This window comes from Lutra lutra, chromosome 14 (assembly GCF_902655055.1).
Source record: "Lutra lutra chromosome 14, mLutLut1.2, whole genome shotgun sequence".
NCBI classification, from domain to species: domain Eukaryota; kingdom Metazoa; phylum Chordata; class Mammalia; order Carnivora; family Mustelidae; genus Lutra; species Lutra lutra.
Genome location: NC_062291.1, coordinates 47,529,818 through 48,106,533, shown reverse-complemented (window position 1 = coordinate 48,106,533; position 576,716 = coordinate 47,529,818). Strand labels below are relative to the sequence as shown.

Here is a 576,716-nt window from a genome sequence, read left to right as displayed (position 1 = left end):
TTCCCATCTTCTCATATCCAGATCTTTTCCAGACTCTTGTGGGAGTAAGGAAAGAATGGGTGCAGGTATGGGTCAGTGCAGTCAATAAATAAATACGTTACCAGGCACTGTGCTAGATACAGGGACTGAGTCAGCCCGGGAAAGCTTGCCTTGTCCTGCGCAGACCAGTTGAAAGAAGACAGGACCGAATGTTATTGTCCGAGAAAGTTAGGCAATCAGGGCCAAGTGGTATGCAGGTCTGGCCTGGCCTAGAGAAAAGCCAAAGATTCTGGAGCTGGACAGATCCAGGTCCAGGACAGCTCTGGTTTTTTCATTTCCCTGGACACCTTACTTAGGGTTGGTTCGCTCATCTGTAAAGTGGGAACAGCATCAGCCCCGACTGGAAGGGCTGTTGCATATCTATAGCAAATAGCACACAGAGGAAGTACTCAGTAGAAGTCAGTTCTCTGCATGAACTAAAGCTTGGTGCATCTCAAAGCTGAAATACTACTTTGGATGGTGTCCCTAGTCACAGTCAGTCTGGTAGAATTGACAGTGGTGGAGAGAACCTTCTCTCACTCATACTCACTCACACTCACAGTCACACCCACTCATCCCTTCACACCGCCTAAATAAGGAGAGGATCAAGGAAGATATGTTTAGGAAAACTTTTTTTTTTTTTTTCCTAATCAAGGCTTTCTTATGTTGGTTGCAAGTTTTGTAGTGGTCCGTGGAAAAGCAGGGAGGTCTGTTAATTCAGTGGGACTAGCTTGTTTCTTTTTCACACGATAAAGCACAGCAGACAGCAAATTTCATTTCTTCACTCCTTGCTGCTTACTTTCCTTTGGAATGCTTAGCTGTGGCAACTCTTTCTCCAAAATCTCCGAAAGTACGACTAAAAATTCCCTTTTCAACTTTTCCCTTCATTAAATGTCTTCCATTATGAAAATAACTAAACCATAGCATAGTTTTAAATATAACATCTTAAAGTATCCACAGCCCTACAGTGTGAGCCAGCGATCATGGTGACAGATTTCCTTACTAGTTGTGGTTCTGTATATATTTTTATATGCAGTTAAAATGACAACATTTACCTCATTTTCATCCTGCTTTGAAATCCATGTTGTTACATGGTCTTAATAACCATAATTTAAAACATCTGCGAGCCAGTTGAACAAACATAAGTTACTATTGGGTATTCAAGTTGTTTCCAGTATTTCACTCCTAGAAATAATTTTGTGAGGCAAGTCTCTACCATGAAGACTTTATAAATTATTCCGCATTGTTTTCTTGCTATAGCTTCATTATTGCAAATATGTTAAGCATCATTTTTAAAATAATTTTTGATACCTGCTATCAAATAGTTTACAATAGGATTATACATTTATGTATCTAAGAGTAGAATATTAGAGAATCTGTCTCACTGCCTCGTGGTCAGCTTTGAAAGCACCCTCCTTTACATTTCCCCTGGAAGTGATTTCCCAGAAGCCCTTCCCAAGACGAACAGAGCAGCCTCATCGTGAAGTGTGTGATGAGGTGTCCTGCCTTAGGCTCAGGAGACACTGCTAGCATGTGGGGCCTTGAACATGTCCTTGAGGTAGCCATTCTATTTTAGCAACTTCATCTCTCACCAAGAAGTACAGAATCCATGCAGGACACATGATCCAAACACAGAGTGGTGCCCAGTTATTTGGATCCTACCCATTATCATTCCTAACCCCTGGAGACATTTTTTTCTTTAGCATTAATGTTCCCCTCTTAGTCACTCGAAGGAACTGGCAGAGAACAGGAAGGAAGCAAAAAAGTCTCCCTGTGCCCCCAGGCAGATCTTGTTCTAGACCACGCATTTGCCCCTTACTCTCTCTCCTGCTCTCCCACACCATACTTCTTCCACAGCCCTTGGTCCTCAACAACCCCCAGGCACTGGTTCCGGATTCACTGCCAGATGAGTGGCTGGTATGCAAGATGACATTTATTTGCCATCATTGGTCTGGGTGCTTGATAATGCTTTCATTCTCACAGCCATATCTTAGGAGAGCATTGTAAATGTGTTTACCTTCATCAGGACTGATAAATAAATGGGCAGGTTTTGATTTGCCACAAGAGATGTTCATGGTAGATACCTTGTTAGCCAGGAAACCCTGGCAGCAGAATGAAGCAGAGAGTGGAGATAAGTCAGGAGTCATCTTGCACATTTTCTTTCTTTTTTTTTTTCTCATCAAGGAAAAGGCTTGATGTTGATGTTCCTTCATGCTCTAAAATACACAGTCACTTTTCTTTCCTGAATATTGTATTAAGCCTAAAAACACTTGCTAGGAAAACCATGGGGTTTTGCTTTCCTCAAACAGAACAAAAACCCCATTTAGGCTAACCTAGTCCCTGCCCTCTCTGAAAGCCAGGCATGACCTAGATGACCCCTGTGTGACCTCTTGCTGTGTTTTGCCTCCATGATCTGGAGTAAAATCGCCTCAGTCTCTGTGTCTCCATCCCCAGGATCCGTTCAACAACTCCCTAGAGTAGTTTATGGCAAAAACTTGAAGACTAATCAGCCAACAAGGATAAACGACTTTGAAGAAGAAAAGCCCTCGGTTAGGAGAAGAAAGAGAGTGGTAAGGGGAACATTCTGAAAGCCAGGCCTTGTGGTGCTGGCCAAGATACTGACTTGCTTCTTAAATTCACTTTGTCTCTCTTTGCTTTAGACCATTTATGTGTGAAAATGACTTTGAGAAATATTTGGTGAATTTTTTTTTACATATATAGAGGAAATGTTTAAGAAAATGATAAACATAAGTCACAGAAAATTAAAGTTTTATAAAAATACTTTAAGACTTAAAAGACTTATGGTCTTTATACTCAAACTGGTATGGTCTCTATGCCAGTCACCTGTGGTAAGTTATGTATGTATAATGCAATCCCTCAAGCAACTAAAATTTATACAAAATATTCACACAAAGAAATATACTCAAAAGTACTATAGATAAATCAAAGTAGAATTTTAACAAATCTTTCAGTAATGCATGGGGAGGCAAAAAAAAAAAAAGAAAACAGAAATGAACAACAGGAAAAAACATAAACAGGGAAACAAAAAATAAAATGGCAGACTTATATCCTAACATTTCAGTAATTACATTAAATGTAAGTAGTCTTATTTGTAATGGCCCTAAACTAGAAACAGTCAAGTTTCTCTCAATGGGCGAATGGTTAAACTCTAGTGTATCCATATCGTGGAATACTATTCAGCAATAAAATGGGACAAACTATTGATACAGGCAATCATTTGGATGGATTTCAGTAGCATTATTCTGAGTAAAAAAGGCCAACCTCCATGGGTTACACACTCTATGACTCCATTTTTAGACCATTCGCTAAAGAACAAAATGATTGTGATGAAAAACAGATCAGGGGTTTCCAGGCTTTAGCACTGTTGAGAGGTGGTGGAAGGTGGGCAGGACCATAAAATGGTAGCACAAGAGATCTCTCTCTGTGGTGCTATAAACAACTCATTCTGTTATGGTGGTGGTGGTTATAAACTCTACACATAAGATAAAATGATACAGAACTATGTATACATAGTATACCAATGTCAATTTCCTGGTTTTGAAATTGTACCAGAGTTAACATAAGATGTAACAACCATATATGGAAATTAAGAGAAGGCTGTATGGGGACTCTATGTATTATTTTTGCAACTTACTGTGAATCTATAGTTATTTTAAAATAAAAAAAAAATTTTAAACAATCTTGCAGCCTAGATGCAGCAATAAACAGATCCTTGTACATCTGCCAAGTACTAATTTATGAGTAAATATGACAAGCTGCAACCATCCCGAAGAGCTAAGGCATTTCAGGAGAAAAAGCACCTTGACCTCAGTTCACCAGACTAATCTAAAATTATCCATTGTTGATCTTGACACTGAAGATGCTATAATAATAAAAAGTAAATGTATGGCTTCTCTACCCATGTTTCAGGTTTTCTGATGGTGAGTGGGCACAAGGAGCAAGTTGGGTGGGGGACCTTGAACCAGTGGGCCACTCTTCATTTTTCTGGGTTTTCACCCGAACCCCTCCTGGCCCCATGGAACAATGTGACTAAGCTGGAAGGATAAAGGGGCCGGCTTGGTGTAGACAGAGAGGCTTAATTTCAGCTGTTACCTAGAAATGGGTCTGAGGTCCTGGCTAAGGGTATAGCAAAGAAGAGATGTGAGCAAGAGAGATAGGAGTCACATGAACGGGGCCTAAAACCAAGGTCTACACATGATCCACATAGGGCTCACTGCAGGTCACTGGACTCAGCTGTTCATGGCCTGCTGAGCCAATGATGTGAACAGTTCCTAGGGGCACCTGAGTGGCTCGGTCGTTAAGCATCTGCCTTCTGCTCAGGTCATAATGCCAGGGTCCTGAGATAAAGCCCCGCATCGGGCTCCCTGCTGGGTTGGAAGCCTGCTTCTCCCTCTCTCACTCCTCTGCTTGTCTTCCCTCCCTCTCTGTGTCTCTGTCAAAAAAAAGAATAAATAAGTTTCTTTTAAAAGGAAAGTTCCTAAATGCTGGGGCAATGGTTATACCACCAGTTGTTTAGTTCACCTCAGATTCCAGCAACTCAGCTCTAGACACTGGGGTGTGAGCTCTGTTGTGTCTACAATTGCTCCTCCCTGACCCCCTGCTTTCCCAAGAAGCACAAGAAGCATGTTTCTGCACTCAGTGATGAGGCTGAAGCTATCATTATCAGAGTGATCATGTACATGATAGATTCCTAGCCTCCCAGCTGGTCAACAGCATTGATCTCTGCAGAGCAGGACTGAAGGAGCAGTCATGGGGAGGAGACGCACTTGAATTTCAGCCTCCACACTGTGGATGCTTCTGAGGGTGTGACTCATCGTCCTGCAAGATCATCATCTAACGGGAATTTATAGCTTCTTATGGTTGGTTTTCTGAGCTCTTTGTCTTTCATTATTTTTCAAAGAGAATCTGTAAAGGAAACTCTGACAACACTCAACTGTAGAACTTTGTGCCAGAAAAGAAAATGCATTTCTTTTTAAATGTTACATTTAAGTAAGCTATAAAATTGAGAGAACATTTCAGAAACTACAAATACCCAGATACAATCAGGTCCCACATATAAGCTCTGCCTCACACCTAACAGTCTACTCTACTCTAGCCCAGGGCCACTTAGCTTTGATGATACAGCAAGGGAGCATTTCAGAGACCAGGGCTATGGAAGGATGGAAGGATGCCTCTGACCCCTTTGAAGGTGTGTGTGTGTGTGCGTGTGTGTGTGTTACCAAGTATTTATCCAAAGGATACAAACATAGTGATTCAAAGAGGCACATGCTCCTCAATGTTTATAGCATCAAGGTCCACAATAGCCAAAATATGGAGAGAGTCCAGATGTCCGCCAACAGATGAATGGATAAAAAAGATATTTTATATCTGACTATATGACTATTACTCAGCCATAGCAGAGAATGAAATCTTGCCATTTGCAATGAGGTGGATGGGACCAGAGGATATTATGCTAAGTGAAATAAGTCAGTCAGAGAAAGACAAATACCATATGATTTCACTCATATGTGGAATTTAAGAAATAAAACAAACATAGGGAAGGGAAGGAAAAATAAAATAAGATAAAAATTGAGAGGGAGACAAACTAGAAGAGAATCAACTCTAGGAAACAAACTGAGGGTTGCTGGAGGGGAGGTGCGGGGGGAATGGGATAACTGGGTGATGGACATTAAGGAGGGCACATGATATAATGAGCACTGGGTGTTATATGCAACTGATGAATTACTAAACTGAAATTTAATAATACACTAAATGTTAACTAAATTGAATTTAAATAAAAAATTTAAAAACAGATAAAACGTGCGTGCTGTGTATAACAGGGATATTGAGAAGAACAAGATAGGCATCCCAGCTTTGTATTTCTCTGAGTTTTCTAAACTCCGGGCTCAGTATGAATTGAGACCACTGGCCAGCCGATATAAACTGCTGGCGTCCCAAAGAAATGTCTGCACAGAAGTAAGTCCAAATGGTAGGGCCCTACTTTTTCAGAACATCAGTACAGAAGATTATATTCAGCAGCATTCTTTTTTCACATCTTGTAAAAAGGGAACTGCCTTCTTTGGTACCCACTACCCTTTAGACAAGGACAAATTTGATATTCAGTGCCAAGAGAAAGTATTTTCCAGGAAAAAGAAAAGTTCACAAAACCCCCTATTTCCTGTTTTCTGCCACTGGAAAATGATATAACCCAGAACAATTTTATCTTTTTTTTTTCTTAGTTTCAGGACAATTAGGTAACTAGATCACTCGGGTACCTGATCACATCTATTTTCTTCTCCTTTAAAGGAATTTTGGGGGGCACCTGGGTGGCTCAGTGGTTAAAGCCTCTGCCTTTGGCTCAGGTCATGATCTCAGGGTCCTGGGATTGAGCCCCGCTTTCCCCCCACTCTGCCTGCCTCTTTGCCTACTTGTGATCTTTGTCTGTCAAATAAATAAATAAAATCTTAAAAAAAAAAGAATTTGGGGGTTATTTAAAAATGATCGTTGTACCCTGCATTTAAGTTCATAGCTGTTTGCAACCCTCTGTGGAGGATACAGAGAACTGTGAGTATAAGGATGCGTTCTCAACAAGCTGACCTTCCCCGTCACTTCAATTGTACTTTCTCTTCCTCCAGCCAGTCCTCCTCAGATATCAGCAGAGCCTGCCTGTGGGGCTTTCTGGCTACCAGGCACTTAGCTAGTGAAGTGTCTAGCTGGCCTTCTATGAGAAACCCCTGGAGGCTTGCAGAATCTTGCCCCCTATGAATATCTGGTCAAGCCACCGTGCGTTCATCAGAATGCTCTAGTCTTGTTCTATGGGAAGACACAGATGGATTACAGAACCCAGGTTCATCCAGGCTTTGCAAGTATTTCCCACTTTGGATTCAGCCCCACAGGACTTTCCTGGAATTCAGTTATGGAGACAGCCATTGTCTCCATGGGAATTCTAGGCAAAACTCTCATACCCCCTTATAGGAGGGGATCATCTGCAGAGGGACCAAATCGGTTCTCAAAAGCTGGAAGTTGAAGATATAAAAACCTATAGCACAGGCCAAGACTTTTGGGCTAGTTGAAAACTCTCAGAATGAAACTGCACACTTCTATCAAAGAAGAGAAACTCCTGTTTCCTAGAATGTCCTAAAAGAAGATGGGTATTTTTCAAGACCCACCGTGTGGATTGGGCCTTGCCCTTAGTAATACAAATGGAAAATAATCAAGTTTGCTCTACGCATGGGGTAATGGCCAGCCAAGCCCTCTGAAGGCTGGGGGCCACTGTTGCCTTCCCTCTCTGAAACTCCTGAAGGTCCAGTGTGGACCTGGTGGGAGAAGAGCTGGAGAAGAAAGATGTACAAGGTCTGAGAGCATAGAAGGCCACCTGCTTTTAATCAATTGGTCCATATACACCCTACAAATACAGCAGGTGATGCTAAAGCTAAGCAAAGAAATTGCAGTATTTATTGAGCACCTACTATGAGCCCAAATTGGTTTGATTTCAAAGTCCACTGCTAGTTGTTGCAACAGTTTCACCATGTCCCCAGCTGCTTGGGTAGTCCCAGAGCCTAGGACCAGTGCTCCCACTGGGACTTCCTCATTTTGTCAAAGCTCATCTTACATGAGCTTTGATAAGCCTTTCTCTGGTGTACTATGTGTTGTTCCCAATTGACTCCAGAAATTTCCCATTTTATATTTTCCAAGGGCCTCCATGGTTGGAGCTGTGCTAGGGCTGTGCCAGGCAGGCACAGAATGGCCCCAGAAGATCCTGCACCAATGGGCCCAGATAGCCATCATGGAAAAAATAAACAAAATGTAAATAAGATCAGCACAATGCCCAGGTGTCTCACAGGGACAAGGTGGTACACAGGCTGGTGTCTAGAGTCATCCCTATGAATGAGTGAGGAGTAATTTCTACATCTTTGACTTATCCCCGGGTCAAGAATTCTCCTGACACTTTGTGGTCATTTTTGTTAGCTCGTCTTATGTATTCTTCCCTCTGAAGCTCCCTTGTCTTCTCCCCCTCCATCTGGGACAGAAATTCAAAAGCTTACTTGTGCAGACATAAGTGTGCATTGTCAGGGCAAGGCATCTTGAAGACTCTGAGAGCAACAGTATAGGAATGTACAGAGTGAGGCTCATAGCTGGGGGACAGATGGGTGCCCACTGAGTGACAGCACAGGCATCATAAGAAAGAAGGGATCTGCAGAGACAAATGGGGTTCAGCAAAGTGGCATGTCAAAGTTGATGCAAAGAGAGAAAAATTCCAGGGAGAGAGGAAATAAGTGTCCAGCTCATGAGTTCGGTGGTGCCTGGGAGAGCTCTCCTCATGGGAGTAGTGGCTGGCTATCTGCTTTTGTTGACCCCTCAGTATTCAGCCCTCTTATGATAACAGAGCCTTGATGATCTTAGGGAACCATGACCCTGTCAGTATGGTCTATGTTGTTGGGTGGGACTGATCCCACTTCTAGAAGGTGGGTGGGTGCATGACACTGATCTGGCCTATGAAAACTCCTGATAAGTTCTGGGATAGGCACTAACCTAACTTTGACAGATGAAAATCATTTTGGGGATTTTTCTGAAATTACTGGGATAGAGCATTCCTCCTGTGGTAGAATTCCCAAGTCATTGACTAGAGCTACTGGGGACATTGATGCCATTATGCTTGGACAGCCTGCCAAGAATGGAGTCAACTCAAAGGAAACCCTCGCTGTGAGGAGTACACCTACAGTGTGCTGGGATTTATTGGGCCCAGAGATCCTAAAATGCCTGGAGCTAGACCTTTGCTGGTCTTCAGGTATGTGAGGTGATGAATCTGCTTTTTGGCTTCATTTAGTATGAAGTGGCTTTACATACTTGAACTGAAATGCTGCAGAGAAATCCAAGTGTGGACATTAAAGTTTACATGAAACATAAATGACATGAGGTCACCAGGGCTGGTATGCACAATTGGGACTGTACTTCTGTTGAACTACTGAAATACGTCCATTCCCACCTGTAAATGGTTACCCCTCTTCTAGCAGCCCAGTGCTGCCTCGGCCTCCTGGACCATCCCCTGGTATGCCCTGGACTTCCCACGATCTACCAACTAAAGGGTCATCTTCTGGCACAACAGGAAGCTTCTGCTGACAGCTACTCCAGCTGATCTTTGAAGGTCACTAATAACCCCCCTGTTGAGAAATTTAATGGTCATTTCTTAGTTCCTCTCTTGTTTGGCCTACCAATAATATTTGATCACCATCAAGGTTGACCACTCCCTCCTTGAACACTTAACTTGGCTTAAAGGACGTCTCCCACACCTGCAGTCCCTCCTATCTCCCTGGCTATAACATCTCCATTTCTCCAGCTGGCTCCTCTCCATGTCCTTAACTTCTAAAGGTTGGCATGTCCCAAGGCGCAATCCTTAGACCTCTTTTCCATGTGGACTCTTCCTCTTGGTGATCTTAGCCAGGTTCAAGGCTTTAAATACTCTTCCAAGTTTCTATTTCACCTGGGCCTCTCCCTTAAACTCTAGGTTTATATACCCCCTAGTTTACATGATACCTCCACCTTGATGTCGGGCATCTCAAAATTACCATGTCCCAGACTGAGCTCCTGCTATCCACCACACCCTGAAGTAGTTCTTCCTGCAGTCTTTCCATCCTATTTTCCACTTGTTCAAGCCTAAATCCTTGGTCTTATCTTTAAGTGCTCTCTCTCTCTCTCTCTCTCTCTCTCTCTCTCTCTCACACACACACACACACACACACCCCACACTTAATTTCTCAACAAATCCCAGCAGACATGGCTTCAAAATGTGTCCATAAACAGAGCACATCATGCCATCTTTGTGCCTCCCAACCTCGATCCAAGCCATCACCATCTCTCAGCTGCATTATTGCCAAAGCCTCCTAAGTGGATTCCCACTTCTGCCTTTGACCTACTATACTTATTCTTTTTTTTTTTTTTAATTTTATTTATTTATTTGAGAGAGAGACAGTGAGAGAGAGCTTGAGCAAGGAGAAGGTCAGAGGGAGAAGAAGACTCCCCATAGAGCCGGGAGCCCAATGTGGGACTCGATCCCGGAACCCCGGGATCATGACCTGAGCCGAAGACAGTTGTCCAACCAACTGAGCCACCCAGGCGTCCCGTATATCTTGACACAGAAGCCAGAGTGATTCTTTTATAAGTTGGGTCCCAGCATTCCTTCAATACTGCCCACTTATTCAGAGTAAAACCCAATGGTATCACCAGGAGCCCCGCGGCTTGCATGAACCAGCCCCTGCTCCCTCTCTCCCGTCTCTTCCCTGCACCTCAAGCACGCTGGCCTCAGCTGAGCCCACTGTGCTCCCCACCCCCACCCATGGCCCTTCCTTTGCTCTTCCCTCAGCCTGAAATGCTCTTTCCCCGGTGATCTGCAAGCTTGCTTCCCCACTTTGTTCACAGCTGAATCCAAATATTGCTTTCTGGGTGAGGGTTTCCCTTAGCACCCTAAGATTTCAATCCATGCCTCTACCTACTTTGTTTTTTATACTGATTATCTAATATGCTTTGTATTTCACTCATTGACATTGCCTCCTTCTACCTTCCTCGAGGAAATGCACACACAGTGAGGACAGGGAAGATGCTGGCCGCTTGCTGCTCTGTCAAACAGCAACCGCCTCAAACAAAATGTTATTGATAAATTGCCATGAATGACTTGGCGGTAACTGTTCCACAGTCATTATAAAGTATGTATTTTTTTATTATAAATACTTCGAATCTCCTGGGGATACCCCTCTCAACTTAAACTCCCAGAGAAAAACCAGCCACCATCTCTTCTTCTCATTTCATTGCTAATTGAAATAAAAGCACTACCAATCCCAAATGAGCCATCCAGAGAACTGGGTACTTGTTAAAGGAGGCCGTGGGAGGAAGCTAGAAGCATGTCACTCCCTGGCAAGGTGCTCCATATCACAAGTTAATATCTGACGCCCATTCCACCCTCTGCTAACTGAGCTTCTAAGCTTTCAGAGAGTCTCACAAAGGAAGGACAGAGCTGGGACCCCTCACAGTCCCTGCCCAGGGGCCTGACACCAAGGCTGGGCCTGCGTGAACACCACACCAAGCAACCTGCCCCGCCCACCAAGGGCAGAGGGCTGCTTCTTGCATTTTGGTCTGAAAAAGTCACAGAGTCCATGGAATTTCAAGCTCCCTTTGTAGAGGTTTAATTGACAGAAGCAGCTCCAGGAAGAGGGTGAGAGGATGAGGATGGGAGACAGCAAAATGAAGGGGAAGGTAGATAGATGTGCTCTTTGCATGACTTCTTCACCGTAGGATCAGACAAATGAAAGCAATCAAAGCAAGGCCAGTGCCATGTCCAGAGAGCATGGCTTGACACCTGCCTGTGTGCCCTTACCTTAGATTGAGGGGGTCCTCTGTGATGCCTTTCCCCTTCAAGGTGGGCTGGAAAGAGCAGAAGCTAAACAAAAAGGAAAGGATCATTCCAGCAGCAGTCAAGAGTCTTCTACCACCAGGAGACATTTCTGGTGCGAGTCCAGAGCGAGGGTACATACTTGCCCCCCCACGCCTCAACTTGTCTCCAAGATAATGAACCCCAGACCCGGGTGTACCTCTGAGAGATGCTGTCATTATACACTCCAGCCTTAATAAAGATGGTAACAATAAAACAATCTGCATGTTGGCAGGCTGGGCCAGGCACTCGACAATTCTGTGGCCAATTTCAGCAACCAATGAAAATGCCATCTAATTTAAGGCTCCTTGAGGCAGGGTTGGGTATGGTTTGGCCAACATTCACTGCCTGAGTCAAGGATTTATAAAACTTCTAGGGGCGCCTGGGTGGCTCAGTGGTTTAAGCCTCTGCTTATGGCTCAGGTCATGATCTCAGGGTCCCGGGATTGAGCCCCGCATCAGGCTCTCTGCTCAGCAGGGAGCCTGCTTCCCCTTCTCTCTCCGCCTGCCTCTCTGCCTACTCGTGATCTCTTTCTCCTTGTCAAATAAATAAATAAAATCTTTAAAAAAATAAAACTTCTAGATTAACTGTGAAAAACTGTGTTTAACACACAGAAATCACAGGGGGAAATGGACGTGAGGTTCCACATTGCCTGTGTACTTCTTCAGTTTGGTCTAAAATAGAACTTGAAGAAAGCTTTAGGAGGCCATGTAACAGCCCTCCTTGGAAGCACCTCAGAGGAAGGCCCACAGGCAATGGAGATGTGCCCAGAGCTGGGGCAACAGCCTCTCTGCGGGAGTCATCTTCACACTGGCCCTGCCCTTTAGTCCCAGAAGCTGGTCCTGGTGCCAGCTACTGGCCAGGGCCAACAGGAAGGCAAGGCCAGAACCTCTGAGCTCAAAATGAAGGATGTCACAAATCACCTCAGAACTTCCAGCCCCAAGTGAAGCTGAACCACCCCTTCTGTCCATCTGCCTTCTGTGTTTTCTGTCTATGGCTAGGAACCTCCTTTTCTTTCTGGCCCTTCTAGATGCTCCACAAATAAGTCTGTCTATAACTTTAATAGTGCCGAAAAAAATAACCATAGTCTCAAAACGTTTAAACCCCAGCTTAAACTTCTTAGATTGATTCATCTATTTGGAGAAAGAAGTTCAACTAAAACAGCAGGCTTCTCTCTTTAAGAAAAAAAGATGTTCCATGAAAAAGTGGGAAATCAGTTGTTTGGAATTCTTTCCAGTGAAATACGAAATTGGAGCAGCTAAAATTGGCAACTGGGATCAAAAAGAAAAATTAAGCCAAAAAAATTATTTGGAAAATTAAAAAAACAAAGCCAGAAGATTCTGGAAGGCCCATTAAACAGCCAGCTTCTTAAATGTGTTGTTTACACATGTTTTTCCCTCTTTAGTCATTACTGTCCTAAACTTTAGTCCGTGAAATGGAGCCTGTTTCCCAGGATTTGGGGAAGGCACTTCTGCTGCTTTTTCTGTACTTGGTTCCATGGTTTAATAGCTCTGTAGGTCAGTAAGTCCTCCCTGTGTCTGACCTAAACCCTGCTTGCTGTGGGTTGCAAACAGTGCTCCTGAGAACAGAACAGAGCCATGTCTGTTCTGCAATCAGTTCGTGATCAGTTTTCTTAGAGGAGGATTTTTAAACCCTTACCTTTTGAAGACCTTATTCCGATCGTTGTTGTGAAAGACAAGAAACTTGGAATATCCATTTTGGAAAAAGAGCTCCAGAGCGATGTCCTATAAAGAGAAACCCCTTTCACTGCTGCTGAACTTGCCTGGAACAGAGGGACACCAGGCCACAGAGTCTCTAGCCAGGGGTCATTTGGTTCTCTGTGTCAGACAACCCTTCCTGGTTGGTTCTTAGAACCTCCTGGGTGACAGTGACGAGGGGAGTCCCCTCAGAATGAGTAGGAGGGCAGGGGCCTCAGACTTCCTTCAACTGAGCAGAAAGCAAGAGTCCCACTCCCAGGATAAGCCAGGGACAGAGGGAGGAAAGGGACCAGCAATACCTTCAGACACTTTTACTTCCAGGTCACAAGTTTGGTTTCCTGAACCAGAGAGTCACCCTATCAGAAACATTAGGGGAACTGGCTGGGGGGCATGTGCAGCTCACAAGCTGGGCAGCAGACCCACAAACCTGCAGGCACAGGGTGCTTTGCCCAGCTCATTTTGCGAGCCAATCTGTTGTGGTCTTGTTGACCTAGCAAGGGTATTTGGTTAATGTCGAAATGAACTCTACATACTCTCTTTTTCCTTTCTCTCCTCCCTCCCTGTCTCCCTTCCTTCTATTCCAAGCTGTGTAAATAGCATATTTGGAACAGCCACAGAGAGAGCCTGCATGGAGGATGAGGCTCGGAGATGGGATGGGGTCCGGGAGAGAATTCCCAGGGCTGGAGGCAGGGGTGAGGCTCGGGCACAGAGGCACAGGGGGGTTGCTGCATCAGAGTCACCCGCTTCCTCCTGGCTGGAAGGGAGCTCTCAAAGTCCAGTTCACTAGGCTCCTGACCAGAGGCAAAGTGTCTGTGATGATAATGCAACCCCCTCCGGCTGGGGGTGCACATAGGAGCTTCGGGTATTTTCTGCGACTAGAAATCTAAGCACTGTGCAAAACAGATGATCAAGGCAGACGTAATGGCTTCTGTTGGCAACCTTGAGTAGCCAAGATCTGACTTTCTCCTGGGAGAACCTAAGAGAAATGGGGTTCTTGCTCACAAAGCTCTTCCTGCCCCCAAATCCCACACCCAATGCTCACATGCCCTCCCATTTCTCCCTTCCACTACCGTCAGGCCAATAACCAAATATCTGGAAACCATTACTGTTTACTGAGGGGCACTAGGGGGAAGAAACTCAATTGCTGATACCTATGTATTACTATATATAACCTATAAGGTAGGCATAGTCATAAAATAATAATTTTGAGTACTTAGAAGCACCCAAACATGTGCTGAGCGCTATCCATGTAATACTGGAAGACTCAAGACGTCGCTGCTGCACTCCGGACGAGGCCCATGCTGGCCACACTGCCCAGAACCCTCAGGGCAGAGCTTCCTCCAGCGGTCCCCTTCTCACTCACTGTCCTTACAAAAAAGCTCACTAAGGTCAGGCAAGATGAGAACCAACACTCTGTGAACAAAATCAGTGGAGAGGGAGGAAGAGGGCTGGTTGGACTCCAGCAGCTTGTGGATCCTTTCTAGAATGAGCCTGCCTAAAAGGCCTTCTTGAGCTTCACTGTCAGAGAATTGTAAGGAGGCCCCCCAGGAGGAGGAGGATTCCATGATGAATTATAGATCCAAAGACATTTACCAACAAAACACTCTTATGGCTAGGTTGATAAGGGCCAAACCCTGTCCCCCTGTTGGCCTTAGCAGAGCAGAACCTTACAGAAAGGGTAGAGGAGAGCTTGGGGCTCCTCCCCACTCCAAGAGTGGTCTCTCATCTTTTCCTCTGCCTGCGCCTGGGAGGCCTCTGGACACACACGCAGCTTCGTTACAGTCAGGCTGGGCTGGGGGAGGCCAGGGGTGTCTGAGGCCAGCAGGGGCTCCTCCCCCTTGCAACTCAAGTGGGAAGCCTCAGGTTGTGCCTAGCTGGTGGCAGATCCTTGCCTCTGAAGGGAACGGGCTCCTCTAGCCCCTGGTGAGCCCTTGAAGGCACTGGGTAAAGCCCTGGAAGCCTGGTTGGAGGGGACAGTCGGGAGATCTCTAAACCACTTGGCCCAAGAAATGCCCAGGTGTTTGGAGTTTGGGTTTGGCCGTGGCGAGGGCAAAGGGCAGGGGCGGAGGTCAGTGGAGGGGGTTCACACCCTCAGACAGGTAGGCTGACCCTGGACTCTCTAGTTATCCGCTCTGCCATGAGGCAGTGGAGGTGCCCTGTCCTGTATTCTAGAATCTCCAAGGTCACTCTGGAGCACATCAAGGGGAAAATAAAGCAAAGAGGCTGGGTTCTAAATGATGCAGCAAGGGAGAGAAGGTTCCAGCAGCCAAATAGCAGGGAGCTGTGAAGCAGGGACGAGTGCAGCAGACATCAAACCCGCCAACCAGGACACCAGGCCACATTCGCAGATGTGTCCCAAAGGGTACTGGGCTCTGCACAGGTGTGAAAGGGGTCACAGAGTTTGTCCCTCACAGTCCAATGGGGCCCCACCGACACCTGGACCACCCATACCATGAGAAGCTGGTGTCCCTCCTGACCCCTCCCCGGGGTGTACCTGCAGCAGGAAGCGAGCCTGCCGGAGCTCCCGGAGATCCCCGTAGCTGTGACTCTGGCACGAGTAGTGGTCGGAGGACCTGTCTTTGCTGCACATGTTGAAGATGAATGGATCGCTGATGCTGGAAAGGAAACAGGATAAGCAGTGAGAGGGCGTGTGGAGGCTTGTTCCCCTCCTGCCCCACAGCCCCACCATAGTTCTGGAGACACCGTGGGTGGAGAGCTGTCATCACTGCCAGCTAGGGGAGCCAGCCCCGCTGACCCCTTGCCTCTGTCAGCCTGCCCTGGAGCAGGGTGAGGCATAGTATCATCAGACGAGGGGAAAGCCTCCAGGGCAGACAGTGGCACAAGGTGGGGCATGAGTGTAAGAAGTTTCTCTGGGCACATAGGTCAAACATGGGTCAAAGAGGGGGAAGAATAAAAGACCCCATTACATATGGAGAAACGTCAGGCCAGAAGGCAAGGGCAGGAAGATGAAGAGCCTCCCTAAAAAGCCTGCGTTCAGTGTGGCTTCAACAGTGTGGGGCCTGGGGTGGCCCAGCCACCCTTGAGCCCCAGAGACATGTACGGCGGGCTGAAAGACACTGGCCACAGCATCGGCTGTGGCCCCCACAGCACTGGCCCCAAGCCAGGAGCCCTCTCAGAGGGCAGAATGACTCCCCTCGGGGAGAAAGGGAGAGGGGAGAAAGGGAGCATCATGAATTGGGCTCAGATTCACCCCAAAGAGGACAGTTCGTGCACTGGGAATAACGGAAACGCCTTTAGGGAACCAGATCAAGCTTTTCACCACCCATGAGCGGGGACTTAACAACACTGATTTCAGTTACAGACTTGCTTCTGAGTGATGTAGCAAATTTAAATTGTACATGGCTGCAAAAGCTCTGATCAAATGCCCTTTCAGGACTTGAGAACTGGAGGCCCTCCCCCACCGCCACGCCAGGTCACCTCAGCCCTCAAGAAGCCTGCATATCAACCACAGATCCAAGGAGCCAAGAGCCGGGAGAGCCCCTGTACCCGCACAAGGTAGCAGGAACGGGCAAGAAGCTGGCATCCTGTCTCCTCCCCACCCCAGTTCCAAGGGGGACCTCCTCACCCGGCCTGCAGAGCTGGCCACTAGGCCTCCATGCCATGCTGCCCGGCAGTGGCAGAGACATGGGTCTGTCACCCAGGTCAGCGAAGAGAAGAAATGACTTTTCCAAGGTAATGTGGAACTGGATTCAAACCAGGGTCCTCAGACTCTAAAATCCAAGCTCATTCACTAACACCTTTTCTCCTCTGAGGCAGAAAGGCCTGCTGGCTTTTACAGAGCTCTCCCCATGAGCTCTCTCCTGTCAGCAGACTCTCTGCTGACTGATCCCACGACCCAACATTCAGAGACACTGGTGAATGAGGAAGAATTTTCTGGAAAATGCTTTTAGGCAGGAGCTTTCAGGAGGAAATGCACTCATTTTTCTCCTACTTGCAGGGATGGAATAACCATATTGGGCAGGAATGCTCAGACAGACTCAAATGCTCAGGAAGATTAAACTGTAAAAAACATTATTAAGTTCACTGATGTAAGTCCAAAGTGGAGTTCTGTCTTATGTAGCATTAGTCGGACACAGCTGTGACTGGGTCTCTTGGTCAACGCTGTATTCAATGTGTTCTGCACATTAAGTCAGAATTCAAGCACCTAAGGTCAATGAACGGAAAGGAGAAACTGATTTATATTCTTCTTTAGGTAGAGCTGTGGCTATAGGACGGTGCTCACAGCTCTTTTGCTTGACAGCTCTCATGACATATGCAAGTCTTCCAGAGTGGGCATAGTATAATTTTTAATATTCTTAGCTAGGGAAACCACACTAAACTAAGTAATATTCATATTGGTTGACCTGGTCTTTGAGAGTCAAAGTGGGGATTTCAGACTAAAATATTTGAAATTATTTCTGGGGTTATCCAATTGTTGTCAGAATTTATACCTGTAATTTTAATCCAGAATCAGCCACTAGATCATAAACTTTTTACCAGACTCAGCCCACACCTGATTTACCTCTTTGTGTCTATGGAGTCTACCACAGTGCCTGGCACAGTACAGATGTCCAGTCAGGATTTGTTGAATCAAATTAAATGGAGAAATGATGCTTCAGAACTGCTGACTGATGTGGAGAAAATATCTGATTATAAGCACCCTATCACAAAATACCAGCTAGATGGCTTGGATTCCCACAAAATGAATTCCAATGTTGTATCTTGTGAGCTTGCCTGACACTATTTTGGATAGAGTAGTGTCCTCCAAGAAGGATATGTTGAAGTCCTAAACCCCCAGTACATCAGAATGTGACTTTTTTTTTTTTTTAAAGAAATAGGGTACTTGGTCCTAATGCAACAAGACTGGCATCCTTAAATAAAGGGGAAATTTAGACATAGACATACCGCCAGGGGGAAGATCTTGTGAAGACACACAGAGAGAAGGTGGCCATGACTGGAGTGATGTATCTGCAAGGCACGAAAGGCTGAGGGCTACAGGGACACACCAGAAGTTAGAAGGAGCCGGGAAGGATCTTCCCCTAGAGCTGTGGAGAGACCACGGCCCTGCCAACACCTTGATTTTGGACTTCTAGTCTCCCGAACTGGGAGAAAATAAATTTGTTTTTTTCAGCCACCCAGGTTTTGGTTCTTTGTTATCCAGCCTTAGGAAACAAGTATAGTCATTCTATTCAAGCAACAGGTGATCTCACTGAAGGCAAAATAAACCATCTGGAAAAGTTCTTACTTTCCGAGAAAAGTTCCAAAGCACACAAGTGCAATCAATGCTGGAGGATTTGCACTGTTCCTGAGTTCTATTTGGGATATTTTTATGGTGCATCAGAGAGCCTCTTTCAAGGTCTAGTGCTCAACTCTACTCAATTTGATGGCAGTCTTTTAGAGAGACATTTCAGGGTTGCGTTAGCTTTATTTTTAACTGGCTTATTTATGTATCTTCCTTAGTCTCCGTGGTCAAAATAAGACTTAATCCTCATTGATCTGACATGATCTAATAGCCAGTCTCTGAGAACCACATCTCCATGAGAGCTGGCAGTTTCTTAGGGCAGCAGACAAGACCTCAGCTAGAAAGCACTGTCTGATTAACAAATACTTCTCTGAGGGCCGGTGACTAAAATCACCTAAGCAATTCCCAAATGACACTCCAGGGTAGTCATTTGTTCTCACTCCACTCCTACTCACTTTCCAGAGAAGTACATTTCCACACACGGGAGGTCTCCTTTGTCACTGCAAATCAAGTGCGTCCATACAGCCTGACAAAAGGACTTCTAGTAAAAGTGCAGAGATAGTCAGTTTGATCAGGATTAGATGCTCCTCATAAACACAATTTACCTGATCAATAAGATCTTATCTAACACTAACTCGATTTAAACCAGAGGTGGAGAGTGAAGCAATGGATTCTATAAGTCATTACACGGGCATTCCATGCATAGAAGTAAGAGTAGAAAGCTTTCATCGGCTCTCAGAAAGGCAAGTCTGCAGACCCATCATCCATATTGATCAGTATCAATAAAACATGAGCAATAAGATGGGATGCACATGCCAAGTATTAATTAGGCTCCTCCTGCCTTGGAAGAGCACAGAAGACTCACAGCAATGGGTGAATATTTGGTATGAATAAAAGATGGAAATTAGCAGGGAAAAAAAAAAAAAAGGCCAAGCATTTTAGAGCAAATCTTAATCAAGGGAGAGTGAGCTGACATACTCTTCTTCCGCACTCCTTAAACTCTTGCTTCCTGCCATAGGCTGGAAGTGATATGACAACCAGGCATTGAAATTCTTAGTTATTGACAGGTTAGGAGCTATAGTGGTTCTCAAAATGTGGTCCCCAAAATGTGGTCCCAGACCAGTAGCATCAGCGTCAGCTGAGAACTTGTTAAAATTTCTGGCCCTACCATAAACCTACTAAACTAGCAATGGAGATGAAGGTGGGTCCCAGAAGTCTCTTTTAACTAGCCCTAAAGGTGACTTGATACTAGTTTGAGGGCCACTGGGTTAAGAGGTTCTCTTATCATCATGTGAACCTTTGCTAGTCAGAAAAATCAAGATATCTTCATCCAGATGTATTCACATATGATGATCCAGGAAGCATATGACCTGACCACTGAAGTCCTAGCAAAGGTGTGAACACAGTCACTTGGATTTTGGGTGGTTGTATTTTATAAACACAAGAAGATTAATCAGTGAGAGCTACCTGAACCCAATAGAACAAATATACTTGGTATTGGGGAGGGCACGTATTGCATGGAGCACTGGGTGTGGTGCAAAAACGATGAATACTGTTATGCTGAAAAGAAATTAAAAAAAATATATATATATACTTGATTATAAAGAAGAACCTCTGGGGGGGGGGGGAAGAAGAAGAAGAACCTCTGAATTTCCTGCCAAAGACTTCTGGTACTAGTCGGTATAAAAAAATGACTCTTCAAATTTCTACCCAAATCTCATCCATCCTTCCAAACCCAGATCTCAGCCCATGTCTTCCAGGGGCTCTCGCTCAGCACACTAGCCACATTTCCTCAACTGTGAGCCCAGAAGAGTCCTCCCATGACCTATATTCTGTCCCATGAAAACAGTGCGCTCCAAAGTCTTTCCAAAAGCACCTGCTTGTGCTGTCATGTGCCCTCGTGTGCCTCACTCAGCATGAGGGGAAGAGTGTGGTGCTTCCCGCAGCATGGCCAGTCAACAAGCCGCTGAATGAATGAGCTGGTGGGACTGGCTCCAGTTACCCAAACAACCTAAGAACAGAGCCCCGTTGTCTTGTATCCCCCTCATGCATTCCGTGTCTCATGAAGCATGAGGAGCTGCCTTCTTGTTACCCACACCGGATTTTAGCTTTGGGAAACCACGGTCAGGGATGCCCATGTCTTAAGGTTCTTCTGCTTTTTCTCATGGTTCAGTTTCAGGCCCAAAGCGAAGCCCACAATAACACCAAGGTGGGAGGGGTAGGAGTAGCGGTGGCTGCGAAGGAAGTCGAGGCTCTGCAAAGAGTCTGCGGGAGAAGTCGGGAACTCACTTGGATAAGCAGTGGCGCGTACAGTAGACATCACCCACGGGAGAGAGCGTGAAGTTCTCGCAGATGTAGAAGTGCTGATGGCCGAAGAGTAGGACCCCTTCGGAGACCAGATGGCCCTGCACGATCACCAGGGAGTACTTCTGTGTCACCTAGAGGGAGACAGTGCCAGAGTCAGTCTGTGTGTGTGTGAAGCATGCCCATCATTCCTACAGAGGGCATGAGGGTAGCGAGCAGGTGCCCACTGAGGGTCTGGAGGTGAGAGCAGCTCCTTGTTCGAGGGACAGAGCCACTGCCTGAGAGCTGCCCAGCTCATCGCAGTCTCAGCGGCCCTTCTCCACCAAAACCACTGTCTTCTTATTTGAATTACCCACGGCCACCCCCACCCCTACCAAGACATGTGGGTGAGTATTTATGGCTGTACTGAGCACACTGACCATTGTCCTCTCACTTTAAACCCCTCCACAACCAAGTAAAACTTCTGTAGTTAACAGCAGGGAGGGTTTTCAGGGTACCAGGCATCCCTCCGTGACACAGGTGATGGGGCTTGTTGGGGGGCTAGCTAAGTGGCTGCACCAGGACTGGAACATGCCTGTCCAGAACCACAAGTGTAAGACTGGCCCTGCTGCCTCTGCAAGGCCAAGGCTAGTCCAGATGTACACAAAGGAGGCACGTGCTCCCCCAGATCCCTCCTTTCAGACTCAAGTTCATTCTCTCAGTGGCTGGAAATTCTGGCAGCTTTCCACAATCACTGGTGCTAACGAGAAAGCCCGGCTGCAGGGCACGCGCCCTTCCTAGTGGCAGTCTCTACCCAACAACTGGTCCCTGCAGGGTAAGAAGAGTCACCATGTGCCCCAGTCCCACCCCACACCTCCCGCTCTCATGGCATCACCTGAGGCATCAGAGTTGCACTTCTCCCTCTGCATGACCCTGTGACTGTCACTCCCAGGGAATGTCCCTCATGCACATCTCTGGCCCATAGCTGGCTTCCCAGGGAGTCTGACCTGTGTCTTGGTATGACCTGGATTTCCGCATGAAGTAAGGACTCAGTGGTTGTTTACATGGAATAAATCCCTGAACAAGTGAGGGAATCAATGAATTCTAGATGACAGGACCCCAAACGGACTAAGAGTAAGGCCAAGGCCAACATTTTCTCAGAGTAATTCTGTGCTAATTCCAGTTACACAAAAGAGGAACTGATTTTTTTTTAAAAGATTTTTATTTATTTATTTGACAGACAGAGATCACAAATAGGCAGAGAGACAGGCAGAGAGAGAGGAGGAAGCAGGCTCCCCGCTGAGGAGAGAGCCCGATGCGGGACTCGATCCCAGAACTCTGGGATCATGACCTGAGCCAAAGGCAGAGGCTTTAACCCACTGAGCCACCTAGGCGCCCGAGGAACTGATTTTTTTGTTTGTTTGTTTACTATCTAACATACAACCACTGTAAACATTTTACACATGCTAACCAATATAATTCTTACAATCAGGGATGGGAGGTTTTACTATTGGGGAGGGGAAAAAAAAGTCCCAGAGATAAGAGTCTTACCAAAGATAAGTCACCTAGTAAGTGGCAGAGCCTATAATTAAAGCTAAGCCCCCTGATCACTGTTGGGAACAATACTGGGACTACACTGATGGAATCTGGAAAGCAGGTTTTCCAACTGGTGCATCTAATGGAATCGGTTGTCAGGGCCAAGGCCGGAAAGTGAAGATGTGCCAAGGATTTTTTGTTCCAAGATAAGCATTGCCCACAGTCATCTCTGAACTATTTTTCCTAAGCGGGGACTAGCCAAGAGCCGTGGTACCTAAAACCCAAGCCTCCTGAAGGCAGCTGGTTCCCCTGGCCTCTCCTACACCCACTTTGTCAGAGAAGCTAGCCCTCATGCCCCCTGTAGAGCCGGAGTTCCCCGTGGACTCATTTCCAAATTTGTTCATTCATCCAGACAGTCATCTTTTCAAAAGTTTGCACTCAGCTCCTACTACCTGCTGGGCCCTGAGCTGGGCTTCAGAGATAGAGGGATGGACAAGATAAACAAGAACCTTACCCTCATGGGGCTTAAAATCCAGGGGGGAAGACAGATAGTAAGGATGCATGTCAGCCAATAAACTATAGCAAACTGTGATATATGCTGAGAGAGGAAAACTAGGGTGATCACAGCAAGGAAGAGAAAAGCTTAGAAGGGACAATATTTTAGACAAACTCTAAGACCTGATGGATGGAAATGGGGCAGCCATGGAAAACTCAGAGAGCATTTGAGGAGAAAAGAGCATTCAATACAGAGCTTAGAGGCAGGAAAGGCAGATCTGGGGAGCAGAAAATAGGTCACAGTAGCAGAGATGGAGTTGAGAAGTAAGCATGCTTAGATCCTGGGGTGGGGATGCTTGGGATGTCTTGGTGAGGCCAGCGGGCTCTATGCTCATTGCAACAGGAAGCCGTGGGAGGGGTCATTTCTGAAAGGGGACCCTGGCTCTTGGGTGCAGAGTAGATCAGAAAGAGCCAAGAGTGGAGGGAACGTGATCAGTCATGTGGCTATTTCTGTGGTCCACTGTAAGAAAGATGGCTTGGGGGACGCCTGGGTGGCTCAGTTGGTTAAGCAGCTGCCTTCGGCTCGGGTCATGATCCCAGCGTCCTGGGATCGAGTCCCACATCAGGCTCCTTGCTTGGCGGGGAGCCTGCTTCTCCCTCTGTCTCTGCCTGCCATTCTGTCTGCCTGTGCTTGCTGTCTCTCCCTCTCTCTGACAAATAAATAAAAAATCTTAAAAAAAAAAAAAAGAAAGATGGCTTGGGGTGTGGAGGCACTCTGCGACAAGTGGGAGGAAGGAGAGAAGTGGGGGATCTAAGCAAGAAGGGATGGAATGAACAAGAACTGTACCAGACAACTGCAAAACCGGTAATACCAATAATAATAGGAACGACTGAGGAGCAGGTCTACTTTGGGAGTTAGGCATTTGAGTGGAGCCCTCCTGCTTCCCCGAAAGCCTTCTCCAAAGACAAGCACCATCACCACTTTATTGTATTGAAGGAGAGCAGATGAGCCTGCCCCCCCAAATATGCCACTTTGCTATGACTATTTTGAGTCAAAGACACTCAAAAAACAGCAGGTACAGGAAGGGCACTCTGGTTTACCACCCCCCTTTATTTTATTTTATTTTTTGGGGAGGTGGAAGCAGGAGATAAAACTCCCAGGTGAAAAATGTCTTCCTTCTATTAGGAGGAAAAGAACATTCTCAGCACCCGAGACAGAGAGGTCAGACCTAGAGAAAATTGTACAAATAAACCCAGTTGGGCAAACCTCCCTTCAGCCTCCCTGTATACTTTGGGTACTTTTTCACAATGACTACACTTTGTTCAACTTAAGCCCTTAGGCCCAACCCCTTTGGGTTCTTCATTTTCCTGTGAAGAAAGACTCTCACATACCTATAAGTAAAATCTGTATGATCCTGTCGGTCTCTCTTCTGTCAACTTAATTCTCCAGCCTAGCTGGAGAGTCTAAGGGTTGGGAAAAGTTGGACGCCTCCTACAATGTATCCACTATCCACACAAAGAGATTCAGAGAATACATTAGATGTTTATATGCCCTTTCTGTTTTATACATACAGCATATCCATATGCTCACTGTTCTGCATCTCATTTTTTCCTTCAAATGGCCCACCTTGGAGGTCCTTCCAAATCCCTTTTTTTTTCCCCAAATCCCTTTTTAGAGAGTGGCCTCACACTTATTAATAGGTACAGAGTATTTCTTTGCAAAGATGTACCAGACTTATTTGTCCAATTCCCTTATGGATTCAGGCTGTTTTCAAATGTCTGGACATTACAGGTGATGCTGCGGTGGGCATCCCTGGACATAGGTCACTTGGAACATGCAGGATGGTGGGTTGAAGGATGTATTCCTAGAAGTGGGACTGCAGATCAAGGGTGTGGGTATCTTAAATTTTCCTCTGTTGCTGGACTGCTTCTCTATAAGGTGGCACCAACTTACAATCCCACCAGCACCATCAGGAGGCAGTGACACCAGCCTGTTAAAACTTTTCCTCTTATCCCTTTGTACGGAGGAGACCTCATCCTCAAGGTCACACAGTGGGGCATGGACAGCCCCGGCACCAGCCCAGCCTGTATACCTCCAAGCCCCCCCTTCCCTGTGAAGCTCCACCCTCACCCACCTTCTGTGGTGCCCACAGCGGGGGCTGGAGCACATTCCTACAAGCTCCTGGTGTTTTCCTTTGGGGAGAATTAAGTAACAACCAGAATAAACCAAACCACGAGAAAAATGTCTGGTGAGAGCTGGGTTAATAGCTTAAGAATTGATTCTGCTGGAAAAGAATGGCATTTTAAAAACTAAAAAATGAACCTAAGTGAACTCTTACCTGCTCTTCCATTTAAATTAGCCCTGGGAGGGCTGCCTCCTAAGTTTACTCATGGTTAAGAATTCCCTCATGCCGTGATTCTATTGATCACTTTAAAAAGAGAGGATCTTCTGCTTCAGAAGTAGAATTGTTTTGAGGTCAGCTAGATGATGTATCATCACTTCTGGCAGGTGGATCACGGAGTACGTGGCCACACCTGGCCCCGTGCATGTTAAGGAACAGGTTGGCTGGGAATCCCGAAATCCCAGAGCTGAAGCTACAGGGGCAACAATTGGCTGGGACATCCCATGGCAGCCCCTTGCCAGCATGTTCTCCTACAGTCAGGCTTTAGTGTGCACATCTGCAAAAGGGGAAGGTCGGCTGGAGGCCCTCTGAAGTTCTTCCAGCATTATTAGTCTGCAAGTTAGTGCAATGCCCTAATTCAATGAGCAGAAAAAGTGAGATGCAGAGCCATCCAATGAGATACCCAGAACAGAGCTGCTGCGTACACTATATTCTTCTGCTTGCCTACACCCTGCTATTGATGCATTCTGTTCTACTGGCATATGGAATAAGTATTTTAACTTTTCAAAAATGTACCAATTGCCATGAAAAAGTTAAGTATAATAAGGAGAGAGACTATATAAATTCCATTTATGTTGGCTACGTGTGAACTCTGGCATCTCGATCACTTTTAAATGGAGCATTTGGTCATGTTAGTGATCAGAAAATGTATCAAGAAACAATAACGAGATACTATTTTTATATAAATTAGGCAAATCTGAGAAGAAATAGAATGCATGGGTCTGTTACAGCAGCTCCTTTTCAGGCAGAGACAAGGAGCGGGGACGCCCCCTGCCTGTCTGTACGTGCCACTTCCGCAGACAAGCCTGCGAACGGCTGAGCCTCTCAGCCTCTCACTGCCAGTTCAGACCAGAGCAGATGGAAAGGACAGAAATTGCACCAATGTAAGGGAAACCTACTGAGGACTGTTCAAAACACAGAGTCCAGGGAAGCTGCCTTTACTAAGGATTGCTCATTGTTGGTTGACTGAAACCAGAGCACATTTCTAGCTAGAGTAGCTCTGGAAATTGTAAAACCTGGACTTGGGGATCTTGGGCACTTATTCAAAGAGAATGAACGAGAATCACCTGGGCAGCTTGCTAATGTTCATATTCCCAGGCCACATTCCCAGATGTTCTGGGGCAGCAGGTACAGAATGGGACCTGGAATCTGAATTTTAATAAGCAGCCTGGATGATTCCGATGAGGGTCTCAAGGACCATATTTCGAGAAACTGACTCTGGACACCAGCGAGGCTATGAAAGATGAGATCTCGTCTCCCATCCGCATATTGCTCATAACTCATTCATTCGTTCGTGCATTCCTTGACCAGATCCGCACTGAATATTCGGTGTGTGTCCCATGCACTGTTAGGCACAGAGGCAGACAAGACACCTTGACCATGCTCATGGTCTAACAAGAGAGAGAGTATCAACTGTCGCAGCATGGTGTGGTTGGGGGGCGGGGTACAGGCACTCAGGACACAGAGGGGGCTCTCTGGCCCATACAGGGGTGAGAGAGGGGGCAGCACTGACATCATAGAAGTGGTCCCCAAGGAGGCGTCCCCAAGGTTGGAATTAGGAGTAAAGAGGATAAAACCTGGGAGAAGCATTCCAAGATACAAAGTCTTAAACTGGCTGGACATGTCTGTACATGTTTGTAAGTAGTTGTATACAAATAGAGTCAGAAGTCAGGTGTGAGAGTGTGTGTGTGTGTGTGTTTGTGTGTGTGTGTGCACATAAGGGTCAGGGAGACAAGCCCAGGGAAGTGCAGGGTCAGCTTGGGAGTGGCCTGGAGCACAAAGGAAGCCAAATAGAGTCATTGAAGGTGTTAAGTAGGGACATACACAGTCTGCATCTTCGAAAGTCAGTCCTGGCCATTCACCTACACCAGAAGGTACCACCTACACAGGTTAACACACTTCTTCACTTTCCAGAAATGGCCTCATCTTAAAATACCTGGGAAGAGCTTGATGCTGCTCTCTGCTGTCCAGAGCAAAAATAACTCCCTTTGACCTGATTCCTTGCAAGCAACCTCAAGTTAATATGATACACTGAGTTTGTATAAAAAATAATTTTAGTTTTTCATGTACTTAAAGAGAACAGCAACAGTGAAATCAACTGTCACTTGAGTTCTGACTCTGGACTGGACTCTGGAAACCCATTTTGCCAAGGGGAGACTCGGCTCTAAGAGCAGCTTAGGTGGCGGGGTACAGAGGATCGCCCCCAACAGCACAGGGGTTGACTCAGGCCCACAATTAACATGCACTGAATATACTGCTTCTCATGTCAGATGGAGCTATTTGCAGAGAAATGTGTTTGGGGTTCTGGGGATCATTAATCAATGACGCAAAGATAGCGCAGAGTAATTACTGTCCCAGTTATTGCTGGGGGGCGATCAGCGCTCCCACACTGCATGAAGACATGAGTTAAGTGGCTGTCACTCAGGAGCCTCAGGCTTTCCCGCTTCTCCCTGGGGCCTCTGGTGGGGACAGACCCCTCCCCCAGAAGCCTGGAAAGAGGTTACAACCTGGAGAGACTCCTAGCCTGTTCTGGCAAAGCGCTTGTAGTGGCGGTGGGGGAGGAGGAACCAGGGGCCTGTCGCGGGCTGTCTAGCTTACATGATGGCTAGTCAGCAGCAGGTTCTTGGAGAATGGCTGCACACCCGCCCCACACTCCTGTCATGGCTGGGCTTCTCTGAGAAATTCAGAAAAAGCACAGACCCTGAAAGTCTAATGGAGATGTATGAATTAGGGGAATCCCCAGCTTACAACCAGTGCTGGCTACAAATGTCTCCATGCAGGCAGAATGTGCCAGCCTGAGAAAGACAGAAAATACCACCACCACCACCATCCCCCAACTTTCCAAATATACACACCCACCTGCCATGGGCAAACTTCCTCTGTTTTTGCTGGAACATGTTCATGGGTCAAGGGTCAATACAACAATCCCTCCTTCCCAAACATCCAATTCCTGTCCTTGACAATCAGGAAAGTACACGGGAGATGAAGGCCACAGTGGACCAGGGGCGAGGGCATGAGCAGTTGGGTGGGCTGGTGCACACTTGGCACACTGTGTCCTGGGCAGAGGTGCTGTGTGCAGTGAGGGACCAGGAGGCCTGCCTGTTTGGGCCACTGCTCACCAGAAGATTTACCAGAAAAAGCACAATAGGGCCTGCAGCCAACATCTCTGAGCGCCAGTATGGGAATGGGGCAGTGGGGAGTTAGTGTAACTTGCTCAACACGGTGAGCTGGGAGACAGTGGAAATCCACATGGCTTTCCAGGAACACAGATCTGAGATCAGATCCAGGCAAGGGATCCTAGACCCAACAATCACCACCTGGGAAAGGGAAGTGACACAGCCACCTTCATAAGTGTGAGACTAGATGAAGGGCTGCAGGACACCCGCAGAGCAACAGCTCCAGACATGCAGCTAGTGACATGTTTGCCAAAAATAGCGACAAAGAGAAAAGGAGGCTGTGAGGCTAGTGTGAGCGCTTGTCCTGTGCCCAGCTGCCCTCCAGCACAGACTGCTGGCCTTGGCCTCCCTGGCGCTGCTGGTGGATCGCTGCGGGAGCCAGCCCCTGCTCAGCTGTGCCCCTCCGTGCTTCCCCACTAGCCGGGGCCCCAGGGACTGGAGAGCAGGCCCAGGTGGTGGCTGCAGGCCGCCTGCCTCCTCCCTGAGCTTTGCACCCCTGGCTGGGTTCCTGCAGGCGCCTCTCAACACAGCTGCGTTCTCTAGTTCAGCAGACTTTTCCGAGCACAAATGCTTCATGTCAGGAAGGAAAAGGACAAGGACAAACTCAAGCCTCTCCTTGCTTGTCACAAAACCACAGGAACTGGGCTGCAGTTACAGCCACGTGTCACGTGGTGTTGGCAGCCAAGTGGGCAGAGTGCTTGGTAGGCACTTGGTGGGCAGGGAGGGGGGCAGGTCAGGGTGGGTCCACCCTCTCCCCCAACCCCCATTAGCCAGGGCCTGCTCCACGGGCAGCTCTTAGACTGGACCTGCTCCACGGCCCCAGGATGTTCTGGGCTCCTGCGGCCTGCTTCCTCATGCTCTCTCTGGCCGCGTGCTTTAAATTCAGGGTCTCCCTCTGTTTCACCACATACCAATCCAGGCCCCAAACCCGGCAACTTCCCTCTTTCTCACAAAATATTACACTCAGTGGTGGGTGCAGGAACTTCCACAGGGGTCCCATCCCAGCAGGCAGGTCTCTCGTGGGCACCTCTCTGACTCTCAGCGTCATTCTCCATTCTCCACCGTATCCACTAGACAACGGCCCCACTCAGGCCGCTTGAGTCTCACATCTCGCCCAGGCACTCACATGGGCAGCGCACCTTGCCTCGCAGGAGCACCCCAGGCTGCAACCACACTGTCCCCCCACCCCCCACCATCAGGAGCCTGCCCCTGTGTGGCCCTGGCTGCTGAGACCTCCCACACCTCCTTCTCCAGGGAGCAAGCACGCCCAGTGGTTTGGTCCCACCGATCCTGGGAGATACAGGCTTAATCAGAAACAACCTCTCCTGTAACTGACTCTGAAACCAGAGGCAACCAGCAACAACGGAGGGAATCAAAACAATTTGTGCAAAGACCCAATGTCTTTGCACAATGGCAGGATCACCTTGACCTTACAGCTGTTCAGCCTCTCTTTCCAGGGAGCTGACATTCTTCTGGACTCCCTGCCCCCCCGGCTGTCCCCTCCAGGCAGGCAACAGGATACACCAAGTGCTAAGTGCCAACGGGACTGCTCTTGCTCTCAGCCCCTGCTGGGTTCAGCTGGCTCCTGTCTGCACAGCCTGGAGATCCCTGCTACCACAACAAGCCACATGTGGTGCTTCTGACAGCTTCCTGCTGTGTGACATGGAGACCAAGAAAGACTGAAGTTTAAGTATAAGGCAGGGGAGGCTGGGAGAGCAGTCTCTTCCTGGTCCTGTTCTGCCTCTTGGAGGCTGGCAAAATCAGTCCCCTGTGGGTTTCAGGATCATGGCTCCCAGCACTTTGATAGGACCCTTGAGGGAAATGCCACCAGGCAGGACAACCAGCAAAAATAAAGCTCTCCGAGACCAGGACAGTCACCGAGGTCAACCAGCTGTTATAAATACTGGGGCTAAGACTAGCTCTTGGCTGTGATGGTAAATTCCAGATGTTGCCCTCTGCCCAGCCCAGTTAGGGCTGGAAGCCCCAGGCTGGCCTTGGGAAGTACATGGAAACGAGGTCACCCACAGAAGCTCCCCTTGGAAGGGGAGGACATGGATTAGGTAGGATATGGACCCTGAGTGATACTAACTGGGAGGCAGTATTCCAAAGACGTCTCCCAAGAACCTCGTCCCTGATGTTCCCATCAGACACTGACCTAGGTGCTGCTGAAAGAACCTACAGAAGAAATTAGGTACAGATCAGCAGACTTTAAAATAGGGAGATTTTCCTGGATGATCTGGTGGGTCCGAGGTACTGCCATGAGCCCTTAGCAGCAGAAGAGGGCAGAAGAGCTGGCTGGTGGGAGAGATGTGATGGGAAAGGCAGGCGGAAAGGGACCAGCAAGGTCTGAGGGGGAAGAGGACTTGACCCACAGCAGCCGACTTTGAGAACAGAGGAGGGGACCACGAGGCAAGGGATGTGGGTGACCTTTAGAAGCCGAGAATGATCCCTGTCTGACATGCAGCAAAGGAACAGGGATCTCAGTCCTATAGAAGCATTGGACCAAATTCTGCCGACACCTGGATGAGCTTGAAAATTGATCTACCTCCAGAACCTCTTGAAAGGAACATGGCTTTGCCAACACCTTGCCTTCATCCCTGTGTGACTCAAAGCAGAGGACTGGTAGAGCCATGTTGTGCGGGGACTTCTGCATTTAATAAACATGTGCTGTTTTAAGTCGCTAAGTTCGTGGTAGTTCGTTATGGCAGCAACAGAAAATCAATATGCCAAGCAAAAGCAAAGCATTGCCATTGACATATTCTTACCAAAATGATGAAAATAACCAATATGGACACATAAAATCCAATATATCCTTACCCTATCAGGAAAGTAGGATGGGATAGCTGAACGTGATAGCTGCTTAACAAGCATCCGTCCTATCATGGTTTCCCACCTTACACTTCCCACCACTTTTGGACTGAATAACTATTTTCTGGTGGGGGGTGGGACTGCCCTGAGCTTTGTAGGATCGTTAGTAGCATCCCTGGTCTCTGCCTATCAGAGGTCAATAGCATCCCTTCCCCGCCAACTCATGAACCTGAAAAAGTCTCCAGACATTGGCAAATGTGCCCTGGGGGCCAAGCTGCCCCCTGCTAAGAATCACCACTTTATACAAGCTTTTAAGGGTATGAGGAAAGTTTTTATAGAAAGAAAACATTAATCTCCGAGCTGTTTTTCAACTGATTACGCATGTACTAGATAAGCATTTCTCAAATGAACACAATACTCTATTGATAATCCAAACCATTACCAGCTGTTAGTCCTCAGCAGCTGGTATCATGAATAGCACACAGTATATAAATACATATGTGTATGTGTATATGTCATATATATGTATACATGTACATGCTTTGATTTCGATCTGTAAATATTTTACGAAGCAGACACACTTCACTTCCATAATCAAAATAAAATGAACATGAATTTCACAGCCCTTCATTCATCAGTGTTTACTGAATGTCTCCTCCATGCATGCCTGAGGTTAGGTACCCAGCAGCCCCTCTGTTAAGGAGCATAAGTGCAGGGAGAGAGGCAGACAGGTGAAGTGGGGAAAGTCAGTCTGTGTGCCTGGAGCAAGGGAGTGATGCAGGGGCAGTGGAAACTTTAAGTACTCTACATCCCAGAGTGGGAAAGTAGCCAAGATTGGCTTCAGAGAGTTGGCTAGCCAGGGCACGTTAGATGCACCAGCAGGAGCGAAGTCATGAGTGAGGTGTGATAGGGACTGACATGTGCTCTGTGCCTGAAAGCTTTGGGGTAAGCAGGTGTAGAGAAGATGATGTTGTTACAAGACCGCATTGGTTAAACAGGGACCCCAGTCTGAAAGCAGCTAAGAAACTTGATAAAAGTGCTGGGGACCATTTGGCAATGTACTTCAAGCTGGCCCCCTTCTATCCAGCCCCTACAAGGAGCAAACCCAGCTTAACTCCCCCTCCCCCAGGAGTCTCTGCAAGGAACCTGGCCTTGGAAAGGACGTCCTTCATTTCTGCACCTGCTGATGCCCCTCACAAGCTCGCTAAGCTGGGAACCTTCTCCTGGAAACCCAGTCTGCTTCCTTGGTGAGTCTTAGTTCGGATCTGCTCTCATCCACCCAACTAGCCCTCTGCTTTCACACATTCATCTCTGTGTAGTCCCTGCATGGCCTCTGGGTCCCACCCTGCCCACCTCAGAACACCTCTGCTCTGCTGGCCAAGCTCCTTCGATTACGTTGTGAACAGAGGGTTGATGGGTGATACTCAGAGGCCCTTAACCCACCTAGGCTTTAGCAAGGGAAGAGAGTTGGTCTTTAATGGGCTACTTCACATGTGCCCAGTTCTGAGCAAGTCTCTTTGCTTCCATTATTTCATTCTACCCCTCCAAGAATTTTGTGCAATGGTTGTTCTACACTTCTCATTAAAGATAAGAAAGATTGAGGCTCAAAATGTTCAGTAACATACAATTTAGTATATTGCCAAGTTGGGATTTGAGCTCAGGTCTGGTTTACTCTAAGACATAAGCTTCGTCTTTCATACCCTTCTTTGATTTGGGTAAGAGTAATTCTCTGCTGGAGCCATACTTTAGGGATCCCTCTGGCCCTTGTCCAGTCATAGCAGGGGGCCATGCTATAGGTCCTCCAACCCCAATCCAGGCAACCTAGACTGCAGATTTCCCTGCTAACTGCCCAACCTGCCCCCTGGCCCAGGCACTCATCTTCTCCAGGTCCACCCTGCTGAGGGGTGCCAGGGCTACAAGGGTGCTCATCCCAAGGCCTGAATGGTGGCCCAGGAAGGCTGGTGGCAGGGTGAGCAGTCTAGGCACAGCCTGCAGGGGGCCAAACCAAACAAGATCAAGAATTCTAAATCTGAAACTGGTCTTCCAGGTATTATAAAGGTTAGTGTGGAAGTTAGAGGATATTTTATAACAGTGCATTAGCTTGATTTATATCTTTTTTTAAAAGATGTTATTTCTTTATTTGACACAGAGAGAAAGAGGAGAGAGAGAGAGAGAGCAAGCACAAGCAGGGGGAGAGGCAGGCAAAGGGACAAGTAGGTTCCTTGCGGAGCAAGGAGCCTGATATGGGGCTGGATCCCAGGACCCCAGGATCGTGACCTGAGCCAAAGGCAGCCACTTAACCAACTGAGCCACCGAGGTGCCCCTTGATTTATATCTTTTAAACATCTTGATGCAAGGTCTGTCAGCTTCCATTTGTCCCCTTGCTCTGGGCCCACCAATTTAGAAGCAGGCTTGCTCTTTTTGCTCATATTTTTTTAACTGAAGAGAAGCATCACCTCCCATGTGAATGAGGAAAGCTTGATCTCATGCCTGATAACCTTTAAAGAAGAATCATGGTGCACTACATTACCTTTTCGTGATCAAGGAGCTCTTGTAAAATAACTTGTCTTTCCCGACACAATTCCAAGAAGTCTTCAGAGTGCAGACTTTCATGTAAGGCAGGGAAGAAGGTCAGCTGGGTGCAGTCCACCACCACCTCCTCTCTCCCGCTCTCGGCTTCCTTTGGTGTCAGCTCATCTGCAGCAGCATAAAGGGACACACGGTTTTGGCACAAGCCACCTGACCTCATGAGGGGTGGTGCACAGCCTGGGCACGAGTTATGGAGTGAAACCGTGAGGTTTCAGGGTGGAGGTGAGTGGTGTGGCTCTCAGCGTGCCCCTCACTGTGTCTGAAAGTGGATATCACCCCCTGACCCCATGGTACAGTCAACGCACTGTTGGGTTAATTCACTCTGGAAGGTGTCCCAGGTCTGGCACGCTGCAGCTTCAGAGCGACTGTGGGGCACCACCTCAAAATCCACCCTCATTAATCAGTAGAGAAATTCCATTTAGGGTCACTTAGAATCTGTTTTTTTTTTTCTTTTTTCTGAACTTTACCTTATTCTTTTAAAACAGTGTTGTTGTTTTTTTTCCCCCTAACTATGGACACACTATGATCTAAGTGTTAAAAAAAAAAAAAAAAACTTGGAAAACCATGAAATTGTGAGAATAAACTTAAAATATTTGAGAAATAAAACAAGTATCACTCAGGCACCCAGAGCTAGTGCTAATAACCACAGCTCTGACAAAGTAAGCTCTTTTTCTGGGCTAGATGCTTTTGATGACATTTTTTTCATTTACTTCTATTGGATTGTAGATTCTATTTCAAATTCCCTTCACAATTGAGGAAAAGAGGAAGAGGCTAATTACTTGTCTCAGGGTCACATGGTCACAAAGAGCTAGAGGCTGAATCTGAACCAAGTCTCTTTCTCCTCCCTGTTTACAATTTGGGTTCTTTACTTCTAATATCTTTTCTGGATGCATATGTATATATGCATGGACATACACATAAACACACATATGTGATTTTTTGACATGATAGGAATTATGCTGCATCTACAATTTTTCTTTTCTAGAATTTTTAAAAAGATTTTATTTATTTTGAGATAGTGTGATAGTGAGATAGTGTGATAGTGAGATAGTGAAAAAGAGAGCAAGGAGAGGGGAGGGGGCAGAGGGAGAGGGAGAAGCAGATTCCCCACTGAGCAGACAGCCCAATGTGTGACTTGATCCCAGGACCCTGGGATTATGACCTGAGCCGAAGGCAGACTGAGCCACCCATGCACCCCATCTTCTCTAGAATTTTTTTGAGATTATATTATGAGCACTTTCTCATTTCTTTTTTTTTCATTTACTTAAAAAATGTAATTATTTTAAAACTTGGAACACAGAAAAACAAAACTGCTAGCCACAACTAATAACAGAATTTAAATGTTTAGATTTATTGGCTAATTTATTGGCTAATTTATTTTGCTAATTCACTCTCAGAAGAATGAGTTTTCATCAAATCTAAGGTAGCTCATTCTTTATCATCGTACTAGAAGTACATGGGCCATTCTAATTTCCTTATAATCTTATATAAGGAGGAACAAAATAGTTCCCGATTAAATAATGTTCACATAAGAAACACACTTGGAGTTTCCAATTTCAAAACACCCTTTTAAAACACATCTCCTTTTATCACTTTCTCTAAGTCCTTGCAATTCTTTTGCTGACTTCCATAAACATGAAAAGGAGATTTATTCACAAATATTACAAATATTTGGTAAGCTTTCTTGCTTTACCTACAGGATTATTTAATTTATTTTTAGTGGTCCCTAAGTTAATTATCATCTATATTAATATAATCAAAGGTTGTACATCATAGATTATACCAAGAACTTTGCATGATTTCTATACTATTACACATTTTAGAGTACATTTATTTATTTATCTTATTTTATTTTTTTTAATCTCCAAAGGCAAAGGAAACAAAAGCGAAAATAAACTTTTGGTACTTCATCAAAATCAAAAGCTTCTGCACAGCAAAGGCAACAGTCAACAAAACAAAGAGGCAACCCATGGAATGGGAGAAGATATTTGCAAATGACAGTACAGACAAAAGGTTGATATCCAGGATCTATAAAGAACTCCTCAAACTCAACACACACAAAACAGATAATCATATCAAAAAATGGGCAGAAGATATGAACAGACACTTCTCCAATGAAGACATACAAATGGCTATCAGACACATGAAAAAATGTTCATCATCACTAGCCATCGGGGAGATTCAAATTAAAACCACATTGAGATATATCACCTTACACCAGTTAGAATGGCCAAAATTAGCAAGACAGGAAACAACATGTCTTGGAGAGGATGTGGAGAAAGGGAACCCTCTTACACTGTTGGTGGGAATGCAAGTTGGTGCAGCCACTTTGGAGAACAGTGTGGAGATTCCTCAAGAAATTAAAAATAGAGCTTCCCTATGACCCTGCAATTGCACTACTGGGTATTTACCCCAAAGCACTTTCTCATTTCATTAAAAGTTCTTTGAACTCACCTAAAATGGCTGTATAATATTCTGTTGTGTGGCTCTTTCATAATCACCTAATCCATATCCAATTTTTTGGAGGCACAGATAGTTTCTATTTCTACCATAAATGCACTGTGCTGCAATCATGCCTGTGCACGCCTAGATTTATTTCCCAAGCATGCACTTCTGGACATAGACATTTGGGTACCAGGTCAGCACAGAGCTGCATGATTTCTGGATCATGCTCTCCCCCTCCCCTGTGCTAGATGTCTACTTGCCTAAAGCAGGCAGGTGCATGCCACATGACTGCAAAGCTGAGGGGCCATTTTCTTTGTACTAAGTTGCTCACCTCTTTGAGCTCCTCCCCACCTGGGAGTCTCCCAACTGGATGAATGAAAGTGTCTGCTGCTTACAGCAACAGCCACCACAGGCTTTTCCCCATGTATAGAGAACACGGAGATACAGGCTCCCAAGAAAGCACAGGGGAGAACCGTAACATAAGCCATTTCTTCTTCTTCCCTGGCTGAACTCCCTACTCAGGGCAGGGGTCTTTGTATGGGGATGAGAGGACTCAGCAGACCACGACCGTAGTCTACATCAGTGCATGCTTTCTACCAACACAATCTCTGCAGATTCCCCCTCTGATCTTGGAGTTGTGTGGCTTAGGGTAAAGAGAAGAGAAGCAAATGGCATTATGACATTATCCCAAGTCCTGTGCCACAGTGGGACCCCCAAATCAACATGGGATCAAGCAGAGAAAGTCAATCATCATATGGTTTCACTTATTTGTGGAGCATAAGGAATAGCATGGAGGACATTAGTAGAAGGAAGGGAAAAATGCAGGAAGGGAAATCACAGGGGGAGATGAACCATGAGAGATTATGGACCCTGGGAAAGTTTAGAGGGGAGGGAATTGGGAGTATGGGTGAGCGCAATGATGGGTATCAAGGAGGGCATTGATTGCCTGGAATACTGGGTGTTATATGCAAACAGTGAATCAGGGAACAGTACATCGAAAACAAATGATGTACTGCATAGTGACTAACATAACATAATAATAATAAAAAAAACAAACATGGGATCAGGGCCCAGCACCCTCACTACTGGGCGCTGTTACTACAGACTGGCAAGACAGAAGGCTTGATGCAGAATTCAGTACTTAGGCACTAAACGAGACAAGTTTGATCAGTGCTCGGAAGTTGTCATTTGGTTAAAGATACGGCACTAGCTGCACCTCAGGAGACAATGAAACTCACAGACAGGCAGTGTTTGAAGCAAAAGGCAGGGTCTGGTAGAAACATGCAATCTGGACTAGAGTGCATACATCTGTGTGTGTCTGCCTGTTGTATTTGTGTGTGTGCATGTGTGTTCGGATGTGTTCGTGCCAAATGACCTCTGAAAATAAACCGTGGATTTCCAGCAAGTCAACTCAACCAAATTCCTCCACGAAAACTACACAAATAAAGGGTAAGTGTAAACATCAAAAATGATTCAAAGTATTTTTTTTTAGACTGGGAAATAATGACTATTGTAGCTGTCATTTTTATAAACAGAATTCAGTGTACAAAGTACTAAATATCTCTTCTACCCATTTTTACTTTAAAACATTTTATTTTCTTTCTACGTACTTTGGGTCCCATACTGAGCATGTATTTGTATTACTTGGGGACACTTTTAAGGTCTCTCTGATACAGTAAATGGACAAGATAAAATTCTTACTGTTGCACACTTAACATAAAAATTTTCACCTAACAGGAAGTCAAGGTCTGGAATAGGTTCCTCCTCACTCTGGAGAGCACAGTAAGGAAAAGAGTGTAAGCACCATCTACTTTAGACTGGCAGCATTTCCTTTTCCAAAATATTAATTTCATATTAAATAAAACCAAAATGTGATTTAATTACAAATGAAAAACAGGTAAACTGATAAATGGAATACCTTGCTTTTCAACATTTGTTTCGGAAACACTGCCATTTCTGTCTTGGTTTTCCTGAAATAAAACCAGGGAAAAGACAAATGAAATCCTGAAGACTACTGCCCACCACCCTATCACACAGACCCACAAACACACACACGTACACGTGACCCCCTGGAATTACTCATTTACTGGAGTCTTAGAAGCAAGAAGGGAGGGATCCTAAATCCTAAAGGACCACAATAAAATGCAAGTATGGATGGTCCCGAGTCAAAGGGGCAAAAACCCACAATCTTCCATTAAGTGGGACTTACAGTAATTACCAAAGATGATGCCAAAATGGGATTCAATAGCATCCCGGATGTCTGTGGTATGGGCCACCCCGGAGAGGGGACTAGGCACAGGATCAGGGGCTGGGCAGCCTGAGAAACCAGAGACCAGGTTTTCTAGCCAGGTTTTGACTTTGTCACTAGCACAGAAGGCAGGCTACTTATTTTTCCTGCCTCCACTTCCTAAGGAATGCATTGAGAGAAAAATACTACATAGAGGTTTATTGACAGTACATTAAAAATTCAAGTGTCTACTGAATAAATGAATATAATTTTTTTCATTACATTTTATAAAGGATTTAAAGTGTAAAAGATTCTGAGGTTACAGAGCAGAGAATAAGCTCAACATTGTATCTCAGGATGGATGTGGAAGGAAACGTCTTGCATTCCAGTGTTTGGAAGGCTGCCCTCTATAATATCTTGAATCAGAATTGTCCAACGAGGACATGAAAGAACTATTAACAGATTTTTCCATCTCCACTCCTAATCCAACTGGTTCCACATTCTTGAAAATGCAACACTGTCAGTTTGACAACACAGAGTTCAAACTTCATCGCAGCAAACTCCCAGGGCCCACCTAGATTCTGATGGTTGGGAATCCGATATGGCCTCAATATTGTTTGGATTACATGGGTCATGGGCTCAAGCTTGCAGAAAAAGCTGAGTTCAAGATTATTTCCATTGTAAAACTTGTTAAAGAGGCTTGATTATGCAATAATGCCCATAACAGCACTAGTTATGACTGTTCCGCAGCAAATAATTGGTGTAAACAGACAATGGCCATCACTTGGCTCTTTGCAAACACTGATGTCCAGATGAGTGCATCGGATGCAATATTTGTGGATGTCAGTGTGGTTACTAGGTTAGTGGTGTCAGTATGAACTACTCTAGCATTCATTCACTGGCTCATTTACTTATTTACTTAGGCCATAGTTAGAGCATCCTTTCAATGCACCAGGGAGAAAGAGTTTCTTTTCTTCTGTTAAATGGCATCAAGAATAAATTACAGCACTCCTACATTTCCTGTGCACATGATCTCTCCTGCCTACCCATGCTAAAGCATTCCCAAAGCACCCCTGATGAAAAGAGAAAGAAAAGCAAAATGAGAAAGCAAAGCAAAGAAGACACTTCTCTACATCTTTCCTGCCTGGAAGCATCATTGTTTTGCTGTGTCCAACACTTACCTTGAGCCTTTCTGGACTCAGGGTCTCCAGCGTAGACAAGCGTCTGATGCGTTTCCTCATGCGAGCCGGTCCTTCCCTCCAATCCAGTTCCCATCTGGAGCAAAGTGTGGCTTCTGCTGTTTGGCCCCACAAGCCCAGCTCCCCAAAAAGCTGCTCCTGAATCCTGGCCCAGGTGTTGGCTGCCTTGACGTTGTCACATCTCTGCCTCTGGGAAGCAGAAATGCAGGGTCATTCCTGGACAAATTTTCTCATGGGCTTGGCCCCAAACTTCTGGGGGTGAACATATCAAGGCCTCTGAATTATTCAGAAGAAAAAAATCACCCTTCTAGGAAGCTCTGCACACCTTCAGGGTGTGTAATGTACTCCAGAGCTAGGACCAGTCTGGGAGAAGAGAACAGTTTCTCAGCTTGGAAACCATTTAATCCAGGTTGGAAGAGGAGGAGAAAACCATCTGCCCTTTGGCCTTCACAGGAACATGACTGCTGGGTGCTGTGCAGGACACAACTGGTCCCAAAGGTCCTGACACTATTCATCAGAGTACGCTGGACAGCTATCTTATAAGTGGAACACAGAATCTCATCACAGTCCCTACTCTTCAAAATGGACAGGGTGTTTTACCACAGACCCTGCCCTTCAAACATGATGCTGAGGATACTCCTGTCAGTGTCTGGACTGGACATGTGGGGGATCAGCACATCTGCCAACAATTGGAAGATTTGAACAAGTCACTCCTGTCTCTGGAGCTCTAGATTCTCCAACGGATAAATGAGAGGCTTGGCCTGGATATTGTCTAAGGGTCTTTCAAATCCTGATACCACAGGGTTCTAGAATATTGCCTTCTAGAATGTTCATAGAAGCTAAAACCTTTGATATTACTGAAAGTTATCCCTTACCTATGAAATCTTCATTGTTTGCATACTTGAAATCTGGCTGTCACACCTTCTGCTACAGTATAACTCAAACCTTCTATAAAGTACATCCCTGAACTGCCTTTGTATGCCACACTGAAGTTGTCATCATCACCTGCCAAGGGAACTTTGATACCTGTCAGTTTCAACAGTAGAATCAGCTTTGTCTGCGGGGTGAACTTTGGCAATTATTCAAATACTTGATGGTATTTGCCCTAAATTTTTATTTGGAGTTTTCAGAAAACTGGAAGGTGAAAGTGTTAATGACAAGAAGCACAGATCTCATAAACTTAACATAAAGAGAAAAAAAATCATTATCGTGCATTAGGGCTGAGCCCCTCACCTGCTCTATCTCATTTCCTCTACCCAGTAGCACCATAAGTAAAACTTGAAACTTGCAAAGAATTTCTATTATATTCATAAATATTTATATTCATAAATAAATCAAGTCTGGGAGAGGAGTAGTGATTTCTCCAAAGACCACCGGGTGATGGAGCGGAGATGCAAACCCAGTCCTTCTGATTCTAAAGCCTCCGCTTAAGCCTGCCCACTAGTGCCTTTCCTGAGGGTCTGACATCGTTTTATTAACTCATGATTTCTGATGCTATTACTTCAAAGACTGACATGGCAGACTTAGAGTTAGGCCCTGTAAATCCAGGCCATATGGAACAGGTAAATCATTTTTGGAACTAGAAAATTCCCATGAAAATGTAACAGGGCATCTGGGTGGCTCAGTCAGTCAAGCAGCTGCCTGCAGTCAGCTCATTGTGATCTTGGGGTCCTGGGATCAAGCCCCACATTAGGCTCCCCGCTCAGCAGGGAGTCTGCTTCTCCCTTTCCCTCTGCTCCTCCCTCTGCGCTTGCTCTCTCTCTCTTAAATAAATAAATAAATAAATAATGTCTTCAAAAAAAAAAATAACAGACAACACAGTGCTTAGTCTATGGTCTTTGGCATCAGATGAACCCGAGTTGTCATGATGTTTCTGCTACTTCCTAGTAGTCTAGTGTAAAGGGAGTTCAGCTTCCTCATCAAATGTGGTTAATAATATTACAATAATAATAAAACCATGGGTTTATGTAAGGATTAAATGAGACAATATTTTCAAGAGTTTTATGTGGTGACTTGCTTGGCATAAACAGTATTATTACTGTGAATAAAGCAAATCCTATTTCAAAGCAAGATTATTTTGTTTCTCCACAGTTCTTAAATTCATATCCAAAAGAGTTACAGCATTTTATATAATACTCCAATTGGTTAATAAGGAACTCCGGAAAAATAATGCCTGTCCAAAGCCTTTTACAGGGATTAGATTATATGAAATGAATACCCGTTTAGGGAAAATATCTAAGTTCCCTGGAGATTGCTGATGGGTTTGGAATAACATATAGAGCTTCATAGAGGATGAACAATCCCAAATTATGGGTTGTCTACCCTGGCTTTAAAATTAGTCTTTTAAGAGTAGTCTCTTGGGGCACCTGGGTGGCTCATTTGGTTGGGTGACTGCCTTCGGCTCAGCTCATGGTCCTGGAGTCCCAGGATCAAGTCCCTCATTGGGCTCCCTGCTTGACAGGGAGTCTGCTTCTCCCACTGACCTTTCTCCACTTATGTTCTCTCTCTCTCTCTCTCTCATTCTCTCTCTCTCAAATAAATAAATAAAATCTGAAAAAAAAAAAAGAGTAGTGTCTTCACCCCCAAAGATCTACCTATGCAGCCTGGGGGCTCACGGCTACCCAAGTCTTCATCACAGAGCAAATAAGTTGTCTGGAATACCTGTGGCCAGACAGACATGTGTCAGTGGTGAGACCCCTCAGAGATGAGTGATTATTTAATCCATGATAGAAAGCTACAAGTGGTCCCAGGACAGAGAACATGAGATGACTGAAGAGCAAGAGCCCTGAGGTCCCTCACCTGTAAGGTGCTCTGTGATGCCCATGTTTCTGCACCAGGTAAGGTGCATTTTTTAGTATGACATAATAGTTCATTTGCTGCCTAAGCCAGGTGGAGCTGAGTTTCTGATATTTGCATTTGAAAGAGCTTTGACATTGTTTTTATGAACATTGTTGTGTACTTGCCCTTCGGATCACTACATTTGTATCTTTGGGGTAAATACCTAGTAGTGCAATTTCTGGGTCATAATGTAGCTCTATTTTTTAACTTCTTGAGGAACCCCCATACTGTTTTCCAGAGTGGTTGCACCAGCTTGGATTCCCACCAACAGTAGTAGGAGGGTTTCTCCTTCTCCACATCCTCCCTAACATCTGTCATTTCCTGACTTGTTAATTTTAGCCATTCTGACTGGTGTGAGGGGTATTTCATTGGTTTTGATTTCTATTTCCCTGGTGCCAAGTGATGTTGAGCATTTTTTCAGTAGCCAAACTATGGAAAGAGCAGAGACAGATGGATGGATAAAGAAGATGTGGTATTATCATATGGTTTCACTTACTTGTGGAGCATAAGGAATAACATGACGGACATTGGGAGATGGAGAGGAGAAGTGAGTTGGGGAAAATCAGAGGGGGAGGAGGGAGGGGGTTGGGTGAGCCCAGTGGTGGGTATTAAGAAGGGCACATATTGCGTGGAGCATTGGGTGTGGTGCATAAACAATGAATTATGGATCACTGAAAAAAATTAAATTAAATTTTAAAAATACCACTATTTTTGTTCTTAAAAAAAAAAAGCGGTATGTATGTATGTATATGTGTGTGCATATGTGTCTACAATGGAATATTACTCATCCATCAAAAAGGATGAGATCTTACCATTTACATCAGTGTGGATGGAACTGGAGGGTATCTTGCTATATGAAATAAGTCAATCAGAGAAAGACAATTATCACAGAGTTCCACTCATATGTGGAATGTAAGAAACAGTGCAGAGGATCATAGAAGAAGGAAAGAAAAACTGAATGGGAAGAAATCAAAGAGGGAGACAAATCATAAGAGACTCTTGACTCTGGGAAACAAATTGAGGGGTGCTAGAGAGGAGGTCAGTGGGGAGAATGGGGTAACTGGGAGATGGCCATTAAGGAGGGCACGTGATATGATGACACTGGGTGTTACATGCAACTGATGAATTACTGAACTCCACATCTGAATCTAATGATGTACTATATGTTGGTTAATTGAATTTAAATTTAAAAAAGAGAGAGCTGTGACAAACACTTAATGAATATACAGAAACTGAGCAAGAAATGGCAACAGTTGTTTGGACCCTAGGGAACCCAAGAACAGTGCCTCTCATACCCTAAAAAAAAAAAAAAAAAAAAAAAAAAAGTCTACTTTTGGTATGACAGGCACCTTGCAAAGAACTTTAACCAGAAAAGCCTGGAATGTTTTAAAAACATCACAAGAATATGAGGCATTTCTGCACATTATGGTAAGGACTCCCCATAAGAAGAGGACAATCTGGGCATCCAACAGAGCAGAACCAAAGCAGCTGGACCATCAGGAACAGAACAAATATAATGTGGAAAAGGCAAAGGGGAATTTGGGCAGGGCTAGAGGACAGGAAATGGTTTTTGCCAGTACTTCCAGAATGACAAGAAACTGGAGAGACTGAATACTAGAATTGCCAGATTTACTGGTAATATAATGATGGGATATAATGATGCTTAGTTTAACTTCCAGGGCATTGGGTAATATGACCTTGTCATGCTGTGGGCTCCTGCCATCTCCAGAGACCTCTCAGTTGTGGGTAAAATACCAAGTTAGAGAAGTCTTATACCACCTATTCTTGAAAGTCCTGTGGGGCCAGAATCCCTGAATCTCACTAGTACCACCCTCCTGGGGAGATCTCATTGAGTACACTTGGGAGAAGCTGTCCTTGAAGAACATGGCAGGTTTCACAAGTCTGATCTCTTTATAGAATCTGGACATGGTTTTTCTGGAAGTGGAGAGGGGTCTGCACTGGCAAAATGTTTTGCCCCTTAAAAAAGTAGGGTGGGCACTCGAGATCCCATTATCTCTGGCAGACGGTGATTACCTCTGCTTTCCTTTAAATGTTCAAACAATCTGTCTTAAATATTTAAACACTTGGAAGGTATCCTTGTGGATTAGCCTCAAAATGCTGATTTTCTCAAAAATACCTCAAGCAGTAGAACTCTACACAGCTTTCTCAAGTATTCTCTGAACCCCATGCAGGCCTGTTGCTGAAAATGAGCCAGGCTAATGCTCTAGAAGGCTGGATACTTTCCTTCTGGACTCGGAGTGTCTGTTGAGGTTCTGTCCTTTCCCCTATGAACTTTCAATCTCACAAATTGCAGGAGAAACTTACAAAATGCCACACAGCACATCTCTCCTAGCCATAAGCAAATCACCCCAGGTCTTCCAACTGTGAGAAGAGAGATCTCACACTCTTGACTGGATGCTGATCTGGACATTTAGACAAACAAATCCTCCATCTTGAAATGGAACAAGTATGATAAGGATGTTCATAAATAAAGAATGCAATCTTAAACAATTCATCTTATTTCCCCCCTGGTAACAATTGAATTTATTGGCCATATTGCTAGTCCTGAGAGAAGTCAGTAAATACAAATGGTGGGACACTGATGGGCAAGGGTCTGTCTGAGGGACACAGGTAACATGCAAATAAGCCAGCAGGGCACCCATCCTGCTGTGCAATGCAGTCAGCAATGTTGGGGTGGGGGAGATGTCCCTGATAAGGCCCTTCTCCAATGGAGAGTCTGTTTAGGACCAGCGCTGCTAGAGAAATCAGAATGCCTCCTGATCGCTTTGACAGCAGCATGTCCTGTAGACCCCCAGATTTCTCCTCCACCCTTGTGAAGTCTGATGAACTGCCCCCCCTTATAGAATAGCCAGGGAGGCTGTGTTGTTAACCTGCATGTTTCTGAGGTACAGGGTGCACAGCTCATGAATCCATAGTCCCAGGGCCATGTGTGGGCTCCTAAATGAGCTCATATGGAAATAATTAGACCAAATTACTTGCCTTAAGTTGATCAGAGCCTATTTTGTTTCCCTGACATTTGGGCACTGTTGTTCCACCCTTCCTTGGCTCCTCACCTCACCCCAGGCACAACCCATGGTCCCTTACACCCTACTGCTCTTCTCTTTATAGTAGAACATCCTAGAATTGGCCTCATCACACTGTTTGTGGTTATTTATTTACTCTTGGTGCTCTACTGATTTTTAAGAACCCTCCAGGCACAGCAGTAGTGTTATAATCTCTGCCTTTCATATACCTAACATAGGCTTTGGAACAGAGAAATCATAAATAAAATAATATATTTAGTAAGGTTTTAGTAAGGTTGTGCTCTATTATTGACCACCATTTTTTTCCTTTTTTTAAATTAACATATAATGTATTATTTGCCCCAGGGGTACAGGTCTACGAATCATCAGGCTTACACACTTCACAGCACTCACCATAGCACATACCCTCCCCAATGCCCATAACCCAACCACCCTCTCCCTACCCCCCTCCTGGAAATCCTCAGTTTCTTTCCTGAGATTAAGAGTCTCTTATGGTTTGTCTCCCTCCCGATCCCATCTTGTTTCATTTTTTTCCTTCCCTCCCCCTCAAGCCTCCCATTCTGCCTCTCAGATTCCTCATATCAGGAAGATCATATAATAGTTGTCTTTCTCTGATTGACTTATTTCGCTCAGCATAATACTCTCTAGTTCCATCCAGGTCATTGCAAATGGCAACATTTCATTTCTTTTGGTGGCTGCATAGTATTCTATTATATATATATTCCACATCTTTATCCATTCATCTGTTGATGGACATCTAGGTTCTTTCCATAGTTTGGCTACTGTGGACATTGCTGCTATAAACATTAGGGTGCATGTGCCCTTTCAGATCACTACATTTGTACCTTTAGGGTACATACCCAGTAGTGTGATTGCTGGGTCATAGGGTAGCTCTATTTTCAACTTTTTGAGGGCCCACCATGCTGTTTTCCAGAGTGGGTGCACTAGCTTGCATTCCCACCAACAGTGTAGGAGGGTTCCCCTTTCTCCACATCCTCGCCAGTGTCTCTCATTTCTTGACTTGTTAATTTTGCCCATTCTGACTGGTGTGAGGTGGTATCTCATTGTGGTTTTGATTTGTATTTTCCTGATATTGGCAACCATTTTTAACCACATTTTGTGAACAACACTGACTAAAGATGAACTTCTTGGCCCATTCCATAACCACACATGGGCCATGTATTCCCTAGCAGCCACTTCTAGATCCTCTACACTTGTTCTTTAATGTTCACAGTTAGGCAGTATGATCCCATCTTCAAGATGGGGACCCCGAGGCTCAGATTCCACACCCGGGAAGAGGCAGACCTGAGACCCAACCAGTGATCTCACTGGAATGAAAGACAATACACTTTACTCTCACTGTCCAGAAATCACACCTAGAGAAGTGTTTTAATTATCTAAATCTTCTCTGATGAGTGGCAACCCCTTGCATTTCAGATAAAACACAAAAGCCCTAAGTTGGCAGTAGACTCTGTGTGCTCTGGTCCTGCCTCATCATCACCCTTGTTCGTTCCCAGCTCAGGTCACCTAGTCACTTCTTCCAGTTAATTGGTCACATCCAGCTCTTTCCTGACCAGGATCTCCCCACATGTCCTCCCTTAGGCAGAAACACAACCTCAAAATACTTCCGTGCACCTTTCTCCTTCAGATCTCAACACAATGGCCACTTTCTTGGAGGGGGCCTCTGATCTGCCCAAGGTAAATTCTCCCCACATCATAATCTCTCATTGTACCTATATTTTCCATGTCTCTTGCTTGTCATAAGTAATAATGATCTATTTAGTTGTGCTGTTATTTAATACACAGAGGTAGAGTGAAGCTACCAGAGAGTCAGGCCCATGTCTGCTCTGTGTACAATTGTGCCCCAAGCTCACAGCACAGTGTCTGAGGCACTCTGGGCTCTTGACATCTGTTTACTAGTGGATGAATGAGTAGATGAGAGGATAAACATGCTACCTCTCTCCTCAGTTGCTGACAGCACACGTGTTGCTCACCTATGGTTGACTTAGCCAAATAGAATTTAAACCAAAGGCCCTTCTGATTCTTCATTTCAGAATCAAGGGAGCATCCAGTCTTCTGTGCAGGGAAAAGAGCTTGTTTCTTACCTGTACATGATCTTTGTATAAAGATGCATACAGTTCCTGTCCTCTTCTTCTGTAGTTCTCAATACATGACACAAAGTCCTGGGAAAGAGAGGATACAAGTGACAGCTTAATGACAGTTGTGATTTGAGATGAGAACTTGTCTCCTCTGACCAATTATCAGGGGAAATAACAGTTACAAGTTTTGTTGGTCAAATCAATCATAACCTCATAAATAAAGACTTCACCTATGTTGATACCACACACACACACACACACTCACATGCATGTCTATGGCATACTTCTACTTCTAGCTATCTCACACCATATGTGAAATCCCATTATAATATGTGCAAAGACATGAATAGACATTTCACTACAGAATATACAGATGGCAACTAGACATATGAAAATATGTTCTACATCATTTCCACTAGGAAAATGAAAATTAAAACTACAGTGAGGGGGTGTGGGAGTACAGGGTAACAGGGCAAGTGATGTACTGATCACTGAGTTTTACATAAAGCTGATGAATCACTGCACTCTACCTCCAAAACTAATAATATACTGCATGTTAATCAATTGAATTTAAATTAAAAACAAAAACAAGCAAAAAAAAACTACAGTGAGATATTAATACACACCTATCCAAACTGCTAAAATTAAAAGGTAATAACACCAAATGCTGGTGAAGGTACAGAGAAGTTAGAACCTCATGTAGAGCTGGTAAGAAGGGATGGTACAGCCACTCTGGAAAACAGGTCAGTAGTGTTTTTAAAAATCTATATACCTAACATTGGGGAGGGTATGTGCTATGGTAAGTGCTGTGAAGTGTGTAAACCTGGCGATTCACAGACCTGTACCCCTGGGGATAAAAATACATTATATGTTTATTTAAATAAATAAATAAATAAATAATTTTTTTTGAAAAACTAAAAAAAATAAAATACATAAATAAATAAATAAAATAAATTTTTAAAAATCTATATAACTACCATATGACCCAGCAGTTTGACCCCTGGGGATGTATCCCAGTGAAATGAAAACTTACACTCGCACAAAAACTAAAAACCCATACATACATATTTATAGCAGCTTTATTCATTAACAGACAAAAACTGGAAACAACCCAGATGTCCTTCAACAGGCAAATGGTTAAACATATTGTAATGCATCCATACCATGGACCACTTATAAATAAAAAGAATAAACTGTTGGTTGTTGATACATGCAACAACAACCTGGATGAATTTGCAAAGAATTATGCTGAATGTGAAAAGACAAACCCGAAAGGTCACATATTGTATGGTTCCATTTAAACAGTATTTTGAAATGGCACAATTATAGAAATGGAAAACGTACAAGTGATTATGAGAGTTTATGGGAATAAGGGGAAAGGCAGTGGGAATGGCCATCACAGGGCACCATGAGGGATTCTTGTGGTGATTGAGATGTTTTTGGTTATGATATTTACTGCAATTTTACAAGATGGCACCACTGGGGGAGCTGGGTAAATGGTACATGGTATCTCTCTCTCTCTCTTGCTCTCTTTCCTTCTTCCTCTTCTTTCTTCCTCTCTTTCTGTTTCTCTCTTTCTTTTTTCCCTTCCTTCCTTCCTTTTGAGAGAGAGAGAGAGCATGCACAAGCCAGGTAGGGGCAAAGGGAGAGGGAGAGAGAGAGAGAGAGAATCTTAAGCAGACTCCAAGTTCAGTGTGAATCCTGACACTGGGCTTGACCTCACAATCCTGAGATCATAATCTAAGCCAAAATCAAGAGTCAGATGCCTAACCAACTGAGCCACCCAGGCACCCCTACATTATCTCTTATAACTGCATATAAATCTACAATTCTTTAAGATAAAAAGTTTAGTTTAAAAAAAGTCACTGAGGGCTTTATCTTTACCATTCTAAAAAAAAAATACTCATGTCTAGAATATATTTTAGAACTATTAATCAATGAGGAAAGAAAACCAGAAAAAAACTCAATAGAAACTTTTAAAAAGAAAAAATTGAACAGGCATTTAATTTTAAAAGATGTCCTAGGGATTCAAGGGTGGCTCAGTCGGTTAAGCATCTGCCTTTGGCTCAGGTCATGATCCCAGACTCTTGGGATCGAGTTCTGCACTGGGCATCTTCTCAGCAGGAAGTCTGCTTCTCCCTCTGCCTGCTGCTCCCTGTGCTTGGACGATCTCTCTCTCTCTGACAAATAAATAAAACAAATCTTTAAAAAAAAATAAAAATAAATAAAAGATGTCCTACTAGCCAATAGACATACAAGAATGTGGTCAACTCATTTGTCATTTGGGGAACATAAATTAAAAACACAATGAGAATATTCAGAAATTCAAATAGGCTAATTATATCATATTTTGATTATGATATGGAACAAATGAACTCTCTTACACTGCTATATTGGCACAACCATTTTGGAACATTGTTTGGCAATATCTTAAAAAGTGAATATATTCATACTCAATGACTCAGAGATTTCATTTTTGGATATATAGCTAATAGAAATTCATATATATGTGTTCCTAAAGGCATGTAAAACAATGTTCATAACAGCAGTGTTTAAAATAGGCCCTATTCAGTACTAGTCAGTACTACTCAGTATTTGAATAGTCTGAGAACAATGCAAATGTCTATCAGGAACAGACTGGGTACATCAAGTTTGATATATTTATATATTGAATATTCTACAGTAATGGTTATTAAAGTGGTCCATAAATCCTGGAGGTTCCTGTAACCCTTTCAGGAGTCTGTGAAGTAAAAGCTACTTTTAAAACATTGGGACATCTTTGCCTTTTTTTCACTATGTTCACATTTCTACTGATGGCCCAAAAGCAATGGGGAGTAGAATTAGTGTCATAATCTAAACCAAGGAGTTGGCACCAACTGTATAATCATCATTTTATATATTCCTCACCACTAGGAAATCATAGCAGGAAAAAAACCTCACATAAGAATGTCACCAATAGGGACGCCTGGGTGGCTCAGTTGGTTAAGCAGCTGCCTTCGGCTCAGGTCATGATTCCAGCGTCCTGGAATCGAGTCCCGCATTGGGCTCCTTGCTCATCAGGAGCCTGCTTCTCCCTCTGCCTCTGCCTGCCATTCTGTCTGCCTGTGCTTGCTCTCTCTCCCTCTCTCTCTGACAAATAAATAAAATCTTTAAAAAAAAAAAGAATGTCACCAATAAAACAGTAGAAAATATTAATTTTATTAAATCTCAAGTTTTGAATATACTTTTTTTAAATAATCTGTGTGAAAATGGAAGTATGCATAAAGCACTTCTTCTGAATACCCAAAAAGATGATGGTTGTTTCAAGAAAAAGCACTATGCAATTGTTAGAGTTATGAGCTAAACTGGCAGCTTTTGTCATAGAACATCATTTTTTTTCCTTTTTTTAAATTATTATTATTTTTTTAATTATAGAACATCATTTTTATTTGAAAGAATGACTCAAGGACAAAATTATAGTTATTAAGACCTAAGTGTTTGGCAGATATTTTCTTAAAAATAAACAAAATAAACCCATCAACTCAAATAAAGCAATCTGACACTATTTGCTGTGAAAGATAAAATTGAGCTTTTAAATTTAAATATTAGAATGTTAGAAAACGTGTATCTGCCTCTGAGCTTAACAGTTTCCCAGCAGCTAAAAGTTTTTCTTATAAGACTAATGGTGACATGAACATGATAAAAATCATGTTGTGCAAGGAAGCATGTCAACATTAGGGAGATCTATGTAACTCAGGGAACCAATATTCTGAAAGAATGCTAAGATGCATGTTACAAAATCAAGTAGGAGTTAAACATATCCATTCAAAGTGTAAAATCGATCAATAGATTTTAATGTAATTGAAGACAAAAATTTCACTGATAAAGGTTTCAACTAAACTTTAAGAAACTACTACTTGTTGAGTTTTGGTGTAGTATCAAAGAATGTCTAGAATTTTCTGAAAAGACTATTAAAAATGCTCCCTTCTTCTCTCCTACATATCTTCAGGGGCTAGATTTTCTTCATATATTTCAACAACAACAAAAAAAAAATAGTACAACTGATTGAGTAAAGAAGCAGATCCAGGAAACCAGATATCTTCTTACTATGTCAAATAGATATTAAAGAGACCTGCAAAATTACAAAACAATACTACTCTCTTTTAACAATTTTTTGTTTTGAAAAATAAAGCTATTCATTAAAAGTATTATGTTTAAATATAATGGGTTTATTACTGTTACATTTAAATGAATTAATAAAGGCATTGCTTTTAAAATTTTGTTTTAATTTCTAATGCAGTAAATATCAATAGATACAGTCTACATAATCAAAAGCTTTTTGGAGTCCTCAATCATTTTTAAGAGGATAAACAGGTCCTGAGAATTATTGTGTCAACACTATGAAAATGAATGAATTACTACTTCATGCAATGACATGAATAAATTGCACAAATGTAGTTTGGAGTGAGATAAATCAGAGAAAAGTATATATACTGTGTCATTTCATTTACAAAAAAGTAGCGATGTGAAAAATGAATGTATGGTATTAGAGGTCAGAATTGTTGCTACTTTGGAGGAAGAGGGGACTAGTGACTAGGATGGGACATGGAGCTTGGGAGTGCTTCTGGGTTGCCATTACTGCTGCATTTTCTTATCTGGGTACTGGTCACTTGCTTATTCTCAAAATTCTTAAATCTGTTTATTTGTGATTTGAACACTTTTTCTATGTTATGTTATATTTTGATAAGATTAAAAAAGTGTTTATAAGCAAAGACTCAAAAAATATGAAAACAATACAATTTTAAAACCCCAGTTACAGTTTTGGAGTAGTGGGAATAGGAATATTCCTTTATTTTCTTTTATTTCCTTTTTTTTTTTTTGCAAAATTTTCTTTAATACTGCTGGTTACACGTGTTTATACACATTTATAAGTAAAGCAATCCTTATGAGCATCGCAAGTGACATAAAATGCTGACAAATTTGACTAATTTTACATCTAAGGCAAAAGCCCAGACTTTTTCCTAATATGATGCCTTAGAGACATGCAGCAGGAAAAGAGAACTCTTGGGGAACACTTGGACACAAAGTAGCTCCCATCAAAATAGCACATGTGCCATCTTGCCAAAAAGGGACGGGTCTTGTGTGAATGGTCTCAGTGAATTAACTCAGGCTAGGGTAGGGAGTTCCAGGCAGACAGACTTCAGCTAGGCATATGAAAAGATACCCAGATTCCCATGTTCCTCAGTGTTGCTGAATGAGAGAATGGCAGGTAGAAAGAGTAGAAGACCAAGGACCTTGGTACTTGGCCCTTACTAGCCACAGTACATGGGAAACCATTTAACGTTAGAATTCTGATCTACCGTCTACAAGATGAGGTTCATGTGACCTCCTTTGACCATTCTGAAGAGATGTCATGAAGAGAGGATAAGACCATAGGCTGAAAGTACTTTGTAAACTGAAAAGGTCACCCAAAGAGACGATTTTTGTGTAGGTCCTGGGTAAGATCAGTTGAAAACATTAAAAAATTAAATAAATTTCCTCTCTACAATAGCTTTAGCCCATGATTGTTCATATCCTTGCTTAGATACTTCATTTCTAATTTCAAATTCACTCTCTATTGTTAAGGTCAGAAAATATTAATTGTTCACCCACTATTTTCCAGGTACTGGAGTACAAATGTGAACCCCATATCTGGTTTTCTGGAGTCTAATGGGAGAGATGGATGGTTATGAGCTGCCATGGCCAATGTTGAGCCAGAGGTCAGCACAGGACATGGGAACACAGGACCTCGTATGCACACAGAATAGGAGACCTTGTCCCGAATCACATTCAGACAAGGCTCTGTGGCTGAGATGTTCCTTTAGTTATATCTTAAAAGAGAGGTTTTCAATAGAAGTCTGATGTAGTCCATTAGCATTTTTGATAACTTACTCTTACAGGAATTTGATAGATGGATTTAATGAAAGCAAGACTGGTAGTAGGGAGCCCCCTTAGGACACTACAATGACAGTACAAGTGAGACATCACATAATGGAATGAGTGATGTGGAATTATCAAATTCAAGAATTTTACGAAACATGAAATTGGTAGGAATTGGTGACTGTGTGAGATGGTAAGAATTTCACCAATATTTCCAGTTTGCCTAATGAATTAAATTAGATCAACTAAATGAAGAAAAATTAAGAGCGATCACAAGAATAAGGGAAAGAGCAAGTGTAAGTGATATGAGGACATGATGAATGTCAAGTGTCGCAGGTACAGCTGCGCCTCCCTAGAATAAAGCCGAGGTGAGACATCCAAGGTTGATGGATTTGTGAGTCATGAGCAACCAGATGCTAGTTAAACCCTGAGAGATGATAACATCCTGCATGGAGAGTAAGTACAGAGATGAGACCAATAAGACAATGTACGAGACCTGGAGAACACCAGTGAGGTTCAGGCCAGGAGGAGAAAGGTTAGAGAGGTTTAAGGAAAACAACAAAGGGATGTCATGGAAGCCAACAGCCATGTGACCATAGTGAATGCACCAGAGAAGTCCTGTGAGACAAAGCCTGAAAATGTCCATGGGATATGTCTGCTGAAACTGGTCACTGGTAACTTCTGTGAGTATTTCAGAGGAATGATTAGACAGCAATGAGTCAGCTAGAAATGTGGAGATAAGACAGTGGACACAAGGAGTGTAAAGCAACTCACTGAAGAAACTTGACTCATGAAGAAGAGAAACAGAGGTGGGAGCAAAGTCACATGATAAAAGAGAAAGAACATGACTCAAGCATATTACCAGGCTGCGGGGAGCTTGGCAGTGGGTGGGAGAAGCTTGAAAAGCAAAGGAAAAGTACCTGATGGTGCAGGTTCTACCAGATAAGCAAGAAAGGATGGGATTGGCAGCCCAGCAGAGGTCCACCTGAACAGTGGCGAAGGGAGAGGCTCCTCATGCCGCAAGGTGAAGGGAAGGACCTAGCACCGCACACTGACAAAGAAGTTTCCATATGCATTATCATGTTTAATGCTTTTCTCCTGACAAATCTGTATTGGGACTATTCCCATTTTACAGAAGAGGAAATGGGACAAGAGAGGATGAGGGACTCCAACAACACTCCACGGAAGTGTGATGCTAGATGATGACTCCCTGGATGCTGGCATCCTGTGTGTCTCCCCGGCTTGCATTTCCACTCCACAGTGCTAGGTGAATGTTACTTTCCCACTGGGCTTTGAGACCTTTCATGCTCTGGAAAGCTGTCGTGCTCAGGATGTGGAGATAGGAGGTGGACCATTTGGGTCGGTTCAAGGGCAGAGGCCCATCTGCCTGGGCAGTGGTGGATGTGGTACGTCGATCAGGGACAAATTCAGAGCAGAGCTCTGCATCGCTTATTGGAACTAAATAGCCTTTGCTTAGCAACTGCCTGTGTGTTAAAGAGTTTGAGAACCTCTGAAGTAGAAGGAAGGGCCTCAGAAGGCCGTTTGGAGACTTGAGAGGGATTCAGATCTGGTTTAGAGCCTGTGCCCTGCTCTCCCGTGCCTCCTTAGGGAAGGGTTTGGCTACAGCATCCAGACCAGATCTTGGAATGGGGAGTGGGGCACATCCTACTGGAGGGTCACCTGTAAGTGAGCTGCCCTCAACTTGGTGGGGTCCACCTTTGCCAGGGCACCCCTGGGGCTGGCCAACTGCTGGTGACCCTCCTGCCCATAGGGCCTCTGAGGAAGCTCCCACTGTCCACTGATGATGGTCATTACACTTTTGTTTAAAGCATCATTAGCCCTGTAATCACAGCTGTGCAGCCTCGCAAACACAAGGAAGGCCAATATCTGAACACAGCCCCTCAGACCCTGCTCAGAAACTTGGGGCTGAGATTACAGTCAGAGGTCTGGGTTCTCCAGCCAAGCAGCACACATGCTGGGTGTGGGACTAAACTTTTCACCTGGACTGTATTGACTGCTTGCTGACATGCCGCACATCTCTTTTGAAACCTCACCATTTTTACTGCTAGTAATTTCTTGCAAGGAAACTATTAGATATTCACTGACAAGATTTTCCACCATCCTATTTATAGTAGCACAAAATGACACACCATAAATATCAACATATGGAAGAATGGCTTATCCTTTTGAGAGAATATTAAGCAGTCATCACAAGTCATGCTCTTCCAAAGGACCACCACTAGCCCACATGGTGCTTTTGTGTCCCCTTTGGGCAGACACTGTTCTAGGCCTGGATGGATGACTTGAATAGTGGAACAAAGGCTGGATTTCAGCTTCCTTTTGCCACTCTGGCCAGATGTCTTTACATGTAACTGCTACAATCACTCACTGCGGCCCTGGTGTCAAATAAGATTTAAGGATATGGAACCGAGTTTTTGATATATTCATATTTTTTAAAGATTTGATTTATTTATTTGACAGAGAGAGTGAGAGAGATCACAAGTAGGCAGAGAGGCAGGCAGAGAGAAAGGAAGGGAAGCAGGCTCCCTTCTGAGCAGAGAGCCTAATGTGGGGCTTGATCCCAGGACCCTGAGATCATGACCTGAACCGAAGGCAGAGGCTTAACCTACTGAGCCACCCAGGTGCCCCAATATATTCATATTCCTAAAAGGAGGTTAGAAAACCATATGCTAACAATAACAAAAACAATTAAATGTATATGAATTTGCATAGAAAAGAAAACCTAATAGAAAATAGTATTGCGTGCCAAATAGTTCCAGTTCTCTCCTCCTGTAGGTACATGGCATGATTACCCTTCCTGCTACCTTTGAGCTATGTGATGCTGGGGAGAAGTGTGCAGAAGCTTGAAGGGCTCACGAGCAATTCGCTAAGTTCTTTTTTAATTGCCACAGCAGCATTCGATGTTCTAGACTCAATGTTCTGCTCCATGAGCCAGTGTCTCTGAGTGAGGACAAGGTACAGCAGACTCCTGGCCAACTCACACAGTACTTGTAGCACAAGGGAGAAACATGACCTTGCAATTTTAGGACAATTAGATGTGGGGGTGTTTGTTACTGCAACATAACTTATCCTGAGTGATACACATTCCAAAAATGTTAGAATGTTTGCAGTGGGATGCATTAAAACCCGTAAAATTCATACGGATTCATTTTTGTGATCAGTGAAAAAAAAGATCGAGAGAGTGCCAGTGAAAGCAAGTGTGAGATCAATGAAATACTCTCAGCAAAAAGCTGGAGCAATTTTGAGCACAAGATACATAACAGGCTTAATGGACGACAGCCCAAATTATAAAATAAATATGCGTGAGTCCCTCTTGATACAAATAAAAGATTGAATAAATAATGGGGCAGAAGAGATAAACCTTTCCTTACAGAGAATTTCAAACAATAGATGTAGATGTTTCTCTCACCAGGAGGCCCCCCGTAAGGGTGGGCTGGACTTAAGGACTTGCTTCCAAAGAATCAAGTATGGGAGGGGAACAAGAGGAACTCTGCGGCGGAACAATCTGGCAGACACCATCACGACCATGTGATGATGCTACATGCGTGTCACGTGCCCCGGACCGGACACAGTGTGACGAGAAGCCCACTTCTCCTCTGTGATCTTCCTTCCAAAGCTCCATGACCCAAACTAATTAGGAGAAAATACTGAGCAAACCAAAACTGAGGTACATTCTACAAAATACCTGACCAGTAGTCCTCAAAACTGTCAAGGTCATGAAAAACAAGGGAAAGTCTGAGAATTTGTCACAAATCAGAGGAGCCTAAAGAGACATGGTAACTCAGTGTAATGTGGGGCCCAGGTCTGGATCCTGGATTCATGGGAAAACTAGTGAAACTCAAAATAGCGTCTGGAGTTTAGTTACTAGTAATGCATCAATGACAGTTCTTCACTTTGAAAAGGGCACCATGGTAATTTAAGATGTTAACAACAGGGGAAACTGGGTGAGTTGTATATAACAGTACTGAATGAACATGAAAAGGACATGAAAGGTATTCCTAAATAAAAAGCGTATTAGAAAATACAATGAAATTCTCACAAGTTTTCTACCTAAACTCCATCATGAAACTGAGATGGAAGATATGAGTCACCGTTCCCCCAGTCGGACAGAGTCCCACATTTCCCTTGGATATAAACAACTCATTGTACTGAGTGTAATTCTCATGTTTAAAGACAAATAATTTTTGGTTAATCTTGCTCCCCCTAATTGCATAAGCCAACCCCTTCATCAGACATTTGACAAAGAAATAGTAACTTATCCCCCCAAAATGGTAGAAAATCTGCCTGGTGGATATAGAGAAGTTTGGTGCCAAATTCAAAAAGTCACCATGGTATCGTTCTTGGTGAATAATGTAAGGGAATTTTAAGAGTATTGTTAACAACTTGATTTTCATTTCATGAATGTATTTTCACACTTACTCCTATATAACATGATTCTACTGTCGGCAGTCTTTACGATTTTTTTGAAGTTTCTAAATATTCATTAATAATTCCATAAAGTAAAAATAATAACCATGCTGTTTGAGTTTAGTGTCAAATCTAGATTCCTTTAACCTCTGACTTTCTCTGGCCAAAGAAAAAAGAGACGGGTTCAAGTAAAACTCAGGTAAATTCCCATTTACCAAGGCAGACGTGAAACAAGATGTGGAAGAAACTCCCATCCCCAAGGATCTCAGTTCTCATTGGTCACTCTCACTGTCACTCACCAGTCCCCTCTTCTCCACTGGTGGGGGCTGAGAGAATGAGAGATTTAACAGTGCAATGTCACTGAGTCTGTGTGTGCACTTTGTAGTTAACATGAAACCATCATTAATACTCTGCTCTTTCCTGGAATACATCCTCGGGGCTCCCAGGGCAGAGCAGAAACCCTGTGAGAGCAGTACTCTGAATTACAGTGGCTCGTCTCCCACCAGCCCTGTCCCCCGATTAGAATAAGCTCCTTGGGGACACTGTCCATCTCTGTCCCCAGTGGCCAGGCAAACAGAGGCAATGACCAAAGTTTGAAAGACTGAAATGAAACTCATAGACTGCTGTCACTCTGCTAAGCCGAATTCTCTGTCGCTGTTTATTCCCTGCCTGGAGTGAGACACTCCAGGGGATCAGGATTAAGGAGAACCTTAGGGTCAGTGGCAACACTTTCAGGTCTGGTCCTCACACCCTTTGCACTTTCAACCCATCTTAAATTCAGTATTTCCCGGGTTGTAAAACATTCAATTAAGTTTTTCTGTTATGCCTTCTCTGTATAAGGCTGACGCATCTACCTTTAAATATAAGTCCTTGGTGGAGACCAGGTTTGGGTTCCCTGACAAAAGAAATTAAACACTTTCCTTTTTTGTGGTTAGTCACATATAATGTCTACATGTGCACCCACCAAATGCTAGCAGACTGATAGAAAGAAGGGGCATATGTCCAGTGAGCAAGACGTGGTCATGGTCAAAGGGTCTTTGCAGGGTATCTATTGGATGACTCCAGCCAGGAAACGCTCTTTTCTCCAAGTGCCCAGATAATTGTGCTTCTCTCTGCTATGGAGACACAGCCCCAGATTTGTAATAAGTGTCAAGCAATACCAGAATAAAAATCATATTTCCAGCAGTAATGACAAATAACCGGTGCTCGGAGTGGCTGAGGAGGGACATGATCACCACAGCTCAATTCATCTCGTGTTAAATTCACTCATGTATTAATTTCTAAGATGAACGGTGGTTTCTAATTTGTCTTTTTTCAACTGTGATGTTTTTATTAAATTTGATCATCATGAGTACATGGAGCATGACTTAAACAAACAAAAATACCCTCCGGGGTAGCAAAGGACGAAAGCTCTGGAACTGCAGGTGCTGGGACTTCTCAAGGAAGCCACCCTCCCTCCTCTTGGCCTCCTGCTCAGGTGTCAGGACCTCCATGAGGCTCAGACGGATGGGGAGTGGGAGGAAAGAGATGTCTGCTGCTGAAGCCCCCGGACTGTGCTGCTTTGTTACGGCAGCACCGGTAAACCCACATGGCTTCTTTCACTCCAAATGCTGCCTAGCAAAGGAGCGGCCTGCACATGGCAATGAACATTTCAGACAAACAAATGGGAGTTGCGGTTCATAGGGAGGCTTCCTTCTTTAGTCTTTAAGAAGAACGGGGGTGGCCACAGCCAGAGTTCCCTGAGGACAGCGCTAACCTTATTCCTGTCTTCCTGGATGCCGTGCACACCTGCTCACCTCTGCTGTCTCAGTGGTTACAGGTCTCGGGGGACTCTGAGGGGCAGGGGGGCCTGCATGTAGCTCGCAGGTAACAAAATCAACCCCAACCCTTCCCTCTCCCTTAGGCTGGTCCTCACAGCTGCGGCCACTGTGAGGACAAATAGAGCTGTGGTTACACAGGGGCCCAGCCAGGCTGGAGAGGGCAGGCAGGCTTTCAGAAGGGTCATGGTTTTAAAGTCCAGGAGAAGCAGTTGGTCCTATGGAAGGGGGAGGCTCTTCCTGGCAGACAGGCCCACATTTGCCAGAAAATATGGATGGGAGAGGACAGAGTGCGTTGTTACAAAATACGGAATTGGGTCTGATTTGAAGACAGTGCAGGACGGGGGCAAGGGGTGGGCTTGGAAAAGCATTGAGGTCGGGCTTCTTGCAGTGGGGGTGTGGGTCTGTGTCCTCTAGCCCAGACAGGGTGGCAGTACATGCTTGTTTTTGATCAGGGACATGAGAGGTTCAGATCAAGTCTTTAAAAACTCACAGTGGGGGTGGCCAGGAGATGCTGGGCAGAGGGTACCACTTAGTTCTCCCTATGTCCCTGTGCTCAAGCACTTCCGCCTCTTGGCAGAAGCGTACCTGGTGGGCAGGGAATAAACATATGAACTATTCTGCCTCTGGCTCCACAATGGCAGCCAGAAAGCGAGAGCACCATGTAGGTACGGGACGGGAGCTCTTTATAGATGGTGTGTTTATGATCTTCATTCCCCAGGAATTGGCTTTCTTCTTCCATGATTATTTTTCCTGATCTCATTATTTTATTACATGCATCCTCATCTAAAGGTTCCATAAATCCTCTGAGGGGTGAATCAGGATATAAATACATACATGAAATTAAGTAAGGATAAACTGGATATGCTATGCCGCTAATGCCAGACTACCAGCTGAGCCACAAGGCAGATGGTCACAACTGTCCCTCCGCACCTGGAGGGGCCCCTTCCTCCCTACCGATCTCCCCTCACATCCTTCCTCCTCACCCTCCTCCTCCTCCTTATCTAGTACAAACTCCTCCAGAAAGCCCAAGTGAGGTTCCCTCTCCTCTGGGCACCTCCTGAGCCTTAACCTCTCATTACAATGTCATTATTTCATCCTCCTACAAAGCGGGATCCCCAGGTCAGGGACTGTGTCCGTATCCACTGGGCTTACACCAAAAGCCTGGGATAGAAGAGAAAATTGATGAATGTGCGTAGAACATTGAAAGAGGGAATGTCTGGAGAAGAGATGTGTGCTTAGAGATGAGAAAGGCATGGAAATGTAGATGCAGATGGAGGCATGGACGCCGATGTATTTTCTGACCCTCCAGAGAAGCTGGAAGGGCACTTGACCGCTGGTTCCTGCACTCTTCTCCGGGACCACTCTCCCGTTTGAGCTCCCTGCTCCATTAATACGGACCTTTCTCTCTGTCTCTGTTCGCCAATATACAAACTCACTCCCACTGTCGAGCCTTGGCACTAGCTGGGTCTGTTTCAGGAGTCCACATTCCCCAGATGCTGGAGGGCTCTGCTTCCCTCTCAACTTCATGATCGCTTCCAACCCACAGTGATCGTGAGGCAGTCTCCAGCCCATCATCTATTTCCTTCAGATTACGTTGTACTATCTAATATTTTCTCATCTGTTCCCTTTTGCTTATAGTCTGTTTTCCCAGAACCAAGAGCAGACACTTCGCCTGGTTCCCCAGCCTGTACAGCAGCTCCTAGACATAGAAATCCATGAGCTGGGAACCGTCTGTAAGAACCGATCAGACGCGCGCTCATTCAACTGCCCTTTAGTTTCACGCGATAACCCCAGCTACTTCCTTTGTCACCCCTAATAATAACAACAGTAGATCAACCAGCCCCTGAGGACCTCACAACCTTTCCCCCAGGCTCCCCAGGACTGGGCGGCCACACTTCCTTCTGCTGTTCCCACTCTCCCTCCTGTGCCTGGCTGTGGAGCCAAGTTGACACCAACCCCCATCGGCAACAGCAAAGAGAAGAAAATTTCACAACTTCCTGTTCTGAGACTTTGAAACACTTTTTTAATTAACCAAAATGGTTTCTCATAATAGATGGGTCCCAGGGCGAGAAGGCGGCTGTAACTCACATGGCAGGCGCCTGGCGGCCACACTGGAAGCAGGCCCTAGCGGGTTGTGAATGGCAGCAGTGCCTCTGGAGGGCCCTGCACTCCTTCTCCACTCCACGACCATCTGCCTGCTTCTCATTTATAGAGTTGGGGCCACTTCTGTCTTGCAAACTCAAAAATGCTTTTGCATTGATGAGTATACATACATAAGTTTTAAAAACTCAGATTTAGAGAAGTAAACAAAAATGGGTTCCATCCCCCATCCTTTGGTCATAATTTTTCAAAATTGAAAGCATTTCTTAGGATGACAATACCTTCCCCCAAATACCACATTAGTTTTTGGAATGCAGGTGTGTCTCACATTAGGAAATCTAATATACAAAAATCTGAATAGATTCCTGGGTATAAATCGCCTTTAAAGAAAATGACTATAGGGGTGCCTGGGTGGCTCAGTGGGTTAAGCCGCTGCCTTCGGCTCAGGTCATGATCTCGGAGTCCTGGGATCGAGCCCCGCATCGGGCTCTCTGCTCAGCAGGGAGCCTGCTTCCTCCTCTCTCTCTGCCTGCCTCTCTGCCTGCTTGTGATCTCTCTGTCAAATAAATAAATAAAATCTTAAAAAAAAAAAAGAAAGAAAATGACTATATTCAGTTTTCAAAAGATTCAACCCATGATTCCTTTAAATTGCCAGGTTCCCAAATTAATTTCAAATCTGTTTCAACTTACAAAATATTGACCTATAGACGTTTTTTTCAGAAACCCATCTACTATGATTCTTCTTAGATGCCCTCTAAGTAGGGAGATCAATAAATAGCACCAGGATTCTTTAAATATGGGGTTCATGAGTTATTCATCTCTATATTTTTAGTGAGGAACACTATGTCTGTTCAATAAATTCATGTGTTGTTGAGTTTCATTGGATGAGCTATTTATGTATATTAAAATACTGTGGATTGAGCTGAAGAGTTGGGACTTCAAGTTACTTTGAAACAGTCCTCCAGGACAACCCTCACAAATGGTGTACAAACATAGCCTGATTTTATAATAAAAATACTACAAAAGAACGGTGCCTGTGTGGCTCAGTCCATTAAGCATCTTCCTTTGACTTAGGTCATGAACTTGGGGTCCTGGGATAGAGCCCAGTGTGGGGCTCCCTGCTCAGAGGAGACTCTGCTTCTCCCTCTGCCCTTCCCCTCACTTGCTCTCTCTCTCTCTCTCCCTCTCAAATAAATAAAATCTTTAAAAAAAATACTACAGAAGAGAAAGAAAGAAAATCAGAAAATAGCAGAAGGAGGTAAGAAGATCTAATTATCTTTTTCAGATTAGATGTTTCTGCTTGGATAGACCACTTTGGAGAAAGAAATGCACATTTGTCCCTAAAGACTTTTCAAACATAATTTAGATTCAATGCACCTTTCAACAGGCAGTGGTCAGGACCTGCTGTTGGGCATACACCATTGATTTGTGGAACCTGCCTAACCTCAGTGCCTGCTCTCTTGGCGAGGGTTCAAGTTATCATCTTGCTGCCAAAAGAAAAGCAACTTTAGCCCCATTTCTTGTGAGGCTGAATAACCAGAAAAACACAGAGGTGGCTCTGTGCCACTCTAGGTGGGAGAGCCCTTGGTGCCATGGTGTCATGGTGCATTTGTGGAGCACAGCAATTCTGCCGTCGCTGTGTGCTGCTCACAGATGAGGAAATGTGTGATTAGCCGGAGGCAGGACCACAAGCTAGCCTTAGGATGAAGTGAGTTACTGTTGGTATTAATTATTCATTTGTTGTGTGGACTTTGCATTCTTGGGAAGTCATGATATGGTAGACCACATTTCAAGATAAGGTTTAGGAATAAACAGTTGAGAGAAAAGTTCTGGTAGAGAAAATTCCATTTGTTCGCTACTTGCTGCCTATTTGAAGAAGGTCAGCATCATCTGATTTTAGCAGTGGGATCTCTTGGTCAGACCAAGGTCTCTGCTAGCTTACACTATCCTTTACATGAGTGGGAAAAAGAAGCCCCTTTTGGACTGACAAATGAGAGCAAAGATGCAGACCACACCGCAGCTCACAGCTTGACAGCTGGGACAGAAGTCAGGCCCCACCCCCAAACTGCCTATCTCAATGGACAGCCCTGTGTGGGTTTCCTCTGGCATGATGTCACTGTTTGTCATAGTCCAGCCAGCCTCAGGTACCCCCACCAGTCCCTATACCATGCTAACTGTCCCCCACTTGCCCCAGGAGACCAGCCTCTCTCTGCCCGGACTATAGGGATGTCCACATCCACAATGATGAGCAGCTAGTGATTCAGCAGGCTCTACTCATGGCCAAACCCTGATACCCATCCTTTCAAGAGAACGAGGGACAGCCTCTCATATGCCACTGTATTCTCTCCGCATTTATCTGAAATCTCGTTCACACAAAACCAAGGGGCCTAGCAACACCTAAATCCATCTGTGGAAACATCATCCAAAAAGGGACTGGGGATGTTCAATGGCATCAGCAGAGACTTTTCCTTCTCACTAAACAAATGACATCAGGTCAATGCTCAAAGGGCCCAGTATCTCCATGCTAAAAGATGGGGGAGGTGGGCATCCCACCCACTGAGCTGTGACAACAAACCATGAGCTTTACTAAAACATGGGCATTCCAGGATTCAGTTGGTGTTGTTTAAAAAAATGCAAACTTTGGGGATTTGGGCATGGTGGCTTCTGTCTTGGGCCCCTCTTTTCCAGCAAATGTCTGGGGACTCTGTGATGTTTCAGGAAGGGTCCTCATCTGATGAGGTTGCTGTATTTAGCATAACAGTTGTAATATCTCATTATAATAAATTATTATATTTCATCAGAAACCAAGGGGCCGCCCTAAAAAGCAGAGAAATGTGAACTTGCAATCAAGGATGGCTGGACCACAAGTTTGCTCTGTGCACCTTCCCTCTTTCCTGTGTATAGAAGGGCGTGTGTGCGACCTGCACTTAACAAGCCACTGATTACATTCCCTGAATCTAACCGGATGGAAGGAATACATTAAAATACTTGATCTAAAATACCTCGAAAGGGCAAAGTCAGCTAGAGATTTAAGTTACAGAAGGTTTTCAGAAAAAAAGAATCACTTGTGATTTTTTTAAACACAAAAGACACAAACAAACCAATGTGTCGAATAAAATGATCAAAGAAGAACAAAAGCACAAAGCACAGTAGCAAATGTATCAACTAACTGCTGTGTGTCATGTAAGTACTCTAACCTGGCAATGATTCAAACACCGAACAACAGAATGGCAACTTTAATATATACCATTAATAGCAAAATGTCAGCTTTTATTGAAGAAAAAAACAAAAACTATGTTGCTCAAAGCAGTTTTGAAATGAATATCTAATTCAAAACTTCCCTTGTGCATATAATTGCATGCTAATTTACATTTTAATTACTTCCTAAGAAATCAAAAGCATTTGTTGACAGTAGAACATAATGTCAACTTCACGGTGCCCTGTTGGTGGATGCTTAATGAACTTAATTAGATAATTAGTGATGTTAATTATCCTTCTATTATGAAGATAAGGATGTCTCACAAATGATGCACTTGGTAAAGAAACATCATTAAAGGTATCAGTGTTTGCTTTGTTCATTTACTTCTATTTTTCAAACTCCTGGAACAAGGACTTTTGATGGACTAGTAACATTTAATATCTCCTTAAGATGGAAAGAGAAAAGCCACCATCTCTATCTGCCCACGACCGTCCTTCCGTCTTGTTCTGGAGAGTACTGCTCTGTGGGTGACACTGCTGCTTTTTCAAATCCTCTGCTGTCGGGACCTGTCGTCCACATTCCCTTCTATATGGAGTTTCCTGTTCCAGCCGACTCCTTCCTGGCCACCTCTTGATGACGATGTGATGAGTGGGTTCTTACCTCGACTGTTTGAAGAATGATGTGTGTGTGTGTGTGCGCGCGCGCACCGTGTGAGTATGTCAAGGAATAGTGGAAATAAAAGTGAGCACCCTGGTTAGGCATCCAGACCACTTGAAAAACAACTAAAAGGCAACGCAGGCGCACATAAGCACATGCGCACACACCCGCATGCACAGGCGTTGCCACAGCCTGGCTGCCTTCCCATGAGCCTATGGCGCTGTGTTCCCACCTCCACCACCTGGATGGTCCATTCTGGGTGTGGTGTCAGAACACCACTTCCTGCAAGACCGGGGCCACGGTTCATGCTACGTAACTTCAGCTTCAGTGAAAAAGGAAACTTCAGGGTTTGAGAAATAAGATGGTGGACCTCATCGTTTTTCTCTTTCTTGCTCCCTAACACGTCTACAACCAGAGTGTAATGGGAGTCCTTTCTGGAAATAATTCTAGTCCAGATGTACCATGAAGAGCTCTAAGCCAGGCTGGGGAGAGTGACACTATTTTGGGGGCCAGTTATCTCTGGAAAAGCATCAGGAGAAAGTAAGTCACTGGCAGCCTTGCCCACGGCAATTATAAAAACCAAGATTCCATTTAGCAGAAGGCCTTAGTCACCGTGCTCACATCCATAGAGGGTTTTATACTTTCCAATGTCTCTTTTTAAATCATACTTCCATTTGTGTCCGAGTGGTTTTATTCCTCTAACACATAGTCTCATTTAATTACTTGTTCACAAGCCTTTTCCCACCACCAAACACAATGGGGTTTTCCAACCACACAGCATTGTGATTTCTTACCAAGTGCTTGATTTTAGGTTTTCTGAATCACTCTTCTCTTTCCTATGATTTCCAGTGACTTTGTCCCTCCAGCTCCTCTCTTGATTTGCTGACAGAGGATGTCTCCCTGCCCTTTTGCCATGCCAGTGAGAACATACTATGAGGATCACTCCTCTGGCCTAATTTTAGAATTCCTCATGTGTCTTAATTTCCCCCCATATTTAGGCCACCTGCCTCCATGCATCTCTCTTAAAGGCACATTCATCTCCTGGGAAAATCCTTTCTCTCTTGCCCACAAATACCATGTTGAATTTACAACAAGTTTAAGTAAAAATAGTCCACATGAAACCTTCTGAATTTCAGATTTTTAAAATTTCTTACAGATTTCTGACTGAAACTCTTACGGTAGCCAGGCTCTGGGAACTCTGTCTTCTGTTTTCACAGCTGCATTTTTATTTCCTCAGATGTTACCTGCTACTCCACCACTGACTTCCCTTTGTGTCAAAGCCCACATGCTTGTTCAGTCTTTGTTCATGTGGACACTTCTCCAAAGACATACAAATGACCAATAGGCACATGAAAAAATGTTCATCATCATTAGCCATCAGGGAGATTCAAATCAAAACCACATTGAGATACCACCTTACACCAGTTAGAATGGCCAAAATTGATAAGAAATAAATAACATGTGTTGGAGAGGATGTGGAGAAAGGGGAATGGTAGGAATGCAAGTTGGTGAAGCCACTTTGGAAAACGGTGTGAAGATTCCTTAAGAAATTAAAAATAGAGCTTCCTTATGACCCTACAATTACACTACTGGGTATTTACCCCAAAGATACATATGTAGTGAAAAGAAGGGTCATCTGTACCCCAATGTTCATAACAGCAACAGCCACAACCGCCAAACTGTAGAAACAGCCAAGATGCCCTTCAACAGATGAATAGATAAAGAAGATATGGTCCATATGTACAATGGAGTATTATGCCTCCATCAGAAAGGATGAATACCCAATTTTTGTATCAACATGGAGGGGACTGGAGGAGATTATGCTGAGTGAAATAAGTCAAGCAGAGAGAGTCAATTATCTCTTAGGTTCACTTACTTGTGGAGCATAAGGAATAGCATGAAGGACATTAGAAGGAAAGGATAAATGAATCAGGGGAAATCAGAGGGGAAGATGAAGCTTGAGAGACTGTGGACTCTGAGAAACAAACTGAGGGTTTTGGAGGGGAGAGCGGTATGGGGTTAAGTGAGCCTGGTGGTGAGTATTAAGGAGGGCACGTATTGCATGGAGCACTGGGTGTGGTACATAAACAATGAGTCTTGGAACACTGAAAAATTAAAAAAAATTTTTAAAGCCCATTTGTTTCTATTTTCAAAAATCTCTTCTTAGCCCTGGGGCTCTTCTGCCCCATGAACCTTTTACCCAGGTGAATGACAGCTAAGGCTTCCACGGTAAATCCCATGTATCCCCCAAACTCAGAAGCACTGAAGCACCAAACTCAAAAGTGTTGTGTCCTCATCAGTCCCACCCCTCCTTCCGGAAACAGGGGCACTGAGTTCTCTGAGGCTCATTGTGCCTTCAGCCTCAGCAAGACCAAAATCACAGAGCAGCGAGAGATGAATACAAACACGCCAGAAAGAAAGCCCAGGAACTGCTTGATCACTCCCCCAGTGACGGCTAAAGCCTTCCCATTCTGCACACTTGCTTCCCTTTCTGCAATTTTTATTTGGGTTTTGTGATTTCTTTAAAGAGAAAATAAGTGTACAGGAACAGTTATGCATGAGATGATATGATGTCTGGGATGTTGCTTCAAAATTATTCCATGCAGCAGGGGAAAGTGGGTAGTGATAGAGATAGAGACAAGATTGGCCATGAGATGAACATTGTGGACGGGAAGTGATGGATAGATACATGGGGATTCATCTTATTATTTTCTCTGTTGCGGTATATGTTTGAGATTTTTCACAATGATTTTTAAAAGAGATAATGGGTAAAGTGCTCAGAGTCAGAGGGTCAAAAATGTCATTTCCCTTGCCAGGGACCCAAGCCAGGGCTGCCCTTTGTTCAGCTGTCTCTCAGTTGCTGGCCTCAACCAGCATCTCCTCCTCTACCAGGGGCAGGCTGCTCTGGAGCTGGAGCTGGGACGGTGAGCCTGGGCACACATTCAGAGAGGCAGCCAATGGCATGTCTGTGGTCACCCTGACCACGCAGGTGTCTGGTCTCTGAGATCAAAGTTCCCACGTGTGGGCACAGATGGTCTTACTGGAGGCCCTAGTGTACCTGGTGGGTACAGAGGGCTCACCCATAGGGCAGCTATGAGAGACCAGGGATCTTGGAGCAAATGTGTCTCACTTTGGTGTCCTCTGACTGTGGTGCTGTCTCAATTCTAATTAATTCTATTAATTCTCTTCCCTACTTGAGCCATTCCCACTTTGAAGCCAGCAACTGGAAGCTTGCTCAGCTAACTCCAAAAGCCACAGAAACATGGACAGTGGGGCTGGCCCTGCTCAAGAAGGTCTGACTCTTCTATAAGACTCTCAGCTTTGTTTGGAGGCAGCAGTGTGTGTCTCCCTCCTCAGGTGGGGTCCACCTGGACCCCGTATGGAACAGCTGTGCACACATGTACCACTGATCCCAGGAGGAAAGTGGGGCGAAATCCAGCTCATGTTTGCTGAACCAGACACAGGTCAGGCAGCTGTGCTCTCCCAGACTAGAAGTGGCCCTGAACTTTTATAGGCTTTTCCAGGCTAGAAGTGACCCTGAACTTTCAACCCTCTTCCTCAAGGAACCCTTGCTCTTCCCATGCTCTGCAGATCCAACAGAACCATGTGAATCACGCACCTGCCACACCTGCCACAGCCAGTGTCCTTTCTCCTCACTGCCTGATTACAATGAGGTCAGGGCCTCTGCCTGTGGCAGCCACCTTCTTTTGCTCATCCCAGCCTTGGTTCAACAGAATTCTCTTGTGCATCTTCTTTGATTTCCACTGCTCTAACTCCTGCCCCTGCAGCCTCCATTATCTCCCATCTAAATGATGTCACAGCCACCAGCCTGGCCCCTCCCTCAGGGGCTCTAACCTCCAATCCTATGCCTAGAAACAGACACGCACCCCTCCCCCACTGCTTAAGCCCTCACTTCGGCCACATCCAGCATGAGCCACGGCGTCCTCCCTGCGTCCTGCCATGACCTTGATCACCCCCCTGCTCATATGCCTTGCACAGACTCATCCTCGCGGCCCCTTCCCACCCAGCCTCTCATGTCCTATCTATTTCCTGTTTGCTAATGCTATTTCTTTAAAAAAGAAAAAAAAAAGAGCTAATGCTCTTAAAAAAGAAAAAGATTTTAGAATAATTCTGCATTTACGGAAAAGTTACAACGATAGTCCAGAGGGTTCTGTCAACCCCTTACCTGCTTCCCCATAATGTTAACAACATACACGGTGCGTCTGTCAATGAGCAAAGAAACCCTCACGAGTTGTTGACGTTTTTTCAACTTATTGTTAAACAAGAAAGTCTAAAACTGAGTTGGCAAGTGGCATGTAGTGCTGGGAGGAGGAACGGCCACCTGGGGTGCACACTCTGGATTGCTCTAAGGTGGACATGAGGAAGAAGCTTCCAGGACACCATCTTTGGCCTGTGGTGGCCTCAGGGGAGCCCAAGGTCCCCAGCTCTGCCCAACAGGCTGACCCCCACAGCCTTCATTCACCCCAGGAGAGGCCACAGCCTCACCATTTGATCCCAGAGGGGCCTGTGATGGGGTCAGGAGAAGAAAAGGAAGAAATAACCTCCATCATACCAGCCTCGCCCCCAAGTTCAGCTCACCTGCCAAGAGGAAAACATTTTCTACTGAAAACAAAGATAGGTAAGGGGCATTAGAAATGGTACATTGTATGTCTCACTCCAAGGAACAATTTATCAGTGCTGCAGAGCTGTCAGCCGCTGACATGATAAGGAATAACACCAAATGAATAATGTTTCCTCCAAAACCAACTCCTTTAATTACAAGCCTCTTCTTTCCAGAAGAGAGACAGAAGATGCAGAAACACCAATTTCATGCACTTGTGCCTGAATAATGTCTCCATGCTGCTTTTTCCAGATGGCGACCTTCTCACTGGAGGGACTAATGATGTGGGCATATTTAGGCAAAAACCAATAACGGAGTCTTTAACCTTCAACAACAAAAAGCGTGTTGTACAAAATGTTCCTTGGGATACATTAGAAAATATCAATTACATTGCTCACTGAGGTGTAATCAGCTGTAATAATCAAAATTAATTTTTAAAAATAATTAAACAGACCCCAGGGCAAATAGTTGATGCTCTTCTCCTATGACATCACAGTCTACATATGTACCTGAGAAGTTGTGCCTTCTGCTAGCAACAAAGGCATCTCGCGGGGATGAGTGATGGGTGCGGGATGGGAAGGCTGCTGAGTTTCATCCCAGCCAAAAGAGGGAAAGCATTTTATTCCCTCGCTCCGTATAGTGCCACACACTTATTTTAAGAGCCTCCTCTGTACCAGGCACTGTGCCCGGCACAGACTGAGTTACTGGTATAGGATTCTCCAAAGCAAAGGCACAGTTCATTTTTTAAAAATTAAAACATAAGTCTACTTTGTCTCAAAAGAAATTTATCTTTAAAGAGTCCACAAGATAATACAAACTGAAGACAGGATGACTAAATCAGATCAAAGACAGACGAGGTTCCAACAGAAAGGCAGAAGCAGGGAGAGGGGTGTGTGCATGTACGTATGTGCATGTGTTCATGTGTTTTGCAGAATTTTATGGGGCTAGGTGTGTATAGTTATATAACAACCTGGCCACAGTCACCTCTCTGAGCTTCTGAGTGCCCAGACGACCATGCCGAGAAATGTAACTGCAACAGAAGTTCTGGTGTTTGCCAGTCGCTCTGGAAAAGCACAGGCCTTCCTGCTGGTGACAGCTGGGGGAGAATTCCCCGGGGATTGCCCTCTCCCCACTTCAGTCCAACCACACTGTTGTTTGCTGCCTTAGAACACCCCAGCTCATGCCTGTCTCAGTGCCTTTGTCTGATGGTCCTCCCTGCCTAACCACTCTTTCCAGAGTCTCTGCCTTATTTTTCTGCTCCTATGCCCCCCTTCCAGAGAGGGCTTCATGTAAGCAGTTACCTTCTCCCAGCTACCCTGTCCCATTTTTCCTCATTGCAATTAGCACCCTCCATATTTACAAATTATTTATCTATTTATTGTCTATCTTCACCCCCCTAAAATGCATCTCCAAGAAAGCAGAGAATATGTCAGATTTTCTCTCTTCTATAACCTCAGGGCTTACAGAAGGGTACAGAGTAAACACTTAATAAGTATTTCTTGAGTGAATGAGTGAAAGAATGAACGGAGACCCCAACTGACATAGAAGACCGTATCTTCAGCAGCCTGCCTCCACCAAAGACAGAGCCAATTTAAAATTTTTTTGCCTCCAGATCTCTCAGTGTGAGCCCAGAGCAAACTGTTGTAAGCCATTTGTGGACCTACAGGGGCTTCAAACACTGTAATCTATTCCAGTGTCTTTCACATAAACCGTTTCTCAACCAATCTCCCCAGAACTCAGAGACAACCGAGTCATGCCAATGACAGTAACCTGGGAGTGGGTGGAAAACTGGCAAGAGGCACGTCAATAGCATGCAAGGGTCCCCATGCAAGGCACGCCCATGCCCAGCATCCTTGCTATCCCTTCCCTGGCTGCTAGCCAGACTGAACTGACTCCCTGGGGTCAGAGCTGACTTGGTCAAAGAACAGAAGTTCCAGAGTGAAGCCAGAGAAAGAGGGCTGGACCCCTCCTACTCAGGAGCAAGTGCTGGGGCACAGGTGGGCATGCTCCAGCTTCTGGGGCTCAGCGCAGCCATACCACCCATGAGATGGTCTTCATTTTGCTGAGCCCACCCACACAGCTCCTACTAAACTGCAAGCTAGGGCTCTCTGAACACACCTGACTCTAAAGGAGTGTGGGAACAAGACCTGGTTTGGGTTTTAACATTATAAGGAACACCCACCTGCTCTTGGAGCTCAAGGGGAGCCCATATGCACTTCAAGTTAAAGCCAGCCTAAAACCTGGCTCCCCTAGATCTCATTTCAACTGGAAAGTCACATGCATAATCTTATATGCTCAGATGAATATGGAATTGGATCATGTCCACAAGCAAAAGAAAGCGAAGACATCCCTCATGGGGTTTGGAACAAATGTGTGCTGCTTCTCTAAGGCAAGGTGTCTGAGCTCACCTCTGTCTTGCACTCAGGTTCCTTGGCCTGCCTCCCCGGCACCAGCCTCATGGCTGAAGATAAGCTGCCACTCCATGAAGACACTTTGCTGTGGTGTCCCACGCTCAAGCGACTGGCCAGCAACTTCTTCTCAGATGCTAGGAACAGAGAAGCAAAAAGTGTCAGAAGTAAAGTTGAGGGAAGAGCACACACAATTTCTACAACTGGCTTGGCTTTTAAAGGGCCAGCCAGAGACACAAGCCCAGTGAGCCACCTCCAATAAGGACAGCAGCCCAGGCTACAAGCACACATTGCCATCTTCTAAGCCATATAGTGTGGGTTTCAGGGTCAGCAGACCCAGATTAGACTCCTAGTTCCACTGACTCAAAGTGAGATGTGGATAATTAAGCAGAAGTTCCTGTGTTCTCATCCTGTAAACTGGCAATAGGAGCATCTAACCTCATTTTGGTGTCATGAAGAGTAAATAAGATTATGCATTTAAAACATAGATGGTCAGGGCACCTGGGTGGCTCAGTGGGTTAAAGCCTCTGCCTTTGGCTCGGGTCATGGTCCCAGTGTCATGGGATCGAGCCCCGCATCAGGCTCTCTGCTCAGTGGGGAGTCTGCTTCCTCCTCTCTCTCTCTCTCCTTTCTCTCTGCCTGCCTCTCTGCCTACTTGTGATCTCTGTCTGTCAAATAAATAAATAAAATCTTTAGAAAAAAAACATAGATGGTCAAATGTACAGAATTTTCAATGCATGATTGTTGGCAAAAAAGAGAGCCATTTGTAAGCAAGCACTGAGGTCCATCTCACCACTTAATTCACTGCATGTGTATCGGGACAGATGTCCTTTTCCTTTAAACTTTTCTCTGAAATGGAATCTGACATTTTGACCTCAAATTATACACAGGCATGTATATACATATATATTTTCCAGTGCTAGTTTGGAAAGCCAATGAAATAAAAGTTCTATATCGCTGGGCAGTGTGGGATGATATACATGGAAATAACTAATTCTTGAATCACTGTGAATTTTGTGATGCTGGAAGACTTAAAACAAGTACATGAGCTATAATTTAAGAGTGATGACCACTTTAAAAACAAAATTCCGGGTGGGTGGGCTGGCTGGCTCAGCCAGTAGGGTGTGTAACTCTTGATCTCAGGGTTGTAAGTTCTAATGCACACTGGGTGTAGAGATTATTTAAAAATAAAATTTTTTTAGGGGCGCCTGGGTGGCTCAGTGGGTTAAAGCCTCTGCCTTTGGCTCAGGTCATGATCCCAGGGCCCTGGGATCGAGCCCCGCGTCGGGCTCTCTGCTCAGCGGGGATCCTGCTTCCTCCTCTCTCTCTGCCTGCCTCTCTGCCTACTTGTGATCTCTGCCTGTCAAAAAAAAAAAAAACAAAAAACAAAAAAAATTTTTTTTTAAATTAAAAAATTAAAACAACATTCCTATAGCTGTATTAACTCATATGAAGGAGAAAGTATTGAGTCACTGAAAGAATTCAAGGATCATTAATATTTTCGGGATGAAAACTTTCACTTGGAACATGAGGAACCTGAGGCTCCAGGTCACTCCATGACTTAGTACAAGGTTTCAAAGCTGGTAGGTGAATATCAGGGCAAGACCTAGAACCCTAGGCTCTAGGGTTCTAGGGTTCTGGGGTTCTAGGCTAGAGCTCTGACAGGGCATTCACTTTCTCTAAGAGATTACTAGAACCTGCTTGCATCTCTGGCCTTCCTTTCACCCAGGGTGCAAAGCAGCATTCATTCTTTGTGAGCAAAGTTTCAGGAGGTCTCAGTAATGTCCATCCCACCCACCAAAGGGATGACAGAGATGATGTGGTTGGAAAAGGCTCTGGGCCCTGAGTGGAACTCGGGGAAGTCTGCATCTGTGAGACCCAGCAGTTCTGTTCCCTGGAGCCAAATGGACAGAGACCTAAGTAATGCTGCCAGGCCTTGAGCATCATCTCCTCCCAGAGTGGGGTAATCTCTTCAATCTTCACTTCACTCTCTCCAGGTTTCACAGAGAGATCAATCTTGCAGGTGTCCTCCAGCTCCTGCCGCCTCTGTGCCACAAGCTGCTGCCATAGGGTTCGCACAATCTTTTGGATGTTGTGCTGGACTAACAGAGAGAACACATCACATAGTCAGGATGGCCTTGGTGCCTCTCCCAGCAAGGGTCAGGGGATGGTGTATCATGGCTGCTTTTATTGCATCTTTCTTGAATATTACTCAAGCTTGCAAAGCTCCAGCTAGTCAGTTTGTAGCCAGTGCTGCCAATATCCAAGTGAGCTGGCCTTTCCCCCACCCCTAACTGCCCACCACCAAGTCCTGCCTGCTTCAGATGTTCAGAGCTGGGAAACATGATTGATGGGCACAAGGAGTCTCTTTCTCCTACCCTCAATTCCATTAGATACCAAATAGAAAACTACCTGAGTAAGCTCTAGCTAACCAAATGCCACCTCCCCAACAGCTGTGTCTAACCTACCTTTTATGTTGGCACCTCAGAGGAATGGGCACCAAGCCCAGAATCATGGCTAGGGACCCAGGACCCAAGCCAGTCCTCTTTCCTGACACTGAATCATGCTTCCTACCACATACCAATCTCAGTGCCCTGGATTTGCCCAGATATAGACCAATCCATCAGGCCAGTTCTACCTGATGTGCCCCATAATTTTAGGACCCTAAATGCCATTGGATCTTGGACCACAGAGTCACTCCTCTATAGACCATTTTGCTCACTCTAGGAGGATGAACATTGCTCCATCAACTTTGCCAGCCAAACTGCAAATATGAGTGTTCATGTTGTAATTAACACTGTGTCACAGTACACTTTAAACTTAACAGTTTTAAGCCTGGCTTTGGGCACCTATGTGACCAAAAGAGAGCAATTCCTAAACACATGGACCTGACTTCAATTTTTTTAAAAAATTTCCAATCCCTTTAACTTGATTTGATATCAGCAAATCTAAAAATAAACTCCATCAAGCCAAAAATCTCATAGAAATAAGGAATTTATTTACTCCATTCCCATTTTCTAGAGAAGAAAGTTGAGAAAGAGCTAGTTTCAACGAGGTAAGATGACATTCCAGTTCCCCTATTGAGCAGTCCGAAGGAAAATTCAAGGGACCTCCTGAGAAGTGAAATCACCTTATGGTAAAGCCCCCTGGAATTTTATAGTAAGTCCCAAGTTCTTAGCCTGACCAAGTCCCACAGAGTTGAAGAATGTAACCCAGAATTTACCACCACCCAACCACTCTCCCAAAAATAAACATCAAATATAAGGTACCATTGCTCAAACTTGGTAAGTCTTCCTCTCCTTTTTCTCTCCCTTCTTCATTTGGAGAAAGAAACACTTGATGATAAGGAGTCATTCTAGGCTTGGGTTCCAATCCAAATCCTTCTGGATAACTAGGAGACAAGAGATTTTTCACTATAAACTCCAGTTTCCTTGGGATCATTCCATTGTTCTCTATTACAAATAATCATCCTTCAAACTTAGTACATATCAACTGGAAAAACTTGTCTATTTGAGTTTAAGTAAACACCTCACAACAACTCCCGTGACAGATATACAATTAACAACAGAAAAAATTCTTTTCTTAAAATTCCAGTCTTATTAAATCTAATCCATACTCCCAGCAGATTCCCTGAACCTTCTCCTGGTTTCCCAATGATCAGAACTGGTCATTTGTTTTTGTAGACTCCCAAAATATTGAACTCTGCCTTTGCTTGGCACTGATCTCATCCCACCTGAGAGGGGCCAGGCTAGCTCCATGGGCCTGTGACCTGTACAGTTTCACAAGGTCCACACTTAAAAAGGTTCTGTGCTTGGGCTCTGCTGCCACTGTCTTGAAATCTTAGTAATTTTTTTAAAGATTTTATTTATTTATTTGACAGACAGAGATGACAAGTAGGCAGAGAGGCAGGCAGAGAGAGTGGGGTGGGGAAGCAGGCTCCATTCTGAGCAGAGAACCGGATGCGGGGCTCGATCCCAGAACTCTGAGATCATGACCGGAGCCAACTTAAGGCAGAGGCTTAAGCCACTGAGCCACGCAGGTGCCCAGAAATCTTAGTAATTTTTGAACAAGGCCCCACATCTCCATTTTTCCTGCACATCATGAAGTTGGTTCTAAGTGGAGGCACAGTGGTTTGCATCCTAAGTTCCTCATGAACCATGTGTTCTGGGGCTCCTAATCCATGTGCCTTCTTCTCTAGGTCCCTTCAGTCAACTAAGCAGAACATCCACTCAGTACAAGTTTGTGGATTGAACCAAAAATGACAAACAAGGAGATGAAAATATACCACTATATGACATTGTCCATTCTTGAAATTCCTAGAATAAAGTCCTTTTGGATTTGGAGGCCATTTAGCTGAACAGAGGGATCTGAGGAAGCTGGAAATTCAAGCATACACACATGCTGGCACTCCTCTGTTCTCACCTATGCTTCCAACATGGGTAGGCTTACTTCTGAAAACACAGCCAAGAGAGCAGAACCTCCCACTTTAACCCAGCAAAAAGGAATTCTTTTATATCAAACAAATAACATGGCAAGGGCCTCCTCTGGGCTAGAAGTGTTTTCTGGTGATTGCCAGAGAGTTTTAAGACAAATCAAGTTGAGTTTCCTAACGTTCAATAGTCAGTTTGACCAGATTTTTGGAATTTTTTTTTAAATAATAAAACAGAATGTGTACTGGGAATAAACAACAACAATAGCAACAACAAGAAGACAAGAGCAAAGTATAATATCGCATAGGCCTCCTTTCCTTATGCTCAACATGGTTCTATTAATAAGAGATTGCATTTGTAAGCAGTATGGTGCCAAGCCACTGGTGATAGAGAATACTTACAGAGAAAAAGAAGAAAGTACATATACACAGAGAAATCTAACATATTCTTAGAATTTTGGATTTAAGAAAATGATTTAAATAAACTTAATTCAGGGAGTGCCTGCGTGGCTTAGTCGGGTAAGCATCCAACTCTTGGTTTCAGCTCAGGTCGTGATCTCAGGGTGGTAGATCGAGCCCTGTGTCGGGCTCCATGCTCAGTGCAGAGTCTGTTTATCTCTCTCTCCTTCTGCTCCTCCCTCACAGCACATGCTCTCTCCCTCTCATACAAATAAATAAAATCTTTTAAAAATTAAACTTAATTCAGTTTCTTTTTATTAGTGTTTCTTTTTTTTAATATATCTTTTAAGATTTTTATTTATTTATTTGACAGAGAGCGATCACAAGTAGGCAGAGAGGCAGGCAGAGAGAGAGAGGAGGAAGCAGGCTCCCTGCCGAGCAGAGAGCCCAATGCGGGACTCGATCCCAGGACCCTAAGATCATGACCTGAGCCGAAGGCAGAGGCTTATTAACCCACTGAGCCACCCAGGCGCCCTTTATTAGTATTTCTTATACAAATTTGCTTATGGATATCATTTTATATCATAAATAGTGTGCATGTAGAAAATCATGTCTGGCTTGCATGATACAATTTATTACATATTTTCCCAGTGTAAGACTACATTTATCAAATTTTAATATTTCTGAAATCGGGCTGCATCATAAAATCAATTATATATTCAGTGTTGGAGCTTTCTGCCCCTAAAATGAAATCAATAAGCTATCTTACAACCCGAGAATTATGGAAATGGAGTAAATTATTATTCCTGATGATGCTAGTGGCTCCGTTACATGGACAGATTTGAGGACCATCTACTGTATTGTCAAACACTGCACATAATTTGGACGACCAGATAAACAAAGAATATATATATATCATTCGTACTGACCCCAATCAAGTGTCCCTCTGAAGCTTGCTTTTCTGCATGGACCACTAGCAAGCAACGAAACAAGCTGGCAGCTCTTACCTTCTCTCACTGAGCAGCAAAAAGCAATGCATGAGACACAGGAGGAAGCTGACGTTGGAGTTATAGGTAGCAAGGATAATGTCCCAGTGTTCCTGTAGGAAGCCCAAGATGCTGAGAAGACTGAGGCACTCGGAGAGGGATTGCTGGGGCTTGGACAGGCAGTACAGAATGACTTTATTTAAACTGCTGTATAAAGCACTGATGACAGCTTCCCTTTGAGAAGAGGCATTCTCGATGACCTGTGTCATAAAATAAACACATACACACACACACACATATGCTTGTGAACACTTGGCGAGTCTTAGATACGGACCCAGTTAACTATGAAGATGACACAATCTTAGGTTCTGTTCTGTATTTCAAAAAGTGATGTGATCTAAAATTCAAACAGAACTAATTTCCTCTACCTTTGAGCTTCTATTTAAGTGAATGATCACTAAAGTAAATTCGAACAGCTGGATTTATCAAATACTTGGGCGGAAGAGGATTTTTTTAAAAAATTAAAATTAAAAATTAAAATAAAAAAAGAAAAGAAATTAAAAGTTGACCACCCTCATATTATAAAAATAGACATGAACCAGAAATTTCTAAAATGCTGATAATGTGGTTGATACTCAAAATATAAGATCATGCTATTAACAATGTCTAATTTTTTAATATATTATTAACTATTAATAATAGTTATGTCTAGAGTGTTTACAATATTCCAGTTATCCTATTAAGTATTTTTGCATTGATTTACATGCATTGCCGCATTTAAACATCATAACATCATGAAGTAAGCACTAAGATTATCCCACTTAAGGGATAAGGAGACTGAGGGTCAGAGAGGTTCAGTGGTCAGCAAAGGTCAAACCCACACCAGACACTCGAGTCATGCTCTTAGCCACCATATCATCTAAAGTACATGGGAGGCCAACAAATTTCTGTACATGAGAAACTTAGAGGGGGAGGCAGATGGTCCTGATTGGTAGCCTTAACACTGGTGTGTCCACCCATCTATTTGGCTTCATTGTATCTAATAGACAACAAAAGTCCTGGAGATCTAATGCACAGCATAGCGATTATAGACAATAATACCATCCTATAAACTTTAAAGGTACTAAGAAAAATAAATAAGTAAACAGAAATAAATAAATGAATGTGCTAAGAGACTAGGTCTTAATTGTTCCCACCATGAAAAAGAAATGATAATTATGTGATTTGATAGAGGTATTAACAAACACCGTGATGGTTATCCTGTTGCAATCTATAAATTAATATAAATCTATAAAGTATCAACTTAAACTTATACAATGTTACAGGTCAATTATAGCTCAATAAAAATATATTTACAATTTTTTTAAAAGAATCCATAGCCAAAAATTATGTGCAAAATGTTTCTCTATTCGGAAGATCATCAGTTAGTCATAGATTGCTCTTTTAGAATTGCATAGGTAATGAATGTGTTTATGCCTATGAATTTAAGTTTTATTTAAATATGCCGGAAATTGGGATTCGTGTTTTTAATCATCATCCTGTCTTGCTGCTCAGATAGATCACAACTATCGACCTGAAGTTAAGATCCGTGAGAGTCAAAGGCAGTAAGAAGGAGAGAAGGATGGCAGATATGTGCAGAGCAGAGTCTGGCCTGGTGTCCCCATGAAGGCACATCAGCCCCAGGGGGTACCCCTTCTTTGATGTTAGCTCTGAGTGTTTGCTTTGACCACTGGAGAGCTGATATGGGCTGAATGTCCCCCCTCCCCCCCGAAACACCTATGTTGAAAACCTAGCTTCCCACGGTGATGGCACTTGGAGACAGGGTCTCTGGGAGGTAAGTAGTCATGAGGATGGAGCCCTCATGGTGGGATGAGTGGCCTTATGGGAAGAGACAATAAAGAGCTTGTGTCCCCTCTCTCTCCATCACATGAGGACGTAGTAAGGAGATGGCCATCTGCAAACCAGGAAGAGAGCCCTCCCCAGACACCAGATCTGTGGGCATCTTGACCTTGGACTCCTCAGCTTCTACAACCGTAAGAAAGAATGTTTGTTGGCTAATCACCCAGTCCGTGGTGCTGTCATTATGGCCCAAACTAAGACGGAGGTTCTGTGGCTACTTTCATTTCTCAACACAACTATGCAAGAATCTGATTCTAATTCCCTCAGAGCCAACAAGGCATATTTTTCCCATCTTGGGGCTATTCTAGAGGGAGCATCTGAATACATTCTGACTATCACCCTAGGAACTATGTCAAGGCCCTGTCCTGGGGTCTGCAGGTGACTCCACAGACAGAAATATTCTGGGGACACTCATGCTACCCACTCTAAGAGGTGTGAAGAGGAAGGAGAGGGGTTCCCCTGGGTTCTGCTGCAGAAGGCGAGCCGAGAACCACTGGTGGGAGTTTCTGGAGGCAGATTTCAGCTTTCCAGCAATCACAGGTGCCCCACTGGCTGGGACCGTCTCACACCAGCATGAGCTCCTCAGACAGGGAGGGTTCAAGGAAAGAGCGAATGGCCACTTGTCAGGAAAAGTCTCTAGAATGGAAGATGAGGAAAAAGTAAAGGGTTCCCCTCCAGAATTCGGAGATTGTATGATTCTGTGTGTGTATGTACACATGTACAATAAAAAATGTGCACACATGTACACACAAACTTACATCTGAAGGTGTATCTACAGGCACACATTTGTTTGTGTGGGTGTGTATGTAGACTGATCTGGGGAGAAATGGAGAGCATACGCAGGAATAATAGGGCTGGGAAAAAATACTCATGAAAACTCCAGGAAGGCCCAAATATGACCCATAGGTGCATATGAAGAATGAAATGAAATAGGCCTATTGGAAATAAGGAACTTTTTGACCCTTTGTTGATGGGGAATAACAATAACAAAGATTAAACCAATAATCACAATAAAAACCTGACGTGGGGGTGTAGAGTCTAGGAGGGGACAGAGCTCAGCTGCCAGCATGGGGGGGTGCTGCTCCCACTTCCCGAGACGGCTCTCAAGGAGCCTGAGGTAAGAGCCCTGAAGGGCATGCAATATCCACCAGGTACTATCTGGGCTACATAGGTCCTCCTCCTTCCGCCCACCCCTCTCAGAATCGATTTCCGGGAAGGACAGCCAACAGTCATACAGACACTTGGTGGGTCAGCAGGAGATCCCCTCCGCCGCCACCACCACCACCATGGCCAGCCCAAGGTTCTTACCACCACGATGCGGTCTGTGATGAAGAGAAGAATGTGTCTGGGGTCTGCTGAGAACATCCCACTGTACAATTTCTCCACCAGCTTCTGGGTGAAGTGGGAGATGTTTGCAAGTGAAGGAGCAGCAGCAGCTTCTGCATTTGGCTGAGGCTCTTTACTGCCTGGGGGTGGGGGAGGGCATGGTGAGGACATAGACCACGTCTGAGAAATCATCCGAGTCCGAATAGCCTTCTCTCCACAACAGTCTCCAAGTCCCTCATGGCAACCAACCACAGCTTACTCACTTCTGTATACCTGAGTGTAACCTTCTGTATACTCTGTTGCTGGAAAATGGGGTCTTATACACAGGAAGTGCCCAGTGAATACACATGCTTTTCAAAGTTAAGTTAGTCTTGAACAATTTTGTCAGTGACATAAACCAAGTGGGGAGAAGGCAAACCGGGGGCAGCATTTCTTCCACCATGCATCTAGAAGGTGGGTGGAGGAGAACTTAAGGCCTAAGGTAAATGAGGAGGCTGTCATGGTGACCCAAGACCCTGTGGCTACAGGGAACAGAGGATAAAGCTATAAAGCTGATCGGTCTGCGCTCACCACCATGGCAGGCACTGTGTGCAGAGGGGATGTGATGATCTCAGCTAATCCTTGTGAGAGCCCTCTGAGTTAGCCACAGTCGCCATCCTCACTCACAACTTCAGGCACCTGCTCCAAGTCACACGGCTGTCTAGTGATAGAGCCCAGAGCAGAAATGGGACCACCAGCTTAATGCTTTTCACTGCGCTACCTTCCTGCCCTGCAGATGCTCTCCAAGAAAAACCAAAAGTCAGGGTTGCCACGCTGTGGGGCAAGGAAGAGTCTGGAAGATGAGCCATGTCACTAAGGATTCCATGGCTCAGAAACCACAGAGAGGATGTTAGTGTAGTTCTGTGGGGGAGGTACGGCTCCCCAGACCTAAGCATTCTGAAGACATCTTCAATCTCAACTTCTTAGGGGCAGTGGCATCATCTTCATCCAGGGTCGTCTGTTGAAGAAACCCTTGCTGTGCCCAGTCTTGGGGGCAGAGAACAAGATGCTGAGCAGAAGAATGGTAAATTCTAGCTGCCATCTTGACTTCCCTCAAGGGAAGAGGCCAATCTTACTGAAACCAGAGGAGAGTGGATTTGGGTTCAGAGGCTTTCTGTCTCTGAGTGGTTCAGTAATAGCAGGGGTGTCATGGAGAGGGTCACCATGCCTTCCTTAGAGCCTCTAGGCAGCGTTGGTGAGCTCTCTTTGTGGATTTGTGGAAGGACTGACTTGCAGGTAGAGGGTAGCTTCCGTGGCTCCCAAGGGGCCCTGCAGCCCTGTGAGCCAGGGACTGGTTTTCCTGTTCAGTTACCAGAAGCGCTGTGTCATAAAGGAGGAGAAGGTCACCCCTACTCACCTCTGAGCATGGGCACATTGCCCCCATTCAGCATGTGAAATATTTCCATGGTGGAAAGCAGGACCTCAGACTGGAAGTCTCGCTTCTGTTGGCTGGTGGCATTGTGTGGAGAAGCCTGGAAACACATTGGGGACTAAGAGAGTGGCCACACAGCCATCACATCAACCTCATGCCATCAAGCCTTCCTGTGTGCCCCATATGCTAATACCACAGCTGCCGGGAGTGTGGGCGGCCCGCAGCTCACAACTGCCCCTTCCCCAGGGCATTGCCCTCGGCTGATGAAATCCCCTCATCAGAGAGGTGAAGCCCACTTCCTGGGTGGAGGAGGCATGCTGTGGAGGACCCACAGGGGACCATTTCTTAGCTTGCTTTCCCCTGTCCCCCTCTGCCACTCTTTCCTGCTTCCTCTGAGAGTACAGCCCCCAGATAATTTCCATAAAATCCCTGCTGTAGGCTCTGCTTCTTTAGGACCTGGCTAAGCTCTGCCCTTGCCCATCTATCCAAATGCTGCTTGGTGAGCTCCCTGCTATGCAAGGGTCTGCCATTCCTGCCATATCATGGCAGTCCCAGGAGACGTTCTCAACCCCCCAGCTGGCTGACATCTGCAGGCCGAGGTGAGCTCTCCAGAGAGAACAGCTCCCAGGTCTCCCTGGGAATCCCCCAGCCTTGTGGTGCCCATGTCCTCCCAGGCCTTCTCCCACAACACACGACCCCAAAACACCCTTTCCAGCTCACCTCCAGGAGCACTTCCAGAAGCAGCCACTGCTTGGGGTTGGAGGCCGCCAGCAAGGAGTCCCTCAGCAGTCGCTGCACGAACTCCCTCAGCTGCTTCCGTGTGGGATGTGACTTGGCAGGAGCCTGTGGACCCTCTGCAATGTCGTCACCTTCGGCTTCCACCCCGGGGCTGCTAGCATTCTGGACAGGCTGAGTCATGGGCTCCTCCAAGACGAGAGAACGCCAACATGAGTGGCCCACCTGCCTCAGGGCACTCTCGTGTCCACCTCTGAGACGTGCACAGGTGGAATTCTTATCAAACCCACTAACATGGAAGGCAATCGAGGCTCTGAGGAAGAAGGCCACTTGCCCAGAGTCTCACTGCTCATCGGGGGGCCCAATGTGGTCTCCGAACATGAGGTAGGCAGGAGCCATGGAAAGAGGCTGAGCACAGAGCAAGAGAGGCCTGCAGTGGTCAGTGACGAGCAGTGCATAAGGTGATGCCTGGCCTCATGGGCTGTGTGCAAGACAGCCTGTCCTCACCTCCTGGGGGAGCCCTCACCTTTACTGCCTGCCAGGGCCTGTTGACATTGACAGACAGGACCGCCTGCTGAGACAAGGCGGACTTCCTCAAGGCCTAGCATCCAAGTCCCAGAAGCACCTTGGCCTTCACTTTCTCATTTTTATGTTTATAAAAATATGAGATCCGTGAGGCAGGGGTTGTCAGCCCAGATACATCCAGGAGGACATGGGGATGCTGGGAGACCAAATGACACACCCAAGGACACGCGGCCAGGGGCTCCTGACTCCCGGCCCATGAACTTTCCATGCACATTCATCTGTCAGCACCTCCCTTTGCTCATTCATAAAATTAATGCAGCCGTTCTTAATTAAGCCATAAAATGAATTTAATGGCACCTAGGGAGGTGGTGACTGCATTAATTAGCTCCGTGTGGACTTGACTGGAAAGATGCCATATATATTTACAGCAAATCGAAGGCTTTTGGCCACCAGCCTTCTGCATCAAGAGGGCTTGTCGCATTTTCTTTGCAACAAAGGCCTTTTGAAGCTGACTTGGAGCTGGGACAAGGCTAGGAAGTGTGGGGATAAGCGTTTTGAAACCGGAGCCAGGAGTCTCAAGACAGGGTCTGGCTCCTCTGCAGTCACTGAGGAGGTGACTTTGGGCCAGGCCTGCCCCCAGCAGGAACCATGGAGTGTGAGGAGGAAGAGCCCTGGGTCAGAGTGTGGGCTGCGGGCAGGCAGCCGGCTGGAACCCCGGCTCAGCAGATGGCAAGCCGGGCCTGCAGGTGTAGGAGTTAAGGTGGGGCTCTGGACTAAGGATGTCAGACCACAGACTTCATGGTCCTGGTCCCCTCCAGAGGCCCTAGTGTGGGGGATGATGAGGGACAGCCTGTAGGACTGTCCTTCCTCCCTGACTGGCCCAGGGACGCCTGGACTCTGTCCCACCCACCACCCCTCCAGTGCAGCCCACAGTGATTTCCTTTGCTCTTTACTGCATCTTTTTTTTTTTTAACGCCTACTTTTCCAGTATGTTCCTTTAGTTCATACTAACCCAACAAACCATTTTATCTTTTTGCAAATCTTCTAGTCTTTATGTTTAGTTTTTTCATGAAAACCAATTACTTGAATTTTATTTGGCCATTTAATTTTATTTTAAACTGACTGATGGAAAGGAACTGGGCCTTGGGGTGATAGAGTGAGGTTTCAATCTTGGCTCTGTCACTCATGCATCACATAAACTCTGGCCTATTTCCTTCTCTCAAACATTTTGTGAGATGGGTCTTATGGCCCCAAGACATGCAGCAGAAATTGCTCGGACTTGGCCTCTCTGGATCTCACCGTCCCCCTTTCAGAAACCACCTGCCTAGGGTGCTGCTAGGGTCAGGTAAAGCACCAGGCTCAGGACCCTCCAGGTGTTCAGCAGACGGGAGCTATCACCATGAACACACTTCTAGAAAAGAGGAGCTGAATGAAGACATTGGTTATATCCATTTGGTTGTTGAGCTGAAAATTACGGAACAAATACCACATGCCCACACTGTGCACAGCACGGCTTCTGAACCTTCCACATAGCACTGCGTGCCTTCCAACATGTTCCTTTAGCCGTGGTTATGGATTTGCAGACACGTGTCCCAGGTTCACCCTCCCTGTTGGGGTCTCAGCTTCCTACTGCACTGTGGTAGGGGTGATGAGGGGATGTCTGCCCTTCCTCTCCTTCACCTGCCCTTTCCACTGTCCTCACCTGTTCTTCTCACTGGCCACATGCTCCCACCCCACCAAGCCTGCTTGGCCCGCTGGGCCTCCCTTCCTGTGGCCCACACTCACATCACGTCCTCAGGACCCAGTTGGCCCTCTGCCCTCCCAACCTTGGCTTGTTTGGCTCTAAGCTGGGCCTCAGCAAACCCTCTGACTGCAAAGAGTCCCGAATCAGGGCCTGCAAACAGGATGAGAGGCGTGATCCCCAAAGATGGGACACTTCCTATTCCGTGTCCCCTGTCAGGGGTGTGGGCCACTGGTTTCCTGGGATGGAATTTGTTGGTTCATATTAGCAGCGTGAATATTCCATACAGAACTGGACTTGGTCCGCCATCAAATTTCTCATTACTGAGATTCCTGACCACTCAAAAAATTACTGAATCTCAGAGCTGAAAGAGAACTCAAGCTGCATCTCAGCCAAGAAAAGGAAAATTACCCAAGTTGTTTACTTAATGTTTCAGCCAAGTTGCCTTAAAATGCATTTTAATTTGGGGTGGGGTTAGGGAGGACTGTTACCCTTTGGTCTTGAAGCATGGTAACGCTCACCCCTGCTCTCACTGGGCAGGGCAGTGACATGTCCTACCTTGTGGGTCCCCAGAGGGAAGGTGACTGCAGCCAACGTCTGGAGGAACTCCGGGGCTCGCCAGGCGGGATCCTGGGGGTAGGTGCTGTGCACACAGCCAAGGAAATGCAGCACACTGGCAGGGAACGTCCGTTCCCAGGCGTCATCTCCAGAGCCTCCTGGGGGCTGAAGGCATACTTCATGAGAGGCCGAGCATGGGAATGTGGCTGGTGACAGCAGGGGAGCCAGAGAATCTGAAATCAAAGGCTTTCTGAGATAGTCAGCAGGACACCTAAATTGTAGACACCTAAGTCTGTGGGTTAGCCCAGGATACTGGTCACCAGTTGGGGGAGGGGTTAATATGTGCAGGCATTGTTACGGGGTTTCACACACATTCTTCTTCTCCCCTCACGACCACTCTCTACATTTACACCTATTTTACAGATGGGAAGACAGAGGCACAGAGAGGTCGGGTAGCTTGCCAAAGGTTACCCGACAGATAAGCAACAAAGCCAGGAATTGAACCCAGGCAATCTGGCTGTAATGTGTGTGTGTGTGTGTGTGTGTGTGTGTGTGTGTGTGTGTGTGTGAGAGAGAGAGAGAGAGAGAGAGAGAGAGAGATTATGCTAAGAAAGTACAGATCACAATTTTTTCTCCTTTTAAAAACAAGAATGTATTTAATTTTTATGATATACTCTTTTAACATGTAATTAGGTGATTTTTTTTCTTTTAGCCACTTACCTATGATGAATTGCACCAATAGATCTTTTGCATTTTTGCAAAGAGCTCACTGAGTCACTCTGTTAATCTCTCAGGGCATTTCCTTATTCTGTTTGTAAATATTTTACTTATGATTTTGAGTGCATATTTATAAATGATAGTGGGCTGCAGTTTTCTTTTTGTTTTATGTTTGTCAGGTTTTGTTATCAGTATTATGCTAGCTTTACTGATAAAAAAAACCTCTTCTTTCTTTTTATTCAAGAAGATGTTAAATCCATAATTCTTATATTATTTAAGTTGCTCTTATGAAACTCTTGGGCTCCATTTTTTTTTTCATTATTGCCTTATTTAGGCTCTTAAATGTCTCTTTGATCTTGTTTAGGTAATATTTTATTCAGTTTGCACAAATGGTCTTTTTTTTTTAATTTTTTTTATTTTTTCAGCATAACAGTATTCATTATTTTTGCCTTTCATTTTTTTTTAATTTTTTAATTTTTTTCAGCATAACAGTATTCATTATTTTTGCTCCACACCCAGTGCTCCATGCAATCCGTGCCCTCTACAATACCCACCACCTGGTGCCCCCAACCTCCCACCCCCCACCCCTTCAAAATTCTCAGATCGTTTTTCAGAGTCCATAGTCTCTCATGGTTCACCTCCCCTTCCAATTGCCCTCAACTCCCTTCTCCTCTCCATCTCCCCTTGTCCTCCATGCTACAAATGGTCTTTTTTAATTCATTTAATTTTCTATATGATTATTTCTTCCTTCTCTTCTGTTATGTGTAACTCATGCTCTCTTTACCCCACAACCTCTGACTACGTAAGGAGCTGATGACTTGTGGGTTGATTTAAACAACCAACTTCAGATATATCTCCCGATTTTTTTCCTGTCTAGTTCTAAGATTCTGATATTTGACATCTTCATTTCTTTGTTGCTGTTGCTTTCTAGAATTAATGTGATTGCAGTTTTAAAGATCTCTTGACTCATATTTTGTTAATGTGGCTAGACTTTTTGTTTTTTATTATTGTTATCCACTTCATTTTGTTATGTCCTAGTCAGAGCATGTGAACTGTATACTTTCCTTCTTTGGAAAGCTTACTCATGGTTCCATTACAGACCTAATGTTCAATTAATTTTGGAGTCGGGTGCCTGAAAAAATACGTATTTCCAGTTTGCAGCATAAAGAGTTTGCTACCTTTCTAACCAGTTAAGGTTATTTTGAAAAGGCAAAAAAAATTGAATAACATGAAAGCAGGTAAAACAAAGAAAACATATAGTCTGCTGAGAGGAGTAAAAAAATAATAATTATAATTATAATAAGACCAAGCATTTACATTACAACGTCAAACATAAAATGGTTATCTGGGGAATTACAGATGTGACTCTTAAACTGGGTCAAAAGCGAAGACCCCATAGCTGGGGCTGTGAGGACTGTGCTGGGGACTCCCATACAGGATGGTGGGACGTACATTAGATGTAGGGACATGTATGTATAATGTCTAATGCAACCTTCCTGAGAAGTGCGTCCAAAAGAAAACACATGAAGGTCACTGACTGACCCACTATCCAAACTCCAGAATTCACACTAAGGAGAATATCAAACTACAGAGAAAGGATATCTGCTCAAGAAAGTTCTTTACAGAGTTTTTATAACAGTGAACATTCTGAAAAACAACATAAATTTCCATGTACAAATATAGATAATTTCCAACAACATGTTGAGAGAAAAAGGCAGGAGGGGTCTATGTGGCCCAACCCTCTGTAAGGCTACGGTATAATCCTAGGTGTCTGGAAGAACATTCCCCTGAGGTTCACAGCGGTTATCTCTGCATGGGTGTGTTTCAAGTGATTTTTACTTTCTATCTTCCTCTTTGGTTAAAGTTGTAAAGGTAAACATGCATTGTCTTATAGAAGCGATAAGGTTTCCCCACACAGAATCAAGCCTCCAGTCACCATTGGGGTCTACAGAATGAAGTCAGAAGTTTTCAGCCTCCCATGCAAATTCTTGTTGATCTGGCTCACAGTTACTCCTATTCACAGGGGGATTTCACCCCTCACACTTGCCTCCATGTCAAAAATAACCTCTCCACCTGCCTCTCGAGGACCTGAAGTCCTGAGTTAACGGCTCTCCATGTCACGTATGTGGTTGGTGGCATCTGTCTTCTCTAACAGGTTTCTACCTCACAGCTTACCCATGTGTGAGGCCCACTTGTCACGGCGGAGACGAGCTTCTTGAGGAAAGAGGCCCCTTTCCACCTCCTACCAGTCCCCTGAAGCTCCTGACCTAAGCAGTTGCTCAGAAATGTTCCCCTGACTGAAGGCATTAAATCTCCCAGTGAAGAAACTCAAATATGTAAACAAATGGAAAATAGATGTTCTCTGGCAAGAGTGTGTAAACTCTACTGAGGACATTTAGACTGGGGAACCCACCTAGCCTCTTCTACCAAGCATTCTGAATAACACTTGTTAATTATCAGCAAGGGAAACTGCTGGAAAAAGTCAAGGTGACTCTTTCAGATTTGTCTTCCCATCAGAACCTCCTCATGAGATGTGGGGGAGATGGGTCTCACCTGGCTCATGGTGGCTTTCAGCATTTCCAGGAGCAGCAGGACACCTTCAGTGCACAGCCCAGCCCGGAGGACTTCTTCATTGTGGTGCTTCTGCAGGAGCCATTGGAGCATGGCATCCAGGCTATCCTGAAAGAGGGGACAGGGGCTATAGAGAGACGAATGGAGACACACCAAGGGGACCGGCTTTCCAGCCAGCACACCGTGTTTCCCAGAGGGCCTGAGTAGGGAAAGGCAAACAGCACAGTAGCTGTGCAGACAACCTAGGTGGGTGGTCCGTGTGGAGAACGTCAGCCCACTCGGTGGTGCATAAGGGAAGTACACGGCTTCGAGAAGATGCTGAAGACCCACCAGTGATTCACCTTGACTTCAGCTCTTCCATTTGGTTTGCTATCCCAATCTAGTGTCATGAATTTTTGTAAGTGAGACTACAGAGGACATATGAGGAGTTCAAAGGCTTTGGGGAAGGTGCCGAGTGTAGCAGAGGGAACACGGGACTTGGCCAGCAGGGCAATCTGACTTTGCCTCTTTAAAGCTGGGCTTATGCAAGCTATGAAGCCTCTTGGCAACTCACTTCCCTCCTCTGTAAAATGAAAATTACATTCTCTTCCCCATGGGATGGTTATAAATATCAAGCAAAATAAAATATGTAAAACATCTATCACGGGTCCTGACATTGAGGAGATGTTTGTTCCCTATGATACATTCCTGAAGAAACAGAAATACACGGTTTTGGTGAACTTAGCACAGCATATTAAGAATTTTATTTTGAAGTGTGATCTCTAATACTATTAGCATATATCAAGATTTAGATAGGTCAAATATAAGGATATCAAGAGAGGTGGATTTTCTAGCCTTCAGTTACAGAGCCAAGCCCCTCCCCCACTTTCAATTCAGGGCAGTTTAACTCAACTCAGTTGAGACTGAGAAACAATTTTCTGAATCTGCTATTTGTCAGGCACCCAGGAAGGTGAGTAAGAAGTAGGGTCTGTACAAATGCATAGTATGAGATCCTTCTTTAGACAATAAATTTATGTTTGCATAAACTAAAAAAAAAAAAAAAAAGAAGTAGTGTCTGCACATCAGGAGCTCAGTGGCTAAAGACAGAGGAAATCACATAACTGTACCAGTGCCATTAAGGGGAAGGTGCTAAGGCACATGGGAGCGAATGAGTCCCCTTGCCTAGGGATCGAAGCAGGAGGTGAAATCTGAGCTGAGTGCTGAGTCCATCCACCCCCTCACCAGGCAGGTGACATGGGAGTAAGAGCTCGTTAAAGGCACAGTGGAGGCAAGCACACAGCAGCTGGTCTTATTGGAGAGATGACTAAGGAGGTTCACAGCACAAAGGGTGGGCAAGCGAACAAAGTGTGTTAGAGAGACAAGTGAGGCCCCCAGTCACAGAGGGTCTTGATGCCGGCTGTGGAGTCAGAACCCCATCTGTCAGGGGAGCTCATGAAGCCTTGGATGTGGTGCAAATGAATGAGTGAGGGGCTGTTTGGTGAGAAGCTATACCTAGTGAGTGTAGGCTCCTCTCTGGAGAAATTTGGCTAAAGAAGGACAGGAGAAGGATAAGTAAGACAGCAGTTAGTCAAGAGTGGGTGTCAAAGGGGCAGCTTCTGCATTTAGGTGGAGACACAGTTCACGTATTTATGGTCTATGAGGAAAGAGTCCATAGAAAGTGAGGTGCTGAAAATACAGGAGAAAGGGTCAACCCAAGTGAGGTCACTCAGGAAAGGGGTGGAAGGAATCCATCAGCCTTTGCCAGCGACAATAGAGAGAAGGTGATGAAGAGGGTCATGGCATAAATAGGTGGTAGAAGGTGGGGTGTCAAGGCAATGCCCCTCCAGGATCCTCTACTCCCACTGTGAGGTAAGTCATCTGAGCACAGGGCAGCTTTGGGGCAGAAGACTTGAGAGCATATAGGGCTGACACTAAAATGCAGGGGAATTGAGGGGTGTGGCTAAGGTAAAGAGACATGCTTTTTCAGAAGGCATAACCCGAGGCTCTAATTCTGTGGTGGCAGCATTCGCCTCCCCATGTCACCCCCATCATCATGTGACTTCTCTAGCCATGCCCAGAAGGAGAAAGGCTTAAAACCCAGACCTGCTGGCAGGAAGGATGGGAGGCAGAGGCCCAGGAGCTCAGGGCATCTGAAGAACTAGCCTAGGGGGTAGCAGTGTGAGGCAAGGAAGTGGGTCAAATGCAACACGACCTGGAGGACGTGGATGGAGGCAGGGGTAGAGAATCTTAGGGAAGTGCCTTGGTCACATGGGATCATAAAAGCAGGTGGGTCACTCCATCCCAGGGGCACTCCAAGAACCTACTTTGGGCCCATCCGTCAGCTCTGTAAGTGGCGTCTGCAGGAAGAAGGTGGACACAATGAGGTAGACTTCCAGAATATGCACATGGTGGCCCAGAAAGTCCTTCAGGACGCGGAACCCAGGAAGCAGGCTGGGGCTCTGGTCAGGTGTGGGGGCCTGGCTCTTCAGGTTATCTGTTGATCAGGTGGAAGGGGCACAAAATCTAATTGAGAACAACTGCTATTGCTTCTGGTCAAGGTGGGGATTGGGCTAAGGAATTCCCTGCCATCTACCCATCCCTCTGAAATGCCAGATAGAAATATATGTCATACATACATGGGCATAAGAAAGTATTCAAAAGAGTTCCTTTTCCTATTCCTGACATTCCTATTCCTATTCATTCCTTCATTCGTTTATTCCAAAACAGATATTTATTTGGTGCCTACTACCTTTGAGGCAGTAGCGCAACTTTATATTAAACAATAGGGACATAGCATTTCAACAAAATATACAGAACCCCAGACCCTCACCAAGTACTTAGAATGCAGCGAGAGGGGGGGACATTAAGGAATTAAATACCCAAACAAATAGACGCTTGTGAATTGTGACAAGAACCATTAAAAAAAAAAAAAAAAAAAAAGCAATAGGGACAAAGAGAGTATAACAGAAGTGCCCTAACTCAGGTGGAACCCTCCTCTCCTGGAGGAAGCGACATTTGAACTGAGACCGGAAGATGGACCCCCACCAGCCAGGAGAGCCTTCCCGGTGTTGTGGGCTGGGGGAAACATCTCAGGAAGAGGAAAAGGGCTAAGGAACTTTTGAGAAATGGAAGGAAGCCCCCAGCATCTGGAAAGCAGTGAGGACAAAAGAGGATCCTGACCAGGAAGTAGGAGGCGACTGGGGCTTATGGGAGTCAGGGGTCAAGGTGATCCTACTGCAAGAGCTGTGAAGGCCCCAAGCAGGAAGGAGCCTGGCAAGTCCTCACTCGCAGGCCAGGATGATGTGGTGTCCCACCTCCTGGAGAAGGCCACACACTTACCTATCACAATGTCCACACCCTCCGAGCTACGCTCCACCCAGGATCCCGCACACAGGCCATCTTTAAATCGCCCGCGGAGGACGGGGCTTGCCAAAAAGTGCAGCAACAGTTTCAACCCCAGCACAGTGGTGCTGGGATGCACGTGGCTCTGCAGGAGGAGCAGGAACCAGTCAGGCCCCAGGCTCAGAAACGTCTCTTCCTTTGTCCTGCAGGGTTCAAGAAATGCAGTAAATTATCTCTTAGTTTGTGAGCAAAGATCACGTCCAGAAGATACAAATAATGTCCAGCCTCACTTGTCACCAAGGAGAGGCAAATTAAGGTTAACCTGTATATTACTTAGTGAAGTACATGTTATATTTTTAAAGGATGGTAAAATAAAATGCTGGCAAGGTTGCTGTAAAAGCCCTACTCCACTAGTACTCATACTTACCGGGTCTGACTAGCCACTCATCTAATTACATTAATACAGTCACATAAAACACATAATGGTTGGTTAACTCCCTTTTCAAATACACAGGTCAAAATTAATCTCAATGGAATAGTCCAATATTTATGCATACTTATCAATTTAAGAAAAATACATGTTTAAGTGTATTCATTCAAAATGAATTTTCATTTTCATTTCATTCATTTTGAATTCATTCAAAAATGAATTTTAAAATGATGAGTTTAAGGGGCACCTGGGTGGCTTAGAAGGTTAAGCGTCTGCCTTCGGCTCAGGTCATGATCCCAGGGTTCTGGGATCGAGTCCACATCAGGCTCCCAGCTCAGCAGGGAGTCTGCTGCTCACTACCTCTCTGTTCCCCCCGCTTGTGCTCACTTTCTCTCTCTCCCCCTCTCTCTCTCTGTCAAATGAATAAGTAAAAATAAAAATCTTAAAATGATGAGTTTAGAGAATGCAAACTTGCTAGAAGGGACTGGAGGGTAGGGAGGTAGGCAACCAAATCTCAAGGGTAACAGCTCAGCAAAGGACTCTCTGCCTCCAGGGAACCAGAGTAGGATCAATCTTTACTGGGCAATGTTGTCAGTGCCAGCTGCCAGAATAGGGAGCAAGGCTGTGGCCACCAGACCAGGAGTCAAGAAACTGTCCTCTCTTCTATCCCTGCCTCTTTTGACTAACTGGATGACTTTGGCAGGGCTCTTGATGAGCTATGGTCATTTTTCTTGATGTTGATGATGGTGGTGATGATGATGGTGGTAATGATGATAATGATGGTGTTGGTGATGATGGTGGGAAAGATAATAATAACGAGGGTGATGGTGGTGATGATGATGATGGTGGTGATGATAATGATGGTAATGATGATGATGATGGTGATGATGGTGGTAGTGGTGATAATAGTGGTAATGATAATGATAATGATGGTGATGGTGATGATGGTGATGATAATGATAATGATAATGATGGCAGTGATGATGATGGTGGTGATGATGATAATGATGGTAGTGATGGTGGTGATGATGATGGTGAGGATAATGATGTTGAGATTATGATGGTCATTGCAGGTAGCTTATGTAATATTTAGAGTATCCCAGATACTGTGCTTAGGGCTAGCCACATATTAACTTCCCTCTTTAGCAGGCACTAATTTTATCCTCAGATATATGAGCAAAAGAGGGCATAGAAGGTTTAACTAACCTCCCCAGGGTCTGTGAAGGCAGAGCTGGGCTTTGAACCCAGGAGGTCTAGAGATCAGAGTCCCAGTGCTTAAGCACTACACTACATTCTCATTCAAAAAGATGAAAAAGGAAAGAGTTGGACTAGCTCACCTCCAGGGCAACTTCTAGTTCTACCATGCTTAGATTCTAGGAATGCAGACCTTTTAAGCACTACCTGCAAGGCTATTTTACTGAAGGGTGATTCCCTACCCCATTCCTACATCCCCCAAATACATACACATGAAAATGTCAACTCAGTGGCAGCAAGGATCTGGAGTGACTTCCTCAGCACTACATTCTCAGAGTGAGGAACAGTGTCTGGCACGCAGTAGGTACTCAACAAATAGTTGTTGAACGAATGACTCCAGAGTTAGACATAAAGCAGGCAGTCGGGGGAGAGAGTTAATGGGATTTTATGGTTACACATTGTTTTGAAAGTTAATTGAAGGCAGATACTTCTTTTTCCAACTTGGAAAAATAACTAAAAAACTGACAGTAAATAGCAGAAGAATTTGGCAAGCCTTTTCCTTGATAGATGTTATTTAGGCTAACCATTTCTCCATTCTATTGTCTGCCAAGTACAGGACATCAAAATCAGTACTTGTCACAACTGCCAAAACAATAACAATTACACTATAGCAATGGTGACAAAAAGAGCTTATTGTCATTATACCAAATCTGTTCTGAGTTACTCATGCCCATTGCACATTTGCATCAGAATATCTCAGGGCAAGGTCTGCTTTATTGAGTGGAGAGAATATAATTTTCTTTCTGACTGGTGCAGGAAACACACTGCAGAAAAACGACTTGGAGATGCTAAACTTTTCATTAAGAAAAGGTTTTAATACTGCACCCTGTATGAGGCAAGCTCAGGCCAAATAGCTCCTCGTGGAGCTACTTACTCAGAGGACAGATGAAGTTGGGAGGAAGATATTACACTGAACAGCATCTCCAGCAACTGGTTTCTGAGCCAGATTGTCTTTCCAGATGTTTGGCTTCCAGCTACAAAAAAAGGAAATTCATATTTGAGAGACAACGGATGGAAAGAGATACAATATTTGCCACAGTAAGCAATCGTATTCACCAAACACTTAGTTCACTTAGGAATTTAGTCATAGATGAGACTCAAAATTTTAGCATTTGAGTCTAGAGTTCTATGCGATGCTTAAAAAGAATTTCAGGAAAGGTTCCTAAAGTTCCCTTTAGCGGAAGATGGTTTTGATGCTTCCCATCACCACCCCCCAAAAATCCTAAAAATTAGGTCAAATTTATCTTCTAGTAGAAAAATGGTTTTTTCCCATTATCATAGGCTGCAACATTTCTTGACCACCTACTACATGCTGGGCAGTATGGGAGGCACTGGGAACAGAGTGGTGGAGATTTTTAGTACTCTATCTCAATTCCTCTTCTCGATGCTTTTCCAAGCTAGGCCTTCAGCATGCCGATGTCACACTAAAGTCAAAGCTTGAATTGCAGAGTCCAGAATGAAGTCCATGTAAGAAGGAGGGGCGACTAAATAAGCTTACTTTTGTCCCATTATCCATCATTCATTCACTCCTTTGGTTAGCCAGTTATTTTACAAACCAATTCAGGCACACAAACCATGCTGCAGAAATAGGACTGATGAGGCAGCTTGGAGAAGTAGGGTCTGATTTCTCTCTACTTGGATTCTGTCCCCAAAGGTCTTAATCTCCCTGAACCTCCATTTCCTCATCTAGAAAATGGGAATAGTAATTCCTACTATTCGGGTTTGACCTAAGGAAAAGAGATTTTTCTAGATCGAGTAACACTTTCCAATAGAATCTTTTGGGAAAAAAAAAAAAAGAATGTTTTATATCTCCCCTGTCTGATACAGTAACCACTAGCCTCATGTGATTAGCGAGTACTTGGAATGTCACTACTGTGACCGAGGAACTGAACTTTTAATTGTATTTAACTTCTACAAATTAAAATAAATTTAAGTGGCCACATGTGGCTAGAGGCTTCCATGTTGGACAGCATAGATCTGGAGGGCCCAGGACAAAGTGGTCAGTGACTATTCCCTTCACACCTCCTCTAGCAGAAGGAGCATGACATAGCTCTTGTTCTGTGCCTGGTTGGGAGGAGAGAGCCTTAAAGAAATCACAAATGTGTGCATTAGAGTAAGCCCAACAGTTTTATAAGCAAAGGAGGTGACTTAACTGGCTTGATGGGACCAGGGAGGCATTTCTGCCTCCAGTGGGTGAAGGAGGGACTGGGGTGAACAGGGGGGGCATTTCTGCCAAGGAAATAGCACAGACAAAGCATGGCTGGAGGGCAGATCATCATACACTAGGATGTGTAGGGCCTTCAGAGCGCTGAAGTTGCGGCTCATCAGGGGAGCAAGGGTAGGAGAGATTCAACCAAGAAGGTAGGCAGGAACTGGATCATGAAGGATTCCACCTGTTGGCCTATAGCGAACCGAGTTTTATCCTAGAGGTCTTGGAAGCCATTCCAGGTTGTGAAGGAAGAATATGCAATTTGATGTGATTGCAACCCTAGTCATAAAAACTATGACCTCACAAGCCCGTACTTGGGAACAACTGCTCAGTTGTGGGTATCTTCCCCTTCCTGTGACTCAACCCTTCCCTCTACAAAATGGCCCCATGAGAGGTGGCTCTCAAGGGGTGCCATAAGGCTCATTCTCTGCCTTCAGACTGGTATCTGAGAAAGGTCTTCTCACCAGGCACCGAGGAGTCCAGGCCCCCATCCACACAGATCTGCCTCTCGTTCACCGAAGAAGGCTTGAGGGTGTACACAACAAACAGTCCGATTCTTAATGCAGAGAGAGAAGGATACTTTGAATGGTGAGCTCAACCCATGCTTGCTCAACACATATACAAGTTTTGTATACAGATCCACCCAAATCAGTTTCAAGGGAGGGTATGAGGGGAATCATGTTATTCTGTGATCAATGCAGTGTTTCCATAGACCTCTAAAATCTGCCTGGATTCATCAGAGCAGTTAGCTCTGGCTCTGCCAGATCAACAGAACAGATAGTGATGAGGATGGGAAGGGCTAAATACCAGGTCAGCTGGGACTGTCCTTTGGGAAATCTGCAAAAAGCAGACCTGTTGGGTCGATGGCTGATGAGGGTGACTGTGCTCATGGAAATTCTCGAATCATTGGTGTAGTAAGTGTGTCTCAGCACCAGGGAGCAGTGAGCGCATAGCCATGCTGGGAGTCTAGCAGACCCGCCCCTTTCCTCAACTCTCTGCCCTGAACAGAACTTCTAGAAGGTTCTAAGGAAATGGAATCTGCCACTACACTGAAGGGTAATGTTGCTGGGTTGAGTGCGGTCAGGAAAGAACTGGGGCCTATATTCCCTTGTGGAATAGTCCCAAACCCCTGCCCGTCCCCCTGGGAAGCCTGGCACAGTACCTGAGCAAGTCCTGGATGCTGAAGTGGCCCTTCAGCTGACAGCCCAAGATGGCAATAATGGTGGGGATCTTGGAGAAGGTGAGGCCCGGCTCATTGAAGAGGAAGACGAGCTTGGGTATAAGCTGGGCCTGGTGAGCAACCTCAGCATTCCGGGGTCCTTCCCTGTGAGCCCAGGAGTAGAGGCAGTAAAAGCTTTTACTGGAATGAACCAAATTTGCTGTGTTTCTGCTGAAAAGGTTTCCTAGGCTGGGCCTGCTCTGTGGCCCTCTGACTCCAGTGCTCTCTTGGCAACTCATCAAAATGCTGTCAGACACCCATTGAATATGTGTCTGCCAAGTGCCAGAGCTGCTCAGGGATGAGCCTCCCGTGCCCTTCCACCCCCGGAAACTGCCTTCAAAGACAACCCCAGTTATTGACTTTTAAGTTCTAAGCCTCGGGGGAAACTAATGCCGGTCTCAGAAAACTCAGAAGGAAGACAGCAGACTTGCGTGTGACCGCGGAGCACTTCCCAACAGTGCGGAGCCCTGGGCAAGTCTGTCTGGGTGTGTGCTCTTCCTGCTCGCCCCAAACCACAAAGTGGATGAATGCCACTGGGAGTCAAAGGGGAGAAAGAAAGAATTCAAGCATCTGCGCCCTCCTTCTTAGAATAATCACAAATTCAATTTCCAGTAAATTCGACTCCCCCCAAAGAAAACAGCTCCCGGGATAAACGTCCATCTTGTAGAAACCAGTAGAGAAAGAAAGTGGGAAAGGGAAAAAGAAAGATGAAGAAGGGGGAAGTGGGGTGGGTGACTCCTTCTTGAGCTGTCTTTTCAGGACTGATAGCATGAACTCTGCCAGGCTCCACATCCCCGATACACACAGGGGCAGCACCAGACCCGTTCTGTGTGTGGTCTGTATGCATCCACTTGCCAGGGAGAATGTGCACTCCTCCTGCAGGCTCCCGCTGTGTTTGGTACTTTCTTATCACAGCATTGAGCAGCCTGTTTGTCTGTATTCCTTCTCCACAAGACTGTCCTGTGGTTCTGGAACTTCCAGCACTAAGAACTGGGTATGAAATGGAATGGGTTTGCAGCAGATACCCAGTGAGTGGATGAATGAAAAGAGGGTCACAAATCTATTCAAAACATTGAAGGCACTACTGAAACAGCCCTCTGTGAGGAGGCAGGTGGCCGTGGGGGTGACCGGCCTGACAGGTAAGGAAGGAGTTGGGTTGTGAGGGTGGATTTCCTGCCTCCCTTCTCCTTTATTCTGATCCCAGTCCCCGGTTTTCTTTGGGGACCTACCATTTTCTAACTCCTCTCCATCCTTTCCAGAGGTGAAGTCATGCTCCGGCCAGGCCACGGGACCCAAGATGGCCCACTGAGACCCCATCCTATTGCTGAGACCAAGAAGGAAAAAAGAAGCCCTCTGTGCTACCTCTGTGGGCCGAGGATATGCTCTGAGGAGCTGCCCGGAGGCCATCATGCCATCTGCCCACATGATGCCAGCACGGAAGATAAGCGTGGACAAGACGGGTGACAGGTCTCAGATGAACCAGCGTGAACGCCACTCAGACACGTGTGAAGATCTGCCCCCTCCCAACCTATGAGCCAATAAAATCCCCTTTCTCAACCTTCCTTTTGCCCTCCCTCCTCCCTTCCTTTTTTCTTCCCTTCCTTCCCTCCATAAGTTGGTTTGAGTCGTATTTCTACCACTTGCAACCAAAAGAGCCCTGAACAATCTGAAAAGTGACTCAGAAGAGTCCATTAGAGGGAAAATAGGTTGGGAGGTAAATGTGACACAGAGAAGTGTTTCTGTTTGTTGAGCCCCTGAGAGTGTGCTAGTTAGAGCTGGAGAGTCCCCTCCTGGGGCCCAAATCCACGCCTTACATCCATGAGCCAGTGGGAAGGACACTGCCACAGACTGAATGTCTGCATCCCCCCAAAATTCATACGTTGAAACCAAACTGTAGATGTGATAGTATTTGGAGGCATGGTCTTGGGGAGGTAAACAGGTCATGATAGTGGGGCCCTTGTGATGGGATTAGTGCCTTTATAAAAGAGATCCCGGGGAACTCCCTCGCCCCTCCCACCAGGTGACATTATAGTGAGAAGACTGCTCTTAACCAGGAAGCGGGACCCTCACCAGACACAAAAATCTGCTAGGGCCTTGATGTTAGATTTCCAGTCCCTGGAACTTAGAGAAATCATTCTCTGTCGTTTATACACCATCCTGCCTATCGTATTCTGTTACAGCAGCCCACATGGACTGAGACAGACGTGCTGCCCGCCAGGAACCCAGTGCTCTGGAAATGGGAGAAGGCCGTGGCTGCTGAGCCCCTAGCCTGTCCTGCCCCCTCAGTTCCCTGTCTCAGCATGAAGCCATTGGTTCTAGCCCCCACCCTGCCAAAACCGGGCCTACCTTGGTGATCGAAGGATTTCTGCAAGGTGGGAAAAGAGGGAGAGCTCCAGGCTGTCCGCGGTGTTTGTCCAGAGCTGGAGACAACAAGCACACAGTGAAACCAAGACGCATGTGGGAAGGGACTCCGGCCAGGGTACGCATGCACGGCCCTGCACCTGGTCTCCTTAGGCTTGAAACCACTAACACCATTTAGCAGCTCAGGAATCAGTGCAGCTCTCCCAACACCTACAACTTAGAGGCTGCCTTTCCCAGGGGAAAGCTCAGACATGGTTCCTCTTGTCCCTATCTCTGCTGTTGCCCAGTGCTTCAGTGCAAGTCTGAATGGGAACAAAGGACACCTGCTATACCCTGTGCCTAGCCCTCAGCCCTGCAGCCACTCTCACCAGGTACAGCTCACCCTCACTGAAGCCTGGAAGGCAAGTGTCAGTCTTCCCAAGTTAGAGATGAGGAAACAGAGGCTGAGACAGACCCACTGAGGGACAGGTCCCTCTCACCACCAGCAAGTGCTAGGACTGGAATCAGAAGCTGAGTCTTGCCTGTCTGGTTTGATGCTTCCAGACAGATGCTACCAGATGCTACCAGAATGGTTTGTGACCACCCACCCAAGTGGTACACGTATCACCTTCTTCAGCTCCCACCTCCATGAAACCCTCACGACCCACTGCGAGCTGCACACCAAAGGGAATGCACTCAGATTCCTAGAGTGAACTTTCTCGCTCAGGTTGTTTCCATTTACAGTGAACAAAATGCAGCTGCTGACCGTCTGGCCGGGGCAGAGTGGATGGCATGCCTTTGTGTCTCCTGTCTGCTCCCCTTGAGGCAGCACTACTCTTTCTTATTTCCAAATAGAAATAGACACTTCCTAGGGCCAAGAATGGAGAAGGTTCTGACGTGGGATTGTAAGCGTGCACTCACAGGGCAGCTCAAAGAGCTCACACTTATAAAAGAGACCGTTTCTTGGAGGCCAGAAGTGCCCTGCGAAGTCCTAAAACGCTATCATTGTCCGCATGTAGTAGCTATAAAGAGTGAGGCTCAGAGAGACTCAGAAACTTGCTGGGCGCCCCACAGTTTCTAACTCGCAGAGCCTGGCTTCAAAGTCTGGTCTGTCTGGCCATCAAGCCCACCCTCTTGCCACCTCTCTGCGCTCTCCCTAGACATCTATCTCCTCTAGAGGAAGAACCGCAGGGTTAATAATCGACCTCACTTGAATCAAGCAGGTGACCGGGGCTCCATCCTCTTACGTGAGAGTGAGAGCAAAAGAACCTCAAAGGACCCAAGTTTCTGAGGAGGTCTGTGAAGGCAGGGACCACCCCTCTCTAGTCCCCACACATGCCACACAAAGGGCACTTAATAAGGACCCACAAAATTTTTTAAAAGAGTGAATATAAAGTAAATCAAAGTAAAATAAGTGGTTTGCTCTTAAGCCAGAAGCACACTAACAGATTCCCAGCTCCTGTGTGCTCAGCCACTGCCTGGCACAAACAGAGGAGGGCAGCGGCCATTTGGGAGAGCTGGTGTGGGCTGATGAGGCCCCAGTAGGGATGGGGGTAGGCACTCATGGTACCCCAACATGCAAGTCTGTAGGAGTCTGAGAGCCTGCACACTTGGAATGTTTATTCATGAAGTCAGTCATAGAGCAAATGCTTTGTCTGACTCGGTACCGGGAGATCTGAGACAGTGAGATCGGACTAACCAATCTTGTGTGGCCCTGAGCCCTTTACCTTTCCCACAGAATTGTATTACTGTTTCCTTTCCAGAGCATTAGAACAATAGCTGCCACACCACATTGGAGGCTGCCTAGCTCTTTAGAAATTACATAATACCAAGTATCTGGAATATGGAAAACATGGATAATTGAATCTTCTGGTTATTGTCCTGTGTCACATAACCTCTGTACTGAGAACTGCATCGAGATGTCTGGATCAGATTTCTTTAAATATCTAATGGATAATGCCTCAGATTTTACCCTCTCCCCACCCCTGGAACCACCTCACTCAGAATGGGCTGGTCTATCTCTTCTTTAAGGAACCTGAAGCCTCGACCTCCTGCCCCCCTACCCCTGCTTCTCACTTCCTGTCTCTCCTCTGCTTCTCACCTTCTTGTCTCTCCTTGCTTCTCAACCTCCTGGCCCTCCCTTGCTTCCCAACTTCCTGTCTCTCCCTGATTCTCAGTTTCCTGTCTCCCTCCTCCCTCTCAATTGTCTGTCCCAATCATCAAGCTTGGAACCCACCCTTTCTTTTGTAACCCACTCTTTTATCTCTAAACTTTTTCTCTCCTTGAAGAACCTGTCCCATCAATAGTGATTCTCCCACTGGCATTTTTAACCATACTTTTCTGCTGCTTCCTCCTCCTCAGCCTACAACCAGACTCAGGACCCTTAAGTCTTGAAACTTTCTCCTTTCTATTTTCTTCTCTTTTTTTCTTCTTCAACAGTCCACTAAATGTCTCAACTCCATCCTCCTCCCTTCACCTCACTTCTGACCCCAATACTTATATTTTTCTAGGCCTGTGAGTGACCTTCAGTTGACCTCCAAGTGACTTCCAAATTTTATACAATCCTACAAATTGCAAAACCTACAACTTACACATCCTTGCCCTTGCTTCACTTGATAGAGGCAGACATTTGGAAAAGTTCTCTTGTTTTTGAAATTTTGTCCTCCTAATCCTTTAATTTTATTTCATTTCATTTTGTTTTACCCTGTTTTTTTAGCTTCTGGTCTTTATGGGTGGCTTGTTTGCTTAACTCCAGCATTAAAAGCACCAGCTTACCTAAAAGTTTATTCAGGGAGGGGTAGGGTGGTACCCATGGTAATTCCAGGAGAAAGCTGTGGTTATGGGTAATTTCTAGGCCAGGCTGCTGGTGGACATGCTTCAGAGCCAAGCTGCTGAACTCAGCCACAGCATTCTGGAAGGTACAGGGGTGCGGCCAAGGCCTGCTACTTCTTATTTATCAGAGTGGTGAAGTCATTTATGCCTATCTCCTTTCCTCTTATGCTCTGGGAGCCTATATTCCATACCTGGCTGGCTTCCTGCATAACCTTCTCATCCATCTTCAGACCCAGATCCAGGACCTGGTTCGATTAGCTAATATTTTATTTAGGATTTTTGCAGCTATATTTATGAGTAAGATTGGCCTGTATGTTTTCATTTCCCATCCTGTCCTTTTTTGGTTCTGCAATCAAGATTGGCTCACAAAATAAGCTGGGAGTGCTCTCTTTCTAGTTTCCTGGAGGAGTTGATAAGGCTGGAATGGCTCATTTCTTGACTGGCAGAACTTCCCTACAGACAGCCTGGGCCTGGACTTGCCTTATGGACATTGTTTGTTCGTAAGATTTTAAACCTGTGATTCTGTTATTTGATGGTTATGGGACCATTTGGGTTTTTACTTCTTCCTGAGTGAATTTTGGAAACAAATTTTCTTGGAGATCGTTCAAATGAGCTAAGTGTTCCCATTTATTGGCACCTAATTGTTGGTCCTATTTTCTTGTTGCCTTTCTAATCGCTCATTCCTCTGTGGCTATGCTTCCCTTTCCTTCCTAACATTATTTAGCTGTGCCACCTGTTTGTTTTTTTCCTCCCTCAGCCAATCTCAACAGCTCTGTCTGCATTATGAGAACTAGTTATGGGCCTTGGTGATCCTTTCTATGTTTGTTTCTTTTCTACTTAAGTAATGTTCTCATCTTTTTTTCCTTCTTTCTTTCTTTCTCTGAATTTTGTTTTGTTTGTTTTCTTGTTGGGGGTTTTTGTGTTTCCATTTCTGTTTATTTATTCTAACTTCATCTAAAATTCTGTTCATTAATTTTAAATGTTCTATTTTCTTTTTTTTTTAAGATTTTATTTATTCATTTGACAGACAGAGATCACAGGTAGGCAGAGAGGCAGGCAGAAAGAGGAAGGGAAGCAGGCTTCCTGCCGAGCAGAGAGCCCAACACAGGGCTCGATCCCAGGACCCTGGGATCATGACCTGAGCTGAAGGCAGAGGCTTTAACCCACTGAGCCACCCAGGCGCCCCTGTTCTATTTTCTAATACATATACACTGATGACAATACATTTTCCTCTAAGTCTATCTTTCAGCAGCAGCCCCCAACAGTGCTCTGTAATACACAGTGTTATACAGTGAGTTCCTTTCACTCAGTTCTTAATCACTTCTCGTCTGAATGAACTTCATTAATCTTCTCTATCCCACCGTCTTTGCTAAAATTCAGGTTTCAAAATCTTCCACCTAGATTTCTGTAGCAATCTCATGACCCACTCTCCCTTGCCTTGGACTCCTGCCACCAAAGTAATAGGCTTAAAATAAAATTCTAACTTGTCATTCTTTAGTTAGCATCCTTGGGTATCAGGAATTTAGCAAGACTTAGTAATAATCTAAAAATTATCTAGAAAGCCTTTATCCTAACAATTTAACTTTGATCATTTGTTCAAAGGAAACAGTTTTTAAAGCGGGGGAAATATATGCACAAAACAACAAAATAACATTTATTCAAAACAACAATATAGGGGGAAAATCTAAGACTTTGACAATAGAGGAACAGAGAAGAAACCACAAACTTGCTATAAGACAGATATTATTCTGATTCAGAACAAATCTCATAAAAGTCCATAACAAATGTTTTTAAGTGTGATGTTCTTATCATTAACAAGCATTATTGGTGAGGGTCATTGAAGGAGTAATGATGGGAGAGTCGAAGAGCGTGGCTAAAGCATTGGGCTTGCTGGGAGCCTATGAGATTAAGAAAGGGTATGATGTAATGGAGGGAACCTTGAATTCTTGATTGGACAGGTCTCACAAATGCTCTTTTGGACTTTTAGTGACTTGTGTGCAGTGGGACAGCACAGGTCACAAGGGATTTCCTAGCTCTCGTGTGTTTCTGGTTTTTGATACCTCCCTCCTTTATTTCCTGGTTCCTTGTACGTTTCTCATCTTCCTTTCTCAAGCCCTATTTCCTCCCCATTTTGCCTGTCCATGGACTGGTGCTAAGTCTTTGTCACTGTCTGGTTCTTAGAGTCCCAGACTTTGGAAGATGAGCTCTAGGGGGATGTTCTCCCTGTCTCTCCATCTCATAATGAGATGTAGTATGTATTCTTAACAGAGGAGCATTTGGAACTGGAGTCTGAGTACGAGAGAGTAAGGGTTGTGCAAGTGACTGGCTTGGCTGATGGTTTCTCCTCCAAAGGTGTGGACTCAACAGCTTCCTAAAGTGGTCAGATGTGAGGCAGACAAGCAGAATATTAGTGTCTTTTCCTTTTTGTTAAAAGTGTTTTGGGGCACCAGGGTGGCTCAGTGGGTTAAGCCTCTGCCTTTGGCTTGGGTCATGATCTCAGGGTGCTGGGATCAAGCCCCACATCTGGCTCTCTGCTCAGCAGGGAGCCTGCTTCCTCCTCTCTCACTCTGCCTGCCTCTCTGCCTACTTGTGATCTCTGTCTGTCAAATAAATAAATACAATCTTTAAAAAAAGTGTTTAGAAGAAAAAAGAAGAGTCCATAACAAATATCTTTCATGTCTGTTATGTGAGAAAAGGCAGGACTTAAAATATGTCTATGCTATGATCATGACTATGATATAAAAATATATGTGGGGGCACCTGGGTGGCTCAGTGGGTTAAAGCCTCTGCCTTCAGCTCAGGTCGTGATCCCAGGGTCCTGGGATCGAGCCCCGTGTCGGGCTCTCTGCTCGGTGGGGAGCCTGCTTCCTCCTCTCTCTCTCTCTCTGCCTGCCTCTCCACCTACTTGTGATCTCTCTCTCTGTCAAATGAATAAAATCTTTAAAAAATATATATATGTGTGTGTGTATTATGCATAGAAAGTACAAAAACGCCATGCCTTAAAAAGTTGACAACAGTCATCTGGATCTCAGAAATCAAAGCTTCCACCCCCATTTTTCTGTACTTTTAAATATTCTATAATGAACATATATCATTTTTAAATTTTAAAAAAATCCATTTTTAAAATCCTTCCATGGACTGCAGCAGGGACTGGCTAATGTGCACGTCCCATCCCACAGCCGAGCATCTCTCACCTGTCATGTCTCCTTCCCCCTCCAACCTCCCCTCTGCCTGCAACACACAGCCTGGCAGGCACCCTCCAAGCCACTTGCTCTGAAATCCCCAAGGCTGTTCCCATCCTTCCTGTCTGCCAATAGCATACACTCCACCCCCTCTGAACACATTCCACCCCACCCAGCCCTGGAGTCCCTGATCTACAAATCTGACCCAACTGTGCTTTCACCCCAGCATGTCTCCAGGACGTGGTCAGTGCCTGACCCCAGAGGCACTCAGTAAATGGTGTTTTGTGACTACAGCAATTCAGCTGAAGCTCTGTGCAGTCCCCCTCACCTAGCCTCAGTCCTGCCCTCAGGGTCTCTCAGTCAGCACTTTTAAGGAATATTTGTCAACAGCAAAGCACCATCCAAAGGAAGCAGAGTATATATATTTTAAGCCTATCTATATCTATATCTACATCTACATCTACATCTATATCTATGTCTCTATATATGGTATCCTCCAGTTTTAGAATCCATTCCCAGATCCTATCTGGTTTCACCCCCATGCCAGCCTGTGTGAGGGACATGATGCTTCCCATCTCATACACGAGAAGACTAGAACTCAGAGAAATTAAGACACTTGCCCAAGGCCACACAGTCCATTGATGGGCTCATATAAATTATAAACCCAGACCTCCCCGGGTCCAAAGCTTTTGAGGTTTTCCTTCTCTCCGCTCCCATGGTTACTGAGGAAGCTGGCCTGAGTTTAGAGGAAGCTCCAGAAGTTCTTTACCATCACACACACCCACTCCTTCAGGGCTAATGGCCAGTCTCCAGTTTACCTCAAAATTGCAGAGGATGTGTTGAAAGACGCCAACGTTGGTGACAGCAGATGACCCGAAGCCTAGCTCTGCAGTGCCAGCAATCGAGAGGATGAGCTGAAAAATTCGATGGTTTAGGAGAGAGGTCTTTTTCCTCAGGAGAAAAGCCATTATCTGAAAAAGTTAAAACACAAAGCAATTTCCTCATGAATGCATCACTAGAACTCTTTCTTCTTTGCCTGCTTGTTCCTACCAGTACCTGTCATCTGCTCAGCCAGCAAGTCCTCTGCTCTCTGCTGTTACCTCCTTCATTCCCATGTTCTCAGAGGAAAAACACACCCCAACTTCTGTGTCTGCTTCTGACCAGGGTCCACTTTTCTGTACTTGTGTACGTGTGTGACTTGACCTCTCACTAGGGACCCCCTGCTTCTTCCTGAAACTCCCCCACTGTGTTTCCAGAATGCCATTCTCTCTTGGTTTCCCTCTACATTTCTTATTTATTTATTTATTTGTTTGTTTCAGAGGTAGAGTGATTCATCAGTTGCATATAACACTCGGTGCTCATTACATCATGTGCCCTCCCTAATGCCCATCACCCAGTTACCCCAACCCCTACCCATCTCCCCTCCAGCAGCCCTCAGTTTGCTTCCTAGAGTTAAGAGCCTCTTATGGCTTGCCCCCTTCTCAATTTTCATTTCATTTTTTTTCCTTCCCTTCCCTTATGTTCAATCATTTCTTAAATTCCACAGATGAGTTAAATCATGGGATATTTGTCTTCCTCTTACTGACTTATTTTGCTTAGCAAAATACTCTAACTCCATCCATGTCATTGCAAATGACAAGATTCCACTCTTTTTGATGACTGAGTAATATCCCATTTTAAACACACACACACACACACACACACGCTTTCTCCATCCATCTGCTGATGGACATCTTGGTTCTTTCCGTATTGTGGTTATTGTGAACACTGCTGCTATAAACATTGGGGTGCATGTGCCCCTTTGGATCGCTATGTTTGTCAATCTGTTTGCAGTGTGTCAAGGCTGTCATCATCAAGACAGTGTGGTACTGGTACAAAAACAGACACATAGATCAGTGGAATGGAATAGAGAACCCAGAAATGGACCCTCAACTCTATGGTCAACTAAACTTTGACAAAAACAGAAGGATATCCAATGGAAAAAAGACAGTCTCTTCAAGAAATGTTGGGAAAATTGCATAGCCACATGCAGAAGAATGAAAACAGACCATTTTCTTACACCATACACAAAAATAGACTTAAAACAGATGAAAGACCTAAATGTGAAACAGGAAACCATCAAAATCCTAGAGGGGAACACAGGCAGCAACCTCTTTGACTCAGCCACAGCAACTTCTTGCTAGACATATTTCCAAAGACAAGGGAAACAAAGGCAAAAATGAACTATTGGAACTTCATCAAGATAAAAAGCTTTTGCACAGCAAAGGAAACAGTTGGCAAATCTAAAAGACAACCTACAAAATGGGGGAAAATATTTGCCAATTATTATCAGATAAAGGGCTAGTGTCCAAAATCTATAAAGAACTTATCAAACTCAACACACCCCCAAAAAACAAAAAATCCAGTCAAGAAATGGGTAGAAAACATGAACATTTCTCCAAAGAAGACATCCACATGGCCAACACATACATGAAAAAATGTTCCATATCACTCAGCATCTTGAAAATACAAGTCAAAACCACAGTGAGATACCACCTCACACTGGTCAGAATGGCTTAAATTAACAAGTCAGGAAGTGACAGATGCTGGTGAGGATGCGGAGAAAGGGGAACCCTCCTACACTGGTGGTGAGGAATGCAAGCTGGTGCAACCACTCTGGAAAACAGTATGGAGGTTCCTCAAAAAGTTGAAGAAAGAGCTACCCTATGACTAAGCAACTGTACTACCAGGTATTTATCCTCCTGCATTTCTTTGTGCTCTTTCTCATTTCCCTTTACCAAATCCTGCATTCATAACCATCCCATAAATGTTGCTGTGTCACCAGGAAGCCACCACATCCCCATGAGCCCAGCTGCACCAGCATCTTACTTTAGACTGCAACCACCCAGTGTGCCTTTCTGCTGTGCTGGGCCCAGGGAAGCAACAACATATCAGGATGGAGCCACTGGGATCCCAGGGGTCCAGACCCAACTCAGAGACTAATGAGAGGGATCCCACTTAGTCTTATATCTCTGTTGACCTCAGTCACACAAAATTCAGGTTGCCTACCCATCTACTGGTACCTGGCTTCTCACCCGTCTCATCCACCACTCAATTCCCTAAGCCTGGATCTGACACCATCCAGCCATTCACCCTGTCCTCCCAGATATCCTCTCCAATGTGCTATTGGGAAGTCTTGCTTGCTGGTATAAACTGCATGTTTGTGTCCTCCCCAAATTCATGGGTTGAAATCCTATCCCCCCAGTGCAGTGTTATTTGGAAATGAGTCCTGTGGGAGGTAGTTAGAGTTAGAGGGAGTCATGAGGGTGGAGCTTTATGGTGGGATTAATGCCCTTGTAAGAGTCACAAGAGAGCTTGATCCCTCCCTCTGTCATGTGAGAATACAATGAGAAATTGGCCATCTGCAATCCAGAAGAGGGCCCTCATCCAACCTGGCCATGGTGGCACTCTGATCTTAGACTTCCCAGCCTCCAGAACTGTGAGAAATAACTTTCTGTTGTTTACAAGTCACCCAGTCTGTGGTATTCTGTTAAAGCAGCCCAACTGCCTAAGATGACCCGTGATCAGTGAATACTCATTATCTTTCCAGACTGCTCCAGTCACTTCTTAGCTATATCTGAAATCTGACCATTCCCCACTCCCTGATCCAGACATAATTAGGATGGCTGAAAGTTGCTTGAGAAAAATTGCACATGCAGGCTGACTGGTTTCACTTTGTAGTAATAGTGTCAAATGCCAAAGTAGTCCCCATTTGGCCTGGGAGTCCAACACCATTTTTCTAGTAAGTCTGTTTTCTTCATCTTAAAGATGAGGTTTTCATCTCTTCTCCTCTCTCCCCAACCTCCCTTTGCCTCCACCACCCCACTTCACACTCCGCCGAGAAGACAGAACCCATCAGACATGAACGCTCTCATCTTCCCATACCAGATCCACTGATGCCTGCTTGCACTCCTTCCTGTCTTAAACAGGGTCTCCATCCACGTGGCCCCTGGAACACACCCCTCACCTTCTCGAGGACATGGCCCAGTGGGAGAGCTTTTCTCTCTTTCTCCTGTTACTTCTTCCCACTGACAAAAATGCTCTAATATTTCTCATCTTTAGAACCCTCCCAACCACCCTGAGTGGCTCAGTCAGTTAAGCATCTGCCTTCAGCTCAGGTCATGATTCCAGAGTCCTGGGATCAAGTTCCATATCAGGACTCATCCATATCCCTGCTGCCTAGCTCTTAAGAGATATTCGGTCAACATGAACTGAGTACATGGATTCCATGCATGGGCCACTCCTTGTCTCTACCATCTCTTTCTTCCTGAAAAACTCAAGCAACATAGCCCCACATGTGATGTTGGCCAACTTTGTAGCCATTATCTGTAACCACATTTTCTGTAGCCACCTCTATAGCACATTATCTTTCTCAAGGCACTCTGCTTAGGCCAAGAAAACATTCACTGAGAATTCACAGTGCCCCAGGCCCTACACTTAGTGGTGGGGAGGCCACAGTGAGCATGAGTGAGAGTTCCAGATCTCCATGAACCTGGAGTTTCTGGGAGGATGGCTAGAGAACACCCAAGTCACAGAGAGCCTGGTAGTTCTGGAAGATAACCTTAGACACTTACTACATTCAATGTATCTTAAAATTATCTTGATACTAAAAAAAATTTTTTTTAATTTTTAAAAAATTTAAAATTATCTTGGTATTTGTCTTATTTTATCCTTCCAGGTAAACCCCCAAGAACAGGAAGTGCTATGTACCTTTTTGGAAATGCTCACAATAATAGCCCAAATGCCTAGTCACAGCAGATCTGCATGTGCTGAAGTAGAACACATGCCACTACAGCTGCTTTTAACAACATGATTCAGAGAAAATTTTAATATCCTCAAAGCCCCAATTCTTGAGTTTTAACATAAACCAGACACACCCATTCACTAATTACCAAAATATTTACTGAATATCTGTTTGGTGTCAGTAATATATTGGCAAAGAATAAGGAAACTCCCATGCCTTTAGACAATTACAGTCCTGTAGAGATGAGCAGAGGCATAATTACAGCACTGGGTAAGAGCCTGAGACTGGGCACATGCGCAGTACCAAGGACAGCTAGGATATGACTGCACACTCAGCTCAGGGCTTAGAAGAGAGATCCCCTTTGCCATTGGAGCTTGACCTGGGGAAGAGAGGGAGGCAGTGCTCCAAGCCGAGGATACAGGTACACAAAGTAATATGAGGTGGTTAGCAATCCATGACCATGCAGGATTCAGGGAGGAAGTTTCACTGGCTGGGCAGGAAATGGGGCTAAATGGGGCTGGCAGAACAGGTTGGCGGCCAGTTTTTAAAGGCCTTTGAATCCAGTATAAGGAGTCTGGAATATTCTACCAGTGACTAGGTACCTTTGAAGGGTGTGCACAGGAAAGAAGGATCATCAAGTCTGTAATGTAGAACTATGGCTGGTATCAATGCGATTGAAGGAAGAAGCAGAGGGAATAGGCCACTGTCCAGCTGGGGCAGCAGTCTAGGCAAGAGGGTGTGTGCCTGAGAAGCTTTCTTCTTCTCAGACCCTGACTTGGGGGCCAAAGAGACAGGAAGGCTTTCTCTTAGCTCCTGCTGTACCCAGGAGGAACCATCATGGCCTTTGCCCCCTAGTGACATTGTCTAGACTTTGACACTAGTCCTCCCTTCATGATTTCCTTCCAGCCATGCAGGAAGGTCTCAAGGGCAGTGAACGTGTCTCGGTTCACCTTACAAATAGTAAACAGCATTAACAATCACAGTTACTCTGAGTGGGTACTCTTCTGAACACTCGGCATATATGAACTCACCTAATCATCTTAGCCCTACAAAACAAGTGCTGTTATTATTCCCATTTTACACATAGGGGAACTGAGGCTCAAAGAGAGTAAGAACTCGAGATGGCTGGCACTTACAGAGCCCTTATTCTGCACAGCCATAATATGCAGCCATCCATTTGAATTAAATGATCTAGTGCTCACAACAATTCCAGGACACAGGACAGGAGATTGTCCGTATCATATTATCAAGGAAACTGAGGCAGTGAGGGTAAGTAACTCATGTAAGGTTAGTAACTCATGTGAGGTTACATAGCAAGTTTGAGGAAGAGGCAAGGTTCAAACCCAGCACCCTGGTTCCTGCACCCAGGCTGCTAGCCATCATATCAGGTGCAAAGCAGGTGACAAATGATTCCTGAATTCGGTGAAAGTGAAATTCCTGAAATTCCTGAATTCGCCCTCTGCTGTGGCGACACTGGCTTCAAGACCCTTCCCTTGGTTTCCCTTCTCCAGAAGTTACCCTGGAGGGAAAGTCCCCTAGGGCCAGTGAAGCTCTTCCCTGCTCCTCCGGGAGTTACAGGCTCAGAGGGGAGGGTGGGATTACCTGGTACCCACAGATGTGCTGCATTAGGAGATCGCACATGACATTGTTGGTCAGGACAGAGTGCAGGACTTTCACGGCTGCGTACATGGTATGGTCATCTGTCGCTAAGGAAATGAGGCCCAGGAGGATGCTGGGCCCGCCAATGAAGTCCAGGCTGCTGGCTGCCGGAATGGAGTGGAACACCCTTACGCCTGTATGAGACAAAGGGGCATTCCATCAATACATCACAGCTTCAGGGCGATGGCAAGTCCCCTGGAATCCTGCAAGGACACAAGAGGTGCCAGTGCCACCGTCCACCCAGAGTAGAGGCACCTGGGCACCTAGGACAGGCTGGGAGCGGGAGGAAGGATGGAGGTTCGAAAGCCTTAGCACCCTGAAAAATCCTGCACTGAGCTCTTCCTGGCTCTCCAAAAGGCTGAAACAGCCCAAAGGATTTCAGATCACTGCCTTTGTCTCCATCCAGACTTCTGGGAGAGCCACAAGCTCTCTGGGCCTTGGGGTGTTGGTTGCGACAACCCCAAGCTCTTGTCTGTGCTCTAGATCCTGTAAGATTGGACTTTGTACCAACACCCTGCTCTGCTCTTGCCCAGCTGCATGACAAGCAGCAGTCAGTGGCTATTTTTACCCAAATAACCACAACCATTGCCTCTGTCAAAGGGGCCCCCCACCGCCCCATGCACATTCGACAGGCCCCACTGTGCATAGATGCCAGCCTGGTTAGTAGCTGAGTTCATGGGCAACTGGCAAATGCGGCAAGGTGAACTGATCTCCATGCAGCATGGCAGGCTAACTCGCCAACCCTCACCCTCGCTAGGAAGCTGCTTAGAGGTCCAGGCTGCACAAGCAATGACAGCCACGTGCCCATCTTCCCAAACAGTAGCAAAAGGGCAAGACCTCACCTACCTAAATGGCCCACAGCCACAGCGCCAATGGTTCGGAGAGAACCCGAGAGGTGGCCAGCACAATTTCTTAGCAAGAACACAGGTGTGGCATTGTCACGGGATGAAATGTTCATCTAGAGAAATGAGCAACAATCAGTCCTAAGAAATCTTCTGGAATGGAAGAGCTTTTATTCGCAAGGTCCTAGAGGGCAGGCACCCCAAGGCCTGGTCCAGTTTTGGCACTCAGTAAGAGAAAGTCAGTGAATAAATAATAAGTGAACCAATGTCAGGGAGACTGACATCAAAATTTGGGTTCCTATGCCCCACCTCCCAGTCTGTGGCTGAGTCACATGGGAACAGCTCCTGGTGCAGTAGTGCCACAGATGTCCCACAGGTCACAGTGAAGAGCTAATGAGGGAGAGGTGGACCCAAGAACATGTGGAGATGGGACGGTGCCACGAAAACCAGGCTGCCTCCTTCCCGGTCCAGGCTGTCCAGCCTCTGCAAGGCCCAGCCTCACTGGTCTCGAAGGGCTAGGCAGATGAGAGTCTGGGGTACTCTGTGGGTAAAGGCACAGCTGAGGTGCTCAACAAGACCTCATCCCTTATATACTGAGCCTCTTCAGTAAAGGGAGGTGGCCCTCTGTCTGTGAGGATGGAGAGAATATAAACAAATCAGCCCAAATTCATCAGCATTAAGCAAAAGACCGCACTCTGCAGGGATTAGGAAATACTTCATCTACTGGAAGCTTCCTCTACAAACATGTCTGCTTGCTGTTTGCAAGTTGGCTGTTTGAAATAAGCATGGCAACTCACAGAACATTTTGCAGGGCTGGGGAGTCAGTAGCATCCAGAAAAGAGAAGCTCAATCGTGTTTTCAGGTCACAAATGTTTTTCAAGTTCCATTTGTTCCTGTTCTCCAGTGAAGAATACAGAGCATCCGCTCTCTCTTCTGAGCATTCCAAATAAAAGCTTTAGTCCCAGGAGACCCGAATGGGTGAAGAGGCATGTGTTATTTTAACAAATGAAATGGGCAGCACGCCTGTGTGAATCTGTCAGCGTGTGCATGTTTATGAGGTTGTGTCCACTTAAGCACCGAAAGCTGAACCAAGCTATGAGGTCATGATTCCAAAAGGAGGCAACAAGTGAAGGCAGAAGTCGTACCTCTTTGGCAATCAGGCGGCTGTCCACTTCACTGTAAGTGTTTCTGATGTCCGTAACACTGGTGGTGGAGGAGCTGGCTAAGTGAAGGCCAAAGGAAACCTTTTCCTCAGCAACAAGGGGCGTTGCTTCTATATCAGGGTCCACTCCTAGAACAACACAGCTTTGATCATTTCTACTGTCTCTACAGAAGAGAAAGTATGAGCTCAGTAAAATAAATAGCTATGGCTATATGGTGAAGCTACCACTGAGAGGCTGTCTTATGTTGTTTGAGTGTATGTTTATGTCACATGTTTGCCCCTGTGGTTCTCTGACACTTACAGGAAACTGGATAAATCTCACAGGATTAACCCTACTATAAAATAAGAGCACCTGGGGTGTGAAATTACTAAAGCTTGAAGCATCTACCAAAGAGATGATATAACCTCATCCTCCAAAACCAAAATGCTAAGTGATAAGAAAGCTGACGTTAAAAAAAAAAAAAGAGAGAGAGAGAGACAGAGAGAGACTGGGCTGAAAGCCCTAATATTTTCAATGAGCTATATGCCATGGTGCACATTACACTTGGAATGAGTACCCTGGTCCCTGGGTCAAAGAAAGCCACGTGTGCTAGTGGAACTGCATGGCCTGAATAGGCAGTGAGCAAAATTTTGGCTCTAGACTTGACCTCATCACATGGCTCTGGCCAGTGCCATCTGCCAGAGGAAATGGAAGCCTGAAGAAGACATGGGGCCTGGAGACAGAAAAACTCTACAGTGCTCAATTGCCCTTCACTATGCACAAGGCTTCTTCTGTACATAAATTCATTCATCATTCTTCCCAGATGGGAGCTGACCCCCTTGACTTGATAGAGCACAGAGAACAGTACTCCCTACTTGAACAGCCAGCAATCAATAATGGAAATGTGGATGTTTGTCTGCCTGTTTAATAATTGAATACAACAGTATACTTTAGTTAAAAAGCTTCTTCATTAAAAGGAATGTAACTTATTTATCGCATTCTCCTCTCTCTTTCTTTGCTGATGGTATTACCCACCCATTCTCCTCCATTATGGGCTTTGGAGTTGAACTCTAAAGGATATTGTCATTTCCTTTTCTGTGACATTTTCTTTTGGGTTGTAAATTTATAATGATCCAATTACAGAGGTCTTCCCTAATGACTGACCTATACTGAGTTTATTCTTTATAAATATGCTATAAATAACTAGATGTCCATTTAAAAAAATAATATCAGTGAGATCATTATAAATCAAAACACTCTATACCTTGAGCATGCACAGCTTGGAAGTTACCACAGTATCTTGGGCCAAGTTTGTTAATAACTTCCAGAGTGTCCACTGAGATGGCTTCTTCAAAGAGGTATGTAGGCCCAAGACGCCATATTAATGATGACTTTTGTTTCCAAAGTCGAGGGGTAGAAATATATCCATAAACATCTACAAATGAAGATGGATCCATTGAAAGGAAAGGCCCTGGTAAGGCCTGAATATACAACATCTGTTAAAATTAAAAGGATGGGGGTAGGGGGAAAGAGAGAGATTTAACCTCAGAATTAATCAAATAAACACTCATGGATATAAAATGATATACCTTACACTCTAAAAGTAAAAGCTTATTTCATCTACAAACATTAAAAAGCTCACTCTCAAAGCTGAGAAACAATGCAGGAAAGCAGTTTACAAAATGTTGGTGAGAGTAAAAAACTGACACTGTGTCTTTGGAAACAAATTTGACAAGTAATATTAAGAGCCACTGAAATGTTTATCTTTTCTGTTCCAGTCATTCCATTGAGAATCTAAATGTCCAGTATTTGCACACCCATTAAGTTTTATGTACTAAATAATTACAGACATATCCAAATAGAAAGGAAGAAATAAAATCATTTCTATTTGCAAATAATATGTCCATGTGGAAAATTCCAAAAAATCTACCAAAAAAAAAAAAATGCCTAGGAATAATAAGTGAGAGGGAGGAGTCAAGATGGCGGAGAAGTAGCAGGCTGAGACTACTTCGGGTAGCAGAAGATCAGCTAAATAGCTTATCTAAAGATTGCAAACACCTACAAATCCAACGGGAGATTGAAGAGAAGAAGAACAGCAATTCCAGAAACAGAAAATCAACCACTTTCTGCAAGGTAGGACTGGCGGAGAAGTGAATCCAAAGCGACGGGAAGATAGACCGCGGGGGGAGGGGCCGGCTCCTGGCGAGCGGCAGAGCAACGGAGCAAAATCAGGACTTTGAAAAGTCTGTTCCGCTCGGTCAGCTCGGAGCGCGGCCGGAGGCCAGGGTGACGGGAGTCATTTGGCGCTGTTCTCTGAGGGCGCACTGAGGAGTGGGGCCCCGGGCTCTCGGCTCCTCCGGGCCGGAGACCGGGAGGCCGCCATCTTTATTCCCGTCCTCCGGACTCTACGGAAAGCGCTCAGGGAACAAAAGCTCCCGAAAGCGAACCCGAGCGGATGACTCAGCGCGGCCCCGGGTAAGGGCGGTGCAACTCCACCTGGGGCAAAGACGCTTGAGAATCACTACAACGGGCCCCTCCCCCAGAAGATCTACGGGAAACCCAGCCAGGACCAAGTTCACCTACCAAGGAGAACGGCGGAATTCCAGAGGAGAAGAAAGCAAAGCACGGAACTCATGGCTTTCTCCCCATGATTTTTTAGCCTTGCAGTTAATTTAATTTTTTTTTTCTTTTTCAATTTTTTTTTCTTTTTCTCTTCTTCTGCTAAATTTTTTTAACTTTTACCGTTTTCTTTTTTTAACGTTTTTTAAATAGTTTATCTAATATATATATATTTTTTCCTCTTTTTATATTTTTTCTTTATCGGCTTTCTTTTTTTTAATAGTTTTTTTTTTCTTTCTTTCTGAACCCCTTTTTATCCCCTTTCTCCCCCCTCACAATTCGGGATCTCTTCTGATTTGGCTAAAGCATATTTTCCTGGGGTTGTTGCCACCCTTTTAGTATTTTACTTGCTCCTTCATAAACTCTTATCTGGACAAAATGACAAGGCGGAAAAATTCACAACCAAAAAAAGAACAAGAGGCAGTACCAAAGGCTAGGGACCTAATCAATACAGACATTGGTAATATGTCAGATATAGAGTTCAGAATGATGATTCTCAAGGTTCTAGCCGGGCTCGAAAAAGGCATGGAAGATATTAAAGCAACCCTCTCGGGAGATATAAAAGCCCTTTCTGGAGAAATAAAAGAACTAAAATCTAACCAAGTTGAAATAAAAAAAGCTATTAATGAGGTGCAATCAAAAATGGAGGCTCTCACTGCTAGGATAAATGAGGCAGAAGAAAGAATTAGCGATATAGAAGACCAAATGACAGAGAATAAAGAAGCTGAGCAAAAGAGGGACAAACAGCTACTGGACCACGGGGGGAGAATTCGAGAGATAAGTGACACCATAAGACGAAACAACATTAGAATAATTGGGATTCCAGAAGAAGAGGAAACAGAGAGGGGAGCAGAAGGTATATTGGAGAGAATTATTGGAGAGAATTTCCCCAATATGGCAAAGGGAACAAGCATCAAAATCCAGGAGGTTCAGAGAACCCCCCTCAAAATCAGTAAGAATAGGTCTACACCCCGTCACCTAATAGTAAAATTGACAAGTCTTAGTGACAAAGAAAAGATCCTGAAAGCAGCCCGGGAAAAGAAGTCTGTAACGTACAATGGTAAAAATATTAGATTGGCAGCAGACTTATCCACAGAGACCTGGCAGGCCAGAAAGAGCTGGCATGATATATTCAGAGTACTAAATGAGAAAAACATGCAGCCAAGAATACTATATCCAGCTAAGCTATCATTGAAAATAGACAGAGAGATTAAAAGCTTCCAGGACAAACAAAAACTGAAAGAATTTGCAAATACCAAACCAGCTCTACAGGAAATATTGAAAGGGGTCCTCTAAGCAAAGAGAGACCCTAAAAGTAGTAGATCAGAAAGAAACAGAGACAATATACAGTAACAGTCACCTTACAGGCAATACAATGGCACTAAATTCATATCTCTCAACACTTACCCTGAATGTTAATGGGCTAAATGCCCCAATCAAAAGACACAGGGTATCAGAATGGATAAAAAAACAAAAACCATCTATATGTTGCCTACAAGAAACTCATCTTACACCCGAAGACACCTCCAGGTTTAAAGTGAGGGGGTGGAAAAGAATTTACCATGCTAATGGACATCAGAAGAAAGCAGGAGTGGCAATCCTTATATCAGATCAATTAGATTTTAAGCCAAAGATTATAATAAGAGATGAGGAAGGACACTATATCATACTCAAAGGAACTGTCCAACAAGAAGATCTAACAATTTTAAATATCTATGCCCCTAACGTGGGAGCAGCCAACTATATAAACCAATTAATAACAAAATCAAAGAAACACATCGACAAGAATACAATAATAGTAGGGGACTTTAACACTCCCCTCACTGAAATGGACAGATCATCCAAGCAAAAGATCAACAAGGAAATCAAGGCCTTAAATGACACACTAGACCAGATGGACATCACAGGTATATTCAGAACATTTCATCCCAAAGCAACAGAATACACATTCTTCTCTAGTGCACATGGAACATTCTCCAGAATAGATCACATTCTTGGTCCTAAATCAAGTCTCAACCAGTATCAAAAGATTGGGATCATTCCCTGCATATTTTCAGACCACAATGCTCTAAAGCTAGAACTCAATAACAAGAGGAAATTTGGAAAGAACCCAAATACATGGAGACTAAACAGTATCCTTCTAAAGAATGAATGGGTCAACCAGGAAATCAAAGAAGAATTGAAAAAATTTATGGAAACAAATGATAATGAAAACACAACAGTTCAGAATCTGTGGGACACAACGAAGGCAGTCCTGAGAGGAAAATATATAGCGGTACAAGCCTTTCTCAAGAAACAAGAAAGGTCTCAGGTACACAACCTAACCCTACACCTAAAGGAGCTGGAGAAAGAACAAGAAAGAAACCCTAAACCCAGCAGGAGAAGAGAAATCATAAAGATCAGAGCAGAAATCAATGAAATAGAAACCAAAAAAACAATAGAACAAATCAACGAAACTAGGAGCTGGTTCTTTGAAAGAATTAATAAGATTGATAAACCCCTGGCCAGACTTATCAAAAAGAAAAGAGAGAGGACCCAAATAAATAAAATCATGAATGAAAGAGGAGAGATCACAACGAACACCAAAGAAATACAGACAATTATAAGAACATACTATGAGCAACTCTACGCCAACAAATTTGACAATCTGGAAGAAATGGATGCATTCCTAGAGACATATAAACTACCACAACTGAACCAGGAAGAAATAGAAAGCCTGAACAGACCCATAACCAGTAAGGAGATTGAAACAGTCATCAAAAATCTCCAAACAAACAAAAGCCCAGGGCCAGACGGCTTCCCGGGGGAATTCTACCAAACATTTAAAGAAGAACTAATTCCTATTCTCCTGAAACTGTTCCAAAAAATAGAAATAGAAGGAAAACTTCCAAACTCATTTTATGAGGCCAGCATCACCTTGATCCCAAAACCAGACAAGGATCCCATCAAAAAAGAGAACTACAGACCAATATCCTTGATGAACACAGATGCAAAAATTCTCGCCAAAATACTAGCCAATAGGATTCAACAGTACGTTAAAAGGATTATTCACCACGACCAAGTGGGATTTATTCCAGGGCTGCAAGGCTGGTTCAACATCCGCAAATCAATCAATGTGATACAACACATTAATAAAAGAAAGAACAAGAACCATATGATACTCTCCATAGATGCTGAAAAAGCATTTGACAAAGTACAGCATCCCTTCCTGATCAAAACTCTTCAAAGTGTAGGGATAGACGGCACATACCTCAATATTATCAAAGCCATCTATGAAAAACCCACCGCAAATATCATTCTCAATGGAGAAAAACTGAAAGCTTTTCCGCTAAGGTCAGGAACACGGCAGGGATGTCCATTATCACCACTGCTATTCAACATAGTACTAGAAGTCCTAGCCTCAGCAATCAGACAACAAAAGGAAATTAAAGGCATCCAAATCGGCAAAGAAGAAGTCAAACTATCACTCTTCGCAGATGATATGATACTCTATGTGGAAAACCCAAAAGACTCCACTCCAAAACTGCTAGAACTTGTACAGGAATTCAGTAAAGTGTCAGGATATAAAATCAATGCACAGAAATCAGTTGCATTTCTCTACACCAACAACAAGACAGAAGAAAGAGAAATTAAGGAGTCCATCCCATTTACAATTGCACCCAAAACTATAAGATACCTAGGAATAAACCTAACCAAAGAGACTAAGAATCTATACTCAGAAAACTATAAAGTACTCATGAAAGAAATGGAGGAAGACACAAAGAAATGGAAAAATGTTCCATGCTCCTGGATTGGAAGAATAAATATTGTGAAAATGTCTATGCTACCTAAAGCAATCTACACATTTAATGCAATTCCTATCAAAGTACCATCCATTTTTTTCAAAGAGATGGAACAAAGAATCCTAAAATTTATATGGAACCAGAAAAGACCTCGAATAGCCAAAGGAATATTGAAAAAGAAAGCCAAAGTTGGTGGCATCACAATTCCGGACTTCAAGCTCTATTACAAAGCTGTCATCATCAAGACAGCATGGTACTGGCACAAAAACAGACACATAGATCAATGGAACAGAATAGAGAGCCCAGAAATGGACCCTCAACTCTATGGTCAACTCATCTTCGACAAAGCAGGAAAGAATGTCCAATGGAACAAAGACAGCCTCTTCAATAAATGGTGTTGGGAAAATTGGACAGCCACATGCAGAAAAATGAAATTGGATCATTTCCTTACACCACACACGAAAATAGACTCAAAATGGATGAAGGATCTCAATGTGAGAAAGGAATCCATCAAAATCCTTGAGGAGAACACAGGCAGCAACCTCGTCGACCTCAGCCGCAGCAACATCTTCCTAGGAACATCACCAAAGGCAAGGGAAGCAAGGGCAAAAATGAACTTTTGGGATTTTATCAAGATCAAAAGCTTTTGCACAGCAAAGGAAACCGTTAAAAAAACCAAAAGACAACTGACAGAATAGGAGAAGATATTTGCAAATGACATATCAGATAAAGGGCTAGTGTCCAAAATCTATAAAGAACTTAGCAAACTCAACACCCAAAGAACAAATAATCCAATCAAGAAATGGGCAGAGGACATGAACAGACATTTCTGCAAAGAAGACATCCAGATGGCCAACAGACACATGAAAAAGTGCTCCATATCACTCGGCATCAGGGAAATACAAATCAAAACCACCATGAGATAGCACCTCACACCAGTCAGAATGGCTAAAATTAACAAGTCAGGAAATGACAGATGCTGGCGAGGATGCGGAGAAAGGGGAACCCTCCTACACTGTTGGTGGGAATGCAAGCTGGTGCAACCACTCTGGAAAACAGCATGGAGGTTCCTCAAAATGTTGAAAATAGAACTACCCTATGACCCTGCAATTGCACTGCTGGGTATTTACCCTAAAGATACAAACATAGTGATCCGAAGGGGCACATGCACCCGAATGTTTATAGCAGCAATGTCTACAATAGCCAAACTATGGAAAGAACCTAGATGTCCATCTACAGACGAATGGATAAAGAAGATGTGGTATATATACACAATGGAATACTATGCAGCCATCAAAAGAAATGAAATCTTGCCATTTGCGACGATGTGGATGGAACTAGAGGGTATCATGCTTAGCGAAATAAGTCAATCGGAGAAAGACAACTATCATATGATCTCCCTGATATGAGGGAGAGGAGATGCAACATGGGGGGTCGAGGGGGTAGGAGAATAGTAAATGAAACAAGATGGGATTGGGAGGGAGACAAACCATAAGTGACTCTTAATCTCACAAAACAAACTGAGGGTTGATGGGGGGAGGGGGTTGGGAGAGGGGGTGGGGTTATGGATATCGGGGAGGGTATGTGCTATGGTGAGTGTTGTGAAGTGTGTAAACCTGGCGATTCGCAGACCTGTACCCCTGGGGATAAAAATATATGTTTATAAAGCTGTAAAAAAAAAAAAAAAAAAAGAAAGAAAGAAAGAAAGGATGAATCCCCAAGTTTTGTAGCAACATGGACGGGACTGGAAGAGATTATGCTGAATGAAATAAGTCAAGCAGAGAGAGTGAATTATCATATGGTTTCACTTATTTGTGGAGCATAACAAATAGCATGGAGGACAAGGGGAGATGGAGAGGAGAAGGGAGTTGAGGGAAATTGGAAGGGGAGGTGAACCATGAGAGACTATGGACTCTGAAAAACGATCTGAGAATTTTGAAAGGGTGGGGGGTGGGAGGTTGGGGGCACCAGGTGGTGGGTATTGTAGAGGGCACGGATTGCATGGAGCACTGGGTGTGGTGCAAAAATAATGAATACTGTTATGCTGAAAAAAATAAAAAAATTAAAAAAAAAAAAAAAGGAATAATAAGTGAGTTCAGCAAGGTCACAGGATACATTATCAAGATACAAAAATCAATCACATTCTACAGGATAACAATGAACATGCAGAAACCAAGATTAAAAACACTATGATTTACAATCACTCAAAAGAAAATGAAATATTTAAATGAAAAGTGTATGAAATCTATATACTAAAAATTCAAAAATGTCAATAAAAGAAATGAAAGAAGACCTGTATAAATGGAGAGGCAAACCATGTTCATGTATAGGAAAACTCAACATAGTAAAAATATTATTTCTCCCTAAAATGATTAGGTTAATGCAGTTCTTATCAAAATATCAGAAGGCTTTTATAGACACACACAAGCTAATTCTAACATTTATATTTGAAGGTACAAGCCCTAGAATAACTTAAACAAATAGATTAATTTTTCTTTTTCAAAAAATAAGTGATTTTGATTATCTTTTTTTTTGAAAGAGAAGAATTAAGTGGGAGGCACCATTTTAATCAATATTATTACATAGTTTATTACATAGCTACAATAATTAAGATAGTGTGGTATTGGTCGGGGTATAGTCACATATATCAGTAGAACAGAATATAGAATCTGGAAATAAATCCATACAACTGTCCCCAACTGATTTTTGATGGAGGTTCAAAAGGAATTCAGTGTAGGAATGATAGCCTTTTTAACCAATGTTGTGGGAACAGCTGGACATCCCACGGGCAAAGAAATGAACTTCAACTTAAACTTCATACCTCCTATAAAAGTTAACTCATAAGAGATAACAAATTTAAATATAAATCTAGAAAATTTTTAGAAGAAATCACAGAAGAAAATCTTTAGGAGCTAGGGTTAGGCAAAGAGTTCTTAGAGTCAACACCAAAACTTAAGTCATAAGAGGGAAATCTGATGAATTATACTTCATCAAAATAAAAACTTTTGCCCTCCAAACTCTTATGGGAAAGAAGATGGAACACAAGCAACTGACTATGAGAAATTCTTTGGCAAATCACTCAACAGAGGACTAGTATATAGAATATATAGAAAACCCCTTAAAACTCAAGAAGAAAAACAATCCAATTAGAAAATAGCCACAAGATATGAACAGACATAACTTAAGAGGATATACAGATGTCAAATAAGCACTTAAGAAGATTTTTTAATCTCATTTTCCATTAAAGAAATGCAAATGAAAAACACAACGAGCTATCACTACACACCTATCAGAATGGCTAATACGAAAAATAGTGACCACACCAAATAACAGAGAAATGGGATCACTCATCTGTTGCTGATGGGAAGTGTAAAATGGCACAATCTGGGAAAATGATTTGCTGTTTCTTATAAAACTAAATATACAATCACCATATGACCCAGCAATTGAACTCTTAGGCATATATCCCAGAGAAATATGGACTTAAGTTCACAATAAAATTGTACACAAACGTTCATAGCAAAACAAAGAAAAAACAAAAAAGGAAAAAAATGTTAAAATCCGCTTTATCTGTAATATCCCAAAACTGAAAACAGCCCAAATGTCCTTCAATCAGTGAATGGTTAACATATACATCCATATCATGGAATACTACTCAGTGATAAAAAGGAATTAAATATTGATGCACAGCAACAATTTGGATGAATTTTCAGAGAATTATGTTGATTGAAAATCCAATCCTAAAAGATCATATACTGTAGAGTTTCATATATACCACATCCTTGAAATGACAACATTCTAGATTCTTGGTTGCCAAGGTTAGGGACAGGGATAAGGGAGGCAGGTGTGAGTGAGTGGGAGTGGCTGTATTTTAATTTTTATAAAAGGGCAACACAAGGGACACAAGGGAACATTGTAGTGACATAAACATTCTGAATCTTGACAGAAGTCATGGACATAGGAACCTACACATGTGATAAAATTATGTGGAACACATACACATATATACAAGTACAAGTAAAACTGGGAAATCTGAACAAATCAGCAGATTGTATCAATATCAATATTTTGGTTATGAAATTTTTCTATGGTTTTTAAGATGTCACCATTGGGGAGAAACTGGGTAAAAGGTACACAGGATTTCTTGCTATTATTTCTTATAACTACATGGTAGCCTATAATTATCTCAATAAAAATTTCAATAAAGTAAAAGAAAACTAGTTAATAGAGTATCACAAATTTTAAAATGATAATTTCAAAGTTTACACAGATAAAAATATTTTAACTACTAGTAAAAATTAAGTAATATATAATATTTTCTATGCAATAAAGTCACAGCTATTTTTTTTTAAAGATTTTATTTATTTATTTGACAGACAGAGATCACAAGTAGGCAGAGAGGCAGGCAGAGAGAGAGGGGGAAGCAGGCTCCCCGCGGAGCAGAGAGCCCGATGCGGGGCTCGATCCCAGGACCCTGGGACCATGACCTGAGCTGAAGGCAGAGGCTTTAACCCACTGAGCCACCCAGGTGCCCCGTCACAGCTATTTTTCTAAAGGGAAAAAACTAAAAGAAACTACAAAGTATGGTAAGATAGAAGGAATATAGGCATTCTTTCTTCTTTTCGATATTTTTCAGGTATTTCAAAATGTGTTTATATAATTTTATAATGACTACGAAATCACTATATACACATTTATGTATATAAATACATATTTTTCAAATGAGGGGTCATACAATTTCAGAAATAGTCTTTTTCTCTCTACCAATTAAATGAGATTTTCAAACAAGAACAAACCAAGTTTTCAGTCACCAGACCTGCCTAGAGTGGGTCCACTGTGCTCTCTCCTCCTCTCCCCTCGTGACAAGCAGGGACTTCTCTCTCTCCCACACTAAAGCTCTGCCCCACCCCTGCAATCCAGCTTGTCTTTTTTCCCAAATTCCTACTGCCTTTACTCACTGCGCCATCTGCATTGATTTACAAACATAAGATGTCTCAAATTTCTTCCACATCATTTTGCTCAATTCAGGCTGTTGAACTATTCCCCACCTTTCAAAATTTAATGTATCTTCCCTTGGAAATTAAAATAAAGGCTCTAACATTAGAGAACCATTGTTAAGCTGGGTCATCCATAACCTAAGCTCTCCCATCTTGTTCTTGCTCAGCAGATGTCTGCCTCTAAACACAGGCCTTCACATTTATTCCAATTAAATTTCACTTGCTGATCCTGAACCAACTTGAGATCATCTTGGAAAAGTCAACTCTGTCTGACTCCACTCTTGGTCATTCCCCACAGCATATTTTGGCATATTCCTGTGGCCCCACACCACTGCCAACCTCCTGCTGACTAACTCTGGCTTAGCTGGTCCCATGAGGTCAGTTCTTCATCCATGGACCAATTCACTCAACTATGCTATCATCCAGTTTGTCTTACTCCTTGTGGCTGTAAATTCAATGCAATTCACTGAATACTTATTGCATGCTTACTGGGTACCAGCCCCTGTGCTAGGTGCGAGCAAGGTCCAAACATCAAAAGGACTTGTTTATTAGCCTCAAAGTCCATGAACCATTTCACAGAATACCAACCTATTTTGGAAGACAAAACAAGAATACTAAAATGTTTTGCAAAAGAAGAAAAAAAACAAGCCCACTCTGTAATCATGCCTAAACAGATAATAACAAAGACACTGTTCAACCACAAAACTAACCAGAGTTCCATCCTGGCTAACATGAGTGATACTGCTTTTTTCTCCAATGACAACTCTAACCTGCTCCATTCCTCCCACTTCCTGGATAAAAGTTGTGAACATACACAGACATCAAAGTCCCTCTTTCTGATAGCACACAATTGAGAATAGACCAACCTCCACTTCTTTGAACCCTTCCCCAAATCACCTAAAATGAGCTCTAATCCTATCTAAATTCCTCCCAAGTCTTTGTTACCCCCATGAAATAGAGTGTCCTTCTACAACAAGCTTAATAAATCTAATTCTTGTTTTGTACTATATGCACACTCGCGGAGGTATTTGGCTGGTGGGCATGGACAATTCCTAGCATCTGAAACAGTACCTGACAAAGAAGGGTGCTCCAAAATACTTAATGAGGGAAGGAAGGAAAGAAGGAAGGAAGGGAAGGAGGGAAGGAAGGGAGGGGAAGGGAGGAAGGGAAGAATGGCTAATATCATCAATGATTTGAGAAAAGAATTAACTTCATGCTTTGAAAGGCCTATTTTTGTTATGCTCCTGCTGAATCTTCCTCATTACCATTGCCCTTTTTTTGATAAGATAATTATACTAGAAGATAGCACCGAATTCATCTTTAAGTGTTATATCAAACTTAGGTTGTTCTAACCTAATGATTCTCAACATGGGGTGATTTTGTCCCATAGTGAGCATTTGGAAATATCTGGAGATATTTTTGGTAGTCACAACTGGAGAGAGAGAGAGAGAGTGATGCTTTGGCATCTAGGGAAGCCACAGATTCTGCTAAGTATCCTACTACACAGAGAATGGACCCCTACAACAAAGAATTATCAAGCCTCAAATGTCAAACTAAAAAAACGAGAAACCCTATTAATCTAAGGTTCTCCATTCTGGCTAAATATTAGAACCAGCTGAGAAACTCTGAAAAGATTACCAAATTACGCTGCACACAGAGACCCTATTAAGACTGCCCTTAGGAGCAGCCTGCCCGGTAGAACTTTAAAAATACTTTCCGAGTGATTCTAGAATGTAGCCTAGGTTGAACTGCTCTCTCAGAAACCTGGGTGAAATTCTGGTTTCACCCACCTTCTGGTGTCTTCTGGGCCCTTCTCACTCTGGCTTCCCTGGGGAGCTCTCCCAGTGCCTGCCAGGACACACCTGCCATGTCCCTCATCTCCCAGCTTCCTCTCCCCTATGTGTCAGGGCAGCAGGTGACTCTAAAAGGCAGTGATGAGACACTTCTCCAGCTACGTGTTCACATTCCATTGCCTTCTCTAAGCAGGGAACCATCTTTTCCTTGTCATTTTTGCTGTAAATCTGGTAAGAGGTGTTGGTGTCCTTGCAAGCCCTAGGGCCTGGCTTCTAAGCATAGCATGCAGACAGTCATAATAGATTCACCAGGAAGCTTCTTCGAAAAGTAAAACCTCGGACCCTGCACAGACCTTCCCGGGGAATCCACAACTCAAACTGTGAAAAGCCTCGTTTGCTCTGGGACTTTATAGTCTCTTATGACTACTCTTATTTCCATGTTTCATCTTCTGCTCTGTTTGTGTGGCCTTCATTCCAGTTTCTGAAGGATTTTTGCTTTCTTGGGTTTGGGGTTTTCCTCATGTTTGAGCTCAGCCAAGCATTCTGGGCAGCAAGGGGGAGTTTCGTTAGACACCAAATCCGCTGCCAAACGAGACCGAGGAGCAGAAGGGAGACCGCTCCAGGTGGCGCAGCCAGAAGGCATCGCGGTGGGGCAAGCGGAGCTCCGGGCAACTAGCTCACCTTGGCCGAGCCGGTGATCTGTCCATCCAGATAGGTGGAAACGGAGCAATTCCTTTTCATTTCCTTGGTGATAACTACAGCCAGGTGGTGCCACTGACCGCAGGCCAGCAGCTGGCCACACCTGACCCGCAGCTGGCGGCCGGCGGAAGGCTCGGGATCATCCTCAGGCTCCATGATGTCTGCAAGAGAACACGGGCATTACACCTGGCACACAGCTTCCTGCCTCGGCACCCCGGGAGAACAGGCCTCGTGCCGAGGAGCCACAGCCCAAACAAGCGCAACCGCGGCCATCGTTGCTTGAGGTCTTGCTCTGTGCCAGACGCTGGTTTAAGAACGGTTACAAATGTCACTTCATTTCGTTTTCACAGCCCCTCTGTGAGGTAGGTGCTATCACAATCACCACTTAGCTTCCTGAGGCACAAACGGGATCTGAAACTTGCCCGGGGTCATGCAACAGGACTCAAACCCCAGAGTCGGGCTTCGGGGTCGACCCCACATGGACCATCTCTGCAGCAGTGGACATCTGCCCTCGAGTCCTCAGGAGAGGGAGGGGGACAGGTAGTTGTGCTCTGTGACAATGATGCCAAGCCACGCTTGGGGCCTTCTGGGTATCTCTCTATGAAACAGTGACTCTCGGGCACCTGGGTGGCTCAGTGGTTAAAGCCTCTGCCTTCAGCTCAGGTCATGATCCCAGAGTCCTGGGATCGAGTCCCACATTGGGCTCTCTGCTCAGCAGGGAGCCTGCTTCCTCCTCTCTCTCTCTCTCTCTCTGCCTGCCTCTCTGCCTACTTGTGATCTTTCTGTGAAATAAACAAATAAAATAAAAATCTAAAAAAAAAAAAAAAAGAAACAGTGACTCTCTCAGGGGACACAAAAAGAACAGGCCATTTCTGGCCATCACAGGGGGATGAGCTTCGAGAGTCAGGCAGAATTTGAAATGGCGGCACCTGGGCCAGCCACCCCCGACTGAAGGAGAGTTGGTCTCCCAGGCTCTCGAGCAGAGAGTTGCTGACTTAGTTCCACTTCTCCCAAGTGTGGGTAAAAATAGCTCCAGCTCCCAAAACCTTACCCAGGGGCTGAAACGCTTTCTCTTCTGTAGACACAACCAAGGAGAGGTCGTCCGGACACAGGCTGACAGAGAGGCAGACGAAAGGCTGCTCGGTCCTGGCCAGGTGACGCACCAGGGTTAGGAAGCGCAGCGGGTGGCCCTCAAGGACTGTGCTGTGCCTACTGATCAGGAACCAGCAGGAGAAGGTCAGGCCCCCAGATGGAGGGAACGACCTGGCAGCACCTGGAGTCAGAACACAAGCATCTCCCTTAGCCTTTCTCCTGCTTTGGAATCTTGTCTAGAGTCATCATGGCTCTGATTCGGCCCAGGTGTGGCCCTATTGTGTACCTGTCCTGTGCCTGATCCGACTCATGCTCACTTTATGTCAACCCTACACCACAGAAGCTTGTCCCCTTATTCATACTCACAAGAGTAAGTCATATTCCCACCAGAACTTGAGTCTAGATCTCCAGAACCTCTCTCCAATTCTATCCCACCTATTATGCCATGCCATTTTGCCAAGGGTGTCAGGGGCACAACCCTGCAGACGGTCACTATTGACTGATCTAAAGCTGGGCAGTATGCTACGTGAGGTGTACCTCAGCTGAAACTCATATGGGGAAGTCTCCACTATAGGGAAATCCATGTCCTCCTGCCCCATAACAGGGTTGGTGGTACAGAGTGGGCCCACCATCCTCCATGAATTAGCTGAATCAGACGTGGTATCCCATGTGGATGGGCTGTGAATGCAATGGGTCCTCAGCACCCACCACCCCAGAGAAATTCTGGTTCTCCTAACCAAGGGTGCTTAGCTAAGACAGCACTGGGCGCTTGTCCTGTCCTGCCCACCCAGATTTTAGCTGAGCACAGCACTGAGCAAAGCCTGCCAGGGCCCAAGTAGACCAGATGGCCATCCACACATAGAACATATATTCTTCTCTAGAAAGAGGCCTAAGGTGGGGTGAGGTGTTTGTTTCAACTTCTGTCAATCACTGACAAAATGAATCCAGTCCAGACTCTGCCATCAAATCACCACTGAATCCCCACTGTATGCAGAGTCATGGCTGGGCCCTTGGGATCCTCCTGCCCTAACACAAGCATGACAAACCACAAGGATGACTCATTTACAGATCCAATAAGGAAGACTCCAGTCTCTTGAAAGGCCAGGTGGATGTCTGACATCAAGGCTCCCTCAGCACTTGCTCTGGAGACAGGGTGACTTCATTCAGCTCAGCAAGCTGAGACCCCCAAGAATCACCTACCTGTCCCAATCCCTCCAGAGACCAGATACTCTGTGCTGCTTCCCATAACTGTAGACAGGGTCGGAATAAACAAACAGCTGGAAACACAAAAGTGTCTCAGATCAGTGAACCACAAACCAGCTTTGGCTGTGACATCTCCCCTCTGTCCCTCCGCAGGGGCCTCCCTCCCTCTTACAGCACGAGGACAGAAAACATCTGATGCTGTTATGAGGACCCCAAGGGATGGAATTCACACTGGACCCTAAAGGGGAGGGCATTCCAGAAAGCAGGCCCACAGGGGGAAGGAGAGGGTCATAGCACTCCGTGGCTGATGATATTGACCCTGAGAAACCACTGAGAAGACAGGGTTGTCCCTGACCCAGACATTTTCCGCTCCTGAGTGGTGAGAGCTGATGAGAACTACAGTTTTGTCATCAATATTATAATTCATCAGAGGCACTGGGAAATTAATAAAGTGCATTCCAAATATAAGAAAGTCTGTCATACCCATAACCTTCCATGGACATGTCAAATTCCACAAACGATGGAGCCAGGACTGCCCTCTGAGGCTGCAGGTGGCGTGGGGAGGTCATGGAGATGAGGCTCAGCGAGGTCTGAAGGGCAGTAGTTGAGCCGTGGGACGTCCCCGAGGCCCTGAGGGTATGTGTGACTGCTGGGCCGGGGCCGGCATCCATGGCGGCTCCCGCGGGACCCTCACCAGTCCCTGCTGCTGCAGCCTGGGACCCTAAAGCAACAAGCCAGAGAAGAGATGAGGAGCCACGTCCCCATTCAAGCATTTCTACTGCCCTTCTGACAACAGCCCCAGGGCTTCTGCCGCAGCCCAGGAGGAGCGCTAGCATAACCACTGTGATGTGGCTCTCTGCTGACTCAGGAACGCCCCTGCAGCAACCATGCTCCTCCTGGAAACTTTTTCTGCCTTCAGTCCACCATTCCCCACAAACATCACCCCCCCCCCCCCCCCCAGTTTCCAGCTTGCCCCACTGGTAGTCACTCACTGACACTGCATCCTGGCTCCCTGATCTCCCCACTCACATCAGCCTGTCTCTTTGAAAGCTCTGCTCCCCGCCGCTGGCTGCCAGCACAAGCTGGCTCTCCGTCCACGCTTTTCAGCTGTGCCTCCTTGCCTTCATGCCCTCATGTGATCTCACATGCGGTATGCTCACAGCTTTCTTTTCTTTAAGCTGCTCCCTGGAGTCAGCAGCCTCCCAGGGACCATGCTTGATACCAGGGATCTACACAGGGCTTTGGCCTCTTGACCTCCTCGCTGACCCCTGAGCTGTGAGCTGTGCATAAAGCCATCACTGGCACCTCTGTCCAGGCGCAGCGCCATGTCATGAAGGAAACTCTATCACTGTTTCCATGATCTGCACCTCAAGGGGTCAAGTACAATCTTATCATCACCTATCTTATATGAGGGTGGGGGACATCCTTTTCCTTCCAGATGTGGTCTTTCTCTGGGACCACCAATCCTGCTTTTCCTCATTCGGTCCTTTGAACAGCAGGTATTTTATGTCTGTCTGCTTCTCATCTATTGTAGACTCCCTTATAAGGAATGCATATTCTCTTTCATTCCTGTTAACCTTCCCTGTTCTTTCCTTTGTCCTCACCTGAGCCTCCAGGGTCCCCTCTGTGCAGACAAGATGAATGGAGGATTTTCGTTGCAGCCAAAGGAGGTGGGGGAATTCCAAGACCGAGAAACTGTCTAGGAATCGTAACAGAGGAGAGAAAGAAATGAAGACCTTTTATGGATAGAAGTGTTCTCCAGCTTTGTTTGAGCACTTTCCTAAATCTTGGTGCTCCCTGATCCCCTCCTCCATGCTTTCCTCTCTCTGCCTGGAATGGTTCCTCAAACCATGCAGAAGCAGGGTGTTCCTGGCCAGGCACCCAGACTGCAGAGCTAGTGCATGTAGGTGGCTTTGACTTAGTCAGTGACCAGCTGGAAGCCTTGCACTGGACCTTGAAGGGGAAAGGAGTTTGCACTACTTTGTTCTGCTTCTGCTCTGTCTGCTCTGCCACGTGCCTCTCCGTCCTGCTCAGCTTTCCAGGAAACAGGTGCCTTCCTGGAGGGGCTGCCAGCGGGAAGTGTCCCCAAGGATACAAGGTCCCTGTCCTTGTCAGGAGTCCCGCCCTGGCTCCTTACAGCAGCCCAGCTCCCTGCAGTCTGGCCCCTTGGGGTGTCAAGTCCTCACAGCCCCCATCCTTCTCAGCAGGGCATCCTCAATGCCCTCTTCCCTCCTCTCCAGTCCCGTGAACATTGGCACAGGCCTCAGGCCTAAGCCACCCACTACCTGGAAGCCCTGCCCGTTTCCACCCATTCTCCCAACTGTGGCCCTCCCAGTTCATGCAGCACTGGCACTGTCCACTGAGCACCCCCCACAGCGCATTCTGTGTTGTCTGCAGAACCCTCTCCCCCAAGACTATCAACTCCATGGGAGGGGCCATGTCTGTTCTGTGGGCCTGTCCACTGCCTGTATGATCTCCTCCCTAGACTCACAGTGTCCTGTGCTGGGAAGGGCCACACCCCACAGAGTGGAGAGGCAGGAGAGGGAGGGGGACACCTGTCCCTGTGCACTCCTCCACTCTATCTGAGCACAGCTGCCAGCGGCTCAGCCGAATTTAATGCACGGCACACAGTACCTTAACACATCTGGTTCTATGGCTTGGGAGGCAAGCTTTTCAAAAATCCTGATGAGGCCCGAGTGCAAGGGGCTGGAGCTGGTGGTCAGGGCCTGGCGGCAGGAGGCCATGAGGGTCCTAAGCATCCCCGCCTCGCACATGACCTGACGGTTCTTCTCTGACTTCACCAGGGACTGGATGTGACTGGCCATGGAGCACTGGATCTCCTGGGAAAGCTAAGAGGTAGAGAAAGCAAATGGTGAGCCCTTGAGTTCAGAATACTTTGTGGGCAACTTGGATCGACCCCCAATCAGGCCTCAAATAGGTTAGGGGGCCAGGCAACTGCAGTCCCGTGTTTGAGTCCATACCCTTGGCACAGAAGGTGTAGCGTGGCCAGGAGGCAGGCCCGCAGGCAATGTCCATGCCGACCGGCTGTGGCCCAACCAAACCACACTCAGTGCCCAGGCCAGCACCAGGTGTGGCTCCAGTGCCCAGTGCCTTCAGTCCCTGCTGTCATCCACCCAACACCCTCCAACTGTCCTTGTCCTCCTCTCATACACAGGCAGCTGTGGTGTCATCTCACCCTGACTAGTTTTCCAGTCATTTCAGGAACTTTATGTCCTTGAAGTCCACAGAAGAGAACGCAGAGAGTCAGCTCAGTAAATATTTGAGCCAAATACGTCGCTTTTGCAATCTTCCTTTCTTTTTTTTTTTAAGATTTTATTTCTTAATTTGACAGAGAGAGAGAGAGAGGGAGAGAGAACACAAGTAGGCAGAGCAGCAGGCAAAGGGAGAGAGAGAAACAGGCTCTCCGCTGCGCAGGGAGCCCGACATGGGGCTCAGTCCCAGGACCCTGGGATCATGACCTGGGCTGAAGGCAGCTGCTTAACCAACTGAGTCCCCCAGGTGCCCTAGCAATCTTCCTTCCTTCATAAAAATATCAACCCCTGGAATTCCCAGGCCTCTGTAGATAACAGTTTGGAGCAGGGGTGGAGGTGTTAGGGGTGGGGAGTCCTCATAGGACTGCCCACATTCTCTTTCACTATTATATGTGATAGGGTCTGAAGTGAGAGGGATACCAGTTAGAACTTAATGGCACTTTCCTGCCGTGGATGCTATGGGACCCTCCCCCAGATCTCCTCCTCTAGATGAATGTACCCATCACCACTCCCCCTTCTCTGGAAGACAGCAGTCCTCCAAGGGGGAGCTGCCCTGCCCCACCTATCCCCTGCTAAGTGGCCCCCCATGTATATTCATGCATGCACACACAAATGCATATGTACACATGTACTCTGCATACATATACACACGTGTGTACACATACGTGCACATGTGTGCACGTATGTGTGCATACGTATATACATACCCACAGAACTATACATATCCTTGTGTGCATGCATTCATGCACGTACACATGCATGCAAATATACACACACCCACCTGCCATGTGTACATACACACACACCACACACAGGACCGTAGCCCATGAAGTCGCACCCTTCAGTCTTTGTGGTGCAATTCATGCCCTGAGGGCCCCGCCCTGGTGGCTCAGGCTGAGGCTGGACTTCAGCTGATGGCACATCCCCGTTGAGCTTCTTCTCCTACACCATCTCCTTCCTCCACTCCCCTCCTGAGTCCCTCCCTTGAAGAATCTGATGTACCTGTACCCCAGTCTTGGGCTCTACCTCCCAGGAACCCAACCTGGGGCCTTGGTATGCTTTTCATTCTGCACAACTTTGCCCTAGTTTTTGGTTTCAAGAAAAGAGATCTCGGACAATGTAGATCATATCTAGGTTAGTCCCAGTGGAAAGCCAAGACTAACCACAAAGGCACTAATTTGAATCATCTCCTTCTAAGGGTGACTGGCTTCTCGTCCCCTTGAGTCACAGACCATCTGATATGCACACCTCCCATGAAAGCTTTCTTGGGGTCCTTTCTTGCTTCCCCCTCTTCCCTCTCTCCCTTAAACAAGTTATTAACTGTCTCTTCAATGTCAGGCTCTGGGTAAATCTCTAGGCATTTCAAGATTAACACAACACTGTCCCTGCTCTCAAGGGAATCATGGACTACAGGCAAGACAGGAGAGGGAACAGTCTCAGCACAGTGAGAAACAGGCTCTAGCAGCTGATTTACAGTGTCTGGGAAGGAGGGGTTCCCTGCAGCCCCTCACACATTGCACAGAGCTCCTGGATTTAGAAGGGAATCCAGGCCTGGCATCTCCTACAGCAGCCAAATTTTACCGTGAGATGAGAATATTTCCTGGGTATTCAGGATGTGCCAGACCTCAGTCTAAGCATTTTGATATGTATAGATTATAGAGTCCCTTTGAGGAACCCTATGAGGGATGTAATTTTACTCTGCCCATTTCACAGATGAGGAAACTGAGCCCAGAGAAGTACATTGTTCAGGCCATGTGGGAAGGTCAGAGCCTGGCTTTGACCCCAGACTCCATGCTGAAGATCACCTCACTTCCCATCTCGACCTCACACATGCAGAGATTTTGGAACACCCTGACACATAGTCGAGAGTATATCTGTATCACTAAGGGACAGAAATTAAGAAGGCGGTGGCATTCATCCTTAGGTCATAAACACCACTTGGTAGTATATATGTTTTAAGGATTAAAATGTATTGGGACACATATTTACACTATTTATCATGAATTTTTAGATTTAAAAAAAAATGAATGGGTCATACAGCTCACCCTTCACCCTCCCTTCCTCCTTCCAGGAGCACATCAACCAGAGCTCCTGTCTCAAACTGATGGCATTCAGTGAAATTTCCATACTTACAATATCTTCAGTAACACTTTCAACTTAAAATCTTAGACCATCTTAATTTTAGTTTAAAATTTAAACCTCATTAGAATGGTTTTAAGGGCAATTGTTCTGAGACAGGATTTTGTCCTTCTGAAACGTCACCATTTTGCCACCATCCCTGATGCCAAGGGAAGATCTCATAATTGGGATAATATGACCCCTGTAATGCACTGGATGTCTTTGTCCCCCGGAATTCATATGTTGAAACTTAATTTCCAACAGGATATGTATGGAGTTGGGGGCCTTTGTGGGGTAATTGGGACCTAAGGGTGGATCCTTCATGAATGCGATTAGTGCCCTTATAAAAGGGACCCCAGAGAGCCTTCTCTTGCCTGGTACCATGTATGAACACAGTAAGAATGGGGCCATCAATGGGGCAGTGGGCCCCCAGCAGACACTGAATCTGCCAGCACCATGCTCTGGGACTTCCAGCTGCTGGAATTATGAGAAATAAGTTTTGGTTCTTTAGAAGCCACCAAGTCTATGGTGTTTTCTTATAGCTGCCTAAATGGACTGAGATCAGCCCTTCCCTGTCACTGCAGTATTGGCGTGGCCAGTATAAACTGTTAGAGGCAATGTACAGCCCAATGGGAACCAGAGATAGAAGGAAGAAATGCCAAAACTCATCTGCACTGAACAATTCCACCACTTTTGCTTTGAGGAGTTCCTCCACGTGGAAATCTACCCAGCCTCCTTGCCTCCCTTCCCCCAGATCTTTCTTCTACTGCTCTCAGCATCCTTCCCTACACCCCACGGAGTCCACACCTCTGCCTTTCCTACTGTCTCCTCCTCTCAGAACACAAAGGGAGCCTCTGCCTTCTTCATTTGAATTTCCCCTTCCAGAACCTAGATTATCTGGTAACGGCAGTCTTTTAATTTGGGATGAAAGTTGGGGAGACAGTCTGTAGAAGCAAGATGCAAAAATAACACCACAATGTATTATTAATAAGAATTAGAAAGAAATGTCTACAATCTCCAGTTTTATTATCAGCACTTCACTTACTACTTTGAGGGCTTTTGGCTTTCTTTTTTCGTTGTTGTTTGCTTTTTTTCTTTTTCATGCACCAGAGAAGAGCTACTTAAAATCTAAATATGCAAAAGAGAAAAAAAGAAAAAAAAAAGCAAAGAAAAAAAAGGCAAAAGTTTTCAAAAGGGAGAAATGCTGATCTTGTCTAATGATGCCACAAGTTTACTCCAAAATTGCTCAATACCCCATAATGGAGGAGGGAAAATTGATCGTCCTCATTATCACTGCAGCTCTGTCAATACCAATATTGCCTTGTTTTGAATAAAATGTGCTGTTTTTTTCAATGTTGGTTCCAGTAAAATGGGGTTTTAGTGAAAATATGAGCAGTGGCAGGAAACCAGTCTGGTTTCTCCCCCTACAAATGGATTGATTTTCCTAACGCATATTACTTCCAATGCAGGCTAGGGGATGGTGGTTCAATTAGGGCTCCATGGTGAGTGCGTGGGGTCACCAGGCTGGCCGGTGGGCAGGACCCACAAGGCAACTTATCACAGAGCGATTTGTGGGTCAGCCTTCAGGAGTTTTTTACTTTGTCCACTTAACAGTCGTGGCTTCAAGTCTATCCTTGCCCCCCTGTGGATGTTTGTTGTTCTTTCTCTCTCTCTCTCCCCCGCTTTCTCTTCTGGTCCAGATTCATACAATCCCAGACTCCAGTGAGGGCTGGGTCTTGGTGGGGTGCATCCCTCCCAGCAGGCATGGGCTTTGGACACATAAGTCTACAGTGTGTCCTGACACAGATGTAAAAACCTTAGGATGACCATGTCTGTTTCCTCCAGACACTTAGAAAGAACCAGGGAGTTCTATGGAGCTACCCAAATTTGGATTAGTTGCTTATTCCAATTTGGTTGAAATGGTCTTCGATGATTTTGGAAAAGAGATAGTACAAGTTAAGTGACCTCAGCTCTTCAGAAATAGCACAAGTAAATAGGACTCGTGAATGAGTGTCATTTGACAAGTTCTTATGGTTATCTTTGCTTACTTAGAATTAGTTCTTTCTATATATGGGTGCACATTTTCCTTTTTGCCACAGTCCCCATCAGCCTGGTAGACTCATTTGTGCTGTCCACATGGCCTTGTAGGTGTGGGAGTTTGTGATCTTGGTTTATGAGTAAGAGGTCCGAGTCCCACTGAATGAGCAGAACCTACATCTAAAGGCATGGTTTCCTTGATGTCACTGAATAGATTTGCAACTAAGACCGAGCTGCATGTGGATGCTTCCTTCACAAACTACACGCATATGATGCCTGATGCTGCCTGATAACAGAAGCCTAGGATCTTGTATTTATAAAGTATTTGTCTCTTTCCAACTTCACTTTATCTTTCCCTTTGGTCCACCCCACGCTCCAGCCCTAGTAACATTCTCTCCCTTTGCTGAATATCCTATGCCCTTTTTGACTGATGCCCAAAGCTGTGAATGTCCTTTCCATCCCCATCCCTTCACTGAGCTCCTACTTATTATTCAAGAGACAATTCACATGTTCTCTCACCTGAGAAATCTTTCCTGATTTCCCCAAATAGCACCGTCCCTACCTCAATCATAAATACCATACTCTGATGGTTCTCTCGGTAGATAGATGATAGACAGACCTCTTCCCACCACCCCCTGTCCCCAGCACACTGTGAACCGCTGCCTGAGACAATGACTCTTCACCCTTGTTGCCCAGCACCTGTCTCTGCCTCAAATGCAATAGTTGCCTACTAAGTGCAAGCACAAGGGGCGAAAGTGTTCTAGAACATAGGAGGTACCCCTACCCCAGAGGGCCGAGAGTGCCCAGAAAAGGTGTTAGAGGACAATGAGGAAAGAACCTGGCCAGCAGGGAAAATGGTCTTCCCAGGGGTGTGGACAGCAGGTGCAAAGATGAAGGGGTGAAAGTGGGCATGGCCTTTCAGGGAAAGGCTGGAGAGCTCGAGTAGTTATCAGCTGGGTTTCCTCACCCCCAGTACCCAACAACCTCCCCTGCAACGAGTCTGTGGTCAGCCCTGAGAACACCACCAGGGAAACCAGCCTGCAGACATCCATCCAGGAGGATGCCTGCCTAGCCTGGAACCTGTAACATCAGTGGAGAGTTTCCAACACCTTGGAGACTGCATGAGAGCTGGGTCAGGTGAGCAATGGAGCCCAGCGGATGGCTGTGTGGGGCCCAACACCACTCTCCAGCCCAAATCCTTCCCTCCTAGGGCCAAGGTTTCCTCCCCCTCCTACCCACCCAGGAAAAGGTGGTTTAAATGTCCCTGAGTGTCTCTGGTACTTTAGCCAAAGTACGCTGTTGGCACAACTTTTGCTAAGAGATATTTTTAAAGCAGATTTTTGTTGTGGCTAACAGAGAGCCATCCACGAGTGTCTGGAGAAGTTTCCTGGAAGAAGACTGCAGAGGACACCATCTCTTCTAGAGATGAAGGATCTATTCACACGCCAACTGTGGCTTAAGCCCTGGTGTGTTGGTTCTGAGCTTTCAGACAGACATTCATCCTCTCTTCTCCCTCTAGGCAGAGGGCACCAAAATCTCCCCACAGCTAGGTTCTCAGGCTGCTTTAACACTAACTAATGGGTGAACCTGGACTAGTTCCTTATTTTCTCAAGGCCTCAGTTCCTTAGGTTTAAAACAGGAATAATGGAAAATACTGACATCCCTGGTATGTTGTTTGGGGGAGTCAGTAGAAACAGTTTCTGTGAAAGTGCTTTTTCTTATAGGATGCAAGTGTTTTCAGGATATTAACTCTTCTTAGTCATGGTCTTCTCTTTTAATACCAGTAAGACTCCTTCCAACCAAGCACCTGCTTTGCATGGCCACTGTGCATCACACCAGCTCAGTGCAAGAGCAGGAGGACACACCTACCATGTTCACAGGCCCCATGGCTGCGATGGGAGCTAACGCCACTGCCCACTCACTATTTGAAGGCTGACTCTTCTAAGTGCTTTCACATACTGGCTCATTTAATCCTGGAACACCATCAGCTGGATGCTATTATTACTCCATTTTACAGGTGAGGGAACTGAGGCCCAAAGAGATTACAGCTTACTGAGATTGCACAGTTCGTGGAGGGACAGGAATTCAAACCAGAAATTCAATTCCACTTTGCCGCTGGGATTGCTGCTTCATAGGACCCCAGGTGCTGAAGCTTGCAGAGCACTGGCCAGCTCTGGGTTTTCAAGGCAAAGTCAGTTGAAACTGATGACTCTGTGGGGTGGGGAGGGGGTACCTATCCTATCCTGTCCTAGGCCAATGTCTCAAAACTTACAGGAAAAACTAAGTGTTCATGGCTTTGGCCCACACTGGGATCATCTGAATTTAGTAACTGGTACACAGTATTTGCCGTGTGCAAGACCTAAATGGGTTTGACCATTTCTACCATCTTGAGAGGCTAGGTGGAGTCTCATATATATGTAACTTGCCAGTGGCCACATTTCCGAGCCCCTTGGAACCACCTCTTCAGCTGTCCATCTAGTCTGGACAAGTATATCCTTACATTGAGCCCAAACCATCTGCTATTTAACTAACTGGTCTTTGTGTGCACTGTTCTACCACCAGCTGACTAACAAGTACCTGCTCAGCTCTTATGTCCCCAATGTCTTCTCTCTCTAAGCTTCCAACCCTCAGATCTCTTCACTATTCCTTCCATGACTAAGGAGGTTTTTCAGATCCCTCGCCATCCTGGCTTCTCACCTCTGGACAAACACAGATGTAGTGTTAAGGGGTCATGGGACTACCACTTCCCTTTAGCTGGGCACTATACTTCTATAAATATAGAGGGAAGTAGAACTCACCATAGCAGTGTCCTCACCCAACTTGGGACAATTACTGGCCATGCACTAAACCCTCTAGGACTCTTCCACATACTCTATTCCATCCTTCCCAGCCCAGTGTATATGTGCTTTTAGACATGAGCATAGGCCTGATCATCTCTGCTGAATTTCGACCCAAAGGGATTCTGATACATTCCTCAGGCTGGTAGAGACCCTTCACATCCCCATTTTATCAGCCAGTGGGTAACTCCTCCTCCCAGATCTATGTCATCTGCCATTTGAGTTCACTCAGGTCATGGATCAAATGCAAAACAGGCAGAAGAGAGGACTCAGGCTTTTGATTCACAAGCAGACTATAATATATAGCTCAATATCAATTCTCTGTTAATAATTTAATAATAGTAAAACTCCAGTTGGAAATATACTTAAAATGTATTATCTTCCATTTCTATTTCCGAATTTCTATATGCCATGACCCAAAGTGCTAGGAATACAGACTGCCAAGCTAGAAGCAAAGGGTGCTGGGGGGATGGTATATAATGGAGCCAATGTATGATGAGCAGATACTGTGTGCCAGGTACTACTGTGATAAGTACATTACAACTATATTTTCCACTATTTTTCCCAATGGGAAAATATAATAAGGGAACACTAAGACTTGGAGATACATCAATTTCCTAAGGTCACACAGCTAATGAGTATCAGAACTGACATTCAACCCAGTCCTACTCCAAAGCCCATGATTTTAACACAGTGTGATGCACTCATTATAAGGGAGGGAACCCTGATCACACAAGGGTTCTAAATTGATGGTGTCTAGAAGTGTTTTATTTGGTGGGCATAGTCTGGCTTTCCTTCTGTTTTACTGCCCCCTATTTAAGTAAAAGTGCCTTTAGGCAGAACAAGTACCCTTCCCAACAGCCACAGACCTCACCATTCCCTATTATTTCCACTGATACATTTCTTTCACCTTCCTGGCCCCAAGACATTGAGTTTGCAACCCCTGTGATCTAGGCCAAATCTGTGTAGCTGAAACCAAGGTGTGGGAACTGGAAGTAGCCTACATCAGTCACAGAACTAATGATGGGAAAAGGGGCTAAAAGCAAGGTCCCCTGATAATTGGGCCAGAAGTCTTCCCATACAGCTTTAACTTCTACACCATCGTTCTACATCCATTGTGTTTTTCCTTTGATCCTTTTGGTCATCATGTGAGATTATGTGTATTTGCTCTACTTTAAAGACTACCCTAAAAAGTAAACTGAATCTTGACCAGGCTTGACATTTTTCCAGGAACAACAGAAATTTGGGGGATGGGGTTTTAGTATGAAAGAAGACAGGATATCTAAAATTCAACATATTTGGAATTTCTAAGGTGTCATACTTTAACAAAATGAGACTCCTACTTTACCCATTTCCTTGTTGGAGAAAATAGCTCTTTTCAAATAGCATGCCCTTACACAATGCTACCCAGAGCTATTAATGCTGTCAATATTTCAGTTATTTGAAACCCATACAATTATTTCAATGTGTTTGAAATGCAGGCTAATTCCAGAAAATGGCACCCTTTTCTAAATTAAGACATGAGTGAGTTGATAGATGAACGCAGCCCTGAGCCCGATCTTTTCTCTGTCCCATCAGACTGCGCAGGACATTTCCGTGGCAGTAGAATCTGGAACACACACAACAGTGACTCAGTGCTGGCTGACTGTAGATCAGAGTCTCTGTAATACTCAGTTCTGATCGTGTTATTGCTTTCCAAAGCCCTCCCATGGCTACCACGTCCATACAGGAAAAGCCACTTAGCACAGGGGCAGGAGGTCCAGGAGCCTGGCAACACGTACATCCACCACCTAGCAACTTCTACAAGTTTCAAGTCCTCATCAGCAAAGTGGGGATACTGATATTCACCCTGCAGGGTTATTATAAAGATTAAGGGATAAAGCATTTGTAGAGTTTCTGGCAACTAGTAGCAATAATTCCACCATTTAGTAAGAGTTTCCCATGATGCAGTGTATGTTCTGCTCACCATGCTAAGGACTCATTGCATTTAATCCTCACAATAATGCCACAGGATAATATTATTACCCCCATATGACAGCAAAGAAAGTGAAGGATCGTGGAAGCTGAATCATTTCCTGTGTCTGTGTGACTGTGAAGTGGCAGAGGTGAGATCTGATGACATTCTGCTGTCTTTGGAGCCTGAACTCTGCCCTCATATAGCAGGTGCTCAGTAAAGACTGTAGTGCTTGTGGTAATACTGATGATGGTGATGATGATGATGATGGATGGTACCCCATGAAAATTCAATTCTCTTAGCATGGTACTCAGCGTCCTTCATGGTGTGGCTTTGACAGCACATCGCAGCCCCACACACTGCCCCTCTACCCACACGGTCTATCCTAGCCCAGCTGAACTACTCAGAGTCCCCAAATGAACATCTTCACATGTACCTCTCTCTGTGGATGATCTTCTTCTCTCCCCTCCCTCCTCCAGCTGATCTGCCATGGGCACGTCTTTTCCTTAAAGCCTGGTTCCAGTTTCCCCAACTCTCTGTGGCTTTCCTTCCCCTCTGTCCCAAGGCCCAGTGGGCAAACCTCTGTTCTAGGCAACAGAGTGTGGTCTTACTGTCTTCTACGCTCCTCTCCCTAGCCATCCTCAACTCCAACTGTGAGCTCCTGTGACATTCATGTCTGAATCCCCAGTGGCATCTGGAAGGTGCTGAGTAAAATTATTCACAGGTACATATCGATCACACTAGTTGTTCTAAAGCACTGTGTGCTCCACCTCTGTTAACCTGGTTCTGGCTTCCCACCCTCTGAGTTAACAGTCCTCATGCACACAAGCAAATACCCCTCTGCCAGGAACTGAATAAAGGCCACAGTCCTGATGAAAACACAGTGATGCTGGGGACCAGAGAGCCCTCACAGAGCAAGACCCTTGTGGCTGCTAAGCATGCCAAAAAGGGAAAATGTCTTCTTTCTAATCAGTTGTTTAGTTCTGAGGCCAACTCAGCTCCCAGAGAACTGAGCTGGATGCCATTTCTGCCTCATTCACAGCGATTCCCACAGTCCAATTTTAATATTGATGATGACACAGCTGGGTTATTTTTCTAAGAGCAGCTCGTGGTGCTAGCATTTTGGAGAGGGGGAAGACACCTTTTGGTTGTAAGCAAAACAAATTTCATGTGGCCATAATTAGAAATAAATCAGACCACCCATATATGTAGTTATTTAAGTTGTCACTCTTGAAATGACATCTGTACCTTGGAAAGCCATCAATTTCTCATCTGTCAGATAGGAAGGTGGCTAAGAGTGCAATGCTGGGAGCCGGCAGGCCAACAGACAGGGAGATGAGGGGAACTCATATTCCATCTTCTTCATAACACTGCCATCTACTGAAATTTCCTGCCCTGAAGATGCAGTCCTGCAGTCCTTTTCATTCCAGCATTTTCCTGTGTGGTCTCCTTTCTCATTTGATTTACTATTCTATTGATTGTTATGAGGTTTCCCACCCTCCCCTTTCAGAAATTAATTACTGTAATTATTCAACTTTTAATAGCTGCTGATTTGGCATCTGCAGAAAATATTCGAGAAAACGCACGACTACATTTCATTTGCATTTTGAGAGACAGTGAGGGAGAATTAGACTTTGACTAAATTACTTATTGTGACCTGAATAGAGAAAAAGAATCCTACCAGATGGAATTCTCATTTGCATACTTAATGCATCTGATGGCCATCGAGTTCCACTCCATACACTAACATGACAAGGCACAGAGTTTATCTGAAACTCAGATTCAGCCACAGTTCCCATGCACGAGCTGCAGAGAGACAGGCCACTCTCTGCTCTGCATCATTTCATCGGTCATCACCGCCATGGAGTTGGGCACGACACACCCATCAGCAACCATTTGGCTGCTAAGGCCGCCCAAACCACTGGCTTGGTTGTTCTCATTCCAGGTACACTATATGGCTGGAAATACAGCTAAGAAAGCCAGACATCCTTACTGTAAAGCTATTGCACCTGCAAAATTGGGCAATGCCAAGAGAGCATGTCCTTACATTCTGCAAAAGCTGCAAAGATGAGAGAGCATTCATCAAACACATCTTGATCTGGGGCCGGGGAGTGAGTTCCAGACCTCCCGTCACCAGTTCCATGACTGCAGGAAGTCACCCACCTTTCTTGAGCCTCAAGTCCCTACCATGTGGGAAGATTCTAGTGTGCTGGGATGAGCTGTTATGAATACTGATGAATACTGGTACAGAGGTAGCCCTGAGTGTGATTAGTGTCCAAAATGGTCCAGGCAGACCCTGTCTTGAACATCAAGGTAAAGAAAGTAAAGTCCCAGATTTGAGACAACTAAATGACTAGAAGACATGTAAAGAACTAGAAGATGCTTTATTTCAGGGTCAAATATTTTTATCTACTAGTTGATGCTTAAGGCAAGTAGGTGCTGGTCTTAAAAGATGACCCCCAACAATCCCCTCTGTCCTTTACACACATGTAACCCCTCACATCAGTAGAGGAGGCATATGGCCCTTCCCACTGAGTCTAAGCTGAACCTGTGACTCACTTTGACCAACAAATGCTGTGGAAGCAAGGTCAGCTCGTTCAAGCCCTAAGCCTTCGGAGGACCTGGAAGTTTCTGCTTTTGTGCCTTTGGGAGCCCTGAGCTATTATGTGGCCCGATGGAGAATTCACTTGAAGGAGCATGGATAGAGGCTGGACGGAGAGCACTACATGGAGAAGAACCCAGAATGCTATTACAACAGCTTCAATCAAGGCCCCAGGCATCTGGCCCAGCCCAAGAGACTCCTGTCATTGGAGACAGCCCAGTGAGGTGCCATCTGTGTGAGTAAGGAAGACATCTTAAATGGTCCAGCCCACCCATCACCTTGGGTTGCAAAGACGGGCTGTTCCTGCTGAGGCTGTCGGAATTCCTACCCCACAGGCACCGTGAGAAAAAATGACATAGTTTGCTAACTGGGTGGCACTTTTTCACACAGCAACAGGTAATAGGAGAAGCGATCAAGCCCATTTTACTCCAGCCTACTTATTTTCTGCAAGTGTAGAAAAATATAAGTGCATTCTATTTTACTATGAGATGAGTCTCTCTTCATTGGTTTGATCATCACTTCATGGTCACTTTCCAGCAAAGGAGCAGGAACCAGAAAAAAGATTCCAGTTATAAAGGGACATAGAGACATGGAACCAAGTCAGCCCTTTTTTGCAAGCCTGTATGAAATACTACAGAATTTCCTTGGTGAAAACAGTTCCCTTCCCTACACATCAAGGCTTTTGCTCCCCGCTCCACTTTTCTCACTGATTTTGGCAGGTTTGCAACATTTTACTAGGTCATTGTCATTTTCAGGCTGTGATTAATGACACCATTAGTGTTCATTTCTTCCTAGAACATATCACTTCATTTTTAGGTCCTGGACAAAGCCCAGCTGAGCCCGCAACCCCGGTCCCTCATTCCTCCTGCAGAAGCCACAACTGCGCAAAGGGAAGACCAGGAGACCTGCCACCAGGTAGGACCACATTTAATACCAGGTCCGCCAACTGAGAATCCTTCCAAGTCATTTAAATTATCTAAGCCTCTGTTTCCCCACTGGTAAAAACAGAGACAAATAATACTCCCAAGAAAACGGCAATGAGGACAAACCATGAAAAGGTCCAGCACCATACCTGGTTGCTCAGTCCAGTTCGTACCCTCTCCTCTGCACTCTTTAGAGCATGGATTCTCCAGGTTTTCCTCAACAAGAACTGCCTTGTTCTGTTACTCAATCCTTTCATCCTGCTGTGGAGCCCCTCATTCTGTGAGGACAGGAACTTGGGTGGTTTTGTTTTGGGGGTTTCTTTTCTCTCCCTCTTCCCACCCCCTGGACCTCATCTCGGGGTCCCGTGAGTTTGTCTCTCCTCTCTCTTCACACTTGCCCAGACACCACCCTAGCTGAGCCACCATCGATGTGGTCCTGCAGACATGGATTTCGAACTTTTGTCCCCATTCCTAGGCCATTCCCCATGCAATAAACAGAGAGAGTTTTTGATATAAAAACCTGATAGAGTCATCCTCTCCTCCTTTGCAAGGCTTCTTGCTACCCTAGGGATAAAACTCCATCCATAAGCAGGGCTCCAGCCATCCTGCGCCTGCCCCATCTGGCACATTTCCCACTCTCCCCCTCTGCTCCCACCCCAGCCGCCTGCAGCAGGCTCCTTCCTGGCTGGTTAATTGCTACTCATCTTTCAGGGCCCTGGTTGAATGTCACCATCTAGGAGATGGCTTCCCTGACCTCCACCCCTTCCTCTAAATTAGATTTAATCAGGTCTTCCCCCACCTCCATTCCCATTATTCTTTCTCAGCATCTTATTTTTCCCTATTATTATCACTTGTCACAATCTGTCATTGCATATTCATTTGTGGGCTTATTTATTCAGTCTGTCTGCACTGGCACCATCTCTTGGTCCCTGTGAGAGACACAGGATCCAGGGACAGTGTCCATCTTGTTAGCCCGGCATGTCCTATACAGAGTACCGAGCCATGATCACAGCCAGCACCCACAGGATGGATGACTACCAGGGGCGGTGGGGAGGACTTCCAGCCCCACCAATGCCCAGTGCTGTCCTCTGTACCCAGGGCTGGCCTCATGAAGGCAGAATCATTTCAGCTAGTTTGTGTTTGGCTGTGGATTTTAGTAGGGTCACTTCACCAGCAGAAATGACCTGTTTCGAATGGCCTTGGAGGGAAGGGCAGCAGAACTCAATCAAGGGTCATGGACACACTGACTCTACCCTGCAGGAGGAGCTTCACGTTGGGGGAGGGAGGGGGCTCCGCTAATGCAAGGTACTGAGGGCAAAGGCAAAGAAGAAGAAATCTGGCCAGAAGGAGCTTAAATGAGTCATCATGTGAGAAAGACAAATACGTGTGTTCATCCACAAGTACCTGGGGGTGGTCTGCGTGGTACAACCGAGGCAGCAGTCTCACCATGATGCACAGGACCCCAGGGTGCATGATCACAGCGTCCCCTTCATCCACCCTGCAGAGAGAGGGCAAGCAGGATATCAGCTTTGAGTTTTCTAGTCTCTTCTGTTTTTCACAAACCTTTCTGAATCTTTCTCTGACAGGCCACAAGACACATCCTTATTCTACCACGTATGATCTATATAACTTTGAACTAATTAATCTGAGCCTAATTTTCCCCAGCTGTATGTGGAACCCATAATACCATACTTCTCTCAGAGAGACATAGAATAATGCTTTTGGGCCCCAGGACACAGTGGCTGGCTCATAGTCGATATTCAATGGAAGTAAGTCGCCTGGTCCTCTCCCCTTCCCTCCAGGCATAAAGGAGATAGACAGGCTCTCCGTTTATGTTAAACACGTACACACAAGCATTTCTGAGTCCCTTCAAGGTGTGTAGGCATACTCAACTCTGCCCTACCCCCTGAATGCAACTCAAAACTCACATAGAACAAATAAGCAGTTCTCTGATGACTCTGAAAAGTAAATGGTAGCAGAGAAGGAAACCAAACCCACAGCACCATTCAACTGCATTGAATTTCCTGGGGTGTCCCCCTCCAGAATTCCTGGGTATGGGCTCAGAGGGCATCTGAAAACAGAAATGTGCACATGTACAGACAAGGACAGAGTGACAAGAAAACATCTCTGTTTCTGGGCTGAGGAACAGAAAAGTAGGCTCCTACAGGTCACAGAGCATGGAGGACAGGCCCTGAGATTTTCTTTGTTAAGTTCCTTCGTTCTTTCTCAGTCAGACTCCAGACAACCTCATAGCAGTAGCAGCAGCCAGACAGGTGTCTGAGTATCTAGGAAAGACAAATCCTTCTCTCTAACTAGAAGAACTATGGTTCTAAGAGTGTAGGCAAAATCTCCATCGCTCTTGTCTCTCTATTTCCTTCCCCTGCTTGGCACCAGAAACAGATGCAGTGGTAGGAGGTACATGGTAAAGCAGGAAAACTAAAGCCTCAGCTTCCTAGACAGAGGAGAAGGAAGAGACTCCTGGTAGACATGAAGTGTTGGGGAGACATGAAGAGGAGGAGGCTTAAGAAAGTCAGACTTTGTATCAACCTCTGGCCTCAATTCTGAGTTGCACGTGTGAATGTGACCCTTAACCACATTCCTAAGGCTTTGAGAACTGAACTCAAGGGTAAAGACCACCCATGACTGGCTACTGCACGGGGCAAATATAGGGTAGATCAAACCTCAACTGCCAAGTCTGTGAAGCCAAACTAATAAAGAAACATGGTCCACAGAAAGGTGCGTAAGAACTTTTCAGGCTAAACCTAACCTGGTTGCTTGCCTGGTGAAGCAAAACAATCAGCATTCTCCAGATGTCAACAAAAGCCAGAGTTCATAACATTCAAAATATCCAGGACACAATTTTATATTACTTAGAATAGAACAAAGCAGGGAAATATCAATACCTCACACAGAAAAAGATAATCAACAGATGACAAGCCTGAGATGACCCAGATGTTGAAACTATCAGAGAAAAATTTTATTTTTTTTAATCAGGCAAAGACTTTAAATCCACTGTTTATATACCACACTCTAAGGAATAAGGGTGAATATTATTGAAATGGATGAAAAACAAAGAAGTCTCAGTAAAGAAATGGGAGCAATAAAAAAGAACCAAATGGAAATTTAAGAACTGAAAATACAATAACAAATTTTAAAAGCTCACTAAGTGCAAACAATAAGAAAATGAGATGAGAGAGAGTCCATGAATTTAAGGACAGATCAATAGAAATTGCCCAGTCTGAACAACAAACAGGAAAAAGATTTTTTAAAGTGTAAGAAATCCTCTAGGAGAACACAGGCAGTAACCTCTTCGACATCGGCCACAGCAACCTCCTTCACAACATGTCCCCAGAGGCAAAGGAAACAAATGCTAAGATTCTCAACAAGATCCTAGCTAACAGGATCCAACAGTATATTAAAAAGATTTATCCACCATGACCAGGTGGGATTTGTCCATGGGATGCAAAGGTGGTTCAACATTCGCAAATTAATGTAATAGAACAAATCAAAAAGAGAAGAGAGAAGAACCACATGGTTCCCCCTAATGGATGCAGAAAAAGCATTTGACAAGATACAGCAACCATTCCTGATTAAAACAATTCAAAGTATAGGGATAGAGGGAACATTCCTCAACTTCATAAAATCTATCTATGAAAAACCCACAGTGAATGTCATCCTCAATGGGGAAAAGCTGACAGCCTTCCCTTTGACATCAGGAACACGACAAGGATGCCCACTCTCGCCACTCTTGTTCAACATAGTATTAGAAGTCCTAGCAACAGCAATCACACAACAAAGAGAAATAAAAGGTATTCGAATTGGCAATGAAGAAGTCAAACTCTCTCTCTTCACAGATGACATGATACTTTATATGGAAAATCCAAAACACTCCACCCCCAAACTACTAGAACACATACAGCAATTCAGTAATGTTGCAGGATATAAAATAAATGTACAGAAATCAGTTGCTTTCTTATACACTAACAATGAAACTATAGAAAGGAAAATGAGAGAATTGATTCCGTTTACTATAGCACCAAGAACCATAAGATACCTGGAAAGAGGTAAAGGATCTGTACTGGAGGAACTACAGAACACTCATAAAAGAAAATGAAGAAGACCCCCCAAAATGGAAAACCATTCCATGCTCGTGGATCAGAAGAATAAACATTGTTAAAATGTCTATACTGCCTAGAGCAATCTATACTTCCAATGGCATCCCAATCAAAATTCCACCAGCATTTTTCAAATAGCTGGAACAAACAATCTTAAAGTTTGTACAGAACCAGAAGAGACCCTAAATTGCTAAGGAAATGTTGAAAAAGAAAAACAAAAAAAAAAACAAAAAACTGGGGGCATCACATTGCCTGATTTCAAGCTTTACTACAAAGCTGTGATCACCAAGACAGCATGGTACTGGCATAAAAACAGACACATAGACCAGTGGAACAGAGTAGAGAGCCCAGATATGGACCCTCAACTCTATGGTCAAATAATATTCAACAAAACAGGAAAAAATATACAGTGGAAAAAAGAGAGTCTCTTCAACAAACAGTGCTAGGAAAATTGGACAGCTATGTGTAGAAGAACGAAACTCGACCATTCTCTTATACCATACACAAAGATAAACTTGAAATGAATAAATGACCTCAAAGTGAGGCAGGAATCTATCAAAATCCTAGAGGAGAACATAGGCAGTAACCTCTTCTTCGGCCACAGCAACTTCTTTCAAGATATATCTCCAAAGGCAAAGGAAACAAAAGTGAAAATGAACTTTTGGGTCTTCATCAAGCTCAAAAGCTTCTGCACAGCAAAGGAAACAGTCAACAAAACAAGGAGGAAACCCACAGAATGGGAGAAGATATTCGCAAATGACACTACAGACAAAGGGTTGGTATACAAGATCTATAAAGAAGTCCTCAAACTCAACACACACAAAAGAGATAATCATGTCAAAAATGGGCAGAAGACATGAACAGACACTTCTCTAAAGAAGACATACAAATGGCTAACAAACACATGAAAAAATGTTCATCATCATTAGCCATCTGGGAGATTCAAATCAAAACCACACTGAGATACCACATTACACCAGTTAGAATGGCCAAAATTAACAATACAGTAAACAACATGTGTTGGAAAGGATGTGGAGAAAGGGGAGGGGAACCCTCTTACACTGTTGGTAGGAATGCAAGTTGCTGCAGCCACTTTGGAAAACAGTGTGGAGATTCCTTAAGAAATTAAAAATAGGGGGCACCTGGGTGGCTCAGTGGGTTAAGCCTCTGCCTTCAGCTTAGGTCATGATCTCGGGGTCCTGGGATCGAGTCCCACATCGGGCTCTCTGCTCTGCAGGGAGCCTGCTTCCTCCTCTCTCTCTCTCTCTCTGCTTGCCTCTCTGCCCACTTGTGATCTCTCTCTGTCAAATAAATAAAATCTTGAAAAAAAAATTAAAAATAGAGCTTCCCTATGACCCTGCAATTGCACTATTGGGTTTTACCCCAAAGATACAGATGTGATGAAAAGAAGGGCTATCTGTACCCCCAATGTTCATAGCAGCAACGGCCCCCCAGGCGCCCCTCTTATTATGGCTTTTGAGATCGCTGACTGTGCAGCGGCCATGCAGCCTAGTGCAGACCTAGTCCCCGCTCTGCTGCAGGATGGCCACCCTAGCGTGTCCCTAACATGTCTCCCAGACAGTAGTGGCATGGCTCTTCCTTCATTTATTTATTTGACAGAGAGAGATCACAAGTAGGCAGAGAGGCAGGCAGAGAGAGAGGAAGGGAAGCAGGCTTCCCGCTGAGCAGCGAGCCCGATGCGGGACTCGATCCTAGGACTCCGGGACCATGACCCGAGCTGAAGGCAGCGGCTTAACCCACTGAGCCACCCAGGTGCCCCACGGCTCTTCCTTCAGAAGGCTGCTCCTACCTGTGCCTCTCTGGCTCACCCCTGGGCTCAGTTGGTTAAGCGGCTGCCTTCAGCTCAGATCAGGTCGAGTTTCGTTCTTCTACACATAGCTGTCCAATTTTCCTAGCACTGTTTGTTGAAGAGACTCTCTTTTTTCCACTGTATATTTTTTCCTGTTTTGTTGAATATTATTTGACCATAGAGTTGAGGGTCCATATCTGGGCTCTCTACTCTGTTCCACTGGTCTATGTGTCTGTTTTTATGCCAGTACCATGCTGTCTTGGTGATCACAGCTTTGTAGTAAAGCTTGAAATCAGGCAATGTGATGCCCCCAGTTTTTTGGTTTTTTTTTTGTTTTTCTTTTTCAACATTTCCTTAGCAATTTAGGGTCTCTTCTGGTTCTGTACAAACTTTAAGATTGTTTGTTCCAGCTCTTTGAAAAATGCTAGTGGAATTTTGATTGGGATGCCATTGGAAGTATAGATTGCTCTAGGCAGTATAGACATTTTAACAATGTTTATTCTTCTGATCCACGAGCATGGAATGGTTTTCCATTTTGGGGGGTCTTCTTCATTTTCTTTTATGGTAGGAATGCAAGTTGCTGCAGCCACTTTGGAAAACAGTGTGGAGATTCCTTAAGAAATTAAAAATAGGGGGCACCTGGGTGGCTCAGTGGGTTAAGCCTCTGCCTTCAGCTTAGGTCATGATCTCGGGGTCCTGGGATCGAGTCCCACATCGGGCTCTCTGCTCTGCAGGGAGCCTGCTTCCTCCTCTCTCTCTCTCTCTCTGCTTGCCTCTCTGCCCACTTGTGATCTCTGTCAAATAAATAAAATCTTGAAAAAAAAATTAAAAATAGAGCTTCCCTATGACCCTGCAATTGCACTATTGGGTTTTACCCCAAAGATACAGATGTGATGAAAAGAAGGGCTATCTGTACCCCCAATGTTCATAGCAGCAACGGCCCTTCAATAGACAAATGGATAAAGAAGATATGGTCCATGTATACAATAGAGCATTATGCCTCCATCAGAAAGGATAAATACCCAACTTTTGTATCAACATGGACGGGACTGGAAAAGATTATGCAGAGTGAAATAAGTCAAGCAGAGAGAGTCAATTATCATATGGTGTCACTTACTTGTGGAGCATAAGGAATAATACGGAGGACATGGGGAGACAGAGAGGAGAAGTGAGTTGGGGGAAATCAGAAGGGGAGATGAACCATGAGAGACTGTGGACTCTGAGAAACAAACTAAGGGTTTTGGAGGGGAGGGGGTGGGGGGTTGGGTGAGTCTGGTGGTGGGAATTATGGAGGGCACGTATTGCATGGAGCACTGGATGTGGTGCATAAACAATGAATTCTGGAGCACTGAAAAGAAATTTAAAATCAAAATGAAAAAAAAAAAAAGATGCCCAGCACCTGGGGCCAGGTTGTTTAAGTTTAATGTGCTTAAAAATACAAGAGAAGCTTTAAAAAATAAATAAATAAATAAAGAAAGAAAGAAAGAAAGAAAGAAAGAAAGAAAGAAAGAAAAGGAACCTAAACTCCAACCCCAGTGACTATGATTCAGGAAATCTGGTTTATGAGATTGTATTTTAGCACTTTCACAACTGATTCTGATGCGGGCAGGTAGGCTATAGGCCATACTGGGAGAAGCGTTGCTTTGAGGTGTGGATCCCAAGAGCAGGAATGAGGGTAGGGGTTCTGAATGCCAAGGAGGGTGGACAGATAGTGGTAACCCACATGACCTAGTGATCCTGAACGGCTCAATCTATCTTGCAAAAGACCTGTGCATGTAACTGAAAGTTATAATCCAAAAGTTATAATCCAAGATTATATACATGATTATCTATATCTCTCAAGGCCTAGAGCTGAGGACAGGGGAAGAGGAGTGCTTGGTTGAGTTTTACAATGTAAGAGTGATGTCATTTCATTCAAAGAATCCAGAGGCCTGTGGGGATATCGGAACCAGTGGGACCACATCACATCACACAGAGCCTGAGTTTAGCTATCCCCATCTCCCCACCCTGTGACCACGGAAGCGGCACATGGTAAGGCATGGTGCTCGGATCCATCCCTGTATTTGTCCTGCTTAGCTGTGGAAGTCAGACTATCCCTCATCCAGACGATAGCCAAATTCTCTGGGCAGGCTCAAGCTACTCTATCTCTTCTTACAAAGGTCAGTGGATTCCTGAGTGATTCACTGGAAAATTAAAAGGAATACAATCTCATTTTGGCAGTCTGCATGGGCTACCCAAGACAACCACCACCTTCTCCCAAACCAGATCTTCCACCAGGGCTTCCCTATCAGGGCCTGCACCAGCCCCTCCTCCCCCACACTCATCCCATTGGCTACCAAGGCCAGACAGTATGTCCTAAATAGGTCTCAAAAGGTTCTCCCGTTGGGGCACCTGGGTGGCTCAGTAGGTTAAAGCCTCTGCCTTCAGCTCGGGTCATGATCCCAGAGTCCTGGGATCGAGCCCCATAACGGCCTCTCTGCTCAGTGGGGAGTCTGCTTCCCTCCCACCCCCCTGCCTGCCTCTTTGCCTACTTGTAATCTCTGTCTCTGTCAAATAAATAGAATCTTTAAAAAAAAAAAAAAAAAAAAAAAAAAAAGGTTCTCCCGTGAGCAACCTGTTGTCTGGATGCCAGTCATCGCCATCACTCCGGGGGAGAGACCCCCAGTTCCTGCCTTCCTCCCCCTCCTCATTCTCATTTCTATCCATCTTTCTCCCTCCACACACACACACACACTCTCTCTCTCTCTCTCTCTCACACACACACACACTCATACACAAAACCACAATCACACATTCACACACATACACACACATCAGAGTGGCCTCTGCAACTTGTCTGCCTGCTCCCCCACGAAATACCATCCCCCACCCTGCCAGCCTGTGGGTCATTCATGTCTGGACCCCCTTCCAGGCTCACATCTCAGCACTGCCTTCAGGTGTGCGGCTCTAAATCCATCATCCCCGCCAAGGCCTTGGGCTTTCCTCACTCAGTGTGACTGCTGTGGGGTCTGTATTTCAGGCTTGGGAATGCCTTTTCCAAACCCTCCCATTCCAGGCACCTGTCTCTCTCATCCTGGCTTAGCTCAGGGATCGTCTCACCCAGGAAGGCCCCACGGAACCCCTCTCCCAGGCTGTGTCAGGTGCGCTGCTCCATTCCCCCTTATTTTCTGGGGCTGCCCTGGGTGGCATCCACCAGTGGTATAATGATCCGCTCACACTTCTGATTCTCCCACACCCAGCTGTAGGGCTAGGGCAGGGGGTCATTTGTCCCTTCCCCCAAGTACTCACCAGTGCCTGGCTCCAAGCTCTTGGCACCAGTCGGGCATTCCCTGAGTGCTTACTGAAATTCTGGACTCGCATTCTCCAAGATGGGCTTCGAGACCAGCTTCCTGCTCAGCAAGCAGCCTGCTGCTCCCTCTGCCCCACCCCTCAATACGCGTGCGCATGTGCTCTCTCACACTCTCTCGCTCTGTCACTCTCTCTCTCAAATAAAGAAATAAAATCTTAGGGGGCACCTGGGTGGCTCGGTGGGTTAAAGCCTCTGCCTTCGGCTCAGGTCATGATCCCAGGGTCCTGGGATCGAGCCCCGCATCAGGCTCTCTGCTCAGTGGGGAGCCTGCTTCCTCCTCTCTCTCTCTCTCTCCCTGCCTCTCTGCCTACTTGTGATCTCTGTCAAGTGGATGAACAAAATCTTTAAAAAAAAAAAAAAAGAAAGAAAAAAAAAATAAAATCTTAAAAAAAAAAAAAAAAAAGAGCCACAAGAAACCATAGTCCTCGCTATGGCACCAAATCCTGTATATCCTGTTTTTTTTCCCCCAAACATACATACCTATGATAAAGTTTAATTTATAAATTGGGCACAGTAAGAGATCAATAGCAACTAATAATAGAAAAATTCTAATAATACGCGGTAATAAAAGTTATGTCCAAATATCTTCTTGTGCCTTACACACCCCTCCTGTGGCGACGGAAGTGATAAAATACCTAGAGACAGAGTCACGTGGATGACACAGGCATGGGACTCCGCATCAGGCTACTCTTGGCCTGCCTACGATTCCTCAGAAGGAGGATCACCTGCTTCCAGACCGTGGCTGGCTGCCAGAAGTGAAACTGCCGAAAATGAAACATCAGCTGCGGGTCAAGGCTGACTAGTGCATGGCGGTTTAAGAGAAAGCTCCCTGCAAAGCCACAGTTCCACAGGAGGGACGACAGGCTTTGGGCAGATGCTTCCTGCTCAGCTGGGTTCTCACACCTGAGATGCAGAGCCAACGCCTAATGTACTCACATGTGCACAAGCACAAGTTCCCCCATAATGTCTGCATGGGCACACGCCACTCATTCAATTCCTGGTCATCCAGAGAAGCATGGAAAAGCAAGCCTGGTTTGAATGGCAGGTGTGACAGAGCAAGACCCCTTTGGGAGGGGACAGCTCAGGGGAGTTACCAGGGAAAAAGCCAGGCCACCCTCCAAGGCCACCTAAGATCCAGATCCAACACTGCCCCAGGCATTGAATCTTGGAGAATGGGGTGCTGATGTCAAGGAGGACTGAGTGAGGGCTAGCATCAGAGGGACACCCTCCAAATGCTTCCATCCCAGGGCCCCAGGCCTCAGAGAGAGCTGCAAAAAGTCAGGCCCTCATGCAGCCTGGTCTGCAGAGCTTCTGACTCCAGCAAACCCCTAGACTATCCTAGAAGCATGGGTATATAGAAATATTTGGGCCACAACTACTGTGAAAAAGGCAAAAGGTTCACATACTTCAACTTCACAGTTTGCCAAGTATTCTCGCTGGGTCTTTTGAATTGAGAGCATATATTATATACATCAGAAAGTAAAATCTTACTGGGTTTTCGATGTCATGATATTTACTGAGTGACTATTAATTCCAGATGAATAGCAGCAGAGGAGGACAAAGGACTGGTTAGGGCTCTGGTCATCCCCTGCCACCTTGTCTTTGCCTGGTGCACACTGCCTTCTTGGGCAGCATGTCCCCTTACAGATGTGCATTATAGCCACAACTTGGGTTCAAAGTCTAAGTCATTGATAGTGTCCCTTTTGTTGATATAATGAGCGGAAGTCCGCCCATGAGGCTCAGCAGAGGCCAGGAGAGGTCGAAGCCTAGGCAGGAACCAAGTCCTCTGACAGCCAACAGAGTCTTGCACATTACACATGTATTTGGGCAATTCCATAATATATAACTTCCATTTTGTAAGCAATGTTACTTAAATCATCGTTGTTACATGAATTAAACCAACTAATGCTTGTGAAAAGCTGAGCACAGCATCTGGCACACAAGTACCTGGGAGACAGCAGCTATGGTCATGATGACCAGCACCGTTATCATCTCCAACCCCCACCTCGTGGCAGCCCTCAAAGTGGATACTTTTATTACCACTGCCTTCAACTCAGGAAATTGAAGCTCACAGAGATAAAGCAATAGGCCCAAGGAACATGGCCATGAAGGCATAGAGCATTTGGTCTGAGTCCAAGGCCCACAGCCTCTGCCCCTCCTCCCTGGAGAGCAAGGCCCACTTTGCACAGACCGTGCTGAGCCAAGGCACTTGTCCAAGAAGATGCCAAGAGTTCATGGTGGGCAGGGATGAGCAACCTGTCCCCCATTCTCAGCCCACTGCCCTGCCTTTATCCCCCAGATTCTCTCATGAGAGGCTAGGGTTTCACTTATTCTCTAACCATTAGGAAAGGTCAAGGGTGATGTATCTTTTTTAATGAGGAAAAAATTGCTCTATTTATGAAATCTGACTCTTATACATTTAAAAATTACTCATCATAAAACTAAGGTGACATCTAACACAGGATTAGTCGGTAAAGAATGTGGGTTGATGCCATCCATAGGTTAGAGACCAACTTTAAACTGTAAGCTATTGTGTCAGAACATTTGGAAAATCATTGCCATTATTGTGGGAGTTTCCAGAAGAAGCAGGAAGAACACATACCCACAGAAACACACACACACACACACACACAGGTTTTGGAAATAGACCTGGGATTATAATCTGATTCTATTGCTTAATTACTAAATGTGTGACTTTGGCCATTTATCCTTTCTTAGCTTTGGTTTCTTTATTAGTAAAGTTCTAAGATTGGAAGGGAACTAAATGAATAGAAGTGTTTAGAGCTTAGCCCCCAGAGACATTTGAAAAATGACTATGGCTTCTCATCACTCAAAACCACTTACTAATGCCTTCTGGTGCCGACAACTATTTCCCTGCTCTCTAACAGTTGGTAAAATAAGGTTCAATGCTGAGATACCAAATTGACCTCCATGCTCTCCAGGTGGCCAGGGTAGAGGCCTCCTCAAGGACACCCTTCCCCAGAACAGAGAGATCAGGGAGCCTCAGAAAGGGAATTCTCCCCAAGACAAAGCAAGAAGAGAAGGACCTGGAATCTGGTCAAGGCCATCTCATAAGGTGCCGCTGTGGTACCACTGCAGTGAGAGATGTCATGACCTTGAGAAACAAGAACAAAGCAGGAGGCATCATGCTCCCTGATTTCAAGAGATATTACAAAGAGTAATCAAAATAGTATGGCATTGGCATAAGTTACATAGATTAATGGAACAGAATAGAGAGATCAGATCAACCCACATACATGTTGTCAATTAATTTACGACAAAGGAGCCAAGACGATGCAGTGAGGAAAGGACAGTCTTTTCAATGAATGCTGTTGAGAAAAAACTAGACAGCCACATACAAAAGGATGAAACTGGACCATTGCCTTACACATACACAGAAATTAACCCAAAATGGATTAAAGACTTGCTGTGAACATAAAACCTGAAACCATAAAGCTGCTAAAAGAAAACAGATGGTAAGTTCCTTGATATTGGTCTTGGCAATGATTTTATGGATTTGACACAAAAAGCAAAAACAACAAAAGCAAAAATGAGCCAGTAGAACTAATATTAAATTTAAAAACTTCTGTACAGCAAAACAAACCATCAGTGAAACAAAAAGGGAACTTACAGAATGAGAGAAAATGTTTTTCAAATTGTATATATGATAAAGGGTCAATACCCAAAATATATAGAGTTCATACAACTCAATACTAAAAAAAAAAAAAAAAAATCCAATCAAAAATGGGCAGAACGGGTTGCCTGGATGGCTCAGTTGCTTAAGCAACTGCCTTTGGCTCAGATCATGATCCCAGGGTCCTGGGATCAAGCCCCGCATTGGGCTCCTTGCTCAGCTAGAAGCCTGCTTCTCCTTCTCCCTCTGCCTTCTGCTCTCCCTGCTTGTGTTCTCTCTCTCTGTATGTCAAATAAATCAATAAAATCTTTTTTAAAAAATGGGCAGAACATCCAAAGAGATGTTTCAAAGAAGATATATAGGTGATGAAAAAGTGCTTTACATCACTAATCATTAAAGACATGCAAATCAATACCACAATGAGACACCACCTCAACACCTGTTAGGATGGTTATCATCAAAAAGACAAGAAATAACAAGTGTTGGTGAGGAACACTCATGTGCTACTGGTGGGAATGTAAATGGGTGCAGCCATTATGGAAAACAATATGAAGATATATCAAAAAATTAAAAATAGAGCTACCATATGATCCAGCAATTCTACTTCTGGATATTTACCCGAAGAAAGTGAAAACACCAACTTAAAAAGATACATGTACCCCTATGTTTATTGCAGCATTCTTTACCATAGCCAGGGTACAGAAACAACCTAAGTGACTGTTAATGAATGAATGGATGAAGATGTGGTACAAATACATAGTGGAATATTACTCAGCCATAAAAAAGAAGGAAATCTTGTCATTTGTGACAACGTGGATGGACCTTGAGGGCATTATGCTAAGTGAAATACTTAGAGAAAGACAAATACCATATGATCTCACTTACATGTAAAATCTAAAAACAAAAAAAGAGTTTATAGATACAGAGAATACACAGAGGGTTGCCAGAAGCAAGGCTTAGAGGGTTGGCAAAATAAGTGAAGGCAGTCAAAAGGTACAAATTTCCAGTTTTAAAATAAATAAGTCATGGGAACATAAGGTACAACTACAGTTGTGACTACAGTTAGTATTACTATATTGCATATTTGACTATAGTTGGTGGTGACCACCAGTTAATGGTGGTGACTACAGTTAATATTACTATATTGTATATTTGAAAGTTGCAAGGAGAATAAAACTTAAAAGCACTTATCACAAGAAAAAAAATTGTAACTAGTGTGGTGATGGATGCTAATTACTAGACTTACTGTGGTGGTCATTTCCCAATATATACAATACTGAGGGGTGCCTGGGTGACTTAGTTGGTTGAGCATTCTCCAAGTCTTGGTTTCTGCTCAGGTCATGACCTCAAGGCTTGTGAGCTCAAGCCCCACATCGAGCTCTACACTCAGTGAGAAGTCTGCTTGAGATTCTCCCCCTCTGCCCCTCAGCCCACTCAAGCATTCTCTCTCTATCTCTCATATAGTCTTTAAAATATTTATATACACAAATATTGAATAACTATGTTTTATACCTGAAAGTAATATAATATTATATGTCAATTATACCTCAACAAAAAATATGTGAATATGAATACATGCCTTATTTGTTGGATTAGCTAAAATTAGATTTAGATTAGATTGATCATGGCCCAAAATTAATATTAGGCAACAGTAATATATACATTGGAAATGTAAGTGTACATTTAAGAGTTGAATTAAATTTACATATTACACATGGAACACATATATATTGGAAAGAGGATGAAGATAAATAGCAATGGTAAACAGAGTAAAGGATTAAACATTATGAGGAGGACTGTTAAATTATTTTAGTGCAATCACTAAAAGACTAATAGAGAGTATAAGATCCAAGTTAGTCAATGGGAAAAATTAAATTAAAAAATTAAAATTCCAATAATTCAAAAGAAGACAAGGAAAAAAATCAAAAGAAAAAGGGGGACCATGACAAATACAAAATAGTGAAGTAAAAATCGTTCCAAACATATTAGTAATTATAAAAATGTAAACAAAGCACATGCTTCCATAACCAAAAAATACCACACTGGGTTAAATTACAAAATAAAGCAAAAACAAAACCAACTCTTTAGCATTGACAAAAGAAACACCTAAAACATTAGGACCCAGAAAGCTTGAAACAATAGAATTTTTTTTTTTTTTAATTCCAGGCACATTCTAACCAAAAGAAGGCTGGCATAGCCTTTTTATGGATACACAAAACTGTTTTTATGGCAAAATATATTACTGGGGATAAAGAGGGTCACCATAGAAGGTGAAAATTTCTGATTCCATGAGATGATGTAAAAATTGTCAAGATGTGTGATTCCAATATCCTCAGATGTAAGGCAAAAATGACCAGAAATTGGCAAATCTATCACTACGATGAAAAATATCTAACACCTCTTTGGTTAGGTTTATTCCCAGGTGTCTTATGGTTCTTGGTGCTATAGTAAATGGAATCAATTCTCTAATTTCCCTTTCTATATTTTCATTGTTAGTGTATAAGAAGGCCACTGATTTCTGTACATTGACTTCGTATCCTGCCACATTGCTGAATTGTTGTATGAGTTCTAGTAGTTTGGGGGTGGAGTCTTTTGGGTTTTCCATATAAAGAATCATGTCATCTGCAAAGAGAGAGAGTTTGACTTCTTCATTGCCAATATTGGATGCCTTTTATTTCTCTTTGTTGTCTGATTGCTGTTGCTAGGACTTCTAATACTATGTTGAACAAGAGTGGTGAGAGTGGGCATCCTTGTCGTGTTCCTGATCTCAACGGGAAGGCTGCAAGCTTTTTCCCATTGAGGATGATACTTGCTGTGGGTCTTTCATGGATAGATTTGATGAAGTTCAGGAATATTCCCTCTATCCCTATACTTTGAAGCGTTTTAATCAGGAATGGATGCTGGATTTTGTCAAATGCTTTTTCTGCATCAATGGAGAGGACCATGTGGTTCTTCTCTCTTTTCTTATTGATTTGTTCTATCACACTGAATGATTTGCGAATGTTGAACCATCCTTGTAGCCCAGGAATGAATCCCACCTGGTCATGGTGGATAATCTTTTTAATGTGCTGCTGGATCCTGTTTGCTAGGATCTTCTTAAGAATCTTAGCATCCATATTCATCAGTGATATTGGTCTGAAATTCTCCTTTTGGTAGGGTCTTTGTCTGGTTTGGGGATCAAGGTAATGCTGGCTTCATAGAAAGAGTCTGGAAGTTTTCCTTCTGCTTCAATTTTTTGAAACAGCTTCAGGAGAATAGGTGTTATTTCTTCTTTGAAAGTTTGGTAGAATTCCCCAGGGAATCCATCAGGTCCTGGGCTCTTGTTTTTTGGGAGGTTTTGATCACTGCTTCAATCTCATTACTAGATATCAGTCTATTCAGGTTGTCAATTTCTTCCTGGTTCAATTTTGGGAGTTTATAGTTTTCCAGGAATGCATCCATTTCATCTAGGTTGCTTAGCTTATTGGCATATAACTGTTGATAATAACTTCTGATGATTGTTTCTACTTCCTTGGTGTTAGTTGTGATCTCTCCCTTTTCATTCATAATTTTATGAATTTGGGCTTTCTCTCTTTTCTTTTGGATTAGTGTGGCCAATGGTTTATTGATCTTATTGATTCTTTCAGAAAACCAGCTTCTAGTTTCATTGATATGTTCTACTGTATCTCTGGTTTCTACCTCATTGATCTCTGCTCTAATCTTGATGTACAGAAATCAGTGGCTTTCTTATACACTAACAATGAAAATACAGAAAGGGAAATTAGAGAATCGATTCCATTTACTATAGCACCAAGAACCATAAGATACCTGGGAATAAACCTAACCAAAGAGGTAAAGGATCTGTACTCAAGGAACTATAGAACGCTCATGAAAGAAATTGAAGAAGACACAAAAAGATGGAAGACCATTCCATGCTCTTGGATCAGAAGAATAAACATTGTTAAAATGTCTATACTGCCTAGAGCAATCTATACTTTTAATGCCATTCTGATCAAAATTCCACCAGTATTTTTCAAAGAGCTGGAGCAAATAATCCAGAAATTTGTATGGAACCAGAAGAGACCCCGTATCACTAAGGAAATGTTGAAAAACAAAAATAAAACTGGAGGCATCACGTTACCTGATTTCAAGCTTTACTACAAAGCTGTGATCACTAAGATAGCATGGTACTGACATAAAAACAGACACATAGACCAGTGGAACAGAGTAGAGAGCCCAGATATGGACCCTCAACTCTATGGTCAAATAATCTTTGACAAAACAGGAAAAAATATACAGTGGAAAAAAGAGAGTCTCTTCAATAAATGGTGCTGGGAAAACTGGACAGCTATATGTAGAAGAATGAAACTCAACCATTCTCTTATACCGTACATAAAGATAAACTCGAAATGAATAAATGACCTCAAAGTGAGGCAGGAATCTATCAAAATCCTAGAGGAGAACATAGGCAGTAACCTCTTCTTCGGCCACAGCAACTTCTTTCAAGATATATCTCCAAAGGCAAAGGAAACAAAAGCCAAAATAAACTTTTGTGACTTCATCAAAATCAAAAGCTTCTGCACAGCAAAGGAAACAGTCAAGAATACAAAGAGGCAACCCACGGAATGGGAGAAGATATTTGCAAATGACAGTACAGATAAAAGGTTGATATCCAGGATCTATAAAGAAGTCCTCAAACTCAACACACACAAAACAGATAATCATATCAAAAAATGGGCAGAAGATATGAACAGACACTTCTCCAATGAAGACATACAAATGGCTATCAGATACATGAAAAAATGTTCATCATCACTAGCCATCAGGGAGATTCAAATTAAAACCACATTGAGATATCACCTTACACCAGTTAGAATGGCCAAAATTAGCAAGATAGGAAACAACATGTGTTGGGGGGGATGTGGAGAAAGGGGAACCCTCTTACACTGTTGGTGGGAATGCAAGTTGGTGCAGCCACTTTGGAGAACACCGTGGAGATTCCTCAAGAAATTAAAAATAGAGCTTCCCTATGACCCTGCAATTGCACTACTGGATATTTACCCCAAAGATACAGATGTAGTGAAAAGAAGGGCCATCTGTACCCCAATGTTCATAGCAGCAATGGCCACGGTCGCCAAACTGTGGAAAGAACCAAGATGCCCTTCAACGGACGAATGGATAAGGAAGATGTGGTCCATATACACTATGGAGTATTATGCCTCCATCAGAAAGGATGAATCCCCAACTTTTGTATCAACATGGACGGGACTGGAAGAGATTATGCTGAGTGAAATAAGTCAAGCAGAGAGAGTCAATTATCATATGGTTTCACTTATTTGTGGAGCATAACAAATAGCATGGAGGACAAGGGGAGATGGAGAGGAGAAGGGAGTTGAGGGAAATTGGAAGGGGAGGTGAACCATGAGAGACTATGAACTCTGAAAAACAATCTGAGGGTTTTGAAGGGGCGGGGGGTGGGAGGTTGGGGGATCCAGGTGGTGAGTATTGGAGAGGGCACGGATTGCATGGAGCACTGGGTGCGGTGCTAAAACAATGAATACTGTTACGCTGAAAATAAAAATTAAAATTAAAAAAAATTTTTAAAAATATATCTAACACAGTTTAGTAACTGATGTATCAAGCAGATTAAATAATCTGAAAATTTGAAGAAGACAATAGATGAATTTGATGTAAACAACAGAAATAGAACACTGAGTGTTACAACTGGAAAATATGCATTCTTTTCAAGCACCCATGGAACACTTATGAAGATTAGTCACATGGAAGGCCACAAGGTCAAGTTCAACTAATTTCAGAGCACTGCCATCATACAGCCCACCTTCTCTCATGATGATAAAATTAGAACTCAACAACAATGAAAGATGACCAAAAATACTCTGTAACTTTGGAAATTCATAATTCAAATAAGACTCAAGAATCAAACTACAAGTCAGAAAGGAAATTAAAATATTTAGGACTAAATAATATCGAAAGTGCAACATAATGAAAGTTGCATGATACAGCTCGAGTAAAGTGACAGAAATTTGCATTTAAAAAGTCTCCTAATCGGGGCGCCTGGGTGGCTCAGTGGGTTAAGCTGCTGCCTTCGGCTCAGGTCATGATCTCAGAGTCCTGGGATCGAGCCCCACATCGGGCTCTCTGCTCAGCAGGGAGCCTGCTTCCTCCTCTCTCTCTGCCTGCCTCTCTGCCTGCTTGTGATCTCTCTGTCGAATAAATAAATAAAATCTTTAAAAAAAAAAAAAAAGTCTCCTAATCAATTAAATTAAAGAGAAGAATACCAGAATGAACCCAAAGAAAGTAGAGGACATAATAAGAACAACCAAATGAAAACAGAAATAGAAAGTGTACGTATGAGAGATAGGAAAAGCTGGAAGTTGGCCCCTGAGACACACTGATAAATAAAAATCTGTCAAAAATGCTGGGGTGTTGGGGTGCAGGGGAGAGAAAAGCAGCAAATGATGTCAGGAGCAAAAAGTTAAAAGGATATTGGGAACAGCCTTATTTATGCCAGCCAGGAAATTGGAACTCAGAATGGGAAAATGAACTTGAAAAATTACTGAGAATGATTCAAGAAGAAATATAAGTTTATTCTCACAAAAATAAATCTTCTTACAAGGAAACATGGGGCTTATGAGGTTTTTACTGGCAAATTCTGTCACAAAGCTAAGGAATAGGAACAGTGATCTTTATTTACATAACTCTTCCAGAGAATAGAAGAGACAACACTGCCCGACTGGCTTTAGGCGGCTACCATAAACTCGATAGTGAAAATAGTCAAGAAAAGAGTGTGAAAGGCCAATCTTTCTCATGAACAAAAGTCCTTTTCAAAAAAATCAGCAAATCAAAGGCAGCAATAAATACTTCATGAGCAAGTTGGTGTCTGTGCAAATGCAAGGTTAGAAAACCAATTAATTTAGCAGATTAGCTGGAGAAACAAGAACAATGATATGATTATCTAAGTGGTTGGAGATTTGGCATTCGTCCCCCTCACCAACAACCCCCAGCACTGCTGTATGGCCAATCCAACATCTTTGGATAAATGGGTACAACGTCTCTCAGAAGGGAGTCCCATGGCAGCAAACGTCAGACAGTATGGAGAGGTAGAAAGCAAGATAGTTTATTGCAATATTAATTTGTGTTTTGTCATTGCTATCTAAGGAGAATAAAAAAGATAACCCACCCTTTGGGGCACCTGGGTGGCTCAGCGGGTTAAAGCCCCTGCCATCGGCTCAGTTCATGATCCCAGAGTCCTGGGATCAAGCCCCACATTGGGCTCTCTGCTCAGCAGGGAGCCTGCTTCCTCCTCTCTCTTTGCCTGCTTCTCTGCCTACTTGTGATCTCTTTTAAATAAATAAATAAATAAAATCTTAAAAAGAAAAAAAAAAACGATAACCCACTATTGCTGTTATGTTCTTTCATTTTCTTCCCCTGCAATTCCAAAGGAAGGAGCAGTGTTCTTTGTGCTCAATCGCTTTAATGGAAGTCTGTTTTGCAGGAATGAAAGTAAAGCGTTGTCTACAAAAGTTTGGGCTCATGGAGGAGATGGGCCTGAGAGGTAAGCAGAGATGACTGTCTTTGTTACGAGAAGTGGAAGCAGCCAGAAAGAACAGGAGAAAAGGTTACTGTGGTTATCCTGCAAGTCAAATGACCTCATCTCTGGCAGAGCAGAGTCACGGGTGGGGCAAAGGCTGCCCAGGACAGCAGGGTGGCTGGGCACAGGCACCAAGCCTCCCCAGAGCAGCAGCAAAGATGGTGATGGAGAAAGTGAGCTTATCGGCAGAGTTCTGCCCTTGGCTTCCAAGATCTGAGAAGCCCCCCAGTTCTTGTAGAACTCAAAAGCATCCTCTAACCACATATTGACTCAGATTGGTTCTCTGCCAGCTCCCACAGTAGAGGAGATTAGAGTCAAAGTTAACTTGATTGAAAGGGAAGAAAGACACGTGACATTTGTGCACCCTCCCACACACCCCCCACCACCGCCCCAGTTTGTAGGTCTAGGCTTCCGGCCTACTACACATGCACAGGGTATTGGGGAGAAAACGGGAGAGAGAAAGGCACTCGTGACACAATTACAGAAGCAGGCGGCAAAGCTCTACCTCTCCTCCATGTCTGGCCACTGCTTGAAGTTGCCTTGGGCATCCCTGCCAGCTTCTTCCTTCTGGGCATTCACAGCTGGGTCCTGCCCAGCCCTTGGGGACTCCTTCAGGTCTCTGCACAGGTGAAGGGTGCCACTGGCCATGCTGTCCAGAAAGCTGAGGATCTGGAGGCAGCTCTGTATCTTGGGTGGGAATGGGCTCCTAGAGGTAAAGGCCGCACTCAGCAAATCAGCAAATGGCCTGGCTTTTGTGTCCGCCCCGGAGTGCCGAGGGGCTCCCTCTTCCTCCTGGGCTCCGAAACAGCCCAGCAAACAGAGGTCTTCAGCCAACTTCTCAAAAAGCCCATTCCTCTTGAAGAAGTCACCATTGACGGGGTCCAGGTGCAATGCCGCGGACAAGACACAAAGGGTGTGCAGGACCAGGTCCAGGGTCTGGCTGGGGGACACCATCGCCCACGTCTGCAGCGGGGGCTCCTGGAGCGACCCCTCCAGGTCAGAGAGCAGCGACAAGAGTCCATTGAAGCCACTGGACACTCTGAAAGCAGCACGGCCTTTGGGGGTCTCCAGGATCCTGAGGAGAGACTGAAACACCAACAGGATAAAAATGAGGAAAGCCCAGGAGGCAGCTTGTTAAGGCCGAGCTCCCTTACACCACTGCCAAGGCCTTGCGTGTGCTCTTCCCTGGTCAAGTTGTGGGAGCAGCGGGCTACCTGAGAGTGATTCTGAAATCATGTGTACCTTGTTCCTCTTCCTTTTAGTTAGGTTTCCCCTCAGTGCCTCCTTTCAAATGAATGCTGCCAAGGCCTATGCTCAGGGTTTGCACTGGTTTCCTGTCCTGGGTCTTAACTTCGATGCATCTCCCTCCAGGAAGTGTCCTTTGACCGCTGAATTGTACTGCCCCCAGGTCAAGGGCTCACACAGCCCCCTGTCCGTTGTTGAACCAGACTCTCTTCACACTGCCATGAAGTGACTTGGAAATTGTCTCAGCCCTCCACTAGACTGAAGCTCCATGAAATCAGGCAACTCCGTGCCATGGAATGTAGCACACACTTCATAAATGTTTGCTGAATGAGTGGGATGAGCCATCCCTTTTACTGCAAAGACTCGCAGTGAAATCGCCATAAGGTAGCTTATCATTATTTGTCTCCCTTTCTATGCAAACATGAGTGCCTCTGTTAAAGGAAGAAAGATGGGAAAGTGAATCTGCTTGATATCTAGTGTGAAAATATGAAGGAATCAAGGTAGAGGAGAGAAACATTTAATGGAAGGAAGCATAACTCTTTATGCTTAGAGCACGTGTGAATTTTAGGCTATCATGACATTCATGGCAGAATCTGCCTTCTCCAGATCACTGAGCTATTCCTAGACAAACTTTTGTTTCCTTCTAAAATCAAACATTTATTGAGCACTTACAATGTGCCATTCATTGAGGACAGTGTGTGGTGTACATTAGGTATTCGACAAATGTTTTGGAGGGAGGGAAGGGGGCAGGAGATAAGGAAGGAAGGAAGGAAGGAAAGGAGAGAAGGAAGGAAGGAAGGAAGGAAGGAAGGAAGGAAGGAAGAAAAGAAGGAAGGAAGGAAGGAAGGAAAGAAGGAAAATATATGGCCTAACTACTTCTGAATCTGGCTCAAAACCCAGGGAAATTTGATTTTATAGGCAGGTCCTCAAAAGAAGCATGTAGACTGTTAAAGCAGGTTCTCCAGAAGGGTGATGCTTAGTGAGTATGAAGTTCAACCCCGCATCTCCCCACTAGCCACTGGAGCAACACTAAGCCTTCAAGACAAGCAAGGCCTTTCTCCATGTTGACAGCACCATAGCAGCAGCAGCCTGTCCCTACACACCACCATGCAACTTGGGGCCAGGACAAGCCACACACAGATCTGCTACATCTGTGCCTGCCTTATATGAGCAACTCACTCCCAACAGAATATTATTTCTTCCACCAAGTTGGAAACCCACTCTGACCTTGAAGTGTGTTGATGGTGGTGGTCTCTTCCCACCAACTGACATTCCATGTAAAAGGATGAGCACTGGTATATGGTAGAGCATGGCCTTTTGCCTGGTCACCAATCACCAAGACATTGGGAAATTTTAAGTTCTAGGATGTTAAACCCTCTAAACTGATAGGAGTGCTTTCTGTGTCTCCTAGAACTAGTAGGAGGTTGTTGAAGGTAAATGAATTGAATGAAACTATGCCATTTATCACAAGGACACATGACAAAACAAGTATGAAAAAGGGAAAATGATCAAAAAACAAACAAATCAAATTACAGGCACTGGGTGACCACCAAACTCCCCTCTTATGCAAGAAGCCACCTTCCAATCATCTAACTTGACTCCGGATATCGTTCAAAAGGACTCTATACTTCAAAGAGTGTTGAGAGCAGATACTTTTAAAACAGAGCAACCCAATGGAAGTCCTTCTTAAGACCCATGTCTCGTAGAGGGTCTGTGCCCTGTAATTCCTAGATGGCTCCTTTCTCCTCCTGTTGGGAGGGGGGAGGAGAAAGAAATGGCTGTCCTTAATTGTTGCTTTGTTTGATTTATTAAATTCAAAATCATTATCTAAAATGGGGGTAATCTCATTAGAACTTAGACGGCTCTATTATTTCTTGGGATGGGGTTAATTTCATATTTGCAGAGTCATAAAGTAAAGAGTCCAAAATCCAATTACAAAGGCTTAATTTCATAGCAACTAAAGAGAAACATTTCTATCATAAAGGAAAATAAATACTGTGCTACTTCGGGAAACGATTTGTCAGGAACTGGGGGCCTAGGAGGAGGGTCTCCATTACTGTCATTCAACTTTGCGTGGCAATGCATCACCGGGGCTTGCAAGCCTGCAGAAGGGAGTAAATTTAATCAGCTGAAGTCAAAGTAATCAGGCTAGGGTTGACACATTTCAAGAAAGGTCAACGTTAAGCACATTTTCTCCTCCTTAACTCAGTTACCATGTCATCGTCTCAGAGTTAGTATCCCTCCAGCTTGAATCTATAAAATGGATGTCTGCTGCAAAGCGTTAACAACATTAGGACTAACCAGATTTATTTCACATTCTATTATGTGTTATTCCTCATAATTTTCCATGTGTCATGCTGGAAGACTCGTGAGGTAATGTGATTAAGCCCAGAGTTGAACAGCTAAATGTATATTAGCAGATCAATCTGAATTTGTGCATAACCCAATCACAGTCCCACTGGCAGTGGGGAGGAAATTCATTTGCTTACATTATTCTTTAACTCAATTATCATTTGCCAGGATTAGGTGGTGAAGTCACATGTGCTTGTGTGTTGGTATGAAAGTGCCACCTGGATTTTGGAAACTGCCCGAAGGTGGGTGTTTCTGGAGGAATTCTCTCCTCCAGAGCTGCTGCCCAACTGCCTCAGGGAAAGGAAGTGAAGGAAGTGAAGGTCACACCTGGATAGAAATGCATGTCAGAGATGGCAAACCTTGGAGGGGGAGGTCTACCTTTGAGTCCACCCCACTCCTATCATTTCTCCCTCATCCTACATCTGACTCACTTTGCAGGCCCAGTGCTTTGGGCAGAGTCCACGCTCAGCTTCTAAAGAGGGAGATCCAGCCAGAAAGAGCTAATTTGCCATCTTTGTTTCTAAAGTTCCAGTGGATTCCCAAGATGTTTAGAAAAAAATACAGGTTTTATATCAGACTCCAGCAAACATTGGAGAGTCACTCACATGACTCAGTGGTGGGCCAGGCGGGAGCAGCCCCATGCCTCCGCACCACCCACCGGAGCAACAGTGTGTCTACGGCCCTGGTCCTGGGAGAGCCCTAGGCAGCTCCAGGCGCCACCCTGCAACCGCGCAGCAGTGACCTGGCACCCACGGAGAAGATGGCACATTGAACAACAGGGTATGACTTTGTTAAATAAGCTTACACAGTGTTAATCCCTTGATAGCATGATTCTGAAACTATATTGAATCTGTAAAACACCAGAAAGACTTTACATTACTAATTCTAGAAATGCAGTCCTATTACCCAAGGGTAACAGGACTCCAATAAGGTGCCTCTGGGCTACACAGCAAAGAAGATGAACTTTTCATGAGCAAAGCAGAGTACTCTGGAACGGACATAGAAACACTTATTCTCGCCAAGCAAAGGAAAGTCAAAACTTTCCCCTCTGTGGATCTATCGGACTTGCAATATGAAAATGCCAGAAACAGATGGGGATTTCAATGATTCATCCTGCAGGAAACCCAAGTCCTCACGACTTTGGTCATATGCCTTCTTTGTTGCTTATCAGCGTAAGGCTCATGTGAATCAGGCTGAAGACAGACATGTGAGAAAAAAATGTAATAATAGCATCCTAAAGAGGAAAGATCCCCAGATTTTAAGTCATTAGTCTTAGACTCAAGCTCAACTCATAATTTGTATTAGATGCTTTCTGGCCATGTCTATGCTGGAACATTAAGACTGGATCACAGAAAGCTAAAGTCTTCCCAAGCTGTAAATTGCCTTTAGTTCTTGATATCTCTCTCCCCCTTACTCTCTCTCACACAGCCCTCTCTGTCCCTTTACCTCACATGATCATGGGACTCTAGTATCTTTATCTTTCAAAAGACAGTTAACTTTTTGTTTCACGTAAGTCTGGTTTTATTTCATTTAAAGCTGATTTCTTTGGCTCTACAACTGAATCACTGCTTTGGTTCTGGTCATCTGTGAAATGTGTGGTAATTATGGTCATTCTGTCCCTTTGGGATTGGCTTCTTGTGATGCCTTGGCCATGCCAAGCACGCCAGCTCAGGCCATGTGGCGATGGGACCACACAGCTCTGGCGGTCACGTGACAGTGACTGGCTCTGTGGCGTAGCAAGTAGGTAAAAGAAACCAAGCACCATTCTCTAAATGTTAAAAGGGTTTTGTACAGAAATAGTCATGGCTGAGTAAGTCTGCTGGTTTAATTTTGGAAGTCAGAGCAATTCTGTATTTTTTTTTAAATTCGCCGGTGATCAAAAGCAGTACGTCACGGAGACACGAGCGTGTGTTGTGCACGGAGTTGTGCTGCCCATGTATGTGAGAGGTCCCTGGGGGATACTCGCATTTTCCTCTGCTCTTCTCTTCAACAGCATACAACAAAAGAAAGGGAATCTTTAAAAATGTGTAAGGCCCCAAAGACAAAAGGAATGGAAGAGCGACAACAACAGAATTGTTGAAGGGATGGTGGTGAGGACAGGTGTTACCACTTTAACTGTGTTACGATTGTTTGATGATCCTTAACAGTATTTCAGAAACAAAAACCTACACTCATCTTGATTACCCACAAGTGACACCCTGGTTTTACTCCTCCCCTTGTGTCCTCCGTGGCCAGGTCTCTGCCCGCCCCTTACATCCTCGTCCTAGCTCCAGTAACCCCTGTGCAAGCCTTCCTCAACACGCGGGGCGGGACTGGGCTCTCCTAGTCCTCTGCTCCCATGGCTAAGCCTGTGCCCAGTACTTCCCAGGGCATCACCACACAGCACTGCAATGATGGCTCACTTCCTATGAGCCCCAGTCTGGGAGCTCGCGGATGGCCGTGTGTCCCAGGCCCTCTGCTGCCGGGAGGTAGACACTCACTGAATGCTGGTCAAGTAAACAAGGCAGCTGCTTGGCCACCACTGACTCAGACTCCACTTCCCCAGCTGACTGTGTCGCTGCGAAGTCGCCACCCAGCCTGACTACCTTTCCTGGCTCCCCTCATATACAAATGAGTTGTGCGCAAAGAAAGTTGAACAGAAGTGAGCCCGTTGCGGGGCTGCAGGCCTGCAGAACACCTCATGCACCTCTCCGTGCTCCTTTGTCTCCTGGCTAGATGAGATGCACAGGTGACAGTGGTCCCTGCATGGCACCCCACTCCACCTCTGGATGGACTAAACAGAGAAAGGGAACGCCCGACAGGGCTACCAAGGATGTGGGATTCCTTGGCAATAGCAGCTAGCAATACAGTGACCCAGGGAATGCCCCGTGCGAACGCCCGTCACTGGCCACCTGTTCGCGGGCAAGCCCATCGCAAAGGGAGACCTGACATCACCTGCAGAAGATCCAGCTTCAGCTGCAGCTCGCCTTGAGTGGACGAACAGAGAGCACCCACAATGATGCTCATGTACTCCTCAGCATTGATGATGGACAGCTGCTCCAGGATGCTGAGCGAGGCTCCCCGGTACCAGTCATCATCCAGGAAGATCTTGATGAAGGGCACCATGCCATGGTCTTTGAGGACAACTGAGGACCAGACAGACAGTATGGGGCTAGAGCCATGGGGCCTCAGCACCTTCATTTTAATGACAAGAAGGCTATTTCTTACAACATCCAAGTGTGTTTTGTGCCCTTTATATGTGTGTCCTCTGCCCAATAGGGAATTTTTTTTTATTTTCAAAATCTATACCCACTGTTACAATGAGAAGAGGAAAAGAGAAGCTGAAGCTGTGGAGAAATTAAACAAAAAGAAACAAAATACCTTTTTTTTTTATTCAATGAAAATTCTGCTTTTGAAATTTCTTTTTAAAAATTTTTTAGTGATGGACTCTGAGAAACAATCTGAAGGGTTTGAAGAGGTGGAGGGGTGGGAGGTTGGGGGAACCAGGTGGTGGGTATTAGGGAGGGCACGGACTGCATGGAGGACTGGGTGTGGTACAAAAACAATGAATACTGTTATACTGAAAATAAATTTAAAAAATGATTAAAAAGTTTTTTTCAGTGAATTTTTCTTAGAAACCTACCTAATATAAACGCTAACTAGATCATACTTCTATCCTTTATTGCCAGTTCATACCCTAATCCAGGGCCAAGGGCAATTCTCTCTCTTCTCTGCCAAAATTCGTATTGAAAACAAACCAGAATTAACGTTATGAACATATATAATTCTGAGCTAGTTTCCTGGAGTGGGGGGATGGATGAAAGAAGTTTGACTAGTGGCATACATTTGTTTAAAAGTAATCCTAAGAATTTCCTCTGCAGGATTGATATGTGGTGTGATCATATGTGGAATAAGAACTAGGAAGTAACCGGATCATTCAAGTGGCATGATGTAGACTTGAGCTGGTTGGCTCAATGAGACAGGAATTCACCACTTATGGGCCACGCATCCCTATATGGAAATCATCTTGGAAGACTGTTTTTAACGTAGTTCCCTGGGTTGCCTGGGTAGCTCGTTCAGTTAAGCATCTGACTCTTGATCTTATGAACTTGAGTTCAAGCCCCATACTGGGCTCCATGTGGGGCATGAAGCCTACTTTAAAAAAAGATTCTGAGCTCTACCTTGACTGGCTGCTAATTAAATCTCTGGGAGTGAGCCTAGGAATATGCATTTTAACCAGTACCATCAGGGAATCTTTGATAGTCTAACATTACAGAGTTTCTGGATATGAAATAATTATTCACATTTGGTATCATTGATCTATGAGGGGCTCAGATAAAAACACCCCAAATCACCAAACCAATGATGTCACTTTGTTGATACATCTGCTTCATAACATAACGTATACACATGCATAGTTAATGCACCAAATTAAAAAAACATGGAAGTCACAGGATCATAAGCTAAAAATGTATTGCATGGATGGAGCTACTGAGCTCATCAGGGACTGGAAGCCTCTTAAAAATGGTTAGTTTTCTTTACCTACGTTTTACAATTCTGATTTTTTTTGAAAAGCAACTTAGTCCATGCAGCAGGATATTCATAGATTTTACTTGAAAGAGGGTAATTTATGTGGTCTCATAACTTTAGGATATCTCTATCCCAACCCTATTCAATGATCTTAAAAGTAAAATTTGTCAACCAAGATGTCTACCAAGTTACTGATGATCACTGGACATCAACCAGCAAAAGGACATTAGCCACAGCTTTCATGTTGGTTATTCCTTGGCTAAACCTGGCAACACGGACATAAATCATGGGAGACAGTTAATGTTTTGCCCAGCAGTGACAAAATGAGTTTGGTGCCCCCGCCCCGCTTACCTGCATTCCGTACTGAGCCTCTCAGAAGTGTGACCACAGTTCTCAGCATCACACAAGTCAGTTCTCTTTCTGTATCCTGAACACCAAGCATGGACTCTTTGTTTCCTGCCATATTTAAGAAGCAATACATAAAATCTTAAGTATACCTGGTATGACCCCAAATCTCTGATTCCATTAGTTTCCTATACTCTCGAGGAAATGAGAACATAATGCTTCTATTTTAAGAGAGTGTGCATCCTAATTCAGAAGAAGTCACCCTATTACTCCTTATAACCATTGGAGCTCCAACTTAAGCACAACAAAATCCCCTGGAGGGCATGCTAAAATTGGAAGCTGGAATTCCTCCCCAGAATTTCTAGCTAAGGAGGTCTTAGGTGGGATGCTCTAATTGCATTTTTTATAAGTTCCCAGATGATGTTAATGGAGCTGGTCTAAGGACCACTCTTTGAGAACCACTACTTTACACAATGTCCAAAGCCCACCTCTTTGAATTTCCTCTGGACAGTTTTGTATTTTGCCATTCATGCTTGGGAGGGAGGACTGCCAGCTCCCACCTGAGGTGTGGAGCAGCTTGCCAGATTCTGGAATGGATGGGTGTTTCCATTAGATTCATGAGGGCAAACCAGGCCTGTGTGTCCACTGTTGAATCCTCAGTGCCAGAAAAGTGCCTGAAACAAGAGGGAAACCCAACACCTATCTGGGGAATGACTGAGTGAGTGGATAAAGGTAGAGTTTATTAACCAAGAGACAAAGTATCCAAGAAAAATAAGAAACAACAGAAACACTAGACATGAGACACTATAACAATGACATACAACTAGCGTTATAACACTATGACAATAGAAAGCACAAAGTAAGACCGGATACATCAGCTCACAAAAAAGTTCAAATTCTGCTGGGAGTGGTCATAGGTCTGGAGATGGGATTTAAAAGCAAATTCAACAGTAGGCTGCTGGGAAGCGTTACACAGTAGGGTACCACAGAAACATTAAACAAAAACACTATGTGAAGGGCAGTGGAAAAAAGCACGTGGTGGGATGGCCTCCAAGGCCCAGCCCAGAGGCCCAGATATGTAAAGCAGGGAGCTCCTCATCCACCATCTTGACCCGATTTACAAACACTCCCAGGGAGATGCGAGTCCTTCCAGGCATCCCAGAGTTGCCTGTCTGTCTCAGTCCTCCGTGCATTGCCACAGAAGCTGCAGGGGAGAAGACAACTAACATTTCTTGAGCACCTGTGATGCTCCAGGCACAGCAAGGGGATGTCAGTACTTCCTCATTTAATGCTGACCACATCCTTATGATGTAGACATTCTTGTACCCATTTAACAGGAGGAAAGTGGCTCAGAGAGGTTAAGGAACTTGCTCAGGATCACTCAGCTCCTAAGTAACATAACCAGGATTTCCATCCAGGGTTGTCTGGCCCCAGTGCCCACACTCTCTCCCTCAGATTCCTCCCCTCAGACAGGCCCAGGGAACAGACAGACGGATGACATCAGCTTGAGTCTGAAGCCCAACTCCAAAAGCAGCCAATGGCTAGAGAGCCCTCAGTCCCTCTCACCCAGTGCAGTAGGAGAAAAGGCCAAATGTTGGGGAGAGGTAAGTGGCTGGATTAAGTGTCCTGGTGTGACTTCTCCAGGCTGAAAGCCCAGAGGGGCAGATGTGGGAAAGCCAAGAAGAACTGGGAAAGGCGTTCTCAAACCTTGGCTCCAATCTGCAGGTTGGTGGAGGTGGGGGTCGTGGACAAACCACATCAGGGTGTGTGCCTGGGGCTGTGGTCAGGCAGTGAGAGGGCCCATCGAGCACTCCTGCCTGGACAGAAGGGAGCCTGGAGTCCCCAGGGGAAGCAGAAGCTGCTGAGGTTAAGAGCACAGGGCCAAGGGAGGGGTGAAGGGATGTTGCCAAGGAGCCACAGGTGCAGAGCCCAAAAGGACACAAAACACAAGAAGTGGGACAAGACTTGGAGGGGGAAACTGGATAGAAGTGATCACTGCTCCAGGTGGGAGAACACTGGGCTGATAGCACCTAAAGGAGGCTGTGTACCAGCTGACCCCCTAACACACACATGCCATACCCTCTGCCCTGCCAGAACCCCAGGACTCTGGAAGCACCCTTGCCTCCCTGACATCTCTCCATCTACATACTCAGACACCATTCAGTGAAGGAAATATCTGCAAGCTGAAAATTCACCAGGCCTGAGTTAGCCCCATGAGTCTGTTTAAAGGTACACCCATCTCTTTGGCCTCTTCATGGGGAAGATCAATCTGGTTACAGCAAATAGAGGACTGTCCACTCTGCAAAGCCATGTGCCCCAAGATACCTTCTCCAACCACCACCCCCATTCCAGGTGACATGGGCACACTCACTTTTTCTGTTATGTTGCTGGGCGGCAGAATGGCACACAGACCCCTCCCCTCCCCCCACCAACCCGCTCCCCTACCCTTCCCAACACTCCTGGGAGGCACCTGACTTCCTCAGGATCTTGGCCCGCTTCCGCAGCTGGGCCAGCAGCAAGCCAAGGAGACCAGAGTCCCGGAAGATGTCAGTGAAGAGAAGGTCCCTGCCAACTATCTTGAGGACACTCTGCAAGGCCACCAGGGAGCACGGTGACTCAGGGCTCTCCTTGATCAGGCACTGCACCTTCCCCAGGATCTCGTGGGGCACATAATGCAGCTCAAAGACCAGGGCCTCCAGCAGCTGGAAGAATTGCTTCTGCACTGGGGCTGCCTTCAGGGGCACGATCTCCACAAACTGCGAGATGGGCTGCAAGGTCCACTCCAGCAGGAAGAAGTTACGGGCGTTCCAGGCCCACATGATCCTGATGGCTGCTAGGACTTTGGTGCAGAGGATGGGGTTGCTGGCTTTGTGGAAAACGTTCTGTAGGACTTGGAAGGCCTGAAGATTCTTCACAGTTACCCCTGAAGATGAAAGAGGGAATAATCCTGCAGGTCATTTCTCCCGCCCATGCCTAGAAACACATGCTTGCATTACTGTTGGGAAATACCATTTATAGTTTCTATTTTCCAGCTCCTGTAGGTGAATGTCTATGAGAAGTCCAGAAAAGCCAGCTGTGCTGAGTGTGAGTAAGGCCAGAACTGCACTGGTCCAAGACATAGTGACTCACGGAGCCCTAGAAATATAGCCACCCAACTGGTGTGTTCTATGAGTATAAGAATAGACAGCGGATTTCTAAGCTGCAGCATAAAGAATGCCACTAACAATTATTTATATTGACCACACGCTGAAATGGTAATATTTTGGATATATTAGGTTAAATAAAATATACTATGAAAAATAACTTGACCTGTTTCTTATTTTTTTTTAAATATGGCTACAGGGCATTTAAAATTATATGGTATGTCTCGCATTATAGTTCCTTTGGGGAGCGCTGGGCTGAAGGGTTGGTTTTAATCAATTAAAATTCAATGATGTTAAAGATTACTAAGCAAAGTCAGTTTCATTTCTAGCCAAGCGACTAAACAGAGACACCTTCAGAAACCATCCCCACCTTTCTCTCCAGCTCGAGGGTAAAGCCTCATCTTTTCTGGCCCAGGAGACTCTCCATCAGAGAACTCCCTGTCTCCAGCCCTCCCTGCCTCAGACTCCAGAGATGTTCCTGAAACCACGCTCTGGTCTGTGCCCGTCTCTGTGCCCATTTCCCCAGACTCACCCAGATGTGTGCGGTCCCATGTCTTTCCTCAGGCTGTACTTTCTGCCTTTGAACTTTATCCTCTTCCTTTCTATCTGGGCGATCCACTCTGAGCCTTGAAACCCCACTTGAATGGCTCCTTCTGGGCAGAGTTTTCTGAGGAACCCAGACAGACCTGACCCACCTGCCTGGTGTCACCACTGTCCCCAATGCATTTATCAGCCAGTTACAGAGGAGATCATGATTCCATATATGTGGGACTGTCTCTACAGTGATGTTTTAGGGAGCAGATACCTGCCTTGTCCCACTGGTGCCTCTGCTGCCAGAGTTCATCAATCAAATAACCAATCAATCTCAAAGAATGGAGGTGGCCCTATCTCTGAGCCTGGGTGGCTGTCTTGGGGACATCAGTCCTTGTATAGGAACACATGTTGCAGAGTATGTCATAGCAGAGGTAGAGGTGGAGGTCAGAGGCTCCCTCCATTACCTGAGAGGGTCTTTGTCTTTATTAAGCGAACATTTCCTTTAAAACCCACCAAGACATTAAAAAAAAAAAATCTAAAAGGGGGAGATTTTAAATCCATAGATAATATCCACAGAGGCACAACAAAATCCCTGACAGGAGCCAAGTATTCATTTCTCCACAAAGAGGCAGTAATAGACCAGTGTAACATTTGCAGGGCACAGTGTCAGTCACTGCCAGGCCCCCAGAGACATAAGATGACCCACCAGAAGCCTCATGATGGAACTTGAAGCCTTCCAGCTGAGGGTACGTGACACTGTCAAACACCTTCAGCTCTGACCTCCCACAGGTCGTCAGCCACACCACCAGGTCAAGGAGCTCCTCCAGGTGGGGGTCCACTTCGCTCTGCGTTGGCCCATCATACCTGTGGGAACAGACGAGGCCAGCTCCATGGGCTTCTTGGACGGGGCAGCCATGTTGGCTCATGGCACTCATCCCAGGGATGCCGAGGAAATGCCAGTCCCCCAGAGGTCTCCACCAGCCCAGCACCAAAAGGCAAGGGGAGCACCCTGGATAAAAGTTACTCGGCAAATGGCAGCCTTGGGTATAAGGACATGCACTCAGAATCCATGTGAAGAGCTACAGCAATTGCTCATGGGAAGGGCGCTTCTCGTGGCTGAACCCATCCCAAAAGACCTAGGCTTTGGCAATTTCTTCCCCACCAAGGACAATAACTTACCGAAGTAACACTTTAAGGAGCAGAGGGTAGCCGTCTCCATTCTCAAACTCTAGGAACAGAGCTGAGGAGACAGGGTAGGAGTCCTTCACAAAGCCCAAGATGAGGTTCACTGCCTCGCTCACCTCAGGAGCGGGGAGGCTGTCCGCAAGCTTGGAGAGGTTCTGAAGGGAGAGCTTGATGCAATCCATGGCTGCAGGAAGAAAACCTTATTGAGTTTGGAGGCCGTAGCTTTTCTGCCACAGCTGTCTGCTCCCTGCCCTCCTTTAAACTGTACATATCAAGATGTAAATGCGAATTAATTCAAAACACTTTTCTACTGGGTCTTGAGTCAAGAAGTTTCCCCTGTGGGAAGTGCCGTCCCAAGAGCCCCATTCTGTAGACCCAGATGGAAAGTAGGTGAAACAGGAAGAGGAAGGAAGTGTCTTGGCCGGCTGCTCCTAATTCCCAGCATGCAGCAGGGGTGGGACGGGCGGGTCTGTCAGGTCGTGAGCAACACAGTACCAGAGCTGGGCACTGAGAAAGACCTTCTTAAGGAAGCAGCACAGAAGATGCACAGAGATCAGCCTGATTAAAAGTTCAGGGAAGGATACGGGAGTCTGAAGAAAGTGAGGGACGAAAAGGTAGTGCGTTTCCGCTACTGAAGTACCCAGGGGGGTTGGCCCCCAGAAGTGTGGGCTGCAAGGGAAGGGAGGAAGGCAGGACCAGGGCCCAGAAATGTGGGCCCTAGCCATGGAACTTGTCAGTTACCCAGAGCTGTGAGAAACCACACGAAGATTTGAATCATAAGAGAGAGGTCACTGGATTTGCAATTTGAGGGATCAATACTTTTAGAGCTCTTTCACTGGTGGAAGACTCTTCTGAGTGCCAGGAAAGACACACCAGTGGATCAGGAAAATTGTCTACAAGATCACACATGCTCTGTTCCCCAGCAGCAAGGCTTCAGATGCCCCCCAAAGTCTGCATGCTGGGCAGGTCAGCCCCAAGAGCTGCGGGCTTTACAGGGAACCACCAGGCAAGCCCTTTCTTCCAGAACTTCTCTTCAGCCTCTGAAGAGAAGTTCTGGAAGTTCCATGGGAACTACTCATTCCGAACCTAAGGGAGTCCTGGGCTCAGTGCTCCAGGCAGCAGCTTCCCCCACCGAGGTCCAAATTTTCTTTTGTTAATAATGGTACAGTGAGAGATACCTGCCACCAACACACGCAGCTCTTTCTCAGGGGTCTCTGACTCTAGCCTGTGGGGGTTACCTGGGCTGCTGATCATCTCAGGCCCAGCTCAGCTAAGGGACATTACTGCTGGGCCCTGGCCTTACCTTGAATCCCTAACCTGGGGCTGACATTTGGTCCCAGGCTCAGTTACAATAGTGGATTTGTTGAACTCTCTCAGCTGTCCCCAGCTGACGCCCCGCTGTTACAAGAGGCCCCAGAGAGAAGACCGATCACAGGGCAAGGGTTTACTACCCCCATTTTACAGATAAAAGAACTGAGGCACACAGGCACTTGAGTGCTCGAGGTCATTGAGCTATGAGGACAGGAGGACAGACCTGGAGTCCACAGCCCAGCTGTCTGGTTCCAGAATCTATGGCATCAGCACTACATATGCTGCCAGAGCAGAGCCGGAAGCTCTGGATTGGACATCTCTGGGTTTAGAATGTGATTCTCGGGGTTGTGAGCTGGGAGCTGGGCAAGTTTTCCCACCCTTGGTCCCCATTTTCCACTTTACGAAATGGCATTAATATCCATCTCAAAGACACAGATGAGATAACACACAAATGGGTCCAGCACAGCCTGTGTTTGACAGCATGTGCGTAGTAAATGAGTTCCCCTTTCCTTTCCTCCTCCGAGGCAGCACCAAAATAAATAATAAACACACTCTTATGAAGGAAACCAAGCAAAGGGTCATCTACTAGGCCAAGATGGGCATCCGTGAAGATGCTGTTTGTCCATGCCTTTCTTGGTTCCAGGGTCTCATTGTAGAAAGTGGGCCCACATCCCAGCCCCAGTCTCCCGGGATCATACCCTGCAAGTACTGGATGATGCCAAGGTTCTGGGCTTTGGAGATTGCCCTCAGCACACAGAAGGTGGGTTCCTTCCAAAAACAGCAGCTGTGTTCCCGAAGACAGGTAGTGGCAATCACTAGAGACTGAAGCTCATTTCCTGATAGAAGTTTCTCCAGCCCCTGAGACTCACAGCAAATGTTCAGCAACATCTGGAGGAAAAAAATAAAAATGCCTAGTTAGGAAGCCTCCTTCCTGTAACAGATTCCTTCCCTCCTTTTCCAGAGCTCCCAGAGGTATGTCTCAGGGCAAAGGATGGGTTGTATGGGTCACCCTCTGCCTCAGAGCCTCAGGGTCAGGAGCATCATCTAGAAAAGATGACAGGGGGCAGGCTAAGGTCTGCACTCCTAATCTTATGCAAGCAGTTTTTACCCTTTCCAATTCAGAATGACAAAGAAGGGTTTGACTCAGAGAGTTGTTCTTTTACACAGAAGTTATCCTAGAACTTCCTCTCTGGGCCCCATGCCTCCTCTCCCACCACCTCCCAGTGGCTACCAGAGGGACTTCTGATATGGTCCTGCCACTTGGGGTAAATCATGGCTCACAGACTTCTGTGCAGACCAGCCCCACCTCCTCTCTCAAGTGACTGTGTGCAGTCCTCCCTTTGGCTCTGGGTGGTCTGACTAGATCTCCTTCTTCAGCAGATATGGACAGCTCCTTCCATCTGAATCTATTAGCCCCTTCTGACTGCAGTAACAGAGTCCAAGCTGGACAGCCACAGAACTGGGCTCCAGACCCCATCTGCTGGCCATGGGACCCTTCGACACCATTTCTGCTCCTGTCCCCTCTCCTTCCCCTTCACACCTCCGCTACAACCTTCCACTCCAGTTCAGTGTCATTTCCTCTGGACAGCCTTCCTTCATCCTCTACTCTAAATCAGGTCCCCGTGTCCTCATTTCCCAGGACACCTTCCATTTTTTCCTTCAGAGCACTTAAAAAATCGGGGCACTGCTCTTTAATCACATGATTATTTCCGCTGTTTGGCTTCCCCATCTTTCTGTCACCTCTACGAGAGAGGGTACTATGCTTGCTGCTGGAAACACCGGTCTGGTGTAGAGCAGCACATGGGAGGAGCTCCATATAATTTTGCAGAATGAAATAAGGAAAGCCCCGAGGAACGCAGCCATGGCCTATCACTTGGCTCGTGTTCTACCCATGCATGGATTGAACCATGAAGGCAGGGTTGCACTAGTTCTCTGCAGGACACGGGAAAGCCACATGGTAAGGGCTTGTCAAAGTGCCCAGGACTGCATCCTGCCACCACTGAGAATGTGATTTATATACAGATAAATGATGCCCAAGCTTCCAACAAATGCAGCTTGAGGGGTGACCTACCATAAGTGAACTTGTGAGATAACCTCGGATAACGATGATTCTGGCTTGAGAATGACTCTCACACGGATGCTAGCATGAATGCGCGTGTGCAATGCATAAATGCACTCGGAAATTTGCAAAAGCTCTTAAGCACCTGCTCTGTGAGACGGCGCCCTGAGGCCCTGGCTGCAGAAAGATGAGCAGGACACAGGGCCCTCCTTTCCCTCCCACCCCCCGCCCCTGCCAAGGTCTTCTCTAGAGAGGCAGGAGGAGTCTTCTGGAGACGGCAGCATCTGGGAGCCTGAGAAAGCAGAACTGGCCAGTAAGGGGGCAGGGAAAAAGGTGAAAAGTTCTGCTAAAAAAAAGCTACTGTTGGTAGTTAGAGAGGATAGGGAAAATGGGGAAGGACACCAGGAAATTACACTAATGTTGAGCAGCCTGAGATAGCTTCTGGGAGGGGGAAGGAGGTGACCTCACAAAGTGTTCTTGGGAGCCAGATCCCCAGGGTCCCAATGCCAGCCCTTCACCCACTACCACTTTCACTGACCATGCTTTAGCTGACATGGAATCAGAACTGTAGTACTACACTCCTCCTGGAATGGAAGAGAGGGCTCAGGGAAGGGACAGATGCAAGGCCATGGCAAGGTGTGGGGGAGGGGAGCGACAGGGAAATACTTGGGAAATGTTGGTTACCCTTATGCAAGTGCAGTTAGCCTGCTTGTCTTCAGAGGACGCAGGGGCCAGGGACGGGGACCCCACATGCTGGGGAGGGCAGGCAGGGCCTGGGAACGCACCCTAAAGGAAAGGGAGCTGCGGGGGCCAAGTGCAGGAGGAAGAGGAGCTGCGTGCTTTTCTGGGGGAGAACAAGGGGCTATCAATAGAGGGAGGAATGAGATAGAAAGAGAAGAACATCCGTTTTCCAAATGCATAGGAATTTGGAAATGGTAGGAATGTGGTAGGAAATGCTGGCATTGGCTGAGCCTGGGGACCAACAGATGAGCTGGCCGTCCAGGAGGACAGAGTTACTTTGGGGCTATGACTGAGTAAGGTGAAAACATCTCTAAGAAGCAGAGCAAGGTCTTGGCCAAGGGCTAGGGAGCCCTCCTCTCACTCACCTGCACAAACATCCTCTGAACTTGAACATCACTTTCCAAAAGCTCGTCCTTTTCCAGAGGAAAGACAAAGAAGAGGTAAAGGCACTGCAGGAGCAGGGCTGGAAGGCCAGACTCAGCAACTCTGCCCAGCGTCTCCTGCAAGGGAAGCGCAGACCTGACCCACGGCTGCAGAGCCGGCGGAGCACCCCTCTGGCCCAGACCAGCATGGTCCAGCCAGTCCCTGCGACCATTTTAGCTGGGAACATGGGTAAATCCTATCTTCTCTCCAGGCAACACATTCTTAAGTAAGACCAAAGACAATCATCCGACCCACCTAGGGCAGCTGTGAAGATTACATTTATACAGTGTATGCTATGTGCTCAATAAACATTCCATCTTTTATAGGATAGGTAATAGGAAGGAAGGAAAGGAGGAAAGAAGGGAGGGAACGAGGGAGGGAGGGACAGGTATAGAGCAGAACACAAGGGCTTTCCTACACGATTACACTACTGATTTGGGTAGGTTGCCTCCTGATTAGGGAATTGGACAATCGGGAGGACATGGTTCAGAACAAGTGAAAACCCGGAATGAAGGACCTGATCAAGGACCTCCCCATCCCCTTGTTCAGATCTGAGACTTCCCCAAGACTGAAACAGTCCTGTAAGTTAGCACTGATAACCAGAGCGGCCAGCCAGAGGGGAGAAGACAGGAAGTCGGCAGAGAGGGGACCAGGCTCGGTATGGAACTTTCTGGAGCCTTTCTTCCACTTGCTCAGCCAGGAGCTTCCCCGGGGTTATGGCAGCAGCAAGGTCTGTGTGTGTGTGTGTGTGCGTGTATACACACATATGGCATTAATCTAAAGCATACTGTCCACCCAACTTTCCACCCAGCTGACTAAGGTGACACACACGGTGGCAAAATGAGAAAAAGAAAGGAAGAATGCACAGTCTGGGCCAGAACCAGGAACATAAAGCAGGATGCTGGTCCTATCCTTCCGCCTTGAAGCTTCCAGGGCATGGTAGTGGTAGGACACCCGTATTGGACACCTGGCTCTCCTGCAGCCTGGCTCAGGGGGGCTCCTCTGTCCTCCACGCTGCATGGACTCCACTAAAATACGCCTACTTACTTGTCGCACTGCTTTGCAGGCTGGTGGCCCACAGTGGAAGACAAGATCTTAGGTTAATTTTTACTACCAGAGTGTGAGCAGTCCTGCTCCAGGGGCAGAAAAGCTCCCTCTCTGTGCTTCAGGCTGCCACGTGGGTAGTGTTCCAGGAGGTATATAGAGCAAAGACCAGGGACCCTCCCCCAGTGAGGGACTGCACGCCAACCTCCTCCCCCAGCTCCAACCACTATTTCAGATGCCCGGCTGAGGTCTCCTCCACCTTTAGCCTCAGGGCAGTCGTGTCCCCATCTGGTTCCCTGCTGCTCCTGGCGCTGAGCGCCAGACTGGCGTGCAGTGGGCACTCTCACTAGATACACTCTCACTAGATACAGAGGCCCTGTCCAGGGCCTCTGGCCTTTCCTGCTGATAGACACAGCTCCCGGGCACTGCTTCTGCCTAAGAGGACACAGTCATCTGCAGTCACAGGAAGGACATGTCTGCCACCAGGACGGTTGTACCGTAGGAAGGGAAGGGATGGAAGAGAAGTCAGACTCATTCAGGCACTGTCTCCGGGCATGCATGGGACAGGTGCCTAAGGTGCCTAAGGTGGGCTCCTTCGGTCTGAGTTTAGCAGGAGGCATTAAAGAGCAGTGGCTCAGAGCACAGGCTCCGGAGTCAGACAGACAGCAAGTACACAGGTTGGTAACTAAAGTGGCTTCACAGTCTTACTCAGAGGGCATGGAGGGTTTAACTGACCTGCACAGGACACACCTGTCTTGCCCCGACACAGGAAACCATCCGTACACATCAGCAATTGTTAATCCTTGCACTAACCCTAGAACTAAGGCATTATCCCCTATTCTAAAATTAGCCACACAATTGGGTCCCAGAAAGGTGACAATCTGCCCAAGGTTACAGACAGCTGGTCAATTGAAAAAAAGCAGGATTCCAAAATGAATTTCAGCTGCTCAAGTCCATGTTCTAGATCAGAAGGGACATAGGGCAAGAGAAATGATAAATCAGTATCACAGGAAAAAAGACACACTTGAGACATGCCACTGCCCTTTGCTGGGACTTCCTGCTGCACATAGATACAGAGCTCCCGAGTGGGGCCCACGGGGTCCGAAACTTACCGAGTTTGTCCCTGTGAGCACAAATACTGACTTCAGGAGCAGGTAGCCATCCTGATCCACATCCCCCTTCCACCGCAGCAACTGCCCAGCTGCCTCCCTGGCTTGCTCTGGCAACAGCACACGAAGGGGATAAAGGGTTACCAGCAAGGCGGGGCAATGACCTGCCCACACTCCTTTCCTTCCCCTTGGCCTCCTTTCCCGTGAGATGTGCTTTCACATCTTTAGGGCACTTCTGTCTCCTCTCCTCTCCACAATGCCATCTGAAACCATACCAAACATCTCACACTCTGCCAGATTAATCTCCTGGGGGGACCTTCTTTATCATGTCAACATGCCTGTTCAACAACCATCAATGGCTCTCCATTACCAAATAATAAGAAGCTCCCCAGCTATTGGTCTTCTCCCAATCCAGAGTCCTCACCGCTCTTTCTGTATCCTTCAGCCCCTTACTTTGCAGAGATGCCTGCAATCTGCACCATTCTCAAGATACTCCTTCCCCCTAGAATCCCTTCCTGCCCCTCAGCCCTGTGTCACCATGAAACTCTGCCCAGCCTCCAGGGTCCAGCTGTAGGAGCAGACAAACTCAAGTTAGGAGCCCCAAAACTGAAAACATGTTGCGCTTTGGCTTCTACGTCTTTTCTGGATTGAGCTATTCACTGAACACACAGGTGTGCCTTATATCCTAGTACACCCCCTCCCAGAGACCCTGGTTGTGTGTGCGTGTGCGTGTGTGTGTGTGTCCCTCCCAGGAGCAGCAGAATTCTGCAAATCCCTCTCCTCTCCTCTGCCAACCTTTCCCTTCATTCCCAACACCCTCGACAGCAGAAGTGAGCCTGTGGCACTCTCAGGAAGGCACCAGTCTGACTCCCCTGGAAAGCAGAGAAGAGCTTCATAGGGGTCCTGGGAGGAACATGCAAGATGGTTTTGCTCTCCATCGAGTGTTCTCTTACCTGCAGGCTTTCCCACAAGTGCCTTCTGTATCTCTTGGGCAAGCTGGTTTGAAGTATCTTCTGCCAGCCTTTGGAGACTGGGAAAGCAGATGATCCCCACGGAGTTTTCCCAGGCCTGAAGGGCAATAAACAGGATTCCAGCAAAGATGTCAAAGTGACAAAGCAAGGCATGAGAATCGCCTTGCCGCTTTCCCTTTTCCCTGCCAGCCCAAACCCATGGGTCACCTTACTGTCCCAGGTGTACCCCAAAGGCCCCCGAAACACCTGCCCTAACATCTACCCTAACACACCTTCCACTGTATTCCTACCCTAGTGCCTATAAATTCTTCAGCTTCTGCTGAGCTCTAAACCCACATCCAACTGGGCGCTGAGCATCGGCCCCTGAACTCATGCTCCTGAAGTGTCAAATACACATAATTCAAACCACTGCCTTCCTCCCAGATCCGTGTATCTTGTCTCTGTGAATGGTTCTACCAAGCACCCAGGTGCCCTAGTGAGAAATTCCAAGGGTGATTCTGTGGGTTCCCCTCTCCCTCAACTTCCTCACCCCATTAACCGTTACCTCTCTGATTCTACCCTTGCATGCTTCCTGCTTCTCGAACCCTGCGCAGGTATCTAAGTTTTAATCATAAAATTATTTCCTTTGATAAATTCCTAAGGATGGGATTGCAAGTTACAAGAACATGGTATTTATTTATTCATTTATTTATTCATTTATTTATTTATTTTACTGCGTTGATGCAGATTACTAACTCATTCCCCAGAAAAAGTTTACCTGATTAGCCTCTCCAGGGGCTCCATGGGAGGGGACTAGTTTCTCTAAGTGCATGGGGCACTGTCATGCTTTTTCATCTTAAATGAGAAAGCTTATAGAAGAAAAAAAAATCTCCTCTCAATCGCAGTCTTTTGATTACCAAAATAGATGAACATTTTTTATGCTTCTTGAAGTGCCTGTTTTTACCCTCAGGCTATTATTCTATCAGGGTTTTCACTATTTTCTTATTTGTTTTAAAAAGCTCTTTACATACCAAAAAATGTTAACACTTGGTCCATAATACTATCATGATTTTTTCAAATTTGTCATTTTTTCCTTTTAATTTGGTATTATTTGATTTCACTGTACAGAAACCTGAAATTCACACGAAATGAAATTTCTCCATCTAGTCCTTGGTTTTCTAGCTTAGGTCCAGGCTCGGGAAATTCTTTTGAGTACAAGTGGTTGTGGTCCCTTTTAATCTCCTATTTCTTTTCTTTTTTTTTTTTTTTTTAATAATTTAAGATTCTTTCTTCTCTGTTTCTTCTCTAGTTCTATCCTATCTGGTCCTCTTTTCACCTTGGACTTTTTCTTTCATTGTTTAGGATACTATTTAATAGAAGTCATTAATTTTAAAATTCCACTTAGGATGCCCTAAGAATTCAGAATTTCAGAATTCCCTCCCAATCTGCTTTTCATTAGAATCTTCTCCCTTTGTTCTCCTGTGTCATCATAGGCAAAGTTCACTAGTCCCAGGATGAGGAGAGCTCTCTCCAGACCAACAGTCAGAGTGGAGTGACTCTTCTTGGCACCGGACTTGAGTTTCTGGCAACTCCCTCTTTCCAGTTTCCTGGCAATTAGTGGCCTCCACAAAATAGAGTTTTGCTAGACTGCTGTCCACTGCTCCTACTCACCAGCCATATTAAATTATATTCCTGCCCAAAGATGTGACTGAGTTCTTTAAACCTGAGATCCTCCTTCTAGAAAAAGTGAGAAAAGCATCAAAATTCCAGAGGGAAATGTGTTTCCTTGCTGTAAATACCATATTTCTTAAAGAGTAAAAACCTTTTAGAAATGTTCTCTGTGGAGCATAACAAATAACCTGGAGGACATAGGGAGATGGAGAGGAGAAGCGAGTTGAGGGAAATTGGAGGGGGACATGAACCATGAGAGACTATGGACTCTGAAAAACAATCTGAGGGTTTTGAAGGGGTGGGGGGTGGGAGGTTGGGGGAGCCAAGTGGTGGGTATTAAGGAGGGCACGTATTGGATGGAGCACTGGGAGTGGTGCATAAACAATGAATTCTGTTATACTGAAAATAAATAAATAAAAAGAAATGTTCTCTGTATTAAAAGATACTATGTACAAAGGAAACAAGCCATGGATTGGTAAAAAATATTTGGAATGCATATAACAGACAAAGGAATAGCATCCAGATTCCCACAAATTAATTTAAAAAAAAACTCTGATTTTCTTAAAACAGACAAATGAAACAAGTAACTTATAAAAGATACAATAAATAACAAATTAGGAAAATAATCAGGAAATAATAGTAAGTAAAATGCAAATTAAAAGCACAATGAGACAGTCACATATTTCCAGCTGGAAAAAATGTGAAGCCTGACAATACTAAATGTGGGAAAGGACCAGTAAACCCCCATGATCTACTGACGGAGCACAACATGCATAAAATCCCTTTAAGAGTATTTCATCCAATCCAATAAAGTTATAGGGGGACACATCCTATGACCCAACAATTCCTTTCTAGGCATATTCCCTGTAGAAATGCCAGCACGTGTACACAAGGAGACAGGAACACAAACTACTATGCACCGTATCTGTGACTGTGACATTTTGGAAGAACTCAGTGTTCATCAACAGAACAATGAATGAATAATCTGTGGCATACTTATGTAAGGATACAATATAGAACTGAAAAAGAAATAGAGTGACATGAATCAATATGGGTAAATGCAGAAATAGAACGTTGGGTCCAAAAAGTAAGTTGTATAATTATAGTACAGTCTTGAGTCTAGAAAAACCTGTGAGTCTACCTGTAAAATTCATAATAATATCACTTATGATTATTAAAACGTATCCATATTATTGTATAACATGGTTATATATTGGATATATATATTTGGATATACATAATACACGTTATATCCATATAATATGTTCAGGGAACATATATATACATATATATTCCCCCACAGGGAATGATAACTCAGCAGGATGGGGGTTTGCACCAGAGGAGGGCAGAAGGGGACTGAGCTCTAGCAGGCATGCACAGGAGGCTTCAGTTTATCTGAAATATTTTATTTTTTTTATATGGGTGGTGAGTACAGGAATATTTATTTTGTTTTGAACAAAACTTTGTACCTGAAATACTTCTTTTATTGTCTGCCCTATAAATGGACAGAGTTGTCCCTCTCCTTTGTAAATAAGAAAGCAGTTCATCAGAACTTTGCTGAAATTACAGACATGCTAGGGGCGTCTGGGTGGCTCAGTCAGTTGGGTGTCTGCCTTAGGCTCAGGTCATGATCCCGGGATCCTGGGATCGAGCCCCAACATTGGGCTCTCTGCTCCACCAGGAGCCTGGTTCTCCCTCCCCCTCTCCCTCCTCCTCCACTTGTGCTCTCATGCTCACTCGCTCTCAATCTCTCAAATAAATAAATAATTTTTTAAAAAGCCACTACAGACATGCTAGGTGAGTGTTAGATGCTGTAGTAGACCTTCAACGAATACTCGATAAGTGAACACATGATGATGAAATCCACAACACGCAGATTGATGGCTGAACATATTGCATGTTGGGTCTGTGCCAATCACGGACCAAGCACTTACGTGCATTCCTTCCATTAATCCTACGACAACCCTTTGAGATCAATATTGTTACGATTATTCCCACTTTACAGAAACAAAGGCTGAGGCAGGAGAGTAAGCCCAGAGAAGCAGGTAAGCAGCAGAATGAAGAGCTGAGTTATCTCACTCATAGTCATGTAGCATGTGCATAGCTAAGAAATTTATGGCTGCCTTCTGGAAAGTGGCTATCACCTGGAAAGAAAGCATCAGTCCTTTCGGCTGGGAATTTCTGGTAAGATTATTTCCTCCCCAGGACTAAGAACTCTGCTATGATATCTTCCTAACAAATTCCTGTGCCTCCTCCCTGCACTGGCAAACCCCTCAAAGACCAATTTGCAGGCAGTTGACTCAGAAGCATCTAGATCGTCTTCAACCAGTGGGACTCCTGCAGGCACTCTACAATAAAGTAAATTGGGCCACTGTGAGCTGAACAGTAATTGTATGCTCAGCCAGATTCTCCCAAGGCTCACACTCCTTCCTGGGACCACGATGGGCACTTCTGGAGGCCACGTTAACTCTTTCAGGCCACTGGGGTGCTGTTTGATGTGCAGAGGCAATCATTTACTGAATGGTACTGTGGAGACCCCCGAAGAGTTAAGGCAGCTTCCAAAAGGACCAATTTTTTCCCCAAACTGGGACTTGCATGCTGGGAGAATATTGCTCAATATTTTTTTTAAATTTTATTTACTCGCATTATCTCAGCTGTGTCTCATGGCTGTCTCTCCCATGGAAGAAAGAGAAAGAAAATGATACTGTGGCCTCCAAAGGACAATGAGGAAAGACAAAAGCTCTTGAGGGGTTGGGAGAAAACCCCAGCTTTTGAATGACAGAACCCGGCTGGTTTTCAAGGCTGACTGCAATGTTATTATTTCTTCATTACCACTGAGTTTGGTGATTTGGTCTTTAAGTGAGCTCAACACATTTCAGAGACTTTATGCAAATTTTCCCCGCTAGTGTGACACAGCTGACCCTCTCCATTGTAAATTTAAAAAGTGATACATCAAAACTTTGGTGGCAGAAAAAAAAAATGTTTCTCCGAGATGGGAAGAAGCCGCATTGCAGGTCCCACTCTGAGGCTGGGTAGATCAGGGATGGACAAAGAAGGGTATTTACCTTCATTGCCCCCTTGGGACACTTCACTTGGGAATAATTATTGCTCATCCTTATTATTATATCTAACGTTACTTCTCTCTCCTCCACTGTCAGTTGGGTCCACGCATGGTTTCCATGAGAATGATTGTCCACACTGGGTGGCATGAACTCTACACCACTGGAAGGGCTATTAGACTCAGAGGACCTGTGCTCCCCTGTGTGTCTGCACACATGCACACAGACACACGCACAAACACATTCACTGCCCAGGTGCGATCAAGTTAAATCCAATCCCTCCACACTAGGAAATGGATGATTCCCCCGCCATGTTACCCACTGTTCTGGCTATAGATCGTTCTACAACAAACCACCCCCAAATTGAGGGGCTTATTTTTCTCATGGGTCTGCAATTTGAGCAGGGCTCAGCAGGGACAACTATTCTCTGCGTCACTCAGCTGGGGCAACTGATAGGGCTAGAGATCCACCTGCTAGATGCCACACCCGCGTGGCTAGTAAGTCAGTACTGGCCATCAGCAGCAAGGCTAAGGGCTTCGGTTCCCTTACATGTAGGCTTTTACTCAGGGCTGCTGAGACTCCCTCACAGCATGGCAGCAGAGTTCTAAGAGTGACAGGAAGTGACAAGTGATGGGGAGAAAAACCTGCGAGTCTCCTGAAGCCTAGACCTGCAAGTCTCACTTCTGCCCTATTCCATTGGCCAAGTCATCACAAATCCATCCAGATCCCAGAGAAGGGGATGTGGATGCCACCTCTTGAAGGGAGCAGTGTGGACCCATTCTCAGCTTCTATAATCTACCACATCCACAGACCTCCCCTTGTCCCCACTGGTCCCACCCCCTCAGGTCATCTGTCCCAGACAGTGAGGAATTTTACACTCACTGACAGGGGTTCCCTGTCTCTCTGCCTGTTTTCTCTCCAAGTACACATTCCAAGAACACATTCCAACAACTACATCTACAGCTCTAGCTTTCCCCGTGCCTATTATAACCAAATATCTCTAAGCAATGTGAGGTCCCACAGCACTTCCTTTCCCCCTCAAAACAAACTCAACCAAGGGCCAGCGGGATCTGCCCAGGCTTGCTAGAGGAAGGCCTACTTCTCTTGATGTGAGAGACTATGATAGGAAGGGTTCTAGAAAGACCGAAGCCCAAGGCTTGTGGCATGGACACAATAGTCACTTGAGTCCTTCCTGGAAACACTGTTCTGCACACTGAGAAGTCAACAACTCCATACTGCTTCCTGTGTAAGGCTCTAAAACCTCATTTTCATCTGCAACATCCTGGAGCTATCCAAACATCACATGTAGAGGGCATGACATTCTTTTTGTACCCATTCGGTACTAGCCAGGCAAAGCCATATGTCCAGGAAGTCATGGGACAGGGAAGGAAGCCAAATGTGCTCCGTTGTATGAACCCCAGCGCTGCCCGAGTGAGGGAGCCCAGGGGCTAATGACACAGGTCTGGGCATACTGTCCCTGTTGAGTTCTGCTCCTCAAGAACAACGAAGTGACCCCAGCCAAGTTACGCAACGTCTCTAAACCTCTCTTCCCTCATTTGCAAGGCTGGGATAAAAATGACCCCCACTTCACGGGGTTATTATGAAGGCTTATCAACATTAAACAAAATGCCTGGTTTAGGTAGTTAGAGCTTGGTGAATATTATTAGCTATTCTCAGTGAAAGTGCCCACCTCTCTTGGCTAAGAACTCCTCCTTGATCTCTGGAGAGGATCGATGGAGCCTCGTGGGGGAGGAGAGCCTGTAGCTCTGGATGAGAACTTCCTTTCTGACTCATCCTCCCAGAGCAGTTCCTCATTGGTGTTCCAATGCCCCAAATTCCATCAGGCTCTTCCTTACTACCAAGAGAATCACCCAAATTTTGCATGGGTTCACTTGTCAACAGCCCTGTAGATGTTTCTCCACTCAGGAGGCAATGGGGCTGGGATTTGCTACAGAACCAACCAAACCCATTCTTGTGCTTGCCTAGCAGTTAATGCAGAGTTAGGGAAAACACGATCCTCTGTTGTGGATTTGGAGGAATCAAGTTGGAGAGAAAGCCGAAGAGGCCAGAGGGAAGTTTTTTTGGGGAAGAAGATGGGAAAGAAGCAGTTCTGAGGGAGTCTGGCACACCAAACAGTCCCTGTTCCAAATCTCAAGACTCACTAGGTGGAGGCAGGTGGCAGCCACTGAGATGGGGCACTCACTGCTGTCAACCCTCCCCCGAGCCCCGGGCTGCCCCTTCCAGACCACCCCTGACTGACACAGGGCCTGGGCAAGGCAGACACAAAAGCCTCCAATCCAGGGACACAGCCTTTTCCAAGCGGGGGCGGGGGGGGGGGGGGTGATGATTCAAAAATCCTTTGTGTGCATTATCTTAAAACAAAGAATATTCCAGATCATCCTAATTTTCCTTGGCCCTAAAGTGAAAAGAGTCAGGTAGAGAGAATTGAGCTCCATCAACCAAAGCAGTCCAAGACTCCTTTAGAGCCCTCAGTTGTCTCAGAGCCCAGTAGGGGCATGGCTGCCAGGATAACCAGTGCATGACTAAGGCTTCGGCGTAACTTTTTATTTTGATTTTTTTAAAGATTTTATTTATTTATTTATTTGAGAGAGAGAGAGCAAGAGCATGCACAAGTGTGAGGGGCAAAGAGAAAAGGAGAGAGATCCTCAAGCATACTCCATGCTGAATGTAGAGCCAGACAGGGGCCTCAATCTCATGACCCCGAGAGATCATGACCTGAGCCAAACCCAAGAGTCAGACCCTTAACCAACTGAGCCACCCAGGCACCTTTTTGGCATGACTTTTTAAATCCTTGTATTTCCAAGGGGGTTCTTTATAGATGATCTTGAAGAACATTGTTCTGTGGTTATAAAATTCAGAACAGGGTAGTTTCAAGCTTGACTTCTTATGCAAGGACCTGTATTCCAGTGAGCATTCTCAGTCTTCATCTACACTTCAGCTTTTATCTACGCTATACTCAAAAAATAATAATAACAATAACCCTCTAACCTTCTCCATGTTCCCCTTCCATTATACCAACCCTTAATTAAGAAGCCTAAGTGCTGTCACTCTGGTGGGGTTTTCTTAGTTAGAACTTAACAGAAACAACAACAGGTTTGTAGACATGTAGGACTTAATAAAAAAAAATAGAGATTTTAAGCAATGATAAAAAGCCTGGAATATTCTACTCCTGCAGGGTTCATCAGAGGTGAGCTCCAGGGACCCAAAACATATAGATTGTGTCAGCAGTTTGGACACTACTGGAAATGGGATCTCAAACTACACACACACAGTTAGTATCCTGGTGGCTGGTGGAAAGGTAATGAGAACTACGTCTGCTCTCCATGTGCTGTGAACTTTATAATCATTATCTCCTCTCACCCTCACAGACTCCCAGCAATCTGTTACTGATGCCACTTTACAGACAAGGAGACTGAGGTTCATTAATATTTAATAATTTGTTCAAGGATGCACAGCTAATTAGCAATAGAGCCAGGACTTGACACCAGCTCTATTTGACACGAAAACCCATGTGTTCAACAATAGGGTCATTATGCCTCTAGTGACAAGAGCAGAGCTTGGGAAACATGGGCCACTACCAAAGTTCAGTAATAAAAACTGCTTGTGCGTGTGAGGTCACAAGCTCAAATCCCTTCAGGTCAGGCAACAGAGATGAGTAATGTGGGTTGGGTGAAAGATATTAGGGAATGGTGGACTGGGGCAAGCTGAGAAACAGAGACCATCTTCGGTCTAAAAGGGGTGCCCCTAACCATCTCCATCCAATTGTCAGTATTACATCTACCAAAATTTTCAAGAGAAACTGGAAATCTGATTTTCATGTGAAAACTTTCCATTTTGAAAAAAAATGGCCACAAAGTCCTTTGTTAACCCCTTCAAGCAAACAAGACACATTTTGGGTGCTACTTAGTATCCTCTACTCTGGACTAAACTCTCCATGGTGTAAAACCTCTGTCCGTCTTCTCAACTATCATAGCCCAGCTCAGGGTATAAGAGTTTATGTGTGCAACACATGAATGAATTCTTAAATCAACAGTCTAGACAGAGGTGAAGAAGGACCAAGCTCTGTCTCATCATGAATGAGAGCCCTTTCAACAGAGCCATGGCTGCCCAGATTGGTGGCAAAGAGACCATGCAATGGCCGAGCCCACACACATAGAGGGCAGCAAATTTTGGTGGAGAACAGGAGGTTGCTCACATTTTTCCTTCCAAAAGGCAAAGGTGACCTGAGAACTGGAGGAGACTAAACCACCCTCCAGAAGCTAGGGTTGTTGGGGCAAGGAGGGCTAGGAATGAGAAACCTTAGCTCTCTCTTAACGTAGTTTTACTTTTCCTGTACATTCTTTATGTGCCAGTTATCCAATCTGAGAAATGGAATGGATGGGGTATACAAGTCCAAAAGATGGAGGAAAATAATGAATTCATGGGCAGTAAGTTACTTGGCAAAATTCTTTACAGAAGGACATGCCTAAGTACTCAATGCATCCTAGAAATATGATCCCAAGAAGATTCCAATTCATCTTTAGAAATCCTTAAATATTTCTGGTTAATAAGTTAGATGAAACAAATCGACAAGGGAGTTTCCCAATGAAAATCTGGCAAGGTCTCCATCTGTCTTAGCCTAGTTTCAAATGTGAAAAGTATCTCATATTCTCTGTGCTTTGAATGTAGCTCTATATTTTTTAAATAATAACCCAAAATCAATAGTCAAGCAAAAACTAAGCCCTCATAAAAAGATGTGTCTCCAACTCTGCCACTAAACTTCAATATATTCAACTATAAAGCAGACCTCATTGGCAGGACCTTTGTTCTGAGACAACAAAAGGAATCCTTTGTCCCCAAACCATCACCAGCTGCCGCTGGCCAGAATGGCAGCTCTGTGGACAGGCTGCACTTCTCTCCCATGCCAGTGGCTGGGTTCTCCCTGTCCTCATTGCTGGTGTTTGAGGTCACCTGCCATCCTGGCGACCCAGAACACACCTTTCTTCCCTAGCTCCAGAGGGGCTGGTCTTTCTCTGGCTCCACATTAGGATGGTGGTTGAACAATATAATTTTTTTTTTAACTAAAGAGACAATATTACTCAAGAGCCAACTGTCCTTTCCAACTCTTCCTCATCCTGGAGATGAGCCTTGCTTGCCATCTTTATTAAATAGCACAACATTCCCCTCTAAGAAACCCAACAGGGACCACTTGTGATGATATTAAAACCACCAACTCCAGCTTCCAATCATCCCAGAAGTGTCCCCAGAGCACTGTATCATCTACTTACAGTTTCAAAAATAAGAATACCGACCTTCAGGAACAGCGGAAGGAGATCCAACAGGCTCTGCTGATGTTCAGCCGGGCTCCCATGAGCCAACTTCTGGTATTCTAGAAATTTCCTTTCTAGCATCTCCCAGAGAGCAGTGGGACCAGGAGATTGCCCTCCATGTGGGAAGTCAGGCTGAGCAACATCAGGCTGGCCTTCATTTTTAGAACCTGGATACTCAGCTCCGTCTTCAGCCCTTGAAACTTCTTCTGCCTCCATGCCTTTGCAAAGCAGATCTGAATTCGGAACAAAAAACAAAAATGTCAAGTCCTGTCACAGCACTTCCTAATGAAGCTGCGTGTGGGACAAGGTACTGTACTCACTCAGTTCAGTTCCTATTGAAGATGGTTCCGCTAAGAATCTGAAACTGAACTGACGAAAATAGGAAGACTTTTTTTTTAAAGAGATTCTGACTTAGATGTGACTTACAGTGGCAATCTGACATGTGCCTGGCACTGTGCTGGGCTCTTTACACAGACTCAGGAGACAAGTGGGTATTTTTATTTTCACTATATAAAAAAGGAAAGTGGCTGGGCCGAAGGCATATCAGCAGCTAGACATCCAGTTGAAGGGCAAACCTTTAACACCAAAGCTTGTTTTTTGTTGTTGTTTGGTTTTGTTTTGTTTATTACCTGCTGCTGTTCCTCCTCTAAAAGGCCGAGTAAGTAGAAGGGATATGTGCAACTGTCACCAACATTTGTACAGGCCTGTAATTTTATATCTTCAGTGGTAACTTCCTTCTACCGCATGAGTCTGAAAGGATATAGGTTCTTTACTCTCAGCATTATTTGGTTCACATTCCATATTGTTAGAGAACTTTGTCCTCAAAAGGACTCTTCAATTACCCCCCCACCCCATGCTAACTTAAAAGAGTTCCTTTTTTAACACACACAGGGATGATATGCACAAGCCGCAGATCTTGGGTCAGTAGGCATGCGGACAAGAATTTATGTGGTAAAAATAGCCAAAGACCAATTTGCCAAAAGGGTGACCTCAAGAAGATGCCTTTATTTGTGTCCTTGACTCTTCAACTGCCCTTGTCTTTAGTTGAGTCATGACTGAGTCACAGCACAACAAAGATTTGTTCGTTGCATGTCAGGAGTATTGGAAACTCCACATGGTGCCCAGAACATTCAGGCTTCCTGCAAAAAGTCCTTCCTGACCACAGTGTCACCCTGTAGGAGTCCTTTCTGGAATCTGGCCAGTGACCAACAACCACCAATCATGGGGTAGGAACCAGAGGGATGGGCACAAAAAGATGGATCCACCAGTGTTCTGCTCTGGGCTACAGCAGCTCGGGGTGTATGTCATGCTTTATCTTTTAGCCCAGCACACACCCCCTGCAGGCTAGAATGGGAGTGGATGAAAGGTCATAGGGCCAGATGCACCACCCCTCTTTGAAACATTCTCACCCTTTACGTACACAACTCCATGAGTCCCTAGCACTTCTTCCAACACACATGCTTATTACCTCAAACTTCATTTTCTTATTACAAAAGCCATGTAAGTTCAGTGTCAAAACAGGAAAGGAACCAAGTATCAGGAAGACAATCAAGTAGTAAAGAAAAAAACAAACCAGCCTGGAAAATTCCCTGAGCAGACATAACCAGTTTAGTCATACCAGCAAAGCTTAATTTAACTTATTTTGCAAAACTAACTTGACCTCAGTTGTGTCTTGCTTACATATCTGGAAATTAGAAGCAAAACTTAAACTGTTTTCCAAGATTGATAGGAGGCAACCACTGACCAACTGCCAGTCGTTGAAGAAAATTCTAACATTATAGCCTCTCGCTGTGAAGAATAAAATCACCACTTTCTCACTATATAAGCTGCTTTATAACAATATACCCCTGAGCCTCATTCCATGTCGTGGGTTGAGTGTTCCCACTTCACAAACTGTCTTTTTTGGTGTGTACACGATCAATTTTCACTAATTACTATTTCAGTGATGTATTGGTTTTATTTTGGCTGTTTCTGAGCCTTTGACACTATTTGCCTGTACCCAGAAAAAGGACTGTTGGTATTCTAGCTTTTATCTATGTACATGTTGTTTAATTAAAAAAAAAATCCTCCTCATATTGTTGAAGCAAACTTTGTATTTATACTTTTGCTTTTGATTGGCTGGGGCTTGGTGGGAGTTCGGTTTCCTTTGTTGGGTTGACCCTCAGGAGCAGGTGGTGGGATGCCTCACATCCTGGCAGTCTTCCCTGACATGGACCAGGCTCCTGTCTGGCTTTGTTGGTTTATTTACTTATTCCTTGGCCCTCCATTCCCCACTTGCATTTCCTTCTTCGCCACCCTGCCCTGCCAGCTCCACCTGCTTCACAACATGGGTTCTTATAAAACACGGCACAGGTTGACATGATTTCTGAAGACAGGCATTATGAGTTCCCCGAATGACCTTCTGCATCTTTTCTGCAGCTCACTTTTTCATCAGCATATGCCTTCAGACCGACCCTTGTGGGGCTCTGTGCTTGTCAACTTCAGTCCTTCTAACTGCTGCCCCATGTTACAAAGTGGGTATCACATGCCTATTTGACTTGTTCCCTCCGCAGCCATGGCCACATTGTCCGCGACTTCCTATGCTGCGTTCAATTTTGTTCTGGACATTCCATGCAGGTCCCTTCATGGGGCTGCATGTGACTGGCTCTGGGTATGGACTTGGGAGCAGGAGTGCTGAGTCAAGGTTATATGCCTGCTTACATCAACAAAGTACCACCAACTAAGATGTTTCCAGAAAGCTGGCACCAGACCACACTTTGCCCACAGGCTCCTCTACCACCTCACCAATTACCCAGCTCTCTAATGCCTGCCGATCTGATTGAAGTAAAGTGATCCCTCATTGTCATTTTAATTTGCATTTCTCTAATGAGCCTGAGCATCACAGATGCCTCTTAGCTATTGGCACTTCTTTTTCTGGGAACTGACTATTCATAACCTTAGCTGATTTTTCCTCGCCTGTCTTTTGCTTATTGCTTTGAGGAAGTATGTTCTAGAAACTTGTCCCTCGTTGGTTTTAAAAATCAAAAATACCTTCTCTCAACACATTTTCTAACAAATTAGTTCATAACATTTTTTTGTCACAAAAACAGATCATGAATATTTTCCATGTTGTAGATCCTCTACATCTTCATTTTGAATGACTGATGGTGACCATAGGGCCATGTTGATCATCATTCATTTAATTAATCTCCTACACGTAGGCACTTAAGTAGTTTCAAATTACTCACTACTATAAATAATACTTCAATGATAGGCCTTATGTCTAAGTCTTTGCATATATCCATGATTAAATAATAGATTGTAATACATTCTTAAATCCCTACAAGGGAAATAGCTGAATCTTGACACATATTTCCAAACTGCTTCTCCTTAAACACTGCATCAATGCATAGTACTCTGACCAAGAATGCACAAGAGTTCACACTTTCTTACTTATTGTTTTTTAATTCTTGCTCACTTGGTAGGTTAAAAAGCAATGGCATCTCTGTTGGCATCCCACCATGTATCTTGCTATACCATGTTTCTGTCTGTCTGCTGCTCAGTCTCCTTCAGGGATCCCTGCAGTGGTTTTCTGGAGTCAGATGGCAAGTGTTCTCATTTCATGAGCTCCCTGTAGGAGATCTCCTACTCCCCTGAGAGCTACATATCCACTGAATGTTAGCTCTGTGAAGGAAGGCACTGCATCTGTGTCAGTGGTTGGCACTACACAGACATTCAACAAAATGTTACTGTATAAATGGATGAATGAATGAATGAACTCATACACTGATGGCACCCAAACCTCTCTCTGCAGTCCAGACTCCTCCTCTAAACATGTTCTCTTTCCTCACTTCAAGATCTCTACTTGGATTTCCCCTAGACTCTGACAATCCCTATATCCCAATCAAACCACCATCTCCATCACCAACAGAACCAGTCCCGAGTCCAGCACACACAACCCAATCCGCAGAATGACTATTAAAGCCAAGCCAAGTGTTGCCTCCAGCACATAAAAGTCATTTTGTAACCACCCCTACAGGTACAACTAAGAGTTCCATTCAATAACACCCCTCTGGGGGCTTGCCACCATGCCACATTTTAAGATCAAGCCGGTAAGACCATAAGGTGAAAATGTGGTCCTGGGGAAAGTGGCTGGATATTCAGTGGAGATATCAGAAACCACTTCAGATTTCCTCTGAAATTAAGAAGCTGTATTTACTGAAGTGAAACATTTGAATCACATTCTCTTGAAGAGAGATGTTTTCAAAACAAGAATTTCTAACAAATGGGGATCCATGAAATCCCAGGGAGAAGTTGTCTGACTCAATTGTCAGACTGTGCCCATCCCCCACCCTGGTTCTGCCCATCACCCTAGACCTACTTTATTTGTAAGAGGAAGGTAAGAGGGAGCAACTAACCTCTCAGGGCTATGTGACAAATGGCAAGAAGAAATCATTCTAATCCACTTCATTATCAAAAATGCCTTCTTACCTCTGCGAGATGGTGCTAACACTTTCGTATTCTGGGAAAAATGGAGTAAGTCGGGAGTAGGGTCACTGGGATAGGGCTGGGTTTGGGGTGAGGCAAGTTAAGACACTCACCTCAGGCACAAGACGTAAGGGGACCCCCAAAAAAAAAATCTCAGTAGCCAAGATAAATAATGTTTTAATGCAGTGTCCATGAAAATCAAAATTAATGCCAAAAAATCCATGATGAGCGATCATCAAAGTTTCAAAAAGAGACAGAGTCTCACCCAAAAGATGCCTGACCCAGCCCACTGGCCTCCCCTGATGAGAATGGGGAATGAGGGCATTTTGTCACAAAAATCAACAAGTTGGGGCACCTGGGTGGCTCAGTGGGTTAAGCCTCTGCCTTTGGCTTGGATCATGATCCCGGGGTCCTGGGATTGAGCCCCGCATCGGGCTCTCTGCTTGGCAGGGAGCCTGCTTCTCCTTCTCTCTCTGCCTGCTGCTTTGTCTACTTGTGATCTCTCTCTCTCTCAATAAATAAAAAAATAAATAATAAATAAAAAAATAAAATAAATAAATAAAAATAAATAAAAAAATAAAATAAATAAATAAAAAAATAAACTCTTTAAAAAAAAATCAACAGGTTGACCAAACACCACTGCAAGGCCCAAACTTCCATAGACTCGACCCTAATACACACACCATAGCAGTCACGAGCAAAGACTCCAGAACGAGGCTTCTCCAGCTGGAATCAACGGGCTTAGAACAAGTAGATGAAACATCTCGTGCCTGTGTCCTCATTTATAAAATGAGATTATAACAGGACCCCTCACAGGGGTCTGGGATTAAGCCAGTGTTTGGCACATGTCACCATTAAGACGGAGGGGATGGATGATCATTTGGCACCTCTCTAAATGCCTGCGCACTTCACGTCATCTTCCTACCCTCCAGCAATGTCAAAGGGATCAGCCTCCGTCTGCAGCTGGTACTGAGGCTCAGAGCAGGGAAGTGACCAACCCAGGGTCCCACTGTCAGTCAGCAGACAAGGCAGAGTCCATCCTGGGTCTGCAGACAGCAAAGCACACCGGAGGCTAAGCTCAAACAAGGGCTGGTGTGGGACCCTAGGTAGATGGTAGGGCTTGGATTCCTGCTTGGCGGGTAGCCTGGGTTGAGGGAAGGCATGCCTCCCTACAAACATTTCTTGGAGAGGTAGAGGTTTGCTAGGCGGAGCAGGGCTGAGGTACGGTTGGGGTGAAAGGGAAAGACGGCTTTGGCAGACCCAGAGGACTGGAAGCTGTGGGGGGTGTCCCAGGGGTCTCCAGGCCCCCTCTCTGCCAGTGAGCTGTCTCCCAGTCAGGCTCAGGACATGTCACACACAGCACAGTTTAGTCATGGCTCCTCACACAGCCAACCAGGCAGGCCAGAGGCCTTGCTTTCCTGCAGCCTGCATGAGGTAGCAAGAGAGAGGCATGGGGCAGGAAGCTGCCCATTCCTGTTGCCTTCAAATGGAGGGAAGCCTTGGGCTAGGACAGGAATCACAGGGCAGGGGTTCAGTCCCAGCTGGGCTGCTGCGATGCCTTCACCAAGTTATTCCCCCTCTCCGACGCTAGCTTTCTCCTCATTGAAATGGTCTTGGTGATCTCAGTTCTCCTCTCTGGCCTTTATGCACTGACCACAGAAGAGATGTGGGACATGAGTCCATGTGGACGCACTGGAGAGGTGCCTGAGTGGGCTGAGAGCCTGGGGCTGTGCATGGTGGGCCGGTGCAGAGGAGGAGTTCCCTGTCCGTGCCTGTGTGCAGGGAACCAGAGGCGGATCTACAGTGACAGCACAGGAGGGGGTTCCCAGGGAGTGCCCATCCGTGCTCCCACCCCACCTACCCTGTATAAATCCATAGCATCATTAGAACTCTGCTTTGGGATGTATCAGAAGCACAGGGCCCAGGGCATCCGGCTCGCAGCTGCGCGCTGAAGAGTCAGCTGGGTTGCTGATGTTTGGGCAGCTAAACCAACATTGACCGTTTCCTCCCTGACTTTCTGTGGAGTGATTTGCCAACAGGTGAAACCTCAGGATATAAGATAGGATTTAGCAGCCCTCGGAGCTAAGGCGCCGGGAAGCCATTCGAGGGAAAACGGAGCAGGAAGGTGCATGGAGCTGCTCTCTAACAGGTAGGTCACAGGGAAGACTCATTGTCTTCCATGGAGAAGCCCAGACTTGGTGACAAAGAGCTGTGATGGTGCCATTCAAGGTGGAATTCCTCCCCATTTCTCCTCAGCCTATGTGACTCTTCCTGCCTCCGCGCTGTGCACTCTGGGTAGAGGCAAACCTGTTTCCCTTCTACATCACAGGCAATGGCCCCCCAGGCCCTGGAGCTGGGGGCACCTCTAAATCAGACGATACAGAGCAGAACAGCAGCTTTCCACGCATGGCTATACGTGATCTGTTTTTCTTTCCACTCGAAAGTCAGTTCCTCGCCACACGTCAGCAGATCCATACTCTCTTGCTCCTGTGTCAGCAAGGACCTGGCCTTAACCTAGAGCCCTCAGAAAGAAAAAAACAAAGGCATTCTTGTTCCAAACACATAGGCAAGGTGGGGCGAGGCCTCACTTCCTCTTCCCTGCCATTTCCTGCTAACAGGAGAGCTTACAAGTTAAAAGTAAATTGAAAAGAAGAAGCTGTTGTAGAAGTTCTAGTAATATAGAAGCTCTGCTCCCTCCACAGCCTAGCGTAGCTAACCAGAAGAACTGAGCCAGACAGTTGGATTGCAGAGGAAGACCGCACTGACATACCAGGATACACCTGTTAGAATGTCTTTAAAAAAACAAGCAAACACAGATTGTTAATTGTTGGCAAGGATGCATCCTGGCTGATGGGAATACAAGTGGTCCAGCCACTTTGGAAAGCATCTTGGCAGTTTTTTTTAGAAAGTTGAACATATACTCACCCAGCAGTTAGGCTCCTGGGTGTTTACCCTAGGAAAATAAAAACTTACCTTCATACAAAACCTACCCCTGAATGTCTGTAACAGGTGTATTCATAGCCGCCCAGACCTGGAAACAACCGAAATGGTCCTGAGCGGGTGAAAGAACAAACTCAGGTATGTCCGGACAATGGGATGTTTCTCCCCAGTAAAAAGGAACACACTACAGACCCACACCGCAACCTGATGGACCTCAAAGTCTTATAGCAAGTGACAGAAGCCAGTCTCAAAAGGCTACATACTGTGTTAACCCATTTCCGTGACACTCTGGAACAGAAACTACATCAGGGGCATGAGCACCTGTGTGGTGTGACGTGGACAGGAGACAGCGATGTTACAGTCCCTTTGCTTCTTCCAACGCAGGCCCCCAAAACAGAGACCTCTGAACATGGAATGCATGACCTCGTTCCCTGCCTGCCCTGCCCAGGGGCCACAGAGCTGAGGCACTCAGGATGGCCACAACCGCAACCCACCCTAGCTTCTCCACGGTCTCCCAGAGAGCCCTGTCCATACACACTCCCTCCAGCTCCCACTTCCCTCTCCTCATACCACCACATCTCACACCTCATCTGGATGCCAGGGCGAGTACCAGCTGTCCATGATGGAGCAAGATGAGAAGGGACAGAGCTTGGTCACTACGGCTGCAGGGTCTCCTCAGGGGCTCCTCAGGGCATGAGACTTCCCACGGGGTCTGCCTCGAGCTCCTGAGAGCCAGTGTTCCCGAGAGAGCTCTGATATCCCTCTGAGCTCAGCAGCACAGCAGAACCCTCTGTGGGACAGCCCTTCCCGAGGCCCTCAGTGTTTGCTGAGCAGACACCATGTGGCAGCTGCAACATTGGGCTGTACCTTCTTAGGGGCAGGGAGGAGCCAGATCTGTGGTGGTGGGTAAGAGAAGCACCCCCCACCTCTCTGCAGCTGACAACTGACCAAAAGAGGACAAGACATGCAACTGTGGACAATGGGTCCCCAAGAGAAAGAGGTCATGGGTAGCATGTAGAAAGGGATGTTCCTCCTGCCTCTCCCCATCCTGCTGTGGCTGCTACTCCAAAGGGCTTCACGAACGTCACGGCCCCCTCTGCACAGGTCAGGGCCAGCCAAAGAGCTGGAACAGGGCGGTGAACAGGAAACAAGGTCAGTGCAAGCAGGCAGGCTCTCTGGAGAGGAGAAGGGAGCCCAGGAAATCATGGTGCAGCTAAGTCAAGAAGGACCAGGAGAGTAGGCTGGCATGGACATGGTGTTCTAGATAATGAGAAGATCTTGAAGGTGTGGGAGAAGAGATAAAACAGATTCTAGAAATAAATAGATTCTATATAAACAAATTCTAGAAAAGGTATTCCTGGCTGGCACTAAGCCAGGCCTGGAGCCGGGAGAAACGGGAAGCAAGAAGAGCCAGGGCCTCAAGTACACCCCAGGTATAGGCAAGGAACACTCTGGCCACGAGGGTCATGGAAACACAGAGGCAAAGGGACATCTAAGAGAAGCTGACGGCATTAAGAATGGCTCAGTGCATCTAGAAATAGAGCAATCTGCACCAGCCCAGGCCACACACCAGAACCCCCCAGTGGGGCCTTGCTCCTTGAAGAGGACCACTCCATTGGTCTGGGTGGGGCCCTGGCAAGCGTGTTTTCTACAAGGTCTCAGGTGTTTTCGATGCATCCCCAGCAGAGGCAAGCGGCCTGGGAAGAAGTCGAAAGGCCCTGGAGGAGTGCCTCGCTTAAGAATCCCTGAGCAAGGGGGTGCCTGGGTGGCTCAGGGGGTTAAAGCCTCTGCCTTGGGCTCAGGTCACGATCTCAGGGTCCTGGGATCGAGCCCCACATCAGGCTCTCTGTTCCACAGAGAGCCTGCTTCCTCCTCTCTCTCTCTCTGCCTGCCTCTCTGCCTACTTGTGATCTCTGTCAAATAAATAAATAAAATCTTTAAAAAAAAAAAAAAAGAATCCCTGAGCAAGGTGATCCCAGAGCTGTGAGTGGAGGCCAGATGAGCTCCTGGGCCGACTGTGAGCTGGCAGGGGCCAAGGGTGCCAGGCCCACCAGCAGGCCAGCTCAGGATGCGTGGGAATGGGACCTCTGAGTCTGCCTCTGTGGCAGCCTTAATTCCCTAATAAGACACCATCACCACCCTGAGCTTGGAGTTTTGGGCTGGACCTGACTCACTGCATCCCCACCCAGCTCCAGGGGCAGACCCAGAGCAGCCTCAGACAGATCTGATTCAAATCCTAGCTCTACCTCTCCCTAGCCTTCTGGCTTTGTGACTTACAGTCTCTGAGCCTCCATGCATACACCTGTAAAATGGGAGGAATATCTTCTCACCAGACTGTGGAAAGAATTAAGCATATGAATATATGTGAGAGGCCATCCAGCACAGGCTAGATGTCTGCAGAATGCCCACACCTCTTGCCTTGTGGCTCACAGCACCCCGACCCTGACTCCACACATGTCCCACCCTAACCCACTCCCTTTGTGTGTGTTGTTGCCTCCGGGCTCCTGAAATCTGCCTGCCCTTCCTGGAGGAGCCTAAGGCCAGATAGCTCTGTGTGTGTGTGCTCTGGAGCCTTGGTCACTTTTTAGGGTCTAGCCCCAAAGCCAAGGCAAGCTGGACCCCACCCTAGACCTGGCTTCTCTTCTGTATCAGCCCACCCCTGGCCTGTCTGCCGACAGTGTCCTATCTCAGATTTTCTCACAACAAGGCACTGGTTTGAAAGGAGAGCAGGATACTTGGTGGATTAAATCGAGGCTTCAGAAGTATGTCCTGGGATTCGCAGAGACAAAGCTAGAAGTGGTGAGCTGGCCATCTTAAAGATAAAAAGTGGGAAACAGGAGCAGGAGTGCATTCCCCAACAGCCAGCTCCAGGGCGAGTACAAGAGCATGGGTAGTGGCAAGCGTCCCTGCAGACAGTGGCTGATGGGACAGTAGAACAAGTAGTGTTAGAGGTTCCCTGAGAGCCTTGACACTCAGTTCCAGCGCAAGGACCAGCAGCCGCCTGGGTGCTGCCCCAAGTCCTCTTCAGTTAGCAAGTGTCCGCACCTCCTCCATCAGCCGAGGGCAGAGAGCTCCCACTGGCAAAGAACAGCAGAGCCCACCCACAAGCCTACATCCTGTCTCAAATGACTGGGTTATTTCCAGAAGTTGAGGAACACCCCCATGAAGACTAAGATGGGGACTCTGATTGACAGGAACTGGGCGGTTTGCACCTGCCCCGACCATTGTAACTTCCTTTTTCTGATTCCAGGCCAAGCACTCTCATTTAGCACACACCTCTGTGGTTTGTGCAACAGTAACAGAATGTAGGAACTCGCCAGGTCCTGCAGGAGGGTCCCTGGTTTTGTATTTCGGTATGTGCACTGACTTCCACATTGCCCGAAATAGCCAGGGAGCAGTTCCCCTGGCCAGACCCTCCAAGCTTAGCTGCAACCAAGCTGTCACCGTCTGCACAAAGACATGGGCTAGAGACAGCAAAAGGAACAAGAGACCCAGCCCCCGTCATCGGGGAGCCGCTCTGCTGCTAGTCTGTGGCTTGCTCTCCAACCTAAGAAGGGCAGGTCAAGTGTACATGGCCATCCCTGGATGAGCATCTGCTGGCAGAGCTGTCCGTGATCTCTAATCTTAGAAAAATTGTAAGGTAGATATCATTATCCCCGTGACATAGAGGCAGAAAGCAAGCCACAGAGAAACTGACATGCAGAGAAAACTGGGAACTTGTCTGAACTCAAACTGCTAATAAGCATCAGAATCAAAGACAAACCCGGACTTTTCTGACTTTGAAGCCCTTCACCCTCCTCCACCAGTCCAGGCTGGCCCGACACAGTCAGCAACAGCGGGGAGAATATATGTAGCTGGAAGCTCTTACTGACAACAGCCCCGAAGGGGTCCCCCAGCTGGATCTGCGAAGATGCTGCTGGTCCCTGGCCGGAGGTCTGTGCCCAGTCTTCTGTGTGGCCTGGCCAGGACAGGGTGATCTCACCATCCCCAGAGGCAAGAGCTGACCTCTGGGAACCACAGAGGCTGACAGTTCACGAGCCTGGGCACAAGGTGGCCACCCACTGACCGGCCCTCTGGGGCTGCCACCTGCAGCCCACCCAGCATCAACACTCAGCCTCCAGAACGAGCTGCCGGAACTGGGGCTCCTTACGGCTTTCTCTGTGTGGCTGGTTGTCGGATTAGTAAACAGGGAAGGAGCGAACCGCCCTTGGGCCACACCCTGGCCTTGAAAGCTGACACTCAGGGGTGCAACAGGCGTGGGCTCCCCCGGGCCTGCCTCCCCGCCAAGGGCAGGCAACCCATCTCATCCATTTGGGTACTTTTTTGAGGTTCCTTGCCTCCTTCTGATCCTCCTCAGTGCCATTCTCGCATTTCCTGTGCATGTAGAACTAGGTTTGGGTAAGAAAATATTTCTGACACAACCAGAAACTCACTAGGCTGTAGGATGCTCATTCTGGTAAAACACTTATCCAGGGGTGAGAAGAGAAATGTGAATCCTCTGAACATGAAGCTGATTTGAAAAGTAAAACTTCATTGGCAGACACCCTTCTGGAGCCTTATTCCGGGTGCTTCGTGTTACAGGTGGGGAAGTGAGTCGCCTGCACCCCTGAGTGTCCGCTTTCTCCCACTCTGTTCATCTGTCTCCCACTCACCCCACAGCGGCAGACCGGGGAGCACAGCTCCATCACGGCACTCCCTTGCTCCAGTCTTCAATGGTCCCTGTGTTCTCAAGGAGCACTCCCAAGCTCTTGGCCCTCAGTGACATGGCCCAACCTCCTACCTTGCTTCACTTCTCGCTGCACCTCCAATGTAGTCTGGACAAATGAACTGTCCACTCATAATCTGATCCTTCACCTTTACTCAGGATTCTCTCCTTGGGATGCCCCTCCTTCAGCTCCACATAACCCTTCCAAACACATCTCCTGGCTGCCTCCGTGGCCAGGCATCCCCGATGCCACAACTGAGAAATAACCCTCTTCTCTCCAACTTCCAAACTCCTCCCACCACTGAGCCACCTTATGATTAGAAAGTAGTCACTACCAGCCCATAATGAAGAGGGAGAGCGAGGCTCTTGCTCACAGAGTCCAAGAACGAATCTTGCGGATGAAGGAGAGTGAGCAAAGTGATAGAATTGTTTTGAGCAAGGAAAGAGCAAAAGATCTCAGGAGTGAGAGGGTCGCAAACAAGCAAGTTGCCACTGAGGGCTTTTGTGGTTGGTCTTTTATTGAAAAGTGACCAAGGAACTTAAATCTTGTTAAAGTCTCTACCACTGATAGGACCATTGAGTAAGGACTGCGGTAACATCTTTAATGGCTTACTTCTTCTTTACTGCTTGGTCATTCTTTGTGGTCACAATGTGACCCACCTACCACTGACTCCCAGGGCAGGGTGGTCTGGTTTGTTCTCTTAACTCTGGTTGTGTTAGGCTTCAGCATTTCTGGGATTTGGGGTGAGCTTGATCATGTGGTCCCCTACATGAGCCTAGTCACTAGCCCCCTACCTATCCCTTCCTCCCTAGCTCCCCTTCCCCCCCTTACTCAATGACAGCACTTGCCAGTCTCCAATCCTACACGCACACTACAGATCTCACTTAGTAATTACACTAGGTGCTCAGGATTATGATCACCTCCAGGTCCAGGTGAAAGGGGGAGCCTGGTAGCCAAAGCCACTTGTGCCGGGACACTATGTGTGGAGTCAAGCAGAATAAAAGTGAGCACTTCAGGGGCGCCTGGGTGGCTCAGTGGGTTAAGCCACTGCCTTTGGCTCAGGTCATGATCCCAGGTCCTGGGTTCGAGCCCCACATCGGGCTTTCTGCTCAGCAGGGAGCCTGCTTCCTCCTCTCTCTCTGCCTGCCTCTCTGCTTACTTGTCATTTCTCTCTGTCAAATAAATAAATAAAATCTTTAAAAAAAAAAAGTGAGCACTTCATAATTCCCAAATTTATCAATACCTTCTGCCTGTAACAACTGGGGTGCCCATCACTTTCTTCCCTGTGTGATCATTAGTCATGAATACACTTTATCTTCCTCTTCCCTGTATTTCCTCCACTCCAGGTTTCTATCAATTATAAAATGACACAATTATTTAATTACATGGGGGGAGGGGATCCTCACATTAAAGACACATGTCAAAATTGAGACTATCCAGACACCTTAAATTGTGCCGGGGGAAGAAGTATTTCCTGGAACCAAGGTGATGTTTTCGAGGGGAGAGTCTGCGAGAGATCCCGTCTGCAAGGGGAAGCAGTGGAATCACTGGGGGGGGACTTGCCCCCCATTAATTTACATAATTAAATGTTTTCTGGAGGCAGGTATGTGAAAAGGAAAACTAAAAGTTACCAGGCTCTGTGTACTGATTGCAAAGTATTGCCCTGCTTTGTTTGGTTGGTTTTCTTCCCCTTTTTGGTTATATGGACTTCTGCCCATCCCCACTGGATTCCCCTGGTTCTTTACTCACCCTTCGTTCCCTACAAGGATGACGGCAGTCCCTCCTTCCCACCGCACTCCCACACCCACCCCTGCAGCTGTTGCACATACGCTGGATGCAGGGACGCAGGTGAGAGCCTCACACACTCACGCACCGGTGGAGGAGGTGGACAACGCCACCCAACCCAGTAAAGGGGTGGTCTGCATGCTCTGGCAGAAACACAGAAGGAGGGATCATTGGGCCCTGCCTTTAGTACGTCCATCTCCCAGCCTGCTGCCCCTCGCGCCTCCATCTGGTCCACACCCAAAGAGTGGGAGGAGGAAGCCCATGGGTTCACTGCAGCACGCTTCCACCTTACTAACTCTTGATATGTTCTGCCCAACCTCCCTAACGGTTTCTTCACGTATGCATCTTTATCTCTTTGTATCCTTTAAAAAGCCATATCCAAGTGCTACTTGGGTGATACTATTATTACTATTGTTATTGTTATTATTATCATGTTAAAAACACAAAGATCAACAGATAAGTCCCTTTTCTTCTGCATGTTACTTTTCATGTTGAAGCATATTTGACTTATAACTGATGTATAAACCGTTTCATTGTATCAATCGCCTATCATCATATCATAAACATAGTCTATGTTGCCTTTTCCCTTAAGTTATCAGGTTTAATGACTAAGAAGCGTGCTCTTGCTCTATTGCCTGTAATTCACTCTCTCGCTCCCTAATCACGGGGTGCTTGGGGTGTCCCGGTTGCTATTATGGGCGATGCTGGGATAAAAAGGATCCCCACGCAATCTTTTTGTTTCCTGTGAATCATCGGGGAAGATGAATTTTCAAAAATAGGATTAACTATTTGCTAAAGGGAAAGAGCAGTTTCCAAACTTCTGCCAAACCTTGACTATTTCTCTCCAGAAGTGTTTCCTCAACTCATGGTGGTGGTAGCAGCTAATTCAAACGGCACAGGCTTTAAGTTCAAATCCCAGCTGAGTCATTTACTGTCTGAGGATGAAGGACCTTACTTCTCTGAGCCTCCATTTCCTCATCTCTAAAATGGGAGTAATGAAACTGAGCTCATTGTGGGGATTAAAAAAGATGGCAAATACCAGGACCCTGCCCAGTGTCCGGTTTATTTTAAGTACTAAATCCTTTCCTCTTACCCTTCATACTTTCTTTCTCCCTGGAATTATTTGGGACAAGTGGCTTTTCACCTCCCTGGTTTCCCATCCTTCTTGAACTATATTTCCCACAAAAGCCTCTGGCCATGGAACATGAAATACCTCTGAACGGTACTGCCCAGAAGAAATACCAAGCCAGCCACGAATTCAGACCACGCGCATAACTTAAAATTGTTCTGGTAGCCACATTTAAAAAGTAGAAGTAAAGAGCTGGAATTAATTAAGCCATTTACTCAAATATATTTTTATTTAACCCAGTATCTCCAAAATATTATCATTTCAATATGCAATCAATATTTTTAAGTATCAATTAGATATTTCACTTCACATTTCTTTTTCTTGTTGTTTGAAACATCTTCGATATCTGATGTGCATTTTACACTACAGCACATCTCAGTTTAGGCTGGCCATATTTCAGGTGTTGTTAGAGGCTTCTGTGTTAGATAGCACAGGTGCAGACTTGGAGACCTAAGCTTCCTACAGGTGTGCAAATGCTTCGGGCCATCGGCCAAAGGCTTAAGAGTGTTGCCTGGAAAATCATTTCAGGTGCAAAATGCACATGTATTTTGATAGTTTGCATAACAAATGGAAATAGATGCATATCCTCACTTGGAAATAAATAAATAAATGTAAATAAATAAATTTTAAAAAGCTCTATAGTGTGACTCAAGAACTCTAAGGAGCTCACCTTTTTTCTCTCCCTCCTGCACAGGATATCCGCCCCTTGCCCCCCAGACGACCAAGCTGGCTTGCTTTCCTACTGTGAAGGTCACATGGGGACAGGGGGTGCCGAGACTTCATTTCTACACTTGGTGTCTAATATACATCTCTACCTTTGTCTGTTCAAACCTTTATCCTGGAATAACCATCACTTTGCAGATATGTTCTTTCTGCCCATGACCTAGCTCAAAATAGGACGATTCCATTCTCCCTGTTGCTCTGGAGTCATCAACTTCCCTCTCCCACACACTACACTTAAAACATCATCAAATCTCATACTCAGAAAGTATCTAGAATCTCAGCACTCTGATCACTTCTCATTATCTCTACTATCACTTTGGGAAGAGCCAACAATACATCTAGCCTGAATTAGTACAACATCCTTTTAACTGATAGTCTTGCTTCTTCCTTTGCTACCCATAGAACAGCTTAAATGATTCTTCTTTAAAATGCAAGCATGCATCAGCGAGTGCAAAACACATATTTTTAGTGACAATTAAAATGATATAAAAATACACACCACTAAAAAAAAAAAATACACACCACTTAGGAATAACTCTAAACAAAATATGCACTATTTTATAAGGAAAATTATAAAACTTATTTAAATATTTAAAAGAACATCTAAATAAATGATACTAACCATGTTCATGAATTGGAGAAGTCATTTTCATAAAGATGGTATAGCTCTCCAAATTGCATTTTCAGTCAAACTTAAACATAGCTTTTTTGTAGAGTCTGATAAACTGTTTCTAAAATTCATATGAAGGAAGAACATACCAAGAATGACAAGACAGAATGAAAGAAGAAGAAAAAAAAAATAGATTCTTTTCAGATATCAAAATCTGTTATAAGCCTAGAATTAATCATATCATATAGTACTGTCAAAGAGATAAACAGACAGACAGTACTGAGAGCCCAGAAACAGAACTTCATATACATGACAAGGTGATTCACAACAGAGTGGGTGTAGATAAGTGGCTGAAGAATGGCCTTTTTATTTTTTAATTTTTTTTAAATTTTTATTTTTGAGAGAGCGAGAGAGTGACCACAAGCAGAGAGAGAGGGGCAGAGGGAGAAGCAGACTCCCCATCGAGCAGGGAACACGATGCGGGACTCAATCCCAGGACCCTGGGATCATGACCTGAGCCTAAGGCAGACGCTCAACCAACTGAGCCACCCAGGTGCCTAAGAATGGCCTTTTTAAGTAATACAGCTAACACTTTTGGTTATCCATATGGGAAAAACAAAATAAAATAAAACGTTACCCTTTATCTCACATCATACAGAAAAATCATTTTTAGATGAGGGATTTCTACATGTAAAAGGCAAAATTATAAAAGAAAATAATAATGTAAGAGAATAATTTTATGACTTCATAGTGGAGAAGAATTTCTTAGATAATACACGTATATCATAAAAGAACATATGGATAAATGAAGCTCATTTGAGATTAAGAAATCTGATCGTTAGCAGAAATTGCCAAGAATGTAATGAGACAAGGCACAAACAAGAGTAAAATATAATATATATATCTGACAAAGGATTAATATCCAAATATGTATTAAATTATAGAAAATCAGTTGGGTAAGAAGACAGATGATGCCAACAAGAAACGGACAAAAGATTTGAACAGGAAAAGGGATCCACAATGGCCAATAAGCATATAAAGAGATGCCCAACCTTAGTAATTCAGGAAATGCAAATTAAAAGCCTAGGTAGATTTTCATTTTCACTAGATCGGCAAAAATTAAAACTTCAGCATATCAAATGTTGGTGAAGATATAGAGCCACAGAAACTTTTACGGATTGCTGATGGGTGGGTAAAATGGTGCAGCTGGTTCAGAAAAGCAATCTGGTATCATCCAGTGAGGGTGAAGATTGTAAACCTACCAGTTCCACTTTCGGGGCTTATACCTTACGGAATTCTTGCGCACTTACCCTGGGATATATGTGCAAGGGGCGTCCTAGCAATACCTAACAAGTGCTAGAGCTCCTAACAGCTTATAATAGAAAAACAAGAACAAAAACCTAAAAAAATCCCGGTGTCCACCAGAATTAACTTGGGGACATATACTGAGGTATATGTATATATCACAGAGTATTATACAGCAAGCAATAAGCATGAATGAATCAGAAGCACATGCAACAGTACAAAGGCATTCCGGAACCATACTGTGGAGCAAATGAAGCACGTCTTAAAAGACTTAAAAAATTCCTACTTACAAAGTCCAAAAAACATGCAAAACTAAGTAACAAGTATTTAGCAATTCAAACATATGAGGTAAAATTAGAAAGAAAAGCAAGGGACCAATAATCCCCAAATTCTGGACAACCATGTTCTCTGACAGGAGAGGGAGAGGCGAAGCCTATGAAGGACCTCAAAGACGCCGATGATTAAAAAAAAAACAAAAACATGGGCGCCTGGGTGGCTCAGTGGGTTAAAGCCTCTGCCTTCAGCTCAGGTCATGATCTCAGGGTCCTGGGATCGAGCCCTGCATCAGGTTCTCTGCTCAGCGGGGAGCCTGCTTCCCCCCTCTCTCTCTCTGCCTGCCTCTCTGCCTACTTGTGATCTCTGTCAAATAAATAAAATTAAATTAAAATTAAAAAATAAACAAAAACAAAAACACTTAGGTGATATTTCTTATACCCTATACACTGTTTCTAAATTTTCTTTTCTACCTACTCACCATTTAGAAGCACCCTGTCTGGGGAGAACAGCCCAGATCCTCACACTGAACAGGAAGGCCCTCCCTCACCTGACCCCGTGGCATCCCTCTCTGGCCAGGTCACTGGCCTGCCCTCACCACTCTCTACTCCACTGTTCTCCCCCCAGGCCCCCACCAGGCCTCCTGCAAGGCACCTTGACATTCTCTATTCCCCTGCCCCAGAATGCTTCTCAAAAATCACAGGGCTCAGACCCTCCCTTCCTTCATGGCTCCACCCAGAAGGTACACAGGTTTCCAGCCTCCGGACCCCCCACTCCCAACCCCCTGCTCCCCATCCCAATGCAGCCCACGGCACCAAGCACCACTGGCCCCATCTGCTGCCCCAGATGCCTTTAACAGTGCTGGGAGGAAATGGCTTTCGATAAATATTTCTCAAATAATTAAATGGAAAATTTTGCAGGATATCATGTCAACATCAAAATACCCCTGAAAAGAGTAATACATAAAATCCCGAGTTGCTGGATTAGCTCCTTGTCACTTGAGAGAAGCGGGGACAAAGGATGAGTTCAGTGTTCTATAAGGTACGATTTCAGGAGAGAAAAGCAAATTCTCTGTGAGACAGGCGGGTCCTGCTTATTCAGAAAATATTGGCATTTCTAAGGTTTGTTGTGATGATTCACATGAAGAAAGGGAGGCCTAAAGAGGCCCTTACTTACCAGACCCCCAGGAATGACCACCAGACCAGGACAAAGCTAGCTCTCTTGGTCCCTGGGAAGCGGCCCTCACAGCTCAGCACCCTTCAGAGGCCTGTGGGGTTCTGGGCAGAGGAGCCTTACAGTCAGCCTCCTCTCTTCAACCCTGGGATTTAGCACAGACAGGCCCACGTCCAGCCTCTCCCACATGTAGCATGTCACCTTCCTTAGCAGAACCTTGAGAAAGGACTTGACCTGAGGTAGGAGGATGTGAAGGGAGCTGGAGCCCAGCCCAGCTCGGCAAACTCCAACAGTGACAGACACCCCAGCAGACCCATGCTTTCGAGTGGCCCCTGCCACCTGTACCACCCACCCAGCACACGCTTTCTGCTCATCAGCCCACCTCCTGTCCTACATCCACAAGCCCAGACCAGGCACTGGTGGCCGCATGGACTCCCATGCCAGCTCTCCAGGAGGCAGCCAGTAGGCCCCTCCCTGACAGACAGGACCTCCATGCCCACCTCAGGCCCAGCATGGCCTGGCCACGAACAAGATGACCTACCCAGAGGTGTGGTGGTCAGGGCCTGCCGACATCAGGTGACATGGGTGCCCCCAGATTCAGCCCAAGCCCCTCAGGCCTGGGGGAAGAGGATCTGGCCAGCATTGTTAGTCTTCAACAATGTTTCAATATGAATCACTTGAGCTGGTTTCTGCTCATTTCCTGGAGAAAGCAGAAGTGGAGAGTCAGCAGATGACCCAGACAGTAACACAACTGCCTGAGCTCTGGTGGATGACTCGGGCCCTGTGGGACGGCCCCTTAGGGCAGGGTGCTCAGTGGTCAAGCAGTGCTGTCTTGAGTCAAAGACAAAGGAAAAGCTAGTGAAGAGTGGACACAGAATTTAGCCCTGTGCTGTCCGGCTGGACTTCCCCCTTGAACCTCTGGTAAAATACGGACAATAGTGGTGCTTGGGTGAGTTTAGTCAGAGATGTGTCTAACGGGCCTCCATGACATTGCATGGGGTCATCTGCCTCTTCTCACTTGGGTCCAGAGAGAGCTCTCCACTTGGAGTCCTTTCTCCTCCATCCTCAGACCTAAGTTGTACTACGAACCAACGGAGTCCTCCAAGGCTAGATGGCCAGCTGTGGGTAACACTGAAGTCATGATGAAGGAAGACTTTAAATAATAGGATGAACTTCTTTGAAACTCAGCAACATGGTGCTCTTTCCCTCGGGTTTATTAGCTTGAGTCATTTCCTATCAGCCCTCCACAACACTGTCCATGTAACATCAGCCAGCATGTCCACCCAAGCACACAACCTCTCCATGCCCCATAAGCAGAAGCGGTGGGTAGCATGAATGTCTGACTGGTACAAGCTAGCACATCGCCCATTCCTAGCTCATAACCAACTGGCCATTCATAAGCAACTATAAGTGAGGGGCACATCCTTTATTACAGGAGGCAGCAAGGCTCTGATATTAGTTCAAAAATGAAAACACAGTTATAACAAAACTCAACTCTTGCCAGGGCAAATTTGCCAGGAGACAGCAGCCAAAATGGGAGACCCTGTCCAACAGAAGACGAAGGCAACATGCCCCCACTGATCCCAGGCCCAGTCACCAGCATCCTTACGTAAGCTTTCATTTCTCATCCACTGTCCATGGGTACAAAGGAAGCCACACTGGAAGCTGGAAACCCAGAAGCACAGGAGGGGTATCTGGGGTCACCCAGAGACAGGCCACAGTGCCTACACCAGCACCAGAATCATCTTGTCAGGCCAAAACGGACTCCAATATTTTTTAAAGCAACTAATTAACATACTCCTTACACTATATCCAAGGCCCATAATGCTATATACTGTGTACCACTGTGGGAAGAGAAATGTTAATTTTCTTGGTGGCTGGGACAAGACTCTTTCCCAGAGAGAGACCTACTTTTGTCGACTGAAGAGAATATGTTAGAGGCTTAGCTCCTGGTTTGAAAATATTGATTGAAATTTCCACTACTGTATTAACACAGTCAACATCTTTACATTGTTTCTTATTTGTGGGGAGAAATGACTATGATGTCTTAGGGACAAATCAAGTAATATTTGCCAGTGGGTTTTTAAACACTAGAAAGAGCTGTACAAATATGAGTTATTATTGAGACACTTGGTCATGCTCAGACACTGAAGCAGTCAGGAACTATGAACTGCTCATGTACGTGTATATTTTTATTGAGGGGAAATGTGAGACTCTCTGATTTTTTCTAAAATGTTCAAAAATAGCTATTATACTTCTGCTTCCATTTATAACAATGTAACTGTTACAGAACATACCCTCCCACTGAAAGTAACTCTAAATATGTAAGACAACAGTTTCCCTGCACTGAAGAGCAGGCAGCAGAACACTATAGTCCTTAAGATAAGAATAACACAATAGGCGAGGCCCACAGTTGTCCTGACTTCTTCCTATGGCTACTTCCTGGCAAGGTGCAGGTGAGCAGAGGCCCAGGGGCAATAATCTTGAAATAAAAATGCAGAAGACAGAAGGGCAGAGTCCTGAGAGGAGTGTGTTTTGTGGGAACTCATCATGTGTGTCCTCGGCCATGGGTCACCTGTGCATGCATAAGGGTAAGACTCCAAAAGACCTAGATAACCTGCTCCAAGGCTGAGAACCGAACAGAAGTAGCAGAGATTGGGCAGTGTTACGAAGGTTTGAGTTACATCCCATTCAGATTGGAAAGACCTCTTTGAGTATATGGAGAATTCATCTTACACTCCAGAAAGGCCACACAGAGGAGAAAGAACCAGACACTAAAGTAGAAGCCACAAACTAGGAACAAGTTCAAAAATGGAAATAGAGGGCACCTGGGTGGCTCAGTGAGTTAAAGCCTCTGCCTTCAGCTCAGGTCATGATCTCAGGGTCCTGGGATAGAGCCCCGCATTGGGCTCTCTGCTCAGTGGAGCACCTGCTTCCCTTCTTCTCTCTCTGCCTGCCTCTCTGCCTACTTGTGATCTCTGTCTGTCAAATAAATAAATAAAAATCTTTAAAACAAATTTTTTTTAATGGAAATAGATAAGTCCTAACAAATAATAAAAGCAAACTCGGCAGAACCAAAAGGAGATTCCAGTAGTCAAACTGCCAACCAGAACAAAACTCATCATCCTTTAATGGAAGAAAACATAATGCAGCATCCCTTCAATGTAACATTATACTCTGCAGCATATGACTGAAATTAGTAGAAATCTGGGGAAATAGAACAATGTGACCTATAACAAGAAAAATAACTGTCAATAGAAATAGACCCCAAGATGAACCTAAAGTTAGAAGTATCACCAAAGGACTTTAAAGCAGCTATTAGAAAGATATTCAGGGACTTAAAAGGAAAAGATAGTCATAATAACTGCAAGGTAGGAAATTTCAGCAAATAAATGGAAAATATAAAGAGACTGGAATATAGAATATCCGGTGGGGAAAAGACAGTCTCTTCCACAAATGGTGCTAGGAAAACTGGTCAGCTACATGCAAAGAATCAAACTGGACTACTTCTTACACCACACACAAAAATAAATTCAAAGTGGATGAAAGACCTAAATGTGAGACATAAAACCATAAAAATCCTTGAAGAGAGCACAAGCAGTAGGTCTCCGAGACCAGCCATACCAATATTTTTCTAGATATGTCTCTTGAGGCAAAGGAAATAAAAATAAAAAGAAACTATTGGATTGCATAAAAATAAGAAGCTTCTACACGGCAAAGGAAAACAATCAACAATACTAAGAAGCAACCTACTGAGTGTAAGGAGATACTTACAATGACATATCCAATAAAGGCTTACTACACAAAATCCATAACAAGCTTACACAAATCAACACCCCCCCAAAAAAATAATCCAGTTAAAAAATAGAAGAAATGGGGTGCCTGGGTGGCTCAGTGGGTTAAGGCCTCTGCTTTCAGCTCGGGTCGTGATCCCAGGGTCCTGGGATCGAGCCCCACATTGGGCTCTCTGCTCAGTGGGGAGCCTGCTTCCTCTTCTCTCTCTGCCTGCCTCTCTGCCTGCTTGTGATCTCTGTCTGTCAAATAAATAAATAAAATATTTTTTAAAAAAATAGAAGAAATGAACAGACATTTCTCCAAAGAAGACATCCAGATAGCCAACAGACACATGAAAAGATGCTCAACATCGTCCCTCATAAGGGAAATGCAAATCAGAACTACAATGAGATGCCACTCACACCTGTCAAAATAGCTAAAATAAAAAACACAAGAAACAATAAGTGTTGGCAAGGATGCAGAAAAAAGGAGTCCTCTGGCACTACTGGTGGGAATGCAAACTGGTACAGCCACTGTAGAAAACAACATGGAGATTCCTCAAGAAGTTAAAAACAGAACTACCCTGGATCCAGTAATCACGCTACTGAGTTTTTACCCCCAAATACAAAAACACTAATCAAAGAGATACATGCACCCCTATTTTTATAGCAGCATTATTTATAATAGCCAACTTATGGAAGTAGCCCAAGTGTTCATTGGTAGATGAACAGATAAACAAGATGTGGTATAAGGAGGCAATAGAATATTATTTGGCCATAACAAAGAATGAAATCTTGCCATTTGCAATGACATGGATGGCGCTGGAGGGTATAATGCTAAGTCAGTCAGAGAAAGACAAATACCATATGATTTCACTCATATGTGAAATTGAAGAAAGAAAACAAACAAGCAAAGGGAAAAAAGAGAGGAGAGAAGCAAACCAAGAAACAGACTCTTAACTATAGAGAACAAACTGATGGTTACCAGAGGAGTGAGGGTGGGGGATGGGTTGAATTGGTGGTGGAGATTAAGGAGTACACTTGTTGTGTTGAGCACTGGGAGATGTATGGAAGTGTTGAATCACTATATTGTACACCTGAAATAAACATAACACTGTTATGTGTTAAATAGTAAAACAAGAGAAGGACAAAACAATGTAAATTTTAGAACCAGAAAGTATATTTAATATGAAAATTTTACTGATGGCCAATGGCAGAGTGGTGACTGCAAAAGGAAAAAAAATAATGAACTTAAAGACCACTAAATAGAAATTATTCAATCTGAAAGACAGAGAAGAAAAGATTGAAGAAAAATAAACATGCATTCAGTTGCATTTGGGACAATACCAAATGGCATAATAAATGTGTAACTGAAGCCCCAGAGGGAAAGAAGAAAAAGAAGAGAGTAGAGAAAAATATCAGAAGAAATAATGTTTGAAATTTGCAAAGTTTGTTGAAAAGTAGCAAATTGTGGATGCAATAAGCTTAGTAAGTCCCAAGCAAAACAGGAAGAAACCTACACTTACAGACATCAGAGTCAAACTCCTAACAGTGAAAAACAAAATGTTATCTTAAAAACAGAGAAAACCAGTATTACAAACAGGGGAACAAAAACACAACCTCAGACAGATGTTTTGTCAGGAAACAAATGGAAGTCATAAGACAATGGAAAAATATCTCTAGCATGTTAAAAGAAAAAACCAGAAATTGGTAACACATAACTTTTTAGTCAATGAAATCCTTGAAAAAATGGGAATGAAATTAAGTTATTTGCAGATTAATGACAGCTGAAATCATTCATATCCAGAAGAACTGTACTACAAGAAATTCTAAGAAGGGGTGCCTGGGTGGCTCAGTAGGTTAAGCATTTGCCTTCTACTCTGGGCATGATCCCAGGGTCCTGGAATCAAGTCACAAGTCGGGCTCCCTACTCCGCAGGGAATCTGCTTTTCCCTCTCCCTCTGCCACTTCCCTTGCCTGTGCTTGTTTTCTCTCTCTCTCTCTCTGTCAAACAAATAAATAAAATATTGAAGGAAGGAAGGAAGGAAGGAAGGAAATCTAAATGAAATTTTTGAGCCTGAAGGGAAAAGACACCAGATGGAAATGTGGATCTACAGAAAGAAAGGAAGAGCCCTAGTAATGGCAAATATAATTAAACTATTTACTGTTTCTTGCCTTAATTTCTTTAAAACACTAGGATTGTTTAAAACAAAAATTGTGACACTGTGAATTGGAGTTTATACCATACTTACAAGAAATATATGACAGCAGTCCCACAAAAGATGAGGGAGTAAGTGGAAACATACTGTTACAAGCTTCTCACATTTTACATGAAATAGCATTTTATTAACTTTGTGTAATAAAATTGAGATAAATTAAGGATATGTATTTTATTTGTAACTTTGTGACAAAGATACCAGGAAAGTCAACATTCAGTTCTAATAAAAAAGAAAATGCACTGAGCATCTATTCTATGCCAGATCCCAGCTGGACTCTGGAGAAAGAGATGAGTAAACAAAGTTTCTGTTAAGGTTATTTCCCATAACACTTACTCAAGTGGGCCGGTGGTTGTCCCTCAGACAGTGATTCAGGAACACAAAGCTACTTTGTCCTTTAAGTCTTGGTATCTGCAACCCTCAGCAACTGGGAAAGCAAATGGACAAAGCCCATCTTTACTCACAAAAGCCCAACCTGTGAGTGGCATTCAATACATTGGCTCATATCCCATTGGGATTTCATGGCCATATTCAATGGCAAGGAAGGCTGGGAAGTGTAGTTCAGCCATATGCCAGCCTTATTCCTATTATTAAAGAGAATGCATTTCATAGTGTCCATCATACTCTCTTTCAGAGAGCTAATGATCTACACTTAGGACAAAAAAAAAGTTGATAAAATTTTCCTGACTTTTTTTTTTTTTTTTAGATTTTATTATTTATTTGACAGACAGAGATCACAAGTAGACAGAGAGGCAGGCAGAGAGAGATGAGAGGGAAGCAGGCTCCCTGCTGAGCAGAGAGCCCAATGCGGGACTTGATCCCAGACCCTGAGATCATGACCTGAGCCGAAGGCAGCAGCTTAACCCACTGAGCCACCAGGTGCCCCAATTTTCCTGACTTTTAAAATAAATCATGTTGGGGCTCCTAGGTGGCTCAGTAGATTAAGTGTCTGCCTTCTGATCAGGTCATGATCTCGGGGTCCTGGGATTGAGCCCCATGTCAGGCTCCCTGTTTCCATGTTTCCATGGGAGCCTGTTTTTCCCTCTCCCTTTGCTTCTCCCCCTGCTTGTGCTCTCTCTCACTATCTCTGTCCCTGTCTTTCTCTCTCTCAAATAAATAAATAAAATCTTTAAAAAAGAATAAAAATAAATAAATTGTTAATTTTATACATTGTACAAAAAGTATAAAGAATTACAGCAAAAAATTAAAATCATTAATATCTAATACCTCAAACCGCTAAGCAATAACCCATGTGAGAATAACATTTCATTTTTTTTCTGTTGTTTACCGAGATATTTCTTTGGTCTTCATTTTTTTTTTCTTAACAAAATTTAAAATCATGCCATAAATTCTGCTTTATAACATGTTGGGGTTTTTTTTCTCACTTAATTCATCATAAACACTCTCCCATTTCATTAATACAATGTATTTCTTTTTTTTTAAAGATTTTATTTATTTATTTGACAGAGAGAAATCACAAGTAGGCAGAGAGGCAGGCAGAGAGAGAGGAGGAAGCAGGCTCCCTGCTGAGCAGAAAGCCCGATGTGGGGGCTCGAACCCAGGACCTGGGATCATGACCTGAGCCAAAGCAGCGGCCCCAACCCACTGAGCCACCCAGGCGCCCCATTACAATGTATTTCTTACACCAAGTTGGAATCAAGACGAAAGAAGCCTGTTTCCATAGCAGTGGGACGTTTTTTTTAAATCTGAAGAGAAAGCAATTTCCTTGAATTTCATTGATCCCTGTGAGGATTATGATAAACTCCAGAAAAAGAGAGGAAATCCAACCAGCAGATTGCACTTTCTTGGGGATGGAGGACATGAATACTAGTGTGACTAGTAACCCTACAAGACACCTGGAGCCTGAAGGGGTAGTGATAGAAGCTGCTGGTGACAGGAGGAGACATAGAGAATGACAGAGCATCAGAAGACTACAAGTGGTCAAATACTTCTTTTAATTTTCAAAGGTAGCTGGAAGGTAGAATTTACAACTCCATATTGGTAGCACTGACATTACACCCAAAAAGGAGCCCACTGAAAAAAGAAAGAAGAATCATAAGCTATTACTCAAACTTAAGCCATTCAACCCCCTACAACCAGCATAATGATTTATCAGGGCCAGGTATTAAGTTGGGTTTTGCAGACACAAATAAGAGAGAAGAATGCCTTCCTCCAGGACCTTTAAACCTAAGAACAAGTCCTTTAAGCTAAGCTCATTTATCTTTGGTGGTTGAGAAGGTACAGACATCACTAAGGATGAGAGCTTCAGTAAGGCACTGGGAAAAAAACCTCTCTTGATCGATACTTCCATTTATCCCACTGCCATTTCCTTGATATAGCCATATGCCTGTCACTGTGCTTGACACCCGGGGTGATAAGATCTGGTCTGTCTGTGGGAAATTCATAGACATCACCCACATCATACACAGCCACACACCTGCCATGCCAAAACAGTTTTATTTTAGGGAAGTAGGAAGAAACAGCTGAAACTTCTGTTTAGCTCTGAGTGCCTTTATGCCCTCCCACCACTGAAGCAGCACTGATGGATATGAGGTCCTCCCTAAAGAGGCTCCACTTTGCAGGGAGATCTCATGAGACCAGAGGGAGGATATCAGTGAGGAGCAGGCTTAGAAGGGGAATGGAATGCAGCTTCTGGCAATAAGGAATGTAAGGGTATGTTTTGAGAAAAGATTCATGAGAAACAAAGCCATTTCAAGAAACAGTACTGGACTGCTGTTGCTCAACATAGTACTAGAAGTCCCAGCCTCAGCAATCAGACAGCAAAAAGAAATAAAGAGCATTCAAATAAGCAAAGAAGTCGAACTCTCACTCTTTGCATATGACATGATACTTTATATGGAAAACCTGAAAGACTCCACCCCAAAATTGCTGGAACTCATACAACAATTCAGCAACATGGCAGGATATAAAATCAAGGCACAGAAATCAGTTGCATTTCTACACACTAGCAATGAGACAGAGAAATTAAAAAAGAAAGAAAGAGAAATTAAGGAATTGGCCCCATTTACAACTGCACCAAAAACCATGAGATACCTAGGAATAAACCTAACCAAAGAAGCAAAGGATCTGGGGTGTCTGGGTGGCTCAGTGGTTTAAAGCCTCTGCCTTCGGCTCGGGTCATGATCCCAGGGTCCTGGGATTGAGCCCCGCATCGGGCTCTCTGCTCAGCGGGGAGCCTGCTTCCTCCTCTCTCTCTCTCTGCCTGCTTCTCTGTCTACTTGTGATCTCCGTCTGTCAAATAAATAAATAAAATCTTAAAAAAAAAAAGAAGAAGAAGAAGAAGCAAAGGCTCTGTAATCTGAAAACTATAGAACACTCAGGAAAGAAATTGAAGAAGACATAAAGAAATGGAAAAATATTCCATGTTCATGGATTGGAAGAACAAATATTATTAAAATGTCTATGCTACCCAGAGCAATCTATACATTCAATGCAATCCCTATCAAAATACCATCAACTTTTTTCACAGAGCTAGAACAAATAATCTTAAAATTTGTATGGAACCAGAAAAGACACTGCATAGTCAAAGGAATGTTGAATAAGGAAACCAAAGTTAGGGGCATCAATTCTGGACTTTAAGCCTCTATTACAAAGCTGTCGTCATCAAGAAAGCATGGTCCTGGCATAAAAACAGACACCTAGATCAATGGAACAGAATAAAGAATCCGGAAATGGTCCCTCAACTCTGTGGTCAACTAATCTTTGACAAAGCAGGAAAGAATGTTCAATGGAAAAAAGACAGTCTCTTCAACAAATGGTGTTAGTAAAATCAGACAGCCAACATGCAGAAAAATGAAACTGGACCACTTTCTTACACCACACACAAAAATAAGCTCAAAATGGATGAAAGACCTAAATTTGAGATAAGAAACCATCAAAATCCTAGAGGAGAACACAGGCAGCAACCTCTGTGACCTCGGCCACAGGAACTTCTTGCTAGACACATCTCCAAGGCAGGATAAAAAGCTTCTGCACAGCAAAGGAAACAGTCAACAAACCCAAAAGACAACACACAGAATGGGAGAAGAGATTTGTAAATGTTTTATCAGATAAAGGGCTAGTATCCAAAATCTATAAAGAATTTATCATACTTAACACCCCAAAAAACAAAAAATTCCAGTTAAGAAATGGGCAGAAGACATGAGCAGATACTTCTTCAAAGAAGACATCCAAAGACCAACAGACACGTGAAAAAATGCTCAACATCATTTGGCATTATGGAAATACAAATCAAAACTACAGTGAGGTAACACCTCACACCAATCAGAATAGCTAAAATTAACAAATTAGGAAACAACAAATAAATGTTGGCAAGGATGCAGAGAAAGGGGAACCCTCTTACACTGCTGATGGGAATGCAAGCTGATGTAGCCATTCTGGGAAGCAGTATGGATATTCCTCAAAAAGTTAAAAATATAGTGACCATATGACCCAGTAATTGCACTACTAGGTTTTTACCGCAAAGATACAAATTTAGTGATCTGAAGGGGCACGTGCACCTCGATGTTTATAGCAGCAATGTCCACAATAGCCAAACTATGGAAAGAACCCAGATGTCCATTGACAGATGAATGGATAAAGAAGATGTAGTATATATATATATATATATATATATATATATATATATACCAACCATCAAAAAAATTGAAATCTTTCCAATGGCAATGATGTGGATGGAACTAGAGGGTATTATGCTAAGTGAAATAAGTCAATCAGAGAAAGACAATTATCATACAATCTCAGGCATATGTGGAATTTAAGAAACAAAACAAAGCATAGGGGAAAGGAGAGAAAAAGAAAACAAGACTAAATCATAGAGGGAGACAAACCATAAGAGACTCTTAACCATAGGAAAGAAACTCAGGTTTGCTGGAGGGGAGGGGAGTCAGGGGATGGGGTAACTGGGTAACAGGCATTAAGAAGGGTACATGGTATAATGAGTACTGGGTGTTACATACAGCTGATGAATCACTGACCTCTACCTCTGAAACTAATAATAATCACTACATGTTAATTAATTGAATTTAAAGAAAATTTAAAAAAAGAAATTGTGCTGGAATAACATGGATACTCCTGATGAAAATAAATCAATCTTGACTCTTACCTCACACCATATACAAAAAAGAAAAAAGAAAAAAGACCCTAAAAGAAAACAAATAAACAACAAAACATAAGGGGTTTCTTAGGACTGAAAGAGTTAAAGCTATAATGCTCCTATGAGAAAACATTAAAAAATATCTACGGATTCCTGAGAAGAGGAAAAGGCTTCCTGGACAGAGATTGTTAGCAATGAAAAGGCAAGTCACACACTGGAATATATTTCCAAAGCATATATCTGATCAAGAAAGTAACCAGAACATATAAGGAACTCCATCAAATCAATAACTAAAAGATTCACAACCTTTTATGTACAAAAGACTTAGATACCAAAAAAATTTTAATATATAAAATATATACATATATGCATATGTGTACATGGATATTTATGTACAACAATATACTAGTGACCAAAAGGCTCATGGAAAGTTGCTTGACATTATCACTTACTGGATAAGTGGAAAATCACACCGAGATGCCTCAGCACCCCAGTATGATGGCTAAAAACGATTATTAACACCAAATAGTGAGGACCTAGAGCAACTGGAATGCTCCTACATTGTTGGTAGGAATGTACAATGATAAAACTACTTTCATAAACAGTTTAGCAGTTTTTTATAATATGAAACATACACTTAAGTGACTCAGGAATGCATTCTTACCAACTGACCCAAGATAAAATAAAAATACATGTCTACATAAAGATCATGCATGGATATTCATAATAGTTTTACTGATGATAGCTAAAAACCAGAAACAACCCAAATGTCCACCAACTGGATAATGAATAAACAAACCATGGTATATTTATATAATAGAAGTCTACTCAGAAATAAAAAGAGCCTACTATCCCTACACCCTTCAACACAGACGAATCTCACAGGCTTTGCAGACTAATAAAGATGCACACAAAAAGCACGCTCTGTGATCCCATTTTTATGAAAAATAACCAACGGTAACAACAACAACAAATCAGAGCAATGGTTGCCTCTGGGAAGGAAGTATGGAATGGAAGGAGGCCCAAAGGGACTTTCTGAAGCAATGGAAATATTTAATGCTCTGATAGAGGTATGGGTTACATACACAAATGGAGCAATTTTTTTTTAAATCGTGCATTTCAATATACATAAATTTTACATTAAAAAATGATTAAAATAATTAAGTAGCAAATGAGATATAAATGAACCAAAAATGGCAAAATGCTGATCAAGTTGAAGTTGAACCATGAGTACATGGGTTCATTATAGTATTACATTTACTTTACATATATTAACATATTTTCCATAATAAAACTTTTTTTAGGAGAGAAAGAGAGCAAGAAGGGAAGGCTAGGTATACCACAAATCAAAACATACTCTAAATCTATCATGTGAACAGTGTTCTCTGGGATAAATCAAGGGAACAATGGAATAGAGATCCCGAAATAGGCTCAATTAGATGTGCAAATTTAGTGTACTCAAAGGTGACATCTCACATCCGCGGGGAAACATGAACTATTAGTAAGCGGTATTAGGACAACTGGATAGAAATGTATGAAAAAATAAAATTAGATCATTTCTCCACCACTCACTAAAAAGCAAGTGAATCCACTGTTTACATGCAAAAAAATGCTAAAGAAAAAAATGAACAGCATTCATGAAGCACCTGGTAGGTGCGGCGCGCGGAGGAGAACATAGCTCCAGAGAGGTAACCATGAGGCAGGTCAGTCCCAAAGAGAAGGCAGGCTCAAGGCCAGGGACCCAGATCTCCCGTGAGAGCTCAAGGAGGGGGCATCGTGAAAAGCTAGGGTTTCCAGGAGCAGGCGCAGCTGAGCCAGTGCGGCGGGGGAATCCCAGAGGCTGCCTGCAGGCCTGGGGGAACCAGGAGAAACCAAAGTAAAACATACATTTGTTTCACAAGTGCCCGGGGCTACGCCGTGGAAGGGATGAAGTGCCTTCGGGTCATTGCACCAGGTCAACCACCGCAGCAGCAGCTGTCCTGGGGGAGGAAAGAAGGAAGGAAGGGGAGGGGGCAGAGGAGGAAGGGAGCATTCTGCGTTGGTGCGGCGTCCAGAAGAACCATGGCAAGCCCCGACTGAATCTTGGAAACAGCCGGCAGCAGAAGGCTGGCGTGGCAAGGATTAGACCTCTAGGTGATGGCCCTCCCAAAATTCTACCCAATCCAGGAGGGACTGCTTTTCCATCTCCAAAAGCCCCATTCAACACTTCCGGGCTACAGAGAACACGCCAGCGGGGGTTGGAGGGCGGCGTGAGAAGGATTTACCTTGGAGCCTGAGTCTCCTTGAAGACAGTCTGCATTGGGAGAGGCTGGGAGTGCTGGGAGCCGGCTGGGAGAGGGCCAGAAGCAGCGGGTAGGAAGGCAGGGGCATTGGGAGACCCGCTGGGAATGTGGGGGAAGCGACGTTTCAGCGCGGGCCGCGCAGGCGTGACCAGGACGTCCGGGCGGAGCTGCGCGCAGCTTTCCCCGGCTGTCACCAGGACCGCGAAGGGGGGAACGTGTCCTCAAGAACCTGCTCTGGGCCTCCAAGGCCTGGTTGTGAAGTAAAACTGACCCCCAGGGCAAAGCCCAAATGAAGACAGCCACACCGTGGAGTGGCCGTGGCAACCACGCCTTTGACAGCTCGGAGGAGGCTGGGGCAGAGAACAGAGACATGGTTTCTGGAGGCAAGACTTGTCTCCCTTGTCTTTAGAGAAGCCTGGGGTAGGGTCTGGATGGAAGGTGTGTCCTCAGTCCCCACAGGCAGGAGCCTGGGTGCTCCTTCCATCTGCCTCACTGGGGACACTCTCCGTTGGAGGTACAGAAAGCCAGTGACTGCCTTTCGTGAGCAGGAGATGCTGTCCCTCTGGTCACTGCCTCCAGCTGTATCATTCCACCTGCTCCCTTCCCTGGTCCATAGCAACAATGGTGGAACACGGCCATTCGTGGCTCCTAAGTGTCTGTCTCATGTGAGCTCAGCTTCCCAGAGAGAGCTGTTCCCTCCACTCGCATCTTCATTTGGATCTGTAAACTCCTGGGCCAACCAAATGTGGCCTGGGTGGGACCTGGGAAGTGACTGTGATTAGGTCTCTTTGGGGTCACCATCGTGGTCCAATCCCCCGATCAGAACAGTCGCTGGTGGCTGGCCCTGAGGGTGGCTGGCCCTGAGCACGGTTCGCCGTCCTGGCTGAGACCACATGAGGGCCTGGGCGCAGGAGAGGTGCAGGGAAGGCTGTCTCCTCCTGCATCCAGCCAGATGCTTATGTCCCAGAAAGGTCACTGCAAGGCAACGAAGCCTGTCCTCTCCTAGAGCAGGAGACAAAAAGGAATGCAGCCACTTTGAATGAGAGGCTGCCATGTTTGGCCCAGGAGGAGGGGAACCAAAGGCCTGGGACGCTGGGGTTGGTGGGTCCAGAGTTGCTGATGAGGTCAGGAGCACTCCCTGGGGACTGCGGAGAGGCAGCGTGGGTCAGAAAGAGCAGACTGACCTAGCTTCCCTTCTTGGATGTGTGAGCTTAGTCAAGGTCAGATGCATATGGAGGAGCCTCCCCTCCCAACTCCAGCCTGCGCTGAGATGATGTAAAGGAAAGGAAGCACCTTTCTCCACGTCCCAGGGCTGTTCTTCAGGTCCCGCACCCCTAGTTACAGGGCACAGAGCCCAGCTCCTCCACAGCCATCCTGAGGGCCTCTGTGCTGTGGCAGCACCCTCTCCTCCCCCCAGACAGTGGCCTTTGGTGACAGGGGAAGCAGCGGAGGCACAGCAGGTGCTGGCCCCATGCTTCCGTAACCACTTTGCCAGCTGGCCTGTGGCCCCTGTGGGTCTCCACTCAGGCATGGCTCCCGGACACGCCCTGCAGAGAAAGGCAGAGCGGGAGGGGATTAGCTTGAGCTCTGAATGTTGAACATCAACGGAAGAAGCAGGCCTGCCTCAGAGGCACTGAGCCCTTGTGCTCAGAGAGGGAGCTGCAGGACCCTGCCGTCCTCCCTCCTGGAGCACCATTCCCAGCAGCCATCGGACTTATCAGAGGAAGGGACTGACCACATATTCCTGTAGGCAGGTGGCTGGGGGCTGAGGGGGAGCAGGCAGGGAAAGGTGATCTCAGGCCCATTCTTTAGCTGCACTGAGACTGTCCTCTCATCTGAAAATGAAGAAATTACAGTTTCATCCAGATTTTGCTTCCATGAGAATCAAATAGAATACATGTGCAAACTGGCAGGTCAGGGCACCCTCTACTTCTCAACAGTTCTGCCTGGGGGATTTCCTGGGTGGGATGCCCATGCTGATATTGGTTTAATTATCCGAATCCTTTGGTGTAAAGAAGAGGAATGTGTTAATTTTAGCCATTAAACTGTGGGACTGGGAGTAAGGTGTCTAAGCCCGCTGAGCCTCCCTTTCCAATACACACATTTAGCGTGATGGGATTTAAAGAATTTAAAGATTTAAAGAATTTTTAAGAATGTACCTATGGCAAAGTGCAGTGTTCAGCATATTGTGAATATCTGTAGCATGGACAAGTACAAAATGTGGCCATTCCCCAGTATAAGGAGAGAATTCCCCTGGTCGGCAGGGGGAAAGGGGAGAGCCAAGGGAAGTGGAAATAGGGATGAAATGTGAATGCAGGATATTTGCATATGTGGTCGAAAGCAAAATATACTGTAAAAAGATTACTGCAAAGTAAATGGGGTCCAGGATGAGGAAGCAGAAGTTGCTTTTTGAATACTGATCGGTTTTTTTCACTTATAAAACTGTACCTGCACATGGAAGAAAATTCAGCTTATAAAAACACAAAAACTAGCTTCTCTTTTGCCTGTGGACATTTTCACCTTTGCCCAAATAATCACTAAGAGTGATTTCTTGTAGACCTTCTCATGGTTACCATGACAACTTTAACTAATACTTTTATTTTAGGGTTAATTTTAGACAGTACCTTTAGAACTTTAGAAAGGAGAAACAAGAAAATTACCTTCCTTCCCTTAATTTCTTCTTCCTCTCTCATACACCTTCATGATTCATAATCATATTTTTACTTTATTCTTCTACATGTTGCCTTTCCAGCTTTGTTCATCCTATTATATTTCTTTCTGGCAGTTGCTTTCATGACTTTCATAGTACGTTCAAGTCTTCACTAAATCAAGACAGTATTGGCTACTATGAAAGCTAAAAATACTAGCCCAGTTATTCTTCTTCTCCCATCCCCTTATTTATGTTTCTTATGCTATTGTTTTCATGTTATCGTGGTTTAAAACCTTTGTGTTAGCTAACTACAAGTCTCTTACTTGCTTTGTCCATAGGTTGGCCGTAGAAACTCAAAAACTAATAAACGACATTGACAATAGTGTGGTTTCCCACAATATTCATTATAGAATCAAGAAACATGATTGACCCAGAGAGTCGGGAGACCAGGGAAACAAACTGAGGGTTTTAGAAGCAGGGGGTGGGTAATGGACTGGTCCGGTGATGGGTATTAAAGAGGACATGGATTGCGTGGAACACTGGGTGTTATACACAATGAATCTGGTACACTACATCAAAAACTAATGATGTACTGTGTGGTGACTGACATAACACAGTAAAAAAAAAACTTAAAATATAAATAAATAAATAAATAAAACCTCATTAAGTATATTAAAACAAAGATAGTAAGTACGTACAATCTACTCATTTCATTACAATTTGCTCTTGTGCTGTTGAGGTTATTGTGTCTGTGGGGGAAACTGTACAATGATGTACAACCACACACCTTCCAGCTCATGGCGGTATTTTAAAATTGACCCGGGTGGGAGAATGTACATCTTGGAAACTAGAAACTATTTTTCCAACAAGGGCTTGACTTGTTATTTTGTGGATTAGTCTTAAGAAAGTGGTGGGGAAATTATTACTAACGCAGATTAAATTTAAATTGGGTCGTGTCTATAGCCATCACATTGTGAAGAGCGTACAACATTGAGGAAATATTTTTCCGTTGTTCGAAAACAATTATTCAGCTCAACAAAGTCACTCGTGCCGTTGTCAACGGAGGAAAGTTCTAACCCATGCAGCACGAAAGCTGCAAGTGATTTCAGTTAATGCACATTGCCTGAGAAAGAGTTTAGTGGTAGATTACACATCCGACGTAATGACTGTAAATTACTGGGGAAAGCACGGTGGATCAGGGTACGAGTCCATTTGTCAAATTGTGGTTAAACTGACACTCTAATTTGGCTACAGATTCAAAAATTTGGCAAAAAGTAGTAACGGCATTCCATTAGAATTAATTGACTAAATGGAATTTGCAATCAAGAATGGTATGCTTTACTATTATTTGTAACTTATGTGCGACACATATTTTATATCAGTAAAATTTACAATAAACTGAAATAGATGGATGGATAGATAGAGGCATAGATAGAAAGACAGACAGACATATTTTTGAGAGCTAGTTGTTAAGGGTTTATCAGCACACCTCTGTTTCACAGGCTTGCTAACCTCCCCATCATGTCCACATAAGAAATTAGGATAATATGGAAAGGCCTCCTGCTCCCAGGCTCCAGGGCCAGTGTGGTCCCCGGGAGACTAGGAGACCCGCCACAAGGATAACTAGGACTTGACCCTGAGGATGAGGAAGCGGACTCTGGGAAACAGCAGGTTAATAGGGCAGATCACTCCTCTGCGCTTTCACCCACATTTCTAAAAAGAGGCTGCTGATCCCTCCCAGCCCCACCCCTGCCCCGGGTTCATGGGGCAGTTGTAAGACTCTCTAAATGACAAAGCTATGCAGTGAGCAGGCCCAGGGGCAATACTTGCCCTTTCAGAGAGGAGCTCCCCACCCCCCATCCCCCACCGCACAAGGCCACCCGCTGCCGGCCTGGCTTGCCTGGAGACCCCGGGAGGCTGCCAGCCCCCGGGGCTGTTGCGGGAGCAGGCTTGCTTCTGATGCAAGGGGAAGAAGCAGGGAGGCGAGGCCACTTCTGCTTTCTGCTCACACCCACCGAGGTAACTGCCCAGAGAGCACATTTGAATTCTCAAACCTCAGCCACAGGTTCACTTCACGTTTTAAGGGAAAATTTATGGGTGGTTCCATTATGAGTCATTATAGCTAGGTCCTCTGCAGAAGTACCTCTCTGTCTTTCCGGAGAACTATGAAATGTGGGAATGATCGCTCTAAGTATGGATGGGTGTGACGATCACTCACGGAGATCGACGGTCTTTTCCTTTGAGAGATTTCTTGCAGAAAATCCTAAACTTAAAATATTTTATTTACCCTCTGTGAATCTATCCAAAAGAAATGACCCAATATTCAGAAAAAGCTTTTTTTTTTTTTTTTTGGATCATGTAATGATGTTGGAACATAAATAAAGGCAGGAGCAGAGCAAACTTTTATGCTGAAAGGTGCTCCCTGCATCGTGGAAATAATCTGAAGTGTTCTGTTTTAGAGGAGTTTAAAACAACATATGGTCATTAATATGCCATTTCGGATATGATTTTTAATGCCATGAGGAAATGTTTGATGAAAAATGTTGTTAGAAGCCAGTGAACAGCATCATGGCCATAAACCTCTGCTCCTGGTCCAAGAGCCTCAGTTGGCTCCTGCCTCTGTCCCTCGTTAGCTGCCTGACCCCAGGCAAGTCATTGCAATTCCTCAGGTCTCAGCTTTCTCATCAGTACAATGGGACCATAGCAATACGCTTTTTCATAGGTGGGTGTGAGGAAAACAGTGGGAGGATCCACAGCACCTGGCCCATAGCATGTCACTGACATCATCTGTAAGTAGCATCATTATTACATCTCTGGCAAAATCCATACATATAAAATACCGCAGGAGACTATCCCCAACCACCCCCTAGTCCTTACTGCTGTGTGGAGCAACCAGGCCAGATGCCTTGTTCTTGTTCCTGCCTTTTTGCGATAGGATTCTCTGTCCTCCCTTGCCCTCAGGCACCCTACACTTTCCCTACTGCTCATCCATTCTGCACATCACTCTGGTATCATTGCCCCATTGCTTTTCTTGAGTCAGGGACTCTCTCGTTCACGTGTGTGGCCCCAGTCTCCAACTCCAGTCTCTACTGGCAAATAGTAGGTGCTCAAACATTTGACCATCAGATTTTTCCCAGTTTTACTGGAGAGTGTTTCAGGTACTCACTGCTGTATAATAAAACATAATGGGGGGGGCGCCTGGGTGGCTCAGTGGGTTAAAGCCTCTGCCTTTGGCTCAGGTCATGATCCCAGGGTCCTAGGATCGAGCCCCACATCGGGCTCTCTGCTCAGCAGGGAACCTGCTTCCTCCTCTCTCTCTCTGCCTGTCTCGCTGCCTACCTGTGATCTCTATTTGTCAAATAAGTAAATAAAATAAAAAAAAAAAACATAATGGCTTAACATCACAGCCAGTTGTTGCTTCTCATGACTCTGCAGGACCGAAGGCAGACAGGGCTCAGGTGGGCGGTTCTTCTGCTTCATAAAGTGTGGGCTGAGGGCCGCCAGCTGCATTCATCTGGGGTCTAGAGGGGCTGGAAGGTCCAAGGGGTCCAACTCCCATGGCTGGTGCCTCAGAGCTCCTGTAGCTTCTCTTCCCCAGATGGCTTCTTATCACTTGCTAGACTGGCACAAGGCATGAACAACATGGTGGCTAACTCTGTGAGAGAGAAAGTGATGCTCACAGGCTTCTTAGAGGCTATGTGCAGATCTGTCTCAGCATCATGTCCACCTCTTGATAGGAGAAGAGATGCACACAGCAGGAGGGGGAACTTGGAAGGCCATCTTTGGGGCATCTGCTACCTGATGAATAGAAAGAAAGGAGGGGAACATGGGGGAAAAGTAACTCTAGCTTCAGGTGGTCTGGAACAGCATTAGTTGAAACCTTACGCTTTCTGTTCAGAGTGGCATCAAGTCCAGGGAAGAAGGGCCATGGCAGTTGTCTCCCCAGGAGCAGCCAGCCAGGGTCTCTCTCTGCAGGAAGGCGGGGCTCTACTTGACAGTGAGTGACCATAGCCCTTGGCACCTTTGGCCCCTCAGAGAAGCCTGCCCAACCCAGTATCCCCAAATTCCCTGAACCCCGGTACCTATGAGTTCTGTCCTGTGGGGGAGGCCAAAGTGAGGGCAGCCTCCATGTCCTCTGAGAGCCAGTCTCTCCCAGAGGGGAAGCCCATTGCCATGGAAACCCAGGCACCCATGTGCCCATATGAGCACTGACAGTGCCACGTGCCCAGGAAGGAGAGGAGTCCCTGCCTGGGCCACCATGCTTTGAGGGACCACAATAACCCAGATATACACAGCATACATCTGTTAAAGCATACATGGGCACCTCTGTCCCTTGAGATTTACACAAAGTGCTGGCCCAGCATGATCCATGGCCTTGACCTTAAATATCTGTGCATTAGACTAGCACTGTCCAGAAGCCACATCTCTTGCCCTACATCCTCAAGAGAAAAACCAGATGTCATGGATTTTGTGGGTAGGCTCAGGTTTGTCTTTACAGGTTGTGCCGTGACAAGCATGGACCAGCATGGACACTGCTTCAGTGTATGGTGAGAGGCTGAAGATGGAAACGATAGAAAAAAATATAATTAGCTTTTCAAACCCTGCCACTCAGAGCACTTGAAAGTGATAGATTCTCCACAACAAAATCTCATTTCCCAATACTGCCAAGCATCCATTTTCTTGTTTCTCTTAGAGCTCAACTTCATAGTCCCATAGGCACAGCACATGAGTGCAATATTCACAGGGCTTCTACGTAGCAGTTTGGAAATGGTCTGTAATATTAAACAACTCACTTACTCCTAAACGCATGGTTGTAGTCTTAGACATAATCTATACAAGATGTGAAACTGATCCTTCCCAATGGCCCCCAGACGGACAAGCAACACCAGGGTTGACAAATGTTTAATTTGTATACTTATATTATTTTTAAAACACAATAAAAATTTAGTCTTGTCCAAGGAGATTTTATTTCAATTTACAGCCATTAATTATCATATACATTTTGCCTTTTGATCTTTTAGAGAAATCTTTAAAATTGATTATATCAGCAAAGTTTTAACTTCCTAAGAAGACCTTTTTATGTGGATACATAATAGATTAGGAATGTATACAGTTGCTAATAAAAAAACTTTGTATTTTGAAATGATTATAGATTCACAGGAAGTTGCCAAAATGTTACAGAGAGGTCCCACATACCCTTTACCCTGTTTTCCCCACTGGCTACATCTCACAACCAGGAAACTGACATTGGTACAACGTGTATCATGTTATGACATTTTATCACATGGGTAGATTTCTGTAACTGCCAAGAGATGGAATTATTCCATCACCACAAAGTTCTCCTTGGTGCTACCCCCTTTGTCATCACACCCACCTCCTGCCCCCTCCATCCCTAACCCAAGCAAACACTAAATCTGATTTTCATGTATACAATCTTGTCATTTTGAGAATGTCATGTAAATAGAATCATACAGTGTATGACTGTTTGAGATGGGCTTTTTTCTCTTGGCGTAATACCCTTGTGATCCACCTACCTTGTCATGTGTATCAAAAGCTCATCCCTTTTCATTGCTGAGTTCCTACTGGGGGTCATGGCACAGTTTAATGACTCACCTGCTTTCTCTTTGGGGCTGTGACAAACATAGCTGCTTCAGGGAAACTCCCTTCACGTATCCTCTCTCCATGGGGATTGGTGGGAGTTGATCCCACCCCTCAGCAGGGGGATGGACACACGACCAGGGGCCATCAGGTGACATTATTCTGTGCCCAGGGCAGTCAGAAAAGGAAGCCTGTAACTTAGGGGTGCTATCCGTCAAAACCAATTTGGGGATCATCAGATGATCTTTTAAAACTTGGTAGAAGTGACTAAGATGACTGGGAGAGTGTACAAGAAAGAAAGGGCTGAGTCTAGGTCCTGGAGATAGAAATTGTACACCCCACGGACAACCCATTTCTTCAACCCCTGCAGAGTGAAACTTGGATGGACAAAACAACAGCAACAACAGCTATCATCACATTTTACCTTTGTTTCAGGTCTTTAACTCATGCTCAGTTTTCAAATTTTGTTCTCTAACCATACACATGTAACGCCATACATTTCCGTTAAGAAACCATGTTGGCTAGCTACCTATAATAAGTCCTAAAACGGGCTGTTTGTGTTGCACGAGGTTCTAATTATTTTCGAATTTCCATTCCAATATCTGCTTGTTATAAACAATGAGGTTTTTTTTTTTTTTAAGCGTTTCAATGTATTTCCTTTATTTTCAGCTCTTTTTTTGTTACGGATACTTGATTTTATTGCACTGAGATCAGAGAACTGTGAATAATACCAATCCTTCAGTGTTGATCTATTTTGCCTTCCTTTGTGATGAGCTAATGCACTCAGTTTCCACCAACATTCCACGGGGAGGGCTTCTGTGAATACCTGTTACTTCGAGCTTGCTCCTTGTGTTGCACAAAATCTCTACTTCTCAGGCGCTTGGGTGGCTCAGTACATTAAGCATCTGCCTTTGGCTCAGGTCATGATCCCAGGGTTCTGGGATCAGGTCCCACATTGGGGTCCCTGTTCCATGTTGAAGCAGGGAGCCTGTTTCTTCAGCTCCCCCTGCTTGTGCTCTCTCACTCTCTCTCTCACGCTGTCCAATAAATAAATAAAATAAAATCTTTCCTTCTCTACTGATTTTTTTTTTTAGTTCTGCTTATTCTATGGGTTTCTGAGAGTGTTGTCATAAATTGTCCACTAAGATTGTAAACTGGCCAGATTCTTCTTATTAGGTCACAGGTTTGTGTTTTCTTGTTTTCTTCCTTTCAAGTTTTTTTTAGGTGTTTAGAGGTTCAAGACAGTTTCAGTTCATTTATTCTCAATATTTCGGTGTCCTTATGTTTTAGGTATGTCCCTTGGAAAACAGCTATAATTTGATTTTTTAAAAATTCAACCTTAGTAACCTCTATTTTTTACTATATGAGGCTAATCTGTTCACATTTACTATGACTACTGATATATTCATACCTATTTTTTACCTTCTTTTGTGTTTCTATTTACCATGATTTTTCTTTTAAGTCTTTCTCTTTTTTCCTTCTGTTGAATTTATTAAGTATTTCTTGGTTCATTTTTTAGTTTTGTTTTTGTTTTGGTCTTTATCTCCCTCTACTGGTTTTGAAGTTATACATTCTATTTCTATCCTTTACTTGTTATTCTTAAATGTTAACACAGATACTTGACCTTCAAAAGTCTAGAGCTAGTTGATTGTGGATGGGAGGTGGGTCGGGTGATGGGCTGGATGGGTGATAGATATTAAAAGCAGGCATTTGTGATGAACACAGTGTGTTGTATGTAAGTGACAAATCACTGAATTCTAAATTCTATTCCTGAAACCAATATTGCACTATATGTAACTAACAAACTTTAAATGTAATTAACTAATTAATTAAATTAAAAGTCTAGAACTGAACTGTGCATTAAAGCTGAGCTACAAGTCACCTCTGGCTATTGAAAATTTGAAATAGGATCAACGGACAATTAAATCTTTTATCCTAATTAATTTCATTTTAATTTAAAAATTGATATACAATCCAGTTGCTGGAAATCTTTTACACATGGTGGGAACCATTTGGGCAGGTGAATTGTCTTTTTTGACTCTGAATCTTATGAAATCTAAATATAGATGAAATATTTCTAATGGACATTTAGCACACAAATGAGATGTGGTATAAATGTTAAAATACACAGCAGATTTGGAAGGCTAAGTATAAAGAACAATATAAAATTTTTCAATGACCGTATTTATACTGATTTCATGTTGAAATGGTGGTTGAACTTTGAACAACATGGGTTTCTTAATAAATACAGTAGTACAGTATTATAAATGTATTTTCTCTTGCTTAAGATTTTCTTTTCTTTTAAAGATTTATTTATTTATTTATTTATTTGACAGACATCACAAGTAGGCAGAGAGACAGGCAGAGAGAGAGGAGGAGGCAGGCTCCTTGCTGAGCAGAGAGCCCGATGTGGGGCTTTATCCCAGGACCCTGGGATCATGATCTGAGCTGAAGGCAGAGGCTTTAACCCACTGAGCCACCCAGGCACCCTGCTTAAGATTTTCTTAATAAAATTTTCCTTTCTCTAGCTTCCTTTATTATATGAATATGGTACATGATACAGCATACAAAATATGTGCTGATCGACTGTTATGAGTAAGGCTTTCAATCAACAATAGGCTGTTAGTAGTTAAGTTCTGTGGGAGTCAAAAGCAGAGTGGGTCAGCAACCTGAGCCCCCACATCGTTCAAAGACCAACTGTGTAATATCTCGTATATATTGTATTAAATAAAATATATTATTAAACTATTTCCTCTGCCCTTTTTCAATGTGACTACTAGAAAAATATTAGTTGCAGAACATCTGGGTGGCTCAGTTGGTTAGGTATCTGTCTTCAGCTCAGGTCATGGTCCCAGGGTCCTGGGATAGAGCCCTGCATGGGGCTCCTTGCTCAGCAGGGAACCAGCCTCTCCCTCTGTCTGCCACTCCCCTGCTTAAGCTCTCTCTCTCTCTCATTCTCTCTCTCCCTGACAAATTAATTAATTTATTTATTTATCTTTTAAAAAAACTACTAATTGCATGTGTGGCTCACATTATAACTCTATGAGATGCCTTCCTCTGGAGTTCAAGCCCCAAGGAAGGACCCAGCAGTCTGGGGGTTCTAATTCTCCCCCATTCTTCTCGTCCATGTTCTTGTATTCAGTATTAGTCATTGTCATGTGCAATATCCTCTCCACCTTGTTCTTCACGCCTCTGTCTGAATTCATTACTCTCATTTCTTTTATAGACAATGATGGCTTAGATTGACACAATGTCTGCTGACTTCTTTGTCTACCTGTACACCTGGCACCCCAGGCCTTCTTGGCAGGTCAGCTCTTGCCATCGGCTTCCAGAGGCCACACTGCAGCCCTCACTGACCCTCTCGGTGTCACTAATGACACCGAGGACCTGGGGCTGGTCAGAGACCCACCTGCCACAGGGGCCAGGACCTCCACAACTCTGTTGGAGAACTGCCTGTGCACTGGGGCTTCTTCTACAACAGAGGGAGCTGCTGTGGGCAGGAGCCGCCGAAGGCTGGGGCAAGCCTGAGCTGCGGACAGGCCAGCAGCCTCCAGGGGGACGCTCTGCTCAGCTTCCACATCGCGCTGGCCTCTCTGTGGCTGGCCGCCCTGCTCACACTCGCCTCTGACTCAGAGCAGGACTTCCGATGAGCAGCACCTTGCCCAGTCCTCTCCATCTTCTCCCAGAATGTGCATCTGATTATCTTGTCCACATTCTCTGGGCTCTACGTGACCAGGGTCATGGTCAAATCATCTTCCCCTCTCCTGAGGACTTAGGGGGCCATTCCCCAGTGCCTGTGCCTTTCATCTCAGCCCAGTAGACCAGGTCCTGGACTGCTAGCAAGCAAGTGAGGCATACGTTGCCTCCTCCAAATTTGCACCTGGCTTGCCTCCTTTGACTCACCCTTGCCCCAGCCTTGAACTGCCCAGAAGTATTCGTTTCCCACAGGTGCTGCACAAGTCACTCCTCTGAGCCGCCTCAGGCCTACAGAGCCTCTCCTCAGAAGGGCTTCCTTAGAAATGACCCTGTGCTGCTGAACACAAGCACACACACACACACACACACACACACACACACACACACACCCATAAGTAGTGTGCTGACAGCACCATCGTGTGGCCACAATTGCCAATTACAGTCAAGATTGCTATCTATCTTTTTTTTTTTTTTTTTTTTTGAGAGTGAAAGAGTGTGTACGTGCGGTGGGGTGGGGGGAGGCGGGAGGGGGTGAATAGCGGGAGAGGGAGAAAGAATCTTGAGCAGTTTCCACTACCAGTGCAGAGCCCGAGGCAGGGCTCCATTCCTTGACCCCAAAATCATGACCTGAGCCGAAATCAAGAGCCAGATACTTAACTGACTGAACCAACCAGGCGCCCCTTGCTCTACCTATATTAATTAGTTCAGTGCTGGATTCAGTAACGGAAAGCCCTCTTCAAAAGAAGGGGGAAACAATCCCCTGACCCCAGCATCAAATTAAATATTTATATCTATAAAATAATATATATCCTTCCAATGTTTATAACTTCTAACAACTAGGTAAAACAAAACTTAGCTATGTAAAAACAAACAAAAAGTCTCCTAAGAATTCTTAATGCAGTATGATCTACAGTGCGGTTCTGGCTGAATTTGTGACTGCTGGGGTTGAGCAGCTGATGGGTAAGAAACTTCTAGAGGATCATTGTGACTATCATGATTTCTGGGGGCTTCCCTTACCCAGGACCCTAGCTTCACAGAAGCCAGTCAGCCCACTGATGGTGACAGGTTTCTGGCTAGAACTGAGGGTTCCACTCTGTCCCCTGGAAGTTCCCAGAAAAAGACCCAAGAGGCAGCTGGCTCCTGAGACCCAGGGCACCAAAGCCCGAAAGAAACATTAAAGACAGGTACATTCTCTGCCATTTGCTGCCAATCACATTTTAAGTGCAAATAAAAACTCGGGCCCTGACATCACCTAAGAGTGCTTGATTATAACGCAGACATCCCACCTTATAAAAATGGCTTATTCCTTAATGTGTAATGTAAATTCAAATGCAAGACCCAGGAGACCCAGTTTGAGAACCAAGCACTGCCCTAGCTCATGCTGCAGCTAACAGTGGAGGGAACACTTCCCGGGTGCCTGTTAAGTACAGCTGCATCATGGTCATTAGGACAGGTCCGGAGCACTCAGCCATGTTCTTTGAGCAGCTTACCTCACTCAATCCGCACTGCCGTGATGGGCAACGGGACTCGGAGAGGCAGCGTAACTTACCAGTGACCCAGCTAAAAGGGGCCCAGGCAGGAGTCAAAACCACTCTTGCTCCACTCCATTACAGCTCCCACTCCACCCCCAGCAAGCCTGGAGCAAGGTAGTAACCCTCCACAGTGCATGCCCAAAGGAGGCCTAGCGTGCTGCTTTGCAATTATGCCCATGGTAGCCGTGGGCATGGAAGGGTCCAGGAGCAATACACTACACCTTGCTCTCACAAGCCCTGAGCTCTGGCCTTGTATCAAGCTGTGCGCCTCCTTGCCTCTGCCAGCAGCTGCTCTACCACAGCCCACCCCACCCTGCTCCCAGAGGCCTTCAAGGGCAGTGCTTAGGGTAGATGACGGGCCTCCCTCTGCCATGATCACCGCCCTGAGACTGGAAAAACCACGACTCCATCCCAGCCCCAGCTCTGCCCAGATGTCAAATCAGCCTTCCTGAGGTCTCCAGTCCATGGCCAGCCACCCTGATTTGGTCAGGGAAGGCAAGAGCAAAGGGCCACACTGAGTCCAGGGGAGGGGGAGGTCGGTGCACCCTCAGAGAAGGGCCTGCCCACTAGAGCCACTGGGAGGCCAGGTCAATAAAGGCTACCTTCCTGTCTCTGTCCTTGGCATTGGCTTTCAAAGGATTTTTAATCTGCTGGCCTTGGTTTCAAGTCTCAGCAATACCACTTGCAATCTGTCCCCTTGGGAAATTCACCGGACCTTTCTGACCTCAGTTTCCCAAGTGGGGAGATTTAAGTGATGCTGGTTCTTTGGGAAGTGGTTCAGATCCCCACCCCAACCCCCAACCTGAGGGCTCCTGTCCTGCCCAAGGTGGAAATCCTCAGGAATCCTACACACCCTCCCAGCCACCTGTGGCCCCAGGGAAGGTGAGGCTACAGGTGAGGGTGGGGAAGATAGGTGCGGCCTTGACTGGATGGCTGGGAGCAGCTGAGCTGAGGCTGGGAGGAAGGTCACGGTCCCAAGGCGTGCGAGGCCGTGCCTGCAGCTGCCCGCCAGGGGGCGCTCTGCACCAAGTCGAACTCCAGGCGGGCTTCCGCCAGCAGGCCTGCCACAGCCCCTCCTGGCAGAGGTTAACCTGGCAGGGCACGGCTTCCTCAGGCGGGGCAGCCGCAGGCTCTTAGCAGGCCAAGGACGGCCATCAGCACATCGTCCCCAGAGGCACCGAGGAGCCAGGGAGCCTGCATCTGACTGATGATGTTGCGCCGGGGCAGCTTCCTCCTGGTCCTGCCCGCCTCCCCTGCCCACTCGTCACATGGGGAACCGGGGGCAGGGCCAAGGCCCCCGCCACAGGGTTAGCAAAGGGGGCAGGGAGCCCTAGCGCTCCCTCCAGGCTGTGTCGGAGGAAGGATCCCAGGCCGGCCTCTGGGCGGCGGAGACGGCGGTGTCCTCCCCGGGTCCCAGGTGAGCTAGACTCCCCAGCGGGCAGCACCTAGGCAGCTTGCCTGGATGTCCACCTTCTCTGGGCGGATGCCACCGGGTGGTGGGCGCTCATTGGCACAGCCCCCACGTGGGGACATGCCCGGGGCCAGTGCAGGACAACATGGCCACTTGGCCATGCTAGAGGGATGGGGTGGCCAGTGAGCCCCAAGCACCGTGGGTCTGAATGTTCCCCCTCGTTAAACTGTGATGGGGTGACCCACAAGTCCACTGTAATATTACCTCGGTGTACTGTCAGGTGAGTGTGTCTGCTCCACTGCTGGGCCTGCTGAGTGCTGCTTGTCATTATTAATAACGCCTGTGGGTCTCGGGATGATGCCTGGTGCAGGGCGCACTGCCTGAGTGCCTGACGGCCTGGGGCTCCCAGCACTCTCTCCCACAGGGAGCCCGTTGGCTGTGTGGCCGCACCAGTCGAGCTGCTCATGGCTGAGTCATCCCTGGGTTCCCCATGACTGCCTTGCTGGGTGCTGCTGGGTGCTGGGAGCGGTGCCCCAACTCTGCCGAGCTTACTTGGGCTGTGGCCTGTCCTTGAATGCTGCTGCCAAGAAAGATGGGTGAGGGTACAGGGATGGCTGGGCTGGATGCTTGGAGAACAGTTCTGTCTTCTCTGCCTCTGAGATTGCTTCCCCTCTCCCTGGGGCTGAAAAGCAAGGCCCGCCATGTCTGCCCTTCCACCCCTGTTTTCCCCAAAACAGAAGCCCATGCGCCCGAGCCTTGTCATCCTCACCGCAGGCTGAGGGCTGAGGTCACGCTTCTAACCAGAGCCCTCCTGGTACAGTCACATACCCGACACCCCTACACACATGCTCTCCCCCCATGATGTAAATGGGGGCCCTTCAGGGGCAGAGACCAGCCCAGGGCACATGGCACAGCCAGGACAGAGGCCCAGCACACTGGTTCCCTGGGAGGCCTCTTGGCTCTGTGCTAGCAGAGCTGAGATGGGTCATACATCTGGCCAGGAGAAAGGTACGGGCTGAGAAAAAAAGTAAGAGCGATCATGTCCAAGGGGAAGAATTAACATTTTACACACACACACACACACACACACACACACACACACACACTCCTGAGGTCAGTTTCATCTATCTTATCCTTACAGCAGTCTGCAGTGGGCAGTGTATTTGGAGCTGGCTCCCCACATTGGTCACAGGGCTCTGGCACCTATTCCAGTATCTATCTCTTTCCTATACCAGCCCAGTCCACTCAGCTCCTTGGATGATACCAGGTTGGTTTAGTCAACACATACATCTCTCCCCAACCATCAGGACTGCTTCAAGGCTGGATTTGGTTGTCCAATCAAAGCCACCAGGCAAGAGATATTTGGGGAGATAGGGAAAGGAAGCTTCCCAGCACTTGTGAGAGAAACACCAAAAGATATATTCTCTTCCTATTAGACATGAAGGAGAAAATATTAGCTCCTGAAGCTGGCATCCAGCCTTTTTAAAAATAATTAAGAAACCTTGGTGTGGATGACACAGACACCCAGGAAGCAAACAAGGGAACTTGAGGGTGGGAGGGAACCAGACTTGGTGGACATTATGATCTGCTGGATCGAGCCATGCCTGAAGTCCATATTATGAGTACTTTCCCACTAAAGGAGCCAGTAAATCCCCCTTTGTGTTTTAAGCCAATTTTAATTGTCTTTTTTGTTTCCAGCAACTGAAAGTTTCTTACCTGATTATCTTCTTTTAACCAAAGATAAAATGGATACTCAGAAGGTATAAACACTAGATTGCCAGATAAAATACAGGACAACAATGAATACCTTTATAGTAGATACTATGTGCCAGGCAATATTTGGAACACACTTACACTAAAAACGTAACTGGGCATTCTGCAGTTTTGTTTGCTAAATTGGGTAGCCCTATTTCAGTAGCATGTCCAGATTCACACCACTAGAAAAAGAAAAACCTGGAGACAGACCCTGAGTTTTTAATTCTAAAGCCCCTATTACACTAGGTCATAGGAAGGGCTTCTTCCTGTCACTCTTCATTCCCCTCGGCCATTCTCCTAGTCCTGTGTGTTTGGAAAATACAGAGAGATGTCACTCTGGGTCCCTAAGGGTCTCTGAGTCTGTCTCAGCTCTAGAGTTCTCTGCTTACCACTCTGCTCTCCAGCTCCTGGGCTGGGGTCCACCCCAGCCTCTGGTCTGGGGCTCTGCTGTGGCTTCTTTCGCTGTTAGCTGTCCCAGGTCACCCCTTAGAGGCACCACCGTGGCGATTCCTCTGCTCTGGTACCGTGCTCCCCTTAGAGATGCCAGCAGCTGTAACTGTCCACAGATGGCCCAGGCTGGCGCACGATGACACTGCCCCACTGCAGCCTACGACAGTGCTATCCAGCCCAGCAGCCCACAGCCCCGCTGCCACTTCCTATGGCTATGACAGCCTGAGTCCCTGCATCCCCACAGCTTGTGGGGGGGAAGGGATCTGCCCACACTGAGTGCTGGCCATGCTTGTCTTATCTGTGTGGTGGGGATTGGTTCTGTGATCACAAACACACTATTCAAGCAATACGGCAGAGACAGGAGAGCAGAGATGAGAAGGGGAGTAGGAAGAACATTCTGGGGGCTGTCGTCCCAGAGTTTGCTCCTGGCATCTGTAAACTCCATCTGTATTTTAATGGACAGCACCACCCCCTGGGAACTGCCTTTCCTCAAGATTGCCAAGACCACGATGTCAATGACATTGATGGCTGCCTGAAACTCACTTGGCTGTTTCCTAATTGGGATTTTCTTTTTGATTTCCCACACCTGGAAATGATGCGTGGATGATGCTGACTTTTCCAGCAATGGAACAAAAAGTCACACTATTAGCAGCCGGAGTACAAGGCTGAGGGTCTGCTGCTGGTGCTGTGGGGACTTCGTCTCTCCGTGCAGGTATGGGGACCATGTCCTTGGTCTCCCCATGGGCAGGACTGTGGCACACACCAGATGGGAGTCACAGACAGCATCCTGGCAATCTCTGTGTGCTTGCCAGTCATTGTCTGTAGCCACTTTCTAGGCTGTGTGGGAAACACAGCTCCTTCTGAATCCAGGTCAGCTGATGGAAAGGATCAAACAGAGTGTCTGATGTGTGAAGGGCTTTGCTGTTTCACTGCTTTCCTCATCTTGTTGATCCTCTGCTCACCGGGAGGGGCAGTTGTCATTATTTTTCCCATTTTACAGATGAGAAACTGATACCCAGTGGTCCCATGACTTGCCCAAAGCCATTCCAAGATCCCTGGGCACACTTGTATTTAAGGGACTCATTCCTCACAGCAAGGTTTCTTGTTTGAAATCCAAGAAAACACCAGATAAAGGGCATTCTAAATATATTTCTTTTCTATAGATGCTGATCTCCTGTTACTGGAAAACAGGAATTAGCTTGTCTGCTTGAGGATGTGGTTGGTTCTTTATAAAAAGGATACACAAGAAATTTGCACATAGTCTGCCAGCTTCATTATGCTGCCGACAGCTTCCAACAAAAGAAGAACATTTGCAGCCAGATATTTCGGTAAGAATTTTATTTTATTCTATGTGGAATATGATTACCTTTGCTCTTGGCTTCTGGATTGAGAGATGGGGTCATTTGAGGCTGGGAGACGGGGTCACTCGAGGAGCTGTCTTGGTCCTGTTGGCTGGAAGCATCAAGGGGCATCATCTGTGGTCAAGGCCTGGGCATGGGCTGATGGTGCCCACAGCCCTTACCCTTGAACTTGGGAGATGTTCTGTGTCTGCCTGAAACACAGAGCCTTCAACATGACCATGATTGTTGGAGGGATTTGAGTCCAGTGACTCAGGGCTCTGATGACATTCAGAGTCTGGAAGGATCACCCTGTCCAGAGACTGGGGGGGTGGGGTGAGAGGCAGGTCCTGCATGGGGAGGGGAGTACATCCTGCTTGGAAGCGACCCAGCCAGGCAGTTGGTTCAGTAGCCCCCAGTAAAGTGCCGGCAGGGAACTGAGGCACAGAGGAAGCCCCCCGCGGGTTGGGGCAGGGAACTGAGGCACAGAGGAAGCCCCCCGCGGGTTGGGTCACGTGCAGGGGCTGTGGGGGTGGTCGTGCAGCTGCTCGTTGTGGGGGGGGTCACACAGATGCTGGCTGGGTGGTTGTGACGTGGTGTGTCATGTTCTTTGTACCTGGACACTTTCCGAGGATGATTGAAATCCCAGATACCAGAGGAGGAAACGCAGGCAGTAGTCTTTAACCTAGCTCTATGTTAGAATCACAAAGGAGCTTTTAACAATCCCCAGGTATTTTTAAATACTTGGAGATTGGTCTGGAGTGAGTTCCAGACATCCGCATATTTTTCAGTTCCCAGGTGAACCTCCTGTGTGGCCAGGACCCGGAACCCCCGGACCGAGGCTGGGGAGGCCTCAGACGGCACACAGCAGCCCTTGCTGGGGTCTGAGTGGGTGTGTGCAGGGACGAGCCCTCGAGCTCTATGTTCACGCAGCCAAGTCGCCTGGATCTGACGCTGGGCTGGACAGGCTACGGGACACTACTCAAAGTGTCCCTTTCTATAGTGGGGGTGGGGAGCAGCTGAAATTAGCCTTTAATTCTGTTCACTTCTAATGCCTTAGGGGTCTGTAGAATCTACAGATTATTTCCCCTCAGTTAGGTTTATGGTACCAACTGATTTGAAAGGAAAAGTCACTCTCTTTTGGGGACGCTTCTGGCTTCCAGATTTTCACAGTAGAGCAGACCCCACCCACCTACACCCCCCCCCCCCCCCCCCGCCAGCTTCAGAGTGCAGATGCTAATTCTTTAAGGGAAAGACAAATGAGAAAAAGCACAGGATACCTGAATTTAAAGAAGAAGGTGGAGTTAAATTTTCAAGGGCGGTGAAATTAACATAACCCAATTAACCGTTTTAAAGTGACCCGTTAATTGAGTGGTGATTTGTACTTCCATGGTGTGCGACCATCACCTCTTTGCAGTCCCAAAGCATGTTCACCACCCTGAAAGAAAACCACTGAGCAGTGGTTCCCCACCTCCCCCAGCCCTGGCACCCACGGATCTGCCTTTCTGTCTCTAGGACTCACCTACTCTGGATATTTCCTATAAATGCAGCTACATAGCAGGTGTCCTTCCGTGTCCGGCATCTCTGGCGTAGAGTGATGTGTTGGGGATTGATCACGTGGTAGCAGGCATCAGCACTTCATTCCCTTAGACTTAATTAATTTTAAAAATCATTATCTGACCACAAACAGCTTGGCAGCTTTATAAAGAGGGACTGGCCATGCTGTTCTACAGAAGGCTTCGGAAAATAGGAAAGTCGGCCAACACAGGGGAAGCAGTTTCTCCTCCTCATCCTCGGTCTCTCTGGGTCAGCCGTTCTGTCTCTCTCCCTTACTCAATTTCTCTCTTTCTGTCTCTCTGTCTGTCTCCCTCTGGCTCTTTCTCTTCTCTCCGTCTTGCACCATAGATTCTGGAGGAGAGCAATTGGGAACTTGTGCTTGCTTTTGTCAGGTATTTCCAGGGAATTGGGGCAAACGGGAGATTTTTGGGGGGTTAAAATGTTGTGCCGTACCTCATTTCTTCACTCTGCCCGGAGTTTTGTCGAGTCGAGGAACTGCCCGATAGCAGGAGGCCGGAGGCCAGCCAGCACTCTGGTCTTTCATTTGGGGAGACCTGGCTAAAACTCTCACCCAGCCATAAGCCCCACCACTCGTAAGATTTTCCTGCGGCACAGTCCTCCCCATTCGGACCAGCTACAGCCTCTGTGCTCACCAGCTTCCCACACTGCTGCCCCCTGGCCTGTGCAGTTCTCTGCCAAGGACTAGAGGCTTCTCCCAGTTAGCTGACCCTCCTGGGTCCTTCCCACCATGAGTAGCCGCTGAAGGTCTGAATCATGGTGGGCAGAAATAGGGTAATCTCTGTGCATACTGGGCCAGAGAGTCCAGAAGGAAGAGAAGGCAGCTCTGAGTCCAGTCATTCATTCAGGATCCCAGCTCCTTGGCCCACAAGCTAACCTCCAGGAGCAAGGCCAGAGGGCAGCTTGGACTGAACCTCCTCCATCACAGCCCACCCCAGTGCCCTCCCAACTCTGGCTTTGCTCACTTGATCTTTCTCCAGAACAGCTCTTCCCTCCCTGCTGTGGATGCAGGGACGTGAGGAAACCACATGGACCCAGGTGAGGAGGCGAGAGTGGGGGAGAATGGGAGACTCAGAGACAGGAGAACTGAAATCATAGGAAAGGAAGGGGTGGGTGGTACAGGAGAGGTAGGTTGATGCCATGTTGAGAAACTTGGACTCTTTTTCATGGGCAGTAGGGAGCTACTGAAAGTTGTAAATGTAGGACTGATTGGATCAGATTTATAGGACACCTGAAACTTATAATGTTATATGTCAACTATACTTCCAATTTTAAAAAAAGAAGATAGATCAAATCTGTGGTTACTGGAAGTGGGGCAGGGTGAGGGAGAATTGGAGGAAAGTGGTCAAAATGTACAAATGTCTAGTTATAAACAAGTCCCATGGAGGAGTGGAGTGTATGACACAGTGTATTATACTGCTGTATGATATATTTAGAAGTTGAGAGGAGATCCTAAGAATTATCATCACAAGGAAGAAAAGCATTTTTTTTTCTCCTTTTTTTTGTACCTACTTGAGATGGCAGATATTAACTAAATTGATTATCGTTATCATTTCACAATAGATGTAATTCAAGTTATATGCTGTATACCTTCAACTTATAGAGTGCTGGGTGTGAACTGTATCCTAATAAAGCTGGGCGGTGGGTGGGAAGAGTTGTTTATAGGAAGAATGCTGTGGCTTCAGGGTGTGAAGTCAGCTCTCACCTAAATTCTTTTTACAAAGACCTTCTTACTGGTCTTCCTGATTCTGCCTCTGGCCTATCCATCTCCTTTCAATATTGCAGCTGGAACAAGGCTCTTAAAGCCTAAACCCTATGAGAAGTGGCACTTGCTCAGCCCATCCCAGCAGATTCCCATGTCAGTCCTCCAGCTGACTCACCATCACTGTCACATCATCTCTTGTGTTCCCCGCTTGCCAAGTGCCGGCAACACTGGCTTCCTTGCTCCTCCTCGGATGAGCCGGGTCTTTGCACATGCTTTGCCTTTTCTTCAGAGTACCCTTCCCCCCAGACATCTGCATGGCTCACAAACTGACCTCCACAGGACTTTTACCATCTTCTTTTGAGGCTCTCCCTGAGCACCTGTCTGTGTCTCAGTAGCACAGGTCATGCAGTAACTGAGTCAAAAGTCACCTGTCCATCATAGTGAGTTAAATACCCAGGCTGATGAAATAATCATGTCACGTGGTGCTGGCAACCAGGCCAGGGGGTCAAAGGAGAGATCGAGCTCCAGAAAGGTCTCAGATGAACAGAAAATCCTCAGTCTGGAAGTCCCACACGTCACACTCATTGCCAACTTATTGTCCACCTACCCTTAAGGAGTCCAGGAAGTGCCATCCTACCATGTGATTAGAAGAGGGGATTGGAAGTATTTGGCAAACACCATGAATGACCGCACTATTCGCAGCCCACTCTGACATTCCTACCCTTCTTCCCTGCCTTATTTTTCTTTACTTCATTTACTATCATCTCATATATGTATGTACGAGTTTATTTGTTTTTTAAAGATTTATTTATTTATTTAGAGAGAGAAAGAGAGTACAGGGGGAGGGGCAGAGGGACAAGGAGAGAGAAACTTAAGCAGACTCTGTGCTGAGGGGAGAGCCTGACCTGGGGCTTGTTCTCACAACCCCGAGATCACGACCTGAGCCGAAACCAAGTGATGGATGCTTAACCGACTGTGCTATCCCCGAGCCCCTCATATGTGTATGTATTTAACAGCTTTATTGAGATGTAGGTTACGTATGATGAAATTCACCCATTCAAAGTGTACAATTCCATGATTTTTAGTATATCTGTAGAATTGTACAACCATCACCCTAATCCAATTTTAAGACATTTCTCTCACCCAAAAAAGTTCCCTGGTACACATGTGCAATTAATCCATACTCCCACTCCAGCCCGAGGAAACCGTTGATCTGCCTTTTGTCTGTATAAATCTGCCTTTTCTAGATGTTTTATGGAAATGGAATCATGTATTATGTAGTCTTTTGCATCAGGATTTCTTCACTTAGCATAGTATTGGAGGCTCATTCATGGTCTTATGTGTATCCATGGTTTGTTCCTTTTTCAGTTGTATGGATGTACACTTTGTTTCCCCACTCACCCGTTGGCTTATTGTTTTACGGCCTAGCATATGACCTATCCTGAAGAACGTTCCATAGGTACTTGAAAATAATGTATATTCTGGACCCGTTATAAGGAGTGTCCTATATATAACAGTTGGATCAGATTTGTTGATCATGTTGCTCGGGCTTTCTATGTCATTGCTGATTGTCTGTCTAGTTGTTTTAACAATTCTTGGTACGGATATGAAATCTCCAGTTCTTATTATTCAATTGTCTGCTGTCCATTTCTGCCTCATGTACTTTGAGGCTCTCTCTCTCTCTCGTGTGTGTGTGTGTGTGTGTGTGTATCTTTATAATCGTTACCACTGCCTCCTGGCCTTGAGTGGGCAACCAATCCATCCCTGCCCCTGTGTCTCATTGCCCCTCACCCCTCACACTGACTCACAGTGAGAAGGACAGGCAGGTATGTTTGCTCTAGCTGTCTTAACAAGTGCCACAGGCTGAGTGGCTTAAACGACAGAAATTTATTTTCTCCTAGTTCTGTAGGCTACAAGTCTGAGATCAAGGTATCAGCAAGATTGGTTTCTTCAGAGCCCCCCCCCACAACTGCCTTAGCTTGCAGATGGCATCTTCTCCCTGTGTCTTCCTCTGTGTGTTTCTGGGTCCCAATTTCTTCTTCTAACCAGTTATGTTGGACTAGGACCTACTCACTTCATTTTAACTTAATTACCTCTTTAAAGACCCTAACTCTGAATACAGTCACATTGTGAGGTGCTGGGCATTAGGACTTTAGTATATGAATTTTAGGGGCAGATACAGCCCACAAAAATGGGAGGGATCCCTCTTGTTTTCCTGGGCTCCCTGCTGGCAGCCATGAGCCATCCGTGCCCCAGGAACAAGGAGCCTGGAGAGAGGCTGGGCAGAGCCCCTAGTGAACGTCTAGACAGAAGCCCTGCCAGACACAGTGCCCACTGGGGAGCCAAGAGGAAGCCCACACTTACCCACCCCCAGTGACTGAACCAAGTGTGGGCTGAGTCAGAGGATTTCCTTAGGGAGCCATTTTTTTACTATGATTTCTGTTCCTGTGCATCTGGGAGAAGTGATTTGACTCTGAGAATGATTGCAAAATAGGAAACCACAGAGAGGGCTCACAGCCCTTACGTACCTCGCAGCTTCCCCTCCCCTGCAGTCTCAATATAATGCTGCCCCAGCTTCGTGAGGACAGAGCAGCTCCCCCTGTCAGCTAGATAAGGAAGCTGAGACTAGGGAAGTACTTTGACTCCTGAGGGCACACAGCCAATGAATGGCAGACAGGACTCAACCCAGATCTGAGCTGACCCATCTCTAGTGCTCATTCACTGCTACACCTCTGCCTTTAGGGACATCGACTGCACCTTTTTTTTTTTTTTTAATTTTATTTATTTATTCGACAGAGAGAGAGAGAGAGAGAGATCACAAGTAGGCAGAGAGGCAGGCAGAGAGAGAAGGAAGCAGGCTCACTGCTGAGCAGAGAGCCCGATGCGGGGCTCGATCCCAGGACCCTGAGATCATGACCTGAGCCGAAGGCAGAGGCTTAACCCACTGAGCCACCCAGGTGCCCCCATCGACTGCACCTTTAGCCATAGCCATCAAATCCCCCACCTGAATTTGGAACATGCCCCTCGTAGTAGGACTGGGTTAGTGGTTCTGCTGCTGACACCATTATCCCAATTCTGAAAAAATAAGGCTAGTCTTTAGAGAAAGCCAGGTCCGGATAGAGCTCCTAGGTCCACCGCTTAATCTGTGAGCTTATTCAAGTTATATAATCTCTCCATTTGGGCTCCTCACTATAAAGGGGAGATCCTGAGAGGTCATATCATAGAACCTATATAAGGATTACGCATCTAATAAAAAACAGAGAGTTCGAGGAAGGGCACAGGTTAATTCCTGAATGAATAAGAATTCCTGTCCAGGTAAACCATTGGATTCTACTATTAATCTCTGGCTCTGAGCTGTTGCCTTTGGCATTTTTTTTTTTAAAGAAAGTGGAATGATCAATTTGTGCCTGATGGAAACTCTGTGTAGGGTTACAAGGACCATCTACTTAGAACCAGGCATCCTGTCTTGTTTCTTCAGTGTTCAGGGAGTGCTAACCCAATACCAGTCAACTGAGGGTCCCAGAGAAAGTCAGACTGTCATAGAGATGAAAGCTACTGAGGCCACCAAAGGTGGCCATGCCTGGGAAGTTCACTCAAGGGTTCTCTAACACAGAGTTGATAGTTCATTTAGTCACTCAGCACACAGGGGCTGTGCCAAGCACTTGTTCCAGGCACTGGGGATGCAGCAGGTAACAAAACTGATAAAAACACCCACTTCTTGGAGCTTATTCATCACCTGTTAAAATCTAATGGAGGGGGACGCCTGGGTGGCTCAGTTGGTTAAGTGGCTGCCTTCGGCTCAGGTCATGATCCCAGCGTCCTGGGATCGAGTCCCACATCGGGCTCCTTGCTCAGCAGGGAGCCTGCTTCTCCCTCTGCCTCTGCCTACCACTCTGTCTGCCTGTGCTCATGCTCTCTCTCTCTCTCTAACAAATAAATAAATAAAATCTTTAAAAAAAAAAATCTAATGGAGGGATCTATAGGAAACCGTTCTTTAAAGTCTTCCGTGTAGATCTTGGGCCTCTGGGAGGTGAAGCAGGATCTTTCAGTGACAGGAAGGTGGGAGGCACAGTAGGAGTTGTTTGAAAAAGAATAGTCATTCTGTAGCAGCTATAAAATCTGACATGGAAAAAGCTGGGAAATTGTCATTTCTACCCATACAACAGGGGAAAATGTAAATGAACTTAAAATCAGTGACTCTTCTTAGAATCATCAGAAAATTGAGGTTCCAGGGCAAACCACCGCCTCAAATCTGGAGCCATAGGGGAATTCAGAAAATAGTAGCCCAGGTGAGTTTACCTGAAGCAGAAGCCACTGGAATCATGATCTGGTACGAACACTGAAATGCTAAATTTGACTACCTGCTGGAGGCAGGCTGTGGATTAGCTTGACGGTGAGAAACTCCTGGGGGCCCCAGAATCAGCCAGTGGGAGGGGCACACTTTCGTGGGTTTTTCTTCCAGGAACTTCACCAGATTCTCAAGATGAAGAATCAAGAAAAACCCCTGTGTATGTCAGACGGGGGAAAGGAAGAGCAACCACTGGAAAAGATGACCAAAATGTTCTCCACAGCAAAGGCCCATCCTCCAAGTAGAGCTCCTTACCAGAGCCAAAGTGACCTGGTGGGAGGGTAGTTGGCCAGCTCCAGATCAGCTAGACTTCCTCTCACCTCAGGAGGGAAGGAAAAAAAGGGGGTGGCCTATTTAGTACTTCTGCGGGTCATAGCCCAGGGACTCAGGCCCACAAAAAGCCTGAGTATTAATCATAAGATTATAATAGTCTTTCCCTCCTCGCACCTCACCAATGTATCAGCTGGGTTCGAGTGTCACAGCGCATCACAGCTGAGGAAGCTGCCCACAGAGGCTCTATTTCGGAAGGAGTTCTTAGTGAAACCCAAAGACCATAGAGAAAGGAAAAAGCAAAAACAAAAACAAGGAAGCCAGAAAGCCTGGAGGCCTCTGGCACCTACAGTTACCATCAACGTTAATCACAGCATGGAGCCCAGCCAGATTAACATAAAACTTCAGACGAAGAGCTACGCACTTCAATTTCTGTTACCCAGTACGTTATGGATGGCTTCCAAGCAACAATTACAAAACACATTAACCAGCAAGACAAAAAACACAGCCTGAAGAGGAAAACTGAGTACACGGAAGGTGCCTGGAAGTCACCACTCCTTCCTAAGAACAGGTACAAGCTGAACAGATTGAAAAATCAACCACCCTTCTGGGAGCCCTAACAGAAGGGAGGACATGGGGAAAACCACTGCCTCTGGGACTGGAGACAGACAAGCAAGCCCCAGGGGTCACCGACACAGCAGAGACTCACATGTGGATGCCACCGTGGGAGCCAGTGCCCACAGAGGGAAACATGCGTGTGGCTGATGGATTACTGGGGGCTTAGTATGGGCCGCTCTGAGAGTTAAGGGCTCTGGGGAACCCAGTCCTAGGGGAGCCCCACCATACTGTGTGATTTACCTCCAGGAGCTTGGCCAGGTTCCTACTGTAAACATCAGCAGGAGGAGAGGAAAAGGAACCATTTTTGACCAGTGTGCTTGGTTCTTTTTTTTTTTTTTTTTAAAGATTTTATTTATTTATTTGATAGAGAGAGAGCACAAGCAGGCAGAGAGGCAGGCAGAGGCAGAGAGAGAAGCAGGCTCCCCACTGAGCAAGGAGCCCGATGCGGGGCTTGATCCCAGGACCCTGAGATCGTGACCTGAGCCGAAGGCAGCAGCCTAACCCACTGAGCCACCCAGGCGCCCCGTGTGCTTCGTTCTTAACAAGGCCCGACGTCAAGGGAAATTGGCTTGCCAGAGCCCCACATGACAGAGTCTGATCAGAGCCTGACTGACCAAAAGAACGTAGACACGTAGATGCCCAACTCTAGGCAGCTCTAGCCGAGCATCAGAACCAGACCCAGACGTGGCAGAGATTTTCAAATTGTAAGGTGGAGAATTTAAAATAACTATGAGGGGTGTGTTTTGGACTTTCTGGCGATACCGTGAGTTACTTCACAATAGCTATGAGAGATGAGCATAGGGGAAGTTGATGGGGACCAGTACCTGTGAGGAGTCATCGAGCAGGGCTGAGCAGCGGGAAAAGCTGGGCTGTAATGGAAGTAGCGCCTCAGTGCCCTGCACACTCAGCCGAGGCTGGGGTGGGTGCTGGAAGCTGTGCTGAGTTGGGGGGAGAAGACCAGGCCTGTATACCCCCACAGTGACCAGCCAGGACTGTGGGGGCCGCCCCGAGGAAGAGAGTGTACCTTAGGTGAGGACATCTCCAGCTGAGGAGGAGGCGGGGGGGTACACGTGAGGCCTCGGTGTCATCCGGGTTACACAGCAGAGCCCACAACAGGCCATCTCTAGATTTTCACTGTTCCAAACAAAGCTGTAAACACGCTTCTGTCTGCAAGATAATGCGTCTGCAGGATACAGCCTGGGGGGCCCACCTGCAGGGTCAGGGGGGAGCACTGTGTTCCTCCCGGAGTCAGCGGCCTGTGAAGGGTGGCGGTCCTCTCTTCACTTGGACTCCTGGGGTAGAGGGACGGCAAGGCAAGCTCTGGCCCTTCCCAGCGGGACACGTGACTGTGGCCCCCATGTCTTACCTGGAGCAAAGAAAGGAGCTCCCGGGGGCTGCATGGAGAATGAGGAGGGGTTTAGGCCCATTTTATGACGAAATCCTGTTGGTTATAAATATGCTTTTGCAAATATTACTGAATCTGTGACTGGATGACTTTCAAAAGTCTTTATCTGTTTGTTTTTTTTTGTAATTTTCAAAAGTCTTTACCCTTTAAATTTGCTAACAAGGTCACCAAGGAGAATCAAATGCCTCGAAAGCAGATTTCTGGGCCTATCAGTGGCTTGGGGGCCTCCAAGGTGGGCGAGTGAAGCCCACGGAACCAGCAGTCAGCTCCGCCACACACGTACCATCTGGCGGACACCCGTGCCCAGTCCTCGCTACTGAAGTAGACGGAACCACCTGGTGTCAGACACCCCGGCAGGCTGGGCTTGAGGTGTTGGCTTAGCCCCTGCTCACAGGTGATCTGGCACATGTCGCTTATCACCTGTGGGCCTTACTTTCCTCTTAGAACAGGAACGAACAAGATATCTTTGGGGGGTGGTGTGTATGAACCTTGGTATCGGGGCTTGGCTCGTGATATGCACTCAGCAAATGGTAACTGCTGACATGGGATTACCCTAATCTGCCCTGAGGGGCGGTACTCCCACCAGGGCCAGATGTGCTCCTTTCTGGTGGGACTGGCTCGGAGACTGCGTGAGAGCACGGCTACAAAGACAGCCTGAACAGAGTCCTGAACAGAGAGGGCAGGCTAGATTCACATGGCTGCTGCAAGTAGGAAAAACAGGCCTGATGGCAGTCCCCTGCTGTCACCTCTGGGTATTGTCCCTTTCTTTGTGTTCAAGTCTTTGTCTTGGGACTGATTCTCCAGGCAACTCACAGTATGGGACCAGGGCCCTGAGGCTAGACAGCACCTTTCTGCAAATGACAGAGGTGTCCCTCTTCCAGGCTGAGCCAGCCCCAGGCCCAGATCACAGAGCACAGCCTGAACAAAGACCCCTGCGTCTCTTCAGCTAGTCATGCTGGCAGCAGGGCCCAAATGCCCAGCCCCACACAAGGGTTCTTACAGAGTGTGCCCCAAATTATAGGTTTGTGATCATCTGTGAATCCTTTGGGATACTGGCAGAGACTGATACTCAAAATAGCAAATTTGGAGAGAGGAGAAGGAAGCCATGGCCACAGGCCCAAGCTGTCCCCCATGGCCCTGCCCCGGGAGAGACCAGAGCCCCTGCATGGTCCCTGGTTCTCTTTCTTTTCTTTTCTTTTTTTTTTTAAGATTTTATTTATTTATTTCTCAGAGAAAGAGATAGACAGAGAGCACAAGCAGGAGAAGCGGCAGGCAGAGGGAGATGCTGATTCCCCACCGAGCAAGGAGCCCAATGCGGGACTCGATCCCAGGACCCTGGGATCATGACCTGAGCTGAAGGCAGACACTTAACTGACTGAGCCACCCAGGTGTCCCCAGTACCTGGTTCTTTGCTCTCTCCCAAACCCTGCCCTGGGCATAGCCCCAGGAGGGAGTGTGACAGGCCCTGGCCGTGAGGGTTCACATCCAGAGGGAAGATGACAGCCTTGGACAACAACAGTTGTAAGACAACAGTCTTACCCTCTCTGATTCTGATACCAGCTGGGTATCCAACAATTCAATTCCATTCGCTTCTGGCACCAGCTATTCAAAGTTAGTGCCGACCCTACAGGTTAGGGGCCCAGTCCCACAAAACTGCTCCCGCTTCAGACACTAGCTACAAATGGGTTGCCCAGCACTTCTGTCCAACTTGACTACAAATTCAGGGATTCTTGGGATTCCTGTTTCAGTTTTGATAATTGCTCGAATGGCTCACAGAACTCATAAAAATGCTTCGCTTACTGTTACTGATTTATGTTAAAGGATATAGTTCGGGGACAGTCAAATGGGAAGAGCTGTGTAGTTGAGGTATGGGATGAAGGTAGAATCCCATACCTCCCTGGGTGTGCCACCATCCCAACGCCTCCAAGCCGGAAGCTCTGTGAACTCTGTCATCTGGGGGGTTTTGTGGGGAGGTCTTCTGACATAGGTGTGATTGATCAAATCATTGGTTCTTGTGACTGAAGTCAACTTCGAGTCCCTTCCCTCTCCCCAGAGGTGGGGGTGGGAGTGAGAAGTGGGGCTAAGCACTCCAGTCCACTAATCATGTCTTGGTCTTTCTGGAGGCCAGCTGCCATCTTGAAGGTCTCTGGGGGCCTGTCAGTAGCACAGACACAGATGTGGCTGAGAGGAGCTTGATGTGAGCAACCAAGACCTCTGCATTGCTCAGGATATTCCAAGTGTTTTTAGAGTTCTGTGCTAAGAACCAGGGACAAAGACCACATATAAATTTCCTATTACACACACCCTCCCTGTGCGTGTCCTAGAGATGAGGACTGTGTTCTCCCAAGCTGGATCCTTCCACAGTGTTTGGCACTGGGCTTTGCAGCATTGGTTGTTAACAAATACATGTGGAGAGGAAGGGATCAAAGGTCTTCCACCTTCCCTGAAGCCCCAACTGTGTTGTCATGGGTTTGAGACAGGCTAGTTTTGAAGACAACAAGTTAACAAGTGTCGATGTAGCACTTTCCAGAAACTACCATTTACTGAAAACCGACTCAGTGTTAAGCTTCATCTGTGTTTTCATGGGTCATCACGATGGCCCTGAGGGCTGGATATCATTAGTCCCAAGGAGGATCTGAGAGGCTAAGATGTGGGGGGCGTTAGGATTCAAACCCAGCCTGTTTCTTGCCAACCCCCTGTCAAGTCTCCTGGCTGGAATCAGGACAAGAGAAATTCAGAACCAAGGAAGTCTGGCTGGGTGAATCCATGTTATAACAGTACAATCTGGGGGTGTGTGAGATTAGCTATTGCAGTATAACAAACCACAAAACTCAGCAGCTTCAAAGTGTGAACAATTATTCTTGCTGATGGGTCAAGCTCTCCTGGGCTCACATGGTCTTCTGGGCTCTCTGGCGTGTCCACAGTGGGGATGCTGGTAATGATGGCCTCCCTCATTTTGCGATGGTTGCTGGCTGTCTGGTAGGCCAAACACTGGGGTGATGGGGCCATGTGTCTCTCATGGATGCAGAGAAGGCTGAGGGATTTGGGAGATTTTTGTAATCACTCTACCACAGGAGGGACATGGCTGCTTTTAAGAATTGGATGCTTGTTCTCCTGGATCTCTCATGGGGCTAGATTTCCTGGAGGTGAGCTAAGCGTTTGGAGAAAAAGTTTCTGTTCTAGGTGACATGTTGTGTGTGTATAAACCCACTCCTTTGCTAGGACCCTGAGGGGGCTGAATGTGGATAGGTGGTGGAGCAGAGCCTCCCTCCTGGGAGCCTTGAGGCTGAGACACCAGCCTGAGCCAAGCCTCGGCCAGAAGACAGGCCCAGCAAAGCAGGTGTGTGAGTGTGCATGCTGGGAGAAAGCCCTCCTTTGCAAGAAAGGGCAATGTAAGCACCATCTGGTCTAATTCCTGCTAGACTCAGCCATCTTTAAGCTGAAGGAGAGTTAGAAAAAACTTCAGGGAGAAGATACAAAATAACAGTACGACCCTTACAAGGAACCACCCTTAACTTGGGTGTATTGCAAATACCAAGAATGTGTTTTGAAATCCTTTAATGCATTGTCACGTGCCCTGGTGGCAGTGTTGCATTATGATTCAGATGTTGATCCTAGAGACAGGTGGATCTGGATTTAAATCCTAGCCCCACCCTGACTCCTGCATGATTTCCATTAGGCCACCCCAGTCCTCAGCTCCACGGGAGGCCACGATGGCAGCTAACTCAGAGCAGTTTGAGCTCAAATACTTACAAGAGTATTTGAGTATTCACTGTCCCACAGTGTGTGCTCATGAATGCAATTTGATCATAACATATTCATCCCACTGTGAAGGGATGAATCATGGGAGAGGAACTCATTCGTGAGACTTCCTCTTTGACCTCTAACTTCCCTGTGGCCCCGTTATCCCTGTTTTACATATGGGGGAGCAGCAGCTCAGAGAACACAAGCCACTGGCCCAAGTTCTCAGAGTTACCCACAGGCGGGAGAAGGATTTGAACTCGTGTCTCGTGGGACGTAAAGTCTAGGTAATCTTCTTGACTCCCCAGGCCTCCCTTGACTGACTCCTTCCAAAAGACCTCTGGTGACCAGATCCCAGAAGAGCACAATGGTCATAAGACATCAAGTGTTTTGCGTAGATATTTTACCTACTCTTCACTCAACATGATGGCTTAGGTGTGCATGGCTAAGAAGCAACATATTTTCAGGTGACAAATGACAAATGACAATTGCTAATAGGAGCAGGGCCTCCCATTAGGGTTCGAATATGGTAGAATCCTTTCACCCTGACCACACTGTTCAAATGCTTCTCTCTCAGTGACATGAGAACTTACCTTTCTCAGAGTTGGTTCAAAATGGCTATCTTTCTCTTGACCCAGTCATGTTTTCTCAGATTTGGAAGATGCCATCGAAATTATCCAGTCCAATTCCTGCATTTTCCAGAAGAGGGAATAGATCTGGACTGGATGGGACTCAGAACACTGGGATAGGTTCTCAAGTCCAGAGACCAGGTGCTTAACATCTGTTTTTTTCCTGGGTTGTCCAAAGAGATGTGTGTAGGTCCCCTTATTTAATCCTCTGAACGGTGCTGGCCAGATGGTATTCATGTCCCCATTTTATTTTTATTTTTTTTTTCAAGATTTTATTTATTTATTTGACAGAGAGAGATCACAAGTAGACAGAGAGGCAGGCAGAGAGAGAGACAGAGGGAAGCAGGCTCCCCGCTGAGCAGAGAGCCCGATGCGGGACTCGATCCCAGGACCCTGAGATCATGACCTGAGCCGAAGGCAGCGGCTTAACCCACTGAGCCACCCAGGCGCCCCTCATGTCCCCATTTTAAAGAAGAGGGAACAACGGCACAGAAAGATTAACTGATCTGTCCAGGGTCCAACCTCTTGTCAATGGCCAGCCTGACATTGGAAATGAAGTGTGACTACAGAGGCTGATTCAAGAAAAGCAACTGAGAAATATACAAGCCTCCTCAAAATTAGGGAGTCATATTTCACAAGGAAAAAACACTCATCATTTCAGGAAGTGGTATTTTGTGATTGATTTGACTTCCTCTTGAGAAATACCAGAGCAAATGAGTCACAGTGACCCTCCAGGCCAAGTTCCTCTTTTTGGGATGTGCCCCAAAACATTCTTGTTGTGGCAGTTTCTGTGTCAGCCCAGGGCCCCCCTTGGAGATTGGATCTCTGAACCCAGAACTTGGTGATGAGTCCACATTTCTTTAGCAGCAACGTCACTCCTTTGCTCTGAGTATTCTGCAGGGATACAGGTGTCCCCTGACCTGGACAACAAGGAGCCTGCTAGGCTCCCCTCTGTCATTCAGTCTCTTTTAGAGTGTTTGGGGCAGAAGTGATATACCCTCTCTCCACATCAGAAACCAGTCCCAACCTTCCACCAAGGCACCATGGCAAATTTGCCCTAGATGATCCAGTCACTCATTCAGTGAATAGTTATTAAGTTCCCTGGAGACGCAAAGCTGTGCAAGGGAGGATGTGGCTTCTGGAAGAATTCCTAGGAGAGTTAAGACATACTCACAGAACTAGATCAAAACTGCCACCACACAGCCTTCCTTCACCTTGCTACACAGGGGATACCAGGCTGCTTTGGCCTGCACTGGTTGACCAGTTGGGGGTGATCAAGAGCAGCATGCGCTCCTAAGGCCCCTGAGCTCAGAGGTGGCAGGGACTGTCCCCTGGAGGCTGGTTAAAGGCAGGAGGGGAAGGCAGAACTCATAATAGGAGGACCAGACAGAACCAGGAAGTTCCCCAAGGTGGCCAGGCTGGGTCAGCATGCCGACGGTCCCTGCTGGATCCTACAGAAACACATTCTGCACATAGTTACCTCTAGACCAGAGTCTTTTGCTTTTAGAAAGGGGGCTAAGAAGCTATGGATCAGAGTCACTATTTTCTGAGAATAAACACTGAGCATGGGGAAGAGTGGGGAGACATGCCAACCCCTGGAGAGGAGGAGCCCACCCCCCAGTCAGCACAGATCCCCACACTGGGCAGGGGCAGGTGGTGACAGAGGAGTGGGCCTCACCAGCAGGGCCAGAGTGTTCTCCAGGGCTGTCATAACATGTGACCTCATGCCAGGAGCACACCTGTGTGAGGGGGAGCCTGTGGGTATATGTCAGTCTGTACACATACCTACATGTGTGAGTGGTGAAGCCAAGTTCAAGGGGAAGTGTGTGACTGTGTCTGAACCTGAGCCTGATCATGTGCCTGGGACAGAATGTGCGTGTATGATTGTGAGCACAAGGGTGTATATGTAAGACTGTGAAGAAGGCATGTGTGTGTGAGTGTGCATGCACACACATATATGAGTATTTGCACGTGCATGTGTGTGGGGCTGTGTGCACATGTGAGTGCATGTGTGAGGGTTAGTAGTTTCATATGTCTGCCTCCCCCTCACAAGATTTTAGTGTCAGGTTACCTGTTTCATAACTGGCGTAAAGGAAGCCACACACCTCCGTTTTGTGGAGGGTCAAATATGTTCCAAGCATATGCTTCCTGCTTCAAATCCTGGTCTCATTTCATCTCCGTCGCCACCGTGGGAGGTGACAATTGTTGCCCCTATTTTGCAGCTGAGGTGACTAAGATACTGGAAGATGCCACTCAGCCAGTATACGGTGGGGCCAGATTTCGATCCCAAAGCCCAGGCTCTATCCGTGGTATCACCCCACCTTCCATAACCTGGCAAATGAAACCAAGAACAGAAAAATCTAATCAGATGACAGAAACTCATCAGAATGCTGGGTCTGCAGAGGGTCGACCGGGGCTGTGAGCCCTAGGCACTGGCTTTTGGTGTGTGCCAAACTGTAGCAGTTGCACGCCTGAGCGGTGGGCATGGCGAGTGTCCCCACCAGCTCACTTCCTCTGAAGTCACCTCCCTCTTCTGCTCCCGGTTGTATTTACATCAAGAGACTGCCTACTGAGTTACGTGGAGCTGTAAACAGAGAAGCCACATTTGGGGAGGCTTGAAATTATTGACCAAAACACAAGACTCCCACGCCAAAGACGTCAAAGCAAACCGCAAGCTAGTGAGCAAACTGTTTTAATGTGCGGGGCAAATAAATGTGTTATCTTTATCTGTAAGAAGATAGATTAACAGGCGGGGCTGTTCCGGAGGATATGTCATATTGTGGGACTATCCGTTACCTATTGGTATGAGAAGCTAGCTCTTGGGGCCAAAATCTTAGGAAGGAATGACCCCGTAGTGATTCTTTGCAGAGTTTACTGGGTTGTCAGTGCACAGCTGGTTCTTGCTTATCGTGAGCCCCAGAGTCATTGCTTATACACACTCTTGTACATGTCCTTATATAGTGTTCAGTTTGCAAAGAGCTTCCACATACTCAGCCTTCCTACCTTAGTATGGCCCATTTGGGATGGGCAGGAAAGCAATTATCATCTCTGTTTGATGGATGAAAGAACTGGCACAGAAAAGTTAAGGGAACTGCTCAGAGTTAACTCAGATCAAGGTCGGTGGGGCCAAGAATCAGACTCAGTACTCTCGCTCTTCATCCCCTTGGCGCCCCACTTTGAGAGCTATTTTCAGCTGACCACAGCAATCATTTCCAGTTTCCTTTAGTTGGAGCCCTAGTCATCCGTTGCCTAGATCATCCCAATCCTCCTGTACAATTCTCAGCCTCTGGTACTACCAAAGAGCCACCTTGCACCCCTTGGGAGCCATCCTGTAGGATGAGCCGTCTTTTGGGTGGGAAGATGAATGAGCCCAGAAGCTGTGGGTAGAGAGGAGTGTTGCTTCCTTCATAGAGCTAAGGAACAAAGTGGGTGGGGTACAGAGTAGGGAGCCACCCCTTTACCCATAGACAAAGACATTCAGGACCAACTTTCATGTTGAAGTCAGCAACCATGACAAGCTCATTTCCCTGTGCTGTGGCCAAAATCTCCACTGCACTGGGGCTTGACGTCCAGGCCACATGTTTGGGCTATTCTGGGTGCCATGCAATTCCATATAAATTTTAGAACAAGCTTGTCAATCTCTACAAGAAGTCATCTGGGATTGTGTTAAATCTGTAGATCATTTGAGGCGGCACAGGTATTGCCATCTTAATGTTAAATCTTCCAATCATTGAACATAGAATGTTTTTCCATTTATTTAGCTCTTTTCAGCTAAGTTCCTTTCAACAGTGTTTTCTAGTTTTCTGAGAACAAGTTTTGTACTTGTCTTATTCAATTTATCCTTGTATATTTTATCCTATTCGATGCTATTGTGAATGGAATCATTTTCTTTTCTGAGTTCATTCTCAGATTATTCACGGCAAGTGTGTAAAAATACAATTGATTTTTGTATATTGATCTTATTACCCTTCACTCTAGCTGTTCTCATCTGTTAATTCTAATAGTTTTTCAGTAGATTCCTTAAAATTTTCTATATACTGGGGCGCCTGGATGGCTCAGTGGGTTAAAGCCTCTGCCTTCTGCTCAGGTCATGATCTCAGGGTCCTGTGATCAAGCCCCGCATTGGGCTTTCTGCTCAGCAGTGAGTCTGCTTCTCCCTCTCTCTTTGCCTGCCTCTCTGCCTACTTGTGATCTCTATCAAATAAATAAATAAAATCTTAAAAAAAAATTTTTCTATATACAAGGTCATGTCATCTGTGAACAGAGATAGTTTTACTTCTTTCCTAATCAGGATACTTTTATTTCTTTTTCTTTCCTAACCGCCTTAGCTAGAACCTCCAGTACAATGTGTCTAGAAGTGGTGAGAGCAGACATCCTTTTAAATCTATTGAGACTTGTTATGTGGTCTAGCATTTGGTCCATTCTGGAATGTGTTCCATGTGCATTTGAGAAGAATATGTATTCTGCTGTTCTTGGGCAAAGTATTCTATAAATGTTTGTTAGGTCTAGGTGGTTTGTAGTGTTCTTCAAGTCCTCTATTTCCTCATTGATGTTCTATCCATTATTGGATATTGCAAGTGGGATATTAAAGTTTCCAATTACTATTGTTGCACTGTTTCTCTCTTGAGTCTATTTTTGCTTCCTGGATTTTGGTGCTTTATTGTTGGGTGAATATTGTTACATATTCTTGGTGCACTGACTCTTTTATTAATATACATTGTCCTTCTTTCTCCCTTGTAATAATTCTTGTCTTAAAGTATATTTTGTCTGAATTTAGTACTCCCCCCACCCCCTGCCCAGCTCTCCTTTGGTTACTCTTGGTATGGGGTATCTTTTTCAATCCTTTTACTTTCAACCTATTTGTGTCTTTGAATCTGAAGGACAGTAGTTCCTCCTTACCTGTGGTTTCAACTTCCCCAGGGTGAGTTACCTGTGGTCGAACATGTTCTGGAAGTAGAAAATCCTCCTTCTGATGAGTCATCAGAATGGCAATACTAGCTTACTCTATTCACATTGCCTATGTCATTCACCTCATTTCGTCTCATTATATAGGTATTTTGTCATCTCATAGCACAAGAAGAAAGGTAAATACAGTATAATAGGATATTTTGAGAGAGACCACATTCATATACCTTTCATTATATACAGGATGTTGTTATAATTGTTCTCTTTATTTATGAATTGTTGTCACTCTCCCACTATGCCTAATTTATATTATAATTTTAATTATAATATTTTAAATTAAATTAAATTAAAAAATAATTTAAATATAAATATAATTTTAATTATAATGCCTAATTTTATCATAGGTATACAGGTATAGGAAAAAACATAATATATATAAGGTTTGGTACTATCTGTAGTTCAGGCATCAACTGGGGGTCTTGGAGCATATCCCCCATGGATAAAGGGGGCTACTGTAAGTCTCATTAGACAGCATATTGTTGGTATCTTTTTAATCCATTCTTCTACTTCAGCCTTTTATTTTTTAATTTTTTTAAGATTTTATTTATTTATTTGAGAAAGAAAGATCACAAGTAGGCAGAGAGGCAGGCAGAGAGAGCGGAGGAAGCAGGCTCCCCGCTGAGCAGGGAGCCAGATGTGGGGCTTGATCCCAGGACCCTGAGATCATGACCTGAGCCAAAGGCAGAGGCTGAACCCACTGAGCCACCCAGGCGCCCCTACTTCAGCCTTTTAATTGGACGTTTATATTTATATTTATATTTATATTTAGTGTATTTACTGATATTTAATGTAATTACTGAGAAGGAAGGATTTACATTTGCTGCTTTGCTACTTTTTTCTGTGTCACATATCATGTTGTGTTCCTCAGATCTCTAATTACTGACTTCTTTTGTGTTGAGTAGATATTTTCTGACATAGCCTTTTAATTCCCTTGTTTTTCCTTCTTTTACTATATATGTTTGGGTTGTTTTCTTAGCAGTTGCCTTGGGGATTACATCTTAATTTATAGCAATCTACTTTGGATTAATACTAACTATACAAAACCTTTTCCTAGATATCTCTATCCTCACAGACATACTGTGTATGTTACATTTTCACACACTGTGGGCTTTATACACTGGGTGCTCCTCACCATAAACTTACCATTACTGTTTTATGTAGTTATCTTTTAAATAAGAAAAAAAGAGAAGTTACAAAGAAAAATACATTAATCCTGTCTTACGTATTTACCTATATAGTTTACTGCTATTCTTTATTTCCTCATGTGGATTTGAGTTACTATTTAGTGTCCTTTCATTTCAGCCTGAAGGGCTCCCTTTAATATTTCTTCATGGGCAGGTCCGCTTGTGGTTAGCTGTCTCAAGTTTTGTTTATTTGGGAATGTGTTAATCACTCTTTCATTTTGGAAGAATAATTTCATCAGATATCGAACTATTGGTTGACAGGATTTTTTTTCAGCCCTGAAAGCTAAATGTGTCACCCACTGCAGGTTAAAGGAAGGTAGTGTGTGTGTACCAGATACTCAACAAAGGGCGCCCAGACAGGAGCTGGGTTTCGAACAGATGAGGATGAAAGAGTCTGGAAGGAAAGAAGCGTCTGTCGGAGTGGGAAGACCCCATCCAGCTGCCCCTTCTGGGTGAGCTGAGATGACTGTCAGTCATAACCCACAAGAGCCTCTGCCCGGGAACCATGACAACAGGCTGTGGAAGACTGTAGCCATAGCTAGGAAGGAGAGTCTGTGGCTTCCAGTCTGAGATGAGCGACGGTTAGCTTGGTGGCATAATTGGGGAAATAAGGAAGGAAATAACCATCTGTGAGAGAACAGACACATGGGAGATGGGCCATCTGTGCTGAGTCAGGAGGATCAGGAAGTGAGAGAGAGGAGGAATATGGAAGCATAGGCTGAGAAGCATGATGTGGGCTCCAGCTAGAAGTCTGTGAGCTGCCAGTCACTGGAAGGCAACCCAAACCGCTGCAGCCAGAAAGGGGAATTTATCAGAGGTATACTGGAGGTTTACAACATCTTTTGAGACCTGAAGATCTAGGCTTGTAAGATGGACAAGAGTGATGGTGGCTCTAGAGGGCCAAAAAGCAAGAAGCACAAGGATTTTTTTCTTATGGGACAGCATGGCCGAGACACCCTTGCTAGATACCTCCCCCATACTGGAAGGGACCCCTGTCACAGCAGACATTGTCACTGCGGCCAGTGCTAGGAAGTCCATTCAAACCCTCTCTCAGACTTTTCATGATGTTCAAGATTAGAATAAAAACCAGGCAGGGGCATCTGGTGGGCTGAGCCTCTGTCACCTGACCTCATCTGACTGCCTGCAGGGACAAAGCAGATCTATTCCTTAGGGTTTCCAAAGAGGGAGATGGCAGGAGATTGCCCCACATTAGGAAGGGGCTACATATTGTGTAGCGCCCGAATAAGTTCCCTTCTACCATAACAAATGAAGGAAAGAAAAGGTATCATTTTAAAAGCAGAGGCCTCTCGAGTGGTTTTATCAACTTGGAGAGAGGAGCCAGTGAGGGAGGGAGGGATTAAAGATGCAAAAGGAGGAGAAATGTCTAGAAGAGCAGAGGGAGGTTATGTGCCAGGGGGAGGGGGCGGTCAGCCCAGGGGAAACGCACAAAGGGCGGGGCTGGTTGTGCAAGGGAGGAATCCTGACTTTGGGGAGAGGTGTGAGTTGAGAGAGAAGGCATCTGGGAAACTTCCGTTCTTTCCATCTGTCCTAAACCCTGGCTTTCCACAACAAGCAGGTGTTTTCACGAGGGAGAAGACTTGTTTTCCAATAATGCAAAACTGACCAAATTGGTGAGTCATCACTTTCTAAAATCTGACTCTTTAGGGAGTGGAAAACATTTCAGACCTGCTTCCTCGAGGCATCCAAGTGAGGACAGGTTTTGCCATTTGAGCTTGGGCAGGCAATAGCCTCACCACTGGGTCCCCCGCCCCTGCTTCAGGGAAATGGGGACAGCTCCTTGGAACCTCAGTACATTGTATTTCCAAGACTCAGAACCCCATTAGTGAAGGCGCATTTCCCTCTTTCCCCTCAGGCTCTGCCAAAAGCAGGAGCTCAACAGGCAATCCCACCTGGCCCAGGGTGTCAGACCTGTGGGCTGGGGTCCTTTTTATCCCTCCCCTAGTGCCTCAGGGGACCCCACCTGCTCACAGCAAGGCTGTCCCACTGTCAGTTCCACACACTCCCTAATAGAAGTTTTCCCTTCTTGGAAGGGAAAACTCACAGTAAGAACTTGCAGCTCGATAAAATCTTTATTTGAAAGCTGCCTGATTAAATGGGGAGCTCAGACACTTGGCCAAGTAGATTTTTAAGTGAGTAGTTTTTGTCTGAGCCCAACATTTACAGAGACTTAAAAATGAGGCCTTTGAGTTCCATAAACCCCTGTGTGGTAACTGCCAAAGCCCCCTTCGGGAAAGGACTCACTGGTCAGCTGCAGGGAGTGGGATCAATCAACAGCCCCTGGCTATTAGCTCTTTTAGGGTCAACCTCAACTTTCAAGCCAACTCCATGCTGTTCTGGGGGGGGTGGGGCACAATGATGGTCAAGGTCATGGTCTTCTTGAGGAGGCCCCCAGCCAATGACTGCAAAAGGCAACGGTATACAGGCCTGACCCCCTCCACCCACCCAAGTCAGACCCTCTACTAGGCCCTCTGCTTTTTTTTTTTTAAGATTTTATTTATTTGACAGAGATCACAAGTAGGTAGAGAGACAGGCGGGGTGGGGAGTGGGGGAACAGGCTCCCCACTGAGCAGGGAGCCCAATGTGAGGCTCGATCCCAGGACCCTGAGACCATGACCTGAGCCAAAGGCAGAGGCTTAACCCACTGAGCCACCCAGGCACCCTGGTTCTCTGCTTTGGAACTCCCCAGAATGTTGGCGGAGATGCCCTCTGGTTTGCTTGTGCTCCCATGCTCCTCTCCCACCCCACTCCTGAACAGGTTTTAATTCCCAGTAAAACTCTCATCTCAGCATCCCCCCTAGAGAATCCAGGCAGCACACCTGTCATTCATCCATTACACACAGCACGCACCCCTGCCTCAGACATCAGCTGCCTGGACATTAGCCTGTCCTAAGTTGAAGACAAGGTGTGACAAGTGTGACAGTGGAAGTTGGAACAGAGGCTGTGTTTTCTGAACCCACTTGGTAACCCAGGCCCCCTCTGCCCTGACGTCAGGGCTGCAGAACTCTAGAAACCATTCCCAGAGGCTTCAAGTCACAACCGAGGGGCTTTCCAACCAAAGTCTACTCTGGGCTGTGTACGTGAGGCTGTACCCTACACTGAAGCGTGTGCACGAGACTGAAATGAGAAGCCAGGTGAAGCATCTGAAGGAGGCATTGAGCCAACGGCAGAGGCAGACATTAGACCTAAGGCCACAGGACTGTGGGAGCGCGGGCAGGGAGAGAGGCCCCCCTCTCTGGGGCAGAGTAGCTTGCAGCACCCAAGAACCCTCAGGCAAAACCAAGGATATACTCAGAGCACTAGCAAGGCCAGGCCACCAAAGCGGCAGAAAAGTTCACCTTTGATGAATCCCACACAATCGTGCAATTAAAAACTCTAGAAAGAATACTTTAAATTCAGCATACTCTTAAGTTTTGTTTATAGTTTATATTTAAATTATGGGTTATCATATTTAAATTATGGGTTAATTTTTAAATTATGGGTTGATTATGGGTAATAATTATGGGTAGTTTAAATTTTATATATTTAAATTATGGGTCAGGTCTTCATCAGCCCTAGCAAGAGGCCTTTTAGAAGGTTCCTGTGGCTTCAGGCATGAGGGATGAGGAGATAGTAAAGGTGCTGGACCCTGACTGTGGTCACTGAGCGGGGAGGGGACACTGAAACAGGGTCCAAAGGGAAGCATCGACGTCTGGTAGGCAAAGATGAGCAGGTGGAGGATATATGTGGTGGAAGGTCAGCTGGAGTCATGAAGAGGACCAGCTGGGTCATGGCTCTCCTTCTTCTGGCCACCTGAGATATTTCTAGGTTGATAGTGAGGCTTGGCCTCACTCAGTCATTCAGGGTTTCAGACCACAGGACCTCTGCCTCCTCCTGCATGGGCCTTCCAGGTAGCCCCAGAAAAGGGAGACAAGCCTGGAGGAGTGTTGGAGGGAGGAGTCCTGTAGGCCAGGCCTAGAAGCAGCCACATCGTGTCTGCTCAGAAACAATGTCTAGGATAGTCACACGGAACTGCAAGGAGCCTGAGAAAGACAGGGCATCTGGGCATGTCCAGGAGGGAGACAAGGACAGAGCTGGTGCAGAGCTTGCCTCCTCTGTCCTCAGCAAGGAGTCAACCGTTGGGGGGCATACAGGGTCGACAGGGTAGGGCATGGACAGGGCGGGCTGGCAAACACCTCACGACTGGCCCTCTGGAAGGCAAAAAAATTTAAGTCTGAATTGATAACGTGTTTCCTTGATGTAAATACTCCCACCACCATCCATTTTGAACTACCAGCTTGATCCCTGAACGAGGAGCTGCGATTGGAACCCAACAAACAGATGAATTAGGGTTCTGGAGAGAAACAGGACAGAGCTATAGATCTCTCAAGAGTATAATAAGAACATACACATATTTATGCATACGTAGGTACCGTATGTTATTGAAGCTGAAAAGTCCCAAGATCTACAATTGATAAGCTGGACACTAACGAAGGTTATGTAGTTCTAGTTCAAAGGCCAGCAGGCTAAAGGCCCAGGAAGAGCCAATTTTCAGTTCTAGCCCAAAGACAGGGAAAAAAAAAAAAAACCCAATGTCCTGGCTGAAGGCAGTCAGGCAGGAGCATTCCCTGCTATGCATGGGAAGGTGAGGTTTTTCGTTCTTTCAGGCCCTCGACTGATTGGGTACGACCCACCCACACCAGGAAGGGCAACATGCTTTATTCAGTCTACTAATTCAAATGCCAATTTCATCCAGAAACACCTTCACATTGACACTGAGAATAATGCTTGACCAAATGTCTGGCTGGGTGCCTCATGATCCAGTTAGGATGACATACAAAGTCAACCCTCACAATAGTATTTTCACCACGCGATACAATAGGTGTAAATGACCTTAAGAATGTAGAAAATACTAAAATGTAGTAAAATAATTAGTAAGTGATGTGAGTTGGGCAGGCATTCCCTTTGTTTTTAATCTGATTCAGTTCACTGTAAGTTTATGTAATGTAATCTCCAATGATGCCTGCGTTAAAATCACAAAATTCCTGAAAACTTAGCAATCAGCTCTCTTTGGCTTTTGTTCTGGCCAGCTGTTCCAGCACACCACAGGGATGGGCAGGAGTGACACACCAGAGAAATGGAACCTCAGCCTTCTGGCAACAGGGACAGAAAGCAGTCGAAGCAGGAAGTCAGGGGACACTGGTGCTGGTGAGCACTGCGCAGGCATCTCAGACCCAGGGGAGCACTATTTTCTTCCTCTGCCTCAGGAAGAGCACCCCCTGTCCTCTCTGCGGGTTCTGGAATAGGGAAGTTGGGTCCTGCTATCTAGATGACATCTTGGTAAAAAACAGAGGAAGGCTTGCCCTCCTGGCGGCAGCAAATCCCTCTAACAGTGCTAGAACACACAGCTTTGTCAGCGTTAGGGTCCCAGCCCTACTCCCCCCTCTACTGGACATCTTTGTACAGTGAACAGGCTGTACAACCATACCTGTGGCTCCATGTGAATGGAGCAGTCTCCCGTTGAGACTTGGGACGGGAGGGAACCTTTTCCACTTTCTGACTGGGAGACTGGCAACATATGCCCCTGTCTAGGAAGAAGACTCCCTTGGGGTGACAGCAGGCAGTGACTGCCTCTGATGTCCCCGGGCTCAAGGATATGCAATTATCTTCTAAAGTAGTAGTTCTCAACCCTGGCCACATGCTGGATCACCCGAGGAGCTTTTACAACTCCCAGTGACCAGCTTACATGCCAGACTAAACAGGACCCAATGGCCAGCACACATGCCAGACTAAACAGGACCCGATGGCAGATGGGACACAGAAATTAGTTGTCAAAACTCCCCAATGTGCAGCCAAGGTTGAGAACCACTGACCTGAAGCAGAGCTGGAGGTGGCCAGTGATATTGGTGGGTGACCACCCGTCCAAGAGGTGTGCCTTCCAGCATCCGCCTTTGGAGAGTTCTGCCCTTCCAACACTCCTACTCACCCTTCAGCGCCTGGCCAAGTCTGGCCCACAGTGGCATCGGAAAATGCCAGGCTGGAAACTGGGGGAGACCCAGGACCACTGCTGGGGAGGCAGTGCCATGTGGGCAGAGGCAAGGCCATGGGGAGAGGGCTGCCTTTCTGCCTCTACTTCTGTGTGAGGCCTGTATTTTCCCTTTGTAAACTTCAGGAAGGAGGGGGCGCTAATGTCCCTTCCAGCTGGACCCATCGTTCTCAGGTGCAGGGTCCAGACTAGCTCTTGCTCTGTTCCCAGCTTTACTTCTGGGTTTGAGCCCAGAGCCTCCGAGGTTTTTTCCGAGTCCAACACTGATCCCAGGAAAAGCAGGTGGGTGAGTGCAGCGACTTAATGTCATTGGGGGAAACAGCTGCACAGGAAAAGCACCCGGGGGTGGTTTCTTAACCAAAACAAGTGTGAGTGGACCCAAACTAAGTCTTCAGGGCATTTTCCTGCCTCTGGTTTGGAGGACGTGGTCCAGGCTGCATTACTCACAGGGCTTCATGATTGCTCAAGACATTGTCACTGGCCACGGGACCTCACCCTGTGACCCTGATGTCAACATGAGATTTTCCAGATCTGTAGCCTCCCCAGTCCTCCCTAGTGGCCTGTGTCCCAGCCTGACCCGGCCTCTACCTGGCCTGAAAGGAAAATGAGGGGAATTTGGTCATTCAGTAGTGTTTCTTGGAGCTGTCCCTCAAGCCAGTATTCCTCACAGGGCTCATGGCCTCAGTCCAGCCTGAGACTCAGGACTGGGAGTGCAGGAGGGGTGAGACACAGCTAAGAGCCCTGGGGAAGTGCTTAATGTCTCCTTCTGGTTGTAGAATCAGGAGAGTTTCACAGGGACTTGCCCAGAATGATCAGGCTTATGCAACTGAAACTGTGGGAAAGGACACTCCTAGAAGAGGGAACCACTGCTGCAAAGGCACGGGGGCACACAGGAGCTGCACGATCACGTAGCATCAGTAGGAGATAGGTCACGGAGGAAGGCAGGGACTGTACCATGAAAGATCTTGAATATTATCTCAAAATACTGATTCCTCTCTTCTGAGGGGTGGCTGAGGGCTGGAGAAAGGGACTGGATGCTGAGTAAAACAACTTTGTCTCCATGGACTCTGCTTTCTCCGGGCCACCTGGCCATTGGATCCCCACATCCCGGTGAGTCCTTGACATCTCCAATTCTCCCCTCCTCTCTATATGCCAGACTCTGTCCTCTCTAACATGGATTGCTGCAGAGGCTAGACCGCTAGCCTCCAGAGCTTCTGGACATCCAGCTACGGGATTTGATCCCACATTAATGCTTCATCTGGGGATCAGTGGGCATGGGGGCACTCTAGGGATCAGGGAGGGAGCAAGGCCATTCAAACAGAGCGGTCATCTTTCATGCCCCTCGTCTTCAACGGAGAGGACCAGACAGCACTCAGACTCGAAACAATTCAGCCCCAGACACAAATGCCTAACACAGCACGTGGGGTCATTTCAGGGGTACAAAGACGATCCTCACCATCCAGCAAGTTCGCTGAGGACTCTCAAGCCAAAAACTGCTCCCAGGAGGTGGTTGGAATTTGGGGATTTAGAGAGACTGGCATCACAGAAAATCATCAGCTGTAGACACTGCCCGGGGTTCCGATTCCTGTCCTGACAGTATTGTGTGACTTTGGGCAAGTTATTTAACATTTCTGTGCCTTATTTTCTTTATCTGAAAAGCCATGACATTAGCACCTGCCTCAGAGAATTGGAGAATTAAGTGAGATAGGGAATATGAAGTACTAGCCTTAATGCCAGACACATAGCAGGCACCTAATAAATGATAGCTATTACCGCGATTGCATTTCTTAGGCAATTTTTAAAAGTTTTTTTTTTTTTAAAGATTCCACCCATTTATTTGTCAGAGAGAGAGAGGGAGAGAGAGCGAGCACAGGCAGACAGAATGGCAGGCAGAGGCAGAGGGAGAAGCAGGCTCCCTGACGAGCAAGGAGCCCGACGCAGGACTCGATCCCAGGACGCTGGGATCATGACCTGAGCCGAAGGCAGCTGCTTAACCAACTGAGCCACCCAGGTGTCCCTCTTAGGCAATTTTTAGGCCTTGAGGCTGAACCCCCCCAAAGCCCTACTATGCACTCTTAGAGTTATGCTAGTATAAATGGAAACATGACAATTTGCAGATTCACTACTCGGTGAACAGTTTCTGAGACCCTACTGTATGTGGGCCCCAAACTAAGTGCTTCACATGCATTCTGATTGCTGTCACCGCGTTAAGGCAGCAGGAACATCCCTCAGGGGCATCCCTCTGCTTGCTGGTTGCTGGGCCCATCCCTGGAGGATGGGAACACCACCCAGGCCACCAGCTCGCCAGCTCCTTGTAAGACACACCTCTCTTTCACAGTTGAACAGTGAGCTCAGAAACCGCCTCCTAGCCAGCCCCCACCCCCACCCCCGCTGCCCCTGGCTGGGGACATCAGGCAGAGCAGGTCGCATTGGACGGGCGGGGTCTCTCCTCTCTCCCAAGAGCGCTGGACGGGAAAGGGTTTGCTTGGCAGGACGGAAGGACAGGGCAGCTGCGTGGATTTCCAGCGGCTTTCCTTTGCCTGCAGCTCGCCGGACGGCCCTCCCCGCGCAGTGGGCGGATCCGCTCGGGAGCCCAGAGCCTTCCAACCGCCGGCGCGGCTGGGAACCCTCCTCGCGGACCCGCCCGTCCGCCCGCCACCGCCCGCCCCGCAGGGAGCAGAGCCCCACTCGCGGGGCTCCCGGATGAGTAGTGAGGCAGGCACCCCGGGGCAGAGGGGCAGCCAGTCTGCCCCGCCCTGGCCCAGTGATTGATCAGCAGCCCTTACCGAGCCTTTTACTGGTTCGCTGGAATGGGAATTAATTCTGGGACGGATAAATAATGCATTGAGATTTGTGTAGTCCAAGGAAAGCCATTGGTCAGCAGCAAGGAGAGGGAGACTCTCCTGTAAAGCCAGCAACCATGGGGGCTGGAGTGGGGCAGCAGGAGGGGCAGTTGGGCCAGAGGAAGAGAAAAGGGAAGTGGATGACAGCATGATCGGCACAAGGACTCCAGCCTGGTGGCTTCTGGAATATGCTGAGCCCAAAGATCAGGCAAGCCAGGAGGGGTAAGTCCAACTTCCTGGGGCGGATCTGGGCATAGTGTGTGTCTCTTGGCTAACACGTGCAGACACTGAGACGCTGCCACACTGGGGGTGAGATGAGGCAGGCATTCCAGAGGCATCCTCCTCATTGCCTGCCCAGTGAGGCTCCCAGGGTCTGTGGGCGTCAGACCAGAGCTGCTGATGCCCAATGGCCATTTTAATGCTCTGGTCTGTGTGCAACCCTCACCCCATGGTCTGTGTTTCACCGAGTTCCAGAGTTGCTCAAAGTGACCGGGTGACAACTTCGGGAGAACTGTTCCTTTACTAAAAAGGAAATGCTCAATGCTCGTGATTTGCCTCAGCAGCCAAGCAGAAGTGGCCCTCACTAGGGAGGGCCATGCCCTGGCTTCTGGAGACAGCCAGGTCCAAGGGGGAGTCCTCGCTCCTGTGGCCTGGGAGGGTGCTGGGTAGAGCCTTCGGGAGCTGCCCAGGTCTGGGCTGCAGAAAACAATTCCTCGGCTGGCCAGAGGCAGGCGGGCGCCCCCATGGGGAGAACTCCCAGGAGGCTGCGCCGCCTGGAGATGAGAGTGCCGAGGGCATGCATCTAGAAATAAATCAGAGGTGGGAGTCTGGAGAACCTTGCTGGATGATCTTGTGGGACTAGGCTAGTACCCACCAGCCAGCCTGTGTCCCTGTAGAGTGGCCTGGAGACCCAGGACAAGTCCCTGGCCTAGGGACAGCATCACCCTAGGGACAGCAACTTCTTGGCCAGTGTCATTTTAGATAAGAACATCTGTCCTTTAAGAAAATAAAATGCGTCTTTGCAGGTGGCCAGTGTTTACGGAGGGCTGAGCTTCCCTTTGGAGCAATGAGTATGAGGACAGGTGGTTTGGAGGTGGATGGAACATCTGCCTGGGGGGCTTGGAAACGGCTTGTCTCACCTGGTATGTGTGTGACAGGAGCCCTCCAGCCTCCTGCGGATCACAGGCAACACACCCATGGCATTAGCTATTCACAGGTGACTACGGGGTGGGCTGGCCCTCTAGAGCATGGTCACCACTGCCGGGATCCCTCTGTGAGTTGCTCCAAATGGATCATAGCCTGTGGACCCCTGTGGGCAAAAGAGGGCTATGCATGGCTCTGCTGAGGGGTAGGAGTGCAATTTAGTGACCACCTAAAGGGGTGGACAGGCCCTACATGCCTTTTGAGAAAACTGAAGTCCACCGTCCCAGCCCTGTCAAATGTATTAGCCACTGGCCAGATGTGGCTGTTGAGCCCTTGATATATGGCTAGTCCAAACTGAGAAACATACACACTAGATTTTGATGACTCGGCAGAAAAAAAGAATGTAAAATATCTTACTGATAATTATATTGCGTATAGGCTGAAATGACAATATATGGATATGTTGAGTTAAATAAAATATGTTATTAAATTTAATTTCACCTATTTTTAAAGCAGCTACTGGAACTGTTGTATTATAAACTGTATTGTATTTATAAACTATTGACAAATAGTTACACATGTGACTCATATTATATGCCTGTTATGTAGTGCTTGCCTAGAAAGAGGCTTCAGCAAAAGGACTCTCAGGACGCCAGCCTTTGAAATCCCAAACTTCTTACAAGCAGTTGTCCTAGGTCAGTGGTTCTCAGCCAGGTGTGATCTTGCCCCCTCCCCAGGGGACCTTTGGCATTGTCTGGAGACATTTTTGGTAGTTCCAACTGAAGGGCTACTGGCTTCTAGTGGGTAGAGAACAGGGACAACAACTAAACATCCTACAAAGCAGAGGACAAGCCTGATAATAGAATTATCTGGCCCCAAATGTCTATGGCCCTAAGGTTGAGGAACGTTCTACTTGATGATTTTATCTGGTAAGATACAGTAAAAGATGACGTTTACGGTGCCATGAGTCAGCTCACCACTTACCCACAAAAATGTATGATCATAAACTATGATAAGAAGCATTCTAGGAGCATCTACTACAAATGTAGCATCCAGAGGAAGTGTGAGGTCTTTGGGCTGTGAGCTTGGAAGTGATAGGGAGCTAACTAGGCAAAGAATGGTGGAAGAACGAGGCCACGTTGCAGGCAGGGCGTGGCATGTGTGGGTGCCTTGGGAGGGGTGGGTACATGGGAGTAGGAGGTGGGAGCTGGGGGCGGGGAGGGGCAGCAGGCACAGCATGGGGCTGGGACCAGGTCTGGAATTGGCTCATGCAAGGTCAGGCTTGCAGCTTGTTAAGGAATAGTTCTCCCTGGGGACATTTCTGGAGTAATACAGACCAAGTTTGTGTGTGTGTGTGTGTGTGTGTGTGTGTGTGTGTGTGTGTGTGACCATTAAGTAATTGGACTGTGGTAGAAGTGGTAGAAAGAAGAGCTCACCTCAAAATTCATCCCCCTCTCATTGAACATTTTAGGAGCAGGGCAGGATACATGTCATAAACACAGTGAGGCAGAGTACGCAGATCTGGTATCCAGACACCACCTTGTCCCGACCTTCCATATTCCGGATAGACCTCCAGGCAATATCGCGACGTGGATACACTGGGTTGCACAAAAAAGACTGGGGTGGCTTTCTGAGATAGTTCATAAAATCAGCCTCAGCCAGCTCAAAAGCCTCTGGGGTCTGGCCCAAATGCTGCTTGGCAGATAGGGGCTTCCCAGGGACCCTTCTTCATAGGCATGTTGGATGTTAAATTCCTGGCAGGCCCCCATCAGGCCAGCCCTGAATGAGCACGCAGAGGCCTGCTAACACCCTGACAGCTGTCCTCAGTTCTCCTTTCTAAGGAGGGGGAGGTGTCAAGATCAAGACCATCCCAAGGAAAACCCTATTGTTCTTTACCAGTACATAGAACTAAGTTTGTTCAATTGTCATGCCCCAACCAAGCTCAGTTTCTAAGAAGTTAGAGGCTAAAGAGGCAGGTGTCAGTATATGGACACACACACGGAGAAGGCAATTCAAAAAAACAGACAGGCACCCAAACTAGCTGGAAGTGGCTCAGAACAGACGGGTGAATTCAAATAGTGTGCTTGCATTTAAGTGCAGCATGAAATTCAGCCTGATGTCAGGAAGGTGGTCCAGATTCCCTCAAATCAGCGTGCACCGGCCATTAATACAATAAGTGATTTTAATTCACCACTGTTTGCTTAGGACCAGTTCACACTCATCCTAGCTAGTCATGGCCTATCGGGTCCAGGCTGTTAGGAGCCAGATGTTTCCCTGCTTTACCCCTGGGTCTAGAGGTCCCTTCCAGAGACACTTTCCTATTGCTTTGCCCCAGCAAGCTCCTCCTCTACTGAGTCCCATTTTCATATTCCCAGAGTAGAACTAGAAGAGACAGTTTACCCCTGCCTTTACCAGTTTTCCCAGAAGAAAAATAAGATAAATTCACTAAAACTCTTTGAATGTATTACATATACAATGGAGCAAGTCACAAGTCTGTGTGCTTTATGACATGGTGAAACTTGCAATTTCTTTTTCAAGATAGAAAATAAAAATGTAGAGCAGGTACCTTCTCTTCTGGGAATAAGAGAGGAAGAGCATCAGAGCCTCATGTCATTCCCTCAGGCCCACTACCATGTTCTGCACATCCTAGGCCTTCCCCCTCCCTCCTCTGCTCACAGAGTCCCTGGGAGCACCTGGTTAGAACCAGACCTGATTCCCCATCTTTCCAGCCATAGTCAGAACAGAGTCCCAAAATACTTGACCCTGATGCAGCCCCAGCTGGCCGGGTTGGTTCCCCTTTCTGAAATTCCACTGTAATCGGACTTAGGTCTTCAGAGACTGGTATGTTCCGTCAGTCTTGAGTGAAGCTTATTCCTCTGGCCTTGCCCTAGTCCACAAGGATGAGGAATGTGGGGCAGCCCTGTTGCTTTATCCAAAGAGCTCTTGACTCTGTCTGTCTCACTTATCCTCATGCCATCACCCACCCTCAACCATCATCATCTCTCACCTGGACTTTGGCAGTAAGACTGCCTCACTCCTACCCACCCTCATCCATTCTCCACTCCAAAGCCAGGGCTATGTTTTCATGTGTAAATCTAGGCATACATTCACCTCCAGCCTCTTCCCCAATGTTGAATCCTTCAGTGGCTTCCCCATTGCTCCTTGGGGTAAAGTCCAAACCCTTACCATGGCCCACAAGACCTCTCTTACAGTCTACCCAGTGGCCACCTCTCCAGCCTCCTCTCACTCTCCAGGCTCCAGCCACATGGGCCTTCTTCCTCTTCTTCAACTATTCCACGGGCCTCCTACCACAGGGCCTTAGCACACCATTTTCCCTGCCTGGAATGCCTCTCCCTTCTCTCTGTCTCTCTCTCTCTCTGTCTCTCCCTCTTTCTTTCCTTCTCCTCCCTTACCCTACATACAGGCATTCCTTGACTCCAACTCACCTTCCAGTTCTCAGTTCAAGTGTTGCCATCCAGGGAAGTCCTCCCATTACCGCAATCTAAGCTAGGTCCTCTGCTGCAAGCTCTCCTTTTTTTACAGCATTTACCTTGGATTAGAGTTGTACACTCCCAAATGGAATGATCTGATGGATATTTGTCACCCCACTGGACTGAGTTCCACAAGGGCAAGAACCATTTCTGGTTTTGAATATCATTATACTTCAATATCAGACACCTGAAGGAACTCAGTACATATATTTTGAATGGAGGATGGATGGATGGATGGTAGGGAAAGCATTAGCCTGGGAGGCGGAAGCACTGTCTGTCCTAACTGATCCAGGTCCTTAGGAAAGTCAGCCCCCTCCCCCAACTGACTTATATATTGCAAATATTTTCCCTATGTGTTGCGTGCCTTTTACTTTTTTATCAGAGTTTTTTTCCCCACAGATATACATCAGTTTTTAATTTTTATGTCACTATCCTATCAATATTTTCTGTCAGGGTTTCTGCCTTTGTTTAGAATATTTCAAAATAAAATTGATGTTGCTATGAAGGAGGCTCCTTCTTTTAGCAGAAATCACAGAACTAATGGGCCATGTTACAGCAGCTTTAGCCATCTTTCCTAGCAGGATTATCGGTTTCTTGGAAACCTTGATGAATGGGCAGAGCCTGGTCAGTCCTTTGACGATGGACAAAGAAAGCTCTAGAAGACAAAGTACTTTGAGTGGACTCATTGTTCTTGATTTTCCCCATAGGAAAGTAAACCATCATTTACTATGTGTCCTCCATGCTCAAGGAATATCTACTATATTTCATGAATTCTCATAACTACACTATGAAGGGGCATCAGTGCTCCCATGTTAGCAGATATGGAAAGAGCATCATAGGGGCCCTGCCAACAAGTGGTGGCATTTGTACTCATGTCTGTCCGATGCCAAGGCTTCTGACCTCTCTCCCTGACCCAATGCAGGGATCCACACCAGCCAAAGACCATGGTCGGTAGCCCTGCATGTCCCAGGGTGGGATGGGGCGGGGGGAAGTATAGATCCTTCAAGTCATAAGATGCAGTCATTTGTTTTTATTTTTATTTAATTTTTAATTTTTAAAGTGTGTTAAACTAACATATAGTATTATACTAGTTTTAGGTATATAATATAGTGATTCAACAATTCTATACATTACTCAGTGCTCATCGCTCTAAGTGTCCTCTTAATCCCCTTCACCTATTTCAGTCGTCTTCCTTCCCACCTCCCCTCTGGCAACCACCAGTTTGCTCTCTCTACTTAAGAGTCTGTTTTTTTTTTTATCTTTTTTCTTTGTTCACTTGTTTTGTTTCTTAAGTTCCACATATGATTGAAATGATGTTATTTGTTCTTCTCTGACTGACTTATTTCACTTAGCATTATACCTTCTAGATGCATCAATGTTGTTGCAAATGATAACATTTCATTCTTTTTTATGGCTGAATAATATTGCCGTGTGTGTGTGTGTGTATCTGTATGTGTGTACCTGTGTATATATATGTATACACATCTTCTTTATCCATTCGTCTATTCATGGACACTTGGGTTGCTTGCATATCTTGGCAATTGTGAATAATGTTGCAATAAGCATGGGGGGCACATATCTTTTCAAATTAGTATTTTTACTTTCTTTGGAGAAATATCTAGTAGTAAAATTACTGGATCATATGGTAACTCTATTTTTAATTTTTTGAGGAAACTCTAGACTGTTTTCCACTGTGGCTACACAAGTTTGCATTCCTAGCAACAGTACATGAGGGTTCCTTTTTCTCCACATCCTTACCAACACTTGTTTCTTGTGTTTTTGATTTTATCCCTTCTGACAGGTGTGAGGGGATAGCCCATTGAGGTTTTGATTTGCATTTCCCTGGTGATCAGTGATGTTGAGCATCTTTTCATGTGTTTGTTGGCCATCTGGATGTCTTTGAAAAAATATTCATGCCTTCTGCCATTTTTAATTAGGTTATTTGCTTTTTTGGTGCTGTGGTGATATTTTTGAGAAGATGCTCACTGCATATGAACACATGGAGATTAAATTTAGACAACTATTGGAATATTTAAGGTTGAATTATTAATATGTAGTAGAAAACTCTGCAAATGAAAAGAAGCAAGATATTATGAACTCCAGGGAAAGCCAGCGATGCATAAAAGGAAAAATTACTACAATATACTACATAGCTCAACTGGGAATAGCAGTTACATAGTGAAAATTAATAATGCAAATTTGGCATGTTGAGCAAACCAAAATTACAATATAACTATGGTGGGAGGATGGAGTGGGTACTTGTGTGTGATGGGGCCAGGGAAGTCAAAGAAATAAAATCCTCGGGGCGCCTGGGTGGCTCAGTGGGTTAAAGCCTCTGCCTTCGGCTCAGGTCATGATCCCAGGGTTCTGGGATCAAGCCCCGCATCCGGCTCTCTGCTCAGCAGGGAGCCTGCTTACCTCTCTGCCTACTGTGATCTTTTTCTGTCAAATAAATAAATAAAATCTTTTAAAAAAAAAAGAAATAAAATCCTCACTTTCCATCATGATAGGTCAACAAATAATACTTAAAAAAGAAAAATCAAGAAGTGAGTTGGCATAAAAACAAACACTTAAGTCAATGCAACAGGATAGAGAGCCCAGAAATACACCCAAGCATGTATGGCCTATTAATTTATGACAAAGAAGCCAAGAATATAGGATGGGGATAGGAAAGTCTCTTCAGTAAATGGTGTTGGGAAAACTGGATGGTCACATGCAAAAGAACAAAACTAGACCATTATCTTATACCATATAGAAAAATCATCTTGAAATGGATCAAAGACGAAGACCTGGAGCCATAAAACTCCTAGACAAAAACATAGGTGGTGAGCTCCTTGATGTTGGTTTTGGTGATGATTTTTTTTTTTAATTTGACACCAAAAGCAGAGGTAACAAAAAACAAAACCAAAAATAAATGCGGGACCACATCAAACTTAAAAGCTTCTGCACAGCAAAAGAAACCATCAACAAAATGAAAATGGGAGACACTATTTGCAAATCATGTATCTAATAAGGGCTTAGTATCCAGTATATATAAAGAGCTCACACAATTTAATAGCAAAAAAATAAAATCCAATCAATTCTACTTAAAAATGGGCAGAGGAACTAAATACAGACATTTTTAAGACATACAATCACCAATTGTATGTCTGATCGCCAATTGACAGAACTAATGTCAGGGAAACGTAGATCGAAACCACAAGAGATACTGCCTCAGACCTGTTAGAATGGCTATGGTAAAATAAACAAACAGAACCCAGGAGATAGCGAGGATATGTTGTCTTCAGGGAAGGTGTGGGGAAAAGGGAACCGTGGCACACTGTTGTTGGGAATGTAAGTTAGTATAGCCAGTATGGGAAACAGCATGGAGGATCCTCCAAAAATTAAATAGAGAACTACCATAGGATCCAGCAACCCCACTTCTGGGCCTATATGGAAAGGAAATGAAAATGGGATATCAGAGGCATCTCTGCCCTCCTGTGTTCACTGCAGCGTTAGTCACAACAGCCAAGATATGGAAGCAACCTAAGTGTCCACCAAAGGATTAATGGACAAAGAAGATGTGGTGTGCAGAAAGATACAGTGGATTATTACTCAGCCATGAGAAAGAAATCCTGCCTTTTGTGACAACATGGACTGACCTTGAGAGCATTGTGCTAAGTGAGGTCAGAGAAAGGCAGATACGACATGGTGTCACTTATATGTGGAAACTAAAACAGGCAAACTTATAGAAACAGAGAGTAGATAAGTGGTTGCCAGGGATTGGGGGGGAGGGGACATGGTGGAGGGGTGAGTAGGGAGAGTTTAGTAAAAGGGTGCAAACTTTCTGCTATAAGACAAAGGAGGTCTGAGGATCTGATGTAAAACACATTGTCATTGTTGGTGACACTATATGGTGTAATTGAAATTGGCTAGCAGAGTAGAACTGGCGTGTACTCCCCCACACAAAAGAAAGAAATATATGATGTGATGGTTGGGTTCATCAACTAGATGGGTGAGTCAAGGGGAAAAAATGGCAATGAATGAATACTGCTAGAAATGTAGAGGTAAATACCAAAAGGGCCAAACTAAAAAAGATGAAAGTAACTGCCTCCTGGGGTTGGGGAATGGAAGGTGGTAGAATAACAGGAGACTGCCAGGTTTCATACCAAGGCTTGTAGGACCACTTGAGATGGTTGGTTGAGGAGTGATAGCCCAGAGATCACATAACCTCATATCAATTCAGGCTAGAGGATTGCTCTGAAGGGATGACCATGAGGTTCCCAGACCTCCTCTGATTGCTTGGTTCTGAATAGTGTGGCCTTCCAGGATATGCCCATGGTGACTCCATCCTGCTCCCCTGCCCAAGCTTGTCCACTGATGGCTCCCTAAGACAGAGCACTTCCATGGCCCTAAGAGTTGGATGGCAAAGGGACAGTAGCCTACTTAAGTCACATAGTATCTGGCTTTTCCTGAGACTCAGAGAGAGGATCTAGGGCTGGGAGGGGGGTCAGGGATGTGGTCTAGGAGAACAGTTTCTAGATAATAGAACTGGGGTCTGGGCCAGAGGCCAGGTAGGGACTAAGGATGCAGACAGCAGCTTTTGCTGCAGAAGGAAGGCCACAACAGACTCACACAGTAGTCTCCTTATTCTAGGCCAGGCTCCAGGACCCCACTACTCAAGGCTATCACCATCCCCAGTGGTTCAAGTGCCCAAGCCTACATTTTCTCTACCACTGGCTGGGCCTTCTACCCCCACCAGGAAGACTGACCTCTCTCCTATCTCTCCTCCCAGAAGTTTGCTCAGAAATAAAATGAAGGGGGTACCTGGGTGGCTCCATCAGTTAAGCATCTGCCTTCAGCTCAGGTCATGATCCCAAGCTTGGGAGTCCCTTTTCAGGATCCCTGCTCAGCGGGGACCCTGCTTCCATTGCCTGCCCCTCCCCCTGTTTGTGTTCTCTCTCTCTCTCTGCTTATCTCTCTCTTTCTCTCTCAAATAAATAAATAAAATCTTTTAAAGAATGAAATGAAATGAAGCTACAAAGGCCCCCAGATGGACCAAAAGTCTAGGACCAGGCTCAAGGACCTGATCGGAGGAAATAAAATTCCCAATTTGAGAATCTTTAGACAATAGTGGCCTCAAAGTACATTGCAGCCTGATTTTGTGAATACTGCTTATTGTAGGATTTTCATGATTTGTTTCTAATATTTTCCCAATTTTTTTTAAATCGAAGCATAATTCACATATAATAAAATGTCCAGATCTGTAGTGTATAGCTCTGACCACCACCCAGGTCAAGACACAGCCTTTCCTTTAACCCCAGAAAGTTCCCTCCTCTTTCCCCATCCCTCCTCACTCTCCTCACAGCCAGCCAGCCAGACACTCTTCTGATTTCCATTACCATGGGTAGAAATCATGGTATAGTGGTTTTGCCTATCCTTAAATTTCATATAAATGGAATCATAGGATATGACTCTCTCATTACTAACACATCAAAGGCCCCAGAGAGCCTTTGCACTTTCTTCTCCAGGGGAGGAAGGCAGGAAAGTCAGAAAACGTCTGCCGAGCATTCAGCATGTGCCTTACACCAGCCCTGTGAGTCAAGGGAGAAAACGGAAGCAAGATAATTTAAGTAAAATGCTCAAAATCACCCCACTAATAAAATCAAAATCAGCTTAACCACAGAACTCTGAGACTCAAGAAGCTTCCTTCCCGCCATATTGGCCTGTCCAAAGGTGGGGACTGGGTGATGTCACCGAGTTGCGTGGACCCCAGAGATGATAGTCTGTGTGATCCCTGGGAAGCACCTGTTTCCATGGTATTCACAGTGCCATCGCCAGGTGTGGGGACAAAAACAGGAGACGGGGTCATGCCATCCACTTGGTCCTGGTATGCCTCAGATTTGTTCAGCTGGAAAGCACCCTGGCTGAGCAGCAGGCTGGTAGAAAAGGGGAAGGACTCTGGATTCGGGAAGAAGAGAGTGGATATCCTGTGGAAATGCCTTCATGAGTGGAAGCAGCAGGGCAGGCTGTGGGTGCAAAGGTGTGTGGTGGGTCCCGGTGGGCCTGGCCCCCTCCATGCCTGCTGGTGCTGAGGAATCCCAGCCTTGGCTGCTATTTTATTTCAGCTCTCCATGTTTCTGACCAATTAGCCAGCTGGAATACCGCAGACTCAGATGCCTTCACCTCCCTACTTGCACAAGGAGTCACACATAGATTCAACTTTGTGTGCTGGCCAGTATTTAATAATAGCAATAACCATCACTCGTGTCTATTGACCTCATGTAACCATGCTTTACAACAAGCACAACTCATGAAGCGACCTTCTTTGTGCCCGCCACCATCCTGGGGTGGGGGGTGGGGGGCAGGCCTGCCCCTGTCCCTGCCCCGTGACAATTCTGGCCACTCTTGGGTGATGACTTGCCCTAGAGTCACTTTCATTTGCAAAATGCAAGACCACTTCAATATTTCCACATCCTTCCCAGGGCTACAGAGCTGATTTTTGCCGACCTCTTTGAAAGTGTGCCTCTTGGTCTGGTCCTCGTTTAGGAAATCATATCTCTCAAGTCTCGTTGCCTGGCTGGAGTTTCCATCTCTATGTCCTGTGACAACTACCATGTATGAAATCCCCTTTCATCTTCAAAAGACCCCTAGTCTTTTGAAGAGAGACCACCATTGCCCCATTTGTCAGATGAGGAAACTGAGTTCCAGAGAGCTAAAAGAACTTGCAGCCAGGAGTGGCAGTGCTGGGAATCAAAACCCAAAGGCTCTTGAATGCCATTGTACACTTCCTTATTTATGTCACAGGGCCCTCTCCAGGCAGCAGGAAAGGAAAGCCTTCTGAGGCAGAGAAAGCCTCATGTGTCAAGACCAAGGGCGCATGTGCTGGGCAAGCTGTGAGCCCCCGGCTATGATGGCAGTGCAAGAGGGCAGGGTGAAAATGGTGATACATCCCAAGGAAGAGACCCATCCCATATCCTTGTAGGGCTTAAATAAGGGAGTGACGTGGCTGGATGGAGCATTAGGCACTGATACTCACTGCAGTGCGGGCAGTGTGTCTATGGGGAGAGGCTGAGGGCAGGGAGGGAGCCAGTATACAATACAGGCTCAGGGAGCAATGGCATCTCCTACCTGCCAGTTGCAGAGGAGGTAAGGGGACAGAGCATGTCTACTCAGAGTACCCAGCTGTTCCCAGCTCGGTTCCCCTGCTTCCGGACGCTGTTCCAGCCCCCAGAATGTGTCCTGGAGAGATGCATTGCAGATCCAGGCCTCCTTTCTCCTGCCTCTCCTCCCAGGTCCCAGCTGATAGGAAAACTCAGGTCTTTACCTTTAGAAGATGCGCAAAGTTCATAATACCAGCACTCTTAGGACACAGGACTCTACCAGATGTCCGGGGCTGGAGTTGCTCCAAGTTGGACTTCTGGCCCCAGAGAACTAGAGAGCTGGCCAAGTCCTTACAGTTTGAAGGTGGGAATGAAGGATTTATTTGCAAGACGGGCCTGCATTGGGTTAGGTAGGCCTGGGCCAGAAGACCACCCCACCCCCCACTACAACAGGCAGGGACATGCCCTGACTCTGCTGAAATCATCAACAGCCTCAATGATTACTTAACCAAGGGTATAGAATATATTGATCTAAGCTAATGGCTTGTAGGCAGACAGAAATGAAATTTATAATCGATACTGAATTACATTGACTCCACCAATCTCAGGCTCCTGGTGAATGGCCTGCTGATCTTAACAGAACTGGAGGTAGCGAGGCTGGGGCAAGCTGCTCTGTCTGGGACAAGGTGCGGAGAGAGAAAAGAAGCTTCAAGGCGCTCAGCCAGTGGGAATAAAAAACAGTACTAACCACCAGTCCCTCCGTGTCCTCCCTTTTCTAAAGCACTTTCAAAATACCCTTCATTTCATCCTCACCAAAGTCTAAGAGGTGGATAGGATTTGTCGTTTGCTCCCATTTCATATGGAAATCTGTGACTCCAAGAGGCCAGCGGGCCTCAGGTCTCCAAATTCTATGCCCCTTCTGTGACCTCATGCAGCCACTCTGGACCAAATGCCAAACTAGGAAAAGTAGGAAAATGCTGATTTGGCTCTGAGCTTTATCTCCTTGCTTGTCACTTCTCTGTTTACGGGAATGGAATCAATGATCTCGTGCCCTTGACCTTTTTAATTGGTTGAAAACAGGCTGAGGGTAAGAGAAACCCTGTTGGTAGATCTCTTCCAAACCAAGAAGATTGTCTAGGGAGGTACCAGTTCTCTTGGACTTGATCTTTCCCATGTTCTTTGAACTTGAGGATTCCTGTCTCATGATCGTTCATTCACTCAGCAAGCATTTTATTGAGAGGTTCTGTGCTACGGTGTGGGGATCCAGGCGTGGGGAGGACACCTTCCCTGGCCATAAGGAGCTCACAAATCAATATGGTACAGAGATGTGTGGCCAGATGTATGTGCCAGTCATGGCGGTGGCATAATGGATGGAAGTTGACCCCTCTGCTTTGAGAAGCTCCTGGGCGAGTCTTCACATGGTAGGAAACAGTTACACTGATGCCTCAAGAGTGAGTCAGGACTCATCAGGCTGGCAAGCACAGAAATACAGAGATGTGGCATCAAACGGCCCATGTGGGGGCCAGACATTGGTGTGGAAAGAGTGACGTATGTGGTGTGAGTGGGAGGTGAAGCTGCAGATCTCACAGAGCACTGGCTCAGCTCACAGAGGCCTTCTTCTCATCTCTACTTCATACCCATGTCAGTGATGGTCAGGCACAGGAAGCCCAGCAAGAGGGACGTCACTGTGTGATGATGTTGGAGGTCCAGCTTGTAGAAAGAAAGGGATGGAGGTCCATCAAGCTCGTCTTTCTCAGAGGAAGAGTTTTTTCATTAGTCTTGAGCAGGAGGGGTTAGGGTATAATCTGTTCGAAGGGAGAGATATGGGTCCTGTGAGAGTTGGTGTTAAGAGCTGGGGAGCCAGAATTCCCAGGTCTGACTTCACGTTCTCTCATCCTGCCACCTGTGCTGCCTGCTGGCCGCACCCCTGCTTCCCCAGCCTTCTGTAGTGTAGCGGATGCAAAAGTTTTCCTCTATCCTCTTAGGTTCTGAACCTGGGACCTGTTAATTAAACTGGCAGAAGACAGAGTAACAGGAGGAAAGGCAGTTAAACCCCAGGGGCAGTACTATGGGAGGGTGATTAGGAAGTGTATGGTAGATAAGGCTGTTTAGTAAGGTTTGTCATTCAGACTATACTCAGAGTCTCACTCTCCTCTTCCTTGCATGGGAGTAGGAAAGGCACCTATACAGGAAATTCATACCCTTCTTTTAGGCAGAAAGAGGGGAGAGAGAGAGCTCCTTCAGCACTTGCTATTTCTCAATTGCCTACAACTCAAAATAATCAATGTGCCACATAGCTGTGTTGCCATCAACAGTGGTATTTTGCAGGGGTGGACATGACCTGATCCCCTCCAGTATTCATGCCATTCTTTCACCCAGCTTCAGCCTCCCCACTGGCCTTCCAGCCTCCCAGCCTTCCTCCTGCTGTCTTCATGTTCCCATTTCCCCTTACATGTGCCATGATGACCGTGAGACCTTGCGTTTGGATGTCTCTTCTCCCCCTTTACCTCTGTAAGGGCACATGCCTTTCATCTCCAGAGATTAGCACAGAGTGGATGCCCAGGAGGACTGCATGAATGGATCAATGAATGCCAGATCCAGCTGAATCTTCGGGGGTGTGCTGTAGGGAAGCACAGACCAAGCTGTTCGGTGTCTCTCTGCCTTCAGCTCCCCCTTGCCAGAGACCAGCACCAGCAGAGCTGAGAGGCAGACCCAGGAAGAGCCAACAAGTATAACTTTTAAGAATGTGATCTTTTAGGGACTCCTGGGAGGCTCAGTTGGTTAAGTGGCTGACTTTTTCGCTCAGGTCATGATCCCAGGGTCCTGGGATCGAGTCCCACATCACACTCCTTGCTTGGCAGGGAGCCTGCTTCTCCCTCTGCCTGCCGCTTCCCCTGCTTGTGCGCTCACTCGCGCTCTCTCTCTCTCTGACAAATTAAAAAAAAAAAAAAAGTGATCTTTTATATCGATTTTTTTAAATAATTAGAGTAACCATTATGAAAAAATCCCAACTTTCTAGACAACTTCAGCACTATCTTAGAATGTGTACTTCTCATGTGTGGGGGAGTAGCATGTGCCCCTTGCTGTCTTTCATCCTCCAGGCCCTCAAGTGAGATCCGTTAGGAGAGCATGGCTGCTTCTCTAGGCCCTTTAGTTGGAGGACCTAACAGAGAACAGATGACCAAATGGAGTCCAGAAAGAATGCTAGGTAACAAGTGGGGAAAAAAAAAAAAAGGAAAAGTCAGGGGGACACTCAGGAACCCTGGTGTAATAAATCACCTGGGGCTCAAGCCCTCTGTATCCCCAGGACAGTCTGGGCACCTGACGAGGCCCCCTCACCGTCAGCTGCAGATTGCATTAACGTTATGAAACCGACTTCTCCGGCCCTCCAGATTACCCCTTCCATTACCTCACCTCTCTGTTCAATCAATCTTTCAGCCTCAATACTTACCCTTTAAATCAATTCCACTCGGAGAGCCATCTTGCTGGTTTTCCAGCCTGGCTTTAAAATCCCATCGACTAGCATAAATCAATTATGTTTTAGTTCCTGGGCAGCCACGCCTCCACGCTCCTGGGGTTGCATTTACAGAGCTGCAGATGGAAAGTCATCCCTGGCCAGGCTGCAGGGCGCCCAACCCTATGGGGGTGAGCACTGCTCTGGCCAGATACTCGAGCAGCCGCCTGAGGCTGATGCTGCTGCCACAGGCCTATTTGGAAGGCCTGGAAAGCCACTGGCTGTGTTAGGTGGGGTTCTCCTAAGCAGACCCTGAGATGAGGATTGTCATGAAATCATTTATCAGAGAGGTGCTGCCAGGAAACCCCAGTGAGAGGGTGGGCAGCAGGACAAGGAAGAGAGCCAAGCTTGGCAGAAGCTCAATCCAGGGAGGTGTCAGCCTGAACCTTCTGGAACTTTGAATGACACCTGAACTGTGAATGACACCGCTTTACCCCTCTGAGTGGCTTCCAGCCAGAAACCAGGCTGCAGAAGTTTTCAAGCTCCTATACTCACGAGGCTCAGGCCAAGGGCTGGGGGCTGGGGAATGTAAATTCCCAGGCACTTCCGGTTCTCCTAGCACCTGGGCAAAAGCGTCTCCATGAGCCTCTGGTCAGCCTTCCAACACAGGCCTGCAGCCCTGAAACCCACCCCAGGGTAAGCTGCTGGAAGTAAAGCAGTAGATGGGGGTGGGGCGGGGGCGCTGGTGGGCACATAAAACAGAGAAAGGGATCCAAGGGAATTTGGGCAAAGCATCAACATGATCCATAAGCTAAGATATCTTTGATGTGTTCTCAGCAAGTCGTAAGCTTCAGCACCCTGGGAAGCCTGGGTAGCTGCACCACTGGGTGGGTGAGTAACCCGCAAACCCTCACTGAGCCCCTCCTTCCATGGAGGGGGAGCAGATAGGTTGGGTTGGAGCCAGGCCCACCAGAGGGACTCTCAGAGAGGGACCCCTGACCTGGTCCCCTGGAAGGGCCACAGATGGGCCTGCGTCCGCCTTTCAGGAAGCATCTGTTTGGCCCGGGAGCTCCTCTCTCATCTATCTGTGTTGAGGTCCACAGCCTCATGTGATGCTTGTCACAGATAAATATTTGTAGACATTTGTCACACTAGTGATATTTTACTTGTTATCTTAGATCCCCTAAGGAGATCCCCTTCCATTCCAAAAGAGCTCTTTCATTTTGCAGTTCTTATTTTCATTTACTTTCAGTAATGCAATGCATGCCTTCCTTCCCTGTGCAAAATGCACACCCCCACAGCTGTCTTCTCTCCACAGTCACTGTTAGATCTGTGGCGTATTTTCTATGCAAATGCACGTAGCCACCACAAATATAATGTGATGTCTTTTGTTTGGAGGTTGTGGTTTTTCTTCCCTTTTTATAGAGGTTTACATTTTGTATGCTGTGCTATAACTTGCTTTCCTCCTTCACTATAAGAGAATTTAAGTAAATGTTAAAATAAAGCAGGAAAGGGGAGTTGTGAGGCTGGGAAGCTGTGACAAATGAGTGGGTCTCTGCACAGGTGCCTTGTGCCCACGCATGAGACAGGAGCACATCCCTGAGACAGTGATTGTGCATAGAAATGGAGTCCAGGAACCCCAGGGTGGCTCAGTCATTAAGCGTCTATCTTCGGCTCAGGTCATGATCCCAGGTTCCTGGGATTGAGCCCCGCATCAGGCTCCCTGCTCTGTGGGAAGCCTGCTTCTCCCTCTCCCACTCCCCCTGCTTCTATTCCCTCTCTTGCTGTGTCTCTGTTTGTCAAATAAATAAATAAAATTTTAAAAAAGAAAGAAAAGAAAAAAAAGAAATGGGAGTCTAAGGGCAAGCCCTGGGCTCTAGACTTAGAGGTGGGAAGATGAAACAGTGTGGTGGCCAGTGAAGGAGGGGAGGGACAAGGAGAATGGTCTTGGAGCCCCAGGATAGAAGTGGCCCTGCAGGAAGGAGGTCACCAACTGGATCCAGTACCACCAGGGGTCAAGGAAAGGGAGGACTGACTTGACCCTCCGAATGAGCCACATGAAGGTCACTGCAGTCTTGAGAAGAGCCATCTGAGTGGGGCGGAGTAGGGGAAAGCAGACTGAATAGGGTCCAAGAAGAACAGGGAGCAGTTAGGATGATGAGGAAGTTCTAGAGCTGGACGGTGGTGACGATTACACAGCAATGTGAACGGAATGAATGCCCTTGAAACGTACGCTTCAAAATGGCTAACACAGTAAATTCCATGTTGTATGTATTTTCCTAAAAAAGAAAAGGGACTAAAGACATCTCTTCTGATAAAAAGGGGGAGCTAAACACGTTAGCTCACATACATTCACCTCGTTCTGCTTAACTTGTGCAAAGCGTCTTACAACATGAATACAGCAGTCTAAGTTTGGCCATCTTCCAGTTGTTGGCTGTTTGGGTTTTCCCCATTTTTAGGGATCACACAGAGAGCTCCAAGGACATCCCTGTGGGTGACTGCCTGGGCACTCACAGTTCCTTTTTGGAGGACGTGGATGACAGAGAGGATTGCTGGGTTGTAGACTGTGCATGTTTTTAACTTTAACAAAGACAGCCCAATTACCCTCTGTGTACTGGCTTACAATTATTGACCACCCAGCCAACACATGACATTACCAGACTTTGTAAATTTACCTGCCTAAAGGTACACTGTGCTATGTTATCTTCTGGCCCAGTTTGCACTTCGCTGATTTACTCCTGAAACTCAGCATCTCTGCACATCTTGATTGGCCATTGGTATTTCCTCTTCTGTACACCACCTGTTCATGTCTTTGATTTCTCCAGCTCTGAGGAATGAAAGCCCCTCGCTTCCTTGGTAGGCACGGGCATGAATTAAGGGCCTGGTGGGCTGGCCCTGCCTCTCATTTTGTCCTAGCAATGCCTTGTTGCTAAGCTTGCTTTGCCCTTCTCTAATAACGAATGAACCTAGGGGCACTTGATTTCCATTTCCTCCACCCAGAGTTCTGACATCTCCCCGGGAATAAGGACTGTGAAGACGTAGGAGACACTGCTCCCTCCTGGGGAGCTCTGTGTGCATGAGTCTGTGGGTATTTGGCAGTGGGTGTGTATGTGTAACAGTGTGTGCATGCATGAGTGTGTGAGAGTGTTAGTGTGCTCATGCATGAGTGTGTTTTTAAGTGCATAAGGGGCTCCCGGGAAACGCCAAAAACTCACGGTACTGTGTTGTACCTGGAGGAGTTCTGTAGATTTGGAAGGCATGAATGAATGAATGAATGAACGAATGAATCAGTGAATGGTTGTGATGTGAACAGAAGAACCCTGCCTGGAGGAGGGTGGAGGCCTCCCTCCTCCCCACCCCCAGTCACGAGCTTGCTCTGGGCCCACTCCTGGGCCCTCCCAGGAAACTCGCCTCTGCTCTTGAGCCTCAGAATGTCCAGGCTGCTTGACTTGAAAGCTTCACCTAAGTATTTAAAGTGCTGAATGAGTTGACTCAAGGAAATGCTGAGGACAGGAACAGTGGTTATTAATAAATCATAACAATGATTATTTTCCTTTCAAGACACTCAATCGGCCTTCTAAGAGGTAGTATCCCTGTGATTGATCAGCTGGGGAAAAGCCTGGGCGGGTCAGGCAGCTAAGTACCATCTGCCAACAGTGGCTCCCTGGTGAACGAGGCTGCGGGAGCTGGTTCTTCTGAGCAAGGCTGGGGTGGGCGGGCAGGGATGCCTGCAACCGCTCAGAGACCAGTGCAGGGCAGACCCAGCCCCATTGCCCCAGGAAACAAGCCCCCCGGCCCCCTGCCTGCCTCCTCTATGCATGCAGCCCTCGGGAGGGTAGTGCCCAGGGCCTGGGGATCAGGGCTGAAAACACGAAGGGAACAGCAGATCACTCACATGGCAGTCATTTATTTCTTGCTGGGCACCTGCTATCTTATCCACCAGGCTCAGTGTCCAGCCTTCTGTGCTCTGAGAGCTCAGCCTTCCTGGGCAGACATGCCTGCATAGAAAGTGTCTCTGGAGACATGGCCCAGCGCCCGGCCGGGGGCTCCCCCGCATTCCTCAGTGTTGGGGTGCGCTGATGAGTCACTGAATTTTTATTGAGTTCCTACTGTGTAAAGGCCCTGCTCAAGATGTTTTAGGGGATATGGAAGGAGGGCAGGTGTATTCTGGGTCCCATTAGGGCTATGCTCTTGTCAAATGAGACCATTTCAGGCACTGTTGTGATAGAAGACAATAGAACCAGAGATGTGGCACTAGAACATTCTATAAAGCCAGAGCCATCATTAAAGGCCCCAGAGGATCTTCAGAAGGGTGGAAGGTCCTACACAGCCCTTACAGATTCCCTAAGAAGAAGAGGAGGAGAATATGCAAACAGACAAAGGAGCCCTGAGCCAAGCCACCCCCTCTAGAAATTCTTCACCCACAGGGGCCCAGCTTCCATCAAGGCTCATGTTAGAAAGCTCAAGTCATTCCAGCACAAAAGCCTAGGCACGGCTGACTTCATTTTACCACTGACTCTCCACCCATGAAAGGCATTTTAGAGATGAAAAAACTGAGACCCGGGTAAGAGAACTCAGTAGCCAGGGGACACACCTGTCCCCTCTCCCACCTCAGTCCTCTGTCAGACTCCACCAGAATATTGGGGTTGTAGTAACTCTAGTGCCCAAGCCCCAGGGCCCCATATAGCCTTGCACCCTGTAAGAGAATCGGTCAGCATCCGATGAACCCAGCCCTGCTCCAGGCCCTGCACAACTTGAGACGGGAGAGGAGATGGAGGGGCAGGTAACCGTCCTGGGAGCAGAGAGGTCCTTCCTGATGCTATTGGGTCCTGTTGGGCACAACACCCCCCCACCTGCCAGCAGCTCAGCCCAAGTGCTTCTTCCTGCAAAACAGTTAAAGTGCAGAGCAGAGCTGGGATACAGCACAGACCCCGGGCATGGTGTTGTGGGCACCTGGAAATGGAAGGGCAGCTTTTCTAGCGCTACAGGGACACTTCTAGAGAATTACTAAGGCTCATTCAAGAGGGGAAGTGGGTCAAAGTGACTAGGAGACCTACAAGGACTCCAGCTGCTCCCCCACCCCCAGCCAGCTCTTCCCTCCAGGGGAAGTCAGTTGAGTGGGCAAAGGGAGTGGGCAGAAGCTTTATTCTGGGAGTAGGAGTCCATGCAAAGATGTCCCCCAAGGAGGGTATGTGCTATGGTGAGTGCTATGAAGTGTGTAAACCTGGCAATTCACAGACCCGTACCTCTGGGGCTAATAATACATTATATATTTATAAAAAATTCTAAAAATTAAAAAAAAAGATGTCCCCTGATAAGTAACCCAACAACAGGGTGAGCTAAGACAGTAACTGTCATTTTATACTTATTAAATTATGGGGTAAGAATATTCAAATTATATTTCATATCGATGGCTGTGAAGCAAGTAGTACAGGAGTATAATTTTGTGTGTTGTAATATATCTGGACGCCATTCTTAGAAGGAAGGGTGTAATGGCACCTAACCAGCTAAAAGTTGTAGGAAATTCCATGCCTTCTGCCCCATGATTCTGCCTGGGAACCCATCTCCAGAAAACAGTTCCGCATGGAGACATCTGCTCACCATTTCCATGAATGGGATCCTCACTGCCATGGTAACCCATGAAGGGGCACCATGTCCATGCCAAGTTCTCTGATAGACATGGCCATCTCTCCTCCCCCAGCTCGCTCTGCAGGGTCAGGTCTCCCCATCCCCCATGCACCCTGCTTGCTCATCAGCAGACTGAGGTGCAGAAAATTCACAGAGCTGGCCACGACCCTGTGTTTCTTCAACTGGACCCCATTGTCTCTTTAATTAAATCACTACCATTGGAAGGACTCCAAATACCCAGGGATGAGGGAAGGTTTAGATAACTTACAAGGATAATAAACAGCCACAGAAATAAAGGAGGAAAGTCGACTTCAGTCTAGTACGCCTCTGTACGTATGGGCACCGGGACCCACAGAAAGGTGGGGAGCAAAGGCAGGGAGCAACCCGTGAGAGCAAGTGGAGCTCAACCCTTGCCGCAGGGCTTCAGAGGTGGGCTGCTGTCCTGGAATGAGGAGCCTCCTGATTCCTCCTCAGTCTCTGAGAAAGACCCTCTGTCCTCAGGGATTGACAGTCCCCCTTCTGTGCATTGGGCTGAGCCTGGAGACAGGCTGCTTGCTCTCTGGGCCAAAGCACAGCCAAGACAAGTCTGGAATGTTCAGCACTGGCCTGACCGCAGCTAAGGGCATGGCAACAGAGACACAAGGTGGAGAAGGCAGGGACGGACGTCGTCTGAGCTATCATAGCTGCGCAGGGTGGCAGAGAAGATGATGTGCCCCCTGGATCCCCCAGCTGTCAGGGAGCTGACCCCGTCTAGAGCAGGGGCTGCAGGATGACCTCCTTATTTTTCACTCCTGTAAAAGGGGTCGATTCAGGATTGTGTCTTAGGCCATATGTCACTGGAGGCAAAGCTGGGGACAACCAAACTATATGATCTCCTCAGAGAGCAGCCGACTGTCCCATCACATTTAATGGCATGATAAGACACAGACATACCTGCTGATCAGGCGGGCCTACATAGCCAGTCGTGTTTGACAAGCATGACTTACATCACTCCCTGAGCAGCACGTGGTGAGGGCCACACACATAGAACTGGGTAAGACATCCTGTCCTTCTCTCCTGCATCCCAGTCTGCTGGGGCAGAAAGGCAGCCCCAGATCATGACCAGCCATGGGTCACGTGTCCTGGTAGGGGAGGGGAGGGCTATCCGAGAAGATTCAGAAGGAAGGTTCTGCAGAAGAAGTGTCTGAGCTGGAGCTTGAAGGATGTGTAGGAGCTCATTAAGCATCCAAAGCTAGGAGTTGAGCGAGAAAGCATGGAAGAAAAGTTCAGGTTAGTGGGAGAGCACAGGCAGGTTAGTGGGACAGCACGGGCAGTAGGCCAGCCTTAAGGAGCTGTGGCCACTAGTGTGATGGGAGGACTTTACGCACATGCACATACACACAGAATCACAGGTACAATGCCAGAACTGTGGGTCTCAGGGAACGTGCATTCTAGCCAGAAGTTAGGATCCGTGGTCTAAGAACAAGTGAAATTACATTTAGAACTGTCCTTCGTAAGTGCAGGATGGCCTCTCCTGGAGACCGCTGCCACAATACGCTTGATACTGGGTGGAGAGGGGAGAGGAGCCATTCCTGAGACAGAGGAGAGAGGAGAAGGTGATGGGGTAGAGGAGGGTCAGTAGGGGCCCAGTCATTACCGCGAAGGGCAGTACCAGTCTCAGCAGAGTGCCGGTCAGTGGTGTCAAGCTGGGAGCAGAAGAAGCTTGCCGGGCCGGAGGGCTCTTGGGCACTCTGAGATGCTGAGGTCAGAGACACACCCCTCTGCCCGGCCAGGGAGCCACTAACACGTTACAACCAGCCACTGAATCAGAGGCCTTGCTGTCTAGGCCCAGTCTGCCGAGATGATCCCAGCGAAACAACAGGGTAGCTTTGGGGGTTCTGGGCAATGGTGTTCAAATCCGATGCCTCCAGAGAAGGGGTGCCATGCAGAAACCAGGGAGGGGGACTGATGGGGCCAGCGTCTGAGTGACAGAAGCCCTGGCGGAATGTGAGCTCCAGGAGGACCCAGATTTTCATCTGTTCCTTATTTTACTGCTTTATCCCTCGCACCTAGGACGGTGCTAACACATACACGTACTCAGTAAATTGCTGCTAAATGATTACACGGATGAACCATTGAACGCACGGGAAGAGGATGGCTGGATGGATGGGTGGAGTCATGGATAGATGCGTGCATTAGAGAGTGAGGGGATAGAGGTGGGCGCACGTGCACGGTGCATGGATGGATGAACAAACCTGGGTGGTGAAGAACCTAGGAAGCTAGAGACACAGCAGAAGCCACCTAGGCAGGCAGGCTGTGCCCCTCGCCCCGGTGGATAAGCCTAGGCTGTGCTGCTGTGAGCTGTTCCAGCCCGTGCCCCTTTGAACCGACGGGGGCCGGGTATGCCAAGCACGTTCCTGTCCTGCCGGCCTAGGCTCCCATGCCCTGGTCATAGGGGAGCAGGGATGCCAGGACAGGGGCAGGCACTGGCCACAGGCACGTGTCCTTCACGCTCACTCTGTGTGTTTTGGCTTCCAGCCCGCTCCAAAAGCCTGGTGATGGGGGAACAGAGCCGCAGCCCAGGGCGGCTGCCCTGCCCCCGCAGACTGGGCCCCGTGCTCAAGGAGGGCTGGCTGAAGAGGCAGAGGAGCATCATGAAGAACTGGCAGCAGCGCTGGTTCGTGCTACGTGGGGATCAGCTTTTCTACTACAAGGACAAAGACGAGACCAAGCCCCAGGTGAGAAGCCCACACCTCGTGTCCCGGCGCATCGTGGCAGGGCCCAGGTTAACCATGCCCAGGAGAGGGCGGAAGGCAGAGAGACCCTCCTGTCTGAACCTCCACTCCTCAAGCCCCCAACCCACTGACTTCACAAAGGGTGGCCCCTCCCCCGGGTTTCCAACGTGGTTTTGATTCCCAGTCCCCATGTTCTGGGTTTCCTGGCTCGTTTTACTAAAACAAAGGCACAGCTTGAGTAATGAACACATCTCCTTAGAATGCTGATAGCCCGCATCTCTGCACAGCTGAGGGAAACTAGTCCTCCCTGGGTTCTTTTCAGCCTCTTGGTAACATTCCTGCTACTCCCACTGTCCAAGGACATGGGTACCCAAGACAAATCCAACCTCCAGCTGAAATCTGGCTCACAGTGGAACCCCTGTTCCCCATGCCTCTGCCCCTCCATGGCTGCTTCTGTGTTCTGCCCACTACTGGGAGGTTCACCTGGTCTGGGGTCAGGTGGGTGGGAATCTGTGCACTTCTTGGCAGGCCTCGCAGTGTGGAGCTGGGGTCTGGGGGCCAGAGAGGGTGCTCAGTGATGGGCAAGTGGGAGGAGGGACCTGGCACAGCCTGGAATCACGTGGCCATCACAGTAGGAAGATAGATGACCTTCCCACCCCTCTTTCAGTTTCTCTGAGTATATCAAGGGGAAGCATCATTTGGGTGCTAGGATCTGTTTAACTGTCTCTGGCATTTGGGATCCTCCCTTAAAAACTGGAGACACAGGTGGGAAGGAACGGGCCTTGCTTCCAAACCTTCAAGGGCAATAGTGCATAATGTTCTGTCTTCACTATTATTCTAACGGTTAACTTCTGTTTGTGGAAAGTGCTACTGGTCCATGACAGTGATATCATGTTTTCCCTTATGAAATATATCTAAGCTAAAATCAAAAAGCGTTGGGGTACCTGGGTAGCTCAGCCGGGTAAGTGTCTGGCTCTTGATCTCAGGTCAGGTCATGATCTCAAGGCCATGGGATCAAGCCCCATGTCAGGCTTCACGTTCAGCAGGGAATCTGCTTCAAGATTCTTTCTCTCCTTCTGCCCCCCGCCATGCTTGCAAGCTCTCTGCCTCTTGCTCTCTAAAATTAATTAATTAATTAATTTTAAAAAGTCAAAAAGTTTTGCACAGCAATGTGATGATACTTAGTGCCCCTGGATTATACACTTAAAAACGGCTAAAACAGTAAGTTCTATGTTATGTAGATTTTAACCACAATCAAAAATAAATAAATAACAAGTGTGATCTTGGTAAAGGGAAACTTTTCCATGAACACTAGTACAGAGGAGAAGTGGGTAGGACACAAATCATGAAGCTGGATCTGAACTAAATCTTAGGAATCCCTGATCTTGTTCAGTCTCCCCGGTTTCCTAAAAAAGGTCAATGACCCCAGAGAGGTCAAGTAGAAGAAATAGAAACTTTGGAGTCAGGCAGGTCTGCATTTGATCTGAATTAGGTCTGGCACGATAGCTTTATGACTTCTGACAAGTTGCTTACTTTTGTTTTATTTTTGGTTTTATCCCTGCTAAATGGAGACATTATTCCCACATTATTCCCTATGTCACAGAAATGTGCTAAGGGTCAGATTGTAGAACATATACATATCTGATTGCAAGTCCTAGTACATGAGTATGTGCCCTCATGCTTCCTCAGCCCTGCCTTTGTCTTTCTCCCCACCTCCCCAGCCCTACCGCTGAGCCCACTCCCCAGATTGGGCACCATACTTCTGGCTTGCCCACCACCATTTTCCTTCTGGCCTTTAATTCTTATGTTGAAGACCAGCCTTGGCCCTTCAATGATCTCCTAGCTTTTCTGGCTGACCTGTTAGTGACATGTTACTCTGATGACTGGGAGAGTTGCCAGGATCCCCAACTCTCTTGGGGCCCTATTTGTGGCCCCTACTGTCATCCTGTCCTGGCCCAGCCCATGGCACCATCTCCTGGGAGAACTGTGTGTTGACGCCGGGCAAGCCCAGTGGACAAAAGAAACACACGGAATTGGCCCAGGCCACGTGTGGACCCCTGCCACAGGCTTCCCTGCACATTCCGCATGGCGAGCCTGAGGTGGCCCTCACCCATCAGCTACAGCTCCACAAGGAAGCTGTGTCTCCTGGATTTCCTAAGTTGGACACTCCTCTCCCTCACCTGCCATCTTTTCTAGACTTCAGTGGCTTCTGGTGGAGACAGCTAACAAAATGGTGGCGTCCACATCCCCAGTCATCAGCCTGGGCACAGAGGGAGCATGGGGCCCAATCCAAACTAAACCAGGGCATTCATTGCCAAGGAGCTCTTCATTTCCAAAAGGACGCAGTGTCTCCCAACAGATGCCAGTGTCACGCCCAGCGCCCCTGTTTTAGTCTCTCTGGGCCTGGCTGACACTCCCAAATCCTCCTGGGACATGAGTCCTTCCCATAATTCCCCCTCCCCCACAAAGCCTGATGGCAGCCCTGTTGCACAATTCCCCATCTCAAGGAGACCATTGGTTAAATTGGACTCATTTAGCTTCTACAGTATGATCTGAAACCCACATGGCTGCTGGCAAAATAGCCCACACATTTCCCCTTAATTGCATGAACGACATGTAATGGACTAATTCTCAATATCTGGTTCCTGGAAAAATGTGCCCTGCTCACTGTTTACAGTGACAGAAAGGCCCAGGCAGTAAGCGCCCTCCTGACAGACAGCCTGTCATCTGTCTAGCAGACGGAATTATGGAGAGCAGGGGCATCCAGCTCCCCTTGATGCTGCCCAGAGCACGTAACACCTGAGGATAACTCTTGGATATTCTTATTCTCTATCAAAGCCCTATCACCTCCCCTCTCCCCTTCTCACTAGCAGGAGGGCCAGCCAAGGACATACAAGTGTGGAGATGGGAAAATTAGAGATGGAAGCAAAGCAGCCATACAAAGTCAGACATTTTGGAACAGAACCTAGAAGTGTGCCCCTGTCCCTACTGCTTCTCCCAGTGCCCGTCAGCAGACAGACCTGTGGTTTCCCTAAGAGAAGATTCCAGGTTTTTGCATCTTCGTGGTTTTCGCTTCGGCTGGAAATGTTTCTTAAGCCATGGAACCTCGGCCACACTCTTTGTTGAGCAGCCTGGTGCATTTCTGCAGTTTGAGGACTCCCTTTTAGTCTAGCGATCTGACATCTGGGTCCTGCACTTGTGGGTCTCTTGGTTTAGAACAGAAATGGAATAGATAGAAATGAAAAGTATACCATCAAAACATAAGATGGGAAAAGAATGCAACAAATTAAATGTGGCCAGTTCAACAAGTGGACAGAAAATGGGAGGAAGAAAAAAAAACAAGAAGGAAAGGTAAGTAGAAAAGAGAAAAATAAGCAAATGTGATAGCAGGGAATATGTACTCCCATTGCTGTCATCATAACACTTGGGACTTAGTCATATGCACCTTAAATATGCATCTTAAAATGCATATTTAAATAAATATGCATCTTAAAATGCATATTTAAATAAATATGCATCTTAAATATGCATCTTAAAAGACAGTGGAAGATTGGCTTTAAAAAAGAACAAAAAACAGAAAGGTTAAAAAACAAAACAATGGGGGCGCCTGGGCGGCTCAGTGGGTTAAAGCCTCTGCCTTCGGCTCAGGTCATGATCCCAGGGTCCTGGGATCGAGCCCCGCATCGGGCTCTCTGCTCAGCGGGGAGCCTGCTTCCTCCTCTCTCTCTCTCTGCCTGCCTCTCCACCTACTGTGATCTCTGTCTGTCAAATAAATAAATAAAATCTTAAAAAAAAAAAACCAATGGAGAAAGGATAAGGCAGCAAATGCAAGCAAGAAGAGAACAGATTTAGCAACATCAATATCAGAAATAACAGAATTCAAGGTGATAAGAACAAAAGGGAACAAAGAGAAATATTTCATAATAACACAATAACATAATAACACAATAACAAGAAAATAGAGCAGCTGCAAACATTCATGCTCTTAGCCTTGAAGGATATATAAACAAAGAAAAAATACTCATTGTTTTCCATTTTTTTCAAAAAGTGAAATTATAGAGACATATTCACTGACTATAGTGCGAAAGAAAGATTTCTAAATTAAAAGCAAAATGATAGTGATGAGGGTGTGTGTGTGAGAGAGAGAAGTTCTAGACATGTGGAAATAAAATATATACTTCATGGGGTGCCTGGGTGGCTCAGATAGTTAAGCATCCAACTCTTGATTTTGACTCAAGTCATGATCTCAGGGTCATGAGATCGAGCCCTGCTTTGGGCTCTGTGCTCAGAGGGGAGTCTGCTTGAGATCCTCTCTCCCTCTCTCTGCCCTCCCATGTGTGCGCATGTTTTCTCTCCCTCTCTGAAATAAATTTTTAAAAACACACACTTCATAATACCTCCAAAATTAATTAAGAAATCAAAAGTTGAATGCAAACTTCTAGTTAAAGAGACTTTTTAAAATCCCACAACTCTAGTAAAGAGCGCTGGCAGGTGTGAACAGGGCTAGGTGGAAGGGACAAGAGACAGCCACCGCCCCAGCATTCTGGAGGCTAGAAAACAGATGGGCAAGAGGTAGCTGACTCAGCAGACCCCAGAGAGCTCAATTCCAAGCCAGCACTAGGAGAGCACAAAAATCTGTCTGGTTCGCAAAGCAGCACCCCTCACTTCCCACCGCAGGCTCAGGAATTGGCAAGACCCGTTATCTCCGGAAATGAGGGCAAAACAGGAGCCCAAAACAGGAGAAGTGGTGGAAGTTTGGCTTAAAAAGCAACAAGATCAGTGATCTCCTGAACAGCCTCGTGTCAAGCCTGTCCGCCCTTCCTCTCTGTGGCTGAGATCCAGACCCTGTAGAAGGGGAAAGAGTTACTGTCATCCACCCTGCCTTGTGGCGCTGTGTGATTGCTCAGTTGTGTTGAGATATGACCTTAACTGGAAAAGTGAGTGAAATAAAACTGAAATAATTTATTTGGGGAGTTTTCAGAATACGAGCTACAGGGAGGGCATGGAGAGTGAGGTGGTGACCTAGACACCTGAGACTTATCTGTATTCTTTTCATTTCTTACAGTGAGACTATATTCATTTAAATGCATATCTTAGGGGCACCTGGGTGGCTCAGCCGTTAAGTGTCTGCATTCGGCTCAGGTCATGATCCCAGGATCCTGGGATGGAGCCCCCTATGGGGCTCCCAGCTCGGCAGGAAGTCTGCTTCTCCCTCTCCCACTCTGCCTGCTTGTGTTCCTTCTCTCGCTGTGTCTCTCTCTGTTAAAGAAACAAACAAGTAAGATCTTTAAAAAAATAAATAAATAAGATAAATCCGTATCTTAAGATATTTTTAATTTAAACAAGAAAAGAAAAAATCGAAAAACCCAAGCCAGAGAGGGAATGTGGCAAGGACACAGCCCCAGAAGGGGGATAAGCCAAGGGACCAAAGGGCTCCCTCTTTTAGACAGAGCTGCCGAGCCCACCTGGCCTCACAGAGCTGGCCCTGGCACATTGGAGGTGCTCAGAAAATGCATTTAAAGTGAACCTGGGGGGCCTCTGTGTCTGGCAGCTCATGCCCAAGGAGGGAGCCCAGAGTCTGTGAAGACCAAGTGTGAGGCTCATTATATTGACAGGAACACAAGCCATGGACAGGATACCAGAAGCTGGATGTGGAGGGGCTTGAGTGCCACGTCCAGGAGCCTGGGTCCTTATTCTGCCAATGGCGTTAGGGGGCTCTGAAGGTTTGGGGGCTCAGATTTGGCCCTCAGAGCTCTGAGAGGGAAGTCATCCAACCCTGCACAGGCAAGGTTGGGAGGGGACCAAGCTAGAGGCAGAAAGACCATTTAGAGGCAGCACTCATCCTGACCTCCAGCGTGGTGCAGAAAACCATGGTGCCTGGAGCAAGGGGGTGCGGAGGCTTGGCGGCTGCAAGGAGAAAGCGTGGCAGGTGGCACCCACAGCCTCTGGTGGAAGAGTTTCCAATCTATGCCCTGGGCGGCTGATGTAGCTGCAGGCTTTTTAAAAATCACCTGGAGAACAGGCTGGGTTTGGTTGTTTTTTTTTTTTTTCCCCCAGAAGTGCAAGTGATGGAAAGCTCAGCCTTGGGAGAGGAGATTGATTTAAAGTTTGATTTAATTTCAAATAAAAGCTTGGAATTGGGAGAAGGAAAGACAAAATGGATGGGAAAGCAGATGTACTTCTAGGAGGGAACATTAACCCAGGACAGTCAGAAGCCAGAAATCTTAAAGAAGAAACCTCTGGGGAGCAAGGAGAGGCCATCTGACCCTAGAGCCTGAAGGTCACAGAGAATGTGCCCGCCTGCATCCGGTCATCCCTACCCTCTGCCACTGTGTACCAAACATGTACATCCCAGGGAAATCGGCACCGTCATGAGCCGGTCCCTGGGTCCTTGACCCTGGAGAAGGTGCCTGGATTTTTCAGATGAGGCAAGTGGGGGGCTGGCATCAGCCTAGGTTAACGGGTAGGCTACCGTAGCGCCTAAGTCATAAATGCACAGCGGGTCGGCTAGGGAGCAGCTCTTTGCCGGGCTGCTTAATGTCTGCCCGAAGAACCTCTCAGCATTGCCTATGTCAGACTCTACCCACCATGGCATGGCCCTCATCACAGCCCTGTCTGGGGTCATAATCAAACCGCTATCAGGCTGGTCACAGCCCATCCTGTGGTCACAGCAAGTCACGGGGCAGCCTGTGCGTCAAACACTCCTTCACGTCTAGACCTTGTAACTCCGACTGAGCTGGAGTTGGTTTGGTGCACACTAACGGAGTATCCTTCATAGGTTGTCAGCTGTTCTCAGCTCAGCCAAAGATGGGGATGAGGATGATTGCTGTGGGTGCATTGCTGCTGTTTTATGACACTTGCTCAGCTGAATGTCTGTTCTCCATTCTGAACTCGCAACTTCATTCAGGGTGGGGGGGTGAGGCCTCTGTTGATCTCATCCTTCTCTTTTCCCACCATCCATCCCAGGTCCAAGCACATAATGGATGCTTGGTAATATGTGATGCTTAAATGAATAAAAGAAGGAAAGGAGGAAGAGAGGGAGGGAGGGAGGGAGGGAGGAAGGATTGGATTGAATGAATGAGTGAATTCTGCACCAGCCTTTTGTTGGATCCTCAGTAGGAAAATATTTCATTGTTTTTGGAAAATGCCTGACGGTTGGCAAGGAGCTTATAGGACTGCCTTCCCCTATTAGAATGTAAGCTCATCAAGGTCAGGATAGTGTCTGTTTTGTTTTGATCTGGTCCTCGGTGTCCAAAAGAGTGCCTGACACAAAGTAGAAGCTCAGTGAACACTTGTTGAATAAACATTCATGATTTCCTTCAAGCCTCTCAGCAACCTTACCAGGGTGGGTACAATTCATTTCCATCATACAGATGGAGAAAATGATGCTCTGAACAGTCTAGTGGAAGCTTGTGTACTCTAACTTTCCATGTTGGGAATCAGAGAGCCTGGGTTGAAATCCCATTTATACCAGCCACTAGCTGCAGATGTGGGGAGATGACTGAGACCATCCTTGCTCCCACTTGGTGGTGTTCTGGGTCTTGGCTGCACTAAGGGTCGGACAATGGAAACTGTGGTGTCAGTGCTGCTCAACCTCTGAGCGATGAGATTTTTCCAGTCCTTCAAGTAGGATCTAAAACAGAAGCATTGAGGAGGCTTCTAAAATGAAGTGTGAAAAGCTGTGGACAGATTCAGAGAGTGAGGACCACCCGAATCAGCAAGGCTCCCCAAGAGCAAGCTTGCCCGTGGCCCACACTGCCTTCTTCAATTAGGAGTCCAGGCCAGTGGGTGTCAGGACTGCGATGGGTACCTGGTGTCTGGACCCCAGCGAGCCATTTTACAGAATCCCACATGATGCAAATGGACAGATTTTTGGAGTTTGGCTTCACTGCTTTCTTCTAGTGAGTAACCAGAGAAGAGAATTCCCTCTCTGAGCCTCTGTCCCTCATTCCTCGGTGTGAGATGAGAATAGCCACGTCTACCTTATAGGGCTGCCCCGAGACTGAGATTTAACCTGTACGCAACCCCCAGCAGTGGTCTTCTCTTCTGGGTGGACCTGTACCCAGTGAAGGCTTAGCAAGCCACCCAGCTCAGTCAAGGAAGAAGAGTCCCATGACTTGGCTCACAGCCCTGATCTTGACTCTTACCTTCTGGTTTTGAATCTATATAAAAGTAAACATTTATATGCCTTATGAACCAGGTATGGTTCTAAGACCTTCCTTGCTGTCATGCTCATAGCAACTGTACAAGGTATGTGATGAGATCGACTCCAAAGAGGGCCACCACCCATTCCCATGCTCCCTGAGAGCCACTGCATCTCCCAACAGGAACTGGAATCTGCTTACCCCCCCCATCCCTCATGAGACTGAGTAATGCTGGGCAAATTCCAGGTTTGGCCCCCGAGGCTCCAGGCAGTTTCCGCTTTTGCTCTGGGAAGCTGGGAAGCTGCTTGAGTGGGCCACACAATGGTGAGGAAATGCACGGAGGATGGAAACCCCATGGCTCAGACAGACGAGTCAGGCCTCTGTGGAACCTTCCAGCCCATCCCAGCCACCAACTGCAGGTAGCTGAGGGAGTGGCTGTGGACTGTGCCAGGGAGCCGGACTGCCAGGCCACTACCAAGCATTCCAGGCCACAGAATCATAAGAAATAATAATTTTTTAAAAAATGTCAGTTTTTTAAGCCCCTTAATTTTGGGGATGGTTTGCTCTGTAGCAATAATTGACTGAAACAATGAGGAATGATCCTTATCCCCACTTCCCAGAGAAGGAAACTGAGACACGGAGAAGTGAAGTGACTTGCCTAAGATCGCATAAAGCTAGACAGCACAGCACCAAGATCTAAACCACACAATCTGACTGCAGAATCCACTGTCTTCGTCATTATGCTGAGGCGTGTTTTTGATGACACTGACAAACCAAAGACATACCCCTTGAGTTTGCAGAGGTGGGAGGTGCCACAATGGTGGAAAACAGCACTGAGATGCAAGATAACTTTGCCGGGCTGGTTTCATGGGAAATTGTTAAGATAAAATATGAAGTCCTCTCTTTAGTTCAAAAGATCACTTGATTTCTCAGATTAGAGAGACCTAGATTAAGAACAGGCTGCATGAGGCAGAGTTAAGAGTTTAAATTACCTTCGAAGCTCAATACAGACTAATAGTGAGCTATGGTTGCCAGAAGAACTGGGAACCATGGGTTGTATTGAGAGGCACAGAAATTAGAACAAGGAGCGGGAAAACCCATTAAGCTCTGCCATGGGCAGACCAGGTCACAACTGCCACATGACAGCCCCTCAAGGCACCACACTTTCAGCGCAGCAGGACAGCCAGGATGGGGAAGGATCTGGATGCCCCTCCACATGAGGGATAATCTGAATAAATCATCTGGAGAAGACAAATCCTGGGAAGGGCACTAGTTCGGGCCGGGCACTTCATGTGAACAAGACTATATTCAGTGAACCTCCAGAAGCCATAGCCAGGACAAAGACCACCATGTACCCCCCATATGGAAAGAACCCTCTGCTAGTGGAGTGGTCTGCTGGTCAGGGCTGAGCTCTGGTCCCTGGTGCTGGGCAAGCTGAGGCCAGACCACCACTTGGCTTTGAAGAGAGTTGGTCAACGAGTGGGAAGTTGGCCAGAGATGATCTCCAAGTGCCCTTTCAACTCTCAAAGCCAAAAGGTCAGAGGCAAAGAGGAATGGAGGCACAACAGTGAAAGTCAGCCAAACCATAGTGGTTTGCAGAAGTTCCATCCCAGATGAGTAGAACACAAGGCTGAAGAAGCAGCCAAGCTCCAAGTGTCTGACCCAGAGTTCCTGCTGTTGGCACCACTCTTGGTCTTGGGTGGCCATTTGGTAAAGGACTCTAACTGTGGCCCTGGCCAACGTCTTCATGGAGACACAGTTGGAGGCAAGAGTGCTGATGGATACAGACCTTAATCCCATGGGACCTTTGCAGCTGGTGTCTCCAACTGGTCACCTTTGGCTCAGTGAACTTGCTGCTGACTTCCTGAGAACTTCCAGAGAGCCTCACTTCTCTTCCTGCTTCCTACCTTCCACCTGCAAATCTCTATGCACAGAAGAGCAAGTGACTAATGACTTCCCCATGCTACCATAGATCTTGCCACAGTGAATCCCAGTGATCTCGCCGTGCTCAGAAGGAACCCACGAGTGTGATGGAAAGGCGCTGAAATGCCATGAAAGCCCAGCTCACTGCCTCAGGTTAACACGAGAGCTCCTGAGCAGGTGTCCATGGGGCGTTCAAGGCTTCCGTGAGCTAACTGGGGACTGATGGTAACATTCCCATTTAGTGCTGGAGAAGAAGAACTAAACAATAAATGTTTTCTTGGGTCAAATGTCCTTAGGGACAACTTGGAATGCTTCTTTCACAAAGAATTACTCACTGGAGTCTTATAGAAAGAGAAAGTCATTTACTTAGGATCAAACATCAGAATTTGTGGCTTTTTTAAAAAGGAGTCTTTGTATTTTTGAAGCTGTTTGAGAAATATAACTCCCCACTGTTAAACAGATCAAAAGGAAAATTCTAGTCAGTTATTTTAAATCAACTAGAAACGTATTTCGTAAATTCAAATTGGTAACAGCAGCTAACTTGTTTTTAAACAATATTTAGTTCAAACACTTTTTTTTCTGCATCTGGCATGGGAAGGAAAAATATAAGATTGAAGGAATCATCCCAAAATGTCTGTTTTAAAGCATATCTTGCCCTGTACAGCAGTGGTTTTTGAAGCGGGCCCCCAGAATAAGGAGACCAGCGAAACCTGTGGGTACCTACTACTAATCATTATAGGGCTATATATATTTGCCACTGTTCTGGGAAAAGAAAACCAAGATACTAAAAGACCTGAGGACACACCCAAAGATACATAAACAGCAAGAGACAAATGTCTGGCTGCCTCCAAATTCTTTTGCACCCAGAGTGTCCCTGCCTGCAAAACAGATCTTCGCCTTCTCCAGATGACGTCTGTGTTTCCTTGGATGTGGCCTGATTGTTGATGCAAATGTAATGAGCTTCTCTTAGGGTCTGCTCATTTAAGTCACCATGGATATTAGCCTCCAGGACTTAAGTGTCTCCCACTTATCATCAATCCTTTGGCTTTCAATTGAACCCGGTTAATTTTCAGTAATAGCTGCAAGACTGATTGGTAAATTGCTAGTTTTGTCTATTACTAGGCAGAAAAACAAATCAAACAACATTGAGGCAGCATCAAAAATATTTTTTTTCATTGTTTAGACCAGAATAACTTAGTTTTAATTATACTTGGGGCATTCTAGCTTCTTAAACATTAGTAGACTGCTGAGAAAAATGGGGTAGATTGGGAGGGTCTGTGTAGGACTGCTTCCTTGCTGGGGGTCCCTGAGGATGAAGGAAGCATTCCCAGAATGACCAGCAGCTTTTCTTTTCCTTTTCTTTTCTTTTTTATTTAAATTCAATTAGCCAACATAAAGTATACCATTCATTTCAGATGTAGCGTTCAGTAACTCATCAGTTGCATATAACACCCAGTGCTCATCACATAACGTGCCCTTCTTAATGGTCATCACCCAGTTACCCCATCTTCCCATCCCCTCCCCTCCAGCAACCTTCAGTTTCTTTCCCATAGTTCAGAGTCTCTCATGGTTTGTCTCCCTCTCTGATTTCTTCCCATTCCATCTTTCCCTCCCTTCCCTTATGATCCTCTTCACTGTTTCTTATGCTCCTCATACAAATGAAGCCATAAGATAATTGTTATTCTCTGATTGACTTATTCTGCTCAGCATAAAACCCTCCAGTTCCATCCACATCAATGTAAGATTTCATCCTTTCTGATGGTTGAGTAGTATTCCATTGTATATATATATACCACATCTAATTTTCCATTCATCCATCAATGGACATCTGGGCTCTTTCCATAGTTTGGCTCTTGTGGACATTGCTGCTATAAACATTGGGGTTCAGGTGCCTCTTCAGATCACTACATCTGTATCATAGTAGTGCAATTGCTGGGTCATAGGTTAGTTTTATTTTTAGCTTCTTAAGGAACCTCCATGCTGTTTTCCAGAGTGGCTGACCAGCTTTCATTCCTACCAACAGTGTAAGAGGGTTCCCCTTTCTCTGCATCCTCATCAACATCTCTTATTTCCTGACTTGTTAATTTTAGCTATTCTGATGGGCGTGAGGTGGTATTTCATTGCGGTTTTGATTTGTATTTCCCTGATGTCAGTTGATGTGGCACATTTTTTCATGTGTCTATTGTGCATTTGGATGTCTTCTTTGGAGAAATGTCTGTTCATGTCTTCTGCCCATTTCTGGACTGGAATTTTTTTGGTTTTTGGGTGTTGAGTTTGATAAGTTCTTTATAGATCTTAGATACTAGCCCTTTATCAGATTAGATATTTGTAAATATCTTCTCCTGTTCCGTAGGTTGCCTTTTGGTTTTGTTGACCGTTTTCTTTGCTGTATAAAAGATTTTTATCTTGATGAAGCCCCAATAGCTCAATTTTTGCTCTTGTTTCCCTTGCCACTGGAGACGTGTCTAGAGAGAAATTGCTGCGGCCGAGACCACAGAGGTTGCTGCCTGTGTTCTCCTCTAGGATTTTGATGGTTTCCTGTCTCACATTTAGGTCTTTCAACACTTTTGAGTTTCTTTGTGTATGGTGTAAGAGAATGGTCCAGTTTCATTCTTCTGCAGGTGGCTGTCCAATTTTCCCAACACCATTTGTTAAAGAAACTCTGCTTTTTCCATTGGACATTCTTTCCTGCTTTGTCAAAGATTAGTTGACCATAGAGTTGAGGGTCCATTTCTGGGTTCTCTATTCTGTTCCATTGATCTATGTGTCTGTTTTTGTACCAGTACCATACTATCTTGATGATGACAGCTTTGTAATAGAGCTTAAAGTCCAGAATTGTGATGCCACCAGCTTTGGTTTTCTTTTTCAGCATTCCTTTGCCTATTCGGTGTCTTTTCTTTTTCCACATAAATTTTAGGATTATTTGTTCCAGCTCTGTGAAAAAAGTTGGTGGTATTTTGATAGGAATTGCATTGAATGTGTAGATTGCTCTGAGTAGCATAACACTGGGTAGCATTAACACTAGTTGTTCTTCCAGTCTATGAGCTTGGAATGTTTTCCCATTTCTTTGTGTCTTCCTCACTTTCTTTCATGAGTGTTCTGTAGTTTTCAGAGTACAGATCCTTTACCTCTTTGGTTAGGTTTAATCCTCAGTATCTCATGGTTTTGGTGCAATTGTAAATGGGATCAGTTCCTTAATTTCTCTTTCTTCTGTCTCATTGTTAGTGTTTAGAAATACAACTGATTTCTGTGCATTTAAATTTGTATCCTGCCATGTTGCTGAATTCCTGTATGAGTTCTAGCAATTTGGGGGTGGATCCTTTTGGGCTTTCCACATAAAGTATCATGTCATCTGAGAGAGAGAGTTTGACTTCTTTGCCAACTTGAATGCCCTTTATTTGTTTTTGTTGTCTGATTGCTGAGGCTGGGACTTCTAGTACTATGTTGAACAACAGCGGGGAGAGAGGACATCCCTGTCATGCTCCTGACCATAGGGGGAAATCTCTAGGGTTTTCCCCATTGAGAATGACATTCTGAACAGTAGCTTTTGAGAAGATCAGGACGAGGTATGTCTTTCTCAGCAAACACAGCCTGGACCCTTGGGCGGCGGTCACCTCCGCAGGGCTGCTGGGCACAAGTCCGTGCACAGGATTCTCTGCCATGTTTCTCAGACTAAGCTGCTTCCAACTGCACAGGACAGTGGCTGCTCGCAGAGACACCATGTCCCCCTGAGCACAGCACTAGCTGCAGGGCCTCGAGAGCAGTTAGAACCAAACCGTGTCCAGCCAAGGGAGTGGCCCTCCCATTCAAGACGGGCCCCTGGATCCAGCCTCAGCACTCACCAATAGTGCCATTTCCCAGCAGAAACAAACTCCTGAGGAAGCGTGCTTTGAAGCATGGACCAGGCTGAGCAGGGAGGGTCAGCCTCTGGGACGGCCTGTTTATCATGGGGATGGAAGGCTGGAAACCTGGCAGGGACAACTGCACGGAAGAGCATGCTTAGGGTTCAATGCCGTAGACCTGGGCTGTAGAGAGGCCCTGTGTCCCCACCCCTCCAACCACCAGGCTTCCAGTTCTGAGGGAAGAGCAGAGGCTTTTTCAAACCTGCCAGGCAGGCTCCAAAGAGCTAAGAGCAGGGTGAGCACTGAGGTGGGACAGAAATCTACACCAACACCCACCCAAGTCCTGGGTTGGACAAAACACTGGAAAGAGATGGGTGACCAGTGGAGAACCCCCTTCCTCCCCTTAGGAAACTCAGAGCTCGTGCAGCTGGTGGCTGGTTCCTGTATGAATGCCTTGGCCCTCTGCTGTGACAGCAAGTGCCCTGGGCTCCCGACATATCGGACTTCTCTGTTTCTCCCTTAACCCCTCCACCTGGAAAACCAGGCCTACCATGGGGTCCAGTGAGCCAAAGAGAAAGAGGGGTAATTTTCATGTTCTATCCAGGGGAGATCCTACACAGGCTGGGCATTTGCCAGGAACTGGGCGGCGGTGGGGGGGGCATGACCCCCCCCCCCCCCCTCACAGGGATCTACAGCCTTGCTGCTTCCTGCCAGTGCTCCAGTCCAAACAAGTCAGGCAGGAAGGGGCTACTACATGGCCATCACAGCTCAAGGCCAGAACCCAGACCTTCTTCCAGGTCCCACCCAGTGCTTCTGAGCACCAGAGTGAGGCAGCTCCCCCACACTTCCTGAGACCACATCACAAGTAGATGGTCTGCACCTCTCATTACCTTTCCCTCCCAACATCCAATCAGAGGAGCAGGAGAATAATCTTTATGAATTAAACAGTTTTACTTTCATAAAAATACACTTTTTAAATAGTACCATGCTTCTAAACCTTTTTGTGTGTGTGACCAAGTGAGCAGTTTGGCATAAAATTACCTAAATTTAATTTCTCAAAATAACTTCTAATTAGTTACAATAAACAATGCTCATTGGTCCTGAAATCCCAGCACCTAAATACAATAAAACATTTTTCTTTCGCTGTGGACCAGGTGGCAAACTCGTCTGTCTCTCAAGACCTCCAAGGCTCACCTAGCAGGGCGGGAAGGAGAGAAAGCTGGAGGTCACTCCCGCCCAGTTCCACTGACCAGAGCTTCGTCACCACTAGAAGGTTCTGGAAAGCCCCTGTATAAGCATTCTAGTCCACTGGTCACAAACATTAATTCTCTCGTATCCCTAAAAGACTACTCAACATCCAAGGCACTGTGGGTCTGACCCAGCAAGGCCAGGATGCTGAATCTCATGAGCACTGGCTTTGCACAGACACCTTCCAACATGGCATCGCATTTCATTCCCAGGAACTTGGTCACGGGCTTTAGGATCCCCACAGTGATGACAAGGGCCCTGAGTGGAGCAAGGTGTTAGCTGAGGATCTGGGGCACAACCTCAACCCCACCACCTGCTACAAGACTTAGGGATCCAGGGAGATGGGGGCTTCTAAAAGGATAGCCCCAGAAATGACTCAGTGCAGGTCAGGGATACATGATCTGGGCTGGAGTGTAGACCAGGAACCTGGAGTGACACAGAACTAACTAACAGTAGGAAAACCAGGACCTCAGGAAGAGGACCCACCACCCCCAACCGCCCCTGACCCCCACACACAAAGGATACTTCCTTGGGGTTTGGGATTGCTGTTAGCTATGAGGCCAAAGCATTCCTAGGGTTTCCGCCCAGACCCCATGCTTACAGCTGCAAGTCTGCCCCAGGCACAAGGCTCACCCTTAGATCCCATCTGGATCCATCTTCATGGGCTTAGGCCTTGGGCTGGGCAGCCCCACAGGTAAGGGATTCAGGGACTTCGGTCAACTAGGAAGGTGCAGGGAGCTGGTGCTCAGCCCCCAAGCACCTTCTTCCCGCTGGAGGATGCAGTGCTGTCCCTCAGGGTACACTTACTGACAGGCTCCCCGGGGAGACTGGCTAAAGCAGGGTGTGGGGGCAGGTGGAGCCCACCAAATGCAGCAACACTCTGGAATCTTCTGGGGGAAGCTTCAGGAGCAAGTCCTTAGCAAAGACATCGGCTAAGCAAGTGACTCATCTCTAACCCCTAGGGAGGGAAAGTGCCCCAGCCAAGAAGCAATCTGTCTCCAACTTTAGGTTGCATTTCTTAATATCTGCATTTTGGACAGTAATAGCCATGGTTACAGGCTTGTGTGATAAGGAAAGGGAGGATGTTCCCTGCTTGGCACTGAACTTCGTTCTGATCTCTGTTGTTTAAAATTCGGAGTGGTTCAGTTCCTGGTTGAGTGTCAGAGGCTAAGGCTTTTTAAGATTGATCTGAGGCTACAATCAGAATTACAGGAGATAAGGAACCTTGAGTGATTGCTTTTTGAAATGTGTCTACCATTTTCCAAGACGCTGCCGGTGGAAAATCTTATCACATCCTTGCTAAGGAGCATTTCAGAAGTTGGTTCTTCAGACAGTCTCTCTCTAGACAGGGTGAAAAATGAAGACTTTCCAGAGAGCCAGCCTTTGATCAGGCTGGAGAGAGAGCTCAATTAGCGTATGAAGTTCTCAGGACTACCACGAACCCCAAAACTCAGGCCAGTGGTAGGAGTGCAGGCATCCCAGACCCTGCAGGAGGTCCCCAGGGGCTGTCATCACAAACTGTGAAGGAGGAACTCGCTGGCACCATCCTGGAACTCCTGAATCTACATCAGACCTTATTTTGGGGGCATAAGCAATGGTTATTATCGCGGGAAGGGTTGTTCCCAGAAAAAAATAGTATAATGGCCAAAATAGTCTTTATAATAATAATCATGACAATATGCCTGTTCATTCAGCCTTAAGTGCTTACAAAGCACTAGCTCAGGCAGCAAAGGACAGAGGTTAATACCCTCATTTTTACAGGTAAGAAACCCAGGGCTCAGCCCAGGAGTGGCACAAGTTCCACTGAAGTGACGATGTCACAATAGTTATAAACCCCTAAAATTATTTTTAAGTGTTTATATATATTCTAACTCCTGAAAAGTGGTCATAAGCAGACTCTACTCCTTGGCTATGAAATAATTCACAAATCACAACAGCACTTACTTTGGACAGGCTCTGAACTCAGAGAAGTCCAGACGTTAGCTAGTGAAATCTTTAAAATACAGCCCATCACAGAGGAGGAAACTGAGGCTCACCTGTCTGTGCCAGAGCCCTAGTCATTAAGCTCTCGCTAAGATGCCTCTACCATGCTGCCGTCCTGGCTGTCTGCCGCAGCCCACCCCACTCCAGGCCCTCTGTTCACTCTGTCCCATTTGGTTCCCCGAGAACCCCATTGAACAGAGAGGGAAACTGAAGCTGGGTGAAGCAAACTTGTTTACAGGCTTCCTGTTGATTAGCAGTGGGATCAGGACTAAAACCAGATCTCTCTGCAGCACACACCTGAGCAGTGTCCTTGACTGTGCCACCCCCCCCCAAACTGAAAATGTCATCATTGCTTGCCTTCTTACTACGTGGGCACGTCCTGAGCGTGAGACAGCTAAATGGAGAGAGACAGAAATCTTGGTCACGGTTGCTACTGTTTGCCTTACTGTCCCCCGGAACAAGCTCAGGCCACCAGACCATCAGGTACCCTGGGAGCTGTTGCCCTGATGCTCATTTTGCCCAGAGAGCTGCAGCAGCCTGGGGGCAGGGAGGGGTTGGGGAGCATGGGGAGTTTGGACAGAGGCTGGTGCACTCCCGTCAGAGGGCTTGGAGAGTAGCCGCCACCAGATTTGAGTCCGACGAAAGTTGAGAGACCTGCTGCTCTAATGTTTGCAGAAAGGACGAGGAAGGGAAGATCACTGTCCTTTTCCTGAGAATGACAGCTGGACATTCCTGCTGAGGTCATGCTGGGCATCCTTGCCTGACCCTTGACATGTTAAGTGGAGAGGCCTTCTGTCGGGGAGTGCCAGTGGGAAGATGGCGACAAGCCATGGAGTGTGGGCAGTGCCCTGTGAATGATCTGCCTTTTTAAAATTATTATTAAATTTCCTTATTTTGATGCTGATGCTTCCAGGCAAACCATAAAGAAGCCTCACCACTCCGTCCCAAAGTGCAAACTGTCAGGGCCCTCTTTGTATGTTCAGTACCTTGTGGGCTCTGGAGAGAGGTGAGTAACAGCAGTTGGGAAGGAAACCTACTACAGTTATTTTCTAGCACTCTTTTTTTTTTTTTTTTTTTGCTTAATAATTCCACTTAGAAGCCTTTTGTATTTACCTCATTCTGGCTGTACCCAAAATAATTGAACCACTCCCTCATTGATGGACAAGTAAGTTGTTTTCCACTTTTTCTGTTAGGAAAATAATGCTACCGTGGACAACATACATGTATCCTTATGCATTTATCTTTCCTTGGAACAGATTCTCAAAATTCAACACTAGGTTGAAGGGGTGTTCTTATTTTAACATTATTTTAGAAATTACGATATTGCTTTCAAAAAGGCTTTATCAAATCAGTATCGGATCAAAAGTGTATGAGAATGCCCAGGGATGTGGAGGATCTTTTCATAAGCTAATCTGCCACCCTATCTTCTATGGTAAAGTACCAGTTCAACTCTTTGCCTATTTTTATTTATTTTTTTTACATTTTTTTTATTAATTTTATTTTTTATAAACATATAATATATTTTTATCCCCAGGGGTACAGGTCTGTGAATCACCAGGTTTACACACTTCACAGCACTCACCATAGCACATACCCTCCCCAGTGTCCATAATCCCACCCCCCTCCCAACCCCCCTCCCCCCATCAACCCTCAGTTTGTTTTGTGAGATTAAGAGTCACTTATGGTTTGTCTCCCTCCCTATTCCATCTTGTTTCATTTACTCTTCTCCTACCCCCTTAACCCCCCATGTTGCATCTCCTATCCCTCATATCAGGGAGATCATATGATAGTTGTCTTTCTCCGATTGACTTATCTCGCTAAGCATGATACCCTCTAGTTCCATCCACGTCGTCGCAAATGGCAAGATTTCATTTCTTTTGATGGCTGCATAGTATTCCATTGTGTATATATACCACATCTTCTTTATCCATTCGTCTGTTGATGGACATCTAGGTTCTTTCCATAGTTTGGCTATTGTAGACATTGCTGCTATAAACATTCGGGTGCACGTGCCCCTACGGATCACTACATTTGTATCTTTAGGGTAAATACCCAGCAGTGCAATTGCTAGGTCATAGGGTAGTTCTATTTTCAACATTTTGAGGAACTTCCATGCTGTTTTCCAGAGTGGTTGTACCAGCTTGCATTCCCACCAACAGTGTAGGAGGGTTCCCCTTTCTCCGCATCCTCGCCAGCATCTGTCATTTCCTGACTTGTTAATTTTAGCCATTCTGACTGGTGTGAGGTGATATCTCATTGTGGTTTTGATTTGTATTTCCCTGATGCCGAGTGATATGGAGCACTTTTTCATGTGTCTGTTGGCCATCTGGATGTCTTCTTTGCAGAAATGTCTGTTCATGTCCTCTGCCCATTTCTTGATTGGATTATTTGTTCTTTGGGTGTTGAGTTTGCTAAGTTCTTTATAGATTTTGGACACTAGCCCTTTATCTGATATGTCATTTGCAAATATCTTCTCCCATTCTGTCAGTTGTCTTTTGGTTTTGTTAACTATTTCCTTTGCTGTGCAAAAGCTTTTGATCTTGATAAAATCCCAATAGTTCATTTTTGCCCTTGCTTCCCTTGCTTTTGGTGATGTTCCTAGGAAGATGTTGCTGCGGCTGAGGTCGAAGAAGTTGCTGCCTGTGTTCTCCTCAAGGATTTTGATGGATTCCTTTCTCACATTGAGATCCTTCATCCATTTTGAGTCTATTTTCATGTGTGGTGTAAGGAAATGATCCAATTTCATTTTTCTGCATGTGGCTGTCCAATTTTCCCAACACCATTTATTGAAGAGGCTGTCTTTTTTCCATTGGACATTCTTTCCTGCTTTGTCGAAGATGAGTTGACCATAGAGTTGAGGGTCCATTTCTGGGCTCTCTATTCTGTTCCATTGATCTATGTGTCTGTTTTTGTGCCAGTACCATGCTGTCTTGATGATGACAGCTTTGTAATAGAGCTTGAAGTCTGGAATTGTGATGCCACCAACTTTGCCTATTTTTAAATTTGGTTATTTCCTCATTATGAAGTTTCGAGAATGCTTTATATATTCTGGGCACAAGTCCTTTATCAGATGCGTGATTTTCAAATACTTTCTCGTTCCCGTATTTTCTCATTTTCATTTTGTTTCTTTCATAATTCATATTTTCATTCTCTTAGTAACTTCTAAGGAACCAGGTTTTTATTGAAACAAGTCATGTTACCAACGAGTTGTTTTATGAATTGTGCTTCTGATGTTAAATCTCAGAACGCTTTGCCTAATCCAAAGTCATAAAGGTCATCTACCCGAAGTTTTAGTCTTAGATTTTACATGTAGGCCTGTGATTCATCTGAACATATGTGACATGATGTGAGCCATGGATCAAAGTTCATTATTTTTGCACACAAATATGGATTTGTTCCACCACTGTTTCCTAAAGACAGTATCCTTTCTCCACTGGATTGCCTTTGTGCCTTTGTCAAAAATCAGTTATGTGTATACACACACACACACACACACACACACACACACACACACACACCTCTTATTGTTTCATTAATCTACTTTTCTGTCTTAACACCAATATCACAGTGTTTTGATTACTATAACTTTATAGTAAGTCTTGAAATCTGGCAGTATTAGACCTCCAACTTTGTTGTTTCAAAATTGTCTGGCTTCTGTAGGTCCTTTTATATTTCCGCGTGAATTTTAGAATCGGCTGGTCAATTTCTACAAAATCCCACTGGGATTTTGACTGGTTCTTGCATTAAATCTAGAGGCTGATCTGGGGAGAGTTGACAGCTGAATAATCGCCCATGAACACAGTGTATCTCTCCATTTATTTAGAGCCTCTTTCTTTTCTCCCATAAATGATTTACAGATTTCAGTGTATAGATCTTGAACACCTTTTGCCATATTTATCTATTATCATATTTGCCATATTTATATATTATCTATATTAGCTAAGGATTTCCTATTTGTTGGTGCAATTAAAAAATGGATTTGAGTTTCAATTTCCAGTTGTTTGTTGCTAGTATCTAGAGATATGATTCAGTTTTGTGCATTTCTCCTGTACCCTGCCACCTTGCCAAATCATTTTTCAGTTCTAGTGGCTTTCTCTGTAGGTTTTGACCAGATTTTCTACAAGGACAAATTACGTTGTCTGTGAAAGCACTTTTACTTCTTCCTTTCCAATCTGGACAACTTCTCTTTTTCTTGCATTATTACAGTAGCCAGGACTCCAGTACAATATTTCAAAGAAGTGGTAAGAATTTAAGCATCATCGTCTTGATCCTGGTCTTAGGGGAAGAACTTGTAGTGGGGTATGAGCTTTTAGTTTTTCAAAGATACCCTTATCAGGTTGAGGAAATTGGTTTTAATCCCTAACTTGTTGAGATTTTTAATCAGGAATGGATGTTCAATTTTTTCAAATACTTTTTCTGCATCTTTTGAGACAATCATATCTTTTCTCTACTCTATTAATATGGTGAATTACATTGATGGGTTTTGGAATGTTAGACCACCTTTGCATACTCAGGACAAACTCCAGTTGCTCGTTATGTATCTTCCTTTTTCATATATTGTTCAATCTGATCTACTAAAATCTTGCTGAGAAATTTTGCATCTATGTTTTCAGAGGCTATTAATCCGTAGTGTCCTTTTCTTGTAATGCCTTTGGTTGGCTATGTATAAAGATAAAGATGGCCTCATGAAAAGCATTGGAAAGTAGGCATTCTTTCTCAATTTTCGAGAAAATTTTGGGTAGTATTGGTATTACTTCTTCTTTAAATAGTTGATAGAATTTACTAAGGAAGCTGTCTGAGCTTGGAGTGTTCTTTGTGGGCAGATTCCATTTCTGTAAAGATAGGGGCTATTTAGCTATTTCTTCCTGACTAAGCTACAGTAGTTTCTGTCTTTTTGGTCCATTTTATCTAAGCTGTCAAATTACTAGCATAATGTTGTTCTTGATACTAGCTTCTCCTTTTAATATCTGAAGACTTTATAGTGATGTCATTTCTCTCATTCCTGATATTAGTACTCTCTTTTTTTTTTTCCTGATTAGTCTGACTAAAAGCTTGTCGAATGTATTGATATCCTCAAAAAACCACCTTTGGGTTTCATTGGTTTTCTCTATTATTTTTCTATTTTCCATTTTATTTGTAGCCACTCTGCTCTTTATTTTTTTCTTTCTTTTACTTTGGGTATTAACTTGCTTTTCTTTATGTACTTTCTTAAGGTGGAGGCCTAAGTGGTCTTTCTTCCTGTCAAATATCAGTATTGAATACTATAACTTATCCCTTAAACACGTCTTTTGCTCCACACCCAGTGTGGAGCCCAACCTGGGGCTTGAACTCATGACCCTGAGATCAAGACCCTGAGATGAAGGGTCAGATGCTTAACAAGATGAGTCACCCAGGCTCCCCCTTCAAGTACTTCTTTTTTTTTTTTAAGATTTTATTTATTTATTTGACAGAGATCACAAGTAGGCAGAGAGGCAGGCAGAGAGAGAGGAGGAAGCAGGCTCCCTGCTGAGCAGAGAGCCCGATGTGGGGCTCGATCCCAGGACCCTGGGATCATGACCTGAGCTGAAGGCAGAGGCTTTAACCCACTGAGCCACCCAGGCGCCCCCTTCAAGTACTTCTTCAAAGGTATTTTACAAATTTTTGTATGTTGTGTTTTCATTTTCATCCATACAATGTACTGTTTACTTCTTTTATTTCTTTTTTGACCTATGGATTATTTAGAACTATGTTAATGGGATTTCCAAATATCTGGGGACTTTCCGGAAATCTTTCTGTTATTGATTTCTAACTTCATTCCCCTGTGATCAGAGGACATGGATTGTATTTAATTCTTTTCCCTTTACGGACACCTGCTTACAGCCACCATAATAAAGTTTCTTGTGCCTTTGAAAAGAATGTCCATTCTGTTTTGGCAGGTGGCGGCCATTAGGTCAAGTGAGCTGATGGTGTCCTTTCAGACCATCTACATCCTTACTGATATCTTGTCTCTGTGTCCTTTTTTTTTTTTTTTTAAAGATTTTATTTATTTATTTGACAGACAGAGATCACAAGTTGGCAGAGAGAGAGAAAGTAGGAAGCAGGCTCCCTGCTGAGCAGAGAGCCTGATATGGGGCTTGATCCCAGGACCCTGGGATCATGACCTGAGCCGAAGGCAGAGGCTTTAGCCCACTGAGCCACCCAGGTGCCCCTCTGTGTTCTATCAGTGTATAAAATCAGCCATGGTGTGGGGGGTTTCTATCACAGAAGTTGACAAACACTACAAATTTGGTGGCCTTATTTTCCTCAGAGAGCCTGTGGCTAAACATTTGCCAGCAATGTCCCCCCCCCCGCCACCCCCCAGACCCGGTGCTCTGTGTTTTGACAAGGTCCAAGGTAATTCTGATGCCCGCCCCCGAATGTCTCCACCAGATGCTTCCTGTGGACCCCATCCACGTTCTACTACTTTCTGTCACAAGAGGAATGGGAAAGCACACTGCTCCTGCTCCCCTGTCCCTCTCCCTGCCCCCACTCCCACCCAGTGCCTGAGCACAGCGCCAGGATCAAAGCCATGCTCTGGATGTGTGCGAGCAGGAGGGAGCTGGGTGGCCCAAAGACAGATCTGAAGTCCCCTTGCTGTGGTGGGAGCCACACAGAGATTCTCTGGGTGAGAGGAGAATGGTGGGTCCCAAAGTCACAGGCTGGCTCTCCACGATACCTTCTTGCACATAGTCAGCCCGCAGCTGCTACCACAGATGAGAGGCAAAGCTCTCCCACATCGGACATGGCTGGGGCACCCCCGGCTTGCCCTTGCTAGCCTTGGGACCAGGAGCTGCTGGCTCCACCTTGCCAACCTCCCTCTGCTCCTCCAGGAAGAGGCCAATAGTAGTGCCTGCCCCAGGGGGCCTCCAGAGAGATGAAATCCAAGCATTTCAACCAAGATCCGGGATTCTAGAACGATTGCATAAACAGTGCTATTTCTGCTTTTCTATGTAGCTGGAGTAGAAAGTAATGTCCATGTCAACAGTGTTATTCCCATTTTATGAATGTCAGATTTCTAGACACAGAGGAAGAAAGCACAAGGCCCAGAATCACACACTTACAGAAACAATAAACACCAGAGGCCTCCCCCTTAGCCAGCGATGGATCTTGTCCACACCCTGCAAGAGCACGGCTCCCCATCCCGGGGCGGCACTCCTCATTTATTCCCAGTAGCTCCAGATTCCCTAGCAAGAAAGAAACGATAATTCAGTTACAACAATTACCAGCTGCTTCTCTGGTTTACTGCTGTAATTTCTCTAAAGCAAGTCTGTCCACGCAGTGAAGATGCAGTCCTGCCTTTACGTTGCTTCTGTGAGAAAAGGTGTGTCCATTGGTCCCAGCAGTGCCAGACCCCAGCAGCCATGGAAAGGCTGGTTAAACCCAGGAACTGCCTGGAAAAGATGGTGTGCGGAGATGAGTGCTCCGTGAGCACAGGCAGGAGCTGGGAGCTGGGGGTGGTAACATGATCGGGCCCCTTTCCTGGGCAAATGCAGAGACAACAATGTTTTGCTATGTCCCAGGCTCTGCTCTAAGGACTTCCCAGGTATTCATTCATTCAATGCCCACAACAGCCCCCCAAAGTATTATGATCATTCCTACTTCATGAATAACAGAATTGTGAGGTTGCATAGAGGGCTTAAGCAATTTGTCTAAGGTCACACAGTGATTAAGTTCTGAGCCAGGATTTGAACCTGGACAGTTAGGCTGTAGGAATGGAGTTTAAAACAGGCTTCTCATGGAGGGAGCCAAAAATGTATAGTCAGAACCATCTGTGGTCTTAAATAAGCAAATTTGAACATGTACAAAATAAAGAAAAGCCTCTGCAGCCATCAGTCCTTCAGAGAGAAAGGGAGGTCCTGCCTGGCCCTGTGGGTTGGCCAAGGGCTGACATTAAGGTGGTTGTGACAGCACTCCAGCTACAGCAGAACCCCCTGAACAGGAATCTGGTGTCTTGATGCCCCCAAGAAGTGGCAGTTACTGTGCCATTGTCCCGATGTGGAAGCTGAGGTTCAGAGAAGTTAAGTGGTGTGCCTGAGGTCACACGGCCTGGAAGTATAGAGCTGAGACTCAAACCTACAGCCCACGCTCTTTCCCTGCATCTCTTAGCCTGACTGCCCGATTCCAGCGTCAGAGAGTGGGGTGGGCTCCCCACCCTGTGTCACGTACATACACAGGTACCCCAGGCACAGGGCATGATCGGTGCTGGGTACCTCCTGTGTGGTAGCTGACTCCCACTGGACAAGAAATGAAATCCCACCCACCAGGAGGGGGTAGAGCTGGACTCTGATCTGTTGATCTGTTGATCCTCCTGTGCCAGCTGGGGGCCAGTTCCCTACAAGAAGCCCGCCTTCCTGTCCCTGACCCTCAACAGCCTAAAACTCAGGCCCCAGGAAGGCTACAGATGGGTGCACTGGAACGGGCAGCGAGATGGTGTGGATGATGGGGGCCGTCTTCCCTGCTCCAGATTTGCATTTCTGTGCCTTAACCAGGGAGTAACGTTTCCAGGCAGTCCCAGCCCTGCCTGTGGTCAGAGCTCTTACCACCGTGTGTGTAAACCATAGCGCCCACCTGACTCCACCAGGTGCCCCAGACGGGCTCCTCAAGGTACCCAGTCTGCCTAGCCAGGGCCTGGAGGGCCATGCCCCGAACCCCGCGGCCCCACCCTCTCTCTCCAGAAGCCCTTCCCTCGCCATCTCATGCCTCCTGTGTTTGTGTCTGTCTCTTCATTTTAGGGATTTATTTCTCTACAAGGGACCCGGGTGACTGAACTTCTTCCTGGCCCTGAGGACACAGGGAAGCACCTCTTTGAGATCAGCCCAGGTAGGCCCGAGTATCTTTTGGCTCTGTGCGGGGGGGCTGGTGGTGGTGACCCCAATGGGGGGCGTCACTGCGCCCCTGACCCAGAAGGGCAGACCTCCTTCAGGACGACTCAGAAATTTGGGCCGAATCTAGGGACTATTGCAAATTTGGGCGAGTATTAGAAAATCCAGCCAATTAAAAAATTAGCTTTTGGGCGAGAGGAAAATGTGGATTTTAAAGTTCACAAGAAACATGAGGGAAACCAGTCCATGGGGACCTCTTAGGGCGAAGGTCCAAACACAGCATCTGGATCACAGGCAGAGAAGTCCAGGGAAACCCACCAGCCCAGGGGCAGAGAGTTCAAGTGAGCTCTTTGGTGCATCTCAAAACAGAGAACAGCGACATGGTGGGAGGAAGGGAAATATTTTAACCCAAGGAACTGTGTCATATTAGCAGTTACAAAACCATCTTTTAAAAATTCTCACTTTTAAAATGTGATTGTTGTGGAACTAAACAGGTGTGTCTTGAAGATGAGTCAATCTGCTTCTAGAAGGGCTGCTTCCACAGGTGCTGTTTTCCTACCTAGGTTTCCCCCAGATGCAGAGTCTGAGACAAGGCTCTGAGCCGTTTATTCAGAGGGGATTCCCAAAAAAGTAGGGGGAAGGGAGCAGGGAGGGAGGAAAGCCATGTGGGGTGTGCTAGTGAGCTGACTGTTGCTGGGAACGGGGGTTCGATTCCAGCAGGGGTGGTGGAGACTATGGGAGCAGGCTGCAGAGGGTCCCGCCCATGGAGCGAGGAGGCTGGGGGTCACCCGCCTGCTTCCACCTTCCCACTGTTAATTCCACCAGCTGCTTCCTGGGAGCTAACTTGGCACCTCTGACCTGCCTGAGGCACAGCTGAGCTCTCTACAGACAGAGAAGGCTTGAGCCCATCACAGGAGGTGGAGTAAGGAAGCCACCCTCGAGGATGGGAACAGTGAGCCCTGGGGCTCTGGCCAGGGCATGGGTGATGGGCGACTAGTCATTCCATGCCACCAGCGTGCTATCCACATGTAGACTTCCTTTTGGGAAGTGGTGCCTGTGAACCGAGCATGCCAGAGTCTCAGAGGGCTCTACGAGCCAACTGGTTTACAGTTTTCAGACAGTCTGAGGGGGTGACCCAACCAGCAGCCTGACCAAGGGAGGGATCGGGCCAGGCTCAGGCCAGCCAGCGGCAGCCCCTGGGGAGCTGCAGTGAGTGCAGCCAATCCTGGGACAGGGACTTGTTCACCTCTGCTCTGTCCACACTGGGAATTACAGAAGACACAGGCAGAACGTGCCATGCAGGGAGCCCTTCCCTGATTTCATGTCCTCTGTGCAAAATATGAGGACCCAGGGTTTCATTTGGGTTGTCCTACGTGGGTATTTAATCCACTGCAAAACCCTTGGTACTAATACTGCATATTGGAAGGGGGGCAGCAGAGAGGCCCCAAGTGTGGCGTGGAAAAGAGAAGCTTGGTTGACTGTGGAACAGGGGCAAAGGCTTCTGCAAAGAAGATAGGGAAGAAATGGAGAGGACAGTGAGGTGGACAGGGCCCGGCCATCTGCAGGAGGGGGAGCAGACCAGGGAAGGGAGGCTAGGGGATGGGCCAGGGGCCCTGGGCTTGGCAATCAAGGAGGAGGAAGGCAGGGAAGCTGGGACTGAAAGGTAGAGGTCAGCACTCACTCACCATGAATTCAGCAAGGCCCTGAGTTTGTGCCCCAAGAACCAGATAGGAGAAACCAGCAGGGTGCAGGCTTTTGATTTGGTTCAGAACTATTTGCAAGGATTTCTTTGCAAATGGCAAGGGAGGGTGTAAAGAGGACCCATTTGTTCATACAAGGCAGCATTCATAGGTCCCGGGGATTAAGATGTGGACACCTCTGTGAGACCATTATTCTGCCTAGCACCATGTTTGAAACATCCTTCTAAGGGAGAGTCCTTTTATGACTATTATATTTTTTAAAATCCTGGGGGTTAGAAAGGATAAGCAGCTTGCCCAAGGATGCACAGCGAGATGGTAGCGGAGGGTCAGGGTGGTATCTAGGGAAAAAGCCACTCACCAGACCAGACCGCTGGTTCGGGACCTAGCGGGTTTCCCAGCAGGGCGAGGGAGGTCTGGGGATGTAGTTATAGGAAGGAAAGTTCCCCCCAGCCCTCTATCCCAAGCCCAGCAGTGCTGTAAGCACCCCATTCATGCCAGCCCCAAGAGCACCCAGCACTACCCTCCTGCCTTTGGACATGTAACCCTCCCGAAGGCTTTGGGGGCCAGGTAGGGGTGGGGTGGGAATGAAGGCAGCTGTGAAGCCACTCAGGAAAAGCGGGTCAGTGGTGGGCAGAGAGGGGTCTGGTCAGCCTTTGTGGAGCACTGAGCAGGAAAGACTCAGTCATCTCCCTGGGCGCATCACTGTGACTGCAAAAGGCTAGGTGGGGCTCCGGTATTACCACACCCAATTCCCCAGAGGGGAGCACTTAACGACAACCAGGAAATGTGGCAGAACCCAAGTAGGATAATGCATGAGATCAGTTACATGAATTTTAAGTTATAGTTCTGTTTTTGTTCTTCAACTGTACTTTTAAAAAATCGCAAGTTTCATCAGGATAGAATTAAGAGGAAATAAAAGAGGGGAAAAAAATACCATGTGCGCCCTCTAGTGGAGATACCTGCCAACTACACAACAGACATTACAAGCCCTTCTACCTATCCCGCCCCCCCCACCCCCCACCCCCGCCATCCCATCCCTCACATCACCATTTCAACCAGGCCACATCATGATTGGGACTGGGCTACCACAGAAACTAAGTGGTGGAACTGAAGCTTGAGCCACCTCCAAACCAGAGTCTAAACCAGAGTCCTGAATCAGGCAGAAGAAACCAGACCCCAGAAAGGGGCTGGGATTCAAGGACCTTAGGTCTTCTCACTTGATGGCTTCTGCCCAGTTAGTTGCCTGGTAAGATCTTTTGATTTGGATTAAGACAGATAAAGATATAGATATAGATAGATATAGATGTTTGGTGTTCACCTAGTTCTGGACACATAGCTCCTAAAACCCTCAGAATTTCCTAAGTAAAGAGAGTGGTAAAGGTGCCTTTTGTTATGTTAATGAGAAGACTTTTGGCATGTCCCCCAGGTCATCTAAGGATGGACACTGGTTGTCAGGGGAACCAAGCAGGTGTGTAGAAGATAGGAGCTTTTAGGTAGACCTCCGGGTAGGGAGAGAGGCTGAATATTGAGTTCAGTCACCAATGGCCAGTGATTTAATCAGTCATACCTATGTAATAAAGCTTCTATTAAAAAAACAAAAAAGAGAGGGTTTGGAGACCTCCCAGGTTGATGAGCACATGGAGATCTGGGGAGGATGGAGCACGCAAGGAGGGCAAGGAAGGTCCGCGTGCCTTCCCACATACCTTGCCTTAAGCAGCTCTTTCCATCTGGCTGTTCCTGAGTTATATCCTTGTATAATCAATGAGTGATCTAGAAATGAAAATGTTTCCTTGAGTTCTGTAAGCCACTCTAGTAAATTAGTCAAACCCAAGGAGGGGATTGTTGGAATCTCAGATCTCTGGCCCATTGGTCAGAAGCACAATGTGACCTTGCCATTGGCATCTGAAGGCAGGGGGAGGGGAGCCGTCTTGTAGGACTGAACCCTTTGCCTGTGGGATCTGACATTTTCTCCAGGTTAGTGTGAAAATAGAGTAAGTTGTAGGATGCCCAGCTGGTGTTGGGGAATGGCTGGATAATGTGGGGAAAAACCCACATACGCTATAATTAGTGGTCAGAATTTTACCTGGCAAGCTCCCCTGCCTCCCGGCCCTTTGAAAGCTGCCTGCCCCTTGCAGACTTGATCTTGCTGGGTTCCCTATCCTGGCAAAGCAGGCATCCACCCCAGGCCAGGTTAGTCCTCCCTCTATATATATACACGGGAATGGAGTGAGGAGTGGAGATGCCTGCTTTGGCACGGTGGACAGAAAGAGTTGCTAAATCCACAAGACACTTGTGTCTAATGGAGCAAATTAGGTAATCGATAAAGCAAGGGTAACTTGTCTCAAATTTTCTTCTTCTGGTATTAGCCCAGTGTTACCAAACGGAGGCAGGGCAGCTGCCTACAGGGATTTAGATGGGAGCCCCAAGTCATTCTGGTGAGTAACCACATGACTGCCACATCTCCTCCCTCACTGGTAGGTCTTGCAAGAGCCCTGATTGCAGGAGAAGCCCACTCAGGCTAACTCAGGCAAAGGGAGAATTGGCCAGAGGTCATGGGGCCACACAGAATCATCAGGAAGCTGGGTTGCTGACTGTGGAAGGGGCAGGCAGTGGGGCTACTCAGTGGTCCTGGAGGCAGGAACGGAGAGCAGGTCAGTGCTGTGTGCTAGAAAGGTTGAATCCCAGCGGACTCCTCAGTCCTGGTGTCGCTTGCTCAAGTCTGGACATTTGTGTTTGTGTTTTGGCCATAGGCCTGCACCTGGTGACCTTGGGGTAGTAAAGAAAGGTCTGTCTACTCCAGCATCTGGACAGACCCCGCCCACCAAGACTTCACACAGAGACAGCAAGGAGCCCCTAAAGGGATCCTGGTCCCTTCGGGAAGGGAGGGGAGGAGACTGTCTCCAGCAAACATTATTGCACCAGACACAGTCCACGGTTCTGTTTTCTCAAGGGCCAGGGGTCGCATCATTGGCCTTGGCCTCTCTGCACAACTGCACCAGGCCCCGTGACTGGATGCCTTTCCAGGTGCATTTCCTCCCCTCGGGGTGCAAGGACCTCAGCAAGGGGCCTGAGGATAACCTTTGTGGGACATGAAGGGCTGCTGCCCCTGAATCTGAGGGGGCAGAAGAAGGTGCGATCTTCTTGAGCAGGAAGGCAAAAGAGGATATAATAATGGCTGCTCTGAAGTCTGGGCCCTGTTCCCATGCCTGAACGCCGGTCTGCTTTGGGCCCGCAGACTATCTTTCTCAAGATAAAGTGCTGGGGACTCTGATGGAGGCCGCCCAGCTCAGAGCTCTGGCAGGCCCCTCACTCTCCCACGGAGCTCCCAGACTGCCTCCCCCTAAACCCCCAAACACCCTGTGGGCCGTCAGCCCTGGGTGCGGGTGCCTCTGACATCCTGGGTGTTCGGCTCTAACCAGGGTTGTGGGGTTGAAGTTATAGGCAAAGCGAGTGCTGGCACCACGTGGAAATCCAGGGAGACGTCCATCGGGTCTCAACATGGCAGGGGTGCCAACCCCAGAGGCAGGCTGGTGTCTACGTGCGGAAAAGAGAGTCCCAGGGAGAGAGTCGGGAGGCCGAGCCCAGGCGGCAGCTCCCTTCATGTCTGCTTGAGGCACTCTCCCAGAGGGGCCTGGTGTCCTCATGGCATCTGGCTCTAACCTGTGTTCCGGACTGCCCATCTCGCCAGGGGTCCGGACAAGTCACTGAATATCCCTGCGCCTCTGTTTCGTCACTTGTGTATGGGGGGGTAGGAACAGAGCTTAAGGCTTCGGGTTTGGGGAAGGTACAGTGAGATCCCTGAGCCCAGCTCTAGGAGGTACCTGCTAGTTTTACATCCTTCCCTCTTCCCTGCTGTCTCTCCATTTACCATTATTATTCTTTTTAAAGATTTTATTTATTTATTTGACAGAGAGAGATCACAAGTAGGCAGAGAGGCAGGCAGAGAGAGAGGGAAGGAAGCAGGCTCCCCGCTGAGCAGAGAGCCCGATGCGGGACTCATCCCAGGACCCTGGGATCATGACCGGAGCCAAAGGCAGAGGCTTTAACCCACTGAGCCACACAGGCGCCCCGTTTACCATTATTATTATTACTTTTTTAAATATTTTATTTATTTATTTGACAGACAGAGATCACAAGTAGGCAGAGAGGCAGGCAGAGAGAAAGAGGAGGAAGCAGGCTCTCAGCAGAGCAGAGAGCCCGATGCGGGGCTCGATCCCAGGACAGTGGGATCATGACCTAAGCCAAAGGCAGAGGCTTTAACCCACTGAGCCACCCAGGCACCCCCGTTATTATTAATCATAACAGCACAGTCACTGCTTAGCTGATACCTGCAAATAAACATCCCAGTACAGACTAGTGCTCTGACAGAGGCATCCCCAGGGCTGAAAGCCCAAAGCTAGGAGGGAGGGTGACTTGCCTGGGTGGTTAGGGAAGGCTTTACTCTTCCAGATGACCTCCCAGGTGCCACCCAGAAAGAATGGGTTCTAGCAGTTTCTAACGGCTGCACGGGGTCTTTAAAGCCACTCCGGGCCCTGAGCTTGCAGCTGCCTGTCCTTATCCCTCTGGCAGCTCGGAGCAGTCAGGAGCACTGCTACCCGCTATCTCTGAGGCCTGACCTTGAAACAAAGCCAGCGCCCACGGATTACCCCCAGAGAAGTAGACTGATAACGCGCTCCTGACCTCCACAGAGCATGGCTCATCTCATTAGTGGCCTCCCTAGCGGGTGCAGAGCCCGGCCTATCTCGGCACCTGGTACCAGCCAGCCTGCGTATCGGCCTGACCTCACGCGGCCCCGCTGAGTCTGCCTGCCGAGCGCCAGACAATGGTTAATGACTAGGAATCAGACTCGAAGTCCACCCGCTCCTCACCCCTGGGAAGGAGAGAATCAGCTAGTCCCAGAGTGGTAGCTTGGACTTCCCGGCTTTGCGGTCTGGCCCTCCAGAAACAGGTGTGAGAAGCTCCCCCCGGGGTCCCTGGAAATAGATGCCCTTGAAGAAGAATATGCAGTTCATTCTTTTGGCCAGAATCAGGCTCCAGAAGAGCTCTGTTCTATAGAAACCTGATGCAAGCCATGTTTGTCGTGAGATGAACCATTGCGTTGCTCAGTGAAACCGGCCACATTCCACCTGTGTCTGATGAACCGAGGGTGCCTGGGGGAGCTTCAAAGAAGAGGTGACTCAGTGCAATGCTAGTAGAACAGGTGCTCAAGGAGCGCCCTTAAAATGAAAGTCAAGTGGGGAGGGAGGAAGAGTAACTGGGGGAAAAGCCTGGGCTTTGGAGTCAGACAGACCCAGATCCACATTTCAGCTCTGCCGCTCACTAATTTGGAGGACTTGGACTAATCATTTAAATTCTCGAGTCTTCTTTTCATTATGAGATAATAGAAATAAACTTGGCAAGATAGTTGGGACCATCAAGTGAACTAAGATATATGGAGGAGCAGAGGGCACTCCCCCCACCTTCTGCTACCTGTTCTCTCTCCCTCCCTTCCTTCTTCCCCTTCTTTCTTTCTCCTTCCTTCCTTCCTTTCTTTTTCAACTCCTCTCTTATCTGCACTAGATAAGCAAGCGTCAAATAAGATTTCAAATTTCTTTTGTCTATTGTTTAAAAAACAGGAATCTTAGCTTTCCAGCAGTTATTCTCAGACATCCCGCGTGCCAGATCCCCTGGAGGGCTTGTTAAAACCAGACTGTTGGGCTCATCCCTAGACTTACTGCTTCCAGAATTCTGGGGTGGGGGACTGAGAATCCGCATTACAGCCATCTCCCCCAGATGATGCTGGCCCAGGAACCACCCCCGGACAGGTCAAAACAGCGCTCACAAAAGAAAGGAATACACTTTCTATTGAATACTTTTTCCAATGGTGCCATTTTCCAATTGTTGAAGACCGAGCCCTGCATCTGTATTTTGCACTGGGCCCCACTAATTCTGCAGCCAGTCTGGAGGACAGTGGAAGAGCAAGTGCAGGGGTAAGGTAGCCCAGAGGCTATGTTTACAGAGATGAGTCTGGAATCAAGAGGGTGCTATCTGGGCCTGGGGCCAATTCGGCATTGTGCTAGGACTGACCGACTGACGCAAACAAGCTATCTCCAACACGGGTTGGGGCTGGAGGCCACCACACTTACCTGCAACTCTGAGGTCCCCCCACAAATCCCCTTTCCACAATAACCTTTTTTAATGATAGAGTTCAAAAGCCAGACCCAGCACTTCCTAGCTACGTGACCTTTGGCAAGTTGCTGACTTCTCCGTGGCTCAGTTAACTTATGCACAAAATATGGATAATTAACGTATCTTCTGCTTGGGTTAGGAATCAGAGGGAGACTGAGGATACACACACACACACACACACACACACACACACACACACGTGTCCAGGTGTAACTGATGGAATCTGAACGGGCTGTGTGAATCATACCAAATCACACCAAAACCAGTCCGTTGTCTGGTTTGGATATTGTGCTGTAGTTACGTAGGTACATAGGTACGTAGGTACATAGGTTGTTTCCCTGGGGGAGACTGGGGGAGGGTCCTCAGCACCTAGGGGCACACTTACATTTCTTTGCAACTTCCTGTGAATCTAGAATTATTTCTAAATAAAAAGGGCTTTGAAAATGTCTACCCGCCCCACAGTGCTGCTGTAACATTGTGCACCTACAGCTTCAGGTAATACCTGTGTTGAGTGTTCCATGAAGTTCGGCAAGTAGTATAACAGGGTGTCTGCAAAATCGAGACACAGAAGATAAACTGATTTTTAAGACGGATGTTGGTGACCTTTCCAAAGAGTCGATTCAGGGTGCTTTTCTTCAACCACCAGACACCTTTTCAGATAAAATGCCTCTGAATTTAAAGCAGCGGGTCCACTTGTTCATCTCTTAAAACGTATGACAATACGGTACTTTCTCTGGATTTTATAACTTTTTAGACACTCGGTGGTGTTTGTCATGACCAGTGTTCCTTACAAGTGTTGTCACACCGACAAGGCGTTCAATTATTATTTGAAACTCTGCCCCTCATGCTATTAAGCAGTTCACGTTCACGTTTCCTGACTTTGTAGACACCTGCGTGTGACTCTCCCTCACCTCACCAGTCTGCCCACCTTCTGTGTGGTTCGCCCCTTGTACGTCTGGTCCCAGACATGTTTGCCGACTGACTGAGTGAAAGGCCACTCATCAAGGAAAACCTGCTCATTCATTCCTCCAAATGTAACTGATCCTGTTCCTGGAGCAGCAATTAGGTCCTTATGTTAATATTCTTCTGCAGGACACAAACTACATGAGATTCTTTTTTTTTTTTTTTTTTTTTTTGGTAAGATTTTATTTATTTGAGAGAGAGAGAAGAGAGTTGGGGTGGGAAGGGGATGAGCAGAGGGAGAGGGACAAGCAGACTCTGTGCTGAGAACAGAGCCCAGCACAGGGCTCAATCTCACGACTCTGAGATCATGACCTGAGTTGAAACCCAAGAGTCAGATGCTCAACCAGCTGAGGCTCCCAGGAAACCCACAACATGAGATTCTTAAGGTAATTTGTTGAGTTTCTTTTTAGACAAGGAAGTGAGAAAGGTACCCTAGCACGTATTGGCCTAATCTTCCTAACACCCTGGCGAGTGGACATTATGCCCATCTTACGGATGTGGAAGCTGGCCCAGAGGGGCAACCTTGTCCAAGGTCACCCAACTAGTACAGGTGGAGTCCAGGCTCTACGCTGCTGCAGGGTCTCACCCTTGCGCAGGCAGGTGCTGGGTACCAAGTGCTTCTGAGACGTGGAGGGCACGACAGAAATTCCTCAGCTGGAGATACTGTGTCTGATAGCGAAGGGGCAACAGTGCGGGGGGAGGCCACGCTCAGTGCCACTCGGAACAAAGATGTAGATAAAATTCTTTGCAAGTGATCTCAGCCAGACTAAATCTCCAGATAAATTTAAGATGAGGGGAGGAATGTGGCAGGGATTAGTGGGGGTGGGGGGGGTGTGGTTAGAGGGCACCAGGTCACCTCTGAAAAGCCAAGCCCAGGTGCAGAAGCTTCTCCAGTGGGGAGCCTTCGGCTTAGGAACTTTCTTACACCAAAGGCTGATCTTTAGTGTAGGTCATTCCTACACCAGGTGTGGTCCACCGGCACTGCCGCCTCACATCACCTGGGAGCGACAGCCACAAAGGGAGGGGGCAAACCAGGTCCAGTGTCCCAGGAGCGGACTCTGGCAGGAAGTATTTTGTTTGGCTCATGAACTATTTTGTCAAAGCACAAAGTTTTACTTATGGGAAATATTGATTACTCTAAGTAAATGTGGGGTTTTTTCCTCCATATGAACAGTGTGCAGAGGCTCAGGACGGGTTTCCTCTGAGACAGGCTTGAATGTCTCTCCATTTGGCTAGAATCCCCACCACTCCCTAATGTACCCCACCTTCCTTCCTTCCGTTCATCGCTGAGCCCGATCTCTATATAAAGGTTCGAAGTCTGAGGGGCACCTGGGTGGCTCAGTGGGTTAAAGACTCTGCCTTCGGCTCGGGTCTGAATCTCAGGGTCCTGGGATCAAGCCCCACGTCAAGCTCTCTGCTCAGCAGGGAGCCTGCTTCCCTCTGTTCTCTCTGCCTGCCTCTCTGCCTACTTATGATCTGTCCTGTCAATAAATAAATAAGATAAATCTTAAAAAAAAAAAGTTAGGAGTCCGAGAACCCTAGTGCTGCTGATCATATGCTCAAATCTGAGACAGCTAGAAAGTGACAGTCGCACATTGGCTGAATCATTGGACATTTCCAGGTACTCCTCATGTGGGGTTGTGGGTAAGGGCGAGGTGTTCACTCACGCTGTCTGAGATTCAGGGCTGTCTCGGACTCTTCCCGGGTCTGGGGTCTGAGGCAGTCACCTAAGCCCTCATGCTTCAAGCTCTCCATTGGTATGATGTCGCCCCTAGAAGCAGGGGTGATGCCCCCAGGCTGGCATGTGGTTAGCCAGAACTAATTTGTAAGACATTAGTCCCTGCAGCTGCCAGAGCAACATGACACACAGGAATACAGACAGGCATCTATTCCCCGCATTGCTAACATTTCTGCACGAGTGATGTCAGTTATTACTCATTAGTGATTATGTTAATTATTGATAGTTTCTGTTTAAAGGTGGACCTCTTTCATAAATGTTTAAAATTCAGTGTGGCTAAATATTTTAGACACTTGAACGTGTATACATATCAAAAGCATGAAATAGGGGCGCCTGTGTGGCTCAGTGGGTTAAAGCCTCTGCCTTCAGCTCAGGTCATGATCCCAGAGTCCTGGGATCGAGCCCCACATCAGGCTCTCTGCTCAGCAGGGAGCCTGTTTCCTTCTCTGTCTGCCTGCTTCTCTGCTTGTGATCTCTGTCTGTCAAATAAAGAATAAAATCTTTTTTAAAAAAGCACGAAATAAAAACACGAGTCTACGAAATAGAAGCATTAAAGATATTACCCTTCTCATAAAAATTCTTAGCAGATTAAATTATAAAATAGCCAACATAGCAGACCACGCCCCATAAAATCAACAAAAATTTTAATAATCATGAACACTTGAAATGAAATACTATTTGATGTTACTCTTGAATTGTGAGCCTATTTTGTGCGCATTTTTTTCCCCCAGCTGTCACAAAGTTTTTCACTCGGCGCTGGTGAGGAGAGTGGTCCAAGCTAAATTTGAGGCTAACTCCAAATATTATCCTTTGAATATCTTCCTCTTCAAATAATCCATTTCTCACTTGATACTTAGAGATTTTATTTTTGTCCCCGTTTTTGTTGTTCCTAGCAGCGACTACATCTTTTAATTGATTAGTAGCTCTGGTTTTATTTCAAAAAAAGAGTTCCCGGAACTCCAGTGGTTCTCCTGAGTTGTGGAGATCCCAGGGGTCGGGCGGAGCAGTCTCCAGGCTGTTGTGTTTGACTGCCACAGGTTGGGAGGTCTTCGACCCAGAACAAGGATTCATGGTTTCTTTCTCCCCTCTGGATGATGGAGAAATAGAAACCCACTTTCTACACAAGTTTGCTTTTCCTGGATCGAAACTTCTACCGTAGCATATCCCCGTGGGTAAACGATTGCAATTTTAAAAAATATATATCACAAAAATGCCATAGTTTAGCACTTCTTATTTCATTTTTTTAAAGCTTTTATTTATTTGTTATTTGAGAGAGAGAGGGAGAGAATGAGTGGGGGCGGGACAGAGAAAGAAGCAGACTCCCTGTGGAGCAGGGAGCACGCTGTGGGACTTGATCCCAGGACCCTGGATCATAAACCTGAGCCAAAGGCAGACGCTTAACCCACTGAGCCACCCAGGTGCCCGGTTCAGCAACTTTTTATAAAGCACATTATTCTGGGGGCACCTGGGTGGCCCAGTCAGTTAAGCATCTGACTCTTGATTTCAGCTCAGGTCATGATATCAGGGTCGAGAAACAGAGCCCCACATGGAGCTCTGTGCTCAGTGAAGATCCTGCTTGGGATTCTCTCTCTCCCTCTGTCCTTCCCCCGCCATGCTCACGTGAGTACATGTACTGTCTCTCGAAAGAAAGAAAGAAAAAAGAAAGAAAGAAAAGGAAAGGAAAGGAAAAGTAATAAATAAAAGCACATTATTCTAGAATACCAGAATGTTAAAAACTGGGGTTACAATCAGTTAAAAGACTCTAGATTTAGAAGTTCTTCTGAAGGTCAGTAACACTTCTCTGGGTTGCCAGGGCACAGCTAGCCTTGATGCTTTTCTGAGCGCAAGGAAACCGAGCTGGGGAGGCCAAGGCTTGGAAAGGAGGGAGGTCATTTCTGTCTCCCCCTCACCCATGTCTGCCCGAAACCTCGGAATGTGACTTTACTTGGAAATTGGTCCTTTGCCTGTGCAGTCAGTTAAGATGAGGTCCTGAGTAGTAGAGGTGCTAAGTCCAGTGACCAGTACCCTTACACGGAGAGGGAGATCGGACCCCTCAGACACATGAGGCAGAAGATCCTTGAGGGTGGAGGCAGAGGCTGAATTGATGCAGCCACAGACCAAGGAGCACCACGGATTTCCGAGTGACCCCAGCAGCTAGTCCAGAGCCCTGGAACAGAGGCTCTCCTAGAGCCTTCAGAGGGAGCCCAGCCCTGCCTAGACCCTGATTTCGGCTTCTTGCCCTCAGAGCTCGGAGAGAACACGTTTCTGTCGTGTTAGGCCACCCGGTTGGTGGCCGTTCGTCACGGCAGCCCTAGGGCCAATACAGTCGTGGAGTTAGAAGGGAAACTGCCAGAGCATCTGGCCCTTCTCAGCAGGACCTGCTTTTGCTGACCTTGGCCATCCAAGCCACACTCTTAGGATCCAAAACCCGGAAGGCTTGGCTTCTCTTCTCCCTTCCTGCCACAGTGGGTGGCCCATCTCCCCGCGCCCCTTCTCTGCCCAGCTCTTGCACGCAGGCCGCAAGCTACTCCAACCACTGTGTCTCTGTCCCCGGGCCCGCAGCCCGTGACTTCCATGTGCTGTCTATGATCCCATGGAAAGAACAGAGAGCTGCAGGCGTCCAAGAGACCCAGGAAAGAACTGGCATTTCCTAGCTGTGAGCCCTGCCTTGGAAAGTCACCTTGTCTCCCAGAGCATCCTTGGATGGTGACAATAACGCCCGTAGGATACAGCCGGGCGTGGCACAGAGCAGGTGCTCTCTACATGTGAGAACCTTCCTCCCTCCCAGGGTCAGACGAGTTGGGAATCCCAGCATTCTGGAGAGCCAGGGTTCTCCTGACGGGCTTGGAGCAGGACTGGACCAGGTGGAAACGGGCCAGAACACACCCTCAGGGGCAGCTCCTGACTCTGGGAGCAAGAGGCCTGCGAGGGAGGTGGGAGACACTGGTCCTCATCACAGATACACAGACCCCGGGCTGAGAAGGGGTGTGCATTGTGGGAGGCTCCCGTCTGGTTGCCTGTGTCTGGCACAGAGTGGGACCCCACAAATTCGTGTCAAAGGACGAAGGCTGCTGCAGAAAAGAGCCGCCCAGCAGATGGGCCAGAGGGCTGGCAGGCCAGCCCACTCGGCAAGGGCCTGCTCCAAGGAATGTGAAGCGCAGAGATTTCTTTTCTTTAAGTTGAGAGAAGCTGATCTTCTTTGTTCTATGAAGTGGCCCTCTTAGATATGCAAATGCCTGACAAGTGTCCTGGGATCAGTTCGTAACAGGACCTTTTGTGGCTGTGGGTTTTATTTTTTTTATTTTTTGAGAGGCTTGGCAAAGATCGTGCTTTTCTCTCGCCTGCAGCAGATGGGGGGGGGGTGCCCCTGACAGTTGAGGGAGGAGAGCTCTGTGGACTGGTCTGCACCAAGAGCCCAGGGGTTCTGGAAGAAATGAGATGGCTACACCCACAAAGTGTTTTCACACTCTTTTGACAACGAGAAATGAACATTGCAGGCCCGGCACACATGGAAGCAAAGGTTTCACAAAAGAGTTTTATTCCCATATGCAGTGTCCAGTGATATTTTTAGTTTTATGTGATGCTATCTCATTTTTTTAAATTACTGGTCAAGACCCACTGAGTTGATTTCATGACCCCCTAATAGGTTGAGCCATACTCTGAAAAATGCTTCTTGGTTTTGGAGTTCAGGAGAGGTGTTGGGTGGACCTTTCTGGGTGCAGGAAGGGCTCTGAGGCAGGGGAAGGAGAAGCCTTGAGGGTAGTGAGCCCACCCAGGACTGAGGAACTAGGGTGGTGAGGAACAGCGGTCCTGGGGGCTTAGCAGATACTAGAACCCCTCTGACCCAGCTATCTGAGACCTACACGTCCCCTGGAAACTGTGTAGTGTGTGTGTGTGTGTGTGTGTGTGTGTGTGTGTGTGTGTGTGTGAGAGAGAGAGAGAGAGAGAGAGAGAGAGAGATCCCACAGAGGAGGTCTGTAGAAGCTGGTGGATGTCTTCCCAAGCAGGAAGGCATGTGCCACAGGTCCTGTGTGTCTCTGGAGAGACTCGGCAGCCCTCTCCCTCCCCCATGGGGGCATTTCTGTGACGTCCAGCAGCCCAGCCCCACACAGCTGTAATCTTGTGGCCCCCACCACAGCCAGCTTGGGAGGGGACCGCCCCGCGCCCCTCATCCCGGGCCAGCCCAGCACCCTGTGGGAGTGACCAGGTGAGGGAATCCACAGTCATACCCAGAGGCTCTGCATTACCTGTCAGGGAGTCCTCCTGACTGAGCAGGATGTCCAGGCCTGTATGGAACAGCCTGGAGGAGTTGCTGAAAGTGGCCCATCAGTGGCCCCCCAGATATGCAAAACCCGGGGGGATAGGCACTCTACCCACCCCAGCATCTATGCTTTGGATGCATGGCCAATGCCAGCCTCTGTTCAGCAGCCCTATGGCCACCGGGTTTGGACAGAAGTGGCCTGGACATCGGTCCACCAGAATGGAGAAATGGGAAGCTGAGCTGTCCTGCATTTTCTCCTTCCACAACTAGGTGGCGGCAGCAAACACAAGTACTCTATTACCCTTCGTAAGGACTCTGCATCCCCATCTCCCTCCTCAGGGGTAGAATTCTCCTAGTACAGCCCCTCCACCTGCCCAGCACCCCATCCGCCAAGAAAGGGAAGGCACTTGGGCATTGAATATGTGTCCAGCTCTTTTCTTAGCGTCCTAGTTAATCCTCACAGCCCTTCAGGACTTGCAGCCCCCCTCATTGCCCCCACTGAAGGATTGAGGGTCTTCCAAGGTGTTGCAAGTTGGAATTCAATTCAGACAGCTTTGGCCTCTGTTTCAGTATGGTGGCAAAATGCAAGCCTGAAGGGTGCCTGGGTGGCTCAGTGGGTTAAGCCTCTGCCTTCGGCTCAGGTCATGATCTCAGGGTCCTGGGATAGAGCCCCACATCCAGCTCTCTGCTCAGCAGGGAGCCTGTTTCCCCCTCCCCCTCTTTGCCTGCCTCTCTGCCTACTTGGGATCTCTCTTTCTGTCAAATAAATAAATAAATCTTTTTTTAAAAAATGCAAGCCTGGGCATCAAATCGCCTGACAGCCTCTCATAGCACCTCAGCCCCCTGTTTCAGCCAAACCTGTTTCCTTTTCCTATGGCCATGCACACAGACTTCCCCAGCCTCCCCATCCATTAAGACAGGTCACATGACTGAGCTCTGGACAATAGAATGTGGGCAGGAGTGCCCATATAGGCTGCTCTCAGCCCCTAAAATCCTGGGGTCTCCCTGCCCCCATTCCATCCTCTGACAGACGGAGAGGATCCAGAGGATGAGACCAAAGTCCTAGGAGGAGCCTGGGTCCCCAAGTGACCACATGGAGCAGAGACCCCTCCCCCCTCTTCCTGTCATGCTGCTCTACACAAGATGGTGACTGGAGCAAGGGAGAGTGTTTATAACGTTAAGCTACTGATGTTTTGCTGTTGTTTGTTACCGTAGCAAGCATTAATTACCTGATTAATGAGCTCGCTTTCTTATCTGCAACTTGGGGTTATCGGTCAGAGTCGCTGTGTCAGTGATGTACGTTGTATGTAAATCGCCAAACCTAGGGGCTGGCACAGAACAAACCCTCAAAGCCGCCCCCCCCCCCCCACTGAGGTCCCTCCCCCGCACTGTCAGCAGTCCAGCAATAATGATGACAGCAGCAACAAGGGTTCGTTAACCCCTAGCTGACAGTGCCATGCCTCTAGCTAGCTGGACCAGACAGCTAGTGGGCCAGCTCACGGTGGAGGGTCTCTTCTCCCGTGGCACGTGTGGATGCTATGAGCTCTCAAGGGTACACAGGTCCTCTCTATGCAAAGGCTTCATCTCCTGGAAGTTCCCTCTAACTTCAGAGACAAACCATCAGAGAGGACCTGTAGAAGGGATGCTGAGCTAAGGGGATCATACGCACCTAAAATGATAGGTGAGAGTCATGCTGCCTGTCTCTTCCCCTTACTAGTTGTGGGACCCCAGGTAAGTCACTTAGCCTCTCAGTGCCTGAGTTTCCCCATCAGTAAAATGCAGAGGTAGCAGGATTCTTGTGGAGACTGAGTTAATATATGTAGGATGCTCAGAGCAGTGCTTGGCATTCAGCAGGTGCCCAATATGTGTTGCTCTTCCTACCGAAGCAGGTATCCCATTTGGTAACTCCTGATCAGGCAGCTGAGACCATCTTCAGCACCGAATGCGTGGAAAAGCCTGAGGCCACAGTCTCCCTGCAGGAGGTACAGCTGCAGCTGTCCAGGCCCCAGGCTGGGGGCAAAAGCCCTCGCGGCCGGCTGGCCAGCCTCCCGCTCTTTCCCATGCTGCATTTCTCCTGGGGGCGGGAGAGGAAAGAAAGAAAGGCAGAAAGAGCAGGTGGGGGCAGGGATGGGGGTGAGACTCCAGGAAAAGACAATGGGCTTTGTAAAATCCCTCTCTGGGCAGTCTGGCCAAGTTCAATGGCTGTAGGCCACATGAACAGCAAGAAAAATGTGGCCCAGGAATTTCTCCCCAACGATTCCTCTTGTCTTTCTCTGTGGGAATTTGGAGCTGCAGACACATTCCTTCCATGAACAACGTCCACAGCAGCTGAAGACCCATTGGTCAGAGCTGGGGAGCCCAGCTGGCCAGGCACCTCTGGGGACCCACCCCCGTGCCCCCCAACTCCCGCCCTGAGGAGTGGGTATGGCAAATGTGCAGGGAAATGGGCTCTCGCTGGCAGACTTCAGAGCCCCCTCTGCTTCTCCCCAGCACTGCACACACCTCTCAAGAGCCAACTGTCTGGACAGCTTGTGCAGCTGCTTTTCCCTAATCTGTCACCCAGAAGTGGAAACGAGCCATCTTGGACAGAATTCCCACCTCTTAGAGAAGGGAATTCACTTTTTTCTAAGCCAAGTACTTCCCAACTTATTAGGAAACAATTTCCCAATGCTCTAAAATTCTCTTAAAACAGAGGGCTGCAAACTACATAAACCTACAGACCAAATATGGCTTACCAACTGCTTTTGTAAATAAAGTTTTATTGAAACATAGCCACACCCATTCATTTATGTACATAAATGAATGGCTGATTGCATGCTGTAAGGGCAGAGTTGGGTAGCTGTAATGGAGACCAAATGCCTGCAAAGTTTAAATATGTTTATGATATACCCTTTAGAAAAAGTTTACTGACTCTTGGTTTAAAGTAGACTATATTACAGGACTTATTTCCTTATACTTGTATGAGATGGCTTCTAATGAGGGCACTTAGAATAAAATGAAGGTAACACAGTAGTCATAATTTTTTTAAAAATTAAGGACCAAGGAAAATGCATATAAAAGTAGAAAAGCAGGGCGCTTTGGCTGGCTCAGTCTGTAGAGTATGCAACTCTTGACCTTGGGGTCATGAGTTTGAACCCCATGTTGGGGATAGAGTTTGCTTTAAAAAAAAAAAAAATAGAAAAGCAAAATCGGGACCCAAAAGTAGGGATGTGATGGCCTACCTTAGGGCCTTCATACTTGCTACAGCCAAACTTTAAATTTTCCTTGAGCTTCCTGGCAGCCAAAGGGAAAAAGAGAAAGGTAGTTAAGTTCCATTAAGGGAAACAAAAAGCAGACCAGTCCTTATGGAATCCACAGCCTTTTCTAGCACAAAGCACTGTAGGCCTGCTTCAAATAGACTCTACCTTCCCCAGAGTCACATCCTTTGTTAAAAAATAAAATAAAATAAAATAAAAGGGGGCGCCTGGGTGGCTCAGTGGGCTAAAGTCTCTGCCTTCAGCTCAGGTCCTGATCCCAGGGTCCTGGGATCGAGCCCCACATCAGGCTCTCTGCTCAGCAGGGAGCCTGCTTCCCCTCCTCTCTCTCTGCCTGCCTCTCTGCCTACTTGTGATCTCTGTCTGTCAAATAAATAAATAAAATCTTTAAAAAGGAAAAAAAGAAACCAGAACAATGAGTGTGTAAAATGAATAGCAATGGCAATGCTGCTGATGACAGATAACATGGGAAGATGCGTGCTAGTGAACACAGTTAATCAGACATTGAAATTCAAACCATTTGGCTTCCGTGCACTGTGGAAAAAGTGCACAGAACATATTTTGAGGTACCAGGAGAGCAACCTCCCTTTTCTTATCGTTTCTGCAGGTCTGTTTGTTTCAGAGCAAAAATCGAAGCCAAGTGGAGGTGGTCCCCACTTGTCACTGACTTACCTTTCAGGGCCTGGCACAAAGCAGGCCCTCAGGAAATGCTTGATGTGGGGTGGATCTAGCCTCTTTGGGCCGTGGATTTCCCATGAAAAGTGAGGAAGTTGTACTAAACCATTAAGTCTTTTCAATTCTAGAACATCTGTGTGTCTTGGTGGTGTACATGTGGTGTGGGCACCCTGGATTTTGGCCAAAATCCTAACACAGATCAGAACTATGATGGGAGAAGAAGAGACGGGGAGGCAGCCCAGAGGGAGAACCTTACTTCTCAGGGGCAGGAGGCAGGAGTCTGGTCATTAGGAAGGTGACCTATGATGGTCACACTGCCCAGACTGCAGGTGAGCTCTCCTACCAAGCAGCTGTGTGACGTCGGGAGCTCATGTAGCCCGAGCAGGTGTCCACAGCCTCTCCTGTAACAGGAGCATGCTGACATCTCCCCATCACCAGGATGCTGTGGACAGGAAAGGAGGTGCTAGCACCAGTATGAGCGAGAGGCCGTGACACACAGTCTACAAAGTGACTTTGTCTTCAAGAAGCACCTTCTACCAGTGCCAAGGCTTCCAGGAAGGGGCCCTGACACTGAAAATTTAACAGAGCAATGAGCCTCCCACGGCTTTCCTTCCAGGCATGGTCCAGCCCTGCACAGGGGTTGTCTTTTCTATCCCATGTCTCACCTGCAGATATGCTTTAGACCCATGGGGCACTGAATTTGACACCAAGTATTATCCCTTTTCCCTCCAGAATATCTCCCAGAGAGTCATTAAGAGCTCAGGCCCCAGAGTAAGATAGGCCGTGTTCCAATCCGAGCTCAGACACTACTTAGCTATGTGACCTAGTGCAAATTACTTTATGTCTCTGTGCCTCGGGGTCCTCCACCTTAAAGTGGAAATAATGACGATCCCTAACACATCGAACTGCTCTGAATTCGGATGGAGTGCCAAGCTCTTGGCCTGTCACACCAGCCCAGCTGACAATGCAGGCAATGAGTATTATGTAATACTCCCAGTTCCCGTGGTGTTACTGCACAGTTAGTGACTTACAGCATCTTATTCGCTCACTATTCTACAGTATGGGCAGGGCTCGGCAGGCCCAGCTCGTCTTCCCTCTACCTGTGTCGGCTGGAGGATCCCATCCAGGGCGGCCTCACTCATGGGGCTGGAAGAAGAAGTTGCTGGCTGTGGCCTTGGTTCTCCCTGTGTCTCTCTGTGCTGCTAGGTTGGGCTTCCTGGACCGCAGCGGGCTCAGGGCAGTCCCCAGGCTCACAAGGGGTAAGATACCAGCAGGATCTGCCAGGCTTTCTTAGGATTCACCCCCAGACCTGGTCCAGAGTCCGTGCTGTCACTTGTTGGTTAATGGAGGTCATCGAGCAGTCCAGATTCGAGGGGATGGGCACACACAAGGTGGGACGACTGGGAGGTGTGGGTCACCAGGGCACCCTGCTGACACACATCCACCTGGTCTCCCTCTCTTCCTCCTGCTACGTCCAGGCCCTGCCACGCTCAGGGGCCTGTCTTGTTTCTTAGCTTCTCCCTGCTCCCGGTCGCCCCTTTCCGGTCCTTCCTTCAGTCTCTTGTCAGGCTGATGAGTCAGAATCACAGGCTGCCTCATTTTCCCCTACCCTAGATGCCCTGCTGCGCCTCCCCACCCTGGAACCCCGCCTCAGCAAGAGCACAGCCCCACCCGGCAGAGGGCCATTCTTATGCCCTTCTCTGAGGAGCTGGTTCCTCCTCAGGTCTCCATGCTCATCTCAAAAACCTCCGCTCTGTAGAGCCCTTCCTGCCCTCCTCCAGCACTGGGTCACTGTACACACCCCCCTCCCCAGAGCTCTCAGGGTGTCCTCTTGGACCTCACAGAGCTCCAGCCTTGGGCTTTTTCAGATGTTCAGCTGGGTCCATTCATTGTTTGGCACATAGATGAATGAATGAATGAATGAATGAGCATCATAGCCCCCAAAGCTATACCTGTGACTAAGATGCTATGACCCCATTCCTACCATGCCCCTGAGCTGCCTAAGGCTGGGCTGACACCTTGAGATGGTACCATGAGGGTGCCTCAGTATGCCCCTCTACCCCTACAGAGAGGTAAAAGGGCCAGCTCCTGAGTCTCCCAAGCAAATTCCTGAATGGCCTAGGGCATTTTGGGAACCAGGAGCTCAGGCTCATGCATAAAGCCAGGATCCTAGCAGCAGTAGCCTTCCTAGAAACAGTCCCATATCCTCACCTTGAAATGGAATAAAACAGCAGAAGGCAGAGCCCTGGGTAGGGGTAGTCCCAGCCCCAGAGCCTTTGTCCGCCAAATCTGGTATCCGACCTTCCTCCCAGAGCCCGCTGCACTCACTGGAAATCCACCCCCGTATTCTGGTTCTGCTTCCTTGTAGTGTGCAGGATGTTGGCCTCTCGGCTCAGAAAGAGATCTCAGAGCCCCTCTTACCCCGACTACTCTTCTGGAGTAGGGCAGCTTGAGCTCATCTGGAGCCTTGCTGCACTGAGTGATCCTGATGTTTTGGCTTAATTCAAGATGGTTTGGGGTCATGATTAATTCAGGGGGCAGAGCTATATTCAAGGAGCTTGGTTTTTCAGGCAAATTCCATGCTCAGTATGTGCTTTTCCAGTTGCAGCCCTTGACTTTATGCCTTATGAGGGAATGTCATCTATCCATCCACCCATCTGTCCACCCACCTACCCACCCATCCATCTACCCACCCACCTACCCACCCATCCATCCCTCTGTCCATCCATTTATCCATCCACCCACCCATTCATCTGTTCACCTATCCATCTATCCATCCATCCACCTACCTCTCCACTGATCCATCCATCCATCCATCCAACCGTCCATCTTGGCTCTACCACTTACCACTTCATTGGTCTTGGGCAAGCTTCTTCACCTCCCTGAACTTCTGTTTCTTCTTCCGTAAGTTGAATCTAATGTCATCTACTTCATAGAATTGTCCTATGGTAAACTGTGAAGTAGCACTTGTGAATTGCCTGGCACCTGGTAGGAAGCACATAGTGAATGCTATTTTTTCTTCCCTTTTAAGGAATAGACACATAACTAGAATACTATAAAAAGACGATGAATAATCAGGAATTAAAGTGTGTGAAACCAAAGGCAATAATACTAGAAGTTCTTGCCTTGCTTTCTACCTCCTAAACTGCCCTGGGAGTGATATTTAAAGCTACTTTTGAAAAGTCGAGTATCCAAAATATTTGAACGGTTCAATGGGATGCTGACCTTTATAATAGGCTCATTTGAAATGATCCTGCTTTGCTACTTCCTCTTAGAAAGATAAACAAGCAGCCCACAATGGCCGCTGTGATGTTTTCTTTTAAATCTTGCTTTCCAAATGTAGGACTTGGCCGTTGGACAATCACCCCGGGGGCTCGCTCCCCACACATGCTCTCCCTGAATGCAGGGAGCTCTAGCTTGGAATTCCTGGGGCCTCATTAAGCCCGCTGTGACTAAGTGATCTTGCCTGGTGCTAAAACTGTTTAAAATGATTTGGCAGCAACCATAAGTCAGGTCTCCGTTTTTTCTCAGTTCCTCCCTCTCTGTAACCCCCGCCTACATGTCATGAAGTGAAAACATCTTTCTTCCCCGAGCCAGTGCAGGACAACCCTTCTCTCTCCCTGAAAAAGCCTCATCCTCCTCTTTCTGGAGATTAAGGAGAGGGAGGCAGAAATCTGCCTCCTTGTTAATCTCTCCTTTGAATAAGACTTAACTCCTGGGAAAACCTCTTCTCAGTTCCAAGCCCTTCTTTCCTCCCCTCCCCACCCCCAACCTCCCCACCCCCCATCCCAAGTAACTCTTCTGCTCCCCTGGGGCCGCTGCTCTTCTCCTGGACCACCTCTGTTTTCCAAGAGGGGATGGGGGTAGGGTGGAAGGAAGAAAATCCCCAAATCCCGGGCAAGCCAAGGCCATCTGAGGCTCACCGCAGTGTCTTAGGGTCAAGCTCTTTAGGGAACAGGACCCCTGGGACCTGATGGACTGAGAAAGAACCTGATATTTAATTACACACTATGTAAATACGCCTTTCTTTTAAGAAATTAGGCCACTATCAACATGCTGAAGTCTCTTGACATCATCTTTCAATCTGTCCTTGTCACTCACCCCTCTCCAAAGTGGTTTATCTAGGCCCGGGGCCCTGAGAGCAGTGCTGGGCACAGAGTGACAGCTCTAGTACTATTTTGTAGATGTGTGTTCGTGTAAGCACTATGAATCCATAGATCTCAGTTAGCTCCAGCTCCTTCGATACCATAGTTCAGTTCATGAAAATGCCCATGTATTTGATAATCCCTTCACCAATGAACATTTTGTTGATTTCAGTTTTTTTGCGATTACAAACAAGGCTGGGATGAATGGCCCTGTACGGGGTTTCCTTGGGCACGTGGGCAAGCATTTCTGTGGGGTAGGCGCTGAGAAATGGAACTGGCCAGCCCAGGATGTTAGCATTTCTAGTTTAAAATGAGCGGCTCACACATTACCTTCCAAAGTCATGGCACCGTAGGTACCCATTTCCCCAAATCCTCACCAACGCTTGACAATGACCGGTCACACAAGGCACTTAGTGACCCGCTGGCTGTGTTCTTTATATCTTTAGAGTAAATAGCTATGGATCTCTGAGTAGATCTATTACAGCAACTCATTTAATCCTCAGAAAGTCACCAGAGTGGTTCTATTATTCTCTCTGTTTCATAGGCAGGAAAGCAGTACAAATGTTTATATGACTGGGTACCATCAAACCTTTAATTTGCGCTAAACAACATCTGAAACGCTGTCATTTCCTTGACTTTTCAGGTGGAGAAACTCTCAGAAGGGAAGTGACTCACGAAGTCACCTAGTCCATAGGTAGCGCAGCCAGGTTTGGGGGTCGCTTGGGCGAACACGCTTACCGCTACTGCAGTTGTAGAGTTCAGGGGAGCTGGCAGAATGAGATTACCCCCCACCCCCAGTAACCCAGGAGGTGACTGCTTAGAGGACGCCGGGGGAGGGAGGCGCTGCCCTCGCACAGCACACAGCGAGGCACCCGTCTCTCCCGCCCGCCCCGCCCAGAAGTCAGGTGGGTGTCGCCATCCCCCGCCTCCGACCCCTCGGTTGGCTCCCCGCGCGGGGAGGAAGGAGCCGGGGACCTCTGGGGCTCGTACCGCGCCCCCTGGCGGCCCCTCGCGAGCGTGCAGCCCGGTTCCCCGGGAGAGTAACGGGCCGCGGGGAGGGCGCCGGAGAGGGCAGGGAGCCGGCGCGGGGCCGCCCCGGCGCGCAGAGATAAAAGCGGGCAGGCGGCGCGTCCGGCGCAATCTGCGCGTTCCCCTATTGATTAGCAGGGTCTGCCCGGAGGCCGGGATGCCCGCGGCGCGGGGCCGAAACGGAGCGTGAGAGCCAGGGAGCTGCCGGCCCCGCGCGCAGCCCCGCGCCCGGCTGGGCACAGCCCACCGGCCGGACCTCGGCCGCCCGGACCGGGAGCGGAGCGGGCAGCAGGCGGCGCGACGGGCAGCGGAGCAGAGCGGCGAGCGCGGGCGGCTGCCATGGGGCTGTGCTGCTGCAAGGACTGGAGGGAACACCTGCCGGCGCCCAAAGGTAACTCTGGGGCGCGCACGTGCGCCGCGGTCTGGGGACCTCAGCTCCCGGGAGCGGAAAGCGCGCCGCCGGCTCCCTACAGCTCCTGCTGGGGGATGCCAGACCCGCCTCGGGGACTTGTCCGCCACTTCTCCAGGGACGCCCGCCACCTGCCTCAGCCCTGGAGGGCTTCAGGTGTGGCTGCAACTCCCCGAGCGTCTCCGAACTTCGGAGCGTGCGTCCAGGTGCTCTTCTCGCCGCGCGGAGACCCGCTGGAGCCTGGGGTCGGGGCCGCAGGGCGGGAGGAGAGCCGAGTGGAGCGGGGCGCCCGCCATCTAGGTCCGCCAAGTCCCGGGCTGGGGCGGAGGAGCCCCCCGGGCCCGGCCCCGCCCACAGGTCCTTTGCGGCTAAACCGCCGGGAGCTGGACATCCATTCTCCTTGCCCGTCTGTGTCACAAACTTGGGTCCAGGGACCCTGAGTCTTTCAAAAGTCGCGGCAGAACGTGCGAAGGGAGCTGCTTGTGGAATGAGGCAGACTTGGAGAGGTCTCCAAGCCGGAATGGGCTAAGGATCCAGGGGCGGCAGCATGAGGTCCAGCCTCCTTCGGGCAGTGACCTTTCCGGCTTTTAACCCTTGACTGACTGAACCGATCCCTGTTGATTGTCAGAAACTTAGTGCTTCGCTTTACTGCAGGGCTTCCCAAACTCACCTGATCCGACAACTCACTTAACACCCTTCCCCCACCCCCCCATGAAACAACCAGATCCGCAGCCACCCTGACCTGCTGGATAGGTCCTGGGGAAGGCCTTGCAAAGCTGTGTGTTTAAGGACTTCCCGCATGACCCGTGAGTTGGGAAACCTTGTATGTAAACCCTAAGGTCACAGTGTAGGCTCTTCCGGAATGGGCCTCAGGTCCTGATTCCCCAGATGAAGGTGTGACTGTGTCAAGCGGCTTGAAGGACTCTTGTCCAGGCGATGATGCCACAAATGTACAGGTTTGTTTCACCAAGGGTTGGAGGCAGCTTATAACGTGTGTAACAAATACACACATTGTAAAAGCTAAACCGGATCCTCCATTTAAACAGAACTCATTGAGCAAAGAGAGAAAAGAGCCCAGTTAATCTGAGCATAAGCTAATGTCGGTGGTTGACACTTTCTCCAGCCAAAACCAAATAGGAAATGGGACTAGTTGCATGGTTCCCATTGCCCAAAGCAACAAAATTGATTACAAATTTGATTTTATAAAGAAAGAAAAGGAATTTTTCCCACTGGGCTTCTTGTTTGCTGGGAGGGGACTGAGGCTTAGTGAGCCTAGACTGTTGCGGGAGCCAGGGGAGCAGTAGGACCCAGAGGCCAGGGTTTTGCTGTATGCTGGCTGAGGGCAGGTTGGAGGGAGAGCACCACTGGGAGGATTTCTCTGGGGGCTGGCTGGACCAGCTACTTTGGTCTCCTTGGCCTGACCCTACTCAGTAAACAGGGCAAGGGGTGGAGCCTGGGTCCCAGAAGCCAGGGCAGGTTTTCAGAGCATTGGTTAGGGAGGGTACATACTCAGTTAGCAGCCCTGGAAGGGGCCTGGGGCATCTCCTGCTAGCCTTGTCTTTGTAGGCTGTGGATGCCCAGGCTGTACCCATCCAGGTGAGGACACCAGTGTGGAGTAGGAATGTTCCCCAGCTTGCTGCCCCTGAGCCCACCATCCCAAGGCACAACTAGCCACACCAGCCTGGGGTCAGGGACCCAGTCTGAGAGGGCCTGATTTGTCCTGCAGCCCATGTAAATCAACAAAGCTGGCCAAATCTGGAGCCAGATGGGGTCGGGAACACTATGATGCTAGAATGTGCCCGCCCTGTCCAGAGTGGGCAGCCAGCCAGCCACTGCCAGGTAAGAAGGATTTTCTGTGGTTCAGGGAAGGTATATCTATATCTATATCTATATCTATATCTATATCTATATCTATATCATCTCCAAATGTTTAAATGTTGTTGCATCATTTAATAAATTTCGTCCATCTGGCTAGGCCAGAACAGTTTGGACCTTTGTGCAAAATGAGTTCTGCCATAAACCCAGAGGGGGAGGAGTGGTTCCTTAGTCAAATAATCTTAAAAATCATGAGTTATTAAAATTTGGAGGGTTTTTCAATGCGAGACTTCTCAGTGCTTTTAACACATTGGTACCATTGTGCCTCTCCAAGTCGAGCAGCTTGTAGATACAGTCTCCAAACCTTCAGCCTGGAAACCCGCGTTCCATGGAGCACCTCAGAACCCGTATCTTTGGACACAGCTTGAAAAATGTTGCTCCAGGCAGTAAACCGACTCAGTGGTCATCGCAGCGATGTGTTTCCAGGGGATGTGTTGTGTGTTTAGCTGCTGCAACTACCTGGGTACGGAGATTTCTGACTTTCCCCACTAGAAACATACATAGGTATACCATTGAAGAAAAGATCGGAAGAGAGTCCGTTCATCACCGGTGTAATCTAAAATTTCCCAAGACAATAGGTGTCATGAATGGATTTCATTGTTGGAAGTTTCTGAAACAAAACTTCTACAACAGAATATCTGACTACGTTATCCCTGTGTGGAAGTGTACTGGATATGGCAGAAAAGCTTAAATATTAAATCCCAGGAAGAGACCCGCAGATATCCATCGCGTGCTAGCGTCACCACGGCAAATCTTGTCATTGTGCTTTTGTATCCAAAGCCTGGCAGGCCCTCCGGGAGACACCTGCTCGCCCGCTAGTTGAGGAGCTGTGGCTGGGCAGCGTGGACCTGGGGAGGGATTGCCGCAAATGCTTTCGGGCCACGATACACAGTGATCCTAATCACACTCACTATCACACACAAGACAGATCATGGCGAATGGGGCAGTCCTGGACCCCGGGTGCTCCGGCAGAAGCCGAAAGGTCAGTGTGCAGGATCTGATGTGTGGAGGAGGATTACCCCTCCTCAAAGCAGAGGGCAGATGGGCTTGATCTGAACTCTGAGAGCACTTTGATTTCATTGTTTCTAGGCAGTGTCTCCAGGGCTTTCCGCCTTGTAGAGGTCTATGGTGGGTCTGTGTAGTGGCAAGTTTCATTTTCTTCTACTTTGCCTTGTGGTCCAAGGCTGAGACTCAGAAGAAGTGGTCCAGGAATGCAGCCTTGAAGTAGCTTTTGTTCAAGGCTGGGGAGGGGGGATGTGAGCAGACCCATGGGCCCCTAAGACCTTTAAGGTCCACTGGCCCCCTGCTGCCTCTTCATCCCCAAATTCACCCTTCTAGCTGGTCTCAGCACTGGGAGCCCTCCTCTGTTTTCCAGGATTTATCCCCTGCCATGTCCCCTCTCTCCCCAACACCCTCATCTTCCCTTCTACTGGCTCCTTGTCAGCACAGAAACCTGCCCCAAGTCACTCATCAGAACATTTTTTTTAAAAGCCAGCTTCTCACCCCTGTGGGCATCACAGGTCCTGCCCTTGTCTCCTCTCCTATCCAACACCGGTGCCCCAGGAGCTGTCAGCCTCCTTGCCTCTCCCTTCTCCTCTGGATGACTCCCTGCATACCCCCCCAACCCCCAGCATGCTGGACCCAGTGAACAGTCTTGGTGCTCTGAGTACCTGGGAGCCTGCTCTGTCCCCGGCCTCTGCCCTCCTCCGGGCCCATAGAGGCTGCCCCTGCCTAGCCTTTCTATCTCCTCTTGACCCTGCCCCCTTAATGCACCAAGTTCAGCTGAGAATTCTGTTTCATTTTCTGAGCTTTGTCTATAACTCTCCCCTGAAAATCTCACCCAGTGCCCTTGTAATTGTGCTCACTTTTAAGCAAACAGCCCCCTAAATCCTTTGCCCCCCACTCCTGCAGTGTCCATCTCCTGCCTGAAAATTCAGCACTCCACTGGAGTGCTATGCACTCACCGGCCCCTTCTCTTGGTTTCCTGGCTCACAGCACCTGGAGCTGCCTCTGAGCCCCGGCCCACACTTCCCAGTGCCTGGTTGGTTTGGGTCTGTCGCCCTTAGCTGGCCATTGTGTTGCCTCTGTGATCTGGAGCTATGCTCCGCTGAGCATCTGTGCTCAGTGCAGGGAGTCGAGCTGGAGGAGACAGTCATGCTCACCTTTGCCAGTTCGTGTTGTCAGACTCCCTGGGGACCCCAGCGGCACCCATTCCATGTATCACTCTGCTGTGCTAGAGTGAGGGACAAGGCATGGCCTCTGTGCCTCTTTCCTAATGCACAGAAGGCTTGTTGAGCACCCAGTAGCCTGGGTGCAGAGGCCGGTGGGCCAGGCTGCACACCCTGCAGGACGGGCAGGCAGAGGTGTGCTCTGTCCTGGGGAGAGCCAAGGCTGTCGGTGGGTGGAGGTGGTAGAACTGGTTCTCCTGGGTAAACTCCTATTCAACCGCTTGAGCCCGCCTTCTGGAGAAGGTGCCATTTCTCATAAACCCTTGCAAGGTTGCTTGCAGACATCTGCCATCCAGGGTTCTGTCCGTCCGTGTAGCAGTTGTCTGTTGGACACCCACTCCGTGCCTGGCCTTGTGCCCAGCTCCAGGATAAGAGTTGGGGAGGGTGCAGCTCTGCCCCTGGGGTGCTCAGAGCCTGGCGGGCTAGAGACCCAGGAGACAGACAGGGACATGGCAGGCTGAGAAGAAATGCAGGGAGAATAGCCAACCCCGGTGCTCTGGGCAGGCTGGCGTCCCATGCAGCCTGGAGGTTCAGAGAATGCCCAGAGCAGCGGGTGCCTGAGCTGAGTCCTGTAAGAGGAGGAGCAGAGAGAATAGGGAAGAACTGTGCAGGCCTGCGGAGGTGTCCCAGGGCCGAGAATTTGGAGTCATGCAGGGGCTCCTGCCTGTCCCCAAGCTCCCTTGTAGACACTCCTCCATTCACTTCTGTCCCCACACACCGCCATCTTGCTGGCAAACCCTTCAGAGTCACCATTTTTCCAGCCCAGGCTGGAGCTCAGAGATTCAGACCTGCTTGCCACCACCGCTGGGTTCTCGTGGACTGGACAGTGGCCAAAGCTATTCAGGCTAAATCTAAACTCGAGATTTTTTTTGTCCTTCTGATTTGCCATCACCAACTCCTGCCAGTGCTGTTTCCAAAATACACCTGAGTCCCTCCACTTGTCTCCATCGCAGGCCAGCACCCAGGTCCCAGCCACCTGCACGTACACTACCCTGGCTATGACAGTGGCTTCCCAATGGGTCTCCCCAGGTGAATGGTCCCCGCTGCAGCACATGCTCCAGCAGCAGGCAGTGCCTGCTCAGGTTGCCTCGGGATCTCATCGGTCCCTCCTCACAGACACTCTGGGATTCCAGGGGCATTCACACAGAACGCTCCTCACCATTCACAGCCACAGTGCGGTCAGCAGCCTCCCTGTTCCCCAGGCTACACTCACACCCAACCCGCTTTCACAGTCTCGGCCCGCATATTCTCTCCACCTCTGAGTGGAGCACCTCTTCCCTGCCTGCACTGAACTTACCCCTGCTCTTGACCTGGACACCCCAACATTTGGCTGGGCCTAAGTGCCTATCTTTCTTGAGAGCCTGATACCTCTTATTTGCTCACTTGCTATCCTACACTTGAACTTGAAAACGTGTCACAGTACGTAAATATACATGCATCCATATATAGAATCTGTCCTCTCTCCAATGAGCTGGACGTTCCCTGAGGGCGAGGCAGGCTCTGTCTTTTGCTTGCTTCTCAGAAGGCTAGCAGAATCAGGCTCTGTGTGAGCACTGATGTCTGACCCGACCTTGAAGACGGTAGAGATTTGACGAGACAGACAGGAGGCCAGAAGGACATGTCAGAAGGTTAGAGCCTCCTGTTGCAGGGGCTGAGCTCATGGCCCAGAGCCCTAAGGCCTTTGGTCTGTAGCTCAAAGTCTGCGTGGGTCCCACTCTCTTTCTGAGTGTCCCTCTTTGTTACCTCTTCCCCATTCAAGTGTCCTGGGCAGCAGACCTGTGGGCTTTTGAAAAAGGGAAACAGCCTTAGAGGATTTGGTTTCATTTTCTGTCTGGGGGACCCCAGGCCACTCCTGACCTCTACATCCCCACCTGTGAATGGGGACAGGCATGCTAACCTCAAAGAGGCCTGTTGGTAGTTCTAGTTCCACCCCTTTTAGCTGGGTTACCATGGGGCCCTCAGTTTCCTCTTCTGTAAAGAGGGAAATCGGCAAGACTAGAGGAACCCTAAGGTTGTGTCAGCTTAAACCGCACACTGTCCCCTGAGGAAACTCAGAGCTGCTCTGGGTTTCTAACATCGAGGCATTAATAAGGCCAAGTGCGTCTTCCTATCCGTGCAGAAAGGGCCTCCACTAGTGGTCATCTCGCTCAGGGCGGGGGACAGGAATTTGTTACCCCTTGGATGAAGTTCACGAGCAGGTCTGTTTAACCAACACAAACCGGGGTTGACGGTGCTGGCCCCAGCGAGGAGCCAGTCCTGGGGGAGCCAGAAGGCCCTGACCTTGGCCATCAGGGCAGAAATCTCCCTGAGAGCTCGAGTCCTAACTCCTGAAGGGAGAAGGGAAGAAAATGCCTGGTCCTGTGTTTTCTGGTCTCGTTAGCCTGTGGGCCCTTGCCCCTGTAAGGTGGCTCTACTTCAGGAATGCTGGGACCAAAACCCAGGGCATCCCAATGATGCAAATCCCTGAAACAGTTTTCCTTATCTACCTGCTCCAATGCAGCTAGGTGGCTGGTGCCCGCCCTTGCCTGAATTACAGCTTCTGAGCTCTTGCCCCAAAACGTCCCATCAGTGCACTCTTTAGAACAGCTTTAATGAGATATGTTTCACATATCAAATTCATCTTTTTCAACGGCACAGCTCAGTAGATTTTAGTATACTCAGTTATGCAATCATCACCATAATCCAATTTTAGAACATTTTCACTACCCCAAAAAGGAACCCTATATCCATTAGTAGTCACTTCCCATTCCCAAGACAACCCTCCCTGCTTTTCCTGCTGCCGTAGGCAACCGCTAAATTACTTTTATACAATATATTGGCTGTTTGTGAATGGCTTAACTTAGCGTCGTGTTTTCAAGGTTCATCCCTGTTGTGGAGTGAGTCACTACCTCATTACTTTTTGTGGCTAAATATAGGCCCTGCTATGCGTATGACACCTTTTCTTTATCTGCTCATCAGCTGGTGACCATTTGGGTTGTGTTCTGCCAGTCTCTGTTTGAGGATGTTTGTGTGTGTATTCATAAGGAATGCTGGTCTGTAGTTTTCGTGTAGTGTCTTTCTTTTTGTTTTCAGAGGAATCCTGGCCTCACGGGAGCTGGGAACTATGCTCTTGTCGCTTCTATTTCTCAGAAAATGTTGTGAACAATTGGCTTTAATACGTTAAACGTTTCATGGAATTCAGTCATAAAACTCGTATTAATTCTTCTTTACATGACTGGTAGAATTCATGAGTGAAACATTTAAGTTATTCACTGAGTCTTTTTTTTTTTTTAAGATGTTATTTATTTATTTGACAGGCAGAGATCACAAGTAGGCAGAAAGGCAGGCAGAGAGAGAGAGAGAGGAAGGGAAGCAGGCTCCCTGCTGAGCAGAGAGCCCAATCCCAGGGGCTTGATCCCCAGACCCTGGAATCATGACCTGAGCCGAAAGCAGAGGCTCAACCCACTGAGCCACGCAGGCGCCCCTTCATTGAGTCTTCTATTAAATAAAGGTTTATTTAGATTTTGTATTTCTTCTTGTGTCCGTTCTGGTAGTTTATGTCTTTCCAGGAATCTATTTCATCTGAGTTACTTCATGTGTTGGCAGTACAGTTCATATTATTCCCTTATAATCCCTTTTATTTCTGTAAAGCCGACAGTGATGTCTCCTGTTTTATTCTCAATTTTAGCAAATTGAGTCTTCTCTTGCCTTTTTCTTGGCTAATCCAGCTAAAGCTTGTCAAATGTGGTTATCTTTCCTGTGAACCAACTTGGTGTTTTTTTCTTTTCATTTTCTCTATCATTTTCCAGTCTTTATTTTTACTTAAACAATTTCCAGTCTAATCATAATTATGTCCTTCCATCTGTTTGATTTGGGTTTGGTTTGGTTTTTCTCTAGTTTCTAATAGTATAAGCCTTGTTACTGATTTGAGATTGCTCTTCTATCAAGATTATTGGTGTGAGATCTCTCTTCTTTTATAATGTGGGCATTTATAGCAATTTATAGCAAGTTTCACGTAAGTACATCGTGTTTCCATTTTAGTTCAACTCAGATTGTTTTTAAAACTTCTTTCATGGTCGGGGCGCCTGGGTGGCTCAGTGGGTTAAAGCCTCTGCCTTTGGCTCAGGTCATGATCTCAGGGTCTTGGGATCGAGCCTCTGCTCAGTGGGGAGCCTGCTTTCTCCTCTCTCTCTGCCTGCCTCTCTGCCTACTTGTGATCTCTGTCTGTCAAATAAATGAATAAAATCTTAAAAAAAAAAAAAAAAAACTTCTTTCATGATTTCTTCTTTGGTTATTTAGGAGTGAGTTGTTTAATTTTCACATTATTTGTAAATTCTCCACCTTTCCTTTCCTTACCGAGTTCTAATTTTATTGCTCTATAGCTGGTGAGTACACATTCATATTTTGTTTTATTCAGAAATCCATGGAGATGTCTAAGACTCGCTTTAGGATCTAGCATATGGTCTATCTGGAAAAACCTTCCCTGCGCTCTTGAGATGAGGGTGTATCTATTCTTGTTGGATGGGGTGTCCCACAGGTATTTGTTAGGGCTCCTTGGTTCCTTGTGTTGTTCAAGTCTTTTGTTTTCTTACTGATTTTCCACCTCGTTCTATCCATTATTGAAACTGGAGTACTAAAGTCTCCAAATACTGCGGAATCCCACTTCAATTCTGTCCATTTTTGCTTCATAATTATGGAGCTCTGCTGTTAGGGGGACATATGTTTCTAACTGTAGACCCTTTTTTCGTTATAAAATGTTCATCATTGTCTCCAGTAACATTTTTACCTTCAAGTGTATTCTGTCCCATACTTGTACGGCCACCCTGACTCTCTTTTCGGTGTGTTGTTTACATGGTACATCTTTTTCTATCATTTCCCTTTCAACCTGTTTGTTTTTAAATCTAAATACGTCTCCTATAGGCAGCATATAGTTTGCTTTTTATTTATTTATTTATTTATTTATTTATTTATTTATAAAAGATTTTTATTTATTTATTTGACAGACAGAGCTCACAAGCAGGCAGAGAGGCAGGCAGAGAGAAAGGGGGAAGCAGGCTCCCCGCTGAGCAGAAAGCCCTATGCGATGCGGGGCTCAATCCCAGGACCCCGAGATCATGACCCGAGCTGAAGGCAGAGGCTCAAACCACTGAGCCACCCAGGTGCCCCTATAGTTTGTTTTTTAAATCCATTAACATTTAACGTGATTACCAATAACATGGCTTTATGTCAGCCATTTTGCTATTTGTTTGCTATGTGTGCCGTGTCTTTTTTGTTTTATTCCTGCCTTCTTTTTATAATAAATAGATATTTTTCTGTTGTTTCATTTTAATTTCCTTTTTTTTTTTTTAAAGGTTTTTCAAAGTTTTATTTATTTGAGGGGCGCCTCGATGGCTCAATCAGTTAACCATCTGCCTTCAGCTCAAGTCATGATTCCGGGGTCCTGGGATCACACCTATTTCTCCCTCTCCCTCTGCCTGCCACTCCCCCTGCTTGTACTCTTTCTCTCTCCCTCAAATAAATAAATAAAATCTTTAAAAACCTTTTTTTATTTATTTGAGAGAGAGAGAGAGAGAGCACACGAGCACACGTCTGCATGCGAGCGCACAAGTGGGAGGAGGGGCAGAGGGAGAGAGAGAGTCAGGCAGTTTCCCTGCTGAGCAGGGAGCCTGGACAGACATGGGGCTCACCCCAGGACCCTGAGATCATGACCTGTGCCTTAGGCACACTCAATCGACTGAGCCACCCAGGTGCCTCTCCTTTTGTTTCTTTACCATATTTTTGAAGTTAATGATTTTTCTAGGGATTCCAGCCTGCTCTCTGCCTCCCCTTGTGCCATTCTTATCAGACTAATTACACCTTTTATGCCTTATAAGCCCATCAGCAGTTTTGTAAGTATTAGTTTAAACAGTTGTCTTTTAAATCAGATACAAGGAAAAAAAGTCACAGAAAATACATTTATTTATACTGCCTTTTACCTTTACCGATATAGTTACTTTCTTGGTGCTCCTTCTTTCTTTGTGTAGATTTGAGTGACCGTCTAATGTTGTTTTCATTTTGCCTGAAGGACTCCCTCTAGAATTTCTGTAGTGCACCTTCAGAGCTCAGGTAGTTTATGACTTCTTGGTCTTCTCTCCCTGCTTGTGCGTAGCTGGCCAGAAGTGAGAGACTGGGGACCTCTCAGGTCCCTCCCGCTCCTCCGCACAGCTCTACACGGGCTTCTAGATCTCCAGAAATAGGTCAGGTCTGGTGGACTTCTCAGTTCCCAGATCTTCCTTTTGGCCAGCCTTGTTTGCCAAGATTAGTATCCCAGCTTTAGACAGCTGTGATGATAAAGAATTACCACTGGTTGTTTTTGACAAATGCCCTGGAGAGAGGGCTTTTCCCCAGAGTGAGTCAGGTGGGATGACAGTGCTATGTAAATGGGGCTTTTGGGGGGTGGGGGTGGGGGATCTGCCAGACAGATCAAGTGGCTGCAGTGCTCTGGGGAGGGGGCTTCTGAAGATGCTAAGTCAGACTGAGGGAGGTATGTGAGCTGTTCTTAGGTCTTCTCTAGTCTATGCTTTGTGTCTCTCGCCTAAAGGACCTGATGTGAAGAGGGGAGTTGGAGGAGAGTTAAGTGCTTGAAGGCTCGGCTGCAAGGAGCCGGTGTGAAATGTCGGAAGGAAGCTCATGGAGCTGTGTGGGGCAGATCTGGTTCTGGGTTTTGGCTGTGCTGCCTGATGTCTGTGCAGCCTTGGGGACAGGTCCCTTGTCCCAAGCCAAAGAGGGATACCTTTGTCTGCAGATTGGAATATGGACCCCTCGGCATGCCGTGCTGAGGGAAGAATGAACTTGGCCTCTGTCCGGAAGGCAGCTGGCACACGAGAAATTGCCCCGTAACAGGAAGGATGATTCCTTCACTGGAGGCTTAGGGGAAGAGTCTGAAACTGATGAGGCCAGTGTCGCCCGGTTGAAATGGAAGCTCTTCCAGCGCACATGCCCCTCACCTCATGCCAAGCCCCAGCCTCAGCGCTCCCCAGACAGGGCTGCGTGGAACCTGCGCAGTAGCCTTCAGGAGGATTCTGTTTCAGAGATGGGGAGCTGGGCACTGAGGTCCAGGCCTGAGGCTGCCCCGGGCTGGGAGCGCCCCCCACCCCGGGCTGGGAACCCGCCCCCCAACCCAGGCTGGGAGCCCCCCAAGGCTGCCTGGCACGCAAGGCTACGCTCCCAGCCCGAGCTGTGCATTTATTTCACTTACTAGCCCATGACCTAGAGCCAGGCACTCACTCTGACCCCCAGCAGCAGGGAGCACACACGGAGTCAAACAGAAAGCAGTACAGGCCCCGTGTCCCCGAAACCTGGAACAGAAAGCGGGACACCCCCAGTCATCTCCGCTTGAGAAGAGCCGAAGGCCAGTTGCACACCAGCCGCTTCTGCTTTCAGCTGGGCTTGTTTCCTCTCTGAGGCTCAGTCACAGGCAGGACTGCTGCCCCCTCCAGCCGCCCTCAGAGCTCCTTGTGGGGATGGGCTCCCCAGCAACGGGCAGGGGTGTTCAGTCACCTGGCGCTCTCTGAGACTCACTGAGGCCTTGCAGGGCCAGGCTCCTCCTGCTCCAGGGTCAGTTCCACCTTTTCAGACTCAGATGGGCCCTTCCCGGCCAGTGATGTCACAGTGGCCGCTGCCTGCCTGTCACCTGTCGCGTGACTGTCTGTCGGAGAACAGAGCACAAGGTCTAGGTCAGGAGCCGTGGGAGGCCCTCTACACCTGTTCCCCAGCCTTTGTCCCTGAGCTCCCTGAGGAGGGCCCTCACCTGGCAGGCTCTCACATTCCTTCCTGCTCAGGAGGCCTGCAGCCTTGGCCAGGACTCAGAGGGCGCTCACCAGAAAGGCTAGGAGGCTGGTCAACCGCAACAGTTCTTCCAGGCCAGTTAGTAAATCATCACTGCCCCCCAGCCTCCCCGTTATCTGGTACCTGAAACTATAGGCCTGGCCCAGCAGGACCTCCTAGGCCTGCGGATGGGCTTAAGGCTCTGCCTGTTCTGATAGGCCCTGGTGCCTCCACTCCAGATTTTGGACCTCACCCAGTCAGCGTGCATCAACAACTTCTGGAGAAGAGAACCCCTGAACTGAGGAGCAGCGAAAGGTCTTTGGATCCTTCATTTACATTAGGAGAGTCAAATGGAGAGAGGTCTCTATCACTCTAACAGGGCCGATGGCTCGTTGAGGCAGTGTGTGCCCCTTATAGGTTGGGGGGTGCAAAGTAGGGGGATGGCAGGAACGGTCTTAGAGTCAAGACACCCTGGTATCCAGTCCTGACTCTCCCACATTGATCTGTGTGTCTCTGGGCATGCGCCTGGGCTCCCGGCCTCAGTCCCCTGGTGGGGAGAGACCCCTTCATCTGCCACCCCTGCCCGATGCGGGGAGGTTGGGCAGGAAAAGGACCTATGTAGGATGAGTGCCCACCAGCACCAAATGCGGCCTTCCCCCGACAGCTGGGGCTCTGGAGACACCAGCACCTTCTAACTTGGCGAGGTCACAGGGCCGTGTCCTGGGCCGCCTGCCTGTGAACAAGCCACAACCTACCTTGTCCCAATTCGGTGTGGAGAATAAGCAAGCCCTTTCCCAGGGAAGGCCTCCCAGGGGATGCTTAAGGAAAACATCCACCCTTCAGTACCAATGATCAGATCATCAGTCCTTACAGATAGAACATTTGGACCCTTGAGGGGGCGAGCTGAGAGGTCCTCAGAGATCACCTAGCCAAACCTTCTCATTTTCCAGATGAGTTTTTTTTAAAAGGCCCGAAATAGAGGAAGTGACTTTCTCACGAGGCCGCCCAGGCTGTCAGTGGCCCATTTGAGACTCCCACCCGCGGTCCCTTGAGTTAGGGGTCCCCTGTGCTCTTGGCTCTGGATGAGTCTTCCTAACTTCATTCTAAGTTAGTCCCTATGGATGGAGGGCAAGTTCTGTGCACACAACAGGGCTGGGCCATGCCAGAGCCAGGATGGCCCTTTTGTATTGGGGATGATGGAGGGAAAGGGCAGGACAGACAAGAGTTACTCAAGGCACGGTGGAGGGCTGATCGGTGTGGGGCAGCTGCCCTTTACTGCCACTGCTGATGACTGGGTGCATAGTCACCCCCTTGGCCTTGGGCCCTGCTCAGAATGTTCTGGGCAGTTGGGACAGCTGTGTCAGGGATCTGTCCTCTCTCATATCAGCATGTCCCAAGGACCAGAAGGGACCAGTGGGGCTTCGAGCTGAACCTGTCTGCTTTGCCACAGGCCCTGGCACTCTCTGCTGTCCTGTCCTGCTCATTTGCATGGACTCCACGGCCCCTGATGTCTTTGTGGATTCGCAGGGTCAAGAGGCTTCCCTTTAGGCCTGCCAGGTTTCTCCGCCGAAGTTCAGAAACATTTTACATGTGGAGTGCTCTCAGCCATTAAATAAATTTGGCCTTTCATTTGGGAAGGAAGTGGGACTGACACGTGGCGAGGGCCTCCGTGCCAAGCATGGTGCTTGCGGGGCCTCTGAATTTTCTACCTGCCCCCCTGGGGGGGAGGTGGTACCGTGGGTCTTAGGAAGGCGTTGAGGCTCTGAGAGTTAAGGGACCAGATGTCACTGGTCACATGAAGTTTGAGCTTCGCTCCAAATGACCCCCAGATCCCTGTTCTTTTTCTCTTTCTTTAGCGGTCTTTCAAGTCTCAAGAATGGACTCTTCTGGAAAGATCCCAGTTAATAGTCCTTGGCTGCCAGGACTAGGAATCTCTGGGGTCTCTCTGGCTACCTAATAAAGTGATTTTTGATGAAAACCTCAGGCCATCCTTCCTTCCTGTGTCCCCCTCCCCTGTGACCCCGAGGACAGCATCAGAGCTTAGAGATCGGGAGGAGCAGCGCCAGGAGGATGTCCCATCCCCTCCTTTTATTCATTCGCAAAGGCTGGGGAGCTGCTCCTTCCCAATAAATTCCCAGGAAGCCGCCCATCAGAATTGGGTAATGGGGGCAGGGCCTGGGTACGTCTGGGGGAAATGAGGCCATGGAGCCCTAGAAAAGGCCAGGGTCACCCAACATCCTGCCCTCCCTCCCCTGTGAGGCCCTATTGTCCTCCCCAAGCTCCCAGGCTGGCCCGCCCTCACTGCTGCCGCATTCAGGAGCTGGCTCTGAGGCCCATTCTGAGTTAGTGCTATTTGTAGAATCTTCTTAAAATACCACAACAGTGCCATTCACAGAGCGTCTGCATGGCCATCGATGGCGGAGGCTGGAACAAAGCTCTGCTGTGCTCGGCATCCCGTCTGGGCCCTGCCGGAGGCACCCCTCTGCCCCACTGATGGGGGTGCTGGGGCTCTCCCTGTCCTGGTGGCCCCCAGGCAAGGCCCCTGGGGTCCAGGACGGACTCTGGTCTTCCGCGCTGGTCCGGAGCGGGCCCTGGGCCAGGCTGGCCACCCAAGGGAATGCTGGACGGCGTTCGGCTCCCCGTAAATGACCGTGGGCCCATCCCAGCGTCCACCGCCCCCCCCAGCAGCCCAGGTCTGGCCAGCCCTGTCATCAGGCCACATGCAGGTTTGCTCAGGTACAGTTAGGTGGACTGATGAGAGTGAAGGATTGGGGCTCATCAGGGAGGGACCCAAGAGGTAAGGCTTTTGTCCAGAATCAGGGCCCTGGTGTTCTGGCATTTGTGGGGGCTCGTGTCCTCCCCATCCACAGCAGGGACCTCCTCAGCTGCTTCTTGCCCCTGACCTCAGCAAAACCCAGTGCGGCCTCAGGAACATGTTAGCTGGGCTCCTATTAGCAGGCCAGGAGCTGAGTGGGAAGTGTTTTCTCTGCGGTTGGACCCCCCTGCAGCCTTGCCAATGACCGTGTGCTGGGCAGCTGTTTCCAAACATTGAACCTCTAGGCCCTCTCGGACAGGGCTGGCCCCTGCCCAGAGATGTTCCAGCCAGACCTTCCCGTGTCCACTTCAGGACGTGGGTATGGCGGGAACCCCGTCTGGTCAAGGGGCTTGTCTCAATGTTTGTCTTTCTCCATGGGCACCTAACCATGTGTTGCATAGAAAAATCAGACCTTCCTCCAAAAGGAGGAGCTTAGCTATCCCAGCTGTGCCTGAGGCCTAGAGCCCACAGCAGAACTCCTGTGTGTCTGCTGGTTGCTGGAGGGACCCCCTCGCTGCCCTGGCAGGCCAGGACCCCATAACTCCCTCTCTGGGCAGCTGTGCCAGGCTCCCATGATGGGTTTTTAAATGTCCTTGGCGGTTCCCCGACAAGTCCCTAGTAACAGTTGGTCATGCAGGACACTGGGCCACTCTCTGACCAGTGATGGGGTCATGACACACAGTTGCAGCACCAAGTGGGACTCTTGACAAGGGCCCTGTGGTGCCAAGCTGGGGTGAGGACAGGGTGACAGACTGATGCCCAGGATGGTTTGGGAATTCTCATGAAGCACCACCACGTAAAGAACAGCAGCCTCCCCGGTGTGGATGGTGGCCAGACCAGGGCTGGAGCCCAGGCAGGTTGAACTGGAACCTTACCATCCTGGGAGAAGGCAGGATGCCCTGGAGAGGGGAACCCTCCCTCTGAGATGGACAGGCCTCCGTCATCCGCTGCCTGCAGCCATTTAGGCAATGAGCTTGGCATTTCTGTACCTCAGTTTCCCTATCAGGAAAATGGGATCTGTAAGGCCTCGTATGGGGCTTGCTGTGGGGTGAAGCAGGGCAGGAAGCCCTGAGAGGCTGTAGTAGTGGAGGTTTTGCTCCTCAGTCCTTCCAGCTCTGCTGAGGGGCAAGGACTGGACACCAGATAAACAAGGCATAAAATCCCAGCTCTGGCTCTCTGCCTGGGAGACCGTGGGCAGTTTTCTTCTGTAGAAAGTGGAAAGATGAATACTTCCCCAGGGTTGTCTGAAGATTTAAATGGGAGAACATGGAGGCCACGGTGTTGTGCCACTCCAGGACCTGGGAGGGAGGGAGATGGCCAAGATTCACGTAAACTATAATGTGAATTGGTGCCACCAGAGGGCGCCATTCATTTAGACTACAATGAGTGTGGCTGCCTGGAGGGGGGTGGGGGGATGCACTTGGACTATGTGAATAAAAATAATAATAATGATGATGATGTGAATGTCATTCTCTGGGATGACACTCATTAAACCTATCAGATGAATGGCTGCCTTCAGAGGGTTCTATGCTCTTAGACTACCCTGTGAATGGCAGCCTCTAGGAGCTGGACTAGGGAGTGCTGCTGGTTGGCAGAGAACACATTTAGCTTCCATCGTTGCAAGACTTCTGACTTGTCTGGTTGTTTACCTGGCCTCCAGGAGACACGTAGCTTATAAAAAGTGTATTTTTTTTTTTAAAGAACTGGAAGAATTTGGGTGAAAAAAGTGGAGGGAGAACATTAGCTGAAGCCCTGAGCTCCCACACACCTGCTGGTGGTGGGCCCACATCTGGCTGGGCCTCACCAGAGCACCCCGGCAAAGGAGAAGAGCGCCAGTGGGAGATCCACGGTGTCCACACTAAATTAAGGGAATTTCTCCTGTGCCCAACAGACTCTGTGGCTCAACAAATGTCCACTTGAGCAGCTAGAGCAGGCAGAAAGGAACTGGGAGGTTGGAGTGAGTGTGCAGAATTAGGTGAGTAGAACATAGATGTGGAGCCCCAAAGGCCCCGGGCACTTCTGTGCCATTTGACAGGTCCCTTTCCCTGAGCCTACCTCTGCACTCAGCCCTTCTCTCCAGCCAGCAGAACTACTAATAGGCCTTTGGCTGTATTTGCTGTGGGCCACCTCCAGGGAGTCCTCCAGACCTGCCCCTCTGTGCCCACCTGGCCTTGGCCAAGGAGCCCAGCTTGTTTGGGAGAATAGAAATTGTTATCCTGGGAATACTGCTTCCCTTACTCCTCCAGTCTGCTGGAGGGAACAGAGCTGTCCACAGGCCTCCTCCCTGCCCCCCACCCCCACCCCCACCAGGGAGAGTAACCAGTACCTGTGAGGTAGAGGTTTTGTGATGCAGAACAAGAAAAGGGGCTGGTGACCTCCATGATAAAGAGTGGAGGGGCAGGGGAGGAGCAACCATCCCTCAAGTCCATCTCCTTCCAGATTCTGGAGTAGAGAGCAGATGTCTTTGTTGTTGCTAATTTGTCTTCTTGGGTTGCTTCCCAATCTGTGGCTGACTCACTTGCCCTTGGCTCCCTGAGGACCCAGTCTTAATTTCTGTTGTCCCCAGTTCCTAGCATGACACCTGGCAGGATTCAGGTGTGTGGTGGTAGGAGCCCAGAGCATCCTGCATGGCGGGTGGGTCTCAAACACCTGTTCTGAGGGGCTGTAACCAGCACCTGGAAACAAACAAGAACTTCTCCTGGTGAAAGGAGAAATGGGATGTAGCTGTGGGCTGGCTGCCTCCTCTTGGTATCAGTGGTGGGAATCCAGGCCAGGCCCTTGAGCAGCAGTCAGCCCCTGCCCTCTACCCTAGTCCCTGCTCTGTGATGCCAGTCCAGGGGGCCTGGGTGTGGGGAGCTAAGTGCCAAGAGAAGGGCAGAGATCCCCCCCTGAGTCTGTGCTTTTCAAGCAGCGGGGCTTGAGCCCAGGTGGGGTTCAGAAGGAAGAGGATGAGAAGGGAAGCCACCAGCATTTTGAAAATTGGTGCTTACAATTACAAAGTGACTTTTATTTATTAGATTTTGTCTAAAGGGTACAGTTTCTGGAGACAGTGAGCAGGGTGTGGTAGGACATGGGATACCCTCTCCTCTCTCTGGCATTGGGCCCAGTGCCTGAAGGTTGATCCTTCACCCTTATTTTGCACTTCCTCTGGATCACTACCAACACCAGGACAGATCATGAACCCAGGCATTCAGCTCCTGTACCCCTCCCTGCGCCGCCTGCATCATTGCATCTCCATCCTGGATACCTGCCCCCGCCTCTACATACCTCTCCACTGACTCACGCCCTCCTGGGTGCACTGAGCCCCACAAAGGACCTCAGTACTTTTCCTACCCCAGGGCCTTTGCAGTTGCCACCCGCCTTCAGCCCTCTGTGCGCAGACCAGATCAGAGCAGGGAAACCAGCCCCTCTCGTCACTTAGTGCTCTACTCAGGGCCCCCTCCTCAAGAGGGCCTTTACTGATTGATCCCCTGCTTAAGTAGCAACCCCATTCCATCTTGCCTTAGTCACCCACCTTGAGCTTGTCTCCTTCCTTGTCCTTTGTCCCTTCCCCCAGGAATAAGCTCCAGGAGGGTGGGGCCTTGCCTGTCCTGTTCACCCACGTACCGCCCGCCCGGCCACTACCCCTGTGCCAGGCATAGAACTGGCACAGTAGGGTCTTCCCGAGTATCTGTTGCCCCTTTGAAAGGAAGAGCCTCCCTACCAGTGCTGCACAGGTCGGGTTCTTCAGAACAGGTGGGGGAAGGAGGGGAGGGAAGCGAAATCTCCCGGGACCACCCTTGACCAGTGGGTAAATAGAGCCAGTGGGTAGCTGTTCCCCTTTCCTCCCTGGGCTTGGAGTGCATGAGGTGGCAGGATGGAGCCCCTTGGCCCCCAGGGCAGCCGCCTGCTCCATCCCATGTCCTTCTGGGGTCTGTCCACTTCTCCGGTTCCCTCCCCACCCTGCACCTCTCCCCAGGTAGCTTCCCAAGCCCACCAGCACCAGAGCCCTTGTCTCAGACTTTGGTTTTGAGGATCCCAGGCTGAGAGTGGAGTTAGTGGGGGAGGGCACTCAGTAGCAAGAGTAGCAAGAGGAAGTAGCAAAATTTCCAGTTTCTGCCTTAAATAACAACTCCCGTCAGCCCGCAGCTCTTTGCTCACTGATTTGACAGATGTGCTGATGCCCTCACCGGAGCAAAATGTTCCGTCAGGTGTAGGAGAGGTCCTGGAGGCAGCTTGTGCCCAAGGAGGCCTAGAAGGGAGCCTGGGGAGGGTGGGACCCTGGGGCTGGGAGGGGACAGGGTGGGTGTGGACTGAGGAGGTGTCCTGGATGCCCAGCAAGTTTCCACTACTCACTAGACCCCAGGGCGTGGGAGCCTTGAGCACTGGCCTGGGCTTCTCCTGCACACTCTTGTTGGGAGGGGTACAAGCCAGTGCGGGCTTTAGCAGTGGGGTGGGGGGTTGCGAGGGTGTGCAGCAGGGACTGGGAGCCCCCCCCCACCCCGCACGCAGACCTTAGAGAGCTTGGATCCCAGGGTTTGTAAGGAAGGTAGTACCGAATAGGCGCTTCATAAATGTTAATTCCCGTGTCCATCCCTAGAATAATGAATTCCACCATTATTTCCTTCAGGTCACTCAGCATAAATCGCATTTTTCCCATTCTAAGTGTCAGGCGCCCCCCCCCCCCCCCCGCCGCCCCCTCCCCACCCCCAGCAGCACAGAGCCGGCTCTTCCTCTAACAGCCAGCTGCTGCATTGGAATACGGTGCTAGTCTTCACTTGGGTTTCTTTTTCCCCCTCTCTCCACATAAGTTATTTTTAAAGGAGGGTAGGGGGCAGCAGGCCCTGGCCTTACCGTCAGCAGTGTTTTCTGGTCCCGGCCATGCAGGCTTCCCCCACAGGCCTGGCTCCCCAAGGGTGCTCAGGAGACCAGATCCAGGTGAGCCCAAGGTGTTGGTGGCAGGTGGCCCTGTGGACACAGTCCTCAAACTACAGGTCTGGGCTCCCACCCCCAAGACCTCTGGAATCCTTCCTAAGCTTGTGATGGCGGTTTTGTGTATATTTGTGATAATGGTTCAGGCCAGCCCTCCCCACCAGGCTGCATTCTCCAAGAGGCAGGGACTCTTGGTTTTGTCACTCTTGTGTCCCCAGCACATGGCACCATGCTTGGCACATGGTGGACTTTCAGTACTATTTGTGGAAGGGAGAATGGGATAAGGACAACTGGGAGTGGGCGAGGGGGAAGCCGTTAAGGAAGGTGATGGAGAAGTGGGGCTATTTGAGCTGGGTCTTAATGAATGAATAGGAGTTTACTGAATGTGAAAGTGGAAAGGTGTCCCAAGAAAAGGGAACAGCATGTGCAAAGACAGCGAGGCATGAAGTGCATGGTGTATCCCAGGAACAAGAAGTGGGGCGGAGTGACTGGAGTGGCCGCTGAGTTGGGGGAGTAGCTGGCTGACCTGAAAAACTTCGCTCAGCTGATTACAGAAGAGCCCCAGTGGGAACCTGGGACACAGCCTGAAGGCAGAGGAGGGCGGCCGGGGAGTGGAGTTCTTACCAGGGAAGGGAGAGGCCTGACCTGAGTTTCAGAAAGGACCCTCTGGCCAGGCATTTCCCAGCCAGCCCCACACTCTTCCTTCACTTCTGCAATTGTCCCCGTGGGAAGAAATCACAGTCCTGTTCTCCCACGGGCACTGCCTGGGGCAAGGTCGGTATGGATTCCCTAAAAACCCCAGCATCCCCAGAACCACAGAAGATTTCCCAGGGAGACGCTGGTTTTGAGAAATGAAACTCCGCTGTGCGATGGATTGGCAAGAGGGGAATTTGGCACTCAGACCATTTGGAGGCTATTCGGGACATTTTCCTAAATTAAAAGTACTCAAGGGGCCCCTGGCTGGCTCAGTCGGTAGAGCATGTGGCTCTTGATCTTGGGGTTGTGGGTTCAAGCCCCACGTTGGGTGTAGAGATGAGTTCAAGATACAATCTTAAAAAAAAAAAGTACTCAAAGAACAGGCAGGTCTAACTTTTCCAAGACCAGGAACTACCACCTCGATTAACAGTAAGAAAAAAAATCTTTATTCAAGAAAGTAATCTGTACCCATAACACACACACACACACACACACTTGGAAGTGTCCTTAGGGAGGAGTAAACCTCTCTGCTCCTGAGCCTCTTGCCTCCTGTCCTGAATCAAGCCCAGGCCCATGTGCCACATCCTGCTGGTCCTTGCAGATGTGAGCTCGCACAACCATACCCCTGCGTTCCTGTGACTCTGTCTGACAAAGGGCAGCATACTGCTCACACTGTTTTGTGCTTTCTCCGTAATAATGGATCATCCCCTATCACCTCTCCGGCCACCTTTTTTTTTGGGGGGGGGGGGATACATAACTTATTTAATCAGTGCATTATTTATGTGACCTGATAGACTGTTAAGTTGTCCCAGCTTATTCTTGGAGCCCTCTTCCACACACTAGTGAATTTACCCACAGAGAAAATTCCCTTGAAGGAAGGGATTGCTGGCCATTTAAAATTTTGATAGATGTTGTCAAACTATTCCCCAAAGAGATGCAAAATTCTGCTCCTACCAACATGGTAAGGGGCCCCCTCTGCTTGGTGCTTCCAGGTGCACGCCCCTCCCACCCCAGTGAGGCCCAGCTGCCGGTAGCCCTCTCAGGCCATCCCCTGCTGAGTGCGCAGCCTGCGGCCCACCCCTCATTGCCCCCGTGGCTGGCAGGTGATGTGAGGCCTCTTTCTCCTGTCACTTTATAGTAAATACTATTGTTATTTATAAAGAGGTAAAATAAATTGTGTTGTCGTTTAGTTTTGCCTTTGTTAAAGATTTTTGTTTATTTATTTGACAGAGAGCAGTAGGCAGAGTGGTAGGCAGAGGGAGGGGAGCAGCAGGCTCTTAGCTGAGCAGGGAGCCCAACATGGGGACATGGGGCTCGATCCCAGGACTCTAGGATCATGACCTGAGCAGAAGGCAGACACCCAAACAACTGATCCGCCCAGGCACCTAGGTCATTTAGTTTTTAAAATAGATAACATGGATCATATTTCAAAGGGCAGAAAGCGGTCTCCCTGTGCCCCCCACTTCCCTCCCAGGAAAAGCCACTACTCCCAACAGAGTCTTCCAGTATCTCCCAGAGATATTTTGCACATACTCAAACAAACAATTATCTCTTCTATTTTTCCCTCCCTTTCTGTGCAAAAATGGTCACATACCATGTTTCTTACCTGACAGTATCAAGCAGAGAACATTCTAAATCTGGGCATTAAGCACAGCCTCATGGTTTTTAACCCCCACAGAGCATCACATCTGGGGACTGTCTATCCCTCTCACCTTAGTCATTTGATTTTCACTTTCTTTTCTTCACCATGCAAATATTTTTAACTTCTGTGGAACAAATTTTCTTTTGTGGTCTCTGGTGGTTTGTGTCATATGCAGAAAGGCCTTCCCCAATTTGGAGAACATAGGAAAGTCCTCCCACTGTCATTGATCATCATGCTTCTGTGGTTTCATTTTTCATCTTTAAACCTTTGGTCCATGGTGGATATTTATTTTGTTATAAGGTGAGATATAAGGAACCTACTGGGTCATTTTTCCCCAGGTGGTTATCCCTTTGTCGCGCTTCCCTTTATTAAATAATGTCTTGGCCTTGCCCACTTGAAATAACTCTTGTTTCCAAACTCCAGTGCATATCTGAACCTGTCTCTGTTCACGTACTGAGGGACCTGGCTGGTTTTACTTACTGTAAGTGGATCCTAGACTCCGTTTTAATAAACTGGTCTCACTTTTTTTTTTCTTCCAAAATGCATTTGCTGTTTTTGTTATGAACTTTTAGAATCAACTTGTTTAGTTTAAAAGGAAATGCTACAAGTGTTTTCTTGCGTTGGCAAGAATATGGCTTGCCATATTGCAAAAATATGATCTTGCCAACGCAAGAAAACACTCGTAGCATTTCCTTTTAAGTTAAACAAGTTGCTGTATAGATGATATCAGGGTGAATCGGTATTCTGTTATGTGGGTTTTCCTACTTATGTGATGGAATTTCTGTTTCTTCTAATTTATAAATAGCCTGTGGTCTCTGTATATTAATTTTGTGTCTGGACACCTTGCTGCATTCTCTTACTGCTTGCATTCGCTTTCAGGTCCTTGACTTTAGATAACAATAGCAATGATAATAATAACACTGTACCTTCCCCCCAGCTTTTATTGTTTGATGCTATTAATCCAATCTGATTGCTCTGCTGAAGACTTCCAGGAAAATGTGAAGTGACAGTGACAATGGTGGGCATGCTCCTATTGTGTCTGACCTTGATGGCAACACTGCTGGTGTCTCTCCATGCAACACAGGGCTGGCTTTGCTATATCCATGTTGAAGAAGGGTCCATTTGTTTTTATTTAATGTAAAATTTCCATCAAAATTGATGTTAAACGTTGTCAAGTGCCTTCTAAGGTTTTTTCTTGGAGAAACAGATTTAAGAGAGGCCAAAAGGTACCACGGGGACCTGAGTCTTTCCTCCAGTCACTGGGGCATCTCTGAGGTTCTGCCCTCTACCTCCCCAGTCTCCTTTTTCTCTCACGTTTATGACCATGAAAGAGCTTTCTAGAAAGGCAGAGGTGGGTTGTTAGTCGTTTCTCATCCTCTGGCTGAGGGCTGCTGCCACTGAGGGCACACAAGACACAAGACTGTCTCTTTGGAACCTAATCTCATAGGTGACATCTGTCACCTTTTGCCATTTCTAGTCATTGAAAGCAAGTTACTCGGTTCAGCCCACATTCCAGAGGGTGTGATGACAGGAAGTAGGGTTCACTGGGGGCTCTCTGAGACGCTGCCCACCACAGGGATGGAAGCAGGAGGACAGGTCCTCAGCCTGCAAGAGTAGGGTGTGAGTGGCTAACACTTCAGGGGACCAGTTGGGGTGCAGTTTCCCCTTGCTGACCAGGGCCACTGCAAGATGCACTCAGGCGTATGACCTCAGACAACTTACTCAGCCCCTGTTTTCTCATCTGCAAAGTAGCTATCATTGCTGTAGCACCTTATAGGGTCATTGTGAAGCTAAAATACTGAGCTAAAATATGCAGTTTGTAAACAGAAACCATGCCCAGAGTATTGTATAGACCCAATAAAACTTGGATGTTGTCTGAAGTGAGATTGCCTATCATTTCCACAGAACTTTCCATGTGTCCCCACAGTGACCACTGCCATTCAGTGTGCTCCCACCCTTTTCCAGACACGGGACCAGTCCCTGGAGATACCGGCCAGACCAAGGGAGGCATGATCCGCTCCCATGAAACTTGCCTCCTCTCACAGAGACACAATAAACAAATAGAGAAATAAGCTAATTTCCCAGTGTGATAAGCTCTACAGAGAAAAGAATGTGAGAGTAATTGGGTAGGATGGACAGTTACTTGACAGAGGTTCTCGCCCAGGGAAGGGGAGGGTTTCTGTAATGACATCTGAGCTGCGGTGTGAAGGTGCAAGGGAGCTGGCCCCACAGGGAGTCTGAGGAAGAGAGAGTCCAAATGGCTGATGGCAATAAAGGTGGACAAGTGGGGGGACATGTGGTCAGGGAACCTGGACCCCCAAGGTCACAGGAGAGTTGGATTTTATTCTAAGAACAGTAGGCGTTCTGAAGAGTTTTAGGCAGATGTGTTTTGTGCTTAATTGGCTGCTTTTCTTTGTTGAAGGGATGGGTGGGTGTTCACCCTGGTTGCCTGGTTGGACAGATGGATGGGTGGATGGATGGATGGATGAGTGGATGGGTGGGCGGACAGATGGACAGACAGATGGACAAATGGGGGGAATGGGCACATGGACAGGTGGCATCAACACCAGCATGGCCTCACCAGAGTTTCGTGTGTGCTGCCTACCCTAGCCCTTTAGGAAATAACTTCAGAGCTTCCCATGGTCCAGGTTCTGATACCATGTCCTGGAAGGAATGAGTGATACAGGAGAGACAACCAGGCTGGACAAGGGGGCTGTCTCCAACTCTCTTTGTCTCCAGGATGGTAGAGACATCATAGGGATGGCAGCTGATTTCATGGAAAGAGTCCCAGACGGCTAAATTCAAGTCCTGACTAGGTCAGCCCTATGGCCCTGGGCCACTGGAAGCCCCCGGGGCCCCGGCTTTCCTGTCTCAGCAGGGATGATGGTGGCTTACAAAGCCTGTGCAGGTGGCATGCCCAGCTCACAGCTTCCTTGTCTCATTCAGTCCCCACCAGAACCTCACCAGGGAGATCCGGTTAGGGGCCTCATTTTCCTGATGAAGAAATAGAAACCAAAAGATTCTGTGGCCAATAAGCACTGAAATTACTCAGGCTTATTCCATGTGTATTCATTGAGTTCCCACCAACCCACCGAGGTGGGCTCTCCAAGTCTCCAGTTGGAGAGGACCCTGAAGCACAGAGTTCGTGGGGCTGGTGGTCCGGCCCTGTGCTCTCGGGCCTTAGCTCACTGGGAGGACCAGATAGACTTAGTGGCAGGCCTGCTGGCAGAGACCCTTGCTGAGCTCTGGGCAGGAACACAGGGGAGGGAGTGCAAGGAGGCTGGCGCAGGGCACCTGCCTAGGGATTTCAGCAGTGTGAAACCCTGTGGACCCTGCAGCAGTGGGAGGGCCCCCAGTAGGGGGTGCAGAAGATCCGGCTGGCCTGGCCTCCTCACCCAGGCCCCGCCCCAGACAGTCCCAGCTCTGGGGCGCTGAGAAGTGCAGAAGTTCCCCAAAGGAGACAAAAAGGTCTTGGCCCAGTGCCCTCGGCAGAGCGGAGCGCACAGGCGGCCACAGCCCCGGCAGTCTGGCCCCCGCCTGACCGCACACCTGGCCTTGGTCCCTGGCTCGGCTGTGCCCTGCGGTTGCTCCTGTGGCCACAGCCCCCAGCGGCCACACCATGCCCTTCTGCCCTGCCAGGCATCTGAGGAGGAGCAAGCGTCAGCCCAGGGGTAAGTGGTCAGCCCAGTGGAGAGCAGGCTCCGGGGACACGAGGCCAGGGGTGATTAACCCTTGAAGGGCAAGTGGTGTTGGGTGACTCCAGGCAGGTCAAAAGAAAGAGCGGAGACAGAGGACAGGAACCCGAGGGGCGGCTTGGACCCAGGTTGCGGTCAGCCTGGTATGGGCCGGCAGGGATGGGCCGTGAGGCAGCCCTGGAGACTACAGACAAGCCCAGCTGGCTCCAAGGCTTTGCTCTGAGCTATAACCCTCACCCCGCCCACACACAGTCTCAGCGAGTCTGAGGGTGGAGGTTCTCCCCTGCCCTGCAACCCCAGCTTTGAGGTTGTCCTGGAGCCACCAGCCCATATGGCTACCAAACACTTGAAATGTGGCTAGTCAGGGTGTGCTGTTCGTACAGAATACACGCTAGATTTTGAAGAGCTCATATAAAAAAGGGATTAAAATTGTCGATTACAGGTTGAATGGTACCATTTTGGATGTGTTGGGATAAATACATTATTCAAAATAATTTCATCTGTCTCTTTATACTTTTTAAATGTAGCTTCGAAAACATTTAAAAAATTACATGCAGCTTGCATTATGTTTCCACTGGCCCACACCGCTTCCCACAGTTGTGTTCCCACACTTGGCCTTCGCCCCTTGGAGTCCATCAGCGGGGCCTTCCCTGGGGCTCTCCACTCTCCTGGGCTCCCAGTAGAGAGACGGAGGGCCCAGTGGCAGGTCATCTGTTGCAATTACTGTCACCTTTAAATAGTGATTTATTTTTTAAATAATTTTCCATAACTCCTGGCCTAATATAGATAGTGTTTGATTAATTACATCAGCATGACTATTGTTTTCACCTGAATGTCATAAAATGTGTCCCTACGCTACCGTGGTTTAAAAAATTGCTTTTGTAAATACCATTTACTCTTTTTTTCTTTCAATTATAAATGGAAAAGTTGAGATGTGGGGGGTCCTGTCCTGGAACCCCTGCCGGGATCTTCTGCATTTTGGAGTCACCCCTTGTCCCCCAAAGCCCCTTACATGGGTGGAAAGAGAGAACTCAAGCACAAAAGGAGTTCCTTAAATTGAGGAGCTCAGGGGAAGAAAGGCTGGCTGGGAACAAGAAAAGCAGGGTTGAGGTCCTGGAGGGGTCACCTGGGGTGGGTCCCTTGAACAGAATGGGGACAGGATCAGGAACCAGTCTGCCCAGGGTCCTAGTTCACTGATGTCACAGCTTGGACATGCTTCTAAACATCTCTGGGCCTCAGTTTCCTTTCCTGTAAGATGGGGATAACGGTACCGCTTCCTTTGTGAGTGTTCAGATGGGATGCTCACCTACTAGTTGACATCACACCCACCTTCGAGCAAGTGCTTTGTGTGCCCTTCACCTTGGTTCTGCTGCAATTAACCTTCCATTCATCACAGACTCTCTGCCGGCCCTCCCCAGCCAGGCACTGCTTGGTGTGCTGGTGTTGCTGCTGAGATAGACAGAGTGGGGGTAGGCCAAAAATAAACAGTATACATAAGCATATCACATGAACACATGAACTGTATGTGTACTGGATTGTGCCAAGTGCTATGGAAAAATCAAGGCCGGGAAGGGTCATGGGTTACAGTGGGTGAAGACGTTTAAATAGGGTGATCAGGACAGATGCCTCAAGAAGATGACATTTGAGGACAGACCTGAAAGAGGCAAGGTTGTTTCTGGGAGAACAGCTTCCAGGGGAAACAGTAAGGGCAGGGGCAACAGCAATGGCAAGGGCAGGTGCAGAGACCTTCAGGCAAGGAAGTGCCCAGTGATTTGAATATTGGGACTAATGAGAGCTAAGGAGAGAGCCCCCATGGAGTCAGAGGAGCAGTAGGAGGGCTAGGGGGGCTGGGGCAGGGCAGCGGTGGGGGTGGAAGGGAGAGGTTTGGAAGATCATTAGGGGGACCCTGCTTCGAGGGGCACTTTTGGCTTTGAGCAGAGGCCTGTGAGCTGGTTTGGGTCTTACTGGGCCACTGTGGCCGCCTTATTGGGAAAGGAGGGCCTAGAGATGACACCAGTGATCCAGTTGTGAAAGGAGGTGGCCAGAACCAGGTAGCACAGTGAAAAGAGGTCAGATTTTGAATATCTTTTGATGGAGGAACGAATGGAACTTACTGGTAGAAATGGATATGAAAGGTGAGAGAGCAGAGCGGAGGATGCATCTGGTTTCCACTTGAGTAGCTAGAAGAGGGAGTCGCTCGGGCCAGACAGGGGAGGGTGGGGCAGATCCAGAGTGGATTTCATACTGGGCGGGTGGGAGGTGCCTGGAGACATCCCGGGCAGTAGGTAGTAGGTCTGGAGGGCAGGGAGGGGACAGTGAACTCGGAAACTATCACCATGGGGATGGCATGGTCATCACAGAAAGTCCCGAGACTGTGTGAGCCCACCAGAGGACAGTGTGGGTCAACGTGGGGACAAGGAGAGGGAAAAGGCCGGGTGACCCCAACTTTCTGCCCGAGGTACCTGATTGCCCGGCACTGAGGTGGGAACACAAGAGGAGGCTGGCGTGAGACAAGTCATGGCGATTATCAGACCAGCTGTGCCTGTGGGACGTCACACACTGTAGAATCATAAGAGACATTTAGATTTGGAGGAAGCATGCCTTTGGTTGCTGTCTATCGGATGCTCACCAGGGGCAGTTTTGCCCCCCAAGGGACACTGGGCAACATATGGGGACTGCGTTGGTGGCCAGCCTGGGAGAGAGGGACAGGCTGCTAGGGGCGTCTAGCGGGAAGAGGCCGATGCTGCTAAACGTTCTCTTGTGCACGAGACCACCGGCTGCGAACCCAGGAGGAAAATATCAGTAGTGCTGAGGTGGGAAAATTCTGCTCTCTGTCGTTGTTAATTGAATGTGACTGTGAAAGCTCGCATTGAAAGAGTGCTTGTTAGAGGCCAGGTGCTAAGTGAAGGGAGTATCTCCTTTTATTCCCCCCCGAACAGCCAACCTACATTTCCTTCATCCTCTGGGGTGTGGGGTGTGACACTTGGGGATGCGAAGTTCCCCTGCTGCCCCTGGTGGAATCGAGGGTGAGCCCCAGGCTGGGCTCAGAGGCCCACACACCTGTCGGGTCGGGCTGGAAACACAGTGGCCACACAGACTGGTTTAGGAAAGGATGGGGGGAAAACCAAAAATAGTAGCAAGAGATCCTCCCCTTTCATGATGTACTTCTTCCTGAAATAATTGGCTATTAAGACTTTTTTTCTTTAAAGCTAATACACGTCTTTCCTAAGCAGCAGAGAAAAAAGTCTACATAAATAATCGAAGGCTGTTATAAAAAACCAAAAAACCAAAAAAACAGAGTTTGCCTTAATGACCTGTTTTCTCTTCCGTGCATTGCCTTCCACTGCCAGAGGAGAATGTGTGTGTATGTGACCAAACCTAGGTTTAAATCCTGGCCCTTCCGCTGGTTTGCTTGTGAGCTAAATGTGTAATTTCTCAGAGCTTCAGTTTATTCATCTGTAAAATGGGGTCAGTAATACTCCTTCCTACGGAGTTCATGAGGACTAAGTGTGGCCATTTGTATTAAGCAGCTTGTATAGTGTTTTACATGTCTTAGGTCTTTATTTTTCTAAAGATTTTATTTATTTGACAGAGAGAGAGAGATCACAAGTAGGCAGAGAGGCAGGCAGAGAGAGAGGGGAAAGCAGGCTCCCTGTTGAGCAGAGAGCCCCATGTGGGGCTCGATCCCAGGACCCTGAGATCACGGCCCGAGCCGAAGGCAGAGGCTTAACCCACTGAGTCACCCAGGCACCCCTGTCATAGGTCTTTAAATGTGGTAGCAGGACTTTCACTTCTCGATAGGAAGGAGCAAGAGGGACCAATTTGTTCTCTCACCTAAAACAACCCTCCCCCCACAAAGGACCAATCATATGAAACCATTTTTTAAGATTCTAAACATTAGGCAGTGAAGGGCTGTGATCCCACAAGATGGGAAGCAAACAACATGAGCCCTATACATGTCCCAGCTCACTGCCTTGAGAAAGTTCCAGGCTGTGATGCAGAAAGGGGAAATCCAGGTGGAGCCCATTAGACTCCATGTATAGAGGACCCAGAGTTTAGAGAGAGAGAGAGACCAAAGCATCTAGAGTTTTCAGGATGGAATACTGAAAAAGAGGGGGAAAATAGCTCACAGAGAGAAAACTGCTCAAGAACTCATCACCATGTACATGTGAGGAAATGACTTGAGCCCGAGGAAAGAGCCACTAGAAGGGATTCCAGGCAGCAGAGTGCCTGTCACGCAGGGCAGGGAACAGTGCCTGTCCCACCTGCCCAACTGGGAAGCCTCATGACTCATGGGGCTACACAGAAAACACAAAGGGTTTTTCCTTTGCATTGGGGAATAATTACTGTCTCCTGAGTGTTCTAGACCCACCAAAGAATCCTTAGAAGCAAAGTCTGTAAGGATCAAACCCTTTCCATGTAACCTAACTTCATCCCAGAACAGGACTCAAGAATATTTAGAGGGATACACAGATGTTCAGCACTCAACCATTTAGGAATCACAGTGTCTGGCACCGAATAAAAAATATCAGGCCTGCAAAGCAACAAGAAAATAGGACCCACAATGAGAAAAATCAGTCATCTGACATCATCCTAGAAATGACACTCTTAGAATTAGCAGACAGAGACATTTAAACAGTTTTTATCACTGTATTTCACAGGTTCAAAAAGTGAAGTAGAGACATGAAAGCTATTTAAAAAAAAAACCCAAGTCAAACTTCTAGAGATCAAACCTACAACGTATGAGATAAAAATATACTGGATAGGATTAATGGCAGGTTAGAGAAGATAATAAAAAGATCAGTGAATTGAAGGTAGCAATCAAAATTGTCTGTATTAGTTCTCTGTTGCTGCTATAACAAATTACGACAAACTCTATAGCTTGAACAACACAAATGTATTATCTTCTTGCTCTGTAGATCAGAAGTTGGTCACAGGTCTCCTTGGGCTTAAATCATGGTGTTGGTAGGGCTGAGTTCCCTTTGGGAGGCTCTAGGGGAGAATCCATTTTCTTGACTTTTCTAGCTTCCAGAAACTGCCAGTCTCCCTCAGCTGCTGGTCCCCTTCCTCCATCTTTGTGACTAACAATGGCCAATCCAGCCCTCAGGTTGCATCACTGTCTCCTGTATGTGGTCATAGTTCTGACTCTCCTTCCTCTACATTTACAGAGGCTTGTGGTTACAGTGGACCTATCTGTATAATCTAGGGGCAAGTGCCTACCTTAAGACCCAACCAATGAGCAACCTTAATTCCACTTGCAACCCTGATTCCTTTTTGCTCTGTTGCCTAACACAGTCCCAGGTCCCAGGGCCTAGGAAGCAGGTGTCTTTGGGGACTGTCATACTACTTACCACACTGTCCAAGAATAAAACACAGAGAAAAGAGAATTCAACAAGAATAGACAGAGCATCAGTGAGCTGTAGGATAACTTTACGGTTGCTAATATTCATGTACTTGGAATCTTAAAATGGGGAGAGGGGACAGAAAAGTATATCTGAAGCCCCACGTTTCCCAAATTTTATGAAAACTATAAACAAGAAATCAGAGAAGCTCGATGAGTCCTAAGTACTAAAAACATGAAGAAAACTATACTGAGGCACGTCACAATCAAATTGCTCAGAAGCTGAAAAAGAAGACAGACACATTGCATGCAGAGGAGCCCAAAAGAAGATAGCAGCCAAGTTCTCATGAGAAACAGTGCTCAGAGAACACTGACCAGGCCAGACCATATTCTGAGGCAAAACCAAGTGGTAAAGGGATTCAAATCGTACAATATGTGTTATCTGACCAAGTGGAATTAAATGAGGAATCAGTAAGAGAAGGATTTCTGGCAAATTCCCCCAAATGGAGACTGACACATTTCCAAATAACTCATAGGTCAAAGAAGAAATCCAAAGGGAAGTTATTTTGAATTGAAAGTATTTTGAGCTGAATGAAAATGAACACGACACAACATACCAAAATTTGGGGAGAGCCTGTAAGCAGTACTTAGGACAAGCATAGCACTCATCATCATAAGCAACTAGGAAAGGGAGCCCCAATGAGACCCAGAGGAGACAGATGAAAAGAAGTCCTCAAGATCAGAGATACAGTCAGTGAACTGCATAGAGTACATATCTGCAGCCTACAGCCTGCAGCTGGCTCCTCCTTTTTGGAAATAAAGTTTTACGCAAACACAAGTGTGCCCTTTTGTTTACATAGTGTCTGCGGTTGCTTTTTAGCTCTAACTGAGGAGCAGGTGGAGCCGAGCAGAGACCATATGGCCCAACAACTAAAATATTTACTATCTACCCCTTTAAAAAAAAAGTTTGTTAACCAGAAACACAATAAACAAAATCCATAAAAGAGAAAGCTAGGTTTTTGAGATAAAAAAAAATCAGTAAACCTCTAGCAATACTGATCGGAGGGAAAAAAGAAGATATAAACTGTCAACATCAGAAATGAGAGAGGTAACATTACCACCGATTCTCCAAATTAAAAAGATAATAAGGGTATATTACGGACATCTTTCCACCAGTACCTCTGACAACTTAGATGAAAGAAATTCCTTGCAAAACACAAGCTACCAAAGCTCACTCGAGAAGAAATACAAGTATGTATTAAAGAAATTGGATCTGTTATTAAAGACCTTCCCACAAAGAAACTCGAGGTCTAGGTGGCTTCACCATTGCATTCTACCAAATATTAAAAGTATAAAATAATAGCAACTGTACAAAAACCCTTTCCCAAAAATGAAAAGGTGGGAAGAGCTACCAGGTAATTCTGTGAGGCCAGTGTGACCCTGGTACCAGTTGCAAGTGGGTGCACTGGGAAGTCAACAGAGAACTGACTGTCTGTTCTTCCAATGGTGCTGGAAAAACTAGACATCCGTATGCCAAAGAATGAAGTTGAATCCGTGCCTTGTGCCAAATACAAAAATGAACTCATGGACCTAAATGTAAATGCTAAAACCATGAAACCTCTAGGAAAAAAAAAAAAAAAACTTTAGGATATGGAGTTAAGCAAAGATCTCTTAGCTACAACACCAGAAGCACACTCACTAAAAGAAGAAAAATGGATACATTGGGCTTCACTAAAATTAAAAACTTCTGCTCTTGTAAAGACCCTCTTAAGAGAGCAAAAAAAAAGAGGGACAGATGGGAGAAAGATTTGCAGAGCACAGATCGGATAAAGGACTTGTATCCAAAATATGTAAAGAACTCTCCAAACTCAATAAGGCAAAAATGAACAATCCATTTCAAAAAATGGACAAATGATTTTAACAGAGATTTCACCGAAGGAGAGACACAGATGGAAGTGAAGTACATAAAAAAAGGTGTCCAAAATTATTCGTCATTTGGGAGCTGGAAATTTAAACACGGCGCTGTCCCTCTGCACACATATCAGAGCGGCCAGGAGTAGGAAGACCGACAAGCCCAGGTGCCGGCCAGTGAAGTCTGGAGCTCTCGTCCTCTGCTGGCCTGCAGCGGAATGGTGCCCTCACTGGGGAAGTCGGTTGTGGCCATTTCTTAAAAGCTGAACATGGGTATATAAAAATATGCATATGTAAACATTTAAGAAGACGTGCAGGCTCAGAGTGGCAGGAGGGCAGGACTTGAGGCAGGGGCCCAGCTGGGCAGGAGAGCACCTGCCGACCTCTGGGCAGGACGGAGACAAGTTTGGTGGGAACTCAAATGAAGCTTATGTGACATGAGTGACTCCCTTCAAGAAAAAGAATTTAAAACAAGAAGTCAAGATGAAGTACAAAAGTGCGTATTGAGGACAAGCAAGTAACTATAAAAAATTCTTGGGAGTCCTACATCCCTTTCTTCTGAGTCATCTTGAGATACGTTCAGAGAAGCTTCCTGGTGGTATCTGGCTTCCCCTCCCCCACCTTCCCCGCCTCAGTGGCAGCCCACTGGGCCTTGGGTACTGCCTGTCTGGCTTCAGGCTCTCCTCTCTCTGTCCCTGGCTCCCCTCCCCTCCGCCTCCACAGCCCTGCTGCCCAGCAGGGACAGGGCTTAAGTGTGCAGAAGGCATTCTGGGAGCCCGGCAAGGCAAGCTTGTCTCCTTGCTTGCCACCCTCCTGAGCTTTGGGCCGCACATGCCTCTCCAGACATCGAGGACACACCCCGCCTGTGCTCTAGCTCTCAGAGCACTCTCCTCTGCTTACTGGTCCTTGGGGGCTTTGCCGTGACCACCATCAGACAGGCCCTTGCAGGCTGTCAAGCCAGTTCTGGAATCACTTGGTGTCTTCCTTTCCCCGTCTAAAAATGCAGAAATTAATAGTACCTCCTTCCACAGTCTTTGTGAAGATGAAAGTATCCTAGGAGGGCTGGTGTGTCTGTCAGTTTTGTCCACTTAAGTGTCTGCAGCTTCTAGAAGAGTCCCAAGCAGGTACCAAGTACTCAGAAAGCACTTGCTCCTGTCTGGTCTCCGTCCCGGGGCTGCGGGCTCTAGCAACGGGTGTCCTGGGTCTCACTGTTTTCCCTAACTGCTGTCTCAGTCCCTCAAGAACCCAGGTCTCTGGGATTCACACTCTCCCCGCCGACCCCCACAGACAGTCTGTTTAGGGTCTGAGGCTCTGGGGCCACAAGCCAGTACGTGGGGGGAGTTACATATTGCGGGATGTTGGGGATGAACAAAAACAAGATTATTCTAGAACATCCCTTAAGTCACCTATAAAGTTCAGATTAACTGGGTTATGGGTACATCCCAAAGATTAGGTCATTTACACATGAAAATGTAAGAACCACAGGAGCAACAATTAGGGACAAATTCACCTAATGAACATCTGTCAGAGCTTTGCCACCCTCTGCCTTTAAACGACCCAGTGTCTAGCTGTGAGTAGGGGGGATAGGTGGAGGATGCTGGAGCGTTTTGCTCCACGCTAGTTTAATATCGAGCCTCTGCAATGTTACTTCTGGAGAGTCAGGTCTCATCATCAGGCTGGGGAAGGAGGGCAGCTGCAATGTCAGAGCCTAAGTTAAGGCTCAATCGTTAAGCGTCTGCCTACAGCTAGGTCATGATCCTGAAGTGCTGGGCTCGAGCCCTGCATCGGGCTCCCTGCTCAGTGGGAAGCCTGCTTCTCCCTCTCCCACTCCCCATGCTTGTGTTCTCTCTCTCTCTGTCAAATAAATAAATCAAATCTTAAAAAACAAACACACACACAAACAAAAAACACAGAGCGGTGTTGCCCTGCGGACTAGGAGGCGGAAAGCGATCACAAAACAAAATATATAGCCAGGGCGCTCTGGGTTCTGCACTTCTCCCAGCTGGCCTCAGATCGGAGCGCTTTTTCCCTAACAGTGCCCAGGGTGCTCTCATGATTTCCATTTTGATGTAGAAATGTAACAAAGACCAAAGGAGAACACTGAAACCTGGAAAGGCTTCAAAAAGTGTGAAAGGGGTAGGCGGGGTGAGACGTGGGGGCTGACAAATCGGAACCAGAAAGCTTGAGCAGGTCTGGGAGAGGCGGCCTTCTCCCACCCCGCCCGGGGGGTGGAGGGTGTGGTGGGAGCCTGCACCCCGGTGTCACGGTTGTGTAGGAGTCCTTGTAGTAAGTCTGTGTCTCCTGTCTTGCAGGTGGTGCCGGGGAGCGGGAGAAGGTGCCGGCCAACCCCGAGGCGCTCCTGCTCATGGCCAGCTCCCAGCGTGACATGGAGGACTGGGTGCAGGCCATCCGCCGGGTCATCTGGGCCCCACTTGGCGGAGGTACTGCCCATAGATCGCATGCTCACCCTCTAGAACCCTTGCCTTCAGGTAATCTTGCCCCCCTCCCCAGCTCTGCACCGAGCCTGCAAAGACACCTCTTGCCCAGGGCTTGCCGGCTGTGTCCAGAGCAGCCTCCAGCAGGCAGGCCAATCTGGTCTTCTGCTGCCAGCTGCCAGGAGTCACACCTCCCATGCACCCGGGGGCAGCAGCAGGGGACATCAGGGCAACGTTTCCAAACATGCCCTCCTCCAGCAAGAATACTGTGGTGGGTGCGTACCTGCCTCCCTGCGCCCAGGGCCCTGCTGGACAGCAGGTGTTCATGCGGTGGTGTGCACTAGGCCTGGGGCCCTGCCCCCTGCCGTGCTCCCTGCAGCCACGTAGGGCTGCCCACACAGCCTGTTCCCCGGTCCCCATTTGACAGCAGTGGCTGCCATCTACTCCCTTCCGCCTTGATTGAGAGCACTTATTGGATGCCTGAAGTGTACCTGGACTTATCCCAGGTGCTAGGAATTCAGTGATAACACAGAGAATTCCTCCGCCCTCTCCATCCTCTCAAGTAAAGGTGTTACATGATGTTTGGTAGCGAGAAGCATAATGAAGTAAAGCTCAGTAGGATGAGAGGGGACGCTGTGTTAGACGCTGTCGCTCAGCCATCTCAATGAAGTAGCCAGGAGAGCCAGCGGAATGCTGGGTGAGGCGTATTCAGGCAGAGCAGTCAGCAAGTGCAAAGGCCCTGAGGTGGTCATGAGTGATGTGAGCACAGGGAATCTCAGGAAGGCGAGTGGGTCTGAGGGAGTGAGGATGGGAGAGTGGAAGATAGAGGACAGGTGAGGTCACCGAGGCCTTAGGGACATGCTGGGGATCTCAGATTTTGTTCTAAATTGATGGGGTACCAGGAGGGCTCTGAGCGGAGATAGATATGCCCTTACTCAGATTTATAAAGGGCTGCCTGGACACCGCATGAGGGTGGAGCATCGAGAGACAAGAGAGGATGTAGCATGCTGAAACAGCCCTCAGACCCGGATGACAGGGACTCGGGCTGGCGTGGGAGTGGAGGAGACGGTGAGGAGAGGTCAGCCACAGGTGTGTTCTGAAGTTGTTGCTGCTGAGCTTTGCTGAGGGATGTGAGGTGCAAGAGCAAGGAAGTGTGGCCCCTGTTGTGCCGCTGCTGTTTCTATAGGTTGGTGTCCCTCCACAGTCATCATGAAAGAGCTTTCAGAAGGGGTCGCCATGGTGCCTGGGCTGGGGCTCCACTCCCTGCTGATGTGGAGACCGGGGGCTGCTGGCCTGTGACCGTTCGAGCTGTGGACGTCCTCTCTCCCCCACACAGTCTCTGAATGGTGGAGAGTCAGGCAGGGGCTGAAGCTCACCTGTGGGGCTCGGAGCCCATCTCCAGACCCTGGGTGCACTATAGACTGAGCCCCTTCCTCACGCCTCCCCTTGCTCTCTGCTGTTGCCGGCTGCAGCCTCCCCGACCGCCTTTCCTAGAGCCATGAATCCTCATGGAGGAGAGTTGATAGAATATCAAAGTCAGGTGCTCTCCTGTGCGGCATAAATGGCCTCACACCATTAGCCTTGGCCTCCCTGCCCCTGAAGTCTGCAGCGGCTTTGACCCCGGACCCAAGCTCACTCACGGATTTCTACAGCACTCCCAGACTTCCTTCAGTGCAGGATGGTTGAAATTGAACCCGCGGAATGAAGTAGAGCCCAGAAGCAGACCTCCCTGCACCTCGACTTTGATTATGACAGTGCCAGCTTGGAACTGGAGAAAGGAGAATGTCATCCTGAATGTCATCCTGACCTTGGGGTAGGGAGAGATTCAAAAAGTCCTCAGTCTCGTCGGAAAAATGTGATCAATTGTCCTCCACAGAATGAAGGATGTCTGTTCTCAAAAGGCAGATAAAGAAAATGAAAAGACACGCTTACAGGGTGGGAGGTGTCTGCTGCACATGCAGCCATGGGACAATTTATTCCTCAAACTCCTGCAAAGACTGGCAAGATGGCAGAAGCCTGGGCAGGAGACTCGAACAGGCCCTTCACCAAAATAGAACTGCTCGGGACTAGGGAACCCAGGCAGTGGCGCTCCACTGTGCTGGTGAGTAGGGAGGTGCGTGGAAAAGCGCTCCACCCGCCAGAAGGGCTAAAGGGAAACTGGGTGGTTCCAAGTGGTGACCAGGACTGAGTGCTCCAGGCACCTGTGTGTCTCGCTGGGGAAGCCTGCGGCATCTGTGACAGCAGATGCCATGCACACCCAGTCCCCAGCAGCTCCATTTCTACGCATGTCCCTGGTGGAAATCTGTGCCCTAGGCAGCGCCTGCCGGGTGCGGGTGGTTAACGGTCCAGATCCATCCCTCCCTCTGCCCCTCAGCCTTTATCATATTCCTCAAGCTGTGAGCTGAAGAGCATGTAAGAATTAAAACAGGAACCGCCATCAAAGGCGCTTATCTCCTTTCTACCCGAAGCATGGAGGAAATGCAGAAATCCCAGGGCTTAGCGATGGCCAACATGTCTGGGCAAGCCGTGGGCACTCCCAGGTGGCCGCAGTCAGTCTCTGCCGCTTTCCTGGCAAAGCTGTTATTAGCCTGGGTTCCCTTGGAAAGGAGGCTTAGAGGATCAGTCCTTCTTTCGCTGTTAATCACGGAGTCTGTGAGCCCTTTCAAGCGTGTTTGCTCTGGCGCAGAGCGGGCCTCATCTGACAGGCGGGAATGGGCAGGGTGCCTGCTGCAGTCAGGGGAGTGCCCAGCTGTCCCCACAGAGCAAGCAGGGCGGGTGGGGAGGCAGACACACGGGGTCAGTGGAGCCTGTTACCACGGATGGTCTGCTCACAGGTGGCCCTGACTGTGGTACCTGTTGTCTGGGCATTTGTTCATTCATTCCACCAGTCATTCGTTCACTTGGGAATGTGTTCCAGGGGCTGGGGATACAGCAGTGAGCAGGACAGACAAGGTCCCTGCCCTCATTGTGGAGAAACTAGGGAACGAGTCAGATAAGGAAACCCATTGCAGTTTAGATGAAGATGAGTTCAGTGGAGAAAGATGAGGTGAGGAGAGCAAGCAAGAATGATGGGGTCAGAGTTTCATGACCTTTGAGTAAAGGAGATGAAAGGGTGAATTACACATATATCTCTGGACAGAGAATTCTGGAGGCAGAGGCAGCAGTGTCCATGTGGGAAGAGCAGCAAGGAAGCCAGTGTGCCTGGAGCAGAGTCTGCGAAGAGAGAGAGAGCAGGAAACAGGTCAGAGAGGCAGTGGGGATGTAAATTGGTGGGGCCTTGCGGTCATGGTGACTCTTGCTTTTCCTGAGCACCTTGGTGCCATGGGCGGGTTTTGAACAAAGAATGGCAGAGCCTGACTTGGGTTCTGACAGGATCCCTTCGGCCACGTGTTGAGACTGGATCAAAGACGGCAAGGACAGAAACAGGGAGATCAGTTAGGGGCTCATTATTCAATAATGCCAGTGAGAGATGATGACAGCTTGGTCCCAGATGGTACTGGTGATGAGAAGTAATCGAATTCTTGATATATTTTAAGATAAAGGCAGTAGTACTTCCCTGTTGGAATGGAAGAAAGGTATATGGGAATGAGTAAAGTCAAGGGTAATCCCAAGATGTTTTGGTCCAGGCAGCTGGAGAGATGGATTAGTCATTAACTGAAATGAGAAAGACCAGAGGAAGTGCAGTGTTTGCAATGCAGATAGAGAGATCACACTGTAGCTTAGTCTGAGATACCTGTTAGACACTTAAGTTTAAATGTCCAGCAAGCAATTAAACATTTAAGTCTAGAGACTTGGAGAGAGGACTGGGTTGGAGAAAGTATTTATTCTATTGTTGACACATAGAAGGGGTTTGAAGCCATGAGGCTGGGCGAGACCCCTTGGAGCAAAGTGTAGGGACAGCAGAGGACTAGGTTTGAGCTCAGCTCCCTGCTGCCTTGGGCACCTATGGTTCTAGTGGAGTGGTGGAGATAAAGCCTGAGAACAGGGGGTCCATGAGAAAGGACAACAGGAGGGGAATTAGAGTGTGAGAATAATCAAGTGTTTCAAGAATGGGACAGTAGCTGGAGGCAAAGTCAGGTAAAGAGAGGATTATTTTGTTTTGTTTGAGTTGGGAGATAAAACAGCAATTCGAAAGGCTGATGGTACAGCAGAGGGAGAGAAGAAGGGCTAGGGCACCAACAGCTCTCATGGATATAAAGATCCTCAACAAAATGCCTACAAACTGAATCCAGCAATATATGAAAGGACAGTACACTGTGACCGAATAAGATTTACCCCAGGAATGCAAGGGTGGTTTAACACCTGAAAAGAAACAAGTATAATACATCAAGAGAAGAAAAGACAAAAACCACATGATCATCTCAGTAGACTCAGAAAAAGCACTTAATAGAGTCTGGTACCCTCCCGTGATAAAAACTTGCCAGGGTCTAGGGATAGGGATAGAAAGGAATTTCCTCAACTTGACAAAGGGTATCTACAAAAAACTCACAGGCAACGTCATACTTATGGAAGAAGACTGGAACCTTCTCTGAGATCAGGAAGAAGATGTGCATTCTCATTTTTCTTACTTTAATCAGCACTGTTCTGGAGGTTCTAGCCAGAGCAGTTAGGCAAGAAAATGACATATGATACATCCGGATTAGAAAGGAAGAAAGAAGTAAATCTATCTCTTATTTGCAGATAACATGATCTCATGTACAGAAAATCTTAAGAAATCCATTAGAAAACAATTAGACGTCACAAAAAAATACAGCAAGACTGCAGGATATAAGGTCAGCATACACAAATCAGTTGTATTTCTGTTCAGGGGCAAAGAGCAAACTGAAAATGAAATTAAGACAACTTTGTTTACAGTAGTATCCCAAAGAAGAGAATAGTTAGGAATCAATGTAACAAAAGAAGTATAAAACTTACCGCTCTGAAAGTGATAAAAGATTGTTGAAAAAAACTGAAACATACCAAAGTAAACAGGAAGACATCCCATGTTCATGGATCAGAAGACTTGCTCTTGTGAAGAGGGCAGCACTCTCCTGTGGATGTCTGGACTTCTGTGCCCAGCTCTGGGAACAGGGGCAGTGCCTCCTAGCCAGCTCACTGTGACAGGAGAGGAGGGACCCACAGAGTAGCCAGGGCTGCCTGGCATCTATCTGGTGGGCATTTGCCTGGGTATTTGGAGAGGACTGCAAGCCCTCAGGGTGGGTCTGATGTTGCACTGATGCCTGAGAGGAGGCAGAGTGAGCACAGATTTCAGCACTGGGCTGTGGTCTCATGTGATCTGGCTCTGCCCTTCACTTGTGTGACCCTGGGTATGCCAGTTACCCTCTCTGTCTTTTTCTGCAAAATGGGAATAAGAGTGTCTTCTTTGCAGGATTGTCAGGGGAATCAGGAGAAAAGACCAATGCAAAGTACTTAGCACTCTCTCACTTTTTTAATAACAGTGGATTTCTTTTCTTTTTAAGATTTTATATCTTTATTTGACAGAAAGAGAGAGAGAGTGCACAAGCAAGGGGAGCGGCAGGCAGAGAGAGAGGGGGAAGCAGGCTCCCCACTGAGCAGGGAGCCTGATGCAGGGCTCGATTCCAGGACCCTGAGATCATGACCTGAGCCCAAGGCAGATGCTTAAGGGACTGAGCCTCCCAGGTGCGCTTGCAGTACTAGGTAGCCCTGACACATCAGCAAACACAGCACATCTGCCCTCTGCAGGCAGGGCACGTGGCAGGGCAAAAGAAAGATGAGAGGGAGCTTCTAACCCACTCCACAGATGGCTGCTAACCAGGAAAGTAAATCTGGAGGCACACAGCAGCGTTCTCAAGTGTTGGCCAGCATCAAGGTCACCCAGAGGAAGGCCTGAGAAAGTAGGCTACTGGCTCCACCCGCAGGCTTCCTGCTCACTTTGTTGCCCTGGAATTTGTATTTCCAACCGCTCGCAGGTGCTGCTGGTCTGGGGCCCACGTTCTGTGAACCTGTGTTTTAGAATGTGGTGAATGCCTTAAATTCTGCGCCTGTGCTGAGTGTCTTATATTGCCGCATCCTAACCCCAGCCCCGCTTGGTAGAGCAAGAAGAGGGGGCTCTGACCCACACACTCCTCTTCCAGCCACCACCTCTTCTAGCCCCAGGGTTCCCCCAAGCCCCCCCCTTACAGAATTCTGCCCACAGACCCCTGTGGAACTCTGTTCCTCCTGCCTGGTGTTGCAAGCTTTTTAACAGCTTTGCTGGTACATTTGCCCTCCTGGTATATATATCCCTGAGGCCAGCTATCTGTCCACTCTTCAAACTTTGGAAATACAGGGCTGTGGGCTCATTTCCCTGGGACACCATCTTGCCTTTGACAGAACGCATCTCTGCAGAAGGGTATTTTAGGTTTGGACAGAAGGTCTGTCCAATTACTAGCTGTGTGACCTTAGGAAAATTACACAACCGCTCTAGGCTTTAGCCGCTACGTCTGTAAAATGGGAACATTAATACTAGCTCTCAGGGCTGCTCAAGATACCCGACTTTTAAGTCCCAAGCCCCAGCTCCAAAGGCAGGAGCCCAGCTTTAGATCCGAGCTCGGCACTCCCCAGGCTGGGTGGGCCGGACGAATTACCTGACCTTCCTGGGCCTCCGCTGCTCCACCGGGAACACCTGCCTCCCAGCCTGCAAGGAATGGGAGCTGCTAGAGCGAGTCCTCGGCGCCCCGGGAGGAAGGGACCCTCGTTGGGAGCCGCTGCCAGCATTCATTCCTGCGGAGCCTGGTCCCATCAAGCATTCGGGGAAAGGGGGTGAGACGTCTGAACGGGGAGCTCTCCCGAGGGCCAACTCCAGGCGTGGCATCTCGGGAACTCGCGAGCGCAGGCCCTCCCTCCCGCCCTCCCTGCAGGGTCCGGGGGCCGGGGGCGGGCGGGCAAGACGCTACCTGCGCGCGTGCCGGGCATTCCTGCGCCGCCGCACCGGGCGCGCCATGGGCCTGATGCCGGCCGCGCGGGCCTTCTCCCGGTGCTGCGCCTGCCCGCGGCTGCCCTGCTGCCTGCCCGCCTGCTGCGCGCCCGCCGCCCCAGGTAGCGCGGGACCGGGAGCGGGGCCGCGGGCGAGGAGGGCGCGGCGCATGCGTCTCGCGGGGGCGCGGCGGGGAGCGCGCGAGGGTTGGGGTGCCCCGGGCGCGTGCGTGTTCGCGGCGAGAGAGGCGGAGGTCGCTCGCTCCTCCTATCTGGGGTCCGGGGTGGCGGCCCGGAGGACTGGAGCGGGGACCGAGCGGGTTGGGAGCCCCGGGCTCCGGACTCCAAGCCCAGTGCTCATCCCACGTTGGACCCCCGCCCCTCGGGCCTCACGGGGGCCACTGTAGTGGGGCGCGGGGCTGGCTACCACCAGCCGGAGAGGGATCCTCCGCCCCGGGGCTGGCCCGCCCTGGCCAGGACCCGGCGACAGCGGCGAGGTGAGGTTTGCCTCTCGCTGTACTACTCCCTTCTGACTGGTGTCAGCCTGTCGGTGGGTGAGGCGGGGTCACAGCCTCGTGTGTTGTTTTCCTGGAACTGGGCCAGGCACCTGGACAGACACCGTGCAGGAATGGTGGGTTGACAAACGTTGGCAGGGAAACTGAGAGCAGGAAGGGGCTTCCCAAAGTCTGCAGGTCTGGAGAGTTTAAGAATGTTTTTCCTCCTTGTGTCTTTTCCCTGATGTGGCCTGCCCCCGCCCCTCCCCGGCCCTGTCCTGCAGTCCCCCAAATAGAGCCGGAGCATGGCGGGAGAGGCCTTAAGTTCCTGCTCAGGAATCCGCCTGAGAGGGAATGCCACCTGCCTCCCTTTCCTGCTGGGCCCTTGGGAGCCCACAGAGCCATGGCCCTGGGCCGGCCCTCCTGGGTCAGGAAGAAGGCCACCTGTACCACCCACCTGCTTCCGTGTGCCTTCGGTGGTGCGCTCTCCCATGGCTGTTCGCAGCCCCATGAAGTGGCAGAGAGACTGAGGACTGTGCCCAAGGCCCTCGGGGACAGGGATCTGCGCCAGCAGGCTGTGGCCTGCGACTTCCTGCTCTGGTATGGGCTTCTGGGGCAAGGGGAGTGAGAGCAGGGGTTTGCCAGGGGAGAGCTGGCAGGCGAGAAGGCCCAGCTCTGAGCCCATCAGCAGGTTCATCCACAGGAAAGGCCGCCTCTGCCAGTTTCCTCTCTGGTGGCAACGCTGGAGCTTTGTGAAGAGCGTGGGCTGGGACCTCGAGGAACCGGCACACTGGCTGGGTTTCCAGGGATCTGCCAAACCTACTGGAACTGGTTCTTGGCATGGCTCCCTTCCGAGACGTGCCAGGAGGGCTAAGAGAGTTCAGGGTGGCTGCTCCCAGCCCTACCAGGCTCTGCCAGAGGGACCCCAGCCAGGGGAGGGGTGGGCAAGGCTCCCTGGCAGAAGGAGGCCAGGCTCTGTAGCCTGAGTGCAGGTGGCCTCCAGGAGGTGGACAGCTGGGAAGGCAGCCCGAGGACCCTGAGCTGGAGTGAGCTTTCCCTCGGTGCTCCACAGATCCTCTCTCCCGGAGGGACGTGAAGGGGCAGCTTGTACCCTAAGGCTGTACGAAGTCTCCTGCAGGGCTCCCCATGGCCATGCTGGGGATATGGGCTCCGGTCCGAGGCCTGCTGGTGCCTCGGGCAGGGCCTCAGGGGGCAATCTCTTAGAGACCATACGGTCATCCCATTTTCTAGTTGGAGAAACTGAGGCCCAGGAAAGGAGGCCATTCCTCTCCTCAGTAGCTCAGGTGGGACGTACGCCCAGACCAGTGCGCATGTAGGGCCAGAATCTTGGTCTTCATGGCCTTCAGTGGTGACTGTCGCCTGCTGCCTGTGTCTCCACCCCTACCCTGGCCCAGTCCTGTCACCAGACTCAGCTCTCGGAGACCCTGTGTCTCCACCCCCACCCGGTCCTGTCACCAGGCTCAGCTCTCGGAGACCCTGTGGGGCAGTGTTGCCATTTCCCGAAGCCCCTGAGCAACATGGGAGGTCAGCGCCCACCACAGTGGCCGGTCCTTGGCTCTTCAACTACACTCCCTCAAGGCCATCCTCCAAGCCCTGTGGTCCACATCAGACTCCCACAAAGATCTGCCCTGGGGCCTCTGCTCCCATGCCTGACTCCAGCCCACCTGCTTATCTCCTGCTCATCCTTGCATCCCAGTGTCCGTGTCCCCTCGTCCCCCCAAATCCCCTCTATCTATTTGGAAGTGCCCCGGGGCCCTACAGACTTCCCTTTGCTGGCTCCCAGCCCCATCTAGGAGGGCAGGTGAGTGGTGAGGAGGGGTTCACAGGGAGGCCCTATCTGTTCTGAGTTTGGGAGGGGCTCTCAGAGATGGGGGCCAGCCCTGAAGTAGCTGCTGTCTGTCTGGCCCAGGTCTGCACCCTAGAGGAAGGTGGGGCAGGACATGGCCTCCCAGCTCTGTTGCACTCGCTCCTGGGTGGGGAGGAGGGAGGCAGCGAGGAGTGTTCAGCTGAGTAGGCCCTGGTAGGATGTGCCCGTTTCCAGCCCTGGGGGAGCAGGGTGAGGCGTGAGTGCAAGGGGGTGAAGGGTGGTTGGACAGTTGGACAGATAGAAGGATGTCAGAGGACAGAAGCTGGGAGAGCAGGAAGGGCTAGAGCCTAGAGGAGGCTGGATGGGTTTACCCGTTTTTGTGGATCTCTGGAGGGAGTTTTAGAATTCCTCTCCTTGGTGTCTCTCTTCCTGACTGTGGCCTTCAGTCACCTGTGAGCCCAGCATGGGGAGCTGAGTGCAGGAGCCCTAGATCAGTCACCCGGCTTCACTCGGTGCTCCTTTGACCTCTGCTCCTAGGCCAGCACTAGTTCAGGACCGTGGGTGGCTCCTGGCGAGGATGTGGGCAGAGGTGAGTGTTCCCGCACTCAGCTCACATAGGAGAGAACATCTAAGCTGTTGGCAAGGGCTTATAGGAAATTTGCACAGACTGAAGAGGAAGACATCCAGGCAGAAGTCTGTGCACCGGCCGGGCAGCAGGACAGCAGACACATTGAGGGCGCTTGAGTAGTGGGTAGAGATGACAAGAAAGGGGCGGGTGTGTAAGTGGGGAGGGAGGCAGGCAATGAGTGTGCAATGGCAGCCAGCGTCCCCCTCCCCACCCCCGCTCCTGGGCAGTTCCCCCTGTATGTCTGCTGCTAACTCATTTGAGGTCCTAGCAAATGCCTCTGGTCATGACAGGCATGGTTTCACATTTCTTTTATTTCTATATATATAATTTTTTTTTCTTTTCAGCATAACAGAATTCATTGTTTTTGCACCACACCCAGTGCTCCATGCAATACGTGCCCTCCTCAATACCCACCACCGGGCTCCCTCAAGCTCCCACCCCCTGCCCGTTCAGAACCCTCAGATTGTTTTTCAGAGTCCACAGTCTCTCATGGTTCACTGCCCCCTTCCAATTTCCCTCAACTCCCTTTTCTTCTCCTTCTCCCTATGTCCTCCATGTTGGTTTCCCATTTCTAATTCCTGTGAATCAGGACCCCTCTCCTACTTCATCCCTACCACAGTATCCTTGGAGGGCGTCTGTGCCATGCAGGTCAAAGCAAAAGGGGTGAACACCTGTCAGAGCCCCATGGGTGAAGTTTAGTCTAGGTGTGAGGCAGCAGGGCACGGTGAGGACTGGGGAGAGGTGGCGGGTGCTGGACGATCGTGGGCACATATGCCACTGGACTCCGCCAATGTTGGTGTTTCAGAATTCAGGCCTAGTGCCTCCAGATCTTTGGAATTTTTTCAAGAGAAGCTGGAAATCCAGATTTTCATGTGAGATCTCTTGATTTTATTTTTTTTAATATTAAAACATTTTTTTATCATGTTATGTTAGTCACCATAAAATATATCATTAGTTGTTGATGCAGTGTTCCAAAATTCATTGTTAATCTGATTTTAAATAACTACTATTAAAATGGTGCACACATCTCCGTAGCTGAACAAGAGCATTTGGACCTACGCGGCCTGTTGAGTGTATGTAGGTGGTTGAGCCCTGAGGGTAGGGAGAGGGAACAGTGACTCTGTGTCCCTGGCACCAGCTCAGGCCACTCTCAGGCTGGGCAGAGAGGCCAGGACACTGTTAGTGACGGGCCCTGGGGTGGCCTCAGAGAGGCTTCTCAGAGCTGCCCCAGGGAGTCCACAAGCTAGTCTGATGGCAGCTTCAGCCCCTGCACTCAGCACTGTTGACTGGCCCATCAGGCCTCACGCCTGATTCTATATTTTCAGGGTCACTGCCCCCCTCCCGCCCCCAGTCCCAGGAGGCAGACAGCTTGTCCTCCCGTGTCCTATTGTAGTCTCTCCTTACCTCTGCCTGCTGCCCAGTAACCATATCCTTGGGAACTGCTGGTCAAGATTGGGGAAACCGGACACAGGACTGGTAGGGGGTAGTATCCAGGCACCAGCTTGGGTGGGGAGCAGCAATGTGGCCTAGAACATTCTCTAGGCCTGGAGGCAGCCGGCGTGGGTTTTAACCTTGACCCTGTCACATGCTGAGTGACTCTGGGTGTGCTCTTAAAGTTGTTGGCCTCCCAGGTGTCCGTCTGAAAAATGGGGAGGCGCTTAGGGCAGCACCTGGCACCGTGAGTCTGCCTGTTAGCCGTGTCAGTGTCCTCTCCGCACGCACACACATGCACAGCCGTGCACGCCCCAGTCCACCTACAGGCACACACATGCACACACGGCTCCCTATAGCATTGATGGCATCCATGAGTGCACTCCACATGGGCATGTCTTCTAGAAGGAAGAAGTCTCACCCCCAGAGTCTATATGCTTTGTCCTTGGGTCAGGCAGGAGGAGAAGGAACCTTGACTGAGTCCTGCTCTATGCCAGGCCCTGCATTAGGGACGGATGGATTTTATTTCAAGCTAGCCACTGTGCGGGGAGCTGAGCAGGTGCCCAGAGTCCTGCCAGTGCTCGGTGGCAAGGGAGGGATTGAACCCTCACCTGACTGGTTCCCATCCCGGGCTTGGTAGCCACATGCCTGGACAGACTGGGGTTCTGGCATCATGCCCCTGGGGTACCCCCAAAGCCACCCTGTGGGGAAGGTCTCTGCATCACCCATGCCTATGGAAGATGTTGGGCAGTTGAAAGTCCTCATAGAGCTTAGGGCTGGGAGAAGTATGTTTATCCTGTGATGGTCACCGAGGCGGGCGGGGAGAGTGCACGCACGCTTGCTTTATGGATCTCAGCGGCTTCTGCTTTTTGCCTGGACTGCCAGGAACCTCTCAGCCGGCTGAATATTTAGTTGTTGTAGGCCTTGTCAGTCCAGAGTGCCTCTACTTCTTCTTCTCTCCCTCCAACCCTCATTTGCTTTCCGGTCCTGTATTAAATGCTTTGGATCTCTTGCTTCCTGATTTTTTTTTTTTTTTTTTTTTTGCAAATGTTTTTGAAATGCAGCATACAGGAAAGCGTATAAATCACAAGTGTACAGTTTAATGATTTCTCTCAAAGTGAACATAGCTGGGTAAGCAGTGCCCAGGTCCAGAAACAGCACATCCAGTGCCCCTTTTAGTCACTGACCCTCAGGGTGACCGTGTCCTGCTCTTGTGTTGCACGTTACATGGCTAGAGTCATGCCGTGGGTACTCTAGGTCTGGCTTCTGTTCAGTTATTTTTTTTTAACTTTTTAAAAAAGAACTATTATTATTTGAGAGAGGGTGTGCACACAAGAGTGGGAGGGGCAGAGGGAGAGGGAGAGAGAATCTGAGGCAGACTCCCCACTGAGGACGGGGCCGGACACCGGGGCTCGCTGAAACCAAAAGTCAGATGCTTAACTGACTGTGCCACCCAGGCATCCCTTTTTTTAAAAAACTTTTGAAAAATTGTTGGTAAGATAGAACGAAGATAGTGTTGACCATCTTAGCCATTGTTAAGTGTACAGCTCGGTGGCATGAAGTACATTCGCTGTCCCACCATCCAGCTCCAGAACTCCTCCATCTTGTGTAACTGAAACTCTGGCCCCATCCTCCAGCCCCTGGCAACCACCATTCTCCTTCCTGTCTTTAGGAATTTGTTATTCTAAGTACCTCACAGAAGTGAAATCGTACAGTGTTTGTGTTTTTGTGGCCGGCTTATTTCACTGTCACAATGTCCTTGAGGTTTATCCAGCGTAGAGTGTCCATTTCCTTTTTGTTTTTAAGGCTGAAGAATATTCCATTGCACGTATGTACCACGTTTTGTTTATCCATGTATCTGCTGATGGACACTTGGGTTGTTTCTGTCTTCGGATTTTGTTTTGCTTTGCTTTTTTAAAGCAAGCCCTATGCCCAACATGGGGCTTTGAACTCACGACCCTGAGAAAAGGAGTCACTTGTCCTACCAACTGAGCTAGCCAGGTGCTCCCTACCTTTTGAATATAATCCATGGTATATTGTGAACATGGACGTACAAACGTCTGTTCAAGTCTTTGCGTTGCGTTCCTTTGGTTCTGTACCAGGACGTGGAATTGCTGGGTCATAGGGTAATTCTGTTTTACATTTTTGAAGCCGTGTGCCTGTTTTCCATAGTGACTGCACCATTTTCATTCCCTTCAACACCGCACAAGGGTTCCAGTCTTTCCACATCCTCGCCAATACTTGCTGTTTTTGCTTTTTTTGATAGCAGCCATCTTTTTTTAAGATTTTTTTAATTTGTTTATCTGACAGAGATCACAAGTAGGCAAAGAAGCAGGCAGAGAGAGAGGGGGAAGCAGGCTCCCCGCTGAGCAGAGAGCCCGATGCGGGCCTCAATCCCGGGACCCTGGGATCATGACCTGAGCCGAAGGCAGAGGCTTTAACCCACTGAGCCACCCAGGCGCCCCAGATAGCAGCCATCCTAACGGGGTGCAAGTTGGTGCCTCACCGTGGCTTGACTTGCATTGTCCTAACCATCCAGGGTGCTGAGCCACGTTTTCCCATCGGCGTGTCATCTGTCTGGTTGTGTGAGCTGCGCGCCGCCATCTGTTCTTATCACTGTCTGGTTCTGCACAGTAGGAGTAGACCGTGGCACACCCACTCATTCTACTGCTGAGGAGCATTAGCATCTGGTTCCCCATTTGGAGGGATTGCGAAGAGTGCTGCTAAGAACATTCTAGGGTGCATCTTTTGGGGGACATGGTCCTGGGTTTTTAAATGTAAGCCGTTCCTCTTTGGAGGTTAGTGTTGCATAAACAAACCAACCAATAAAATGCATAATTCCTTTTTCCTCATGGCCGGTAAAAGTTCCTCAGACTTAAATTCTGTAGCACAGGACAGGCCCTCAGGTTCCCTGTCGCAGGTGGCCTAGGGTCCAGCTGTCTGGTGTGTGCCCTCCCAGATTCTGATTCGCTCCCTCGGGAAAGAGCCACTTTGGGCCCTGACCACGCCCTCTGTCCCCCATTGTCCCAGGTGCCCTTCCCCCCACTGCTGAGCTGGCTCGCTGAGGGCCTGACCAGCTCCCCTCTGTGCCCAGGGATCTTTGGGCAGCGCCTGGAGGACACCGTCCACCATGAGCGGAAGTATGGCCCCCGTCTGGCCCCCCTGCTGGTGGAGCAGTGCGTGGACTTCATCCGGGAGCGCGGGCTCACCGAGGAGGGCCTGTTCCGCATGCCCGGCCAGGCCAACCTGGTGAGGGACCTGCAGGATTCCTTTGACTGTGGGGAGAAGCCACTGTTTGACAGGTGAGCTCCTGGGGGAGAGTGGCAGAGACGGGATCCCCATCTGTCCCCCGCTGCGGGGACTTGTCCTAGGACTCAATCTCCAGGCAGCAGAGGTGGGCTGGCATCCAGGAAGCCTAGCGGCAGGATAGTGGGTGGCATGGCTCCCCACAGCAGCACACGTGCTCAGTCCGCTCCCCCTGCCCCTAGTCCCCATGGTCAGAGCACGGGACATGGAATCTTGGCAGCAGCCCGGGGCCTCCTCTCAGGGATGGACCCTGTCACTGGCAAGGCACACCCATGTCCACGTAGGCTGTTGCCCCAGGGGATGTGTGTAAACCTTTGGGACTCTTGGCCTCCTGCAGGGCCTCCCTCTTGGCTCTGCCTCCTTGGGGTGACCCATCCCCGGGCCCCTTCAGTGGCAGCATGGAGCAGCAGCTCCCCAGTCTCCTCCACCTGTCCTGGCCCAGTGCCCGTCCTAACCTATCGTGGGCTTCCCAGGTCCGGGCTTCACTGTGTGGGTAGAGTCCCCTTCACTGAAGAGCCCAAGGACCATGACCCTGGAGGTGGGGCTGCTTTGGGGCTCTTCCCCCTGATGGGGCGTCACCCGTCAAAGCAGGCTTCATAGCAGGTTCTTGTGTCAAGCCCACCTTGGCCTCCATGGAGCTACCCTTTCTTCTCAGATCTGCCTTCTCAGTCAAGGCCCTCCTCTGCCCCCAGGATAAACCCAGGGGCTCCTGCTGGCAGCCCCAGACTTCCCAGCTCTTCTTTTGGTGCAGAGCACCCTTGTGCCTCGCTTCTGCCAGGACCCATCACTGTAGCTTGGAGGGTCTGTCGGTAGATGTGGAGCCTGGGACTGACCCCATTCCCAGGGGAGGTCCACCCTTAGGAAAGAAGGGCTATCAAGGAATGGAAGCGTTACCTTGCAGGCAGAGGAACTGGGACTCTCGAGTTAGCCACCTCTCTCCAAGTCACACCTACAGTAAGGGCAGAAGCTGATTTGGGCCCCTGGGCTGCCCTCCTTGCCTGTGCATCCTGTCTCCTTTCACCACATGCACTGAGCCTGATCCTGGGGAAGGAGTGGGACAGGTGATGGCACCTGCCCTAGAGGGGCTTACAAGCTGGTGGGCATCACAGAGCTGTGGGCTGCAGAGCGTTTTCCTTAGGTGCTACTGGATTTAGGATAAGTGTGTATAGGGGTGGGGTGGGGGTAGGGTTCAAGTACCACCAAGAAAGCCTTAAACCACCATTTAAAGGGAGAGGCTCTGCAGTGAGTAGGGAAGGAAGGAGAGGTTGAGGAAGTGGGTTTCTAGGCAGGGAGGAAAGAAGGCCCGGTACCCTGACTGCCTTGCCAGGCTCCCTAAACCACGGTGGGGCAGAAGATCTGGATATGACTGGCTGCAGGAACCTGTGGGCCAGGAGGCTATGAACTGGGGCTGCTGCACAGGGTAGGGGCCAGGAGCACCGAAAGCTGAGGGCCTGGAGGAGCCACGGTGGTGCTCCAGCCAGTGAGGCTGGCAGAATGGAAGGGTGGGAGGGCTGCTCTGAGTCCACTTGCCTGCGATGGAAAAGCTTTCACCTCCCTGCCAAAGGGAGACTTATCAGTAGGGCCTAGGCTACATTTCTCTCACTGCCCTTGTCTTCCCCGGGCACAAGCCTACAGATCCTCCCTGCTTCCTGTCCCTTCCTCCAACCTCCTGGGGCTCTAGCTCCGGCAGTGACCAGCACTGAACCCACAGTGTTCCAGCGGTGGGTGGAGGATGGAGACTGGGTTCAAGCCTGGGCACCCCCGGGGCTGTGAGCACCCAGGAAGTGGGGGGTGTTGGTGAAGGAGGTGAGGAGGCCTGGGGGAAGGCAGTGGATGGCATGGGCAGCAGCATGGCTGGCTGGAGAAGGTTAGAAGGAGCAGAGCCAGGGGCCATGTGGCCAGGCCAGACTGAGAGCCACCAGACCTGAGGCAGGGAGGGGCCCTAGGTATGTGGTCTGAAGTATATATGGTGTATTGATCCACAGAATCCGAAATGCTGTAGCCAGAAGAGACCCTAGGGCTTAACTCAGTGAGACCGGCTGTGGACAGCAGGGCCATGTTCTCCTGGCCCCAGGCTCACCTTTCCTGAGCGCCTGCTGTGAGGGAGATGCAGTCTCAGGGTCTAAATCCAGGGCCCTAGGAAAGCAGATGAAATACCGGGGACCCAGGCTGATCCAGGAAGGTGAGCTTAGAGGAGGTGCCAAGACTGCAGTCTAGGATCTGGACCCAGAGGCCAGGAGGCCCAGGGTTGCTGCCCTCCACTGGGGGCAAACCAGCCTGGGCAGCTCCAAGCTGGGGTACAGGAGACTGAGGCCTCCGAGGGGACACGCAGGGCACTGGGGCACTAGAAATAGTGTGATGAACATAGAAGCCCAGGTGTCTATAATGTAAATAGGAACCCGGAGGCTGAGAGAAGGGGCCTGACCTCTGACATGCCTGGCCCCCAGTGGCCAGTGCCCAGTGATGCCCGCTCTTTCCAGGAGCTCAGCAGGCCAGCATGGCAGGTTCCTTTGACATGGCCCCACGCCTGCCATTGGTGAGCCATTCTGGGGGTGGGGGGAGTAAGCTCAGTCTCCCCATCATCCACCCCTGCTGGGAGCAGAGCTCTTATCATGTTGTCCTGCACAAGGGCAACCACCAGGCCAGCAGAAGGGGACCCTTCACTCATCCAGCTCCCTGGCTAACTGGACACATTGAGCACACACGTGGACATGAGTGCGGAGGCTGCCCCTGGGGGAGGGTCACAAGGTCCTGGCCACTTCTGGCCACTCAGGCCTCATGCACATCCCCCTGCCCACAGCACAACAGACGTGCACACGGTGGCCTCTCTGTTGAAGCTCTACCTGCGGGAGCTCCCCGAGCCTGTGGTCCCCTTCGCCAGGTATGAGGACTTCCTCAGCTGTGCCCAGCTGCTCACCAAGGACGAGGGGGAGGTTAGTGGCTCCTGGGGACCCATCCTGGGAAGCGGGCCTATTGGGAGGTGGGTGTATGGAGCAGGGTACAGACGTTTAGTGACTTTCATGGCCCATAGATCCTGGCCTATAGCCTGCTCTGTAAGATGGGAGACCTTGACCCTCCCGCTCTGAAGGGGGCCTGGAGCAGCCTGCTCTGTATATGGGTGGGTGCCTGGAACGTCCCCTGTCTGTGTATGGTCCGCTCTGCGCGCAGACCTCAGTCCCTGGGAGGAGCAGCTACCTCCTAAAGCAGGCCAAGTTCCAGTCATGGTTGGGGGCCTGGGCCCAGGTGTGGGCCCCCACATAGTAGGGACTCCTGCTAAACTACCCAGCTCAACCTCAAGCTACCCAGGCAAGCCACAGGGTTCAGAAACCACCAGACCTTTCATCTATTTATATCCTGCCTCCTCCCAAAAGAATTTGAGACTGCTTCCAGGACAGAGGGCTCCCACGCCTACCCTCACCCTCTCCTGTAGTTGCCTGCCTGCAGCCCTAAGCCAGCTTTGGCTAGAGAAGGACACTTTGCCGACCTTCGGCCTTGTGGGAGACGAGGGTCTTTACCTGGCAAATATTTGTGCCCCTGTAAGTGTGCTGAGCTGTGGCCCTGACATTCCTCCTTGACCCTGCAGAGGCATACCCTTCACATCAGTTTCCCAAAAGTAAATCTGCTTTCCCAAGGCTGGTGTCGCCGCTCCTCAGAGGGAGGTGGACGTGGTGGCACCTTCTGGCCACGTGGGGCCTGGCGGCAGGGGCCTTGGCTAGAGGTCTGGACTCAGATTTCCTGTCCCTGCTTCCAGTCCTCCCTCCAGCAGAAGGGCCTGGAGTCTCACTGCTGGCCCTTGAAATGCTGTTTTTCTCTTTCAATCCCAAGGGGACACTGGAGTTGGCTAAGCAAGTGAGCAGCCTTCCCCTGGCCAATTACAACCTGCTCAGATATATCTGCAAGTAAGTGACTAAGGGCGGGAGCTTCCCTTCCCAGAGGGATTCTCCGTCATTCTCCCACCCCATACTCCTCCCCCTGTGTTGATGGAGCCAGCGAAAAGCATGAAAGAACACAGCCCCTGCACTCCGGGGGCTTATGGTCCCCATGGGAGCAGGCAGTGTTATAGTCCCTAGTGTATATTCCTGAAGAGAAGGGACATACCGTGTGTCCCTTCAGCCTTCTCTGGGTGCCTCTCGCTGTCCCATCCCCCAGGGGTCTGTGTCCCGAGCACAGTGGCCTCGACCCAGGTGCCTGGAACGTCCAAGAGAGGACCTGCAGTGTAGCCCTCACCTTGCCCCACGTCTGAGGCATCTTGGCCTTCTTGGGCATCTGTCCCCACTGCAGGTGAGAGCTGTGTGTCCTGTTGCCACACTGACAATAGGCCCTTGTCCCACTGGCCTTTGCTTATGATGGCCGTCTCCTAGCCCTCAGAGGGGTTAGCTCTGCTCTCTTCAGAGTTTGCTACAGGCAGCTGGCTGTGCCCCGCAGCCGTGGACACATGTGGACATGGCTGGGCATGAAGGCCAGGCAGCTTGCAGCAGAGCTGGCTTCAGCTTTTGCTTCTCCTCCAGCTGCTTCTTCCTTACTGTACAGGTTTCTGGATGAAGTCCAGTCGCACTCAAATGTCAACAAGATGAGTGTCCAGAACCTAGCAACCGTTTTTGGACCCAACATACTTCGGCCACAGATAGAAGACCCGGTAACCATCATGGAAGGTAATGGCGGGGGGGTGCATGGCAGTGCTGGGTGCTGCCCAGTCTGGCCTCCCCTTAGTCCTGGAAGGGTCCTCAGAAGCATCACCCTGCATCAGTCCGTCCAAGGGCCGGGCTGGTGGGAAGGGGATCTGTTCCAGGGGACCCTCCCTTCCCCCCCACCAACCCCATGGGGTCCAGCATGAAAAGAAAAGGAACTTTGCCCTGTGGATGGGGTCCCTGAGAGCAATTAGAATGGTGGGAGAGGCTGGGGGATGGAAGAGGTCAGTGCCCTTGCCCTTGAATACACACTGATGTTTTTGCTTTCCTTAAGTAAATGTTAAGTAGTTGTCACAGTCTCCTGGATGTCAGAGCTGTACCCTGGTGTATAAATAATGATAATAAACAGCAGGAGCAGCTGCGTGCGATAGGCGAGGGCCTGTAGGAGCATCACCTCACTGTCAGCTTCACGGGCTCATGATGCGGTTATTACACCTACTTCGCAGATAGGGAAACTGAGGTCAGGAGAGGTAAGGTGACTCAGCCAGGTTTATCAAAGGCCATTGGTCCAGGCTGGCCCAGAAGCTAGAGGCCGCGCTCAGAGGGCCTGTGGAAGACTGTCCTGGTGTGGTTAGTCGGGGAGTCCTGCTGCACAGATGGGAGCCCCGTAGCCAGCACCAGCTGAGGTATGCAGAGGCTGGCGGGCACTCACACAGCACGGAGCCAGCTGGAGCCGCTGCCAGGCGAGCTGAGGCCGGAGTTGCCATTCCTTGCTGAGCATGACCTGGAAGAGAGGAGTGTGGGGGTGGGCTATGGAGCTCTGTGTCTGCCTGGGGTGTGGCTCTTGGGGTGGCACTCTCCTTCAGATCCCCCCCTTGGCCTGCCTAGCTCGGTCTCATCCCAGGCCCCCAGGTTCTCAGCCTGCCAGGTTGAACAAACGCCCAACAGCAAACACTGAGTTCCTGCTTCATCCAGTTTTCTGGCTAAGGATTCCTTATTTTTTCCAGGATTCTTAGTTACCTCCAGTGGGAGGGTCCACCCAGCCACCCCTCCTTCCGTATCCCCTGGAAAACTTCCCAGGCTCTGGCCTTTGGTGGAGGGTAGCAGGAGGGAAAAAGGCAAGCGGATAGATACTGTGCTCCCATTGTATTGACCCCCCCTTTCATTGCTGACCCCCAACCCCCTCGGGCAGGAACCACAGGCACCACAGGCTGCATCTCAGGGTGCCGCGGCCTGGAGAAGAGGTATTGTGTGTGTGTGTGTGTGTGTGTGTGTGTGTGTGTGTGTGTGTCCACTTGCACCTGTAAGCCATCTCTGTCCCTGACCCAGAGCCTTGTGCTGCCCACTGTGTGGACAGTCACACACAGCCCCCTATGGCAGTACAGGGAAGTGGCGTGGGGCAGCTGAGAAGGCTGTGACGTCTAGGTCCCGGTTTCCAGGGCCAGACTGCCACTGGCTCGCTCTGCATCCCCTGTGGGCATAGTGCCTGCTTCTTCCCTACACCTAGTGGGATACAGCGGGCTGCAGGCACAGTGCCCCCTCTGTGTCCAAGGAAGGGGATGTGGGATTTTTTGTCTGCACTAGATTTGGAGGGTATGGTGGCTGTCCTTTCCTTTGGAGGCAGATGTCAAGCTCTGGCTAAGTTCTCTTCTGAGGTACAGCCTGGTTCCAGACTGCGGCCACCATGGGTTGGGCCTGGTCTAGAGAGCCTGGACTGGAGACATTCACAGCCAGGCTTTCTCACTTGGTCTCCTTGGCAGGCACTTCTCTGGTCCAGCACCTGATGACCGTCCTGATCCGCAAACACAGCCAACTCTTCACTGCGAGGGCCGAGGAAGAGCTGACCTCCCCGCGTGGGGGCCCACCGTGCACCGTGGGATGGGGCTCTGAGGAGGGCCCGAGGGATGGCCAGCCGGAACCCAGAAGCCCCAGTAGCCCTAGCAGTCCTGGCCTGCCATCACACAGGACCTCGTCTCTGGATGGGGCCACTGTGGCAGTGCTGTCTAGAACCTCCCCCACGGGCCTGGGTACCCGAGGCGGCCATGCTGCCCCCAGCCCTGGGAAGAAAGTGCAGACTCTGCCCAACTGGAAATCTTCCTTCTGGCAGTCAGGGTCCCGTTCGGGGAGCCCAAAGGCGGGCAGCTCATCCCTGGAGGTGCCCATCATCTCCTCTGGAGGGAACTGGCTCATGAATGGACTGTCCTCCCTGCGCGGCCACCGCCGGGCCTCCTCAGGAGAACGGCTCAAGGACTCAGGCTCTTCGCAGAGACTCTCCACTTATGACAACGTGCCCCCACCCAGTGGCCTCTTCCCCAGCACCCCCAGTGTGGCCAGCACAGTGTGGTCGGGTGCCTCCTCTTGCGAGGCATCGGCCAGGGGCTCAGTCAGCAGCTGCACAGCCTGCCGGGCCAGCGACTCGTCTGCCTGCAGCTCCCTGCACACCGAGGGGGCCCTTGAGCCTTCCCCTTTCCCCAGTAGCAGCGAGGACCGCAGATCCCCAGACCTGGGCCACGGCCTGGACGAGGTGGGCACCTGCAGCAGCGAGCCCAGCGACCCAGGCAGCCCCACCCAGGACTATGCCCGCTGCTCTGAGGCTCTCCAGGGCCTGGTCACAGAGCTCAGGGCGGAGCTGTGCCGGCAGAGGACTGAGTACGAGACCAGTATAAAAAGGTAAAGGGCTGCAGCCACGGGGCAAGTGCGAGGCTGGCACCCCTGGGGCTGGGCAGAGCCCTTGTGGCCAGCAGCTCACGGGACACTGGCCCTGGTAGTCTGCCTCTGGTCATGGCCTCTGGCTCTGATAGAAAGCCTCTCTGAGGCCAGGCTCAGAGCAGCCAGTCCCAGGAAGCCACTTTTTTGGGACAGTGCCCCCAGAACAGGGCTGGGAATGGAGGGGTGGGGGTCCTCTGTCTGGAAAAGCTCAGGAGCTACAGGGCCTGGCGTGCTATCGGAGCTCCATAAATGCTGAGTGAGTGAGTGAGAATCCCAGCCTGTGCTGCTCTGAGCACCTTTAATTGAGGGGCTTAGCATGGAGGTCCCTGTGTGGCCCTCAGGGAGGAGACAGGCTCCCTGAGGTGTGCAGAAACCTGAGGAAGTGCCCACGTGCAGTGCAGACCCCAGGCCAGCCTGGCTGGTGAACCATGGTTGGGCCTGATAAGGGAACAAGGACTTCTTCCAGGATTGTAATCCTATTTCCTAGGAGGAAGGAGCTGGCTGTGCTGAGCCCTGCCCTCCTGCCTTCCCTGGTCACAGGAGAATGCCTTGTGCCATATCCTTTTTGTTCATAGATGGTCCTGGTTTGATCCTTCCAGCCTCCCTGGGAGGAGGGTGTTTTCCAGCTCTGAGGCACCAGGTTCTCCAACCAAGGTCACCAGCAGCGCCTGAATGGCCAGTGTGCAGTGCTTCTACCAGCTTCTCAGGCTTCTCAGCCCCTGGCCCCAGCTGTCTGACCTATATATCAGGCCCCACCCACTAGCAGAATGTGTTTGTGGGCTCTGACATCCTCCTTTCCTCATCAGAGATAGTGGAGGTGGAGGGGGTTCCTGCTTCTCACTCGGAGACTGGGATTTCTACAGGGAGCTGGAGGGGCAGTGTTTGGCCCTTTTGCTCTGTAGGAGGTCAGGGAGGGTCACCGCAGGCGATGTCTAAGCTAGGAGTTGAAGGACCAATAGAATTGGACTGAGCAAGAAGAAAGGACGCATCATGAGTAAAACTATGAGGTACACAACTGGGGGGAAAACCCACAAATGTGAGCACTGGGTTGGAATTTACCAGCCAGAGGAACAGTGGAACACCCTGCAGATACAGAGAAAGATGATTACAGCTGAAGATGAGCTCACAGACAAAAACTACAGAATATGTGAGAGGTATTACCAGGCGAAGGCTGTCCTCACACAGCCTCAGAAGAGGTCAGAACCAGCTTCTCACTTCTTTAGCTGTTTGTGGAGCCAACTTGAGCTTCTAGTTCTCTCATCTTCTCAGAAGCTTGGTCTCTCAGGGGAAAATGCAGTGTTGTTCCATGGGGGGCTCTGGATAAGACTGCCTGGGGTCAAGTCCCTGCCCCCTGTGCACTGGCTGAGCATCCCAGGCAGGTTCTCTGATTCCAGTGTGTACTGGCCGAATGTCTGTGTGGGCAGGCTCTCTGGGCTCGGGAGACCGCACCCATCTGTCCTGAGGATTGAGTGCCACAGTGGGTGGCAGTGCTGAGCGCAGGGCCCGGTGCATCCAGAGTGCTCAGGAAACTTTCACTGCTCACACTCCCTCTTGCTTGGGGGGCTGGAGGTAAGACAAAGCTCACAGAAGCAAAGGGACAGCGGTGTCAGCCCCTGTAGTCCCCTCCCTGGCAGGGTGGTCTAAGGAGAGAAGGGTCTGTCGGAGCACAAGAAAGAATGAAGCCCCATCCAGTGGGTCTTTGGGGAATACAACTGCACACAGCAGTCAGTCAGTACTGGGTCTGGTCTGGGGGGTTGAGGGAAACCAGCTTTCTGCCCTGCCTCTCAGGACTCAGAACCCCTCCCCTGTGCCAATTCCTGTATTCCTAAAAGAGAATGCACTGAGTGTCTATGATGTGCAGACCCTGTATAAGATGCTAGGGACACAGCCAAGACCAAAGCTGATCCAAAACTCTTACTCTCATTCTTATTTGATGGTATTTGGGGGTTGGAGGTGGAGAGACACCAGAAACGAGACAGATTTTAAAAATCTGTGGTATGTGAGAAGGTTCGATAAAGGAGAACAAAGCAGGGTGAAGGGAAGGGGACCATGGTGGGGAGAGGGTTGGAAGGCTGGGCTGAGCCAGAAGGAAGGCTGGGGCAGAAGCACAGGGGCTGTGGTGAGAGAGGCATGTGGAAGAAAGTGGGGATGAGGGGAGTGTGAGAAAGGGGGGTGGAGGGCAGAGTGTGGAGTTCCAGGCTAGACATGTGAGTAGCATCAACCTCCGAGGCAGCAGTCAAGGTAGAGAGAAGAGCCAGATTCTGAACATATTTGGAGGGTGTTGCTAATTGGCCAGACATGGGCGTGAAAGAAAACCGACTTAAGAGAACTTTTTGTTTTGGAGTAACTGGAAGAAGGAGTTCACTGAGAGGGACACCAGGGCTGCTGCAGTGGTTTGGAGAGATAGGGTCAGGAGCCATCTGTGGGCCCGTTAAGGTGCAATGCTTATGGAGTTTCTGAGTGGAGTTGAGGGAGATAGAGGCCAAGGGGTCGTCAGCACGGAGATGATGCTTTGGGTCTGGAGACTGGATGATGTCACACAAAGAACCACAGAGAGAGGAAGACAAGGGGCCCAGGCCTGAGCTTGAGAGGGCCAGGACAGAGAAGGAGCAGCAAAGGGGGCTGGAGCCTGAGGAGAAGCAATGGCGGGGGGGTCTGGGGGGTCCCTGCTGCTACTCACCTTGGCGGTTCTTCTGTGTCACAGCATGTCCCGTGCTCCCCAGATGGAGGGCTGAGGCGCAGGCAGCTTTCCTGCCTCCTTCATGCTTAGTGTTCAGTGACAGGGTGGAGGCCTGGGCCTCATCCCGGACAGGATGAGGAATGGATACTTACTCCAGTATGCCACAGGACAGGTGGTGCGCTGTACATGGTCTTCTTTGTCCATTGTAGCTGTAGTTCTTGGGGGAAAGGGCTGGCCCCTGCATTTTTTTTCAGAAAGGATACCAGGACTCAGAACCGTTTGTGTTGCTTCATAAACAGCCAGGCTGGGGCTCAAACTCCAGCGTGTTGGTTCCCAGGGGCTGGGCTCAGCATACCCCAGAGGCCTTCTAGGAAGTAGTCATCTGGTTGAGAAGACGGACATGCCGGCCTTTGTAGAGTGTGGCGTCAACATCCAGAGAAGCATGTCTGGGGGTGGGGGGGATCCAGAGAAGTATCATGGAGGGTGAGACGATTGAGCTGGGGCGTGAAGGATAAGGATTAGTGGAGGTGACAACGCAAATGGGGTTTCCCCAAGTTGCATAGTGTCTGGCTGGGGTCCGGGGAGCTGTGGGAGGTGGGGTAGCCTGAGGGAGGCTGGAGTATGAGGGGCCTCACAGACGAACAAAGGCAAGGGGACAGTTTCTTACTTCCCTCTCCATTTGGGAACCAGGCCTATTTTCTGCCAGCCAGCGGTCCCTTCCTCAGTGGACTTTATATTTTAGTGAGGACTCAGGGAGGTCCCTGGCCTCGAATGCCCAAGGGCCAAATGCTGATGCTGGCGTTTCTGGATCACAGGCCAAGGGAAGGTGCCCTGGGGATGAGTGCCCAGGTCTGGCGAGGACCTGAGAGGCCTGTGAGGCCTGTCCCAGAGCCAGGTGTGAGCCCGCACACGTCCTTCCCCTCTGTGGGCCGTCCGTCCAGCTCCTTTGGAAGGCGTGCACGCAGGCACGAGTTTGCTGAAACCCAACTGGCCAAAAGCTAAAACGGTATCTTTCTTCTTGATTTTAAAGACTTGAAGAAGGTAGTGCCAACCTGAGGAAACGAATGTCACGGCTAGAAGAAGAACTAGACCAGGAAAAGAAAAAGTACACAATGCTGGAAATAAAGCTGAGGAACTCAGAGCGGGCACGGGAAGACGCAGAGAAGAGGAACCAGCTGCTGCAGAAGGAAATGGAGGAGTTTTTTTCAACCCTCGGAAGCCTGACTATAGGAGCAAGAGGTGACAAAGCCCCAAAGTGAAGGAGTAGGAAGAACTCCCGTTAACAACGGGCTCGCCCGCCTCTGAGCAGAGATGGCCATCGGCCTCACGAGGAGCCACAAGGCCCTGCAGCTTGGACCTGGGCTTCTGTGGAGCCAGGAGCTCTGGAGCTAGCCGGAGGGAGGGGTCCCGACACCCCCAGGAGGGACTCTTGGGAGCAGCCTAAGCGCCATGTGGGATCTGGATGCTGCTCTGACCATGTAGGGCCTGGCAGCTGTCAGAGGGGACAGTCCCGTGACCATTAAAACAGATGACTCCTGGGATGTGAGTAGCCCACTGGGTTACTTTTTTTGCATTCTTTATTAAATTTGCTGACATAGCATGATGTCTGGATTCCTGACTCCTCCTTTATGGTCATGTAGAATGAAGGTTACCAAATTGTTCGCAGGTTTGGAAGTCCCCAAGGTGTCGGATGGGTGGAATGGCCTGGGGTTCAGAAGTGGGTTATGAACCTCCCTGAGGAACACCCAGTGTTGTCCCAGTCACCGAAGCTGGATTTATGCAAATCTATGTTTTGCTCCATGTTCTCTGTGCGTAAGGCAAGACGATTTTCCTCAGTCCTTCCTTCCCCCTCTGAGCCACCAGGGCCTCTGCAGCTGGCATTTGTCCTGGAATTCCTCTCAAGCCTTCCACCATAACCTGCTTGCTTTTGCTTGGCCCCAGATCTCCAGGGCCAGAGCCTATGAGTCAGAGCTTAGCATGAGCACTCTACACCGCACTTCTATACCCAGGGTGTATGTGTGTGGGGGGGTGGCATAGGGCCTGTGTTTAAAGGAAAAGAGAGCCACAGTGATGGGAAGTGCCCTTCCTCGGTCTTCCAGGTGTGCCTCAGGCTACGTGCCCTGTTTCCCTGCAGATTTCCCTCAACCTAGTGCTAGTCCCTCTCCCTTCCGTGCCCATTTTACTGTCCTTCTCCAGTTCATCCTCAGACTTCAAAGCTCCAGCAGGGCAAAGCTTTCAAGAAAGCATGTGGCTGGCCACCACCACAAACGTGGAGGCCTGGGTCAGAGCTCTTAGGGATGGGACTTAAGGAGCAACAAAGAAGTGGCCTCTGAGCGGAGAGCACTGGTATCATTTCACTTGCTCCTGCTCAGTGTCCTTACATACCACCCCTTGCTATCCTGAGCACCAAAGTGCCCCAATTTCTGATCACTATCTCTGGAAAAGTCCCTCAGGCCCAACCACCCATCCAACTGGAGTTCGGTATAAACTACCGCACTGAGGTTTAAATGCCAGTGTCTCGGTGCTCCCAAGAAGAGCTGGCTTCATACCATGAGGTACAAGCCCACAGGCCCAAGCTGGCTGTTAACTCCCACAGTGGTGAGGCAGGCTGACCACGGGCCGTCTGCTGGACCACCCATGGTCTTACCAACCAGGAAGCCAGATGCCTGCCAAGGCCACCCAGCAGCATCAGCAGTCAAGAGTTCTCTTGGGGAATTGTGAGGGAGGGGGTCAGTGGAGAGCAACACCCAGATCTATTCTCAGGCAATCTACAGCAGATGATCTGGTTGACCAGCTTCCCCAGGAGGTAAAATATTGCTCTCCCGTCTATTCAAGGAGAAAGAGAAAAGTAATTGAAGCGGCCGATTCTTCAACAAGATAGGAACTGGTCCCATGCTCAGAGAAGAAACTTTGGCTAGGAGAAGATAGGTGGGAACACCAATGTATTCTTATGGTCCTAGGTTCTCTTACTGCAGTCCTGGAATTCTGCCAACTTTAACTCAGCGAGAAGATGCCACCAAGCTATCAAAGGAGCAGGAAAGACAAAAAGGGTTTCACAAGATGAAAAGGAAAGCTGTCTTCTCTTAGCCATTCATAGTAGCAAAGGCTCAGTTTCCAGCCAAGGACTGGCCAAAACCAGCTCATGAACCACATCTGCCACCTGCTGGCAAAACTAGGATCTGCAAATGCAATTTTTCTCCGAAAATCAGTCAGCAATATTCAGTAAAAATTCTGTCCTCCGGTTTCCATTTAATCAGCACTTTCCATTCTATCTGTAAAACATATGGACTTTTGCCTATAAAGCACACTCAGTACCAGAGCCAATGGGCTTTGGCCTAGTAGCCTGTCTCTAATCCACTTAGGTTTTCCCCAACTGAGGTGCATTTCAACAACCTATTCCCAAACTGCGGATTCAAGTGGTACCTATTAGTGTAATGACATTTCAAATTAAGTGAACCGATGAATTATGAATGTGAAAACATGGGAAATTAATGTTTGGAAGACCCTTGAATTTTTGGAATGCTTTAGAAAGAGCAAGGGCAAGTTGCTAAAAAATTGTTAAATTGCGAATACATCAATCATGCAATAGAAGAAAATAGGCAAAAATCTAGGATTCTGCTCTTAGATTACTTCAAAAGTGCTTTAAAATTTGTGTTTGACTTTAAAGGAAAAACTGGAAATGATAAGTCTCATACTAAAAAAAAGGAATTGGCTGAAAAATGTCCATTAAAAAAAAAAGTACAGTTTTTAGGGCGTGTATGTGTGTGTGTGGGGGGGGGGATAGCGAAAGACTCCTTGTTTTACCTGGCTGTTGAATAACGGACCAGTCATGACCACTGTACACGCCACACTGTAAAAGGGCTTCGGAATGCAGTCCATGTATCCATGTTCCCAGGCCTGTGGGCAGTAAATGGAATAATAACATGTTTCATAGATTCCCCTACATTTGATGCAGGGCCCCAGCCCTCTGGAGAGTTCTCCCAATATCCTCTGGTTTTGTCACAAAGGGACGTTTTCTCATTTACATGAGCCAACAGCTAGGTAGATAAGACAACGCTGCTGCCTCTTATACCCTTGTCTCCGCCAAGAGCCCCCACCTTTGCCAGAAATCACTACCCTTCCTACCAAGCCCATGGCTACTATGAGGTGCCCAAACCGTGTGGTGGTTGGTGAGAAAGGAGAGATACAGCTACAGAAAGCTTTCTGCATAGAGCAAAGGGCTTGGGCTGGTTGTGCACAGCTGGAAGACCTTGGGGAAGTTAAGCTCTGTGAGTCTCTGTTCCCTCCTGTCTACAATGAGGATAACCTCAGAGAGTTGTGGCTGCACCCACAGGCCTAAGCGTCTCCCATGTGATTAGGCAGTGTTGTTTTCTGTACTTTAGAGCTGAGTGCTTTGGGAGCACAGAGAGGTTAAGGACCTGGACCACAATCATACACAAGTCAGTGAAGGAGTCAGTCTTCCATCCCAGGGAATCTTAATTAAGAGACTGTCTTCTTAATTACGCATCCAAACTGAAAAGATGCTGGTTTGATAGTTTTACCTCACCCCTATCATGTTTTAAGGAGGTCTGTGCACAGGATGCAGAAGTAGTGCCTCTAAGTCAGACAGAGAGCAGAGGGCAGGGAGTACTCCTGACAGATGGGACACCTCCACTGTTTTGTATGCTGATGTGTGTACCCAGAGCAAAAGGGGTGAGTGTGTGTGAGAGAGAGAGATAGACAGAAAGGAGAGGAGCAGGGGAGGATGCAGGGCTAGAGGAGGCAAGGATCTGGTCACAGAGGGTGGGATAGCCTCTCAGACTTCATGCTTTAGGAGAGGATTTCCCCACTGCATTTATATCCACTACAGAAATCCAAAAGGCTTTTCATTATTGTGGGGATAGGGAACAAGACCTATGTCATGGCTTTCATAGAGCTTACATTCTAGTGGGGTAAATTAGGCCATCAAGAAGTACTAAAAGAAGACAACAGGTCCCAAATGGAGTCACTTACACTCAGCCACATCATCATGGAACCAGGACTTAGAGTTTGGGCTTTTCCAGAAATGGAATCTTAAATCAGTCTATCAGTAATCATCTGGTCAGTACTAGTTAGGTCATCTGCCGGACAGACCTCAACCAAACCTGCAAGAAAGCAACCTCACAGTAACTAACCTGCTTTTTTGTGTAGTGTAATTTCCTGCTCCCTCTGCCTATCAAAGTTTTTCATTTTGTATAGCTCCTCAGGGATCCTCTCTTTTAGGTTGGATACTGCCCAATTTTTATGAATCATTGAATAAAACCATTAAGATCTAAATTTACTCAGTCAAATTGTGGTTTTTAATAGAAGTACATAAGATACATTCAGATTTTGATAACTGCTCTGAAAAAGGTGATCCCAGTGGCATATTTGAGATAAATTGTCCTGGAAGTCCTGAGGAGGTGAATTTGAACAGAGACTGAACGACAGACAGGGCCACCATGCAACTAGAAAGGTGTAAGTAGAAGAAAAAGAGTTGTAGAAGTTTGCACGAGTGCTGGCACCACTGTCAACATGGTGGGTGACAGAAGGGGCAGGAGCCAGGCAAGGCCAGACTCTGTAGGGCCTTGTCACCCAAGGTAGAGTTATTTTAAGGGACACAGAAAAGCACTTGAAGGCTTTGAATCAATGGACGTGAATTGGCTTGTATTCCAACAAGGTTCTTTTGGCCACTGGTGGGTAGTGGATAAATTTGGAGGTGACAGGGAATGGCTGCAGGGAAGCTAGCCCAGGAAGTGTGGTCCAGGTCAAATGTAGTAGAGTAACAGGCCAGCAACTAGATAGGAATGGTCTGAAGACTGAATGAAGGGTGAAGGGAAGACACTGTGTCCAGATTAATCTTTGTATTAGTCCTGATGTAAACAGGAGCAGAAAAATAGGGTAACAGAGTGAAAGGGAATGAGATAGAGTCTTTTAAAGATGGGAATTACTAGAGCATGTTTGCTGCTAAGAATGATTCAGTAGAGAGGGAAATAGGATGATGAACAAATGAGGGTGATAATGAGGAGAGAAGTCTGAAAAAAGATGCAAGAAAGTGGAAGGATTGGCTTCCGAGACAAGAACTAGGAAGACAAAGGACATGAATATGGTTGCAGACAGGTGTATAGAAGCGCATACTAAAGTTTTTAAGAAGTCCTGAAAAATGAGGAACATGCTCACCTTTAGAGCAGCAGCCCCATAACTTACTTGAACACAAAAGCCTTTATTCACTTAACTTCTCAGTCTTTTGTAACCCTTGTAGAGCAGAGTGGTTCCAAACTGAAGATTGGAGCCAGACTGCCCAGATTCAGGTTCTGGCCTCACCACAGGCTGGTGGAATAGCCCTGAGCAAGTTACTCAGCATCTCTGTGCCTCCATTTGATCACAAGAGGGGAGAACAGTTTTTTACCAAATAAAGTTGTAAAAACTCTGTGAGCTCATACAAAGCACTTAGTGCCTGGTATAGAGTAAGCACTCAGTGAATCTTGTTACTAAGTCAACACAGAACCCCCTAGATTTGGCAGTAGGTATTCTTTGAAGGGTTTTAGGAAGGGTGCCTGATCATTACTTTGGCTGCACCATCTGCCCCTCCTCCACTTCCACATCTCTGTCTTCCCTTAGCAGTCTCCTGAGGTCTTCGCCATTCCCTTCTTTCATAGTAACCACTTGGGGCTTGGCATGCTTCTTTCTTGATGTTCCCTGCACCCCATCTGTGATTGCTCTTGGTGAAAAGTTGGCTATTTATTTAGGTTTCTTTTCTTTCTTTTTTTTTTTTTAAATTTTATTTGACAGACAGAGATCACAAGTAGGCAGAGAGGCAGAGAGAGAAGGGAAGCAGGCTCTCTGCTGAGCAGAGAGCATGATGCGGGGCTCGATCCCAGGACCCTGGGATCATGACCTGAGCCGAAGGCAGAGGCTTTAACCCACTGAGCCACCCAGGTGCCCCTTTATTTAGGTTTCTAAGGCAGCTGATAACGGACAGAGCGGGGAAGCATATCAGAATCATCTTGGGAACTTGTAAGAAAACCATCTCCTTCATCGTTCTAATTCTGTAGGAGAGTCACCTTCTCCCTCTAACCTCTTCTGAGAAAACAAGAGCCTCAGGGAGTTTAGGGAACTTGCTACAGGTAAGGCAACTAGTGAAGTCAGGATTCTACTTTAGTATCTGGCATTAGAGCCCGTGCTCACATTACTACAGTAATTTCAGAGTGCTGTATATAGTTTTCTCATTACACATTTTGAGGGCCATGAATATTGCATTTCAGAGGACAGAAATAGCATAGATGACAATAGGTCCTAGTCATTGGCTTACCCAGCCCCACATTTATTGAACACCTACCTCACAGGCATTATCTAGGAGTCAAGACAGGTTCTTCCATCCAAGAACTTCTAGAGTGAAGCATCTAGGAGAGAAGCACACAGGGTGCCCACACAGAACATTAAAAGGCCCACAATATATTGCTGTTTTACATCCTGTGGGAAAAAGTTGGGGAATGAGTGAACAAATGAATAAATGAGTTAACAAGCATGCACTGGGTTTGTGAAAGAAAATGTCATGGCAGGGAAGGTTCATCAGAGAATTATCTGAGCTAAATCTTAAGCAATGAGGATTTAAAATAGGCAAATACAGGAGTAAGCAAAAGCCTGTGCACAGAGCATATACGATATATGCCACGGAGGGGGCTCAGCTGGAATGGGGTGAACAGCAGGAATGGTACATGAAATAGAACCAAAATAAAATGCTTAACTGTTCTAATTCTAAAAACAAAAAACAAAAACAAAAACAAAAAACCTATCGATTTTGAAGCATTTCTCTCAGGAATTATTCTTACCAACCACACAAAGACTGGGACTACTTGGGATGGAAAAATGACTTGAAGGTCAGAGTGTACAAAGTTCCCCTTTGCTCTTCGACATTTCTCTACAATCATTTTTTAAAAAGATCTATTTATTTTACATTAAACCATTTCTATTCCTTTCCAAGAGTAAAGTCAGCAATTGCACTTGCTTACGCTAATTTTTTTTTTTTTTTAAGATTTTATTTATTTGACAGAGAGAGAGAGAACACAAGTAGGCAGAGAGGCAGGCAGAGACAGAGGGGGAAGCAGGTTCCCTGCTGAGCAGAACCCGATGTGGGGCTTGATCCCAGGACCCTGGAATCATGACCTGAGCTGAAGGCAGAGGCTTAACCCACTAAGCCACCCAGGCGCCCCTACACTAATTTTTTTTTTTATAAAAGTACACAAAGTCATCATTATAGTAGCCCTGTGAGACCATCTCCCACCCTCATGTGACAAATGAGGCAGCACCAGGCTCAACAAAACTGAGACTTGTCCAAGATGGCCCAAACTCTCCATCTGGAGCTCAGGCTAACCTGGATTCACAGGATTCAGTAGGTCCCACCTTCTCTGGAGGTCCCTGGGGCCCTGTCTCTTCAAGACACATGTGCTTTTAGCTCCTCCTTTTTGATCTGTTCTGGCTCCTCAGTCTATTTTTCTCAACACGTGTCATGATTCTATTTCCTGCCAACTTTACAAGAGTCCTCTTTACTGCTGCTTCACCACTCAATGTTTAGCAATCAGATCTATGCCCCCACCTATCCAGGTAAACCTAAGCCTTACATATGTTATACCCGACAGGAATTCCCTTTTTCCTTCTGTCCACAAAATAACACTAACGGAAATGGTTTATGAGCCATACAAGCAGATGACATAGACCTCACAATGGAAGGAGACTGGAGAGATATTCCTTTTTTCCCACTCTGAAACATTTAAGTGGCAAGCTGATGTGTGTTCCATCATGGTCTCTTCAAACTATGATGTACAAACTGGAAAATACACTATTGGCTGTTACCTTCCCTGCACATCTTGTGTGCTGCCAAATCCTTGGAGTTCAGCCCCAAATGCTCAACTTTGCCATTTCACCTAGCTAATGGCAACCTGAGTCGTCTCTCTTCTATTCTCATTTTGCAAAAAGGACCTCCGCTCCCTCAGCTGACTATCTTTAGCCTCCCAGTCACCAGTCACCACACCTCCAGTCTAACCAGCTTGCTCCCATGACACATGTCCCTCCTAAAACAAAGGTCTGGTCACATTACTCTTTCTCACAAACTACAAGTTCCTACTGCCTTTAAAATGAAGACAATTTCTCCAAATGTTTCATTTCTGATCCCCAACTTCTCAGACTTCTCTCTCAATATATTCTCTTCATTCATGCTGGCCATTCCACATTCCTTGCCCATGAACCCACTTTTAAACCTCCTTGCTTTTCCCTTAACTTTGGAATACCCTTCCTTATACCAAGGCTCAAAAAATGCCTCCTCTGTAAAACCCTCATTTCCTCTGACCAATCTCTCCCTGTGTTCCTTCAGCATGGTTCTTGTTCCTCCACACAACACTATTTCAACCAGGCTGACCAAACTGTCATCCATTTTTCTATCTTTCATTACTATAACCCAGCTTCCAACAGAGAAACTTAGACATTTATGCATTCGACTGACAAAATTAAATGTTAGAATTCTAACATCAACAAAGCGTATCTGAACTGTTTTAATTTCAAAGTTCAAAGACATCCTGGTGCATTAAGGGTAAAGCTAAAAAAAATTTTAAACCCTAAAATCAGTACAAGTCGATGATTTACATGAAGTCAATGGACCTTTGAAGGTACAATACTAAAATAAATGGAGTACCTAGCCTGGAAAGGATAACCTACTCCCATCTTACTCAGCGTCACTAGGGTATTACACCTGGGTGGATATTGCCGCAACATTTCGATGTCTGCTTTTGCCACTCAGTCTCTCCCTGGAGGCCTCTCCAATGACTGTGATAAAACACAGTGAGTGCACGCACGAGGCTGGCAACCACATCAGCTGATGGAGAAGCAGCGATCAGGTAAAGACCTACCTCCGGTCCTGTCCTTTTCTCAGAGCAGGGGAGTCTGAGTGCAGGTGAGGGTAGGGACAGCATGTATAAGATGGTTTTCTGGAGCATGCGGAGCAAGATAAAGGGGTGTAGTCCTGTAGAGACATCCTAGATGTATATAATGAGTGATCTTGATACTCACAGAGCAGTGTGGCCAGCACAAGCAAAGAGAATACACGCTTGGCAAAGGTGAAAACACACTCAAAGCTGAAATCCCAGTTTATTTTGAAATAGACCCTCTTTAAACTTATTTTGACCAAGTGGCCATGACGACTGTTCTCCCACATGGTTACCAAGAACTAGTAGGTTAAGGGCACTGAACAAAATCCCTTTTAGGTAAAGTTTCTCTGGAGATTTTAAACACAAAGAAAACCAAGACCAGACAAACCAGAAAACCAGGGTGATATTTTAGGCTCTTCCATTCTATATAAATCCAAATCTAAGGAGCCTTAGTACTACTACCTCTTGATCCCAATCCACAGGAAATCGTGAAATTACCCAGAATTTTAATTTTGTTTTCAATGAAAAAACTCTTAATTTCATATTTTTCATACCACTTTTTTCTTTTTTATTTAAAATATTATAACCAATTAACATACTAGGTAACAATGTTTACATTCCAGTGGTGCATGTTTAATGACTAGGGCATGAATGATTAAAAACCACAATAATTATCTCAGCATTCCCTACAAAGTGCCCCATTTTGTTGTGTCTAGAGGAGAAGGAGAGGGAATGGAACACAGGGAAGGAACAGGAATGAGGAAGGACTGGTATCCTAGAGGGAGAAAAGCAAATGTCAATTATCATATGTAGGTTTCCAGGTTTTAAAACCCGTTGAACAGGATAAACTGTAATGAGAAAATAGATGTCACAGTCCAGGTAGACAGCTAGTTCAGTTTAACTTCATCATTCAGCTAAAAGATTAAGAGCTTCTCAAAAATATACCAAATATCGGGCCTACAAAAGTAATTTATTTCTTCGTAAAATTTACTAAGATTTATTCCTTTTGTAAAATGTAAAGAATGGACTGGTATCACGAGCAGGTTTCTACTTATAAAAACAGACAGTAATAATGTCCAACGAACACATCTAACACAATTTTCCAAGATACACAGTGAAAGATTTTCTACGTGAGTCTCTCTTACTGATGCAAGGTATATATTTTACACACTTATTGGTATTGTGTCGACATTGGCTATAAAGTATTTAACACACATTTATAATTCACACTCAGTAAAGAGCTTACAATAAGGGCAATAGCTTACTTGGGAAAGCATAGAAAATTAGTGTGAGGTAGTTCAATAAAAACCTAGTTTAATTTGTAAATTATTGTGAGAACATTGTGCAAAACTAATCCACAGGTAATATTTCTCAGAAGTTTCAGGAACAAAGAGAATCTAAACTAGAAATGACCAGAAATTGCTACTCTTACAAGACTCTCCTTAGGAGCACTTAACTAAGAGCAGTTAGTTTGAAATTAATTAGGACTTTTGTTTTCCTTGTGAGTTTTCTAATCGTACCCCAAACTATACATTTCTGCTTCAATGCCCTTTACCTCTTCATCTTTCTTGCTATTAAGGAAAAATCAGTTTCTTCTGATTCAGGAAAAACCTAAGAGAGATCATAGAAACACAATGTACACTAACATGTAAAGGATACGGAGGCAACATTTCAGAGGGCTGCTAATGACAGAACAGTGGTGTTTGGTTTTTCTACTGAGAAGAGAAGTTTACTGGGGTCATGGGGCTTCATGCATTCACTCTACAGCTAATGTGTGACTAATGAACACTCACAAACTACAACAGTATTTTTGAAAATAGACTATGTCTTTACCTCAAAATGTTGTGCAGGCTTGTGCCTAGGCAACACTGAGCAGGTATGTCTTCATATGTATAGCACATACTGGCCCACAGTATAAACCAAGTCTTATCTGTAACCCCAAAACAGTTTCATTTGCCCACTGCTGATCTATCAGACACTGATGTCCTCTTCAGCCTCATCTTTTTAGACAAAACAGCAGAATTAACATGGAAGAGAATAATGAAAGGGCTTACAGGAAAGTTTGCTGCTTTGCATACCATCAAGCTTCTCTGTACTATGAAGGGGGCTGTGTGGTAGCCCCCTCATTTGAAAGGCTGGCATTTCTCTTAGGAAGTCTGGTGTAAAGCACTGTGCCTTGAACCAACCTGGAAGAGTACATACCAGGAACTATCAGCAGCCAAGGGTGTGTGACAAAATGAGAACTGTTCAGCAAACAGTATGAAAAGAGTTGAGATGCTCCATTTATGTATATTATAATTAAGCAATCCCAACAACACAATCATTTTACAAATGATCAGTATACTTTAGAGAGTAACAGAGTAGTAACCAGGAAGAACTGTGTAGAAGGAATTAGTGTCTCTTTCCTACAAAGCTGAATAATAAAATAATATAAAGTTGAATAATAAACCTTAGTCAAAATAATTTTCTGACAGTAAGATGATGGGTATAACATATAAAGTTGAAAAACCAAAGTTATAAGAGAAGCAAGGTGGCTTTACATAAGTACTGCTTGACAGAAATCTTACTTGTAATTTCTCTTAAAAAAAATCACACACAAATGTTTAAGATGTTTTAAAGGTTCAAAAAGCTTGTGAAATAAAAAGAACCAGTACATCTTTAGCTTAACAGATTTACGAAACAAGGGAAAGTTGCATTTAGATACTGCATTTTAAAAACCTAGGGCACGCAACACTTAACAAACAGACTTTCTTTTCAGGATAGAATTTGTTAAGTATTTTAGTTTACATTAAGAATTAATTCTACATTAAGAATTCCTTTTCTCTGAATCAACTGAAACATGCTGGTTGGCAAGGAGGAGCTGGCATTTACAACAAATGTTACAAGAACACCTGGTTTTCCTTTCTTAATCAAGTTCTCTAACAATAGAGATGGCTTACTACTATCAAACAGAAAATATGGGCAACTTCTGAAAGCATGTCAATTGTTAAAGTGCAACAGTGAAATAATCTATCCTAGGGAAAATAAAGCTGATTAACTGCCAAATACAAACTAAGAACACACTCATGCTCAAATTTCTGCTAAAATCGTAAATCCAATTCTATAATTCAAGAGGTGTTACAGTCTCAAAATTCTAATTTGCTTAATAAAATTAATGCACCATGTTGTATGAGTAGAAAAGGGATTGATAATAAGGCTGACAACTTCAAGAAGCTAGAAATCATGACTTGAAACCGTCAAAAACAAACCTGTTATTTCAAAGCACAGAAAAAGGCTAATGTATTTTAATCCTAAATATTGCACATTAACAATAACCTAAAATACCTAACTCAAAAGGAATCTTGCACTACATATACAAACAACATGCCAAGCGAACTTTCAGACACTGCATATTGAGATGCGCCAGTTCTGGCTCCTGTTGGTCATGAATTCCCACGGGCTTTCTGCCTAGAACCTTGACACTTACTTAAGTATCCATTTCCCAGTTCATTACCTGAAATCCTTCTTGTTTCAAAAATAACAAAAGGTGCCTGGGGGCAATACAGAGAACTTGTATTTCAGAGATAATGAAACTTCAGTGACATTTCCTTAAGAAAAATTCAGTTGTGGAGAAAGAATTCTGCAGGTATAAAATGTAAACAGTTAACATACACTTGTCAGGAGCAGCGCCATTCTTACACTACTCAACATCCACATTGCATGTTTTATTGAAAATCAGGTATAAAAAAACAAAGACTCAGACTAAATAACCACCACTTATGCCTGCTCTGCTCAATGTGAAGAAACAGTCCTTAGAAAATGATATCCTATATATGGCTGTGTGCTACTATTTTCAGATGAACGGTAGGTATATTGCTCATTTGATACATCACCTACAGAATTGAAGTAGGCTTTGGAACCTCCCAACAGTTAGTATAAATATGATTATGCTACAGGTAGAATCAAATGGCCAGAAAACACCTTGAGAACTGGTGCTCAACTGACTGACACTGTGATAGGAAACCAGAAAGGTCCAAGGTCTGAGGGCCTGAGGCTGCAGGAAAGGGAAAGACCAGACTCTAGACCACTGCTGGGACCTACAGCCTGAGTAGAATAACTCAGTGTATACAAAAACAGGCTCATAGCTAGTAGAAGTGAACCATCTGTTTATTTGCATTGAAATGTATTATTCATGAAGTATCCTCTTGACTTTATGTGATCATAAGCTTTGAGCATGCCACAAATTTGCAGAAAATACCATATTCTTTTAACTTTACTTTTGTTGTGTGGGGTTGGGGAATAAGACGGTGGTAGTAGACACCCAGCATCTTCGAAGACATGCTCTGAGTTATACTGCCATTTAGATGATGGGGCCTTTGCCAAAAAACAATGTAGGGTACCTACCAATTGTAATTAAATTAGGATTGGCAAGTAGCAAATATTGGAGGTTTTTTAACGCGTTCATCATTTACAGTAGTTATTCCTGAATACAACTGGCTACAGGTTATTTTCCCTCACTCCTCTGGGGTTATTTCATTGATAAGCACATAACCCTGAAGGATAGCATCATGAACAAAACATTTGAAATAAAATTCTAATAAAAAAAACTATAAAAATCTTAAATAATTCATGATATAGGCAAGTCACCACATAATAGTTGTTTTGATAAACAAAATTTTACAAATTCAGTAAAAAAAAATCAGCAGCATAAGATAAAGCAAATATGCAAAAATTTTAAACCATGATAAAATAATTAGGTTTACATTATACAGTTAATTACAGCAAAAATACAATACAGTTTTGTTGCTGTTTTAAAACACAACTTAAGTTTTAAATTACATCACTTGAAATTAAAAAAAATAAACTACTTTACTACAAAATGAATTCTACATTTTTGAAAAATCACTCAAAAATAAGACCACTGAATTGCTTTCAAAGTAGTTCTATCAATGACTAAATGACTCCCCATCCCCCCACCCCCCAAAGGCCCAAGTAGTCATCTACAGCAGCCCAGAGGTCCAGCTGATGCTTCTAGACTGCTGTCTGTATCTGAGGCCAAAGTCGGATCTGTTGACATTGAAGACACATCATTGACAGACGATGATGACGATGGATGCTGAGAGCCATTGATCACTGCTGCACCTGTGCTATGAGAAACAAAACAGCAAATCAGTTGCAGACAGAGTTGTACACCGAGCTACCTATACTGTACTGGCTACCTCTAGTGGTCAATACCTTTTTTCTCTTGGCTTTGAAAAGGCTCATCAGGTTGTGCGTGAATAATACTGATAACACATGCAAAAGTGTCTGTACTGCATTTTATCAGAGATCTCAAAGAAATACATGACCCAAAAAGTTAAAAACTACTGCCCTAATAAAAATGACTTATGTTATCTTCTCACTGTAAACTTCAAACAGTATTCTGTTACTTTTTTTTTTTTTTTTAAAGATTTTATTTATTTGAGAGAGAGAGAAAGAGCATGAGAGGGAGAAGGGCCAGAGGGAGAGGAACAAGGAGCCAAGCCCCCAACTTGGGGCTCCATCCCAGGACCCTGAGGTCAAAACCCAAGCTGAAGTCAAAGTCAAGACACTAATCCTACTGAATCACCCAGGTGCCCCCTGGTCATCTTGTTTTAAAGCAAAAGTCAAGACAAAGGCTAAAATCATTTTAAAAGAAAGGGCCCCTTAGTTTAACTGTCCCGTTTTCTGTGAGGTTACATGACTTGGCAGGATCACTAAAATGCCTTAGGTAAACTCAAGTCTTGTTACTTTTACTCCAATACGTACTTGACAAGAGCAAATATGGATTTTTTAAGCAGATAAAGTAGGAGAAGACTGTTTCCTTTACTGAAAGTATAGCTAACAAGCATCTCCTGAATTAGAGGAAAAAAAAAGTAACAGGCATATATAACCAATAGAGAAATCCTTTCAAGGGGGCTGGGTTAGGATTAGAAGGGAATGTGGGGTGGGGGGAATATGTTAAAAGCGATTTATGTTCTAAGTGAGTACCTTTTTTTTTTTTTTTTTTGGTAAGTACTTCTGAACTATGGGATCACTAAATAAGGGTCAGTGCAAATTTGAGTTTATTAAATAATGAAAGTTATACAGTAGTTCTTAAGAACATGTTTATGGAATAAAAGCAATGGTTTCCAAATTGAGAAGAATTTCTAGGGCTGCATTTGAGGCACTCAAAGATGCTAAAAACAAAGCCAGTGGAAAACTACTGCTCCAGAACCCAGCATTTCAGTGTTTGAAATTATACTACTATTTTAATGACGAACAACAGAATACTTTAGAATACAAAAGGTCCTCTGAGAGCTTGTCTTCAAATGCAACAAGGAAATAGCCAGGGGCTTGGGAATAGGCAAATCTTTAGGATGCTGGGGAGGAGGCTGGGAAACAGAAAATGGAAACATTAGGGACAGAGCAGGGGACACAAGGTAAAATGAACTAAAAAGCACACTGCGTTCACTTCAGGTGTGACCCTCACTTCAAATCCCATCCACAGGACACTAGAGAATGTGCCTGTTCTGACTGAACAGTACACAATACAGCGGCTGGCTTCGAACACTGGTACTGCAATACTCAAATTGTAAGAAACTTCCACCAAATACACATTCTCATGCCTCTATTTTTAATCCAAATTCCATTTTATTCAAACTTCTTAATCTGATAAAAATTAACTTTTATTTATTTTATTTTCAAAATTATTTTTGAAGTAATCGCTATCCCCAATGTGGGGCTTAAATTTACAACCCTGAGATCAAAAGACGCATGCTCTACCAAAGAGAGCCAGCTGGGCACCCCAGAAACTAACTTCTAAATGCACTAAGTAGTTAATTTTTAATCTGAAAATCAAATACCTATGAAAAGTACTTGTTTTTTTTTCCGAACTTTAAATCCATCAAGTAAATTCTCAAATATTTGAATGGCAATAGTAGGAAAAATGGTTAATTTCAGGTAGCTGGGTCATTTCCCTCTCAAGTAAGTCTCTACACCCTCAAAGGCAAGCAAACTCACTGTAATATTACCCAAACCAAAATAAAAACAGTAAAGTGGGAAAAATAATAGGTTTCATTTTATTTATTTATTTGATTTTTAAAGATTTTATTTATTTGACAGAGAGAGAGAGACAGCAAGACAGGGATCAAAAACAGGGGGAGTGGGAGAGGGAGAAGTAGGCTTCCTGATGAGCAGGGAGCCGGACGCAGGCAGGACCCTGGGATCCTGACCAGAGCCAAAGGCAGATGTTTAACCACTGAGCCACCCAGGCACTGCTCATTTTTAAAAATCAAGTTGAAATGGTATTGTGATTCTTTGATATTCTAATTTATCAAACACTTTCTTCTGTTTTTACATATAATCAACTGAATATTTTTAATACAGGTTGATTCACTAACAGTTTTCTCTGCACCCTATAACTGAGAATACAGAAAATGTCTAGAAACCTATAGTCCTGTCCAAACCTATAGTCCTGTCCTTTCCACTTATTTTATAACCACAATCAAGTGTCCTTTAAGAACCAATTTCTTTAAATAAATTAAGAACAGATACAACTGCTCTAACTCATGAAATTAAGTTTATTCAAACATTCAACACTTCAGATATACCACTCATTGGGAGAGGATTCTGAAGTATAAAAGTCTCCAAATAATGGACTTTTCAAATCCCACTTGAATCTCCAACATGAATAATTTACTTATGCTACTACTATACATCAATACAATGCCAATTAATTTTGCTATTAAAGCATTTATAACATAGTTTTTGTTACAACTATATTGTAGGTAAAAGCTGTCAAAATCAATTTATATTTTCAATAGAATCTATATTATAATTTGGAAAACTCATTCCTGATCAAGGATCTTAAAAAATAATTAAAAAACCCATAAATAAAAAGTGTTATAAAAAGCCACAGAAATTATTTAAACAAATATATGTTTATAGTACAGCAGAATGGGCATTTGAAACTATGGTTAAAAACTGTAGGGGCGCCTGGGTGGCTCAGTGGGTTGGGCCGCTGCCTTCGGCTCAGGTCATGATCTCAGGGTCCTGGGATCGAGTCCCACATCGGGCTCTCTGCTCAGCAGGAAGCCTGCTTCCCTCTCTCTCTCTGCCTTCCTCTCCATCTACTTGTGATCTCTCTCTGTCAAATAAATAAATAAAATCTTTAAAAAAAAAAAAAAAACTGTACACCCAGGATCTTTTTTTTTTTTTTTTTTAAATGTAGAAGAGTTTTAGAGGGATGATTAAAATGTTATTGTTTTACTCAAATTCAAGACCTATCTGTCAAATACTACTTGGCCTTCAAGGTTCAATTCAAATTTCATCTCTTTCTAAAGCTGCCCTAACGTCTGTAGCCAAGGGTCTGCTGTCAGCCAAAGACCATATGAGATGCTGGAAAAACCATGCCTTCTGAAGTTACTGGTAAACATGGCTTCAAGTAGTAGCTTTTTTACATATTGGTAATTTTATATTCATTTACTTTTTCTAAACTTTAGTTTCCTCATCTGTAAAATGTGCACAATAATCTCTTCCCTGAGGCCTTAGGTAAGGTTTGAATGAAATAAAGTACATAAACCACCAGTGCCTGTTGTGTAGTATGCACTTAATATATACAAATTACCTGCCATTTAACTTTCCCCCAATGCTTTATGCTTTCATAAGTGCTAAAATAAGACAGCTTATGATAAAAGAGAATATTTAACTCCTGCAAACCTGTTTTCTTCTTAGATATGGAACGATTTCTTTTTTTTTTTTTTCAAGATTTTATTTGAGAGAGAGAGAATGAGAGAGAGAGAGCATCAGAGAGGGAAGGTCAGAGGGAGAAGCAGACTCCCTGCTGAGCTGGGATTCAACAGCAGGGTACTCCACCTGGGATTCCAGGATCACGATCTGAGCCACAGGCAGTTGCTTTACCAACTGAGCCACCAAGGCACCCTATGGAATGATTTCTAATGGCAGTTTTACTGTTACTGCCTTAATTTAGCAAATCAAAAATACCAAAATGAGAAAGATGGTAACTTAGTATCACATGTACCAGATCCTTCAATGAAACCTTAGTTCATCTAAAGTAAAGACTATTAAAATCCTGGTAAGCATACTGAATTGTGAAAAAATTCTTCTTTAAAGAGAACAATGCCAATAGAAAAAGGTTTTAAATTTCTCTTCTTTAGTGGAATGTCAGTATTATAGAAAAAGATGTACATTTTATGAAATCAGTTACCAATATGTTAGTATGATGTATTGGTATAACATACCAGTGCTTGGTATTAAGTACCAGTGCTTTCAAATTTAACTACCCAAATTGTATTCCCTATACTTCTTAAAGTTTGAACAAGAACAGTGGTAAAAATGGGGAAAACTGAAGGATTCATGCAACTGAAGATTACAACAGAAGAAGTAAACTGCAACCTTAACCAAGCTTATATTGTAACCAACCTAAAGGAGAGGGCTGTCCCCTTATAACTCCATTCTTGGTTCTCTCCTCCAAGTCCATAACTTCTTTGTATATCAACTCTGAAAAAGAATTGAACAAAGACAAACTTTTCAAAGTCTGAGAGCAAACCTCAAATACCTATGTTTTAAGTAAAACATTTTTACACACATTAACTATAACAGTGTTCTTTCAGTGGCAAAGAGTCCCTTAAGTGTCAGTGTAAGATTCAAAGGTATTAGTAATAATTCCCTGATCCAGAACTATGAACTATACTAAAAGAAACAAAATCTCTGCTATAACTAATGTTGCTAAAGTTGGATTAAGGATAGCGCTGGGGTTAGAAGCCTTATCTTTTTTTACTCCACCAGCATTTTGTACTATACCATATCATCCTACACATCATACTACAAATGCTCAATTCTGTCTCAGTGAGGCCTTGAATAATGTTTGTCTTATTCACATCTATTTCCTGAGCTGTGGCATAGTACATTAGGAGCTTATCCAGATAGCTGTTAAAAGATTTAAATGTGAGCATGTATGGAAGTTTCTTCAATCAGAATGGAATATAAATACATTTTTATTTTTAAAAAAAGCAGGTAGCTACCCTCCAAATCCTTTTGATTTGAAGCATGACATGCTACACAGTCAAGAAGATTTCTGCATGGAAATCTTGTTGTTTTTTTTTTTTTAAACTAGACTTCTGTACTTCTTACTGCTCCAACTGAAGAGACAGCAGATGCTGTCCTGAGGCTGTATGTGCCTCCTGCCCTGTGTTCTTCTATGTCAAGTATGATGCACCTTGTGAGTCTGAATGTCTACTTCAGAAGAACCTTCTAGTGGATGTTATATCACCATTATTCATCTTCTTTGGGTCATGGAATCCTGTGAGAAGTGCATAAGAGCAATGAACCCTCTTCTAAGAAAAATGTACAAGCAGAACATGTTCAAAGAATTTGAAGGCATTTAACTTCTTAAATTAAACTGATAAAGAATCTAATTATAAAGTAAAATAAGTGGACATATAGGTATGAAAAGGAGCTAAAGACAGCTAAGTTTATTTGCTATGGTAATCTTTTTGGTCTTAGAAGGAGAAAAATAGGAAGTCTGGATAGAGGAAAGAATGGAAGATGCTTTTATTGAAAGAAACAAAAAGGAATGATAAGTATTTCAAATAGGAGGATTTTTTTTTTTTTTTTTTTTTAAAGAGAAAACAACACCTGTTTGTGAAAAGGTATTAGGGCATAGGAACCAAAGCTAATCAGGAGTACTAACTAGGCAAAGCATAAGTTAATGGTTCTGGCAATGGGCTTTTCTTTTTGTTATAATGCTAAAACTCTTAAGCAGATCTTAAACAAAAGGCAGTTTGTGGGTAATTGAACTTCACTTGGACTAGGAGAAAAAGATACAAAATAAAGGTAAACATGTTCAGAGTAATCAAAAATCACAGATACAACTTTACACACAAACAAAAATACAGCTGACTGCTGAGCAACACAGGTTTGAAATGCATGGGTCCACTGATAACGTGGATTTTTTTTCAATGAATACACATACAGTACTGTAAATGTATTTTGTCTTCTGACTTTCTTAATTTTTTTCCCTAGCTTACTTTATTGTAAGAATGCAGTATATAATATAAATAATGTAAAAAATATGTGTTAATCAACTATGTTATTAATAAAGCTTCCAGAAAACAGCAGATTAGCAGTTGTTTTGGGGTAGTCAAAAGTTGTATGTGAATTTTCAACTGTGAGTCAGCACCCCAACCCCTGTGTTGATGGGCCAACTGTACTATGCTTCACTAATTTTAAGATGCACTTTTTCTAGTTTAATAGCTATGAAATGGAGTTGCATCTTATAATCAATGATGCAGTGCAACTGCCAGTGTTTTCTCTTAGAGATATAATTATGTGTTTTACGACTGGTGGCCTATTAAGATTACAAGAAACATATAAACGTCAATTGTAAATATAGTAATGTATAAAAATATCAGGTAAGATATTTTAATACATACTTTGGTCCACAATTATATCCTTGTACATTACTTATTACATATACAGATGTACTAGGTTCTACTCAATTCTATCATTCTGGTGAAGTCTATAGAGTCTAACTATATGTTTCCCAAAAGTTAACTCAGAGAAAACTAATCTTGGTTATTCCTAAGAAAAAAGAATCAAAATCCTTCTTCCCAAACAGATTCACAGATGGAACACTTGTTCAGGTTTATACCTCCCCACGACCATTAGCCTTTCCAACTATTTAGGTATTTAAGCTCTTAATAACATATCTCCATTTTAAGATCAGGTAAAGAAGGGACCAAGCGACCTGTCCAAAGTCACGTAGCTACAAGTGGTCAAATTACTAAATGACAACAAATCAAAAGGAAGTAAACAGGATCTAAAAATTGTCTGCCTCAATGATCCAGTGAATCTTCTAAAGAAAGAAATATTTTAACATTTCTATAACAGTGCATTATTAATGTTTACCCACATTCTCAAAGTATAACTACTATATTAGATCCACAAAGATTAAAAATTAACTCATTCTGTTGGTGAGGGTGGGGGTAAAACAGACATTCCTACACAATGCTGACAGAAATATAAACTGCTATAATTTCTTTGGAGAGTAATCTGGAAATACTTGAAAAAAATCCTTTGGCTTAGCAAATCTCCTTGTAGGATTTTTCTTACAGGCATGTTATTTATTACATGTGCACAAGAAGACTACAGAGTTGTCTGTAACAACAATAGACTGGACAGAACTTAAAGCTCTTCAAGAGGGAGTGAATACAGAAATTATGACACAGCCATCAACAAAATACTAACCAGCTATTAGACCAAACGAGCCAGATATGTGGGGCAAGACGGAATAATCTCAAAGATAAATGATTATATCAACAAAGTTAAGTGTGCACAGAATACAGCCATTTGTGATTAACACAGGGTGGGAGAGGAAAAGAGGGAGAAACCAAACACAAGTTTGTATTATCTGTACACTATGGAAGAATGTAAATATTCTAGAAAGCATCAAATGTGCCGTGGTGGGAAACCTGAGAGATTCAGATTAAGTCAGGGACAGAGGAGACTTACTTTCTACTTCTGTAAAAATGTTAACAATCTTTTTACCAAGTATCAGTTATGAATAATAGAAAGTATTTTTAATTTCCTTAACATGAATAAGTCAACATAAAGATCCATAAGCTCTTTCAGTTTCATCTCTGAGAATCTGGTGAATGTTACCTTTCCATTCTTCTATTGTATGTTCCCTTTCATCTAACTGCTTGTCAGGTATCTTTGGTGGTGGCTGAAAAACACAAGGCAATGATAACTGAGTCAGTTTATTGGGAGTATATAAATTCTTTATAATTATCTGAATTATTAGCCAGACAGAGACTTTAAAAATTACATCATTAGACTAACACTGACCAATCATCAACAATCTTTCTTACAAAGAGAATAGTTTTGGATGACATTTCATGGCAGGAAAAAAGATGTTTAACTGTCTTTTTCTTTTCTTCTAGTTTTTGAAATTGTCACATTTATATCACAGAATCATGTTATGCTTTGGACACAAAAGTTTGTAACTAGTTTTCCCAAAGTGCTCAATATTCTAGCGCATCACGTACTAAAGCAAAAAGGCAAGAAACAGTGGGATCTAACTTTATTTTGTGTGTAGGGTGCTTGGATATGCTCATTAACTTAAGATGCTATTCATGCAAAATCAGAAAAACACCACAACCATTTATGTATATTTTTAAAATTAAAAAGTCTCCTCCAAACCTATCTTTAATTCAATATATTCTTCAAACATTAAGAAAAGAACTTACAGCTTCTGCTTCAGAAGGATCATACCAGACATTGATATATGGGTGCTGGAGAGCTTCATCTACAGAAATCCTTTTAGATGCATCAATTACCAGCATTTTGGATAACAAATCCCTTGCCTGACTGGCTGTAAAAATAATGATGTTAATGTACATGTATTTCATAAAAGTTTTAAAATAAATTTTAGAAACTTGAAACTATCATTTATCAAAAAGTGTATGTTTTAAAAAGAATAGATTTTACTATAAAATCATGCATATGATCAAAAAAATAAAAATGAAATAACAGAAAAAATGAACTAAAACCTTCCACTTTGTTCCCCTACCCAGAGAGAGCACTGGATTATGTCCCTTAAGAACATAAATACACACACACACACACACACACACACACACACGACAAACACACACACATCAAATGGGACTAAATATACATATTTATAAAAAGTACCTTTAAGTTTGTTGTGTTCCGAGTCAGCTGGGAAAAGCACATCGGGGAAGAGTTTCTCAAAGCTATATCCAGCATATTTAGGTCTGTTTTCAACATAAGTCCTTACTGTTGGCTGTAGTTTCTTCATGAATTCAGGGCATGGTGTTCCAAGCTGTTCAATAACTTTATTCCACTGATCAATATCTAATATCAAGTAGCTAAGAAAAATATTCTGTATCTAATGTTCAACACATTAGCCATAGCTATATTAAAATAACAAGAAAATGGCAATTTAAAAAATTCCTAAGAAAGAATGTGGCAGTTATAAATCTTCTTATAGCCACTTTGTAAAAGGCAATGACTGTACATAGAAAGGATCAATAAATAAGCTTTGTTAACCTTACTGTATGTGTATAACTACTAATACTGATTTCCATTAAAAGAGAAGCTTAAACCCACAAATTCTAAATACAAATGATAAGTGACTCAAGGAATAAAGATAATTACTACCCACAGGACTCTAAATTTAAACTGTACACAATTCTAGAATACCAAATCTATCTTTTTTTACAGCTTATCAGAAAATGTGAATGCATTTCCTGGAGGATAAGAAATTATAATCTGTCCTACATTTTTTTGTTTTCTGCACTAACAGAAAATAACCAGTAGCAATAAAAATGATGGCTTTAACAAAAGTGGCATTTTCTTTTACCATTCTTTGTTTAGCTTATGTTAATTAAAATGATTTTAAAGCTCTAACTTAAGACAACGAGACTACATTTTGGTAAGTCGTGAGGTTAAGATTCTCTGGTCTTTTTCATCCTAGTCTTTATAGTCCAAGTCCTTCATGCAGACTAACTCAAACTTTCTTATAACCCAGTAAGTATGGCTTTTCCCATTCCTCCTCCTACAACAATTCTAAATGTTACTAACTGATAAACACATAACAGATCACTGTTAATAGAAATACTAAAACTAGTCTGATGAACAAAAATAATGGATCCAAATCTACACACCACAATATAAAACTATTACTGCTAAAATTCTCAGATGAAAAAAATCAGTGTGTTATGTTGAGCAATGAGACAACAACCAAAAGCCACAAAACACACAGGACATTAACAAAAGAGGAGGTGGCTGGGGGAACAAAAGGATGAACAAAAGCAAAAGACAAGTCTAAAATTCATATTAAATCCTAAGTACTTCTAGACTTACTCAAGTGTATAATTATTAGAAATTTTAATGCAAGCCATGATTTTTGATTTAGGTTAAATAATCAACTCAAAGCCAGCAAGTAATTGTGGATAATTAACTTGAGCAGTTGTCAGAATTAACATATAAAGCAATAAATGAGGGAAAGGAAAGTCTATGTCAAATAGCAGGTGGTATTTTGAAAGAGTAATTTAACAATATTTTATTATTAGGGAGCGACAAAACATTATACCTAACCAAGCTGAAGTGCTATCATACATTTGACCTTTAGAAACTACATTTTAGGCCAAAGATAAGGATACGATCTGTACCTGGGAACAAAACACCACCTTTGATCATTTCTCCCATGATGCACCCAACTGACCAAATGTCAACTGAAAACAAAATGCAATGACATTAACATAAAGATTTTGGTTAAAATTAAAAAAAAAAAAATTAAACATTAAAAAAAATCACATACACCATGTATACTTTAAAATTATAGAAAGCAGTATAAAATAAAAATGAATGACAGAGAATGTGCTCTAACTACCAGCAGAGACTGTATGTCCTACTGCCAGATGCAGCCTACAGATAGTTCGGCTTCTTGTCTCAACAATTTTTGAACTATAACAGCCACAAACTTTATATTTGTTTAAAGAAACCCATATGTATGAATGTACTATATTTATTTTCATTAGAAAACATAAGGAAGTTCATCACCTAACTAATTTAACTGCTGCAGCAGCACAAGGATACAGTCCCTTCCTGGAAAGAGGATTTTGTGGCAAACCATTTCTCCCATAATGCACCCCACAGACCATAAATCCACTATATGTTTGCAGCACAAAAGAAGGAAAAGCAAAGCAAAACGTCGTTAAAATCAAAGAAGCATAATATGACTACATATATAAAAACTGCAAAACATCACAAAAAGAAAAAAGTGATTTTAATTTTAGCTAATGGAATAATTTAAAACACAAAATATTTTTCAAAAGGCTTTGACTCACAAAAGCAAATGTGAAGTATATAGCCTTTTAACTACATATCTAATTTTAAAGTGAGAGCTATGCACAGAAATCACATAACTGATAAATCTATACATTGTCTCTAAAAATTGTTTATAAAATATGAAACAGAACTGAATACATCTTTGCAAATAAGGCTGAAAATGAACATGAGGCAGCAAAATTTAAAGTTATTTAAATACTATTTTGAAGTTCAACTGTGCATTATACTCTCTCTTTAAGTCAAATTAAAAAAAAGCATGAGCAGAAATAATTTAGTATATTAAAATATTTAACAGAAAAATGTGTTTCTATGAGTCATTACAGTTGAAAAGTTAATTAAAAGCTCTTCAGAAATTTTCAAACTGGATTTCAAACTGGATAATTCTATTTGAAAAGTCCTATGTTTATTCTGAATTAAAAGTTATTGTTTTCTTGGCAATGTCATGCTACTTTTACCCTATTATCCCAAAAGGAACAAGTGCATAAAGAATGAACAAATAATCAATGAAGAAAACTTTGTAAAAAAGTGTATTTTAGGGGCACCTGGGTGGCTCAGTGGGTTAAAGCCTCTACCTTCCGCTCAGGTCATGGTCCCAGTGTCCTGGGATCGAGCCCCACATCGGGCTCTCTGCTCTGCAGGGAGCCTGCTTCCACCTCTCTATCTGTCTGCCTCTGTGCCTACTTGTGATCTCTGTCAAATAAATAAATAAAATCTTTGAGGAAAAAAAAAAAGTATATTTTATGTTTTCCACCTAAAGGTTTTTAAACCCATAAAACCAAACTGTTTTTGTTTAAGAAGTTAGTTTTCATTGGATTTAATATTTTCCACAGATTTATTACCTAAAAAGGTCTCCTTATTGACCTACTAACCCTCATCAACTTTTAATGGGAGCTCTAATCAATGCTGAAAAGAATCTGCTAGACCAAAAAAAAAAAAAAAAAAAAGGCAATTTGGAAATCTCCACTTGGTTCATTAATATACCCTGACATTTTATATCTCTGGTTTGAAAATTTGGTTAAAAAAAAAGAGGAGGAGGTAGCTAGATTCATTGTGGTGATCACTCATAATGTATATGATAACTTGAATCACTATGATGTACACTTGAAACTAACAATAACATTATATGCTTATTATATACTTCAATTTTAAAAAAAGAGTAGGTGGTTGCAGTTTAATAGAAGAGGGGAAGAATAAGCAATTTAAAAAGAAAGCCTTAGAAACTTCCATTTGTTTTTGAAGTTTCAAGGTCCTTTTTAAGAGCAAAAGAAGAAAGGGGAAGAAGTAAGTGTTAGGGAGAGGTGCCCATGCTGGTGGACTTATGAAATCAGAAGTCTGTGCTTTCTAATAAAGTTATCATACAGAGACTGCCAGCCCATTAAACAATCTTAGTAGCAAAGGTGGAAATAAATTTTGGAAATCCTGTAGAACTAAAGTTTCTTTAAAATTTCTTATTAAAATTCATATGAATCTACATGATTCAACTTTTAAGAATAAAATTTTAGAGGAAAAGGTAATACTCATAAACCAGTTCAGAGAACAATTCTCTTCCAGGGTTTTGATTTTTGGAATAAATCTACCACAGTAAATTGTCCCTATAGATTTCAGAGAACGACAAACTTTAAATATCCAGGACAAAATTTATGTAAGTAACCTTAAGAAAAACATTTTTTTAAACAAATTTCAAAAGCTGCAAGCATGAGAAGATATTGTCTGGGTTAGTGAAAACCTCAAAATATGGTGTAACTGATTCAAACACAAAACTAGCTTTAAATGGCCTAACTGCTTACTCTATTAATTTAAATATATTCCATTGTATTACAGTTTGCAAAAAGCTTTATGGTAGCTTGCAATAAAAGACAAAACAAAGTTGTTAAAACAAGTGGGGGTGGGATGTTACTGAAAGAAGGAAGTTCTAATGTTTAACCTTACTGCTAATGCTATCATGATTAAGCATTATATTTGACTTTGTTTCCTGAGGCAAAAAAAGGACGATTAAGTGATCTATACAATTCCTATCTAAGATAGGAAAGCATGTCACTTCTTTATATGATAGTTTGTCTTGGTGCTAATTTCTGGTAGGAAGCTATCTCCAAGATCACATTTATAGGACACTGAGTGACACAGTATCTGTGACAATTGATAGCTTTATAGCAAATGCAAAAGCAATCTTCATGATGGTGACTGGAAGTCTCATTTCTCAAAACAAAAGAGTCTAATACTAAATCCGACTCACTGAATTCTAAGGTATAAAACAATTTTAGAAAGTAAGAAAATATAACAGCATGTTAAAGAAAAGAATAATCATAAATACTTAAAGTATTTGTTTTTAATTAATTCAGAAAAGCAAAGGAAATTAAGCTAAAATCCTCAGTTCAATGTTGTCTTTTTAAAAAACACATCTTGAAGACTGAAGTAATAGTTTCTTGATTCAAAGTGAATCGCTGTTTCAGATTCCTTGCTAAAAAACACACCTAAGGTCCTATTCTAGGGAGTATTTTGGATGAAATTACCACATTTCAAAAGTTATAGTTTAAGTCCATAATAATCCTGTGTAGATTTATTTATATCCTAAATATTTGAGATTCAACAAAACTCCTTAAATTACATGTATGTACACACATATACAGAACATTTTAAAAAATATGTGAATACATGCCTGATAATTTTCTTCAACCTTGATTCTAATGGGGAAATATTTAATTGAATATACCCACATAAAATAATGCCATCTTTGTAAGGTGGGACACAAGGCTTTGATGAAATACTGTTTCTTCTGAAAGATCACCTTAATTAATTATCTCATCAGCTCTGCAGAATGGCCTCACTGTAGCTCTTAAAGTTTACACTAAATGTTATAACTTTGGTTTCCTAAGGTTGGAAGTATGTTCAAATATCACTAATGCAAAGTAGGATTATACTAAAGATAAACTGTCAGTACACGATATACTTCCTTGAGCCCCTATTAGAAATACTCATTCTCAAGTTATAGGCAAGTGAACGGCATATATTGTTTTAGGAGCCGTAGCAATAAATCCTTTATCCAGTTGTAGTGTTGATAGTTATGTACTTATATTTAAATAAACAGGGGCCCCAACTTTTTCCAAACATTTATAACAAAATTTATAATTACTTTCAAACTTTTGATAAATATTTCAGTGATACATTTAACTTCTATGCACTTCAGCTTAAATATTTACACAAGAAATCTGATAAACAAAAGCAAAAAACGTTATTTCAAGTAAATAGTGTTTGCTGACCGTTTTCTTTGTAGCCCATCCCTAGGATGACCTCAGGTGCTCTGTAGTAGCGAGTCACTACGTAAGGTGTCATCATAAAACTAGTTCCTGCAGTCCTGGCCAGTCCAAAATCAAGAATCTTCAAAGTGCAGTCTGATTTTACCACGATATTACTGGGCTTTAAGTCCTTCAAAATATTAAAGACAGAAAGTGACTGCTATGATATATACAAACATTTTACAGTTCACAAGTTATTAGATCACTTAAAAAAAAAAAAAAGATTTTATTTATTTATTTGACAGACAGGGAGTGAGTGAGTGAGCACGGGACGGGCCAGAGGGAGAGAGAAAATCTCAAGGAGACTTCTTACTGAGCGGTGAGCCTGACATGGGGCTCCACATCATGACCCTGAGATCATGACCTGAACTGAAATCAAGACTCGGACGCTTAACCCACTGAGTCACCTAGGTGTCCCATTATTAGATCACTTGTAAAACTATTCCTGATAACTACTTTAATTTCTCTCATTATAATCATCATTACTACTCAGATTCATCATAATAGGCAATTCTGAAAAACTAGCTTCATGGCATTTTTCACTTATGAATACATACATACATATTAGAGAATTTGTGATGTTTTATTTTCTAGAAATTGTGATTAGCTAGAAATTATCAATGAAGTGCAATAAAAGCAATTTGTAAGGCATTTCAAAGTTATTATAGTAAAAAGAGAATCGTTAAGTTAGCATTTATGCTCACTTGTGTACTAAATTACCAGATTTTTAAAAAATCTCATTTTTAGGGCAGCCCAGGTGGCTCAATTGGTTGAGTGCCCAACTCTTATTAATTTCGGCTCAGGTCATGATCTCAGGGTCATGGGTTCCAGCCTATGGGCTCTGCACTCAGCAGGGAGTCTGCTTGAGATTCTCCCTCTCCCTCTGCTAGTGTGTTCTCTCTCTCTCAAATAAATAAATAAAATCTTTTAAAAAATGGATTTTTTTACAAAATATATTATCTCAGCAAAGTAACACAGCCTGTTCAAGAATTATATATTGCAAGCTTTGATATCACTTCAGTGTCTACTGTGATGGGTAAAGACTAATGGCTCTTTATACTACTGCATTCTAGCCTAGAAATAAGATTCCAACCTTAAATACTTTATTTTGGAAAGGTTAAGAGCACAATACAATTTTTTTGAGAAGTAATTTTTATCAAGAAAAAACAGTTAAAAAAATGCTTCAAAAATATTGCCTGAAATTCATCTTTGTATAACAATCTATATACCTTTCTACAGATGCTACTAACATTGCTAATTATATATGAGAAGAATAAGTGAATTTGTATAAATCTGTGGCAGAGGAAGTAGAACTAACTTAATATTCCAACTTCTCCCCCATACATACATACAGCTTCCTTTACATGGAAGGCCTAACCGTGATTAGTTCTAGTCAAAAGGATGGAGTGGGAGCAAAGAATAGAAGGGCCATGCACAACATCCTGTCATCTCTTCCCCTGCTGTACTGATTAGTACCCTTCCAGGTGGACCAGGTGGACCATTCCGTCAGCTGAGGTTGTTGAGAACCTAAGTAAGGCAGAATCCTTTCCCCACCATGATCTGCCCTGGACACAGAGTATGGAAAAGAAACCTTAGTTGTGTTAAGCTACTGTGAATTTAGGGTTTGTCACCTTGGCATAGCCTAGTGGTAACACTGTAATTTATAATAAGAAATACATATTTGGTCTTTGTCCCAACTACTGGCACAGAGCTCCTAAAACCCTTAGAATTATCTAAAAGGTAAGAGCAAAAAAGATGAAAGGAGGGCCTTTTGTTATTCATAAGAAGTCCCTTTCAGGGCACCTGGGTGGCTCAGTCAGTTGAACACAGGACTCTTGATTTTTTTTTTTTTTTTTTAAGGACTCTTGATTTTGGCTCAGGTCATGGATGATCTCAGAGTTGTGAGACTGAGCTCCACATGTCTGGCTCCAAAAGATTCTCTCTCACTTCCTCTCCCTCTGCATCACTCCCTCTCTCATCACTTAAAAAAAAAAAAAAAAAAAAAAAGTCCCTGTTGACCATACAGGAGTTTATGATATGAGGTCTTTTGGAAAGTTCCAAAGGATGGTGGCTGGTTGCGGGGGCGGTGGGATGGGGTGGGGTGGGGTGGGGAAGACAACAAAGTAATTAAAGGGTTGGAACTTCTAGCATTTCTTAGCCCACACCTCCAAGGAGGGAAGAGGGCTAAAGCCTGAGTTCCATCATCAAAGGCCAATGATTTAATCAATCATGCCAGGTAATGAAGTCTCCATAAAAAAACAAAAGGACTGGTAAGGAGAACTTGTAGGTTGCTGAACATGTAAAGTGCTGAGAGACTGGTACACCCAGAGAGGGCATGGAAGCAGTTCCCCTTCCCATTTACCTTACCCAATACCTCTCTCCATCTGGCTGTTTTTGAGTTATGTCCTTTGTAATAAACTGGTAATCTAGTAAGTAAAATGTTTTCCTGATTTCTGTAGTAAATTTCTGTAGTAAATTAATTGAGCCTGAGGAGGGGGTTTTTGCAAACCTCTGAATTCCAGCCAGTAGGTCAGAACCACAGGTAACAACCTGGGATTGAGATTGGCATCTGAACAGCCAGCACTTGTAGGACTAATCCCTTAACCTGTTGGATCTGATGCTATTTCCAGGTAGGTAATATCAGGATTGAGTTAAAATACAAGACACCCAGCTTGTGTCCAGAGAACCTGGACTTGCTTGTGCGGGAAAAACTACCACACATTTGGTATCAGAAGTAATAATATAAGAGTAAAGGAGACACCTAGAAATGTTTCTCCTTTATACTTGTCTATTCCAACACAGAAATTAGTGTCAGAAATGGGGTGTTACTATTATGAACACAGGATCATAGCTTAGCAGCATTAGCAGCAGGCAGCAGGGAAACTAATAGCAGAGGGTGGACATACGATTCAGGTTATGTAATAGCAAAACATTTCGTGATACCGCCCCTTGCAATAACCTGGAAAGCACAGCACTTGCATAATTAACCTGAAACTCTAGAACAAGGGTTGACAAATTAAGGCCTGTTTGTTTTTGTGAAGAAAATTTTATAACACAGTCCTGCCCATTTAACCACATACTGTATACAGCTGCTTCTGTGCTACAATGGCAGGAGTTGAATAGCGGTGAGACTCTATGACCTGCAAAGCCCAAAATATTTACTATCAAGACTTTATAGAAAAAGGTAGCTGATCCCTGCTCTGGAAGAGACTGGAAAGCAAAACTTCAGTAGTGTGTTGGTGGCTACTGGCAGCATTTGAAAGAATTGGCCAGTTTAAAAACAGAAATGAAAGGGAATCAGAATCTAGAATTTTAGGACCTTGCCGTTCTAGAAAAATTAAATGTTACTAAACCCTTAAAAAAAGGGGCAGATTGTCCAGTAAATCTCTTCCCCAGATATTCCTTGACTTCATAATGGGGTTATGTCCCAATAAACCCTTATAAGTTGAAAATATCATAAGTTAAAAATGCATTTAATACACCTAACCTATCAAACATCATAGCTTAGGCTAGTCTACCTTAAACATGCTCTGAACACTTATCTTAGACTACTGTTAGGCAAAATCATCTAACGCAAACCCTATTTTATAACAAAGTATTGGAATATCTCACGTAATTTATTGAGCAGTGTACTGAAAGTGAAAATCAGAATGACTCTATGGGTACAGAATACTTGTAGGTGTAGCTAACTGGGAGCTGTGGCTCACTGTTGCTGCCCAGCATCAAGGGAGATTAGTGTACTACATACTGCTAACCCAGGAAAAAAAATCAAAATTCAAAGTATGAAATGCATATCACTTTTCACACCATTGTAAAGTCAAAAAATTAGGTTGAACCACCATTAATGACCATCTGTACTCTTCCATTTTATTAATGAGCCTTGAGATTATTATTAATGAGATTATTTGTTGAGGCAATGGAATGTGAGGGAATATGATGTTCACCAAATCTGAAAAATACACTTGATTTGATTAAATATACTTATTAAATACACTTGATTTAGCTTGGTTTCTCCTCTGCTATCTTTCACCATGAGAAAATCATGTGCCTCAGAGCCATCATGTGCCTCAGAGCCAGCCACTCCTTCAGCCTGAAAGCTGAACAAGGACAAACCCTGTCTGACCCCATGATCTGGAGCAGTGCCACACAACCAACCTGCAGAGCCCTGAGCAAGCAATGTTATGTCAAGCCACCAATATTTTGGATTTGTTTTTCAGGCATTATTTGCACATAATAAATCTGAAAACCCTTGAGGGAAAAAGAACTGCATTCTTTCAGTTGATGAAAATGTCTCAGACTTGCCAACAGAAAAGCCTGAAAGTTTAAAGGCAGACATTAAGTCAAAGATATACACCCAGGAACTAACAAATATGCTATGAAAATAACTATAATTAAAAAGAAGGTTTCTAAGTTTCTGAGAGAGCTGTACTATCAAAAAACTCCATTAGGCTGTGACTTTTCTAGCCTGAAAACAATGGTTTTCAAATTCAGGGCAATTCTGCCCCCAGGGGATAGTTTGCAGGGTCTGGAGACATTTTTGGTTGTCACAATTGGGGAGTACTGGTGGCATCTAGTGAGTAGAGGCCAGGAATGTGCTAAACATTCTATAGTACACAGGATAGCTCCTCAAAAGAAACAACTCTTCATTCAAATCATCAACAGTGTCAAGACTGAAAAGGACTGCCTTAAAAGGACACTTGGGCCCCCAATCTTGTACAGATGGTAAGCTGAGAAAGCTGAGCAGACCCCAAGGAGAACACATTTTCCAATAACCACTTTAGATATACTCAAAAGGACAGTAGAAAAGAAAGACTCTTCACAGAGTGGAGCCAGGTACTACACGAGAACAGTGGACAGAGCATTCCTTGCAGAAATGAGATTTAGGGACTAACCAACCCTCACCCCCACTTTCCCCAAAGGAAGTGACATAGTGTCTTCCCAACAGAAATGTCTTTTTTAAAGTAATTTTAAAGATGTATTTATTTATTTGAGAGAGAACATGTGTGGTGGGACAGAGAGTCTATGTCAAGCACGGATCCCAGTACAGGGCTTAATCCCATGATGCTGAGATCATGACCTGAGCCAAAACCAGGAGTCAGATGCTTACCTGACTGTACCATCCAGGGACCTCTGCCCAACAAAATTTCAAATTACAAATGACCAGTGACTAAACTTTCAATTTCCCAAATGGGACTGTTTATTGGATCTGAAGAAGAGATTACGCTCCATCGCTTCGGAAATAAATACCTTGAGAGACTAGGACTTAGGGTTATCTCCCCTAACCAGGGGGTGAGTGTACTATGTGTAGAATCAAGGGAGCAAAGAAATGTTTGATGACCAGAAGGGTAGACTGTGACAGAGACTAATGCTCACCACCATTCTGAAGTCTGCCTTTCACATTTCCCTGTCCCTTATAATTAGGCAGGTCCTCGTGTTCTGCCAATGTGCTCCAGAGCAGAAGTGATGTGTGTCACTTCCAGGCCAAAGCATAGAAGAGGCAGTACACTTGGCTTTCTCCTCCCCTGAAACAATGACCAGGAACTATGCACATGGTGGAGACTGGGTCTCTGTTTTACTGTGTGGAACCCCATTCCAGTCCTGACTTGTACTAAAACCCTAAGGGATATTTTACCAGGCAAACCATCTTAGACCACAGAGGTATTAGGCTGGGGTGAAGGGTATTTAGACTTAGTAGTAGACCAGAGAGATGAGTATCAGTTGTGGCCTCAAGACCACCTATAGGAGTGGGTGTGACCCAAAGTTACTTAAGGAACAAACATCAAATAAAACACTGGAGGAGCAGTCTCCAGAACTTACTGTATGAAGGAAATAGGAACAAGTGACACCAGAGATGTCCTACAGTGAGTCCTGAGGTGTCTGTTCTGATCCCTGGTTCAGGATCCCATCCAGCTGCTAGCAGTATTGGTTGCTGAGTTTTCAGCAAATCTCTCTCCTGGAATTGTCTTCAGATACAGAGAGCCACCTTTTCCAAGGTCATGCTGCTCCTCAAAGTCCAACTGAGTCACCAGCTGAGGACTCTGGAATGACTGTATCCAATTCAACTTTTCCCTCTGTCCAGTATTACTTCCTTTACTCCCTTAAAAGATGTTGATGCTGAGGGGACTCCCCAACAAACTTCTTACATGTATATCTTCTCCATCCTAGAGATTGTTTCCCAGATATCCTGACCTAAGATAAAGGCACATTCCTCTTCATAGGCAACAAATCCTCATATATCTTACTAGCTCAAATTTATTATGTAAGTTTTCTACAGTTGTACTGTATTTTTACCACTTTATCCATCCACACTAAGGGAATATGTTAAAATATCCCAATTGTATCATGTTTGTATAATTCTTCTATTTTCCACAGTTTAAGGTTTGTGTATTACAACTCCACTGCATATATAATGTTCTTGACAGTTACTTATCCACATAGTAGATTACATCCTTTTTCCTCATAAAGTCACTGAAAAATGCTTTGTCTCTGGCCCCACCATATTCAGTGCAGTTGATTAAATAGAATCATCCTTGTTCTCTTGTTTTATTTTCCCAGTACATCTTTGCCAATAACTTTGCTTTCAGTCTTTGGAAGCTAGCTACAATTGTTTGCATTACAGAAGCACACAGCTGTTGTTGGTACTGTGTGTCAAATTTGAACTCTGTTCATTAAGGGATTAATCCCCCTACCCATTATGTTATATATTGGTCTTCTGGTAATTTAATGTTTCCTTTCTAAGTTTCTTTCTATTTCCTTTGTTTCCTCTTCTATCATGTAGTCTGTGATTTCTGTTTTACCCACCTGCTAACCCCATTAATCTGAAAATTTTCTATTTGGAAGGTTTTACTTTACTAAAATCAAATTAACTTCCATGGAGGCAGATTACTGTCCTGGCCCACAGGGCAAAAGAAACTCATTAGCCTCATACAATATATAATGGGATGAGGAAGAGAATATACTTCCCCATGTAAAGAGAATATATATATATTTCTCTTATGTTGCCTAAAGATGGCATTAAACATAACATTACTAGCAGTTGCATAGGCTATACAGCAATTCAGTTAGAATGATAACTAAGAATAAGCCTAAATATCTCACATACACAATTGTTGTAAAATAGATAACTTGAGCACAAATCTCTGTATTCATTTTGAGTTAGGTTATTTGACACAAGATAGCTCAAAGATATAATTCCACTGAATTAAATATTTTTCAAGAAATTCCTCTCAAATTAGATGCTATTCTCTTCAAAGAATAAGCTAGAACTAAAACTAAAATACAAAAATACATGTCCACACAAAAACCTGCACACACACGTTCATGTCAGCATTGCTCATGATAGCCAAAAAATGGTTAGCAAGCCAAATGTCTCTCAAATGATGAATGGATATACAAAATGTGGTATACATCCATAAAGCAAACTATTATTTGACGATAAAAAGAAATGAAGTACTGATACATGATAAATAGATGGACGAACCTTGAGAACACTATGCTAGGGAAAAGAAGTCAGACACAAAAGACCACATTATATATAAATAATTCCATTTATATGAAATATCCAGAATTGGCAAATATATGGAGATAGAAAGTACGTTAGTAGTTGTGTAGGGCCAGGGGTGAAGGGAGTAACAGGAACTGAAGGCTAACAAGTACATGATTTCTTTAAGGTTGGTGAAAATGTTCTAAAATTATATTGTGGTGACGGTTGTACAACCTTAGAATATAATTGCACACTTTATGAACTGTATGGTATGTGAATTACATGTCAATAAAGCAGTTAAAAAACAGATTACAAAAATATAAACTATTTCTGTATATATGAGAAATACAACTCTGATACTCAGTTCTATGTAATTGGTAATGAAAGCAGGATATTTTATATACTACTTCATTTCAGAGCAAAACTAAGCTTATACCACTTCACGTAAATCAGAGAAATACAACTTTCCCAAAATACAATTAAAGGAAAATGGAAAATGGAAGAGTAGACTGCTCCACAGAAACACCAAAAAGAGCAAAATGGATCAGAAAAAACTTTTTCAGAAATCTGGAAAACAGTCAAATGTTCACAACAACCAAGTAAATGCAGAATCAAGAAAAAGGCAACTTAAAAACAAGAGGAAAGGGGCGCCTGGGTGGCTCAGTTGGTTAAGCGACTGCCTTTGGCTCAGGTCATGATCCCAGAGTCCCGGGATCGAGTTCCGCATCGGGCTCCCAGCTCCATGGGGAGTCTGCTTGTCCCTCTGACCTTCTCCCCTCTCATGCTCTCTCTCTCTCACTCTCTCTCAAATAAATAAATAAAAATCTTAAAAAAAAAAAAAAGAGGAAAGATGTGTGGTGTTTTCACAAGCCCTTGTCCCACCCATCTTCCTGGTTGGGTGGGAGGGTCTTGAAGAAAGCAGCCTGCATTCTCCCTGTGGGACTCTAGATTGGGCTAGACAGAGGGCGTTCCTCAAAAACACTGTGAGGCAAATCAATAACCCATTATGCCTGTGACAAAACATTAAAGTTGAAGAAAACATGACATGGCATACCATCAAGTGTGCAAAATATGCATGATGGAAGTCCCAAATAAGAGGCAAAAAAAAAAAAAAAAAAAAAAAAAGCAGAAAAAAATGACTGAGAACCTACAAATTTATGAAAGATATAAATCTACACATTCAAGCTATTCAGTGAACTCCAAGGATAAAAGCAAAAGAGATCTGCACTGAGACACATTTTAAACTGCTGAAAACCAAACACAAAAAGAAAATCTTAAGAATCAAGAGAAGCAACTTGTTATTTGTAAGAGATCCTCAATGAAATTAACAAGTGATTTCTCAAAAGAAATCATACAGGTCAAAAGGCAGTGAAAAGATACATTTAAACTGCTGAAAGAAAAACAATGCCAAACAAAAATTCTATTTCTCCTTCAAAAGGACACTCAACAGTAAACTGAAGCTGTGAGAAGAAATAAAAAATACTAGTAAAGGTATTTACATAGGTATACACAAAGGTCAGTATTACTATGTTTAGGGCTTCTAACTCCTATTTTTTTCCAATATGATTTAAGAGACAAATGCATTAAACAATAATTACATTTCTATCTTATTGGGCACACAGTGTATAAATAGTAAGCTACAACACAATGGGGAAAGAACAGACTGTATACGGGAGTAGAGTTTTTGTGACAATAAAGTGGTAATAATTCAAAATAAATTGTTATTAGTTAAAGAGACTAATCACAATCCCAATGGTAGCTTTTAAGAAATACTCCCTCCAAAGATAGAAGAATATGTATTTTCTAAGCACACATGGAATATTCTCCAGAACAGACCACATGTTAGGTGACTGAACAAGTCTCAACAAATTTTAAAAGATGGAAATTATACAATGTATCTTTTCTGACCACAATGGAATGAAGCTAGAAATCAAGAAATAAGGAATACTGGAAAATTCACAAATTTGTGGAAATTAAACACATACTCTCAAACAACCAAAAGGTCAAAGAACAATTCATAAGGAAAATGAGAAAATACTTTGAGATGAATGAAAATGAAAACACAACACACAAAAATTAAGGGAATACAGAAAAAGCAAGCTCAGAGGACAATTTCATAGCTGTGTTATGAGCTGCTAATAAGTCTGTGTTGTTTTGTTATGGTGGCTCAAGAAAACTAATACAACATAAGTAAATAGAAAGACACTCAATGGGTGTCCGTGAATTGGAATACTAAATATAGGTTAAGAAGACAAAACAACCCAAGCAATCTACCGAGTCAATAAATGAAATCTTTATTAAAATTCCAGTGGCCTTTTTGCAGAAATGGAAAAGCTGATATTCAAATCCACATGAGTCACAAGGAGCCCTGAATAGTCAAAACAATGTTTAAAAAGAAGAATAAAGTTGGAGGGTTCACACTTTCCCATTTTTCAAAACTTACTAGATGGCTACAGTTATCACTTTATCTATTTTTTTCTTTCATTGATTGTGCTTTTGGTACCATTTGTAAGAATTTATTGTCAAGTCATTAAGGTTTACCCTTATATTTTCTTTTAAGAGTTTTATAGCTTTAGCTTTTATGTTTAAGTCATTGACCCATTTTAAGTTAATTTTTGTGTATGGTGTGAAGTAAGGATCCAAATTCATTCCTTTGCTTGTGGAAATCCAATTGTCCTAGCCCCACTTATTAAAGATACTTATTTTTTCCCAATTGAATGGTCTTTGACACCCTTGTTGAAAATTATATAGGTAGGTGATTTTATTTCTGGACTCTTAAAAGTTCTCTATTCAACCAGTCTATGTCTGTGTCCTTACAGCAGTTCCACATAATTCTGAAACTTGAATTTCATGAAAACTAAAAACTTTTGTGCAACAAAGGATATCAAGAAAGTGAAAAGACAATATACAAAATGAGAGAAAATATTTACAAATCACGTATCTGATCAGGGTCTAGTATCTTATATATATTATACTTATATAATATATAAAGAGTTTCTATAATTCAACTTACATATATGTATATATATATAATATATAAAGAACTTACATATATAATATATAAAGAACTTCTATAACTCAACAATGAAAAGACAAAAGAACCCATTTAAAAAAATGGCCAAAGGTCTTGAACAGACACTTCACCCAAAAAGATATACAAATGACCAACGAGCATATGAAAACATTCAACATCCTTAGTCATTAGGGAAATGCAAATCACAAGGAGATACCACTTTGTACTCACTAGGATGGTTAGAATAAAAGCCAGCAAGTATTGGCAAAGATTTGGAGAAATCAGAACCTTCACACATTGCTATGGGGAATGCAAAATGGTATAGCCACTGTTGAGTACAGTTTGGTAGTTGTTCTAAAAGTTAAATATATAATTACCATAGGCCCCAATCCTGGGAAGATACTCAAAAGAATTGAAAACAGGAACTCAGACAAATACTTGTATATGAATGTTACAGCAGCACTATCCACAAAAGCTAAAAGGTAGAAATAATGCAAACGTCTATCAGTGGATGAATGGATAAACAAAATGCAGTACATATATACATTATTATATCATTCAGTCATAAAAAGGAATGAACTATTGATACATGCTACAACATGAATGAGACTGGCAACATTATGCTAAGTTAAAGAAACTAAACACAAACGGTTAGATTCCATTTATATGAAATATCCAGAAGAGATATTTTCATATTTTCATTTTACACAGTCACAGAAAGCCAACTGGGATGAGGCCAAGGGCTAGGGAGAGAGAGAGGGGGACTGATTGCTTAATGGGTATGAGGATTCTGGAGGCAATGAAAATATTTTGAAATTTTGTATTGGTGGTAGATGAACAATGTTGTGGATATAGTAAATGTCAATGAATTGAACCCTTTAAGATGGTTAATTTTATGTTAGGTGAATTTCACCTCAATAATTTAAAAAAAGAATATGATAATAGTTTTTTCTACTAACCCGATGAATAATTCCAGCAGAGTGAAGGTGCTTGATTCCACACAGCATCTGATAGAGAAGGTAGGACATTCTCTCATGATCTAGTTCCATCTGAATCACTTGGCAAAGATTTGCATCCATGAGCTCCATGACTATGTAACTTCATGGGTGAAAAAAGATGACAGCTAAAGTGTACAGCAACAGTCTAAGAATAATGTATAAACATAAAATTTTAATTATCACACTTACACATCTTGAAATTCTTCTAGGGATTTCTGTGGTGTGAAAACATTCAAAAGGCCAATTATCTGTGGCAAAAGCAAAGAGACAGAAAAATTAGACAGCACTACTACTAATAATACTTTCATTTAGGAACAGCAAATACATGGGTTAAAAAAAATCCATCGTCAGTATAAAAATTTTGAAATCTTATGTTCTAAGCCTAAGTACTCTCTCTTATTTTACATATTAAAACTTTACATCCAGGGATTGGGGGTAGGGAGGGAACCAAAGCACACAGGATCTTTAGGGAGGTGAAAATACTCTGTATGGTATTATAATAGTAGATATTATGTCATTACACATAGGTCCACACCCAAAGAACGTATAACATCAAGAGTGAACCCTAATGTAAACTACTGACTCTGAATAATAAGGATACATTGAGTGATTATAATGAATGTACCAGTCTGGTGGGGGGGATACAGATAATGAGGGAGACTATGCATGTGAGGGGGCAGGAGTATATGGGAGATCTCTGCACCTTCCTCTCCTTTTTGCTGTGAACCTAAAAATGCTCTTAAAAAAAAAAAAAAAAAAAAAAACAAACCTATCAACAGAAGAGCACCACATACCCATTCCATTTATGAATACTCAATTATCAAGGATCTATATTATACAATTCTCTATAAAATTTGTAAGCAAATTTTAAATATCTTCTACCTGCTCTTATCTAATTTAATACCTGTATATAATCTCAACCCTCCCTGTTAACATCCTCAGTTTTCATAGTACTGAACTTTCCAAGTTTTCTTCATTCCCAAACTATTCACTGGTTCATCCAGAGACATGCCCTCTTTCCCAGCATTCTGTCTTTCTAATCCTTTTCTTTTCTCTACCTGTACCTTATTACCTATATTACATAGGCAATATATGTTGTTGTTGGGTATTTTGTGTGTGTGTGTGTCTAAACATCTCTATGTGGATAATTTCCAAATATACATTAAAAGTCCTTGCTTAGGGGCGCCTGGGTGGCTCAGTGTGTTAGGCCTCTGCCTTCGGCTCGGGTCATGATCCCGGGGTCCTGGGATCGAGCCTCGCATCGAGCTCTCTGCTCGGCAGGGAGCCTGCTTCCCTTCCTCTCTCTCTGCCTGCCTCTCTGCCTACTTGTAATCTCTGTCAGGTTGATAAATAAAAATCTTTATTAAAAAAAAAAGTCCTTGCTTAGTTTGTAAGTCTCAAATATATATTGCCTATATATTGCCACTTCACATGAAAATCTCAAAAATATAAAATTGAACTCATTATCATTCCTATCCAAACCCTTTACTTTTCCAGAGTGCCTCCTCTTTTATAAGAGAAGGTTCAGTAAAAGAGAAGGCTCACAGTGATTTTTTTTACTTTTTCAGTATTTGCACCATAATAAATGTTGAAAAGAATACTATCCCATTCTTCTGTCAGCTGAACTTTAACCTCTTCTTCCCATTCCCTGTGCTACTATATAGATAGAGGATTTTAACATCTCATCTAGATTGTTCATGCTATAATTACTTCTCACGTTAAGGTTCCCTAAACAATGGTTTCCATTGTATTGCCTACAATATGGTTAAAAACAAAACAAAACAAAACAAAACAAAACAAAAAAAAAACCAGATGATATTACGGACCTCTTCAAAAACTTAATGCCAGAAAAAAAAAAAAAAATCCAAAACTCCCTTGCAATACATTCAAAGCCTTCCTTCAAGGACAGAACATCAACCCAGTTCATCTCCTGTTAAACTCTCTATTAAACTTGATACTTTAGCCATCCTAAATAAGTTTAAACAATGTTACCTTTAAAAATTTTCAATGCCTTTAAACATACTCCTCCCTGTCCTTGTCATATTTATCTAATGAATCCAGTTACCTTCAAAATTGATTATGTAGCCTGACAACCTCTAGTCCTTGACAGGTTGCTGAATATTTACTTAGTCCCCACAATATCTTACATGTTATCATGGCATTTAACACAGTATCATGTAGTCTTGTTTTCAAGCCTCATTCTTATCACACCAAGATCTTTGTTAGAAAGAATTATTCACTTTTTCAGCCCTGGCACCATAGGGAGATACCTGACACACATTTTTAAAACATTTGTTGACAATTAGGGATAGGAAAGTTTTTCTAGACCAACTTCATGGGACAGAATCTATGTCATTCATCTAAGCATAAAGCTTTGCTTACAGAAGGCATTCAAATAGTTCTTCAGTGAATAAACTCAGAAAAATAATTTCCAGATCAGAAAAGGTCAAACAAATTTGTTTAAGATAGGGAAAGTGATAATAAAAATGCATCTAGCTGCTCTAAATGAATTAATTCCTGCCTCCTAGATAGATGAATGCACATCTAGAGACTTGGAGAAATAGTAAAACTCTTCATATCTGAGAAATCCTATAGTAGAAGAGAAGTGTTAAAGATGAAGAGCGTATAAAGACAAGAGATTAGTGGTTGCTTAGAGCCAAGAGGGGTGGGAGATAGGAAAATGAGAGCTAAACAATATGGAGTCTTTCTGAGGTGATGAAAATGTTCCAGAACTATGGAAAGTCACATATACCAGTGAATATACTAAACCACTGAATTGTACACATTAAATGAATAAACTGTACAGTATGTGAATTGCATCTCAATAAAGTAGTTATAAAATAAAAAATTAAGACACCTGTCTTACTTTTCAAAAAGGAAAGTAAAGGAAATTATATCAATCAAAGACTGGAGAGTCAAACAAAAGCCAAGGACTGATTAAGTGGTTGATATATAAGTACTCTGAGAGAAGTAACACTTACTAGGAGCAGGCAAAAATTCACTGATAAACTGTACTTCCTTCTGTGAATAAAACGACGACGACAACAAAGAATAGCAGCAGTAGATCAGAAACATGACCAGAAACATGAAAATATGAAGATCTCAAAAAGGCATCATAATATCCATGTGAATAAGATGAAGAATTCAGGAGAGATGGGTAATTTTTATAGTTACACATGTCATTTTTGTGGTATACTCAAGGGTCACTAATGAACTAATCCAGCAATTATGAAGGCATCCTGAGCAAAACTGGGATGTGAAACTAGCAAGTGAAAAGTCAGAACAAAGGAAAAAGCAATCCCCAACAGTCTGGGAAGAGAAACCAGATTTCACATGTGAAATTCTAGGGAGGAATAGGAAGTACTATACTTAACTTCCAAAACCAAAAGACAAAAAGTAAAAGATGGGGGGCACCTGGCTTGCTCAGTCAGTACAGCATGTGACTCCTGATTTTGAGGTTATAAGTTCAAGCCCTAAGTCAGGTGTGGAGCTTATTTATAAATAAAATCTTAGTAAAAGACGGGAAAGATGTGTCTATTACCAGGCCTGTGACAAAGAATAATTTGCTAAGACAATGTGAATCAAATGGTGACCTGATTTCTAAATAGGATTATAATGTCCATGGTTAAGAGGAGGTAACATGCCTCAGTTATCTTGGAGAATTCAATCAGACATGAAGTACTGTGTGCTAGGTGACATACTAAAGTATGTTTGGAGATAAGTGACCAAGTTGAAAGACAAACTCAAAAGCATCTATGAAAACAGTAGGAAATGCAGAACGATTTGAATGTATCTAGTACCACTGAAGTATATGCTTAAAATGGCTAAGAATAGTGAATTTTATATTATATATATATTATATATACTATATATATATAGTATTTATATTATTTTACCACAATTTAAAAAAAAATTAAAAAAAGAGGTGGGAAAAAACAGAGATGTTTAGACTAGTGAAGAGATTATCTGTGTGGAACATGAAACTGCTGAAAAGGCAAAACATTACAAAAACGTCTATCCATTAGGAGTATAAAAATTCCATTATTATTTCTGATTTCTCTATATTGCTGACCCTTGAACAACATGGGCTCAAACTGTGTAGGTACACTTATACATGGACTTTTCTGGGTAAATATAGTACAGTACTGTGCGAGAATTTTCCTTATGATTTTAGTTAACGTTTTTTGTCTAGCTTACTTTAAGAACACATATAATACACAAAATATGTGTTAATCAACTACTTATGTTATCAGTAAGGCTTCCAGTCAATAGTATGCTATCAGTTGTCAAGTTTGGAGTTGTCAAAAGTTATATGCAGATTTCAACTGCACAGGGGGTTGACATTCCTAACTCCCACATTGTTCATAGGTCAACTATATTTAGTTTTATATTCATTCTCTGAACAAATATGTTTTGAACATCTACTCTATATCAGTACTCTTGTAGGTGCCAAGGGTACTGCTTGCATGGACCCTGCCATACCCATCGAGGGTGAACTATGTGAAACAGGCTTTCCATGCCCTCCATCTAGTCGATGGAACCAAGTTTTTTTGCAGTCACCGAGGCTCGGGAAATAGAAGTCATTGGCCATGTACCCAATGCAAAACTAAGCAATATCACCACCATCATCGCCATGAAACAGACTACAAGGGGGCATGAGCAGCTAGCTCTGAGGGCAGAAGGCCACCAGCAAAACTCTGACAAGCAACATGGCTGGCTCCCATCTAGAATAAGAATGGCTAACACGACTTGTTCCCTATCACTGACTTTAATCTATACCTCTTTTTAAATGCTGTTCTTTCTCTCTGGGAGGCCCTTTTCCTTCAACAATCCAATTTTACCCCATTTTAAAGAATTAGTCTAAAGCCATGTTTTCTCAAAGCTTTCCATTTCATGAAATCTCATGCAATCTTCTCTCTCCTGAAATCTCAGCACTTAATTTCCATCTACCACAATTTGACAAACTTCCACTGCTTTATAATATTTGGTATTTCATTATGTATTTGTCTTCAAAATAACACTATAAATTATCCCAAATAAGAAGCCTCATCCTTAACTTCCATGAATTTCCCCCCTCAGTGACTAATCTAGTAACTCCAGCACATAGAGTGCACAGCTCTCAAAATGTTGTAAACTGTGTTATCTGCAATCAGAAAGCAGTGAGCTTATTTTATTTTACAAACTCCTTTGGACAAATACCACAAGACCTCTCCAGTCAGATGCTTTTGGTTTAGCGCTTCATAAAACTCTCCCTTGTATAATTCACTCCTAGTTTATTTCCTCTAGGCTGAGAGAGATCATTCCATTAAAATAATCATAAAAGCATGCTTAATTAAGTTTAAAAAAGTGTAACTATGTCTTCTCAAAATGAAAGTTATATGTTTAAGTCATTATAATCATTAAGGAAAAGGAATTAAGGATATTTCCCTAATTTCATTTAAGTATTTTTTCAAGTTTCTGCTAAACTGCTTTATAAAATCACAGACTATCTTCAACCTAAAGTGACCAGTGAGTATCAGTATCACTTTAAAAAGTGTGAATAGGGTAGGGAGAAATGATTTGAATTTTGTATATAATATTATTGAATAAAATTCCACTGTCAAAGTAAAATGGGAACAATTTCATCTCTGTGCTAAGGCTGGAGTTTCCTGAAATGTCAGCCTGACAGAAAACAAAAAGTAGAGAATGAGATCAAGCCTAAATAAAGTTCTTCTAAAACACCTACTTCTTTTAAAACCCCCTTTGCAAATTAAATGTCAGAAAACTATACAATCTAAATTTCAGAAGCTGTCTTCTTTTGATATAATTTGAGAAAAAATTTACAGTGTAGATATACACCCCTTTTAAATAATGTTTCAACCCAGAAGAATTTAAAGCATCTAATATATTTTTTAAAGGTTTTGTTATGTATTCATGAACAAATCTTGATTTCATCTATACTTAAGAAATTTTCTAAAATGTTCACTTACATTTTTGTGATTAACACATTTCATAAGAACTAGCTCTCTGTAAGCCCGTTTAGCATGAGTCTGGTTCTGAAATGGCCGGCTTAGCTTCTTGATAGCAACATTTCTTTCAAGAATGGCATCATAAGCTGCACTGTAACAAGAAATTCAAAACCAACAAAAAACCTTTAGAATGTGCAAAACTGAATTTATGAAACATTCATGCAGATTCCTTACTTTCTCCAAAGATAAAATGCAATTGTATCAATTTCCAATCTTTGATATTCAACATGCTTCTTCTATACCTATTACAGCATATTCCAACAATGTATAGCATTGTTAACTGTTTCTTAAAATGTTAATATATTCAATGGACTGTGAAGACAGACACAGTGCTTGTTCATTGGGTGTCCTCCAAGATCCACCTAGCATACAATGGGCACTCAATGCACAAATTTTTAATGAGTATTCAGGTGCAATAGATAGCTTCAAGCCTAAGGGAATCCTTCACCCTGTACCTACATCAAGGAAAGACAGGATTAAAGAATACATATGGTTGGGGCGCCTGGGTGGCTCGGTGGGTTAAAGCCTCTGCCTTCGGCTCGGGTCATGATCCCAGGTCGTGGGATCGAGCCCCACATCAGGCTCTCTGCTCAGCAGGGAGCCTGCTTCCTCCTCTCTCTCTCTCTCTGTCTGCCTCTCTGCCTACTTGTGATCTCTGTCAAAAAATAAATAAAATCTTAAAAAAAAAAAAAAAGAATACATATGGCCATAAATTCTACCCAAATACTTGCTGAAGAATTCTACATAAGTAGATCACTTACATCTTCCATGGACACAACAAAATGAATGCAGAAAGAGAAAAGAATACACATAAAAAGGTATATAAAAGGTTATTTTACAATATAAAAAGTACTTAGGATTTGTCTTAAAGGAAGAATTAAAAAATCAAGTTTACAAATATAAATGCCGGATCTCAGGACATTGGAAGCTGCTTTGTAACTGTTAATGAAACACCTATAATTCTGTGACATAATACCATCCTCATTACTCTTCCTATCTTCTACCATGTGATGCTGACTAAAAAGCATGTTTTGCAAATGACAGAGCAGAGAAAGTAAAGCACAAATAAGGAGAACTATCTTAAAATTATAGAATATTATGATTGAAAGAGACTTTAAAAATCATTTGAATTCACCACATCTAGAGGTTAAATTGCCCAAGGTTTAATCAGAAAGTTAAAAGCAAAGCTGAGACCAAAAGATGAAGACATGAGGTTATTACTTTTCATACTGGACTACCTAAAATACTGTAGGACTTCTGTTTATGTGATATTTGGAAAGTTTACACACTGCTAATTAAAATTATTCTCTCATCTAACTGAAAACTTGAGTTTGTTCTCTAGCTATCTCACTTGATATCAAACGTAGTGAAGAAATATGTATTAAAACATTGGTACTCTGGCATAAATGGACACATCTACACATAATATATATGCCTTAACTATAGTGTGTGTGTGTCTGTATATACACACACATACATACACACATAGCATATACAAAACAGATACACATAGCAAAACAGACATAAATATTATAATCTTAAGTTAGAAAATGTCATATTTACAGATATGTTCTCCCCAATTTAAAAACAAACAAACATTAGGGGTCATAAAAAAATAGAAGTTTTGACTGTTTCAGATCAAGTATGTTTTATTTGTAAGCACTGAATTTATTTCTATTAACATTTTATTCTGTTAAATCAAAGTAATATTTCCAACTCTGAAGTATCTGAGTAGGCTGCATCACTTTGTATTTAGATTTAGAGTTAGATTTCTAATAGTTGATACTTAAATGTGCACAAACTAGAGATCCCAACCAGGCCCCTATGAATCTTACTATCAATGGGCCCAAAATAATACCTTTAAAAAAAAATTAAGTTCTTCAATTGATTCTGATGGTAACAGAGTGAGTTTAAAAAAAATTTTTTTTAAAGATTTATTTACTTATTTTAGAGAGAGAGTGAGAAAGAGAGAGAGAGAAAGAGAGAAAGCACACAGTGGGGAGGGGCAGAGGGAAAGAGAAATTTAAGCTGACTCCACATAGAGTGTGGAACCCCATGTGGGGCTCAAATTTATGACGTGGAGATCACAACCTGAGCTGAAACAGAGTCAGATACTTAACCACTGTGCCACTCAAGTGCCCCCAGAAAACATATTTTTATTTATTTTTTAAATTTATTTGAGAGAGAGCGTGTGTGTGTGTGTATGTGCATGAGCATGGGGCAGGGCAGAAGGAGAGGGTGAAGCAGACTCCCCACTGAGCAGGGAGCCCAATAGCTAGGATCCTAAAATCACAATCTGAGCTGAAGGTAGAGGCTTAACCAACTGAGCCACCCAGGGACCCAACATAAAACATTTTAAACACTATTAAGAAGCTTATAAACAATAGTACATTCCTTACAACAACCATGTAAATTTGGTGAGAAAACTGGCTTAGAAGTGTTAATTTGCTATGAGTCACAAATACATCATAAAGCTAGAATCTGAACCACGAGCTGGCTTTCAGAATCCTTTCTGTACTGACTGCAGCACACTATTTTCTTTAAATTTAATTTGTGGTTTGCTAAATGTGGTTGGTTAAAATGACAACCAACCAGCCAATAATAGTTTATAAAATTACCCAAATTCTGAAATTTCTGGTATTATAAGTTACTTCAAGAGTAAAGAAAGAGAGTAAATGCTACTGTTCCCATTAGAGAAATCTGTTAGATTTTAGTATTTTACCATAATTCCTTTTTTTTTTTTTTTTTAAAGTAGGCTCTATACCCAGCGTGGAGCCCAACATGGGACTCAAACTCAGGACCCTGAGATCAAGACCTGGGATGAGATCAAGAATTGGACACTTAACTGACTGAGCCACCCAGATGCCCCAAGGGCTGAATTTTTTAAAAAGTAATATATTATCACAGGTAAAGTCCCCTCCCTTGTCTCTATTTTCAGAGGTAAGCATTATTCTGACTTTGGTGTTTATTAATGATTTTTATACTTTCCTACCTATGTATGCATCCATAAATTTATGGTCCTATTTTGCATATTTTAAAACTATAAATGGTACAATAATGGTACAAAAATGGTACAATAATATATATTCGGCATTTTCCTTTTAAACTCAACACTTCATTTCTGAGATTGTCCCTGTTGAAACCTAGTTCATTTTAAATGTTGTATAGTATTTCACTATATGATGATATCACAATTTTTTATTCTCATGGATAGACTTGCTGCTGTTACAAATTTTTGCTATTATAAATGGTGTTGCAAAGAACAACCCTATGTATGTCTCTTTATGTACATGTGCAAGAGTTTTTCTAGAACCTGGGAGACCTGCAGGGTCATAAACACTTCTGATTTTTTTTTATACTCTGAAATGAATCTGGTTCAAAAAGAGGTAATACACAATTATGTTGGAGTGAGGCTTAGAATTCCCCCAAACATTAGCTTATTATGCTAACTTAGTGACCTAAAATCATTAGCAGAACTGTCCCAAAAAGTGTTCTACCTTTCATTTTATAAAGAATTATGTTGGGGCACCTGGGTGGCTTAGTCAGTTGAGCGTCCGACTTTGGTTTAAGCTCTGGTCATGATCTCAGGGTCATGAAATCAGGCTACATTGGGCTTGCGCTCATTTGTAAGTGGGCTTGAGATTCTATCCCTCTGCGCTCCCCCGCTCCCCACCCCATGCGTGCTCTTTCTCTAAAACAAATAAACAAATCTAAAAAAAAAAAGAATCATGTTGATCTATAAACCCTAGGCCTTTCATAGAAATTAGCCAATAAATCAATTTTAAAGATACATATGAGTTTTGAAACACATACAATGAGATGATATTAATTCACTTCATTCCCCAGTGCAAAATAAGATTTTTGAAATTCCAGAGTTTCATTATAGTATGAAAGTGAAGATTAAGTGAAGCTTCTTATGAAACAACAGGCTATGGGAATAGATGTATATATGGAATTGACAAGCATGCCACTTATTGTTTCCTGATATGGGTATTTGTCTTTACATGGCTTTTGACCAAGTATTTAATCATACTTTATACTTAAAAGATGGCAGTGCTGATTTATAAAGTTGCATTTAATGAATAATAAAGACCACCAACCCAAGAATAAAAAAGTTTGCCATGTTACAGCTTTAATTTAAACTTCATAGTTTTAATTTTTTGAGACAAGTTAAATATTTACCAAGGTATATATAAGAAAAGATGGCAGTTAGTGATTCTTTGCCTAATTTTTGGAAGTGAAAACTTACCATACTATTCCTTGAGCTCCTGAGCCTATAGGTTTTAAATTCTGATATCGTTTCAAGACTGTAAATGTAGAATCTCCAATCTCTACACTATAAAAATTGCTGTCACGCTTGCTTCTGCTCATGATGGCAAACAATTAATTTAATGGCTTCATCCAAATATTCACCGAGAAACTGCAAAATGGAACAAAATGTGATGTTAACAAAACGAATTTATTTAATCTTAAAATTCAAGTCCTCACCCTCTTCACTGATAGTAACACAGATTGCTATACCATATTAAAAGAGCTGCTTCATTAAAACAAACTGAAGGTTTTAGAGGGGAGGGGAGTGGGAGGATGGGTTCGCCTAGTGATTGGTATTAAGGAGGGCAAGTATAGCAAGGAGCACTAGATATTATATGCAAACAATGAATCATGGAACACTACATCAAAATCGATGTACTTTATGGTGACTAACATAACATAAACATACACACACATACACACATACAGAAAAATAATGGTTAAAAAAAAAAAACAAACCACAGTTAGAAAAAAATACCACAGAGCTTGGTTAGCCTCTGTTATACTTACGGAGATGATTGATAGTTACAACAAAATGTTTACAAGGGTTAACAGCTTCTCTACTATAGGTCACTAGTATTAATATGCATATGTGTCTTAATTTATTGGAAAACTGTAAAATGAAAAAAACAAATAATTAAACTAAACATGCTTTTAAGGTCACTTCCATAGCTTAAAATTTAAAACCAGTCCTTTTTATGTATTTATTATAAAATATGGAAACCTTAATTTTTGTGAGAAACTGATAAGCTTACATTCAAAAATAATTCACAATCTCATTTAGTGTGACATGGAAGAAACAACCAACTGCAGGCTAGTAAGCTGGTTAGCATGTATGATCCCTATGTAACAAATACAGAACAGCATAGTGCTGTCACCATAACAAACCCCCTGATTTCCAACAATTAAGTGTCATGCAGATGTGAGGTTATAATGGTTGAAAGGATGAGAAGAAGGGTAGAAAATATAAGATAAAATAAGAAGATATAAAATAAAGTTAAAAATAAGAAAATATAAGAAAAATATATAGAGAAAAACATTTAGTATATTAGGATGTGAAATAAAATAATACTGTTTTGAATTGTGTGGGGCCTCAAAAGCATGATCTAAGTTCTGACCACAGCTCTTTACCACATGCCCAACTACAAGCCAAGGTAGTCTTTTTCCATCTATTTGAGTTGCATTTATTTACAAACCGATTATCCATTCTTATTAGATGAAAGTGCTCTATTTCAAAATGCTCTGCACATCCCATAATAAACCAATTAGGTCTAAAGTATTACTGTGTTTGTGTATTGTGTGTATTTGTATGGTTTTAAGACAATGCTAACAAAAACAAAATCCTGATAAGATTTACAATGAATGCAAAGAATCAATTTAACAAATACTAAATGCCTAACCTGTGCCAGACACTATATTGGGCCCTAAGGCCAGATACATAGAAGCTCGTGAACTGGATTTTAACACAACTGAATTCTTAGAGCAGGATGGGAGGCACTGGGAAGTGAAGAGTGAGAGTACCTTGACCAGCATCCTAGCTGCTGCTAGAAGATTATATTGCAAGAGGAGGGGAACAAAAGCTGGAAGAGGAAAAACTAGTAAACTACTGTACTAATTTGGATATTGTACTAATCCAGATAAGAGATAAAATTAAAATTAATGAGGATTCTCAGATGTGATGAAACTAAACAAAAAAGTCCAAACAGTGTAAGCTTTAAAAGAGAAGATAAGTAAATTGAAAGCAATTGAGAAATCTGATAAATAATTTGGACACATTGAAGAGTGGCCAGAGAACTATTTCCAAAATCAGTAACTAAACTAGTTATGTAACACTACAGAGAGAAGTGCCTGAAATGACAAATGTCATTAATTGTGCCTAAGAAGAAAGACCAGAAGCTTACAGAAAATGTTTGGTAATGATTTAAACATTTAGATATGCTCAAAGGATGATCAAATACAGGTATTAGGTACCCAGACCAATTTCCTAATGTAACCTGAATTCCCTCCTGTCTACCACTGTAGGGAAATAGGGAGAAATAAAAGTGAAAAGATTTGGGAAGAGAGGGAAATGTTGGGTGTAAGGCCCCTCATCAAATATTCTACATATTGATCCTGGAAACTCGGTCTGCCCAGGACCCGGAGACCGTAATAATGGTCTTTGGTAATGTGCACATATGGTCAGAGGCAGAGCACAGAACCTCCATAATAGCAAGGAAAGGCTTCTCTCTATTCCCAGAACAGAATGGCCTGGAAGCAGGGGTACCCATGGTACATAAACAGAAGTCTAGACTAAGCTGTGGCAGCAGCTGAGCAATGACAGGTAATACAACTCCCCAGGAACAGGCACAGCAGAGTACCCCAGGTTAAGTAGGTAGGCCAGTCAATGGTACCCTCCAAATATGCCACAGCTGCCATTCCCACAAATGAGAAATAGGAAACTACTCACTTAGGCTCTCAGTTGCACAATATTTAATACCTGAGTCAAATTCTATGCTGGGTACAATAAACACAACAGTAATCAGCAACTGTCTATCCCTTAATGGAGCTTGCAGTTAAGACAAATAGACCTTGGGCGCCTGGGTGGCGCAGTGGGTTAAGCCGCTGCCTTCGGCTCAGGTCATGATCTCAGGGTCCTGGGATCGAGTCCCGCATCGGGCTCTCTGCTCAGCAGGGAGCCTGCTTCCCTCTCTCTCTGCCTGCCTCTCTGTCTACTTGTGATCTCTGTCTGTCAAATAAATAAATAAAATCTTAAAAAAAAAAAAAAAGACAAATAGACCTTATGTTGCTTAGTATCTGCCTGTGTATCAATATGGCTCCAAAGACAGTATGAAGGGAAAGGACAGGATGCTAACAAAAGCAAACTATACTAGTCTGGGCTCAGGAAAAAATTATCTTGATGCTGTGATGTTTGAGCAAGATCTGAACACTGAATATGAGTTAACCAGGCATGGAGAGAAGGGAGCTTTCTAGGCAGAACAGACAGCATGTGCAAGGTTTGATGAATGTACACAATCCTATAACCACAACCCAAACCATGATATAGATTATTTCCATTACTAGAAAATGTTCCCTGTGTGAGTCAATCCCTGCCCTCTATTTCCCACAAACCTCTGGCAACTGATGAACTGCTTAGTTGTATCTTTCCTAGATCTTCATATAAGTTAAATCACACAGCATTATGTAATTTGTGTGTCTGGCTCTTTAATGTGACATAATTTTTTTTTTTAAGATTTTATGTTTTAAAGTTATCTCTACATCCAACATGGGGCTCAAACTCACAAACCCAAGATCAGGAGTTCCATGTTCCACCAAAAGAGCCAGCCAGGTTCCCCTGCCCTAATGCATTTACTATTCACCTGTGCTGCTTCCCTTTTACTACCAAATGGTATTTCATCATGTGGATATACCACTGGGACATATGGATTGTTGCCAGTCTGGAGGTTTACAAACAATGCTAGCAGAAACATCCATCCATCCATCCATCCATTTTTTGCCATTCATCTTGGGTAAATATTTAGGGGTGGAATTCTGAGTCCTATGTTCAACTTTTATAAGAAACTGCCAAAGTTTTCCAAAGTGGCCATACCATTCTTCATTCCCAGCAGCAAAATAAGAGTTTTTACCTGCTCCACATTCTTAGATTGCCATTTAACTTTAAGTATGCTAGTGGTATAAAGTGGAATTCTACTGTAGTTTACATTTATGTTTCCTAATGATTAATGGTGTTGAGCATTTTTTCACAGGCTTATATGCAATATCTTTTTTTGGTGAAGTAGCTAATTAACACTTTTGCCCATTTAAAATAGAATTGTTTTAATACTTACTTATATATTCTGGAGATACATCCTTTATCAGATGTTGTGCAAGTATTTTTTCCCAGTCTGTGGCCTGCCTTTTCATTTCCATTTTCTTAAGTGTCTTTTTTATTTTTTTAACATTTTACTTTGAAATAATTTTAGAACCACACAGAAGTTACAAAATAGTACAAAGATCCTAGCTATCTTCACCCAGCTTTACTCAAATAAGAGCATCTGACATAACCACAGCACAATTATCAAAATGAGAAAGTTGACGTTGGTGCATACTATTAGAAAAAGAAAACCTGGGGGCACCTGGGTGGCTCAGTGGGTTAAAGCCTCTGCTTTCGGCTCAGGTCATGGTCCCGGGGTCCTGGGATCGAGCCCTGCATCAGGCTCTCTGCTTAGCAGGGAGCCTGCTTCCCCTCCTCTCTCTCTGCTTGCCTCTCTGCCTACTTGTGATCTTTGTCTGTCAAATAAATAAATAAAATCTTAAAAAAAAAAAAAAAAAGAAAAAGAAAACCCGACACTGGTGCAATAATATTAAACAAACTACAGACTTTATTCAGATTTTATCAGTTTTTACATGTACTTTGTATGTAAATTTATCACATACACCTATTAGTGTAATAACAATCAGAATACAGAAGTGTTTCATCTCATCAAAGAAAATCCTTTGTGCTAGCCCTTTATATAATTACACACTCTTGCCAACCTTACCCCTGGCAACTAGGATGCTTCCACCACTACAATTTTTTTTTCATTTAAATAATGTTATGTAAGTGAAATCACATAATATGTAACCCTTCACAGTTTCCAATATATAGGCCTTGCAAAATTTTGTTCAATTTTTCCTTAGTATTAATATTCTGGGTACTACTGTAAATGTTTTAATGTTAACTTATTTTTAAATTTTCAACTGTTCATTGCTAGTACATATAAAAAAAGTTTTTTGTATAATAACTTTGTACTAAGCTCATTTATTAGTCTTAGTAGCCTTTTTTTGTGGATTCTTTGAGGATTTTCCACATGTACAAACAGTTTCATTTCTTCATTTTCAACTTGGATGCCTCTGCATTACTTTTCTTGCCCAACTGTACTAACTACCATTTTCCATACAATCCTGAATAGAAGTGGTAAGAGCAAACATCATTTCCCTTGGTTCCTGATCTGAGGGGAAAGCCATTCAGTCTTTCACCACTAAGTATATAAATGACAGGATTTTACTAAATGGCCTTTAACAATTTTCTGTAAAACATTGTTAAACAATGTTTAACAAACATTTACTAAATGGCCATTAACAAGATGAGAAAGTTCCCTTTAAGTCCTATTTCACTAACAGTTTTTTGTATTAATAAGCAATGAATTTTTTTTAAAGATTTATTTATTTATTTGACAGATAGAGATCACAAGTAGGCAGAGAGGCAGGCAGAGAGAGAGAGGAGGAAGCAGGCTCCCTGCTGAGCAGAGAGCAGATGCGGGGCTCGATCCCAGGACCCTGGGACCAGGACCTGAGCCGAAGGCAGAGGCTTTAACCCACTGAGCCACCCAGGCGCCCCATTATAAGCAATGAATTTTGTCAAATGATTTTTCTGAATCTACTGAGACAATCATATAATTTTGTTTTCTTAGTTGGTTCATATGAAGTACCCTGATTTTCAAATGTTGAACCACCCATGTATTCCTGTAATGAATCCCACTTGGTCAAAAGTATCCTTTTTATATTACTGATTCATTTGGCTAAAATTCTGTTGAAGGCCTTTCCATTTATTTTTATGGGGAATGCTTGTCTGCAGTTTTCTTTCACGGTAGCATAATGCTAACCTCATAAAATGAGTTGGGAAGTGTTCCCTCCTTTATTTTCTGGAAGACTTTGTGTAGAAGTGATATTACTTCATCTTGAATGTTTGATAAAATGTCTCCATGAAAACTTCTAGGATAAGTGTCTTTTTGAGGTAAGGTCTTCACTGCAAATCAAAATTTTATATATACATATATATATATACATAGGACTATTCAGGTTATCTATTTCTTCTTAAATAAGGTTTAGCAGTTTTGTGTTTTCCAAGGAATTTGCTAATTCCATATACGTTGTCCAATATAATATCTATAGGATCTTTAATCATGTATCCTCTTTCAACCCTATACTGTAACCTGTCTTTTCTTCCTTTTTTTTTTTTTCCCCCTGATCAGTCTGGCTAGAACTTTAGCACTATTTTTGAGCATTTTAAAAAGTTAGATTTTATTTATGACTTTCTCTATTGTTTTGCACTTTTCTGTTTCTCTGGTTCCTGCTCTTGTCTTTATTTCCTTCTTTTTGCTTGTTTTGGGATTGCTATTCTCTTCTAGTTTCTTAAAATGGAAGCTTAAGTGTTGGCTGGAAAACTTTTTAATATAACCATTTAATACTAAAATTTACTCATCATTTTAGCTTCTTCCCACAATTTGTTATCATATCCATATAATAAAATAAATACAAACACTTATATAGGCTTTACTTTATGCCAGGTCTTTCTTATTTCAAGTGCCTTATAAATTTTCTTTAATCCTCACAAAGGTTTTCCAGTTGTTTATGGCTAAAGGGTAAATTCAGTTCTTGTTACTACTACTTGGCTAGCAGCATAAATCCCAAGTACTCATTTTGTGTGATGTTTCCTTATGTTAAGATTGGAATTGCTCTTTTTCTATCTTTCACATGATGAAATTAAGTCTTAGAAAGGTTAATTGCTTATGGTTACAGAATTAGTAAGGGGTAGAGAGAAGATTTGAGTCCTTCACCAACACACTAATATTGAGTCCAAAATTTAAAAAAAATTCTTGGTGGTGAAAAAGGGTTTGAAGGGAGAGGAACAGTTATAAATACATTGAGTCTGCGATATCTCTAAGACATCCAGATGTACATATCAAGTATCTGTAGCCAGATACAGAACTGGACCTCAGAGGGGAATGTGGGTAAAAGATATGAACTTAAGAGTTGTTGTTGAACCAATGAGAATGACGTTACTCAAGAAGAGTGAAGGAGGAAGGGAGAGAGACCCAAGATTCAGCTTTGTGAACAGTCACATTTAATGAGCAATTAAGAAAAAAAGATAAGCCAACAGGGGAGCCTGGGTGGCTCAGTGGGTTAAAACCTCTGCCTTCGGCTCAGGTCATGATCTCAGGGTCCAGGAATCGAGTCCTGCATCAGGCTCTCTGCTCGGTGGGGAGCCTGTTTCCTCCTCTCTTTCTGCCTGCCTCTCTGCCTACTTGTGATCTCTGTCAAATAAATAAATAAAATCTTTAAAAAAAATGATAAGCCAACAAAGAAGTCAGAGAAGAGATAGCTAGACACAGAAAATGAGAGAACACACTGGAGAAGCCAAAGGAGGTGTTTTATTTTTTTAACACTTTTTTTTTTAATATTTTGTTTATTTATTTGACAGACAGAGATCACAAGTAGGCAGAGAGGCAGGCAGAGAGAGAGAGAGGAGGAAGCAGGCTCCCCGCCGAGCAGAGAGCCCGATGTGGGGATCGATCCCAGGACCCTGGGATCATGACCTGAGCCGAAGGCAGAAGCTTTAACCCACTGAGCCACCCAGGTGCCCCGAAAGGAGGTGTTTTAAAGAACAGTGGCCAATAGCAGTGAATGCTGCAGAAATACCAAAGAAACCACGAGTAGAGTAATGGGGTTCATAGAAGCTAGACTGGAATGAGCTGAGGTATAGGTAGGATATGATTTTAGAAACAGGTTAAGTGGTATCAGTATTTCTTAAGAGACATTTAGCAAAAAAGAGAGGAAACTGATAGAGGAAAGTAAATGGTCAAGGGAGAATAATTATATAAATACATATCATAGTATAGCATAGCATATACAACACAAAGACAACATAAACACATTTACCTACTATAGTAAGAATCCAATATAGAGAGAGTGAGAATAGGGGAATGAAAAAGAAAAATGACGTTTCAGATAGCACCATCTCTCTGAAAAGGCAGAAAGGAATGGGATCCAGAACACATGCATGGCCATACAGATGGAGATACTAGTGTAGCTGTGCCATCAGAAAATACCATCAAGACTGAGATGGAAGGATCAATTTCCAAGACGAGGACATGAAGGATATTAGTGACATTACGGAGGATGCATTTGTTCTCCTGTTCTCTCCATGATGATACTGGGACGGCAAAGAGTGTGAGGAATAAATGGTATTGGTCACTGATGACTCTCATGGCCCCTATTCAGGAAGTTCTCTTCTTGGATTAAAAACAAAGGAACTGGGGCGCCTGGGTGGCTCAGTGGGTTAAGCCGCTGCCTTTGGCTCAGGTCATGATCTCAGGGTCCTGGGATCGAGCCCCACATCCGGCTCTCTGCTCAGCAGGGAGCCTGCTTCCTCCTCTCTCTCTACCTGCCTCTCTGCCTGCTTGTGATCTCTCTCTGTCAAATAAATAAATAAAATCTTTAAAAAAAAAAAAAAAAAAAAAAAAAAACAAAGGAACTATAGTTGTAGAATTTACATGTGACTGGTTAGGGGGCTCATAGCAATAAGAGAAAAGATAAGCATTATTATCCCATTCAACAGATGACTAAACTGAGTCTCAAAAAGGCTAACATACAATCAAATGTGGAAATGTTGAAGTTCAGCTCTAGTCTTCAAATTTCACCTATTAGTTCTCTAGCAAAAACACTAAACTCAATGTCAACATGGCTAAATTATCATCCCCCAAAACTCTCATGCACCTAAAATTTCCTCATTTCTCTTTCCTTTTTGTGAAATATTTTCACCGTTTTTTTTCTCTATCCCAATTCATCTACTCAAGACTAGCTTAAGTATGATACTCATGAAGCTTTTTCTACTCAAACCAGCATGAACCTAATTTCTTATTCAAACTACTCTGTATATTTAAATATGCAGATTTTATTACCAGACAGCAATCTCTCTCTCTTTTTAAAGACTTTATTTGAGAGAGAGAGAGAGAGAGCATGCAAGGAGAGGGGGAGAGAGAGAAATCCCAAGCAGACTCCATGCTGAGCTCAGAGCCCACAAGGATTCGAGGCAGGGCTCAATCCAACAACCCTGAGATCATGACGTGAGCTGCAACCAAGAGTCAGACACTTAACCAACTGGGCCACCCAGGCATCCCCAGCCTGTGATCTTTTTGAGGGTAAGGACTGTCCTCTACATCTTCAGATTTTCAACATAACAGCTCTCTGTAACAGTTATAATTTAATACTAACTGCTTAAAGAAGTTCGCCAAGAATATGAATCTTTTTAAAGTCACAAATTACATAATAAATTGTTCTATTTTCATCAGTGTTTTCCTTCATTAGAAGGAAAAAAAAGATTGAATTAGTTTTTTATGACTCAAGGTTTATTTCCGTGATGTCTACACAAGGAACAAAACTCCACCACTATCAGGTTTGCCCACCTATAAAATGGCTGGTCTGGTAAGCCTGAATGTGGAGACAAACAAGTTAAATAAAACAGTAATATTAAAATTATTTAGGGGAAAAAAGAGTGAGTTCAATGCAGCCACACTAAAAGGCCTTACAGACAACAGAAAATAACTTGGGTTGCATCACAAATATATTTAATGGCTAAGCTTAGAATTTAGCCAACTAACTTCAGAAGTTACCCTACAGAAAAGTGAAACTCAACAAGCTCCTATAATCCTTGCAACAAATAAGCTATTAGTAAATATTAAGACTTAAGAAGCTTATTATTAAAACAGAATGAAGTAAAATCAACAAAGAGAAACAGAATTCTCTACCTGTCCACCATCTCTAAAGCTGAATGGTGTGAACATACAGACACTACTATACTTTTCTTTTTCCTAGAGTATATTTTACACTCTAGCTTAGTGATTTTTCCAATTTAAGTGTTCATAAAAATTAATTTTCAGGAATGTGTGTGTGTACACAAAAGAATTTTATATTGTCTTTTATGAATTAGTGAACTTTCAAGAGTGGTTCTGATTTTGGCTTTATATACTGACTTTAGACTCTAACTCCAGTGTATGAGAGTCAAATCTAAATAATACATAAAACTTGCACAGTCAAAATCAATCCTAAAAATTATTTAAATCATCATATACAATAACTTCTCAAGGCCACACTAAATATGAGATGTTCACCCAATGGGAAACACAGGAACTAATTAAAACAGAACAGCAGATTCCTATATGAAGGGCACAAGCCGATTCCTGTCACTTCTTTCATTTTATCTGTCCATTAAGACAGGCATGGCTGGATATTTATAGTTAAACTCATGTAAGATGAAATGTCACTACCAGAAGCATTAAAATAATGAAGCTTCTAGGAAGAGGTCAGAACCTTAGAAGAATTAATTCACCAAATTCTGACTTTGTGAAAGTAAGAAGCTAAATGAACCTATATGAGGGCTGAAATAATGCCCCTCTAAATATGAGACTCTTCCTTATTCTCCTTCTTTTGTGCACTACTCACTTACAAAGAGGAGGTTAGAACCTATTCCCACAGATCCTCTGTTAAAAAAAAAAAAAGGTAGAGGGCAAACCCTTTAAGCATTAGAATAATTAGTATGCTTCTTTAGTTATCCACTGAGTGCAGAGAGAAAGTATTCCTGCCAAAAGATAACCTGGTGCCTGGGCCACTACCAATTCTTTCTACTATGCAGCAATCATATCTAGCATGCCCTCTTTTCTAGGAGAATTCAACCCCCACCACACAGGGAGTGGAGAAAGTAAGGCCCAGTTTGTACTTCAGCAACTGGTTTTTATAAGATCTATTTATAAAATAGATTTATCTCTTAATTGAGCTTACCTGAATAGGTTTATTATATCACAACCACAAAATAATGCTAACACCAGTGTCCCTTCACAATTTCTGTATTTTGAGGTGGATCCCTTTAATTAAAATAGTAGCAGCCACATGAAATCCCTAAGCTTCAGAACCAGTTTCTAAGACTTCAGACATTCAAATTATTTATTAAAGATCTCGGGACTTTATAGCAATGTCCTCGGCAGTAAAGTGGCATGCTTCTGACTACTTTTGAAACAAAAGTAACAACCCAATATGTATATTCTATTACCATTCACATTTTTCTTAGCTGGTATCCAAGATTCTAAAATTACTTTGTCCTGAAAATGGCAAAAATCTCAAAATATTAGAAAGCTAGCTCTGGGCTGCTCAATTATATCTAGATTGTTAATGTTAGAGGTTAAAACGCAATGGGAATTTTCTCAGTGACATTCAATTTAATAAAAATAAGTAACCTAGGGACGCCTACGTGGCTCAGTCGGTTAAGTGTCTGCATTCAGCTCAGGTCATGATCCCATGATCCTGGGATCGATTCCTGCATCAGGCTCATTGCTCAGCGGGGAGCCTGCTTCTCCCTCTGCCTGTGCTTGCTTTCTCTCTCTCTGGCAAATAAATAAAAACCTTAAAAAAAAAAAAAGTAACCTGATTTGTAAGAATATACTATATCTCAAGGTACTCAAAAGGTACTTCCATTTTAAAGCTAAGAAAAATGTATACTTGTAGATTCCTATAACATTTTTTTTTGCGTTCTTAGGCAGGAAAGAATACCTATAGCTTTAAGGCATTTTTACACAGTATGGTACCTTGGGCTAACTCTTCTGCTATTGGAAAAACTGATCATACAAAAGAACTCATTCCTTGAGAAAGATTCAAATGCCTGACGTTTTCTAATTATAACTTTTGCCAAGTCTTCTAGTAATAAGATTCTCAGGCTCACAAGAGAAGAAAATGTTGATCACATTTAACCACTACAAGAGACACTTCCTAAAACCACAAATTAGGAATAGAAAATGAGAAGTGTCCTAGATGCATTTTACAGGGAATTTTATTCATATTAGTTAATTCCACATATAATTACCACTAGTCTATCTTGCCAGCAGTGTAATTATGATCAGAATTTTGAAAAAAAGTGCTAGGTAGGTGTTGGAAGAAAGTGATTCCATTACAAAGAACTTTCTGTAATTAAATATGCTGCTCCCAGGAGAAAAAAAAATAATCACTGAATTTCAGAGTAAATCACACTTTGTTTCAAAATCTGAAAGCTCAGCAAGATGGGGAAGAAAAACAGCATTTCCATCTAACTGTGATAACCAGATATAACAAATCTAAGCTGAAGATTTACAAGATTAATTAAAAGGTTTAATTGTCTAGTTACAAACCTATAATCAATCACTCAAAAATACCTTTAATTTTAACCTCTAACTCATCTTCAGTTTGCTCTTCACTGAGTAAGACCTATACCTTGTACCATAAAAATCTTTTTCACTACCAACACAATAACAGCAACAAAAGCTAGAGACTAAAAACACAGATTTTTTTCCTGCATAAATTTATAGCACACACTAAATATTTCTCCTCTAATCCTCCTTCCCTCACACTTCCCAAGATTTATGACTTGCTGTTATAATTCAATAACCTAGATATGGAAAAAGCTCATGAAATCACTGAAAAGGCAATTTAAACATAACATGGGTGTCCCACATGTTAAATGGCAGAAGTGATAAAATGGCTTTTTCCTTGGTTTGGATTTTTTGATTCATGAAAGACAACAGTGCTAACCAACTTACTGTATTTACTTGTTCTTAAAGGGGACGCTAACAATTTTAACCTATAAAACAATGAAGTACTTTGAAGGAAAAGGATCCTTGAATAATAATGTCTAATGATATAATGCAACAAAAGGCACACAGGAAGAAAGCCTAGAAAAGCAAAGTATGCTAGACTCACTAAGTACAAGAATAAGTGATTTTAGGATTAAAAAGCCCCAGCAGGACTATAACCCTGAATAATCAATAATTATGATACTCCTGAGGCATTAAGAAATTAAATGACCAGTGTACTCCATTTCAGAAAGCCAGACCTGGTTAATAAATTTTTACAAAGAAGCTAATCAAAGTTTTATTTTTTAAATGTTAGTATACAGGGAGACAAAAATCACACATAATACACATCATAAATTGGCAGTAAACATGTTACCAAAAGTCACAATTACTCCTCAAATCCTTACAACCACCCTTCATGCTCCACTATCTCCTGAATCCTCTGAAGAACCACTAACAAGTTCCTAAATCCAGGCCTGCTCAATCAACTCCTCCCGAACCACTCTGCAAACTGCTGTCAAACCTGGCAAGCAACTTTTCTCTACTTCTTTTTCTCACTCCTTAAATGCATACCATACCTAAGAAGACTGTACCTTTCTATATATTTCTCTTCCTTGGTAAATTCACGACTTCAATTATGATCTCTGAATTTTGTTTCTGGCCCGGACCTCTCTCCTATATATTCAACTGTCTCTTGGTCATGTGAGTATGTTCCATAGGTATTCAAACTCTAGTTAAAATCAAACTTTTCTAAAACTTGTTCTTACTTCCGTATCTATTTCCTTTGTCAGCAGTAACCATTCTTCTAGTAACAAAGGTTGGAAATCTCTAAAGAAAGTACTCATTCATTTTCCTTTAGAGTCACTCTCATTTATTCTTTGCAGAAAAGGACCTCCAGGCTTTTAACAACTCTACCTTCCCATTAGTCCTCTCATGTTTTTACTTTTTTCCTTCATCTTACATTCCAGTGGTATTAGTTAGACCACAACTAAGCCAACATCCCTGCTCTATTCTTTCCAACATCTTTCCAGGGATATCTGTTTTACCAACATCCCTGCTCTTTCCTTCATATACCATCCTGAAATAGCACAGTATGGACCAAACTGGCTGCTCCTCCTCTTGAGCCTACACAGAAGCTGCTGAACAAAAAACACAATGGTGCATACTGGTATTGCTTTTCAAGGCCCATAGTCTAAGCCTATTATTTTTTAAATGTTAGTATATAGGGAGACAAAAATCACACATAATACACATCATAAATTGGCAGTAAACATGTTACCAAAAGTCACAATTACTCCTCAAATCCTTACAATCACCCTTCATGCTCCACTATCTCTTGAATCCTCTGAAGAGCCACTTACAAGTTCCCAAATCCGGGCCTGCTCTTGAATCTAGAAAACCCTAGATTTCCCTAGTCAGCTCTCTTCCCTAATTTCTACAATACAGTTGACCAAGGAATGGCACAGGATTTGAACTGTTCAGGTCATTGCATACATGAATTTTTTTTTCAGTAAATACACTACTATAAATATATTTTATCTTCCTTATGATTTTCTAGGTAACATTTTCTTTTCTCTAGCTTACTTTAAGTATACAGTATATAATACATATATATAATGATATTATATATATGATGTAGTCATATATATATATATATATGATATAGTTAATCAACTATATTATCAGTAAGGGTTATAATGAACAGAGGGCTATAAGTAGTGAAGTTTGGGGAAATCAAATGTTAGATGCAGATTTTCCACTGTGCAAGGCCTGGTGCTCCTACTCCCGCATTGTTCAAGGATCAACTGACTCTATCTCAAATAGTCACCCTGTTTCTTAAATCTCAACCCTACCTTACTTAGAGTTAAAAGCGATCCCTTCCTGGAGAAAACCAAAGTCAGGAAATACTTTAGTTTCTCTTGCCAAACCAATATCCATATATTTATTTTTGCTTCACTATTATACTGTAACAGTGCTCTGGATAACTCTCCTGTTGCTCAAATAATCATCACTCTTTCTCCTAGCACTCAAAAATGACTAAGGCTCTGCTATCAAAAAAAAAAAAAAAATACATATACACACTTAAAAACCCTATTTCACTATCAACAGCAATCTCTAATCATAGGTCCCTCTCTCTCCTTCCTCTCAAATTCTCATGTTATTCCGACCTCTTTACCCCTCATAGAGTCCTCAATCCTCTGCTTCCGTTTTCACTTCCATTAAACTCATTTGCCAAGGTGCTCAACAAATGCCTTGCTCTGAAAGTCAAGAGAACTGTACTTCTTATCACTGATCAGCAGAATCTGGCCCTGTTCACCACATTCTCCTTCTCTGAGTTCCCAAAAGCATTGCATGTTCTGATTTTTCTCACCTTCCATTCTTTCTTAGTCTTCCTCTGCAGGCTCCTTTTCCCTGCCTGCCAGCCCTTAAACAGGACCGTCTCCAGGGCTCTCCTGGCTCTTCTCTTGTTATCTCTTCCAGGGCCATCTTACCACTCTCATGACTTCAGTTACCACTTAAAACTAGCTTTTGAACATTTATCTACTCTTGAGCTTTTTCCTCTGCCCTAGATGCATACATTCAATGGTCTATTAGGCATCTCCATTTAAATGTCTCAAAGCTACCTCAAACTCTGCATCTGTAAAAATGAAGAATTCATTCCATCTCTTCCAATCCCCACTGAACCTTCTTCTATGTTCTTTTCAGCTCTGGGTACTACCATCATGAACTCAGTTATTCAAGCCAGAAACAGACATTATCCTTGATTCTCTATTCTCCCATATCCAATTTACCATACAATTCTGGAGATCCTATTTTTAATCTATCACAAACTCATTCTCTAATTCACCACTCTAACTCTGACCAACATTATTGATTGCCTCAATCACTGTATTGTCCTATAAAGGCCTCTAGTCCCCTGCCTTCAATTCTTCACTCTGATGTCAGACTGATGTTCTGAAACTGATTCTCAGAAATTTACCCAGCCCACAACTCACTGCACCCCCTTAATTATGAGAGGGGCAGGCTCTGAAGCCGTTGTTTCTGCTATATGCTCTCCTGGCCATGGGCTGATTAGACTTAGGGGAGATGACTGACTTAATGAGTCACTTAGACTTTCTCCAGGGAATGTGTTATTGGGAGAAAAACTAAGAGGCTGTGGGTTAGCTTTGCAGTCAAAGGAAACAGAGAAGCCAGTAGAGAAAAAACAATGAAGTAGAAGCTAGAGACAAGATACCTTGTGGGGAAGGTGAGGAATACGGAGACAGAGAGAGCCTTGATACTAATTCAGGACCCATTTTTGGTCCCAGACCCTTGTGAGATACAGCTGCACTTCCTATCCTTGCATATGCTGAACTTTTTTGGATCACTTTCATTGTGTTTTGCTTTAGTTTCTTACTTAAAACTAAAAGATCCTTAACAAAAATAATCCTTCTAACATGCAAATTTGATCCTGACTCTCCCTTGCTTAAAATCATACCATGGTATGGTACCCTTTGGCTCGTAGGACAAAGCCCAAATATTTCATCAGGGTTTCCAGGTCTATGGATGACTTGTCCCTGGCCTTCTCTTCATCCAGGTTACAACCACAATCTCTCTCACCTCCAAGGTGACACAGTTTCTTTTTATCTGCAACATACTTCTCCCCACTCCCTTTCCTTAGTTAAGATCTACTCATCAGCAAGGCTTTGAGTTTAGTGGTCTGTGCAGTCACTCCCATGGCACACTAGCTTTCCTCTACGGCAGTATATGCATTACCCTAATTGTAAACGTCTGAATTTCCCATTGGACTAGTAAAAACTCTGTTATGGCAAACAGTGAATGTTTTGTTCACAGTTGTGCTCATAGAAATGCACAGCAAATACCCAAATACTTATGAATGAAGAGAATCAGTTGCCAAACTGTGTTGATTTCACTCTGATCTTGATAAATTTCTATAGATACTATCCTATTCAATCTCATTTCTTCTTACCTAAATTCTTTCAAAGAATTTGTAACTAATCTCTCTGCCTAATTTCAACCCATTCAAATCCATCCTATTTCCTCTAACAAGCAGATACTAAAAGAGATGTTAATTCTCTCCTCTGCTTAAAAACTGACTCGAGCAAAAGCCCATCCAAGTGAACTACCTTTATTTCTTGACACATATCAAACTTTTCTGCCTTTTAAGTCTCTGTTCTCTTCTGTGAAATGCCCCTCTCCATCTTTTCCAAGTGTTCAAATATAAGCCATCATATTACGCCAGAAAATGGTACTTTTCATCTGAATTTTTTCTATACTATTTATAAAAACTTAGTATTGTTTATACTGTACTAAAAGTTACCTATATATCTAAATGTAAAATTTTATGTCAACCAAAATATGCCAAGTTTCTTCTTTATGCAAAGACAAAACATATAACACAATTCAGTGTAAATGATGTAACTGAGTTATTAATGTCCCCAAACATGGTAATAATCAAGACTACTATATTACAGTAATAAAACTGCATCTGTCTACAACACAGACTGCTCATATTTAGAATGTTTTCATTACCAAGGGTTGCTGCTTTGTGCTGGTTAACGGCATTCCTAAACAATTAACTTGAAACTTACTTTGTATTAACTAAAATGTCTTAATTGTAAAAGTGAAGAAATAACCAACGTATCTCAATGAATATTAAAATTTTCATTTGTGACCTTCGTATCTGAGATGGCTCTTGGTTTAACACCTTCTAATCGTTCAGTTAAATATTCAAGTCCAAAAGACAAAGTGAAATAACGTTTCTGATTACACAGCAGAGAAGATTCAAGAAAGCAAGATTTTTTTTTTTGAAGGCAGCTATTAAAGTGTAATAATACATCTTTCCAAATATCCAACTGCTTCAGAATAGATGGTTGCCAGTATTTAGGGTGAACAGTTTTCAATCCTATATGGCACGTTTTCCAAACTATGATCCCAACCCACTGACAGATCATGAACTCAATTCAGTGGATTAGAAATTTTTTTAATGAAACAGAAAAGAATAAAGAAGATCAAAGAGCAGCTCATGTGTTAATAAGTATTTGTGAAACTTTTACTTTCACACACACACAGTGTGTACTGTAGAAGAGTATTTTTGTGATGTTTTTGTAGACCAGATATTTGTTATGGACCACAATCATAAAAGTCAAAATATGGGTGTGTGGGTGGTCCAGTCAGTTAATGTCCAACTCTTGATTTTGATTCAGGTCATGATCTTGGGGTCGTGAGATTGAGCCCCACCTCTGGCTCCATGTTCAGTGCAGAGTCTGCTTGAGATTCTTTCCCTCTGCCCCTCTCCCAAACCCTGCTCATGCACATACTCTCAAATAAATAAAATAAAATATTTTTGCCCGTGTGTGTTGTAACTATCATTGGTGTGTTACTGGCCCTTCCCCAAACCCTGCTCATGCACATCAATAAAATAAAATAAAATCTTATTTATAAGACACAGGGGCATAAAATATATATATATTAAAAATATTCATTTAAAGAAATATTCATTTTTTTAAAAAACCTCCATTTCCAACTAACAGTAAGTTACAGTGGGTTAAATATATGAATATACCTTGCGTTCTCTTATTACATAGGGCATTCATTCATAGCTGCTTCAAATTATGGAAAACAAATTAAATAAATTGTATTCTATACGAATTCTCATTTATTTTTTATTTTGTACGGACTTCACTTGCCAAGAACATTCTACAAGCTATGAAGTAGAACGTGCTAGTTATTAAATTATTATCTATTGTGACATCTCCTTGAATCAGGAAGTGACTAAACAATAAAATATGCAATTAAGATTTAGATTAAGTTGATTCAGCAAGATACAATTGGTATTCAATTGTCATACTGCCATTGTAATTTACTGAACATGCTCATTTCTTGACCACTTAAGAGTTCTTTCCCTCTGTTTAAAAAAATCATTCAGATACACAGCATTTCAATAACAAATGGCTAGGAATTCCATGTACTTCTTTTTTTTTTTTTTTTGGTGGGGTCTGAACTCAACCCTGAGATCAAACCAGAACCGAGACCAAGAGTCAAACGCTCAAACAACTGAGCCACCCAGGCACCCCGCCCCACATACTTTTTAAAACACCTTTGCCAAAGTTTCTTTATAGATAGATAATTTTACATTTCCCTCAAAGGATGGAAAAAGAATCTCCCTAGTTTATCATAATCTAGGTTATCAAGAGTTGGCAAAGCTTTGGATTTTCCATACAATGTAACATTTTATGAATATGGTAATAATACTGTCAACGCCCAATAATACATAAAAAGGAATAAAAATCTCAGTACATCGAGGCAGTACGTAGGATAATTTATAAGGTGACAGGAGAGGTATAAATTACTCATGCATGATCATGGGAAGATGACATTGTTTAATTGCAATTTGATGACACAAAATGACATCCATGTGCTCAAGTCAGCAGTACTGATTATTTTTGTTTTCACAGTTGTGAAGGTACAATAACAACTTTGAAAACCTTGAAGGCTATGTACCTAAAGACTCTTTAGTAATACAATGGAAAAGGAAGAAGACTACAGAGCCAAGAAAAATGATACTGTAACCATAGAGAAATTAAATACCTGATATATAAATATATTTATACTTGTACAAATATATATATATATATAAATACACACACACACATTTGTATTCCTTTGTAACAGTCTTGTTTACTTAAGAACCTTGGATAACAAGTGCATATCCTGTTTTACACAGTTTAGCTACATGATCCTTAAACAATAGTGAATAAAGGGAGTTTTATGAAAAGAAATAAATTGTTGTTATCTAGTATAATACCGTTAATATTTTGTATATTTTTATGTCAATGACTTGTCTTTTTACTTTAAACCATATAATACATTGTCAAACTGATGGAAGTAATTAGTCTTCATCACCATTGGTACTAAATACATACATATACAATACTTTAAAAAATAAGGTTAGGTACAATTTCTCTGGATAAATCAACTTTTACACAAAGATTACTATCATTCTAAAGTTATGTCAAAGACAGTATGACTGACTACTCTAGTTTCCTAAAACTTCTTTATAATATCAAAGCTGTTCAAAAGATCAGTTATCAGAAGCAATCAATTAACTGTTTGGATTATCTGCCTTTTCTGCCAAAATACAGAAGCATTCAAACAGTTAAAATAAACATTTAAAATGGTTCAGACGCTTCAGAAAATAATCATTTCCTCTTGGTCAAAACAATAAAAGCAACCTTGATATCCCAGAGGATATCCCTTTTTCCCTTTTTGGAGGCACAAGGACCTTCTTCCCAGGAGACAACACTGATGCCTAGAAAGAATAAAAGCCTTGAAGCAGGTCTTACCATAGATCCAAATTTTGCTTCTCCACTTACTAGCTGTTTGATTCTGGGCAATTTACTTAGCCCAACTGATTCCTCAGTTTCTACATCTGTAAATCGGAGATACCTTTATTTATCTTTCAGGCTCCTGGGAGAATCGATTAAATACTGTATATCACTTAAGAAAATGGAACATGATCAAGCATTCAACCAATCTTATTTCCGTTTCCTTTCCACTTAAAAAACTCAGAACTAACCATAAACATAAAATATTTCTAAAAAACACAGCTTTAAAAAATTATTTATTTATTTATTTGAGAGAGAAAGAGAATGAGAGAAAGCATGAGAGGAGAGAGGTCAGTGGGAGAAGCAGACTCCCTGCAGAGCAGGGAGCCTGATGCAGGACTCGATCCCAGGACTCATGAACTGAGCTGAAGGCAGTCGCTTAACCAACTGAACCACCCAGGCACCCTAAAAAATACAGCTTTAAAAAATCTTATTTTCATACAATATCAACAGGGACAATGTCAAAACAAGATAAAACTCTCCTCATGATATACACATGATTGATTACAAATCTAACCTCCATCAGTCATTCCATTCTACCTATTACTTGGCTTCAGAAACTCAAGGAAAAAAATTAATAGAGTGGGCTCCTTACTGATAAACATGTCCTGTTTATTCTTCTGGTGTTTTTCCCCACTGCCTAGTACAATGCCAAATACATGAACACTCAATAAATATTACTACCGAACTGCAGCAAACAGTCCTGATATGCCTCAAAAACTCATAAAGTACCACATTCTGCAAAATGACTCAAGAGACTATGAGTCAGGAAGAAAAGGATGAGTTATTAACCTTGTGCCCAGTTTGAGGGAATCTATATATAGATTATTGGCAACTGAACCCAGGCTCAAAACAGCTCTTACAAGCAAAATACAAAGTCTTCTAAGCATTGTAATACACTTTATCTTCTTTACTTTTATATGAAGAATACTCCAGCTACTTTTCAGATGTTTGTAAATAATCAGAAAATGTGGGGGATTTGTATTCACAAATACATAAAGCACTGGAATAAGTGGTCCAGATAAGAGCTCATCCAGACACCTTAAAAGCAAGCAGTACTCAGAAAACAAAAATCACATTCATAGCAGGCAAATAGCAGTAAGTGCTGCTGAAGTGGTACACCTGAGCCATCTAGTGGATATGAGAAAAAAAGTTTAATTCTGTAAGAAAATGCCTATTGTCCCAATTCTGTTCTGTGAAAAAAGTGTGTATATTTTGGGTAATAGTAAATTATAATCTATAAAAGATAGTAAAGAACTAAGAACAGGTATTGGGGAAAAATGAAGATTAAAGTGGTGACAAATTTATCTGGATGGAATTCAGATTTTACAGATAATTAAAGATGAATAATACAAATACTCGTTTTTACATTTTTCTTAAAACCATATAACCAAAATACATGTAACTATGTAAAAGACATTACAGAAAATAAGGAAGATTTCCTCCAGAGGCAAAGGTATGAGGAAGGGCTACAGGCAGTAGAAACAAGGTGGCAGCCTCTGGATTAAAAGAAGAAAAGGGAACTGGGAATAGAGTGATAGATGATGACATCTTTCTGCCTGAGGACTCCCATGCTATTAGGGTTAAGAGGACCCTAGCTCACTTAGGATATCGTCCTTTTCTCCAAAACTCCCCGATAACTTCCAACAGAGCAGGAAGCCTTAGGAAAATGGAGAAGATTTAAACTCCAGGCCCCAGGAAGGATGAGTACTCTTCCAGGTACTCAAATCAACAGCATTGCTTCTCAAAGTCAAATATGAAATTTAAAAGCTTCAGAAGCCACAAATTAATTGAACAGTGTGATATGGGCAATTTGCTTAAATCTGGGGGGGGGGGCACTTTTTTCTTATCCGTAAAATTATGGTCTTAGAATAAATAAGAGGCAAGATCACTTTTAATTCTAAAATTTAATGGTTTTTAGTACCCTCCCCCAATAAAGAAGTTAACTAAAAGAAAATGTGGTTTTTTGGTTTGAATTTTTTTCCCATCAACTCACATTATCAATAGAAACTGTGTCTCGGGGCGCCTGGGTGGCTCAGTGGGTTAAGCCGCTGCCTTCGGCTCAGGTCATGATCTCAGGGTCCTGGGATCGAGCCCCGCATCGGGCTCCTTGCTCAGTGGGGAGCCTGCTTCTCTCTCTGCCTCTGCCTGCCTCTCTGCCTGCTTGTGCGCTCTCTCTCTGTCAAATAAATAAATAAATAAAATCTTTAAAAAAAAAAAAAAAAAGATACTGTGTCTCAAGCTCCAAAGAGGAAATAAGATTCCATTTTATTTATTTATTTGACAGAGAGAGGCAGGCAGAGATGGGGGGGAAGCAGGCTCCCCACTGAGCAGAGCGCCTTGAGATCATGACCTGGGCCAAAGGGAGAGGCTTAACCCACTGAGCCACTCAGGCACCCCTCCAAAGAGGAAATAAAGATGACTTCCTGACCCTAAAATGCAGAAACACCAGTGAGCAGAAATAGGACACTAACTTAAGTTCATATTAATATGCAAGACAGAAAAACAAGGGTCTAAAGATTCAAATACAATACTACAGAAATCTTTGAAGCTAAGATTTAGCCTGAAAAAAAGCCAACTTTTGCTTAAATATCAGTATGTATCATTCTTTCTGAGATTTACTTACGGAGGGGAAAGGAGGCGGAAGGGATGGGTATATGGGTGAAAAGAATAAATGGTAGAAAGAAGGACACAAACCGCCCTACCCTTAAAAGGAGGCAAAACTAGCAACTGTCAAGAAAGAGTAAAAAATAGCCCATTTTGTTGGGCATACAAGCCTCATGAAGGATCTATATAGCTGGAAATAAGAGTAGGAAGGTGGGATGAATTTATTTTTGCACTGTAGACCACACGGAACCACCTGAGAACTCTAAGCAAGGCAAATGAACCTGGCCAGGTGAATGGAAATGAGGGAAGACTTGAAAGTACTAGAAAGAGAATTAACAGGATATGCTAACCAGCTGGATATATAGGCAATGAGGAAGAAGCTACTAGAATTGAAGGCAATCTAATGTGTGTGCCAGGAAATGTAGGGGAATTATTAACCCAAGAAGAAAACACAATTATGCCATGTAAATTATCATTTTATGTATGAGTTGATAAGCTAAAGGTGAAAGCTAAGGAGTACACCTTAAGAAAGACCTATATTTAAGTTGCTGGTTGTTGCTGTTTGTTTGTTTTTGTTTTTAAGAAAAAGTTAAGGAAGAAAGTAAGAGAATGGGAAAGAGGAAAGGAGTAAGAAAAAAAAATGACAACAGCACTCAAGGTAAGAGGGAATACGTGGAGAAGTATATTTTAAGAGAGAGCAATGCCAATAGTGTGGAGTGGCTTGAAAACTGAAAAGGAGATAAAAAGGAAAGTGGTGAAACCTATAATACATTTCCTTTTTGAAAAGGATAAGCATTATTCCATATGTGATATGGAAACATTTAAGCCTAGGAAAGGTAAGCTGAAAGGATTCATGTTCAGTGGCTTCTGTTTTGGCACTGAAAACAACGTAAGATTCCGGGGAGCATAAGAATAGATAGGAGGTAAAGGAGGAGAACCCAGGAACATGAAGAAAATGAAGCCATTATAAATTAAGTGCAGTGGTGATCAGAAGTCAAAAAGGGGAGTCAATCAAAATAAATAATGAGACTGGCAACACTAGAAAAGCAGAAAGATAAAAAAACTGTTTCTAGAAATGACAATTTTGATCTTAGTAATGTGATCAGGTGGTGGTGTCTGAGAGTTATGGAAATACAAAAGCAGAGCTCTAAAAAGTAGGTCAGGTTCCCACTTCACAAACAAGAGCAGCTAGCCAATATCATTTTCATAATATTGATCAATTCAAGTCTTTCACTTCTTTTGATCTTATTTTGGTTATTTATATGTTCTTAAAAAAAAAATCAACCATTTCATCAATATTATAGATTTACTGGTGCATAAATGTAGAAAGAATTCATCTTGTGAAACTTTGCATATATCAAAAGTGTATTACATATATACATACTTAAAGAATGAAATGAACATCAGTGGATTATCACCTATTGCCAGTTCCTTGAAATTCCCTTCCAATGCTCTGTCTTCGCCAAGAGGTAACCATTTATCCTTAAGTTTGTGGAATCGTTGCTTTTTGAGGTAATTTTAAGACCTTTTCTTTGTCTTTGGTGTTCTGCTGTTTGACTGTAACGAAGCTAAGTGAGGATTTCCTTTTATTTAACCATCTTAGGTTCCTATGATTGTTGAATGCATAGGTTAAAGTTGTTCATAAGCCGTAGAAAATTCATAACCATTATCTTTCCAACTGCAGTCTACTACCCAGCCTCTCTTCTGGAAGGCCATTTAAGTCAATGCTTAGACATCCTTAGGTCTCCTAACTGCTCTTTCACAGTATTCATCTGTTTCTGGGGTGCCTGGGTGGCTCAGTTGGTTGAGTGTCCGAGTCTTGGTTTTGGTTCAAGTCATGATCTCTAGCCCAACCGTGCTGAGCATGGAGCCTGCTTGGGATTCTCTCTCTCCTTTTCCCTCTGTCCCCCACTCCCAACAAACATATAGTTTTCATCTGTTTCCTTTGAAAATATGCTGGATGTTTCCTCAGATGTATCTTTCAGTTCATTATTTCCTTCTTTAAGTTTAAATAACCTGTGGCAAAATCCATTAGCTGAGGATGCTTTTAATGAATTTAAATTAGCAAAATTTTCAATTCTATAAATTCTAGCTGGTTCAGAAAAAAAAAATCTTTTTGGATATTCTTCTTCTTCTTCTTTTTTTTTTTTTTTTAATTTTTGGATATTCTTTAAAGTCTCTTAACCTTGAGATGCCTGGGTGGCTCAGTCAGTTAAGCATCTGCCTTTGGCTCAGGTCATGATCCCACGGTCCTAGGATCAAGTTCCACATCAGGCTCCTTCCTCCGTGGGGAGCCTGCTTCTCTCTCTGCCTGCTCTGCCTGCTGCTCCCCTTGCTTGTGCTCTCTCCAACAAATTAAATAAAATCTTAAAAAAGAAAAAGTATCTTAACCTTGGAATATATTTTCAACATCTTTTACTTATTAAACAGTTATTTTATATTCTGTGTCTGACCATTCCTGTTTTCCAGCAGGTCTGCTGCTGACTCCTGTTTATAGTTTTTAGCTTCTTTTTTTATTTTGACTGTCAGTTGTTCTACTTATTTGGAATTTTATTTCTGGGAAAACTTTCACCCTGGGATAGATGAGTTTCTCCAGTGAGAATTTGTATTTGCTTCTACCAAGAGCCTAGAGATACTCACAGCCACTGCTTGACCACTGCAATCTGGTAATAACTCCAAATCAAATTACCTTAGGAAAATGTTTTTTAGACTACTTAGGTGGTGTTAAATTCAAATCATGAATCACATGAACATCAGCTGGGTTCCTCAAAATTCTTAGCAATAATCTTGCCCCATCATACCTAGATTAATGGTTCTCAGAGTGTGATCCCCAACCAGCAAAGTCAGCATCACCTGGAAACTTACTAGAAATGTAAATTCTCAGGCCTTATCACGTATCTACTGAATCATAAACTCTGGCAATATAACCTAGCAATATGTGTTTGAATAAGCCCTCCAGGTGATTCTGATATATATTAAAAACTGAGAAGCACAGAGAAAATCAATTTTCCTTGCAGTCTTGACGGCTGATGGGGTTGGTGGAGGTTTCCAGTTTAGCCCACTGAGACTCAGCTTTAAGGGGAAAAGGATGAGTTACTAGACTCCACACCTCAAAGACCTTATTATTTCTTCAAATTCCTCAATGCCTCCTGGGGCTGAGGAAATTCAATTTTACAAAGTATCACAAATGCCCTCTGAATGAAAATCAGTTTAAGTGCCACATACTTAACTTTTCATAGATCCCATGCCTTCACCTATTTTTTTTTCTGATAATTTTTGATGGTTTAGCTAGAATTCTTAACTTTTTATTTTGAAGTAACTATAGATTCATAGAAAGTTGCAAAGGTAGTACAAAGAGGTCCATGTACCCTGCATCCAGTTTTCCCAAAGGTTGTATCTTATTGGACTACCATATAAAATCAAAACTAGGAATGGACATTGGTATAACATGTGCGTATAGTTCTACATCATCTTATCACATTTGTAGATCTGTGTAACTACCACCAACACAATCAGAATACAGAACTATTCTATCATCACAAAGACTTTATAGTCATATCCACCTCCCTCTCTTTCCTCACCCTCCTCTCCCTAATGTCTGGCAACAACTAACCTCTTACCTCTTCTCCATTTCTACAGTTTTGTCATTTCAAGAGTGTTATATAAATAGAACCATATTAGCTATTCTTCGAGATTGGCTTTTTTCACTTGCAGAAATGTCTTTAAGATCTATTCAGGTTGTTGCATGTATCACTTTCCTTTTTATTGCTAGACAGCATTCTACAGCATGGATGCACCACAGAGAAATCATTCACCTATGGTAGGACATTTTAGTTAACTGTTGCTGGCTGTTACAAATAAAGCTGCTATGAAAAATCAAATACAGGTTTTTGTATGGACAATTTTCCTTTTTCTGGGATAAATGCCTAGGAGTGCGATTGCTGGGCCATATGGTAAGACTATGTCTAGCCTTTAAAAGACTACCAAATTATCTTCCAGAGTAGCTATACCATTTTACATTCTTACCAGCAATGTATGAGAGACCCAGTTTCTCTGCCATCCTTGCTAGCATTTGGTATTGGCACTTTTTTACTTTAATGGTTCTGATACTTGAGTAGCTATATCTCATAATCTTAATTTGCACTTCCCTGATGGCTGATGATACTGAGCAACTTTTTATATGTTTGTCATCCCTATACCCTCTTCAGTAAAACGTTTCTTCACATCTTTTGCCCATTTTGTAATTGGACTGCTTTACTACAATTAGGTTTTAAGAATTCTTTACATATTTCAGTTATGACTGCTCTGTCAGATATGCGGTTCGCTAACATTTTCTCCCAGTATGTAATTTGTCTTTTCATCCTATTAATAGGTCTTTAATGGAGCAAATGCTTTTAGTTTTGGTGAAGGACAATTTGATTTTTTTTTTCTTACATGAATTGTGCTTCTGGGTCATGTCTAGGAACTCTTCACCAAGTCCTAAATCTCAGAGCTTTTCCCCCTGTGTTTCCTTTTAAGTTTTATGGTTGTAGGATTTACATTGAAACCAATGATCTATTTTGAATTAATTTTTGTGTAATGTATGAGGTTTAGGTTGCAGTTCATTTGACTGTCTATATATACCCCATTATGCCAGCATCATCTGTTGTAAAGACCATATCCTTCCTCCATTCTCTTTTGCACCTCTACCAAAAATAAACTGGCCTTACTTATGTGGAGTCATTTCTGGGTTTCTAGTCTGTCCCAGTGACCTACAGGTCCATCTACCAGTAACATACAGTCATAATTATTTTAGTTACATAATAAGCCTTGAAATCATGTAGAGTAATTCTTCCCACTTTTCCTTCCTTTTTCAAAATTATTTTAGCTATTCTATTACTTCCTTTGTCTTTTCACATAAATTTTAGGATGATTTTGTCTATACCTACAAAAATATCTTGCTGAGATTCTTTTTTTTTTTTTTTTTAAAGATTTTATTTATTTATTTGAGAGAGAGACAGTGAGAGAGAGCATGAGCTAGGAGAAGGTCAGAGGGAGAAGCAGACTCCCCATGGAGCTGGGAGCCTGATGTGGGACTCGATCCCAGGATTCCGGGATCATGACCTGAGCCGAAGGCAGTCATCCAACCAACTGAGCCACCCAGGCGTCCCTCTTGCTGAGATTCTGATAGGGATTTTGTTAAACTTGTTTATCCATTTTGGGAAAAGACTTCTGCACTTCATTGAGCCTTCGAACCTATGGACAAAATATTTCTCTCCACTTATTCAGATCTTAGATTTCTTTCCTCAGCATCTTATATTTTTCACTATACAAGTCCTACACATGCTTTTCCAGTTTCATATCTAAGTATCTCATTTTTTTAAAGCAATTACAAATGGTACTGGTATTTTTAATTGGAGTTTCTACATGTTCATTGCTATAGTATAAGAAACTGCTTTTTGTATGTTGGTCTTGTATCTTGTGATCTTGATCAACTCACTTGTTAGTTCTACACTTTTTTTGTAGATTATCTGGAATTTTCTACACATATGATCGTATCTTAGGAAAATAGGAACAGTCTCATTTCTCCTTTTCCAATCTGTATGTATGCCCTTTTTCCCCAACTTGTGCTGGCTGGGACTTTCAACACTATGCTGTATAAGAGTAGTGAAAATGGACATCCTTGACACCTTGTTCCCAATCATAAAGGTAAAATATTCATTCTTTCATCAAGTATAACATCAACTGTATGTTTTCTGTACATGATCTTTATCAAGTTGAAAAAGTTCCCCTCTATTCTTAGTTTTCTGAAGGCTTTAGTCATGAATGGTGTTCAACTTTGTCAAATGCTTTTTCTATACTAATTTATATGACCATGAGATTTTTCTGTTAACATGGGTGATTATACTGGCTGATTTTCAAATACTGAACCAACCTTGCATCCGTGGAATAATGTCCACCTGGCCACAGTGTATATTTTATTATATATTGCTAAATTATATTTATTTATATTTTGTTAAAAAGTTTTTGCATCTATATTTATAAGAGGGATAAAACTGGTCTGTAGCTTTCTTTTTTTGTAATGTCTTTGTCTGATTTTGTGACATGGTTAATACTAGTTTCATAAAATGAATTAGGAAGGGTTCCTTCATCTTGTACTTCCTGGCAGAGATTATGTAGAAAAAGTGTGAATTCTGCAAGCATTTGGTAGAATTCTCCAGTGAAACCATCTGGGTTTAGTTTTCATTTTAAAATTACAAATTTTATTTTCTTAATAGTTACAGAGCTATTCAAATTAAATCATACTGTGTGAGTTGTGGCAGCTTGTGCTTTCTGAGAAATCGGTTCATCAAAGCAGCTGAGACTTGTTCTTTGTTGAGAATTTCTATTTTTTCCTTTATTTCAATTATGTTTGCAATCACTTATTTGAAACATTTTCTTGATACTGCTTAAAAATCCTGTCAGTTAACTATGACATATGTGTTATCTTGATGCTGGCATGTATTAACTGTCTTTTCTAATTTTAGTTGAGACACTTCTGGTTCTTGATATATTTTCAATTGAAACCTGGATATTTGAGGTATTATAAGACCCTGCATCTTATTTAAATATTCTGTTATAGCAGGCTTCCTCTAACATTGCTCTGGTGAGGAAAGTACACAGCCTCATTACTGCCTAGCATGGGTGGTAGTACAGATTCTTCCCCAGGTTTTTGTTGACCACAGTGGGCTGGGAGAGAAGTTGGAGCTCTCTGCTATTCCTGATTAAGGTGGGAGTTCAGGATCCTCATCAGTACTGCTCTGGCTGAAAATAGTACTAGTGACTACTCCCCACATCACCTCCACTGACACCATGTGGGGAAGGGTTGCCTTGTCATGCCTTAGGAGAGTGGAAGTCTGGGTCCCTACACAGCCTTTGCTAATCAAGGTGATTTTTTCTATGTATTTGGTTGGAGCAGAGTGGTTGTTGCCTAAAAGTTTTCTCTCCCACAAGGCTATTCCCTTCTTGGTCCTTGGCTAAAAAGAGAATGGACTTTCACAGAATTTTATCTGAGCCCAACATTTCAGGGTTGCCAACTTCTCCACACCCACTCTCCAATATATGAGGCAACAAGAAAACCCAGGATTTACCATCATGTTGAGTCCTAAGGTCCCAAGCAAACCTACCTTTTCTCCACTTTTCAGACCCTTATATTTGTTTTATCCACAATGTCCAGGGTTTTTAGCTATACTTGAGAAATAGGGGAAAGTATATCTATGCCATCTCTTTGGAAGCCTCACTTTAAAGTTTACATTTATATTTTCTTCAGTGTTAAGACTGGTTAAGAAGGGTAGGCTGTGTGTGTGTGTGTGTATGCTAGAGTGTGGGGTCTATATGTGTGTTAAAAAAAAATCAGATCTTTGCCCGGCCCCGGGTAAGGGCGGTGCAACTCCGCCTGGGGCAAAGACGCTTGAGAATCACTACAACAGGCCCCTCCCCCAGAAGATCAACGGGAAACAGAGCCAGGACCAAGTTCACCTACCAAGGAGTGCAGTTACAATACCAAGGAGAGCGGCGGAATTCCAGAGGAGAAGAAAGCAAAGCACGGAACTCATGGCTTTCTCCCCATGATTTTTTAGCCTTGCAGTTAATTTAATTTTTTTTTTCTTTTTCAATTTTTTTCTTTCTTTTGCTCTTCTTCTGCTAAATTTTTTTAACATTTACCGTTTTCTTTTTTAATGTTTTTTTAAATAGTTTATCTAATATATATATATTTTTTCCTCTTTTTATATTTTTTCTTTATCGGCTTTCTTTTTTTAATAGTTTTTTTTTCTTTTTTCTTTTTTCTTTCTGAACCCCTTTTTATCCCCTTTCTCCCCCCTCACGATTTGGGACCTCTTCTGATTTGGCTAAAGCATATTTTCCTGGGGTTGTTGCCACCCTTTTAGTATTTTACTTGCTCCTTCATATACTCTTATCTGGACAAAATGACAAGGCGGAAAAATTCACAACAAAAAAAAGAACAAGAAGCAGTACCAAAGGCTAGGGACCTAATCAATACAGACATTGGTAATATGTCAGATCTAGAGTTCAGAATGACGATTCTCAAGGTTCTAGCCGGGCTTGAAAAAGGCATGGAAGATATTAAAGCAACCCTCTCGGGAGATATAAAAGCCCTTTCTGGAGAAATAAAAGAACTAAAATCTAACCAAGTTGAAATCAAAAAAGCTATTAATGAGGTGCAATCAAAAATGGAGGCTCTCACTGCTAGGATAAATGAGGCAGAAGAAAGAATTAGCGATATAGAAGACCAAATGACAGAGAATAAAGAAGCTGAGCAAAAGAGGGACAAACAGCTACTGGACCATGAGGGGAGAATTCGAGAGATAAGTGACACCATAAGACAAAACAACATTAGAATAATTGGGATTCCAGAAGAAGAGGAAACACAGAGGGGAGTAGAAGGTATGTTGGAGAGAATTATTGGAGAGAATTTCCCCAATATGGCAAAGGGAACAAGCATCAAAGTCCAGGAGGTTCAGAGAACCCCCCTCAAAATCAATAAGAATAGGTCCACACCCCGTCACCTAATAGTAAAACTTACAAGTCTTAGTGACAAAGAAAAGATCCTGAAAGCAGCCCGGGAAAAGAAGTCTGTAACGTACAATGGTAAAAATATTAGATTGGCAGCAGACTTATCCACAGAGACCTGGCAGGCCAGAAAGAGCTGGCATGATATATTCAGAGTACTAAATGAGAAAAACATGCAGCCAAGAATACTATATCCAGCTAGGCTATCATTGAAAATAGGAGGAGAGATTAAAAGCTTCCAGGACAAACAAAAACTGAAAGAATTTGCAAATACCAAACCAGCTCTACAGGAAATATTGAAAGGGGTACTCTAAGCAAAGAGAGACCCTCCAAGTAGTAGATCAGAAAGGAACAGAGACAATATACAATAACAGTCACCTTACAGGCAATACAATGGCACTAAATTCATACCTCTCAATACTTACCCTGAATGTTAATGGGCTAAATGCCCCAATCAAAAGACACAGGGTATCAGAATGGATAAAAAAACAAAACCCATCTATATGTTGCCTACAAGAAACTCATTTTAAACCCGAAGACACCTCCAGATTTAAAGTGAGGTGGTGGAAAAGAATTTACCATGCTAATGGACATCAGAAGAAAGCAGGAGTGGCAATCCTTATATCAGATCAAGTAGATTTTAAGCCAAAGACTATAATAAGAGATGAGGAAGGACACTATCATACTCAAAGGATCTGTCCAACAAGAAGATCTAACAATTTTAAATATCTATGCCCCTAAAGAGGGAGCAGCCAACTATATAAACCAATTAATAACAAAATCAAAGAAACACATTGACAATAATACAATAATAGTAGGGGACTTAAACACTCCCCCTCGCTGAAATGGACAGATCATCCAAGCAAAAGATCAACAAGGAAATAAAGGCCTTAAATGACACACTGGACCAGATGGACATCACAGATATATTCACAACATTTCATCCCAAAGCAACAGAATACACATTCTTCTCTAGTGCACATGGAACATTCTCCAGAATAGATCACATCCTCGGTCCTAAATCAAGTCTCAACCGGTATCAAAAGATTGGGATCATTCCCTGCATATTTTCAGACCACAATGCTCTGAAGCTAGAACTCAATCACAAGAGGAAATTTGGAAAGAACCCAAATACATGGAGACTAAACAGCATCCTTCTAAAGAATGAATGGGTCAACCAGGAAATTAAAGAAGAATTGAAAAAATTCATGGAAACAAATGATAATGAAAACACAACGGTTCAGAATCTGTGGGACACAACAAAGGCAGTCCTGAGAGGAAAATATATAGCGGTACAAGCCTTTCTCAAGAAACAAGAAAGGTCTCAGGTACACAACCTAACCCTACACCTAAAGGAGTTGGAGAAAGAACAAGAAAGAAACCCTAAACCCAGCAGGAGAAGAGAAATCATAAAGATCAGAGCAGAAATCAATGAAATAGAAACCAAAAAAACAATAGAACAAATCAACGAAACTAGGAGCTGGTTCTTTGAAAGAATTAATAAGATTGATAAACCCCTGGCCAGACTTATCAAAAAGAAAAGAGAAAGGACCCAAATGAATAAAATCATGAATGAAAGAGGAGAGATCACAACTAACACCAAAGAAATACAGACAATTATAAGAACATACTATGAGCAACTCTACGCCAACAAATTTGACAATCTGGAAGAAATGGATGCATTCCTAGAGACATATAAACTACCACTACTGAACCAGGAAGAAATAGAAAGCCTGAACAGACCCATAACCAGTAAGGAGATTGAAACAGTCATCAAAAATCTCCAAACAAACAAAAGCCCAGGGCCAGACGGCTTCTCGGGGGAATTCTACCAAACATTTAAAGAAGAACTAATTCCTATTCTCCTGAAACTGTTCCAAAAAATAGAAATAGTAGGAAAAGTTCCAAACTCATTTTATGAGGCCAGCATCACCTTGATCCCAAAACCAGACAAGGATCCCATCAAAAAAGAGAACTACAGACCAATATCCTTGATGAACACAGATGCAAAAATTCTCGCCAAAATACTAGCCAGTAGGATTCAACAGTACATTAAAAGGATTATTCACCACGACCAAGTGGGATTTATTCCAGGGCTGCAAGGTTGGTTCAACATCCGCAAATCAATCAATGTGATACAACACATTAATAAAAGAAAGAACAAGAACCATATGATACTCTCCATAGATGCTAAAAAAGCATTTGACAAAGTACAGCATCCCTTCCTGATCAAAACTCTTCCAAGTGTAGGGATAGACGGCACATACCTCAATATTATCAAAGCCATCTATGAAAAACCCACCACAAATATCATTCTCAATGGAGAAAAACTGAAAGCTTTTCCGCTAAGGTCAGGAACACGGCAGGGATGTCCGTTATCACCACTGCTATTCAACATAGTACTAGAAGTCCTAGCCTCAGCAATCAGACAACAAAAGGAAATTAAAGGCATCCAAATTGGCAAAGAAGAAGTCAAACTATCACTCTTCGCAGATGATATGATACTCTATGTGGAAAACCCAAAAGACTCCACTCCAAAACTGCTAGAACTTGTACAGGAATTCAGTAAAGTGTCAGGATATAAAATCAATGCACAGAAATCAGTTGCATTTCTCTACACCAATAACAAGACAGAAGAAAGAGAAATTAAGGAGTCCATCCCATTTACAATTGCACCCCAAACTATAAGATACCTAGGAATAAACCTAACCAAGGAGGCTAAGAATCTATACACAGAAAAATATAAAGTACTCATGAAAGAAATTGAGGAAGACACAAAGAAATGGAAAAATGTTCCATGCTCCTGGATTGGAAGAATAAATATTGTGAAAATGTCTATGCTACCTAAAGCAATCTACACATTTAATGCAATTCCTATCAAAGTACCATCCATTTTTTTCAAAGACATGGAACAAATAATCCTAAAATTTATATGGAACCAGAAAAGACCTCGAATAGCCAAAGGAATATTGAAAAAGAAAGCCAAAGTTGGTGGCATCACAATTCCGGACTTCAAGCTCTATTACAAAGCTGTCATCATCAAGACAGCATGGTACTGGCACAAAAACAGACAAATAGATCAATGGAACAGAATAGAGAGCCCAGAAATAGACCCTCAACTCTATGGTCAACTCATCTTCGACAAAGCAGGAAAGAATGTCCAATGGAAAAAAGACAGCCTCTTCAATAAATGGTGTTGGGAAAATTGGACAGCCACATGCAGAAAAATGAAATTGGATCATTTCCTTACACCACACACGAAAATAGACTCAAAATGGATGAAGGATCTCAATGTGAGAAAGGAATCCATCGAAATCCTTGAGGAGAACACAGGCAGCAACCTCTTCGACCTCAGCCACAGCAACATCTTCCTGGGAACATCGCCAAAGGCAAGGGAAGCAAGGGCAAAAATGAACTATTGGGATTTTATCAAGATCAAGAGCTTTTGCACAGCAAAGGAAACAGTCAACAAAACCAGAAGACAACTGACAGAATGGGAGAAGATATTTGCAAATGACATATCAGATAAAGGGCTAGTGTCCAAAATCTATAAAGAACTTAGCAAACTCAACACCCAAAGAACAAATAATCCAATCAAGAAATGGGCAGAGGACATGAACAGACATTTCTGCAAAGAAGACATCCAGATGGCCAACAGACACATGAAAAAGTGCTCCATATCACTCGGCATCAGGGAAATACAAATCAAAACCACAATGAGATATCACCTCACACCAGTCAGAATGGCTAAAATGAACAAGTCAGGAAACGACAGATGCTGGCGAGGATGCGGAGAAAGGGGAACCCTCCTACACTGTTGGTGGAAATGCAAGCTGGTGCAACCACTCTGGAAAACAGCATGGAGGTTCCTCAAAATGTTGAAAATAGAACTACCCTATGACCCAGCAATTGCACTGCTGGGTATTTACCCTAAAGATACAAACGTAGTGATCCGAAGGGGCACGTGCACCCGAATGTTTATAGCAACAATGTCTACAATAGCCAAACTATGGAAAGAACCTAGATGTCCATCTACAGACGAATGGATAAAGAAGATGTGGTATATATACACAATGGAATACTATGCAGCCATCAAAAGAAATGAAATCTTGCCATTTGCGACGACGTGGATGGAACTAGAGGGTATCATGCTTAGCGAAATAAGTCAATCGGAGAAAGACAACTATCATATGATCTCCCTGATATGAGGGAGAGGAGATGCAACATGGGGGGTTAAGGGGGTAGGAGAAGAGTAAATGAAACAAGATGGGATCGGGAGGGAGACAAACCATAAGTGACTCTTAATCTCACAAAACAAACTGAGGGTTGATGGGGGGAGGGGGGTTGGGAGAGGGGGGGTGAGGTTATGTATATTGGGGAGGGTATGTGCTATGGTGAGTGCTGTGAAGTGTGTAAACCTGGCGATTCGCAGACCTGTACCCCTGGGGATAAAAATATATGTTTATAAAATTAAAAAAAAAAAAAAAGGAAAAAAAAGATCAGATCTTTGACTCAAAGAGATGGTCTTATTTCATCATACCCCTCCCTGTGCCACTACAAATACCTGGCAATTTTACTTACTACAAAATATTTAGAATTGGCTTTCTAGCAGAAAACAAAAGAACCCAAGGCTTATATACATGATTCAGAAGCCAAATTGAGTAGTGAAGGGAGTTAAGTCAACCACAAGGAAATAAAGTGGGGAATAAAGTGGGGAATTCACAGGAATATTGGATCAAGTCATAAAACTGGGAATTCTTGACAAGTTTATCTAAATCTTTAATATTTCCTATGGTCTTATTTATTCTCTGTATACTTTAATTTCAGAGTAAAATGTTAAAATCTCCCACTATTATTTATCAATAAAAAAGACACTTTCTGTTAATGTTTTATCCCTTTAATTCCAACACATCTGATATTAGTAGCATTCTTAGTATCCTTTACAATTTCATAATCTTTTTAAAGAAGTTCATGAATTTATTTTTAACATTTAACCATCCTGAATCACTTGGTTTTCAAATGATTTTCTTTTAGAAAGCATCTACCTACCTTTTTTCTGACTCTACCAGGATTTCAGTGGGCAGAGAGGAAAAAAGAATGAGAAATATGCACAATCATATTAAAATCACCTAAAATTCCTGACCTTCTACAGCATTTTAATTTTGTCCCATAGCAATTTTAACTATACAGTTTGGTCATATTTACATACATACAATCTCTGCATGGACCAGAGGCATTTGGAGGATAAAAAATTTTTTATTACTTTTTAAATAATTTCCCGAAGTATGTAACATGTTGCCTTATTTATATAAGATATTTAAAAGATATATTTTGAATTTATATTAGACAGGAAGATTAGTCTTACAACACTAAGATGCTAGAAAAATCTATCAACAATGGGATCCTAATAAGCAGTCTGCCAGTTTAGATATGTATGCTGAGGATCGCCACCAACAAGATACTCTGTCACCTTCTATACAGTGGCCTGATGTGAAACTTCCCAAAGCAGGAATGCACAGAACTGCTTTGGTTAAGTACATGATGAAAAACTAATGACTACTGGGAAACAACAGCAGATGGCCAATCTGGCAAAAACATTAAATGGGGGTAGCTCTTTAGGAATGAAGATGAAGAGGAAGTTATAAATAGAACCAGAATCTGTAAACGCAAAAGTGGCTCACAAAAATCTGTGCAGTATAAAAAAATGAATATAGAGAAGCAAATCTGTTACCCTAAACTTTCTATAATTAATCTGGACCATATTCCCTTATAATAATTTTCAAAGGTGACAAACTATAGATGCCTTTAAATTATCTATGGTCACTGAGGAAACCCATAATTAGAGTCAAAATATCATCTGGTCTTTGTTTACCCTGATTCTATTCTATTTTAACAACTACTCAACTTGCATTCCCTTAAATGTATCCTGGCTAAATGAGAGAGACCGGAGGTATACCAGCACATACATACATGCTATGTTCAATGGGTAATCTGTCTAGAATTAAAATACTAGAAACCCACATATCAAATAATGCAGGTTTATAACTAATAAGTTTATAGCACGTATTTCCATATATATTTTTTACATATGTCACCACCTTCTTTTCTTTGTCTCCATCACTTCTGGCTCCCTGACCTCTACTGCCTTCTTTTGAAAACAGTAGAAATAGGGCACCTGAGGGCTCCGTCCGTTAGGTGCCTGCCTTTGGCTCAGGTCATGATCTCAGGGTCCTGGGACTGAGCCCCATGTCCAGCTGTCTGCTCAGCAGGGAGTCCGCTTTTCCCTCTCTTTCTGCCTCTCCCCCAGCTTGTGTGTGAGCGCTGTGTCTCTCTCCTTCTCTCCTGAATAAATAAATAAAATCTTAAAAAAAAAAAAAAGAAAGAAAAGAGTAGTAATAAAAACCTACAAAAGCTGCAGCACTTGCCTTGTGAAGCAAGACTGCAATCAACTGGGGGCGCCTGGGTGGCTCAGTGGGTTAAGCCGCTGCCTTCAGCTCAGGTCGTGATTTCAGGGTCCTGGAATCGAGTCCCGCCTCGGGCTCTCTGCTCAGCGGGGAGCCTGCTTCCCTCTCTCTCTCTCTCTGCCTGCCTCTCTGTCTACTTGTGGTCTCGCTCTGTCAAATAAATAAATAAATAAAATTAAAAAAAAAAAAAAAAAGACTGCAATCAACTGAAGCCTTCAGGTCAGGTCAAGTGAAGTCAATTATTTTGAGATCTGGGCCTAGCACCTACCACCTCAGAGAAAAGGGTGATACGATTCATAATGGCTATCATTTCATCAAAAACATTACTTTTAATGCCCAACCAAATGCCCATCATCATCCCCATGGAATTCTATTCCTCTCTGACCTGTGACCAAGGATTCCACACTTACTCAACCTTCCCTATCTTTACATAGAGCCACTAAATCTGCGGCTCCCAATTCCCCTATATTCTCAATCTTTTTTCCCAAACATTTGCTTTGCTTCTTTGCTTTGAATAAAACCTTGTCATCTCAAAACACCACTTATGTTGCCTCCTCAAATGGTGGTATACGTATCTTGCTTACTCCCCATTACTACTATTATTCCCATACTCTCTAATGAGACACATACACAAAAACTTGCTCCTTTAAAGCTCATGTTACTCAGCTATAACACTCATCCCCCTCTTTGCTGCTATGATCTACCGGTCTCCCTGTTACCTCCCTCATTAACTAAGGACTTTCCTGCTTAGTTAAAGTCTTCCCCTTTACCCTAAACCCTATCATCCGCAGACATTATCAACATCCTTGAGATCAAACTGTCTAAAACTATAATCTTTCAGTTTTTTTGACATCCTCATCTACAATAAGTCTACCTCTCCATCTAACCCTAGCTACCTCTTCCCCTGCCCACTCTCTGGGATTGAGTCATCATTTGAAACTGACCCACTTACAGAAAACAGTTCAGGTATGCCATTCTAACTACAATCTCTTCTCCAGGTAGCCTACTTATAACCACCCTCACAATAAACATTCTTTGAACTCAGATAGTCTTCTAGTACCTGAACTTTCTACTTTCTCCCTATCTATCTTCCTTTTACTATATATATATATATATATATATATATATATATATTTTTTTTTTTTTTTTGCCAATTTAAATTCCATGTTCATCCTGTTAAAAATACTCTTAGGAATATCTTAAACTCCTTAAATTCCTGTTTTGCAAAATCCCAAGTCCAGATGAACTCAGATACCTGCTTTTGTGATGCTCACGCCCAAGTGGAGGTAGAAAAAGTAACACAAAAGGACAGATACAACTTTCACTTCATGATCAACCTCAATGATTGCACAATAATGTCTTTTCTCTGTTAAAATTACTTTCCATTCTCTACAAAACTTATTTAAAATTTTCTCCCATCTCTTCAAATTCCCAATTCCCATCATTTCTTTCTCTTTACAGAAGAGCAGCTCTCAAACAAGAAGTCTTGCAACTTCTGGCTACTAAGCAGCCTATATACACTGTTAACATCCTCTAATCTGGCTTCTGCTTCCATTAGAGGTCTTGAAGATTACCAATGAAATACTTTGTCAATCCACATTTAACCTGATCTTTCAAAAGTACCTGAGATAGCTGAGCAATTGAATCTTTGAAGCATTCTCTTCCCTTCTGTTAGGTTGAAAAATGCTTCCCCCAAAATTGTAGGTCCTAAGAAATGTATATGTGATTTAGTCCCGCGTCTTGCCACACAGCTCCTAAGAGAAAAATCTTTGCAATTTCTGCAGTGGTGAGAGAGTCTTTTGTATGCTAATTAGATGGCTGGGAGCTGGGGGCCATAGGTAGCTTCAGGATATGTACTAGTCCAAAGCATGATTAGGGGGTTGGCACCTCCAGCCCGATCCTCTGACCTCCAAGGAGGGCAGAACGGCTGAAAATTGATTACATCACTAGGCACTGGTGATTTACTCAATCTTTTTTTTTTTTTTTAAGATTGTATTTATTTATTTGACACAGAGAGAGAGAGAGAGACAGCCAGCACAAGGAGGGGGAGCGGAAGGCAGAGGGAGAGGGAGGAATGTGGGGCTCAATCCCAGAACCCTGGATTATGACCCGAGCCAAAGGCAGACCTTTAACAGACTGGGCCTAACCAACTGAGCCTGAATGAACCACCTAGACACCCCTGATTTAGTCAATCTTGTTTACACAGTAAAACTCTTTATAAAAAACTCCTAAACAGTGGGGTTTGGAGAGCTTCCAGGTTGGTATACACCTCAAGGTGCTAGAACAGTGGCATGTTTAGAAAGGGCATGAAACTCTTCAAATTCCTCCCCCATGCCTTGTCCTATGGATTTTTCTTCCATCTGGCAATTCCTGAGTTGTACCCTTTACAATAAACTAGCAATAATAGGTAAAAGTGCTTCTCTGGCCTCTGTGAGTCATTTCTTGCATATTATCAAACTGAGGTGAGGGGTTGTGGGACTCCCCAAACCTTGGCTTTACAGCCATTTAGTCAGGAGAAGCCAGACTTACAACTGACATCTGAAGTTGGGGCAATCTTGTGGTATTAGGCCTTTAACCTGTGGGGTCTTTTAATAGTGTCAGTCCTGAATTGCAGAACACCCATCTGGTGTCCAGAAAATTGGAGAGTTGGTTGCTATGAGAAAAAAACCCACACATTTGGTGTCAGAAGTGTTGTGTAGCTAAAAACAGCTCAGGGTAAAGCTTTGGCAGATATGATTACATTAAGGATCTTGAGATAAGATTATCCAGATGGACCCTGAATGCCATCATAAATATCCTTACAAGGCAGAGAATGATTAGACAGAAAAGGGGAAGCTATGTGACCACAGAGGCAGTGAGTGGAGTGGTGGGGCCACAATCCAAGGAATACTGGCAGCCACCAGAAGCTAAAAGACTCTCGAGAGGGAGCTGGCCATGCCAACACCTTGATTTTGACCTAATAATACTGATTTCAGACTTGTTACCTCCAGAACTATGACAGAATATAAATTTCTATTGGTTTAAGGCACTAAATTTGTGATAATTTGTTAAAACAGCTAGAGAAAACCAATACCCTGGGGCTTCTTTACTAACTCACCATCCCAGTATGCTGAAATCAGCTCTTCTTGGGCTTTTAATAATTAATCATTCTCTACCTAGACACTGAAAAAAAAAAAAAAAAGAAAGAAAAAAATTCTTCAAAGGCTATGACTTCTATTCCCTTACTGATTCATTTCACCCACATCCACAGCATGGATGTTGGTAACCACCAACAGAACATATCCAAATGTGTATTTTCAACTCTGACTTCTCCTCTGATTTCAAACTCAACTTGCCTACTTGATAATTCCATTTAGGTGTTTCAAAAGCACCTCTAATTCAACACCTCTAAAAACCAAACCTGGTCCTTCTTCCAGTGTTCCTTGTCTTAGCAAATGGTATTCTGCCCTCCAGTCACCATATTAACCTTCCCTCAGTCCTTGGGATATGTTAAGACTCTCTCCTGATAGCTTCTGCATATGCATTCTCTCAGCCTAGATTACTCTCTCGGAGTTCTACTCAACCTACTTCCTCTCCTTACTATTGTGGAGCTCCTGCTCGTTCTTTCAATCTCCAATTTCAGCTCAGCTGACAACTTCTCAGGAAAGCTCTCCCTCACTCTGCAATCTAAATTGAGTGTCTATACACCTTCATGATACCAAGTTCTCCTTTAGATCATTTACCAAAGTTCTAACTGCTCGCATATTTTTGTGATTAATTCTCTTCTCCACTAAACCATAAACTCCAAGATGGCAGGGAATGCTTGCTTTCTTCACTCTATATCCTGAAAGCCTAAGCATATTGCCTGGCATATGGGAAACACCAAATAATATTTGATAAGTAAACAAATTAAAACTGAAATATATTGCTTTAGATATGAGTGGCTTGGAAGTCACCTATACCCTTTACATTTAATTACTGGGGTTATTACATTACCTACTGCTTTTTAAAAGTTTACATTATGCCAATTCACTTTTAGGAAAGACTTGTATAAGTACCTGTTTTCGCTAATCAAAAGAAATTCAAAGAGAATTTCTATTTTTATTTAAAGAAAAAAGGCAAAGAATAAAAATAGCAGTTAGCATTTAAAGGCAGGACACACCCCAAGCAACAACAATATACCACCAAGCTCCCTCCCAGCAACTACACTCAGCATCTAAGCATCAAATGACAATAGCTTTGAACTGTGTCTGTGAGCATCTGTGCATTATCTCAATTTATTTTGTGCATTTGTTAGCAAAGTGTGTTCTGAGGTATCAGAAAAGCCTAAGGTTATTTGAGGTCTGGGAATGCTCAAAAACTTTTAAAATATATTAATGGTGACTGCTTCTTCGCTTTATGCCATTTTAGCATACAAAGGTGTCACAGGAATGCTCTACTTTCAGATGGGGGAAAGTGGACCTGTAATATGTTTTAACCCTAATCCAGACATTAAGATTTTCCTAAAGTTAAAAAAAAAAAAAATCCATTGTCCATGTTATCCATTATATATTAAATACAGTTCAGTTCCTTCAAAAGACCAGTTCTTGAAGCATCTCTAAAAATAAAAATTAATAAAGCTGATTTTTCTGTCTGGCATGCTGGAGGCCAAGGATCAGATTTACCCTCTTTCAGTAACTAGAAAGCGGAGAAAACTCAACGCTATTATCAGACACTGGACAACAATACAACACTGTTATCAGACACTGGACAACAGAGAGATTAGGTCTGCAACCTCTGAAAAAAGGAAAACAAAGTAGGTAAACTCTGTATCTGCCCTGCAGTTCTGCCTGGGGGCCCTCTCCAGACCACAGTGGAGAACACTACCACACTTAACAGCATGGCAGCTTCAAAGAGTTGAGAAGCCATATCAGGAAGACAAAGGTGTCTGGAATCTTGAGGGCAGAGGAGAGAGAGAAGAGAGCTGCTCAGAGGAGAAAGAGCTCCAGAAATCAGCACAGGGTCCTCTTATACCTTGGGCTGAATACTAATCTACACAAAGTAAGGCAAAATTCCCCAGGACTGAGGAACATGACAACTGCCAGGGAGCTACAAAGATGAACAATTTCCAGAAATCATTCAGAAACAAGGATAAAAATAACCATACTTCAGACAAGGAAACTACAACTTTAAACTACTGAAAAACAAAATGTCAATCCAGAAATACATACCATTTGCTTTTTTCATTCTCATTCACAAATGTACAAGAACTTTCCAGAGCCTAAGAGATCTGTTATTTCGTAATAGATATTACTTTTTCTTTTGGAAAAGCTATTTTCACAAAAAAAGTTGTTCATGTTAAGAAAAAAAGTTATCCATGTTAACTTGTAATTGGCTTACTATTTTACAAAAACTGGTAAGTATTTCTTAAACTTCTTAATTTTAGTTTCTAATAAGGTAAATTTTGAGAGCTATAGCCCATATAAAGAAAATGCCTTTGAAATCCTCACTTATTTTTAACAACATAAAAATATTTCAAGACTAAAATATGTGGGAATCATAGCTTTAGAAGCAGTGGACGAATCACATTACTGATCATTCCCTTGTGGTGCCAAAGAGCCTATGCTAAACTTTTTCATTACAAAATCAACTTTTCTAATACAAAGCTTTCTTGTGGTGTCAATCTGAGTAATGCATATCTTTAAAAAGAGTTTTTCCATTCCATCTAAGTTGTTTAGTTATTAGTATATACTTGTCTATAAATTTCCCTTCATCTGCAGGATATGTTGCCACATTCCTTTTTTACTCTAGGTATTGGTAATTTGGGGACTCTCTTTTCTTAAACTAACCAGTCTGGCTTCAGATATCAATTTTGGTAATTTTTTTCTCAGAAATTATTAACTGTATAAATCTTGGCCCTCAAGTACTTCACCCAGACAGGGTTTTTGGTGATGGCCCTGTGAGTCCTCATAAGATACTATGTCAATAATGATATAATGAAATATTTCAACATTCAGAAGATCTGCAGACCTCACTAAACCACTATTTTCCAAATGATCAATGCACTGGCATAGGATTCATTTAAATGCAAGACAGACCAATGGATTTTAATATAATTGAATATGAAAAGATTATTTATATAATTTCAGATTTCACATGGCTGTTATATTGTCAAACTTTAATGTAGTATAAAAGAGGAATATTGAAATAATCTGTATGATGAAATGGGAAGCTCACATTAGCACTGCAACTGTATACTGAAAAATAATGGTTGTCTCAAAGGTAAGGCACCTGTGCAACTAATAGAGTTGTGAGCTACTTTTTCATGGAATACCATTTTTACTTGAAAGAATGAATGACACACAAACTATTAATTTGGAGGAGGGTATCTGGAAGATATTTTCTTGAAAATGAACAAAATAAGTCTATTAGGTCAAGGGAAACAAATGACAAAATTTACACTAAGGATAAAATTCAAACTTTCAAGTGAAAATTAAAATTCTGGAATATTTAAACCTGTCCTTGTGAATCCTGGCAGCTTCCTAAGATATTTCTAATAAGATAAGCAGTGATATGAACAAATAATTTCTTGATATCCTATAATGCAGCCGCTCTAAATTTCTGGGTCTCAGGATCCCATATATTCTTTAAAAAAAAAAAAAAAAAAAAAAAGGTTTTATTTATTTATTTGACAGAGAAGGACACAACGAGAGAGGGAACATAAGCAGGGGGAGTGGAAGAGGGAGAAGCAGGCCTCCGGCCAAGCAGGGATCAAGGGATCAAGCAGAGTTTGATCCCAGGACCCTGAGATCATGACCCTGAGCCAAAGGCAGACGCTTAATGACAGAGCCACCCAGGTGCCCCTCCCATATACTCTTTAAAATTATTGAGGATACCAAAGAACTTTTACTTATAATTTATACTGATTATATCTATCAATATGTACTATATTAGACAGTAAAAACTGAATGTTTAAAACTTCGGTTATACTTAAAATAATAACAAACCTATTACATGTTACTATAACTAGTATTTTGGTAGAAAACACTTTTTTTAAAACACTTTTGAGAAGAGTGCCACTGTTTTACATTTTTACATATTCCTTTCCCTGTTGGCTTAATTTTAGACAGCTAGATTCTCTTATGTCTTTCTGAGCTCTGTTGCCACATCACAGGTCAGGTCATGTGGCCTCTGGAAAACTTGAGAACAAGCACAGAAAGGGCAAATAACAATTAAGTATTGCTATAAAAACAGTCTGATTTCATGGAACCCTTGAAACCCCTTCCTATATTTTCTACTGTTAAAGTTTAGAGATGTTAACAAACCTTAGCAGACTGAGATACGGAGACCAACACTGCAAATCTTTACAAAACTTCTTACTTCACTAAGGACACATTTCTTTTAGAGCAAAATCTATTTTTCCAAGCTTTCCCTACTCTTCCTCTCATTAGCACTAGATAACATTCTTTTCAAAAGAAATGTTCCCTAACTTTAAAGAATCATCAACAGGCCTTAATAACCAAAGGGAGGCAGAGAAGAAAGAGAAAATTACACCAGGAAATAGGATGCAGTAAATCCCATGTTAACATACCAAGGCGCTGAAATTAGAATTCTAAGAATCTTGAATTTCCAGCAAAATATTCTCTTAAAATAAAAATACTTCCTATACAGTACCAGCAGAACTATGTATACCAGTAAACTTGTTATAACTATTCAGCTCTCTTGGTACCTTATATGAAATCTTTTCACTTACTCTCCTTTTATATCATCATACTTCAAAATTCACACTCTAATTTGGTTTACTGAACATTTTTATTAAGGAGATCTTTTTGGAGATCATCACTGTTCAAGAAAATATTTGTCTCTTGAGAAAAAGAATTGCAGCAAAGGGCCAATAGAGCAAAACAATAAAATACAAGGCTCTGAATTCTTCCAATTAGGGATCTCAAGATTCTATTGCTTAAATAACTAATGCCCAAAATGCCACACCAAAGCATTACAGGAATATGGTGTCACCCACTACACCATAATTAAGAAGAAAGAAAGGGCAGAACTTGATGCAAAATCACATACAACTCTTCCACTTAACCATCACAGGAGAGGCCACACATAGCAGTGATTAAAGCTCAGACTCTGGAGCAGATTATCTGGATTCAGATTCTGGCCCCACCACCCTGAGCAATTAACTTCACTGCCTGAATTTTCCCATCTATAAAATAGAGGAGAGAGTAGAGTAATGGAGACTGTCAGAAAGACTAAATGTGTTAATTGTTACGTGCTAGCAGACAGTATTTGTTCAAAAAACAAGAAACAAAAAACAAAAACAAAACCCTTAAATCTCAAACACTTTAAATATAAATGATGAAATAATTTTAGAGATGCAAAAAAAGCCAAATGAAATAATTCAGAACACTGCATACTCAATTTTCTAACTTCTTAAAAAGGTATACAATGTGGTATGCAATTATCTCTTAACAGAGCACAAGCCCAAACTGCTAAAGTTCAAGTCACCTTCAGGGACTTAATAGAAGAATCTGAGTGTATTTGAATACCTTTATGCCTACACATACTGAACAAGAAAACATTCTGTTTTTGAAATAAGGAAGGATGCAAAAAATAAAAGCATGGACAGGATACCTCTGTTGCTCTGCAGACTGCTGAAGAAAAGCAAAAAGCATAATCCCTTGTGGCAAATCTGTTCAAAGTCTAAGTGAAAGAAATAATTATGTAAAACTGAGACTAAAACTAATTTCCTAAAAAATGGAGTGTTCCAGGCTGAAGCAGGGTAAGTACAAGTTGAAACACAGACATCTTGTTCTGCCAGGACGTACTCAATGACCAACAAGGTCAGATCAAAATGATAGAGCCATCACTTCAAGAAATTCCCACTGGCCAAATCTAGAGCCATGTGAGTATGAAAAAGAATAAAGACACATAAAACAAGCAAAAGGGGGTGGAGGAACAGAGCAGAAATCAATGGAACTGAAAACAGAAAAACAAAACAACAAAAACAAAAGCTGTTTTTCGAAAATATAAATAAAATTGATAAACTCCTAGCCAGACTAAGAAAAAAAGAGGGAGAGACACAAATTACTAATATAAAACATGAACAGGGGGTCAACACTACCGATTGCAAGTATATTAGAAGGACAGTAAAAGAGTATTATGAAAAATTCTATACTCACAAATGTGTTAACTGAGATGAAATAGGCCAATTCTGTGAAAGATAAAACCTAACAAAGTTCACACAAACAGAAACAGATAATCAGAACAGGACTTTATCAATTAAAGAAACTGAATCAATATTAACCTTCCCAAACTGTCAACACCAAGTCCAGCTGGTCTCACTGATGAATTCTACCAAATATTTAGAGGAAAAAAATGACATTAATTATGAATTCTCCACAATCTCTTCCAGAAATAGAAGCAAAAGAAACATCCTCTAACTCAATGACAACAGCATTATCCTAATACCAAAATCAGATAAAGACAATACAGGAAAAGAAAATTACAGAACAGTATCTCTTATGAACATAGATAAAAAATCCTCAACAAAATATCAGCAACAAAATCCAAAAATATATAAAAAGAATTCTACAACACGACCAAAGGGTATTTATTCCAGGTATGCAAAGTTGGTCCTAAAATCTAATGTAACCCACCACATTCATAGGCTAAAGAAAAAAAGTCATATGATCATATCACTGGAAGAGTAAAAGCCATTTGACAAAATCTTTTTTTTTCTCAACTGACAAAATCTAACACCCATTCATAATAAAAACTCTCAGAAAATTAGGACTAGAAACCATTCTCTTCAATTTGATAAAGAAATTCTCTAGCAAAACAAAACCCTATAATTAATATAAATTCAATGGTGAGAAACTGGATACTTTCCCTCTAGGTTCAGGAACAAGACAAGGATGTCCCCTCTCATCACTCGTATTTAGTATCATACAAAAATTTGTGACTACTGCAGTAAAACAACAAAAGAAAATAAGTATATATATTGTAAAAGAAGTAAAGCTGTTCTTGTTTGTCAATGTGATTACATATGTAGTAATTCCTAAAGAATTCACACACAAAAAACTCCTAGTTGATAAAGTTGTTTCCTTTTGGGTATAAGTTAATTATGATACTGCTCTAAACATATACATACTGGAATTAAACAAGTAAATGGATCCTGTATGGTAGGAGGCAGGTTTCTCACTGTTAGAGGAAATTACTATCACTAAGGAGAGAATGCCAGAAAGATCCATGTGGTAATGGATTAGAACTGAAGACAGTAAGCACTCATGTTTAGCTTAATATAGACACAGATGGTTATATAAAATATTTATAGATATGTGTATAAACACAAATGTGTATGTGTTATTAATACATACATTCATTTCTTAGCTCTGTCTGCTGAGAGTGACTAAGAAAAGCCACATCCCAGTAGCAATAAGCACACCTAGCACCTAGATCTTGGTTTCTAATTCTCTAGTACCATTCTCCAATATAAGGAAATAGAGTTCCTTGGAAAAGTGGTTGATTCTAAGAGTGGGGCAGAAAATATATAAGATAGGCTGGTAACACTTTGTAGTGGCAGAAAGTAAGGAAATCCTTAAAAAAAAAAAAAAAAAAAAAAAGAAGAAGAAAGAAAAAAATTACCCGCTTTGATAGAGGTATGTTAAAGGAGCATAGGTACCACCTGGAAGACCTCTCACTGGCCAAAGCTGGAATAATTTGAGCAAGAAAATAAAGTAGAGCTGGGTTATAACTCAAAGTATAAAATAATCATGAACTTATAACTGATACAAATTACTGAATTAATAAATCAGAGAAGATACAAATTACTGAATTAATAAATGGAAGAGTTAAAACTCTCTGCAGAAGGATCCCACTAATTTATGCACTGTACTCTTAAGGAGACAAACAACTCCTCACTCTTTGAGTGTGACTGCATATAGTAACTTCTTGCACATAGTGACTTCTGCCAAACAGTACAATGGGGAGTAGAAAGGGAGTAACTTTATAGTGGAAAAATCTGACAAACACTATTTCAGCCAGGTGATCAAAGTCAACATCAGTAGCTCTAAGCTATGTTAACAACATGTACCTCTGATATGATGTGATGAAAATGGCACTTTACCTCTATGATCTGTGTCCTCATAATCCCAGTCTAAAACTTAGAAAAACTTCAGACAAATTCCAACAAAGGGGAATCCTACAAAATATCTGACCAATGCTCCTCAAAACTGTCAAGGTCATCAAAAACAATGAAGGAATGTCTTAGAACTCAATGACAAGAAGATTCTAAGGAGACAGGCCAACTAAATATAATGTAGTATCCTGGATAGGATACCTGACACAGAAAATAACAGAAAAAGGACATTAGGTAAAAACTATGGAAAACTGAATAAACTATGTACTTTGGTTAATAATAATGTATTAGGGTGCCTGGATGGGTCAGTCCTGGGATTAAGCCCAGTGCTGGGCTCCCTGCTCAGTGGGGAGCCTGCTTCTCCCTCTCCCCCTCCCCTCCACTCGTGCACATACACACATACACACACACTACTCTCTCTCTCTCTCAAATACAATCTTTTAAAAAAAGTATGTATTGATATTAGTCTACTAATTGTCATAAATGTACAAGACTAATATAGGAAGCTGTTGATAATAAGAGAATCTGGGTGAGGGTATAAGGGAAATCTCTGTAATATGTTCTCATTTTTTCTGAAAAGCCAGAATTTCTAAAAAAGCCTACTAAAGAAAGGAATAGTGAGGGGAAGGAGGGGAAGGAGGCAAGATGGCATTAAAGTAGGGGACTTTATTTCATCTGGTCCCTTGAATTTAGCTATGTAACTATCAAATCATTCTGAGCACCTATAAATTCAATCTGAAATGTAAAAAAAGAATTGCTGGAATTCCACAAATAGAAAACCGACCACTTTTTGCAAGGTAGGGGGTGTGGAGAAGTGAATCTGAGGGTTATATCAGAATATAAATGGTGTGTGTGTGTGGGAGGGGGAAACTCCATAAGCTGGCTACTGGAAAGTGATATAGCTGCAGAAAACCTTCAGGGAACAAAAAGCCACACAGAATCACCCCAAGCAGCTTACACTGAGCCCAGTCCCAGGCAAGGGGCAGTGCAACTCTGCCCAGGCAAAGACATCAGAGAATCAGTACAGCAGCACCCTCCCCCAGAAGCCCAGCTGGAAAAAATCAGGAAAACACTAAGTTTACTGAGCACACAGAAATGCAAAACTCCAGTGTCAGGAAAAACAGTATATAGAATTTGAGATTTTTTTTTTTCATGATTCTTTTATATTTCAGTTTCAAATTTTCCTTTTCTTTTTTTCATTTTTCCCTTTTCAACGAGTTTCTTATTTTATCAACTATTTTTATGTCTTTTTTTAACCTTTATTTTTACATTTATACTTTGTAAATATATTCTTCATTTTTTACTTTTCACTGTATTCAACTTTATTTTTGTACATATGCAAGTTTTGCTTTTGTGGGATTTTTACAATTTTGGGATTTAATGTCTTCTAACAAATAGACCAAAAAACAGCTAGGACCAAGTGGATCACCCTGTTTTGTCCACTTGGGAAGATTATATTCTCTCCCCCCTCCCCTTTTCTCTCTCTGTCTCTCTCTCTCTTTTTTTTTTTTTTTTAAAGTTTCCAACCTCTTTGGATTTGTTTAGTGTGTATTTTGCTTGGGTCATGGTTAATATTTTTTATTTTGTTCTCTTGTTCACCCGTTCTCCTCTAGGCAAAATAACTAGAAGGAGGAATTTACAACAAAGGAAAGAACTGGGGTAATACTGTCACAGGCCTAATCTATATGGATGTCAGCAAAATGTCAGAGCTGGAATTCAGGATAGTATATATAAAGTTACTAGCTGGGCTTGGAAAAAAAACATTAAAGACACTAGAGAATCTCAGTGCAAAAATAAAATCTAATCAGGCCGAAATAAAAAATGTTTTAACTGAGATGCAGTCTAAAATGAATGCTCTAACATCTAGGGTAAATGAGGCAGAAGAGTTGACACAAAACAAGATGAGAGGAAGGAAGCTAAGGAAAAGAGAGAAAAATGAATGGATCATGAGAGGAGGCTTTGAGAAATCAGTGACACCATAAAGCAAGACAGTATTAGAATTATTAGGATCCTGGAGGAAGAAGAGAGAGAGAGGAGCAGAAAGTATATTTGAGCAACTCATAGCTGAGAACTTCCCTAATGTGGCAAAGGAAACAGACATTCAAGTCCAGCAGGCAGAGAGTGCGCCCCCCACAACCCAAAATCAGTAAAACTAGATCAACACACTAGCATACAATAGTGAAGCCTGCAAATTTCAGAGATAAAGAGAAAATCCTGAAAGCAGCTCAAGATAAGAAGTCCTTAACCTACAGGGGTAGGAACATTACACTGGCAAGCAGACCTATCCAGAGACCTGGCAGGCCAGAAAAGGCTGGCATGATATATTCAGGGTACTAAATGAGAAAAACATGCAGCCAAGAATATCCAGCCAGGCTGTCATTCAGAATGGAAGGAGAGATAAAGGGTGTCCAGGACAAACAGAAACTAAAAGAATTTGTGATCACTAAACCAGCCTGCAAGAAACATTAAAGGGAATCCTGTAAGCAAAGAGAGCCCAAAAGTAACAGACCAGAAACAAACAGAGGCAATCTACAAAAACAAGGACTTTAGAGGTAATACAATGGCACTAAATTCATATATTTCAATAGTTACTTGAATGTAAATGGGCTAAATGCTCCAATCAAAACACACAAGGTATCAGATTGCATAAAAAAAAAGCAAGACACATCCATAGATGCTGTTTACAAGAGACTCATTTTAGACCTAAAGTCACCTCTAGATATAAGAAGAACACAAACAGCAACCTCTTTGACCTTGGCTGCAGTAACTTCTTGTTAGACATACCTCCAAAGGCAAGGGAAACAAAAGCAAAAATGGACTGTTAAGGACTTCATCAAGGTAAAAAGCTTTCACACAGCAAAGGAAACAGTCAACAAAACGAAAAGGCAATCTACAGAATGGGGAAGATATTTGCAAATGACATATCAGATAAAGGGCTAGTATCCAAGATCTATAAAGAACTTATCAAACTCAATACCCCAAAAACAAATAATCCAGTCAAGAAAAGGGCAGAGGACATGAACAGACATTTCTCCAAAGAAGACATTCAAATGACCAACAGACACATGAAGAAAATCCACATCACTGGGCATCAGGGAAATACAACAAAACCATAAGGAGATATTACCTCATACCAGTCAGAATGGCTAAAATTAACAAGAGAGGAAACAACAAATGGTGAAGATGTGGAGAAAGGGGAACCCTCTTATACTGTTGGTGGGAATGCAAGCTGGTACAGCCACTCTGGAAAACAGTATGGAGGGTCCTCAAGAAGTTAAAAATAGAGCTACCCTTTGACCCAGAAACTGCACTACTACTTACTCCAAAGGTACAAATGTACTGATCTGAAAGGGCACCCGCACCCCAATGTTCACAGCAGCAATGTCCACAATAGACAAACTCTGGAAAGAGCTCAAATGTCCACCACCAGATGAATGGATAAAGATGAGGTAGAAATACACAATGGAATATTACTCAGCCATCAGAAAGAATGAAATATTACCATTTACACTGACATGGGTGCTGGAGAGTATTATGCTGAGTGAAGTCAGTCAATCAGAGAAAGGCAATTATCATATGGCTTCACTCATATGTGGAATATAAGAAACAGCAGAGGACCATAGATGAAGGGACGGAAAACTGAATGGGAAGTCATCAGAAAGGGAGAACAAACCATGAGAGACTCTTAATTATAGAAAACAAATTAAGGGTTGCTGGAGGGGAGGTGCGGGGGCGGGGGATGGGGTAACTGGGTAATGGACATTAACAAGAGCATGTGATGAGATGAACACTGGGTGTTATATGCAACTGATGAATTACTTAACACCACATCTGAAACGAGTGATGGCTAATGGAATTTTAATTAAAAAAAAAAAAAAAAGGAATAGTGACTGGAATGATTATAAAAACACTAAAAAAACCCCCGCAAATTTCTGTCATACTGAAAGAGAGAGAAGAGAGAAATAAAGTTGTTTGCCACCATTGGAGATGACTGCTAACTAATTTTCAGAGTAGACATCATGTTCAGAGTTTCAGAATTCAGTTTTCAGAGTTAAAAAGTTGATTTAGCAGGGGCACCTGGGTGGCTCAGTGGGTTAAAAGCCTCTGCCTTCGGCTCAGGTCATGATCCCAGGGTCCTGGGATCGAGCCCCACATCAGGCTCTCTGCTCAGCGGGGAGCCTGCTCCCCCCCCCCCCCGCCCTCTGCCTGCCTCTCTGCCTACTTGTGATCTCTGTCTGTCAAATAAATAAATAAAATCTTAAAAAAAAAAAAAAAAGAAGGCAATATTGGTGGTGGGGGGAAGGGGAGTGGAGGTAGGGAGACTTGTAGTACAGCAATCTCCCCTTATCTTTCCACAAAGCAGATGAAGCTCCTTCTGATTTACCATCAGCATGTCAATACTAGCCTAATGCTATTCACAATACCTATGTCATTCATCTCACTTTGTCTCATCACTTAAGCATTTTATTACCTCACATCATCACAAAAAAGGTAGAAGTACAGTACAATAAGATATTTATAGACCACATTCACATAGTTTTTATATAATTTGATCATCTTATACCCTTATTAATCTCTTATTCTGCTTAATTTAGAAATTAAACTCTATTATAAACATACATATATTGAAAAAAAAACAGGGTCTGGTACCTGCATTTCAGGCATCCACTGGGGGTCCTAGAACATATATTCCACAGATGGGGAGGCATATTAAGTGTCTAAAGCAATAACAAATATTATGCATGAACTCTGATTGAACCCTAGTTTGAGAAAACCAAATGGACAACCAAAGAAACCCGAATATAGACTAAAACTTACAGCTTCTTTTTAAAAGAATGACATCTGTAGTAAAATGTGTTTAATTTTTGGAGATGCACTGCAGCATTTAGGGGTCAAGCGCATACACAAGAAGTCTCTATTGAGAGAAATGTAAACAAATACTACAAAATGTTAATAACCATATCCAAATGGTAGTCTGGGGTGCTCATTGTACAATTCTTTAAATTTGCATGTTTGAACATTTTTTTAAAGATTTTATTTATTTGAGAGGGAGAGAGAGAAATGGAGCACATGCATCAACAAGGGAGGGGCAGAAGGACAAGCAGACTCCCCAGTGAGTAGGGAGCCCAACAGAGGGTTTGATCTAGGACCCTGAGATCATGGACCTGAGCCAAATACAGACGCTTAACCAACTGAGACACCTAGGCACCCCTGAATATTCTTAAAGTAGTTTGGGGGTGGTGAGGGGGAATGGGGGGGGAAGGCCGCCCGAATGAACTGTAAAGCACCAAAATATAGTAATAGCAGATTCTATAGACACATTTTAAACTAGCATCCTATAACACATACACTACATAAACATTAGGAAGGTGGAGCATGGAGGGAATCAGTTTAAGAAACATTTCCCACCTTCCGAAAGTTTAAAATATCAACCAAACACTGCTGATAAAATCACCTCAGACAGGACACCTCCAATGTCTCTCATTTTCTCAGAAGAAAGGTAACTACAAAAGAGGTATCATTTTCATTGTTCAATTACAATAGTTGAAGAGTAACAGAAAATTTTATGACTTAGAAATTTCAGTAATACAGGAAATGAGTTGGAGGCTCAAGAATATAAATGAACTCAAGAAGAGCATAAGTTAACTAAAATTAAAAGCTATATGATTTCCTATTTCTTATATTAATAACGGATTTCACAGAAGTAAGTTCTTCTTAATCCCTTAATAGAGGCTTGTGCTGTAGATACATACTGCTACAAAGCATAACCATTGGCCCCAAAGTCAAACCCTCCTTAATGACTTAGAACAAATTAAAATTAAATTTGTGGAACAAATTTAAAAATTTTACTTAAGATAACGGAATAAATACTTCCCTGTGCCTGTTCCACTACAGCTGAGATTCTACAGCCACATAACTATAACAATCTCATGCTGATAAATGTCAGCTCCTTTTACACATAACTGTCCTCTGATAGTCCTAATAGACATGAAAATGTTACCTTAGCTTTATCTCTCCCAAACTTTGCAAAAATATCATTCTGTCTGCCATTTGCTTCCTCCCTTTTCTAATCCTGTTTTTCCCTTTTCTAATAATTGCTATAATATATATAATATGGCTACATAATACATAATACATATATACTAACACTAGTACCCAAAATCTCACCTAGAGAAAAACTAAAACTATATATACTGGAAATCTTAAGATATAGACCTTCATCAAATTACTTCAAACAAATTACATTGGTGAACCAGGTAATTGAGACCAATCTCCTACTGAGAACAAGAAAAACTGGATACCTCCTTCCCCCAGGTAAAATCAGAAAAACAAACAAAAACCCCCACACCTCTTTGAAGGTATCAGAATGCTAACAATGCAGTGAAAAAGGTAAGGAGGCTAATATTTGAGACAGTAAGGAAATTCTCAGAGGTGGGCCAAGCATCTGGGGCCATTTTTCCTAGGTTACATCTGTCAGTTCCATAAGGTAACTGAGAAAGCTTCACAGATCTACAAGGCTAGAGGAGTTAAATATGGGAGGTAAGGGCCCAAGGCAGTATGGGAGTAGGGAAACGGGGGTTGGGGGAGACTTATAACACCCGTGGTTTTATGTTAGGACCCCAAAGAATCATATCCTAAAAGCAAACAAAACAAAATAGGCCAGCCTTTGCAAAGTGTGGAGCCCATCTTTGAAACATTTTAGTATCTGACTGGATTAAGATGATACAGGATAGTTCACTATCCTATCTAGTTCCACTAGATAGCCTCCTACTGCAAGCAAACACAAGTCTTTCATGGAAGGAGGTAACATCATCCCTAAACCTCAAACTATCTCTAGGTTTTTGCATGTGTAATGCCTTAATAAAAAACATCAAGGTAGAAAAGATGAAGACAGCATGATGAAAAATTGAATAATACAAAAGCCTACAGGAAAATATCTACAAAGGATCAAAATAATAAAGTTACCCTATACAGACATGCTTAACATTTTCAAAAGATTTTTTTTTTTTTTAAACTGAGAAGGTACCTGGGTGGCTCAGTTGGTTAAAGGTCTGCCTTTGGTTCAGGTCATGATCTCAGGGGCCTGGGATCCAGCCCGGAGTTGGGCACCCTGCTCAGCAGGGAGCGTGCTTCCCCTCCCCCTCCGCACCTGCCGCCCACCCCCCCCAGTCCCCTGGCCCCCCGGCCCCGCACCGCCTGGCTCCTTCTCACTCTCTTTCTCTCTCTCAAATAAGCAAAAACTTTAAAAAGACAAAAAATAACAAGAGAGTCATGAAAAACTGGCCCAGGACAAAAGTCTGCTAACTTTGAAATTTCAAACCATACCTCATTTCTTATTCCTTAGATTCATCGCTGATTAAAAATTCCCACAGCTGTTCTAAACCTTCCTTATTCAGGTCCACACCCCCTCCCCCAAAAAGTATCTACTAAAGAAAAATATGTCATTCAGTAAAAGGAATTCTACACAAAAAGGCCCTTTAACCTGCCTTATTGGTCCAGTCCTTGAGAGGGAATATAGTCCATCCATTTGCCATAAGAGCATGAACTGTTATAGAGAACCAACACAGCTCAAATCGGAGATTTCCAAGCATTTTACATCATAACCCATTATAGACAACCTCCGGGTGTATCTGTATATAAGCACACTCAACTTAATTGAAACACAAATTTCAAAAAAAAACATTCTTAGCTAAAATAATCAAGACCAGGGGGCTGATATAATGACTGGCATATTATAGATTAATAGAATAGAACTGATAGTCCAGGGAAAAAAAAATTTTTTTAAACAAGGATGATAAGATAGTTCGATAAGTAAGCACAGTATTTGCAACAAATAGTGCTAGGGCAATTGCAGTCCATATGCCAAAGAATGGAGTCAGATCCCTTCTGCACACCATACACAAAAAATTTTACTCAAAATAGATCACAGGACTAAATGTAAGAGCTCAAACTATAAAACTTTTAGAAGAAAACACAAGAGTTATCTTCATAACCTTGAACTGGGTGATAGTTTCATACATAAAACACCAAAAGCACAAGCAACAACAAAAGAAACAGAAACTGGATTTCATTAAAACTAAATCTTTTGTGCTTGAAACAATACTATGAAGAAACTGAAAACAGGAGAAAATATCTGCAAATCACATGTCTGATGAAGGAATTCTATCTACACTACCTAAAAAACCCAGCTTAATAATAAAAAGGTAACCCAACTTAAAAACAGGCATAGAATCTAAATAAACATTTCTCCCAAGATAGACAAATGACCAATAAGCATATGTAAAGATGATCAACATCATTAGCCATCAGAGAAGTGCAAATCAAAAACACAATGAAAGAGCACTTCCCATCCATTAGGAAGGCTATATCAAAAGACAGTCACAGGCATTGACAAGACGCAGAGAAACTGAAACCTTTGTACATTGCTGGTGGTAATGTAAAATGGTGCAGCCACTTTGAAAAGCCAGTGTGGCAGTTTCTCAAAATGTTAAATATGGAATTATCCATACGACCAGCAATTCCAATCCAATGTGGTTATATATCCAAAGGAACCGAAAACCTGTGACACAGAAACTTGTACATAAAGCCTATGACAGCATGACTTACAGCCAGCTAAATGTCCACCAACTAAAGATTGGATAAATAAAATGTGGTGCCCCTGTAGAATAGACTATTACTAGGCCATAAAAAGGAATGAAGTACTGATACGTGCTACAAGATGAACCGTGAAAACATTATGCTAAGTAAAATAAACCAGCCACAAGACCATATGCTACATGATTATATTTACATACAATGCCTAAAATAAATCTACAGAGACAAAAAGTAGAAGATAAGTGGTTGCTTGGCGCTGGGGAAAAGTGGGGGTTTGCACAGGAATGGGAAGAGTGACTGCTAATAGGTATGGAATTTTTAGAGTGACAACTATGTTCTAAAAGTAGGCTGTGGTGATGGGAGCACTACTCCATGAGAACACACATTTCCCCCTTCCCTGAGTATTCTCCTTTTCATCGCTAAGCCCTACATTTTCCTTTATCTACCATCTCTGTTTCACTTCATGGCTAATCTTTAAAAAGTTGTCTACATACACCTTACCTGCATTTGTTCATTTCTCATTTACTCAAAAAAAAATCTTCACTCAGTGTCTTTTAAGTGACTTCAATTTGCTTTCTTTCTCTTCATTTTAATAAAATTCATCAACATCACAATTACCCAGTAATCTCTCTCTGCCTGCTTCCTCATCCATAATATAGGAATAACAGTAAACCAAGACTATCTCATAGAGGTGCTATGTTATGTTTAAACACTTTAACACAAGTAAAGTCCCAAAATAGTGCATGATAAATGGTACGTACTAAATACCTATCAGCTATGACATTATTAGAATATTCTGGATTCTTCTTTTCCCTTGGTTTTGATTTTTTATTTCTAGCTTATTCAACAGTGTGTGTGTCCTGGAAGAGTAAACCACCTCCGAATTGGGGGAAAAGAGGCAAGATACAAAATAAACTATGAAATATCCATTAAACAATTAGATCCCTACTGAATTTCAGCCAAGTATCTTCACCCACAACATAGCTACCCCAAACCCAACAGTCAAATCAAAGTCACTCCCTCAACTCCCTCCCCTACCTTCATGCTTTCTAGACTTGCAGATTTTTGCCAGTATCATTTTTCTAAGCCTAAATCCTTCCTGTCCACACTCATTCGCTGCTCACTTCTAAAGGGTCAAGCTATATAGAAGTTATATAATCTATTACCTAGAAGAATCTAGATAATAGATTGTTTTCTATGTGCAAGCACCCAGAGGCAATTTCCAGCAGACTAAGTTACACTACTGGAAATTGCCTCTGGGTGCCACGCACATAGAAAACAATCTATTTGTATTATCAAATAACAGACAAAAAAGTTAATTACCAACTCTGCATTCACTGTCATATAATCACTACCTTGTCTTTTTGACATTTTAAAAACCACAATTCAAGTTTTCTTATATTAATGTTGAAAAATTTCACATTGCTTTAATTACTCTCATAATCCCTCAATTTCAATTACTATTCATATCCTTTAAATATACAGCAAGTACAGGTATTTTGATCCTTATTTTATACATTGTGGAGGAAAACTATGTTTTAAAAATCATTGCTACCAATGCAATAAAAGAAAAAACTAGGAGTATAAAAGTTGGGAGAGGGGAGATAAAAAATTGGAGGAAGTGAAAAAAGGATGTATGATTTATACTTGAAAATAAAAAATTGGGGGTGCCTGGGTGGCTCAGTCAGTTGAGTGCCTCTGGCTCAGGTCATGATCCCAGCGTCCTGGGACATAGCCCCATCTCTGGCTACCTGCTCAGCAGGGAACCTGTTTCTCCCTTCCCACTCTGCCTGTGCTCTCTGTCACGATCTGTCTCTCTCAGATAAATAAAATCTTTAAAAAAAAAAAAAAAGAAAAAAAAAGAAAAACTCAACTACAGAATTATTACAAATAGTAACAGAATTTCTAAAAAGGAAATTATTTAATATAACTAGTCAATAAGCAAAAAAACCAGCTTTCTTATATATAACCAGGTAGCTGAAATGGAAAAAAAAAGATGCCATTTCTAAGAGCAAAAGAAAGAAAGAATAGCGCAAAACCTAAAAATGCTATTAGGAATTCAAAAAGGGACTTGAAAAAAATGAAAAGATTAAGTTTTCCCATATTCTTGGATAAAAAGAACACCATAAAACTGCCAATGAATACAAAAAAAAAAAAAAATCCTAAACACAAACTAAATCTTTGTGATAGAAGTTAATCAAGGTGGGAAAGGCAGTGGAAAGAAGGACATATTAACTTGAAAAGGGCATGAGTAAATTTTCTGGGTGATGGTAATGGTCTATATTTTGATCTGGGTACTGCATAAGTAATATACAGGCAAAATTCATTAGGCTGTGCATCTTACTATATGCAAACTTTACCTCCATAAAATAAATAAGTTATCCCAACAGAAATGGAAACCAGACTAAATGTATTGACTGTAAAATTTCATATAAAATAAACAAGATGCAGAGCACCTGGGTGGCTCTGTTGGTTAAGCATCAGCCTTCAACTCAATTTAAGATCTTGGGGTCCTGTGATCAAGTCCCATATTTGGCTCCCTGCTTAGCAGGGTGTCTGCTTCTCTCTCCCTGTCCCTCTGCCCCTCCTCCCTGCTTATGCTTGATGGAACGTGCGCACACTCTCTCTCTCTCAAATAAATTCTTAAAAAAGTAAAAATGAAAAATAAACAAGATGAAAGCCAGAAGAAATTCTGGAAAAGAAATGAGACGTAATTAGTCCTAAGAGAAAACACAATATAAAAACATGACGGTTTGATTCCCAAGTAGGCAGACAGATCAGTGGACCAGAAATGGTCCCAAATACACTTAGCAATCCAGTAAATTGTTAAGGTAGCATTTCAAATCTGTAAGACAAAAATGGATTATTTAATAAATGATGTTGGGACAACTGGATGGTCATGTGGTGACAAAAATAAGGTTGAACCTATACATAATAGCTTACCCCAGAATAAACTCCAAATAGGTAAAAAAATTAAAAATACCAAAAGGCAGAGAGAGATGAACAAAAAAACTATAAGAGTACTAGTAGGATAACATTTGATAATTGCTGGATAATGCTGAGTCAGGGAAAGACTTTCAAACAATGACATACAATTTAGAAGTCAGTAAACACTGGTAAGCACTTTAACTGCTGGGGAAAAAAATTCAGCGTGATAAAACCACCATAAACAAACTAAAAAGTAAAGAACAAATTAGGAAAAATACTTCCAAAAAATAGCATACAGCTATTTTTCCTAATATAAAAATAAATTCTACAAATCTGAGAAGTAACAAAAGTGACATAAAAATAGGCAAGAATATGGACAGTTCAAAATGAAGAAAATATAAATAGCCCTTAAAAGACAAAAGATGTTTAATGTTACTCATAATAGCAGGGCTGATGGAATGTAAGTTGGAACAGTTTCTTCAAATGTTATTTTGGCAATATCTATCAAACTTAGAAAGCATATACATTCTAGGAATTCCACTTCTGGCTATGTATACTACACGTTTCTATACAAGTGTTAAAAAAATGTATATATAAGGAATCCACTGTACCATATCTTTTCATAGCAAAAGGCTGAAAACCATCTAAATGTACATCAAAAAGGGGGTACTTAAATCAATACTATACTTGAATAATGGTGTTATGGACCGAACTTGTGTGTCCCCTTTGGGAATTCTGGAGGTAATTAGTACTATAGGAACTCATGAAGATGGAACTCCATGATGGGATTAGTGTCATAAAAAGAAGAAGAGAGAGCAAATACTCCCTCTCTCCATGTGAGGACACAGTGAGGGGACATGTCAAGCCAGGAAGAGTCCTCACAGGAACCAAATCTCTGAGCACCTTGATCTTGCACTTCCCAGCCTCCAAAACTGGAATGTTTATTGCTTAAACCACCCAGTCTATGGTATTTTGCTATAGCAGCCCAAGCTGACTAAGACAAATAGTCTTAGTGAAGTGTGTTTAAAAAAAAAAAAAAAAAAAAAAAAGAATAAGCATGATATTTATGTCCTGATATGACTAACAGGAAACCATCCTAAGCTATACTGTTAAGTTAAAAATAAAAGCTAAAGGATACTGTGCATAGTATGCAACAACTTAAATGAAAAATGTGAAGGCAGAGAACATACATTACACATACAAGACATACAATCCATCACTGGCCATTCTAAAATCTTTAAGTTCAGAAAAAATATTTCCTTATAAGTTTAGTACAAACCTATTTGGTGTCAAAATCTGACAATAATTTCCATAAGGCTTTATAATTTTTATCTTTATTGTACTATTTATGCTTTTGTTGCAGAAATACTAATGTATTTAATTACAAGATGCTACAACATTCCCCTCCAAATAGTGATTTTGAATAATGCAGTAAATGCACTATATTACCTTTCCACAGCACCCCCCCAAACAAAACTTAATTCTGAAATACAACTGGATCAAGGGTTTTTGGACAAGGTATTACATATCTCTATTTACTTACACATACATAAACTATCTTTGAAGGGATTCACAGGAAACTTAACAGTGTTTCCATGTGGAGGAACTGTGTGGCTGTGCAGAATGGGAAGGAGACTATACTGTAAATCTTTTAAAATCTTTGAAATTCTGAATCAAGTAAATACATTACCTAAGATGTAAATAAAATTACTAAAACTTTTCAATTCTCAGCTACATGCTTTGGTTTTTGTTTGACCAGAAAGTAACCCTTTCTTGAGTCACAGAGAAATCTGTGATGGCTTTCCTTTATTTCATTTTTGGTTGACCCATATGGCAGCTGAGAGTCAGAGAGTCATCCTCTAAGGACCAAGTCAGGGAAGGGTGAGTATCCATACCTTGTAAAGCTTTTAGCTAATGTTTTGAAGCTTCATGCCAACCAAAGGTTTTTCTTTTCTAGTGACCCCAAAAATGTTTTTTTCTAGTCACCCCAAAAATATGCTGGGGGGGCCTGGGACCCTCAGCAACAGGAAGCACTGAAGCCCATACTTCTCAATATTAGAAAAACTTAAGAAATGCTCCTACCATAAATCTAGCTGTAAGTCATCAAAGCTTCAATACAGGAGTTTGAGAACTCTGATGAGTATTTGAGTAGCATCTTTTCTATCTGCTTTTCATATACTTCCTTTAATACTTTATTGTGTTCCAAAATGGATTTGAGGATAAAAGGTTTATCTTTTTTTAGCCTACAGATTTTGACTTATCTGTACCACACTCTCAACTTTAACCAGAAATTAGGAAAGAAGACATCTTCCTTTTTGTGGCTTATCTAGTGAGTACATTTTAAAAGGTAATGTGACAGATGTAGGGTTTTGAAGTCCCCAAATGCTCCAACATCCAGCACTCAGGTTTCAAGATTAAAGAAATTCCCGATGAAATGCCTATCAATATCTGGTTTCTTGCATCAGGACATAAATGCACTTACATTTGTCCTTATTTCCCATCAGGTTATACTCATGAAAAGTAGAGACTAATTTCTACCTCCTGTTGCCCCCACATCACTTAATGAACACCACCTATGTAAAGCCAGTGTCATTTCTTAGTTCCTGTCCTCAAAGAGTGATGTACCAATGTAACCACAGAAACACTACACAGAAAACTCAGAAAAACACAGGAAAAACTTTATTTCCGGATACTACTTATAAATAACTTCCCTCATTTTTCTAGAGGCCTCTAGAAAATGCTTAATGAACTGTTGTGGTTACCCAGTCTCTGACAAGTTTGCAATCTTCACAAAGTCACAAATTCCAGTAAGACTAAAGATGGAAAAGCATTCCATTCTCTTCAAATACAGAAACAGGATACAGCTACTCCCAGCTCCTAGATTACCATTCTTTTAGAAATCTGTCAAAATCAAACTAGGAAAGCTTAGACAATTCTCTGCAGTAGGAACGGTAAACACAGCAAAATAACTTTGTATCAGAGAATGTGGCAAATAATTTTCTTTCAATATTTGCTTTTAAATTAAATTTAAAGCAGAGAGGATTACTGGTTCAAATGTTAAATCATTCCAGTCAATTCAGATTAGATGAGACAATCCAATTTTAAATAAACCCCCAAAGATGCAGAGGGAAACAACTGGCATTTTCTGGAGAACTCAGTATACATGAAATTTGTTTTTAATTTACCTGGCATCTTCCATTTGTTCCAAGTTAAAAATAATAAGTGATAATACAGCTAAAATTTCCTGAATACTTACATCTAGGGGTCCACATACTGTATTAGTGCCAAGCACTTTACATGCAATGCCTTACTTAAACCTTACAGCCCTATGAGATTATGTGCTATTATTATTCTCACTTGACAAATAATAAAACAGGCCCAAAGATAGTATATAACCTGAACTAACCAACCCGGCCATATAGTTAGTTAGATTTGGATCATGAATTTGAACTCAGAGCTGACCTTAAAGCTTATGGTAACAACCACTATTACGTTTGGGCTCCTTAACTTCCTAAAGGACTGGCAGATTTTAACCAAAACTGACATATTTCCAAAGGGTAACAGGAGACAGACATATATGTGTACTGTATGTGTACTCTGAAGAAGAATGGCAGCTAATATGTGTTCTAAAAGACCTTATACACATACATATTCACATGTAATTTAAAAAACGGACTTCAATGAAATTTAGCCTGCCCAGATATTTGGGGGCAGGCTTTTGTTTGTTTGGGGGAAGCCCTCTCATAAATCTTTTAAGAGAATATAAATTCACTATTTAGATATGCCTTTATTCCAATCCTTGATCAGAAGCTTCTTAAGGCAACTCTTCATTTTCACATCTTCCACCAACTCTCTGAGAGTAGAGTCTCATTAGTAAAGCATGGTGCTGTGGAATGAATAAAATCTATCATTCAAAAAACTCAAGCTTACAGTGAAATTTTCATTTCTTATAAGAATGGATTACACAAAATACTTAATTTTTTCTGCTTCTGAAAATTACAAAAGTCTAAGTTTCATTGCTGTTCTTGACACAGGATTCTGATTATCACCCCAAAATTCTTTGTCCCAGTATGTTTTCTGAAGAAAAACCTATCCCAAGAACAACGTTTCTATAAAAAATAGTTCCAACAGCCTCCGCTTACAGTTCTAAATTCAAAAAGGTTAAGCAACTTTTCTATGGCTCAGGAACTTGTTGATGACAAAGTCTAGAAGACAGAACTGAAAAGTGAACCTAGGTCTGATTACTGGACAGGTCTAGTTTCACCTATTGCCCTGATAGGACAGCTCTTCTTTCAGTACTCCTGTCTCGTTTTAGGTAATAAAGTCTGTTGACTCAGAACTCATTTCTGAAATCAAAGTTCAAGTTAATCTGCATTAGAGTAAGAAAACTAATTTTCTAAATGTTCATGTAAAGAGCTCATGACTAAGACAATAAGCATCACAGCTCTGAAATAAGCAAATGATTCATATCTAGAACTATGTGGCTACAATGACTTCCTTGCACTACATGAATCCAAACGACTTATTCTCCATACCACTGATTTGACCAGAGACCTCTATAGAGCTGGCATCTTAATGTCAGATATTATTTCATACTTCTACATGTGCCACACTGTGGCTGAACTATCTAGATGATTCGAGTATGTCCAAACTCAATTCACAGACAAAGCAGACTAACTTGAATCAGACTTTTATTCAATAACTTCCTCGACTGTCTCTAGGATAGTTTGTGACTGACTGGTCACTTAAATTATTTCAAGTTGCTTCACTGAGCACTGAGTATCTTCACAAGGTCATTTCCATAACATTAGGCATTGAGTTAAGATTCTAACCTCATTAATTTGGGTAGAATTTATTATTAAATTAATTTCCTCTCCAAGTGGCCTTTCTCTGAGGACCTAAAGGAGTACAGGGATATAGTTTCCCACTCTGCCAGGACAAAAAGCCCATTTCAAACTTATTAATGGAATATACTCACCGAAAGAATCAGTGCTATCTCTTCCTTTAAACATAATTTAGAGTGGAAAGGGGAATAACTGCTCATGGGTAGAGTTTCTCTTGGGTGATGAAAATGTTCTAGAATTAGATAGTAATGATCAATGTAGAACTTTGTGAATATATTAAAAACCACTGATGCACACTCTAAAAGAGTAAATTTTATGATATGTGAATTATATCTCAATAAAGCTGTTATTTTTTTTAAACCAAAAGAAATTAAAAAACAACACAAAACAAAAAACTGGTTTAACATGTAGCCTGACAGTGAGCTACTGTCAAAGGATTTGTATTAGTAACCCTTCCTGAAATTTGACATCCTGTAACTAGGTGAAGTACTAAAAGTTTGGTCTCTCAAGATTTTCATTCCTTATCTTAATAAAGTATCATTTCCTTTTTACTTGTATTCTACATCAGGCAATAATGAGCTCACCTCAAATTCTTTCATATCCAAAACAAATGCTAAAATTTATTAAGTAATGAGTGGAAAAAAGATAGAACTTGAATAAATAAGTATTATTTGCGTTTTTAGGCACATATGCTTCACCAATAGTAGAATATTAAATTAAGTTAGGCCCAAATGCTTCACCAAGGTAGAATTTTAAATTAAACATTTCTAAAAATGCAATTAGAAATTAAATTTATCTCTAATAAAACTTTTTATGTAGCTTATTTCCTATAGTCCAGCTTTTCCACTTATAAATGTCATCAGAAATTTTTCAAGCAATATTCGCAAAAACACAAACTCAGTCATTTTGGACCCCTATTGTAATAACATTACACCTGTGTATGATACACAGACTTTTAGACAAGGTTTTGTTGTAAGATAACAAATTAGAAGTGACGGGGGAAAAAAGGTAAGAAAATATTCAGGGGTGCCTGGGTGGCTCAGTCAGTTAAGTGTCTGCCTTCTGCTCAGGTCATGATCATAGATCTGTCAGGCTCCCTGTTCAGTGCAAGGAGCAGGAGAAGCCTGCTTCTCCCTCTCCTCTGCTCCTCCCTGCCCCCCACCTATAAGCTCTCTCTCTCAAATAAATAAAATCTTTAAAAATAAATAAATAAATAAAATACTCAAGAGCCCCTACTGTGGTCCCACATAATACATATGAACCAATCATTTAGACATCTGCAAGTGACAGTCTGCAAGAGGCTTTACAGAGAACTGCAAAGCCTGGATTTTAAACACTATTAATTGTAAAGAGCTTTTCATCAATCTGACTCTTTTTGAACACTTACTCTATTTCAGGCTAGGTGTGGGAGGCAGATGCAAGACAGGCCTGTCCTCAAGGAAGTCCCACTCTGATCGCTTGCTTTTGTCAGGCACGGCACTAAACATGCTCCCGGACAGCATAGGACCACCTAGGTTTAACCCACAGCAGGGTAATCTAAGATAAACATTACCAATGACTGTAAGACTGTAAGGCTATTAAAACGTAAAAGTTAAATTTGTAAATAAAGAAAGCCGTGGTACATTTAGACCAATCTCCTTATTAACTTCCCAATACACTCTAAGTTCCAGATTGTACTAAAACGAAAACACAACAGTAAAATGACCCAGAGTACAACTATACCTTTTTTAACACACACCACTTACATAATTGTCTCATTTAAAGGGACATCTATTATAGTTTCGTCAAAGCAGCCTCTTCCATTAAAAGATACTTCTCTTTACCTTCAAACTCTCCATCTAAATACAGTACTGAACAGTTGCTGAAAGAATGAATGAAATAAACAGATGTTCTAATTGCCAAAGACAGTGGCTGGATGCTTATCTCCAAACACAATGGACTGACAGACCAGAATTCTATTGAAAAGACTACTGAATTTCAGAGGTAAAAATAGTAACCACTGAACATTGATACCACGCAGTCAACATGTTATTAAGTTCACAGTAAACATCTGACGGCGAGCTCTCAGAAATTACAATGAAACGCGTTCATCACAATACTCTAAAATGGACTTGGTTCTACCATCTAAGGATTGGGAACACAAGTGCAAGACAAAGAGAGGAGAGGGTGGGGTGAAAAAGTCAAAAGGTCACCACCGAGTGACCCTCAAGAGAAAAGCCCGATGACCACTAAAGCTCGCTCCCAGCTTGATGGACACCTTCCGCGCCAAGTCGAGGGCCCAGGCTCCCCCTCGCAGCACAGAGCTGAAGGCCACCACAGCCCTTTTCGGCGCCGCTGCCTGCATTCGCCCAGAACCTTAGCACAAAGAAACCACCGAGAAACAAAACACAGACCCCGTGGGCGCCGGTCGGCGTCGGGACCCGGCGACCGGAGGAGCGCTCTCGACTCCCCATTGCCGGGAGAGGCAGCCAGGGCGCGGCGGGCCGCTCAGGCGCCTCCGTCCGGACCTTCCCCGAAGTGTTTCAGAACTTGCCACCCACCCTCCGCTCCATTTTCCCCTCTGGACGAGGATGCGAGACCCCCGTGAGAAGGGCGCGCGGGGACAGACGGGTGGAGATGGGCGGCGGGCCGGGGGCTGACGGACGGGGAGCACCAGGGTCCCGCAGCCCCACGTCCCCTGACCGGCCCCCGCCTCCCAGGCAGCTATTGTTCCCGCGCCGCCCCCGCCGCCGCGCGCCCCCCGCCGCCGCGCGCTCCCGCCCCCACTCCCGGGAGGGGGTCACGGCTGAGGAGAAGGCGGCGGCGGCGGCGGTGGTGGCGGCGGCACAATAACATAAACACGGCGGGGCCGCCGGCCGCCCCGGCCCTGCGACGCCCGCCGCACTCACCCCACAACGCAGAGAACGGCGACAGGAAAGCCCGCCGGCGGGACTGGCGCCGTCCGGGCGGTCGCCACGGCCGTTACCCCAGGGCTGCTCGCGGTTCCCCGCTCCTGGCCCCGTCGTCCGGCCTCCGCCGCTCCGCTGAGTAACAGGGACGCGGGCCGTCACCACGCACGCCCGCCCGCCCACGTCATCGCGCAGGGCCCCGCCCCCGCGCCTCGGAAATGGTCCGCGGGGCGGGGCAGCCCCGGGGCCCGGATTGCGGGGGCGGGGCCCGCAGTCCGGGGGCGGGGCTACTCTAGGGGCAGGGAGGACTGGCGGAGGTCGCCTGGAGGCGGAGCTGCTGGGAGAGTTTCTGATAGCCAAGTGTGAGGGGCGTGTCAGGGAGCCGGGCGGGGCGGGGCGGGGCCCTGCTCCAGGCACGTGGCGGCGTGTGGCCAGAACTCCAAGCTTTTGCCCCGGGGCATTCCACTAGTGGGAGCCAAAGCCTCAGGGGCTCCTCGCCTCAGGGTTTGAAAGTGAGGTGCACTTAGGCCAGACCCTCCCCATCCCCTCCTGGGGAGCAGACACCCAGGTCTGAGCACACAGCAGAGAGACAAAATGCTCCTTACCTTGACCGACAACACATTACATTCTGAGGACACCTGTCCAGAGCCCAGCAACCTACAGCAAGTAATTTTTCTTTTCAGCCACCTGGAAAAAGCCGTCTCCTCTTTTCCCAAAATCCACCTCGTGCCAGATTGAATGTATTACCTTATTTATCTCTGAGCCCCACAAAGCATGTATTTATTATAGAAGTGACAAATTGGCGAGCCCTTAAATATCCAACAATGGGTGTCTAAATTACATGCATCCATGCAATAGAATATGTCTTAGCAATTTAAATGTCATGTGTTCAAGGAATTTTTTTTTTAAGATTTTATTTATTTATTTGACAGAGATCACAAGTAGGCAGAGAGGCAGGCGGGGGTGGGGGTGGGGGTGGGTAGCAGGCTCCCTGCTGAGCAGAGAGCCCAATGCGGGTCTCCATCCCAGGTCCCTGAGATCATGACCTGAGCGGAAGGCAGAGGCTTAACCCACTGAGCCACCCAGGTGCCCCAAGGAATTCTTAACAATACAGGAAAATGCTGACAGTATATCATTAAGAGAAAGAAGCAGGTCTGTATATAATGACCCTACCTACATATTATGTATACATGGAAAAAAAAAAGAAAAGAAATTTGCCAGATTATTTTAACAGTACTTCATCATTGGACTCTGGAATGAAAGGCGAATTGGTTCTCTTCTATATCTGGGAATTTTTTCCCCATGGTTTCTAAATGAAACAATTATGTTCATAATCAGAAAAAAGTACAATACTTTAATAATGAATACATAAATATTTGTGGAATAAATGAGTAAATTCAGGTACACTATCTCCCCATGTCCTGTTGGGCTGGCCTGTTCCCAGTGATTCTGAAATGAAATATATATATGAGCAATCATTTATACATTCTCTCCCCATTTCCTTTCTCCCTCTCAAGCTTCTTTATTTCCTTCCTTCCTTTATTTCTCCAATAAATATCTATTTCATGCTCACTCTGTGCCAGGCACTGTGCTAGCCCTAGTAATACAATGGAGCTTACAGATGTAATCAACATTATGTGGAATTAATAATGGTAAATAAATGCAAAATGATTACTGCATTATAATGCAAACTGATATGGAAACAAAATATTATGAAACTTACTGATAAAGTTAGTAAGGCTAAGAAAGCCTTCCTGGAGGAACTGCCTCTTAAGCTAAGAATAGATTTAACCAGGCAGAAAATGTTTCAGATGGAGGTAACTTGGTGTGCAAGGGTCCTGTGATGAGAAGGAGCAGAGTGAGTTGGAGAAATTGAGGAAAGGTCAGCACTGCTGGAAGAACAAGAAGGAGCTATGAGATGAAGTAGGGAAGACAACTGATATATTGCAATCATACTACCCATGTCTTTATCCTAAGTTCAATGGGAAACCCTGACATGGTTCAGCAAAAGGGGTGGCATGGGCAGAATGGCATCTTAAAAAGATCTGTTATTGCAAGGAGGCCAGGTAGATATAGCAGTAGTCTAGATATTAGATGATAGAAGCTTGGTCTAGGGTGATGGTAACGGAAACAAGTTAGGGGAAGGATCTGAGGACCATTTAGGAGATCCAAAGCACATATTTTGGTGATGAGTTAGGTGTGTAATGAAGGAAAGGGAGTCAACAAAAAAAAACTCATAGGTTTCTGGCTTGCGGCCGAAGGTAGATACTGGTTCACTGAGATGGCTGTCCGAGCAGAAAATGAAGTTTGAATGGAAAGACTGTGAGAGCAGGTAGTCTCCCCCTCTGATTTCCCCCAACTCACTTCTCGATAATTTTGATATGCAGCCAAGATTGAGACCGAATGCTTTAATTTAACATATTTTCTGTTCTTTAAGATCTCAGAGCAGGGGCAGTTGGGTGGCTCAGTCAGTTGGGCCTCTGTTTCAGCTCAGGTCATGGTCCCAGGATGCTGGGTCCAGGGCTCAGAGGGGAGCCTGTTTCTCCCTTTGCCTGTTGCTCCCCCTGCTTGTACTCTTTCTCTGTCAAATAAATAAGTAAGAATATTTTTTAAAAATCTCAGGACAACCTGCCCTCTCCATTAGCTTGTGTTTCAATTTTTCTCTTAATCTTTACTTTTATTATTGGCTCTTTTTTCGAATGTTCTGCCACCCATCTCCCACAACTTAGATGTGCCTCTGCTATATTTTCCTCTTTCCATCCACATCCAGATATTGAAGATACTGAGTACTTATTCCCTGGAGAAAGAGAGAAAGGGAAATGAATGAGAGGAAAAGAATATATTGTTGAAGTCCTATAAATAATAAAATCCTTGTTATTTTAAATAAGCATATATTTAGGAAGAAGCCTTTCCACAAGACCTCTGGACAAAGATGCTCTTCTTTATTTACAATTACTTAGCCTAGAATTTCTTCTAAGCTGGTGGAATTTTGCCATTTTGTATCTGAGGGTAGGTTCCAGGGCTCCTTGTGTCAAAACCAGCAAGATTAACTCTCAGCTGTGGGTTAACATAGCTGTATCAGGCTGGCCAGCTCTGAGCTTGTTGTGGGACTAAGAAGGCAGAGGAGAGGGGAGATTCTATTCTGGAGAAAAGGCAGGGGCCGGGGCCATAACCCTTTAAGGTATGAGGTTTGAAATGAACACCAGCTACGTAAAGGAGAAAGCAAGCATTTCTCCTGAATCTGAGGCAGTCTGTGCTCTGACTGATGCTTGAGGGATGAGCAGTCCAAGGTAAATAGTGGAGAAATTTATTTCTGGGGATGCCAAGTCATGATGACTGGATAAGGTCTCAAACCCAGACCCCAACACCACCCACAGTATTCTATTTCATTGTAGAGTCAAGGTGTGGTTGGTAACTGTCAGCCTATGCCACGCAGAGAGCAGGACTTTCCTCAGAATCAGCAGGAAAAATGGGATGTCACTAATACCTTCTTCTCAAAGATATGACCTTGGCATGTGGTTCTGTCTTCCACCAAGCAATCAAGCAAGGTCTACCACGTGAAGGAATGTCTGTGTAGAGACGGGGACCATGCTGTTTGGATTATCTTGTGAGGGCACATACCCATGTACTTGGAGAAGACAGAATCACACAAAAGGACATCAGATTCAAGTACTTGGTTCAGTCTGCCCTCACAGCAGGTTGGGATTTCAGAAGGCAGAATTTTCCCACTGTTTCAGAGGTCAACAGCCCCAGGAGGGAGATCAGACAGGACCGAAAGAGGCAAGCCAAAGAGAAAACCAATACAAAGAGCCGGTCTCAGGGGCAGAGATCGTGATCATAAAAACAAAACAAAACAAAACAAAACTACACAGACACACAGAAAAGAAATCCCCCCCAAAACCTAGCCAACACACTAGATTTCCTCCTACTCCAACAGGTCCTACAGCTTATAGATCAGAGAGAAGATTCTTGAGAGTGCTGAGTAAACCATGAAGTCAAGGAGTTTTGAATAGTACTCAATAGGGATCAAAAGCCAGGGATTCAAAATGACGTAACTGTAGACATTTCTCTAGAATCCTTGTCACCCTGGGTGGAGAAACAGAGACAGCCCTTAAAGAGGTGTATCCGGCAGCTGGTGGGGGGCGGTGGTGGTCCTGGGCTTGTTGAATGGAAAGAGGAAGGGCAAGGAGGTCCAAATAAGGACCCTGGAACCCAGGCTGAGCAGGGGGATCAGTGAGGTCTGTAGAGGACACATGGATTGGGGCCAAATTCACATAAGGAACAAGAGGCTTCTGTTCTTTAGGACTGAGAATGGTTGTCAATGCATATAAGGGAGTGCAAGAGGGAGGTAGATAGGACTTGGATGAGCTACGCAGTTTAAGTTTTCAATGTGGAGCAGCCCCTAGGCATGTTTATAACTGTGAATGCTTGGTCTGAAGCAGAAGTACAGATCTCTCAAACTAAGTGATAGAGAAACTGTGAGCCTTTTGTGTTTGGCAGGTAGTTTGACCAGATGTCCCAGCTTGTCTAGGATGGGCCCACATTATATCTTTTGCGTCTGTGTAATGATTAATAACATTTCCCAGACTTTCAAATGTACCCAGGTTTGAATGATTGCATTTATCAGCAGTGGCAGTAATAGAAGCCAGCAGTGGTGCCCGCGACCCAGGACAGGAGAGGGGAGTTGCATGAGAGCCATGCTGAGACTCCAGGGGGAGACATCTTCCCATGGGACTCCAAAGACCCTCCCTTGGGCATCTTCATAAATAGGAACTCTTCAGCCTGAACACAAGGACAGAAGCTACCCACAGTCCAGCTGCTAAAGTCATAGTTCTGGATAGAGGACTTTCATGCTAAGTATTCAGCTTTGGGATAGCTAAACTCTCTCTTCTCCAGGCTTGTTACAGAGTCAAGAGATGGAAAAAGCATGAGAAAGGTATCCCAGGAAAGTGGAGTGAGAGATAGTTTGGATGAGTGGCTGAGCTAGTCACTTCCGTCTTCCTGCTGATGGACTGAACTAGGCTTCAGCAGCTGGAGGTGGTCAGTTTTCCATACCTGTCTAGGATGTACTGCTCTCCCTTCTTCCAGGCTTGGAATCCTTTTGGATCTTAGCAGCACGGATCAGAAAGAGAACATTGGAATAAAGTTAGCAGGCCTATGGAAGTATACAGCCTCTGAGAAGGGTTTTTGTCCCAGTTTGGGTGTGTTGGTACCAATGATGCATATCCTAATTGTCTTGGAACCACTCACACTGTGCCCCTGGATCTTGACCTCGTGCCTGGAGAAGATGATCTGGCACAAGGCCAAAGTTCCCGTTGGAGGTGAATTGAAGTCCAGAATTTCATATCATCCCTATATGACTCTATGAGAAGTAGTATCAAGACTTTTGTTCAGATAAGGAAATCAGTTTAGAGAGGCTAGGTCATTTGCCTAATGTCGTCAAGGTCCTCACCTGCAGTGTCTGGAGTTTGAAAACTCAGAGCTGGCTCTAGTCCCTGCCACTGCTGCCTCCCAAGGAATGTGTTGTTTCTTCTTTAATTTTGAAGGAATGGTTGCCTTGATTAGGCAGTGCTGCTCACCCAGGGATCCTCAAGGTCATCCTGACAAAGAACCCTGGCTTTTCCTGATCTAGGAGATTGGTTGTGGTTCCAGGGGTGGCCAGCAGGTGTCGTGGTCACTGGTCACTTGCAGTTTGCTGAGTCTGCGTTGTTGGACATAGGACTATTCTGTCATTGTTCTTTGAAAGCCTTTCTTTTCAGGAACTTGACAAGAGCAAAGAAAAACATCCCAAACAATGCATACCAGTCCTTCTTACTTTATGAACACCTTCCAACATTTGGATGAACGCTTCAGTCCATGGGAAAAAAATCATATTGACATTGAGCTCATGACCCAAGAGAATATAAAGAATTCCTAGATTTCTAAAAGAACTGTTTTATTTAAAAATATTTTTTTTTCTACAGATAATAGACTATAGGGGCACAGAGTGGCAGTGTTGCAGGCCTCCCCAGTACTAAGTCGTTTATACACAGACCTCATTTATCATTCTCTTTTGCAGGCTGTGAAGTGTGCCTGCCACAGGATTGATTTCAGTAAATGATGATGATTAACTTGTATCTGTGTCTGTGCTCATTTAATTCTCACAATCGTTCTATTTTAACAGAGAGGTAAAGTAATTCATCCAAATTCCCATGGTCACCAAGTGGTGGGATTGATGAATGAGTGAGCGATGGAAGGATTGAGAAGCTTCATTGTTCTTATGCTTTTCCAAGCCTGGCCTCAGGAGCCGGGGGAACACCTGGAGAGGCAGACCTCTCTTCCCCAGATGGGTGGACTGTTGAGGGAGTGGGAAGGAGCACAGCGTGGGGGTGCATAGCTGTGACTTCAGCTGAGAGCAGGGGCAGCAGGACAAAGTTATAAAGTAGCACCTTCCCATCTCAAGGCCCAACAGCAGCACTTCCATCATGAGTGAGTATGAGCCAAAGCCAGTATGGGCACTTTATGCATGAAGCCTGCCTCATTCATCAAGGAAAACTTTTGGGCAAGAAGTGGTGGGAACATAGTGTGCCTGGCCCCTTTATTACAGAGCAAATCCATGGAGTCTGCCTGTGATGCAGAAGGAGAAATGACAAAGGATCTGCCCTGGCCAAGCTCACCTTCTTAGTGGGAGAGAAACCATCAAAGAATGGGCCCCTTTTCTGAATTTTGTGATTCCTTTCTCAGTTGGGGACACAAGAGGTTATTTGTCTCTTCTTAGTACCTTGCCAGCAGCTGGAATACGTTGCCATGGAAAGAAAGGACACGGGAGCTTGGTATCTTCAGTGACTTACAGAGTTGGACTGCAGAACTTTGCCATGCAAATCTTATTGAAGTATGCACCTTCTTTTCAATTATGATTTGCAGAAAAGCAATGCCCAAATTTTATCTCGGTGAATAGTAGCAATACTAACTGAGGTCAATCATTCCAAATCCCACACAATGGTCAGAGTTCCCTGCACCAGACTGGCTAAGCTTTAACAGAAGTTGAAAGTTAAGCCCCCGGGGCAGATAAGTAAAGTGGCAGGTCCCAGGCCCTGCCCCAACCTTTCTGTCTGGACTGCTAGTCTCAGTTGGTTCTGTTCCCCTCCCCTGTATTCCTAATTTCCCTGTCCTTTCTGATCACATACAGATCCCACATAGCTTAGCCCTGTCCTGGTCAGCACTACCCAGCCCTAGGACAGCCCTTCTGTGATATTTACCAGGCTCCTCCTCCTTTTGTATCCAAAGCCCCCTTTCTGCCAGTCTTTTTCAAATTTGTCTGCTCCAGATTCGGAACCGGGGTGTCTGGTCTTTAGAAATCTCTGCCCTCCCCCCACTGACAGGACACGCAATGTCAGAAGCAGAGCCAGTCTTTGACAATTGTCCATGCCTTGTCCCAGTTATCTTCTCCCCTCCCTGGGCCTCCGTGTGGCCTTTCTGATTCTCTGACCCTCCACTCAGCTCTCACCCCCATGGACCCACCTGCTGCTCATCATCTTTGCTATTCCCCTCTAATGGATCACCATCTCAGTGTTCCCAGTATCCACCACACATTGTTTCCATTTTTAAGTCTGAACTTCAACTGACTTTGTGAGTTAGTTTCCTGAAAAGATTGAGGCCATCTAACATGAAATTTCTCAAATTCTCCCCCATCAACCTCAAAATTTCTGTGTCCTTTCACTCAGCTGTTTCCCTTTCTTCTTCTTCAAAAAGAGAACTACTTCTCCACCTCTCCAAGAGTTTCCTTTGCACTGAGTCTTCTATTGGAAGAAATACAGGGTTTGAAGTGTGACTGGATTTCAAATCCTAACTTTACCATCTGTTATAGCTATGTGGGCTTGGGCAAATCATTTGACTTCTGTGAACCTCAATTTCCTCATCTGTAAAATGGAGATAATACTCCCTACTTTCTAGTATGTATGCATATGGAATCATATACTATATTGCAAAATCCTTGACAGATAGTAGACCTGCATTTAAGCAAGTGATTCCTGGTCCTGTTTTCTCTCTCTCTCTCTCTCTATATATAAAATTAAAATACATAATTTAAAAATATATTATATATTTATTATATATATTTATTATATATATATTTATTATATATATATTTATTATATATATATTTATTATATATATATATATATATATTTACAGCAAGAGAGAGAGGGAGAACATAAGCAGGGGTAGTGGGAGAGGGAGAAGCAGGCTTCCCACTGAGCAAGGAGCCTGATGCGGGACTCAATCCCGGGACCCTGGGATCATGATCTGAGCCGAAGGCAGACGCTTAACGACTGAGCCACCCCGGTGCCCCAGTCCTGTTCTTGTAAGACCAGTCATTGTCCATCATTCCATCATTGGTGAGTGCAACTTCCGCCATTTTTGAAAGTTTTCCATGGCTTTGAGCACTTTATCCACTTCCTGGGTCCTGGTTGGGAGCCCTTGACTAGCTCAGTCAACCTCTTCAAGCTCTAAACTTCTTTGAAAAGCAGTGAACAGACATTGACTTCACAGGGCTGCTATGGGAGATGAGTAAAACTGCACCAAAGAAAACCTATCTCTAGCATGTCATCATGGGTGCTGTCTGGGTCAGTTTCAGTCTATCAAGGCACAAATAGTCCATCATCCAGTCAGCATATGCTCATTGAGCATCTGTTCTGACTTGGGTCCCATTTCTGGTGTTTGGAAGTGGCAGATATTCTTGGTTTCTCACCCAGTAATCACATCCTTCACCCCTCATTTGCCTTGGTGTCAGGCCCCCAGTTTGTGCAGACATCAGGGAGCAGGTGCTCTGGAAAGATGGCTTTGTCCCCCTCTCTAGGGAGAAACCAGGATTGATCCGAGCCATGGGTGGGCCGTGACCTCATATGGACAACACTATAGAAGAGGAAGTTTGCTAGGATTCTGAAAAAGATTCTAAAGAAATGCTAGGAGAAGAAGTCCATTCTCTCCCTTATAACATGGTTGGGTCAGGACACGAAGGCTGGAGCTGCTGCAGCCACTGTTCAGAAGGAGCAGAACAGAAATGTCAGCCCAGGATTCTGAGGCTGTTGCATTGCCAAATACACATTTATGTGAAAACACAGATATCCTTGATTGTCGGAGTCACTTTCCATTGTTTCACTTTCCCCACACAGCTGAAAACATCCTGCAAGCAGTAAGCAAGATGGATAAAGTTCTTGCCCTCATAAAGTTTGAAAATAAACAAGTCAACATATAAACACACATTATTAAGGTAAAAGTGGTAATTAGTGTAAAGAGAAGTGAGGAAAGCAAAGGGATTCAGAATGATGAAGGCACACTTTAAGGTACACCCTTTCTACGAAGGCTACACTTAAACAGAGACCTGAATGAAGTGATGAAGTAAGTATATGAAGATCTGGGGGAAGAACATTCCAGGCGAGGAAAATAGCAGGTGAAAATCCTGGGATCAGAAACAAACTGAGCCTGTTTGAAAAGTGGTGCAAATACCACTGTGACTGGAGCACAGGAAGTCAAGAGGAGAGTGAGGTGGCTGGGTTAGATGGCACTTCGTGAGCCATGGTAAGACGTTCAGCTTTTACGCCATTAGGGTGATGGGCACTCATGGGTTATGTTGAATGAGGTGATGACATGATCTACCTTTGGTTTGAAAAGGACAACTGTGACTGTTCTTTTGAGAGAAGGGCCAATTGCTAAAGCAGGACCAGCAAGGAAGCTGCTTTGCTGTTTCAGTTTGGAGGGGATGGTGGTTCTGATGGAAGGTAGGGGCTGGTGATGATAAAGACCTGTTAGATCCAGCACGTGTTTTAAATAGCTTGCCAGGGGGCACCTCGGTGGCTCAGTGGGTTAAGCTTCTGCCTTCGGCTCAGGTCATAATCTCAGGGTCCTGGGATCGAGCCCCGCATTGAGCTCTCTGCTCAGCAGGGAGCCTGCTTCCCCGCCCTGCCGCCTGCCTCTCTGCCTACTTGTGATCTCTCTGTGTCAAATAAGTAAAATAAATAAATAGCTTGCCATGAGGTCAGACATGAGATGTGAAAGACCTAGGAGAATTGCAAGTGACTGTTAGTTTTTTCCTCCTGGGCCAGTGGATGGAGGGTGGTGGCATTTATTGAGCTAATTAGACTGAGGAAGGAGAAAGGGTTTATTTTGGGGGGAAGGGGATTTGAGAAATCATCAATCCTCTTGCAGATAAACTGAAATTTGACTTTCTTATTTGACCTCAAAAATGAAGATATGTTGATCTCCCTGATATGAGGGAGAGGAGATGCAACATGGGGGGTCGAGGGGGTAGGAGAAGAGTAAATGAAACAAGATGGGATTGGGAGGGAGACAAACCATAAGTGACTCTTAATCTCACAAAACAAACTGAGGGTTGATGGGGGGAGGGGGTTGGGAGAGGGGGTGGGGTTATGGATATTGGGGAGGGTATGTGCTATGGTGAGTGCTGTGAAGTGTGTAAACCTGGCGATTCGCAGACCTGTACCCCTGGGGATAAAAATATATGTTTATAAAGCTGTAAAAAAAAAAAAAAAAAAAAGAAAGAAAGGATGAATACCCAAGTTTTGTAGCAACATGGACGGGACTGGAAGAGATTATGCTGAGTGAAATAAGTCAAGCAGAGAGAGTCAATTATCATATGGTTTCACTTATTTGTGGAGCATAACAAATAGCATGGAGGACAAGGGGAGATGGAGAGGAGAGGGGAGTTGAGGGAAATTGGAAGGGGAGGTGAACCATGAGAGACTATGGACTCTGAAAAACGATCTGGGAATTTTGAAGGGGTGGGGGGTGGAAGGTTGGGGGCACCAGGTGGTGGGTATTGTGGAGGGCACAGATTGCATGGAGCACTGGGTGTGGTGCAAAAATAATGAATACTGTTATGCTGAAAAAATAAAAATTAAAGCTCAAAAAAAAAAATGAAGATATGTGGGTAGTGGTATAAAAGAAGCCAGTTTATTAGAGGAGTAAGGGCTTCTTATAAATATGAAGTTGGAATTCATCAGTGGGTAGGTGGCTGGTAAAGCCATGGGAGTTGAGATCTTATGTGGTGAGTGAGAGTAGAAAGAGAAGAGAAAACAACCGTGGAAGAAATTGTCAGGCATTCCCCCATGTAGAGGTCAACAGAAGGAGGGAAGTAGACACAGGTATTGAAGAAGTGGCTGGCAAGGTATGAAGCAAGTCAGAGGAATTCATTCCAGAATCCAGGAGAATAAAGCATTTCAAGGAAGGGAGACTAACCCAATGTTGCTGCAGGTCAAGTAAAATGAGCACTGAGACCGGAACCTTGGACTCAGCAGCCTGAAAAATAGCCCCTTCCATGGCTTTTGTGGGGAGAACCTGATTTGAGAAGATTGAGGAGAGATGAGGTGAGCAAACAGACCAGCAGAGCAAGAGCCTATAGACTCAATTCTGGGACCATGCAGGGGCTCCCCTCGGACGGATTCTCCCTCCTCAGGGCAGCTTGAGGTTATCTGCTGAGCATGGGAAGGGAGGAGAGGGTGTGACTGTGGCCTGGGAAAGTTGAAGACAACCGGGATAGGGAAATGTGGTGAAATTCTTGGGCAGTGTGGGTGACATGTGTGATCATGGGTGTACAGTGAGACCAGTTAGCACAGGCTTGTGTTGTTCTTCAACCTGGCTGGGCTGCATGGACGTAAGGGTGCAATAGGGAGAAGCAGAGCTGGAGAGGGTTTAAGCAATAGCAGCAGACACAGCGTGCTTACCATGTCCCCCACTGGTCGTATTGCTCTGCACTCTTGACCTGTGTCCACCTCCTCCCCGCCCTGATTTCACAGATGAGGAGACAGCACAGGTAAGAGTCAGTAACTTGCTCAGGTAGCCTAGTCAGTAGGTGGCAGAGTCAGGATTTGAACCTAGGCAGTTTTAGCTCAACAATCCTGCTCTTAATCATTATGCCGTCTTGTAGCTCATGCTCCCACTTACCTGCAGGTGAATAATTTTAGTGATAGGCTATGCAAATGTAACTGATGGGACAAAACCCAATGGCTTAGACAACACATTTTTTCTTTCTTTACACTCCAGGGAAAATCTTCTAGGTGGGTGGAAGTTGGGGTCCCAGGCTGAAGGGACCTCTGCCATCTATGATCCTTGACTTCCAAGGCCTTTGAGGTCATCTTCACTGCCATTCTAGCGTCCTCTGTTGTGTGTTGGGGTGTGTGTACATCCTGTCCACTCACTTACCATTGGCTGGGACTCTGTCACGTGGCTCTAGCTAGCCACAGAGGAGGCTGGGAAGTGTAGTCTGGATGTGTGCCCAGGAGGAAGAGGAGAACAAATTTTGGTGGATGGCTAGCAGGAATTTCTGCCACATGAACCATGGACTTGAAACTCGATAATGAGGGAAGAGAGTACAGGGTGGAAGTGATGATCAGTGGTAAGGCCCTTGAACGGCAGGTCTTTATGAGCACAAAAATTTGTCAAAGTGGAGATAATTTAAGGTAAATAAGTGTCAAAGTGGAAAATAAGTGTCAGTGGGTTTTCCAAGCCTAAGATACAGGAAATGTAAGTTTTGGAGGCAATGCAGTTACTTGTGATGACAAAAGCTACATGTGAACACAGGAGTGGATGGCTGAGGTGGGGTGAGGAAGGTGAAGTGACATGGTTAAGGACTTGTTGAGGTCATAAAGAAGTTGGCAGGAGTGACCACGGAAAGCCCAGAATTGATATGTCAATGACTAGGGACAGCCCCTCTCTAAATGTTGCAGGGCCCAAGAAAAGTGTTAAATGGAGGCCCACACACTTTAGGTCTAAATATTTAAAAGTTATAGGGCAAGCCACCAGACTTTAAATAAAATATGTCTGTCCTCTTACCCGACAAGTAGACCTTTATAATTCCCTGCAAGACTGCATTCGAAATGAAAGTTCTGGGCCTCTGTGTTTTATGAGAACAGCTGCCTTGGACTTCTAGTCCCAGGCTCGGCCACACACTGTGAGGGGACACTGGGAGAGACCTGGCCAAGCCCTGAAAGCAGGCTCAGTGCTGATTGGGTAGGACACCTTGAACAAAGCCCAGGAGATGGACACAGGAATGGGGGCAACCCTTGGCCCATGGACTTCTCACCCACTTAGAAGGGGTACCTTCAGACAAGGGCAAAGCAAGTCTTCTTGCGTGGTCTCAGTGGTGGACTTCTTAGAAGTCAGTACGTGATGGCAGAAGGGATAGCAGGGTGTGTGATCATGTGTCTCAGAGAAGACGCAGGATGTCAGAGAAGTGATTAGAGGAGCAAGGAAGACATCTGGACCCTACAGAGGCAGCCAGCTGAGCCAAGGCTATGGGAGAGAGTAAGGTCAGGGGTTTGGGGATGGACGGAGCTGCATACCCTCTACATCGCCACCACCTCCAGCAAGATGCACAACTCTCCCATCACCACAAATGTTGCCCTGTGCTAGCCCCTTACAATCACCCTTCCCTCCACCATCTTTAACCTCTGGCTACCACCAGTCTGTTCTTCATCTCTATAATTTTGTCATTGCAAAGATGTCATATAAATAGAGTCATAGTGTATGTGTCAAATTGAGATTGGCTTTTCCACTTAGCTTAATGCCCTTGAGATTCACCTAAGTGTTGAATGTACCAATGGTTCATTCATTTTATTGCTGAGTAGGATTCCGTCGCATGAAGGTTCTCCAGTTTGTTTAATCATTCACCTACATTTTGAGTGTTAACGGTTTTTGACTGTTGTAAATAAAGCTGATGAACAGTCATGTACACATTTTTGGGTGGACAAAAGCTTTCATTTCTTTAGGAAAAATATCAGGTGTTCAATTATTGGCAAGAACATGTTTCATTTTTTAAGACACTGCCAAACTATTTTCCAGGATAACTGTGGCATTTTTATATCTCATCAGCAATATCTGAGAGGTCTTGGATTCTGTTTAGACTAATAAAATTTATTATTTTGGATGTAACTAATTTGCAATACATGACAGTATAGATATTGGACATATCCCTGGTAGCAAGCCTAAAGTAAGGGGCATAACTGGGATTTGGTTTTAGTATTAAATTCTACTTGAGTCTATATCCTACTTTAAAGAACTGTATTTAAATATGAATCAATATGATTCTTGAAAGTATAGCAATTGGATTTTCTAAAAATATGCAAATTCAAAAATCTCAGTACTGAATTAGGGTTTTTCCTTGCTTTAATTTGAATGAATAAAATCTTAACAGAGATAAGTACAGAAGGATATTGCTGCTGAGTGCTCATATTTTTAACAAAAAATGTGAAGGCAGTGGTGACTTTAAGCAGACCAGCATGTCCCTGGGTGTCAGTGACTTAGATGTTGCTTCTGTTCTCATAGGAGTCAGGCCCATGCTTGGAAGCGTTCACTTTCTCCCTCTGGGACTCAGTTTCTTCAGTTGTACGTGGTTGGCCTGAACAACTTACTAAACAAAACTTACCTGAGTACTTATTAAAATGCAGATCCCCTCCTCTCTCCCAGAAAGTCAGTTTCAACAGCCCTGGGGTGCCCCTGGGAATTTACATTCCCCTAACGTCCATTCTGAATCTGATAAACAGACAAATCTGGGAGAAACAGCACAAGATGGTTGCAATTATTGTAAAATCCTTTACTAGCTAGTGTGGAAAGCAAGTAGCTTTAAGCAGGAAAAAATAAACTTTGTAAGATATTGTATAACATTTATTGCTTTGAAAAAAAAAAAAAAAAAACTATATAGCACAAGGCTCCAGGGGGAAAGCCCAATAATGGACAATAATTTGCCTGATTAAATAATAACTAATGACTAATTAACAACATTTAAAACTCTCTTCACAAAATAATCATTAAGTTTCTAGTGATTCTTGCTAGATAAATAATATATATGAATATCTCATACATATAATATAATGTAGATTATACATAAAGAATGTATTATATATATTTATATATCTATTCACACTAAGAGGAATCATACAAGGTAAATCCACACTTTTGGTTTTTTAAAAGATTTTCTGGGCAAGTGTTGAATGCCAGCACATGAAGATCTGCTACCCTCCTTTACACAGCTACATCGTCGTTGTTCACTGTGTGAAAAACAATTTACTTTTCTGTCCACCGCTGATGGACATTTTGGTGGCTTCTAGTTTTTCACCATAACAACAAAAAAAAATACTGCGATAAGTGTCCTTTTTTATATGTTTGAGTGACCATTTGTAAGAATGCTCATAGGGTCAGTTCCCCACAACTGGGCTTATAAATCTTCTGTACATTTACAGTTTTAATGAATATTACCAAAAGCCCCACTGAGAGCATGTGCTAATCTATATTCTCACCACTGACACAGGACGGTTCATCCACCATGCCCTTAAGCACTTGATTTCATCAAATGTCATTATTTTATTTTTTTGGTCAATATATGAAGTAAAATGCTTATTTTCTTTTGAAAGCCAGTTTTGAAATTTCTGTTGATTTAGGGAGCTCTAAAAACCTGTTCTTTCACCCCTACCTCTGCAGAGCTGGCGTCTAATCGTTGCTCTTCTTCTCCTCTGCTGGTTCCTTTCTGCGTCCAAGTACCAAAGAATATGAGAATTCCTTTTCCTCCTTCTCCAACCACATTTCTGTTTTATTTTAATTTTTATTTTTTCTAAAGAATTTATCTTTTTTTTTTTTTTTTTTTTTTTTTTTTTTTAACAGAGAGAGCCTGCGGGAGAAGCAACAAAAGCAAGGGGAGTGGAAGAGGGAGAAGCAGGTTTCCTGCTGGGCCAGGAGCCCAGTGTAGGACTCAATCCCAGAACCCTGGGATCATGACCTGAACTGAAGGCAGACGTGTAATGACTGAGCCACCCAGGCGCCCCCACATTCCTCTTTTAAAAACAACACAAAACAGAACATTTTATTGAGGTATGATTGATGTCCAAAGAGCTGTGTATATTTAATGTATTTATTTAAGGTGATGAGTTTGAAGGTTAAGTATCCACCTGTGAAAGCAACACTAGGATCTATGCCATAGACCTATCCATCACCTCCAAAGGTTTCCTCTTGCCCTCTTTGTTTGTGGAGTTACTTATATTATTGTTATTATTAATTTTGTGTGTCTGTAGTAACCACACCCACATTCCCCTTGCGTTCCCCCTGGCAGCTCCAAGTCATCATTCCTCATCAGGATTTTGCACCTTACTCTACCCTGTTGGGTGCGGGTCCAAAGCCTGGGCCCAGTGAAGCGCACGGAGGGCCGTGGAATAAATGAGACTAAGGCTCTGTTCTTGGCGGGCCCCCTGGTTCCTCGCAGGGCCCTTTCTTTTGATTGGACCAGGAAATAAAGCAACATCCATGCAAAACCCCTGCTGAGCCACAATCCTATTGTCTTCAGTGGCACTTAATCCATTTGAGCTCTTACAAGCTCTCCCTCAGGTCATCCACCTTGGGGGTGGCTCTGTCTGTGAACAGGTCAGAGACTGCCTGGGGCTCAGGGCAAGAAAGCAAGTGGCAGGAAAGGGAAGGCTCTTTGCTGACTCCCTCCCTGGGCAGCCAAGTGCTTAGTAACAAACAGTAAACAGAGGCAGCAGCGCCAGTGGCCACAGCAGCTCAGCAGAGAGGAGCAAGAGATCCCTGCCTCGTGTTGGAAAATTGTCCCTGATGAAGGCCTAGACCTGATCGCGGTCGCAGAGACTTTCAGATGCAGCCTCTGCCTCAGGACACAGGTACTTCTCGGTGTTCACTTTTCTTCTGTAAAGCTGGGTCAGGTGAAGGGCAAATCTTTTTACTAGCTTTGGGTGTTGGGAACAAAGAAAACATAATGGGACTAAGGCCTGTGTGAGTGACTCTGCCGTATTATTTGGAGTATTATATGGTCTAGGCTACTAGTGGGGCCTGATTCAAATGATGAATTTGCTTTAAAGCAGTAAAGAATGGGCTCGGCAGAGAAAACGCGGGGTTCAGAGGCAGACCAACCCTTGTGTGAATCATTTCTTTGAGACTCAGCCTCTGTTAGCAAATTCAAATTCAAAGCAAAGATTTTAATTTTCCAGAGACTCAGTTTCCTCATCCATAAAATGGGGATAATGGTACCTACATTGTAATGTTACTAGGGATACATGAGGTGACATATGTCAGGCACTTAGCACAATGCTTGAAGCAGAGGAGTAGCCCAATAAATGATATAACTATCACCATCTTCCAGAAATGGGTATTTTGGTTATGTTTAAAGAAAGTCCGCGCTTTAAAGTCTCAGGCTTTCTCTAATCAACTCTCAGAAAACAATGGGAAAAATTGTGAATGGTTCATCTGACTTCTGTTTTGTTTTTTTCTTTTCTTTTCTTTTTTTTTAAGATTTTATTTTTTTATTCGACAGAGAGAGAGAGACAGTGAGACAGGGAACACAAGCCGGGAGAGTGGGAGAGGGAGAAGCAGGCTCCCCACTGAGCAGGGAGCCCGACTTGGGGCTCGATCCCAGGACCCCAGGATCATGACCTGGGCCAAAGGCAGACACCTAATGACTAAACCACCCAGGCACCCTGTGACTTCTGTTTTTTAAGTAACAACTGAATTCAGAGATGAGGTGTGAGTATTTCTCCTGGCTACCTGCTGTTGTTTGCTGTAGGTTAGAGTTGAAGCCGACAAATTAATCAGATAAGCAAGATATATCCTGGCTGCCAAGCCAAGTGCTAAGTGCTGGGGACACCCGTCTTTGCTCGGGGGATCTTCCAGGTGAGTGTGGGAGCCCACGAGGTGAGCCTGTATGACAAGGGGTGGCAGTAGCAAGGGTCAGAGTGATACAGGGTCCTGGAAGAGATGGTGTGTGAGTGCAGTTTGAACGCCGGGTGGGAGCTTGCAGGAGGTGAGAGGAGAGGAGTTGGGGCAAGCTGTCCCGGGCAGAGGAAAGCATGCGTAAGAGCCCAGTGGTATGAATAAGTAGAGCGTATTCTGGGAACAACAGGCAGCGTGGCGTGACTGTAGTGAAGTGTGAATATGGGCATCTGAGTGGAAAGAGGCTGCAGAGGTGAACAGGGCAGAGCAAGGAAAGCCTTCCATGTCTTGCATTCCATTCAGAAAGTTCTGGAAAGCCATCGATCATTTTAATGAGGGGATGTCATGATTGCATTTAATTATTAGAAAGACTATTCTGGTAGTAATATACATGTGGGGTTGGAAGGGATGGAGCCTTGGGATGACGACAGCCAGATTAACCTAAGGAAACAGCAGTGGGGATGTACAGACCCTCCAAGCACAGGCTGCCAACACTGCAAAAAGGAAGATAAAAAAACATTCATACATCTACACATGTATAAGTTTATTATAAATTGTATTTATTTATTTATTAAAAGATTTTATTTATTTATTTGACAGACAGAAATCACAAGTAGGCAGAGAGGCAGACAGAGAGAGAGAGGAGGAAGCAGGCTCCCCGCTGAGCAGAGAGCCCGATGCGGGCCTCGATCCCAGGACCCTGAGATCATGACCTGAGCAGAAGGCAGAGGCTTATCCCACTGAGCCACCCAGGTGCCCCTATAAATTGTACTTATATGAAGGATGTGCATGTTGCATAACTGATAAGTTGTAAAATATATGACTCTTTATTCCAAATTTCATATAGCCAGTCCGTTCACACAGACTGCGTACATTGATTTTGCTGAACTCTGACATCCTCAGTCAGCCTATGGTTGAGACTGACCAATGAGTATAGCCGCAACATTAATGTTGGCTGCTATTCTGTTTACACTGACGAGTAAGAAGAAAACTAAGCAATGAAGGTGAATGTTTTAACTCCACTCATTTGTCAATGACATGAGTGACTGCTAAATTGGATAATAGTTTTTGAATTCTGGAAGAACATTTCCTCAATTTTTGTGCTATTCATAATACAACAGATCTAGACATGAAACACTTTTAGGTTTAATCTGAATTAACATTTTCTCCATCATTTTCTTAAGTCTAGATAATAAACAAAACCATAAACCAAGCCCTGATGTGTAGTTTCTGCCAATTTCTGTGGTGTAAATACTTTCTCTGTGGTCAATTCCAAGTTCCCAAGATGCAACACTAAACACAAAGTTTGAAAAGATATATACTACCACATCATTATATGGTATTTCTGCCACACAAATGCAGTGGATTTAAAGGAGCTGAAGAGCATAGACAATAATGAAATATAGCCAAATAATTAGGAAAATTAGGGGTTTTGAGTATATTATGAACATAATTTATTTAATTGGAAGTTTATATGACTTTTTTTTTTTTTTTTTTTTTTACAATGGCTATGTTTAACAACCATCTTGCAAAACTCCTGGAGATATAATTATGGACTCTCATTAGTGGGTAGGAACCTTCTTCAGCACAGCACGGGATCCTAGAGAGTTTTAAAGAGGCGGAATCCATAGGGATGGGAATACGATTATCAAGGATGGGAGAAGTAAGGACCAAGAATGAGTTAAAAAGAATATATGCTTTTCTCTATGGACCAACATACCACTCACCAAAATAAGAAATACAGGAGTGGATTCAGAGGTACAAAGCAATGTTAGAGTTTTTGAAAAGACCAACATAGAAAGATAACCTTGGATTTAAATACAGAGTGGAGAAGGTTGAGAGCTATTTGCAGTCTCTTTTTCTTTTTTCAAGATTTTATTCACTTATTTGAGAGAGAGAGGAAGAGGGCCAAGTTGGCGGGGAGGGGCAGAGAGAGAGGGAGAAACAAACCCTCAGATCATGACCTGAGCCAAAGGCAGATGCTCAACTGACTGAGCCACATAGGTGCCCCGCTATTTGCAGTCTTGAAGAGAAGTCACTGGATTTTTTCAGATACCTACAGAATCTGTGCTCATTCCCCTACCGGTGAGACCCGATGGAGGAGGAGCGGGCCCTATACTTTGAATTCCTAGCATCTAAATCCTCAGGTCTGACATATCAGTGCTTGATGGAATTCATTTTGGCTGAGTTTGTCTGCATTAATCCTTTTATTTTGAAGGCAATGTTTACTTTGCTTTTCTAGAAAGTGAATGTAATACTACTCTCTTCAAACTGTGTTTTAAGCCTTCGGGGATATCTGGAAAGTGATGCAAATCTTCTTGGGTGCTGCCCCTTGCCCATGCTGCCTCTGTATCAGTCATGCTCCATGGACTTGAGGTTATAGGAAGGACAGGCCATGCTCAGAGGGTCTGGCTGGACCAAGGGAGTGTTCTTGGTGGGGCAGGGAATGTGGGGCAGGCACACAGGAGCACATATGAGAACAGTCCATCTCTCCCCGCTCAGTATCGCTAATCTCTGGCCCCGGTAGTCATCCTCTTTCACGTATTGTCCTCTTTTACAGGTCCTCTCCACTCACAGTTTCCGTGTTCAGGCCACCCAAGCCCACCTGATACTATGTAGCTGGCCCAGGTTCATGGCCTCACTTCATAAGTCCTCCACCAAATTCCTCCCCATCAATCTAAAAGAGTCATTACCCAAGTACCCAGAGCATTGACAAGCCCTAACACGGTAATTCTACCTCCAAATTTTAGCTGGCTGCGGCCATTGCCCACCTGTACCTGGTTCTTCCAAATAAGCAATGGGACCTCAGTGCTATCCGTAACTTATAATGGGCAGATGAACCATTTGGTGATCCTGCCAAAATATAGATTCTGACCCAGAGGACCCAGGAAAGGCCTGAGTCTGCCTTTCCTAACAAGTTCCCAGGCGATGACCTTACAGCTGGTCTGAGTCAACAATGTGACTGGGGTCAGTGCCACCTGCAGCTCCAGGGATGAAGCCATTTCTGCTTTCAAAAGCCCCAGTTCTGTGGGTTTGTCCCCACCCTATCCCCTGCCCTCTCTTCATATTCAACATTAATCCTATGAAAAATTTATAGTTTATTGAGAAGCTACTGTGTGTCAGATACAATAACTCAGGTTATAGATGAGTGAAGGGGAAAAAAATAAGTTACCCAAGGTAGACAGAGGTCAGGCCAACCCTGACCTTGCAACCTGCCCTTGCAACCACTGTGCTTTGCTATTTCCATTTTCCTCTCAGTGTTTACTGGCCCTGAGTTCAGTGTTTTTAGCTGTTTTCCTCCCTGACCTCTCGTGCCTGGGACTGTCTGGCTAACTCTCCTTCCCCAGTCTTGGTCTTCATCTCATTCTTGGTCACTGGCAGCTCTATTTCTAATTACCTTTTTTTCCCCCCTTTGCTTTAGTTCTACTGCTCTACCTCCTTTTCCCTGTAATTTCTTGATGTAAAACAGTTATAATAGCCCAACATCATTGGAAATAGAGTAGGGAGTGAAGGAAGGGAGGGAGGAGAGCTACAGAATGGTGGAAAAGGACCAGTTTGGGGTGGGCTGGTATGAGTCAAGTGGTAGATTTTGAGACTAAGCTGTCAGAACTTACTTCTCCACAGATGCCTGGGTGGCTCAATTGGTTAAGTGTCTGCTTTCTGCTCAGGTCATGATCTTGGGGTCCTGGGATCAAGCCCTGAGTTAGGCTCTGTGCTCATGGGGGAGTCTGCTTCTCCCTCTCCCTCTGCCCTGCCGCCTGCTTGTGCACTCGTACTCTGTTTCAAATAAATAAATAAATTAAATATTTTTAAAAATTAAGAATGTACTTCTCCATAGGTTAAAGAAATGTGGCAAAGTGTCTGCCGAGACAGGAATTGTGTTAGACACGCAGAGAAAGTGTCATAAAAGTACCCCATTTATTTCTTGTATCGGTGTCTTTTCTGTGTGATGCTGGTTCTCAGAATACAGGCCGCTCCCTGCTTATTCATTGACTTTCTCAGTCATTCAGCCTACAGGGAAGAAAGGACTCCAGGCAGGAGTGTCCCCACCTGGCACTGGGCACTGGGACGGACAGGAGTTGAGAGAGCTGTGATTCATCTGGAGCTGGAGAGGCTATAGAGGCATTTGGAAGGGGCTGGACCTCAGTCTGGAGGGGTGGACTGGAGATCCCGTAAGCCTCGTTCAGGAGGCAGGAAACAAATGATTCTACGGAAAATAGCCAGCGAAGGTTTTAATGTGGAGGAGTAACATGGGCAAATGTGTTTCAGGAAGAGAGCTCTGTAGGATGGAGACTGGGTTGAGGCAGTGGTAAGACTCTTGCCATGAAGGTGTTTTATAGATGGGATTAACATCTATAATCAGTCGACATTAAATTAAGGGCCATATCCTTGATAATGTGGGTGGCCCTCAGCCAAACAGTTGAAGGACCTTAAAAACTGAAGCTCCCCCAGTGGAGAATAAATTCTGCCTCAAGACTACAGGGACACCTGGGTGGCTCAGTTGGTTAAGCAGCTGCCTTCGGCTCAGGTTATGATCCCAGCGTCCTGGGATCGAGTCCCACATCGGGCTCCTTGCTCGGCAGGGAGCCTGCTTCTCCCTCTGCCTCTGCCTGTGCTCGCTCACTCTCTCTCCCTCTGTCTCTGACAAATAAATAAATAAAATCTTTAAAAAAAAAAAAAAGACTACAGCATCAACTCCTTCCCAAGTTTCTAGCCTGCTAGTCTGTCCTATGGATTTCAGCCTTGCCAGCCCCACTGTCATGTAAGCCAATTTAAAGAAACGAATACATAAATAAATATATTCAAATTAATATATATATAAATAAAACTGGTTCTTTGCAGAACTGCACAGTTACATTATGAATTAGTGGAACATTAATAAAATATGCAAAGTGGTTCTTTTATATATAAATCTCAGATGAATGGATTTTTTTTTCTCTAGAGAGAGGGCATGCCCACAAGTGTGCCAGGAGGATGAAGGACAGTGGGAGAGAGGGAGAATCTTAAGCACACTCTGTGCTCAGTGAGGAGCCTGATGTGGGGCTTGAGCTCATGACCTTCAGATCATGACCTGAGCAGAAATCAAGAGTCAGACGCTTAACCGGCTGAGCCACTCAGGCGTCCCCAGATGAATGGATCTTAGTACTTTAATGCTGGGGGCCCCTGGTTGGCGCAGTTAAGCATCTGCCTTTGGCTCAGATCATAATCCTAGGATCCCAGAATTGAGCCCCACATCAGGCTCCCTGCTCTGTGGGGAGTCGATTTTCCCTCTCCCTCTATCGCTACCCCTGCTTGTGCGCTCTCTCTCTCTCTATATATATATGTGTGTGTGTGTATGCGTGTCAAATAAGTAAATAAATCTTTTAAAGAATAGTTTTAAGCTGAATTTAAAGGCTCAAGAAAAGACAGTAGCTATTAAAATTCACAAATTTATTTTATTTTTTTATTGTTATTTTTCTGTCCTGCTTAGAGTCCAAAACACCCACCCTGAAATACCAGACCATTCTCATGAACCTAGCAAGATTGATTCTCATCTAGAATACACAACTTTAATAAATTGAATAATGATTTAAACATATGTAGCTTTAATTAGTCTTGTTAGCTTACAACCCCACTGTCCCCTACTTTAGAAACTTGAATCACACTAACTAGCCAGAGTTTTGGGATCTTAAATCAGTTAATGTCTCAGTTTCTTCATTTGGATCTGAAGATCATATTGCCTTGCCTTTGAAGGAATCCTTTGAAGGATTTTTGTGGGAATCACAAAAATGTCTGGAAATTTCATAAGCTGCAAGGGGCCATTCTCCTTAGAAGGCATTACCTTTAAGTAAAATTGGTGAGGACTCAATCAATCCACTCTGAGTACAGATTACATTAAAACTGGCCCTGAGACCTTACATAAAGGACGGCACAGGGCTTCCCAAGGGACAGGCTGGACCAGAGAACACAGGTAGAACAAGAACTGCATTGATCACATTGAGTTATGTGTTTCACATTTTTTTTTTTTTTAGATTTTTATTTATTTATTTATTTGACAGAGAGAGATCACAAGCAGGCAGAGAGGCAGGCAGAGAGAGAGGAGGAAGCAGGCTCCCTGCCGAGCAGAGAGCCCGATGCGGGCCTCGATCCCAGGACCCTGAGATCATGACCTGAGCCGAAGGCAGCGGCTTAACCCACTGAGCCACCCAGGCGCCCATGTGTTTCACATTTTACTTAAATTCTTCGGATTATGTCAAGAAGAAAAGTCTGTCCAGAAACATGAGCCTTCCCATTTCTCAAACTAATTGCTACTTTCACAATGAAAGACCAAGCTTTAGGCTCACTGGAGGACAATATTATCTGGCAAGAATTCAATGATTTTAAAAAAACAGTTATAATTACCTTCTATTTATATCTAATTATACTAATATTCCATTTCCTATAGCAACATGCAGTTTCCCCTTCAAATGAATGCGCTTTTAAAAACTTGCCTTATGAGCACAGGTAATATAGCAAATATTGGGAAAATGTTACATAAAAGATGGATAATGGGAGAAACACTACTCTATACTCTGAATGTTTTCTTGTACCCCAGTATCCATTCTCTTATCTGGAAATGCAAGGTTCCCTCTCGGAAGACTGAAGGAAGGTAAGATATCTGCTAGTTGCCATTTTTTCATTAGTTTGTCTGTTTCTCACAACCACCTTGAAAGGTAAGACGTATCATCTCCATTTTATAGTGGAGGAAAGAGATTTTGAGAGGTTACTTGTTCAAGGTCATACCATGTTGGTGCGACAGTATTTATATTGGAGAGTAGGGCAGGGTCTGTGTGAAGAGTACAGTACTGGCACAATTTCATCCATTACCCACTTGAGATCAAGTTTTGAGGAGAACCCTGTAGGAGATTTCTGGAAGTTAAGAGCCCTGGCACCTTTAGTCCTTTAAACAGAGCCCAGATGAGGCAGAAGTTGTCTTTTCCTCTTGGGGGGAGGATGCCATTTGCTTTCTGGAAAGTTTTGCTTAGATTTTGGTCTGAGTGCTGGCAGATGGCTTTTAATGAGTGTCCAAAGGGAGAAGGAATGAAAGGAGGCACAAGGACCAAAAGGAGGAGGGAAAAAAGGATCATTCTGAGAGCTTTGATTCCCTGGGAGCTCCACATCCTTTCCTGGTTCCTCTCTAGGGTGTCTATTTTGGGGACATTGAGATATTTTAGGCATTTTGCTAAGGCTTAAAATGGGATGTTTATAGCACCTCAATGCTGGCAGACAGATGGAAACAATTAGCACCATATCTTGAGAATCTCATACTTGGAAACTTCTCAGCAGCTCTGATGCTTAAAATCCCTCTCTGGGTGGTTGGAGCAGAGATGGAAAGAGAAGGGAAATAAGATATATTCATTATCTTTTACATACCGAACCTATTAATATAATCTCCTAACATTTACATGAGGTAGCTGCTATGATTAACCCTATTTCCCAGATGACAAGACTGAGGCTCAGAAAGGTTAAGTATATATATGCTCTGTGCCCAAGCTCGCACAGCCAGGCAATTAGGAAGCTGGAGATGGAACCAATTCTTCCTCTCAGCCCTAGTCAATAGTCAGCGGCATGATTGTCTCAGAAAGTATTCTGCTGGGCCTTGCACTTCTGCAAGCTAGTGGGCAGGCCAAGTTTCCTATTGCTCCTAGACAATCGTGCCAACTCCTTTCTTAGCCTGAGAAGTGAGGCAGAGGGGCACCTGGCCAGCTGTGCGACTCCCCCTTACACCTCTGGGTCTCCTTGATCACCTCCCTCACCATGCTCCTGCCCAGCCTGCTTCTCTGTTCTTAGAATCTATCAAACCCCGACATGTTGTGCCCTTTGTTCTCTCTGTCTGGGAAGTTTTTCCTGCAGCCAGCACCTTTTCAGCCTTCAGGCCTCAGCTCATAGGGCATGTTCAAGTGTGTCCTAGTCCCCTTGTCTCCTTGTTCTTCATAGGCTATCTCTCTTTGAACGTATTTTGTTTATCTGTTTCCGCATTCAGTATCTGTCCCCCTCTGCCCATCCCCACCAGAACGTAAGAACTGTGAGGGTAGGATGTCATATTTTTACCTTTCTGTTTGTAGCTTAAAGTATACTAACTCCATGGTAAGTATTTGTTAAATAAATGAATGGCGGAGGCAAGGAGGTCAAGTGCATGGGCAGAGCTTCTAGGCTGAGCCAGAGTAGACAGGAGGGGCTGCTGGAAGCCAGAGGCCCCTGCAGGAGAGTCCCCGGAGCCAGGACTCACCCTAGTGTGGGAACTTACGGAAGGGAGACCAAGGATATCCCTGAATGGCAACGAGGCTTCAGATGGAGGAGACGTTGGGGTTAGCAGATGACTGCAGAAGCCTTCAGAGAATCAAGTCAATATGGAGGCCTCGGGGAACCTTGGGGAGCCTGGGAAGGGAAAACGACACAAGGGTTGACAACAGAGCTGCCTCCCAAAAGCACGCCCATGGACTGGACACTTTGCCTGAGCTTCCTCGCTGGTAGGAAGACAGGGTTTATCTGGGGGGTGGGATCTCTCCATCCTTTAGAAATTTAACGGTCCCCTTTTAGTTCACGGTATAGCAGACCGTGTAGAAACACTTGGAGGCAAGCCCAGAGGCACCCCAACATGCTGGAACAAGGCTGATCGCGGCTGCCTCAGAGGCCGGGACTGATGGGCACCAAGCAATGGAAACAGTGCCTGGCGTACAGTTCAACCCCACCAACTGTATCCTTGTGTTGTCTGTACCAGCTGGCTCTGAAACGGAACTGGCAATCGGACAGAGATTACAACGTTCATATAAATTTGGGTGGCTCCTTGAGGGCTGGTGGACTGGAATGGAGTCAAAGTGTCCCCAAACAGGTTGCTGTCTATCAGAGTTGGGGAGTGCGGTCAGGGCTGCCATGGAAATCCAGAGGGACAATGGTTCCCAACTGTTGGCCCTCCCTCTAGGCATCTCTTTACTCCAGTGGACAGAATGTAAAGGTCACCTGTGACACGGGTTGGATAGAGCTTGTACAGAGAAGTGGAATGCAGACATTTTTTTCCTGCAGTGGGATCACGTGTATGCATTGGAACAAGGGGAACAGTTGTCTCTTGTTTTGTTTTAATGGAGAGGACGATGACTAGTTTGCTTGCATTACCTCCTGTGTTTGGGGTTGCCTTTGATGTGGAAGCTGTAAATCCCTGACGCTTCCAGCCATGAGAATGGCAAGCTCAAGCCTCAGGAAACTCTTATCTCTAATAGCCGAGAGGGTGTCTGGCTGGCCCACCTGATCGGTTATGTGCCCTTCTGGATGGTGGATGTTCTCTTAGATGGAAAGAATGATTGGGCCTTTTAGCTGGTTAGCATTTGTTGGCAGGATTTCAGGATAATTCCCTTCAGACAAGTTTAACATAACTGATGAACATTGTTGGATTTATATTTTAAGAAAGGAGGTGGAAAGAGAGTGCTTTTTTTGGGATTTGTCTGAAAATATTTTCAGCAGGGTAATGCTCAAAATTGTTTTAAACTTTTATTGTAAGAGAACAGACACAGAGAACCATTACAACAAATGCGTAGCTTAAAGGGTCATCCTTTTTTTCTTTCTTTCTTTTTAAAAAGATTTTATTTATTTATGTGACAGAGGGAGATACAGTGAGAGAGGGAACACAAGCAGGGGGAGCAGGAGAGGGAGAAGTAGGCTTCTTGCTGAGCAGGAAGCCTGATGTGGGCCTCAATTCCAGGACCCTGGGATCATGACCTGAGCCCAAGTCAGATGCTTAATGACTGAGTCAACCAGGTGCCCCTAATGGGTCATTCTAAGGTGAACACCTTTTAACCATCACTGAGAGCTAAGACATAGAACGTTGTCACCCATTCCAGAAAGCCTTCAATATTCTCCATCTCAGTCATAGTCCCCTTACTCCCCCAAAGGCAACCATTATCCAGACTTCTATAGTCACCACGTCCTTCTGTTTCTTTATAGTTTTATCCCTCCCATGTGCATTCCTAGATCATGTTTTACTCATTTAAATCAAATTGATAAATCTTTTAATTGTAGGTTCCCTTTCATCCCTTTCTTTTCTCTTAAAAAGTTATTGAGATATAATTCACATACCATAAAATTCATCTTTGTGATGTGTACAATTCAGAAGTTTTTGGTATATTCACAAAGTTGTGTAACCAACACAATGAATTCCAGAATGCTGTCATTGTTTCCTTAAGAAATCTATACCCACTTGCAGGCATTCCCCATTTCTTCTTCCCCCAACCCCCTGCCAAGCACTACTCTCCTTCTTTTCTCTTTCTATGTCCCTTCTGGGCATTTCATATGAAGGAAATCATATGATATGTGACCTTTAGTGACTGGCTTCCTTTACTTAGCATATTGTTTTCAAGATTCATCAGTCTTGTTTGGCATAGAGAGTAGTGATTGTTTCATGGCTATATACTCATTTCCAAGCCCATCAAGTTGTATACATTAAATATATACAGTATTTTGGGGGCACCTGGGTGGCTCAGTGGGTTAAGCCTCTGCCTTCGGCTCAGGTCATGATCTCAGGGTCCTGGGATCGAGCCCCGCATGAGGCTCTCTGCTCAGCAGGGAGCCTGCTTCCCCCTCTCTCTCTGCCTGCCTCTCTGCCTACTGGTGATCTCTGTCTGTCAAATAAATAAATAAAATCCTTAAAATAAATAAATATATACAGTATTTTGTATGTCAATTATACCTTAATAAAGGGGTTTAAGAAAAAGATTCACCCATCTTGTAGCATATAACCGTACCTTATTCCTTTTTATGGTGAAATAGTATTCCATTGTGTATGCCATTCCAATGTGTATGCCATTTTGTATATTCACTAATTACTTAAACGTTTGGGTTGTTTCCACTTTTTGGATATCACCAAGGATGCAGCTACGGATATTCATGTTTTGGTGTGACATGTTTTCAGTTGTCTTGTGTATACACCTAAGAGTGGAATCGCTGAGTCCTCTGGGAACTCTATGATGAACTCCTTGAAGAACTGCTGAACTGTTTTCCAGAGTGGCTACATTATTTAACATTTCCATCGGCAGTATACGACAGTTCCAACTTCTCCACATTTCTGCCAACATTTATTATTGTTCGTCTTTTTGGTTATAGCCATCCTCATAGATCTGAAATGATATTGCATTGTGATCTTGATTTGCATTTACCTAATGACTATGTTGAGCATCTTTTCACGTGCTTACTGGTTATTCGCACTTCATTGGGATAATCTATTCACAGTCTTTGCCCATTAAAAAAAAAATTGGGTGATCATACGTTCCAGATTGCCTGTGACACTCTCAGTTTTGCCTATTGTAGTTATTTTTTTTTCTAAAGATTTTATTTATTTGACAGAGAGAGAGAGATCACAAGTAGGCAGAGAGGCAGGCAGAGAGAGGGGGGGTAGCAGGCTCCCCGCTGAATGGAGAACCTGATGCGGGGATCAATCCCAGGACCCTGAGATCATGACCTGAGCTGAAGGCAGAGGCTTAACCCACGGAGCCACCCAGGTGCCCCTGTAGTTATTTTTTTATTGTACTTTTAACTTATTTATTATTGAGGTATAGCTGACACCTCTGATCATTTTTAAATTGGGTTGTCTTTTTTACATTGAGTTGTGGGAGTTCTTTCTATAGAGATGATCCCCGACTTGTAATGGTTTGAGTTTATTCAGGTTCTAGAACTAGGCAAAGAGTTCTTAGGTTTGATTTGACCACGGTGCAAAAGCCACACACATTGAGTAGAAAACATACTCCAACTTTGAATTCTGATCTTTTTCTGAGCTAGTGATATGCCCTACATTCCTCTCTCATGACAAGAGCAGGAGAAGCTTCCTGTCAGGCACAGGGTCATGAGGGTAAACAACTGATAACACTTACATCCATTCTGGTTATCGCTTTCAGACACTATTCAATAAATTACATGAGATAGTCAACACTTTATTATAAAGTAGGTTTTCTATTAGATGATTTTGCCCAACTATAGGCTAATCTAAGTGTTCTGAGCACAGGTCAGGTCGGCAAGGCTAAGCTATGATGTTGGTTGCAAACCTAAGAACTTTTTGCCTGGTCCTAGATCCTGAATATTTCCTTTGATGTGTTATTTTGTAAAAAAAAAAAAAAAAAAACCATGAGAGACTATGGGCTCTGAAAAACAACCTGAGGGTTTTGAAGGGGCGGGGGAGTGGGAGGTTGGGGGAACCAGGTGGTGGGTATTAGGGAGGGCACGGATTGCATGGAGCACTGGGTGTGGTGCAAAAACAATGAATACTGTTACGCTGAAAAGAAATTAAAAAAAATTTTAAAGTTTTATGTTCTACATTAGATCTACGATTCGTTTTGAGTTACTTTTTATAAAAGATACAAGTTCTTTTTTTCCATGATGGATCCAGCACTATTTGTTGAAAAGGCTGTTTTTCCTTTATTGAGTTACTATATTGAAATGATGGTCTTCACTCACCATATACCGCAGCAGCCTAAAATACTTCTAATGCAATTTTTTCCTAGTCATAAAGTGATTAGGAAAACAAAAGAAAACACATTCAGTATTTCATGAGATGTTTTGAGATTCAGAAATTTCCTATTTGAGAATCATAATCTTGTCTGTTTGTTTTTCTCTAATAACTAGCCTTTCATTGTGGCTGCAGAGAGCTAGAAGCATATGGTGGAATGGGAGTGCCTAGTCCCTATTATGTCTTGAGCAAAGTTTAGATAAAGAAGTAGGAGGAACTAAAAAGAAAGACAAGAGACGGCTTGCCCTTTAGCTTAGAATCTATTACTTTTTACCTGGGTGACCTCGGACTGCCTTCCAGTCTGTCAGTGGGAACCACAGACTTTCTTGGCAGACTCCTTGTTGTAAGCGACCTCTCCCACATAAAGCTTCCTGCCCAGGTTTGGCTGCAGCACACTTCTGGCCCCCAAGGGAGAGAAGGAAGTGCAAGGCTTTTGCTCTCAGGAATCCATTTCTCTTCCTGAGGCTGGAGGAAGTGAGACTTCCTGGGTACACAGGGAGCTGAGGGGCTGGCCAGTGGAGAGCCTGGATTAGCCATGTTGGATGGAGAGATGAGGGGCCCATAATGTGCTTTCACCCTGCTCCCCACACAGCCCTCCCGCCTGCCCTGAGGCTGTAGAAAAGATCAGTGACGTAAATGGATTAGTAAAAGCCTGCCTGTCCTCTTCCTGCTGCCACCCAACCTGGGGCTGGCGATTAGTTGGTGGCAGCTTTGTTTGGCGGGGGGAGGGAGAGACAGACAAGTAAATGTCAGCTTTGGTTTAAAGGAGCCTTTCTAAGAAGAGAGGAAGGAGAGGATCAGCCTTCTTGATCCCTCCTCCAGCAAAGCAGCGCCGTGCTTTCTTGAGTCTGCTCCTTTTCAAAACACAGGGCTTGCTCTTCCATCTACTGATTTTCGATCTTCTTGCAGGTGTTGGGGGTCATTATAGACAGAGCCACCACTGGCACCAAGTCGAGCTCTGCATGTGGCAGAGGAAAAGGCATGAATCATGCATCGGAGATAAAACAATGTTGTTAACCTACTTTCCCAGATAGAGCGGAGCCCGGGAAAAGGATGCTCCCTGGGCATGGCTAACTGTCTTGAACAGAACAGGCCCTGCTCAGAGGAAGGGGCCCTTCTCGGGGTTCATTTGTTCATTCATTTATTCCCTTAAGCCTTCACTTGGGAGTTTATTTGCTCATTCACTGAATCAGCGGCCGGCCTAGCCAGCTCCCCCCATAAGCATTTCTGTAGTTCCTCCTGTGTGCGCAGCCCCAGAGATGCAGGAGATGTAAGCATGGTGTTTCAAGCTGCTGAGGGGCCTGGATGGTGCTGGGGCTGATGTGGTGAGTGTGGCCCCAATGTGCCTGTGGACATTGCGGAGACTCTGCCACATACGTGTCATTGCAGGCATGAGCCCAGCCTCTGTGACCCTGGCCAGTGCCCTGCAGGTCAGGGGCGAAGCTCTGTCAGAGGAGGAAATCTGGTCCCTCTTGTCCCTAGCTGCTGAGCGGCTCCTGGAAGACCTCCGAGAAGGTAAGAGAGAGTGTCTGGGGCAGGTAAATCACAGCGAGTTGAGTGCAAAGCTTCCCAAACACATTTCTGGCTGCTGCTTCTCAGATGTGTTACCAGGTGGACAAAGGACACCTACCTTTGGAGCTGCACCGGGAAGGCAGGCTTGGCTCTTGGACCTGGTGCACAGGAGAGTTGAAAGAAAGGCCTTGCTTCTAGGGAGACAGGGGCTGTAGCAATCGGGGCCTCTCCCCACACTGGGACCATTGCAGCATAAGGAGACAGGAGGCAGGGAGCAGCTACCTGGACAGCTGACAACCCCAGGCTGACCCCTGCTTGGTGGTGTGTCACCTTGTGTCCCCGCAGGGGATAGAGAACCCACATACTAGTTGGTCTAAAGAGGAGAAAGAATTATTAAATTCCGACAGAGAACTAATTGTAAGATAGGAGAAAATTTTACATGGTCCCCAGGGCTGAGGGCGGCACCAGTGAGGCACAGACTTTGAAGGGAAGCCCCTTGCCCAGCTTGGGGTTCAGATCTGCTGGAGTTGCTGTGCTTGGAGCCCACAATGACGGCGCACTCCGCTGCTCTGCCCGGCTAGAAGGGGCCAGCAATTACTGGACACAGGAATCGTCCACACAGGCCGGGTGACCCCCTGGGTGGACGCGGGTACCGGGGAGCCACACCTTTGGGAGTCCGTGCGTGCAGATGGCCTGGAGCCCGCGGGATGTGTGTAGACGGAAGGATCACTTGGCCAGGCCGGGCCGGGAGGTTGCAGCTGGGCCGAGGCTCCTGCGCGTGGTGCAGCGCGTCACTGGGGCGTCCTCATGCCCGCTCCGCGCCCCGGGAACAGCAGGAGGGGTCCCCTCCTCCCGCGGTGTCTCTCCAGCGCCCTCTACTGAGAAAGCTGCAGGTTGCACTCGCTCTAAAGGACAGATGCTGGAGAAAGCACGTATGGAGAGAGGAGTTTGGAGTGGCCAGACATTTCGTGGGTCATTGGAACAAACACCGAGTACCCACACTCAGATATCAGCTCTGAAGTCACACATGCCTGGGGGCAGCAGGACCGCAGTGGAGGCGCCCCAGGCGCGAGATCACACGAGTAGCAAGTCCCAGTGTTGGAGATTAGGAGGCTGTGCACCTGTAACCTTCAGTTTCATCTTCCTTGTGATTCCTCACTCCTTTTTCCCTGGCGGGGGGAAGACTGGGGGAGGGTTGAATTTATTTCACTTTATGTTTCCCTGGGTCTTGCTCTTAGTCCATCCCAGGGGCACCAGCTGGTCACAGTCTCAAAACTGCCCCTCCGGACAGTGGGCCCTTCTCTATACTCCCATCACGGCCTTGGTTTCAGATTCCTCGGACTATGTGGTCTGTCCCTGGTCAGCCCTGCTGTCTGCAGCCGGAAGTCTTTCTTTCCAGGACCATATTTCTCACATAGCGGCTACTCCTTTCAAGGCCCCTGAACTGCTACAGGGACAGAGTGATGAAGAGTCGTCTGATGCATCTCAGGTAAGGTGTTTGGCAGCTCTGCAGCACCTCTGGGCCTGTCCGGGGGAAAGGCCTCGTTCTAGAACATTGGACCTGTCCTGGGGGTGGTGTCCCAGCTCTTGGCTTAGCTCCAAGAAACACTGAGACAGAATAGGTTGAAAGAATTTTATTCCCAGGCTTTTCTTTCTTTCTTTCTTTTTTTCTTTCTTTCTTTCTCTCTTTCTCTCTCTCTCTCTCTCTTTTTTTTTTTTTTTTGGGCAGCAGTGTATTAGCTCTTAGATGATGACAGGTCAACTTCTCTGAGCTCCAGTTTCTGCATCTGTAAAATGGGTTCATTCATATGACCCAATCCATCAGCTTACTATAAATACTAAAAAAAAAAAGTGTTAGAAAAATTGTGGGTAAATGGTCTGGGACATTGGTACCCTTGGCAGTGTGTGACAAAACCCTAAAACATCCTCAACTAGGAATTTGTCCTAAGGCATGAGTGAAGAGTGAGTTTGCTGCAGCAATGTCTACTGTTGTACTGTTGACATTAGTGGTCAATTAGAAACCAACTCCATGTCCAGTAAGTAAGAGAGCATTAAGGTGAGGCTGTAGGGGCTTATAGAATGGCTTGAAAAGAACTTAAACATATGTATGTACAATGTGACGCTCATTGAATACACACACACACACACACACACACACACGCACACACGGAGATAGAGACAGAGATGAGAGAGGGTGAGTTCTAAAAATATATATACCAAGGTGTCTGCAGTGATCATTTCTGGATAGCAACATCAGTGATGATTTCAGTTTTTCCATAGATGTGTTTTGCTTCTGAATAGCACCAAGTCTAGTAAACGTTATTTTCAATTTTATTTTATTTTATTTATTTTTTAAAAAGATTTTATTTATTTATTTGAGAGAGAGAGAGAGTGAGAGAGAGAATGAGAGGGGAGAAGGTCAGAGGGAGAAGCAGATCCCCATGGAGCTGGGAGCCTGATGTGGGACTCGATCCCCGGACTCTGGGATCATGATCTGAGCCAAAGGCAGTCGCTTAACCAGCTGAGCCACCCAGGCAGCCCCCATTATTTTCAATTTTTTAAAAAGAAGAAATTCTAGGGAGAGAGCAATGTAAGGCAGGCACACAACACTCAGGGCACAGCAGGCACTTCCTCAGTGAATTCTGTTTCTTCCAGTCCTTTCCTGGGAAGAGTACAGCACAGAAGTCCAGCCCCTCTCAGGAGGCACCTGGAACTGGAGCTGCTTTTCTTTTGGGTTCAGAGAACAGGGTCTTGGTGGCCTCACATCTCCAAGTCAGATCCCAACAGTGAAAGCAGCACATCCCCCATTGCGGTGGCCCCGACTCTGTCCCTGCACAGGCAGTCTCCCAGCCCTCCAGGCCCCAACACCCTTTCCTACACGGACAGAATCCCAGGGATGAATCCCTGGACTCCTGTGTTAGACACAGACGTGGGTACGTCTCAGTCCCTCTGTTTGGGTCTCTCTGGTGGTGCCCCCTCCCGTCTGGCCTCGGCTGAGATGTCACAGCCAGAGTCGTGGGATCTGACTTTCTGATGTCAGTTACAGCAGAAGCCCCACCACAATAATAAATAAACATTTATTGAGAACTTAGTATGAACCAGAGGCAACATAGCCAAGGCCCGGGGCAGGGGCTCTGGTTCAAGTCTAGGCTTTAGGTCTTCTTTGTGAAAGTGCCGTAAGTTGCCTTTGGTTTGTCTCTTCTGTAGAATGGAGACAATTAAAATATTGACCTCCCAGGACAGTATTTGGGGTGAGGATAAAATGAGTTAATATAAGTAAAAGTCTTAGAGCCAAGCTTGCCATGTAACTGCTCTGCATCTGGTAATCGTAACAATAATTATCATTACAATTTCCAGGTGTTTTTTACTCAATGCTCATGAGTAGTCAGGCAGAACCCCCACTATAAAGATGAGGCAAGTGAGGCTCGGAGAAGTCAGATACTGCCCTTCCATTTCACCGTGTGTCGCTCTCTGACAGCACATGGTGCTTTTAAATCAGGCCGCCCCATAGGGTGTTACCGACAGAGGGCTTTGGCTACACAGACCAGAAAGCCTAAAATACAGAGGCTGAAACCACAGATACAGTTAGGATTTGCTTCACAGGAAGTCTGAGGATTGGCCACCAGCTCAGTAAACGTCATCAAGGACCCTGGCTGTGTCTTTCCATCCCACCCTCCTCAGCTGCTGGCATTTTGCTCTCACACCTGTTGTCTGAGGAACCAGGATATGTGGTGGTTCCACGTATCCCATCAGTGGGCAAGGCAAAAAGGAGGAAAGATGGGGCGAGCTACCTGCGTTCTTATTGTCAGTAAAGCAAAGGTGCTCTCAAATGCCCCTTAACAGACTTCTCCTGCATCGTTTGCCAAAGTGTGGTGTTATGGTCCCTGGGGCTTTAGGCCACAAGAGTAGGAGGGAGACGGGAAAGTTTACGGGAGTCGCAGATGGTTGTGAGGCTAGCCAGCTGCGCATGCAACTGGAATGGTGCTTTGTTTGCATGACCACGGAATAATGGAGGTGATGGCAATCTAACCTGGTGTTTTTTTGTCTTGGGCAGATGCACGTGTATTCTTTGGGCATGACCCTCTACTGGTCAGCAGGCTTTCACGTCCCACAAGATCAGGTCTGTAAAGGAGAAATGCCAAGTCTTGCCAGGTCATTCTTTGGATTTCATTAGCGGTTTTCTTCAGGATGGGGATCACATCTCTTGAACCACGTGCCACCACTCTGTCCTCCTAGGTTCTAGGAAAGCACTGCTGGCCCATCACAGAGGGCCTCCTGCTGAGTTCAGAAAGCACCTCAGAATGCTGCTCAGCATGGCAATACAGCCAGCCACGATCTAGAACTGGCAAGACTTACAAACTCAGAGGAAGTAGCAAGTCTAGAGGGTTTTACAGATAACGAAGATACCGATGTAGAAAGCAGCCCTTCCTGAGGTGAAATGCTTCCCTGAGAAATGGTTCTGTGCTCAACAAATTTGGGAGAATGCTGGCTACGATAGCTTCCTCTCAGAGATTTGGCAGAGTAATTTATTAGATTCTGAGAAAGCCTAAAGTAAAGGAAATTTTAAACTCTATCATAGCACTGTATAAAATTTTTGACTACAGAATGTGTGTGTGTGTGAAAATTCTCATCTGACACTATAAGAATTCCTAAGAGACCAGTGAGTTAGAGAACCCCGTCCTGTCTCCCTCCCTCCCTCCCTCCCTCCCTTCTTTCCTCTTGCCTTTGTCTTCTCTAATTCAACATCCCAATGTTTCCTGGTGTTTTTTGTTCTCATCCCTTTTCATGTAAAATCTCTTTTAGCTTCCCACTACCCATGGGATTAGGTTCCACTTCTCAGCAGGGCATACCTGGAGCCCCAATTGGGGTTCTTACCTGTGGATCAGGTTCTTCTCTGGAGCTCTGCTGTCATCCAGGCTGGCTTCCTGGGCGTGTGGCATATGTAACTGTAGATTGCCCTGTACTTACAAGGGCCCATGCTTGATTTAATGCTTTGATGTCACCAGCTTAAAACCCTGAAAACTTTTGAACAAGGGGCCCTGCATTATCCCTTTGTTTCCCTGGGCTCTGTCCTGTCCATAACCCCCTTCTTCTCAGACATGCCCCACTTTGCATATACTGCTCCCTCTATCATGGTTCACTCTCCCACTTTTCTCCTGGTTAACCCCAGTGTGCTTTCTGAGGTTTAGTTCAAGTTCTTTCCTCCATCTCCAGACTCCCTTCCCAGGCTGGGTTAGATCTTTTCTGCTGTGTTATTACCATATCTTGTACTTTCCAAGACCAGAGTCCTTGACCCTTGAGTTGACCATTTTTCTCATCAGACTGTGAAGTCCTTGAAAGCAGGGAGTGTCTGCCACCTTGCAGTTCCAGTAGCCTGGGGCTCTGGGAACATCCGAGGCACTTGGATTGGCTGCCTGACCCCAGGACACAGTATCTCTCTTACACTTGGAAATGGGGATTCCCAGCTGGTGCTGGATGGCCAGAAATAGTAGTGCAGCCTTTATATTGAAAATGACTTGCAGTACGGGGAGTGTGAGAAAAAGCCCGATGTTGAGTCTGATTTTGAGGACTTCTGCATATAAATGGTAGCCACTGAAATGCATGAGGAAAGTGCTTAATAAAATGTTTTTTCTTTTGCTTGATGGGTACATGTGACATAAAGTTCTTCCGATGATTGTTGTCCTTGTGCTGACCACTGGAGATTCCAAAAGGGGAAAAAAAGCACAATCCTTACATTCCCAGAGCTTATATTCTAGGGGATGGATCCCAGTGAGACCCACCTAAATAATCTGAGAAGTAATTCGGTAGAAAGTAATTGAGGAAGTAATTTGAGAAGTAATTACATTGGAGACGTAATCGAGAAATAATTTGACAGGTTTCCCAAGTGGGTGTGAGTTGAAGGCTGATCCCTGGTTTGAGCTGAGTGCTTGGCATCGGTGGAAATTCATTCTGTCAAGCACCTATTTTTCATAAGTACTCCAGGCACATGTCTTTGCTCTCTGTGCACCAAAGAACGTTCCAGACTAGAAAGTAGCCAACTTCACACAACTGGCGCAGAGATAATTGCTCTGCATTTTGTGGCCCCAGTGACAGAGCTTGTGTCTGTCCCTAAACTCTCCAGAAGGGGCAGGCATCTGTCTAGTGGTGATGACATCCTCTGTGTCCGGGAGTCCCCACTGCACACCTGACAAGGCGCTGGGCTCAGCGGCAGCTGCTCTCCAGACTTCTTACACAGCCCCTTTCCTCTCCAGCCTCTGCGGCTCCATGAGCCCTTGCACTCCATTCTGCTGACTATGTGTGAAGACCAGCCTCGCAGGCGTCTGCCCCTGCAGTCAGTTCTGGAAGCCTGTCGGGTTCATCGGGAAGAGGCGGCTGTATACCCAGCTTCTGCCAATCTCCATGTCCAACGGCTGGCCAGCTTAGTTCTGGCCACCATCTCTGAGGTCAGTGGAGATCTGTGCTTCCCAACCCAGGGGACACTAGCTACAGGTAGCTGTTAACATTTAAATTAGCTAAATTATAGTTCATTGAAATGAAATAAAATAAAATATTCAATGCCTCCGTCCCACCGACCACATTTCAAGAGCTCAGTTGCCACATGTGGCTGCTGATGAGCCTGCTGGACAGGGCAGATACAGAACAATCTCATCATGGTGGTTCTGTTGGGCAGCATTGGGGAAGACTTTCAGGCAAGCCCAGATTTCTAATGTGGCAGAGACTCTCGGGATCTTTCAAAGAGCCCTTTATGTAAAAAAGCAATTGTGTTTATAACCCACGAGTCAGCTCCCCTATCAAAATTTGACTAGGTCTCCTGCAAGGAGCCTTCCCTGACAGTGCCCTCAGTCCCTGGCTCCTCCCTCCCTCTGCTGTCCTGTGTCTGCTGAGAGTCCCCGTGTTGCGCGTGTCACACCGTGTTGCTTGCTGTCCTGTGCATTCCCCACCATCTACCAAGAAGCTGACACATAGTAGGCATTTGGCTTAAGTTGGGTTCCCTTGAAGTGAAGCCAGAAATGGTGATGTTTATGCATGTTATTTGTTTTAAAGATTTATCTATTTATTTTGGAGAAAGAGAGAGAGAGCATGGGTGGGAGGGACAGAAGGAGAGGCCGAGAGAATCTCAGGCAGACCCCATGCTGAGCATAGAGCCTGATGCAGGGTTTGATCTCAGGACCCTGAGGTCACGACCTGAGCAGAAACCAAGGCCAGATGCTTAACCGATTGTGCCTCCCAGGCACCCCCATGCATGCTACTTATTGTGGAAGTGCCTCTAGGAGAGGGGGAATGCTGGAAGGAAGACAGGATGGCTGATAAGCCCAGCCTGGAGGTGATCTCAGGTGGAGACAGCCTCAGCCTGGCCCCATGGAAGGTGGGTTGTGGTTTTTGGAGCAGGAATTGTGTCAGCGTTGGCCCCCGTGAGGCAGGGAAAGTGTAGGAGAGAGGCCAGTGAGGTGCCTGGGATATAAATGCAAGGAGGTCTGCATCTCAGAGGAACCAGAGTGGGATGGGCTGGAGACTGGTTGGGTAGCTGTGCACTTGTCCAGGGGTCAGGCTGGAGAACTGAGACCAAGACTAATGCAGAGGCCATGTGGATGGAGAGCAGGGGACAGCTGGGGTGCATGCTGCCCCCAGTCATTTAGAAAATGTCTCTTCCATCTTGTCCTCCTTCTTGGATCCCTCTGTCTTGGCATCTGAACATGTTGCTCTTATTCAAAGAGCCAGAAGAGCTACAGTGAAGCACAAATCACACGGTGAGGTCAGGGAGATGGACAAACAAGAAAACGTGATATGATGTAGAAGTAGATGTAAGGTGACGAGGGAAGGTGACAAAAGGGATACTTTCCTCTGCCTTGAGGGCAGAAGTGGAGAGGTTTGGAAGTAGAGAGAACACCTCTCTGGGTCTTAGAGGCACAGAGGGGTTTAGCAGGGAGACCCTAGGCAGTGGGGGGAATGCATGAGCAAAGGCACAGTTGTGGAGAGGTCCACTGGTAGTGGGGGAGGGGAGCGAATTACTTTTAGGGTGCCTGTGGGTGGTGGAGTCTGGAACCCGCTCTGGTTGCCAAAGTGTATTGTTGGGCTCTCACTGTGTACAACAGACACTTCTGAACTGACTTAATCTGACAGCCAGTCTGTATGTGTCTATACAAATGTCTCCTCTTGACTTTGGGTTGTGGATGTGTGGTGCACTTGACCTTCAGGTGGGGAGGGGAGCTGCAGAAGGAAGCTACTCTGTGCAGCGGGACCGAAGCCGCTTGCTCAGGAGTAGGCTGCATCAGGTGAGCTGTGAGGACCCAGCAGCAGGCGCCCTGGAGCGACCGCACCCCTGCAGAGGTGGGTACAGCACCCAAGCATTCCAATGCCATTGTTTCCTGCGGCTAGTGGGCCAGATGTTCACCCGGGCAGGTTTCCCTCTTCCAGGAGCCCCCAAGGAGAAGAGGGCGTGTCCTCAGGAAAGCATCATCTGGAGATAATTATTTATATCAAACATAAACCCTTTTTTAAAATTGAGTTTGAACTGTCCATCTTGATAAAACAAATTTCAACAAATGACATAAGAGCAAAATAAAGCAATCTTTTAAAGATTGTTTTAGTTGTTGCTCTAGTCATGTTAGAGGAACTGCTTTTTGAACAATCTTCGAATCTTCTACTGTTCTCTACTCTTCAACTGAATCTGAGGGGCAACTGGGTGATGGGCATTAAGGAGGGCACCTGATGGATGGGGCTCTGGGTGTTATGTGCCACCAGTGAATCACTATCTCTGAAACTAATAATACAGTATATGCTAACTAAATTGAATTTAAAGAGAGAATGAAAAAAAATGTTATTGTTTGCTGTTCCTAAAACAAGGCACTCTTTGCCCCTGAGTTTTGTCTTTCCCTCTCAAAAAAATAAGTTCCCCTGACTCTCTGGAACTGTCATTCCCATTTCTCACACGAGCAAATAGACTCAGAGAGGGTAAGCAATTTTGCCAAAGTCACACAGCCAGTAAATCACGATGCTGATATCCACACCCCAGGCTGCTCAATTCAAGAGATCCATGCTCTTTACATCTTCCCATGCCCTCCATCATGCTGTTTGCTTAGTTTCAGAGAGAAGCACAGAGACCCAGAGCTCCCTGGAGCCCGGTCTGAGCACCTCAGTCCCCAGTCACTGCAGCCTCTCGGCTAGTAGGTAAGTAGCAAGGTGTACAGTGTGTGGGCCACTTGTGGGGCCTGCTGTATCTTGCTTCTTGGCTGATTGCTAATGTGAGAACTTTTGCTGCTCCAGAAAAAGCTGACCCTACTCCATTGGCAGGTGGATAAAAAAAAGCAAACCCCACATTCAAGCTGATGTGCAGCCAGGGTGACGAGGGGCCAGATGGCAGCTGTGCTGTCAGGCATTCTGTGTCCTCTGGAAATCCAGTTCAGGCTCCGTTCTGGAACAATGACATGCTTCCATGTTGTGATTATCTGTTGCTCCATGAGGCGGCATAACGAACGACCACAAAACACAATGTTTAAAAATAATAGTTTTGGGGCACCTAGGTGGCTCGGTCTGTGAAGTGTCTGCCTTCAGCTCAGGCCATGATCTCAGGGTCCTGGGATGGAGTCCCATGTCAGGCTCTCTCTCATGCCCTCTGCCCCTCCCTTCCACCCCTGCTAATGCTTTCAGCATCTCTCTCTCTCTCTTTCAAATATATAAATACAATGTTTTTTAAAAAGTAATGGTTTATTTAGCTCTTGCTTATGCGAGTTGGACAATTCAGGCTGTGCTCAGCTGGGAGGTTCTTCTGGACCCTCCTGGAGGCCCTTGTGCTCTGATATCAGTTGCAGCCTGGCTAGGCAGCTTCACTTTTGGGGGGTGGCTGGCTGTTATCTGGGGGAGCCCTGGCTCTTCACCAGTAGGCTAGCCTGGGATTGTCCTTATGATAATGTCAGAGTTGGGAGAGAGAGAGAAGGAAGGGATGGAGGAAGAGAGAGGCACAGGGCATGGGTCATGGAGAAAAAGTGGCTGGTTTTGGAATCAATCTGACATAGATGCTCAAATCTGCTCCAAAACCACATGGGGCCATATCTTCCTGCATCTGGAACATTAGGAATTTTGAAGTTTGGGTATTTATTTCTTTACATGTTGATTTGTTGTCCTTCTATCACCAGCCAAGGGCTGTGGCAATACTTGGCATCACATACACAGCTGGGGCCTTGACTGGATGCTGTAGGGTTCATCTCATAGTAATTTTTTTTTCCTGCTATTTAAAACTCTGTTTTTTTTTTTTTTCCCAATGAAAAGAGCTTTTTTTTTTTCTTATCCCATAAACAATGTATTTTTTTTTTTACCAAAACATTTCAAACACTATATAAAATTCTAAGTAGGAAAGTCAGCATCCCCTGTGACCCCATCACCAGCTTCAAGTTCTTCAGGAGCTGGGGTCATAGGACCTGCCTGTCCTGAGCACAGTGAGCTGAAGCAGGGTCGTGGGGTGGGGAAGAAATGGACTGGGACCTGGCCCCTCACACCTCACCCCGCTCTTGTGGCTCTGCAGCCTCAGCGACCTCCTTGGAAAAGTACACATGGTAACTCTTCCCCTAGGCGTGGGGCGAAGGGAAAGTAGGGGACATGCCCTGTCCAGTAGAGCACCTGCGCACCGTGGGCTTTCATTGCTGGTGGCCGTTTGCATTGTGTGTCATCTTTCCCCTTCTTGCTGCTGGCCAGTGCTCTGCCAATGGAAGCTCCCCCAGAGCTTGAGGACGGACAGCAGCTCAGCTCTGGCTCGATGTTCCCAGTGTCTGCAGAAACCTCACAGTCAGCAGTTCCTTCTCAAAGGGCTTTTCTGCAAAGAAAAGGAAAGGTGAGCAAAAGAGGACCCAAAGACCTTCTCCAAAGAGGTTTGAGTGGGGAGCTGTGTGGCTGACACCGTCATTGAAAATGGGCAGGCTTCCTCAGCGAGATTTTCAGCCCTGCATCGCCCCTTCTTGAACAGCACTGCCAATAGCTGAAAATTGTTTTAATAATCATATAAGCCCTGTGGTTTAATCATGAAGGGATGAGGGTCCCCTGGAGCAGGGACAAGCTCCTGCCTGGCTGTTCATGAAGCGTTTGTTGGCGTTTGGCCTGGGCATCTGCAGCCCTTCGGGAACATCAGACCCAGATGCCCCCAGAAAGCCTTCGTTTGTTGGCCTCTCTCTGTTGCCGAGAGATTTGCTTAAAGCTCCTTAGCCAATTTGAGAGGAGTTGAGCCTAGAGTAGCCTCGGAACATCCTCTCCTTTGCGGCTCTGGGCTCGCACCCTCCCCACGCCCCTGCTGCCCTCAGAGACCACTCTCCCACGTTCTCAGGTAGACAGGGTCTGGGACACCTTCCTCTTCTTTGGATTTTTGCCATGATCACTCAGTAAAGACACTTCTACAAGACTCTCAGGACACACATCATTTATTGGCTGGTCTTTTGGCCTTTGGAGCAGGAGTCTGGTTGGTTTCCTTGGGGAGCACATTAGTAGACCTACCCAATCCTATCACTCTTAGATTTGGGTGAGCTTCTTAACCTCTTGGAGCCCCAATTTTCTGACAAATGGGTTGAGATTATGCACCCCACAGGATGATAGCTGCATGTAACTAATGATAGGTATGAAAGTATCTCCCCATCCAAGCATGATACAAACAATGTGAAATTGGAAAGAGCTGCCCATGCACATTATTGATTCAACATACAGAGCTAGAAAAACATTCATCCAATCGAAATCTAGAGGTATTTTTGCTTTAGAAAATCTCTAGCATATAACATATATTTGTATTATATAATGTATTTTATAATTTTGATACATACAAAAGATTATGTAATGATGTGTGAATTATGAAACACACAATGAAGCAGACACCCAGCTTAAGAGCTAGGACAGCACCAAGAGCACTGTACCCACTGTTAAGACGTCTGCTTTGAGATGCCCAACTTCACTGAGTTGAGCTCTGTTGAGCCTCCCCCCTGCCATACCCCGGCCCATTGAGCTCTGTTTCCCTGAAGCCTATTTCCTGCTGGCTCCCAGGAAGGGAGTGCTGCTAGAGGGTTAGGGGAGGTGAGTGCATTGGGGCAGCCCAGTCCAAGAGCTGGGGGGCCAGACCCCCTGGGATGTGACTTCTCTTCTGTACCATGAGTGACTCTTGAGTGTTTTTCCCAGTTCTCTAGGCCTGAGTTCATCTTGCTGGCTGGAGAGGTCCCGGTGACTTTGCATCTACCCGGCTCAGTTGTGGTAATTGCTGGGACAAATGGGCAGGGGTGATGGGTGGTGAGGGAACCACCCTGCTGGGAAGTCCTGGAGGCTGACTGACTTCTAACGGCGGTTTCAGGCTGGGGTGCTCGCTCTCTCCTCCAGACTCCTGCCGGAGCTCTGGGCTAAGTCACACTTCTGCTTCCTGTCCTTCAGTACTCCCTCTTCTCCTCGAACAGGAGCTCTCTGCTACTTCTGGCTCAGCCTTGCTTGTCTTTCCAGACTCAGCTCGACTTTGTCACTTTAACGGGTCAGCAAATATTGTTTAAGCATCTAGCATGTGCCAGGCACTACTCCAGACCCTAGATTGTTAATGTGAACACAAGAGGGTCCTTTTCACGTGCAGCTTTCATCCTAGCATATCTGCATTTGTCTAGTGTCAGGTGGAAAAGTCAGTCTTCCTTCCCTTAGCCCTGCTTTCCCAGTCCTGGGAAGACTGTGGACCCCTGAGAGATTCAACCTCTGTATGGAGAGGCACTTGGTGCCTGGATTGGGGGTGGGTGAGAGGCTTGGCCCTGCTAAGACCCACTGAAAGAGCTTTGGTGATCCCAGCCCAGGGTGGGGACAGTCACTGCCATGCCTTGCTCCGAGATGTCTTGGGGGCATGTGTTCTTTTCTAGGACCCTTCCTGAGCCAGTCCTCTGCAGAGGAAGGGAGTGATAGGCTGCCCTGGGTGGAGAGTAGAAAGGGGGAGTGGGAGGGCCAGGTTGAGGTAGGCTGGAGCACCAGTTAGCTGCTAGAACCATTCTGGCAAGTGGGGCCATGGAAGCCCCATGTGTAGCTCCATTGTCCCATTGGACCTCACTTAGAAAAACACATGTTCAAGGACACAACTATTAAGAATTTCAAGAGGGCAGTTGTAGAGCATTAAACCCAAGGAGAGGGCTCTTCGAGCACATGGGGTGGCCCCCACATCTCTCTCAGCTGATTCATCAGGGAGCCTCAGAGTGTGATCAGCCCTGCCCCGGGTCATATGGGAACAATCTCCCATAGGGTCCTCAGGTCTGGAGTGTGGGGCCTGCCCCTGGGTGCCACAAGGGATAAGGTATGGCCATAAAGTCACGCATGCCAGTGTCCATCCTTAACTGTCCTTTAATAAGGACTTTGTCAGGGGAGATCTGGGCCAGGCTTCTGGCTGGGCTGTGGGCTATGATGGTAGAATGATGGGCCATTCTGGGTGACTGAGCAACGGCGACTGTGGTCAGCATAGGGCTGTGGTGGCAGATGAATCTGGAACTAATTGGAACAGGGTGAAGCGAGAAAGCAGACAGCTGCTCATTTTTGGATGTGGCTCTGGTGACCAATGTCTGTATTTGGAGCAATCCCCTTAGACTTTAACTTCCCTCACCAATCTGTGCCCACCCCTCTTCTTTCTTCTTCCAGGGCTATCCCTGGAGGAACAGATTCAGGGTGATCAACACCCCTGCGACATCTGATCCAT

The 576,716-nt window shown here is 45.0% G+C and overlaps 5 protein-coding genes and 1 long non-coding RNA gene across 22 annotated transcripts in view; 3 read left to right on the top strand and 3 right to left on the bottom strand.

Moving 5' to 3' along the window:
- Window positions 1-3,923, top strand: part of LRRC18 (leucine rich repeat containing 18) — a 23,703-nt gene extending 19,780 nt beyond the window's left edge. Inside the window, exons 4-6 of one of the 3 annotated variants that reach the window (XM_047702662.1) lie at window positions 2,473-2,588; window positions 2,679-2,867; window positions 3,727-3,922. In XM_047702662.1, the coding sequence (XP_047558618.1) occupies window positions 2,473-2,494 (22 nt within the window). In that variant the 3' untranslated portion in view covers window positions 2,495-2,588; window positions 2,679-2,867; window positions 3,727-3,922. Of the gene's footprint in view, window positions 1-2,472; window positions 2,868-3,726 lie in introns of all 3 variants that reach the window. The other 2 variants (XM_047702660.1, XM_047702663.1) reach the window with 2 other exon arrangements.
- The window catches only part of WDFY4 (WDFY family member 4), a 279,441-nt gene extending 61,019 nt beyond the window's left edge, over window positions 1-218,422 (bottom strand). For 2 of the 3 annotated variants that reach the window (XM_047702650.1, XM_047702652.1), the window contains exons 1-47: window positions 218,272-218,422; window positions 198,602-198,852; window positions 188,563-188,677; window positions 187,613-187,719; window positions 185,399-185,533; window positions 182,932-183,121; window positions 180,917-181,106; window positions 180,444-180,601; window positions 178,531-178,983; window positions 176,067-176,171; window positions 174,141-174,331; window positions 168,115-168,695; window positions 148,515-148,608; window positions 134,002-134,216; window positions 132,972-133,066; window positions 131,851-132,088; window positions 131,365-131,441; window positions 130,124-130,345; window positions 129,055-129,233; window positions 116,447-116,678; window positions 115,186-115,331; window positions 114,045-114,156; window positions 113,142-113,332; window positions 107,575-107,727; window positions 100,749-100,822; window positions 98,346-98,507; window positions 97,648-97,739; window positions 95,849-95,948; window positions 93,288-93,493; window positions 92,273-92,442; window positions 89,952-90,077; window positions 86,682-86,846; window positions 83,843-84,046; window positions 83,108-83,222; window positions 81,694-81,851; window positions 78,508-78,746; window positions 75,942-76,063; window positions 74,589-74,774; window positions 72,673-72,809; window positions 47,548-47,625; window positions 39,543-39,749; window positions 38,053-38,104; window positions 33,631-33,797; window positions 20,690-20,838; window positions 15,653-15,773; window positions 13,100-13,185; window positions 11,387-11,449 (exon numbers count right to left, since the gene is read on the bottom strand). In XM_047702650.1, coding sequence (XP_047558606.1) covers window positions 11,387-11,449; window positions 13,100-13,185; window positions 15,653-15,773; window positions 20,690-20,838; window positions 33,631-33,797; window positions 38,053-38,104; window positions 39,543-39,749; window positions 47,548-47,625; window positions 72,673-72,809; window positions 74,589-74,774; window positions 75,942-76,063; window positions 78,508-78,746; window positions 81,694-81,851; window positions 83,108-83,222; window positions 83,843-84,046; window positions 86,682-86,846; window positions 89,952-90,077; window positions 92,273-92,442; window positions 93,288-93,493; window positions 95,849-95,948; window positions 97,648-97,739; window positions 98,346-98,507; window positions 100,749-100,822; window positions 107,575-107,727; window positions 113,142-113,332; window positions 114,045-114,156; window positions 115,186-115,331; window positions 116,447-116,678; window positions 129,055-129,233; window positions 130,124-130,345; window positions 131,365-131,441; window positions 131,851-132,088; window positions 132,972-133,066; window positions 134,002-134,216; window positions 148,515-148,608; window positions 168,115-168,695; window positions 174,141-174,331; window positions 176,067-176,171; window positions 178,531-178,983; window positions 180,444-180,601; window positions 180,917-181,106; window positions 182,932-183,121; window positions 185,399-185,533; window positions 187,613-187,719; window positions 188,563-188,677; window positions 198,602-198,835 — 7,592 coding nt within the window. In that variant the 5' untranslated portion in view covers window positions 198,836-198,852; window positions 218,272-218,422. Of the gene's footprint in view, window positions 1-11,386; window positions 11,450-13,099; window positions 13,186-15,652; window positions 15,774-20,689; window positions 20,839-33,630; window positions 33,798-38,052; window positions 38,105-39,542; window positions 39,750-47,547; window positions 47,626-72,672; window positions 72,810-74,588; window positions 74,775-75,941; window positions 76,064-78,507; window positions 78,747-81,693; window positions 81,852-83,107; window positions 83,223-83,842; window positions 84,047-86,681; window positions 86,847-89,951; window positions 90,078-92,272; window positions 92,443-93,287; window positions 93,494-95,848; window positions 95,949-97,647; window positions 97,740-98,345; window positions 98,508-100,748; window positions 100,823-107,574; window positions 107,728-113,141; window positions 113,333-114,044; window positions 114,157-115,185; window positions 115,332-116,446; window positions 116,679-129,054; window positions 129,234-130,123; window positions 130,346-131,364; window positions 131,442-131,850; window positions 132,089-132,971; window positions 133,067-134,001; window positions 134,217-148,514; window positions 148,609-168,114; window positions 168,696-174,140; window positions 174,332-176,066; window positions 176,172-178,530; window positions 178,984-180,443; window positions 180,602-180,916; window positions 181,107-182,931; window positions 183,122-185,398; window positions 185,534-187,612; window positions 187,720-188,562; window positions 188,678-198,601; window positions 198,853-217,733; window positions 217,907-218,271 lie in introns of those variants that run through there. The other variant, XM_047702651.1, reaches the window with a different exon arrangement.
- Window positions 218,423-245,717: 27,295 nt separating this feature from the next.
- Window positions 245,718-414,257, top strand: ARHGAP22 (Rho GTPase activating protein 22). 7 transcript variants are annotated; one of them, XM_047702654.1, is made up of 13 exons: window positions 245,718-246,010; window positions 247,703-247,764; window positions 248,832-248,921; window positions 249,373-249,537; window positions 302,188-302,387; window positions 328,275-328,362; window positions 387,918-388,094; window positions 402,431-402,638; window positions 405,443-405,575; window positions 406,468-406,541; window positions 407,173-407,294; window positions 409,031-409,940; window positions 413,690-414,257. In XM_047702654.1, the coding sequence occupies exons 4-13, from the start codon at window positions 249,486-249,488 to the stop codon at window positions 413,916-413,918; spliced, it is 2,193 nt and encodes a 730-aa protein (XP_047558610.1). In that variant the 5' UTR covers window positions 245,718-246,010; window positions 247,703-247,764; window positions 248,832-248,921; window positions 249,373-249,485; the 3' UTR covers window positions 413,919-414,257. The 7 variants fall into 7 exon arrangements, with proteins under 7 accessions (XP_047558610.1, XP_047558611.1, XP_047558609.1 ...); XM_047702655.1 differs by lacking the exon at window positions 248,832-248,921; XM_047702653.1 differs by lacking the exons at window positions 247,703-247,764; window positions 248,832-248,921.
- On the bottom strand, window positions 385,480-395,036 carry LOC125084821 (uncharacterized). 2 transcript variants are annotated; one of them, XR_007122708.1, is made up of 3 exons: window positions 394,937-395,036; window positions 394,628-394,772; window positions 385,480-386,054 (listed from the first exon to the last, which is right to left on the bottom strand). It is a non-coding gene; the product is annotated as an uncharacterized LOC125084821 (long non-coding RNA). The 2 variants fall into 2 exon arrangements; XR_007122709.1 differs by adding an exon at window positions 386,506-386,599 and having other exon boundaries at window positions 394,628-395,030.
- Window positions 414,258-423,113: 8,856 nt separating the features above from the next.
- MAPK8 (mitogen-activated protein kinase 8) lies at window positions 423,114-531,473 on the bottom strand. 5 transcript variants are annotated; one of them, XM_047701940.1, is made up of 14 exons: window positions 531,316-531,472; window positions 529,815-529,937; window positions 528,562-528,659; window positions 463,497-463,667; window positions 459,209-459,338; window positions 453,429-453,487; window positions 453,201-453,339; window positions 441,710-441,875; window positions 437,765-437,836; window positions 436,272-436,454; window positions 435,824-435,948; window positions 435,237-435,300; window positions 431,997-432,074; window positions 423,114-427,697 (listed from the first exon to the last, which is right to left on the bottom strand). In XM_047701940.1, the coding sequence occupies exons 4-14, from the start codon at window positions 463,616-463,618 to the stop codon at window positions 427,552-427,554; spliced, it is 1,284 nt and encodes a 427-aa protein (XP_047557896.1). In that variant the 5' UTR covers window positions 463,619-463,667; window positions 528,562-528,659; window positions 529,815-529,937; window positions 531,316-531,472; the 3' UTR covers window positions 423,114-427,551. The 5 variants fall into 5 exon arrangements, with proteins under 5 accessions (XP_047557896.1, XP_047557897.1, XP_047557895.1 ...); XM_047701941.1 differs by lacking the exon at window positions 528,562-528,659; XM_047701939.1 differs by lacking the exons at window positions 437,765-437,836; window positions 528,562-528,659; window positions 529,815-529,937 and adding an exon at window positions 438,201-438,272 and having other exon boundaries at window positions 531,316-531,473.
- Window positions 531,474-547,839: 16,366 nt separating this feature from the next.
- Window positions 547,840-576,716, top strand: part of FRMPD2 (FERM and PDZ domain containing 2) — a 90,363-nt gene continuing 61,486 nt past the window's right edge. For both annotated transcript variants that reach the window (XM_047703047.1, XM_047703046.1), the window contains exons 1-9: window positions 547,840-547,973; window positions 562,916-563,041; window positions 564,370-564,527; window positions 567,093-567,158; window positions 569,290-569,481; window positions 571,234-571,366; window positions 572,119-572,206; window positions 573,728-573,863; window positions 575,186-575,257. In XM_047703047.1, the coding sequence (XP_047559003.1) occupies window positions 547,949-547,973; window positions 562,916-563,041; window positions 564,370-564,527; window positions 567,093-567,158; window positions 569,290-569,481; window positions 571,234-571,366; window positions 572,119-572,206; window positions 573,728-573,863; window positions 575,186-575,257 (996 nt within the window). In that variant the 5' untranslated portion in view covers window positions 547,840-547,948. The remainder of the gene's footprint in view (window positions 547,974-562,915; window positions 563,042-564,369; window positions 564,528-567,092; window positions 567,159-569,289; window positions 569,482-571,233; window positions 571,367-572,118; window positions 572,207-573,727; window positions 573,864-575,185; window positions 575,258-576,716) is intronic.

Bases quoted from the DNA above. Each gene is read 5' to 3' on its own strand.
- ARHGAP22 (XM_047702653.1), top strand. From the start codon at position 249,486: ATGCTGCCGACAGCTTCCAACAAAAGAAGAACATTTGCAGCCAGATAT. The intron at 406,542-407,172 runs GTAAGTGACTAA...CTTACTGTACAG, and splicing joins CTGCTCAGATATATCTGCAA to GTTTCTGGATGAAGTCCAGT. The intron at 409,941-413,689 runs GTAAAGGGCTGC...TTGATTTTAAAG, and splicing joins TACGAGACCAGTATAAAAAG to ACTTGAAGAAGGTAGTGCCA.
- MAPK8 (XM_047701939.1), bottom strand. From the start codon at position 463,618: ATGAGCAGAAGCAAGCGTGACAGCAATTTTTATAGTGTAGAGATTGGA. The intron at 453,488-459,208 runs GTAAGTGAACAT...CTTTTGCCACAG, and splicing joins AATGTGTTAATCACAAAAAT to ATAATTGGCCTTTTGAATGT. The intron at 427,698-431,996 runs GTTGGTTACAAT...CTCATAGCACAG, and splicing joins GGGACAGCCCTCTCCTTTAG to GTGCAGCAGTGATCAATGGC.